Below are 468486 nucleotides of genomic sequence, written 5' to 3' on the forward strand. Positions count from 1 at the left end.
GTATCAAAATCAAATGGACCTTTGAGAGAAGAAAGAATTTATTTTACTGAAAGTGGATACATGAAATGGAGCTGGGTGGATTAACAGTTTTAAAAAAAGAGCAGGAGGGCTGAGACTATTGAGTATAGGATTTGGGATGTCATGTTGAGGTTGTACAGGATGTTGGTGAGGCCACTTTTGGAGTACTGTGTCCCGTTCTGGTCACCCTGCTATATGAAGGATATTATTGAATTGAAAAGGATGCCGAAAAGACTTAAAAGGATGTTGCTGGGACTAGAAGGTTTGAGTTATAAGGGGAAGCTGGATAGGCTGGGACTTCTTCCACTGGAGCATCAAAGGTTAATGGGTGACCATAAAGAGGTTTATATAATCATGAGGGCAATAGATAAGGTGATTAGCAAATGTCTCGTCCCTAGGATGGGGGAGTTCAAAATTAGGGGGCATATTTTTAAGACGAGAGGAGAAACATCTAAAAGGGATCCGGGGGGGCAATATTTTCACACAGAGGGTGGTTCATATGTGGAATGAACTGAGGAAGTCGTGGATGCAGATACAGCTACAACATTTAAAAGGTATTTCAATAGGTACATGGATAGGAAAAGTTTAGAGGGATATGAGCCAAATGCAGACAAATGGGACTAGTTTAGTTTGGGAAACTTGGTTGGTATGGATAAGTTGGACCAAAGGGTCTGTTGGCATGCTGCATGACCCTATAACTGTCTCGTCTGGGACAGGATTGAAGGATCAAGAAGGTTGAATGCTATAAGGTCCCATTATGATTCCTGAGCAAGTAGTTATCAGGAGGGCACAGGACATGCTTCTAAGGTGAAGCCTCCCTGAACATATGTGACATTCTCATTGACTCATGGGAATTTCTTGCCCAAGACCACTCAAACTGGAGAAAAAGCAGAAGCGAAAATGCCAACCATTTCGAGCCTTTACTGCAGGTCCAGATGGAGACTGAGTGAAAACAGCAGGGGGGTGCGAGGAGTCAGAAACTTGAGTATCCCACCCACCATCTGTTCAAACGCCAACGGCCTGAGCTGTAGCAGGGCATGTGCATCCAACATAGATAAGGAATACCTGGACCGAATGCACTACAGGATTCTACAGGGAATAGCTGAGGAGATTGTGAAGATCTTTCAGGAATCATTGAAATCAGCGAGTGTCCTAGAGGACTGGAAAATGATTAATGTAACACCCCTGTTTACGGAGGAAGGGAGGGAAGCAGAAGATGGGAAATTATCAGTTGATTAGCCTGACCTCTGTCATTGATAAGATTTTAGAATCCATTATTAAGGATAAGATTGTGGACTACTTGGAAGCGCATAGTAAAATAGGACTGAGTCAGCACAGCCTTGTCAAAGGGAGGTCATGCCTGACAAATCTGTTAGAATTTGAGGAGATAATGAGAAAGTTAGACAAAGGAGAGCCAGTGGATGTCATCTGTTTGGATTTCCAGAAGGTCAATGACAAGGTGCCACACAGGAGGCTGCTAAATAAGGTAAGAGCTTATCGTGTTAGGGGCAAGGTACTGGTGTGGAAAGAGGATTGGCTCTGACTGGCAGAAGGCAGAGAGTAGGGATAAATGGGTCTTTTTCAGGATGGCAGCTGATGACTAGTGGAGTTACGCAGGGGCCAAAGTTGGGACCACAATTATTCATGTTATATATCAACGATGTGGACAAAAGAACTGATGGCATTGTTGCTAAGTTTTCAGATGACACAAAGGTAGGTGGAAGAACACAGGTAGTATTAAGGAAGCAGAGAGGCTGCAGAAGGACTTGGAGGGGCTAGGAGAGTGGGCAAAAAAGAATGGAATACAATGGGGAAAAGTGTGATGCTATGCACTTTGGTAGGAAGAATTGAGGCGTAGACTATTTTCAAAATGGGGAAGGGCTTCAGAAACCGGAGCGCAAAAGGAGTTGGAGTCCTCGTTCAGGATTCTGTTAAGGTTAACATGCAGATTCAGTTGGCAGATAGGAAGGCTATTGCAATGTTAGCATTAATTTCAAGAGAGCTAGAATACAAGAGCAGGTATGCGCTGCTGAGGCCGTATAAGTCTCTGGTCATGCCCAATTTGGAATATTGTGAGTAGTCTTAGACCCAATATCTAAAGAAGGATGTGCTGACTTTGGAGGGTATCCAGAAGAGATGATTCCAGGGATGTAGGGTTTGTCATATGAGGGGCAGTTGAGGACTTTATGTCTGTACTCAGAGTTTAGAAGAATAAGGGAGATCTCATTTAGACTTACAGAATCCTGAGAGGCTGAGATAGAGTGGACATAGAGTGGACATGTTTCCATTAATAGCAAAGATTATGTCCCAAAGGCACAGCCTCAGAGGTAAGGGACGACCCTTTATAACTCAGATGAGGAGAAATTTCTTCAGCAAGAGATCGTGAATCTATGGAACTCATTCAGCAGAGGGCTGTGGAGTAGGTAAAAACAAGGACTGCAGATGCTGGAAACCAGAGTCTAGATTAGTGTGGTGCTAGAAAAGCACAGCAGTTCAGGCAGCATCCGAGGTGCAGGAAAATCGACGTTTCGGGCAAAAGCCCTTGATGAAGGGCTTTTGCCCAAAACATTGATTTTCCTGCTCCTCAGATGCTGCCTGACCTGCTGTGCTTTTCCAGCACCACACTAATCTAGATAGAGGGCTGTGGAGGCAAGTCATAGAGTCAAGGAGATGTACAGCACGAAAACAGACCCTTTGGTCCAACTCATCCATGCCAACCAGATATCCTACATTAATTTAGTCTCATTTTCCAGCACTTGGCCCTTATCCATCTAAATCCTGCCTATTCATATACCCATCCAAAATGCCTCTTAAATGTTGTAATTGTACCAGCTTCCACCACTTCCTCTGGCAGCTCATTCCATACATGTGCCACCCTTTGCGTGAAAAAGTTGCCCCTCAGGTCCCTTTTAAATCTTTCCCCTCTCACCCTAAACCTATGCCCTCTAGTTCTGGACTCCTCACCCTGGGGAAAAGACCTTGTCTATTTATCCTATTCATGCCCCTCATGATTTTATAAACCTCTATAACATCACCCCTCAGCCTCTGACGCTCCAAGGAAAACAGCCAAGCCTATTCAGCTTCCCCCTCTAGCTCAAACCCTCCAAACCTGGCAGCATCCTTGTAAATCTTTACTGAACCCTTTCGAGTTTCACAACATCCTCAATGCTCTGACCAATAAAGAAAAGCATACTAAACGCCTTCTTCACTATCCTATCTACCTGAGACTTCAAGGATTTATGAATCTGCACTCCAAAGTCTCTGTTCAGCTAAAGATTGATAGTTTCTTGATAAGTAAGGGGATCATGGGTTACAGGGAGAAGGCAGGAGAACAGGGATGAGAAACACATCAATTGTGATCAAACAGATCCGATGGGCTGAATTGCCTAATTCTGCTTCTACATGTTATGGTCTAACATTGTACTATTTAGTCACCTCAGAACTCAGCTCTAGAATGGGAGAGTTATCCTCGATCCTGAGGTTCTACCTTAGAAGAAGGAACCTCATCTTCTGGGACAAAAACTCTGATATCAAAAAGTGGATTAAATTCTGGTCTGTAGATTGAATGGGTTCATTGCTCCAATGGCAATTCCATACTGCAGGAGAAAGTGAGGACTGCAGATGCTGGAGATCAGAGCTGAAAATGTGTTGCTGGAAAAGCGCAACAGGCCTGGATGCTGCCTGACCTGCTGCGCTTTTCCAGCAACACATTTTCAATTCCATACTGCAGCCTTGCTTATTCTCCTTACACCCCATAGATTGATGGGCCACTCAATAAAAGTTTACAAGATTATGACAAACACAGAAAAAGTAGTCATGACAACCATTCCCATTAGTTGATGGTACAAGGACTAGGGAGACAGATTTAAGATTTTGGCCAAGCCATCCAGAAGGGATATGAGGAAGAATTTTCTTACACAACCAGTGGTAATTGGATCTTATTGCTAATGAGGATGGTGGAAGCTGAGAAAATCAATGATTGCAAAGGAAAATTGGGTGAGAAATAAACTTACAGGACAATAGGGTACACAGCTGACTGGATGTGACTGAATGGATTGCTTTGCAGAAAGCTGCATGGGCTGCATGGCCTGCAGTGTCACAATGCCTCTATTTCACATCGAAATTCCAAATTACACGACACAACCTTACCCATTAGCATAGGGTTATGGAATTCCTTAACATATGTCTGCCCCACCCCATGGCATTCAACTTTACTTCTCACCTTTGTTTTTGGACTTGCTCTTTATTCAACCACATATCACACCCATTCAGAAAGAGCTCCCTTACACACAGAGATCCTATCACTTCTCGACAGGGATTCAAAACTGAAATCCTGATTGTCAACTTTCCTGGAGAGAGTGCTTACCCTGAGGAAACTGAAAACCTACCTCGTCAAGATGGTCTTGTGGTTGTCTTCCCTTTAAGATAATTATAAATACAGAAAAGGGTCTTCTAAATTGGAGCTGGATTGGCTTGGTGGGAAGCTCTCTTGCCTTTCAGCTTGAATGCCCTGAGTTCAAGTCCCACTCCAGAACTTGTTGGTCATAAAAGAGCCCAGCCACTAGTGCAGACACGTCAGTGCAGATCAATGCTAGTCCCTAGCCTGGATAAGCTGCGAGGTTTTGCTGTAGGAAGGGTATCCAGCTGTCAAAGAATCTGCAAATCCACACATGATAGAGGAGTGATAAGCCAGCACTGTGGCAACCTCATATAGCCTGTGACAAACTGAGAGAACAAGGAAATGCGAATGTTGATCTTAATGGTCAACCACCACATGGGTAGTTTGCTGGAAACCAAGCCTCTGGATTTGTCACAACAAATTTTGAGTACACCATATTCCTCAATTTACCCAATTTTCAGAACCAGGTTGATAGAAAGGATGGACCAGGTTTCTGTACTTGACAAGAATTACTTTTTAATCACAAAATAATAGACTCTAGCACCAATTAAACAAGATATACAAAAGCACAGGGAAAACAACTTATGGGCAGAGGAAAACTGGAATGCAGTTCAATGGTTTTTTGTTTACAGGTGGCTGAAATCCTTATGATTCCAGCACATGCCTTGCTCCTCCTAGTGTCAGGAAAACAAGACTTTATTGAACAGTTTTGCTCCTGCAATTGTTGCAATCTGAATTACACTGCTCACTCAATCTGGTTTCATAGAGGACCCCAGCACAGAAAAGGCCCTTCCGCCCACTTAGTACACGCCAATCAAAGACAAGCATCGACAAGCATTTTCCAGCACTTGTCATATAGCCGTGTATGCCTTGACATCACAATTTCACATCTAAATACGTGTTAAATATTGTAAGGCTTTCTCCTCCACAATAAGAGTCTCAATGCAATTAAAGACAGAAAGTGCCGCAAAAGACTTGGAAATTAAGGCAGTGTCTGTGGAGTAAGAGATAGAGTTTAATGTTTCGAATCAGTGACCTTCCATCACTATCTGATCTACTGCGAATTCTCCAACTTTTGCTGCTTTTATTTCAGATGCCCCTCTCTCCCAGTGCTTTTTACGACCACTGCTATTCACGACCCCTCTACCAGCAAATGAATGATGAAAGGGTTAAGAATCTGACACCTTGACTATGGTTTTGCAGAAGGTCAAAGTAATTCACCCCTGCAAAAGAATAGAAATCAATGCTCAGTTTAGATAAAAATCAATAAGAATCAAATCACAGGTCTCTCTGGGAGTGGCAGAAGGGAGGGATGAAATTAGCTAATAGTTTAGTGCAGTATTACTTTTTTTTATTCATTGGATGTGGGCCTTGCTGGCTGGCCCAGCATTTATTGCTCGATCGTTAACTTCCCTTGAACTGAATGGTTCAGCCATTTCAGAGGGTGGTGAGGAGTCATTGATTGGAATTACATTGGTTGAGTGAGGTTTTGGAAGACTGATGGGTGTCTAATGTGTTGCCTTTATCTAAGAAAGGTTGCAAGTAAAAGCCTGGGAACTATAGACCAGTGAGTCTAACGTCAGTAGTGGGTAAGTTGTAGAAGAGGATTCTGAGAGACAGGATTCATGTGCATTTGGAGAGGCAAGGACCGATTAGGGATAGTAGGCACGACTTGTCATGGCTCACAAACTTGACAAGAATGTTTTGAGGATGTGACCAAGAAACTTTATACAACGCAGTATGTCATATGCTTTATTTAACTGGATATTTCCAGGTTCTGAGCACCATCCTACAAATAATAGTGAATATATGTGCTCCAGAACTTGCCGCCCCCTGAGCCAAGCTCTTCCAGTTCAGTTATAACGCTGGCATCTCCCCGACAATGTAGAAAATTAGCCCGGTATGTCCTGTACACAAACAGCAAAAGAAATCCAACCCGGCCAATTACTGCCCCATCAGTCTACTCTCGATCATCAGTACAGTGATGAAAAGTGTCATCAGCAGTGCCATTAAGCTGCACCTGCTCGGCAATACCCTACTCACTTAGCCAAGTGTTTCAGCGCCTGACATCATTGTGGTCTTTGGACATGGACTTGAAAATGTTCAGAAAAGATTTACAAGGTTGTCACCGGGATTGGACAGTTTGAGCTATAGAAAGAGGATGAATAGGCTGGGCCTTTTTCCCTGGAGTGTCACAGGCTGCGGGGTGACCTTATAGAGGTTTATAAAATCATGAGGGGCATGGATAGGGTGAACAGCCAAGGTATTTTTTCCAGGGTAGGGGAGTCCAAAACTAGAGGGCATAGATTTAAGGTGAGGGGGTAAGATTTAAAAGGGACCTGAGAGGCACCCTTTTCATGCAAAGGATGGTGCATGTATGGAATGAGCTGCGAGAGGAAGTGGTGGTAGCAGCAGGTGCAATTACAACATTTAAAAGGCATCTGGATGGGTACTTAAATAGGAAGGGTTTGGAGGTAAATGGGCCAAATGCTGGCAAATGGGACTAGGTCAGATTTGAGTGTTTGGTCAGCACAAATGAGTTGGACTGAAGGAACTGGTTCTGTACTGTATGACTCTATGACTGTATGATTCTCTAAGATAGATGAGGGCAGAACAGTAGACTTTGTCTACACGGACTTTAGCAAGGCCTTCGACAAGGTTCTGCATGGTAGACTGGTTAGTAAAGTTGGATCACATGGGATTCAGAGAGAGCTCGTCAATTGGATACAAAATTGGCTTGACATTAGGAGACAGGGGATAGTAGTGGAGAGTTGTTTTTCAGACTAAAGGCCTGTGACCAGCAGTGCTCCACAGGGATCAGTGCAGGGTCCACTGTTGTCTGTCATTTAAATAAATGATTTGGATGTGAATATAGGAGGGATGGTTGGTTAGTTTGCCAGTGACACCAAAGTTATACACCAAAGTATAGTGGTCAGCGAAATAAGTCGTTTAAAAGTACAACGGGATTTTGATCGGCTGGTCCAAGGAGTGGCAGGTTGACTTAAATGCAAGTTGTTGCATTTTGATAAGACAAACCAAATAATGTTAGGGCCCTTGGGAGTGTTCAGGTACATAGGTCCTTGAAGGTTGCGTCACAGGTAGACAGGGTGGTTAGGAAGGCATTTGGCCAGAACATTGAGTATAGAGGTTGTGATGTCATTTTGTGTTGGACGTTGGTGAAGCCACTTCTGGCGTACTGTGTACAGGTGTGGTCACCCTGCTATAGGAAGGTTATAATTAAATTGTAAGGGGTACAGAAAAGATTTACTAGAATATTGCTGGGACTGGAGGGTTTGAGTTATAAGGAGAGGCTGGATAGGCTGGGACATTTTTTTTTCTGGACTGTAGGAGGTTGAGGAGTGATTTTTGAGGTTTGAGGTTTATAAAATCATAAGGTGCATAGATAAGGTGAATAACACATGTCTTTTCCCTAGGACAGGGGAGTTCAAAATGAGATGGCATAATTTTAAGGTGAGTGGGGAAAGATTTTATCATAGAATCCCTACAATATGGAAGCAGGCCATTCAGTCCACACCGATCCTCTGAAAAACATCTCACCTAACCCCCTCCCACCTTATAACCCTTCATTCCCCATGGCTAATCCCCCCAACCTACACATTCCTGGACACTGTGGGTAGTTTAGCATAGCCAATCCACCTAAGCTGCACATCTTTTGACTGTGGGAGGAAACCTGAGCATCCAGACAAAACCCATGCAGACACTGGAAGAATGTGCAAACTCCACTCAGACAGTGAGGGGGAAATTAAACCTGGATCCCTAACACTGTGAAGCAGTAGTACTAACCACTGAGCCATTGTGTCACCCTTTAAAAGGGACCTGAGATGCAACCTTTTCGCACAGAGGGTGGTGCATATATGAAGTGAACTGCTAGAGGAAGTGGTAGTTGCAGGTACAGTTACAATAGTTAAAAGACATTTGGGCAGGTACATGGAGTCGTAGAGATGTACGGTATGGAAACAGATCCTTCAGTTCAACTTGTCAATGATGACCAACTATTAGCAAGTTTTGAGAAGGTTTGTAGCTCAGGTTGAGATTCTGGATGTAGGTTTGCTCGCTGAGCTGGAAGGTTCATTTTCAGACGTTTCGTCACCATGCTAGGTAACATCTTCAGTGAGCCTCTGGACGAGACGCTGCTGATGTTTCCTGCTTTCTATTTACATGTTTGGGTTTCTTTGGGTTGGTGATGTCATCTCCTGTGGTGATGTCATTTCCTGTTCTTTTTCTCAGGGGGTAGTAAATGGGATCCAAGTCAGTGTGTTGCTGGAAAAGCACAACACGTCAGGCAGCATCAAAGGAGCAGGATAATTGACGTTTTGGGCATAAGCCCTTCTTTGATGCTGCCTGACCTGCTGCACTTTTCCAGCAACACATGTTTAAGCTCTGATCTCCAGCATCTGCAGTCCTCACTTTCTCCTAGTCCAAGTCAGTGTGTTTGTTGATAGAGTTCCAACCGGTTGGAACTCAGTCTCAGTATGACTTCCCAACTCCATGCACTGACCAATAAACATAAGCAAACCAAACGCCTTCTTCACTATCATGCCTGAGTGCAACTCCATTTTCAAGAAACTATGAACCTGCACTCCAAGATCTCTTTGTTCAGCAACAATCCTCTGGACTTACCATTCAACATATAGGTCTTTCCCTGATTTACCCTACCAAAATGTAGCACCTCACATTTATCCAGATTAAACTCCATCTGCCACTCCTCGGCCCATCTGATCAAAAAGGAGCAGTTGACCTGCACAGCTGACTAATCAAGCAGTGAATTTCACAGCAGACTACCTGTCCAGCATCTCTGGACATCAGAGTTCAGTCTAAGAAAAATAAACGTGAATAGGAAAGATTTAGAGGGGCTAAGTCCAGAACTGAAGGACATAGGTTTAGGGTGAGAGGGGAAAGATATAAAAGAGACCTAAGGGGCAACTTTTTCATGCAGAGGGTGGTACGTGTATGGAATGAGCTGCCAGAGGATGTGGTGGAGGCTAGTACCTTTGCAACATTTAAAAGGCATCGGTTTGGCTATATGAATAGGAAGGGTTTGGAGGGATACGGGCCGGGTGCCGGCAGGTGGGACTAGATTGGGTTGGAATGTCTGGTCGTCATGGACGAGTTGGACTAAAGGGTCTGTTTCTGTGCTGTACATCTCTATGACTCTGTAAATAATACTAATTTAGTTTCGGAAACCTGGTTAGCACAGACAAGTTGAATGAAGAGTCTGACACTGTGCTGTAGGACACCATGACTGTATGTCATGTAGGCCAGATCAGGTAAGGAAGGCAGATTTCCTTCCCTAAAGGATATTAGTGAATCAGATAGGCTTTTTCAATAATTAATATTGGGTTTTTTTTGCTGTTCTTTCACTCTCTGGATCGGATGTCACAGTGCATGAGATATACTGCCTTTTCCCCTCTGGGACTATGTGTCACAGTGGGTTAGATACACTGTCCTTTCCCCTCCTAGGAACACATGTCATAGTGGGTTAGATACGGTGTGCTTTCCCCCTGTAGGACCAGTGTTACAGCGCGGTAGAGACTCTGTCCTCCCCCACACCTCTCCCCCAAGATCGGGTTTCACAGTGCATTAGATACACTATCCCTTCCCCTCTGGGACCAGGTATCACAGTGCATTAGATATGCTGTTCTTTCCCTCTTTGGGACCAGGGGTCACAGCGCATTAGATGTACTGTCCTTTCCCCCTTTTGGACCGAGTATTACAATGCAACAGATACATTCATCCTTCCCCGTCTGGGACCAGGTATTATAGTGCATTAGATACACTATCTGTTCCCCTCTGGGACCAGGAATCAAGTGCAATAGATACCACTGTCCTTTCCCCTTCTGGGACCAAGGGGTCACAGTGCATTAGATACATTGTCCTTCAAATTTCACCGTAATGGGACTTGTACCCTTGTTTCCAGAACATTATACTTGGTTTCATAGAGTTACTGGTCCAGAGACATTACACCCTTCCATTAAGGAAGGGAGTGGCATATTTCTCTCAAATTCTATGCTCACAAAGATGGTCTGCCTCATCTTTACTGTGCACTGACAAAAGAAACTGTCTGTGCTGAAATACATGATTTACATAGCCAACTGGAAGATCTACGGACCCTCACCTCCTCTGTTGTAGTCCCTTCTCTCCTTGGAGGCTGCGGTATGCATTTTGGAAACCCTTTTTATGAATACCACAGACCTACCACTTTCTCAGTCAGTGCGGTGAAGGGTAAAACATAAATAATTTTCTCCAATTTGTCTTTAGGGATGGAGCAAAAGGTTGTTAATTTGAGAAATTACATTTCCTCGAGCATTTACGGTCCACAGCATTTCCACGCTGTCTCTGCTTCTCCTACATTCCCAGTGGCACCACCATTTATGTTAATGTGGAGCTGCCTTTGTACTCCTGAAGAATTCACTAACTTGTGAGTTCAACCTATTTTGAGATTGACCAAAGCTCAATTAAAAATCCTATCATATTGTTACCAGAACTGTAAATGATGCATACATTTATGTAGCATCTTCTGTGAACCAAGGATGACACAATACACACTGCCAAAAACATTTGATGTGTAGGTACTGTTTTAAATTGAAATTGCAACAGCCAATTTTTACACACAATTTGTACAATGTCTCACAGATTGGAACAAGCCTGGCCAGGTGGTTCTCATTGACCAAGAGATTCCTGATTGGGACTGTTAACCTATGCCAATCAGGAAGCCCTCGCTGACAGATATAAGCAGGACTCTTGCCTGCCCCTCTTCCGCGGTTACGTTAGAGCCCGGGTGTCCTTGGAGAAGGAGCACGCGGTGTCCACCAACACCCTGGAGTTGTTCAGGGAGAGGTGGGCGCCGCAGGGAGTGGAGTGCATCATTTCTCCCTCCAATTCTATTTTGATTTAGTCCCTACCCTCCCCTTCACTGTTTTGATCACACAGCACTGCCCTTTGATGTGAAGGGCAGTGTTTGTCACTGGCCACCCGGGTGTTTTCCTATCTTCCTGGTGGTGGAAATTGAATAAAGATTGGTGCACTTTGTGTCTTCCACTGTGTCTCACACCTGCACACACACACCATGGGTGCTGGGGATAAAATAAGCACTACCGCACTTAGGCGGTAGTGTGGGGGTTAAAATAAAATATAAACAAAAAAAAAAAAAAAAAAAAATAAGCAGGACTCTTGCCTGCCCCTCTTCCGCGGTTACGTTAGAGCCCGGGTGTCCTTGGAGAAGGAGCACGCGGTGTCGGCCAACACCCTGGAGTTGTTCAGGGAGAGGTGGGCGCCGCAGGGAGTGGAGTGCATCATTTCTCCCTCCAATTCTATTTTGATTTAGTCCCTACCCTCCCCTTCACTGTTTTGATCACACAGCACTGTCCCTTGATGTGAAGGGCAGTGCTTGTCACTGGCCACCCGGGTGTTTTCCTATCTTCCTGGTGGTGGAAATTGAATAAAGATTCGTGCACTTTGTGTCTTTCACTGTGTCTCACACCTGCGCACACACACACCATGGGTGCTGGGGATAAAATAAGCACTACCGCACTTAGGTGGTAGTGTGGGGGTTGAAAAAGAAAAAAAAAGACAAAAAAAAAATAAGCAGGACTCTTGCCTGCCCCTCTTCCGCGGTTACGTTAGAGTCCGGGTGTCCTTGGAGAAGGAGCACGCGGTGTCGGCCAACACCCTGGAGTTGTTCAGGGAGAGGTGGGCGCCGCAGGGAGTGGAGTGCATCATTTCTCCCTCCAATTCTATTTTGATTTAGTCCCTACCCTCCCCTTCACTGTTTTGATCACACAGCATTGCCCTTTGATGTGAAGGGCAGTGTTTGTCACTGGCCACCCAGGTGTTTTCCTATCTTCCTGGTGGTGGAAATTGACTAAAGATTCGTGCACTTTGTGTCTTTCACTGTGTCTCACACCTGCGCACACACACACCATGGGTGCTGGGGAAAAAAAAAAATATAATAAGCACTACCGCACTTAGGTGGTAGTGTGGGGGTTAAAAAAGAAAAGGAAAAAAAAAAGGTAAAAGAAAAAGAAAAAAAAAGCAGGTGGTTTTTGAGCAAAAAAAAAATTAAGCAGGACTCTTGCCTGCCCCTCTTCCGCGGTTACGTTAGAGCCCGGTTGTCCTTGGAGAAGGAGCACGCGGTGTCGGCCAACACCCTGGAGTTGTTCAGGGAGAGGTGGGCGCCGCAGGGAGTGGAGTGCATCATTTCTCCCTCCAATTCTATTTTGATTTAGTCCCTCCCCTCCCCTTCACTGTTTTTGATCACACAGCACTGTCCCTTGATGTGAAGGGCAGTGTTTGTCACTGGCCACCCGGGTATTTTCCTATCTTCCTGGTGGTGGAAATTGAATAAAGATTCGTGCACTTTGTGTCTTTCACTGTGTCTCACACCTGCGCACACACACACCATGGGTGCTGGGGAAAAAAAAAAATATAATAAGCACTACCGCACTTAGGTGGTAGTGTGGGGGAAAAAAAAAGAAATGAAAAAACAAAAGAAATAAAAAAAAAAGCAGGTCTCTCAGGAACTCTCCTCACTCCGGGGACTGGCTCTGAGCTACCTGGTCAGAGTCCATGCACTGTACACATGTAAATAAAGGGTGACTTGGTAATGGGATACCGGCCTCTGTGGAGTTATTTCAACTCACAGTATAATTGTGGGTTGCTATAGTCACAGAGGGCCATAGGCTACACTCTCATTAGAGAGAGAGAGATACAACTGGCAGTGAGTTTATCTGAGAATTGTGACCCCTCAGGTTGAAGTGCTGAGACACTCTGTTGAAGCCATGCGCACAGAGTTGTGGCTGGATTAACAAACTGTGCAGTCTATCTGGATGATGTAGTGATTTTTAGTGAGTCCTGAAAAGGTCACATGATACAGTTGGCAGAGCTCTTTGAATGATTAAGAGAAGCAAAACTAGTAATAAACTTAAAGAAAATAGAATTTACAAAGGCAGAGTTGATGTTCTTGGGACATAACATTGGTCATGCAAAAATGAAGGTCATCGAGGAATTTCCACAACCAACCTCAAAGAAAGAGGTGGTTTAATTTTGGGACTAAGCGGATTCTATGTGAAGTTTGTTCCTAACGTCAGCAGCACAGTGGCACCGTTAACAGATTTGCTGAAGAAGAACACAAAATTTCAGTCATCAGAACAATGCCAGGAGGCATTTGGCAATTTAAAAGCAGTATTAACCACCACACCAGTTTTAGCTACACCAAACGTTTTGAAACCCTTCAAATTTGCAATAGATGTTAGCAACAAAGGTGTTGGAGCTGTACTGCTACAGGAAGATGATGATGGAATTGAACTGCCAGTTAGTTACTTTTCAAACAAACTGAACACCCAGCAGAGAAAATACAATATAAAAAAGGAATTATTGAGTTTGGTACTGGCCTTACAGCATGTTAATGTTTATGTCATGAACAAGGTGTCGGTTATGTACACGAATCACAATCATGTTACATTCTTGGATGGATTTAAATACAAGAGTTCAAAGTTTGTGCGAAGATTTGTAGCTCGGGTGCTCGTTGTTGTGGTTCTGTTCGCCGAGCAGAAAAAAAAACTTCCAGCTCGGTTAAATACAAGAATATGAGACTTTCGTTGGAGTCTTATGTTACAGACTTTTTACAAATCATACATGTTGTGGGTCATAAGAATGTGATAGCAGATGCTTTATCATGATTTAACGGATAAAGTATAAATAAGATTGAATAGATACCAATGTTTTATATATAGAACATAGAACATAGAACATAGAACATTGCAGCACAGAACAGGCCCTTCGGCCCACGATGTTGTGCCGAACATTTGTTCTAGCTTAAGCACCTATCCATGTACCTATCCAATTGCCGCTTAAAGGTCACCAATGATTCTGACTCTGCCACTCCCACAGGCAGCGCATTCCATGCCCCCACCACTCTCTGGGTAAAGAACCTACCCGTGACATCCCCCCTATACCTTCCACCCTTCACCTTAAATTTATGTCCCCTTGTAACACTCTGTTGTACCCGGGGAAAAAGTCTCTGGCTGTCTACTCTATCTATTCCCCTGATCATCTTATAAACCTCTATCAAGTCACCCCTCATTCTTCGCCGTTCCAATGAGAAAAGGCCTAGCACTCTCAACTTATCCTCGTACGACCTATTCTCCATTCCAGGCAACATCCTGGTAAATCTCCTCTGCACCCTCTCCAAAGCTTCCACATCTTTCCTAAAGTGAGGCGACCAGAACTGCACACAGTACTCCAAATGTGTCCTGTACAGCTGCAACATCACCTCATGACTCTTGAATTCAATCCCTCTGCTAATGAACGCTAATACACCATAGGCCTTCTTACAAGCTCTATCTACCTGAGTGTCAACTTTCAAAGAGCTATGAATATAGACCCCAAGATCCCTCTGCTCCTCCACCTTACTAAGAACCCTACCGTTAACCCTGTATTCCGCATTCTTATTTGTCCTTCCAAAATGGACAACCTCACACTTGACAGGTTTGAACTCCATCTGCCACTCCTCAGCCCAGCTCTGCATCATATCTAAGTCCCTTTGCAGCTGACAACAGCCCTCCTCACTATCCACAACTCCACCAATCTTCGTATCATCTGCAAATTTACTGACCCACCCTTCGACTCCCTCTTCCAAGTCATTAATAAAAATTACAAACAGCAGAGGACCCAGAACTGATCCCTGCAGAACTCCACTTGTAACTGGGCTCCAGGCTGAATATTTACCATCTACCACCACTCTCTGACTTCGACCGGTTTGCCAGTTCTCTATCCAACTGGCCAAATTTCCCACTATCCCATGCCTCCTGACTTTCCGCATAAGCCTACCATGGGGAACCTTATCAAATGCCTTACTAAAATCCATATACACTACATCCACTGCTCTACCCTCATCCACATGCTTGGTCACCTCCTCAAAGAATTCAATAAGACTTGTAAGGCAAGACCTACCCCTCACAAATCTGTTCTGGCTGTCCCTAATCAAGCAGTGTCTTTCCAGATACTCATAAATCCTATCCCTCAGTACCCTTTCCATTACTTTGTCTACCGCCAAAGTAAGACTAACTGGCCTGTAATTCCCGGGGTTATCCCTATTCCCTTTTTTGAACAGGGGCACAACATTCGCCACTCTCCAGTCCCTTGGTACCACCCCCGTTGACAGTGAAGACAAAAAGATCATTGCCAACGGCTCTGCAATTTCCTCTCTTGCTTCTCACATAATCCTAGGATATATCCCATCAGGCCCAGGGGACTTGTCTATCCTCAAGTTTTTCAAAATGCCCAACACATCTTCCTTCCTAACAAGTATCTCCTCTAGCTTACCAGTCCATTTCATACTCTCCTCTTCAACAATACGGTCCCTCTCATTTGTAAATACTGAAGAAAAGTACTCATTCAAGACCTCTCCTCTCTCTTCCGACTCAATACACTGTCTCCCACTACTGACCTTGATCGGACCTACCCTCGTTCTCGTCATTCTCATGTTTCTCACATACGCATAAAAAGCCTTGGGGTTATCCTTGATCCTACCCGCCAAAGATTTTGCATGCCCTCTCTTAGCTCTCCTAATCCCTTTCTTCAGCTCCATCCTGGCTATCCTGTACCCTTCATCGCTCTGTCTGAACCTTGTTTCCTCAACCTTATGTAAGCCTCCTTCTTCCTCTTTACTAGACATTCAACCTCCCTTGTCAACCAAGTTTCCCTCACACGACCATCTCTTTCCTGCCTGACAGGTACATACATACATATCAAGGACACGTCGTATCTGTTCCTTGAAAAAGTTCCACATTTCACCTATCTCTCTCCATAACCAAGGTGAAAGTCACAGAATTGTGGTCACCATCACCAAAATGCTCACCCACTAACAAGCCCATCACTTGTCCCGGTTCGTTACCGAGTACCAAATCCAATATGGCCTCCCCTCTGGTCGGACAATCTACATACTGAGTTAGAAAAGCTTCCTGGACACACTGCACAAACACCGCCCCATCCAATCTACTTGATCTAAAGAGCTTCCAATCAATATTTGGGAAGTTGAAATCGCCCATGACTACCACCCTGTGGCTTCTGCACCTTTCCAAAATCTGTTTCCCAATCTGTTTCTCCATATCTCTGCTGCTATTGGGGGGCCTATAGTAAACACCCAACAAGGTGACTGTTCCATTCCTATTTCTGACTTCAGCCCATACTACCTCCAAAGGCAGATCCCCCTCGAACTGCCTTTCTGCAGCCATTATACCATTTCTAATTAGCAACGCCACACCCCCTCCTTTTTTACCACCCTCCCTAATCTTACTGAAACATCTGTAACCAGGAACCTCCAACAACCATTCGTGTCCCTCTTCTTTCCACATTTCCGTGATGGCCACAACATTATAGCCCCAAGTACCAATCCATGCCTTAAGTTCACCCACCTTATTTCTGATACTCTTTGCACCCATCTCTGTGTCCGCAAGTATTCCCTGTCAGTGCTACCTTCTCCACAGCCTTCCTACATTCTTGGACATCCTGAAAAACAGCTAGCCTACTTGCTGGACTACAAGTCCGGATCCCATGCCCCTGCCAAATTAGTTTAAACCCCCCCCCCGAAGAGTGCTAGCAAACCTACCTCCCAGGCTATTGGTGCCCTTCTGGTTCAGGTGCAACCCATCCTGCTTGTACAGGTCCCACCTTCCCCAGAATGCAGTCCAATTGTCCAAATACCTGAAGCCCTCCCTCTTACACCATCCTTGCAGCCACGTGTTCAACTGCACTCTCTCCCTATTCCTTGCCTCACTGTCAAATGGCACCGGCAACAACCCAAAGATGACGACTCTGTCCGTCGTAGCTTTTAGCTTCCAGCCTAACTCCCTTAGCTCCTGAATGACCTCCCCACCCCTCTTCCTACCTATGTCGTTGGTGCCAATGTGCATCACGACTTCTGGCTGCACACCCTCTTGTTGTTTAATGTTCACTTTTAGCGTTAAAGAATAAAATTGATATTTTTATTAAATAATGGAATTTGGGTAGTTCCCTGTCACTAATACTTAAACAGATTGTGAGGTGAGGTGAGCTTTTCTGTGTGGTTGGTTTAATTAGCAGAGGGGTTCACCTATTGTCCTCCTGGCATTGTTCTGTCCTCTGAAATTTTCTGTTCTTCTATCAGTCCAAATTGCAAAGCAGTTACTAACTCCCACAATATAACATCCTTCTGTTCACAGCTGGCACCAGGGTGATTCCTCCACCCATGGGTGTCTTATCCTCCTCATGAGGACTGACGGGACTCTATTATCTTATCTTAAGTATAGCACTGGCACTGAAGTTCATCCTGGATTTGTGCACAAGCCTCTGGAATGGGACTTGATCTTTCCCACACTGAAGCAAGAGTCGTGTCAACTCAGCTACACCTGACACTTTGGGAAATAAATGAATAAAAGGGTTTGAATTCATACAGTGTACTTCATGACCACTGGACTGCGAGTGCCTTTTGAAACATTACTGCTGCTGTCATGCAAGAAACACAGAAACCAATTTGCACACAGCAACCTCACAAAAAATAACAATGATTGGGTAATGTTTCTGTTATGTTGATCAAGGGCTAGGAGACCAGGAATAGACTCCCTTGCTCTTCTTCCACATCCACCTGGGTCAGCAGATGCAAACTCAGTTTAACATCTCATTAAATTTACCACATTTCCTACCATGCAGTAGTCCTTCAGTGCTGGATTGACAGCCTTGATTTTAATGATCAAGTCCCAAAGGTTCTTGAAGTCAGAACCTTCTGACTCAAGGGTGAAGCTGTTGTGAACTGAGCTGCAGCTGACACAATAAGCATAAATGTACCTTCATTATGTTTGTTTCTTTATTCACAAACTCCAGCTCACAAATATAATTAGCTTTTACATTTTTGTTTTCAGCTTTCTCCCGAATGTACTGACTCACACTCAGACTGGGTTGCACAGGCATTGAAACCCCTCTGGTTGTTTGCCAGTTTGGATAATCTCCCTATCTGATCTTAAATGCTGAGGGCCAGAAATTGGTTCAATTTCCAAAAGAGAAATGAGGGTAAAATAAAAACAGATTTCTGGAGACAAAACACCATGTACTGGAAGACAAACTGTTCTATAGAACACTACCCCTGACACTGCAGTGTTCCTTCAATGCTGCGCTGGAGCAGCAGCGTAGATGTTCTGTGGATGGCAGCAACTGGATAGCATCACCTTCTGAGAATTGCATGGGATCTGGCAGGGTCTATGGGCAAGCCTAGTCCAGAGATAAGAAATTACTCAGAAAATAACTCACTGCCTCCCTGAATCCAGAAAAAGGAGATTGTAGCAAAATGCAGAACTGAGTCGAAAGGAAGGAAGGAAAGGGTTTATTGCAGTAGTCACAAATGTTCAGCTGATGGCTTGAAGTGATTTGATATTGCAGTGATAACAAGTTTTAGTCTTTCTTTGTGTAGTTTGCTGCAATGTTGCACTATGATGGCTTAAAGTACTGGACAGGTATCACAACTGTAAAAATGGCGCAGCCATTCTAAATTGAGGATTACCGAACTCCTGAGCAGAGGTTAACCCTTCTCACACTCGCATGTGCCTGTGTGAATCACCAGATTAAAGATGTGTGATTAAGAGGAGCAATTAATTGGACACGCGCTACTCCATACTAAGCCCTAGGCTTGAGGGAAATCTAAAAGCTATTATTTTGCTTGTGAAGCTTGGTCTGGGTTCAAGTTTCAGGCGGCACGGTGGCACAGTGGTTAGCACTGCTGCCTCACAGCACCAGAGACCCAGGTTCAATTCCTGACTCAGGCGACTGACTGTGTGGAGTTTGCACATTCTCCTCGTGTCAGCGTGGGTTTCCTCCGGGTGCTCCGGTTTCCTCCCACAGTCCAAAGATGTGCGGGTCAGGTGAATTGGCCATGCTAAATTGCCCGTAGTGTTAGGTAAAGGGGTAAATGTAGGGGTATGGGTGGGTTGCGCTTCGGTGGGTCGGTGTGGACTTGTTGGGCCGAAGGGCCTGTTTCCACACTGTAAGTAATCTAATCTGCTGACATGTAAATGTTTTAATAAAATAATTCAGCAGAGAAGGGTGCTGTTCAACAAATCCAACTCCTCCTTGAAATCATACAATGTTTTGGCCTTGACTGCTTTCTGTGGTAGCAATCTGGACATCTCAGCAAATTATTTATATGTTGCAGACTCTCAAATGCTCATTCATTATTGTAAATTGTTAAATGTTCTTTTGGAAAGGAAGGGAGTGTTGCATGGAGGCCTGTGACCAGTGGAGTGCTACAAGGATCGCTGCTGGGTCCACTACTTTTCATCATTTATATAAATGATTTGGATGGGAATATAAGAGATACAGTTAGTAAGTTTGCAGATGACACCAAAATTGGAGGTGTAGTGGACAGCGAAGAGTGTTTCCTCAGATTACAACAGGATCTTGACCAGATGGGCCAATGGGCTGAGAAGTGGCAGATGGAATTTAATTCAGATAAATGCGAAGTGCTGCATTTTGGGAAAGCAAATCTTAGGCATGACTTATACACTTAATGATAAGGTCCTAGAGAGTATTGCTGAACAAAGAGACCTTGGAGTGCAGGTTCATAGTTTCTTGAAAGTAGAGTTGTAGGTAGATAAGATAGTGAAGAAGGCATTTGGTATGCTTTCCTTTATTGGTCAGAGTATTGAGTACAGGAGTTGGGATGTCATGTTGCAGCTGTACAGGACATTGGTTAGGCCACTGTTAGAATATTGTGTGCAATTCTGGTCTCCTTCCTATCGGAAAGATGTTGTAAAACTTCAAAGGGTTCAGAAAGGATGTACAAGGATGTTGCCAGGGTTGGTGGATTTGAGCTATAGGGAGAGGTTGAATAGGCTGGGGCTGTTTTCCCTGGAGTATCAGAGGCTGAGGGGTGACCTTATAGAGGTTGATAAAACCATGAGGGGCATGGATAGGGTAAATAGACAAGGTATTTTCCCTGGGGTGGGGGAGTTCAGAACTAAACGGCAAATGTTTAGGGTGAGAGGGGAAAGATATAGAAAAGACCTAAGGGGCAACTTTTTCACGCAGAGGGTGGTATGTTTATGGAATGAGCGCCAGAGGAAGTGATGGAGGCTGGTACAACTGCAACATTTAAAAGGCATCTGGATGGGTAAATGAATAGGAAAGGTTTGGAGGGATATGGGCCGGTACTGGCAGTTGGGACTAGATTGGGTTGGGCTATTTGGTCGGCATGGACCAAAGGGTCTGTTTCTGTGCTGTACATCTCTGTGACTCTATATACATCTCTCCTTTAAGAGAGTTTACCTTTAAGTACTTCACGTACTACATGTACACAATGCTGAGACTCTGCCTGCCAGCTAGCCTGCCGTGAGTTTGTGCGCTGCTGGCACAGGAATGCTGCAGTGTCTGCTCCATGTGCTTTACTGTTTTAAATAACCCAACCCCGGGAGTGAAGCCATCCCTGAGGGAGTGATTGCTTTATAATAACAAGCATTCAGCTTCTTGGATGTGTTCCAGTTCTCCGAAAGATCATCAAAGATCTGCTTTTGTTCGGTACCAACTTCCCTTCCCCCATCTCAAATAAGTCCAAGCAATTTTCCTTGAAATGACTTATCGATCTTCCTGATGGTCCTGATCTGACCTATTGAAGACAAATTTTAACCACGTCCTCTGTAACTATTATAGAAAGAGGTGAAGGATGATCTTACAATTCCGACTATTTTTAACTTGAAGCTTGTAACAGGGGATATTTTAATGACAGTTTTTAAATACTGACTATTTAGATTGAATAGTAACCGGAGGTGGTGAAGTCCAGACAAGCAAGAGAAGGGAATTGGGCTTTGTGGCACGCAGGTGATTACTTAATATTGAGTCACAAGCAAGTTTTTGGGATCTTTTATATGGGATTAATGTGACGTAAGCTTATCAGATCAGAGCATGTCCATTCACGTAGAAATTGCTTTTCTCAGGAAGAAGGGCAGGAAGCCAGTTCATTCCCCTCCTTCGCAATCAGCACTGAGTAGGAAGTACCCAAAAAGGTCTGTCATGTTCTGCTTTACACCTGGGGATGTGAACAGACGCAGGTGAAAGAGACTCAGAAACACGCACAGGCATCCCCCCCCGCCCCCCTCGGTGCAGGGCTTGGCTCCTTGGTGCTGTGTCGGGGGAAGAATTGCCAGTCTAGCTCCAACTCACAGAGTGATGTACTGCCGCAGTGGAAACGGTGCTGTGTGACAGGCGATGGTCGGTGAAGATAATGAGTTACAGTTTATAGAGTGACGCTGCTCCTCGCAGGCTACGGGAGATTCTCAATATGTGACCAGCCTCTCAAAACGTTTTGGTTAGAAACTTTAATTCAAAGGGTTCAGCATTTTATTCAAGACAAGGAAAGAGTGATGTTTGCTGCTGATTCCTAGCCAAATAATTCGATGACAAAAAAGGACCTGCACTTTAAACAATCTCTTGCCCGATAAATTGACAGACGTTTAAAATGTCGAGGGTGTTTCGGTTTTTCCCATTAAAGTGTAACCGTTTGTGTTGACACATCAGCCTCATGGCTATTTGGGAGCGAACTGTTTTGTTATTTATTCATTCATGGTCTGTAGGCATTATTGACATTGTCCATCTCTTGGTGCAGGCTTTGGAAAAGCTCCAGTCCTTCTGCACTTTTGTAAAGATGAAGTGGTTTGCATTCAGTAGGAAGTTAAGAGTCAGCCACATCAGGTTTGGAGACAGATATTGGGCCAGCACGGCAGATTTCCTTCCCTAAAGTCGTTGAGTTTTATGACAATACAATAGTTTCACAGTCACTACTGCTGATGCTATTTTCTCTTCTGAACTATTTCATTCACTGAATATAAGTTCCACAACTCCCACACTGGGATTTATGCTCAGGGGCTGGATTTTTGATGCCCCCTTTGGGTGGGCAAAAAGAATGGGTTGGGTGGTGAGCCCAACACCTTTGCAACCCTTACCAAGTTCACCCACCACCTGCCACCTCCCCCAATTGAAGGGTCAAATACAGAATTCTGTTGCCCTCCTGCTGTATTTCATCAAACAATTCGGGTCATTCTGACTTAACACCAGGTGCATTGGTAATACACTGTCCATGCTGTAGCACACCTGCCCTGGGCAGATGGGCAGAGGTAGGAATTTTAGAGAGACTGTGCATATGGGTGAGAGTGGGCAGTCAAGTGAAAGGGCATTTGGGTGTGGGGCAATTGGGTGGGAGTGGGCAGTCCATGGTGGCAGTCAGGTGGGTGGGGGGGGGGGTTGGCAGCTAGGTCTACCTGACCAAAGGGATTCATTGGGTCCATCGAGGTCACCTTAAGATGCCAACCACCTTCACTTCCATGTCACCTGCTTATACAGCTCAAAGCCCCACACACACCCCCCACCTCACCCCCATCCCCCATACTCCCCTCTCACTGGCTCAAGGATCCTATCCTGCCTAAAACCCCCAGGACTGACTCTCCTGGGGCAGACATGATTGTCTTTGGGCATCTCCATCAAGTCCGGGCATTGCCCACGGTTGAGTTCTGGCATTGCTGGGGCTGCTGGAGCTGGGAGTTAGTTAGATTGGTCAGCAGCTTGAGAGAGCAGGTGTCATCTTACATTATGGCATCGAGGGGGTAATAGAGGGGAGTTGGTGTTATGTCCTGCTGTTGGCTAATTTCTCAGCCCATGATGTGTTATAGCTGCAGGCCTGGTATGAAGGGAAGGTCTTACGAGGAAAGGCTGAGGGACTTGAAGCTGTTTTCATTAGAGAGAAGAAGGTTGAGAGGTGACTTAATAAAGACATATAAGATAATCAGAGGGTTAGATAGGGTGGACAGGGAGAGCCTTTTTCCAAGAATGGTGATGGTGAGCACAAGGGGGCATAAGCTTTAAATTGAGGGGTGATAGATATAGGACAGATGTCAGAGGTAGTTTCTTTATTCAGAGAGTAGTAAGGGTATGAAATGCTTTGCCTGCAACGGTTGTAGATTCGCCAACTTTAAGTACATTTAAGTCGTCATTGGACAAGCATATGGACGTACATGGAATAGTGTAGGTTAGATGGGCTTCAGATTGGTATGACAGGTTGGCGCAACATTGGGGGCCAAAGGGCCTATACTGCGCTGTAATGTTCTATGTTCTATGTAAAACTAAAAGACAGCATTCTGCCTGGATGTATCACTTCCTGGTATGGTCACTGTACCTTTCAAGATCGGGAATGGTTACAGAGAGTGGTGAACGTAGCCCAGATAATCACAAAGGCCAACATTCCATCTATAGAATCCATCAACCAGGCCCACTGTCAAGGAAAGGCCGCCAGCATTCTCAAAGATCCATCCCACCCTGGCAATGTTTTTCTACAACCTCTACCATCGGGGAGAAGGTACAGAAGCCTGAACACACGCACCAGCCGGTTTCAAAACAGTTTCTACCCTACTGTTGTTAGAATACTGAATGGACTCACAAACTCTTAACATTCACCTGTACCTGTGTTTTTGTTTTTGCCGCTGTTTACCTATTATTTACTATCTATGCTACTTAACTCTGCGATCTGCCTGTATTGCTCGCAAGACAAAGTTTTTCACTGTGCCTCTGTACATGTGACAATAAATTCAATTCAATTTTCCAACCCCCTGTAGTTCCGAGGAGTCAGAGTGGACTTGAAACATTAACAGTTTCTCTCTCCAGCAACTTTCTGTTTGTATTTCAGACACAAAACTGGCATGACTTACATCATTACTTCCGAGCTTGTCCCTTTTACAGGGAAGAGATGAAGCAGGAGATTGCCCTGACAATTCATGGTATCAGAACACTAGATATAAATTGTACCAATTATAATCTGGAATGTGTCCCCTGAGAGACTGATGGAGGAGGATTTAGTAATGGCTTTCAAAAGATAATTGGAAAATACTTGAATGGCAAAATAAAAATGTACAGGAGGTTAAGAAGTGGCATTAGTTGGAAAGCTCTTTCAGAGTTGTCACAATACTTCATACTCCCAGCTGTTAATTTTTAAAAATCTGATAGATAATTTAAGTTTTAAGCAAAGGTATTAAGGGATATGTGCCAAATACAGGTATATGGAGTTAGGCCACAGATCAGTCATGATCCCATAGAGTGGCAAAACAGGCTTGAGGGGCTGAATAGCCTACTCCTGTTCCTATTACATGAGGATACGACAGAAACCAAATAGGTAATCAGTCAAATGATTAAGAAAGATGTTGCACCTACTCGCTGGTTACCCCGTCTGTGCTGCTTTCACGGGGAGACAAGGAGGAGGCTAATGACCAGGTCATTAGTGGATAGTTGATTTCTACTGGTTGAGGGACGCTTCTCATTTTCTCTCCTCTCAGAGTTGAACCTGGGAGGGTTTGACAGACAGCTGCCAGGAGGAGGTGGAGCAGAATGAGCCAAGTTTCTTTGCTTAGGCTGCATTTAAAAATAATTCACTACTCCCGACCTCTGCTTCTCAGCCCGGGCTGATTCCATCAGCGAAATGATTGGGACGGAGCAGCAATGAGTTTGACCTGAGGGATTGTCATTTTGGCTATTTTTATTTTTGAAAATAAACTTCAGTATCCCCACCTCCAAGGTGTAGCTCTGTACTTGGACTCAAGGTCAGTGTACGAGGGAAGATCAAACGAAAACGGCAGCGTTGTGTTATCGATACAAGTGCCTAGCTAATGCATGGGCAAAAAGGTTGCGTGACTCTCTTTTTAGGTTTGCATGTTTACAGTTTAACCTGAGCAGTTTTGTTTTCCTCTGGCATGCTGCATATTTGCAAATGATGCGTTAAGGGATAGCTGAATTGTAGGGGAGAAGCGCCCGCATGTTTTTATTTTGGGAGAGTGGTGTGGGGGTGTATTGGATTCGAATTGTCCGTCGGATGGCTATCGAGTGTCGGTGCAGCTGGCGAGAGCGTCTGCAGTGCCTTAAAATAGGCAGCGGCTGAGCCAGCCCTAATGCAGCTCCCTCACCGGCTCTCCGTTTAAAGGGAGGGATTGCACAACTCCCTGTGTAAACAGCTTCACCCTAGTCTATAAAGCATTGGAGCTGCTTAATCATTTAAGACCTCTTATTAAAGCTAAGAGTCGAGTTGAGTCAATGCGGAATATCAGTCATCACGACTAAGAGGGAAAGAAAGTGATTCTTTCTCTCTCTAAGAAAGTAGATTGATGATCAGTCAACCTGTCTAAATGTAAGGTTTGTGAAAAAATAATTTTGTAGAGCCAATCTACAGTCCTGTTTACCATTGGGTGATGCAGGAAAGGTGCCCCTCGGTAAGTACACAGCAAGATCCCAAAGAGAGCAAAGTGAGATTGACCAGAAAGCACTAACGGGAGAAAGTGAGGACTGCAGATGCTGGAGATCAGAGCTGAAAATGTGTCGCTGGAAAAGCGCAGCAGGTCAGGCAGCATCCAAGGAGCAGGAGAATCGACGTTTCGGGCATGAGCCCCTCCTTCAGGAATGAGGAAGGTGTGCCAAGCAGGCTAAGATAAAAGGTAGGGAGGAGGGACTTGGGGGAGGGGCGTTGGGAATGCGATAGGTGGAAGGAGGTTAAGGTGAGGGTGATAGGCTGGAGTGGGGGCGGAGAGGTCAGGAAGAAGATTGCAGGTTAGGAAGGTGGTGCTGAGTTCGAGGGTTGGGACTGAGACAAGGTGGGGGGAGAGGGGAAATGAGGAAACTGGAGAAGTCTGAGTTCATCCCTTGTGGTTGGAGGGTTCCTAGGCAGAAGATGAGGCACTCTTCCTCCAGCCGTCGTGTTGCTGACTGCCCCCTTGACCATGACCCCACCTCCCACCACCAAACCATCATCTCCCAGACCATCAATAACCTCATCACCTCGGGGGATCTCCCAACCACCGCCTCCAACCTCATAGTCCCACAACCCCGCACCACCCGTTTCTAGCTCCTGCCCAAAATCCACAAACCTGACTGCCCCGGCCGATCCATTGTCTCAGCCTGCTCCTGCCCAACCGAACTCCTCTCTGCATACCTCGATACGGTCTTGTCCCCCTTAGTCCAAGAACTCCCCACCTATGTTCAGGACACCACCCACCCCCTCCACCTCCTCCATGATTTTCACTTCCCCGGTCCCCAACGTCTTATCTTCACCATGGACATCCAGTCCCTGTACACCTCCATCCCCCATCACTAAGGACTCAAAGCCCTCCGCTTCTTCCTTTCCTGCTGAACCAACCAGTACCCTTCCACTGACACCCTCCTTTGACTGACTGAACTGGTCGTCACTCTGAACAACTTCTCTTTCCAATCCTCCCCCTTCCTCCAAACCAAAGGAGTAGCCATGGGCACCCGCATGGGCCCCAGCCATGCCTGCCTCTTCGTAGGATATGTGGAACAGTCCATCTTCTGCAGCTACACTGGCACCACCCCCCACCTTTTCCTCCGCTACATCGATAACTGTATCGGTGCTGCCTCGTGCTCCCCCGAGGAGGTTAAACAGTTTATCCACTTTACAAACACCTTCCACCCCGACCTTAAATTTACCTGGACCGTCTCAGACTCCTCCCTCCCCTTCCTAGACCTTTCCATTTCTATCTCGGGCGACTAAATCAACACGGATATTTACTATAAACTGACCGACTCCCACAGCTACCTAGACTACACCTCCTCCCACCCTGCCCCCTGTAAAAACGCCATCCCATATTCCCAATTCCTTCGTCTCCGCTGCCTCTGCTCCCAGGAGGACCAGTTCCAATACCGAACAACCTAGATGGCCGCCTCCTTCAAAGACAGCAATTTCACCCCAGACGTGATCGACGATGCTCTCCACTGCATCTCCTCTACTTCCTGCTCCTCTGCTCTTGAGCCCCGCCAATCACCACCAGGACAGAACCCCACTGGTCCTCACCTACCACCCTACCAGCCTCCAGATACATCGTATCATCTGTCGTCATTTCTGCCACCTCCAAATGGACCCCACCACCAGGGATATATTTCCCTCCCCTATCAGTGTTCCGAAAAGACCACTCCCTCCGTGACTCCTCGTCAGGTCCACACCCCTCACCAACCTAACCTCCACTCCCGGCACCTTCCCCTGCAAACCGCAAGAAATGCAAAACTTGCGCCCACACCTCCCCCCCCCCCCCCCCCTTTACTTCCCTCCAAGGCCCCAAGGGATCCTTCCATATCCGCCACAAATTCACCTGCACCTCCACACACATCATTTACTGCATCCGCTGCACCCGATGTGGCCTCCTCTATATTGGGGAGATAGGCTGCCTACTTGCAGAACGTTTCAGAGAACACCTCTGGGACACCCAGCCCAACCACCCTGTGGCTCAACACTTCAACTCCCCCTCCCACCCCACCAAGGATATGCAGGTCCTTGGACTCCTCCATCGCCAGACCATAGCAACACGCCGGCTGGAGGAAGAGCTCCTCATCTTCCGCCTAGGAACCCTCCAACCACAAGGAATAAACTCAGATTTCTCCCGTTTCCTCATTTCCCCTCCTCCCACCTTGTCTCAGTCCCAACCCTCAAACTCAGTACCACCTTCCTAACCTGCAATTTTCTTCTTGACCTCTCCGCCCCCACCCCTACTCCGGCCTATCACCCTCACCTTAACCTCCTTCCACCTATTGCATTTCCAATGCCCCTCCCCCAAGTCCCTCCTCCCTACCTTTTTATCTTGGCCTGCTTGGCACCCTTTCCTCATTCCTGAAGAAGGGCTCATGCCCGAAACGTCGATTCTCCTGCTCCTTGGATGCTGCCTGACCTGCTGCGCTTTTCCAGCAACACACTTTCAGCTCGGAAAGCACTACCAGCTGAAATGTGAGATAAGAACATGAATGAGAAATGTTTGAAGGGATGTGGGCCAGGTGCAGGCAAAGGGACTAGTTTAGTTTGGGATTATGGTTGGCACAGACTGGTTGGACCAAAGGGTCTGTTTCCTGCTGTATGACTGAGCACTAACTGGCCAGGAAAACAGGTCCGGGCTCCTTTGCCCTCCTTCAACCTGATGCCATGGGATTGTTTGTACCCATTTGAGAGGACCAATAGGATCTTGCTTAAAGCTCTGGTCTACAAAGGCCTCTCTGATAGTGATGCACTCCCCCTGTTCTGCTCTGGAATGTCAGCCTGGAGCTTTCTATTTCAGTCTCCAGGTGTGGGATTTGAAACCACAGTCTTGTCAAAAGGCTCAGATTCCTAACAAACACCATTACTGGAGTGTTTTGCTGGTCCCAGAGTTTTGTGATCCTTATAGAGTTGTTTCCCATCGGGCATAAATAGTACAGTGTGGGCAGAGTGAGTCAGGTCTCCAATGGAAAGTGAATTTGAGCTAGATTTAAAACAGAAATGCATGTAGGTAATGATAACAATGTAAGGATAGGTGGGAGGCTGGTAGATCTCTCATTCCCATGCAGAGCTATAGGTACAGTGTCAATATGTAATCGAGTTTTATAGATGTCAGAATTTGAAAGCTGGTTTTTGAACTTGCCTTCTCCTCTACCACTCTGTCTTCATCCCAAACACTCATGACAAAAGACACTGGAATTGCTGTACTGACACCAAGAAAGTTTGACGTGTGCTGAGTGAGTTCTGGCAAGTTAGTGTGACCCTTGCTGTTAACATCCTGGGTCCCTGGCACTGAGTCCTCTGTGCTAACCACTAAGCCACTGTGCCACCCCTGTTTAGTTTTGAACCTGTCTATAAGTGTGATAGACAAGGTATGAGCTTGCTTTTGAACTGTCCAATTATCTTGCTAAGAAGTTTGCAAGTGGACCCTCGCGGGGAAAACCGCCTCAGCCGCTCTCTAGAGCTCAACCTCCAACATCCTTATAAATCATTTCTGAACCCTTTCAAGTTTAACAACATCTTTCCTATAGCAGACCAGAATTGAACATTGTTATAGACTGGAATAGAAAGCTTCAGGCTGACATTCTGGTGCAGGAGCTGCCATGAGGAATGACCATGTAAGGAAGTTACCTAATTCTCCTCCCCTCCCATGGGTCCATCCGGATTTCCATTCCCCAGGACTTCATCTTGTTACATGGCTTCTTCAACAGTGCAGGAGATAGGAGCCTGCCAACATTCTGAACTGGAGAGAATGTATTCTGAATTAGAATTACAAGGATATTGAATGTAGGATCCTAGTCCAACATCTCATGCTGGGAGAGTGAGTAATTAGAGAACACAAATATTTATTTTCAGCTGCACTAGCGTCTGTATCCTCCAAGCCCACTTATCAGCCAGCTTGGCTTTCCATACAGAGATACAGATAGACAGCATGGAAACAGATACTTGTCCATGCCAACCAGATATCTTAAATTAATCTAGTCCCATTTGCCAGCATCTGGCCCATATCTCTCTCAAACCCTTCTTATTCATCTACCCATCCAGATGCCTTTTAAATGCAGTTATTGTACAAGCCTCCACTACTTCCTCTGGCAGCTCATTCCATACAAGCACCATCCTGTGTGTGAAAGTATTGCCCCTTGGGTCCCTTTTTAAACCTTTCCCCTCTCATCATAAACCTTTGCCATCTAGTTTTGGACTCCCCTACCCTGGGAAAAAGACCTTGACTATTTACCCTATTCATGGCCCTCATGATTTTATAAGCCTCTATAAGGTCACCTCTCAGCCTCCGATGCTGCAGGGAAAACAGCCCCAGCCTGTTCAGCCTCACCAATGGCTCAGATCCTCTAGTATCCTTTGTAAATCTTTTCTGAACCCAATTCTGGAATGTAAATAGGCATCCTCAGGGGATGACCTGAACACAAGACTGAAAAAAGACTATGCCAAAAAGCATAAGTCCAGAACACAACCACCTTGTTTGACCCTGTTGCAGTTCAAAAAGAATTTTTATGTTGGCCTCCCACAGTTCACCTTCTCTATCACATTGTCATGGAGAAGGCAATTCACTTTGAGCAGCTTTAGTGGTAATATGGGAGAATGCTGGTTTAATAGAGTTGAGGAAGGCCACATGGCTGATGGTGATATGAGGACATCATTTCTGCTGTAAGTTAAGAAACTTCCTAACTGGGGTCATACCCAGGGAGTGAATCTGTATCGCAATTAATGGTTTCATAGCTGCATGTATTTTCTTTATTCATTCTCTGTATGTGGGCATTTTATTTCCCATCTGTAGCTGCCCTTGTGAAGGTGGTGATGAACTGCATGCTTGAACCACTGCAGTCCATGTGCTGTAGGTTGACCCACAATCCCATTGTGTGGTGTGATTGGTGGTGGGGGAAGGGGTGCAGTTTTGACCCACTGACAGTGAAGGAATGACAATATATTTCCAAGTCAGGATGGTTGGAGGGGAACTTGCAGGTGGTGGTGTTCCCATGTATCTGCTGCCCATGTCCTTCTGGATGTAAGTGGTCATGGATTTGGAGATGCTGTCTACGGTATCTTGGTGATAATTCACATTTCTAATCTGTATGTTATGTTTTATTGTCTTTTCTCATATTTAGTAACTAATAAACACCCCCCCTCTAATTTTAATTCGAGAAAACAGTTAACTTGATTCCTTTTAAAACATAAATCCAAAACATAGGATGTTCTTTACTTCTGTTAGATTTTTGCAGTTGCCCTGTGATGATCAAATATTGCGCTTTGAGGGCAAAGGGCACCATTATTGGTGAGTCCAGGCTTTCTCCATCTGTCTCTTTTTTTTTTCAGTTGTCTTAAATCTCTCCTCTTTTTATTCATTCTTTATGCTTCACCCTTTTTCTCTTCTCCAACCTGGGCTTGACATTATGGTGTGGGACCTTACCCAATGGCGGTGAGATTATGAGATCTGAGGGCTGAAAGAATAATTTGAATTGTTAAAAAGACATTTTGTTTGTAGTTCTTCAATACAGAGATACAGAGATACAGATGGAAACAGATACTTGTCCATGCTAACCAGCTATCTTAAATTAATCTAGTCCCATTTGCCAGCATCTGGCCCATATCTCTCTCAAACCCTTCTTATTGAAACTGCTGAATGAATGTAGATGCCATAGAATTGGTACAACCAACCACTCACCTATTACCAGTGGCTGTAAGCTTTAGGCATTTGTACGATGGTATTCTGAGATTCTTTCCATCTTTTTTTTTTAAAAAAATGTCTTGTATAATTTGTTGAGTTTATACTTCATGGTTAATGTATTTTCATATATCAATATGAGTAATTTTACACAAACTCACCATTTTAAAGCTTCCAGGCTAATGTCCTTCCAACAGATACTGTTAGTTTCTGATGCAGAATGAAGTTTATCCTCTCCATCTTGTATAGAATCAGGATAATCTCAAAGGTAATGGCAGGTAAGTGACAGTGATAGAGAGCTTGAGGATGCAAAGCCATATAGAATATTAGGATGTCTGCAGTGTGGAAGCAAGCCTTTTGGCTGATTTGAGTCCACACTGACCATTCAAAGAGCATCCTATCCAGACCCACCCCATACCCAGTCCCTGTAACCCTGCATTTCCCATGGCTAATCCACCTAGCCTTCCCATCCCTATGGGCAATTTAGCATGGCCAATCGACCTAACCTGCACATCCTCTTTTGGGAGGAGGAACACAGCGTCGTGAACTGATTTTTCAAAGTGTGGGCAGGAGATGGAGTGGTAGGTATCTTTTGATGGTTGTCGTGATGTCATCGAGATGTACAGCACGGAAACAGACCCTTCGATCCAACTCATCCACACTGACCAGTTATCTTAACCTAATCTAGTCCCATGTCCCTCTAAACCTTTCCTATTCATATACTCATTCAGATGCCTTTTAACAGCTGTAATTGTACCAGCTTCCACCACTCCATCTGCAACTCATTCCATACACCCACCACCCTCTGTGCGAAAACGTTACCCCTTAGGTCCCTTTTATATCTTTCTCCTCGCACCTTAAACCTGTGCCTTCTAGTTCTGGACTTCCCCCACCCCAGGGAAAATACTTTGTCTATTTATCCTATCCATGCCACTCATGATTTTTATAAACCTCTATAAGGTCACCCCTCAGCCACTGACACTCCAGGGAAAACAGTTACAGCCTATTCAGCCTCTTCCTATAGCTCAAATCTTCCACCCCTGCAACATCCTTGTGAAATCTTTCCTGAACCCTTTCAAGTTTCACAATATCCTTCCAATAGGATGGTGACTAGAATTGCACGCAATACTCCTAAAGTGGCCTAATCAATGTCCTACACATCTGCAACATGACCTCTCAACTCCTATACTCTATGCTATGACCAATAAAGGAAAGCATACCAAATGCCGCCTTCACTATCCTATCTACCTGCGACTCTACTTTCAAGGACCTATAAACCTGCACTCCAAGGTCTCTTTGTTCAGCAACACTCCCTAGGACCTTAAGTGTATGAGTCCTGGTCTGATTTGCTTTCCCAAAATGCAGCACCTCACATTTATCAGAATTAAACTCCGTCTGCCACTTCTCAACCCATTGGCCCAACTGGTCAAGATCCTGTTGTAATCTGAGGTATCCCTCTTCGCTGTCCACTACATCTCCAATTTTGGTGTCATCTGCAAACTTGCTAACTACACCTCTTATGCTCACATCCAAATCATTTATATAAACGATGAATAGTGGACCCAGCATCGATCCCTGTGGCACACCACTGGTCACAGGCCTCCAGTCAGAAAATCAACCCTCCTCCACCACCCTCTGTCTTCTATCTTCAAGCCAGTTCAACATCCAAGTGACTAGTTCTCCTTGTATTCCATGAGGTCTAGCCTTGCTAACCACTCTCCCATGGGGAACCTTGTCGAACACCTTACTGAAGTCCATATAGATCATGTCTATCACTCTGTCCTCATCAATCCTCTTTGTTACTTCAAAAAGCTCAATCAAGTTCATGAGAGATGATTTCCCACAAAGTCTGCTGACTATCCCGAGTCAGTCTTTGCATTTCCAAATACGTGTACATCCTGTCCTTCAGGATTCCCTCCAACAACTTGCCCACCACCGATGTCAGATTCACCAGTCTATAGTTCCTACCTTTTCATTACCACCTCTCTTAAATAGTGGCACCATATTAGCCAATGTCCAGTCTTCCAGCTCCTCACCTGTGACTATTGATTATACAAATATCTCGGCAAAGAACCAAGCAATCACTTCCCTCGCTTTTCAGAGTTCTAGGGCACACCTGATCAGATCTTGGGGATTTATCTACTTTACTTTCTTTCATTTCAAGACATCAGTGCCACCACCTCTGTAATATGGACATTTTTCAAGACGTCACCATCTATTTCCCCACATTCTATATCTTTCATGTCCTTCTCCACAGTAAATACTGATGTAAAATACTTGATTATCTCCCCCATCTCTTGCATCTCCACACATAGACGGCTTTGCTGATCTTTAAGGGGCCCTATTCCCTCCCTAGTTACCCTTTTGTTGTATTTATTTATAAAAACCCTTTGGATTCTCCTTAACCCTATTTGCCAAAGCTATGTCATGTCCCCTTTTTGCCCTCCTGATTTCCTTTTTAAGTATATTCCTACTGCCTTTATACTCTTAAGGATTCACTCAATCTCATACCTGACTTATGCTTAGTAGTGGTCCAGAATGGTCATTTGGTGGGGCAGGAGATGTGTTGGTGGTACTCTGGCAGCACTCAAATGATCGGGGCAGGGTCCACTAATTTTTGTCATTTATAGGATGTGACCATATGTATACTTAGTAAGTTTTGCAAATGACACCAAAATTTGAGATGTGCTCGAGAGCAAAGAAGGTTACTTCAAAGTATAATGAGATTTTGATCAGCTCAGCCAATTGGCTGAGGAGTGGCAGATGGAATTTAAATTAGGTAAATGTGAGATGCTGCATTGTTGGAAAGGCAAATCAGGGCAGGACTTGTCCACTTAATGGTAAGGTCTAGGGGACCAACAAAGAGACCTTGGAGTGCAGGTTCATAGTTCCTTTATGAGTGGAGTCACTGGTAAATAGGATAATGAAGAAGGCATTTGATATGCTTTCCCTTATTAGTCAGAGCATTGAGTATAGGAGGTGGGAGGTCATGTTGAGAATGTACTGGACATTTTTGGAGTATTGTATGTAATTCTGGTCTTTTTCCAATAGGAGGAAGGATATTGTGAAACTTGAAAGGGTTTGAAAATTATTTATAAGGATGTTGCCAGGATTGGAAGATTTGAGCTACAGGTAGAGGCTGAATAGACTAGGGTTGTTTTCCCTGGAGCGTCGGCGGCTGAGGTGTGGCCTTATAGAAGTTTATAAAATCATGAGGTGCATAGATAAAGTAAATAGACAAGGTCTTTTTCCCTGGGATGGGAGAGTCTAGTTCTAGAGGGCATAGGTTTTGGGTGACGGGAAAGATATAAAAGGGACATCTTTTTCACGCAGAGGGTGGTGTGTGTATGGAATGAGCTGCCAGAGGAAGTGGTGGCAGCTGGTACAATTACAGCACTTAAAAGGCATCTGGATGGGTAGTTGAATAGGAAGGGTTTAGAGGGATATGGGCCAAGTCCTAGAAAATGGGACTCGATTAGGTGAGAATATCTGGCCGGCATGGATGAGTTGGACTGAAGGATCTGTTTCCGTGCTGTATATCTCTGACTCTATAAATCTATTTGCATTTGGAAACCGTATCTGTGAAAGAAGGGAACTCTTTCAAATAAACTGCGGGGTTGAATGAAGAAGGGGCAGTCAATTTACCCCTCTTCACTCCGAAATAGAAGTATTTGTGGGTGTCCTGTCCAAAAACATGACAAATTGGAGACTCCTGCTGGGTAATGTATGTAGTAAGTCATTGCAATGCATCTTGTAGATGGTACACACTGCTGTATAAGATTTTGTGGTGAGAGATGACTGTTGAAGGTGGCAGATGGAATAGTAATTAAGTGGGATGCTTTGTCCTGGATGGTGTAAGCTTCAAGTGTTGGCGACCCGCCTTCATCCCACAGTCAACGTTCTGCTGGCAGACTGTTCATCTGAGGAAAGGCCATAGACTAATTAGGACAGCATAGTGGCTCAGTAGTTAGCACTACTTCCTCACAGCACCACAGACCCTGGTTCAATTCCACCCTTTGTGTGGAGTTTGCTCTTTCTTTCTCTCCCTGTATCTGCGTGGATTTCCTCCGGATGCTTTGGTTTCCCCTCCATAGTCCAAAAATGTGCAGGTTAGGTGGATAGGCCATGGCAAAAACAGGGATCGGGTTAATGGGGTGGATCTGGGTGGGATGCACTTCAGTGGGTCGGTATGGACTTGATGGGCCAAATGACGTGCTTCCACGCTGTAGGGATTCTTTGTATCTATGAAAGAGACCTTTCAGCCAGTAAGGGTGGTGCTGGCTCTCTGCAGAGCATCCTAGTCTATCCTTGTAGCAGGTCAAACTTGATACTGAACCACATTAAAAACATTAGGACAAATGAGCGAAAGCTTTGCTCAAGGGGTAGGTTTTGTGGATAGCATTTAAGACTATATGGAGTGAGTAAATCAGGGACATTAATACAGCAGAATTGGAGAAGCACAGAGGTCTTGGAGGGTTGTGGGGATGGAGGAATTGCCTGGTTTGAATGAACCAGCACTCACAGACGTATAGATGAATAACACTGCTAAAATATTAAAAATCGCACAACACCAGGTTATAGTCCAACAGGTTTAATTGGAAGCACACTAGCTTTCGGAGCGACGCTCCTTCGTCAGGTGATAGGTGAAAGGCATCGCTCCCAAAGCTAGTGCTTCCAATTAAACCTGTTGGACTATAACCTGGTGTTGTGTGATTTTTAGCTTTGCACACCCCAGTCCAACACCGGCCTCTCCAAATCATGACCACTAAAAGAGACATTCTACCGAAGATTTTTGTCTTACACCCTTACAAACACACACGTTAGAAGCAGTAGGAGGCCATTTAGCCCCTCGAGCCTGCTCTGCTGTCCAGCAAGTTCCTGGTCAATCTGATTTGGCCCCAACACTGCACTTCTGCATATCTCTGTGACTTTTAACTCCCTTGTTAGTCAGGAATCTATTTACCTCTGCCATAAAGAGAGTCAATGAATCTATGCAAAGCCCCTCTCTGGAAAGCTTGGTGGCTCAGTGGTTAGCATGGCTGCCTCACAGCACCAAGGACCTGGGTTCAGTTCCACCCTCTGGCAACTGTCTGCATGTTCTCCCCGTGTCTGTGTTTTTCTTCTGGATACTGGTTTCCTCCCACAGTTGAAAGATGTGCAGTTTAGATGGATTGGACATGGGAAATGCATGGCTATAGGGATAGGATGGGGGTTTGGGTCTGGGTGGGATGCTCTTCAATGGATTGTGTAGACTCGATGGGCTGAATGGCCTGCTGCTAAACTATAGGGATTCTATGAATCAAAACGACCTGATTTTTGAACCTGACTGTTCTATAACTTTAAATCCCTTACCACTGATTCTTGGCCTTCATTCCTGGCCAGAAGTTCCTCCTCAATCTAGGGTGACTAATCCATAGCTCCACCTCAGCCTTGCCTCCATTCATTCCCTCCATTCTCAGTTCCCCAATTCTGTGAAGATTATCATGTTGAAAGTTCAGATGTATGTAGGCCTGTTGCAAATTGAAATGTCCCTGCCTGTCAGCTCTGCCCTTGTAATACCACATCAATTCCTCATTATCCTATACATAGAATTAAAAATCTTCACCTCCTTGGCTTTACCTTGATCTATTCAACCTCCAATCATTTAACCCCACAAAAGACCTTTTATCCCAAATATGTCCTTTTGTACAATTTGATGGCAGATTCTATAGCCATCCTGTTGTTGGAGTTCCCTTCACAATATTTCAACCATGCGTTCATTTCTCTATCCACTACTGTTCCTTCTCCATTCCCATCCCTCAAAAATTGTCATTGCCACCCCCATGGAAAAAAACCCTCCATTCTCCTGTCCTAGTAAATTAATATCCTCTCTCTCCAGAGAATTAGATTTTTTTACATAAATCTAAGTTCATTCCTCCTACAATTTTGATCTGTATCTTTCCATTCAACTTTCCCTTCCCATGACTGAATATGCCCCAACCGTAATTACCAACTATATTTGCTGTAACTGTGGTGTAATGCCTTTCTTTGTTCATACTAACCCCTGAGTTTCTCTTGAGCCAATTAACCACATCAGCTTACCCCGATGTCTTTTCTGTCCAGTCCAGGGACTGGTTCTTCTTTAGTTCCCCATCACCTATAGAACCTCAACTTCTGTTCTATTCAAACACGGTACCTTAAGCTTTTTGAAGACTCCATCTATGACCACTTCACTTCCACACTGTCTCTTGGCTGCAGCACCACATGACAAATGTTTTCCTATGGACACTGGCAACATCAACTTCATTTCTGTAACCACCCTCTGAATGCCCCCACTGTCAATCGACTATTGGTGGAATCACAGCTTTTCCCAGCTCAACATTGGGAAGACTAACTACATAATCTCTGGCCCCTGACAGATATATGTTGACCTTCTCCAGACACAGCCGTCAGCTAAACAATGATTCTGTTGGCGAACTAGTGCCATATTGACTCAGAACTGAACTTCTGACTCCTTACTTGCTCAGTATTCAAATCTGTTACTTCAATCTTTGCACCAGTGACTATCTCCACCCTGCCTCTGACAATCATCTATTGTTCCCACCTCAAATTTCAATATTCCAATGCTCACTCAGTTAGTCTCCTAGCCCTGTTTCTCCTAATATCAATTGATATAAAAACCCGATACCTCCAACGTGAGTGTTAGCCAGTCCGCACAGCTCTGTAACACCTCAGTGTTAACCCCTGCTGCTCTACTCCCTTCCAATCCTCCCAAACACACTCTTCAATTCCTGTCACCTGCTAATTGGTGCAATGGGCAGGCACCACTTTCTGGGAGGTTTCCTCAAACCTTCCCTACTACTGCTTGAAGACACTTCCTTGACTGACCTATCAATCATTCAGTTGAGTTGTGTGAAGTGTTGGAGTCATTAGCTTCTTAAAAAACAATGGACTCCTAGAAATGATTAAGTAATTCACAAATGAGTGAAAAATGGATGTTAGTCACGGGGGAGAATGAGACTCATTGAGATACCTGCTACCCACCACCGCAACCGCCCACCCCCTCCACCCCCTCCTGTTTAGAGCATTTCAACAGTTGTAACAGGGAATCCATATCGCTATTTGAATGTTGTAAACAGGAGGAGGGGGCAGCTGGTATCTGTTAGTTTAATGGCTGCCTCACAAAGACCATTTAAAATACTAAGGGCCCCATATATTTCCAGTATGGAGATAGAATTCTAACAGTCTCATTTAACAGACCCCTGAGTTTGAAATAAAAAGAAGACATGACAATTTAAAGATTTCTTTTGTGGGATGTAAGTATCATTAGCTAGAACAACATTTTATTGCCTAATCCTAGCTGCCCTTGAGAAGGTGATGGTGTGCCGTTATCTTGAACCACCTGCAGTCCATGGCCCAATGCTGTCATGGCTGGAGTTCAGGGTTTTGACCCAGCAACAGTGAAGGGACAGCCACACGTTTTCAAGATCAGGAGGGGAGTGATTCAGAGGAGTTGGTGGTGTCCCAAAGCGTGTGCTGCTTTTGACCCTCTGGGCAATAGAAAAATACTGCCAAATCAGCCTTGGTAAATATCCATAGTGTATCTTGTAGATGGTACACACTGCTGCTACTGAGCATCGACGGTGGAGGGAGTGAATGTTTCAGGTGATGGACATGGTGTCAATCAAGTTGGCTTCTACCCAGCAATATTATCAACTGTGTGGCAGCAACAGATAGATACTGTCAGAGTAGTAATACTGTTTGAATACTATCATTAAAAATTATCTTACCTTATTCACTGGAGGCTGAGCACCACACTCTCAATGCTGCAGTCCCCACTTTCATCCCTAAAGACACACTTAATGTGAAATGTTTGTCAACGGAGCACCATTTTGTCAAACTATCACTCAAACTATGCAGCAAATAGTGCTAAATTTCCTTTCCTATCCTTGTATAGCCTTTGAGTCCTAACCCTGAACAATCACAATGATTCTGAATTCCCTTCTGAAATGGCCAAGAATGACACAATCCCCTCACCTCCTTGAAGATAATCAGGGAGGTAGTGGAAATACCAGTGATGGTCACGTCCTATAAATCTTTAAACAGTCAAACACAGGAGATTAGGTTAGAAACTTTCGGTGGAAAGAAATGGGATTGTGGGGCAATTTGGTGAAAGCGTTTGCTCCCATCCAATATTTCCAATGCAGACAGAGAAAGTTTGCAGTGATTATGAGCACAAAATGAAACTTGAGACTTAGTGTAAAGTGGAGGAGAAATCATTTTGATGCAGTGTGTTGCAAATACATTGCAAAAAGCGTTGATTTGAAAGAGTGAGCATGTTGACATGAATGGGTGAAATGAATGGTTGCAGGAATATGGGACAGAGGACACTTCAAAGTGGTTAGTGCTACACCTTGAAGAATGATAAACACAATGGCAGAATTATGGATTGGAGAACCTGTTCCTTTTGAGAAAGTGCTGATATTCTAGTAAGGAAATATCACATATCAGATCATTGTTCTTATAATCAGCAGTCCCATGTTAGAGAATGCACAGTCCCAGGGAGACAAGTGAAGGAACCAGTAGAGCAACATGAGTGTCATGGACTGAATTAACCTTTTGTTTTTAATCACATTTTTTTTCCAAATGTATTTTGCCTGCAGTCACCAAGGAAGCAGAACGCTGTTGACTTCCTAGTGTTCATAAAACACAGGAGTAGGCGTAGACCATTCAGCCCAACCAATGTGCTCCAGCATTCAATGAGATCACACTGAACATATAATAATCCTCAACTCCACCTTGCTGGTTTTTCTCACAACCTTTGATTTCCTGACAGTTCCTTGGTCATGGACTCTCCTACAAGGGGAAACAATCTTTCCACATCTATCCTGTCAAGTACTTAAGAATCTCGTAAGCTTGTCTCTGTTTTCTAAATTCCAAAGATAAAGCTTACCTATTGCAACCTGCTTAATCTCTCCTCATAAGACAGTCCTTCCATACCCAGGATCAGCCGAGTGAACAGCCTCTGGTCTGCCTCCAAGGACAGTACATCTTTCCTTAGGTGAGGGGCCCAAAACTCTTCGCGGTCTTCAAACTGTGCTCTGACTAGTGCCTTGTCTAATTTTAGCAAAACCTCCCAACTTTTATATTCCATTTCCTTTGAAATAAAGGCCAACATTCCATTTGATTTCCCTATTACCTGCATGCTAGTTATTTGTGACTTATGGACAAGGACTTTCAAGTCCCTCTGTGCTGTAGTTTTCTGCAGTCTTTTACTACTCAAAATAATATTCAGCTCCACTCCTTCTTGCCAAAATGTACAGCCTCACATTTCTCCACGTTCTGTTCCTTCTGCCAAGTTTTGCCTCTTTTGTTTTTCTGTCATCTGCACACTTGACAATAGTATATTCACTACCATCATCCAAGTCACTAACATATATTGTCAATCATTATGGTTCCAGCATTGATCTATGTGCTACTCCATAGTTACAGGTTGACATCCTGATATTGTGACCCCTTATCCCAACTCTGTCTTTTATTACTTGGCCAATCCTCCATCCATACTAACACACCAACCCCAACTCCATGGGCTCTTATCTTATTAAACAGCCTAATGTGATGTGATCATAAGGAATGTGATTCTTGACTTCAGAGTTCACCACCATAAATTTTGAATGAACTGAAATTGGTCTTCAGTAGAAGTTATGGTTGGTAATGTAGAAACATCAGCTATCGTCTTCCTAAGCACATCTCTTGATGGGTCAGTCATAGAGTCTTACAACATGGAAACAGACTCTTTGGTCCAACTTGTCCATGCCGACCAGGTTTCCCAAGTTAAACTAACCCCATTTCCCTGCGTTTGGCCTATATCCCTCTAAATCCTTCCTATTCATGTACAGGTTGTTCTGCTATGTTTTTTAAAAAAAGTTGCCCCTCAGTCCCTTTTCTCCTCTCATCTTAAGATTATTCCCTGTAGTTTTGAGCTTCATCAGATGTAATGACTTTGCCTGTTAACACAGTCTGTCTGAGGAATTCGTGTGCTAACATTGTCATTATCCAGTCACCAAGCAAGACTCGACCCTATTTAATCTGATGTGGAGATGCTGGTGTTGGACAGGGATGGACTGTTTATTTGGAAGTACAAGCTTTCAGACTATAACAGGACAAACCTGTTGGACTATAACCTAGTGTTGTGATTTTTAACAATTTAATCTGAGTCAAGACTGTGGCATGAATAATGAAGGCGCACCATTGAAAGTCTGGGCTGATCTGGTCAGCAATATAGCAAAACAGTATAAAATAAAGGGTATTACTCTAAAGGGTGTATGCAAGCAGAGATAAGTGGGACAGCATGCTGGCTTAGTGGTTAGCATGGCTGCCTCACAGCACCAGTTACCTGGGTTCGATTCTCTCCTCTGATGACTATTTGTGTGGAGTTTGCAGTTTCTCCCTGTGTCTGTGTGGGTTTCCCCCAGGTGCTGTAGTTTCCTTCCACAATCCAATAATGTGCAGGTTAGGTCAATTGGCCATGCTAAATTGCCCCATAGTGTCCAGGGATGTGTAGCTGAATTAGCCAAGGGAAATGCAGGTACAGGGTAGGTCTGAGTGGTATCCTCTTCAGAGGGTTGGTATAGACTCAATGGGCTGAATAGCCTGCTTCTAAAGTATAGGGATTCTATAATTATTTATAATGGTATGGTTAGTAAAGGTATGGTATGGTTAGTAAAGCATACAATATTTTAGGTCTGGACCAGATGGGCCAATGGGCTGAGAGGTGGCAGATGGAGTTTAATTCAGATAAATGCGAAGTGCTAAGATTTGCTTTCCCAAAATGCAGCAAGACTTATACACTTAACAGTAAGGTCCTAGGGAGTGTTGCTGAACAAAGAGGCCTTGGAGTGCAGGTTCATAGCTCCTTGAAAGTGGAGTCGCAGATAGAGAGGATAGTGAAGAATGTGTTTGGTATGCTTTCCTTTATTGGTCAGAGTATTGACTACAGGAGTTGGGAGGTCATTGGTTAGACCACTGTTGGAATATTGTGTGCAATTCTGGTCTCCTTCTTATCGGAAAGATGTTGTGAAACTTGAAAGGGTTCAGAAAAGATTTACAAGGATGTTGCCAGGGTTGGAGGATCTGAGCTACAGGGAGAGGCTGAACAGGCTGGGGCTGTTTTCCCTGGAGCGTCGGAGGCTGAGGGGTGACCTTAGAGGTTTACAAAATTATGAGGGTCATGGATAGGATAAATAGACAGTCTTTTCCCTGAAGTCCAGAATTAGAGGGCATAGGTTCAGGGTGAGAGGGGAAAGATATATAAAAGAGACCTAAGGGGCAACCTTTTCACGCAGAGGGTGGTACATGTATGGAATGAGCTGCCAGAGGATGTGGTGGAGTCTGGTACAATTGCAACATTTAAGAGGCATTTGGATGGGCATATGAATAGGACGGGTTTGGAGGGATATGGGCCGGATGTTGGCAGGTGGGACTAGATTGGGTTGGCATATCTGGTCGGCATGGATAGGTTGGGCCGAAGGGTCTGTTTCCATGCTGTACATCTCCATGACTCTAAAAAGGGGCAGAGGATAAAAGAGCAGGGATTTAAGATGAACTTTTATAAGAAGCTGGTCAGTCCTCAGTTGGTGTATCGTGTGCAGTTTAGGGTGCACATAAAAAGCATTGGAGAGAGTGCAAAAGAAGTGGTTTTAGCAGTGTGATGCTTCAATAATGATGACCTATTGGAGAAATTGGGAACAAAAACAGAAATTGCCGGAAGAACTCAGCAGGTCTGGCAGCATCTATGGAGAGAAATCAGAGTTAACATTTTGGTTCCCATAACGCTAACCTCTGCTTTTTCTTCACAGATGCTGCCAGACCTGCGGAGATCTTCTGTTTTTATTTCCAGCATTCGCAGTTCGTGATTTTTTTTTTAGAGAAGTTAGGACTGTTTTCCTTTATAGATTTGATTGATGCTTTCAAAGATCTATGCAAAGCAGACGGGGAGAACTGTTCCTGCTCGTAAAAGCTATGCGGGTGCAGATTTTAATGTGATTTGCAAAAGAAGCAAATGCGATGTGGGGTTTAAAAGAGTTTTTAACCCAGCGAGTGATTGGTGTCTGGAATGTGCGACTTGGAAATATACTGGAGACAGATTCACTCAGGGCATTTAAGAGATGATTATTGAAATAGAAACAATGTGATGGTTACAGGGAAGGAAATGAAGAATGAACATCTTGACTGACTGAGATGTAGAGAAGCAATGGGCTGAATGGTCACCTACTGCCCTGTAAAAATTGTGGATATTAAGCATCCCCTTGTTGTAAAGGCAAAGATATTTCTTTTAACAATAGCAAATTTATATTTATCCTTTTGAAAATTATTTTTTAAATGGTCTTTTAAATCATTGTAAACTGTACCCATTAAATGTTCTGGTTTTGGTTGGTCTTAGGATGGACTTCCTCTTGATGAAACCCCTGTATATTTTTAATTTTTTTTTAATTGAAAAGCCATTCTCAGTAATATTTACTTGAACGCTCAGGGATGCCACTGAAGCCAAAATCCTACTCAGCGATAACTGGAGCGCAACACAATCATCTTGTTAAACACTCCTGGGTGTTACTGGTTTGGTTTTGCTGCTGCTAGTTAATGCTGACTGTTGAAAGAATGACAGTTTCTGGAGCACAAGCTGAGGACAATGGTCCCTTTACTGCAAAGCCCTATCAGTATGACTGGACTACAGATTGAGATGGAGCTATCACAGAAGCTGTTTCTTTTACAATGGGTTTTTCTTTTTTTGTTTTGAATGCAAAATTAATGGGAATGGGGATAACATGAACTGGTCCACTTTAGCAGGAAGAATAGAAAAGCAGCGCTTATAATACAGTAAGTTCTGGGGAAATTCAGCAGGTCTGGCAGCATCTTGGCAGAGAGAAACAAGGTTACCTCAAAAGGATCACTGGACTCGAAACCTTAACTCTGTTTCTCTCTCCACAGTTCGTACCAGATCTGTTCAGTTTCTCCAGAAATGTCATCTGTTTTTTGTTTCAGACCATAGATTCCCTACAATGCAGAAGCAGGCCATTTGGCCCATCAAATCTACTACGACCCTCCAAAGAACATCCCACCCAGACCCACCCTATCCCTGTAACCCGGCTTTTCCCACTGCTAACTCCTTGGATGTAAGGTCAAGGTGACTGTGTTGGAAGAGTATACCCAGAAATTGAGGTGTATGTGTGTGTCTAGCTATAGATACTGGTTGAAGGTACAGACCTGCCATTCACTCATGGTAATGCTAATCAACTGATATTTAATGACAGTCCTCTCCTCCATGTTTCAACACAGATGTGAGCCTGTTTATTTTAAGTGACTTGTCTCTACCATTTAAGACAGTGAGCAGAGGAATCCCAAAAGGAACAAATGCTTAATATGCTCTGTCATTAGCAGAGCTACTTCAAATTACATTTGCAAAGCAGCATGTCAGGAGTTAAAAACTGGCAGTAGTACATTTTATAGTTTGAATGCTAATTTATGATTTTTTTTTGTCTCTCTCTGTCTCTCTCTGTCTCTCTCTGTCTCTCTCTGTCTCTCTCTGTCTCTCTCTGTCTCTCTCTGTCTCTCTCTGTCTCTCTCTGTCTCTCTCTGTCTCTCTCTGTCTCTCTCTGTCTCTCTCTGTCTCTCTCTGTCTCTCTCTGTCTCTCTCTGTCTCTCTCTGTCTCTCTCTGTCTCTCTCTGTCTCTCTCTGTCTCTCTCTCTCTCCGTGTTTTCCCCCTCCCCCCGACAGCCCCTTCAGTTCTGCTATTCCTTCCCCGGTGTCCGTGATCTGCAGATATGGGTCTCAAGGCAGCTTTACCCAAAGCGGAGCTGTCTCTATATGTCCTGGTGTTATCCCTGGCCATTCTGTGGGCAGCGAGCTGGATCTGTGAAGCTTCAGCAGGTAACAGGAAGGAGGCTTACCCCCTCAACAGACATTGGTTCTCCATCCTCCAACAACCCCCTTCTCCTCCCCCGAAACGGTTCTTTCTGTGCGTTTTAACTATTCAGTTGCTGAAATAGGAGTATATTGACAGTATGTGTTGAGAATACATTGGCTCAAAGCAATGGACCCGAATGACCTGTTCCTGTGCTGTAAAATCTGTGTAAAGTGGCATTGGGAGATAGTAAGGATTGAATAATAGCAGCAAGCCTTCATAAACCCTTTTATAAGTCTCTCCCAAACCGTCTCATTAAAACTTAAATGGTTTCAAATTTATTGACTTGACTTTTATGTTGTTAACTCTGCCAGGAGCTGCCTGGGTCTAAACGATGCATTCCCTGTGTGGGTCAGCTGGTCAGGTCACCTATAACAGGCTGTAGGAATGGAAATGAATGCGGTATTCACATCAGAGATAAATTGAATAAAAACTAATGTCTAAGCTGTCTAATTGGAAGAGAAAGGGTTTGGCAAAGGGACAGAATGCTAACAGTGAACTCTGCTTTCAGTGTTTGGTAGGATGCTTGACAACATTTGTATTCCAAGTGAAATCTCTTACACTGCATCACAAAATAACATTGTTTTTAGCTGTAATTTATTTGCAACTGTCATTTATTTTGTATAAATCTCATTTCTAGCATTCGTAGATGCTTTTAATTTATATCTCAAGCTGTGAGTGTCAACATATGTACTCTTGGAGGCAGTGCCCTGTTACAAAGATTAATTCTTCTACTATCACCAATGCTCAGCAGAGGGGTGCACTGTCTACAGGATGCACTGCAGAAATTCCTGTCTCTCTCTTACCTTCTGAACAACACTTGCAATCTTCTTTAAGATTACTAGTTAGCTTACTCTCATATTCCATTTTCTCTGCCCTCTTTTTTTTTTTTTTTAAAAAAGTTATACTCTGCTTGTTTTTAAAGGTTTCCCAACGCTCTATCTTCCCATGTATCTTCACCATATTGTATGCTTTTTCTTTGCTTTTATGCTGTCCCTGAATTCCCTTGTCAGCCATGGCTGCCTTGTCCTCCCCTCAGTAAATTCCTTCTTCCTTGGTATGAGTTTCTGCTGTGTCTCCTGACTGACACCAGAAATGCCTGCCATTACTGCTCCACCGTTTTCCCTGCTAGACTCCCCTTTAAATCAATTCTGGCCAGCTCCTCCCTCATGTCTTTTGTATTTACCTTTACTCAACTGCTACATCTGAGGTAAAAACAATGACTACAGATGCTGGAAACCAGATTCTGGATCAGTGGTGCTGGAAGAGCACAGCAATTCAGGCAGCATCCGAGGACAGGCAAAATCGACGTTTCGGGCAAAAGCCCTTCATCAGGAATAAAGGCAGAGAGCCTGAAGCGTGGAGAGATAAGCTAGAGGAGGGTGGGGGTGGGGATAGAGTAGCATAGAGTACAATAGGTCAGTGGGGGAGGAGATGAAGGTGATAGGTCAGGGAGGAGAGGGTGGAGTGGATAGGTGGAAAAGGAGCTGGGCAGGTCGGACAAGTCCGGACAAGTCAAGGGGACAGTGTTGCTGGAGGTTAGAAACTAGGATGAGGTGGGGGAAGTGGAAATGAGGAAGCTGTTGAAGTCCACATTGATGCCCTGGGGTTGAAGTGTTCAGAGGCGGAAGATGAGGCGTTCTTCTTCCATGCGTCTGGTGGTGAGGGAGCGGTGATGGAGGCCCAGGACCTCCATGTCCTTGGCAGAGTGGGAGGGGGAGTTGAAATGTTGGGCCACGGGGCGGTTTGGTTGATTGGTGCGGGTGTCTCGGAGATGTTCCCTAAAGCGCTCTGCTAGGAGGCGCCCAGTCTCCCCAATGTTGAGGAGACCGCATCGGGAGCAACGGATACAATAAATGATATTAGTGGATTTGCAGGTAAAACTTTGATGGATGTGGAAGGCTCCTTTAGGCCCTTGGATGGAGGTGAGGGAGGAGGTGTGGGCACAGGTTTTACAGTTCCTGCGGTGGCAGGGGAAAGTGCCAGGATGGGAGGGTGGGTCGTAGGGGGGCGTGGACCTGACCAGGTAGTCACTGAGGGAACGGTCTTTGCGGAAGGCGGAGAGGGGTGGGGAGGGAAATATATCCCTGGTGGTGGGGTCTGTTTGGAGGTGGCGGAAATGTCGGCGGATGATTTGGTTTATGCGAAGGTTGGTAGGGTGGAAGGTGAGCACCAGGGGCGTTCTGTCCTTGTTACGGTTGGAGGGGTTGGGTCTGAGGGCGGAGGTGCGGGATGTGGACGAGATGCGATTCCAGCTTCTCCCCCTCAAACGTTTTGCTGCCCTCTAGGTGTTCCTTCACCTTAAGTACTTAAGAAGTGGATGTGGAAAGCACTGGAGGTTCAACGAATGGCCAACAGCCATGATGTACATGGTTTCTTCAGGGCTGTCAAGACCACCTATGGACCAAACCCCTAAGGCCCCGCCTCACAGCTGGCCAAGGACAGAGTGACTCTTAACAAAGACAATGCCGGGGAGCACGTCAGAGACCTCCTTGGCTCTGTCATTGATCTGAGAGTCCTTAAATGCATCCCACTGTACGCTACACACCACGAGCTCAGCAACACCCCAGCCCCACACAAAGTAGAGAAGGCCATCTGCCAGCTCAAGAACAACAAGGCTGCTGAAGCAGACGGTATCACTGTGGAGGCATAGAGCTCCCAGTTCAGCTACACGCTCTTGTCTGCCTTATCTGGGGAGGAGGAGAGTATCCCGGGAGAGCTCCGAGGTACCACAGTCGAGAGCATTTTCAGAAAAGGAGACCAGTCCAACTGTGATAACTATATGGGAATTTCCCTGTTGTCAACCGTTGGAAAGTCATCGCCAAGCTCTTTCTTCATCATCCCCTCCCTGTGGCTGAGGAGCCTCCTCCTGAAATCACATGGAGGAGCACAGTGGACATGATGTTCACTGTGCAACAGCTGCAGGAGAGATGCAGAGAAAAGACCCTCCCCTCGTACACTGCCTCCTTACAAAGGACATTTGACACCGTCAATCAGGAAGCATTGTGGAGCAGCCATCTCCGCTTGGTTACGATATGAAGTTTGTCACTATCCTTCGCCTGCTCCATGATGACATGGAAGTCATGGTAATGTCAAATGGCTGCACCACCGACCCATTCCCAATTCAGAGCAGTTCCAAGCAGGGCTGTGTCATCACCCCACACTGTTTTCCATCGACCTCGCTGCTTTACCTCACCGCCAACAGGCTCCTCAACCTCTGCTGCCTTTGAGCCAAAACGAAAGTCACCCCAACCCAGTGTCATTGAGCTGCAGTACACGGATGATGCTTGCAAATGTGCAAACTCAGAATGTAGTCCAGACCATCATCAGCACCTTTACCGAGGTGTACAAGAATATGGGTCTTACCCTGAACATCCGAAAGATGAGGGTTCACCACCAGTCTGGCCCCACATTGCGGAGCAAATCCCCAGTCGTCAAAGTCCATGGGGAGGCCTTTGAGAACATTGGCCATTTCCTTACCTTGGGAGTGTCTTGTCCCCCAAAGGAGCTATTGATGAAGAGATCCTGCACTGTCCCCAGTGTGCTAGCACAGCCTTCAGCTGCTTGAGGGAAAGGGCATTAGAGCACAACAACATAGGATTCGACACCCAAATTGTGTGTTAGTGTGTTTTGGTGGTTCCCACCCTCTTACGTGGCTCTGAAATATGGACTGTCTACAGCAGACACCGCAAGGTACTGGAGCAGTTCCACCAATACTGCCTGCGCAAGATCCTACAAATCTACTGGGAAGAAAGATGCGCCAACACCAGTGTCCTCGACCAGGCCCACATCCCCAGTGAGGCACTGACTACCCCCACCTCCTTTCCTCCTCCCCCCCCCCCCCCCCCCCCCCATCCCCCCCCAACCACCTCAATCGGCTGCGATGAGCTGGGCACATCATCCCCATGATTAACATGAGACTCCCCAAGCAGCTGCTCTACTCCCAGCCTCAAAATGGCAGGTGAGCCCTAGGTGGACAGGAAGTGATTCAGGGATACCCTCGGGGCCTCACTGGCCAAGTGCAGCATTCCCATAGAAATCTGGGAATAAGCGGCCTAAGACTTTCCAAAGTGGAGGAGGAACATCCAGGAAGGTGTTGAGCACCTGTAGACTTGCTGTTGGAAAAAGGTGAAAGCCAGAACCAAACAGCGTAAGGAGCGCACTGCCACACCAACGCTCTACCCTCTCCTTCTGTCCCAAGTGTAACGGACTCTGCTGTCGCCGCATTGGTCTGTACAGGCACATATGGAGTCCTCCTCGTATGCGAGGGACTGCCAATGAATTAATGAAAAATGTTGAGGCGGGAAACCCCACAACCCTTTTTAAAATACTTGAACAAGGACCCAAGGCTGAAAGGTGGGCTAGTGTAACTTTGCCACACTACAGACTTGATGGGCCAAAGGGCCTCTTCTGTACTGAATGATTCTGTGAGCATGCAGCAAACCAAGTCCAGAAATTTGCTGGAACAGTGTGGTTTCTAAGAAATGCCTTTTGATTTTTTTCTTTAAGTTTCAATGTGTCACTGCATTGACCATTTTTAAAATAAGACATCCAGATATTTCTACAGAATGAGAGATCAATCAAGTTTTCCACAATGCTTCAAAATTTGAGTCCTCAAAAAAATGTTTGTTCCACAAAGCCAAGCTAGGGCTGAGATTGCTGTTAGCTGCAGCCCTGAGACTGTCAAGTGCAAGCCACATATCTCATTTGTGATACATGTGAACAAAGTAAAGCTGGCATTGTCTTCGCGGACCGTCGAGCTGCTCGCTCATTAGAGTGGTGGTAGTTTAACCTGAAGGTTACCATGCCTCAACTGAGGGCCGAGGTTGAGAAGGAGAGTTCTCTCTTAGAAATTTCAGCTGGAACAGGAATTGAACCAATGCTGTTGGCAACTCTCTGCATCGCAAACCAGCCTTCCAGCTAACTAACCCCACATATAGACAGCACAGGCAATCGCTACAAACCTATTTGATGCGAGGCTTGATCATGTTCATTTTGTTTTCAGAGAATGGGTCCCTGGAAATGAACATGTCATTTCCGGTATGTATCAATATACCTTGACTGGTTGAGAGCATGGTGCTGGAAAAGCACAGCAAGTCAGGCAGCATCCGGGGAGCAGGAGCATCGACATTTCGGACAAAAGCCCTTCATCAGGAATGAGGCTTGTGGGCCGGGGTGCTGAGAGATAAATGGGAGAGTGGGTGGTGTTGGGGGGGCAGGGCTATTGCAGTGAAGACAACAGTGTGAAACTCTGTTGCAAGACCAACAGCCACTGTGTGTCAGATCCCGAAGTATTTTGTGAGTTAATGAAACATTTATGAACATGTTTTCTAGCCCAATAAAACGCCTCCTAAACCCTGTGTGTGTTTTGCATCACATTACGATTCCTGGCGAGACCAATAATGTTTGAAGCAGATCTTTGATATCCCAGTGACGAACTCAAAGGATCTCATGATAAAATTTCACCTTGTAAGAATTTTGTAATGTTACATAGAACATTACAGCGCATGACAGGCCCTTCGGCCCTCGATGTTGTGCCGACCTGTGAAACCAATCTGAAGCCTATATGACCTACGCTATTTCATTTTCATCCATATGTTTATCCAATGACCATTTAAAAGCTCTTAAAGTTGGCGATTCTACTACTGTTGCAGGCAGGCCATTCCACGCCCTTACTACTCTGAGTAAAAACAAACTACCTCTGCGCTCTATATCTATCACCCCTCAGTTTAAAGTTATGTCCCCTCATGCTAGCCCTCATCATCCAAGGAAAAAGGCTGTCACTGTCCACTCTACCTAATCCTCTGATTATCTTATATGTCTCCATTAAGTCACCTCTCAACATTCTTCTTCTGAACAAAAACAGCCTCAAGTTCCTCAGCCTTTCCTCATCAGACCTTCCCTCCATACCAGGCAACATCCTGGTAAATCTTGTCTGCAGTGTGGAAGGTGAGGACTGCAGATGCTGGAGATAAGAGTCGATAATGTGGTACTGGAAAAGCACAGCAGGTGAGGCAGCAGCCGAGCAGCAGGAGAATCATTCCTGATGAAGGGCTTATGCCCGAAACGTCGATTCTTCTGCTGCTCGGATGCTGCCTGACCTGCTGTGCTTTTCCAGCACCACATTATTGACTCAAATCTCCTCTGTACCCTTTCCTATAATGCGGTGACCATCTCTAAGACCCTATGACTCTACTCCCAAGTGCAGCCGCACCAGAGTGGATGTTATACCTGAGTGCTGTAGCAAGCTGGAAATGGAATCCCACTGTTCCCATGGTTATTACTAAAATTAGAGTTTTGAAAATTTCACAGAAATCAGCAAGTTCCCTGTCTTTTAGACCCAAGTTGACAGAAATCACTGTTTTGAACAGGAATTATAATTTATTGCGAGTCATAGACTTCAGTTGCGGGTAGATAATTTTTGTATCTAACTACTAGTACCTAAGATGATGCCATAAGAGGCAATATTGTAAAAGTTTCACTGTACTCTGGTATATTTGTACTTGAGTACACCTGACAATAAAGATATGTCTATTCTATGTAACTCTACTTGTTAAAACCCCTTAAGTAAAGGTAAAGTCACTATAGTCCCTCATTAGAGAGATGGTCAATTGGTGCTAGTTTAATGTGGGGGTCACCACACCTCAGGCAAGGGAAAAGAGATTGAGAAAGAGAGTCCTGCGAGGTAACCTCAGCTACGGCTGGAATTGAACCCACACAGTTGGCTTCACTCTGCATTGCAAACTATCCAGCCAACTGAACTAACTGACCCCTGATTACCCCCCCCCATTCCCACCTATCTATCTATCACTCACACTCACACTCAACATTATAGATGGAGGCAGAACCTGGGCAAGCAGTTCAGTGGTGTCTGTTTGCAAGATCCTATGTTGGTCAGAATGTTACCTCTGAGTTTCTTCTTCAGATTTTTCATTTGTTTGCAAGAGACACTGGGTGGCTGGTTCACACTTTTAAAAGGTGTAAAAGTAAGTAGAAGTCACAGCTTTTTGAAAATGCTGAAGGGAAAGTGAACTGACTTTCTTCCAGCTCAAGGTTTTTTTTTAAACTGCAGAGAATAGACAGCTCCTGAGTGGGTGGAGTTCTGAAGGGATCCTCCTATCTTGATAACAGTCCCAAGCTGGCCAGCTACCTGAGAACCAATCACATCATTGCTGGCAGGCAAAGGGCCTTTGTCATTGATAACTGGTCACTATTTCACAGACCAATCAGCCACTTGTTGCTGGCTGAATCTCCCCTTGCACACACCCTTCACCTACTACTGCTTGAAACAGCAGCTATGTAAACAATACCTATAGGGAGTATCTGGTAACTTGCTTTCAAAAAAATGTGCAGTAATCCTTGGTTTTAAAATAATTATTTCCCCATTTCAGTCCAAAATTTAAAAAACAAAGCAAAATAAAAAACAAAGCAATAAATATGCTAAAAACAATGCTGACTAGTCATGACTAGGCAATTTCTGATACACTAAAGAAAATATTCCATCTTTCCATACCCTCTTTATTGCCTAGGAACAGAAAGCCTGTATGCTTTGTTTATACAGTACATAGTACTCTTTACAAATTATAATCTTTACAGGAGTCTGGCAGGAGTAACACCCACCTGCTATCAGGTTCACTTCTTTCCATTTTGCTGCATTGTACCGTCCATTATTTGTCGAATGTCATTTCCCGGTTGCCTGAGTGTATCCAAACTGCCTTTCCATAGGCAACTGACCTAGTTCTGTACCTCACCCAAACTGCATGTTCCAGTTTCCACCAGTCACTCCTCTTACACCAGAGATCATGCTCCCAATCCTTTTCTGTTCGGTCGCAATCAGAGAACAGCCTCTACCCCTACAATTCATGGCCACTGCTGTTTGTGGAATCATAGAATTTTACATTCCAGAAGGAGTCCATTTGACCCATCATGTCTGTACCGGACCCCGAAAGAGTTACCTAGCCAGTCCCCCTTTCCATCCCTATCTCTGTCACTTCTTTCTCCTCAGTGTAACAGCCGATACTTGGATTTCAATTGAACCTGAGCTGCATCCCTCTCCCCCATGTCAGTTTTTTGGCAACCAGATAACATCAGTTTGTTGCAAATCTAATAGGCAGTCATGTGATCTGTTTTACTTTGAATTGAAAGAGACAGTTAAGAACTTAACCATCTTTCTAAAACCTCACCCCACATAACAGACTATTCCTGAGAAACTCAGGAGGTGGGTGAGTGTCATGTTGGAAAAAATATTTAGGCAATTCCCAGTGTTATCATAGAATTCTTACAGTATGCAAACTGATCATTTGGCCCAACAAGTCCACACTAACCCTCCGCAGAGTAACCTACCCAGACCCATTTCCCCTGCATTTACCCCTGACGAATGCACCCAACCCCTACATCCCTGAACACTATGGGCAATTTAGCATAGCCAATTCACCTAACCTACACATTTTTTGGAATGTGGGAGAAAACCGGAGCACCCGGAGGAAACCCACACAGACACTGGGAGAATGTGCAAACTCCACACCGAGGCTGGAATCGAACCTGGCGCTGTGGGGCAGCAGTACTAACAACTGAGCCACCGTTAGGTTTTGACAATTTGAGAAGAATGGGAAGAAAGGACTTTTAGAATCTGGAGAAAAGGTAAGATTAATAAAATTCTAACTCCAATCTCACAGAGTAGCCCTACATAGAGAAGTTCCCCGCCAGGTCACTCTTGAACCAGGGGATGTTTTCCCCCTTACCCCCTGTCTTAAGCATGTATACCATCTTTTCCTCGTAACCAATCAGTTCTCAATGGTTGAAACATTAACTCTGCTTTCTCTCCATGGATACTGCCAGCCCTGCTGAATTCCTCCAGAAATTTCTATTTTTGTGACATCATCTTGGGATAATTTGATTTAAGACTGAAGTGAAGGAGAATATCTTCACTGAGAGGGATGCTGAGTCTGAGGAATGTTCTGTCCAGAGGATTGTGGAAGCTCCATCACTGAACATGTTCAAGGTAGAAATCGATTGGCTTCTGGAGACTAAAGGGATATGGAGGTTATGTGGAAAAATATTGTCCAGGAAGATGATTGATCATTGTCCAGAATGGTGAGGTAGTTTGATGGGATGAATGGCCTACTCCTGTTCTTCTGTCAGAGTGGAAGATGGTGTGAGATATTTGTCTTAGTATGGTGCCTGTGAGTGTGTGCGTGAGTGTCTGTTTGTGAGGGAGAGCGCAGGGTGAGGGATAGTGTGCAGAATGGGGACATTGCAGGGGAGCACGTGGGGTCCAGTTTCCCTGCATGAATAGAACCAGTGTCTTTGCCAAAATAAAACCCTTTCTCGGATGGGCCCTTCCTTTTAATGAATCATCTGTTTGTCAATCTGTGCTTGATATTTCACCACTGAACTTAATTTTTGCCCTCCCACAGAAAACATGAGCCGGCGAAGCTTTAAAAGCAGTGTCAAGCAAGGCTGGGCATATATTGGTCGGAAAATGGTGAGTTCCTGGAAATTGTTTACACCAGCTCACTGGATGATCCCAGAGAGTCATGTTGACTGGGTCGCTTTGAGGGATGGGACTCAAATTGGAAAAGGGTTTTATTGGCCTTGAGCTGGAGGAAGGGTCTTGAACGAAGAGACAAAGTGGTAGATGGGCCGAGAGGCTTGTTTGGCTCTGGGGTTGGGGGTTGAATTGTGGAATAAGCTCCAGAGCTCAGGACCAGGCATAACCGCCAATAGAAAAGCATTTGAAATAGTGAGTGGAAAACTCTAGGGAGTGCAGAAATCTCTGAAGGCATTGGGGCTGGTGGAGACTGGAAATGAGAACATGGGGCTGTGGAGAAATCAGAACAGGTGAGAGACCAACAAGAGAAATTAATTCAACAATAAAAATCTGGGTGTAATAATTAGTCATAAGGGACTCGTGCAGTGGTAGTATCTGTTAGGAGGTGGATTGAATTCATTACCTGTCCAAACAGGTTTGTTTTGAAAAACACGTTTTTTTTAAAAAGGAAAATGAGCATATCCAATGCCAGTTTCTCAGAAGAAGCTGTTTTTAATCTCATTTGCATTTAATGGCATTATACTTGCTGATGTCACCCATCTGTGTTAAATATTTGCACCTGGCTCCTAATAAGATGCTAGAAACTAAACAAAAGTAAGGGAGTATAGCATTTAGGATAAGATATTAGACTCTGGCCCAAAAAGTGACAGTGAAGGAATGGCGATATATTTCTAAGTCAGGATGGTGAGTGGGTTCCAAGGAGAACTTGCAGGTGCTGGGTATTCCCACCTATCTGCTGCCCTTGTCCTTCCAGATGCAGGAGGTTGCAGTTTGGAAGGAGCTGTCGGAGGTACCTTAGTGAGTTGCTGCAGTGCACCTTGTCCAGTAGATGGTACACAGTGCTACCATGATGCTGAGAAGGTAAAAGGAGTGAATGAAGGTAGTGGATGGAGCGCCAATCTGCCAGGCTGCTTTTTGTTGGATTTCAATGTTCTCGATTGTTGGTGGAGTTATGCTGATCCAGATGAAAACAGGAACAGAACCAGACCGTTCAGCTCCTCAAGCCTGCTTCATTCTTCATGGCTTTTCAGATTGTGGCCTTAACTCTTAATGGTGAATGTATTCAAAGACCCAGCCTCCACTGTTTGCTGATATCCAAAGATTAATAACCTTCTGAGAGAAGAAATGCCTTCTCATCTCTGTCTTAAGTGGGCGATGCCCTTATTTTAACTGTACCCACAAGTTGCAGACCCCCTCTTCCCCCAAAAGTGAGAATCATTCTCCCTGCACCTGCCCTGTCAGAGCCCCCTCGGAGCTGTGTGTGTCACAGTAAGATCACCTCTCACTCTTGTAAACTCCAGCGGGTGTAGGCCTGACCTGCTGAACTTTGTTTCATAAGATAACCCGTTTTGTTCCATGCTCATCCTAGTGAGCCTAGTCTGGACTCCTTCAAATGACCTTATACAGCAGCAGCACCTCCCCGACCCTCCTGCTGGCTCAGTGGATGTGTGAAATTGCTGCCTTTGAAGGTCATACTCTGGAGGGACCAGCATCATCAGGGGGCGTGGTTTGGGTAAAAGTCTTTTCCCCAGGGTGAGGGAGTCCAGAACTAGAGGATATAGGTTTAAGGTGAGAGGGGAAAGATTTAAAAAGGACCTAAGGAACAGTTTTTCGCACAGAGGGTGGTACGTGTATGGAATGAACTGCCAGAGGAAGTGGTGGAGGCTGGTACAATTACAACATTTAAAAGGCATCTGGATGGGTGCATGAATAGGATGGGTTTGGAGGGATATGGGCCAAGTGCTAGCAACTGGGACTAGATTAATTTAGGATATCTGGTCGGCATGGACGGGTTGGACCGAAGTGTCTGTTTCATTGCTGTACGTCTCTGAGAGTCTATGATGCTGGGGACATGTAATTGAATTTTTTGAAGGTGGAGGTCAATTCTTGTTCGGCAACAGAATGATAGTTTGTGGCTAAAAGGGATCGTGGCATCTGAAAGGCAAACAGATCTGCCATGAGGGCTTGAGGGGCCGAATGGCCTAGTTCTCATGTTTGTATGTTTGATGTGGCTTTCAGCCATCAGAAAAAATTGGGCAAAAAAAACCAAAATGAACGAGGTGCTGCTGGGACACTGGAAATTGACTGGGAAGTGTAGGCCATTCCCAGAGTTAAACTAAAACAAATTTAAATTTGTTTAGGAGCACTTTACTGCAGATGCTGGAATGTGTACTGAAAACAACAAATGCTAGAGATCACAGGTGGGTTAGACAGCATCCATGGAGAGAGAGAGAGAGAGTGCAAACTACCATTTCGAGTCCAGAAGACTGTTCATCAGAGCTGAAGCGAAGTGTGGAGGGGACAGCATTTACGCTGTAGTTATTTTTTGGGCGGCAGGGGGGAAGGGGGTGCGGGTGGTGTGGAGGTAATGGGTGTAGGCTGCTGGTGGAGAAAGGATGTTAATTGTTTAGATTAAATGATCAGAATGTGAGGGTGGCAAAAACAATGGTGTGTCTCCTGCCAGACAAATCTGCCATTGTTCTGCCACTCATGTTCCAATCACTTAATCTGAGCTACAGGGGAACCTCGATTATCTGAACGTGATGGGCAGACACTATTTTGTTTGGATAATCGATTTAATTGGTTAAATGCTTTTCCTCTGGGGCTTGGAGTTTTTAAAGTCTGCTCCTCGTTCAGGAGACTGCAGCAGCACACTGTGTGAGACCCTGCCTCCAACCCCATGCAACACCTCCCCCCGTGCGACACCTCCCCACCTGGAGTAGAGTGGTGCCGGAAAAGCACAGCAGTTCAGGAATCATCTGAGGAGCAGGAAAATCAACGATTCGGGCAAAAGCCCTTCATCGGGAATACAGCCCCCAACCCCGTGCAACATCTCACCCCACCCCAACACCTCAACCCTGTCCAACTCCGCCCCCGCCCACCCCCTCTCCGGGGCAGCTGGACTGGACGCCAAAAACAAGACTGCTGCAGTTGCCTTCGTGGGGTAAGTCTCCAAACAGAGCGCGCGCACACACACACACACGCAGCCACAGCCACAGCCCCACACACAACTTTTTGCTGCAACTTTTTGACAGGTTCCACCTTTGCCCTGTACAGGACAATGTTAGAGAGATTATCTGGGGAAGGGGGGGTTTAAGGTACACCCCTGTGTAGAACTCTAGGGAAAGTGTGGGGGGAGAGAAAGTGAGGGCAGACAGTCATTTGGAGACAGTGCCTGTTTAATCTCTGTAAACAAAAAAACGCGATCATTGTTGGAAACGCGTCTTTCATGTAATGTTTCCATCGGGATCGCGAGATCTCCTTCGGATAATCTGATTTTCGGATAATTGAGGTTCCTCTCTATCAACATCCTTTCTCCACCAGAACCGTACACATATTATATTGCCAGAGGAGGTGTGGAAGCTGCATTCAAGGAGCACCTGGATGAATACATGGACAGGAAGGGAATAGATGTATACGGATCCTGTAAGTGAAGACAGGTTTAGCATGAAATGTGGCAGTGCAGGCTTGGAGGGCTGAAGGGCCTGTTCCTGTGCTGTATTGTTCTTTGTTTTATGTTCTATCTCTGAGTAGGTTGACCCTGACTCCTGAGTGCCTGAATCTGGATATTCTCATTGTTCCTGCATTACTGAATATTCCATAAAGAGACTCTGCATCAAACAGGGCTAACAGTAAATAGAGGGATTGGAGAGGGTGGTGTTGGTGCATTAATTGTGTTCACTTGCATGCGGGTGAAAATGAAGAGTGGTATGGAATAAATTCTGGTACAGACTTGTTGGGCTGAATGACCTCTTTCTGTGTTGTACAGTCCACATCACAGAGGCTTGTATCCTTCCGTCTCTGAGCCAAGAATGCTCCCCTGAGCCACGGATAGGGTCTTGAAGAGCCGGACCAGCATGAGTTCCCTGTGTTTTGTTTTGCAGGATGTTGCTGACTTTGAGTGGGTTATGTGGTTCACCAAGTTCCGAAACTACATTCTTTTCGCCTTATCCGGCCACGTGCTGTTTGGTAAAGCTATTTCCATGACGGTTCCTCAGGTGGGTGTCACTTCCATTCTGTCAGCTCATGTTGTTGTTTGTTCCTTGGAACATGCAGAAGACCAAAGGAACAGTATTTATTGAGACATTCTAGAGCCGACTCAGATGGTGTGGGATCAGGTTTGATGTAGAACATGGAACATTATAGCGCAGTACAGGCTCTTTGGCCCTCGATGTTGCCAACCTGTGGGACCAATCTAAAGCCCATCTAACCTACACTATTCCATTCTCATCCATATGCCTATCCAATCACCATTTAAATGCCGTAAAGTCTACTACTGTTGCAGGTAGTGCGTTCCATGCCCCTACTATTCTGAGTAAAAAAACTACCTCTGACATCTGTCCTATACCTATCGCCCCTCAATTTAAATCTATGTCCCCTCATGCTAGCCATTGCCAACCGAGGAAAAAGGCTCTCACTGTCCAACCTATCTAACTCTCTGATTATCTTATATGTCTCAATTAAATCGCCTCTCAACCTTCTTCTCTCAAACAAAAACAGCCTCAAGTCCCTCAGCGGTGACTAGGACTGTATGTAATACTCTAAGTGCAGCCATACCAGAGTTTTGTACAGCTGCAGCATGATCTCATGGTTCTGAAACTCAATCCCTCTACCAATAAAAGCTAACACACTATATGCCTTCTTAACAACACTATAAACCTGGGTGGAAACTTTCAAGGATCTATGTATCTGGACACCAAGATCTCTCTGCTCATCTACACTACCAAGAATCTTACCATACTCTGCATTCCTGTTACTCCTTGTGGATCACCTCTCACTTTTCCGCATTAAACTCCATTTGCTACCTCTCAGCCCAGCTCTGCAGCTTATCTCTGTCTCTCTGCAACCTACACCATCCTTCGTCACTATCCGCAACTCTACCAACCTTAGTGTCACCCACAAATTTACTAACCCATCCCTCTCTGCCCTCATCCAGGTTATTTATGTAAATGACAAACAACAGTGGACCCAAAACAGATCTTCGCGGCACCCCACTAGTAACTGAGCCCCAGGATGAATATTTCCCATCAACCACCACCCTCTGTCTTCTTTCAGCTACCCAATTTCTGATCCAAACCGCTAAATCACCTTCAATCCCATGCCTCTGTATTTTGTGCAATAGCCTACCATGGGGAACCTTATCAAACACCTTACTGAAATCCATATACACTACATCAATCACTTTGCCCTCATCCATCTGTTTGGCCACCTTCTCAAAGAATTCAATAAGGTTTGTGAGGCACGACCTATCCTTCACAAAACTGTGTTGACTATCCCTAATCAACTTATTCATCTCTAGATGATTATAGAGATGAATATAACCCTTATATATAATCCTTTCCAACACTACCCACAACTGAAGTAAGGTTCACAGGTCTCCCCTTCTTGAACAAGGGAACAATAGTTGCTATCCTGCAGTCTGGCATTAATCCTGTAGACAAAGATATCCCAAAGATCTCCTCCCTGGCTTCCCAGAGAATCCTAGGGTAAATCCCATTCGGCCCAGGGGACTTATCTATTTTTACATTTTCCGGAATTGCTAACACCACCTCCTTATGCATCGCAATCCCATCTACTGTAGTAGCCTGTGTCTCAGTATTCTCCTTGATCACATTGTCTTTTTCTAGTGTGAATACTGACGAAAAGTATTCATCTAGTGCTTCCCCTATCTCCTCTGACTCCAAGCACAGATTCCCATTATTATGCTTGATTGGCCCTAAGCTTACTCTAGTTATTCTTATATTCCTGATATACCTATAGAAAGCCTTTCACTCCATCCGCCAATGACTTCTCATGTCCCCTCCTGGCTCTTTTTAGCTCTGTCTTTAGGTCTTTCCTAGCTAACTTGTAACTCTCAAGCACCCAAACTAAGCCATCACATCTCATCCTAACATAAGCCACCTCCTTCGTCTTGACAAGAGATTCCACTTTCTGAGTAAACCACAGCTCCTGTGCTCGACAATTTCCTCCCTGCCTGACCGGTACACACTTCTTCAAGGACCTGCAGTAGCTGGTTCTTGAAGTTCCACATTTCTATTGTGCCCATCCTTTGCAGTTTCATCCCCATCTTCTGCATTCTAAACCTTGCCTAATCGCATTGTAATTGCCTTTCCTCCAGCTATAACTCTTGCCCTGCGGTACATACCTATCCCTTTCCATTGCTAAAGTAAACATAACCAAATTGTAGGCATTATCACCAAAATGCTCACCTACCTCCAAATCTAACACTTTGGCTGGGTTCATTACCCAGTACCAAATCTAATGTGGCCTCACCCCTTGTTGGTCTATCTACATACTGTGTCAGGAACCCCTCCTGCACACATGGAACAAAAACTGACCCATCTATAGTATTCGAACTATAGTATTCCCAGTCCATATTTGGAAAGTTAAAGACCCGTATAACAACTACTCTGTCACTCTCACTCCTATCGAGAGTGACCTTACATGGGGTTTTATAACTTGGCAATGTCATTGGTAAGTGGAATCTTTGGGAGCTGAGAGGATCGGAAGATGTGTCTTGCACAGTGGCTTCTCTGTGTGGAATTACACGGAGTAACAGAGGTTGTAACATTATGTGGCATGCTGGCTGTGTACAGGGGGTCCCAGAGTCTGCAGAGAGCTGCCATTGTGATCCTTCACTCCTGTCCCCAGGCAGTGGGATAATCCATGGTCATGACCACCATACAAACAGGAAGCAAGAGTCCCAGCCATTTGTCGCTTCAAACCTGCGCCAGGTTAATCTTCCGCCCACTTGGCAATCAAGAGTTTATCTACCTCTGCCCACAAGGAAGCAATTGAGTGATTGGCAGGAGTAGGTGAAGGTAGGAAGAGCTAGGGGATGAGGAAAACTGTATGGGCAGCTGTGTGTGGGTGAGGTGAAGGATCTGGCATGGGTCCTGAGTAACACAGAGTGTTGCTAGGTTAAGCAGTGGGAGTTGAAAATGTGTTGCTGGAAAAGCGCAGCAGGTCAGGCAGTATCCAGGGAACAGGAGCATCGACGTTTCGGGCATAAGCCCTTCTTCAGGAATGATCTGTGCAGAGGAGATGACCTGGGGGGTGCAGTGAGAGAGGGACTCACTGAAATCTTTGTAGAGGGAGGAAGAGAGCTTCTTCAAGGAAGGCATCCTTGTAAGAGGATTCGCAGTAGGTTGAAATCTTTGAGGAGAAAGTGAAGTCTGCAGGTGCTTGAGATTAGAGCTGAAAATGTGTTGCTGGAAAAGTGCAGCAGGTCAGGCAGCATCCAGGGAACAGGAGAATCGACGTTTCGGGCATAAGCCCTTCTTCAGGAAGCAGTGGGAGTGAATGAGCATTGGGTAGCCTGAGAGGTTGGCAATGTGGCAATGCCATACGAAGACGTCCCCCCCCAGCCCACCCCACTAGACCACATCCAGACTCCTGGAAATGTTTTTTAATTTATTCATTGGATGTGGGCATCTCTGGCTAGACCAGCGTGTATTGTCCATCGCTAGTTCCCCAGAGGGCAGTTAAGAGTACACCTCGTTGCTGTGGGTCTGGGGTCACATGTAGACCAGAGCAGCTAAGGGTGGCAGTTTCCTTCCCTAAAGGGCGTTAATGAACCTGATGATTTTTCCAACAATCAGCAATGGATTCATGGTGAGATAACTTTATTATTAATCTCATTTGTTACTGAATTCAAATTCCACGATCTGCGGTGGCAGGATTTGAACCCGGGTCCCCAGGACATTAGTTGCATGTCGGGATTAATAGTCTAGTTGTACCACAAGGTCATTGCTTCCCCACTTGATCCTTCTGAGGGTGGTCCCTGAAGAGTGTCTGTGTGTGTGACTCTCTCTCTCACTCTCTCTCTCACTCTCTCTCTCACTCTCTCTCTCACTCTCTCTCTCACTCTCTCTCTCACTCTCTCTCTCACTCTCTCTCTCACTCTCTCACTCTCACTCTCTCACTCTCACTCTCTCACTCTCACTCTCTCACTCTCACTCTCTCACTCCCTCTCTCTCACTCCCTCTCTCTCACTCCCTCTCTCTCACTCCCTCTCTCTCACTCCCTCTCTCTCACTCCCTCTCCCTCTCTCTCCCTCTCTCTCCCTCTCTCTCCCTCTCTCTCCCTCTCTCTCCCTCTCTCTCCCTCTCTCTCCCACTCACTCACTCACTCACTCACTCACTCACTCACTCACTCACTCACTCACTCACTCACTCACTCACTCACTCACTCACTCACTCACTCACTCACTCACTCACTCACTCACTCACTCTCTCACACACACACACACACAATCCTTCTGTTGAGCTGCCCGTCCACCAGACTGCAAACCTCTGTGCTTTTCCGAGATTTTTCCACTGTGGCCACTTCCTGTTCTGTCTTCCCTTGAAGAGGCAGCCTGCTTTTGCAAGTGTGCTTGCTCCTTGGGTTAGCTCAGTTGGCAGTATGACTGGTTTAATGCAGAGTGATGCCAACAGTGTGGGTTCAATTCCTATACTGGCTGAGGTTACCACAAAGTCTTTCCATCTCAACCTTCATAGAATCCCTACAGTGTGGAAGCAGGCCATTTGGCCCAACAAGTCCACACTGACCCTTTGAAGAATATCCCACCCATTACTCCAATCCTATTGCTCCACATGTTCCCTGACTAATGCACCTGCACATCTTTGGACTGTAGGAGGGATCTGGAGCACCTGGAGGAAACCCATGCAGACACTGGGAGAACGTGCAAACTCCACACACAGTCACCCGAGACTGGAATCGAACCGTGTCCCTGGTGCTGTGAGGCAGCAGTGCTAACCACTGAGCCACCATGCTTCTCACCTTGCTTAAGATGGAGTGCCCCTCAGACCAAACCAGTGCCAGTGGTCTCTCTCGCTGTTGAGAGAGTGGGATTATAGTGACTTTACCTTCACTTTTACTTTACCTTGGGAGTGGGAACCAGTGTTGCTAGCGCCATCTGCTGTGTTCAGACCAGACTGACAGGTTTTGAGAAATGGACACACACAGAGTCTTGCTCTAAAATTGTGCAAGTGTTGTTACTGGACCAATGTTGCACATTGACCACCTCGCTCTGAAGTGTCACTAATCTTCCAGACCTTGGGGTAGCTGAGTTCTGAACCCTGCTTGTGTCTGCTTTTTCCAAAAACAAGATTTGAGAAAAAGGATTGAGATCTATCAACTGTGTATTGTCACGGTGTTTGGTGTGGTCACAGGGTCATTGAGATGCTAAAATGAGGTTGCTTCTGCCCAGTTCCCAAGGTATTCCACAAATGATCCAAAATATTGTTAAAAAGCAAGTTGTGCCCCTTGAAACGTAGCTTATAGGCCAGGTCTGTCCGATGATGACTAGTTTGCAATTGCTGGAGTTTGGGGTAGGTGGGGCAAATGGCATTAGAGTGGAAATTATAAACATGAAAGCTTGAATAGGAATTGAGGCACTTCATTGAATAATACAGTACAGAGGAAGGCCATTTGGCCCATCATAGCTGTGCTAGATACAAGAATTTATACACCACACAGGAATGCAACCTGGGACATGCAGGCCTGTTGATGGAGGCTGGAGGTTTGCAGTCAGTATTGATTTGAGATAAAAGCTCTTGGACTGTGATCCTGACCAGAGACTTCTTTGTGTCTGTTTGCTCATCCTTTCGGTTTGGTTTTTAGTTTATTATTTCATCCCTAACTCCCCCCTGAACTGAATGGCTTCTTTGGCCATCTCAGAGGGCATTAAGAGTCAACCCCATTGCTGTGGGTCTGGAGTCACATGTAGGCCAGACCAGGTAAGGATGGCAGATTTCCATTTCAAGTGAGGGAACCAGATAGTTTTCATGGTCGCTATCACTGAGATCAACTTTCAATTCCAGATTTTATTAATTGGATTTAACTTCCATAAGATGCAATGGTGGGATTTGAACCCACAGCATCTGCATTGCTAGTCCAAGTGACGTGACGCATATGCCATCATCTCCAGTTGGATGATCTATACTTTTTTGATGTTGGTCATATAATAATTGTTCACAATGTTCTGTTTTTACACAGCACAGATCCTTGTATTTTATGGCCTATGGGATACTGGCAGTTCTGGCTACAATGGGGGTCTCATACCTCATGCTGATCCTGGTCCATTGCATTCTGCTGTATAGCATCGGTTTAGCTAAACAGAAATGGCTGTGTTTCGCTGCTGGCCTCTGCAGCCTAGCAACATTCAAATTGGAACCCATGAGCTCTTGGCAGGTAAGAACATCTCACATAGGAGCAGGGTCTTCAGGTTATTTATTCAATAACCACTTTCCTCTTCCATTTCCCTTTCCTGCTCTGTCCCCTCATCCCTTCAGTCACCAAGTGATGCTGTAAATAGTTGGTTGAGAGACAGACAATATTGGCAGCTTAACATTCCAGGGTTTAGAGAGGAATGTAAAAGTGTTGGGGGAGTTGTGTTATTGATTACTGTGTGGAAGCAGACTTTCAGCCCATTGACTCCACACTGCCCCTCTGCAAAACATCCCATGTAGACTACCCTGTACCCTATTCCTGTAATCTCACATTTCTCATGGCTAAACCATCTCACCTCCACATCCCTGGATGTATGGCCAGTCCTCACAACCTGCACATCTTTGGACTGTGGGAGGAAACCCACAGGGAAAATGTACAAATTCCACCCAGCTAGTTGCCCAAAGTGGCATCAAACCTGGATCTCTGACACGATGAGGCAGCAGTGCTAATCACTGAGTCACCATGCCAACCATGAGTAATTAGAGGAACAGTAATGTAGACAGATAATGGAAAAAGTAAAAACAACAGGGTTGTTATGGTGAGTAATTTTTACTTCCCCTGCACTGACTGAAACTCCCTTAGTGTCAGGGGCTTGGATAGACGGCCAGGTGATCAAAATTTCAGTGGGGGACCATTTTGGGGACAGTGACCATATTTCTGTAAGCTTTAAGTTATTTATGGGTATGGATAATAGTCTTCCTCGGGCAAAAGTACTAAACTGGGAGAAGGCTAACTACCATGATATTTTAGATGCCAGTTGATCAGAGTTCAGGATCAGAACGTTTCTGTGAAAATGAAGAATAAGAATGGCAAGGTTTGGGAACCTTAAATGACATGAGAAATTGTGAGCTTAGTCAAAAAGAAAAAGGAGGCATATGTAAGGTTTAGGAAACTCTTGACAGACAGATCCCTCAAAATACATAGAGATAGCAGGAAAGAATTCAAACTAAGAATGAGGAGGCCTACTTGAGGAGTACTAATGAAATCTCCCCCTGGCATTTTATCCATATGCAAGAAGCAAGAGGGTACCTAGGGAAAGGGTAGGTCCACTCAAGGACAAAGAATGGAATTTATTTGTGGAGCTGGAGGAATTGGATGAGGTCTTTAATTAATACTTTACATCATATTCACAAAGGAGAAAGACATGGTGGATGGTAAGTCTTGGGAGGGTGTGTTAATATCCTGGGGCATGTCAATAGAAAAAAAAGATGTTGGGCGTTTTGAAAAGCACTAAGGTAGACATGTCCCAGGACCTGAGGGGATCTATTCCAGAATGCTGAGGGAGGCAGGTGAGGAAACTGTTGGGGCCCTTGTACCAAGTCTTTGTATCCTGTTTAGTAACAGGAAAGGTCCCAGAGGACTGGAGAATGTCCGATATTGTTCCTTTGTTTAAGTAGGGCAACAGGTATCATCAGGGACATTACAGGCCAGTGAGCCTTATGTTAGTGGTAGAGAAATTATTGGAAAAGATTTTTAGGGATATGATTTACTCACATTTGGAAAAATATGAACTTGGGTAGAATGGCTTTGTGAGAGGAAAGTCATGTCTCACAAACTTTACTGAGTTTGTTAAGGAAGTGACAAAGATGATTGCTGCGGGCAGAGCAGTGGACCTTATCTAGTATAGGTTTTACCAAGGCCTTTCACAAGGTCCCTCATGGCAGATTGATACAAAACATGAAGTCACATTGCTCCCACGATAGTTGGTAAACTGGGAAAAAAAAAATCCAGCTTAGTCATAGAAGACAGAAAATAGTAATGGAAAGGCGTTTTTCTAACTGTGACCAGTATTAGCTGTGAGGAGAGGTTGGACAAACCTGTTTGATTTTCACTTGAACCTCAAAGGATGAGGGATGACCTGATAGAAGTTCAGAAAATTGAGAGGTTGGGATAGAATGGATAGTCAGAGTCTTTTTCTCAGGGCACATAGGTTTCAGGTAAAAGAGGAAAATTTAAAGGCAATGTGGGAGGTGAGTTTTTACACAGATGGTGGTAAGTGCCTGGAATGTGCTGCCAGAGGTGGATACAATAACAATGATTAAGAGACATCTTGACAGATACATGAATAGGCAGGGAATAGAGAGATATGGACCTTCTGGAGGTGAAAAGTTTTTAGTTTAGGAAGGCATCATGTGTCGGTGCAGGCTTGGTGGGCCGAAGGGCTTGTTTCTGTGCTGTACTGTTCCTTGTTCTTCTTTATGTAGGGTAGCGGAGTCCAAACCTAGAGGGCATAAGTTTAAGGTGAGAGGGGAGAGACTTAAATGGTGTCAAAGGGGCAACTTTTTCTCTCACAGGGTGGTGAATGTATGGAATGTGCTGCCAGTGGAAGTGGTGGAGGCTGGTACAATTACAACATTTAAAAGGCATCTGGATGGGTACATGAACAGGGAGGGTTTAGAGGGATATGCACCAACTGCTGACAAATGGGACTAGATTAATTTAGGATATCTGGTCAGCATGGACAAGTTGGACTGAAGGGTCTGTTTCTGTGATGTGTATGACTCTGATTCATGGAACAGAAGGGTTTTTATGATAGTCTGTTAGTGAGATTAGCAGTTTCTTCTCTCTTTTTATTAATTGAATTTAAATTCTCCCAGCTTCAGCATTTGGACTTTGGTCTTTGGAACACTAGTTTGAGCCTCAGGATTGCTAGCCCAGTAATATTAGCACTCTGTGGCCATTCCCCCTTATGATATCTGCAGATACTGACTAACCACAGTATTTTTGCCCTCCCATGTTCCTCACGCTCCCACTTTAGAGGCCATCACCTGACTCTCTCTGTAATGATGTTTCGATACAGCAGGGTTGTTTAGGCTGAAGCTGTGCTGCTTTGTGTTGAGAAAGCAGCCCTCGCTGTCTGTCTCTACAACTTCCAGCAAATTCACTTGTAGAGCACAGTTCTTCCAGTCGTCCCCTCCAGAAACATCCCAGTGCAATGAGGTTCATGTTAACTGTTGCTCTGATGGGTCCTAAAGGGTTGCAATATATTAATGGGCCAGATCTTTGTAGATCTGCCTTTGGTTAGCCTGTTTTGGAGATTCCAATTTTATGTGGAGTTGAACCTTCCTGTCTGAACTCTTCCCCCATCCTAGACTGGGTTTGTAACGGGTACCTTCCACCTCCATGATATCCTGTTTTATGGAGGAAGTGGTTTCACCATCATGCGATGTATGAGCTTTGCGTTGGAAAACGCTGAGAGGAAAGATGGAAATTACTCGATCCTGGACCTGCTGGTGTACAACTTCTACCTCCCTTTCTTCTTCTTTGGACCGGTAATGACCTTCGATCAGTTCCACGCCCAGGTAAGCTTTGAAACAATGCCTGGGAGATCAGAGGAAGACTTGCATTTATACATACACATTCAGGATGTCCGAGAGTGCTTTTACAACCAGTGAAAGATAATAGTCACTGCCATGATGTTTAGGATCAGTAACATCCCAGAGCAACCAGGATAGTACTCAGAGATAATCCTTTGTGATGTTGGTAGACAGATAAACATTGGCCAGGACACAATGGAGTTTCTTGTCTGCTCTATTTCAGAGCAACAAGGTAGAATCTTTCTGACCTAGTAAAAAGGGAAGAGGGGGCTTTGGATGAATCTCTAATCTAAACAGAGATATTCTTCATAGTGTTGCACGGCCCTTGTGTAGTGATGGAGTGTCCGTGTATAAGATTGTTCAAGACTTGAGATCTGTGTTCCCTTGTAGCTGCTTGTCTGAACGGCCATGGGAATGTGTTAAGGGATAGGTAGGCGATACACCAGCAGTCAAAGTGTGGCATTGGAAAAGCACAGCAGGTCAGGCAGCATCCGAGGAGCAGGAGAGCAGCTCTCCCTTTTAAGGGATCCCAGGCGGAACAACAAGAAGGCCACACACAAGAATCATGGGTAACATTGGTCACGTCTCCTCAGGTGCTGCCTGACCGGCTATGCTTTTCTAACACCACACTTTTCGACTCTGATATCCAACATCTGCAGTCCTCACTTTCTCCCAACATTGGTCATGGGTGCAATCAGTCAAATGGAATTGGGCTTCTTGACCCTCTCCAGGGATTTTAGACAAAAGGAAAGACTCAAGAAATTGGGCTTATTCTTATTGGAGCAGAGAAAATTAACAGGTGACCTTATTGAAGTGTTCAGAATTATGAGCAATTTGGACAGGGTAAGGAAGGATTTTCTGTTTCCACTAGTTGGTATGTCAGTAGTTAGGGGTCACTATTTCAAGATTGTCAGCAAGAGAACTAGGAATAAGATGAGGAGAAACATCTTTACTGAGTGAGTTGTTAGGATTTGGAATGTGCTGCCTGGGAGCATGGTTGAGGCAGATTCCATCAGGTTTCAAAAGAAATCTGGATCTACATTTGAAAGGGACAAAGGTGTAATGGAAAATTAACATTTATTGTGTAATCTATAAAAGCATAGGGAAACAAAGAAGTAAGGGCCTGACTTTGCAAAATATTGCAGACAGAAAAAAATGTAAAGTTAAACCGGCCTAACTGTAGACTTACAAGGCCAGTAAATGACCATATCAACAGTCAAGGAATGCGAAAAGCAACTCCACATATGGAAAGAAACTCTAATGTTCCAGGCTCCTGGCCTTGAGGTATTGATAAGGAAAAGTGCATTATAGTATAAAGGGAATATGTGAAAGTTATCAGGCACCCCTTACATGAGGCGTCTTGTATTGGGTCCCTTTGCAGAGGTTAAAAATAAACTTTTTCTTTGCTCTTGCTAGCATTTGAGTTGAGTCGATTTAATTTCCTTCGACAAAGGCTGCGAAGATAGAGCTGGACTAGCTGGGCAGCTCTTTCAGGAGTTCTAACAGACACAATGGGTCTAATGGCCGCCTCCTGTGCTGTAAAATTCTATGGTTCTATAAAAGAACTTCTTACTCTGAGCTTTGTGTATCACAGGTGAACCAATCAAAATTCATTCGGAAAGAGGATGAGATGTGGAACATCAGGAAGTATGCCATCACGCACCTCACTATAATCATCCTTGTGGATATCTTCTTCCATTACCTCTACATTCTGACCATCCCTTCGGATCTGAAGCTGGTGGCACGCCTTTCTGATTGGGCATTAGGTAGGTCCCTGGATTCACCCATCAGCCCATAGCCTCCCTGACTCCCAGTTCCATTCCCAAGTCCAAACCTCTCCTTTTAAATCTCGCTTGACCATTATCCCTGACCTTATTGAGGCTTCGGGCATCCTCACTTCCATTACAAATCCTTCCATGGCGTTTTTTTCACACTGGTCTTGCTTGAGCCCCAAATTCAACTCCATCTTCAACTAAAGGGCATAGCCTCAGAATAAAGGGGAAGCAGACTTAAGACTGAGTTGAGAAGGAACCCCTTCACCCAAGGGGTTGTGAATCTGTGGAATTCCCTGCCCAGCAAAGCAGGTGAGGCTATGTGGTTGAATGTTTTTAAGGCAAAGATAGATTTTTGAACAATATAGGAGTTAAGGGTTATGATGAACGATGGGTAAGTGAAGCTGAGTCCACGAAAAGATTAGCCATGATCATATTGAATTGTGGAGAAGGCTTGAGGGGCCAGATGGCCTACTCCTGCTCCTAGTTCTTACGTTCTTATGTTGTTATCTCACGTTATTCTTGTCTCAATTGGTGCCACTATCTGTATTTCTCCCAGACTTTACAAACTTTGCCATGGAAATCCGAATTCTACTCAACCCAAAACTATCTTTGAAAAAAATGGTTTAAAAAAACTACTGTTGCTTTTACAGGACGTACACTACCAATGAAGTCTTCCAGGATTTTTTGTTTGTTCATGGAATGTGGGTAACGTCAGCAAGACCAGAACTTGTTGCCCATCTGTGATTGCCTTTGTATTGAGTGGCCATTTCAGAGGGCAATTAAGTTGGTGTGGGACTGGAGTCACACGTAGGCCAGATCAGGAAAGGATGGTAGATTTTCTTCCCTAAAGGATATTAGGCAATCCCATGCGTTTTTACAACAATCGCTAAGGTGCTCTGGAATCACGTCCCCAGCTAAAGATTCTGGATTACTAATCCAGTCACATGACCACTACACTGCTATAGCCTCCAGAACTAGTGATACTGTGGTATGTAGAAAAACATCAATTTGCAAACTGCAAGGTGTCTCAATAGCAATGAGATAATATAGGAATATGTAGAACCTGTATAAATCCAAGGCACACCAGAGCTCTTACAGAAGCTCTTTACCCATCCACACCCATATCACGTGGATATGTGCAGAGGTATAATGGCACCTGAACATGATGCGTTATAGTTCGCTCAGAGTAAGAGGTGTTTTGGCAGTTTTCTTTACCTGCATGTTGTAGTGTCACTCTGGATAGTGATGGTAGAGCCTCCTACATTCTTTCCACAATATAGCTGACCAGAAATCTCTCCACGTTTTGACAGCCTGCCATTGGTCGATATAGGAAGACTTTGCATTCTTAGGATGTGGGCATCACTGGCTAAGCCAGCATTTATTGTGTATCCCTAATTGCCCAGAGGGCAGTTAGGAGTCAACTGCATTGCTGTGGGTCTGGAGTCACATGTAGGCCAGACTGGGTAAGGATAGCAGTTTCCTTCCTTAGGGAACCAAATAGGTTTTTCTGACAACATGGTTACCATTACATTCTTAATTCCAGATTTTTAAAAATTGAATTCACGTTCCACTATGCGCCTTGGTGGGATTTGAACCCAGGTCCCTAGACCATTACTTGGGTCTCTGGAATAATAGTTCAGTGATAATACCACTAGGCCGTTGCCTCCCCAACCTGGGAGGTGAACATACCTTTCTTCGGGCATTAGTTCTAGGGTGGGAGGCAGGGCCCTCCAATATAAAGGACACTCTATCGAACTAGAAACTCAGCCCTGTCCTGATGGTGCCCAAACATTTTCACTGACAAATCTGCCTTTGCTTTTATCTCCCTCCCTGATTCCATGGCAAAGCTTGTTTGGCTTATTTCAACCTGGTGTATGACTGGATAAAGGCAGCAGTGATGTTTAGCGTGGTTGGAACCGTGGCCAGACTTGACTACCTTGACCCACCCAAACCACCGAAATGCATCACCATGCTATACGTCTTTGCTGAAACGTAAGTGTCTCTTTTCTTCCTTTTTATTCAGTTTCCTTTCATTCTTCTAATGGAGAGAAAAAGAAGAGCACTGGGATTACCGCGAGAAAATCTGATCTCTATAGTTTGCTGATGTACTTTGCATCTATTGCTGTAACAATGGAATTTTTCTGCCTGTCAAGCTTTTGGCCACTGATGTTATAAACTGTGCGTTTAAACTGTGGCAAGTCTGCATTGTGGGCTCTTCATAGAATCCAGAGTGGTACAGTGCAGAAGGAGGATCCTTGGTCCATCCAGTCAGTGCCTGCGTTTTCAAGGATACAGTCCCAATTTTCTGCCCTGGCTTTACCCCCATAATCTCAGTAATTTGTTTCTTCTTCAAAACTTTTTCCGGATTGGATCTGTTAAATCTGTTTCTGTTACCTTATCAGGTGGTGCATTCCTAATTTTAAATATGCATTGTGCAAAGTAGCTTTTCTTTGTTCTACTTTATGGTACCTTTGTCAATAATCTTCAGTTTTTACACATGAGCCATTTTATTTACCATTTCCAAGTATCTCGTGATTGTTTTCCTACGATTGGAAAAACCTTTTCTTATTCATTTATGGTATTATTGGATATAATTGCTGAGATTTATTACCCATCCTTAATTGACCTGGAGCAGATGGCCTTGAATCACAGCATGGCTGGAGAGTTTTGATCTCTTATCTACTATAGTTAATGCAGTTGATTAATTATTTTGACGAAGGTGTATAGTTTGCTATTGTCATTTGCAATTTAGATTTTTAAAAACAAAAGGAAGATGTGTGCTTTCATTTCTGTGAAGGTAACTTTATCAGGAGGTCAGAAGGTTATTTGGAACAGTGAACTGAAGATAGTTTCCAAGATAGCATGACTCATTGGACAGCTGTGGTGTTACTGGTTGGATGTTTATACTGCTGAGTTTAATCTAGACAGAGAAAATGGATCAGAGACACTAATTTAGTTTTGGCTTCAGAGTAGGAGAAACAAGTTTCCAGTTCAGTTCTTCTTAGCAAGAAAAGTCTTAGTTTGTCGGATCTCCATGTTGTGGAAGTGTTGAGAAGCTATAAAACTATCTGAACTGAAGAGGTTTAGGCCAACCGAAATGGGGAAAAGAGCTCATTCCAGCAAACTTGGAAAGAATTTGTAAAACTATCTTAGCAGTCAAAAAAGGATAAATGAAAAGATTCAGTTAGGTAAGTGTCATGAACCAGACCAGACCCCCTCAAAATATTATAAGAAGACAGCCTAGACCTTAGATCCTAAATTTTTCTTATTTTAAAGGCAAATGTAAAATGTCTGTTCCTGATGCGATGCGACTGGTCAAACTACTCGATATTAGACAAAACACTATTTATTTAAACACTGTAATTAAAATACAACCAAAGATAACAACTATATTGGAACAATTAACAAAATTATACATTCAGTAACTATTACTAATTAGCTGTTCTGATATTGTAACATCCTTTGGGGAAAAACAAAGAAGGTTCAGATACCAATTATCACATGCAGTTCTCCAATCCAAGAGGAAAAAACATCAAGAGAAACTTTAGAGAGGAGCAGCCAGGAGGCATTCACTGAAGCTTCCAACTCTTTTAACACCCCAATAGTTTCTGCTTAAAGCTAAACTGTAAACCTTAAAATCTAGCTAGAAAGCAGGCTGTTTCCATTGTCCAACTTCGTAAAAAAAAATTCCCCAAGGCCTCACAAGCAGTTTATTCAAGTGGTCTTCAGTAGGTGGCTCTGCCTTACAGCCTCTCTTCAAAAATGATCAGGACAAAATAACCTCTCGAAAGCCACAGCATCATCACATCAGGAATTGGAACTGAGATGGGAGTGATATTTCTTTGGGATTTAAGGACCTGTCATGGATGTCACTGAGAAACAGGTTGAATTTTGTTTCGCTATATATATCAAGATTTTTCTAAACTGGCTTATATGTAGCTTTTGTTTTTAAATTCCTTTGTGTAATAAACTTGAGTCTTTTCTTGAAAAGCACATTTACACCCGGGTGGATATGCTTCAGTCACTAAACACCTTGTTAACCACCTGCAAAAATTATACGTATGATCAATGAAGTGTTATGATTCTAGCTAATAATACCAAACATGATCAATCCCAGAACAAAGGCTGGTTTGGACCCTCTTATATTCTACATTCTGCTGCAACCACATGCTTGCTTGGAACTGAATTATTTTGGTCACTGTTCAGAAAGTCAATTTTGGAACTTTATCTTAAATAAAAAGAACTGAACTGGCGTACTGCCTCTTATTGTGGATTTGGAACTCAATAATGTATATACACTATAGAGCTTTCATCACTCCATGATATACCTTTTCCAGTATCACCATCAGCTGAAGAACTGATGTGGAGATGCTGGTGTTGCACTGAGGTGGACAAAGTCTGAAGTTCACGACACCAGGTTGTAGATGCTTGTGATTTCAAGTAAACCTGTAGGACTATAACCTGAAATTGTGTGACTTCTGCTAAAGAATTGGCTAAGAATCTATTCGAGTTGGGATTCAGGGGCTGTATGGATAGAACATTTGTTTGCTGAAAGATGACTGAATTGTTGGGTGTGTGGACAGATCAGGGTCAGGTAGTGATCTGGTCAAGGATATATGATCCAGGGATTTATGCATGCTTTTTAAAAAAACTCTGTGTATAATTGCTACTGACAATCATGACCCCTGTCTAGTTGGGAAAGTGGTAGCAAGCTGCCAACTTGAATGACTCCAGTCTGCTTGGTGAGTCTGTATGCATAGTGATGTTAGGGAGAGAGTTCCAACACTGCAGATATAGTAAACAGACAGTACAGAGTGAAATGACCATCTTGAATGCAGTTTGGTTTCTTTAGGAAGCACACTGCAGTAAATTCCTTCAGAATGAGCTGGATACATTCAGTAAATAATGACTAGTCTGTGTAAGTGAAGTAAATAGAGATTCTGCATCTGTTTGCCTTTGTGCCTTCAGGAAGAAGCCCCAAGACTAGTGAAAACTGTTAGTTAGAGGCACAGAGTCGTACAGCATGGAAACAGGCCCTTCGGCCCAACTCGTCCATGCTGACCAGGTTTCCTAAACTGAACTAGCCCCATTTGTCTGTGTTCGGCCTATATTAAACATTACTATCCATGTACCTGTCCAAATGTCGTTTAAATGTTGTCATTGTATGATCTATATTTCAGGCACTTTGACAGAGGGATAAATGACTGGCTGTGCAAGTAAGTAACCAATCTTTGTTTTGATCTGTTATTACTTGCTTCCAGGAAGTTGCAAAGCCACGTTGACTGCCCTTCCCTATTTGCCTGGGGAAGATGGTGACAGCATTTCATATTGTAATGACGTCCCTGTGACATTTCTGGGTGCAGAGTGTCAACAATCACTTCTACGCAACACTTCAGGATGAATTTCTGGGCTAAGTGCTTTGGGAAGGTGTGAGGTGGCGAAAGGCGCTATACAAATGCAGATTCACGCTTTTCAAAGCCAATATCACTGGCACGGCTCCTTGCTGGAGGCTCGTCTAAACGGCGCCCCCTCTGGCTGCAGAGGTTAGACCCTGCTGGAGCAGAAAGCATGGGAGGGATGAGGTTGTGGAAGTCCAAGCACTGCACTGCTCAACTGTGACGCTGCCCCTCCACGCCCCCCCCCCCCCCCCACTTCACCATGACCCTAATCCATATCCGCCATCTTTGCTAGGCGATACTCAAATGTAAACAGGATAAGACCTGGCCGTGAAGGGCCCTTGCATGTTTGAATGTGGTACTCATAGCCAGGAAACTCTGCCCCAGCGAGAGTAGACAGGGCAATCTCTAGATACAAATGCTACCAAGACAGTATCCCTTCTTCCCCAGGTACGTTTATGATTATTTGGGAGAAGACCACGACAACATCCTGAAGGAGTTGCTGGCGACAATTTGCACCTTCCTGATCACTACACTCTGGCTCGGCCCAGAGACCGTGGTCTACATCTGGTCCGTGTGTAACTGCTTCGGCCTCAACTTCGAGCTCTGGGTACAAAAATTCTTCCAACTGGAACCCTTTGCTTCCATTGAGGTGAGGTCCTAAATGTGCAAAATTTCCCTCGTTGGTTGACAAAACCCTTTGTAGCTGTGAATTCCCTGCAACTCTGAGCCTGGGAGTTGCACGCACGACACCATGTGTCACTGAGCTGGTCAGACCAGCCTCTCTCTGTGGTCAGACCACTCTTCTCTCAAAGCAACAGGTTGAGGGTTCAGGCCCCATCCCAGGATCTGAGTATAAAATAAAGGGGTAGGCCATTTAGAACAGAGTTGAGGAGAAACTTCTTCATCCAGAGAGTGGTCGATATGCTCTTCCCCAGAAGGTAGTGGAGGTCAAGTCTCTGGATACATTCAAGAAAGAGATAGATAGAGCTCTTAAAGATAGTCTAATCAAGGGTTATGGGGATTAGGCAGGAACAGGATACTGGTTGTGGATGATCAGCCATGATCATAATGGTGGTGCTGGCTCGAAGGGCTAAATGGCCTACTCCTGCACCTATTGCCTATAAAAGCTAAGCTCACAGTCTGGTGCAGTACCAGGGGATTGCAGTATTATAAGAGGTGCTGTCTTTTGGATGAGACATTAACTCAAATCCCTTTCTGCCCTCTTGTGGCAAGAAATAGGAATAGGAGAAGTCCATTTGGCCCATCAAGCCTGCTTCCCCCATTCACAGAAAATGAATGTGTGGTTTGGACTCATGGAATTGGTCAAGGATTGGTTTGTGGACAGGAAGCAGAAAGAGGGCATAAAGAGGGGGCAGTGTTTCAGAGGTGTGGAGTGTTTCAGGGGTCAATGCTGGGGCTTTAGCTATTTTACAATCCTCATTAATGATTGAGATGAAAAGACATAGTAAAGAATCTACACCTGTTGATAATAAGAGGAGGTGATGGCCTCGTGGTATTATTGCTAGACTGTTAACCCAAAGACCCAGGTAATATTCTCAGGACCTGGGTTCACATTCTGTCTCAGCAGATGGTGGAATTTGAAATCAATAAAAATCTTGAATTAAAAGTCTAATGAATTGATTGTTGGGTAAAACCCACCTGGTTCCCTAGTACCTTTTAGGAAAGGAAACTGCCATCCTTATCTGGTCTGACCTACATGTGACTCCAGACCCACAGCAATGCAGTTGCCTCTTAACTACCCTCTTGGTAATTAGGGATGGGCAATTAATGTCGGCCTTTGATGCCCACATCTTGTGAATGAATGTTTGAAAATAAAGCTAAGTAGAAAAGTAGGCTGTCAGGAGGATATAACAGCTGAAAGGGTAGACAAGTCAAATGAGCAGACACCCAGATGGGAGATGGATGATAATGTAGGGCAGTGTGAAATTATTCACTCTTGCAATAAGAATAGAAAAGCACAGAATATTTTATAAAAGGTATTAAACTTGCAGATATTGCAAAAAATTAGGAAGGTAAATGGCAGATTGGCTTTAATTGGAGGGAGACTGGAGTACAGAAGTAAAGAGCTCTTGTTACAGTTGTACAGGTGGGACCAGATTTGGAAGATGATGCACAGTTTTGATTTCCACATTTAAGAAAATATACACCTGTATCAGAGGTGAAGGATCACTAAACTAATCCATGGATGAAGGGGGTGTCCAAAGTGGAGACGCTAAAGAAATTGGATCTATCTTCTCTGGCGTTTAGAAGAATGAGCAGTGATCTTGTTGAGACCTACAAGATTCTGAAGGGGCTTGACAGGGAAAATCAAATACAGTCTCGGAATAAGGGACTAATCATTTAGGACTAAGTTGAGAAATTGCTTCACCCCCAAGTGTTGTGAATCTTTGAAATTCCACCCAGGAGATTATGAATGCTCCCATTATTGAATATAGTTAAGGCATGGAGAGATATTTGGTGTCTCAAGGAATCGAGGGAAAAAGGGGAGTAGACAGGGAAGTGGAGTTGAAGCCTAATGGGAGAACAGGTGTCATGGGCTGTGAATAGTCTCCTCTTAATGCTTGTGTTCTTTCTGAATTTAAATAAATGCTGGCGAAGTCAACGATATCCATAGCTCATGAAAGAAAAAGATTGCCATGGAGTTGGAGGAAAGCCATACTGGTATTGGAGGCAGTCCAGAGAAGGTCACTAGGTTGAGATTAGGTATGGAGGGATTGTCTTCTGAGCAGATATGGAGTACGTTGGCTCATTGGAATATAGAAGAATGAAAGGTGACCTGAATGAAACATATAAGATTCTTAGGAGACTTTACAGGGTAGATGTGGGGAGATTGTTTTCCCACGTGGGAGAGTCCAGGACCAGAGGGCATAATCTCAGAATGAGGGGGTCATCCATTTAAGGCCCAGATAAGGAGGAATTTCTTCTTTCAGAGGGGAGTAAACCTGTGGAACTCTTTACTGCAGTGGGCTGTTGAAGCTGGGTCATTGAGTATATTCAAGACCAAGCTAGACAGATTTTTAATCAGTAAGGGAATGGAGGGTGATGGGGAAAAGGCAAGACCTTCCTGATGAAGGGCTTTTGTTCAAAACATCAATTTTCCTGCTTCGCGGATGCTGTCTGATCTGTGCTTTTGCAGCACTACTCTAATCTTGACTCTAATCTCCAGCATTTGCAGTAGCCACATTCGCCTCAATGTTCTGAATGTTCTGCTCCTATGTAGGTCTGGGGTGGAAAAGACCCCAAAACCTTCCTTTGGAAAGAGAAGAGAGGAAGGCAGAGAGAGAGAATGGCAGACCAGATAACATTTTCCGGACATCAAATAAAAAAAGCTTAAAGGGGCTTTAGTTTCTCAGTCATACAATTGTGTGATTACATCACGTCAGACAACAGACAATACCTTGAAGTAAAGAGCAATTTGAATTGTTACATTTCATGTTTTTGATTGTGTTTCGGGGCTTTATTAAAAATGAAATGTTTTTTTCTCCAGGTTTGGCTTTTGCAATTTAGCTCCATCCAGCCCTGGCCAAAGGGTGCAATGTTAATTGTCTGTGCACATTTAAGGATCATGGAGCTGTCCCTGATTATACATTACCTTAAAGGAAGAGGACATGGTGCAGTGGTAATGTCAGTGGATTAGTGATCTGACATTCCAGGCTAATGTTCTAGAGACAGAGTGTGAATCCCACCATGGCAGACAGTTAAATTTGAATACAATAAAAATTTGGAATGAAAATCTAGCTAATGCTAACTGTGTAACACTGGTAAACCCATCCAGTTCATTAATGCCCCTTGGACCATAAGAAATAAGAACAGGAGTAGGCTGTTTGAGTCCTGGATCCTGCCCTGCCATTCAGTAAGTTCATGGCCGATCCAACATTCTTTACATCCACCTTCCTGCATTTTCTTTGTAACCTTTGACTGATCAAGAATCTCTATACCTCAGCTTTAAATATATACAAGGACTCCGCCCCACAGCTCTCTGTGGCAAAGAGTTCCAAAGACACTCAACCTTCTGAGAGAAGAAATTCCTCCTCATCTCAATCTAAAATTGGTGCCCCTTTATTCTGAAATTGTGCCCTCTGGTCTGAGACTCTCCCATGAGGGGAAACATCACTCTCAGTATTTACCCCTTAATGCTATACATTTCAATAAGATCATCTCATTCTTCTAAACTTCAATGAGTAGAGGCCCAATTTGTTCAACCTTTGCTCTTCAGACAATCCCTCCATACCAGGGATCTCTCCTACAGAACACTCCTCTGAACTAACTCTAATGAAATAATATCTTTTCTTAAATAAAGGGACACAATACTCCAGGTGTGGTCTCAGCAGCACCTTGTGCTAAGACTTCACTACTTTTACACTCCAACCCCCATGAAATAAAGCAGCATCAAAGGAGCAGGAGAATCAACGTTTCGGGCATAAGCCCTTCTTCCTGAAGAAGGGCTTATACCCGAAACGTCGATTCTCCTGTTCCTTGGATGCTGCCTGACCTGCGCTTTTCCAGCAACACAGTTTTCAGCTCTGATCTCCAGCATCTGCAGCCCTCACTTTCTCCCATGAAGTAAGGGCCAACATTCCACTAGCCTTCCTGATTACCTAATGCCCCTGAGTGCTAGCTTTCTGTGTTTCATGCACAAGTTCCCCCAACTCCTTTATGTTGAAGTTTGCAGTTTTTCCCCATTGAAATAATAATTTGTTGTTTTGTATCCCATCCAAAATTAACAACTTCATATTTTCCCGTATTGTACTCAATTTGCCACCTTCTTGCCCACTCACTTGACCTCTGAATATCTCTCTGTAAGCTGTTTGTATCTCTCTCACAACCTGCCTTTCCACCTATTTTTGTGTTGTCTGCAAGTTTGACTTCAATACATTCCCTTCCTTCCTCCAAGTCATTAATATACATTGTAAACAAATGTGATCCCAGCACTGATTAGATTAGATTCCCTACAATGTGGAAACAGACCTTTTGGCCCAACAAGTCCACACTGACCCTCTGAAGAGTAACCCACCCAGACCCATTTCCCTCTGACTAATGCACCTATCACTATAGGCAACTTAGCATAGCCAGTTCACCGAACCTGCACATCTTTGGACTGTGGGAGGAAACCCACGCAGATACAGGGAGAATGTGTAAACTCCACACAGACAGTTGCCCAAGGCTGGAATTGAACCTGGGACCCTGGTGCTGTGAGGCAGCAGTGCTAACCACTGAGCCACCGTGCCGCCCCAATCCCTGTGGAATCCCACTAGTCACAGTTGCCAACCTGAAAAGGAAGCCCTTATCCCCACTCACTATTTCTTGTCCAATAGTCAATTCTGTATTCATGCCACTGTACTAACACAGTGGGCTGTTACCACATGACTTAACTTTTTGTAAGGTATCTTGTCAAATGCCTCTGGGATTCCAAAGGTAACACTAACTTGATAAGAGTTCTTCGAGGAAGTGACCAAGTTGTTAGATGAACCAAGTTGTTAGATGACCAAGCTGTTAGTTGCTAGTGGGTGGCACGGTGGCACTGCTGCCTCACAGCGCCAGAGACCCGGGTTCTGTGTGGACTGTGTGGAGTTTGCACGTTCTCCCCGTGTCTGCGTGGGTTTCCTCCGGGTGCTCTGGTTTCCTCCCATAGTCCAAAGATGTGCAGGTTAGGTGAATTGGCCATTCTAAATTGCCCGTAGTGTTAGGTAAGGGGAAAATGTAGGGGTATGGGTGGGTTGCGCTTCGGCGGGTCGGTGTGGACTTGTTGGGCCGAAGGGCCTGTTTCCACACTGTAATGTAATCTAATCTAATCTAAAAAAAGAAGGAAGGGCTGTTGATGTCATATACATGGACTTTAGTAAGGTGTTTGATAAGCTTCCCCATTGTAGACTAATAGAGAAAGTGAAGTCACATGGTGTGCAGGGTGTCCTAGCTAGGTGGATAAAGAACTGGTTGAGCAACAGGAGACAGAGTAGTAGTTGAAGGGAGTTTCTCGAAATGGAGAAAGGTGATCAGTGGTGTTCCACAGGGATCAGTGCTGGGGCCACTGCTGTTGTAATATACATCAATGATCTGGAAGAGGGCATTGTTGGTATGATCAGCAAGTTTGCAGATGACACAAAGATTGGTGGAGTAGCAGAAAGCATAAGGGACTGTCAGAGAATACAGCAGGATATAGCTAGACTGGAGAGTTGGGCAGAAAAGTGGCAGATAGCTTTCAATCCAGACAAATGTGAGGTGATGCATTTAGGCAAGTCAATTTCTAGAGCGAATTATACAATGAATGGAAGAGCCTTGGGAAAAGTTGATGGGCAGAGAGATCTGGGAGTGCAGGTCCATTGTACCCTGAAGGTTGCTGCACACGTCGATAAAGTGTCAAGAAGGCATATAGTATGCTTGCTTTCATCGAACGGGGTATTGGGTATGAGAGTTGGCAAGTCATGTTAAAATTGTACAAGATGTTGGTTCGGCCGCATTTAGAATACTGTGTACAGTTCTGGTCACCAAAGGATGTGGACGCTTTGGAGAGGGTGCAGAGAAGGTTTATGAGGATGTTGCCTGGTATGAAAGGTGCTAGCTGTGAAGAAAGGTTTATTTTTCACTAGAATAAAGGAGATTGAGGGGCGACCTGATTGAGGTTTACAAAATCAGGAAGGGTATAAACAGGGTGGATAAAGACAAGCTTTTTCCCAGGGTGAAGGATTCAATAATGAGAGGTCATGCTTTCAAGGTGAGAGGTGGAAAGTTTAAGGGGGATACACGTGGCAAGTACTTCACACAGAGGGTGGTGGGCATTTGGAACGAGTTGCCAGCAGAGGTGGTAGAGGCAGGCACGGTAGATTCATTTAAGCTGCCTCTGGACAGGTGCATGAGTAGGTGGGGAGCAGAGGAATACAGATGTTTAGGAATTGACCAACAGGTTTAGACATTTTTTGGATTAGTGGTGCTGGAAGAGCACAGCAGTTCAGGCAGCATCTGAGGAGCAGCAAAATCGACGTTTCAGGCAAAAGCCCTTCATCAGGAATAAAGGCAGAGAGCCTGAAGTGTGGAGAGTTAAGCTAGAGGAGGGTGGGGGTGGGGAGAAAGTAGCATGGAGTACAGTAGGTGAGTGGGGGAGGGGATGAAGGTGATAGGTCAGGGAGGAGTGGATAGGTGGAAAAGAAGATAGGCAGGTAGGAAAAGTCATGGGGACAGTGCTGAGCTGGAAGTTTGGAGCTGGGGTGAGGTGGGGGAAGGGGAAATGAGGAAACTGTTGAAGTCCACATTGATGCCCTGGGGCTGAAGTGTTCCAAGGCGGAAGATGAGGCGTTCTTCCTCCAGGCGTCTGGTGGTGAGGGAGCGGTGGTGAAGGAGGCCCAGGACCTCCATGTCCTCGGCAGAGTGGGAGGGGGAGTTGAAATGTTGGGCCACAGAGCAGTGGGGTTGATTGGTGCGGGTGTCTCTGAGATGTTCCCTAAAGCGCTCTTACCCAGGTTTAGACAGTACATTTGGATCGGCTCAGACTTGGAGGGCCGAAGGGCTGTAAATTTTCTTTGTTCTTTGTACAGCAGCTTGTTCCCCTCTCTCCACTCTGGTTGAGACTTCCACAAAAAACTCTAATAAATGACTCAGACACAATTTCCCTTTCACGAAGCAATGCTGACTCTGTTTGATTAGATTATGAGTTTCCAAATGTTCTACTACTACCTTAATAAATGATCCCAATAATTTTCCAACAACAGATGTTAGGCTTATCAGCTGACAATTACCTGCTTTTTGTCTCCCTCCCTTTTTGAATAGGGGTATCACATCAGTTTTCTAATCCTCTGGTACTTCTCCAGAATCCAACACTTTTTGTTTGGAAAATTGCAATCAATACATGCACTGTCTCTGTAGCTCTTTTAGGATCCTGGGAAGTAAGCGATCAGGGACAGGGGACTTATCTGCCTTTAGCTCCATTAGTTTGTCTCATCCTACTTCTCTTGTGACGGTCATGGTACTTAATTTCTCCCCCATATTCTTTAGTGTTAATGGAATATTTGAAGTAACTTCCACTGTAAAGACTGATGCAAAATATCTGTTTAACCCCTCTACTATTTCCTTGTTCCCCAAAACCATATCCCCAGATTCATTTTCTAAAGAGCCCATGTTCACTTTGACCTCTCTCTTCCTTTTTATATATTTAAAGAAGCACTTATTGTTAGTTTTTGTATTCCTCACTATTTTGCCCTCATTGTTTACCTTTTCTATCTTTACTATATTTCTCAGACCTTCTTTTCCGGATTCAGAATTTATCCCAGTCTTCGGGGCTATCAACGACTTTTGCCTTTTATATGATTTTTTTTTTCAACTTAACATTCTCCCGACCTACCTTGGTTGGCCATGGTTGGTTTGTTTTTCTTTTAGCAAGAATACATCCCAGTAAGGAGGAAATATTGTGAGAGTCATGAACCTCCTTAAATGCCTGCCACTGCTTGTTTACTGGATCAGCGGTGCTGGAAGAGCACAGCAATTCAGGCAGCATCCGAGGACAGGCAAAATCGACGTTTCGGGCAAAAGCCCTTCATCAGGAATGAAGGGCTTTTGCCCGAAACGTCGATTTTGCCTGTCCTCGGATGCTGCCTGAATTGCTGTGCTCTTCCAGCACCACTGATCCAGAATCTGGTTTCCAGCATCCGCAGTCATTGTTTTTACCACCCTTACTGCTTGTTTACTGTCATTCTTTCCAATTCATGCTAACTCTATCTTCATTTCACTTCCCTTTATTTAAGTTAAACACTGATGTTTCTGACCTAAGTTGCTCACACTCAAACCGAATATTAAATTCTATCAAGCTTTGATCACTACATCCTTGGGGATCTTTTATTCTGGAGTCATTTATTAAGCTTGCCTCATTACCCAATCCACGGTTCCTGCTCCCTAGTTGACTCCATGGTGTATTGCTCGAGGAAACCATTCCTAATACACTCTATGAATTCGTTGTTTTGGCAACCCTGCCAATCTAATTAACTCGATCCATCTGAAGATTAATGTCCTCCATAATTATTGTTCTATTCAAAATTTGTGCGAAGATTTGTAGCTCGGGTGCTCGTTGTTGTGGTTCTGTTCGCCGAGCTGGTAGTTTTTGTTGCAAACGTTTCGTCCCCTGGCTAGGCGACATCATCAGTGCTTGGGAGCCTCCTGCGAAGCGCTTCTTTGATGTTTCCTCTGGTGTTTATAGTGGTCTGTCCCTGCCGCTTCCGGTTGTCAGTTTCAGCTGTCCGCTGTAGTGGTTGGTATATTGGGTCCAGGTCGATGTGTTTGTTGATGGAGCTTGTGGATGAATGCCATGCCCCTAGAGGCATGGCATTCATCCACAAACTCCATCAACAAACACATCGACCTGGACCCAATATACCAACCACTACAGCGGACAGCTGAAACTGACAACCGGAAGCGGCAGGGACAGACCACTATAAACACCAGAGGAAACATCAAAGAAGCGCTTCGCAGGAGGCTCCCAAGCACTGATGATATTGTTCTATTCTTTTTACGTGCTCCTATTATTTGTTGATTTATAGCCTCTCCCACAGAGTGGCTACTATTTGGGGTGTCCACTACTCCTACCAATGCCACCTTCCCCTTTCTGTTTTTTTAACCTCTGCCTAAATGAACTCTACATCATCCGAGCCTAGATCATCTCTCGCAACTGTCCTCATTTCATCTCTTATTAATGGTGTACCCTACTATCTTTTACATCCCTCCTGTCTCTGAGGGGTATTTGACCTTTCAATGTTAAGTTCTTAATTTTGATCTCCTTGTAACCATACATCAGTAATGGCTATGAGATCATATTCACTTATTTTGATTTGTGTTGTTAGTTCAAATACTAATACAAATGCTTTGCACATTAAGATACAAAGCCTTTAAGTTTGTTCGCTTATCAAACTTCCCTCCACTTCTATCATTCATCATACAAAATAACGTGTATATTGTGTCCCTTCCTTTTATTTTCTGGTAACAATTAGCCCCGTCATTAACTTGCAATCATATCTTGTCCTTTACCTTTGATTTTATAATTTTTCAAACAATTGAAGCAACCTGCCCCCTGCTATTTAGGTTAAAGCCCTATCCATAGCCCTGGTTATGCAATTCTCCAGGTCTCTGGTCCCAGCATGATTCAGGTGGAGTTGAGTGTGTGATGCTGAAAATGCACAGCAGGTCAGGCAGCATCCAAGGAGCAGGAAAATCGACATTTCAGGCAAATCCACCTGATTCAGGTGGAGCCTGTCCCATTGGAACAGCTCCCTCCTTCTCCAGTACTGGTGCCAATGTCCATGAATTCGAACCCATTTCTCCCACACCAATTGTTCAGCCATGTGTTTTGTTCTTTAATCTTGTTAATCCCATGCCAGTTAGCTCTTGGCTCAAGTAGAGTTTAGGAAAGGAAATCTGCCATTCTTACATGGTCTGGCTTGCATGTGACTCCAGACTCTCAATAATGTGGGTGGGCTGAGCCAGCATTTATTGCCTGTCTCTAACTGTCCCAGAGAAGAGAGTGGTGAGCCGCCTTCTCAAACAGCTGCGTCTTTTGAGAGTAGATTTCATTCTTTTTCCTCAAAATCTAAAACTATTTAGCAGTTTGATGCGACTGAATATCTTGCTGGGGCTTTTCAGAGGGCAGTTAAGAGTCAACGGCATATGGGCCAGAGCAAATAAGGTCAGAATTCCTTTACGTTCTGGACTGGAGGGTTTTTAACAACGATTGTCATCATTTTGGAAACAAACTGTTATGAACTGAATTCACACTCCTCTAGCCGCTGTGGTGAGATTTGAACTCCTGTCACTAGATATTATTAAGCTGATGAGGGTTCAGAAAAGATTTACCAGGCTTTAAAAGGTTTTATTTATGGGAAGAGGCTGGGACCTTTCTCACTGGAGGGTAGGAGATTGATGGGTGACCTTTATAGAGATTTATAAAATGATGAGGTACATGAGTAAGGGGAATGATGGGTGTCTTTTCCATAATGTGGGGGATTTCAAGACTAGGGGTCATATTTTTAAGATGTGAGGAGAAAGACTTTTAAAAAGATATGAGGAGCAATTTTTTTTTAGTGATTTGTGTATGGAATGAACTTCCAGAGGAAGTGATGGATATGAGTTCAATTACAACATTTAAAGTCATGATTTGGAGATGCCGGTGTTGGCATGGGGTGTACAAAGTTAAAAATCACACAACACCAGGTTATAGTCTTACAGGTTTATTTTGAAGCACTAGCTTTTGGAGCGCTGCTCCTTCATCAGTGGTTGTTGTTCTGAAGAAGGGTCACTGGACCCAAAATATTAATTCTACGTTCTCTCCACAGATCCTACCAAACCTGCTGAGATTTTCTGACTATTTCTGTTTGTGTTTCTGATGTCAGCATCTGCAGTTCTTTTGGAATACTTTCCCCCCTTTCATTGAGTTCCTTTGTTTGCTCAGCTGCTCCCACATGCATCACCTCTCACTTTTCTGGCTTGAATTCTGCTTGCCACTTCCCTGCTCAGCTGCTTCCCCTGCCCTGTCTGTCAGCCAGAAGGACAATGGTATGGTTTTTATGTTTCTTCAAATTTTCTCCCCAGGCTAACCAAATCTCGGAGGCCATGTCCCGACGAATTAGAGGAGTCTTTGGTGCTGCAAACTTCTGGGCCATTATTTTGTACAATATCCTTTCACTGAACAGTGTTGACTTTGCTCTCCTGGTTGCGAGAAGGTTGTTCCTCACTGGTAAGTTTTATCAAAGGTTGTAGAGCTAATTAACAACATTTCAGCAAAGTTGAGCATGGGTGGATTTACTTTAATCACCATTGTCCCTTATTGCTGGGCATCTGCCAATGCCAATTTCTGCCCGTTTGCTAGGAGGAAAAGGCCTATAAGCAGCATGGGGGAAATCCATATTCAATCGTTCATTCCAGAACATGGTCCTTGACTCTGCAGCATGTTTGAGCTCAGGTTAATAGCTCCTGTAATTAGAGTACACTGTTACACTCAGCTGCCCATTCCTGTTTCCAGTAAGCATAGCTGAATAGTACATGTGCATGGATGTTGACTAATATGGGGCTGTGATGCCCTCCCTAATTAAATAGTCTGCTAGTACTTTGTTATGTAAGTGGGAACAAGAAGAATGACAGTTTGGACAAATACAGGAAGTAGTTTCTTTGTGCACTTGTGGAATATGGGTGTCACTGGCTGGGCCAGCATTTATTGCTTGTCCTTAGTTGCCCCTTGAAGGTGGGCGTGAACTGCCTTCTTGAACCGCTGCAGTCCGTGTGCTGTTGGTAGACCCACAATGCCCTTAGGGAGAGAATTCCAGGATGTTGACCTGGCGCCAGTGAAGGAACGGCGATATATTTCCAAGTCAGGATGGTAAGTGGCTTGGAGGGGAATTTGCAGGGGATGGTGTTCCCATGTACCTGCTGCCCTTGTCCTTCTAGATAGAAGTAGTTGTGTGTTTGAAAGGTGCTGTCTGAGGATCTTTGAATTTCTGCAGTGAATCTTGATGGTGCACACTGCTGCTACTGAGTGTCAGTGGTGGAGAGACGTGATACCAATCAAGTTGGCTGCTTTGTCCTGGATGGTGTCAAGCTTCTTGAATGTTATTGGAGCTGCACCTGTCCAGGCAAATGGGGAGTATTCCATCACACTTCTGACTTGTGCCATGTAGATGGTGATCAGGAAGTCAGGAGGTAAGTTACTCATTGCAGTATTCCTAGCCTCTGACCCATTCTTATGGCCACTGTGTTGAGTCCAGTTGTGCTTCTGGTCAACGGAAACTCCAAGGATGTTGATAGTGGGAGATTCAGTTATGATAATGCCATTGAATGTCAAGGGATGGTGGTTAGATAGTCTCTAATTGGAGTTGGTCATTGCCTGGCATTTGTGTGGCATGAATGTTACTTACCACTTGCCAGCCCAAGCCTGGATACTGTGTTAGTGGCCATTGAATTGGTGACAATGGGTGGGAGTGTAACCAGAGGAGTGAGTGAGCTCCATAAGACCATGAGACATAGGAGCAGACATTAGGCCATTCAGCCCATCAAGTCTGTTCTACCATTCAGTCTTGGCTGATAAGTTTCTCAATCCTGGTCTCCTGCTATTCTGACTCAATCTCCTCCATTCTCAATTGATTTTCTTTTGCTATGAGCCCTGCTTTATTTGTGAGAGTGACCTTCCTTTTCTCTGCAATCAGTTCCATTGCCAGGAAGTTTTAAAATAGTGATGGAAAAAGATAGACCAGATCTAAAATTGAAGTTCTAAATTGGAGAAAGGCCAATTTTGATGGTATTAGGCAAGAACTTTAGAAAGCTGATTGGAGGCAGATGTTCGCAGGTAAAGGGACGGCTGGAAAATGGGGAGCCTTCAGAAATGAGATAACAAGAATCCAGAGAAAGTATATTCCTGTCAGGGTGAAAGGGAAGGCTGGTAGGTATAGAGAATGCTGGATGACTAAAGAAATTGAGGGTTCGGCTAAGAAAAAGAAGGAAGCATATGTCAGGTATAGACAGGATAGATCAAGTGAATCCTTAGGAGAGTATAAAGAAAGTAGGAGTATACTTGAGAGGGAAATCAGGAGGGCAAAACAGGGACATGAGATAGTGTTGGCAAATAGAATTAAGGATAATCCAAAGGGTTTTTACAAATATGTTAAGGACAAAAGGGTAACTAGGGAGAGAATAGGGCCCCTCAAAGATCAGCAAGGCGGCCTTTGTGTGGAGCCACAGAAAATGGGAGAGATACTAAATGAATATTTTGCATCAGTATTTACTGTGGAAAAGGATTTGGAAGATATCCTTGCAAAATGTCCAGATTACAGAGGAGGAAGTGCTGGATGTCTTGAAACGGTTGAAGGTGGAAAACCCCAGGACCTGATCAGGTGTACCCTAGAACTCTGTGGGAAGCTAGAGAAGTGATTGCTGGGCCTTTTGCTGAGATATTTGTATCATCAATGGTCACAAGTGAGGTGCCAGAAGACTGGAGGTTGGCAAATGTGGTGCCACTGTTTAAGAAGGGTGATAAGGACAAGCCAGGGAAGTATAGACTGGTGAGCCTGACCTCGGTGGTGGGCAAGTTGTCGGAGAAAATCCTGAGGGACAGGATGTACATGTATTTGGAAAGGCAAGGACTGATTTGGGATAGTCAACATGGCTTTGTGCGTGGGAAATCATGTCTCACAAACTTGATTGAGTTTTTTGAAGAAGTAACAAACAGGATTGATGAGGGCAGAGCAGTAGATGTGATCTATATGGACTTCAGTAAGGCGTTCGACAAGGCTCCCCATGGGAGACTGATTAGCAAGGTTAGATCTCATAGAATACAGGGAGAACTAGCCATTTGGATACAGAACTGGCTCAAAGGTAGAAGACAGAGGGTGGTGGTGGAGGGTTGTTTTTCAGACTGGAGGCCTGTGGCCAGTGGAGTGCCACAAGAATCAGTGCTGGGTCCTCTACGTTTTGTCATTTACATAAACTATTTGGAAGCGAGCATAAGAGGTACAGTAGTAAGTTTGCAGATGACACCAAAATTGGAGGTGTAGTGGACAGTGAAGAGGTTTATCTCAGATTACAACAGGATCTGGACCAGATGGGCCAATGGGCTGAGAAGTGGCAGATGGAGTTTAATTCAGATAAATGTGAGGTGCTGCATTTTGGGAAAGCAAATCGGAGCAGGACGTATACACTTAATGGTAAGGTCCTAGGGAGTGTTGCTGAACAACGAGACCTTGGATTGCAGGTTCATAGCTCCTTGAAAGTGGAGTCGCAGGTAGATAGGATAGTGAAGAAGGCGTTTGGTATGCCTTCCTTTATTGGTCAGAGTATTGAGTACAGGACATTGGTCAGGCCACTGTTGGAATATTGCTTGCAATTCTGGTCTCTTTCCTATCGGAAAGATGTTGTGAAACTTGAAAGGGTTCAGAAAAGATTTACAAGGATGCTGCCAGGGTTGGAGGATCTGAGCTACAGGGAGAGGCTGAACAGGCTGGGGCTGTTTTCCCTTGAGCGTCGGAGGCTGAGGGGTGACCTTATAGAAGTTTACAAAATTGTGAGGGGCATGGATAGGATAAATAGGCAAAGTCTTTTCCCTGGGGTGGGGGAGTCCAGAACTAGAGGGCACAGGTTTAGGGTGAGAGGGGAAAGATATAAAAGAGACCTAAGGTGCAACCTTTTCAAGCAGAGTTTGGTACGTTATTGGAATGAGCTGCCAGAGGATGTGGTGGAGGCTGGTACAATTGCAACATTTAAGAGACATTTGGATGGGTATATGAATAGGAAAGGTTTGGAGGGATATGGGCCGGGTGCTGGCAGGTGGGACTAGAATGGGTTGGGATATCTGGCCGGCATGGACAGGTTGGACTGAAGGGTCTGTTTCCATGCTGTACATCTCTATGAAAGGCATCTGGGGCCGAATGGCCACCTCCTGTGCTGAAGGCTGCTATTTCCCAGCCTGAGAACACTCAAAGGAAGTGATGTGATTCACAGAGAAGGATTTCAGTGAAGCATGCTGTTGAATCCAGCTCCATTCTCTCTCGAAACTGTTTCTATCTCTCTCTTTTACATTTCAGGATTCCCCTGGAGCCTGTTGAGTGTTCTCTTTGTGACATACTGTGGGATACAGCTGATTAAGGAGAATGAACGAAGGTTGGCGATGGAAGCTGACAAAGAGAAAGTGGACTAGACAACTCGACAAGAGAGGAAAGCAAATTAAGAGAGGAAAGCAAATTGATCAAGGAAAGCTTTTACTGTGAACAGATACCAAATTGACTATTTATCACATGTAGAGAGAGAGTTTCTGATTGCAGGAACAGGCAAATTATCTAACTAAATTATAACAACATTGAACAGATCAATTCCCCCCCTTCCCTCACTTCCTGCACTGTGTGTGGGGGAGACACAACTTTTATAGACTATGAATCTCTTGCTCCAGATGTTCCTGGAGGAGATCATTTAGGTTTGATTGCCTCCATTTCCAGAGTGTTTTGGTCCCACCTCATTCAGTCCAACTGTGACTGATGTCTACTTCCCAATCTTCAGAGATGATATGAAGGAAACTGTCTCTCAGTCTGACTGAAAATAAATCTGTCCCATCTCTCCGAACGCAGGGTTTCCAGAGATGGGATGGACTCTGTGGGACGGGAAATGCAGACGGGCTCCAAACCTCACTGACACCTAGACCCCACCCTATATACACACACCTCATACACACACTCGCACACTCTCACACACCTGTCCTCCCCTACTCCATTCGCCCCTCCCTTCCCCCACACACACACATCCCTGTGCACACCCACACACATTCCCCCCATACACACACCACTTCCCCCAGCGTGCACACCCACACACACACACTTCCCCCACCCCCATTTGCCTCTCCCACATACACATCCCCACATGGAGTCACATACCCACACACAACAACCACCCCCACCCCCCCACCCCCCCACCCCCCCACCACACACACACACACACACACACACACACTGACTCTCTACACAGGCACACACATGCTCTCTAATCCACACAGTTGTTGTGACGAACATTTGGAGATTTGTGGGTTTTGAGCGATGGAGTCTGCGATCAAAAGACTAACTGAGATAATGAAGAATTATTGTTCACTCATTACTGTGCAGTGAGCTTTCTTCTCCGTCCAAGTACCTGTAATGCTTGGCATGTTACTTGTCAAATGTATAATTTATTCTGTTCAATCCTGAAGTTTTTATAACAGAAATCCACTGTGATTCAAGTGTTTGTGAAGGATAAATGTAAATAGATAACTGTGAACTCTTATACCCCTCCTTCCTGCCTCACTGTTCCTTTTAGCTGCACTGGGTTAATAAATACATTTATAAGCAGTTCACATATACAACGGAAATAAATATTAAATTGGACTCAGCTCAGTTTTGTGCTTTGTTTCCTTGAGCTCTAAACGCTTTCAGTTCCAAACGCTTCAACTTTCACTTCGATCTGCTGCCCCTTTAAAACCCAGTCTTCTCTACTCCCACACATCCCTCCACACTCCAACACTCCCTTTCCTTTCTAATGATAGCGATCATATTTAAAAGATCAGATGGACAAAAGGGCCAAGGAGAAGCAGATGGAACTTAATTTAGGTAACTGTGAGGTGCTGTGTTTTGGAAAGGCAATCAGGGCAGGATAAGGTTCTGGGAGTGTTGCCGACTAAAGAGACCGTGGAATTCAGGTTCATAGTTCCTTGAAAGTGTAGTCCCAGGGAGACAGGGTAGTGAAGAAAGTGGTTGCTATGCTTGCCTATATAGGTCAGTGCCTTGAGTATAGGAGTTGGGAGGTCACGTTGCAGTTGTCTAGGACACTGGTTAGGCCACTTTTGAAAGTGCATTTAACTCTGGTCTCCCTGCTATAGGAAGAATGTTGTGAAACTTGAAAGTGTTCAGAAAAGACTTACAAGGATGTTGCCAGGGTTGGAGGGTTTGAACTATAGGAAGAAGCTGAATAGATGGGGGCTATTTTCCCTGGAGTGTCGGAGGTTGAGATGTGACCTTATTTAGGTTTAGAAAATCATGAGGGGCATGGATAGGGTAAACAGTCGATCTTCCGTAATTACACCGGCACCACTCCCCACCTCTTCCTCCGCTATATTGATGACTGCGTTGGCGCCACCTCGTGCTCCCGCGAGGAGGTTGAGCAATTCATCAACTCCACCAACACATTCCACCCTGACCTTAAATTTACCTGGACCATCTCTGACACCTCCCTCCCCTTCCTGGATCGCTCCATCTCCATTAATGACGACCGACTTGACACTGACATTTTTTACAAACCCACTGACTCCCACTGCTACCTGGATTACACCTCTTCCCACCCTAGCTCTTGCAAAAATGCCATCGCGTACTCCCAATTCCTCCGCTTCCGCCGTATCTGCTCCCAGGAGGACCAGTTCCACCACAGAACACACCAGATGGCTGCCTCCTTCAGAGACCGCAGTTTCCCTTCCCACGTGGTTAAAGATGCCCTCCAATGCATCTCGTCCACATCCCGCACCTCTGCCCTCAGACCCCACCCCTCCAACAGTAACAAGGACAGAACGCCCCTAGTGCTCACCTTCCACCCTACCAACCTTCACATATACCAAATCATCCGCTGACATTTCCACCACTTCCAGACAGACCCCACCACCAGGGATATATTTCCCTCCCCACCCCTTTCTGCCTTCTGCAAAGACCATTCCCTCTGTGACTACCTGGTCAGGTCTACACCCCCCAACAACCCACCCTCCCATCCTGGCACTTTCCCCTGCTACCGCAGGAACTGCAAAACCTGCGCCCACATCTCCTCCCTCACCTCCATCCAAGGCCCTAAAGGAGCCTTTTACATCCATCAAAGTTTTACCTGCACATCCACAATATCATTTATTGTATCCATTGCTCCCGATGCGGTCTCCTCTACACTGGGGAGACTGGACGCCTCCTAGCAGAGCGCTTTAGGGAACATCTCTGGGACACCCGGACTAATCAACCACACCACCCTGTGGCCCAACATTTCAACTCCCCCTCCCACTCTGCCGAGGACTTGGAGGTCCTGGGCCTCCTTCACCGCTGCTCCCTTGCCACCAAACGCTTAGAGGAAGAACGCATCATCTTCTGCCTCAGAACACTTCAACCCCAGGGCATCAATGTGGACTTCACCAGTTTCCTCATTTCCCCTTCCCCCACCTCACCATAGTTCCAAACTTCCAGCTCAGCACTGTCGCCATGACCTGTCCTACCTGCCTAGCTTCTTTTCCACCTATCCACTCCACCCTCCCCACCCCCCCCTCCCGACCTATCACCTTCATCCCCTCCCCACTCACCTATTGTACTCTATGCTACTTTCTCCCCACCCCCACCCTTCTCGCACTTATCTCTCCACCCTTCAGGCTCTCTGCCTATATTCCTGATGAAGGGCTTTTGCCCGAAACGTCGATTTTACTGCTCCTCGGATGTCTGCCTGAACTGCTGTGCTTTTCCAGCACCACTCTAATTTGGACTCTGAATAGTCAAGGTCTTTTCCCCAGGGTAGGGGAGTCCCAAACTAGAGGGTATAGGTTTATGATGAGAGGAGAAAGATTTAAAAGTGACTGAAGAGACAATATCTTTCACACAGAGGATGGTACGTGTATGGAATAAGCTGGCAGAGGAAATGGTTGAGGCTGCTACAATTACAAAATTTAAAAGGCATCTGCATGGGTATATGAATAGGAATGGTTTAGAGGGATATGGGCCATGTGTTGTGAAATGGGACGAAATTAGGTTAGAATATCTGGTCGCCTTAGACAAGTTAGGATTGTTTCCATGCTGTACATCTCTATGACTCTCCAAAAGACATTGTTTTGGGTGGTATGGAGTCTTTTGTAGCCTTAGGCTGTCCTTTAAATGCTTTTGAAGCAATGGTCAGTGGTTTGAAAAGCTGTAGGTAATTTGTGCACAGGAAGCTCCCACATAAAGCAAGGTGAAACAAATCTGGATTTTTTTTTTGTCTTGCATTCAGCCGGATGGATGCAAGAATGCTAAATTTCAAATGATCACAACAATTTCTATTGCAGGGGAAAAAACATAAGTACAGATTGGTTGGCAGGTCAATGTTGATTATCCAAGGCTTTGCCATTGGAGAAAACAATAGGAAGCTCTGGGCCCTCCAAGCTCCCAGGGAATCCAAAAGAGGTGTAAGGCTTGAACACAGTCCTTTTGTTTGCAGAGAACAGGGCTCTGTAGCTGGATGAATATAATTTACAGCATGGGTAAATGAGCTACTCATTTACTGGCTCCACTTTCTCATGTAGTGTAAGTTGTGATTGTTCAAAATTTGATATTCTTGCATCTGTCCTGATGAATGTAAAATGAAAAATGAAAATCTTTCAGTAGAATTGGAGGAGAAATGACAATAGCATTGATAAATAGTTGATGATAAATATCGTGCAGAACTCTGTCTCTCACAGGGGGTGGGGTGAAAATGGGGGTCCTCTGGGCTGAATGCATAGTAAATAAGACACAAAGTAGACAGGCTTGTGGGGAGAGGGTGGACAATGTAAGAAAATGGAGGTCAGATGTCATATGGTCAGACTGCAAAGTTGTAGAATTCAATATTGAGTATTCACCAGTTAATATTCAATATTATTAAATGTTATATGTTGTTCCTCAAGTTTGTGTTATGCTTCATTGGAATATTGTGAGCATGAGAGCAAGGTTTTAGTTGGTTTACTTTGCCACACGCCAGGAGGACCCATATTTGCTCTTTTCCACTTTAATGTACATCCATTTATCAATACTATTTCTCTTTCACCCAAGTAGCAACCCCTTTGCTTTTTGCACTGGGCCCACACCCTATCTGTACCCCCACTCCTCCTCTACCCCTGTCAAAACTATACAAGCAACCATTTCAACAGAAAGGACGGTGTCTGGATTGTTCAAAATGGATACTTTTATAATTTATGAAAATGGGAAAGTGGACATTTGTGTATTGCTGGGTTACAAAACATTTTTCATGAATGCATGAAACTGCATAAAGAGTCTAAAGAGTCATACATTCATAGAGGTGTACAGCACGGAAACAGACCCTTTGGTCCAACTTGGCCATGCCAACCACAAATCCCAACCCATCTAGTCCCACATGCCAGCACCCAGCCCATATCCCTCCAAACCCTTCCTATTCATATACCCATTCAGATGCCTCTTAAATGTTGCAATTGTACTAGCCTCCACCACTTCCTCTGGCAGCTCATTCCATACATATACCATCCTCTGCATGAAAAAGTTGCACCTTAGGTCTCTTTTATATCTTTCCCCTCTTACCCTAAACCTATGCCCTCAAGTTCTGGACTCCCCTACCCCAGGGAAAAGACCTTGTCTATTTATCCTATCCATGCCCCTCATGATTTTGTAAACCTCTATAAAGGTTATCCCTCAGCCTCCGACGCTCCAGGGAAAACAGCCCCAGCCTCTTCAACCTCTCCTTATATCTCAAATCCTCCAATCCTGGCAACATTCTTGTAAATCTTTTCTGAACCCTTTCAAGTTTCGCAACATCTTTCCGATAGGAAGGAGACCAGAATTGCACGCAATATTCCAACAGTGGCCTAACCAATGTCCTGTACAGCCGCAATATGACCTCCCAATTCCTGTACTCAATACTCTGACCAATAAAGGAAAGCATACCAAACACCACCTTCACTATCCTATCTACTGGTAATTCCACTTTCAAGAAGCTATGAACCTGCACTCCAAGGCCTCTTTGTTCAGCAACACTCCCCAGGACCTTACCATTAAGTGTATAAGTCCTGCTAAGATTTGCTTTCCCAAAATGCAGCACCTCACATTTCTCTAAATTAAACTCTATCTGCCACTTCTCAGCCCATTGGCTCATCTGATCAAGATCCTGTTGTAGTCTGAGGTAACCTTCTTCGCTGTCCACTACACCTTCAATTTTGGTGTCATCTGCAAACTTACTAACTATACCCCTTATGCTCACATCCAATCATTTATATAAATTATGAAAAGTAGAGGACCCAGCACTGATTCCTGTGGAACTCCACTGGTCACAGGCCTCCAGTCTGAAGAACAACCCTCCACCACCACCCTCTGTCTTCTACCTTTGCACCTTCTGTATCCACATGGCTAGTTCTCCCTGTATTCCATGAGATCTAACCTTGCTAATCAGTCTCCCATGGAGAACCTTGTTGAACGCCTTACTGAAGTCCGTATACATCACATCGACCGCTCTACCCTCATCAATCCTCATTGTTACTTCATCAAAAAACTCTATAAAGTTTATGAGACATGATCCCCATGCAAAAAGCCATGTTGACTATCCTTGCCTTTCCAAATACATGTACATCCTGTCCCTCAGGATTCCCTCCAACAACTTGCCCATCATCGATGTCAGGCTCACTGGCCTATTGTTCCCTGACTTGTCCTTACCACCTTTCTTAAACAGTGGCACCACGTTAGCCAACCTCCAGTCTTCTAGCACCTCACCTGTGACTTAACAAATCCCTTTCCATCTCAACCCTTAACACTATGGCAGTCCCTGTCTATGTTTGGAAAGTTAAAATCCCCCACCATAACCACCCTATTATTCTTACAGATAACTGAGATCTCCTTACAATTTGTTTCTCAATTTCCCATTGGCTATTAGGGGTCTATAATACAATCGCAATAAGGTAATCATCTCTTTCTTATTTCTCAGTTCCATCCAAATAACTTGCTTGGATATATTTACGGGAATATCCTCCCTCAGCACAGCTGTAATGCTATCCTTTATCAAAAACGTAATTCCCCCTTCTTTCGTGCCTCCCTTTCTATCCTTCCTGTATCATTTGTATCCCGGAACATTAAGCTGCCAGTCCTGCCCATCCCTGAGCCATGTTTCCATAATTGCTATGATATCCCAGTCCCATGTTCCTAACCATGCCCTGAGTTCATCTGCCTTTCCTGTTAGGCCCCTTGCATTGAAATAAATGTAGTTTAATCACAAAGGCCTACCTCCCATCTATAGAATCATAGAACATAGAACATTACAGTGCAGTACAGGCTCTTCGGGCCTTGATGTTGCACCGACCTGTCATACCAATCTGAAGCCCATTTAACCTACACTATTCTATGAACGTCCATATGCCTGTCCAATGACGACTTAAATGTACTTAAAGTTGGTGAATCTACTACCGTTGCAGGCAAAGCATTCCATACCCTTACAACTCTCTGAGAAAAGAAACTACCTCTGACATCTATCACCCCTCAATTTAAAGCTATGTCCCCTCATGCTCACCGTCGCCATACTTGGAAAAAGGCTCTCCCTATCCACCCCATCTAACCCCCTGATTATCTTATATGTCTCTATTAAGTCACCTCTCAACCTTCTTCTATCTAACGAAAACAGCCTCAAGTCCCTCAGCCTTTCCTCGTAAGACCTTCCCTCCATACCAGGCAACATCCAATACTCCAATTGCGGCCGCACCAGAGTTTTGTACAGTTGTAGCATAACCTCATGGTTCCGGAACTCGATCCCTCTATTAATAAAAGCTAAAACACTGTATGCCTTCTTAACAACCCTTGAGGAGAAAGTGAGGTCTGCAGATGCTGGAGATCAGAGCTGAAAATGTGTTGCTGGAAAAGCGCAGCAGGTCAGGCAGCATCCAGGGAACAGGAGAATCGACGTTTCGGGCATAAGCCCTTCTTCAGGAAGAAGGGCTTATGCCCGAAACGTCGATTCTCCTGTTCCCTGGATGCTGCCTGACCTGCTGCGCTTTTCCAGCAACACATTTTCAGTTCTTAACAACCCTGTCAACCTGGGTGGCGACTTTCAAGGATCTGTGTACATGGATACCAAGATCTCTCTGCTCATCTACACTACCAAGAATCTTACCATTAGCCCACTACTTTGCATTCTGGTTACTCCAACCAAAGTGAATCACCTCACACTTGTCTGCATTAAACTCCATTTGCCACCTCTCAGCCCAGCTCTGCAGCTTATCTCTGTCTCTCTGTAACCTACAACATCCTTCGTCACTATCCACAACTTCACCGACCTTAGTGTTGTCTGCAAATTTACTAACCCAACCTTCTACACCCTCACCCAGCAGTGGACCCAACACCGACCCTTGTGGTACACCACTGGTAACTGGACTCCAGGATGAACATTTCCCATCAACCACCACCCTCTGTCTTCTTTCAGCAAGCCAATTACTGATCCAAACTGCTATATCTCCCACAAACCCATTCTTTCGCATTTTGTACAACAGCCTACTGTGGGGAACCTTATCGAACGCCTTGCTGAAATCCATATACACCACATCAACCAGTTGACTCTCATCTACCTGTTTGGTCACCTTCTCAAAGAACTCAATAAGGTTTGTGAGGCATCACCTGCTCTTCACAAAACCGTGCTGATTATCCCGAATCAAATTATTCTTTTCTAGATGATTATAAATCCTATCTCTTATAACCTTTTCCAACACTTTACCAACAACTGAAGTAAGGCTCACTGGTCTATAATTACCAGGGTTGTCTCTACTCCCCTTCTTGAACAGGGGAACCACATTTGCTATCCTCCAGTCTTCTGGCACTATTCCTGTAGTCAATGACGATTTAAAGAATCCATCTATCATGCTCACTGTCAAGGAAAGGCCACCAGCATTCTCAAAGATCCATCCCACCCTGGCAATATTTTTCGACAATCTACCGTTGGGGATAAGTTACAGAAGCCTGAACATACACACCAGCCGGTTTCAAAACAGTTTCGACCCTACTGTTGTTAAAATACTGAATGGACTCACAACCTCTTAACATTCGCCTGTACCTGTGTTTTTGTTTTTGCTGCTGTTTACCTATTATTTACTATCAATGCTACTTAACTTTGCAATCTGCCTGTATTGCTCGCAAGACAACTTTTCACTGTGCCTTGGTACACATGACAATAAATTAAATTCAATTTAACTGAATGGTTTCATGGTCAGCATTAGATTCTTAATTTCAAAGTTTGATTAAATTTTTTTTGAATTCACATTTGGGAAGACACTGAAGAAACTAGTGGGGGTGAGTTTTTGTGTGTGTGTGCTTGTGTGTGTGTGTGTCAGTAATAAAGAGAAACAAACTGACCATATGTTTTAGTGATTGAATCATAGAATCCCTACAGTGTAGAAAGAGGCCATTTGGCCTGTCAAGTTTGCACTGACCCTCCAAAGAGTATCCCATCCAATCCTATTAATCCTATCCCTGTAACCCCATATTTCCCATGACTAATCCACATAGCCTGCATATCCCTGTACACTACGGAGTAACTTAGCATAGCCAATCCAAGCAACTAGGCAGAGAATAGAGTCCCTTAAAGGTAATAAGGTAATCTATGTGTGAAACCACAAGAAATGGGAGAGATACTAAAAAGATTTTATGTGTCAGTATTTACAGTTGAGAAAGAATGGAGCCTAGGGAAGTCGGGGAAATAAATATTAATGTCTTGTATACAGTCCACATATTACAGAAGAGGAGGTGCTGGAGGTCTTAAAAATCATGAAGGTAGATAACTCTTCAGGATCTGATCAAATGTATCCTAGGACATTGTGGAAAGCTAGAGATGATATTGTGGGGCCCCTTGCAAAGATATTTGTACCATCTAAGCCACAGGTGAGGTGACAGAGGACTGGAGAGTGGCTCATGCTGTGCCTTTAGACAATAAACAATAGACAATAGGTGCAGGAGTAGGCCATTCTGCCCTTCGAGCCTGCACCACCATTCAATATGATCATGGCTGATCATCCTTAATCAGTATCCTGTTCCTGCCTTATTTCCATAACCCTTGATTCCACTATCCTTGAGAGCTCTATCCAACTCTTCCTTAAATGAATCCAGAGACTGGGCCTCCACTGCCCTCTGGGGCAGAGCATTCCACACAGCCACCACTCTCTGGGTGAAGAAGTTTCTCCTCATCTCTGTCCTAAATGGTCTACCCCGTATTTTTAAGCTGTGTCCTCTGGTTCGGCACTTATCCATCAGCGGAAACATGTTTCCTGCCTCCAGAGTGACAAATCCTTTAATAATCTTATATGTCTCAATCAGATCCCCTCTCAGTCTTCCAAACTCAAGGGTATACAAGCCCAGTCGCTCCAGCTGTTCAGTGTAAGGTAATCCCGCCATTCCAGGAATTGACCTCGTGAACCTACGCTGCACTCCCTCAATAGCCAGAATGGCTTTCCTCAAATTTGGAGACCAGAACTGCACACAATACTCCAGGTGTGGTCTCACCAGGGCCCTGTACAGCTGCAGAAGAACCTCTTTGCTTCTATACTCAAGCCCTCTTGTTATGAAAGCCAGCATGCTATTAGCCTTCTTCACTACCTGCTGTACCTGCATGCTTACCTTCATCGACTGGTGTACAAGAACACCCAGATCTCTTTGTACTGCCCCTTAACCTAAATTAATTCCATTTAGGTAGTAATCTGCCTTCCAGTTATTGCCACCAAAGTGGATAACCATACATTTATCCACATTAAACTGCATCTGCCATGCATCTGACCACTCACCTAACCTGTCCAGGTCATCCTGTCATCTCCTAACATCCTCCTCACATTTCACCCTGCCACCCAGCTTAGTATCATCAGCAAATTTGCTAATGTTATTACTAATACCATCTTCTATATCATTAATAAATATTGTAAAAAGCTGCGGTCCCAGCACTGATCCCTGCGGTACCCCACTGGTCACTGTCTGCCATTCCGAAATGGAGCCGTTTATCACTACTCTTTGTTTCCTGTCAGCCAACCAACTTTCAATCCAAGTTAGTACTTTGCCCCAAAAAACCATGCGTCCTAATTTTGCTCACTAACCTCCTATGTGGGACTTTATCAAAAGCTTTCTGAAAGTCCAGGTACACTACATCTACTGGATCCCCCTCGTCCATCTTCAGAGTTACATCCTCAAAAAATTCCAGAAGATTAGTCAAGCATGATTTCCCCTTCATAAATCCATGCTGACTTTGACCTATCCTGTTACTACTATGCAGATATGTCGTAATTTCATCCTTTATAATAGACTCCAGCATCTTTCCCACCACTGAGGTCAGACTAACTGGTCTATAATTTCCTGCTTTCTCTCTCTCTCACCTTTCTTAAAAAGTAGTATAACATTAGCCACCCTCCAATCCGTAGGAACTGATGCCGAATCTATCGAACTCTGGAAAATAATCACCAACGCATCCACGATTTCTCGAGCCACCTCCTTCAGTACCCTGGGATGTAGACCATCAGGCCCCGGGGACATATCAACCTTCAGACCTAACAGTCTCTCCAACACCAATTCCTGTCAAATATAAATTCCTGTAAGTTCAGGTCCTTCAGCCACTGTTACCTCAGGGAGATTGCTTGTGTCTTCCCCAGTGAACACAGATCTGAAGTACCAATTCAATTCTTCTGCCATTTCTTTGTTCCCCGTAATATATTCCCTGTTTCTGTCTTCAAGGACCCAAGTTTAGTCTTAACCATTTTTTTGCCTTTCACATACCTAAAAAAGCTTTATATTTTTGGCCAGTTTACCTTCGTACCTCATTTTTTCTCTGCATATTTCCTTCTTAGTAATCCTCTACTATTCTTTAAAAGCTTCCCAGTCCTCCGTTTTCCCACTCATCTTTGCTATGTTATACTTTTTCTCTTTTAACTTTATATGTTTAACTTCCCTCATCAGCCACGGCCACCCATGCCTCCTCATAGGATCTTTCTTCCTTTTTGGAATGAACTGATCCTGCATCTTCTGCATTATACACAGAAATATCTGCCATTGTTCCTCCACTGTCATCCCTGCTAAGGTATTGCACCATTGTACTTTGGCCAGCTCCTCCCTCATAGCTCCATAGTTCCCTTTATTCAACAGAAATATTGTCACTTCCGATTGTACCCTCTCCCTCTCAAATTGCAGATTGAAGCTTATTGCATTATGGTCACTACTTCCCAATGGCTCCTTCACTTCGAGGTGCCTGATCAATTCTCGTTCGTTGCACAATACCAGATCCAGAATTGCCTTCTCCCTGGTAGGCTCCAGCACCAGCTGTTCTAAGAATCCATCTCGGAGGCACTCCACAAAGTCTCTTCCTTGAGGTTCAATACCATCCTGATTCTCCCAGTCTACTTGCATGTTGAAATCCCCCATAACAACTGTAGTAACATCTTTGCGACAGGCCAATTTCAGCTCCTGATTCAACTTACATCCGACATCCAGACTACTGTTTGGGGGCCTGTAGATAACTCCCAAGAGGGTCTTTTTACCCTTAGAATTTCTCAGCTCTATCCATACTGACTCTACATCCCCTGATTCTAGGTCCCCCCGCACCAGGGACTGAATATCATCCCTTACCAACAGGGCCACCCCACCCCCTCTGCCCGTCAGTCTGTCCTTATGATAGCACGTGTAGCCTTGAATATTCATTTCCCAGGCCCTGTCCATTTGAAGCCATGTCTCAGTTATCCCCACAATATCGTATCTGCCAATTTCCAAAAGAGCCTCAAGCTCATCCATCTTATTTCTAATACTTCGTGCATTCATGTATAGTATTTTTAATTTGTTACTGCCCTCACCTTTCCCATCAACTCCTATTTCACTCAACCTTACAGCATGATCCCTTTTTGAGTTTTCTGCCTCATTGATACCGTTGTCTTTCTTGACTTCTCTTGTTCTAACTTTCCCTTCAATTTCCTTCTTAAACATCCAGTTTGTTCCCTCCCCCCGCTACTTAGTTTAAACGTAGCTGTGTTGCAGTAGCAAACCTGCCTGCCAGAATGCTGGTCCCTAACCTATTAAGATGCAAACCTATTAAGATTTATAATTTATGCTTACCACAAAACATACCCCAGTGATCCAAGAAGTTAAATCCTTGCTTCCTGCACCAGTTCCCCAGCCACACGTTCAAGTCCCTGTTTCTGGCCTCACCAGCCCGAGGAACTGGAAGCAAACCGGAGATAACCACCCTGGACGTCCTGCTTTTCAGCCTTCTTCCGAGTTCTCTGAAGTCTCGCTGTAGTATGTTCCTCCTCTTCTTCCCGACATCATTTGTGCAGACATGTACCACCACCTCTGGCTCTTCACCCTTGTCCTTGAGGATTTCCTGCACTCTGTCTGTGATGTCTTTAACCCTGGCACCAGGAAGGCAACACACCATCCTTAAGTCCCGCCTGCTGCCACAAAAACCCCGGTCAGTTCCTCTCACAATGGAGTCCCCTATTACCACGTCTCTGTGCGATGTCCGACTCTTCCGCTCTGCCTCCATGCCAACTTTTGATTGACAGACCTGGCCCGCCTTGCGGACTGGCAGTGTCATCTATCTCTACTGTTTCCAAAAGATTCAACTTGTTCCCGACAGGTACTTCCCCCGGGGTCTCTTGCACCTCTCTCCTCTCTGCCTTCCTCATCGTCTGCTCTCTTCTGATATGGTCGGTGTAATAACCTCGCTGAAGGTCTTGTCCAGAAAGATCTCGTTCTCTCGGATGAGCCTAAGGTCCTCGAGTTCTTTCATCAGCACTGCAATTTACTTAAGAAAGGCTGTAAAGAGAAGCCTGGGAACTATTGACCAATGAGTCTGATATCAGTGGTGGGGACATTGTTGGAGGGGATTCTGAGTGATAGGATTTACATGCATTTGGAGAGGCAAAGACTAGCTAGAAATTGTCAGCATGGCTTTGTGCATGGGAAATCGTGTCTCACAAACTTGGGGTTTGAGTTTTTTGATGACAAAAACAAAATGATAGATGAGGGCAGAGTGGTAGCCGTTACCAACATGGACTTTATTAAAGCTTTTGACAAGCTTCTGTATGGTGGACTGGTTAGTAAAGTTAGATCACATGGGTTTCGGGGAGAGCTAGATAGTTGGATACAAAATTGGCTTGACAATAGGAGACAAGAGAATGGTGGTAGAGGGTTGTGTTTTGGACTGGTGGCCTGTGACCAGCAGTGTTCCACAGGGATTATATAAATTGTCATTTATATAAATGATTTGGATGAGAAGTTAGGAGGCATGGTTAGTAAGTTGGTGGTTAACACTAAAATTGATGGCATAGTTGACAGCGAAGAAAGTTACTTAAGATTACAAAGGAATCTTGATCAATTGGGCCAATAGACTGAGGAGTGCCAGATAGTTTAATTTGGATAAATGCAAGGTATTGCATTTTGGTAAAACAAACAAGGTCAAAACTTAGTCAGTTAGTGGTATGGCCCTGGGTAATGTTGTCAAACGAAGAAACCTAGGGGATCAGGTATATGGTCCATTGAAAGTTGTGTTACAGGTAGACAAGGTCGTTAAGAAGGCCTTTAACATGCTTGCCTTCATTGCTAAGACCATTGAAAATGGGAGTTGGGAACGTCATGTTGAGGTTGTACAGGATGCTGGTGAGGCCATTTTTGGAGTACTATGTACTGTTCTGGTCACCCTGTTATAGGAAGGATATTATTAAATTGGAGAGGGTTCAGAAAAGATTTTCAAGAATGTTGCTGGGACTGGAGGATTTGAGTTATAAGGAGAGGTTGGATTAGCTGGGACTTTTTTCACTCAAGTGTGGGAGGTTGAGGGATAACCTTATAGAAGTTTATAAAATCATGAGGGGTACAGATAAGGTGAATAGCAAAGATCCTTTCCTTAGGGTAGAGGAATTCAAAACTCGGGGGCATATTTTTAAGGTGAGAGGAGACAGGTATAAAAGGGATCTGCGGGGCAAGTTTTTCACACAAAGGGCAGTTTGTATGTGGAATGAACTGCCAGAGGAAGTGATAGATGCAGGTGCAGTTACAACATTTAAAATATATTTGGATAGGTACATGAATAAGAAAGATTTAGAGGGATATGGGCCAAATGCAGGCAAGTGAGACTAGTTTAGTTTGGGAAACTTGGTAAACGTGGATGAGTTGGACTGAAGGATCTTCACATCTTTGGACTAGGGGAGGAAACCAGAGCACCCAGCAAAAACGCACACAGATAGCCAGTCACCCAAGGCCGGAATTGAACCTGGAACTCTGAGGCAGCAGTACTAACCACTGAGCCTCTGTGCCACCAAATTGATTAAGACATTTATACTTTATATACTGCTCGTAGAGCATCAGGCTTCAATTCCCAGCTCACTCCTTCCACTAACCAGCATTTAAACTTTGGAGATGATCACATATCTCCAATCACAGTTCTCAATCTCATTCTTGCACATGGAAGTTAACTATGAAGTAAGAGTGGTGTTACCCCAGATTACAAATGCACCGAAGGTGATTGTACAACAGAGTTTAACGATCCCCAAATCCTGTCCCGTGACACCGCTGGAGACCAACTGGTGTAACATTTTTCAGTTAAGAATATGCGAGCGAAAGATGAGTCATTTGGATCTGGGCTGAATCCCAGAATCAGGGCATAATCCAAGAGAACAGAATTACAAAGACAAGGCAGAACTAAAAAAAAACAGGTGACATGTTCTCCAAAGTTTCTGTCTAATTTTGGCCAGATATGAAGAACATTTCATCCTTTCAACCTTTAAAAGGGGCCTTCTGACAGCAGAAGTGAGAATTGGGATCAATGCCAGTAAGTGTGGGGTATGGTCAAATTTATATATAGACGCTGGGAATCAGTCAAGGAGGTCGAAATCTCAATTTACCTCATACATGTTGGCTTACCTAGCCAGACAATAATGCTGTTGACACTCAGCATATTGCAGTAGTGACATTTACAAACCCTGAATCAAAAGTGTGGTACAATTATAGACCAGGTTGTGGCAGCCAGTGTCCCTCCACCTGTGTATTGAGCTTGGGCCATCCTGAAGCAAGCACACCACCCACCTCCCCCTCCCCCTCCCTGCCCCCAGAGCAGGGTTTGTCTCTAATGGGAGAGAGGGAGCAAGAGAGACTGCCGGGGGAGCTGGAATGTGTGGAGAGTGGTGGGTGAAGGAGGCCTCCAGTGGTGGCACCACCTGGATAAGCCAGACGTGGCTATACACCAACTAGGGGTCTCCTGGAGAGAGAGGAGCAAGTCTCAGGCCCAGACATGCAGGCTAGGGCGAGGGTCCAGGTCCATGGTTAGGCCCAGGTGCCTGAAGGAGAGGAATTGGTTATCTTTATACAATGTGGCCATCTTCTGGTGAGGCGGTGGTCCTAGCGTGGTGGTCTCACAATCATTTAGAGGTCTTCTTCGTCTTTGATGTCCAGGTTTTCCAGCAGTCTGTCAGGTGGTCTTGTTCTGGCTGTTTCTTCAGAGTATTACATCATTCGTTAACCTGCTTTCCCTGAAGCCAGGAACCGTTAACTGAACTGAGATGAACTTTGTCTGAACTTTATATTCTGCTTATTATTATGTATATTTTTTATTATTGATGTAGGCACTGTGGTGGGCTGACTTTCACCGTATCTTTCATATAAAAGTATTGGGGTGGCACGATGGCTCAGTGGTTAACACTGTTGCCTCACAGCACCAGGTCCCAGGTTCAATTCCTGCCTTGGGCGAATATCTGTGTGGGGTTTGGACATTCTCCCTGTATCTATGTGGGTTTCCTCCCACAGTCCAAAGACGTGCAGGTTAGGTGAATTGGCCATGCTAAATTGTCCATAGTGTTAGGTGCATTAGTCAGAGAGAAATGGGTCTGGGTGGGTTACTCTTCGGAGGGTTGGTGTGGACTTGTTGGGCTGAAGGGCCTGTTTCCACACTGTAGGGAATCTAATCTAAATACATCGTCCTACGTGACGATAAATTTCTATTCTATTATCTCTGACGCAGCCTGTAGGGGCCGCCAAACAGCATCAATCATGTTCCTTGCAGCCTGCCTTGCTGGATATTTTTTAACAAGAACTATCTGCCTTAGAAACCTACTTTATTAACATAGCATTGACCATGATCATTTGATCATTATCACCTCACATAAAAGCAAACTACTGTAGATAGTGGAAATCTGAAACAGGAACAAAACAGGAATTGTAAAATATATGGGCGGAGTCAATGGGAATTTTTTTTATTCATTCATGGGATGAGATGTTCATTGGCCAGGCCCACAGGGCAGTTAAGAATCAACCAAATTGCTGTGAGTCTTGAGTCACGTGTAGGTCTTGAGTCACATGTAGGCCAGACCAGGTAAAGATGGCAGTTTCTTTACTGTAAAGGCAATAGCAAAACAGATGGGATTTTTCTCTGACAATCAATTCATGGTCATCAGTAGGGTCTTATTTCCAGATTTTTACTGAATTCAAATGCCACCACCTGCCACGGTGGGATTGTGAACCCAGGTCACCAGAACATCACCTGGGTCTCCGGATTAACAGTCTAGCAACAATTCCCCTCGGCCATTGCCTCCCCTTGAGAAAGGAATGAATTTTAACCCTTAAAATTGGATGAACTAAACTTTTGGATTTAGCTGAGGCAGGAGAAAAGAGGTCGTGGGTGACAGTTAAACCCATGTCAGGATCGGGTCAGTCATTATTAGAATGAGGTTGCTCTTCCATAGTTAACTTCCTTTACAGCTTTAATTCTGACCATTTGAAGTTTCCCAGGCCTTCAGAAATGGTGGTGAAAACAGGGAGAAACTCAATGCCTTTCTGGCAATGCATGAGGGCCAGGGTAGCAGGACTGCTTCTTCTTGGTCCAAACAACAAAGCTTTCCTTCCAGATGACCTGATATCCTGGATTGGCTCCTTCTAATCAGACATCCCTTTCACCCATTCAAAGACCTTTCCTCCAGAGATCAGGGATTAGCCTATCCAGGATTGGATCTAGAATCCAATCAGAAAATCATATCCCCCGGCTTGCAAAGGTTGAAATGTCCATCCTAAATATCAGTGCACAGTTATGATCCCAGCTGATGGTAACATTGGACCAGTCATTTCCCAGAGTGAAATCTGGCTCGATAGGTCATGAGTTTGTTATTGAAGTTCGGTTATCATGGAGATTTGTCACGACACGTATTCATGCAAGGCTTTTGAAAAAAGGACATTAGGTTATTATGAAAGGGAAAGAAAATAATATAGTTGATAATTTGTAAAGATGATATCCTAAACAGCAAGAAAGGTTTTGCTCTTTTTCCCAGCAACATTCTTTTCAGGCACTCAATCCCAGTGAAGTATCACTCCTCTTTCTATCCTAATATTTCTTACTTGACTGATGAAGGTGCAAAGCTTTCCTTTTATCACATTCACCAGATCCGATTCTTTATATCTCTCCTGGGACACTCAGAAACAGGTAACTCTTTGACTTTTCTTACTGAACTCTAAAGAAAACTCAAGGTATTTGCAGGTAATTTGCCTACTTTTAAACTACTAAACAGCAAATCTGCTGGCATGAACATTTTCTTCTGCACTGAACCTTCTTCTGACCTCTGACCCTTCCATTTTTCTCTCTTACTGGGTCATGAATCTTATGAATGATGAATGATTTTATTATGATACGTTTATATAAATGATTTAGATGTGAATCTCAGAGGTATGGTTAATAAATTTGCAGTTTTTAGATCAGAGTGGTGCTGGAAAAGCACAGCAGGTCAGGCAGCATCCGAAGAGCAGGAAAATCGACGTTTCGGGCAAAAGCCCTTCATCAGGAAAGGCTTCCAGCATCTGCAGTCCTCACTTTTACCATAATAAATTTGCAGATGACACCAAGATTGGGGACATGGTGGACAGTGAAGAAGGTTATTGGAGAATGCAGCAAGATCTTGATCAATTGGGCCAGAGGCCTGAGGAATGGCAGAAGGAGTTTAATTTATATAAATGCAAGGTGTTGCATTTTGGAAAGGCAAACCAGGGCAGGATTTATACAGTCAATGGTAGGGCCCTGAAGAGGGCTGATTGAACAAAACGATCTAGGGGTACAGGTTAATAGCTCCTTGAAAATGGAGTCACAGGTAGATAGGTTGGTGAAGAAGGATTTCGGCATGCTAGCTTTCATTAGTCAGAGCTTTGAGTATAGGAGTTGGGAAGTCTTATTGCAGCTATACAAGACGTTGGTGAGACCACATTTGAAGTATTGAATATAGTTCTGGTCACCTGATTATAGAAAGGATATTATCAAACTAGAAAGAGTGCAGATACGATTTACTGGGATGCTACCTGGACTGGAAGGTTTGAGTTATAAGGGATGGCTGGGTAGGCTGAGACATTTTTTTTACTGGAGTGTGGGAGACTATGGGGTGACCATATAGTGGTTTATAAAATCATAAGAGACACAGATTAGGTAGATGGCTGACATGGTAAGGGCGTCTAAAACAGGAAGGCATAGATTGAAGGTGAGAGGAGTGACATACAAGAGTCCAAAGGGTCAATGTTTCACACAGAGGGTGGTGAGTGTCTGGAACAGGCTACCAGAGATAGTGGTGGAAGTGAATACAATTTTGTTATCTAATAAATATTTAGACGGATACATGGGTGAGACAGGTATAGGGATATGGACCAAACGCAGGCAAATAGACTAGTTTAAGTTGTGAAAACTGGGCTGCATGGACAAGTTGGGCCGAAGGGTCTGTTTCCATGCTGTGGACCTCAATGACTCTATGACATGTAATTTTAAGTGAAAAAATCAGTAAAATACAGTGAGAAGCTTTTCCACTGTCTCCATGATCAGCACCATTTTGAATAGTTTTAAGAATTAAAAAGAAGACAGTCCATCAGTCCTGAACCAGCTCATCATCAATACTGCCTGTGCTGTCATCCCTCCTCCATGCCCTTTCCGCCATCAACATCGGACTGAACCAACAGTGAAGTCACCGGTTCCCAGGCACTATCTATTGCCGCTGGGCCAATTCTCCTCCACCACCACTTCATTGTTGCCAGCGCCAGACCCAACCAACGTACTTAGCACCTCAGCCATTATGTCTCCTCCTCCTCCTCCCTACCCCCAAACTTCCAAACTTTTCCTAGCTACCATCAGTTCTGAAGAGAGGTCACTGAACCCGAAACGTTAACTCTGATTTCTCTCCATGGAAGCTGCGAGACCCGTTGAGATTTTAAAATCACATTCGTCTGTACTTGTGTTTTTGTTTTTGCCGCTGTTTACCTATTATTTACTATCTTTGCTACTTAGCTCTGTCACCTGCCTGTATTACTCACAAGACAAAGCTTTTCACTGTGCCTCGGTACATGTGACAATAAATTCAATTCACTTCTTTTTTTCATTCCGATTTCCAGCTTCCAGTTTTTTGGATGTTTTAATAGGAATAGGTAAATCTTTTACATCTAGACAGAGCGTTGGTGGGGCCACAGTTGGAACACTATGTGCAGCTCTGGTCACCTTATTTAAGGAAGGATATGCCTGCATTGAAGAGAAAATGAGGTCTGCAGAGCTGGAGATCAGAGCTGAAAATGTGTTGCTGGAAAAGCGCAGCAGGTCAGGCAGCATCCAGGGAACAGGAGAATCGACGTTTCGGGCATAAGCCCTTCTTCAGGAATGAGGAAAGTTGGTCCAGCAGGCTAAGATAAAAGGTAGGGAGGAGGGACTTGGGGGAGGGGCGTCAGAAATGTGATAGGTGGAAAGAGGTCAAGGTGAGGGTGATAGGTCAGACTGGGGTGAGGGCGGAGAGGTCGGGAAGAAGATTGCAGGTTAGGAAGGCGGTGCTGAATTCGATGGATTTGACTGAGACAGGGTGGGGGGAGGGGAAATGAGGAAACTGGTGAAATCCGAGTTCATCCCTTGTGGTTGGAGGGTTCCTAGGCGGAAGATGAGGCGTTCTTCCTCCAACCATCGTTTTGTTGTGGTCTGACGATGGAGGAGTCCAAAGACCTGCATATCCTTGGTGGAGTGGGAGGGGGAATTGAAATGTTGAGCCACAGGGTGGTTGGGTTGGTTGGTCCGGATGTCCCAGAGGTGTTCTCTGAAACGCTCCGCAAGTAGCCGGCCTGTCTCCCCAATATAGAGGAGGCCACATCGGGTGCAGAGGATGCAATAGATAATGTGTGTGGAGGTGCAGGTGAATCTGTGGCGGATATGGAAGTTTCCTTTGGGGCCTTGGAGGGAGGTGAGGGGGGAGGTGTGGGCGCAAGTCTTGCACCTCCTGCGGTTGCAGGGGAAGGTGCCGGGAGTGGAGGGTGGGTTGGTGGGGGGTGTGGATCTGACGAGGGAGTCACGGAGGGAGTGGTCTTTACGGAATGCTGATAGGGGAGCGGAGGGAAATATATCCTTGGTGGTGGGGTCCGTTTGGAGGTGGCGGAAATGACGGCGGATGATGCGCTGTACATGGAGATTGGTGGGGTGGTAGGTGAGGACCAGTGGGGTTCTGTCCTGGTGGCGGTTGGTGGGGCGGGGTTCAAGGGCGGAGGAGCGGGAAGTGGAAGAGATGCGGTGGAGGGCATCGTCGACCACGTCGGGGGAGAAATTGCGGTCCTTGAAGATGGAGGCCATCTGGGTTGTGCGTTTTTGGAACTGGTCCTCCTGGGAGCAGATGCGGCGGAGTCGAAGGAATTGGGAGAATGGGATGGCGTTTTTACAGGGGGCAGGATGGGAGGAGGTGTAATCCAGGTAGCTGTGGGAGTCGGTCGGTTTGTAGTAGATGTCCGTGTTGATTCGGTCGCCTGAGATAGAAATAGAAAGGTCGAGGAAGGAGAGGGAGGAATCTGAGACTGTCCAGGTGAATTTGAGGTCGGGGTGGAAGGTGTTGGTGAAGTGGATGAACTGTTCAACCTCCTCGTGGGAGCACGAGGCGGCGCCGATACAGTCATCGATGTAGCGGAGGAAAAGGTGGGGGGTGAGGCCAGTGTAGTTGCGGAAGATGGATTGTTCCACATACCCTACGAAGAGGCAGGCATAGCTGGGGCCCATGCGGGTGCCCATGGCTACTCCTTTCGTTTGGAGGAAGTGGGAGGATTGGAAAGAGAAGTTGTTCAGGGTGAGGACCAGTTCAGTCAGTTGAAGGAGGGTGTCAGTGGAAGGGTACTGGTCGGTACGGCGGGAAAGAAAGAAGCGGAGGGCTTTGAGTCCTTCGTGATGGGGGATGGAGGTGTACAGGGACTGGATGTCCATGGTGAAAATAAGGCATTGGGGACCGGGGAAGCGAAAATCATGGAGCAGGTGGAGGGCATGGGTGGTGTCCCGAACGTAGGTGGGGAGTTCTTGGACTAAGGGGGACAGGACGGTGTCAAGGTATGCCTGCATTGAAGGCAGTTGAGAGAAAGTTCATTAGGCTGGATGCTGGGATGAGGGGTTAGTGTTATGGAGGAAAAGTTGAGTAGTAAGGGCTTGTACTTTAGTAGAATTTAGAAGTGTGAGATATGATCATACTAATTATACAGAGAGCCTTGGAAAGCAGGCTGACAGGAGATTTGCTCTATTCCTGATGAAGGGCTTTTGCCTGAAACGTCGATTTTCCTGCTCCTCCGATGCTGCCTGAACTGCTGTGCTTTTCCAGCACCACTTTAGTCTAGAATCTGGATTCCAGCATCTGCAGCCCTTGTTTTTACCTAGGAGATTTACTGTCAGAGCTTACCTCCAGCTACCACAAACTAGACACTGACTGGAAAATCCTAGTTTGCCCCCTTCAATGAACCTCAAGTGTCAACTGAAGAGCGATGCCAGCTACCCATTATTTGTCAGTGTGCAGCCCTGCTTGGCCCTAATCCTGCATCTTCACAAATGGCTTTTGCTGGCGTCCAACCCTGGATCTGGTGGGCACCGAACATTGAGTCCACGGTGAACAATTCGGGTGGACCCTCCCCCTTGCCCGCTCCAAAGTTAAAGACAAAAGCCCCATTCTCCAAGGGCAGATGGGACTAGTTTAAATTGTGAAAACTGAATGGCAAGGGTAAATTGGGCCGAAGGGCCTGTTTCCATGCTGCAGTCCTGTACAACTCCATGACATATATTTTTAAGTGAGACAAACAGTAAAATACACTGAGAAACCTTTCTATTGTCGCCATGATTGACACCATTTTGAACAGTTTTAAGAATTAATAAAAAAGAAAGATAGAGCTTAAAGAGAGCCCATTATCTGCAGTTGTTTTTGGCTCTAACCTAAGCTCAGAACATGGCAACTGAAAGCAAGAAGGACTGACTCTATGAACGTAACGTCCCCTCCCTCGAATACTCCCAAATCACTGATATATGGGTCAAGATGGATAAGGAAAGCTTGAGCACTGTGGTTATGATGCCTATCACACCATCCAGAGAAATATGGAATGTTAAATGGGAAAAATAGATGCCTCCCAGAGCTTTGTCTTCGTATGAGATGAAGAGGGGACAAATAGAGGGAGAAAGGAAAACCTCTCTGGCTTTCAAAATGTCCCCTTTCCACCCATTAAATATCTGTTTCTCTTTTTGCCCTTTTAATTAAGCACTACCTATCAGTGTTGCAGAGTTACTAAGGCGATAAAGCTTTCATTGCTGTTAAACATCATAATTCAATCACTTTTCTTTCGGATTGTATCCACGGTAACCCTGGTTGTTCCACTTGATTCTTCTGTGTGTGAAAACTGAGTTTAATTAAAATGGAAACATGCAGCACGTGACAATCCCAGATTTATTCTTAGCAAGTTATGCGGATAAGGATATCAATGAATACATTAGCAGCACTTCGGCAGGCAGCCTTGTTTTGGAGGAGAACAAATGTTTTGCTCTGCTCTAACACACAGTTCTGAGAGAAAACAAAATCAAAAAACAATCTTAAATTTGAACCCTATTACAATATTTGTAAACTATTTACTTAGAGAAATCATAAACTACAGAAATATTCTGACAATATCCTCAGCTTGAATTCAGTAAAAGGCCTTTTGACCAAGTCACAAACTTAAAATCAGAGAATTGAATCCTTAAGGTGTGGAAGTAGGCCATTTGGCCCATTTTTAGTCCACACAGACTCTTTGTCCACATACCCAGATCCAAGCTCCTTCTGTCTCCCCACAATTATCATGGCCTATCCACCTAATCTGCCACCCCTGAACACTGCAGACAACTTTAGCGTGAGGTTTTGATTCCTGATGCACTGTGGTCAATACCAGAGTATTGGAGCTGTAGCATTGTGACAGCCTACAAGTGAACGAATCCAGTCATATAAAAACAGATAGTCAGAGTTTCTACAAGTATAGGGACAGCTGGTGCTGACCTTGTAGAGAGTGAGTCTGAGAAATCAACAATAGAAAACAAAGAATTGTCAGAGGCTTTGACTATGTACTTTGTGTTTGTCTTCATGGTAGAAAACTTCTCAAAGAAAATTGAAAATCAAGAGGGGATAGGAAAGGATAAACTTAAAATATACGGCAGTCGTACATTGCTGAGGTAGCAGATGAACTCTTACATAACTACTTGTAGTTGGCGGACTGGTCCATATTCAAGAACTCAGCAGCCAACCTAAATGAGTATGCCACTACTGTCACAGATTTTATTAGTAAGTGTGTAGAGGACTGCGTGCCAAACAAGTAAATCCAAGTGTTCCCCAACTGGAAACCATGGATGAGCAGGAAGATTCAGGTCTGAGACATTCAAGTCTGGTGATCCCGACCTATATAGGAAATCTAGATATGACCTTCGTCAAGCCATCAGGGACACCAAGGGACAATACCAGATTAAACTAGAGTCCCAGATTAACCACGCAAAACACGTCGACTGTAGCAGGACTTACACGATATAACGGGCTGCAAAGTGAAGTCGAGTGAAATTGCTTACAGCAATACATCCCTCTCTGAGGAGCTCAATGCATTCTACCCTCATTTTGAACAGAAGATCAGTGAAACAATGTCACCTACCCTGACAGCCTTGGGTGTCCCTGTACCCACAGTCACCACTGCAGACATTCCTAGGAATAAATATCACCAATGATCTGTCCTGGTCCACCCACATCGATGCTACAGTCAAGAAAGCACCACCAAAGCTTCTACTTCCTCAGGAGACTAAGGAAATTCAGCATGGCCACAAGGACTCTTACCAATTTTTATAGAGGTACCATAGAAAGTATAGTATCTGGATGATCTGTTGGTGAACAGGAAACAGAAAGGGACAAGTGTTGGCAAGCTGAACCTGATAGATGTAATGATATTATGGCTTTAAGAGGTGTTTACGTCCTGGTTTTAAGGCAGAGGCACACGGCTGTCTATTGAAAACCCTTAAATTAAATAGCTTTTGAGGCCTTCGAAATTGGCAGGTATGATGTGGTGAGCATCACAGAGATGTGGCTGCAAAGGGATCAGGACGTAGAGCCAAATATCCAAGGATATGCATCCTATCGAAAGGACAGGCAAGTGGGCAGAGGGGATGGGGTTGCCTTGTTGTAAAAAATGAAATTAAATCAATAGCAATAAATCCATTCTCCCTGTGTCTGCGTGGGTTTCTTCCGGGTGCTCCGGTTTCCTCCCACAGTCCAAAGATGTGCAGGTCAGGTGAATTGGCCATACTAAATTGTCCATAGTGTTAGGTGCATTAGTCAGAGGGAAATGGGTCTGGGTGGGTTACTCTTCGGAGGGTCGGTGTGGCCTTGTTGGGCCAAAGGGCCTGTTTCCACACTGTAGGGAATCTAATCTAATCTAAAATGAAACAGGGTCAGATGGTGTGGGATCTGTGTGGGTAGAATTGAGGAACCGCAAAGGTTAAAAACCATTATGGGAGTTGTCTAGAGGCTCCAAACGATAGTCAGGAGCTGGGGCACAAGATACACCAGGAGATAGAAAAGGTATGGAGGAAAGGCAAATTATAGTGATAATGGGGGAATTCAATATGCAGGTGGTCTGGGAAAGTCAGGTAGTTGGTCGAAAGAAAAGGAATGTCTACGAGGTGGCTTTTTGGAGCAGCTTGTGGTGGAGCCCATTAGGAAACAGGTAATACTGGATTTAGTGTTGTGCAATGAGACTGACTTGATAAGGGAAGTTAAGGTGAAGGAACCCTTAGGAGGAAGTGATCATAATATAATTGAATTTACTCTGCAATTTGAGAGGGAGAAGATAGAATCAGAAGTAATGGTATTACAGCTGAATCAGGGCAACTACAGAGACATGAGGGAGGAGCTGGGTAGAATTAACTGGGAGAGGAGCCTAGCAGAAAGGCCAATGGGACAGCTATGGCAGGGGCTTCTGGGGCTACTTTGAGAGACACAGCAAAAATTCATCTCGAGGAAGAAAAAGCATACCAAAGGGTGGATGAGGCAACCATGGCTGACCAGGGGAGTCAGGGACAGCATAAAAGCAAAAGAGAAAGCATATAATGTGGCAAAGAACAGTGGGAAACCGGAAGATTGGGAAGCCTACAAAGACTAACAGAGGACAATGAAGAAAAGAAGTAAGGAGGGAGAAGATTAAATATGAGGGTAAGCTGGCCAGTAATATCAGAAAAGATTGCAAGTCTCTTTAGATATATGAAAGGCAAAAGAGAAGCAAAAGTGGACATTGGGCCACTGGAAAATGATGCTGGAGAAATAATCATGGGGAACAAAGAAATGACTGAGGAACTGAATAAGTACTTTGCATCAGTCTTCACAGTGGCAGACACATGTAATATCCCAAAAATTCAAGAGAGTCAGTAGCCATCAAGGAGATGGTGCTAGAAAAAACTGCAAGGTCTGAAAGTGGATAAATCACCTGGACCAGATGGGCTACACCCTAGAGTTCTGAAGGAGATAGCTGAAGAGATAGTGGAGGCTTTAGTAGTTATCTTTCAGGTATCACTGGAATCAGGGAGGGTCTCAGAGGACTGGAAAATTGCTAATGTAACCCCCTGTTTAAGAAGGGAGTAAGGCAAATGACGAGAAATTCTCACCGATTCGTCTGACCTCAGTTGTTGGTAAGATTTTGGAGTCCATTGTGAAGGATAAGATTTCTGAATATTTGGAAGTACAGGGCAAAGTCAGCATGGTTTCATCAAGCTGAGGTTACGCCTGACAAATCTATTGAATTATATGAGGAGGTAACAAGCAAGTTAGACCAAGGTGAGCCAATGGATATTATGTATCTGGACTTCCTGAAAGGTGCCGCACAGGAGGCTGCTGAGTAAGATAAGGGCCCGTGATGTGAGAGACAAGGTACTAGCATGGATAGAAGCCTGCCTGTCTGGCAGAAAACAGAGAATAAGGATAAAAGGATCCTTTTCAGGATGGAAGCCAGTGACTAGTGGTGTTCCACAAGAGTCAGTGTTGGGACCACAACTTTTCACTTTATACATTAATGGTCTGGATGAAGGAACTGAGGGCATTCTGGCTAGGTTTGCAGTTGATACAAAGATACATAGAGGGACAGGTAGTATTGAGAGGCAGAAAGGCTGCTGAAAGATTGAGACAGGTTAGGAGAGTGGGCAAAGGAGTGGCAGATGAAATACAATGTGGGAAGTGTGAGGTCATGCACTTTGGTAGGAAGAATAGAGGCATGGGCTATTTTCTAAATGAGAGAAAATTCAGAAGTTTGATGCACAAAGAGACTTAGGAGTCCTAATCCTGGTTTTCTTAAGATAACCTTGCAGGTTGAGTTGGTAGTTAGGAAGGAAAATACATTATTGTCATTCATTTCGAGAGGACTAGAATATAAAAGCAGGGATGTACTTCTGAGGCTTTATAAGGCTCTGGTCAGACCATATTTAGAGTGTTGTGAGCGATTTCAGGAAAGATGTATTGGCTCTGGAGCGGGTCCAGAGAAGGTTCACGAGAATGATCCCAGGAATGAAAGGCTTAACATATGAGGAACATTTGAGGACTCTGGGACTATACTCCATAGAGTTTAGAAAGCTGAGGAGGGAATCTGATTGAAACTTACAGAATGCTGAATAGCCTGGCCAGACTGGACATTGGGAAGATGTTTCCATTGGGAGAAGAGGACTTGAGGGCACAGCCTTGAGCAAAGGGAAGACCCTTTAGAATGGAGATATGGAAAAACATCATCAGCCAGAGAGTGGTGAATCTGTGAAATTCATTGCCACAGAAGGCTATGGAGGCCAGGTCATTAAGTATACTTAGAACAGAGATAGATAATCAAAGTTTGTGAGAAGATTTGTAGCTCGGGTGCTCGTTGTTGTGGTTCTGTTCGCCGAGCTGGGAATTTGTCCCCTGTCTCCTGTCTAGGTGACATCCTCAGTGCTTGGGAGCCTCCTGTGAAGCGCTTCTGTGATGTTTCCTCCGGCATTTATAGTGATTTGTATCTGCCACTTCCGGTTGTCAGTTCCAGCTGTCCGCTGCAGTGGCCAGTATATTGGGTCCAGGTTGATGTGCTTATTGATTGAATCTGTGGATGAATGCCATGTCTCTAGGAATTCCCTGGCTGTTCTCTGTTTAGCTTGTCCTATAATAGTACGAAACTACAAAAGCAACCACCCCAACACACACAAAAGAAGTTGCATCAAGACACTGTTCAAAAGGGCCACAACACACTGCAGTACACCAGAACTGCAAAAAGAGGAAGAAGAACACCTATACAATGTATTTGCCAAAAACGGATACCCGCGCTATTTCATCAACAGATGCCTAAGAGAAAGACAACAGGAACGAGGACATACCGCAACCCAAAAGACTAGCCACACTACCATACATCAAGAGCATTTCCGAACTGACAGCCAGACTACTGCGACCACTAGGACTCATAACAGCACACATACCAACAGCCACTCTCAGACAACAACTCACCAGAACGAAGGACCCGATACCCAGCATGAGCAAAACCAATGTAGCGTCCAAAATCCCATGCAAGGACTGCACAAAACAATACATAGGACAAACAGGAAGACAGCTAACGGTCCGCATCCATGAATACCAACTAGCCATGAAATGACACGACCAGCTATCCTTAGTAGCCACACACTCAGATGACATGCAACATGAATTCGACTGGGACAACACTACTATTATAGGATAAGCCAAACAGAGAACAGCCAGGGAATTCCTAGAGGCATGGCATTCATCCACAGATTCAATCAATAAGCACATCGACCTGGATCCAATATACCGGCCACTGCAGCGGACAGCTGGAACTGACAACCAGATACAAATCACCATTAAAGCCGGAGGAAACATCACAGAAACACTTCACAGGAGGCTCCCAAGCACTGAGGATGTCACCTAGACAGGGGACGAAACGTCAGCAACACAAATTCCCAGCTCGGCGAACAGAACCACAACAACATAGATAGATAAGTTCTTGATGAGTTAATGGTGTGAATTGACACATGGAAGTGTGACATTGTTGCCATTCCAGAAACATAGTTGAGGGAAGGGTTGGTCGGGCAATGCAACATTCTTGAGGCAAGACAGAGGAATGTGTAAAAAGGGTGGTGGTGTAGCACTGTTAATTAAGGAGTCAGTTACAGCGATAGGAGAAATGATATCTTGCAAGTGTCCTAAGACGAGGCTTTGTGGGGAGAACTTAAGAACGTTAAGAGGGCAGCTACTTTACTGGGAATGTATTACAGGTCCTCAAAGAGTCAGTGAGAAATAGGGGAGCAAATATGTAGACAGTTCACAAAAGTGTGTAAGAATAATAATTGGGTAACTATACTAGGGCGATTTCAACTTTCCCAACATAAATTGGGATAGCCATAGTGTGAAGGGTTCAGAGGGTGCAGATTTCTTGAAATGTCTCCAGGGGAGTTTTATGTATCAATACATAGAAGGCCCAACAAGGAAAGGTGCAGAGCTGGGTCTGATTCTGGGGCAAGGAGCCTGACAAATGTTTAATGTGGCAGTAGGATAACATTTTAGTGACAGTGACCACAGTTTGGTGTGGAGCAACTTTATTATGGACAAGGAAAAAGATGACCTACAGAAGGCGGCTTAGGATTGGGGGAAGGCAGATTTTATTAAAAGTAAAACAGGATCTGGCCGCAGTAGACTGGGAACAGCTCCTTGTGGTTTTGTCTACAGCTGAGCAATGGGGGCATTAAAAAAGGTGCTGGGGTGAGTACAGGTCCAACATGTACCCTATAGAAAAAAATGTAGGAGCAATAAGTTCAGAGAACCCTGGATGTTGAGGACAATTCAGGACGGGATGAGGAAGAAGAGAAAGGCATTTTGCAAATCCAAAGGGAGCAATTCAGCTGCAGCCCGAGAGGAACATAGGAAGTGCAAGAGGGAATTTACGAACACACTTAGAAGAACAAAAAGGGAACATGAGAAAGAATTAGGAAGAATCCTAAGATATTTTATAAATACATTAAAGGGAAGAGGTTAAGCAGGGGAATACTAGGACCCATTAGGGAACCAAGGGGTAACATTGTGTGAAGCTGCAAAATGTTGGGTGTTAAATGAATACTTCTCTTGGTCTTCACTCTGGAAAAGGAGATCGTATATATGGAATTCAGGAAAAGGGCCTCTCAGGAACTTGCACATTTTAACACAGGAAATGGGAAGGTGTTAGAAGCTCTGTCAGGATTAAAAACAGACAGATCCCTGGCCGAGATGAATTGCATCCCAGGATGCAGTGGGAAGTCAGGCAGGAAATTGCAGGGGCTCTGACACAAACTTTTAATTCGTCTCTGACCATGGGGGAGATGCTAGAGGACTAGAGGGCAGCAAATGTGGTTCCACTTTTCAAGAGAAATGAGCCAGGGAATTAAAGATTGGTGAGTCTCTCATCAGCGATAGAAACTATTGAAGGAGAGAAATAATATTCACTCAAAAAGGCATGGATTAATTAGTGATAGTCAGCATGGCGTTTCCAGACAGTGGTCAGGCCTACCAAATCTGTTAGGATTTTTCAAAAGTGCGATCAAATGTGTGGATAATGGAAGCTCAACTGATGCAGTTTCTTTAGATCTTAGCAAAGCTTTCGACAAGGTTCCACATGGGAGACTGATTGAGAAGGTTAAAGTACTTGGAATTCAGGGAAACTTGGGGAGATGGATCAGAAATTGTTCCAGTGACTGGAGGCCAGTGTCAAGCGGTGTGCCAGTCGATGGACCGAATGGCCATTTCTGAGCATATGAATCTATGAAATCTCAGGGTTTGTTCAGAGTAATCTGATCACAGAGAGAGCAGTGCTAAAGATGCTACAATTGAGTCTGCGTAGCTGGGCTAGAAAGGAAGGAAGGATGGAAATTAGCCAAGATTTCTCAGACCTCCGATGTCAGGGTGGGATCAACTTCTGTGTGCTGCCTCCCATAGCCAAATAACCCTGATTGCTTACAGTCAGCCATGTTTCTCACCCGGGAAACTAAGGGAAGAACATCAGCATTTACACAATGAAAAGTTTCCGTACTGTGGCTATCAGAAGCTGAGATATATTTTTGGAAATGAGTAATTACTTACCTTGGGTTGACCTTTCCCTGCACTAGAATTAGAAACAAGACTCCATGCCAGACAATTATAACATTAACAGCCTCTTGTAAAATCTCTGCTGCACTGACTGAACTCATTTATTGAAATTGTGAATTGAACCTATTTCACTTTATACAGTCAATGTCACAGCCTGATACATTCACGGACATACGCATACAGACACAGATACATACAAACACACAAGGGCATATCCAAAGCCGTATTCATGCACACACAAACACATGTACTTACAGCTTCATGCACACACATAAATGTACACAAACACACACAACAAACCCACAATGTCACACACATGCACACAAGCACAAATACAAGTGCGCACACACACAAAAAGGCACTGAGAAGATTCACTGATGTCAAGAGTCTGACTTAGATGTACCTCCATCCTTATTCACGTGTGTAGACATTGACACACAGACTGTCCCACAGTCTTATTCACACACGCACGCACGCACGCACACACACACCCTGACAGAGAGAACCACATACATTGGTAGACAAACACATATACACATACAGAGATATACACATACAGAGTTACACATACTGAAATATTGACAGGCATATTCATGTACATAGGCAAACACATGGACACATCATAGACGCTGATATGCTCTGAGCCACATTCACATGAAGATAGAAATAGATAAGCACACAACCATCACACAGATATAAACATTGATAAATGGTTGGAGCACACTGAAAATCAAGCCCCACTATTCCAAGAGTCATGACAAAGTCAAAGATTTTATAGAAGTCTGCAAAATTTCACAATTTTCAGACCACAATTTGTAGAAAGCATGTAACAAACTATACTGTATTCCAAGTCTTTAGCTACAAGTTAAATCTCTAAGGCCCTTGTAATTTACCCCTTATGCACACAGGAAAAAGACCCAGGTGTTATAGATGGAGGGAAAACTGGGAAAGCAGTTCAGAGTGATCTTTGTTCATAGGATCTGTTGAGATGGTTCTTGTACTCATCAAAACCCTCCTTCTCAGTCTTCCATCTCCAGATACCTTCAGTGATTTGCAGGAGGGACAGGCTAGCTGACTCTCACTTGTAAAGATTTTTTTGTTAGATTAGATTACTTACAGTGTGGAAACAGGCCCTTCGGCCCAACAAGTCCACACCGACCCGCCGAAGCGCAACCCACCCAGACCCATTCCCCTACATTTACCCCTTCACCTAACACTACGGGCAATTTAGCATGGCCAATTCACCTAACCTGCACATCTTTGTACTGTGGGAGGAAACCGGAGCACCCAGAGGAAGCCCACGCAGACACGGGGAGAATGTGTAAACTCCACACAGTCAGTTGCCTGAGGCGGGAATTGAACCTGGGTCTCTGGCGTTGTGAGGCAGCAGTGCTAACCACTGTGCCACTCATTTATTAATTAAAAAGTCATAGCTTACAGTAAATGCTGAAGGGAAAATACACTGGCTTTTTTTCAGACTTAAAGTACCTTTTACTGCAGAGGAGAGCGCGCTCCTAAGCTGGGGAGGATCTGTTGGTGTCTCACTATCTTTTTCAAACCCAAAGATGTTCAGCCACCTGAGAACCAATCACATCATTGTTGGCAGATAGAAGGTCTTTGTCATTGATAATTGGTCACTGTCCACTGACCAATCAGCTACTTTTTCAGGATGAATCTTCATTTGTACCCACAACCATTGGCTCCAGTTTCATCTGCAAACTAAACTTCAACTACTGCTCGATCAATCAGGTGTGTAAACAGTACTTACAATGATTTTCAGGTCACTTGCTTTTAAAGTCATTGAGCAATCTCTTGATTTTAATACCATTCTTTACTTAATTCAGTCCACAATCAAAAATAAGAAAGAAGAATTAAAAAACACACAGCCTTTACATCAGGCATAGACTGTCTCATATAGATCCAATCACATAAGCACACACCCTGGCACAAGCGCATATACACATTGACACAAATAGTTACACACCAACACACTTACACAGGCATTTTAACAGACTCCCACCCACACACACAATGAAACACAAACACAGACACATGCTCTTACCTTTCTCAGACACACACATATAAACACACGTGCACTGATAAACAGGCAAACCTACAGACAGAAAATCATACGCCGACATGTAATTAGGTATTGTTGCAACTAACTGCCACTTTGTCAATACATGGTCCCAAGCACCCAAAAGAGGAAAGAACAGTTAATGTTTTAGGCAAATGTCTCTGTCCCAGTTATTAATCTGTTTTCTCCAATTCAGTTAACAGATCATTAGCTGCCTGTTTCCAAATGGCACCTATTTCTGGTAGCTTCAGTGTTTTTGCTCTTAAGAGTTGTTTGATGAAGGGAGAGGGGGATGAGGTGAAAGAATTAAGGCCACTCAAAGAAGAGGCAGAATGAGCACCAGGAATAGAGGGAGTGCAACCAAGGTTCACCAGACTGATTACCAGGACGGCCAGTTTGTCATTGAGGAGAGAATGGATTGACTGGGCCTGTATTCACTGGAGTTTAGGAGAATGAGCGGGGATTTCATCAAAACATGTAAATTCCAATAGAAGAGAATAGACTAACGTAGCAATAGTGTTTCTCCTGGTCAAGAGTACAAAATAAAGGAGGCCATGGTCTCAGAATATGGAAAGGCTATTTAGAACATAGAACAGTATAGCACAGAACAGGCCCTTCAGCCCACGATGTTGTGCCGACCACTGATCCTCATGTATGCACCCTCAAATTTCTGTGACCATATGCATGTCGAGGAATCTCTTAAATGTCCCCAATGACCCTGCCTCCACAACTGCTGCTGGCAACGCATTCCATGCTCTCACAACTCTCTGTGTAAAGAACCCGCCTCTGACATCTCCTTTATACTTTCCTCCAAACAGCTTAAAACTATGACCCCTCGTGTTAGTCATTTCTGCCCTGGGAAATAGTCTCTGGCTATCGACTCTATCTATGCCTCTCACTACCTTGTATACCTCAACCAGGTCCCCTCTTCTCCTCCTCTTCTCCAATGAAAAAAGACCGAGCTCAGTCAACCTCTCCTCATAAGATAAGCCCTCCAGTCCAGGCAGCATCCTGGTAAACCTCCTCTGAACCCGCTCCAAAGCATCCACATCTTTCTTATAATAGGGCGACGAGAACTGGACGCAGTATTCCAAGTGCGGTCTAACCAAAGTTTTATAGCGCTGCAACAAGATCTCAAGACTCTGAAACTCAATACCCCTGTTAATGAAAGCCAAAACACCATCTGCTTTCTTAACAACACTGTCCACTTGGGTGGCCATTTTAAGGGATCTATGTACCTGCACACCAAGATCCCTCTGTTCCTCCACACTGCCAAGAATCCTATCCTTAATCCTGTATTCAGCTTTCAAATTCGACCTCCAAAATGCATCACCTCGCATTTATCCAGGTTGAACTCCATCTGCCACCTCTCAGCCCATCTCTGCATCCTGTCAATGTCCCGCTGCAGCCTACAACAGCCCTCTATACTGTCAACGACACCTCCAACCTTTGTGTCATCTGCAAACTTGCTGACCCATCCTTCAATCCCCTCATCCAAGTCATTAATAAAAATTACAAACAATAGAGGTCCAAGGACAGAGCCCTGGGGAACACCACTCACCACAGACTTCCAGGCAGAATATTTTCCTTCTACTACCACTTGCTGTCTTCTGTTGGCCAGCCAATTCTGTATCCAGACAGCTATGTTCCCCTGAATCCCATTCCTCCTGACCTTCTGAATGAGCCTACCATGGGGAACCTTATCAAATGCCTTGCTGAAGTCCATATACACCACATCCACAGCTCGACCCTCATCAACTTTTCTAGTCACACCCTCAAAGAACTCGATAAGGTTTGTGAGGCATGACCTGCCCCTCACAAAGCCGTGTTGACTGCATTTAATCAAGCCATGCTCTTCCAGATGGTCATAAATCCTATCCCTCAGAATCCTTTCTAACACCTTGCAGACGACAGACGTGAGACTGACTGGTCTGTAATTGCCGGGGATTTCCCTATTTCCTTTCTTGAAGAGAGGAATTACATTTGCCTCTCCCCAGTCCTCAGGTACGACTCCAGTGGAGAGTGAGGATGAAAAGATCTTCGCAAGTGGCGAAGCAATTGCATTTCTCGTTTCCCAAAGCAGCTGAGGACAAATCTGGTCCGGGCTTGGCGACTTGTTAATCTTAATGTTTGTCAAAATTTTCAGCACATCAGCTTCCTCAATCTCTATCCATTTCAGCATGCACACCTGCTCTTCAAAGGTTTCATTCACTACAAAGTTCGTTTCTTTCATAAAGACAGAACAAAAAACTCATTTAGGGCTTCCCCTACCACCTCAGACTCCACACACAAGTTCCCTATACTATCCCTGATCGGGCCTACTCTTTCTTTGACCATTCTCTTATTCCTCACATAAGTGTAAAATGCCTTTGTGTTCTCCCTAATCCGTTCTGCCAAGCCTTTCTCGTGCCCCCTCCTGGCTCTCCTCAGACCATTTTTAAGCTCCTTCCTTGCCTGTCTGTAATCCTGTAGAGCTGAGCTTGACCCTAGCTTCCTCCACCTTACGTAAGCTACCTTTTTCCTTTTGACGAGAAGCTCCACCGCTCTCATCATCCAAGGTTCCTTTATCTTACCACTTCTTGCCTGTCTCAGAGGGACATATTTATTCATCACTTGCAACAACTGTTCCTTAAACAGTCTCCACATGTCTATAGTGCCTTTACCATGGAACAATTGCTCCCAATCCATGCTTCCTAACTCATGTCTAATCACATCATAGTTTCCTCTTCCCTAATTAAATATCCTCCCATTTTGCCTAATCCTCTCCTTCTCCATAGCTATGTAGAATGTGAGGCAGTTGTATCGCTATCACCAAAATGTTCTCCCACCACAAGATCTGATACATGCCCCAGCTCATTGCCGAGCACCAAGTCTAGAATGGCCTCTCCTCTCGTCGGCCTGTCAACATACTGAGTTAGGAAACCCTCCTGAACAGACCTTACAAAAACAGCTCCATTCAAATCTTCTGCTCGAAGGAGGTTCCAATCAATATTGGGAAAGTTAAAGTCACCCATTACAACAACCCTACTACATTCACACTTTTCCAAAATCTGCCGAGCTATGCTTTCTTCAATCACCCTGCTGCTTTTGGGGGGCCTGTAGTAAACCCCTAAAGAGGTGACTAATCCCTTGCTGTTCCTAATTTCCACCCATACTGACTCGGTAGGCAGATCTTCCTCGACAATGGAAGCTTCTGTAGCTGTGATACCCTCTCTGATTAGTAGTACTACACCCCCTCCTCTTTTTTCCCCCCTCCCTGTTCTTTTTAAATGCTCTAAACCCTGGAACATCCAGCAACCATTCCTGCCCCTGAGAAACCCATGTCTTTGTTATGGCCACAACATCATAGCACCAGGTACCAGACTAAGATGAAGAGAACTTTCTTCAGACAGTCAGTTCTTCATCACAGAAGGTTGTGGAAGCAAAGTCACTGACTAAGATTAAGAAAGAAATAGATGGACTTCTTGAAACTAAAGGTGTCAAGGGATAAAGGAAAAAAACAGGAATATGCATTAAGATCGAGGATCAATCATGAACAAATTGAATGGTGAACTTACTCCTATTTTCTATGTTACTATTCATGGTGGTTTTTCACATGACCTCCTGTGTCCGACAACCTGTTCCTACCATTATCTGACCACAACATGCATCAGCCCAGTGGTGAAAGATGGCACCTGAAGATTGGCAACTTTGACGTTGGTTGGGTCCAGCGTAGGCAGCAGCGAGGTGGTGGAGAATAGCAGTATTGGTGTCTATGTTGATGATGAGCTGGTTCAGGACTGATGGATTCTCTTTAAGCTCTACCTTTCTATTTGTTTCCTTACTCTTAAATTATTCAAAATGGTGAAGGACCGTAGCGACATTGGAGAAGCTTTTCACTGTATTTTACTATTTTCTCTCACTGTAAAATACATGTGACAATAAATCATTCAATTCAATTCAATTTATATAGCACAGTTAACATAGTGAAACATCCTAGGGCACTCAGTTCATCCTTATTAACAATTGGGAAATAAACAGACTGTACATTTGCTGATATTTTAGAAATAATAATGGAGTCATCGATCAATGGAAGACAAAAGAGGTTTCTTTTTGATGATTTTTGTTCAGAGACCTTCTTAGCACTGGGATCTAGAGATGAAACTTTAAATCCTGGAGAATTAGGAACTTTCATTAACAGTAAAACCTCACTGCTATATTTCAGGGATAAGGTGGAGTTAGTTGATGGAATCTACCTGACAAATACCCACATTCTATTCATAATTGGTGCATTTGTTGCAATAACTGTTCCCCCAACTTGTTTTTCATTAATTCATGGGACATGGGTGTCATTGGCTGGGCTAACATTTATTGACCGTCCCTAGTTGCCTTTGAGAAGGTGGTAGTCAGCTGCCTTCTGGAACGGCAGCTGTCTGTGTGCTCTTGGTAGATCCCACAATAGTGTTCGTGGGTGGGGGAAGCCAGGATTTTGACTTAGCAGCAGTGAAGGAGTGGTGATCTATTTCCAAGTGCCTTCACTGGACATTACTTTGAGTATAGGAGTTGAGACATCATGCTACAGCTGTACAGGACATTGATGAGGCCACTTTTATCATATTGCATGCAATTCTATTGAAGGTGTGAGATTAGAGTCTATCTGTATCCCGATCTTGAATCAGACTGGTTCTGTTTCCAAAGTAGGAATTTATAAAATACAACATGGATTGACTGCCTGCAGATTGTGTACTTTTTGAGCAAAATAGAATGCATCTGCAAATATAATTCTGCAAATGCAAATTCACCCCATAGACTTATGTGTGTGTGTGCCTGCATGAGAGTGAGAGTGTGTGTGCATGTGAATTTGTGCATGGGTGCACATGAGAGAGTGTGTTTGTGCATGCTTGGTTAAGTGTCTGCATGAGTGTAATTGAGTATGAGCCTGTGAGAGGGTGTGTCCTTGCGTGCGAGTGTGGGGAGTGTATATGTGTGAGTATATATGAGAGCTATATATAACCCCCACACTCTCACCTATGCACACTGAGATGTCACCTTTTCATAAAATCTTAAGTTATCTTGAGAATGTGGCTTAAAAGAAGTTCTGGGATTTACATAATAATGAACAGAAACCTGGAACCCATTCAAAAAGATGAAAGACTAAACAGCTATCTAGGTTTGTTCAATATATCATCTCAGTTGCATGACACTGTAATCTTTTGCTATAAATTCTGCTCTTATGAGCAGCTACCTGATGAAGGAGCAGTGCTCCGAAAGCTAGTGCTTCCAAATAAACTTATTGGACTATAACCTGGTGTTGTGTGATTTTTAACTTCTTTCACACTTACAGTGGATGAGTTCTCAGCCCTGACAGCATACGTTTCTCTTAATGAACATTAGGCTCCATGATGCACAGCAACAGGTGTCCATCGTGCCAGGATTCCAAAGAAATCATTTTGAAGTGTTGAGGGCAAGGAGAGTAGAAATAAAATGGGATGTCTTAGTAAAGGCTAATTTACCACATTATATTTGAGCATATTCATGATAAGGCTGGACATACCCTTGTTGTGTGTAATGACCCCAGTGTCCGGGCAGCTCCCTCTGCGTGGATGTGTGACACCAGGTTCCGTTTGCTCTCAAACACTAAAATTAAAGATGAATAACAATGCCTTGTCACTGGGAAGGGTTTAGCTTGGTACTAATGACTGGGACTTTTGAGATATGAAGGAGCAAACAGTGAATCACTGGGAATCTTAAACAATATGCAACCCCAAATAAACTAATGGCTAATCTTCTAGAATATTCTATCCAGCATCAGCCAATTCAGCTTCCAGATAGCTGCCAGGAAAATTGACTTTAAATCAGAGTACACAGCTGGTTTATTTACATGTTGTGTTTCCATTACATGAAGTCACAGTTACAAAATTAAAAATTAAGCACATGATTTTTGTTTTTTAAACAATATTTTAAAAATTAATTACTTGACAGTTTAGGACCATTGCTGGCAAATGCAGCATTTGCAGCCCTCTCTAATGGCCCCTGAATTGAGTGGCTTGCTGGTCCAATTTCAGACAGCAGTTCGGAGGCAACCAGATTACTGTGGGTCTGGTGTCACATGTAGGTCAGACCAAGTAAGGCTGGGAGTTTCCTTCCCTAAAGGGCATTAATGAACCAGATGGGTTTGTTGATAGTTTCGTGGTCACTCATCAGGACAATTTGCAAGACTACCAGTGGAAAGGGAGAACAAAACTTGAGTGGTGCGAGAGGACAGGTTGATTTATTGACTCTTTTAATCTGATTGGTAATGATGACTAACAGGTAAATGCCAAGTTTTGTTTAAATTTTAAAGTGATTGATCAAGACATTACCCTGAGAAATAAAACACAGAATGGCAGTCATCTATGTTGATGAGTTGAAACTGGTGCAGTCTATATACATACTGATTCTATCAGCAAAAAATATACATTTATTAACAAATAAGACCCTGAGTATTCCAAATATTAATTAGATATGATACCTTTTTCATAAAACCATGTAAACTCTGCTTGAAGTCTTGATTTTTCCCCCCAGTGTCCTGCTGTACCATCTGTCGTGGTATTTTCTATATCATCCCCACAATAAATACTAAATTGACTGGTCTGTTGGAGACCCCCACCTGTGACTGACGAAAATTGAATTTATAAACCCTGCGAAAGATTTCATCTGGAAAGTACTAAGGTGCAAGTCAAAGGTGTCAGAGGGAGTAGACAAACCTCCAAATGACTCATTTACCCAGCTCTTCCTGCATGAACCATCCCCTATGTGGTAGAAAATGCTTTGGATTTCAAAACGCACCAAACAAGAGTGGGAGTAAGTCATCCTCGATCCTTGCCAGACACATCCTGGTATTGTCTGTTGGGATCATGCTTTAACCTCTGTCCATTCATGTGGATATGTACATGGATATGTGAATGTCTAGCCATCTGGACTGGCATTGTGGAGGTGGAAGAGACTCAGGCAAACACAGACAATACTGATGAAACTCAGCAGCCTCTGTAGAGAGAAACAGAGTTGACGGAGGAAGAAGTCATATCGGACTCAAAACATTAACTCTGTTTCTCTCCATACAGATGCTACTAGACCTGCTGAGTTTCTCCAGCAATTTGTGTGTTTGTTTCAGAAATCCAGCATCAACAGTTTTTTTGCCATTTTATTTAGGTTTTATAATTTAGACTTTTGCTGTTATTTGAGTGGAATCCCTGGTTATGGTTTGAGGGATACAACTGAAGACACCACCAACTTTGTAGAATTATCATTAAGGTTCAGGATGCAGAAGGATGGAGTTTGGGTGGGACACGAGATGTCATCAGCAGAGGAACCTGTGGGTGTTGGCAGGTCATTTGCATCCATGTTGAATAGCATTGAGGCTAGCTTTTGGTCTTGTGCTGCTCTGATTGACAGTTTTCTTCAGATATTTCTCCTGTGTCCAAGGTGATCTCCATTACAGCTGCTGTGACAGAATGTTTCAAGCACTCTGAGTGGTTTTAGGAGCAGGCTGGTATCATACTTGAGAGTGATTCTAGCTAGGACTTTGTTCTTCCTGGAATAGCTTAAGAACACAGCAAAAATCAGATTCAGAAACCAATCTGTTCATCAAACTGGACTGATCTTCTTTAGCAATTGGTGCCACAACAATCTGAACCTCAGTATTGTCCTGTGTTCTGCAGCAATGTATTCTGCGCCCATCTGACAAACACACATTTTGTAGACACTCAATGTGACAATGTGCACCATAACCGTGCACCCACCCCTAAACTCCCCTCCACTGTCCTCACAACATCATTCTCCCATACACATACTGACTGATAATTGGGTTTGGACAGTGATTATTGCGCCTTCAGGTTTAAGATGTTAATGGAATACGACAATGAACAATCTATAGTAAGAATAATCATCTGGCAGTGAGTGGGTCAAGAGCAAAGCTGGGCCAAAATATTGGAATCAAATGTTGTGGGGGAGATGCAGTGACTGAACAATGTGGGTCCCATCAAAGAGATGGCTCAAGATACATTCCCTCAAAAAGAAAAGGCAGGGCAAACAAATCCAGAGCTTTCTCCATGAAGGAGGAGATATTAAAGAAGAAAAAATGAATTTAGGATAGGTGTCAGGTTCTAAATAATAGAAGCAGGTCATTTAGCCCATCGAGTCCGCACTGATCCTCTGAGCAGCATCCTGCCCAGACTCATCCACCCACTATATTCCCTGTAATCCTGCAATCCCAATGACCAGTCCTTTTAATCTACACATCCCTGGGCACTACGGACAATTTCCCATCGCCTACCCAACTAACCTAAATATCTTTGGACTGTGGGAGGAAACTGGAGCACCCGGAGGAAACCCATGCAAACACAGAGAGAATGTGCAAACTCCACACAGACAGATGCCTGGGGTTGGAACTGAACCTCAGTCCCTGGTGCTGAGAGGCAGCAGTGTTAACCACTGAGACATTGTGCCACCCTAAATACAAGCTGAAAGTTCAGAAGGGAGGTGAGGAAGCAAATAAGAGAAATAAAGCAGGGGGTATGAAGAGATTTTCACATAAATGGAAATCCAAAGTCTTCTCTCCAAAGATCAATAGTATATGGATGCTGAGAGGAGGAGTAATGATGATTAGGGACCATAACGGGATTTACACAAGGAGGCAGACATATTAAATATCTTTATCAGTGAGGCAGAAGCTGCCCAGTCCATGGTGACAGACGAGAAAACTCAGCCATTAAGAAGATTCAAATTTTATAGGTATTTATATTGGATAGGCTATGAGTACCTAAAGTTGACAAGACACTTGGAGCAGATTGGATTCATCCAAGGATATTCAAGGAGGTGAGAGTGAAAATTGCAGAGACACTGGCCATAATTTTTCCATTTTCGCTGGTTTCAAGGGTGGTGCCAAAGGAGACAAGGTCTTTTCCCTGGGGTGGGTGAGTCCAGAACTAGAGGGCATCGGTTCAGGGTGAAAGGGGAAAGACATAAAAGGTGCCTAATGGGAAACTTTTTCACGCAGAGGGTGGTGAGTGTACGAGATGAGCTGCCAGAGGAAGTGGTAGAGGCTGGTACAATTTCAGCATTTAAAAGGCACCTCAATGGGTATATGAATAGGAAGAGCTTGGAAGGATAGGGGCCAAGTGCTGGCAAATGAGACAAGCTTAATTAAGGATATCTGGTTGGCATGGATGACTTGGACCAAAGAGTCTGTTTTTGCACTGTACGTCTCTATGACTTATTACTGAAGAATTGCAAATGTTATGCTTTTGTTCAAAAATGTTTGCAAAGATAAGCCAGTTTAATGTCAGTATTGGGGAAACTTCTAGTTGCTTGAATTAGAATTAAGTCATGTGGAAAAATACAGGATAATTTGAAATCCAGCATGGATTTGTTGAGGATAATGTTGTTGATGTGCTGTACATGGCCTTCTAGAAGGTATTCAGTACAGTGCCACACAACAGACTGGTGAGAAAAATTACAGCTCATGGAGTAAAAGGTTCAATAGCAACATGGATACAAAATTGGATGAGGTACAGGAATGATAAATGGTTAGTTTTGTAGTGAGTTCCTTAGGATTCAGTATTGGGACCCTTATTTTTCCAATATATATGTTTCTAACTGATCTGTAACTTTGTAGACAATTTTAAAGTTTGCAGATGACAAAAAACTGGGAGCATTGAAAACTGAGGATGACACAGAACTTCAAATGGAAATAGACAACTTGATTTGATTTAGTATTGTCAAATGTACCTAGGAACAGTGAAAATGTTTGTTTTGTGTGCATTACAGGCAGATCATACCATACAAAGTGTTTTGGAGTAATAGAACAAAGAATAGGGTGTTGCAACTGCATTAAATTTTAAATTTGAGAGGTCCATTCTTCAATCTAATAACAGCAGGGAAAAAAACTGTTCTTGAATCTTTTGGTACGATCTACACAAACTTTTATACCTCTGCCCAATGAAAGAGGGCTGCAGAGAGTATAACTGGGGCAGGAGGGGTCTTTGAAGATGTTGGTTGTTTTCCTGAGGCAATGCAAAGTATAGACGGAGTCAATAGATGGAAGGCTGGTTTGTACGATCGACTGGGCAGCTTCCACGACTCTCTGTAGTTTCTTGCGGTATCGTGAAGAGCAGTTGTCAAACCACACTGTGATGCATCGAGCTAGAATGCTTTCTGTGGTGTATTTATAAAAATTGATAAGAGTCCTTAGTCTCCTGGAGAAGTAGAGACATCGCTGTGCTTTCTTGACAAGTTGATGGAGCAGAGATAGTGAGGACTGCAGCTGCTGGAAAGTCAGAGTCAATAAGATGTGGAGCTGGAAAAATCACAGCAGGTCAAGCAGCATCAGAGGAGCAAGGAAGTCAATATTTCACATTGCGCAGAGAAATGGCAGATGAAATTCGATTCAGAGAAGTGTGAAGTGATGTACTTTTGCAGAAAGGTCACAGATTCAGTACAAAAGAAAGATGTGACCCTTAATGAGATCTAGGAGCAGAGAAACCTGGGCATACATGTGCATAAGTTATTAAAGGTGGCAGAACAGGAAGCTAGAACTGTTAAGCATACAGTATTCTAAGCTTCATAAAGGTGTATAGAGAACAAAAACGTATACAGGACACTGGCTAGACCTCAGCTGGAGTAACTATGTACAGTCTGGGCATCCCACTTGAGGAGGGATGTGAATGGAGTGGAGAAAGTGCAGAAAAGATTTATAAAAATGGTTCCAAGAATGATGCACTTCAGTTTTGAGAAGAGAGCGGAGATGTTGGGACTGTTTTTCTTGGAGAGAAGGTTCAGAGGGGATCGGTTTTAGAAAGAAATTTTCAAAATCATAGGACCATTGAATTATAGAATCCCTCTGCTGTGTTGCCTAAGATCTTTGGATTGAGTATATTATACAGTCATAGAGATGTACAGCATGGAAACAGACCCTTCGGTCCAACCTGTCCATGCCGACCAGATATCCCAACCCAATCTAGTCCCATCTGCCAGCACCCGGCCCATATCCCTCCAAACCTTTCCTATTCATATTCCCATCCAAATGCCTTTTAAATGTTGCAATTGTACCAGCCTCCACCACTTCCTCTGGCAGCTCATTCCATACACGTACCACCCTCTGCGTGAAAAAGTTGCCCCTGAGGTCTCTTTTATATCTTTCCCCTCTCACCCTAAAACTATGCCCTCTAGTTCTGGACTCCATGACCCCAGGGAAAAGACTTTATCTATTTATCCTATCCATGCCCCTAAACTGTTCCCACTTCTAAGATGATCGAGAACTAAAGAGCACAGACTTAAAACGAAGCAAATGTGAGGTGTGAACAAAATTTGAATGTCTTTTTACAATATATATTAATGATATAGAAGATGGTATTAGTAATAACATTAGCAAGTTTGCTGATGATACTAAGCTGGGTGGCAGGGTGAAACGTGAAGAGGTTGTTAGGAGATTACAGGGTGACCTGGACAGGTTAAGTGAGTGGTCAGATGAATGGCAGATGCAGTTTAATGTGGATAAATGCAGGTACAGCAGGTAGTGAAGGCGGCTAATAGCATGCTGGCCTTCATAACAAGAGGGATTGAGTATAGAAGCAGAGGTTCTTCTGCAGCTGTACAGGGCCCTGGTGAGACCACACCTGGAGTACTGTGTGCAGTTCTGGTCTCCAAATTTGAGGAAAGACATTCTGGCTATTGAGGGAGTGCAGTGTAGGTTCATGAGGTCAATTCCTGGAATGACGGGACTACCTTACACTGAAAGGCTGGAGCGACTGGGCTTGTATACCCTTGAATTTAGATGACAGAGGGGATCTGATTGAGACATATAAGATTATTAAAGGATTGGACACTCTGGAGGCAGGAAACATGTTTCCGCTGATGGATGAGTGCCGAACCAGAGGACACAGCTTAAAAATACAGGGTAGACCAGTTAGAACAAGGATGAGGAGAAACTTTTTCACCCAGAGAATGGTGGCTGTGTGGAATGCTCTGCCTCAGAGGGCAGTGGAGGCCCAGTCCCTGGATTCATTTAAGGAAGAGTTGAATAGAGCTCTCAAGGATAGTGGAATCAAGGGTTATGGAGATAAGGCAGGAACAGGATACTGATTGAGGAAGATCAGCCATGATCATAATGAATGGTGGTGCAGGCTCGAAGGGCAGAATGGCCTACTCCTGCACCTATTGTCTGTGTTTGGAATACACTCCCTCGGAACACTGTGGGGGAGGCAGGTTCAATTGAGGCATTCGAGAGGGCATGAAATGATTACTTGAATTGAATTAAATTTATTGTCACATGTACTCAAATGACTACAGTAAAAAGTTATATGTCGCCACTTACAGCACCATCTTAGGTACAAAGGGTACCTAAAGTACAATCCTTAGTAACAGAATAGAGAAATAAAGAGAAAAAAGTTACATTACAGCTATACACAATATAAACATTGGTCAGACAAAGAAACAAACATCACAATCTCTCTCAGTAGACCAAAGCAGGAGGCCTCCACATGGTCTGATTGTTGGATGCCACCACATGCCACATTGGGCTATCACCACCACCGTCTGCACTGGATTTCTGATGTCTCCGTTCCAGCCGCTGGCATTCCCGATCTGGTCACTGACATCTCTGCTGACCGCTGACCCCACTTTGGAGGCCAGAGTTGGGTGTCTGAGGCTGAGCAAAAGGGAGGAGGAAAAAAAGGAAAAAGAATGGGCAGAGCAGAGAATCTCCAGCTGGAGCGTCCCTTCTCTGCCGCCATCTTACAAAACAACGTCGTGGGCGGCACGGTGGCACAGTGGTTAGCACTGCTGCCTCACAGCGCCAGAGACCCGGGTTCAATTCCCGACTCAGGCGACTGACTGTTTGCACATTCTCCCCGTGTCTGCGTGGGTTTCCTCCCACGGTCACAAAGATGTGTGGGTTAGGTGAATTGGTCATGCTAAATTGCCCGTAGTGTTACGTTAAAAGGGGTAAATGTAGGGGTATGGGTGGGTTGCGCTTCGGCGGGTCGGTGTGGACTTGTTGGGCCGAAGGGCCTGTTTCCACACTGTAAGTAATCTAATCTAATCTAAACGTACAAGGCTATGGGGAGGGAGAATGACAGGAGTGTGGCACAAAATGAAAACCCCATACGCATTTCATAGGGAGCACAAACAATGCTGGGAAATGGGTTTGGGGGGTGGAGGGGAGAGACAGCGAACAATCCTTGATCCTGAGGTACAGTCTAAGGCTGGAGGATGATTCATGCTTTTTGTACAGCGTGTTCCCGCCAGTTGTTAGGAGCCTGACTGACATATGGCTCTGCTGAGGATGGCTTCATCTCCAAAGTCTCCCTCCCTTCCTGAGTGCATTCCCCAGCTCTGTGCTATCTATAGACCAGAAAGGAATGTGGAGAGTGGGACAGCTGGGGGCCAGCCATCAATCCTGACACAGAAAGAGAGAGGGACACACAAGAGACGGAGACACAAATAGAGTGACAGAGCTACACACAAGAGAGAGACGGAGGGACACACAGAGCGACACAGACACGTGCACACACGAGAGACAGAGGGGGACACAGACAAGAGAGAGAGACAGAGACAGACACACAAGACAGACAGACAGACACACACACAAGACAGACAGACACAAGAGAGAGACAGAGGGGGACACGTACAAGAGAGACACACAGAGAGACAGAGACATACACACAAGACAGACAGACACAAAAGACAGACAGACACAAGAGAGAGACAGAGGGTGACACATACAAGAGAGACACACAGAGACATACACACAAGACAGGCAGACACACAAAAAAGAGACAGAGAGAGAGACAGACAGAGAAACAGAGGGTCACAGAGAGAGGGCCATGGCGATCCCCATCGACCCAGCAGAGGAGCCCCGCATTTACCAGCAGACGCTGCTGCAGGAGGGTCTGCGGGACCTGCTGGAGAGCGGTAAGCTGGTGGACTGCGTGCTCAAGGTGAAGGGCCGGGAGCTGCCGTGTCACAGCCTGGTGCTGGCGGCCTGTAGCCCGTACTTCAGAGCGCGGCTGCTGGCGGAGGCGGGCCCAGGCCCAGGGCCGAGGAGGGAGCTGGTGCTGGACGACGAGGAGCTGGAGCCGGAGCTGGTCGAGGCCTTGCTGCGTTACCTGTACAGCTCCGAGCTGTCGCTCAGCGACGCCAACGTGAAGGAGGTGCTGTCGACCGCCAGCCTGCTGCAGATCCCGTCCGTCTTCACCGTCTGCGTGTCGTTCCTGCACCAGCGGCTGGGCCTCAGTAACTGCCTGGCCGTCTTCAGGCTCGGCCTGATGCTCGACTGCCCGCGCCTCGCCGTCGCCGCCCGGGACCTGGCGTGTGAGCACTTCCCGCTGGTGAGCAAGGACCCCGACTTCCTGGGCCTCAGCGCCGCCGAGCTCAGCGCCATCGCCTCCAGCGACTCCCTCAACGTCGAGCGCGAGGAGCTGGTCTTCGAGGCGTTGATGGCCTGGGCCTCCCGCCAGGCCTCCCCCGCCAAGGCCTTGGCCCAGCTCCTCGACTGCGTCCGCTTCCTCCTGCTGCCCCGCGGCTACCTGGAGCAGCAGGTCCAGGCCCACCCCCTCCTCAGCTCCAGCCCGGAGCTCCTCCAGAAGATCCAGCAGGTCAAGGATGCCCGCAGCAGGGAGGAGGAAGAGGGAGAGGAGAAGGGCAAGAAGACCACCAACAAGGAGGTCCAGGCCACCAGCCCTGGCAGCCAAGAGGCCAAAGAGGAGGAGGAGAAGGAGGAGGAGCAGTTGCCCCCCAGCATCCTGAACAAAACCCCCAGATTTGGCATGTTTGTCAGGGACCTCATCTGCATGATCAACGACGAGGCCACCGTGGCCTACGACCCCACCACCAACGAGTGCTACTTCGCCTCGGTCTCCTCAAAAATCCCCAAGAACCACTCCAGCGTGGTGACCAAGCAGAACCAGATCTTTGTGGCCGGCGGCCTATTCTACGATGAGAGCAATAAGGAGAACCCACTGCACTCCTACTTCCTGCAGGTGAGTTATAGGCACCCTCTCCCCTTTTGTCCCTGATATTTAGTGGAAAGGCAGGGGACAGGTCTTTGGCAACTTATGTTTACAATGGGAACTCCAAACCCACCAAGGTCTAGAAGGATAAGGTTAAAAATCACACAACACCAGGTTGTAGCCCAGATTTAATTGAAAGAACTAGCTTTTGAAGCGCTGTTCCTACTTGATGAAGGATTATTGGACTATAATCTAGTGTTGTGTGATTTTTAAACTTGGTCCAGTCTAACACTGGCATCTCCACATCATAGAAGAATAAGGGCAGGAGGTACACGGGAACACCACTCCTGCAAGTTCCCCACTAGCCTCCTCACTATCCTGACTTGGAAAATATATTCTGATGAAGGGCTTTTGCCCAGAATGTCTATTTTCATGTTCCTCGGATGCTGCCTGACAGACTATGCTTCTCTTGGCTCTAATCTGCAGTACTCACTTTCGGCTTGGGAAATACATCATTCCTTCACCGTCACTAGGTCAAAATCCTGCAACTCCCTCCCTTACAGCACTGTGGATGTACCTAAATCATACAGACTGCATTCAGCTCAAGCCTGCACACCAAAATGGATGACATCATTCAATGGCCCACTTCTGCTCCATTCAGCCCATCAAAGTCTGCTCATATTCAATGTTATTATGGTTGACCCGCTAATCCTCAACTCCACTATCCTACCTTTTCCACATAACCCCTGATTCCCTTGTTATCCAGTTTCCCCCCTCAGTTGAAGCAAAACGCTCAGAGGCACAGTTTAAGTTTTACTTTCTTCATCTTTACTCCGGGCCATGGAGGTAGAGAGAGACAACGATTGCCCATGTTCACAGAGACAGGAGTTCTTTGTCTTCTCTTGAACAGTAGTTTCTTAATGAATAATATTGTCATTTTACAGGGAGGAGCATCCAGGTAAGGAGCATATATATTAATTGACTGTTACAATAAGTGAGTGTCAATAGTAGAGATTGAGCCTTCTGCTGTTAACTGGCTTCACATAATGGATACATTTTCACCTTGTTAACCCATTACCCTTGCCTCCAGCACCCCATTGTTAACTGAAAGTTCTTATCTGATCTGAATCATGCCTCAGCTGAACCTCTTATTTCACAAAACTCAGAACTTAACTCTTTCACTACCTGCTCATACCCTATACACATTTACACCCTCACTGTTGAAAAATCTATCTCAGCTTTGGATATACTTAATGACCTAGCCTTCATAGCCCTCTGCAGTAAAGAATGCCACAGACTCACTACCCTCTGATAGAAGAAAGTCCACATCTCAGTCTTAAATCTATGTCCCTTTATTCTGAGATTATACCCTCTGGTCTTAGACTCTCCCACAAGGAGAAAAGATGTAATTAGGAAAGGATGGTCAGCAACTGGAACACTATCTAGTTATCTATTACAAAAAAAAGCAAACAAATGATTTGAAAATGGAAAACAGGAGTTTTGGTATCAGCCTGAGATGTAAGGAGGCATGATGAGAAAACTGAAAGATAGAGAATATATGGGAACCATTGGGTTGGGAGAGGGTTTGCAAGGTGGGTGAAAAGGAGGAAGTGTATGTTTTTAGCTCAGGAGCATAATCTAAAAGGGAAGCCAGTGTGTTAACCTGTTAAATGAGAAATTTGAGAGACTGTTGATAACAACATTGGTGCTGTCCATTCAACCATCCCTGGTGGTAGCCAGTGTCACATTCTCTATACAATGCGTACTGATGGTTCATCTGAATTTCTTCCCTTCTCTGGGCTGAAATGTTTGGTCAGAAAAGACTGATTGATGTGAGTTACTTTGAGTGCTGGTGCCTTGTCCTGTGTGACTTGATGTTTGCTGTTTTTTTCTAATATTGCATCTTGACCTGTGAACAGTTTGATCCCCTGGACTCTGACTGGCTAGGGATGCCAGCCTTACCATCTCCACGGTGCCTTTTTGGTCTGGGCGAAGCTGAAAATGCCATCTATGTCATTGGCGGGAAGGAAGTGAACGAAGAGGAGAAGACGCTGGACACTGTGATGTGCTATGATCGACAGTAGGTTTCCATGAACAGGGGATAAATCAAGGTAATGGACTCTCCATCAGATGGAACGTCCTGAGCTTTTGGTTACAGCATAGTCATTGTGACTGAAATAACTGGCATAGTTCCCTCGGGGGCTCAACTTGTGAAATTGATGCTCAGTGAGTCAGGACGATCTTTCTGTCATGTGTGTCAGCAATAGTTCAATGGGGGTTGGAGGGGAGTGATGTATGTGCAGTTAAACTTGGGATTACAGCAGTTAGGTGGTTGTTTTTGCCAGCACAGCCTTGAGGGGCCTTTTTCCATGCTGTGACTCGATGGGAATTTGTAGTCTCCATTCTGGTATCAGCCTGAACCTGGTTGGTTCAGTGTGGTAAAGGGAAATCACTAAATGATTGCAGAATCATAGCACTGTTTCTGGGGCAGACAGAGGCTGTTCTGCCCATCATACCCATTCTAATTACCTTGTACCAGCCTTCTGTCTTTCCCCTCTATCCCTGCGCACCATTTCTTTTCAGATAATCATCCAATGCCTCAATTAAACCTACCTCTACCTTGGCAGTGCATTCCATACCCTAACTACTCAGTGAAAAAGTTTCTCCTCTTGCTATCTTACTTTAAATGCCCTCATTCTTTTCCTTTTTTTTTATCTACTCTGTCCAACCCACTCAGGATTTTGAAAGCCTCGATCAAATCTCCTCTCAGCGTTCCTCACACAGAGAACAGTCCCAACCTCTTTGATCTATGCTCATCATTACTCCAGTCTCTTCTAGCTAATTAACAAGTAGTGATTTTATGTTGGCGACTAGTCACAGGTCACACTGATATGATAGACGTTGTAATTGAGACTGGGGAGGACCTGGATATTAGGTTCAAGATCTTAAGTTGTTCTGCTCCAAGTCTGTGTAACATCATCATAATGGGTGGTGCTTATGGCACTTCTCAGTATTAACCCTTTCAGACCCTTACATAACAGAGCCCCACTCCAGAGATTTGAGCTATCAAGCTTAATATTCCAGTGCTGTACTGAGGAAGTGCTGCTCTTTTTGGGTGTAACACAAGGGGCTATTTGCCTTCTCAGGTGTAGGATAAAGATTCCATTCCATGACTTGAGTGAGAACAGAGGGAGGCCTTCCTGGTGACGAGGTCAAGACGTATCCCTCAAACAACATCTGGCCATATAGAACCATAGAATTCCTACAGTACAAGAGAAGGCCATTTGGCCCATCTAGGAAGCACCAACCCTCCAAAGGGCATCACTCCCAGACCCACCCCATCTCTGTAACCCCACATTTCCCATGGCTAACCCACATGACTTGCACGTCCCTAGACACTAAGAGGCAATTTAGCATGGTGAAAATGGGTACTACAGATGCTGGAGATTAGAGTCAAGATTAGAGTGGTGCTGAAAAAGCACAGCAGGTCAGGCAGCATCCGAGGAACAGGAAAATCGACGTTTCAGGCAAAAGCCCTTCATAAGCAATTTAGCATGGCCAATCCACCTAACCTGCACACCTTTGGACTGTGGGAGGAAACTCATGCAGACATGGGGAGAATGTGCAAACTCCACACAGTTGGCAGTGGGTGGAATTGAACATGGTGCCAGGTGCGAACAATGGTGCTAACTACAGCCATTGTGCCACCCCAAAGTATTGAGGGATTACAGCTTAGATTTACAAGAATTAAAGCAGGACTTCAGGGGTTAGGTTATGAGGAGAAATTTTACTAATTAGGCTTGTTTTCTCTAAACTTCAGAAAATTAAGGAGTGATCTGAAAAGCCAAGGTGGATAAATTATTTCCACTGGTTGGGGATTCTTGGGGACATAGTCTGAGAATTAGGGCCAGATTGTTCAGGAACGATGTTAGGAAGCACTTCTACACACAAAGGATGAGAGGGGTTTGGAACTCTCTTCCACAAATGGCAATGGATGCTGAATCAGTTGTTAATTTTAAATCTGACATTAATAAATTTTTGTTAAGCAAAGTTGCCAAGGGATATGGGCAAAAGGCAGGTATATGATGTTAGGCCACTAATCAGCCATGATCTCATTGAATGGCAGAACAGGCTTGAGAGGCTGAATGGTCTACTCCTGTGTCAGTGTTGATTGTGTAGAGGAGTTGGTCATGTGACAGTTGTTTTAAAGAAAAGGCTGAAGCTGACGATCACATTTAAAAGCATGTTTCTATCAAATGGTGTGGGACATGCTGAAGTTGTGATAGGATTATAAAGGAATTATAAACCTGTCGGTTCCTCCATTGCATTATTGGTCAGTAAGACTTTTGTTGAGTTACAAGGGAACTCCACTTGTTAATTCAATCTGAACAAATCACTTTAAATGAAGCTCATGGACTTCCATTTGAGAATGAATCTGCTACCTGTTAACTTTATCAAAGTTTTCATTCTTTGAAAAACAGTTTTGTAAGATTTCATTTTGGCTTCTTTTCGAATTATGAAAGAGATTAGGAAAACATTAAGCAATCTCTGTCAACAAATGAAACATGCAAAACCCAACACATTTAAAGCACGAAAGGCTGGTTAGCAACTAAACACATTAAAATGGATTCTAAAATACTTCCGGAATGTTTAACAAGCTTGCAGATGCTCTCCTGGGGACCCCCTGTCAATGTGGATGCTCTCCTGGAGACTCCCTGTCCATACAGATACCTACTGGGACCTCCTGTCAATATGGATACTCTCCCGGGGACCCTCTGTCCATACAGGAATCTCCCTGGGACCTCCTGTCAATATGGATGCTCTCCCGGGGACCCCCTGTCCATACAGATACCTCCCTGGAACCTCCTGTCAATATGGATGCTCTCCTGGGGACCCCCTGTCCATAGAGATACCTCCGTGACCTCTTGTCAATACGGATATTCTCCTGGGGACTCCCTGTCCGTACAGACACCTCCTAATGACCCTCCTGTTTAAAGAAACGCTCTCCCAGGGAATCCCCTGCCAATACAGACATTCATCCCAGGGACCTGCTGAAAATACAGACAGTCTCCCAGGAGACCCCCATATCATAGTGGATAGTGAGGAAGTTTGTTAAAAGATACAGTGGGATATAGATCAGTTGGAAAGTTGAGTAGAGAAATGGCAGATGGAGTTTAATCCAGTCAAGTTTAAGAGGCATTTAGACAAACACATGAACAACCAGGGAATAGAGGTATATGTGCAAGCAGATGGGATTAGTTTGGAATGGCATCAGGTTGACACCGACGTGATGGGCCGAAGGGCCTGATACCTATGTTGTTCTATGTCAATACAGATACTCTTCCAGTGACCCCATCGATATAGACCCTTGTCCAGTCACCCCTTAGTCAATACAGAAGTATAAGTATGAGTGCTCATCCTACTCTTGAGCCTGCTGCACTGTTAAGAAAAATCTGATCTTGTCCTTGACTCCATTCTTCTGCCTGTCCATTCCTCCATCCCCATAACCCTCAACTTCCTTTCAGATCAAGACTGTAACTCAGCTTTGAAGATATTCAATGATCTAGCCTCCATTACTCATTGGGAAAGAGAATTCAAAAGACCAACAACCCTCAGACTAAATTCCTCTTCATCTGTGTCTTAAATAGGAGACTCCCGCACTTGGGAATAGTGTCCCTTGTTCTTGCTTTTCCTGCGAGAGGAAGCATCCTTTCAGCAGTGACCTACTGAACCCTTCAGAATCATGTTTCAATAAGATCACCTCTCAGTCTCCTAACCTCCAATGAGTATTGATGCAACTTGATCATAAGACAATGCTTTCATGCCAAAACTTACCCAATGAACCTTCTCTGAACTGTCTGCAATGCAGATATACCTTTCCTTCAGTACGTATACTAAAATAGTATACAGCACTTCAACTAATTCAGAACTTGCTGGTGAAATTCAGTAGTTTCGGCAGCATCTATGGATGGAGAAACAAAGTTAACGTTTGAGTGCAGTGACTCTTGATCAGTGTACCGTTTTGAACAGCATAATCCAAGTTTGGTCTCACAGTGTTGTGTACAGTTGTAGCAAGACTTCCTTTCTTGTATCATAGAATCCCTACAGTGTGGAAACAGGCTATTTGGCCCAACAAATCCACACTGACCCTCCAAACAGTAACTCATCCAGACCCATTCCATTACTTTTTTTGGAAACATTTCCCCTGACTAATGCACCTAACCTACACATTCCTGAACACTATGGGCAATTTAACCTAAACATCTTTGGATTGGGGAAGGAAACCAGAGCACCTGGGGGAAAACCCACACAGACATGGGGAGAATGTGCAAACTCCACACAGTCGCCTGAGCTGGGACCCGGGTCCCAGCACTGTGAAACAGTAGTGCTAACCACTGAGCCATCATGCTCCCGGGTCACCGTATATTCCAAACCCCTTGCAATAAAGGTCAAAATTGCATTTGCCTCCCTAAATACTGCCTGTACCTGTACGCTAACCTTTGTGTATGAAGACACTCAGATCCCCCTGCACTACAGCATTCTGTAGACTCTCCCTTTGTAAATAATTTTGTATTTTTCTATTCCTACTAAAGTGGACAACCTCACTTTTTCCCATATTATGCTCCATTCAGGAAATTTTTATCTTGTCACTTATCCAACTTAAGTCATTTTATAGAATTTTCGTGCCACCCTCAGAACTTGCTTTCTAGCTTATCTTTGTAACATTAACAAATCAGGCTGCAATGCAGCCAGTCCTTTCTTCCAAGTCACTGATATTGATTGTTAATAACTGAGCCCCAGTGTTGATCCCTGAAGCATTCCACTAGCTATAGTTTGCCAACCTAAAATGACACATTTATCCCGGTTAGTTAGCAAGCCTTCTATCCACTACTCACAAAACTCCTGTCCTTTGTAGTTGTGGCCCATTGTGTGTTTTTTAAATTCATTCACAGGATGTGGGTGTCACTGGCCAGGTCAGCATTTATTGCCCATCCCTAATTTCCCAGAGGGCAGTTAAGTGTCAACCACATTGCTGTGGGTCTGGAGTCACATGTACGCCAGAGCAGGTAAGGATGGCAGTTTCCTTCCCTAAAAGGCATTAGTGAACCAGTTGGATTTTTCTGACGATCAATTCATGGTCATCATTAAATTCTTAATTCCAGATTTTTATTGGATTCAAATTCCACCATCTGGCTCTCTGGATTAATACTGGAAATGTGTTGCTGGAAAAGCGCAGGTCAGGCAGCATCCAGGAACAGGAGAATCGACGTTTCGGGCATAAGCCCTTCTTCAGGGCTTATGCCCGAAACGTCGATTCTCCTGTTCCCTGGATGCTGCCTGACCTGCTGCGCTTTTCCAGCAACACATTTCCAGCTCTGATCTCCAGCATCTGCAGACCTCACTTTCTCCTTCTCTGGATTAATAGTCCAGTGACATTACCATAAGGCCATAGCCTTTCCCAAGTTGGCACCTTACTGAATGGAATTTGCAAATCCAAATACGCTACATCAATGACCCTGCTTGAGACATCTTTAAACTCAGAGATTCTGTGTAAACGTTTCCCAGCAGAATTGTACACAATAGTTTTCCAGTGCATCGTTTTCAAAACAAATCTCTTTCTACTTACAGCACATTTAAATGGGGAGAATCAGATCCACTTCCATACGAAGTGTACGGCCATTCTGTGGTCTCTCACAACGAACGGGTGTACGTAATAGGAGGCAAAGGAAAAGATAAGTAAGTACTTCCATTCGTGAATTATTTCTTTCAAATATCAAAGCTAATCTGAGGTGTGGTTGAATCTATTCCTGTGCTCAAATAATTGACATGACTTGCACAACTTATGATCCCAGACTAGAATGCGTAATCTTTCTGGCTAGGGACCAGAAACCTTTTACAAAACTTGACAAAGGTCAAGATCCCAGGTATCTATAAAGAGAATCAAGGCAAAAGATTCCAAGATTTTAAACAAACAATGATAAATTTTACTAAACCAAGTTATAAAAATAGCATAATCTACAAATCAACATGCTTATCATTTATTTCCAATGTCCAGAATTAACTTGAGGTTAATATGACAATATATAAACCTACAAAGAATCTTGAACAACAAATATGAACAAGGCAGATCCCACGTATTGCTCAGTAGTGCCCCCAACCACCACCAGATATTAGTGACAGTGTGGGTGTTCAAATCTCCCTTTGAGGGATTCCTCCTTATTCTCTTTTGATGACCTAACTTTGGAATTCTCTCAAATGCTGCTCTGTCATGGACTGCCTCAACAGTGGCTCACTTTTTGGTAGGTTATGCTCCAAATCAGAATTGCACTTCCTCAGATTCTGGAAACTGTAATTAAACGTATAATTTCAACTTTTCACAGAAAGCTTGATCCCATGCTGGTTCTGTCCCTGCATTTCTCTGCAATCTAATCTTGCTCAACTGCACCAAGTAAATACTGCTGTGGGCTTCTTTCACTTGTGTGCTCAGCTGCACTGAACGATTAATGGCACACAGCTGCTTCAAAGTTGCACAACTCCCATGGTTTTTTCCTGAGCTCTAACCCCATGATGTAGCTGCAACACCTGGTTCTGTAGATTTCTCCTGAGTCCTGATGCTTGGAGCTTGCTATAGCAGCACCTTTTTAGAATGGAATCTTGACACCCTGCTCCTAAGTATCTGACTGATTATCAGCCTGAAGATAACAATGATCTCCTCTGAGTGCCTCCTTCGCACAGTTGCTCAGTGGTCAGCACTGCAGCCTCACAGCGCCAGAGACCGGGTTCACTTCCAGCCTCGGGGGACTGTCTGTGTGGAGTTTGCACATTTGGCCCATGTCTGTGTGGGTTTCCTGCCACAGTTCAAAGATGTGCAGATTAGATGGATTAGCTATGCTGAATTGGCTCATAGTATCCAGGGATGTGCAGGCCAGGTGGATTATCCATGGGAGATGGAGAGTTACAAGGTAATGGGGGTGGGATACTCTTCAGTGTAGACTTAATGGGCTGAATGGCCTGCTTCCGCACTGTAGGGACTCTGTGATTCTATGAACTGACTAAACTTTGTTTAGTTTCTGTTGATCTATTGTGTGACTTTTTGAAACCTTATAATAATCCCCTAGTCATTATTTCCAGGCAGTATTGAACACAACTGATATTTTGGAATATCTTGAATATTATAATATTCACACTCTCCACTTACTGATCTCAGGAAGTGCTTGAACAAAGTGTCAGTGTATAACCCCCAGAGGTTCGAATGGAAGGAGTTGGCTCCTATGAAGACTGCCCGCTCTTTGTTTGGTGCAGCGGTCTATCAAGATAAAATCTGGGTGGCCACAGGGGTCACAGACAGTGGACTGACTGGAAGCGTCGAGGTGTACGACATAACTGCGAACAAGTAAGAAGATCTTTTCTTGAATGATAGCACCTAGACAAAGTGATGGATGTTGTAGTGGAGCCAGGGCTGATTTTTGCCCCCTCTCTGTGCTCCATGTATGGTGTATAGCTTTACTTGGGTACTGCACTCCAGCCTAACCCAGCCTGAGAGCGCGCTATAGTAGTCACCTGTGTGGTCCGAGCATGATCCCGTCCTATACAGGGGGAGGTACAATCACTCATTCATCAAAGCAACACTTCACTGAGATCGCAGTCATGCATATCTGAAGACAAAGGGAATACACAGAAGCAATGGATTACTGCAGAAACGTCCATCCGGAGACTCTCAGCAAGGCTGACAGGTAACTACAATGACATAAGGGAGGGGCTGGCCAGAACTGATTGGAAGGGGAGCCTAGCAGGGAAGATGGTGGAGAAGCAATGTCAGGAGTTTCTGGGGTAATTTGGGAGGCACAGCAGAAAATTATCCTGAGGAGGAAACAACATACTAAGGGGAGGGTGAGGCAACCATGGCTGATGGTGGAAGTTAGGGACTGCATAAAAGCAAAAGAAAAGCATACAATGTGGTGAGTATTAGTGGGAGGCCAGAGGACTGGGACACCTTTAAAAACCAGCAGATGATAACTAAAAAAAAGGGTGGAGAGAAGATGCAATATGAGAGTAAGCTAGCTACGAATGAAAAAGAAGATTGCAAGAGTAAGAGAGAGGCAAGAGTGGACACCTGGAAAAAGAAACTGGAGAAGTAGTAACGGGGAACAAATACATGGCAGAGAAGCTGAACAGGTACTATTCAGCAGCTTTCACAATGGAAGACACCAGTAGCATATTAGAATTTCAAGAGAGTCAGGGAGCAGAGGTGCATGTAGTGGCCATCAGTAAGGAGAAGGTGCTGGGGAAGCTGAAAGATCTGAAGGTGGATAAATCACCTGAACCAGACAGACTACACCCCAGAGTTCTGAAGGAGATGACTGAGGACATTGTAGAGGCTTTCAGGAATCATTAGAGTCAGGGAGGATTCCATTGAATTGAAAAATGGCTAATGTAACACCTCCTTTTAAAAAGGGTGGCAGAAGACAGGTAACTATAGGCTGGTTAGCCTTACCTCAGTTATGGCTGAGATTTTAGAGTCCATTATTAAGGCTGAGATTGCGGAGTGCATGGCAAAATAGGGTTGTGTCAATAAACCGGGCTGGACTCTGATCAGTCTGGTTTGGTACAGATATGAAAAGGATTTTGAGAGGCCTTTTGTTTATGTGTAAACTGATGAGACTTCAGGCTAAAGTGGTCATGTTTTAGAAGTGACTTGTAGAAAGAGAGGGGAGTGGTCAGCTCTCTAGCTAGCTGAGCTGAACTGGTTTTAGTTCAGTCTTAAACTGGGAAGTTCACCAGGGAGCTGTGTGGAAACTCTCTCTCTTTTCTTCCCTCCAGCTTCAACCTGTAAGCGTGTGTTCCATTTATACTGGGTTGCAAAGGGAGTTTGCTTATTGGGACTGTTGCGTATATTCGGAACAGCATTATTAAATCTAGCTGGATAGGTTGAGTTCTGTAGGGGTTCTTTATTCTGTGTGTTTGATTATATAATTTTGTGAATAATTTTTTTTGCCTGTTTTAAAATCTAGGGTAATTTTCACTGTACACTTACCAAAACAAATTGCAAAGTTCGGTCTCGGGAGCTGCTTAAGAATGTTTTGAGTGGTCTGGCCTAGCCCATAACAGGCTGCTAAATAAGAAAAGAGCCCATGGTGTTAGGGGCAAGGTACTGGCATGGATAGAGGATTGGCTGACTGGCAGAGGGCAGAGAGTGGGGATAAAGGGATTTTTTTCAGAATGGCAGCCAGTGACTAGTTGAGTTCCACAGGGGGTCAGTGTTGGGACTACAACTATTCATGTTATACATTAATGATCTGGAAGAAGGAACTGAGAGCATTCTTGTTAAGTTTATAGATGACACAAAGGAGGGACAGGTGGCGTTGAGGAAGTGGGAAGGCTTCAGAAGAACTTTGACTGGCTCGGAGAATGGATTAAAAAAAGTGGCAGATGGAATACTGTGGGAAAGTGAGAGGCTATATCTTTTGGTGACAAGTATAGAGGCAAAGGCTTTAGAAATCTGGAGCAAAGACACTGGGCTCCTCGTTCAGGATTATCTTAAGGTTAACACACAGGTTCAGTTGGCAAGGTAAATGCAATGTTCGGATTTATCTTGAGAAGGTTAGAATACAAGAGATGTACTGCTGAGACTGTATAATGCACTGGTAAGACCGCCTTTGGAATATTGAGCAGTTTTGGGCCCATATCTAAGGAATGAGAATGATTCTGGGGATGAAGAGCTTGTCATTATAAGGAGCAGTTGAGGACTCTGGGTTTGTAATCAATGGAGTTCAGAAGGATGGGGGGGGGGGGGGGGGGGTTCTGATTGAAACTTACAGAATATTAAGAGGCCTGGGTAAAGTGGGGGTGAAGTTGATGTTTCCACTAGTACAGAAGTGAAGGGACCACCCTTTAGAACAGAAATGAGGAGGAATTTCTTCAGCCAGGGGGTTCGTTAATCTGTGGAACTCATTGCTGCAGAAGGAGGCCAAGTCATTGACTGTATTTAAGACAGAGATAGGTAGGTTCTTGATTAGTGGGGAGATCAAGGCTTATGGAAGAAAGCAGGAGATTGGGGTGGAGAAAAATATTAGTCATGTTTGAATGGTGGAACAGATTCAGTGGGTCAAAGGACCTAATTCTGCCCCTATATCATATTGTTGCAACATGGGGTAGATCTCCTGCTTAATTTAAAACCAGCAACACAGAAAAGATTTATCCCATGCAGTAATCTGTAAAAATTAGAGTGGCCAAGAAATATTTAAAGTAAAAATGGATAACTTTATTTCTAAAATATAACAGAGAATAATTAACTAACAACTATTCACAACTCCTTACTCTAACCTATCTTTTACCTTCCCTTCTATAATACTAGTCTGGTAAAATTCCCAATTAAAAATTTACAAAAGTAAAATTACAAAACACATCTCAAAACCAGGCAGTTTTCGGTTCTTCTATTTTGGATCTTCCTGTGTCATCTTCTTAGGGATTCTGCTTCACTGGTTACTGATCGATAAAGGTACTTTTAAGAGAGCTATTTTTCAGACAGTCTTTTACCCGCTGGGGCTTGGCAGTCCTCCTCCCAACTGTTCAATTTTCCCCCAGTCTTATACCCCAGAGCATCGGATTATGTCATTGGCTTTTAAGATGGTCAATATACTCAGTTCAAACTAGATTGAAAATTGGTATTTTTTTCAGGGAATAAATTAAACTGATGGGCCTAATTTGAATTTTTTTTGCGTTTCCAGGCAGCCAGCTACTCCAATAGCTGGAGCACATGTTATATTGTGTCTTTTTGAAAATACTTGGTGCTGTTACTGCTAGCTTTTAACTCTTTCAAAAGGTATAGTTCACCCACATCTTCATAACAATATGGCCTTCTGTCTCATTAGATAGAAAGAACCTATCTTTATATTGCACCTTACATCACTTTCTACAATGCCTAACTGCCACTTCAGAATTGTCATCACTGTTGTAATAAAAACCATAAGAACCATGTGGTATAGGAGCAGAATTAGGGCATTCGATCACAGCCGATGTGTTTCTCAAACCCATTCGCCTGTCTTCTCCCCTTGATCAGCAATCAATAGTTCATCTAGCTTCTACCAACAGCAATGTATAAAAACAGAAGGCAGTTTATTTGATCATTTAGTAACATTCATTGAGAGATAAATACTGGATAGAGGCATAAAGGGTGAAATACTTGACCAGCTGATGGGACAAACATGGCCACAGTTTCAGTTCTAGTCTGTGCAGTGCTCCCTCAGCAGTTCACTGGAACATCAGGGCTTTTGCCATTGATTCTCCTGCTCCTCAGATGCTGCCTGACCCTCTGTGCTCTTCCAGCACCAGACTCTCGATTCAAGGATATGGGCCTATTGTGGGAAGGTGGGACTCTGTGGTTGGAGGTATGTTTTTGGTGGTATAGAGTTAATGGGTTAAAGGGCTTCTTCTGTACAGGATGATTCTAACCAGCACCCAAGAAGAACCAAGCAGAATTATCCTTAAAATAAGGCTCAGATGAGCAAACACAGTGAAGGGGATGGAGTCTTATTCCTGACTCTTGCACAATGCAAATGCTCTGCTGGGCTCTGCAGATACCAAAAAGTTGTTTTTAACTAAAATGGAAGTTGTGGGAAAAGCTCAGCAGGTCTTGCAGATTTGTGAAGATAAATCAGAGTTAATGTTTCAGGTCCAGTGACCCTTCCTCAGAACTTTCTAAGAAATCTTCAGACTTCTGTTGGCACTGTGGTTGATTTGTAAAGAGCCATGGCATCTTCTGGGCATTGTGCTGCTTCCTGTCTAACTAGTCCTTTCTCTGCACTGCAGGTGGGAAGAAATGGCAGAGTTCCCTCAGGAACGTAGCTCTCTGAGCCTCGTCACCGTATCCAATCGTCTGTACGCCATTGCTGGATTTACTATGGTACAGAGTGAATCTGGAGATTTTGTCCCAACTGAAATTAACGACATTTGGAAGTAAGTTTCAACCATCATACATCGTAACTTAATAAGTATTTCCGTCCCAAAGACTCCTTAAACTAGGCCTCTCCAAGTGCCTTCATGTGGCACTTTCCATCTTGATATTTTGCATTCTATGAAACTGACCAGTTGAGGGGTGGTGAGGTGAGGTTGGCTGTTTGACAGACTGAGTGAAGAAAGGCCCTGGTAAAAAAAACAAGTAGCAGCCTGCATTTCTTTGTAGACTTCACTTGTAGCAGTTTGACAGCTCACCAACCATTAAGTGCAACTAGGGATGGAACATGAAATTTGGAGAAAGAAAATTGGCATTTGTCCCCTTGTCTGCTCCACCATTCAATAAGCTCATGGTTAATCCGATTGAGGCCTCAGTTCCATTTTGGGCTTGCTCCTTGTTAGACAAGAATCCAGCTACCGCCCCTGTAAAATATTCAGAGGATCCTGACTCTTCTCCCCTCTTTGTAAAGGAAATGCCATACACGAACCTCTGAGGAGAAAAAAAAACTAATCTCCATCTTAAATGGGAGATAAGTTTCTAAAAAAACATTTCTCATTCCTGTCTCTCCCAAAACAGGAAACATCCTTTCAGTATTCAACCCTCTTAGGATTTTATATGTTTCAATAAGATCAACATCCCATTCTTCTAAAGTTCAATGGTACAGGTCCAGTCTAATCTTTTCTCATAAATCCCTCAGTCACAGAGACAAGGGAGATTGCTACTTGACCTAAGAGGTCCACACCAGTGTTTATGGATACAAACGTGCTTCCACGCTTTATCCAACCTTACCAACTAATCTTTTATTCCTTTCTCCTTCATGTATTTATCTTTCTTCCTGATGATTTTCCTTCGGCTCTGGTTATTAAATCTAATATGGACAACAGACATCCTTTGGATTAAGGGATGGGAAACATGGGAAATCATGAACAAGCTAATGGTGAAAAGCCTCATGTGTGCAATGTCAGGCTTTTAACTGCCACGGTGACTGTGATCCCAACTAAACAGGGTTCAGGGCAAGTGTGCACTCAATTGCACTGCTGAGTCTCAGTACAAATCCTTTATACACTTGTAGAGAGACACAAACAATGTTGCACATCACTGAGAAATGTTCCCTCTAAACAGTGAACTAATCACACCGAAAGCAGCAAATTAGGCGATTGCTTGGCTCGAGACATGTCTGAACAGAATCCTGTACAATGACCCACCACCCTTTCATATTAGAAATAATTAAGATTGAAAGGAGAAAGTTTGCAGAGCAATGACAAAAGAGCAGAAGAGAGGAGTAATCGATAGCTACTTCCAAACAGTAAGCACAATGTATCCAATAGTCTACTTCTCCACTATAAGATACCTTTTTTTTGATTTTAGGTATGATGACGACAAGAAGGAATGGTTTGGTATTCTCAGAGAGATTCCCTACGCTTCAACAGCAACCTTCCTCCCTGTCCGACTAAATATTTTGCGTATGAGCAAGTTATAAGGCCAATGCTACTGTAACAGCAATATTAGGGATTGGGTTGAAACGGAAAGGGCTCGAGGTGTTTTGAAACAGGTTATTTGTATCTGAATAATGGACGATTGCAATAATGTATTTTTTTTCCTTAAGAAAAATTAGTTAAGACAATTTGGAATAATGCACTTTTTTTCTAAAAAAAAAGTTTAACACTTTAGAAATGGTTGTTTTTCAGATAAGCAAAGATAAAGATGTTGCATTATTGAATAAATTACTCTGCAAAAACACTTACTCCTATTAGCAATTCTTGAGAAGATATTATTAATGATAATGTATAAATGAAGTTTCAAAGTAATGATGAATGGAATTATTTTGCAAATTTTTCAGATTAGTAGCAGTATCGTAAAATATTTTTACAGAATGTATATAATTCAGCTACTTTTCTCAATTTTCTTTTCACCACTGACATCTAGTACCTCAAAATATTCCTCTCCCCCTGAATAGAGCAAGGACTCACTACAACATTCCTGGAGGCAAAGGCAAGTACAGAACAGGTTACACTTACACTGCTACCTCCTCCATTCCCACTAATCATCAGAATGTCCTTTGATTTCAGCACGATGACTACTCAGAGGTCGTGGGTTTCTGCCAGGGTCTTCATGTGTCATAGAGTCATAGAGATGTACAACATGGAAACAGACCCTTCGGTCCAACCTGTCCATGCTGACCAGATATCCCAACCCAATCCTGGCCCATATCCCTCCAAACCCTTCCTATTCATATACCCATCCAAATGCCTCTTAAATGTTGCAACTGTACCAGCCTCCACCACATCCTTTGGCAGCTCATTCCATACCCGTACCACCCTGCGAGTGAAAAAGTTGCCCCTTAGGTCTCTTTTATATCTTTCCCCTCTCGCCCTAAACCTATGCCCTATAGTTCTGGACTCCCCGACCCCAGGGAAAAGACTTTGCTTATTTACCATGCCCCTCATAATTTTGTGTCACTTTAAGGTCACTCCTCAGCCTCAGACGCTTCAGGGAAAACAGCTCCAAGCCTGTTCAGCCTCTCTTTATAGCTCAAATTCTCCAACCCTGGCAACATCCTTCTAGATCTTTTCTGAACCCTTTCAAGTTTCACAACATCTTTCCGATAGGAAGGAGACCAGAATTGCACACAATATTCCAACAGTAGCCTAACCAATGTCCTGTACAGCCACAACATGACCTCCCAACTCCTGTACTCAATACTTTGACCAATAAAAGAAAGCATACCAAACACCTTCTTCACTATCCTATCTACCTGCGATTCCACTTTCAAGGAGCTACGAACCTGCACTCCAAGATCTCTTTGTTAAGCAACACTCCCGAGGACCTTACCATTAAGTGTATAAGTCCTGCTAAGATTTGCTTTCCTAAAATGCAGTACCTCGCATTTATCTGAATTAAACTCCATCTGCCACTTCTCAGCCCAATGGCCCATCTGGTCAAGATCCTGTTGTAATCTGAGGTAACCCTCTTTACTGTCCACTACACCTCCAATTTTGGTGTCATCTGCAAACTTACTAACTGTCCCTCTTATGCTCGCACCCAAATCATTTATGTAAATGACAACAAGTAGAGGACCCAGCACCAATGCTTGTGACACTCCACTGGTCACAGGCCTCCAGTCTGAAAAACAACCCTCCACCACCACCCTCTGTCTTCTACCTTTGAACCAGTGCTGTATCCAAATGGCTAGTTCTCCCTGTATTCCATGAGATCTAACCTTGCTAATCAATCTCCCATGGGGAACATTGTCGAACACCTTACTTAAGTTCATATAGATTCCATCAACCGCTCTGCCCTCATCAATCGTCTTTGTTACTTCTTCAAAAAACTCAATCAAGTTTGTGAGACATGATTTCCCATGCACAAAGCCATGTTGACTATCCCAAATCAGTCCTTGCCTTTCCAAATACATGTACATCCTGTCCCTCAGGATTCCCTCCAACAACTTGCCCACCACTGAGGTCAAGCTCACCGGTCTATAGTTCCTTGGCTTGTTCTTCCCACCCTTCTTAAACAGTGGCACCATGTTTGCCAACCTCCAGTCTTCCGGCACCTCACCTGTGACTATCGATGATACTAATATCTCAGCAAGAGGCCCAGCTTCCCATAGAGTTCTTGGGTACACCTGAACAGGTCCTGGGGATTTATCCACCTTTACCCGTTTCAAGATATCCAGCAGTTCCTCCTCTGTAATCTGGACATTTTGCAAGGTATCATCATCATCTATTTCCCTACAGTCTATATCTTCCATATCCTTTTCCACAGTAAATACTGATGCAAAATACTCATTGACTCAAGTCCCGATCTGCAGTTCTTCGTGGTCATGGGCAGGACAACTAGTAATGGGATCTGGAGCGCATGATTCACTTTACTTTCCTTCTCTGCTGCTGCTATGTCTCATTTTTAAGATGAAGGGCTTTAAAGCTTCATTGAGCACGATAGACAAGTTGTCGCTGTTTTGCAGGATTAGCAGTGAGCTGCTCCCAGACATTAGCATCAATGCTGCCAGGCTTCAAGGAGAACCTCAGTCTTCAAAGTTTTTTATTTTGTCCTCATCCAGTTTGTTGGCTATTTGAGAGTTTAGACAAGACCTGGCAGTGGCTATAATTTTGGAAATCTGGACACAGTGACTAATCCTTTGAAGTTCATTTTGCAAATTTGACTGAATTCTTGTATAGCTGGCATCAAGACTGACTTATGCATTTGTTTCACGGTCCTCCAGTTAAATCTGGAGAAGGCAGCAGAGGTATTTTGGTGGAATTACTCTTGCATACAAGTCTCAGATTGCAGTACAGGAGTGTAGTAATGACAACTGCTTTGTCCTCTGATTCATGTTTAAATGCGGATATAATCGTTGTCAAATTTCCGCTGCTATAGAGAGGTAGCTGCTAAGGTATGAGAAGTGTTCACCATATTCCAGAGTGTCTTTTTCACTGTACTTTGGAGGTAGACAATTTAGTTGAGAGTAAGTTTTGTTTTGGAAATGTTCAAGGACAGAAATTCTTGGTGAAAAAAATTGACAAAATTTAAAAGAAGCTTGCAAATCTGGTAGCAACATTACAGCCTGCAATGGAGATAAACAGTGACTTATTGGTACTGTGTTTGCTGCTCACATTTTCTCTAGATTGGGGAGACCAGAAGTAGTTTTGGTGACTTGTTAAACCAACTCTGTTTAGATTTCAGTCATAATCCTAAAGTTCTTAGTAAAGATGTTTGTAATTTTAATGTGGGGGGGGGGGGGGGGGGTGCGGAGGAGCAGGAGAATCTCAAACATCTAAATTCCTAATGGGACTGGACAGGCTAGATGTGGGAAGAATGTTCCCAATTCTGGGGAAGTCCACAACTAGGGGTCACAGTGTAAGAATAAAGGGGCAAGCCATTCAGGACTGAGATGAGGAAGAATTTCTTCACTCAGAGTTGGGAACCTGTGGAATTCCAGACCACAGGAAACTGTTGGGGCCACTTCATTAGAGAAAGTCAAGTGGGACGTAGCCTGTGCAACAAAAGGGAACAAGGGGAAAGGGTGAGTATGGGATACTGGGATTGCATGATCAGCCATGCTTGTATTGAATCGTGGTGCAGGCTTGAAGGGCTGAATTGCCTACTCCTGCACCTGTTTTCTATGTTTGTGCAGGTACATAAAGTCATTAGGAAACCTGGCAGAATGTTATCATTTATCCTGAAGGGAATGGAATAGAAAAATTAGGTGGTCATGCCTCCGTTACACAGGACATTGCATCCAGAGTATAGTGCATTCTGTGTTCATCACCGTATTTCAGGAAGGACCTAAACGCATCAATGCAATTCAGAGAAAGTTTCACAGACGAATACTTGGAATGGACAGGTTATTTTATGAGGAAGTGTTGGACAGGCTAGGTTTGTATCCATTGCAGTTCAGGAAAATAAATGACGACTTGAAACATATAAAATTGTAAGGGATTCTTGTAAGTGTAGAGAGGAAGCATATGTTTCCTCCCTTGGGAGAATCTAGAACGGGATGGATGGTATCACTGTTTAAAAATCAGGGGACATCATTAAAAACTGAGATGAGGTGAACTTCTTTCACTGTGTTGACTGTCTTTGGAACTGTCTTTCTGAAAAAGGTAGTGGTAGTAGAATCCTTCAATATTTTAAATCAGCGACAGATAGAATCTCAAGGTGTTGAAAGGTTATCAGGCTAGGTAGTTACGTATATTTCGGGTAACAACCAGATCAGTTATTGAATAGCCTACTCCTGATTGGAATATTCGTGTAGTTCAACAATTTCTCAATCCTAACCATTAACCCCATTTTGTTTTGGAAAGTAGGTGTTACTGATTAATCTAATTCCATTTACACCTCTTCTTGAAATTGTCCTTTTATCACCCTGTCTCTTTACACTAATAACCCCTCTGCCATTTAATTTCTCCTATGTCTGTCCTTCCTTTTTGTTCTTACTTCAACCTCTTCTTCCCAGGCTTTGCAGGTGAGTAAAACTTGCTTCCAGTTCTGATGACAGGTCACAGAACATGGCACATTTACTCTTTCTCTCTCCATGGAGATTGCCTGACCTGCTAGGTACTTTCAGCTTTTCCTATTTAGAATTGGCAACATTTTGATTTAATAATTAGTATGCACGTTGCTTGGATTTTAAAAACATTGAAGAAAGAAAAAGACTGAGGGAAGTGAAGAATTCTTTAGTTTCAAGCTTCTCCAAAAGGATAAACAAAAAGTATGTGAATTACAGGAAAAAACGTGCAAAGATTGTGCTAAATTCCAAGTTGGTTGACAACAATTTTTAAGAATACAAGGTGTAAACCATACTTTTATCATAATGAAAGAATTTATTTCTTCAGGAATTAGACAGCAAATCCTGACTACACTATACACTAAGCAATACATAAATGACAGATATAGACTGGTAATTGTAGCACCTATGGACATAATCTTCCTTTAAACCACAAGACTACAACATTCTACATTAATGCTATGTACACAAGATAACTAAGATGTGTTTATGTAGTAAAATATAGAATTAACATACTTATGACTGATACACAAATTTGATTTTAATTTTTTTTCTTAAACCTAATGCTTTACTAAATGGGCCAAGCTAAATTTTGGCCTTATATCCAACGAATATTAACTGTAGCATTTCCTCTATTCATCAAGCTGCACAACACTACCTGAATGAGGCAGTACTATGCAGCCATCTACATCAATATGATCTCACTTCAAATTAAATTTCTCCACAAGATAGCGGAATAACTACAGTATGAAGCAGTGTTTTTCCCCCCTCATCTGTGGTCCTTTGGAGGAAGGGGTATTAGGGATAAGGTGCAATATTTAATTGTAAATACAGCTTACCTAAACGAAGCTTATGAATCAATTCACCCATGATTTCATTTTGTACAGCAAAAGTAACATTCACTGTGAAATAAGGATGTCAACAAAGGGTTAAAAGGCTCCAATTCAGTGCTAACCTTGTTCATGTTTCTCAAACTCTGAACAACAGCCTTTAAACTTAATTTAAAAAAAAATCCTCCATGAACACAGCTGGAGACCAAACCTTAACTCAATATAGCCTCAGGGACTTGGCAGGCCAGAGCACGCCTGTTTGAAGTACTTCCATAATGAGTGGAATGATATAATAACCTCACCATTAACCGGATGGATTCCAGAAGTTGTTGCAATTAGAACTAGGGCTTCAAATTTTGTTTTAAACGAATACGTGTGGCAACAATGTGATACCCACAGGCAGTGCGCCTCTGAAAAAGCCAAGGCAATCCTTAAAGGTGTGAATTGAGACTCTCAGCTGCAGTTTTGACAGATTGCACTTGGCTACATCATTTACGTGCACAGGTTTCTCACTTTGTGATGGCCAATAGCCTTTTTTTAAAAAGAATTTTTTTTATTAGAGATAATTTCATCCAACTCTTTTTTAGAATTGTTAAATAAAATAGAAGGATTATGTATTGCAGGGAATTAAAAAGTACAATGAAGAGATGAAGGCTGCAGAAGGAAGCACAGAATCATAACCGCTCCCTCCCTCTGGTTGAATTCCATTTAGCATGCAATTATTAGCAGAATATATATATAAAATATATAATGAAAGATGAGAATATCATACAAATTAAATTCCAGGATCTGAAGGAAAAGGAACAGCTGAAATGGATGATTCACATTATACTGTTTTGTGCAAAGGATCCCATAAACCCCCTTTGATCACAGTTTTGTCCTGAATTGCAAACTTGGAACAAAGTTTGCTGTCATTACTGTTGGATCCTATAACAACAGGCTAGCATCCCATTACACCATGCTGCTTTGCTGCATCTGAGAGAATTAGCAGGTTTACTTGCTAATGAACTGAGGGCTCCTATGTTAGAACACCAATTCCAATTAAAAGTCGGCTGAATTATCAATACTGGAAATAAGTATCAGGATGCCCGTCCCAAAGATTGCTACTGCCTCAAGGTGCAGTCGTCCTTTATCTCCTGGATGAGCAAATCAGGCAGAATTCAAAAGTATCAAAACATTGAATATTAAAAGTCCTATGTCTTTACAATAACCAACTTTTTATTTTATTTTATTTTTTAAACTCTGTATCCGATAAGAGCATATTAAAAATACTGCGATGCTTCACTGATATTTTCCTCCTTGTCTCTGTACAATGACAAATACTGCACGTTAATTTCTGTGAAAAAAAAAGTTTGAGACTTAACAATGCACTTGCAAACAAACTTTGCTCTGCTGTTACTAATAGTAGAGTAATGATTCCTCTAAAATCTGCAGGTCAGAAACAGAGAATGCCTTCTCCCATGCCCCGGTGCAAAATAGTGATTTAAATGGTTAAAGCAGCCTATAAGCACATCAATGAAACTGAATGTTTCAGTTGAATTTCTATTATTTTAATCCTGCATTATGATCAAATAAACTTTAGGATAGGTAGGGAAAAATGGATATTTAATGATTACACAAAGATTAATCTGTGGCGAGGATGTAGTGTAATGTCCGCATGATTCAACAAAATCCCACCCTAAAATCAGAGGTCTCTTCCAGCTCCCAAAGAAAGTAATTGCTGCAGTTTAAGGTGGGCTTCAAAAATTAAGCTCTCCCCTTTGTAATGCTTTAAAATCTAGGTTAGTGTTCAAGTTAAAAGGGATGGCAATATCCATTAGTCCAATAGAACAGAAGGTGATTAAAATGGCAGCATATAGAAATGATTCAATTTTGGGGAACTCTTCCCATAAAGCTATATGTGAAAATCCCCCACAAGCAGACAGCTGTGTCAAGTACAAGACCTTTCTGGTAAGGTACCTGTAGCAGCAATGGTATCAGAGTTGCCAATGGAAGACTGCTCCTCTCTGTCCTCCTCCTTCGATCCTACTTACAAAACTGCACCTTTGAAAGGCACACCATTTTTGAAGTCAAGATGTCTCAGGTGAATTGGACTCAGACAGAAAGGATGCTGCAGCAATGCAATTAATATCCCTGGGTTTGTCATATAGTCCACCCTGAACAGTTACTGGAAGGGTTACCAAATCAAAAGCTCAACCAGACCTCGCATTGTCACTGTCAATTGTGAGTGTTTGCTCACGCTTGTGAGCAGGGCCACAATTATACTGGATGCCTTCCAGTAAAATAAAAGCCCTTGATCAGGGGGAAGCTAGTCAAGGAGATTTTCATCCTAGAGTAGCAGCATAATGACAAAGGCACTATCTGAAATACTGAAGTATGTGCTGAAAGTCCTACGTCAGACAGCAAACATCTGACGCATCTGGGCTTAACTCCAGACAAAAAGAAGAATCCCCAGTTCTGGTACCAAGTCACACTTCTAATTTGACCACACTTTAGATCTGAGCCCATCATATTGTTTCTATGACTGAATTTCAGCTACATTTGATGACAATTGCAGGAGGAGGGAGAGAAGTATCTCTGTGATGTGCAAATATATCTAATGATTCCCAACCATGTCTTGCTAAACTCTGTAAGTCAAGTCCTTTAAGGCAACCATTTGCAAGAGAATGTCATCTCTTTTTTATTCCCTGGGGCCTGTAAAGTTTCATGTTAATGAACAGTGCAAAAACCCTCACATCAGCTGCAACTTAAAGCAACATATTTCCCAATATTTCTTGTTGCTGAGATTTCAACACCTCAAAACTCCTTACTTGACTTCTTCTGCACGCAATTTCTCAGTCCTTCCATTACACCATGCCTGCTTGGCTTAGTGCAGAATCCTCCTGAACAGCACTGACCAGTTTCATTCCCATTTAAACTACAGACTCAGTTCTATAAGAACGATTGGAATGGTCTGTCCTTCTGCTGCACTTTAAATATTAAAAGAAAATACTTCTTTCTGTCTTTATTAACTCTACTTTCCTATTAAAAGCGACAGTGCTCGTGATCATCAAGTGCTAACTTGGTCCTCCAAGGGATCCCTGGCAGGCCCCAACAAACATGTCCATAAATTTTGGAGGCAAAGCAGTCAGTAAGGTGAACTGGTGTAGGAGGTGGATACAGCATACTTTTGCAATCCACCCAGGTCCCTACCTCCAGGCTGTTAATTGCCTGAGAGAGAAGTCCTACTTTCTGTGACTGATCTTGTTCGTCGTTCCCTCTTTGGTGTCTGTACTTGGCCACAAGCTGGAGTCACTTGGTTCCATTCGCTCTTATCCTCTCACCTCAGTTGCTTCTGTGGTAAGCTCTACAGTCCATGGTAAAATAAACACTGTTCCGGTTCACTCATAAGACGACAATGGCTGCTAAAAGGTCAAGTCGGTTTAGACATGCCACGGTAAATGGTTCAACTTGCTACACACAAGCACAGCTTGCTTTACTTAATTAAACATGTGTTAAAAAAATAGCAGGTTACACTTTGGAGGCTCAAAAGGATGGGTCTGGGTTTGGGAATGAGGGGAGATTTGGGGTTGGGAAGAGGTTGGGTTTGTAGAGGAGTGGGATTGGGTATGGGAAGGAATTGGATTTGTAGAGATGGAAAGGGATGCTTAGAAAGGGGAGGAATCACAAAATACCTTGCTAATTAAGTATATTAGAAACACATTTATGAAGGGCTGCTGCTTAGCTTTGCTCTCTGCATTAAATCTGTACATGTCCTTCTTGCATTATATGCCGCAGGGATATTTATGCTCAAAAACGCAAACAGAAAAAGTCTTTTTTTTTAAGTGAGAGCAGTTTAAGTCTAGGCTGCCTTTAAAAGTAGTTCAGACTACTTGGTAATAGCCTTTAGTCCTATAATGACATTAAAAAACAAAAATCCTTTGTCTACATCCTTACTGTAAATAATACACCAAAATAGTTTTTTTTGTTACATAAATCAATCATGATTTTTTTCAAGGTTGCTTGACTCTGAGTCCCCATTCGTTAAGTATGCCCCCTTTGGTTATATTCCTTCCAGGTAACAGAATATATTCAGCGTCACACCCAGTGCGCGCTTCTGACTGTTTGCTACAGTCATTTGTCTCTTCTTTTGTTCGGAGGGCCAAAACTGCCCTCCGTTTACAGCCATTCAGTTGTTGTTGGCGTTTATCCGTCCAGCTGGAAACAGGGGAGGTGGTGGCGGAAGGTGCGGGGGAGGGGGGAGAGTTGGTGGGAGGGAGTGAAGGAGGGGCAGAGGGAGGGAGTGAGGGTGTGATTGGGGATGGGGGCTGATGAGAGGATTACTGGAGTTGGGAGGCGTGGCGGATGTGAGGCTCAGGGGGTTGCTGTCTGCCGTGATGGGGTTGGTGACTCGGAAACACTTCTGCTTGTGCGCCTTCAGCATGTTGGAGAAACGAAAGCGCTGTCCACAGACATCGCATGGATATGGCTTCTCGCCTGTGTGCGTCCGGCGGTGCCGTTTCATGTTTGGCCGGCTGGTGAAGCTCTTGCCACAGATTTCACAGATGTACGGTTTCTCCCCTGGAAGCAAATAAAAGATTAATTTTTCATTTTAACTCAGCAATTAGTGAGGATATAAACTCAACTTGCAGCCCTGAATTGCCAAGAGGTTACAATCATGTAGAAGTCATGTTATTGGACAACAATCCAGAGAACACAATGACACAGCTCTGAAGGCGGCCACTTGCCCATCATAGCTGCAGCAAATTTTTAAAGTCTCAATTCCATTTACCCCTTAGTTCTGTAAACCATAGTTAAATTCCCACTATGGCAGTTAAGAAAATGATGAGAAGTTGACAGACTGTTACAAACAGAAATCAATTTACTAATGTCCTTTGGAGAAGAAACTTGCCATCCTTACCTGAGCTGGGTTGTATATGAGCCCAACTACTAGAGGAAGGGATAAAACATTTAACTATGATTTCTCTCCACATCTGCTGAGCTTTTCAGCCATTTCTGTTTTTGTTTGATTTCCAGAATCCACAGTTCTTTTGGTTTTTGCAATCAACATAACTGCCCCTGATTGCAATCAATGTAACTGTTACTCGCAGTTCCAGGCAGTCTGCCAGTTTATCAAGGCTTTTGTGATGGACAGCAAGTGACAAACTTGAGAGAGACAGGTCCCAAGAACAAAACGGCAGAGAAATGAACATGTAACGCAATCAAGCAAAGCTGGATCTGAAGTAGCCATGAGCTAAAGTCAGAAGCAACAGACAAGAGGTTGCCTCTGACACTCAGGACTGAATGATTCAGCATAGTGACATAGTGAAAATGTGATTCTGACTCACTAGCTTTGGAACTTTAATGTCTACTGCTGTTCCTTTCTCTTCAGTTCCTATCAGCCTGAGGTTGATCAACTATGATTGTATGGAATGGCATAGCAGACTTAAGGGCATGAATGTCCTGTTCCTATCTCTTATTATGACCCAGCATTATATTGTCCTAAATTACAGAATGACACAGGACAGGTGGTGGTCACCTGGCTCATGTCTATGCCATGCCTGCAATTTATTCAATTAGTCTGTCCCGGCTCTTTCCACACAGCCCTACATGTTGTTTTCTTTTTAAGTCTGCATGCAAACACATTTGAAAATTACAATTTAATCTGTTTCGATACCCCACTTTTCAGGTAGCACATTTCAGACACTTAACAACTTGCTGTGCTCTTTCTGGTTCTTTTGCCATTATCTGAAATCTATGTCCTCTGATTACTGAACTTCGTGCCACTCAAAAACACTTTCTACTTCAGAATTAGGAATGTTCCATCAACTCTGCCTACCTTCCCATCAAATCCCTCTCCACTGTTAACTTGCTCCGTTCTACGGTGAACAATTCCAGCTGGTTCCATCTAATTCACCTTATGACCTCTCAGTCTGGCCACCATCAACAAGACACAAGAGCAGGATTAAATACTTTCCACTTGACTTGATCAGAATAGCATCAATATTTAAGAAATTCTAACTATCCAGACAAAGCATCTGCATCTCAACCATCACCTTCAAAATTTACTCCCTCCACTTCAGACTCAGAGTTGCAGCAGCATGTACTATTTACAAGAAATTCATTGAGGGTTCCAAGATAGCACCTATCAATCATCAATATCTAGAAGGTCAAGGTTAAAAATCACACAACACAAGGTTATAGTCCAACAGGTTTAATTGGAAGCACATCAGGTGATCACCTGATGAAGGAGCGTCGCTCTGAAAGCTAGTATGCTTCCAATTAAACCTGTTGGACAATAACCTGGTGTGTGATTTTTAACTTTGTACACCCCAGTCCAACACCGGCATCTCCAAATCATGACTAGAAGGTCGAGAGCAGCAGATACATGGGAGTCTCATCACCTTTGAGTTTCCCTCCAAGTCACACACCAATCTGACTTGGAAATAGAAATTACACATTTGTGGAGGGCAGCACAGGCTGATGGCTTATATGATCAAACAGATTGCAAAAACAGATCTGGCCTTACACTTGATGAATGGCCATTGTGATGAGGTAACAGAATGCCAGGAATTCATGGAACTGTACCCAGCGAAAAGGAAAAATGAGTGGAAACTTTCTTCATAATATTGCATTTCCAGATCAAAAGGGAAGTATATTACCATGCTAACATAGGGAGAAAGACAGACAGTATAATTTTTACAGAATTCCTGGTAGAGGCACAAGACTTTTTGATGCATTAGCCGGAGGCAAATAACCAAGATCCCTGGACATGGGTTTTACTCAGAATGGCTCATATCAGCGTTTTAAATTACCATCTGCGAAGTTCCTTTTGTACACCTAAGAGTTGAAAACAGATATTGTCACCAAGATCAAGCAACCAGTGTGTAGGTTTTCCCTTTCATTTTCACTTTGGAACACAAAGTTACAGCCATTTCTATAGTGGTATAGATCTTTCAACAAAGATCTGAATGCTTGATCAAATACTAATAATTTAGTGGCTTGACTACTAGAGACTGTCAGATAACGATCAGCTGACTTGGTCAACTGTCCCATGCATTAGGATATAAGCTTCTGTCTTGCTTGAGCATAAACTTTAGCAATAATGAAGAATGTAGCAATAAACTTATAATTCTCCGACTTGCACTGACTAGTGGAACTCCCTTTGAACCACTTTAAAATCTAATTTCTCTCGTATGTACAAACGTTTGCCACATGTATATGCATGCACACAAATGCAGTGTACACACATATACAAAAACAGATCGAGATTAAAAGTTTTGTTGATGATACCAATCTAGAAGCAGCAGTGAAGAAGCAGCAGGAAGTTACGAGAAAGAAACAGGGTGCATTTCTCACAACCTCTGGACTCCACAGAATCCTTCATAGCCAAGATAATATGGTGGCATTAAGGGGAGGACGTGGCCTAGTGGTATTATCACTGGACTGTTAATCCAGAGACTCAGATAATGATTTGGGGACCTGGGTTCGAATCCTGCCACAACAGATGGTAGAATATGAATTCAATAAATATTTGGAATTAAGAATCTAATGATGATCATGAATCCATTGTTTTTTTTCTTAGAACAATGTCTGGTTCACTAATGTCCTTTAGGGAAGGAAATTCCCATCCTTACTTGGTCTGGGAGACATGTGACTCCAGACCCACAACAATGTGGTTGACTCTTAACTGTCCTCTTGGCAAGGATGGGCAATAAATGCCTAGCCAGTGACACCCTCATCCCATGAATGAATAAAGAATAAAGCATGGTGGCTCAGTGGTTAGCATTGGGACCCAAGTTCAATTTTGCCCTCGGCGACTGTGTTTACATATTCTCCCTATGTCTGCGTGCTCCAGTTTCCTCCTGTGAGGTAATAATAATTTTGTTCTGGGTGTTTTTTTGAGGGGAGGTTGTAAAGGCAGAGGTGCTGAAGTGGCTACTGCAGATTGCCTAAGTCAATAGTTTAATGGGCCTTTAGATATTTTTGTAACAATAGAAGAGGAGTGGCCAGTTCTCACGAATCAGTCTTTCTAGTTTATTTTTAGTAATAGCAGTTAGAGGCTGTTTGGGTCCCAGAAGGGTTGGTGCTTAAGAAAATTATTCCTAACTGCTACTTTCTCTGAAATTTCTCTTGATGTTGTTTCCTCATGGAACTGAGAACTGCATGTAAAAATCTGTATCTGAATTTACTTTTTTGCGAAGGGGTATGTTTATGGGATGTTACTATATTGAAATAGTTAATTAGCAAAAGGTACTGTATCTATTATTCAGTTAAGTTTTCCAATAGTAGTTATTTAAAATTCCTTTCTTTTGTTTGTATTTTAATTATAGTGTTTAAATAGTGTTTTGCTTAACATTAAATAGTTTTGACCAGTCACATCACATCTGGGACACGCACTTCATATCTACCTTGAAAATAAGAAAATGTTAGGATGTGGCTACCTTCTTAAAATATTTTGAGGGGGTTGGTCGGGACCAAGGATCTGCCAAGGTGTTCTGCAAGGATCTGTTTTGGGACCATTGCTATTTATCATTTTTATAAATGACCTGGAGAAGGGGCTAGAAGGTTGGGTGAGCAAGTTTGCGGATGATACGAAAGTCGGTGGAGTTGTTGACAGTGAGGAAGGATGTGTCAGGTTACAGCGGGATATAGATAAGTTGCAGAGCTGGGCAGAAAGGTGGCAAATGGAGTTCAATGTAGCTAAGTGTGAGGTGATTCACTTTGGTAAGAGTAACAAAAAGATGGGGTACTGGGCTAATGGTCGGATACTTGGTAGTGTGGATGAACAGAGGGATCTTGGCGTCCATGTACATAGATCTCTGAAAGTTGCCACCCAGGTAAATAGTGCAGTGAAGGCGGCATATGGCGTACTGGCTTTTATTGGTAGAGGAATTGAGTTCCGGAGCCCTGAGGTCATGTTGCAGTTGTATAAGACTCTGGTGTAGCCGCATCTGGAGTATTGTGTGCAGTTTTGGTCGCCATACTATAGGAAGAATGTGGAGGCACTGGAACGGGTGCAGAGGAGGTTTACCAGGATGTTGCCTGGTATGGTAGGAAGATCGTATGAGGAAAGGCTGAGGCACTTGGGGCTGTTTTCATTGGATAAAAGGAGGATTAGGGGTGACTTGATAGAGGTGTACAAGATGATTAGGGGTTTAGATCGGGTTGACCATGAGAACCTTTTTCCACGTATGGAGTCAGCTATTACGAGGGGGCATAGCTTTAAATTAAGGGGTGGTAGGTATAGGACAGATGTTAGGGGTAGGTTCTTTACTCAGCGAGTCGTGAGTTCATGGAATACCCTGCCAGTAGCAGTGGTGGACTCTCCCTCTTTATGGGCATTTAAGCGGGCATTGGATAAGCATATGGAGGAAATTGGGCTAGTGTAGTGTTAGCTGAAGGGGTAAATGTAGGGGAAATGGGTCTGGGTGGGTTGCGCTTCGGCCAGTCGGTGTGGACTTGTTGGGCTGAAGGGCCTGTTTCCACACTAAGTAATCTAAAATTGAAGTAAATGACAAAAAAGCTTATTTATTCTTTCAGAATGAAACAGGCGAACAAATTATTTGAAATGATTACTGTTCCTTCTCCCCCACCCTCCAAACAATTCTGCGTCAGATACATCACCACTTTCCTTAGAGGACAGAAAAGTTATATTGTCCTTTGAGCTTTGAATTCTGATCACAATAGCTGTCTAGTTAAAGTTGAAAAGTCGTACCAGTGTGCGTCTTCATATGTTCATCGAAATACTGCTTCATGTTAAAGTCCTTGCCGCACCATTGGCACATGAACTGCTTGTGTCCGATGTGGATGCTCATATGAGAGCGCAACTGATACTTGTACTGGAATCTTTCATTGCAGTTCTAATGATTGAAGACACAAGTGTAAAAAGGTAGGGTTAGTGCAGCTCCTTACAGTAAATGCAAATGCAATGTTTACCCCAGCTTCCATTCCAGGGTTTTATAAATGTTAACTAAATTCAAAAATTTTCAACAGGTACTAGGAAGAAACAACTGGACAAATGATTCTTAAATCATTATACCTACGCTTCCCTTGCTACCAATTGCCCCTTCAAAGATGGTGCTATCAAAGGACGGGGGTAAAACTCCAAATCTTAAATGTTTGTCTTTATACAACTGCTAAATCAAAAGTAGCTATTGGGCATAAGCTCATGTAACAATAATTCGACTGAAACTGATGTGATGCCAGAGTACAATAGTACCATTAACACCCTGACACAGACATTACTGGTCTCATTTTCCTGCTGCTCTCTTTATCCTCTGCCTCACCCTGGATCTTTCTGCCAAGCCTCAGCCATTATAAAAATCAGAAATGGAATGTACCAAATTACAAACAGCAACAGATCCAGATCGACCTCCATTTTAGAAAGTTGCTTTCAGCACAAGAAATACATATTTTATAATCAACCCATTTGCCAATGTTATTACACACCTCAGAAGCAGGTAGGACTTGAACCCATGTAAGACAACAGAATACTCTTGCTCACCTGAAGAAGGGTCTGAAGGAGAGTCACTGGACCCACAATGATAACTCTGATTTCTCTCCACAGATGCTGCCAGAACTGCTGAGCTTCTCCAGCAATTTCTGTTTTGGTTTAGTAAACCCTTGCTACCGGAAACCTCAAGATGATACTTCACACCTAACTTTCCATTTCTCCTTGCTCTACGAATTCCTGTTCATTGGAAAGGAACTATTTGATTACAGGATGCACATAAAGATGAATTCAGTCTTGTGAGCCACTCTGAGATATGAGGACTCTCAGCATATCAGGGACCGAGGCCATAAAGAAAGTGGTAGGGGTTTGGATGGGAAAGTCATTGGGTTCCAAAGTCAGCTGCATCGCTGTGGAGAAGTACTTGACACTCGCTGGTGTCGACAGTGAGGAAGCAGGACAGCAAGAAGCCCTAGCAGCCTAAGGCTTGAGACCCTGTGATTTTAGGTTATAAGCGGACCGTGACTCAGGGGGAAGAAGAAGAATTTCACGTATTTAATACACGTCAAAACATATTGAAAAAATACAATTCGCATGGATATATATATATATATAAGACTTTTTAAACTCAGCTTCGCAAGTGTTTTCCCCACAGTGACTCCATTGCAAGGCTTGGAAAATTATTGCAACCTCAGGGGACAAAAGACTTGTGAATGTGACCATTGCTGCCTCAGAGTATGCTATGCCAAAATTCCCACTTTGTTTCAAAACAAGTGAGTCAATTGCCAAAAAATGTCTAGCAGATGCATATAATAACTATTAAACAGTATAGTAAGAATAGAGGCAAGTTTCCAAGTAGATGTTTGGTACTGTTTCTGATACTTCTGGAACTTAAGCACATCGAAAAAGGGGCAGCAGTAGGCATATGGATACTCATGCCTGCTTAACCAGTCAATAAAATCTTGACCTTAACTCCACTTTTCTGCCTGTTTACCTGAATAGATATCTGTCTCTCTCAGGTCTGAATATGTTCAGAGAAGTCCTAAGATCAAGATATTCCTCCACATGACAGCCATAAATAGGCTTTATTCTGAAACTGTGCCTCCTAGTTCTGGATACCACTATTAGATCAGCACTCAAAGCTATAGCTTTCAGGTTTTAGCATGTAAATGAATGCAACTAAACGGCAAACAAGGCAGAATGGCCAATGCCTGTTACTACGTAGACAGGACACCTTGCAAGGCACCAACTTTCACTAATTCTACTTGCCTCTTCCACAAGCTGGTTAATGAAGTCAAAAAAAATATTAATACACAGAATCACCCAACTGTTTCAATAGTCAAGGTGGCAATTTGGCCCACCGTGTCCAAGCCGGATCTCTGAACTGGCTCTCCAAGTGACATACAACCACCTTTTGTGTGTAAACCTTGCACATTCTTCCTTTTCAGACACCAGTCTAATTCCTTCTTGAATGTCTCCACTGAACCTGCCTCTGTCACACTCTCAGGCAGTGCATTACAATGCTTACCACTTGCTGTGTGAAAGTTTCTCTTCGTGCCTCCATTGCTTCTTTTGCTAATTACCTTAAATCTATGCACTCTCATTTTCAACACTTTAAGTGTAAATAATTTTTTTTCTCACAAAGCTGGAAACTCATCTCAAGATCAAATGTGACACCAAGGTTGAGAACAGACCGACTTAATCATAAACTGTTGCCAAAACAGCATTAAAAAAATCTCCACAGTCTGCATTTTCCCAATTCAATCCATGACACACCAGTATCATATTGACTGAAGTAGCTATCAGGATAGATGCCACAGTGCTTGCATAACAGTACATAAAGAAGAAAAGCTGATCAAGGCCTTGGGTGACTGCAACAGATTGGGTCAGCGAGAACAAAGCTGGCCAGTTCACCAGTGGTCCAACTTACCAGCCTGACATTCACTGTCGCCATCTCTGCCTCAACTCCTCATTGATGTTGGTCCCAAAACCAGGCTGACAAGTAACACCAGACTGTAACTTTCAGACCATAATGTGCCTCTGGCACTAAAAGCCACTGAAGCACACTGACGTATTCAGTGGTATTTCCATCTTAAATTTCTCAAGGTGTAACACTGACAAAGTGTTGAATGGCTATTAAAATAGAAGCAATGTGCAAGAGTATGGGGGAAAGACACAAAATGCACTAAGCCAATACAGACATGATACGATGAATGGCCTCCTTCTGCACTGTAATAGTTCTTTGATTCTGTGAATAAAGTTATGAAACTTGGAGGGAAATGGGGTTTGTATCTTACTTGATTACATAACCAGTGCCAGGTGAAATTATTATGTCTGATTCTGACACAAACAAGGAAATTGACCTCACTAAAAAGCAGCAGGTGGAAGTTATATTTTTACTCTATTTCAACGATTGACTCTTTCCTGGTTAAAAGGGAAGATGGGGGAATGGTGGAAAGAAGAGGGAAGTTGCAAACATCGCATGGCACTTACCTCACATTTGAAAGGTTTCTCTCCCGAATGCTGCAGAGAGTGGACTTTCAGTGACATACTGCGTTTAAATGACTTCCCACAAGTCTCACAGGTAAATGGCATATCTTTTGTGTGAGCTGAAAGAGACAAGCCTAATTACTGCATTTTAAAACAGACATTACATTGATGAATTCAATCACTGATTCTGCACTTCTTTCCACCTCTGCCATTTCCCTTCAATAGTCTTGTTGAGAATCAATGATTTGAGTATCCATTATGAGAAGATCATTGTAATGTGGTGATAATAGAAATTTGAGTGGCCACCCTTCTCACTTTTTAAAAATTATTATTCATTCATGCGATGTGGGTATCAGTACTTACTGCCCATCTCTAACTGCATTGAAGGAGCTGGTGGTGAATTGCCTTCTTGAACCACTGTAGGTGTTTGGAGTATAGGGACACTCACATTGATGTTCGGAAGGAAACTCCAGCAGTTTTACCCAACCACAATGAAGGAACGACAATATAGTTCCAAGTCATGCTAGTATGTGGCTAGGAGTGGAACTTGCAGTGTCCCCCCCTGCATCTGATGCCCTTGTTCTTTCAGGTCACAGATTGGAAGGTGCAGTCAGAAGGGTCTCAGAGTTACTGTAGATGGTATACACTGCTGCCTGCGTGCCACTGGTGAAGTCAACACTGAAGGTGGTGGATAGGGTGCCAGTTAAGAGATGCTTTGTCTGGATGGTATCAAGCAGCTTGAGTGTTGCATTCATCCAGACAAAAGGAGAGCATTCCATCATACTTTCAACTTATGCTAAGTATAGATAGTTCTTCTATAATTCGATGGTTGCATTCTTGTGCAACCCTGCATTATAGAAAAATCATGCTTTAGAAACAGTGCTTAAAGTGTTGGTGATGTAATCGCATTACAGCCAGCACATTTTAAAAGTTCATGCTTTCAAAACAGTGTCCCAATTCGTCAATCACATTTTAGCAAATTTGTGTTAGCGAAACCAGAACGACTTGTGGATGGTGTACAGAGGTTGGGTAGTCAGGAGATAATTACTTATAGTTGTTATTGCCACAGTATTAATCTGGCTAGTCCAGTTCAGTTTCTGGTCAAGGTTAAGATTTTACTCTTCTTGGTTGGTATTGCCAGGCAGTTGTGTAGTGCAAATGCTTGTTCCACCTCTAACAGCTGAAGGCTTGGTTGTTGTTCAGTTCTTGCTGCAGACTGAGTTGTCGTGAGTGGTGCTGAACAGAAAAATTAGGAGCCGAATTAGACAATTATGCTCCAGCAATTCAGTAAGGCCACGGTTGATCTGTTTGATGTTTCAAATTCACATCCCATCATCCTTGTCTGACAACTCTCAATTTCCCTTCCTAACAAAAATCTATCCATCTGTTTTAAAAACACATTGAATGATCCTGTCTTCTGAGGCAGAGAACTTCAAAAATCACACCACACTCAGAAAAATGTTCTTCTCATCTCGGTCATAAAAAGGCAAACTGTAATTTTAAAATCATTCCCTATGGTTCTGGTTTGAGCGGCGAGAGGGGTCATACTTGCTCCATCCATCTTGTCAGGTCCTTCAGGTTCTTTTACAGAAATTGGTTGAGTAACAGGCAACAGATAATAGGGGTAATGGGTAAGAATAGTCACATTGAGAGGATGTGACTGATAGCATTCCACAAGGATCTGTGTTAGGGCCTCACGTTATTCATGTTATGTTCAACCGCATGGATAACGGCATAGAAAGTCAAGTATCTAAATTTGCTGATGACACAAAGTTAGGCGGTATTATAGACAGTGTAGATGATGGCGTAAAGTTACAAAGTGATATTGATAGATTAGGTGAATGGTCTAAGCTGTGGAAGATGGAGTTCAAAAGAGGCAAGTGTGATGTTATCGACTTTGGCCCAATAAAGGATAGATCAAGGTACTTTCTAGATGGTATAAAGTTAAATACATTTTCCAGGATGTTGCCTGGTCTGGAGGGAAGGTCTTATGAGGAAAGGCTGAGGGACTTGGGTCTGTTCTCATTGGAGAGAAGGCGGCTAAGAGGGGATTTAATAGAGACATAAAAGATAATCAGAGGAGTGGATAGGGTGGACAGTGAGTCTTTTTCCTAGGATTATGAAATTGACTTGTACGATGGGACATAGCTGCAAATGGAGGGGTGACTGAGGTGTCAGAGGCAGGTTCTTTACTCAGAGTAAAGGGTAAGGGTGTGTAATGCACTGTCTGCCAATGTAGTTAACTCAGCCACATTAGGGGCATTTAAATGTCTCTGATCGTGTTTTCCGGGTCCTTAAGGGGGAGGGGGAGCAGCCTGAAGTCGTGGTCCACATTGGCACCAATGACATAGGTAGGAGGAGCGCTGAGGATGTTAGGCAGGCTTTCAGGGAGCTAGGTTGGAAGCTCAAAGTTAGAACGAACAGAGTTGTTGTCTCTGGTTTGTTACCAGTGCCACGTGATAGAGAGTCGAGGAATAGGGAGAGAGAACAGTTAAATGCGTGGCTACAGGGATGGTGCAGGAGGGAGGGATTCCGGTATCTGGATAACTGGGGTTCTTTCTGGGGGAGGTGGGACCTCTATAAACAGGATGGTCTGCACCTGAACCTGAGAGGCACCAGTATCCTTGGTGGGAGGTTTGCTAGTGCTCTTGGGGTGGGGGTTTAAAGTAACTCTGCAGGGGCATGGGAACCCAGACTGTAGCTTTAGGGTGCAGGACCTGGAGTGTAGGGAGGTTAGGAACATGGCATCAATTTCAAAGGAGGGTGCCTGTAAACAGGAAAGTGGCTTGAAGTGTGTATACTTCAATGCAAGAAGTATACGAAATAAGGTAGGTGAACTTGCAGCGTGGGTTGGTACCTGGGACTTCGATGTTGTGGCTATTACGGAGACATGGGTAGAACAGGGACAGGATTGGCTGTTGCAGGTCCCAGGGTTAAAATGTTTTAGTAGGGTCAGAGGTGGGGGTAAAAGAGGGGGAGGTGTGGCATTGCTTGTCAAAGATAGTATTACAGCTGTGGAAAGGACGATGGATGAAGACTCGCCATCTGAGGTAGTTTGGGCTGAGGTTAGGAATAGGAAAGGTGAGCTCACCCTGTTAGGAGTTTTTTTTACAGGCCTCCTAATAGTCCTAGAAACGTAGAAGAAAGGATTGCGAGGATGATTCAAGAGAAGAGTGAAAGTAATAGGGTGGTTGTTATGGGGGACTTTAACTTTCCTGATATTGATTGGGAAAGCTATAGCTCAAGATCGTTAGATGGGTCAGTGTTTGTCCAATGTGTGCAGGAGGGTTTCCGGACACAATATGTAGATAGGCCAACAAGAGGTGAGGCCATACTGGATTTGGTTCTGGGTAATGAACCAGGCCAGGTGTTAGAATTAGAGGTTGGTGAGCACTTTGGGGACAGTGACCACAATTCGGTGACTTTTGCTCTAGTGATGGAGAGGGATAAGTGTGCACTACAGGGCAGGAGTTATAGCTGGGGGCAGGGAAATTATGATGCAGTGAGGCATGACTTAGGATGTGTGGCTTGGAAAAGTAAGCTTCAAGGCAAGGGCATAATTGATATGTGGAGCTTGTTCAAGGAGCAACTATTGAGTGTCCTTGATAAGTATGTACCCGTCAGGCAGGGAGGAAAGGGTCGTGTGAGGGAGCCGTGGTTTAATAAGGAATTGGAATCCCTTGTTAAATGGAAGAGGGCGGCCTATGTAAAGATGAGGCGTGAAGGTTCAATTGGGGCGATTGAGAGTTATAAGGTAGCCAGGAAAGACCTGAAGAGAGAGCTAAGAGCAGCAAGGAGGGGACATAAAAGCTCCTTAGTTGGTAGGATTAGGGAAAACCCTAAGGCTTTCTATAGGTATGTCAGGAATAAAAGAATGACTAGGGTAGGAATAGGTCCAGTCAAGGATAGTAGTGGGAAGTTGCGTGTGGAGGCTGAAGAGATTGGGGAGACACTGAATGAATACATTTCGTCAGTATTCAATCAGGAACAGGACATTGTTGTCAATGTGAATACTGAGTCACAATTAAGTAGAATGGATGGCTTTGAGGTATGTAGAGAAGAGGTGCTGGAAATTCTGGAAAGGGTGAAAATAGATAAGTCCCCTGGGCCTGATGGCATTTATCCTAGGATTCTCTGGGAAGCAAGGGAGGAGATTGCAGAGCCATTGGCCTTGATTTTTATGTCCTCGTTGTCTACAGGAGTAGTGCCAGAAGATTGGAGACTAGCAAATGTGGTTCCCTTGTTCAAGAAAGGGAGTAGGGATAACCCTAGTAACTATAGGCCGGTGATTCTCACTTCTGTTGTGGGCAAAATCTTAGAGAGAATTGTAAGGGATAAGATTTATGAACATCTGGATAGGAATAATGTGATCAAGGATAGTCAGCATGGTTTTGTGAAGGGCAGGTCGTGCCTCACAAACCTTATTGAATTCTTTGAGAAGGTGACTAAGGAGGTGGACGAGGGGAAAGCGGTAGATGTGGTGTATATGGATTTTAGTAAGGCGTTTGATAAGGTTCCCCATGGTAGACTACTGCAAAAAATACGGAGGTATGGCATTGAGGGTGAGTTGGAGGTTTGGATTAGGAGTTGGCTGGCTGGAAGAAGACAGAGGGTAGTAGTTGATGGCAAAGGTTCATCTTGGAGTGCCGTCACTAGCGGTGTTCCGCAAGGATCTGTTTTGGGACCACTGCTGTTTGTCATTTTTATAAATGACCTGGAGGAGGGGCTAGAAGGTTGGGTGACCAAGTTTGCGGATGATACGAAAGTCGGAGGAGTTGTAGACAGTGAGGAAGGATGTGGCAGGTTACAGCGGGATATAGATAAGCTGCAGAACTGGGTAGAAAGGTGGCAAATGGAGTTCAATGTAGCTAAGTGTGAGGTGATTCACTTTGGTAAGAGTAACAAAAAGATGGGGTACTGGGCTAATGGTCGGATACTTGGTAGCGTGGATGAGCAGAGGGATCTTGGTGTCCATGTACACAGATCTTTGAAAGTTGCCACCCAGGTAAATAGTGCGGTGAAGAAGGCAAATGGCGTACTGGCTTTTATTGGTAGAGGAATTGAGTTCCGGAGTACTGAGGTCATGTTGCAGTTGTAGACGACTCTGGTGCGGCCGCATTTGGAGTATTGTGTGCAGTTTTGGTCGCCATACTATAGGAAGGATGTGGAGGCACTGGAACGGGTGCAGAGGTGGTTTACCAGGATGTTGTCTGGTATGGTAGGAAGATCGTATGAGGAAAGGCTGAGGCACTTGGGGTTGTTTTCATTGGAGAAAAGAAGGTTTAGGGGTGACTTGATAGAGGTGTACAAGATGATTAGGGATTTAGATAGGGTCGACAGTGAGAATCTTTTTCCATGTATGGAGTCAGCTATTACAAGGGGGCATAGCTTTAAATTAAGGGGGGGGGGGGGGGGGGGGGGGGGTAGGTATAGGACAGATGTTAGGGGTAGGTTCTTTACTCAGCGAGTCGTGAGTTCATGGAATGCCCTGCCAGTAGCAGTAGTGGACTCTCCCTCATTATGGGCATTTAAGGGGGCATTGGATAAGCATATGGAGGATAGTGGGCTTGGATCGGTGCAACATTGAGGGCCGAAGGGCCTGTACTGTGCTGTATTCTTCTATGTTCTATGTAAATAGTCCTTGGATAAGCACATGGATGATGATGGGATAGGGTAGGGGGATGGACTTAAATAATTCACAGATTGGCGCAACATCGAAGGCCGAAGGGCCTGTCTTGCGCTGTATTATTCTATGTTCTATACAGTAGATGTCCAAAAAGACTTGGGGGTTCAAATGCATTGATCTTTAAAATGTCACAAGCAGGCACAGAAACTAACGAAATGAAATGACTGGAGTACAAGGATGCAGAAGTTATACTGCTGTTATACAAAACCCTGGTTAGGCCCCACTTGGAATAGTGACAGCAGATCTGGACACCATACCTTAGGAAACATATACTGACCTTGGAGGGAATAGTATGTAGGATTGCAAGAATGATACCTGGACTTCAGGATTAAGTTATGAGGAGAGATTACAAAAAAAATGACTTGACTCTGATTCTGATCAAAGTCTTTAAGATAAGCAGGGACTAATATACTGGCAGGGAAATTTGCTAGAACTACTTGGGAGGATTTAAACTAGTAAGGTGGTGGGGGGGGGACCCAGGGAGATAGTGAGGAAAGAGATCAATCTGAGACGGGTACAGCTGAGAACAGAAGTGAGTCAAACAGTCAGGGCAAGGCAGGGACAAGGTAGGACTAATAAATTAAACTGCATTTATTTCAATGCAAGGGGCCTAACAGAGAAGGCAGATGAACTCAGGGCATGGAACTGGGATATCATAGCAATCACAGAAACATGGCTCAGGGATGGGCAGGACTGGCAGCTTAATGTTCCAGGACACAAATGCTACAGGAAGGATAGAAAGGGAGGCAAGAGAGGAGGGGGAGTGGCATTTTTGATAAGGGATAGCATTACAGCTGTGCTGAGGGAGGATATTCCCAGACATACATCCAGGGAAGTTATTTGGGTGGAACTGAGAAATAAGAAAGGGATGATATTATTGACCCCGCAATAGTCAGAGGGAAATTGAGAAACAAACTTGTAAGGAGATCTCAGCTATCTGTAAGAATAATAGGGTAGTTATGGTAGGGGATTTTAACTTTCCAAACATCGACTGGGACTGCCATAGTGTTAAAGGTTTAAATGGAGAGGAATTTCTTAAGTGTGTACAAGACAATTTTCTGATTCAGTATGTGGATGTACCTACTAGAGAAGGTGCAAATCTTGACCTACTCTTGGGAAATAAGGCAGGGCAGGTGACTGAGGTGTCAGTGGGGGAGCACTTTGGGACCAGCAACCATAATTCTATTTGTTTTAAAATAGTGATGGAAAAGGATAGACCAGATCTGAAAGTTGAAGTTTTAAAATGGAGAAAGGCCAATTTTGATGGTATCAGGCAAGAACTTTCTAAAGCTGAGTGGAGGCAGATGTTCGCAGGTAAAGGGACGGTTGGAAAATGGGAAGCCTTCAGAAATTAGATTACAAGAGTCCAGAGAAAGCATATTCCCGTCAGGGTGAAAGGGAAGACTGGTAGGTATAGAGAATGCTGGATGACTAAAGAAATTGAGAGTTTGTTTATGAAAAAGAAGGAAGCATATGTAAGGTTAGCTCAAATGAATCCTTAGGTGTATAAAGGAAGTAAGAGTATACTTAAGAGGGAAATCAGGAGGGCAAAACGAGGACATGAGATAGCTTTGGCAAATAGAATTAAGGAGAATTCAAAGGGTTTTACAAATATATTAAGGAAAAAAAGGTAACTTGAGAGAGAATAGGACCCCTCAGAGATCAGCAAGGTGGCCTTTGTGTGGAGCCACAGAAAATGGGGAGATACTAAATGAATATTTTGCATCGGTATTTACTGTGGAAAAGGATATGGAAGATATAGACTGTAGGGAAATAGATGGTGACATCTTGCAAAATATCCAGATTACAGAGGAGGAAGTGCTGGATGTCTTGAAACAGTTAAAGGTGGATAAATCCCCGGGACCTGACCAGGTGTATCCTAGAACTCTGTGGGAAGCTAGAGAAGTGATTGCTGGGCCTCTTGCTGAGATATTTGTATAATCGACAGCCACAGGCGAGGAGCCGGAAGACTTGAGGTTGGCAAATGTGGTGCCACTGTTTAAGAAGAGCGGTAAAGACAAGCCAGGGAACTATAGACCGGTGAGCCTGACCTCAGTTGTGGGCAAGTTGTTAGAGGGAATCCTGAGGGACAGGATGCACATGTATTTGGAAAGACAAGGACTGATTCGGGATAGTCAACATGGCTTTGTGCGTGGGAAATCATGTCTCACAAACTTGATTGAGTTTTTTCAAGAAGTAACAAAGAAGATTGATGAGGGTAGAGCAGTAGATGTGATCTATATGGACTTCAGTAAGGCGTTCGACAAGGTTCCCCATGGGAGACTGATTAGCAAGGTTAGATCTCATGGAATACAGGGAGAACTAGCCATTTGGATACAGAACTGGCTCAAAGGTAGAAGACAGAGGGTGGTGGTGGAGGGTTGTTTTTCAGACTGGAGCCCTGTGACCAGTGGAGTGCCACAAGGATCGGTGCTGGGTCCTCTACTTTTTGTCATTTACATAAATGATTTGGATGTGAGTATAAGAGGTACAGTTAGTGATATTGCAGATGACACCAAAGTTGGAGGTGTAGTGGACAGTGAAGAAGGTTACCTCAGATTACAACAGGATCTGGACCAGATGGGCCAATGGGTTGAGAAGTGGCAGATGGAGTTTAATTCAGGTAAATGCGAGATGCTGCATTTTGGGAAAGCAAATCTTAGCAGGACTTATACACTTAACGGTAAGGTCCTAGGGAGTGTTGCTGAACAAAGAGACCTTGGAGTGTAGCTCCTTGAAAGTGGAGTCGCAGGTAGATAGGATAGTGAAGGTGGTGTTTGGTATGCTTTCCTTTATTGGTCAGAGTATTGAGTACAGAAGTTGGGAGGTCATGTTGTGGCTGTACAGGACATTGGTTAGGCTACTGTTGGAATATTGTGTGCAATTCTGGTCTCCTTCCTATCGGAAAGATGTTGTGAAACCTGAAAGGGTTCAGAAAAGATTTACAAGGATTTTGCCAGGGTTGGAGGATTTGAGCTACAAGGAGAGCCTGAACAGGCTGGGGCTGTTGGAGGCTTAGGGGTGACCTTATAGAGGTTTACAAAATTATGAGGGGCATGGATAGGATAAATAGACAAAGTCTTTTCCCTGGGGTCAGGGAGTCCAGAACTAGAGGGCATAGGTTTAGGGTGAAAGGGGAAGAGACCTCAGGGGCAACTTTTCCACGCAGAGGGTGGTACTTGTATGGAATAAGCTGCCAGAGGAAGTGGTGGAGTCTGGTACAATTGCAACATTTAAGAGGCATTTGGATGGGTATAATGAATAGGAAGGGTTTGGAGGGATATGGGCCGGGTGCTGGCACGTGGGACTAGATTTGGTTGGGATATCTGGTCGGCATAGACAGGTTGGACCGAAGGCCAAAAGGATCAAAGGATATGGGGCGAAAGCAGGAGCAAGGTACTGAATTGGATGGTCAGCCATGATCATATTGATTGGCAGAGCAAGCTTGAAATACTGAATGGCCTCCTCCTATTCCGAAGGGTCTGTTTCCATGCTGTACATCTCTATGACTATGACTCTATAACAACAGGAAAAGACGGGATAGATAAAGATAAACTATTTCCACAGGTTGGGAATTTTAAAAATGGTTGCACAATTGTAGGGAGGAGACAGGAGAAAGAGGATAAGAAAAATATCAAATGACCGAGCAGATCTGATGGACTGAATGGCCTATTCCTGCACTCATACACTTTGTTCATAGAGATGTAGTAAATAGGAATAGGAGTAGGCCATTCAGTATTTCAAGCTTGCTCTGCTATTCAACATGATCATGGCTGACCATCCAATTCAGTACCTTGCCCCTGCTTTTGATCTTTTTGGCCTTATCTCCTTCTTGAAAACATTCTATATTTTGGCCTCAACATCTTTGTGTAGAGTTTAATTTAGATAAATGTGAGGTGCTGCATTTTGGGAAAGCAAATCTGAGCAGGACTTATACATGTAATGGTAAGGTCCGAGGGAGTGTTGCTGAACAGAGACCTTGGAGTGCAGGTTCATAGTTCCTTGATCAAAGTTTGTGCGAAGATTTGTCGCTCGGGTGCTCGTTGTTGTGGTTCTGTTCGCCGAGCTGGAAGTTTTTGTTGCAAACGTTTCGTCCCCTGGCTAGGCGACATCATCAGTGCTTGGGAGCCTCCTGCGAAGTGCTTCTTTGATGTTTCGTCCGGTGTTTATAGTGGTCTGTCCCTGCCGCTTCCGGTTGTCAGTTTCAGCTGTCCGCTGTAGTGGTTGGTACATTGGGTCCAGGTCGATGTGTTTGTTGATGGAGTTTGTGGATGAATGCCATGCCTCTAGGAATTCCCTGGCTGTTCTCTGTCTGGCTTGCCCTATGATAGTGTTGTCCCAGTCGAATTCATGTTGCTTGTTGTCTGCGTGTGTGGCTACTAAGGATAGCTGGTCGTGTCGTTTTGTGGCTAGTTGATGTTCATGTATGCGGATTGTTAGCTGTCTTCCTGTTTGTCCTATATAGTGTTTTGTGCAGTCCTTGCATGGTATTTTGTACACTACATTCGTTTTGCTCATGTTGGGTATCGGTCCTACCACAAATTCAACCCAAACTCTGGGTCAGATATGTCGATGACACGTTTGTAATCATTAAAAACACGGAAATAGAAAAAACACACCGGATCATCAACGCCACACTCACAGGAATCCGATTCACGAGAGAAGAAGAAAAGGATAGCCAACTCCCATTCCTAGACGCGATGGTACAGAGAACACCAAACGGAGAATGCACTACAAGGGTATACAGGAAAGCCACACACACAGACCAAGTCCTAAACTATGAAAGTAACCACCCCAACACACACAAAAGAAGCTGCATCTGGACACTATTCAGAAGGGCCACAACACACTGCAGTACACCAGGACTGCAAAAAGAAGAAGAGGAACACCTATACAAGGTATTCGCCAAAAACGGATACCCGCGCAACTTCATCAACAGATGCCTAAGAGAAAGACCACAGAACGAGGACATACCACAACCAAAAGGACTAGCCACACTACCATACATCAGGAGCATCTCGGAACTGACAGCCAGACTACTGCGACCCCTAGGACTCATAACGGCACACAAACCAACAGCCACGCTCAGACAACAACTCACCAGAACGAAGGACCCGATACCCAACATGAACAAAACGAATGTAGTGTACAAAATACCATGCAAGGACTGCACAAAACACTATATAGGACAAACAGGAAGACAGCTAACAATCCGCATACATGAACATCAACTAGCCACGAAACAACACGACCAGCTATCCTTAGTAGCCACACACGCAGACAACAAGCAACATGAATTCGACTGGGACAACACTACTATCATAGGGCAAGCCAGACAGAGAACAGCCAGGGAATTCCTAGAGGCATGGCATTCATCCACAAACTTCATCAACAAACACATCGACCTGGACCCAATGTACCAACCACTACAGCGGACAGCTGAAACTGACAACCGGAAGCGGCAGGGACAGACCACTATAAACACCAGAGGAAACATCAAAGAAGCGCTTCGCAGGAGGCTCCCAAGCACTGATGATGTCGCCTAGCCAGGGGACGAAACGTTTGCAACAAAAACTTCCAGCTCGGCGAACAGAACCACAACATAGTTCCTTGAAAGTGGAGTCACAGGTAGATAGGATAGTGAAGGTGGTGTTTGGTATGCTTTCCTTTGTTGGAAAGTGCATTGAGTACAGGAGTTGGGACATCATGCTGCGGCTGTAAGTTGGTTAGGCCACTTTTGGAATAATGCATGCAATTCTGATCTTCCTATAGGAAGGATGTTGTGAAACTTGAAAGGGCTCACAAACCATTTACAAGGATTTGAGCTATAGGGAGATGCTGAATTGGCTCAGGCTGTTTTCCCTGGAGCATCAGAGGCTGAGAGGTGACCTTATAGAAGTTTATAAAATCATGAGGAGCATGGATAGCATAAATAGAGAAAATCTTTTCCCTGCGGTGGGGGGAGTCCAGAGCTAGAGGGCATAGGTTTCAGGTGAGAGGGGAAAGATATAAAAGAGACCTAAGGGGCAACTTTTTCACACAGAGGATGGCGCGTGTATGGAATGAGCTTCCAGAGGAAGTGGTGGAGGCTGGTACAATTGCAGCAGTTAAAAGACATCTGGATGGGTATATTAATAGAAAGGGTTTAGAGGGATATGGGCCGGGTGCTGGCAAATGGGACTAGATTAGATTAGGATAGCTGGTTGGCATGGAAGAGTCGGACCAAAGGGTCTGTTTCCATGCTGTACATCTCTGTGACTCTATGACAGAGAATTCCACAATCTCACTACTTTGAGTGAAGACATTTCTCCTGATTTCCATCCTAAATGGTCTGCCCTGTATCTCTAGATTGTGACTCTGGTTCTGGATTCCCCAGTTACCAGGAAAAATATCCTTCCTGTGTTTACCCTGTCTGATCCTGTCAGAATTCTATAGATTGCTATGTCAGATTCTTCTAAACTCCAGTGAGTATACTTTTAACTGATCCAGTCTCTATTCTTATGTCAGTCCTGTCATTGTTGAAAATCAGTTTAGTAGACCTTTATTATGCCCGTTCCACAGTCAGATAAAAACCACACACAACACTCCAGATCGAGGCTATTCATGTCTGTGTCAGCTGACCAAGCTGGCCATCCATTCTTATCCCAATGTACGGCCCCTGGTCCTTGCAGGCATTCCAGGCTTTTTTACATTCGTTCATGGGATGTAGATGTTTCTGGCTAGGCCAACATTTATTGCCTATCCTTAATTTCTCAGAGTGCAGTAAAGAATCTACCACATTGCTGTGGGCCTAGAATCACCAATGTCAGATTCCCTTCTCTGAAGGACATTAATGGAGCAGATGGTAATTTAAAAAAAAAAATGACAATCAATATAATTGTCACTGTGCTGGTTTTTATTCCAGCTTTTTATTGCATTGAAATTTGCCATGGTGGGATTTGAATCCATGTTCCCAGAACATTAGCCTGGGGTTCTGGATTACTAGTCGAGTGTGTGGTGCTGGAAATGCACAACACGCCAGGCAGCATTAGAGGGGCAGGAAGATCGATGTTTTGGGCAGGAATTCCTGACGAAGGGTTTTTGCCAGAAACATTTATTTTCCTGCTCATCCAATGCAGCCTGACCTGCTGTGCTTTGCCAGCACCACACTCTCGGCTCTAATCTCCAGCATCTGCAGTACCCACTTTTGCCTAGCCGTTCTGGATTACTAGTCGAGTAACATTACCACTGTGCCTTTACCTTTAACTCTTCTAAACTCCAATGGAAACAAGCCCAACCTGTGCAAGCTACCCTCAGAAGATTACCTTCTTTCTCCTGGTATTAATCTAATAAACCTTCCCTGAACAACCTCCAATGATTTATATCCTTCCTGAAATTGTTTGAGATTTGGTCTCTCCAGATGTCCTATACAATTGAAACATAATATTCTTACTTTTATTACAAGAGGAAATTAACATAAAATATAGCTTCCCAAAAGAGCTGGGTCAAAATCCTGGAATTCTCTCCCTAATGACATTGTGGTCAACCTATACCAAATGGACTACAGCGGTTCAAGGAAACAATTCACCACCAGTAAATTTTAAAAGATAGAAAAGCTTACTTGAGGAGTTCAGCGTTCTTCACTTTTCTTTGGCAGCAGTTGAAGTGGGAGGAGCGACAGCAAAGACCAGAGGCCCAACAAGAAGGTAAATTTTAAAAGATATAAAGGGTTTACCGCATGTATAGGTGGAGCGCACACTGAGCAGGAGCAGACACTGGACTGCTGGGTAAGTGAGGCTTTATAGTTGTGTGGTTGCTTTACCCAAAACACTACACGGGTAGTGTCTCTCACCCATCCTCCTCCTCTAACCAAAATAAAAGGGCACCAATTGGTAAAGTGTTTTTTTTAAATATTTTTCAGTAGTCTTGTTGGGAATTTAGAATAGTGAGAATGTAGGATGTGGGAGGTAAGGGTCACCAGTAGTGTCCCTGCTGACTGCATCTGTGGGAAGTGCACCCAACTCCAGCTCCTCAAAAACCGCATTAGGGAATTGGAACTGGAGCTGGATGAACTTCGGATCATTAGGGAGGCGGAGGGGGTTATTGAGAGGAGTTACAGGGAGGTGGTCACACCTCGGGTAAAAGGAGGAGGTAGATAGGTTACTGTCAGGGGACGGAAAGGGAACTGGCAGGCAGTCCAGGGATCTCCTTAGGCCGTTCCCCTCAACAATAAGTATAATGTTTTCGATGCTGCTGGGGGAGGCGATTTAGAAGGGGTAAGCAATGGGGCACAGGTCTCTGGCACAGAGTCCACCCCTATTGCTCAGAAGGGAAGTGGGAAGAGGTAAAATATACATAGGAATAAATATTGCGGTTATTAATTATATATAAAAGTAGTCGAATTGTGTATCCTCCCCTAAATAAGATACAAATCATTAGCTCACAGAAGTCTGCTATTTGTATGTGTCATAGCAGTAAAGACAATATACTGTAAGGAAGAATGTTTATGAGCAGAATCATAGAAGAAAGTATTGGATTGGTCAAAACTTATAGCTGTTGCTATACTAATACCAAATAAATTATAATGCATTGAATAGTTATCCAACTCTTCTTCAAAGTGTGTCACTCATGTAAATTTCAGTCAAGGCCTTTTCCCTGGGGGTGGGGGGAGTCCAGAACTAGAGGGCAGAGGTTTAGGATGAGAGGGGAAGGATTTAAAAGAGACCTAAGGAGCAACGTTTTCACGCAGAGGGTGGTACTTGTATGAAATGAGCTGCCAGAGGAAGTGGTGGAGATTGATACAATTTAAGAGGCATTTGGATGGTATATGAATAGGAAGGGTTTGGAGGGTTATGGGCCATGTGCTGGCAGTTGGGACGGGATTGGGTTGGGATATATGGCCGGCATGGACGAGTTGGACCAAAGGGTCTGTTTCCATGCTGTACATCTCTCTAACGTTGTGACTCCATAGTTAGGGGGACAGATAGGAAGCTCTGTGGGAACGAGAGCATTTGCTAATACTCTTCGGGTGGGTTTAAACTAATTCAACAGGGAGATAGGAACTGAAATTGTAGTTCGAGTAGATGGTAGGGTGAGAGTGGTGAAGTCAGAACTAAGATTTCAAGATGGCACCAGCAGACAAGAAGTTGGTTTGAAGTGTGTATACTTCAACGCCAAGAGCATCTGGAATAAAATAACTTGCAACATGGGTTGGTACCTGGGATTTTAATCCATTTCAGCGGCATGGATAAAGCAGGGACAGGAATAGTTATTGCAGGTTCCGAGACTTAGATGTTTCAGTAAGAACACAGAAAATGGTAAAAGAAGGGGTGGTGTGGCACTGTTAGTCAAAGACAGTATTATGGTCGCAGGAAGGATGTTTGAGGACTGCAGTATGCAGACAGGCCAACACGGGGCGAGGCCACATTAGATTTAGTACGGGGTAATGAACCCGGCCAGGTGTTAGATTTGGAGGTAGGTGAGCACTTTGGTGATAGCGACCACAATTTGGTTATGTTTACTTTAGTGATGGAAGGGATAAGTATATACCAGGCAAGAATTATAGCTGGGGAAATGCAATTATGATGCGATTAGACAAGATTTAGGACGCATAGGATGGGGAAAGAAACTGCAGGGGATGGGCACAATTGAAACAGTATGGGCTGAAATTAGAAACAGGAAAGGAGATGTTACCCTGTTGGGAGCTTTCTATAGGCCTCCAAATAGTTCCACAGAGGATAGGATAGCAAAGATGATCCTCGATAGGAGCAAGAGTGACAGGGTAGATGTGATGGGGGACTTTAACTTTCCAAATATTGACTGGAAATACTACAGTTCAAGTACTTTAGATAAGTCTATAAGACTAAGAGACATAGGAGTGGAAGTAAGGCCATTCAGCCCATCGAGTCCACTCCATCATTCAATCATGGCTGATGGGCATTTCAACTCCACTTACCCGCATTTTCCCCGTAGCCCTTAATTCCTTGTGACATCAAGAATTTATCAATCTCTGCCTTGAAGACATTTAGTGTCCTGGCCTCCATTGCACTCCGCGGCAATGAATTCTACTGGCCCACCACTCTCTGGCTGAAGAAATGTCTCCGCATTTCTGTTCTGAATTTACCCCCTCTAATTCTAAGGCTGTGTCCACGGGTGCTAGTCTCCTCGCCTAATGGAAACAATTTCCTAGCGTTCAACCTTTCCAAGCCATGTGTTATCTTGTAAGTTTCTATTAGATTTCCCCTTAATCTTCTAAACTCCAATGAATAAAATCCCAGGATCCTCAGCCATTCCTCGTATGTTAGACCTACCATTCCAGGGATCATCCGTGTGAATCTCCGCTGGACACGCTCCAGTGCCAGTATGTCCTTCCTGAGGTGTGGGGACCAAAACTGGACACAGTACTCCAAATGGGGCCTAATCAGAGCTTTATAAAGTCTCAGTAGCACAACGGTGCTTTTATATTCCAACCCTCTTGAGATAAATGACAACATTGCATTCGCTTTTTTAATCACAGACTCAACCTGTACGTTTACTTTTAGAGAATCCTCGACTAGCACTCCCAGATCCCTTTGTACTTTGGGTCAGGTTTTGTCCAATGTGTGCAGGATGGTTTCCCGACGCAGTATGCAGACAGGCCAACACGGGGTGAGGCCACATTAGATTTTGTACGGAGTAATGAACCCGGCCAGGTGTTAGATTTGGAGGTAGGTGAGCACTTTGGTGATAGCGACCACAATTTGGTTATGTTTACTTTAGTGGTGGAAGGATAAGTATATACCGCAGGCAAGAGTGGGGAAATGCAATTATGATGCGATTAGGCAAGATTTAGGACGCATAGGATGGGGAAAGAAACTGCAGGGGATGGGCACAATTGAAATGTGGAGCTTATTCAAGGAACAGCTACTGCTTGTCCTTGATAAGTATGCACTGGTCAGACCAGCAAGAAGTTGTCGAGCACAAGAGCCATGATTTACTCAGGAAGTTGAATCTCTTGTCAAGAGAAAGAAGATGACTTATGTTAGGATGAGATGTGATGGTTCAGTTAGGGCACATGAGAGTTACAAGTTAGCCAGGAAAGACCTAAACAGACAGTTAAGAGGAACCAGGAGGGGTCATGAGAAGTCACTGGCAGATAGGATCAAGGAAAACCCTAAGGCTTTCTATAGATATATCAGGAATAAAAGAATGACGAGAGTAAGATAAAGGGCAATCAAGCATAATAGTGGGAAGTTCTGCTTGGAGTCAGAGGAGATGGGGAAACGCTAAATGAATACTTTTCGTCAGTATTCACAATAGCAAAAGAGAATGTGGTCGAGGAGGATATGGAGACACAGGCTACTACACTAGATGGGATTGAGGTGCAGAAGGAGGTGGTGTTAGCAATTCTAGAAAGTGTAAAAATAGATAAGTCCCCTGGGCTGGAGGGGATTTATCCTAGGATTCTCTGGGAAGTCGAGAGGAGACTGTCGAGCCTTTGGCTTTGATCCTTATGTTGTCATTGTCTACAGGAATAGTGCCAGAAGACTGGAGGATAGCAAATGTTGTCCTGTTGTTTGAGAAGGGGAGTCGAGACATCCCTGGAAATTGTGGACCTGCGAGCCTTACTTTGGTTGTGGGTAGTGTTGGAAAGGATTATAAGAGATAGAATTTACAATCATCTAGTGAAGAATACGCTGATTAGGGATAGTAAACACGGTCTTGTGAAGGGTAGGTCGTGCCTCACAAACTTTATTGAGTTCTTTGAGAAGGTGACCAAACAGGTGGATGAGGGTAAAGCGGTTGATGTAGTGTATATGGATTTCAGTAAGGCATTTAATAAGGTTCCCCACGGTAGGCTATTGCACGAAATAAGGAGGCATGGGATTGAGGGTGATTTAGCGGTTTGATCAGAAATTGGCTAGCTGAAAGAAAACAGAGGGTGGTGGTTGGTGGGAAATATTCATCCTGGAGCTCAGTTACTATTGGGGGATACAAGGATCTGTTTTGGGTCCACTGTTGTTTTTCATTTACATAAGTGACCTGGAAGTGAGCATAGAAGGATGGGTTAGTAAATTTGCGGATGACACTGAAGTTAGTAGAGTTGTGGATACTGACGAAGGATGTTGTAGGTTACAGAGAGACATAGATAACCTGCAGAGCTGGGCTGAGAGGTGGCAAATGGAGTTTAATGCGGAAAAGTGAGAGGTGATTCACTTTGGAAAGAGTAACAGGAATGCAGAGTACTGGGTTAATGGTAAGATTCTTGGTGGTGTGGATGAGCAGAGAGATGTTGGTGTCCAGGTACATAGTTCCTTGAAAGTTGCCACTCAGGTTGATAGGGTTGTTAACAAAGCTTACAGTGTGTTAGCTTTTATTGATAGAGGGATTGAGTTTCGGAACCATGAGATCATGCTGCAGCTGTTCAAAACTCTGGTGCGGCCACATTTGGAATATTGCGTATAGTTCTGGTCACTGCATTATTGGAAGCTTTGGAAAGGATTCAGAGGAGATTTATGAGGATGCTGTCTGGTATGGAGGAGAGGTTTTATGTGGATAGGCTGAGAGACATGAGGCTATTTTCATTAGAGAGAAGGTTGAGAGGCGACTTAATTGAGACGTATAAGATAATCAGAGGGTTAGATAGGGAGGACAGTGAGAGCCTTTTTTCTCGGATGGCGATGGCTAGCATGAGGGGACATAGCTTTAAATTGAGGGGTGATGGATATAGGACAGATGTCAGAGGTAGTTTCTTTACTCAGTAGTAGCGGCGTGGAATGCACTGCCTGCAACAATAGTAGACTCGCTAACTTTAAGGGCATTTAAATGGTCATTGGATTAACATATGCATGATAATGGAATAGTGTAGGTTAAATGGGCTTCAGAATGGTTCCACAGTTCGACACAACAGGGGGGGCCGAAGGGCCTGTACTGCGCTGTAATGTGCTATGTTCTAGCTTCTCAGGGGCAATCAGCACAGGTAAAGCTCACATCTCATGAATTAATTTTTAGAAATTAGCCTTCTTTAGTAAGCATATTCACTTTTGTGACTTATGCACAGAACAGTAAATCCTTCTGCAGCTTAGAATCCTGTTGTCATTCTGCCGAGTAATACTGTTTTCATTGTTCCTGCCAAAGTGAATAACTTTACATCTTCCCGCTATGTACTCAAAATGGCAGATTTTTGTCTGTTCAATCAACCAATCTATATCCATCCACAATTTCTTCGTCTTAACAAATCTTCCTAACCATTTTGATGTAGTCTGCAAACCTAGCTACCATTCTGTCTCTGCTGACACCTAAGTCATTGTGATAAATTGTAAAAAGCTAAGGACACCGGACAGACCCCTGCAAGAGTCAATAGTGTGGTGCTAGCAAAGCACAGCCGGTCAGATAGCATCCGAGGGGAGGAGAATCGATATTTCGGGCATAAGCCCTTGATCAGGAATTCCTGATGAAGGGCTTATGCCTGAAACGTCGATTCACCGGCTACTCGGATGCTGCCTGACTTGCTGTGCTTTTCCAGCACCACACTCTCGACTCTGATCTCCAGTATCTGCAGTCCTCACTTTCTCTTAGACCTCTGCAAGATTTCACTTTTCACCTCCCGTCAATTAGACAAAGTCCCATTTATGTCATTTGGCCAATTATCTATCCATGCTAATAGGCTTTCCTCATTTACTCATTCAGGAATGTAGGCATCACTGGCTGGGCCAGCATTTATTGCCCATTCCCTAACTGCCCAATTAAGAGTCAGCCACATTGGCTTACATTTGACTCCAGGCCCACAGCAGACTAGCTATGGACATCTGTTTCGCTCCCTCATGGACATGAGTGAACCAGATGGGGTTTCCAGGCAATCAACAATAGTTTCACGGTCAACATTATAGTTCCAGATTTTTATTCAATTCAAATTCCTGTGTTACTATCCCGCATCACATAAGCTTTTCTTTTCCACAATGACCTTTGATGTGGCTTATCAACTGTCCTTTGGAAATCTAAGTATATCCTACAGAATCCACAACATGTGTTACTCATTGAAAGAACTGCAATAAATTGATTTCTATTTGATGAACCCAAGCTGACTCTTCTCGATAAACTTGGTATTTTCAAAGCATGCAGCAAAAATCCCATTAGTGATTGATGTAGAGGAGCCGTGTTGGACTGGGCTGGACAAAGTTAAAAATCACACAACACCGGGTTATAGTCCAACAGGTTTATTTGGGATCACTAGCTTTCGAAGCGCTGCTTGTTTATGACAACCACCTGATGAAACAGCAGCACTTCAAAAGCTAGTGATCCCAAATAAACCTGTTGGACTATAACCCGGTGTTGTGTGATTTTTAACTCTGTCCATTAGTGATTGATTTTTAACACCTTATCCACGAGAGTTGTGCATCTAACTAGCCTATAGTTTTGTGCCTTCCAGGCCAGCATTTATTGCCCTTCCATATTTGCCCCAGAGGGAAGAGTCAACCACACTGCTGTGTGTCTGGAGTCACATAGAAGTCAGACCAAGTAAGGACAGCAGTTTCCTTCGCTGAAGGACGTGTGAGAACCAGATGTTTTTTTCCGATAATCAGCAATGGTTTCATGGTCACATTATAGTTCCAGATTTTATTCAATTCAAGAACGATCTGTTATGCAAGATTTGAACACAGGCCCCCAGAACCTGCCTCTGGATTAAAAGTCAGAGATAATAGCGATTATACTACTGGGCCGTTCCCTCCTCATGTCAGTTGTTTAATGTCCATCACCATTTACAGCTGGATAAATGTTACAATTAAAAATTAATTGCAGGTTAAAAGAATTCATTCAGCATTTCTAGCCTTCACATTGTATGTTTTGACTCTTGACAGCTGACAAATTTCCTGCTTTAAATTTCACCTGCCATAAGTTCATCTCATTTTTTATTCACTCATGAAATGTGGGCACCTCTGCCCATCCCTAATAGTCTAGAGGGCAGTTAAGAGTCAACCACATTGCTGTGGGTCTGGACTCTCATATAGGCCAGATCAGGTAAGGATAACAGATTTCCTTCCCTAAAAGATGTTAGTGAAACAGATGATTTTTTGTGACAACTAACATTGGCTTCATGATCATCATTGGACACCTAATACCAGATTCTGTATTGAATTCAAATTCCATCATCTGCCATGGCAGAATTTGAACCTGCATTCCCAGAATGTTAACTGAGTTTTTGGATTAACAGTCGAGCCACAATATCACTAGGCCATCACCGCCTCGACCAACCATCTGTATAATCTTGAAATCTATCAGTATCCTCGAAGGACTTGCAAGTTTTTGTCAACTGAAAATTTTGAAGCTGAGCCCTGTACACCCAAGCCTGTATCATTACAGTGCATGAAAAAAATTCTGTAGTAATTTGAATATGCAAAATAGTGGTCGAAGTAGACCATTTGGCCCCTCGAGCCTGCTTTGCCGTTCACTAAAACCATGCCTGATCGGTGTGTGTTTCAAATTCCACACTCCCTTCCACCACTTATAACCTTTGATTTCCTTGTCCAAGTACCATTAAATCTTCCTGAATTGAGCAAATCTAAGACATGCTCCTTTATAGCTCATTCTTTCACTGCCTATTCACAAAACTGACAATAAACTAACTTTGATGGTTGAGTAATGTCCAACAAACAGGTAACTGAAGTATTAGAAGATACAGAGCTGAAAATGTGTTGCTGGGAAAGTGCAGCAGGTCAGGCAGCCTCCAGGGAACAGGAAAATCGACGTTTCGGGCATAAGCCCTTCTTCAGGAATGAGGAAAGTTTATCCAGCAGGCTAAGATAAAAGGTAGGGAGGAGGGACTTGGGGGGAGGGGCGTCGGAAATGTGATAGGTGGAAAGAGGTCAAGGTGAGGGTGATAGGTCAGACTGGGATGGGGGCGGAGAGGTCGGGAAGAAGATTGCAGGTTAGGAAGGCGGTGCTGAATTCGATGGATTAGACGGAGACAAGGTGGGGGGAGGGGAAATGAGGAAACTGGTGAAATCCGAGTTCATCCCTTGTGGTTGGAGGGTTCCTAGGCGGAAGATGAGGCGCTCTTCCTCCAACCGTCGTTTTGTTGTGGTCTGGCGATGGAGGAGTCCAAAGACCTGCATATCCTTGGTGGAGTGGGAGGGGGAATTGAAATGTTGAGCCACAGGGTGGTTGGGTTGGTTGGTCCGGGTGTCCCAGGTGTTCTCTGAAACTCTCTGCAAGTAGCCGGCCTGTCTCCCCAATATAGAGGAGGCCACATCGGGTGCAGATGTTGCAATAGATGATGTGTGTGGAGGTGCAGGTGAATCTGTGGCGGATATGGAAGTTTCCTTTGGGGCCTTGGAGGGAGGTGAGGGGGGAGGTGTGGGCACAGGTCTTGCACCTCCTGCGGTTGCAGGGGAAGGTGCCGGGAGTGGAGGTTGGGTTGGTGGGGGGTGTGGACCTGACGAGGGAGTCACGGAGGGAGTGGTCTTTACGGAATGCTGATAGGGGAGGGGAGGGAAATATATCCTTGGTGGTGGGGTCCGTTTGGAGGTGGCAGAAATGACGGCGGATGATGCGCTGAACATGGAGATTGGTGGGGTGGTAGGTGAGGACCAGTGGGGTTCTGTCCTGATGGCGGTTGGAGGGGCGGGGCTCAAGGGCGGAGGAGCGGGAAGTGGAAGAGATGCGGTGGAGGGCATCGTCGACCACGTTGGGGGGGACATTGCGGTCCTTGAAGGAGGCGGCCATCTGGGTTGTGTGTTTTTGGAACTGGTCCTCCTGGGAGCAGATGCGGCGGAGTCGAAGGAATTGGGAGAATGGGATGGCGTTTTTACAGGGGGGCAGGATGGGAGGAGGTGTAGTCCAGGTAGCTGTGGGAGTCGGTCGGTTTGTAGTAGATGTCCGTGTTGATTCGGTCGCCTGAGATAGAAATAGAAAGGTCGAGGAAGGGGAGGGAGGAATCTGAGACTGTCCAGGTGAATTTGAGGTCGGGGTGGAAGGTGTTGGTGAAGTGGATGAACTGTTCAACCTCCTCGTGGGAGCATGAGGCGGCGCCGATACAGTCATCGATGTAGCGGAGGAAAAGGTGGGGAGTGGGGCCAGTGTAGTTGCGGAAGATGGATTGTTCCACATATCCTACGAAGAGGCAGGCATAGCTGGGGCCCCTGCGGGTGCCCATGGCTACTCCTTTCGTTTGGAGGAAGTGGGAGGATTGGAAAGAGAAGTTGTTCAGGGTGAGGACCAGTTCAGTCAGTCGAAGGAGGGCGTCAGTGGAAGGGTACTGGTCAGTACGGCGGGAAAGAAAGAAGCGGAGGGCTTTGAGTCCTTCGTGATGGGGGATGGAGGTGTACAGGGACTGGATGTCCATGGTGAAAATAAGGCGCTGGGGACCGGGGAAGCGAAAATCATGGAGCAGGTGGAGGGCATGGGTGGTGTCCCGAACGTAGGTGGGGAGTTCTTGGACTAAGGGGGACAGGACGGTGTCAAGGTATGCGGAGATGAGTTCGGTGGGGCAGGAGCAGGCGGAGACAATGGGTCGGCCGGGGCAGTCAGGTTTGTGGATTTTGGGCAGGAGGTAGAAGCGGGTGGTGCGGGGTTGTGGGACTATGAGGTTGGAGGCGGTGGATGGGAGATCCCCCGAGGTGATGAGGTTATGGATGGTCTGGGAGATGATGGTTTGGTGGTGGGGGGTGGGGTCATGGTCAAGGGGGCAGTAGGAGGAGGTATCTGCGAGCTGGCGTTTGGCCTCAGCGGTGTAGAGGTCGGTGCGCCAAACTACTACCGCGCCTCCCTTGTCTGCTGGTTTGATAGTGAGGTTGGGGTTGGAACAGAGGGAGTGGAGGGCTGCACGTTCAGAGGGTGAGAGGTTGGAGTGGGTGAGAGGGGTGGGGGAGTTCAGGTGGCGGTTAATATCGCGGCGGCAGTTGGCTATGAAGAGGTCGAGGGCAGGTAGGAGGCCAGCACGGGGTGTCCAGGTGGATGGGGTGTGTTGGAGGTGGGAGAAGGGGCCGTCAGAGGGTGGGAAAGAGTCTTGGTTAAAGAAGTAGGCGCGGAGGCGAAGGCGGCGGAAGAATTGTTCGATGTCACGCCGCGTGTTGAACTCATTAATCCGAGAGCGTAGGGGAATGAAGGTGAGGCCTCTGCTGAGGACTGATCTTTCATCCTCAGAGAGGGGTGGGTCTGGAGGGATAGTGAAAACACGGCAGGGCTGGGAGCTAGGACCTGGTGTGGGGCTGGAGCTGGGTGTGGGGGCGAGTTAGGTCTGGGGGGGGGGATGGGGATCGGCGTGGGGGTGGGGTTGGGCGTGGTGATGGCGATAGGCGAAGGGGCGGGGTTAGACGTGGTGACGGAAATAGGCGTGGGGGCAGGGTTAGGCATGCAGTCGGAGATCGGCGAAGGGGCGGGGTTAGGCGTGGTGACAGAACTCGCCGGGGGGGCGGGGTTAGGCGGGGAGACGGAGACACATGCGGCGTTGTGGGCGTGTCGGTTAGTGACGTCACTGGGGGCGGAAGTGGCTGTGGCGACCACAGAGACAGAGGTATTCCCCATAGCCGGGGAGGTCGCGAATCTGTCGGCGATTGTCTTCATGGCGATCGCGGAGGCGGTTGTCTGGGCGGCGATCGCGGAGGCGGTTGTTTGGGCGGCGAACGCTAGAAGATACAGCTTAATAAAACACAACATAATTAGCCTGCCAGGTAATATCAAGTGATCAACCACCTTTGGAATGAGACATGCCGTTGGTACACAGCAAACAATGTCATCATCATCCTGCAGGTGTCTGCAACAAACTCTCAACTTACTCTGTGAGTCATAGAGTTGTAGAGATGTACAGCAAGGAAACAGACCCTTCGGTCCAACTTGTCCATGCCGACCAGACATCCCAACCCACCTAGTCCCACCTGCCAGCACCTGGCCCATAAACCTCCAAACCCTTTCTATTCATATACTCATCCAAATGCCTTTTAAACATTGCAATTGTACTAACCTCCACCACTTCCTCTGGTAGCTCATTCCATACCACCCTCTGCGTGAAAACATTGCCCTATAGATCTCTTTTATATCTTTCCCCTCTCACCCTAAACCTATGCCCTCTAGTTCTGGACTCCCCCACCACAGGGAAAAGACTTTGCCTATTTATCCTATCCATGCCCCTCATGATTTTTTAAACCTCTAAGGTCACCCCTCAGCCTCCGACGCTCCAGGGAAAACAGCACCAGACTGTTCAGCCTCTCCCTATTGCTCAAATCTTCCAACCCTGGCAACATCCTTGTAAATCTTTTCTGAACCCTTTCAAGTTTCACAACATCTTTCCGATAGGAAGGAGACCAGAACTGCACGCAATATTCCAATAGTGGCCTAACCAACGTCCTGTACAGCTGCAACATGACATCCCAACTCCTGTACTCAATACTCTGACCAATAAAGGAAAGCATAACAAACGCCTTCTTCACTATCCTATCTACCTGCGACTCCACTTTCAAGGAGCTATGAACCTGCATTCCAAGGTCTCTTTGTTCAGCAACACTCCCTAGGACCTAACCATTAAGTGATTCCATCCTGCTAAGATTTGCTTTCCCAAAATGCATCACCTCACATTTATCTGAATTAAACTCCATCTGCCACTTCTCAACCCATTGGCCCATCTGATCAAGATCCCACTGTGATCTGATTTAACCTTCTTCACTGTCCACTACACCTTCAATTTTGGTGTCATCTGCAAACTTACGAACTATATCTCTTATGCTCACATCCAAATCATTTATGTAAATGATCCTTGTGGCACTCCATGGTCACACGCCTCCAGTCTGAAAAACAACCCTCAACCACCATCCTCTGTCTTCCATCTTTGAACCAGTTTTGTATCCAAATGGCTAGTTGTTCCCTTCAACAACTTGCCCACTACTGATATCAGGCTCACTGGTCTATAGTTCCCTGGCTTGTCCTTACCACCTTTCTGAAATAGTGGCACCACGTTAGCCAACCTCCAGCCTTCCGGCACCTCACCTGTGACTATCGATGATACAAGTATTTTAGTAATAGGCCCAGCAATCACTTCTCTAGCTTCCCACAGAGTTCTCGGGTACACCTGATCAGGTCCTGGGGATTTATCCACTTTACGCTTATGCCTTTTTGATTTTTACATCTTCTGGATTTGTTTGGTCCAAGTTCTCTTCTTCCATTAATTACTTTTGTAATTAAAGGCTGTAGTTCAGCTGTTTGTTGTCTTTGAGAGCAGTTTCAATTTGAATGGGATTACAGGAAACATTGTTACTCCATTCAAAAGGCCCTTGGGATTTCCTTTGCACAAGTTCGCAGCCAACCACTGTGTACTGTCTTAATACTCCTGAAATGACAGCAACCAACACTGTTCCATCCTTCTTTCTCACTCAGTGTACCCAGTGAGCATTCATCTTGTCTTCGGTAACAGTCACTCATCTAACCATTGCCTATAAGGAGGAGCCACTGCAGTTGTTGATCTGGTCAGGTACAATATGTCACTTTTGTTCTGGTAGGCTTGATTAAAACAAAACCTCATTTTTATATAAATCAAGTTGATGGATATTAGTGCAGAGGGAAAATCATGCATTATTTCAGCACTTAGCAAGCTGAGATCAGATAAAACAGTCCACTTATCTACTCTATCATTCCTACCAACAGCAAAACAACAATGTTGAAGAGATCATGCTCAATTTGGTGGGATGACACCACAAGTGCTTTCATTATTACATTATTTTCCATGGTATGTAGATCTAGAGAAGGTGATGAGCCATGCTGCAATCCATGCACTGTAAGTACATCAATAATGCTGTCAGATAAGGAGTTCCAAGACTTGGACTCTGGAGTGAGATAAACAGCATTTTTTTCAAAAAGCAAGAGGAACGAGTTCAATGGGATCCTTCATGAGTTGGTATGATGGCAAGGAAATCAAAGGTGATAAGGAAGTGTGGATTTTGAAACAAACGGATCAGCCTTAGTCTGAGTGAACAGCGAAGCAGACTCGAGGGGCCAAATGGTCCCTGCTACTACTATTTTGCATATTGAAATGGCTACAGGTTTTTTTCATGTTCTGTAATGATTATAGGCTTGGGTGTACAGGGCACAACTTCAAAATTTTCAGAAGATAAAAACTGAAGTCCTGAGAGGGTACTGCTATATTGCAAGAGTATATGATTGGTATAAGAGATAGATTTGTGGTCAGTGAAAGTTAACGCAGGAACTTTGTCAACCACAAAGATCCAGGTGCCAAAACATATAGACAAAAAGGACAGAATGCAAAAATCAATCTATTTAACCTGCAATTAGTTTTTAATTTGAACGTTCACTCACATGCGCTCATTAACATTTGGCACTAGAAGTAACCTTGAAATTACCAACCGGGATTTTAATCATAACCAGAATTATCCATGATGGGTCTACTAACAGTGTCTTGAGAAAGAAATCTTAAGCACACGTTGGAAACTCCTGTCAAACTACTGAAAGTAGTAAAATTTTCAATGATTTAATGCACTTACCGACCATGTGCTTTCTGACGTGGGCCATTGTGTAAAATTTCTTCTCGCAGATTTCGCATGAAAATTTTTTCTCTGCATAACCGTGTACTATTTTATTATGTTCATGAAGTGACCAGAGCTTCTTAAACCCCTTCCCGCAGGTGACACACTGAAATACAGAACAGAATGTCTCTTTTTAAAAAAAGGTGTCAGCTTAACTCTCTCAGCATTTACAGGAGATAGAAAATCTAGAGAGGTGGCCTGTGTATAGTAGCTCCTGATGGATACTCAAGCCACAGCTAATTAAGAAATCAAGTTAAAATCTGTGTGGTTTGTTTTTACACAATGTACAATTGAAGAAAGTGGAAAATTAGCAGTAGAAAGATTAGAATTTGAGGTCCCACAAGTTTAATTTGCAAGCATGTTCAAGATTACTACATTTCTAGTTTATGTATATTTCAGTTAGGTCTGGTCTTTTCCACAGATTCCATGCATCTCTCCTGTCCAAATGACCTGTTGTGACAACAGATGAGAGGGGTTTGGTCTCTGGGGAGCGACATTCTGTGCAAGCAATTTGTCAAGTCGTTCGTTTTCACAGAACTGAAATTACTGTGATGGTGGAGGTTTATATTCTGGCATTTGGCAAGACAACTTTTTTTATGGTGACACAGTGGTTTATGGTTTTAGTACTTCAATGCTCAAAACTTCAAAAACAAGTGTAGGTATAGGCTCTAAGATCCCTTGGGCAAGTTATTGGGACGTCTGTGTTTAATCTTACAATCATTGAACAGAATTTCAAAATTTCACAACACTGAATGTCCTCAATGACAAATCCTTTAACCGGAGACCCTGACTTCTAGGTTTAGGCACCCTCGTCAGAGGAATTTTCCTCTCCATCATCTCTCCTTGAATAATTTTAAATTGCGAAGAGCTTACACTTGAGAGTATTATTGCATAGAAGTAACCTTGAAATTACCAACCAGGATTTTAATCATAACCAGAATTATCCATGATGGGTCTACTAACACAGTGTCTTGAGAAAGAAATCTTAAGCACATGTTGGAAACTCCTGTCAAACTGTCAATCCTTGCTCTAACCCTAGGTTTGCATCCCTCAAGAGCCCATTCAATTTCCTTTTGAAATTAGTCATTGTCTTTGCTTTCATGATTCTCACTGGCAGTAGGTTGCAGGTGATTTTCTACTTTTACACTCCCACTGTATCTCTTCTCCCATAATGACCTGTATCCTCGAGTCCTTGCCCATCAGTTAACAGGAACAGTAGTTTTAAACTCTTGAGAACATAAACGCCTTCAACACTTTGCAACACCAAGCATTGCAAAGGCTGATTCATCTCCATTTCCTCTTAGTTTGAGTGTGGATGACTTAACTGATGCCACCCAACCTTCCCTCTCCAATTCCTCCCAGCTGTAAAACAACTAACACTGCATATTACACAAGCAGGTTAACTGAACTTCCTCACTCTCCATTACTTCTAAGCAGCATAAGCGCTACACAATTTTCCATAACCACAAGATCATTGAAAAATGTTGATTTAATTGTGGATGAACTCTGCCGGTAATCTGATAACAGAGGCCTCTTACTTACATTTGAGTAACAGGCAACAATGACTTTAAAAATCACAACTTTGCTGTTTTCATGATCAGCTTTACAGTTAGGAACAATAGACAAAAACAGAAATTGCTGGAAAAATTCTGTGGAGAGAAATCAGAGTTAATGATTCAGGTCTAGTGACCCTTCCTCAGAACCAAACAATTTCACTGCTTATGTATAAATTCTGATATTGAAAAATCTGAAATACAAAGAAGAAATAACAGTAATAGACTGTGCAACCCTTTCAACTTGCATTCAATAAGATCTTGCTGAACTTCTATTTCAACCCTAGACTTGATACAACTTGAAAACACTGACATCTCTTGCCAAGCTGCAACTTCAGCACTGTGCTCTTTTACATTGATGAATATGCTGACCAGCAAGTGTTTCACACTGCTAATCAATGTTACCTTAGCTGCTAATCGCTTACAGTGCCAATTCTCAAGTATCAGTTTACCATCAGACCCTGAAATTGATTGTACGCATGAATGTGATCCCATACACATGCAAATTTGCTGATGATACAAAGCTGGGTGGCAGGGTGAAATGTGAGGAGGATGTTCGGAGATTACAGGGTGACCTGGACAGGTTAGGTGAGTGGACAGATGCATGACAGATGTAGTTTAATGTGGATAAATGTATGGTTATCCACTTTGGTGGCAAGAACAGGAGGGCAGATTACTACCTAAATGGAGTCAAGTTAGGTAAAGGTGCATTACAAAGAGATCTGGGTGTTCTTGTACACCAGTTAATGAAGGCAAGCATGCAGGTACAGCAGGTAATAGCATGCTAGCCTTCATAACAAGAGGGATTGAGTATAGAAGCTAAGAGGTTCTTCTGCAGTTGTACAGGGCCCTGGTGAGACCGCACCTGGAATATTGTGTGTGGTTCTGGTCTCCAAATTTGAGGAAAGACATTCTGGCTATTGAGGGAGTGCAGCGTCGGTTCACGAGGTCAATTCCTGGAATGGCAGGACTATCTTATGGTGAAAGATTGGAGCGACTGGGCTTGTATACCCTTGAGTTTAGAAGACTGAGAGGGGATCTGATTGAGACATATAAGATTATGAAAGGATTGGACGCTCTGGAGGCAGGAAACATGTTTCCACTGATGGGTGAGTCCCGAACCAGAGGACAGAGCTTAAAAATAAGGGGTAGGCCATTTAGAACAGAGATGAGGAGAAACCTCTTCACCCAGAGTGTGCTGGGTGTGTGGAATGCTCTGCCCCAGAAGGCAGTGGAGGCCCAGTCTCTGGATTCGTTTAAGAAAGAGTTGGATAGACCTCTCAAGGATGATGGAATCAAGGGTTATGGAGATAAGGCAGGAACAGGATACTGATTGAGGAAGATCAGCCATGATCATAATGAATGGTGGTGCAGGCTCGAAGGGCAGAATGGCCTACTCCTGCGCCTATTGTCAAATGATGACAACTTACACATTCATGTGGAATTTAGAACATTCTAAGTTATTGCTAATGCCTTGCATCGAGTGCAAGGACTCGATTCATTCAAACGCTGAGAATCAGGGAATATGGGCCAGTCTTACCATGGCTTGAAATGTATACAGGTACCTACATTGGGAATTGCTTTCATTCATCTCTGACCACATTCAGGGGGAATTAGAGATCAGAAATAGTTTTATGGATCTTTTAAATATGTTTGTTGCACTGACATTCCCATTTAAATATTCTAGTGCACAGATCACATCAGCGTTATTTCTTTATAATTTTGGTGGGAGACACACTTGAAGAAAATAAATCTTGACAATTCATGCATCTTTGATTTGACCTGAAGTCTAGAGAATGCATTCCAAGTTAAAAGCAAAAATTGGGACCGAATTTCAAAGTCAAGTCCTTCATTTAGTTTTAAATGGTGAACTACAAAACAAGAAAATGTTTAGCAAGGTGACCTGATAACTGAAGGAGCTATAATGCAGTTTTAATCAGAGGTGTTGTCTCAGAGAATTCTTCAAGGATGACACATTGTGGAGCTATTTTACTAAGTTTATTGAAAGGAAGCTTAACTAGTGCTGGATCTTTCAGGAAAAGATAGATTATTCAAGAACCCATTTCACAAACAGTGCCTTGCATGCAGTAAATGTGGTCCTTTTTGGTATTTGGAGAGAGGGATGTGGAGTTGAAGAAGTGTCAGAAATTACACCTCTTAAGTACTAAGTTTGGATTCCTTGTGCAGAAATCCAAATGTGATTGCCCCAGCTGATATTACTATTGGACAAAATCGGATCCCAGAATGAAATTTGGCTTGAGAGATAATTTTCCACTAAAACATAAGCACAAAAGGATGCCGATTTGATTTTTAGCAATACAACAGAAATTTCTTGAAGTCGAGAGTGTGGTGCTGGAAAAGCACAGGTGGTCAGGGAGCATCCAAGCACCAGGAGAATCAAGGTTTTGGGCAGAAGTCCTTAATCAGGAATGAGGCCTGTGGGCCGAGGGCTGAGAGATAAAAGGTGAGGTGGGGTGGGGGGCAGGGGGTCGCTGGGAATACAATAGGTAGATTAAGGTGGGGGAGAAGGTGGTAGGCCAGAGAGGAGGGTGGAGCAGACAGATGGGAAATACGATGGACAGGTCAAGAGGGCGGTGCTGAGTTGGAAGCTTGGGACTGAGGTAAGGTGGTGGTGGTGGGGAGGGGGGGGGAAGAGGAAAGGCGGGGAGAGGAGACAAATGAGGAAACTGGTGAAATCCACATTAATTCCATGTGGTTGCAGGGTCCCAAGATGGAAGTTCTTCCTCCAAGCATCGGATGGTGACTGTTTGGCAATGGAGGCGTCTCAGTACCTGCATGTCCTTGGTCAAGTCAGAGGGGGAATTGAAATGTTCAGCCATGGGGCAGTAGGGTTGGTTGGTGCCTTCATCTACCTATTGCATTGCTACTTTGCCCCCTGCCCCACACCCTTCCCTTTATCTCTCAGCCCCCCAGCCTCATTCCTAATAGAGCAGGAGCAGGAGAGTTAAACCCAAACTTGACTCTCCTGCTCCTTAGATGCTGCCTGACCGACTGTGCTTTTCCAGCACCACACTCTCGACTGACTCTCCAGCATCTGCAGTCTTCACTTTCTTCTAGAAGTTTATTGCGCAAAAGTAAAACTTAAATAAAACAAACCAAACTATTTAAAAATCGTAAAAAATTTCAAAACACACGACGAACAAAATTGCAACTACTTCCCAACATCATCTCTTTACATGTGATCAAATCCCGGTAACATTTTCTTTCTCTGTCTAGTCTAAACATGATATGGAGAGAGGTGTGTTAGACTGGGATAGATAAAGTTAAAAAACACACAACACCAGGTTATAGTCCAACAGGTTTATTTGGAAGTACTCATTTTTGGAGTGCTGCTCCTTTATCAGGTAGTTGTGGAGCAGGGTCATAAGACACAGAATTTATAGCAAATACAGACACTATGATCTTTTGCTGTAAATTGTGTCCTATGATCTTGCTCCACAGTTACCTGAAGGAGCAGTGCTCCGAAAGCTAGCATTTCCAAATACGGTAAAAACAATGACTGCAGATGTTGGAAACCAGAGTCTAGATTAGAGTGGTGCTGGAAAAGCACAGCAGTTCAGGCAGCATCCGAGGACCAGGAAAATCGACGTTTTGGGTTAAAGCCCTTCATTAGGAATACAGGCAGAGAGCCTGAAGGGTGGAGAGGCTCTCTGCCTGTATTCCTGATGAAGGGCTTTTGCCCGAAACGTCAATTTTACTGCTCCTCGGATGCTGCCTGAACTGCTGTGCTTTTCCAGCACCACTCTAATCTAGACCCCAATATTTCCAAATACACCTGTTAGACTATAACCCAGTGTTGTGGATTCTAAAACAAGTCAATCAGAAACAGGAGTAGGCTATTCAGTCTGTCGAGCCAGTTCCTATAACCTGCTCACCAATGCTAAAACTGGGTTCTGCCAGAGGTCAATCAACTTTTGATCTCATTGCAGCCTTGGTTCAAATACAGACAAAAGAGCTGACTTTCAGAGGCGAGGAGGGAGTGACATTAAAATGCAAGAAACAGGAGCAGGCTAGGTAGCCTCTCAAGTCTGACTGCCATTCTATAAGATCACAGCTGAACTGCCCAATGCCACACTGCTTCATGTTTCAAAAATCTATTTCTCTTTAAATACTTTCAATGATCTAGCCTTCACAGTTAGAATAAATACTTTTTTCAACTCAGTTTTAAACAAGCACCCCCTTAGTCTGTAAATACATCCCTCAGCTTGAGATTCCCCGACTTGTGGAAACATCTCAACATCCACCCTATCAAGTTTTTTCAGAATCCTGCATGTTTCAACAAAATCACCCCTCATTCTTCTAAACTCTCACGAATAAAGACCTAACCAAATAACCATTCTTGATAGACCTCCATTCCAGGAATTAGTCGAATGAATGTCTTTTGAACTGCTTTCAATGACAGTACTTTCCTTTCTACTAAAACTGTAAACAGTACTCCAAGTGCAGCCTCAACAATATCACCTCCAGTTGTACCAAGATGTGTATTTTTAAATTTCAACTCCCTAGCAATGGTCAAGATGGTGAAGGGCTGCCAGCACCTTAGAGTTGAACCTCAAATAAATCAATGCCTATATGATAGGAGGTGCCTCTGCTTTTATTAGGCAAAGTTGTTTTTGATTGGATTGTAACAAAGCAGAATATATATGACAGTGTAATCAAATCAGCCACTAGTAATGTGGCTGTTTGCCTTTGTGATTAATAAGAATTCATGCAGGACACAATTGCTTGTCATGTGATATGATTGTGCACTTTAACCTTTTCCTTTATTTGTTGATAAAATACCAAGGCAACAGGGAAAGAGGGCAAGAGTGTTTTTTTAAATTATTTGAGGGTACTGGGTTTCACTGGCTAGCCAGCATGTACTTCTCATTGATCACTGTGTGTACTTTAATTCCCAGTTACTGCATTCAATTATCTGCCCAAATAGATTAGATGATGGGCAGATATGCCAGACTTCAGTACCACAAAAACACACATAATAAAGCTACTTTCTAATCAACGTATTCAGGGATGTTATTTCACACTTCTGAAATAGGTAGGATTTGAACTTGGGCCTCCAGGTTCAAAAGGTAGAGATATTACAATTGCACCACAAGATCCCTACTATGTGGGCAGTGGGCTGTTATTGTGGTCTACTCAACCACTGAAAATAAGTGCTATAGGACAATAAATGCCAATGAATAACAAGCAGTTACATGTCGTTTCAAAGGATGAGCAACATCTGACCACATTCTGGATGGCTCATAGGGTGCGTCTATTACACAATGTTGTGCAAGTTCACAATCTCTGTGATTATGTTAAGTCAAAATATAGCTTGCAATCCCTGGACAAAAACAGAGACATTGAATGAAGTGAGAGCATACACATTGGAACGCTAACCTTCGTTTAAAGAGAAAGATTTAAATCTCAATGCACTGAATGGTAACAGATCTTTGTTAAGTAAATGGAGATGTGAAATGTATTTATCTGCATCACATGGAGGCTGTTTCCTTACAAAAATTAACACATGACTGAAAACAGGATCATTATAGCCACACTATGGTTTGTTCCTAAACTCTGTAAATAACACTGATGTATCAAAGGTCACTTGGTCATGTATAGGAAGACATCAATGTATGGAGTAACTAATTTGCAATATCAAGATTGTCAAGAAACCAAGCTAAAAAGTTAATGCTGAAAAAGTGGCAAGGAGGAAATAAATACGATACCTCAGATTCATTTCCCATATCATCCTGTTTATTACAGGTGTGCAGTTTTAATGCACTGTTTCACCAATTTTCATTTTTAACCTAACTTCTAGTTTGTGCAATAATTTAAATTAATCACATCAAAAGCACGAGGATACATATTTGAAGTGTTGTAACCCCAAGGATTACAGACTAAGTGATGGAAAGTAGAATTAGGCATGATAGTTCTTCTTTAACAGACAGATGAAGTGGGCCTTCTGTACAATATATTTTCTGTTATTTTTAACTCTATGAGATAAATAATTGGCATACTGATTTTCAAGCACAAGGTGCATCTGCTTAAATTATGCACACTCCTATTACATCTGGCCAGGAATTAAGAATTAATTGCAGTCCATGTATTAAAAATTAGAACTTTTTGTTGGATCATAATATGGATCATTAATTCTTGTGGTACCCTCCTCTCTGTTCTCTGAAGGCCATGTAATTCACACATGAATAGATGTGACAAAAGTACTGATTTCATGGCCAGATATGGATGGACTTACATAATGTACCACCTGATCTTGCTCTCGTTTGCCAAAACCTCCTCTCCTGATCATTCTGCTCTACAAAAATCACCCTCAGTTTCTTTTATCTATCTTTCATGGACTCTTAACTTTTCCTTGCCCGCTCTCCTCTAACAAGTATAAGGATGCTGTGAAATATTTGCCACGAGCATTGACACCATCTTATTAGCTGCCCCTGCTACTTTCCCTCAACCACTGGGTCAAAATTCCAGCCCAAGCCCTGAACTTGCATCTTCCTCTGGTTCCTTACATGCCCTGGCACAGTTCTTCTTGTGCGAGACCCATCTCAAACTCCCTGAACCCATGGAAGTGCTGATTACTCAATTTTCAGCTCAACTCAAGCATTCAAGAGTGCTGGATCATTCAGAAACATTGCTCCATTAAGTGGGAAAATGGCATGTGTTTGGGCACTAAATCAAAATGCTCAAACAGCCGGTACTCAAATGGCCTCCTTTTGTAATATCACAATTCTGTGATATTGTGAATGTCCTTCCTGGTTCGCATTTCAGCTGATTTTGTTACTGATGTTCTCTTTTGTGCCTCCCCTGTTTGAAGTCCACCATCACCTACCTTCCCTCAGAAAACTCCCCTTGCCTCTTCCATCTTTGCAAACGACTGCAGCAGAAATTTGTGGCTTCAGGTGATACTCTAAGACTTGAGCACAATTACTGAGGCTGACACTACAGTGAGGCACTGATGAACTGCTACATGATCAGAGTTTCCATCACTTGGATGAGATATTAAACTGTGGCCCTGTCTGCCCTCAGAGGTGCAACTAAATAAAACCCTCAGTGATATTGTGAAGAACATAACAGGTGTCATCTCTAGTATCCTATTTTACCTTTGTTCATGGGATGTAGGTATCATTGACTTGATTAGCATTGGAAAGGTGGTATTATTGCTAGACTAATAATTCAGTGACCCAGACAATGTTGTGGGCACCTCTATTCAAACTGCACCTTGGCAGATAGTGGAATTTGGTTTCAATGAAAAAGAAATCTGGTGTTAAAGGTCTAATGATGATCATGAAACCTTTGTCAATTGTTGGGAAAAACCCATCTACTTTGCTAATGCCCTTTAGGGAAGGAAACTGCCATCCTTATCTGGTCTAGTCTACATGTGACTCCAGACCCACAGCAATGTGGTTGACTCTTAACTGTTCTCTGGGCAATAAATGCTGGCCCACATCCTGCGAATGAATAAATAAAAATAAATATTGTTCTTCCCTAATTATCCTCAAACTGAATGGTTTCCTCGGCCATTTCAGAGCAGTTAAGAGCCAACCACATTGCTGGGGATCTGGAGTCAAATGTAGGTGCCAGATTTTCTCCAATAAAGAACATTAATGAGCCAGATGATTCTGACCAATTTTCAACCTGATCACAATCACAAACACAGATTCACAGGTCATTGTCATTTTGTTGTTTGCTATGTTGCCATATTCCCTACATTACAATAGACTACACAGGGTTTTGAAATGTATAGAGGTTATGAAAACATTTAAGTAAATGCAAGACTTCCTTTTTATTTCCATTTGCCCTTTCCTTTTGTCACCTCTCAAATCCATTCCCACCTTTGTCAGAACTCCATGTTTTAAACTCTCCAATCAAATTTTTTCCCCCACCACAGAACCAAATGGCTCTTTTCAAAAATTACAAATGACATACTATGAGATCATGCTAAAGGCAAACTATGCCCGCATTGATTTGTGGGCTTTGACACAATTGATCATGCTGTGCTATTCCACGGCCTTTGCAGGCTGGGTTGTCTGTGCTTGCTCAATTACTTTTTAAATGTATATAAACGTGCTAATAAATGGTAACAGTTTGTCTTCCTGCCCCACACTGTTACCTCCAGTTTGGACCTCTCCTATTTCTCTAATACTTGTTATTCTTCACTCAAAAACAGCATCAGTTTCCACATGTATATTGACAACACACAACTCTACCTCACCACCACCTCGCTGACTCTTCACTCTCTCCAAATTATGAGATTGTGTCTCTATCTGGTTAAGAAAGAATTTAATCCATTTAAATAGCAAAATTTGTGTTTTCTGACATTCACCAGAACATGTGATACTGTAAAATTACAAACAGTTACTGTGAAATTACTACAACAGCAAGAATAAGTGGGAGAAGTGAGGTGGAAAAGATGTTGACTTATGTGGTGATGCTTTTGAGTGCTTCAGCAAGGAACAGCTGATAGCTGATGACAACAGAAATACCCTTCATACAGCCAAATAGAGAAAACAATAACTAAAATCACTACTAACAGCAAGAAAAGGGATGCGTTACATGAAAACAGATACTGCTCCACAGTAAGCTTGCTGATTTCCTCTGTGCACACTTTCCAGCTGTTTACTGAGATGTATTGTAGATCACACTTGTTGCCTAAGGAAGGAGAAAGAAACACAAACCAGGAATATCACCGTAACGAGAAGGTGAAAAGCTTAAAGTCTATATGGTCTATTGTCATGGGTGTGTCTCTAGATTCTGCTTGGTGGTATATTCTGTTTTCAACAGTACCGGACTGTGTAAATCTCACTGCATTGGAAAGACTAAAAACATTAACTTCAATCTCTACAACAAACTCCACTCGAGCTGCTGGCTCTATTCCTCTCTCAGGCTAAACCAGATAAATCACAGCTTGGTATTATACCTGTCCCAGGGATGAGCTTCTGATCACATATTGAAGTCATCACTAAGCTTGCCAATTTCCAATGTTGTAAACAGACTCCATCCCACCTCAGTTCATTTGTAGGATCACTCATCGATGCCGTTGTTACCACTAAACTAGACTATCCTACCACATCTCAGCTGACCTCCCACGTTTTACCCACCACAAACATGAGATTATCTCCAACAATGGACAACTCCCATCAAATTTTATTCATCCATCTTCCCTCTGCTCACTGACCTACGCAAGCTGCGAAGTTAGCAAAGTCCTTTGTTTAAAATTCTCATCTTGGTTTTCAAAACCCTCTACTTTGCCACTGCTGAATAGCCCAGTATCAAAATCCCAGGAGGTTCTCATCGATCAGAAACTTAATTGGACCAGCCATGCAAATTCTGAGTGTACAGGAGCACCTTCAGAGGTTGGAAATTCCGCAGCAGGTAACTTCTTCATCCAGTTCCTATAAAGTACATTTCAAATGTGTTTTGATCGAATACTTTCCACTTGCCCAAACAAGTGAATTTTCATAGTATTCAAGAACCAATTCAGAAGGGTTAATAAATACTGAACTTACCAACAATGCTCACATTCAATAAGCAAATTAACAGTAAGATTCTAATCTCTTGAGCATTTCTACCTTTAATCACTTGTGTATACAGCTGCCAGGACCTTGAACTGTGGAACTCTGTCAATATTTCTCTGTATGTATCTCAACTTTTTTTTTAAAACTGACCTCTGATCCAAGCTTGTGATCATCTAACCTAATATTTCATTGGTACTCAGCTTGAATATTCTTTTAAAAGACTAGACCTAGCTGTTCACAAGATAGGATATGTAAAATATAATAATCATATGTAGCATGCAACTCAAATGCTTATAGAGTCAGAGATGTACAGCATAAAACAGACCCTTCGGTCCAACTCGTCCATGCCAACCAGATATCCTAAACTGATCTGCTCTCATTTGTCAGCACTTGGCCCATATTCCTCTAAATCCTTCCTATTCATATAGCCATCCAGATGCCTTTTAATTGTTGCAATTGTACCAGCCTCCACCACTTCCTCTGGCAGCTCATACCATACTCATTCCTTCTGTGGGAAACAGTTGCCCCTTAGGTCCCTTTTAAATTTTTCCCCTCTCACCCTTAACCCATGTTTTCATCAAAGTATTCTGTAGTATTTTCTTTCATGCTTTGTCCTGGCAGAATAAAATCAGCTATTGGACCATCAGCATATAAAAATGACTATTTTGCCCTTCTAACCTGGGTGAATAATTGGGTTTTTCCTACGTATTGTCAAAGTTTTTCAATCCTATGTTGTTCCTCTCCAGTGTATTGCTGGTTCAGAGCCACACTTCAAAGACTTCAGAGGTTCTTTTTTCCCCCCATCCTTCAGTTTTCTCCCCTGGTTGCTCTTGAAATCGGACTCTTCCGATGTCTTTTCCATGCCTATGGAATCTTCTCCTGTTCAGTTTTTTCTCAAAGCCATTCAAGGGTTTGGCCTGCTTTTGGAGTCTTTCACTTGTTACCCAGCTGCTCCAAAGCCTTTGGAGTTTCCATCCTGCCTTTGGATTGTTTGCTTTTCAACTGTGTCCCTTGGACTCAGCTTTAACTGCAGCTCCTATCCTTGAGGTTTATTCTTGAGCAAATACCATGTTTTTTTTCTTTTTTCTTTAAGCCAATGCAGCTGCCTGTACACTGGAGTATCTCAGGCTGTCAATGTCTACACATCTACTCTGGCCTGAGGTTGCTGACTACTTATCTCTAAGTAAGGCTCTTCATCTCCTGAATTTTGCCATATCTCTATCTGGAAATTCATTCTGCATGCTGATCATGTTTTACATAAAAAGTAAGTTTCCATACACTGAATGATCTTGCATACTTCCCTTAAATTCATAAATAAAAAACAGAAATTGCTAGAAAATCTCAGCAGGCGTGGCAGCCTCTTTGGAGAGAAATCAGAGTTAATTTGGGTCCAGTGACCCAAAGAAGAAAGGAAGAAATTTCCGGCAATTTTTGTTCTTGTTTCAGATTTCTAGCATCCACAATTCTTACTGTATGTTTTCCCTTTAAAATCATCATTATTTAGATTTTCAAACTTAAGGTTTATTTGTCTAGTCTTTCATGGACAACTGGCATTTATATGTGCTGCTTTCAAGTGCTTAAATGTCTCTTAGCAACTAGAATAGGGCATCACATTCAAGATTTAATCTAGCATCACACTAAATCAAGACCATCTCCTGCTTCTCAATGAATCAACACAAGCTTGAGTTTGCAACTCTTGATCTTAATGGTTCATGGAACATATTTGCACAGCCTCAATTACAAGCAAAATCTGATTAACTGTCAAAAAGGCAACTGACAGCCAGATACAAAACATTCACAGATATGCAGTTATTCTGTACTGTGACCCAAGTGGTTGCACAGGTAAGCAATTTGGAAATCATCTCTAGTATAAGAATAACAGATTGTTCTTTAAAAAAAGCCTTCAGTGAATCTAACATCAAGAAGAGATTAAAAAAAAAGTTCTTCCTTTCAAACAAAATTAAGGTACTGAAATTGCCAATTTCTCACCTTCACATAAAAATAATTTGCATTGTTAGCTAGCTCCTATTATTTTTATTTCCTACATCCTCCAATATGTCAAGATGTAATATTTGGGCTGCAATTCGTTTGGATATCAGCTGTCTGTCAAACAAAACCTATAATTTTTGCAAAGGTTTGTAATTAAAATCACTGAACAACCAGTCAATTCAGGACAAGGTACAGCATGTACTAGTTGGGGACAAAAAAATTGCTTTGGACTGTTATTAATTTACATTTGGCTATTGATCAAGTCTCAAACATATAACACAAACAGGAAAAATACAAATAAGAAAACACTTTAATTAGAATAATCAAAAGTAGCATTGTTCTGGGAGTCCAACATGCTCCAACTTTGGCTGCTGAGAATTTCCATCTTCGAGTCAGCATAATACAGCATGGAAACAGGCCCTTCAGCCCAAACTGATCCATGCTGACCATGGTGCCCACTTAGTTTGTTCCAACTGCTCACATTTGGTCCATATCCCTCTAAATCCTTCTTATCCATGTACCTATCCAAATGTTTTTTGAATGTTGCTATTGTACCTGCCTTAACCACTTTCTCTGGCTGTCCATTTCAGATATACACAACTCTCTGCATGAAGTAGTTGCCCCTCAGGTCCTTCTTAAATCTTTTCCTCTCATTTTACTTTTAGCCTTCTAGTTTTCAATTCCCCATTCCTGGGAAAAAGACTATGTAAGTTCATCCTATCTATGCCAGTCATGATTGTACACGTCTCAATAAGGTCATCCCTCATTCTCCTACATTCCAAGGAATAAAGTCAGATCCTGGCCAACCTCTCCCCATAACTCAGGCCTACCTGTCCTGGCAATATCCTTGTAAATCTTCTTCGCCCCCTTTCCAGTTTACCTAAGCCTTTCCTTTACAGGGTAACCAAAACAGTACACAATACTCCAAGTGGGGCCTCACCAACAACTTATAATGCCCCAATTCCTATACTCAATGCCTCGACTGATGAAGACCAGCATGCTAAATGCTTCTTCACCACTCTGTTTATCTGTGACACCGCTTTCAAAGAACCATGTACTTGTACTCCTAGGTCCCTCTGTTCCACAACACACCTCAGCACCTTACCATTTACTGCACAAGTCCTACCTTGGTTTGGTTTTCCAAGGTGCAACACCTCACACTTATCTGTATTGAATTGCATTTGCCAATCCTCAGCACACTTCCCCATCTAATCAAGATCCTTCTGTAATTTTCATCAAAAAAATTACTAATCATGCCTTGTACATTCACATCCAGATTATTTATGTAAATAACAAACGTCCCAGCACCGACTCCTGTGAGACACTACCAGTCACAAGCCTCTAGTCTGGGAAACAACCTTCAACCATCACTGCTTCCCAACACTGAGCCAATTTTAAATCCAATTAGCTAGCTCATGGGATCCCATGCGAGCTAACCTTCATGACTAACCTTCCATGCCGGACCTTTTCAAAGGCCTTTCTAAAGTCCATACAAACAACATCCACTGCCTCATCCTCATCTATCCTCTTGGTTCCCTCATCAAAAAACTCAGATTTGTCAGACATGACATTCCACGCACAAATCCATGCTGACTATCTCTAATCAGACCTTGACTATCCAAATGTTGAGGTAAAAACAATGACTGCAGATGCTGGAAACCAGATTCTGGATCAGTGGTGCTGGAAGAGCACAGCAATTCAGGCAGCATCCGAGGACAGGCAAAATCGACGTTTCGGGCAAAAGCCCTTCATCAGGAATAAAGGCAGAGAGCCTGAAGCGTGGAGAGATAAGCTAGAGGAGGGTGGGGGTGGGGAGAGAGTAGCATAGAGTACAATAGGTCAGTGGGGAAGGAGATGAAGGTGATAGGTCAGGGAGGAGAGAGTGGAGTGGATAGGTGGAAAAGGAGCTGGGCAGGTCGGACAAGTCCGGACAAGTCAGGGGATCGAGTTGCTGGAGGTGAGAAGCTAGGATGAGGTGGGGGAAGGGGAAATGAGGAAACTGTTGAAATCCACATTGATGCCCTGGGGTTGAAGTGTTCCGAGGCGGAAGATGAGGCGTTCTTCCTCCAGGCGTCTGGTGGTGAGGGAGCGGCGGTGGAGGAGGCCCAGCACCTCCATATCCTCGGCAGAGTGGGAGGGGGAGTTGAAATGTTGAGCCATGGGGCGATTTGGTTGATTGGTGCGGGTGTCTCGGAGATGTTCCCTAAAGCGCTCTGCTAGGAGGCGCCCAGTCTCCCCAATGTAGAGGAGACCGCATCGGGAGCAACGGATACAATAGATGATATTAGTGGATGTGCACATAGTGCTGCAAAAGCCTCCTCTCTGGTCATATGTAGGCGGTGCAAAACATCTCCATTTGTTTCCTTTATTTCCTTAGCATCCATGATTGTCCCTTCAGTAAACATGGAGGAGAAATATTCATTAAAAATCTCCCCATCTCCTGGTCCACACATAGATGGCCATGCTGATCCTTAAGGGGACCTATTCTCTCCCTAGCCACCCTTTTACTCTCACTATAAATATAGAACTTCTTGGGAAAAGGTAGCAAAGAGTCTTCAGGGCAGAGGAGATGACCTGGGGGCTGCAGTGAGAGAGAGACTCACTGAGATTCTTGTGGAGAGAGGAGAACTTCTTCAAGGTATGATTTGGAGATGCCTACCTTCTTCAAGGTAGGTATCCTTGCAAGAGGATTTGCGGTAAGGTTAAAATCTGTTGTTAGTAAGGCTAGCATTCATTGTCCCTCCCTAAGTACCATTGATCTGAGTAGTTTCCTCATCCATTTCAGAAGGTAGTGAAGAATCAACCACATTATTGTTGACACGCAATTACATACGGGCCAGAATAGGGTGTCAGATTTCTTCTGGAGTAGAGTCATATTAGACTCAAAACTTTCTCTCCACAGATGCTACTACATCTATTGAATTTCACCAGCACTGTTTAAAGAGATCACCCTTTAGAACTAAGAAGAGGAGAAATTCCTTCAGTCAGAAGGTGGAACTTATTGCTGCGAAGGATTGTGGAGACCAAGTATTTAAGACAAAGAGAGATAATTCCCTTACCAATCAAGAATCTAAGTGTTACAGGGAAAAGGCAGAAGAATGGGATTGAGAAACATATCAGCCATTATTAAATGGCAGATCAGACTCAATGCACTAAATGGCTTAATTCTGCTCATGACTTAGGATCTTATGCCTTCTCATTCAGATCGAGCATCTGCAGTATTTCACTTATCATTATAACAGATTTCTTTCCTTAAATGATATTTGTTAATGACAAAAATGTGGCCTTGAAATGGAGACTAGCTTTAATCCCAGATTTCTTTTAATTAATTTAGTTTAAATTCCATCAACTGTCTTGGTAGTATTTGAAGTCTCATCTCCAAAGCATTAACCTGGGCTTCAGGATTACCCGTTTAGTAATCATGTCAAGCTTCATGTACGTCGTTATTGGTGCATTCACCTATTCAATTCAGAGTATTCTATAACATTCCTGACTCATTCCTTTCAAACTGGATGCAAACTTCAATCATATTAGTCACTGTTGCCTACTGGTGCCTTTGCTCTGAGGTCATTAATTAATTCTGATTACACAGTAACAGATCTAACAAACTGCACTCTGGTTGATTCTGTACATGCTGCTCTAAGAAGCTATCTTAAAAAATATTCCATGAATTGCTCATCCAAGCTACAAATGCCAATCTGATTTTTCTAGTTTATGTATAGATTAAAATCATCCATGATTATTATTATCCCTTTATCACAAGAATCCAATATTTATTCAATATTCTTTGTCCAACATTGAGGTTACTATCAGGAGGCCTGTTGTACTCTCCGACTAGTGACAATTTTCCTCTACCTCACATCCTCATGAAGAGGAATTCCAAAGACTTCAAAACACATGAAGGTGAGATGGCTGTTAATGCTTTTATGTACCTCCTTATTTTCGAGTTTTATAAAACTAGCTATTAGGAGACAGACTGTGGTGGTAGAAGGCAGTTTGTGAGACTGGAGGCTAGTGTCCGTTGGCATTATATAGGAAGTGATCTATGCTGGGTCTCTTATTGCTTGTGATGTATATAAACAATGCAGATGAGGAGGAGGAGGAAAAAGATGATGGTAAGTCAGTTTGCAGATGACAATGTCTAGATTAGAGTGGTGCTGGAAAAGCACAGCAGGTCAGGCAGCATCCGAGGAGCAGGAAAATCGAAGTTTCGGGCAAAAGCCCTTCATCAGGAATGAGGCAGGGAGCCTCTGGGGTGGAGAAATAAATGGGAGGGAGTGGGGCTGGGGAGAAGGTAGCAAAGAGTACAGCAGGTGGATGGAGGTGGGGATGAAGGTGATAGATCGGAGAGGAGGGTGGAGGAGATAGGTGGGAAGGAAGACTGACAGGTAGGACAGGTCATAAGGATGGTACTGAGCTGGCAGATTGCAACTGGGGTAAGTTGGGGGGAGGGGAAATGAGGAAACCACTGAAGTCCACCAATTGGATGACAATGGCCAGGTGGTTAATTGTAAGGAAAATATCTTATAGGAATATATGTACAGGTTGGTCAGATGAGCACATCTGTGGTAGAATGAATTTAACCCTGAAAAATAAGTGTTGGGGGAACTTGTGGGTGGTGGTGTTCCCATGCATCTGCTGTATTGTCTTTCCAAATGGAATGGTTATGCGTTTGGAAGCTGCTGTCTAAGGAAATTCGGTGGATTTCTGAAGAACAGCTTGTAGATGGTGCAAAAAAACATTTGCTGGCAAAACTCAGCAGGTCTGACAGCATCTGTGGGAAGAAAGCAGCGTTAACATGTTGAGTTTAGTGACATTACATCAGAACCGCTTCTGGACTTATGATGGGAGAGTGTTGGTCAAGTAGATGATGTTTGGGCCAAGGACACTACCCTGAGGAATTACTGCAGAATTGTCCTGGAACTGAGGTGACTGACTTCCAAACATCTCATTTCTGTTGAAAAGTCACCAGATTTAAAACATTAACACTGTTTTCTTCTTACAGATGCTGCCAGACCTGTTGAGTTTCACCAGCAATTTTAATTTTTGTTTCAGATTTCTAGCAAATGCAGTTCTTTGTTTTATTGTAGATGATCCATTTTGCTGCTCCCAAGTGTTGGTGGTGGAGGGAATGGATGTGATGCCAATCAAACAGGCTGCCTTGCTCTGGATGGTATAAATCTTCTTGAGTAATGTTGGAGCTGCATTCATCCAGACAAGTAGGTTTTATTCCATTTCACTTGTAGATGGTGGACAGTCTTTGGAGAGTCAGAAGGTGAGTGTAAGCTTCCTAGCCTCCTACCCGTCTTTTAGGCACAGTATTTATACATACACTGCAATCCAGTCTGTTTCTGTTCAACAGTAACCCCAAGGACTTTAATAGTGTGGGATTCAGTGATGGTGAAACATTGGAATATCAAGGGGCCAATAGCTAGTTCAGTTCTGAGGAAGGGTCAGTGGACAGCTTTAATTGAGAAGTCAAAAAGTATGGCACTGGAAAAGCACAGCAGGTCAGGCAGCATCTGAGGGACAGAAGAGTTGACATTTCGGGCATAAGCCCTTTATCAGGGGTGCTTTTCCAGCACCATATCTTTTGACTCTGATCCCTAGCATCTGCAGTCCTCACTTCCTCCCAGCTTCAACTGACGAAGCAGCCAAAGGCAGCAAGTTAACTCTGCTTTCTTCCCACAATGCTGACATCCCTGAGTTTTTCCAGCAATTTCTGATTTTGTCACTATTATTTGGATTGATTTGCTCGTTGGAAATGGTCACTCCATGGCACTTTTGGCACAAATGTTACTTTCCCAGTTTTACAGCTTTAATAATAGTGTATTAGTATCAATGGCTTGGAAATCAAAACAAGGTCGGCATAAAATTGTATTACCTTCATTAATACATTAAAAGTGTCCTTTTTCTTAACTATAGAAGTAATTTAGAGGGTTCTTTACACATTAAATGATGTCAAACTTTATTGATACATATTAATAATGGATTTCACTCATGCAGCCCTCTGCAGCTCACCAAAACATAAATGGCCCTCCAGCCCAAATAACTGTCCAGCCCTGCTGAAAGGTGTGACTCAGTGATGACGATTTTGTAGGCAGTTGCTTGACTCATTCTCCTGTGTCCTGTAAGTACTCGATTCAATATGTTCTGTAAATCTCTGCAGTACAGCAATTAGATGTACATCAGACTGGGTGCTTTTCAGTTCAAGACAAGACACGAGTTAAACATTCTCACAACCGTGTTGGTTTATGTAGGATTTGAATGCCATATTAGTCATTATACATAAATCACCATAAGTACAAGTCAGAGTTCTAACCCATTACTCTTACAGAGCAGAAACTCAGTGGGTTAAAAGAAGGCCATCTCTCAAAGAAATATGCCTATATTGACAGTTCAAGGCCAAGATTTTAATTGTAAAATCATTGCAACATCTGCTCTACACTGAGTCAACACTGTATGTGACTTATTTAAGAAGTCACTGAACAGCTTACTCAATATCAATATTTAAAGACTGCTTTTTAACAGGTTCAACTGATGAATCAGCCAAAGGCAGCAAGTAGCAGGAACATTCTTACTCAATTTTCACTCCATATTGGATTAGGTGATCTTAACTGAGACAGCAGCAGGGATGCTTTATTATGGTGACCGTGAAACTGTCATTGATTACTTTATTAAAAACCCAACTGGCTCACTGATGCTGGACACATAAAATAGCCAAGGCTGATCAAAGGCTGATTACATAATCACAAGCTTCTGAATCCCTGCATTTTATAGACAAAGGAGTTGGAAGTGAGCTGTCTTACCTCTGTTCAGTTCTGGAAGAAGGAAAACCTCAAAACCTATAATGTTAAATAAACACAAATGTTTTTAGTTACCCCTTCACCTCACAATGGAAATTCTAATGGGGGAGGTAAATCTGTACTATTAGCTTAATAAACATTTAAACAAGTTTACCAAGATGGACCCTCAGCATCTGAACTGCCGGTGTATCTAACATGATAACAACAGAGTTTGTGGAATTTCTGAAGTCTACAAATTTGGGATTCAAAGTCAGCGTCTCTTTGATCTCTAGAAGCTCAGGACTGCAGGCTGAGATGATATTCTGCCCAGGACTCTCCATCTAAGTCACCAAGCTGTTGGAAGTGTTCTGAAGAGGAGTCATGTTAGACTTGAAAAGTTATCTCTGCTTCATTCTCTAGAAATGCAGCAAAGCTGCTATCTTTCCTTTAGTTGCTGGCTAGAAAGAAGCCTACAAGAAGGAAATCAACGAGGCCAAGCACCAGAGTTATTGGATACTGACTTCGGGAATTTGTAAATCATGTCAGCTAATCATAGAATCCCGATAGGGTGGAAACAGGCCACTCAGCCCAATAAGTCACATCGACTCTCTGAACAGCATCTCATCTATACCCATTCCCCTACCCTATGCCTGTAACCCTGCATTTCCCATATTAACTTACTTAATCTGCACATTCATGGACACTAAGAGTGATTTATCATGGCCAATCCGCCTAATTCTCACATCTGTGGACTGTGGGAAGAAACCAAAGCACCCAGAGGAAATCCACACAGACACAGAGAATGTGCAAACTCTACACAGACAGACAGTCGCCTGAGGTTGAATTTGAACCTGTGTTCCTGGCGCTGAAAGGCAGCAATATTAACCACTGATAACCATTTATAACCTACCTCCTTTCTCCTGTCCTGTCTTCCTTAATTTCCTGAGTACTTGCTGCATGAATGTAGCAGTGAAGCAACTTCCTCATGTTTTTGAATGTTTCATTAATAAGTAATATCTCTGACTTAATCTCAAAATGCTTTTACTGTGGATTTTGTCAAAAATTTACATCAGGATAATTCATTTTGCTCCAGCTCATTAAGGAACAGAAGCAACAAGGGAAAGGTTAAACGATACCTTGCTATCTCAGGCTTAGGAGGGAAATGCAACCATAATTTAAATTTTTCCTCATTCTCCTTTTGTACACAATAGCTATATGTGGCTCCAAATCCACAACAATGTAGTTGATTCTTAATTGTACTCAAGGACAATTATGAATGAAAATAAGTTTCACTTAATCAGAAAAAGGAAAACTGAACAAGATTTTTCTCCTGGACAGAATTCAGCAAACAGTGCTTGAAATCTCATGTGAGCATTTAGAAAAAAAATTCAAAATTAATTCAAGCTTCCTTCACCTTCCTCTAAGTTTAACAGCCTGTTAACATTCACACCCAGAAACAATCACCTGGGCAAAGGAACTATGCCTGAGCATTAAATTAAATATTTAGGACAGGAGGCAAGTGGTATGAGAGAGTTGGAGCCAAGGGACAGAGAAAAGTTATTAGATTTTGGAAACTGGATAACAGTTGATTAGATTCCTGTCTGTATCAATGGTGCTGAGGTGGAAATGGTGGAGATCTTCAAGGAGTAAACATCACCAACAATCTGTCCTGGCCCATCCACATCAACACTACAGTTAAGAAAACACACCAACACCTCGCCTTCTTCAGAATGCTGAGGAAATTCAGCAAGTCCACAATGATTCTTACCAATTTTTATACATGTACCATAGAAAGAATTCTATCCAGATGCATCACAGCTTAGTATGGCAACTGCTCTGTCCAAGACCGTAAGAAATTAGAGAGAGTTGTGAACTCACCCCAGACCATCACAAAAACCAGCCTTCTTTCCACTGACTTCATCTACACTTCCCGCTGCCTCCGGAAAGCAGCCATAATAATCAAAGACCCCTCCCACCCTCGTAATACTCTTCTTCCGTCGGGCAGAAGATACTGAAGATTGAAAACACGTACTAACAGATTCATGAACAGCTTTTTCCCCTCTGTTATCAGACTTATGAACAGACCTCTCATATATTAGAGTTGATCTTTCTCTGCACCTTTTCTGAAACTGTAACACTATATTCTGCATTCTGTTCTATTATCCTTATGTAGGTTATAACTTGCCTGGACAGCACGCTAGACAATACTTTTCACTACATCTTGGTGTGTGATAATAAATCAAATCAAACTCCTGTCAAATAAAAAAGCTGGATAAAAACATTGGTTAACTTTGTGGCTCCTGGGGGTCACATATAAAATTACTTTATAATAGTTAGTCCACACATAGTACTGTAACATAGCAGAGGTTTCTGCCTAACTGCCCATTCGGTTTAGCCACAATGATCTCTCACTTGGGTCACTCCTCAGCATTTTCCTTTCTTCAAACAAGAGCCTCAGATCATTCAGTCTTTTCTTACAATTATATCCTTGCAGTTCTGGTGTTATCTTCAAGAATCTCAGCCCACAACGCCTCTAATTCTTTTCATAAATTGGAGACTAGAATTGCTCAATGTACTCCAAATACGGTTTGCTTAAGGTAACTTGCTGCTTATCATTTCTATCTCTTAAGACAAAACTCAACACCAGATTTGTATTTTTTTTAAAAATAGACAATACTTTTACTAATTGACTAATGTTTTTGCTCCTCTGTGACATTATTTTAAAATTATTATTCAAGCAGCAGGTTTCCTTATACTTCCCACCAAAATGTGACATCTCATGCTTACCTATATTAAAGTACATTTGCAAATTACCTGCCAATCGTGCAATGTTTTGTTTGTACATGGTCATATTATTCCACTGTATTAATCACGTCCAATTACATTTAAAAATTTTAAACATGCAATTTAGATTCCAGACTCTGAATAGTTAACATGAGCAGTATTCCCAGCTGCGATCCCTGTGGACCAGCATTTCCCACCTTTCACCAGGCTGAGCACAATCCTTGACCCTAGTTTGTAGAAGATGCAGTTCAAGAGTTACAAAACAAGAAAGCTGTGATGTTCCAGGTCCATTCATTATTTTTGTTGCTTTGATTACTTCCTACAATAACACACTCTGCAAGGATGTCTTAGTTGTAATTCAGCAAGGTCCACTGTACTACCGATCAATTTTTTGTGTATGGAGGATGTACCGTAAAAGAGCGATGATGATCTGTCAGCTTTAAAAATTTGTAGGCCAGGATAAGATTAGGACCTTCGGCACATGGATGAACACACTTTCTGCTTATGCACCGGTTTTAACTTCAAGGTGTCTTGTATGTTTTGTACACTCTACAAGACACCTTGAAGTTAAAACCACATGCAATGCAGATTTTACTTCTCTCTTCCGTGCCTCCAATATGAGTGGAACACGATGTCTCTGGGACTGATCAACATAGATTGTATTTCTACAATGAAGGTGAAATCTTTGAAATTAAATGAAAACTAATGGATATCCATTTTTCTGCTTAATTAATTCTTGGTAAGTGGGCATCATTGGAACTATTCATTGCCTCAGTTTCCCTCGAGAAGGTGGGCTTTCTCCTAGAAATACCACAGTACGAGAGATGAAGGTACTGAGAATGCTAAGATTGAGTACTCCAAGATCTGGGCTTGAGAATGAAAACTTGGTGAGAGACAGAGGGGAATTTGGAGGTGATGCCCTTTCCATGCACCCCTTGTCCTTGTTCTTCCAGGCGTAGGAGACTATGGGTTTTGGAGATACTGTCAAAGCATCTTTAGTGAATTGCTGCAATGCATCATGTCAGTGATTCATACACTGCACTTGTGATATACTGGTAGTCAAGGAATTGGATGTTTATGCCAATACTATGATTTGTGTTGAGAGGTTGACACATCACATAAATTGGCTGAAATGCTGCATATCAAATAGGTATTTTGAACAAACAGGGACGCAGTTGCACTATCCTCTATAATCACTTTTCATACTAGATACATCCAAAATACTATGTTACCTTCTGTTTCTGCATAAATGCCAGGTATCACAAACCAGAAATCAAGCGATAAGCTTTATTTCTGACTCAGATCATCAATTTAAAAGGCATTTGGTTTGGTATATGAATAGGAAGGGTTTAGAGAGGTATGGGCCAAGTGCTGGGTAATGGGACGAAATTAGTTTAGGATATCTGGTCAGCGTGGATGTGTTCGACTGAAAGGTCTGTTTCCGTACAGTACATCTCTATGACTATAATTGAGAAATGTGTAGACACTTATGAAACCATTTGTGTGTGCAGTTTGGAGCTAAGAAATTGAACTTTATATTTCCCATCCACCCTTTTGTAAAAGTAAAGCAACTTGTAGAATTTGGAAATATTCAACTTTTTTTTTTATAATTGAGGAATTCTGAATGGTAGAGAAACAGGAGATAACCATTTAGCCACTCTCAAACCTGTTCCACCATTTACTCAGATCATCAATGATCTATAATCTAGATGCATATTTTACCTTTGGTAGATTTTTGTCACATAATGTTTTCTCATTATGCATCTATTAATTTTAATTTTGTTGTTTTCATCTCACACTCATCAGGACACAATTGTAAAAATACCAAATCTTAAAGGGAGCAACAATTTATACTGCATAAAAAAGATGTGCTTATTTATTGTCAAATAGCTAGTGATTTACCAAATGTAAAAATATTTGTTGGAATAAAATTACAAATTTCTGCTGCATGTGTGTATAAAATGTTTCCTAATTCTACTTCTGAAAAGTCTGACTCCAATCTCTTACTATGGAAAAAAAGTGAGACTGCAGATGCTGGAGATCAGAGTCGAGAGTGTGGTGCTGGGAAAGCACATAGGGTCAGGCATCATCCGAGGAGCAGATGATGGGAATGGTGAAGGGCTCTTGCCCGAAATGTCGATTCTCCTGCTCCTTGGATGCTGCCTGACCTACTGTGCTTTTCCAGCACCACATTCTCAACTCCAATCTCTATACTGTGCCTACTAGTCTTGAACTACTCAATTAATGACATAACAGAGAAAAACCTCTCTTATTTGCAATTCTTAATATCTTAAACTTTGATCAAATCATATTTTCTTCTTCCAAATTCCAGGGAAAACAATCCTACTTTGGGTAACCTTGCCTTTTAATTTACCCCTTATAGTCCAAATGTCATTCTGTTAAGTCTACACTGCACTTCCTCCAAGACCAACACATTTTCCCTCACTGAAAATATAGGTATATCTTCATGAATGAAGATGACCGGGCAATTTAATCCTACCAGAATTACAACTAAATCATGGTAGGCCTGAAACAGATCTCGCTGATTCTACATTTAATCCAAGAAAGAAAAGCTGCCTTACACAACTGAAATCAGTAATCATAGCATCAGAATAACAGAGGGATCCTGAAATCAAATCGCACGATGGTAGGCTGATAGCAACATGTGGGGCCAATGCCAGAAAAATGTCATAGACAACCGCTAATACTGGTATAAATCTCTGACATCCTTCAGAGAAAGCAGCTTCACATTTGTGCCTGGTCTAGCCTACCTCCGACTATGGCCCCACACTTGAAGGTCCGTGATCTGTTCTCACAAGCTACTCAGACGGTTCACCAGTGCCTTCTCAAGGGAACTAGAAACAAAGCAGAGTCAAAGTGAACTCAAAACATTAACTGTTTATCACTCCATAAATGTTGCTAGACCTGTTGAGTTTCTCCAGCCTTTTCTGCTTTTGTTAAGAATAAAAATAGCCTCGTTAGTTGTGCACAAATCCTGTTTGAAATTCCTTCATGGGATGTGGGTTCTGCTTGTTAGACTAGTGTTCATTACCTACCCCTAATTGTCCTTTCTTCAATTGCAGCAGTTCTTAGGCTTTATGGACATCCACAGTGCTATTATGAAGAGCGCCTCAGGATTTTCATCCTGCGACAGTGATGAAATGGTGATGTATTTCCAAGTCACAACCATGTGGTGATGGTGGTTCACACAAGCATCTGTTGCCCTTGCCCTAAGAGATAAAGGCAAGTTTGGAAGGTGCAGTTTAAAAAGTCTTGCTGAGTTACTGCAGTGCATCATTTAATGGTACTTACTTCTGCCACTGTGTGTCAGTGTTGAAGGGAGTAAATGAAGGAAGAAAGACTGGGTACCAATCAAGTGTGCTTTGTCCTGGGTGATGCTGGAGTTGCAACCATCCATCCTGTCTTGTATCTTTACATGGTGGTCAGGATTGGAGGAGGAATCACAGAATCCCTACAGTGTGTAAATAGTCCATTTGGTCTGACAAGTCCATACCGACCCTAAGAATAACCCATCCAGACCCACTCCCCTGCCCTATTACTTTACATTTACCCCAACTAATACACCCAAAATATACTATGGGCAGTTTAGCAGGGCCAGTTCACCTAATCTGCACCTTTCTGGATTGTGGGATGAAACTGGAGCGCCCGGTAGAAACCGACACAGAGATGGGGCAAATGTGCAAACTCCATACAGTTGCCCGAGGCTGGAATCAAACGCGTATCACAGGCACCGTGCCGCCCTGTAGGAGTTACCTACTTCAGAAATCATTGCCTCGGACCTGCTCTCACAGCTACAGTATTTTTATGGCTGGTCCAGTTCAGTTTATGCTCAATGCTAATCCCCATTGTTGACTGTGAAGATTCAGCAACGGTAATGCCATTGAATATCAGGGGTGATGGTTAACTTTTCTCTTGTTGGAGGTGGTTATTGCCAGACACTTGTAAGGTGTGAACATTATTTGTCACTTATCATCCCAAGTCTGGATATTATCCAGGGCATGGTCTGTTTCAGTATTTGAGGTGTGAAACAGCATTTCATAGATTTAAAAGAAAGTATACTGCCTGCATGATTTACCAATAAGTCAACTCTGGTTGAAATTCCTGCATCATCGTTAGCCAAGGGTGAGGTCCTGAAACACTAGAGGATAGCGAATGCTGTGCCCTTATTCAAGAGGGGCTGCAAAGAAAAACCTGAGAACGATAGACCAGTAAGCTTAACATCTGTGGTAGGTAAGTTAATTGATAAAATGCTGAGTTAAGAAAGATATACATACATTTGATAAGTCAGGGTTTGATTAAGAGTAATCAGCATGGCTTTGGGTATGGGAGATCGTGCCTGGAGTTCTTTGATGAAGTGATCAGGAAGGCTGACAAGGGCAGGGCGGTAGACGTAGTCTATATGGATTTCAGTAAGACCTTTGATAAAGTTCCACATGGTAGGCTGCTCTGGGTGGTACATATATGGAGTGAGCTACAAGCGAAATGGTTGAGACAGGTACATTAATGACATTTAAAAAGGTATTTGGACAAATACATGGAGAAGCAAGGTTTAGAAGGATATGGGCTAAGGGCAGGGAAATAGGGTTCGCGTGAATGGATATTTTAGTCAGCATGGACCAGTTTGGGTTGAAGGGCCTGATCTGTGCTGTAGGACTATATGACTATGAAAATGATATCATAGCTTTTACATACTTTTCTAATGTTGTTTGATTTTTTATTTTGTTTCAAAAGTTGCATAATACTCAAATTCAAGATGGACCAAGGCTAAATAAATCAAAATTGGAGTGTGGGTATCAGTATGAAGGAACGCAGTAACTGAAGTGGAAAAGATGTTCCCTCTTGTGGGAGAATCGAGAAATATGGAAATAGAAATATTTAAAAATAATGGGTCAGCCATTTAAGACACAGATGAAGTGAAATTTTCATTCAGAGGTTTAAGAGTCTTTGTAAGTCTTACTCAAAGAGATGTGGAAGCAGAGTCTTGGACTATTTTTAGGGCAGTATTGGATCTTGATGAACAAGGGAGCGAAAGGTAAAACAAAAAATATTGCAGAAACTCAGCAAGTCTGGCAGCATCTGTAGAAAGAAAAACAGTTCAAATGAAGGGTCACCAGACTTGAAAAATGAACTCTGCTTCTCGCTCTCGCTGGAACTTCTCCAGCACTTTCTGTTTTTGTTTCAGATTTCGAGCATCCATAGATCTTTGCTTTTAGAACATAGAACATAGAAGAATACAGCGCAGTACAGGCTCTTCGGCCCTCGATATTGCGCCGATCCAAGCCCACCTAACCTATACTAGCCCACTATCCTCCATATGCCTATCCAACGCCCGCTTAAATGCCCATAAAGAGGGAGAGTCCACCACTGCTACTGGCAGGGCATTCCATGAACTCACGACTCGCTGAGTAAAGAACCTACCCCTAACATCTGAAGAAGGGCTTATGCCCGAAACGTCGATTCTCCTGTTCCCTGGATGCTGCCTGACCTGCTGCACTTTTCCAGCAACACATTTCCAGCTACCCCTAACATCTGTCCTATACCTACCCCCCCTTAATTTAAAGCTATGCCCCCTTTTAGTTAGGTGAAAGGTTACCAGACTAGTGTCATGGAGCCTACTCCTCCTTAATTGCTATGTTCAGACCCAACCTGTCCTTAGTTACATGATTCGCAGCTGGCCTCTGCACTACCATACATCCCCCACAGATGGAGTACCTGAGATTAAACAGTCTATCTACTTTTCACTGTTGAATCAGATCAGACCTGACCTCTCTTCTGATGAAGAGTCACTGGATTCAACACATTACCATTCCTTTCTCCCCACAAATGCTGCCAGATATCTCAAGTTTCTCTTGCTATTTCAGTCTTTTTTGTCACAGTACTGATATCTGTATTTTAAGAAGGTGGCACAGTAGCTCAGTGGTTAGCACTGCTGCCTCACAGCACCAGGGACCCAGGTTCTATTCCAGCCTCGGGTGACTGTCTGTGTGGAGTTTGCACATTCTCCCAGTGTTTGAGTGGGTTTCCTCCCATAGTCCAAAGATATGCAGGTTAGGTGAATTGGCCAAGCTAAATTGCCCATAGTGTTCAGGGATGTGTAGGTTAGGTGCCCGAAACGTTGATTCTCCTGCTCCTTGGATGCTGCCTGCCCTGCTGCGCTTTTCCAGCAACACATTTTTCAGCTCTGATCTCCAGCATCTGCAGTCCTCACTTTCTCCTAGGTGCAATAGTCAGGGGTAAATATAGGGTAGGGGAATGGGTCTGGGTGGGTTACTCTTCGGAGGGTCGGTGTGGACTTGTTGGCCCAAAGGGTCTATTTCCACACTGTAGGGATTCTATATAAAAAAGTATTCTCAGCATTGGTTCGAGTTTGAATGGTCGTCTACCCACACCACGCAGTTCTGTCAGAAGGCTGTAGTTTCATTCTTTTCAACCAAATGTTGTCTTCAGACACAATAACACTTACCCTGGTGTTAAGTTTGAACATTAATTGGATAACCTTTAACCTGCATGGTGTCCACTATATCTAATTCAGATGCATTACCTATTACCCCTCAATGCGTATTTTCCAAAGGTGGCTTATCATATAATGCTGCGTTCTCTATTAAAGATATGGCTTAGTCCTCAGTAATTTTTTCCTAAAGGTAAAGGGCTAACCTCATGATGAGTATTAACACTATTAATCCTGTGCTTGAACAATCATTTTGATTTCTGTGTTTTCTCTAAAAATGCCCCATTTTCGTACAAAAGCTGCACTGATCTGAGAGCTGCACATTACTTCTGCTTGTGCTTTTTAAAACGCATCTGGAATAATAACTTCTTGCTAAGGATTTAAGGACATTGTCATGTGATGCTTTCATGTTTTGGACCTTGCAAAGCTGAAGTAGTCTGATGACATATTTCTTGTTCGCACAGTTCTTCGCTACTTTTAGGTTTCAGCTTCTATCTGGTTAGTCTTTTCAATGTGAGATCCATTTTTGTTTCTTAAATAACTGAAAGAGGTGGATCAGAAATTCCAATGATAATTCAGTCTCAAATTAGTATTGGTTGTAACATAATCACCAAATTATGACAATATGTCCCTTTCCAACATTGCCTCAAATAAATGTGAATCTATTTTGAATTGCCTTGAATTGCACCACATTCATTATTCAGTTTATAGTGCTGCATTACTAATGTTTAAAAATGGTGCTTTTTAAAAAAAAACAGATTTTCTTGCAGCTTTTTCTGATTTTTAAATAGAATTACAAAAATGTTGTTCTGTTTAATATAGCACTTTAGGCCATCTTTTAACTTCACAACCTAGAAAGTTCCATGAAATGCAATTTTTTTCATGTTACCATGAAAGACTTTGCTCTGGATATCTGATATTGACCATCATATCCTGGGAGTTACAATTCAGAGATTTCCTGTTGCAGCTTGAGAAATTTTGCTTGATTTTTAACAGATTTATTAACATTCCTCATTGTTTCTAGCCAATTCAAAATTTACAGGTCGGCTTCGAGCTGCTATAACACTTAGTTTGAAGCTGAAGATGTGTGTGCTTTTAAGCTGAATATTTAAAGATACACTTAAAATTCTCTGAATTTTTTTTCCTGGTTTCTTCTTCTCTGATGGCTACAGCTTTTTTGTCGGATTTAGCATTTTTTTTTTTGAGGCTAGTCGAGTCAAAATCCATATTACTGCTCGTGGTATGCTAAGGTATGCCTGAATAGAATTTTCAAATCCCACCATGCTACTGTATTATAATGCTGTATGCCAACATTTCTGCCAGAACCATCTGATGTATCTTGGGTAGCCACACTGCCACCAATCCTTTTGCTGTTACTAGTTGAATGACTAATATAATTTGGGAAGGATGCAGAAGATGTGTTACAGAGCAGAGTGTCCTAGGGGCTCAAGTACATAATTCTTTGAAGTTTGCATTACATATAGACAGGATGGTTTAAAAGGTGTTTAGCATGCTTGCCTTCATTGCTCAGACCTTCGAGTATTAGAGTTGGGAAGTCACGTCGAGGCTGTACAAGGCGGACTTAGGTATACACAACAATGTAGAGTGGCCGAGCATAGACTGAAAGCCAAGTTCAGTACACATGAGGATGGCCTCAACTGGGACCTTGGGTTCATGTCACACTACAGGTGACCCCACTACATTACATACTCACTCACACACTCTCGCACAGACCCTCTCTCATACACATGTTCTCTCTCAGACATACACACACCCCACATTCACACCCACACGCATATCCTCTCACATGGAAATACTCTATCACACTCACGCACATTCTCTATCAGACACGCACATACACACTCTCTCTCCCACACATACACAAGTCTATTGTGTACAAATACAATTCTGCAATTGCAATTTGAAATACATTCTTATTTGTGTGCTTTTTGAACAAATATGTACACAGTCTATCCATATATGACATTTTATAAATTCCTACTTTGGAAATAGAACCAGTCTGACTCGACCGGAATATAGACAGACTCTAACCTCACACCTTTAAGCTGAGGTGTCACCTTTTTTTAAACAAAACCTTAAGTTATCTCAGGAATGTGACTTGAAATAAGTTCTGGGATTTATATATTAACAAATGGAAACCTGCAACCCATTCTAAGTGATTAAGGACTTAACAGCAATTTAGGTTTGTTCAATACAATGCATCAGTTGTATGACACTATGATCTTCTGCTATAAATTCTATGTCTTATGATCCTGTCCCACGAGCTACCTGATGAAGGAGCAGTGCTCCAAATATTAGTACAGGTAGACAACCCTTGATCAGAAATCTGAAAAGCTCCAAAATCCGAAGGCTTTCTCGTGACGATTTTTTCTCATTTACAAGGTTGGTTGGCGTGTAAACAGTTAATCCAACTCCACACCCACTCAATGCATGTCACTCAGATGCAGCATGGGTGGGCGTGGCCCAGCACTGACAGGCTTCAATTCTGTCTCAGCGCCCGTAACACTGAGGGAGTCTGCTGTTCAGTAAGATTTTTTAAAATTTCACTGTCAAACATTCCGAAATTCTAAAAATTCCAAATTTATGAAAACTAGCTGGTTCCAAGTTAGTCCCTTTCGGATAAAGGATTGTGTACCTGTACTTCCAATAATTCTGTTGGACTATAACCTGGTGTTGAGATTTTTAACATTGTCACCCCAGTCCAACACTGACATCTTCACATCGAGGCTATACAGGGCATTGGAGAGGCCTCTTCTAGAGTACTGTGTCCACTTCTGATCGCTTTGTTACTGGAAGGGTATTATTAAGCTGGAGACAGTTCAGAAGAGATTTACCAGGATGTTGCTGGGTATGGAAGGTTAGATTATAAAGATAGGCTGGGATACTTTTCACTTTTCATCTATGTGTCCGTAGCTCTCAATGTTGACTCCTCTACATTGGGGAGACAGGATGCCAACTTGCGGAATGGTTCAGGGAACATCTCTGGGATATACACACCAAACAACCCCACCACCCTGTAGCCAACCACTTCAAGAAGTCCCCCTCCCACTCTGCCAAGGACATGCAAGTCTTGGACCTCCTCCATCGCCAAATATAAGCCACAGGATGCCTGGAGGAAAAATGCCTCAACTTCTGCTTTGGGGCCCATCTAACCACATGACATTAATGTTGATTTCACCAGTTTCCTCATCTCCCCTCCCCCTACCTTAGCCCAGATCCAACCCTCCAACTCAGCACCGCCATCTTGACCTGTCCTACCTGTCAATCTTCGACCTATCACCATCATCCCCCGATTGCCTTCCAAGCTACCATCCCCCAGTCCCACCACCCGACCATTTACCTCTCAGCCCCCTTGGGCACCCCTCCACCTTCCTGATGAAGGGCTTATGCCCAAAACACCGACTCTCCTGCTTATCAGATGCTGCCTGACATGCTGTACTTTTCCAGTGCCATATAAGTAGTTTTTAAAGTCATGAGGGGTATACACAGGGTTAATGATAGTTGTCTTTTCCCTAGGATGGGGGTGTTTCAAGATGGGGGAACATTTTTAAGGTGAGAGGAGAGAGATTTAAAGAAGACATGGGGGCAATTTTGTTTTTTAAAAACAGAGGGTAGTTTGCGTGTGGAATGAACTTCCTGAGGAAGTGGAGGACGTGGGCACAATTACAACATTTAAAAGACATTTGGATAAATACATGAATCGGGAAGGTTTGGAGGAATATAGGCTTGAAGCATGTAGGTGGGACTAATTTAATTTGGGATTATGTTCGGCATGGACTGGTTGGACCTAAGAGTCTATTTCTGTGCTTATAACTCTATGACTCAATTAAACAACAAAGGCTTATTCCAAGACCTTATTCCTGGGGTGGGGGAGTCCAGAACTAGAGAGCACAGGTTTAGGATGAGGGGAAAGATATAAAAGAGATATATAAGAGGCAACTTTTGCACGCAGAGGGTGGTGTGTGTATGGAATAAGCTGCTAGAGGACGTGGTGGAGGCTGGTACAATTGCAACATTTAAGAGGCATTTGGATGGGTATATGAATAGGAAGGGTTTGGAGGGATATGGCTGGGTGCTGGCAGGTAGGACTAGATTAGGTTGGGATATCTAGTCAGCATGGACGAGTTGGACCATGAAACGAGTTAGATACTGTTTCCATGCTGTACATCCCTATGACTCTACATATTACTTAGCAGCTAGCTACACTGCATCTAAGGTACAGGATTGCTTCTTGAGAGACATTAGGCTAAACTAAAGAGTAAATACCCATTACTATTTTAGCTACACGTTGAAGAACAATCACTTGGGACTTCTTTACAATTCTGGTGAATGCTCGCAGAAACTGTAGGTTCCACCATGACCTGTTTCCTCCCAGAAACAGTCCTTTAAATTCTGATGGGCAGAGCTCCTTTTGTGATGAAAGTTAACCCTTTCAGGTACTAAGTGCATTTTACAGAAATACATATTAGCAGCAGCAGTAGGCAATTCACTGCTAAGCTTGCTCTGTTATTCAATAAGATCACAGCTGATCCAATTGCAATCTCAAATCCACGTTTCCATCTGTCCTGATAACCTTTCAATCCCTGGTTTAACAAAAAATCTGTTTCTATCTTAGAAATATTCAACCATTAATTCAACCAAAAGGAGAGAGAGAGAGAGGGAGTTCTAAAGACACTTGCCCTCAGAGAAAAAAAATTCTCCTACTACCTGTAGTAAACAGGCAATCCCTGATTTTCCAATTCGAGGAAACAGCCTCTCCACTTCTACACTGTCAAGACTGTTCAGGATTTCATATCTTTAAACAAGTCACATCTTATTTGATTAAACTCAGAATACAAGCCTAACCTATCCAATCTTGCTCATAAGACAGTCCACCCATTCCAAGTATCAGTTTGTATAACAGAGCTCAATCTTTATTGATTTCAAAGCAGGTTTAGGAAGGCACTGACAGGATGATTTATTTTAATTTGTTCTGAATAACATTGGCATTGCCTGTCCCTAGTTATCCTGAGATTTCAGCAATAGGTCTTCACCTAGAAGTGCTACAGCTTCTGTGGTGAGGGTGTTCCCAGTAGAGAAACCGCAGGATATTCATCCAAAGATAGATGTTTAAATCAGAGTATACAACTTGAGAGGAAAACTAGCATGTGATAGTACAGATGTTTGACTTACACTGTTGTTCAAATTGTTGGTATAGCTGGTTCAGGACAGGGTCAAGTGTGTAGTGCTGGAAAAGCACAGCAGGTCAGGCAGCATCAGAGGAGCAGAAGAATCGATGTTTCAGGCATAAGCCCTTCACCAGGACAGGGCAATGAAGAACTCAACAATGGTGGTGACACTTGATGGTTGGGCTTTTCGGTTCACTTTGGATATGGCCAACACCCACACCTAAATGGCGCCAACATTACCAATCGCCTGCCCAAGCCTCACTGCATAAACTCCAGTACCTTGACCTGTAGGCTTGTCTTCTTTATTCTATCATGAAATGTAGATATCACTGGCAAGGCCAGTGTCTGTTACCCTTCACTAAATAGCTCATGGAATGGCTTACTAGGGCACTTAAGAATCAACAGTATTGTTGTGGGTTTGGAATTACATATATACCAAACCAGGTAAAAACAGACTTCCCCCTTTTAAAGGATGTGCCTGATCAATCAATGATAGTTTATAGTTCCCCAGAATAATGATGGCACAGGAAGAGACCATTCAGTCCATCGTGCCAACACCAGTTCTTCAATTCAGCACCATTACCTAGTGCCAATCTCCCACCTTTTTCTCCAATACTCTTGCGTATAATTTTGATTCAAATAATCATTCAATGCCTCAAATGAACTTGCCTCTGCTATGTCTAGGCAGTGCATTCCAAAACCTATCCAGTTGCTGATTGAAGATTTTCCTTGTTCACATTTGCACATCACTTGAAACCTATGCTGTCTCATTCATATTCCTTTAATGATTCTAACAGCTTTTCCCTATTTATTCTATGTAGCCTGGTCATGATTTTGAAAATGTCCTGCAAATCTCCTGTCAGACTGCTTTTCTCCAGTCATTGAATATAGAACATTACAGCACAGTACAGGCCCTTTTGCACTCGATGTTGCGCCGACCTGTGAAACCAATCTAAAGCCTATCTATCCTACACTATCTCATTTTCATCCATTTACATATCCAAGACCATTTAAATGCTCTAAAAGTTGGAGAGTCAATTACTGTTGCAGGCAGTGCATTCCATGCCCCTACTATTGAGTAAAGAATCTACCTCTGACATCCGTCTGAAATTTGACACCCCTCAATTTAAAGCGATGTCCGCTCGTGCTAGCCATCACCATCCAAGGAAAAAGGCTCTCACTGTCCACCCAATCTAACCCTCTGATTATCTGAAACGTCTCAATTAAGTCACCTCTTAACTTTCTTCTCTAACAAAAACAGCCTCAAGTCCTTCAGCCTTTCCTCGTATGACCTTCCCTCCACAGCAGGCAACATCCTAGTAAAATGCCTTGGAACCCTTTCCAAAGCTTCCACATCCTTCCTATAATGCGGCGACCAGAACTATACACAATACTCCAAATGTGGCCACACCAGAGTTTTGTACAGCTGCAATATGACCTCGTGGCTCCGAAACTCAAACCCTCCACCAATGAAAGCGAACACACAGTAAGCTTTCTTAATATCCCTATCAATCTGCGTGGAACTTTCTGGGATCTCTTTGCTCATCTACACTACCAAGGATCTTATTAGCCCAGTACTGTATATTCCTGTTGCTCCTTCCAAAGTGAATCACCTCAAACTTTATTGCATTAAACTCCATTTCCCACCTCTCAGCCCAGCTCCGCAGTTTATCTATGACCCTCTATAACCTGCAACATCCACAACTCTACTAACCTTAGTGTCATCTGCAAACTTACTAACCAATCTTTCTATGCTCTCATCCAGGTCATTTATAAAAATGACAGACAGCAATGGTCCCAAAACAGATCCTTGCGGTACACCACTAGTAACTGAACTCCAGGATGAACATTTCCTAGCAATCACTACCTTCGGTCTTCTTTCAGCGAGCCAATTTCTGATCCAAAACACTAAATCACCGTCAATCTCATGCCTCCATATTTTGAGCAATAGCCTACCATGGGGAACGTTATCATACGCCTTACTGAAATCTATATACCACACCAACTGCTTTACATTCATGTACCTGGCCATCTTCTCAGAGAACTCAATAAGGTTTGTGAGGCACGACCTAGCCTTACAAAACCACTAAGTTGACTATCCCTAAGCAACTTATTCCTTTCTAGGTGATTATAAGTCCTATCTCTTATAATCTTTTCCAATACTTTACCCACAACTAAACTAAGGCTCACTGGTATATAATTACCAGGGTTGTCTTTATTACCCTTCTTGAACAGGGGACACCATTTGTTATCCTCAGTCTTCTGGCAGTATTCCTGAAGACAATGATGACAAAGATCAAAGCCAAAGGCTCTGCAATCTCCTCCCTGGTTTCCCAGAGAATCCTAGGATAAATCCCAAGCAGCCCAGGGACTTAGCTATTTTCACACTTTGCAAATTGCTATTACCTTCTCCTTGTGAACCCCAATCCCATCTAGTCTAGTAGCCTGTATCTCAGTATTCTCATTGTCTTTTTCCAATGAGAATATCGACAAAAAATATTCATTTAGTGCTTCCCCTATTTCCTCAGATTCCACGCACACCTTCCCACTACTGTCCTTGATTGGCCCTAACCTTACTCTAGCAATTCTTTTATTCCCAATATACCTATAGAAAGCTTTACGAAAATTACCTATCAAAATATTATTCAGTATTCTCCCTAAATTCCAAATGTTTGTTCAAATTTAAATAAATACAGCAGTCAATACTCTATTATACAACTGTACAATATTGCCATTCGGGAGTTTTAACATCTTCGATCTATCCTCACAGCTGAAGGTTCTCAGGTTAACTCCAGGGGGGGTGAGAGAGAGAAAGAAAGAGAGAGAGAGAGAGACCGACCGACCCCAATTGTTTGCCATTTTCTATCAATAGCTGAATGTATACTTCTAACAGTAACTTATGACACATTTGGATAAAAAATCCTAAACGAATAGAAATCCAAAAATCAATTGAAATTTGAGGTTACTAGTCTCTTGCAAAAATCAAACCATACAAAGAATAGCTTGGGGTAAAATAGTGTGGAACTTCTTCCAAACGTTTGAAGTCTGCTTGTAACTAGTCTTTTGGTTTATGAGTTTTAATTAAAAGATCACTGGAGAAAAATGAAGGTGCAAAGTTTCAAGCATTTTCTAGCAATACGTACCTCCACTTGTTTGATATATTCTCAGCCAATTTTGAAATCTTGCTACATGTAAATTATTCTTTAAATATTTTTGTTTTCAAAACTAGTGGAAAAGAGCAGCAAAAATTTATGATTGATTTTTGACACTGGTATTGGTTAAATGGATTGAAATATGCTGTGCTGTTATGGTGGAACTTGAACTTCTGGTTTCAGATGGGCAAGCTGGTAAGAAGTTGAAAGAATCAGAACATCTTCAAGGAAAAGTTAAAACATGCTGGATATTTTAAATTCTATAATTTAGGCAGGACTGTCTGTAGTACACTGCCGGAGTGTACTGATTTTCACAGACTGAAGAGAATTATATTTCCCCATAAAAAGTCTACATTTTTTTTCTTCTTTCTATCTGTCTTTTATCAGCTTCTGCGAGTAGGGGGCAGGGTTGAGGGGGCTACGGCTGTGTGTGCCTGCCTAAAACAGACACAGAATCAACTGATCTCTTAACTTTCTTCTCAGGGTCAATAATATTGTTTGAATTCAGCAGTTTTAATAATACAGCTCAGGAACACTATGGAACACCATAAAACATGTATTTCCATATTTGGCTTGATGTGATAGAAACTGGAGTACTGTATTAGCTGCGTAATGTTATGTAACTTCCCCAAACAATCAGATTGTGGTTCTCTTCCTGCCAACAACACATTCATCAACAAAGTATTTATGCAGAGAAAATTTCCATTGGGACATCTGGCTCAATTGTTAGCCATTTCCACATCAACTGCAATGTTTTTAAAGCAAGGCTACCGAGGGGGTTGATTCCTCTATTCCACAAGCAGACTGGATCCTCTCAGTGGCCTGCTTCCGCAAACTCACCATCAACACCTGCATTTTGCCATGCCGCATTAAACCCTAGGAATCCACAACAACAATCCACAAACATTCTCAGTAGCAGCAGCGTGGATAATCTTCCAAGTACGATGCAGAAATTCACCAGGGCTCCTCTGACAGCACCTTCCAAATCCATGACCATTTAATTTGATGTGTTGTAGTCACATATACCTAAGCACAGTGAAAAGCTTTGTTTTGCGAGCAGTACAGGTAGATCGCAGTTAACAAGGACATACAGATCATTAAGGATAGAGGCAGCAAATATATGAGAATACCAATACTTGAAAGCTCCCCTCCAAACCACTTTGTCCTGATTTGGAAATACATGACCATTCCTACAATATCGTTGGCTCAAAATCCTGAAGTCCCTACTTAATGTAATCGAAGGCCCGCCTCTTCCAAATGGATTAGATTAGATTAGATTCCCTACAGTATGGAAACAGGCCATTTGGCCCAACAGGTTCACACCAACCCTCCGAAGAGTAACCCACCCAGACCCATTCCCCTACCCGACATTTATCCCTGACTAATGCATCTAACACTATCGGCAATTTAGCATGGCCAACTCATCTTTTGGATGGTGGGAGGAAACTGGAGCACCCGGAGGAAATCCATGAAGACATGGGGACTGTGTGCAAACTCCACACAGACAGTTGTCCAAGGTGGGAATTGAACCGGAGTCCCTGGCACTGTGAGAAAGCAGTGCTAACTACTGAGCTACCCTGTTCAAGGAGGCAGTCCACTACCACATTCTCAAGGACAAGACAAGGGCAATAAACACTGGGCTCAGCCAGTGATACTTACATCCCATATGATTTTTAAAAAATGTGTCCGTGTTACTGTAAACTTTAAAACTTTAATAACTGTTCAAGGATTGCAAGAAAGAAAGCACATGGTGAGATCAGTGCAGGAGAGAGAGAAAGAAACTGACATCACAGTGAACCTGCACAGTTACTACCTTTGCTGTTTAAATTCATGTATCGCTGGACATCGGAGTGCATCTGGGAAAATTAACAAACAGTGAAATTCACAACTGATCTTGGAGGAACTGTTTGGGTGAAGTTCTCAGCACAGAAACAGATAAGTGAATTGTTTTAAGTGTGTGGGTTCTTTCTTGATTATGGTTTTTGAGATATGCCTCTTGATTAAAATTAAAATATAAACCATAACAATGAATTTAACCTGGGGCCGTGTTTTGTAGAGGAATAAGACGGTGTTATTTTCTGGGTCTGTAGATTGTGAAGGAGCAAAAATGGCCTGTAGTACAGTGATAGGCACTTGTCAGATGTGGGAGTTTAAAAAGAGTTTAAGGGTTACTGCAGATTAAATCTGCAATAAATGCTGTTGGTTGCGAATCCTGACAGATCAAATGGATTGGTTGAAGAGACAGTTACAGGCAATGAAGAATTTGCAACAGCTACAGTATATGATGGATGGCAGTTTTAGGAAGGGGGAAAAGTCACAGATACAGTCACATGGATGGGTTAACTCCAGGAAAAGTAAGAGAGATAGGCAGCTAGTGCAGGAGTCTTCTAAGGCTAATCCCATTTCAAACAATTATGTTATTTTGGAAAATGTAGGGGGTGATGAATTCTCAGGGGAACGTAAAACAAACAGCCAAGTTCCTGGTATTGAGACTGGTTCTAATGCAACGAGGGGTTCGTCAGGTTCCAAGAGATCAATTGTGTTAGGGGACTCTGTAGTCTGAGGTACAGACAGACGTTTCTGTGGCCACCAGAGAAAAAGCTGGATGGTGAGTTGCTTCCCTCGTGCCATGATCAAGGATGTCTCAGAGAGGGTGCGGAATGTTCTCACGGAGGAGAGGGGCCAGGAAAAGATCATTGCCCATATTGGAACCAATGACATAGGAAGGGAAAAGGTTGAGATTCTGAAGGGAGATTACAGAGAATTAGGTAGTAATTTTTTTTAAAAAAAAAAAAGAGGTCCTCAAGAATAGTAATATCTGGATTACTCCCGGTGCTATGAGCTACTGAGGGCAGGAATAGGAGGATAGAGCAGATGAATGCATGGCTGAGAAGCTGGTGTATGGGCAAAGGATTCACATTTTTGGATTATTGAAATCTCTTTTGGGGTAGAAGTGGCCTGTACAAGGAGGACTGACTGCACCTAAATTGGAAGGGGACTAATATACTGGCAGGGAGATTTGCTGGAGCTGCTTGGGAGGATTTAAATTAGTAAGGTTGCGTGTGTATTAGACCCAGGGAGATGGTGAGGAATGAGATCAATCTGAGACTGGCACAGTTGAGAACAGAAGTCAAACAGTTAGGGCAAGAAGGGACAAGGTAGGACTGATAAATTAAACTGCATTTATTTCAATGCAAGGGGCCTAACAGGGAAGGCAGATAAACTTAGGGCATGGTTAGGAACATGGGACTGGGATATCATAGCAATTACAGAAACATGTCTCAGAGGGGCAGGACTGGCAGCTTAATGTGCCAGGATACAAATATTATAGGAAGGATAGAAAGGGAGGCAAAAGAGGAGGGGGAGTGGCGTTTTTGATAAGGGATAGCATTACAGCTGTGCTGAAGGAGGATATTCCTGGAAATACATCCAGGGAAGTTATTTGGGTGGAACTGAGAAATAAGAAAGGGATGATCACCTTATTGGGATTGTATTATAGACCCCCCAATAGTCAGAGGGAAATTGAGAAACAAACTTGTAAGGACATCTCAGCTATCTGTAAGAATAATAGGATGGTTATGGTGGGGGATTTTAACTTTCCAAACATCGACTGGGACTGCCATAGTGTTAAGGGTTTAAATAGAGAACAATTTGTCAAGTGTGTACAAGAAAATATTCAGTATGTGGATGTATCTACTAGAGAAGGTGCAAAACTTGACCTACTCTTGGGAAATAAGGCAGGGCAGGTGACTGAGGTGTCAGTGGGGGAGCACTTTGGGGCCAGCAACCATAATTCTATTAGATTTAAAATAGTGATGGAAAAGGATAGACCAGATCAAATGGTTGAAGTTCTAAATTGGAGAAAGGCCAATTTTGGTGGTATTAGGCAAGAACTTTGAAAAGCTGATTGGGTTCAGATGTTCGCAGTTAAAGGGATGGCTGGAAAATGGGAGCCTTCAGAAATGAGATAACGAGAATCCAGAGAAAGTATATTCCCTGTCAGGGTGAAAGGGAAGGCTGGTAACTATAGGGAATGCTGGATGACTGAAGATATTGAGGGTTTGGTTAAGAAAAAGAAGGAAGCATACGTCAGGTATAGACAGGATAGATCGAGTGAATCCTAAGAAGAGTATAAAGGCAGTATAAAGGAGTATACTTGAGGAAAATCATGAGGGCAAAAAATGAACATGAGATAGCTTTGGCAAATAGAATTAAGGAGAATCCAAAGAGTTTTTACAAATACATTAAGGACAAAAGGGTAACTAGGGAGAGAATAGGGCCCCTCAAAGATCAGCAAGGCGGCCTTTGTGTAGAGTCGCAGAAAATAGGGGAGATACTAAACGAGTATTTTACATCAGTATTAACTGTGGAAAAGGATATGGAAGATATAGAATGTAGGAGAATAAATGGTGACACCTTGAAAAATGTCCATATTACAGAGGAGGAAGTGCTAGATGTCTTGAAAGGCATAAAGGTGGATAAATCCCCAGGACTTGATCAGGTGTACCCGAGAACTCTGTGGGAAGCTAGAGAAATGATTGCTGGGCCTCTTGCTGAGATATTTGTATCATCAAGAGTCACAGGTGAGGTGCCAGGACTGGAGGTTGGCTAACGTGGTGACACTGTTTAAAAAGGGCAGTAAGGACAAGCCAGAGAACTATAGACCAGCGAGCCTGATGTCAGTGGAGGGCAAGTTGTTGAGGGAATCCTGAGGGACAGGATGTACATGTATTTGGAAAGGCAAGGACTGATTAGGGATAGTCAACATGGCTTTGTGTGTGGGAAATCATGTCTCACAAACTTGATTGAGTTTTTTGAAGAAGTACCAAAGAGAATTGATGAGTGCAGAGCGGTAGATGTGATCTATATGGACTTCAGTAAGGGGTTCGCCAAGGTTCCCCATGGCAGACTGATTAGCAAGGTTAGATTTCACGGAATACAGGGAGAACTAGCCATTTGGCTACAGAACTGGTTCAAAGGTAGAAGACAGAAGGTGGTAGTGGAGGGTTGTTTTTCAGACTGAAGGCCTGTGACCAGTGGAGTGCCACAAGGATCGGTGCTGGGTCCTCTACCTCTTGTCATTTACATAAATGATGTGGATGTGAGCATAAGAGGTATGGTTAGTAAGTTTGCAGATGACACCAAAATTAAGGTGTGGTGAAGAGTGAAGGAGGATACCTCAGATTACAACAGGATCTTGATCAGATAGGCCAATGGGCTGAGAAGAGGCAGATGGAGTTTACTTCAGATAAATGTGGGGTGCTGTATTTTGGGAAAGCAAATCTTAGCAGTACGCACACACTTAATGGTAAGGTTCTGGGGAGTGTTGCTAAACAAAGAGACTTTGGAGTACAGGTTCATAGCTCCTTGAAAGTGGAGTCGCAGGTAGATAGGATAGTGAAGATGGTGTTTGGTATGCTTTCCTTTATTGGTCAGAGTATCGAGTACAAGAGTTGGGAGGTCAAGTTGCGGCTGTACAGGACATTGGTTAGGCCACTGTTGGAATATTGTGTGCAATTCTGGTCTCCTTCCTCTCGGAAAGTTGTTGTGAAACTTGAAAGGGTTCAGAAAAGATTTACAAGGATGTTGCCAGGGTTGGAGGATTTGAGCTATAGGGAGAGGCTGAGCAGACTGGGGCTGTTTTCCGTACAGTGTTGGAGGCTGAGGGGTATGAGGGGAGTCCAGAACTAGAGGACATAGCTTTAGGGTGAGAGGGGAAAGATATAAAAGAGACCTAAGGGGCAACTTTTTCACACAGAGTGGGTATGTGTATGGAATGAGCTGCCAGAGGAAGTGGTGGAGGCTGGTATAATTGCAACATTTAAAAGGCATTTGGAGGAGTATATGAATAGGAAGGGTTGGAGGGATATGGGCTGGCAGCTGGGAGGTGGGACTAGATTGGGTTGGGATATCTGGTCAGCATGGATGGGTTGGACCAAAGTGTTTGTTTCCCTGCTGTACATCTCTATGACTCTAAATGGAAGCTGCAATAACTCTATTTGCAATAAAGTGTTAAGGCAAGGACAAACTGGTATACAGCAACTGAAAGCAATTAGTGATGTCTGGGAGAAAAAGAAGTTGAAACTAAATAAACAAAAGTTTTAACAGCTGCTTGACAAATGGCTGCCTCATGTCACATGATTGCCCTGAAGTAGAATTTAAGGAGTTAATCACACGAAAGCTGTATCTTCAAACAGTCAATGCCAAACGTAACAAGGAGCAGGGAAACTACAGATAAGGCGGCAAGCTGCAGACTTGATTCCAGAGCAGTAGTCAATACTGTGCATGGAAGAATGTAAAGGATCATCAATAATGCCGTGCCACAAACTCAAAGGATAGAAAATGGCGTAAAAATTCAACTCCAGGACTCTTCGGGGCAGAATTCCAGAAAACAACACTGCATAAGGACTGAACCCTGGACAGACAGTGTTGGTTGGAATTGTACCTAATTTCCACCATTAATCGTGTAATGGCCAAGTTGGTATGAGAGGCTTAACCTGCTTACTCGAGAGGTCTAATTTCGGTTGCTACACGCAATAAAATTTAAATTATTGCTTCAGCATTTGATTATCTTTGAGATTTCTTAAAAAGTAGCCAAAGTAAAAGGTAGCTTGTGGTAAGTTACCCATAAATAACAATCAATGCAGTTTCAAATCATGATTTCAAAAAAGAATCACAACCTTCAACTTCAGGATTTTGAACCTGATCAGCTAACTGCTGATTTTGAGACTTGTAAATTTTCTAAATCTTAATGTTACTTTTTTTTTGTAAACCTATAATACAGAGCCAGGTGAAGGCATTTTTAAATAACGATTATACTGAGATCTCTCTCTTGCTTTACTTTTAATATTAAGGAAAGTTATTAAATTATCCCAGTGCAGTGTTACGAGCAGCAAGGTTGTGCTAATGCTGTGTTTTTGAGCAAAGTGTGTTGTATTTCTGGGTCTGTAGATTGTTAAAGGGGCAGAAATGGTTTTTGGTAGGACGATGTGCTCTACCTGTCAGATGTGGGAGATCAGGGAGAAATTGAATGTTCCAGGAGACTGTATAGAAAATGTGTATGGCCGCAAATCCTATTGGACCGCATAGATCAGTTGGATCGGTAGTTAGAGGCAATGTGTGATGGATGGCAATTTCAGGAAGATGGAAACACCGCTGATACAGAAGGTAGAGGGGTGACAGCTAGAAATGGTAGGAGAGGCAGCCGGATGTTGCAGGAGTCTCCTGTGGCTATCCCGACCTCAAACAGGTATGCCGTTTTGGATATTGTAGCAGAGGATGGTCTCTCAGGAATATGGCACTGACAGTCAGGTTTCTGGTACCAAGTCTGGCTCGACTGTAATGAGTGCGTCATGTTCCAAGCAATTTAATTGTAACTAGGGACTCTTTAATCTGGTATACAGACAGACATTTCTGTAGCTGTCAGCAAGATATCAGGAAAGTGAAGACTGCAGATGCTGGAGATCAGAGACGGGGGTGTGGTGCTGGAAAAGAACAGCATCCGAGGAGCAGGAGAGTCGACGTTTCGGGCAAAAGCCCTTCACCAGGAATCCAGATAGGGTAGTAATATCTGCACTACTACTGGTGCCATGTGCTAGTGAGAATAGGAATAGGAAAATACAGCACACATTAAATGAGTGGCTGAAAAGCTGGTGCAGGGGCACAGATTCATATTTTTGGATCATTGGGATCTCTTCAGGGATAGAAATGACCTACTGTAAAAAGGACAGGTTCCACCTGAAATGGAAGGGGGCCAATATCCTTATGGGGAGATTTGCTACTGCTCCTCATAAGGCTTGAAAGAATGATGTGGAGGTGCCGACGTTCTACCTGAAGGAGGAGCAACACACAAAACTTGTACTTCCAAATAAACCCGCTTGACTATAACCTGCTGTTGAGTAATCTTTGGCTTGAAACTAGTGGGGGTTGGAAGTTGCGGTGAGCAGAAGAGAAGAGAGATACACACACCAAAGCTATAGCGATAAAAGAGAAAGGCTTATGCCCGAAATGTCGATTCTCCTGCTCCTTGGATGCTGCCTGATCTGCTGCGCTTTTCCAGCAACACATTTTCGGCTCTGATCTCCAGCATCTGCAGTCCTCACTTTCTCCAACAAGTTAAATAGTCAAGACAAGGTTTGGTAGAGAACGAGGTCAGACTGATAAATTAAACTGTTTTTATGTCAATGCAAGAGGCCTGACAAATAAGGCAGATGACCTTAGGGCATGACTGGGAGATCACAGCCATTATAGAATAGAATAGAATAGTAAATTTATTGTCAGTTGTATTTATAATAATACAATGAGATGTACATAAGTCACCACAATTCACTGCCATTTTAATTACAGAAATTACAAAAAGAAATAATTGAGACAAAGTTAGAGCCATGTTAATCTTTTGTTCCCTCTGTGGCATTCTGAGTTTGTGGAGGATATTGCAGCCGAAGCCACCTGAGACCACCAAAGCAAGGGTTTCTGGACCAGACCCACCACACTGCCACCACTAGAGCTGACAGTGAAGCCACTGCATCGCTGCCCTAGCCAGGAGGGATAGACCAGACCCACCAAGTCAACAATGCCCAAATCTGCACATTGTTACCGTAGCAACAAGGAACGAACCAGAATTACTGTGCCGCCACCATTATAGCCAGGGCTGAAATCACCAAGAGGAAACGACCAGACCAGAGGTGGGTCCATAAGGATTGGACATCCAGATCCACCACACTGCTGCATCTGCAGCACATCCTCCCAAATGCCTTCTTCTAACATAGCCACAGAAAAGATGAAGGTCAACTTTGATACAAGAGAGAAATGAAGAAATGAAGAAACAAATCAATAAAAAAAAAAGAATGTGGCCAGCCAGGTGAGTGGAAGCGAATGGGCACAGAAGCCTCACACTTCCTACCCTGCTGCCACTGCAATCTTGAAGACTGGAATGTGGCTCAGGGATAGACAGGACCAGCAGCTTATTGTCCTGGCTATAGATGCTGAAGGAAGGCTTGAAAGGGGAAGAGGGGCAGTGGCTTTTTGGTTAGGGTTAACATTATGACTGTATTTAGGGAGTATAATCCTGAGAGTACATTCAGCCAAGTTATATGGGTTGAACTGACAAATCTGAAAGGGATGATCATCTTGTTAGGATTCTATTACAGCCCCCCCCCCCCCCCAATAGTCATTCAGAATGGAGCAGAAAATTTGTAAGGAGATCGCAGATATTTATAAGAATAAAATGCTAGGAGATTTTAACTTGACCAAACTGGGACTGTGATAAATGTTAAGGGCTTGGATGGGGGGAGGAATTTGTTATGTATGTACAAGAAAACTTTTTTATTCAATATTTAGATGTACCTACGAGAGAACAAGCAGAACTTGACAAAAGCAAATTACTGCGGATGCTGGAATCTGAGACCAAAAGAGAAAATGCTGGAAAATCTCAGCAGGTCTGGCAGCATCTGTAAGGAGAGAAAAGAGCTGACGTTTCGAGTCTAAATGACCCTTTGTCAAGCAGAACTTGACCTTCCGTTTGGAAATAAAGCAGGACAAGTGACATCACGTGGGGGAAGTGATCATTATTCTGTCAGTTTTAAAACAGTTGTGGAAAAAGGATAGAACTGATCAAAAACTTAAAATTCTAAAATTGGAGCAAGTCCAATTTTGATGCTATTAGACAGGAAGTTTCAAAAATTGATTGGGCGAGGCTATTCGCAAGGAAGGGACAGTTGGGAAGAGAGAGGTAATTAAAAATGAGATAATCGGAGTTCAAAAACAGTATGTTCTTTTTAGTGTGAAGGGCAAGGCTGGGAGGTTTAGGGAATGTTGGCTGACTACAGAAATTGAGGCTCTGGTCAATTGGTATAGATGGGATTGAGTGAATCCCTCGGAGGAATATAAAGGCAGGAGGAGTATACTTAAGAGGGAATTCAAGAGGACATAAAAAGGGACATGAGATAGCTTTGGCAAAGAGTTAAAGAGAACCTAGAGATTCTACAAGTACAACAAGGGCAAAAGAGTAACTAGGGAGACAGTGCAGCCCCTTAAAGATCAACATGACTGTCTACACATGCAACTGCAGGAGATGGGTGAGATACTAAACAAATGTTTTGCATCAATATTCACTGTGGAAAAGGACACGGAAGGTAGGGAACTAGAAGAAATAAATAATGATGTTTTGAAGAGTTCATATTAAGGAAGGGGAGATACTGCAGGTCTTAAAACACACAAACCACCGGTACCTGTGGTTTTTCCAGAACTTTGTGGGAAGTTAAGGAAGAGATTGCTGGGCCCCTTGCTGAGATATTTGCATCATCGACAGTCTAGGGTGGGATGCTGGAAGACTGGAGGTTGGCTAATGTGGTGCCATTATTTAAGAAAGGCTGTAAAGAAAAGGCAGGAAACGAGAAGATGGGCAAGCCTTACATCAGTGGTGGGCAAGATGTTGGAGGGATTCTGAGGGACAAGATTTACATGCATTTGAAAAGGCAAGGACTGCCAGAGGATGTGGTGGAGGCTGGTACAATTGCAACATTTAAGAGGCATTTTGATGGTTATATGAATAGGAAGGGTTTGGAGGGATATGGGCAGAGTGCTGGCAGGTGGGACTAGATTGGGTTGGGGTATCTGGTTGGCATGGACGGGTTGAACCGAAGGGTCTGTTTCCATGCTGTACATCTCTATGACTGATTAGAGATAGTCAACATGGGAACATTATGCTTGGAAAATCATTTCTTACAAACTTAATTGAGTTTTTTGAATAGGTGACAAAGAAAATTGGTGAAGGCAAAGCAGTAGACATTTCTATGTGGACTTCAGCAAAGTGTTTGACAAGGTTCAGCATGGCAGACTGGTTAGTAAGGTTAGGTCACATGGGATCCAGGGGTAGATAACCAATTGGATACAAAATTGGTTTGATTTGAAGGTCGGGGAACATGGAGTGGTGGTAGAGGGTTGTTTTTCAGACTGGAGGCCTATGGCTAGCAGTATGCCACAAGTATCAGTGGAGGGTCATCTGCTTTCCAGCATTTATATAAATGATTTGGATGTGAATATAGGAGGTATGGTTAGTAACTTTGCAGACAACACCAAAATTGGTGGTGTAGTGGATTATGAAGTAGTTTATCTCAGAGAACATCAGGACCCTTGATCAGATGGGCCAATGGGCTAAGTAGTGGCAGATGGAGTTTAATTTAGGTAAATGTGAGGTGTTGGATTTTGGTAAGGCAAACCAGGGCAGGACTACACAGTTAATGGTAGGGCTCTGGTGAGTGTTATTGAACAAAGAGACCGAGGGGTGCAGGTACACAGTTTCTTACAAGTAGAGTTGCAGGTAGACAGGGTGGTGAAGGCGGCATTTGGCACACTGGCCTTCAATGGTCAGTGCACTGAGTAAAGGAGTTGTGACGTCATGTTGCAGCTGGAAAGGACATTGGTGTGGCCACTTTTAGAATATTACATACGATTCTGGTTGCCCTTCTATAAGAACAATGTTGTTAAACTTGAGCGGGTGCAGAAAAGACTTACAAGGATGTTATCAAGACTGGAGGATTTGAGTAAAAGGGAGAGGCAGTAAAGACCAGGGTTTTTTTCCCTATAAGTATCAGAGATTGAGGGGTGACCTTATAGAGGTTTATAAAATCATGAGGGGCATAGATAAGTTGAATAGCCAAGGTCTTTTTCCTCGGATGGGAGAGTTGAAAACTAGATGGCAAAAGTTTAAAGTGAGAGGGGAAATATTTTAAAGGGATGTAAGGGAGAGGGTGCTGCATGTATGGAATGAGCTGCCAGAGAAAGGTAGTGCAACTTGGTACAATTACAACACTTGGGTATATGAATAGGAAGGGTTGAGAGGGATATGAGCTAAATGCTGGCAAATGCTACTAGCTCTGGTCGGTGCAGACAAGTTTGAGCAAAGGGCTTCTGTTTCTGTGCTGTGTACCTCTAATGACTCTATAACACATGGTTATCAACCCAACAGTAGATTCAAATCACTTTTCTGGTCTAAAAACAAATTCACTACTTCAGAATTGGCCATTACCAGCTGTGTAAAGCCCACAGTTGTTAGGTACAGCTGGCGGTTGCTGCATTTTGTTTTCTTAAATTCAGGTACCTTACTTTCAAGAGAGACAGATGCAGGAATAGTGGCATTGGAGAGGGGTGTGTGTGTGTGTGTGTGTGTGTGTGTGTGTGAGTGTGAGTGTGAGTGTGTGTGAGTGTGAGTGTGAGTGTGAGTGTGTGTGTGTGTGTGTGAGAGAGTGTGAGTGTGAGAGAGAGAGAGAGAGAGAGAGAGAGAGAGAGAGAGAGAGAGAGAGATCAACAGTTAGTCTTGCATGCATGGATTAATTGGAAGTGTGGTTGGCAAATCTAACAGTTCCACCATGTTACAGTTCAGACAATAAAAGGTTACCAAAAGTATGTGTTGTTCAGGTTAAAAAAATTTCCAAGTAATGTTCTTTAGAGATGAGTGCAAAGTTCACTTTTGTCTCAACTAATTAGATAAATAGTGAAACAATAATTTACTTTTTTCAATGCAGTATAACATATTTGCTGATCCAAAATCAGGCTGGTGTTCACTTTGTTTTCCTATCAGTCCATGAATGTGACCCCAAACTACTTGCCATTTTAATTCTCCATCCCACTGTGACCCTTCCATCCTAATCTCCCACACCGTTACAATGAAGATGAAAGCTGAATAAAAAAACACTTCAGCTTTTGATTAGCTGTTTTCCACAAGCATAGAATCATACTGTAAAGAAAACAGAGTTCAACAATTTCAGATCAAAACTGTTCCCACTTGCTCATTATGATTCTGAAAGTGCCATTTGCAGCCCCTTTAACCCCATACGAAAACAGAATGGAAAAGCTCAGCAGGTCTGGCAGCATCTCTGAATATGAATCAGAGTTAACGTTTCAGGTCCAGTGACTCTTCAGAGTTGATGGTAGCTAGGAAAAGGTTAGTTTTATGTAAAAAGATTCACAAGGGGAAGGGGGTAGGGAGTAAACAATACGTAGAAATGGAGCCCAGACAGAAGGATGTTAATCGACTTGCTGACTTTTCCCAGCAATTTGTTTTTGTTTCCGATTTCCAGCATCTGCAGTTCTTTTGACCTTCCCCTCCCCCACCCCTTTATCCTCACGTTTTGCTTATCACCATACTCCATTATTATTCTCTTTAGAATCATTAAATGGTTACTGAATGAAAGGTGATCCTTCAGTCCATTGCACCTGTTTGTTAAAATAACTCTGCTACTTTCACTCCTTTTTGAACATGTCCATAGATTTGTCTTGAGGGAGTAATTCAATTTTGCTTTGAACACACTGACTGTCACTATCTCTACCACTTTCAGGCAGTGAAACTTATTCTATTTTCCTTAATTCTGAAACACTGGTATTATACTCCTATAAAACATTGTAAGTGACCTTGCCCAGTGCCAAAACAGAAATCATTATATTCAATGTTAGACTAACGCTTTTTGAAAAGAAATCAACCATTTATCTTCCAACATAGCTAATCAAAGGTATCTCATGAAAAAGGTGTCCTAACTGTGATCGGGAAAAAACAGTTTCAAAGGACGAAGGGCAAAATTCTCAGTACTTTGCTTTACTGGTAGAGTCCAGCTATTGTAAAAACTGCCAACATTCTGACAATTGACAGATCATCTGGCATCAACCTAGGCACCAGAAAAGACAGCAGCAAAAACAACTTGGTCAACCCTACAAACATTTGGGACCGAGTGCCAAAATTGAGAGTGCTGCCTCACAGTAGTCAAGCTATAGCCTGACATAGTCATACTCATGGAATCATACCTTACAGAAAATTCCCCAGATACCACTATCACCATCCCTGGATATTTCCTGACCCACTGGCAGGACAGACCCAGCAGAAGTGGCAGCACAGTCATATAGAGTCAGGAGGGAGTCCTCCTGGGAGTTTTTAACATTGACTCTGGGCCCCACGACATCTCACAGCTTCAAGTTAAACATGAGCAAGGAAACCTCGTTTAAGTTACCATGTACCACCCTCCCTCGACGACTGAGTCAGTACTCCTCCATGGTGAACACTTGGAGGAAGCACTGAAGTTGGCAAGGGCACAAAATGTACTCTGCGTGGGGGATTTCAATGTCCCTCACCAAGGGCAGCTTGGCAGCAGTACTACTGATCAAGCTCATCAGATCCTAAAGGGCATAGCTGCTAGGCAAGGTCTACGGCAGGTAGCAAGGGAACCAAAAGGAAAAAAACATACTTGACCTCATTCTCACAATCTGCTGGCATCTGCAGGTGCATCTGTCCATGACAGTATCAATAAGAGTGACCACTGTACAGTCCTTATGAAGACAAAGTTCCACCTCCATGCTGTGAAAATCTTCTGTTGTGTTGTGTGGTATTATAATGAAGCTAAATGGGATAGACCTCAAACAGATTGAGCAACTCAAGCCTAGGCATTCATGAGGCGCTGTGAGCTATCAACAGCAGCAGAACTGTACTCCAGGACAATTTGCAATCTCATGGCCAATATATTACTCACTCACCCATTACTAATGAGAATGTGTAAAGGGTATAAGCAGGTAGGGAAAGAGTTAAGTTTTGTGAAACAAGAAGTTCAAGGGAGCATGACACAGATCAGATAAGAACTGGCAGTTAACAATGGGGTGCTGGAGGCAAGGGTAATGGGTTAACAAGGTGGAAAAGCATTCGTTATGTACAGCCATTTAACAAAATGAGGTAAATGAATATGTGAGGTCAGTTTAACAAGGTGAAAAGAATTCATTATGTGAAGCCAGTTAAGGTTAAAACGTTCATTGATAATAGACAATTGGTGCAGGAGTAGGCCATTCTGCCCTTCGAGCCTGCACCACCATTCATTATGATCATGGCTGATCATCCTTAATCAGTATCCTGTTCCTGCCTTATCTCCATAACCCTCGATTCCACTATCCAACTCTTTCTTAAATGAATCCAGAGACTGGGCCTCCACTGCCCTCTGGGGCAGAGCATTCCACACAGCCCCCACTCTCCGGATGAAGAGGTTTCTCCTCATCTCTGTCCTAAATGGTCTACCCCGTATTTTTAAGCTGTGTCCTCTGGTTCGGGACTCACCCATCAGCGGAAACATGTTTCCTGCCTCCAGAGTGTCCAATCCTTTAATAACCTTGTATGTCTCAATCAGATCCCCTCTCAGTCTTCTAAACTCAAAGGTACACAAGTCCAGTCGCTCCAGCCTTTCAGCATAAGGTAGTCCCGCCACTCCAGGAATTGACCTTGTGAACCACGCTGCACTCCCTCAATAGCCAGAATGTCTTTCCTCAAATTTGGAGACCAGAACTGCACACAATACTCCAGGTGTGGTCTCACCAGGGCCCTGTACAGCTGCAGAAGAACCTCTTTGCTTCTATACTCAATCCCTCTTGTTATGAAGGCCAGCATGCTATTAGCCTTCTTCACTACCTGCTGTATCTGCATGCTTACGTTCACTGACTGGTGTACAAGTCCACCAGATCTCTTTGTACTGCCCCTTTACCTAAATTGATCCCATTTAGGTAGTAATCTGCCTTCCTATTATTGCCACCAAAGTGAATAACCATACATTTATCCACATTAAACTGCATCTGCCATGCATCTGACCACTCATCTAACCTGTCCAGGTCACCCTGTCATCTACTAACATCCTCCTCACATTTCACCCTGCCACCCAGCTTTGTATCATCAGCAAATTTGCTAATGTTATTACTAATACCATCTTCTATATCATTAACATATATTGTAAAAAGCTGGGGTCCCAGCACTGATCCCTGCAGTACTCCACTGGTCACTGACTACCATTCCGAAATGGAGCCGTTTATCACTACTCTGTTTCCTGTCAGCCAACCAACTTTCAATCCAAGTTAGTACTTTGCCCCCAATACCATGCGCCCTAAGTTTGCTCACTAACCTCCTATGTGGGACTTTATCAAAAGCTTTCTGAAAGTCCAGGTACATTACATCTACTGGATCTCTCTCGTCTATCTTCAGAGTTACATCCTCAAAAACAAAATCTGCTGTCATTGTGTAACAGCAGATGGCTTAATCTTTACTGTTGATGCTCACTGATTGTAATGGTCACCCAATTAATATGTATGTTGCCTTATCTGGATACGCCTCCCTGTAAAATGATTATATAATTAATTAAGAAACTGCTAATCGAGAGAGATGACCGGGAACTCATGTCCCTGTGCACATGGGCAATCGTTCTCTCTCCCTCCAGGGCCTGGAATAAAGATGAAGGAGGTAAAACTATACTACGTTTGAGCGTTTTGCTTTGACTGAGGGGGGAAATGGGATGACAATATTGATGTAGTCAGCAGGATCCAAACGGATAGTTATGATCGGAGGGTGTCAGCAGCCACCTGGAACATCAGTGTCTTGAGATGGACGGGCCCACTAGGTAAGATTTTAAACCTTGGTCCTGCTGCATATTCCTGTGTGTCGGAGATGGTCCCCTTGTTCAATTGCTCTCTATTCTACAGATTTTTCAAATGGTAATTAGTTCAGTTGAGATGCACGGTTTTGCAAGCGCGCTGGCAGGCAGAGGTTAGAGTTCTCTGCGCTGCATTGGGGGAAGGAGTGTGTGATTGAGTTAGAGTCCCCTGCACTGCATTGAGGAAAGGGGTGAGTGAATGTGGTTCGAGTCCTCTGGATGGGTTAATTTGAGGTTCAACTCCTCCGCACTGTACTGAGGTTCAGGGTCTCTGTGCTTAAGTGGGAGCCCCTGTGAGAACTAAAGTGAGAAAGGGGTTAAATTCCCCAAGTGATGAAATTTGAGGCTCTGAGAGTCTTGTTCTGGGGGAAGAGTGTGGTTTGGACTGTGGTGCCATGTGGTCCGATGCAAGGGCTTCTTTTTAAGTGTAATTTCAGTGAGAGGATGCAAAGTAAACCAAGAAAACGCAGAAATTAAGGCTATACTAATACTTGCGCTGAAAAGGGAAAGTTTCAATGTATATTTTGCCATGCTGAGAGTGTTTGATGTTTAAAAATTCTGGTTTGCTACAATACGGTTTCAAAAAGTCCTTTTCAATAACTGTTTTCCCTTGTTTGAATTAGGATCTCAATTCAATGTGTTTTGTGGGCTATGTAATGGGGCAGATTTTGTTTTTACATTGAAATTGTACAACATTATGTCCTTTTTAAAATGATCAAACTTGTAACCTTAAAACAAATTGATTGAGTGCCTTGAGCCCCAGATTTGTTTCAAATTCTACAATGTCTGTTTTATAAAAAGTTGGGTCAGTGGTCATGCTTTAGCAAGATGAGAGTATTGTATTAAGATATCTTTGCTGCTGCACAGTGTTCACAAAAAGAAGAGTGCATTTTGAGTTTATGTTTTGTTAAGACTTTTGTTAAGAGAATTTTAGAACTTGAGGCGGAGCTGTTTCAGTTCTGTTAATTATTGTTAAGACTTCATTGACCCCCTTCATATTGCAAATGCAAAGAATTTTGTTCTCCAAAAATGCCACTGTAATTCTGACAGTTTTATTTGGGAAGTTTCACTTGGAGAACACATGTTAAAATATTCAGCATTTGTTTCCCACGAATATTTGAGATTTAAATCTGAACTGAAACAGCCTCTTCAATTGCTAAAGCACAGGAAACATTTTGTTGTTTTGACTTTTGAAATAAGTTTCCTGACAGCTTTCACATTAGCCAAGTATTAATTTGTTAAAGGAAAATAATTTTTGAATGAGGTACCCGACGGTTTGATTTTAGGACCACTGATTGTTGTTTATAATCGACTGAATTGTTTCGGCAGGATAATTTTGAAGTTTATAGATTGTTCACTCTTTATGACATGATCAAGTTTTAACAGAGTAACAGACTTCAGGAATTCAACGAAGATAGCTAAATGTGTGACTGTCTTCAAACTGATAACCACCTGGGCAAGGAAGGAATGAGAGAGGAAATGCAAAGATCAGCAGCTAACATCTTCTCTAGAGTTTCTCCATTCACAGGTAAAGCCACCACCCATCCCACCACAGCCTGATCCAACGGATTCAATCAACTCCTCCAGTCATGAGCACGAAAGCGAAGAAACTAACAGCAGTGAAGAGGTGGTCAGTGGCTTTTGTCAGTGGCCTTCCTACAGACATTAAGCCACGTGAGCTTTACCTTGTCTTTCAATCATTTAAGTTATATGAAGGTTCACTGATCAAGCTAACATCACAACAACCAGTTGGTTTTGTTACATTTGACAGCAGAGTGGGAGCAGAAACAGCAAAGAATACTGCGTTGCACATGTGCTGGTATCCTCCATCTGAAGCATCTCTGCAAGGACATAGTTAAATATTTAACTGCCCTTAACCAAGAATCCAGATTTCTCTGTGGAGTGGTGTGCAAGGACACACTAGATTTTGATTTCAGGTTCGAATTTACTGAAGATGATTTTGGAGAACTAACTGGTTTCTATCCGACTTGGAGGGGATGGAGTGGTCACGAAGGATTGTGGATTTAAGAACTTTACAGGTGAATCTTTTTTCCACATGGGAGGATTCTTCAAACACTATTTATTGTAATGGACTAGTAATTTTTGTTGTTACAATCAGTGTATGCTGTGTGTCAATAATTTGCTTAAATTTGTCAGAGTGTTGTGAAAGCAGGAGAAAGGTGAGGACCAGAGTTGAAAAGTGTGGTGCTGGAAAAGCGCAGCAGGCCAGGCAGCATCCGAGGAGCAGGAGAATCAATGTTTCGGGCATAAGCCCTTCTTCAGGAATGAGGCTGGTGTGCCAAGCGGCATGAGATAAAAGGTGGGGGGGGGGGGGGCACCGGGAATACGATAGGTGGAAGGTGGTGAGGGTGATAGGCTGGAGAGGGGTGGGGGCGGAGAGGTCGGGAAGAAGATTGCAGGTCAAGAAGGCAGTGCTGAATTCGGGGGTTGGGACTGAGATAAGATGGGGTTGGGGGAAAGAGGGGAAATGAGGAAGCTGGAGAAATCTACATTCATCCCGTGTGGTTGGAGGGTTCCTAGGCGGAAGATGAGGTGCTCATCCTCCAGGTGTTGTGTGGCCAAGGTCTGGCGATGGAGGCGGCCAAGGACAGCTATGCCTGCCTCTTCGTCAGATATGTGTAAACAGCTATGCCTGCCTCTTTGTCGGATATGTGGAAAACGACACGCGGCGAGTCATTGAGCATTCCTTCCGCCACCTTCGCCTCCGCGCCTACTTCTTCAACCAGGATTCTCGCCCACCCTCTGACGAGCCCTTCTCCCACCTCCAACACACTCCATCCACCTGGACACCCTGTGCTGGCCTCTTACCCGCCCTCTATCTCTTCATATCCGACTGCTGCCGTGACATTGACCGCCTCAACCTGTCCACCCCTCTACCCACTCCAACCTCTCACCCTCAACACGCAGCCCTCCACTCCAACCCCAACCTCACCATCAAACCGGCAGACAAGGGAGGCGCAGTGGTAGTTTGGCACACCGATCTTTACACCGCTGAAGCTAGATGCCAATTCGCGGACACCTCCTCCTACTACCCCCTCGACCATGACTCCACCTCCCACCACCAAACCATCCATAACCTCATCACCTCAGGAGATCTCCCATCCACCGCCTCCAACCTCATAGTCCCAAACCCTGCACTGCCAGTTTCTGCCTCCTGCCCAAAATCCACAAACCCGACTGCCCCGGCTGACCCATTGTCTCAGCCTACTCCTGCCCCACCAAACTCATCTCTGCATACCTCAACACTGTCCTGTCCCCCTTAGTCCAAGAACTCCCCACTTACATTCGTGACACCACCCACACCCTCCACCTCCTCCATGATTTTTGCTTCCCTGGCCCCCAACGCCTTGTCTTCACGATGGACATCCAGTCCCTATACACTTCCATCTGCCATCATGAAGGCCTCCAAGCCCTCCGCTTCTTCCTCTCCCACCGACCCAAGCAGTACCCTTCCACTGACACCCTCTTTCGACTGACTGAACTAGTCCTCACTCTGCACAGCTTCTCCTTCCAATCCTCCCACTTCCTCCAAACCAAAGGAGTAGCAATGGGCACCCACATGGGCCCCACCTATGCCTGCCTCTTCGTCGGATATGTGGACTTTAACTCCCCCTCCCACTCCGCCAAGGACAGGCAGGTCCTTGGCCTCCTCCATCGCCAGACCCTGGCTACACAACACCTGGAGGAAGAGTGCCTCATCTTCCGCCTAGGAACCCTCCAACCACACGGGATGAATGTAGATTTCTCCAGCTTCCTCATTTCCCCTCCCCCCACCTTATCTCAGTCCCAACCCCCGAATTCAGCACTGCCCTCTTGACCTGCAATCTTCTTCCCGACCTCTCCGCCCCCACCCCCTCTCTGGCCTATCACCCTCACGCCCTTCCACCTATCGTATTCCCAGCACCCCTCCCCAAATTCTCACCCCCCCCCACCTTTTATCTTATGCCACTTGGCACACCAGCCTCATTTCTGAAGAAGGGCTTGTGCCCGAAACGTTGATTCTCCTGCTCCTTGGTTGCTACCTGGCCTCTTGTGAAAGCAGGTAATGCCAGTTATCATGAAATGTTAAAAGGAGGGAATGAGAATGTGTAGGGAAAGAGTTAAGTTTTGAGTTTTGAGAAAGAAAAGGTTCAACTAAACATGACTCAGTTCAGATAAGAACTTGCAGTAAATAATGAGGTGCTGGAGGCAAGGGTACTGGGTTAACAAGGTGGGAAAGCATTCATTAAGTAAAACCATTTAACAAGATGAAGTAGCATTCAGTATGTCAAGTCAGTTAATAAGGTGAAAAATATTCATTACGTGAAGCCAGTTAGCAAGGTTAAGAACATGTATTGTGTAACAGCAGATGGCTTACCCTTACCTGTTGATGCTCACTGTTTCTAGGGCTCAGAATAAAGCTGAAGGAGGTAAAACTATACTGTGTCTCTGAGCAGTTGCTTCAACTGATACAGGGAAACGGGACGACCATACACTGGCAGGTGAAACTAGGATAAGAGGCATAGCCTCAAGATTAGAGAGAGCAGACTTAGGACTGAATTGAGAAGGAATTTCTTCACCCAGAGGGTTGTAAATCTATGGAATTCCCTGCCCAGTGAAGTAGTCGAAGCTATTTCAGTAAATGTTTTTAAAGCTAAGATACAGGTTTTTTTTTAAACAATAAAGGAATTAAGGGTTATGGGGCGAGCACGGATAAGTAGAGCTGAGTCCACAAAAAGATCAGCCATGATCTTACTGAATGGTGGAGTAGGCTGAAAAGGCCAGATGGCCTGCTCAGAGTTCTTATGTTCTTATAGTCCAACAGGTTTATCTGAAATCACAAACTTCTGAAGCACTGCTCCTTCATCAGGTGATGATATGGCAGTGCTCTGAAAGCCTGTGAATTCAAATAAATCTGTTGTACTGTAACCTGGTGTTATATTGTCGTCCTGTTCCCACTCCCCCCGCCACCCCGCCCCTCAGTCGAAGCAAAACGCTCAGAGAGACAGTGCAGCTTTACCTCCTCCACCTTTATTCCGGGCCCTGGGGGGAGAGAACGATCACTCGTGTGTGCAGAGACACGAGTTCGCAGTCTTCTCTGGAACAGCAATTATATAGTCATTTTACAGGGAGGAACATCCAGATAAAGCAACATACATATTAATTGAGTGACCATTACAATCAGCGAGCATCAACAATAAAGATTAAGCCATCTGCTGTTACACAACGAATAACTGGCTTCACATAATGATTACTTTTCACCTTGATAAACTGACCTCATATACTCAATGTTATTTCATCTTGTTAAATGGCTCTACATAATAAATGCTTTTCCACCTTGTTAGCCCATTACCCTTGCCTCCAGCACCCCATTGTTAACTGCAAGTTCTTATCTGATCCAAGTCTCACACAGTTGTACCTGGTTTCACATAACTCTAAACTTAACTCTTTCCCTGCCTGCTTATACCCTATACGCATTCTCAGAGTGACTTCTGACTTTGTCCACTCGAATCGAACACCAGCACCCCTACATCATGGCTATCATTGACACCATAAAGAGCCAGTTGAAAATTGTGAGGATCTCTAAGACGATCACGCATATTGACAGACTTCAGAGCTCTGAAACCTCGTGGTTTCAAATAAACCTGTTTGACAAAAACCTGGTGTCGTGTGACTTCTGACTTTGTCCACCCTAGTGGGCAGCACGGTGGCTCGGTGGTTAGCACTGCTGCCTCACAGCACCAGGGTCCCAGATTCGATTCCAGCCTCGGGCGACTGTCTGTGTGGAGTTTGCACTTTCTCCCCGTATCTGTGTGGGTTTCCTCCGGGTGCTTCGGTTTCTTCCCACAGTCCAAAGGTGTGCAGGTTAGGTGAATTGGCCATGCTAAATTGCCCATAGTGTCAGGTGCATTAGTGAAATGGAAAAGGGGTTTGGGTGGGTTACTCTTCGAAGGGTTAGTGTGGACTTGTCGGGTCGAAAGGCATTTCCACACTGTAGGGAATCGAACACCAGGATCTCCACATCATAATCAATAAGATGTTCGGCAGAAATTCATTCAAGATCCTTAGAGTTCAGAGTTCATCTTCCAAACCTACACCCCCAATGACCACCAACTCCAAGCCACTCACCATCCTGACTTGGAAATAGAACTCCATGTTTTCACTGTCACTGGGTCAAAATCCTGGAATTCCCTCTGTAAGGCCATTGTGGATCAACCTAGAGCACCTAGACTTCAGCAGTTTAAAAAGGCAACTCACCACCAGCTTCTAAGTCGAAAAGTATGGTGCTGGAAAAGCACGGCAGGTCAGGCTGTGAGTAGCAGGAGAGTCAATGTTTCAGGCATAAGCCCTTCAACAGGAATTGGTCAATAAAGGGCTTTCCTGATGAAGGTCTTATGCCCAAAACATTAAGTCACTTGCTCCTCAGATGCTACCTGACCCAGCTGTGCTTTCTCAGTGGCACACTTTTCAGCTCTGATCTCCTACCTGTTTCTTAAGGGCAACAAATTCCGGCGCAGCTAGTGACACCCACTTCTCAAGAGTCAATAACAAAAGTTAACTGCATAGAAGAAATGTGATCCACTTGCAAGTACTCTTGCTCAAAGAGCAGTTATGTAGTACAAATTAAATAAAACTGTATAATAGAAACTGTTGACTGATTTCACTTGAAATGAGTAGTTACTGCAACAGAATCAAAAACTGTGCTGTTGTAGGGATCTAGCCAGAAACCAGTTTAATATCAACTCTGCTAATTAACTTGATGGCAAACATATCATTTGGGAAGCATGCCTTAAAAATTAGCCTCTGGATGCAAATCAAGCAAATAAGCTGTGAAGAGTGACGGAAAAGCAGTAATATAAATTTGATACCAGAAGCCTGAAACTATATTTGCAGTACTTATAGTTGCAAGTTATCTACAATTATTTAATTGCTGATGGACTTTCCCTGTAATCTTGCATTTGCATTTCCTTCAAGTATTTATTCAATTACGTATTGAAAATTGTTCTACCTCCACTATCCTTTCAGATACAGCATTCCTGATCACAACAACTCAAAATTATTTCTCATTTGCCATTCACCTAATACAAATTGCCTAGTTACTGAACTAACATTGAGTCATACACTATGGAAACAGACCCTTCAGTACAACCAATCCACGCCGATCACGTTCCCAAACTAAATTAGTCCCACCTGCTTCCACTTGGGCCATATCCCTCCAAACCTTTCCCATTCATGAATTTATCCAAATGTCTTTTAAATATTGTACTCCAGGAGAGGCCTCATCAACATCCCGTATAACCTCAACATGACATCCCAACAAAAAGTTTGAGCAATGAAGACAAGCATGCTGAATGCTTTAACCACCTTGTTTACCTGTGATGCAAATTTCAAAGAATTATTACCTCAACTCCGGGGCACCTCTATTCTACAATGTAACCCAGGGCCCTACTATAACATCACAATAGTCCTACCAGATCATAGTGCTGCTCTCTCATTAGAGAAAATTACCTGGTGATGGGTTAACCTGAGGATCACCACACCTCAGGTGAAAAGCTGAGTACTTCATTGTCACCTCAGCCAGTGCAGGAACTGAACACATGGTGTTCCATAACAAGCCAGCCATCCAACCAACTGAGCTAACCAATACCCTCGTTATGAACCCTACCACCAATAAAAAGGTTCATCTTTATTTACTCACCACCCTTATTAATGTAGTGACTATTTTCTGCTGTCAGTAGAACAAACTCAACTCCATATATACGTATGAGGGTCTTTACACAATACCATTCTAGTAAAGCTCCTCTGGACCCTCTAAGGCCTTGTGAAGTATGGTGTCCAGAAGTGAACACAACATTCCTTCTGAGACTGAACGTGAAGCTTTTTTATTCTATTTCTCAATAATAAAGCCAAAAGATCCCTTTTAAAAAAACCTTTACAGAGCTTCTAAACATCCACCAACTTTGAAATTATGTCCTACATACCCACATCCAGATTGCTAATTTACTACAGCAAAACCATTGGTCCAAACACCAATTCTTGGGCAAGACCATAACAGAGCTTCTTCCAGTATGAAGAACACTAGTCGCCTCTATTTCTGTTCCTTTCTCAATACTATATCCACACCTCAACCATCTCTCCTGATAAAAGGTAATTGACCTGAATATGAACTCTGCTTCTCTCCACACCTGAGTTTTGCCAGTACTTTTTGTTCTATACTTTTTGTTCTTGATTTATATTTCCAGCAGTTTGGCTGAAACACCTTTCAGTAACAGTAAAATCAATTAATAACACAAACAGATCACAGTTACAGCAGTTGCCGAGCCTTGGGGGAAAGCAAGGAGATATTATAAGTTTCTTGAGCCTAATTTGGAAGGCAGCATGTTCAAAATACATAGCACACCAATGATTAAATCCGGCTCAGAAACAAAGACTTACGGCATAGGGAGAGGCAACCATGACACCCATTGTGTCCATACCAGCTGACAAAGGACTATCCCATTCTTGTCCTACCTTCTGGGTTTTTATCTGTAGCCAAATACATTACAACACCTCAAGAACATATTCAAGTGTTTTTAAAAATATGATAAGGTCATCTGTCTTTGTTGTCCTTTCAGGCAGTGTCAGATCCCTCCCCCCACATCACCTGATTGAAAAAGAATCATTCAAATCCTTTCTAATTCTTTGACCAAATATGGGAAAATGCCATGCACTTTGGTTATTGATCTCACTGCTAACAGAAGCAGATATTCTCTATTCACTCTTTTGGGACACTCAACTTTATATATTATCTCAATTAAATCTCCTTTGGTGTCATCTTTTCAAAAGACAACTACCTTAGTCTTTCAAATCTTTCCCCATAGTTAAAATTCTGAATTCCTACCAAGTGAATAGTGAAGGAGGCACATGGTTTGCTTTCCTTTATTGGTCAGAGCATCAAGTATAGGAGTTCAGATGTCATGTTGCGGCTGTACAGGACATTGGTTAGACTGCTTTTGGAATATTGTGCGCAATTCTGGTCTCCTTCCTATTGGAAGGATGTTCTGAAACTTGAAAGAGTTAAGAAAAGATTTACAATGATGTTGCCAGGTTTGGAGAATTTGAGCTATAGGGAGAGCTTGAATTATGAGGGGCATGGATAGGATAAATAGGCAAAGTCTTTTCCCTGGGGTCAGGGAGTCCAGAACGCGAGGGCATAGGTTAAGGGTGAGAGGGGAAAGATATAAAAGGGACCTAAGAGACAACTTTTTCATGCAGAGGGCAGTGCATGTATGGAATGAGTTGCCAGAGGAAGTGGTGGAGGCTGGTACAATTGCAATGTTTAGAAGGCATTTGGATGAGTATATGAATAGGAAGGGTTTGGAGGGATATGGGCCAGGTGCTGGCAGGTGGGACTAGATTGGGTCGGGACATCTGGTCGACATGGACAAGTTGGACCGAAGGGTCTGTTTCTGTGCTGTACGTCTCTACGACTCCAAGTGTCCAGCAAAATCACACCCTCCTCTAATGTGGGGAACAGAACTGTTAGTAGTAGACAAACTGTGGTATAACTAGTTTTTTGTACAGTTCTATATTACTCCTTGCTCTTGCCCACTATGCCTCAGCAAATAAAGGTGTTCCTGAGAATCTCAACATGTGCACCCATCTATGGGCATATACCATAACAGACAGCAGCAGATGCAGGCCATTCAATCCATCGAGTCTGCTCTACTATTTGGCCGATCTGATAATCCTCAACTCCACATTCCTACCTCTGCCTGTAACCTTGAAGATACCCAATGACCCAGTTTCAACAGCGCTATGGGGTAAAGAATTCAACAGATTCACTACCCTCTGAGAAGAAATTCCTCATCTGTCTTAAATTTGTGACCCTTTATTCTGAGATTTTGCCCTTTGGTCCTAGACTCTCCTACAAGGGGAAACAACCTTTCCATATCAACCCAGTTAAGTCCCCTAAGAAGCTTGTATGTTTTAATAAGGTTGCCTCTCATTTTCTAAATTCCAAAAGAGTAAAGGCTCAGCCTTCCCAAATTCTCCTCCTATGTCAATCCCTCTATACCTGGTATATCTCTCTACACTACTTCCAATATCAGTAAATAAGGGGCCCAAAACAGTATTCCAGGTGTGGCATGACTACTGCCTTGTATATTTGTAGAAAAGCCTCCCTCCATTCCATTTGAAATAAAAGCTAACATTGCATTTGCCCCTACATTACCCTGCTGAACATGGATGCCAGCTTTTGGTGATTCATGCATGAGGACTCAGAAACCCCTCTGCCCTGTTGCTTTCTGTGTTTAAATAATATTCATCTCCTCTATTCTTCCTGCCAGAGTGCATAATATCATATTTCCCCACATTATATTCTATGTGCCAAGTTTCTGCCCACTTGATTAACTTAACTGTATCCCTCTGCAGACTTTGTGATATCCACATCACTTGCCTTCACACCAATTTTTGTGTCATCTGCAAATTTGGTTGTAGTGCATTCACTTTCCTCACCCAAGTCATTACTACATATTTTAAATCATCTTGAAACCTGATGGTTACTTTCCCCTGGATCTCATAGGGTTTTAATTTTCTGAGCTGTCTTCTTGTCAAAAGACACTGTTTCAAACCTTTCAGTTATTCACTTTTGGTTCATCCTTAAATAATTCAAATTAGTCAAACTTGGGGCTAGATGAGATGTTTGTTCGGAGAGCCAGATGCAGGCATGATGGGCCAATTGAGCTCTTTTCTTTGTTATAACAATTGCGATTTTGTAAATGTATTATGCAGTTGAAATTATGAGGAGAAAGTGAGGACTGCAGATTCCTAATGAAGGATTTATGTCCGAAACGTTGATTCGCCTGCTCCTCTGATGCTACCTGACCTGCTGTGCTTTTCCAGCGCCACGCTCTCGACAGTTGAAACCACAAGGCAGGAGGCTTACTATACTTGTGCCAGCTTGTTGCTGGAGCAATCCTAAATGAAAACTACTGCCCCTATTAGTTATCTCAAAGGTCATTCTCTGCCTCTCCCAATTCTTGTAGCATACTTCAACAGCCAGTTCAGTTAATAGCAGAAACAAAGGGCAAAGCTTTAACAGTATTTTTAAAAAATCACGAGAGCCTGAAATGTGACGCTTCTTTAAGAAAAAAAACAAACTTTTGAATCTACACAAGAGGAAATCGGTTCTTCTTTTTCTTGGAATATATATATTTCCAAATCAATCTGTTCAAAGCTGTTATTACACAACCTTGGAGCAGATGAGACTTTAACTCAGGGCCTCATGGCTCAGAGTTAGTGATACTGCACTACAACAGCCTTTTCTCATAGAAATATTGGCTCTTACACACTTCAGCCAAATGAAACCTCTTCATATGTGAGACAGGAAATATTACTTGACTATTCAACTGTGACAGATCTAGGTAAACTTCTCTAAGCTCACAACAACTCCGATATTTAAAACATACGGTATTAGTACATAGATATTTCAACATCTGCTCCCAGAAAAGGAAACAAAATTCAAGACAAACTCAGCAAATTGAACCTGAAAGTTAGTGAGCCAGGATATTTGTTTTTCTAGCATTTGGATTCAAATCTGAGACAAGCAGATAAATTCTCAAATCTGCTGGTTACAAAAATCTCAAATAGATCTCAATTCAGCACATAACCTGAAATTAATTGGTTGTCTCAAAGCATGAACAAAGTAAGGTCATACAACTGCAACTGGATGCATTCTTCTCATTTTTGGATTCATGTTCAGTATTTTTGCTATCTTTCGCCTGGTGGTGAATGATTAGAGTCAAAGAGTCATAGGGATGTACAGCACGGAAACAGACCCTTTGGTCAAACTTATCCATGCCGACCAGATATCACAGCCCAATCTAGTCCCAACTGCCAGCACCCGGCCCATATCCTTCCAAACTCCTCTTATTCATATACCCATCCAAATGCCTCTTAAATGTTGCAATTGTACCAGCCTCCATCATTTCCTCTGGCGGCTCATTCCATACACGTACCACCCTCTGCGTGAAAAAGTTGCCCCTTAGGTTTCTTTTATATCTTTCCCCTCTTACCCTAAACATATCCACTCTAGTTTTGGACTCCCCCACCCCAGGGAAAAGACTTTGCCTATTTACCCTATCCATGTCCCTCATGATTTTATAAACCTCTATAAGGTCGACCCTCAGCCTCCAACACTCCAGGGAAAACAGTCCCAGCCTCTCCCTATAGCTCAAATTCTCCAACCCTGGCAACATCTTTGTAAATCTTTTCTGAACCTTTTCAAGTTTCACAACATCCTTCCGATAGGAAGGAGACCAGAGCTGCATGCAACATTCCAACAGTGGCCTAACCAATGTCCTGTACAGCCGCAACATGACCTCCCAACTCCTGTACTCAATACTCTGTCCAATAAAGGAAAGCATACCCAACGCCGCATTCACTATCCTATCTATCTGCAACTCCACTTTCAAGGACCGATGAACCTGCACTCCAAGGTCTATTTGTTCAGCAACACTCCCAGGACCTTACCATTAAGTGTATAAGTCCTGCTAAGATTTGCTTTCCCAAAATGCAGCTCCTCTCATTTACCTAAATTAAACTCCATCTGCCACTTCTCACTCCATTGGCCCATCTGATCAAGATCACGTTGTAATCTAAGGTAACCTTTATCACTGTCCATGACACCTCCAATTTTGGTGATTATTGACACTGCGTACCTAAAATATTATTGGAAATGTTCTATCTACACAAACATCCCTTGACTAATGAACATAAAAGTTTATGGAGTTGAGGAGAGTGAAAAGAGAAGTTTTCTTCAGTGCCAGCATTTGTATTTTAATGTTCCCAAATCTAGCAAATTCATCTAGCAAATTTTAGTAAGCTCTAGCACACAACACTCTCTTTAAAAGTTATTACCACATCAAGTGTGCAATTTACTCTACCTATAGAACAATTACATCCAGTTTACAAATCCTCAGTCTAATTACACCAGCTTGATGCCAAGACTTTTCAAATCACAAAAAACACTCATATTGAGGAACAACTTTAAAGCACTAACTGTTTTGTGTTTAGTAATTACAGGCTCATTTGCTGGTGTACTTTTATGCTTTAACAGACTTCATTGGCAAATCCAACCTTTATAAGACGTGTTTCCTGTGTGCTCTGTTCCCATTATGCATGAAGTTCACTTTTGTTTTTTTGGACAATTTTATATATGAGCATAAAAGTCTTATTCTTGTACATTAGTTTCTCCTTTCCTATCTTTTGCCAGATTTCCCCCAAATCAAAACAACTGCTGGAGCAAATCCATCCTAAACTAGCCAAGTGTGACCTTATACAAATGCCAGAGATTTCTAGATTTTATTTTGAGGCACATCATTCTAGAAAAGGCATCAAAACATACAATGCAGATTTACCAAAACAACATTGTTGGGAACTTGGGTTATGAAGGAATGTGTGAAATTTTGGAACATTGGCTACTCATGCTGTGCAGAGTTCTGGTACAAATCTCCATTTATTCTTTCATTGTTTGGGAAGTCACTGACATTGGTTCAAATTTTAAAACTTTCTTTTTTATTCTCACATGAGCAAGGCAGCACAGTGGCTCAGTGGTTAGCACTGCTGCCTCACAGCACCAGGGTCCCACATTCGATTCCAGCCTCGAGTGACCGTCTGTATGGAGTTTGCACATTCTCCTGGTCCGAGTGGGTTTCCTCTGGGTGCTCCGGTTTCCTCCCACAGTCCAAAGATGTGCAGGTCAATGAATTAGCCAAGCTAAATTGCCCATAGTGTTAGGTGCATTAGTCAGAGGGAAATGGGTCTGGGTGGGTTATTCTTCGGAGGGTCGGTGTGGACTGGTTGGGCCGAAGGGCCTGTTTCCACACTGTAGGGAATCTAATCATGAGCAAGGTCTGAATTTTGTTGCCCATCCCCAAATGCCCTTCAATAGAATAACTTCCTAGGTAATTTCAAAGGGCAGTTAAACACATTGCCAGAATCATATGCAAGGACAACAGATTTCCTTCCCTGAAGGACACAAGTTAACCAGACTGGTTTTTACGACAGTCAATGTGACCACTGCCATTAGTTTAACTCTTCAAGGTGGGAATGTCTTTTTTAACCTTTTAGGGTAAAAGTAGATAAATATTTTAATATACAGGGCCAAGGACAGAAAGTGTGGTAGTTCATTTTTTTATTATTGACCCAGTAAGAAATTAGAGACTCGGTGACGCGAGCCACAAACTTCCAATAGGTATTCACTAAACCTCATCTGAATGATGTAAGACAATGTTTTTACCCACACTGATATCATATTTTCTTAATTTAATGCATTCTACAACTTAGTCTATTCCTCATCAGTTAAAGTTGCTTAATTCAAATTATTGAATATTTCAGTCTTCGGGCATTAAATTCCTACAGTACTGTTTAGCTTACAGTTTTAATATTTTTTAAAATTACCTAAAGTACAACATAGGATGCTAAGTGGGATGAGCATGGAGGAAAGAAACCATAGCTTACATCAGATGCATAAATTTAGCAGTCATATTTTCTATCAAATTGCATAATGGAGCTAGGTTTAAATAAAAGTTTACTTTGAACAATACAATTTATCATAAACACAGTGAAAATACTGATTTACAAGGATGTTGCCAGGGTTGAAGGATCTGAGCTAAAGGGAGAGGCTGAACAGGTTGGGGCTGTTTTCCCTGGAGCGTCGGAGGCTGGGGGGTGACCTTATAGAGGTTTACAAAATTATGAGGGGCATGGATAGGATAAATAAGCAGTCTTTCCCCTAGAGTCAGGGAGTCCAGAACTAGAGGGCATAGGTTTAGGGTGAGAGGGGAAAGATATAAAAGAGACCTAAGGGGCAACTTTTTCACGCAGAGGGTGATACGTGTATGGAATGAGCTGCCAGAGGATGTGGTGGAGGCTGGTACAATTGCAACAGTTAAGAGGCATTTGGATGGGTATATGAATAGGAAGGGTTTGGAGGGATATGGGCCGGGTGCTGGCAGGTGGAATGAGATTGGGTTGGGATATCTGGTCGGCATGGACGGGTTGGACCGAAGGGTCTGTTTCCATGCTGTAAATCTCTATGACGTCAAATGAGGTTGCTGCAATACAAGGAAACACTAATGTCGTGCATTTTCAAATCATAGTATCCATACAGTGTGGAAGCAGGCCATTCAGCCCATCGAGTCTACATCAATCCTCCAAAAAGCAACACACCCTGATTCCACCCCATATCCTATTCCTGCAACCCTGCATTTCCCATGGTAATCTGCCTAGTCTGAACATCTTTGGATTGTAGGAGGAAACCACAGCACCCAGAGGAAACCCACACACACATGACAATGTGCAAACTCCACACAGATAGTTGCTAGAGGGTGGAATCAAACCCAGGTCCCTGGCGCTGTGAGGCAGCAGTGCTAACCACCAAGCTGCCTGTACTGCTGCACATGGGTCTCGCTCCATTGAAAACTCCTTCAAAACATCTTGAAGAAAAATGTGTCCAAAGCAAAATAGAAGACACTCAATGCACCAGACTGTATCTATGGTTTCAGATAGATGTTCATCAGAACCCAGTATCAGCTTGGTTCAATATTATCAATATCACCTCAGTCAGATTGTGTTGCTTCAAGTCCTTGGACTTGAGCTCATTATCTTAAACAACAAGTCAATGCAACACTGAGGGAGTGCTGCATTGTTGAAAGTGTCTTCTTTTGGATGACTTGTTAAATTAGGCTCACCACTTAGCTTCTCCACATTAATGTTAAACATCTCATTAAGGAGTTCTCCCAAATTATTGGTCAGCATTTATGTTACAAAATACCAAAGGTTGATCATTAAACTTTCCTTTGTTTTTCATATCCTGTGTCTGAACTGTTAATCAGATTTGACTCCATTATTACATTTTGAAAGCAATTCACTGGATCTGAAATGCACGTTATGAGGCAAGTTTATTCTTCATTTTTTCCCTACATCAGGAATTAAATTGGCCCAAGCCAAAACTGGGCAGTGCTTCAATGCGGACATATGGTTCACCACATCAAGTGGTTGCCAGAAAGTGCATTAAAGCAGCCAGATAGCAAATGGCCTGTCAACTCTGCAGCATTGGCAAAAAGTTACGGTCCTTTAGATATTTCTGCATAGGCTCCATTCAGTAACTTAGCAGGGCAAGACACTGCAGGTATAAAAACCTATCCAATGGGTTTTAAGACTATTAAGCCAATCTTAGCATGACTTATACACTTAATGGTAAGGTCCTAGGGAGTGTTGCTGAACAAAGAGACCTTGGAAGTTATGTTTATAGACCCTTGAAAGTGGAGTCACAGGGAGATAGGATAGTGAAGGCGGCATTTGGTATGCTTTCCTTTATCGGTCAGAGTATTGAGTACAGGAGTTGGGAGGTCATGTCGCGGCTGTACAGGACATTGGTTAGGCCACTGTTAAAATATTGCGTGCAATTCTGGTCTCCTTCCTATTGGAAAGATATTGTGAAACTTGAAAAGGGTTCAGAAAAGATTTACAAGGATGTTGCCAGGGTTGGAGGACTTGAGCTATAGGGAGAGGCTGAACAGACTGGGGCTGTTTTCCCTGGGAGCATCGGAGGCTGAGGGGTGACCTAGAAGAGGTTTACAAAATTGAGGGGCAAGAATAGGATAAATGGACAAAGTCTTTTCCGTGGGGTGAGGGAGTCCAGAATTAGAGGGCATAGGTTAAGGGTGAGAGGGGAAAGATATAAAAGGGACCTAAGTGACAACCTTTTCACACAGAGGGTGGTGCATGTATGGAATGAGCTGCCAGAGGAAGTGGTGGAGGCTGGTACAATTGCAACATTTAAAAGGCATTGGATAGGTATATGAATAGGAAGGGTTTGGAGGGATAGGGGCCGGGTGCTGGCAGGTGGGACTAGATTGAGTTGGGATATCTGGTCGGCATGGACGGGTTGGACAGAAGGGTCTGTTTCCATGCTGTACATCTATGACTCTGACTATTTTTCAGTCAATACTCACTAACTGGTCATAAGCATAGTTGGGTCAGAAAAAGGAAATATCACATTAAAGCAGTAAGATGCAGTTTTGGAGACGGAGACATTATTGCTGATCAAGCTTTATTTTACATCAGGCAATGATGGGAAAGGAAGTTTTTGTTGGAAAACGGTGCCAACTACAAATTTGAGTATGCCAACCTATAGCTCTCTCAGTCAACATTTGATCAAAAGGGAAAATCAAAGACAATTTTTTTGGACTAACATTGCAAGTATCGAGTATTAAAGTGGTTGATTTCCATATTACTAACAAAAAAAAAATCCTGTTATAGAATCATAGAATCCCTAGTGTACAAGTCGGCTATTCAGCTCATCGAGTCCACACCAACCTCCCGAAGGGCACAGCCCCCAAACCAAACCCCCTACCTTATCCCTGTAACCCTGTATTTCCCATTACTAAGCCACTTAGCCTGCACATTTCCAGACACTATGGGCAATTTAGCATGACCATTCTACAGAATATGCATTTTTTTGGACCTTGGGAAGAAACCCATGCAGACACAGAGGACATGCAAACTCCAAATCTGGAAGTGAACCCAGGTCCCTGGCATTGTGAGGCAGCAGTGCTAGCCACTGAGCCAACATGCTGCCCATATTTCTTTCAATATGCATACGTAGTGCTTCCCGAAGTGTGACTGCGAGTGAGGTGGTGAAAGGGTAAGGGTGGAGGGAACAGATAAATTGGAGTCTTCCTGAGTATGTGGAGACTGTGGTTTGTGAAAGACAGTCCATACAGGAACTGCAGTTTGGAATTGGAAGGTACTCTGATACGAGGAAAGCAATATCCAAACATTAAGATAACATTTGTTAGCTGGCAATATGCATGCGCCTATCCTCAATATACTGTACATGACTTCAGGCCAGTCTGTGAGAGTCATTGCCTTAATGATGGGGCAGTGCCAACATCTTTACCTTCTTCAAGAATATAGTCATTCTACAACCTCCCGCTCCACTTGACTGCAAAACAAATAATACTTGTAATTTTCTTATCTTGTGGGACCCCATGCTGTCAATTGAACAGTCGGCAATTTCTTTACTCTTAAAAAAACAGGAGTTTGAACTAAATACAATGCAGAAAATCAAGGCTTGAAGCAAGAATTATCAACTATGCATCTGTCAAGTCAGATCACAATTCCTACGTGTAAAACACAATCGTCCATGGTAATTAAATCAGTATTTGGGAACAAATGTTACAACATCATAAATAGTCATAAGAACACACAAGTCTTTTTTCTTCTTCTAGGTCTTTGCGAGTTCTGAACCTAAATGTAATTGCACCATTCCTGCATCGCCATGTTTAAAATAAACCACAACATACTCTGAAATGTCATCTTAGAGTCCAAAATCCTTGGAGGTTCTATTAAATAAATCTCTCATACATACTATTGCAATAACTGATTAAATCAACATTGTTAGTAACATACAGAATGACAGATACAACAGTCACCGCGCTTGCACCACACATTGGGTAAGTTTGAACAAGAGTATTATTTCTTCCAACTGGCTGACCCAACATGCAGGGCAGACTTTGCACACAATTACTAAAGCATTGAAATCAACAAACAACTGTGTTTAACCAGATGCATGAATTCTCTCAGAAACACTAAATAGCAACTGCTAACTACCAGGTAGTGCCATCTACAACAACATTTAGACTTGAATACTGACAAGACTGAGACAGTCATAGGAAGATATAGGTGGGGAACAAAATTCAGCAGAATTTCTCTTGTGGTTTCTTTCATTATCTATTGATAAACATCTGTTCCCCTCTAATTATCAACACCATGTCAGTGGAAAAAAGTCACTTTTTTAAAAATCGAAACTCTCAACTCTGAATACCTACAATAAAATCAGCCCTCAATTTTAACAGTACACAAAACTGCTCCAGCCTTGTCATAACTGTACTTCTGATAGACCCCTCTATACTTTCTCCAAGCTCTTTACACTCTTCTTGGAAGATAATCTATTTGATTTTAAGCAGGAATAGCACAAAGTGGTAAAATTCCAGTTTAAAAAGACAAGTCGTAAAAGCTAATGCTAAGATGAGCAAGGTGATATTTTGCATGACCGAAACATAAGGGCAACAAAAGGAATGAAGTTGTGAAATTATAGAGAGACAGCAACAAACACATAGATTAGTGCTGAAGCATAACAAAAAGTAACAACTGGAACAAAGTTCATTCTGATCTTGCAAACCTTGACACATTACATTCTCTCATTAACACAGTGTCTTTCCAATGTAACACAAAAGCATTAACTAAACAAAAAAATTCTGCTGAAATTCATGTTTCAACGTGGTCTGGATTTGAAGCGAGAGAAAGAAATTACACTTCGGTCCCTTCAGAACAATATCACTCTACCAGGGTTGAAGCAACCATATTAAATAGGTATAAAATACCTCTGCTTGTCGATTTTAGTTGTATTTTCAATTACAAGGCTAAGGCAATTCAAGCTACCAGATGACTCAATAACAGTGGGACCTGCAACTTATTATTTCTCAGAAGCAAGCCAACAACAAAAGGATGGTCCTGGTGGGTTTGTAATAGATCATTGCTGGGGGAGATGTATCATCATCATCCTACTGGCAGTACTGAGTAGGTGTAAATCCTTGAAATGTGTACGAGACAAATATCAATGACATCTACTCCTGAAGCAGACTAATAGGGCTAAGAAAAAATTATCAGCATCCACTGGTGACTAAATGCAATGTCAAAAGTGTAAAACTAAACCACACAGGCTAGAAATATCCTTAGACTGAACTTTGATCTCCACTCAAATTAGGTAGATACCAAGTAACGAGAGTGTGGTGCTGGAAAAGCACAGCAGGTCAGGCAGCATTCCAGGAGCAGGAGAATCGATGTTTTGGGCATAAACCCTTCATTCACCTGTTCTTCAGATGCTGTTTGACCTGCTATGCTTTCCTAGCACCATACTCTCGACTCTGATGACTAGCATCTGCACTCCTCACTTTCTCCTAGATCCCAATAACTCCAAACTATTTGAAAGAGCAGGAGCGAGGCAGCAGCAAGATGGACATGTTAATTCGAGCTTCAATTTTAAAATGGCATATCTTTCAAAGACAGATGCAAAAGTACAAGTCAAAAAGATCAGCATACAAACAGGCTACCATTGTAAAGCAATCCACAGCAAAGCATGGGTGCCTCTATAATGCATTCACCAGTTCAGAGCAGGGCAGGGAATCAAGTACGAGATTGCATTAAGATTCATCTGTTACCTCATGACAGAAGGAATACAGAGAGCACCATTGTGCCAATAAAAAAAAGGAGTGCATTTGTGAACTCAGAGAAGCAACCATGAACATTAAAATCACATTCACTGATTCAGAGAACAAGAAGACAAGGCAAATAAAGCTATGAGGACCACTTAATCCATAAATAAGATGACTATAGTAATTCTGAGCCTTGTAAGATGCACTGTTGCTGTAATCTTGGTCACATGTAAATATTAGATTATTATTTGAAATGTGGGCATAAATTCCACCATGCAAATGGCAACCCATTGTAAAACTAAACCAAATCATTCATTCAAATGCTGTTGAAAAGTTTATACTGATTACAGCTTTAAAGGATAGGAACTTATTTTTAAGCATGTGCTAATTCAAATTGTGTCATCGAGCAGATCAAAGAAAACTGATCAATTGGTAGCCCCACCTAAATAACAGTAAAACACCCTTTGCTTAACACAGGGTTTTTTTTAAAAATTATGTAAGGTACCACTTACAGTTTCTCCTCTCAATTTTTTCTGCCTGACTCATGACTAGAGACTGCACTTAACTATTCTGTGTTGAAAAGCCCAGTTTCTGAGTGATGCACACTACCAGCCAAAAATGATTGGTTAGCTTACATAGGCTCTTAACCACAATCAGCTGCTCAAGTGAATGTTTTTGAAAAGTTCCCAAGTGGCTTGACAAAAAGCCCTTAATGTTGTTTTAGAGTTTGGCTCACACAATGCACCTCACAGGCCCACTTTCAAAAGGAACTTGGGGTCTTCTGAGAGGAAGCCATTAAGGAAGTTGGGTTACAAATTTAAAAGCATTTTGAAGTTACTGAGCTCTTATGTCAATTTAACAATTTAGGCAGAACTTGAAGCCGACTGAGACAGCAGGCACATTGTGCTCTCAAGTTACACGGACTAGCCACATCATCCAAACGTAATGTGGTACAGGCCAAAAAATGAAATTCTCAAGAATGCAAAACTATTACACATGATGGTCAGGAATATCATTAACTGAGAGGTGATGGTTACAGAGGTTCAAAGAAGCAGATTTTAAGATGATTTTTAAGATGAAAGTTAGGAGAGATGAAATGAGGAGGATATTGAATTGTAAACAGGTGGAAGGGTGGATGTAGAGAAGCTATACGTTTATTTTAATGGTAAAAAAGGAGATACAAAAATGAGGAACTGAGTCAAATGAAAATTTGAGATAGGTTGGGCAGCTGTGTATTGCACTTTGCCTACAAAATAGGAAAAGCAACACAATGCTAGTCTAGGTGCAATACGCCAAAGCAATCCAACTGAATCTGAACTGCTTTAGCGTCACAAAGCCATCAGATACTGCAAGCATTTACAAAAAATTGCAGGGCTCTACAACTTTCAGCAAAATTTGACAAACTGCATGGATAAATGAAGCATATGTGTCAGCATGATGTTATTGGTACAAACGCTGTTCCCAGCAAAAGAAAAAGGCATCCAAAGCGTGACAGGGGAAGGTTGTTGCAGAAACTCTCAAAAATGCTATATTTAACTTTGCTGACCTCTATACTTGATCCCCTTGGATCCTGCCAGATGCGGAAAAAAAACAAAACCCAGGGGCAAGCGAATGAAGGTCAGCAGTGTGAGTGCAGAAAACGAGCACATTCCTTAGGCTGACATTCACTTCAGAATACTGAAGGTCTCCATGCCTGACGAAGCTGAAATGGAAAACAGCCAATAGGCACAGGTTCCTAAATTCTAAGTACAGCGTTCAAAATGCATGGGGCACAGCAGCTGTGAGTAGTTTACTTTATAAAATTGAGAAATTCAAGTGAGGGTGTCAAGATCCACAATTTTGGGCACCTCCAATATTCAGAGAAAGTTGAGAAATAGGTATTTGGTTATGAATGTGATAATAGTACTGACATAATCAAATATAATTAAAGTATGAATGGTGTAGTTTGATTTTATAAAACGACTAACTAGAAACATCAAAATTGCAATACCAGTTTTCACAATCTGCCAGTTCCAACTGTCTCTAGACACCTAAGGCAATAGAACAGAGATCTTGAACAAGTGGGAAAAAATCCATTTGTTTATAATTAAGTTTTGGAGCTAGTTCATAAAGCAATTAGTAACAAAGAAAATATGCCAAATCACTTTCGAACTGGCCTTTGTCTAAAATCTTAGATTGAATCAAAAATTTAGTCTCAGGTACCGATGGTCCACTTATTGAGAACCATACTCAACAAATCTAGATATTCAAATCCTACGGTGCATACACTCACCAGGACTGCTGATGAAGGGGGAGAGGGGCAGAAGGGCACACTCACTCCAATACAGCAATAAACACCAATTCAGCAATTTGCCACTCGCATTCTCTAACCATCAACTGATAAACAGAGTACCTCACAAAAGATAGGGAAACTCTTAAAAAATGTTCCAAGCATAGACACACTCATATACTGATTAACAACTTGGACAACTCATTTTCTATTCTAAGACTTTCTTCATGAATCACATTCTAAATGTGTCAGGTCAACTCGCTGGTCACTAATTGAAAATGAACATTATAACATCAATATCATATCATTTGTTGTATGCTGAAAATGTGAATTTGTATTAGCTTGTAATTTTCTTGTCCATCAAATTAAATCAGTGGTGGGCAAGTTGTTGGAGGGAATCCTGAGGTACAGGATGTACATGTATTTGGAAAAGCAAGGACTGATTAGGGATAGTCAACATGGTTTTGTGCATGGGAAATCATGTCTCACAAACTTGACTGAGTTTTTTGAGGAAGTAACAAAGATGATTGATGAGGGCAGAGCAGTAGATGTGATCTCTATGGACTTCAGTAAGGCATTTGACAAGGTTCCCCATGGGAGATAGATTAGCAAGGTTAGATCTCATGGAATACAGGGAGAACTAGCCATGTGGTTACAGAACTGGCTCAAAGGTAGAAGACAGAGGGTGGTGGTGGAGGGTTGTTCTTCAGACTGGAGGCCTGTGACCAGCGGAGTGCCACAAGGATCGGTGCTGGGTCCTCTACTTGTTGTCATTTACATAAATGATTTGGATGCGAGCATAACAGGTACAGTTAGTAAGTTTGCAGAAGACACCAAAATTGGAGGTGTAGTGGACAACGAAGAGGGTTACCTCAGATTACAACAAGATCTGGACCAGATGGGCCAATGGGCTGAGAAGTGACAGATGGAGTTTAATTCAGATAAATGCGAGGTGCTGCATTTTGGGAAAGCAAATCTTTAGCAGGACTTATACACTTAATGGTAAGGTCTTAGGGAGTGTTGCTGAACAAAGACCTTGGAGTGCAGGCTCATAGCTCCTTGAAAGCGGAGTCGCAGGTAGATAGGATAGTGAAGGCGGCATTTGGTATGCTTTCCTTTATTGGTCAGGGTATTGAGTACAGGAGTTGGGAGGTCATGTTGTAACTGTACAGGACATTGGTTAGGCCATTGTTGGAATATTGCGTGCAATTCTGGTCTCCTTCCTATTGGAAAGATATTGTCAAACTTGAAAGGGTTCAGAAAAGATTTACAAGGATGTTGCCAGGGTTGGAGGATCTGAGATACAGGGAGAGACTGAACAGACTGGGGCTGTTTTCCCTGGAGCGTCGGAGGCTGAGGGGTGACCTTATAGAGGTTTACAAAATTATGAGGGGCATGGATAGGATAAATAGGTAAAGTCTTTTCCCTGGGGTCGGGGAGTCCAGAACTAGAGGGCATAGGTTTAGGGTGAGGGGGAAAGATATAAAAGAGACCTAAGAGGCAACTTTTTCCACACAGAAGGTGGTACGTGTATGGAATGAGCTGCCAGAGGAAGTGGTAGAGGCTGGTACAACTGCAACATTTGAAAGGCATTTGGATGGGTATATGAATAGGAAGGGTTTGGAGCGATATGGGCCAGGTGCTGGCAAGTGGGACGAGATTGGATTTGGATATCTGGTTGGCATGGACGGTTGGACCAAAGAGTCTGTTTCTATGCTGTATATCTCGATGACTCTATAAATCTAGGTGGAGTAGCATCACTGATAGAGGAGTGCACAGCAGATAACCCAAGCCGTGCTCAGGATTATTTGCAGATGGGACATTGGTCTTTTCTCAAGAGCGAGAATCTATGCAAACAATGACAGAAGACTCAAGATTTGGAGGGTCTAACAAAGCTAATTAGTTTTTCAGCCCATCAGAACCAAAAAGCTTTTCCAGCACCACACTCTCGACTCTGATCTCCAGCATCTGCAGTCCTCACTTTTGCCTAAGGATGGCAGATTCCTTCATTATCACTGGATCAAAATTCTGGAGCTTCTTCCCTAACAGTATTGTGGGCCAACATGTTACTTGCCTTCCTAAATGTTTGCTGTACTTCATACCGAAACCAGATGAACTGGAGTGGTTCAAGGCGGTGGCTCACCACACTCTTATCTGTAATTAAGAATGGGCAATAAATATTGGCCTAACTAGCCACATCCATGTCCCATGAAATTCCCTTTCAGTAACGAAATATTTTTTACAGGACAATTATGAAACTAGATCAGATCTATGTCTCTCCCCATTATCTTCACAGTAGCAGCCAAAGAACTGGTTTAGTTTCAAATATGATTAATGCCAATTATTGCAAATCCTGCAAATAGCTATCCAAAAGAAAGCAATGCTATCTTGCTATAAATGCTTTACCTCATCATAAGAAACAGGAGTAAAGCATAGGTCTGCTCCATCATTCAATGCAATCATGGCAGATCCTTGGCTGCAAAGCCACTTGCCTGCCTTCTGTCAGTCGCCTTTGATTTTTTGAGACACAGAAGAATCCATTTAGCTAACCTCAAGTATATTCAGTGATCAAAATTCACTCCTTTCTGGAGTAGAGAATCCCATAGATTCACAGCTTGTCTTCCTCTTGACCTCAGACCTAAATGTCCATTATCCAGATGTTACAATCCCTGTTCTTGATTCTCTGGCCGGGGGAAAGAACATCAGCATCAAGCTTGTTGAATTTTTCAGAATGTTGCATTGCAATTACTTCTCACTTACAAATTACAGAAAATGCAGACCCATTACACGCAGCTTCATCATTAAACAATCCTCTTATTCCAGAAACCAATCTATTCAAATTTGTCTTGCCACTTTAACTTTACCTTTACCTTTCCTTAAATATAGAAACTAAAAAGAGCCTGTGTGAGTGCACCAAGGTTCTGTAGGATTGCTGATGGTTTCCTTACTTGTACGCTCCAATTTCCTTGCAATAAAAGCCTGGTTATCTGCCTAATAGCTTGCTGTATCTTGTTACAATTCTATACTAGACCATCAAATTTATGTTTTATTCTGGCTCGGACCTGTAAGTTTTATAAATTGATAAAATGAGCGATTCAGGGATAAAACCTTTGTTTCTGTAAAAGACGTACAAAAGCTACTGTAGTTTTCAATATCTATAGTATAGGCAGATTATTATTTAAATGGTGATATATGGGAAATGTAAATGTATAAAGGGACACGGGTACCTTTGTACAGCAATGAAAGCAAACAGGCAGGTGCAACAAGCAATTCAGAAGACAAATGGTATGTATGCCTTCATTGCAAGGTGATTTGAATTCAGAAGCCGGATTATCATATTGCTATGGTGAGACCACACGTGGATGAGTGCACATAGTTTGGCCTCCCTAACTAGGAGAGTATTTATTTGCCATTGTGAGAGTGCAATGAAGGTTCATTGAACTAATGACAGGAATAACAGGATTGTTCTTGAGGAGTGATTTGTCCAACTAGGCTGGCATTTACTATATTTAAGACGAATGAAAGGGGTTCAGATTGAAATGTATAAAATTTTCAAAAGGGCTAGACACACTAGATGCAGGGAGGATGTTTTCCTTAGTTAGGAAGATCAGAACTAGGGGTCACAGTCTCAGGATATTGGGTAAGCCGTTCAGAAATGAGACTAGACATCACCTTCACTCAGAGGGTGGCCAACCTCCAGAATTTACAACTGCAGTAAGTTGTAGAGGCTGCGTCCCTGAGTATATTCAAGTAAAAAAATGATAGACCGTTAAATACTAACGGTACCAATGGATATGCAGAGAAATGAAAATACGGCACCGAGAGAGAATAAATCATGATCACACTGAATGGTAGAGCAGGCTTGAATGGCCTACTCCAGTACCGAGTTTATATTTTCTATCAAATATTCACTGCTAATGTTAAAGGGATGGCAATAATCATGGGTGACGTGAATAACCTTTATAAAAGTTATTTTATGAGCTGCCTTCTTGAACCACAGTCATCCACATGCTGTGGGTTGACCACAATGTCCTAAGGGAGGGATTTCCAGGATTTTGAATCAGTGACAGTGACAGAATAGTGATCTATTTCCAAATCAGGATGGAGTGTGGCTTGGAGGGAAACTTACAGATAGCGATTGTCCCAAGTATCTGCTATTCTTGTCCTTCTATATGGAAGTGGTCATGGAGTTTGTACTGTGCTGACTGAGCATCTTGGGTGAATGTCTGCAGCACATTTTGTAGAATACACAATGCTGCTACTGAGCGTTGGTGGTGGAGGGAATGGATGTTTGCGGATATGGTGCAAATTAAGTGGGCTGCTTTGTCCTGGATGGTGTCAAGCTTCTTAAGTGTTGTTGGAGCTGCATTCATCCAGGCAAGTGGGGAGTATTATATCACACTTTTTACATATGCCTTATAGATGGTAGACAGGCTTTGGGGAGTAGTGAGCTAAGTTACTCACTGCAGTATTCCTAGCTTCTGACCTGCTCCATTAGCTACTGTATTAATGTGGCAAGTCTTGTCGAATTTCTGGTGAACGGTAACCTCCAGAATGTTGATAGTGAGGGATTCAATGATGGTAATACGACTGAATGTCAAGGGGCAGTGGTTCGATTGTCTCTTATTGGAGATGGCCAATGCCTGGCATTTGTGTGGTGCAAATGTTACTTATCACTTGTCAGAGTCAAAAGGTGTGGCACTGGAAAAGCGCATCAAGTCAGGCAGTTCCAAGAAGCAGGAGAGTCAATGTTTCGGGCACAAGTCCTTCATCAGGATCCCCTGTCAGCCCAAGCCTGGATACTGCCCAGATCTTGTTGCATTTCAATATAAGCTTCAGTATCTGAGGAGTTACAGATGGTGCTGAACATGGCACAAACAATGGCCAAGTGTTATTATCAGTAGACTGTCAATCCAGAGACCAAGGTAATGTTCTGGGGACCCAGGTTCAAATCCCACCACAACAGATGGTGTAATTGGAACTCAGCAAAATCTGGAACTAAGATGGCTGCAAATCCATGGTCAATTGTTGGGAAAACCCATTTGGTTCACTAGTGCCCTTTTGGGAAGGAATCTGCCATCCTTAGGCAAAAGTGAGGACTGCAGATGCTGGAGATCAGAGTCGAAAGTGTGGTGCTGGAAATGCACAGCAGGTCAGGCACCATCCGAGGAGCAGAGGAATCGACATTTCAGGCAAAAGCCCATCATCAGGAATGGCACTGCTACCTGACCTGCTGTGATCTACTTTCCTTAAATCAATCTGGCTGACAGTTGACTCCAGAGCCACAGTAACGTAGCTGACTCTTAACTGCCTCTGGGCAAGTAGGGATGGGCAATTAATGTTGGCTTAGCCAGCAACACCTTCATCCTAAGATTGAATTAAAAAAAACACTTCTACTTCTGTCCTTATGATGGAGGAAAGGTCATGGATGAAGTTGCTGAAAAAGGTTGGGCCAAGGACAGTATCCCAATGAACTACTGCAGAGATACACTGGAGCTCAGATGACTGCCCTCCAACAGCCAAAACAGAACTGGAAAACTCAGATCAGCTATAAGTGGAGTCCATCAAGGTCTCTGCTAGGGCCTCAACTTCTTACTATTAATATCAATGTCCTGCATGAGGTAGCTAGATCTGCAGATGACACCACAATAGTTGAGAAAATAGGTCTTGAAGGGAAGAAAAGGAGGTTGCTGATAGTTAGATAGGTTGAGTTGTTAAGTAATAATCTGGCAGTGTGAGTACAACTTGGGAAAAAGTGAAGATGTTCAAATGTATTGTGTACCTCTTTGGATTTTACAATTATAAGGAGGATGCGAATGCATTGAAGCGACTGCAGAAGAAATTTCTCAGCATGGCTCCAAGGAGGAGAAATTTCAGTTATGAGATCACTGATGAATTTGAGATATTTCTTCTTGAACAGATGATGATTCAGTGACGACCTGACAGAGGTTTTCAAAATCATGGAGGGGACTGGATCAAATAGATAGGGATAAACTATTTCAGCTTGTAAAAGGATTGTGTTCAGTTCTGGACACCTTATTTACGGAAGAATGTTAAAATCTGGGAGACAATTCAAAAGAGATTTACTGAATGATACCAGCAATGAAGGATTTTGGATACAAGGAAAGAATAGAGAAATTGGGCTTACTCTCCTTGGAGCAGAGAAGGTCAAGAAGTGACTTTATTGAGGTGTTCAAAATATGAACAATTTGAACAGAATAAAGAAGGGTATTCTGCTTCCATTAGTTAGTATATCCCCTAGTTACTGACATAATTTCACAATTGTCAGCAGGAGTGCTAGCAGTGAGATGAGGAGAAACTTCTTTACTCAGAATTGTTAGGATTTGGAATGCTCTGCCTGGCAGAGTGATGGAGACAAAACTGCAGATGTTGACATCCAAAGTAGACAAGCAGGAGGCTGGAGGAACACAGCAAACCAAACAGCATCAGGAGGTGGAGAAGCCAAAATGTTCACTTCTCCACCACCTGATGCTGCCTGGCTTGCTGCGTTCCTCCAGCCTCCTGCTTGGCAGAGTGGAGGCAGATTGTATATGACATTTCAAAAGGAGAGCTGGATAAATATTAGAAAGTGACAAAGTGACAGGCCTCAAGAATGGGACTAGCGGGATAGCTCTTTCAGGAGCCAGAGCAGATACAATGGGACGAAAGGCCTTCTCCTATACTATAAAATTCTATGATTAAGAAGACACCCATTTAAAATGATTTGTACATGCACATGAGAAAAAAGCTTTTTCACTCAGCAAATAATTAAAGTATGGAATGCATTGCCTGGATGTGTAGTGGAAGCAGGTTGATTTGAAGATACTGGATAATTATTTGGATAGAAGTAATGTGCAAGGGTACAGGGAGAAAGCAGGAGACTGGCAGTAGATAATGATGCTCACTTGAAGAACCAGTGTGCACATAATTGGTCAAATAGCCTCCATTTGTGCCTTAACACCTCTGATGTAGGTGGCAGGTGTATGAGTCACACAAAGCTATTTTGCAGGTTCAGCAAATAATTAAACATATAAACTAGGAGCAGGAATAGGCCATGCAGCCCTTTGAGCCTGATCTGTTATTCATAGCTGACCCCACCCCACCCCAGCTTTTGCCCCATATGGTTTACTCCCTTCAGTCCCAAAAAATATTCTTGAAAATATTCAATACTTTGGATTAATGCAGCTAAAGGAAGGCTATTCTGTGTATTCAACTCCTCTTAAAACTAAGGATGTTACAGTAGCACAGAAAATAGGAGCAGAACGCCATTCAGCTCTTCAAGCCAATTCCACCATTCAATAGGATCATGCTCAACATCCAACTCCGTACGGTTCCAGTTTTTGTCCCATACATTTTGATTCTTTTAACCAATTATCCTTTAGTTAGACAGGGCATTGATGAAACCACATCTTGAATACTGCATTCTGTTTTGATCTTTTTACTTAAAGAAGAATGTAAATGTGTTGGAGGCATTTCAGAGGAGGTTTATCAAATTGATAACTGAAATGAGGGGGTTAGCCAATGAGGAAAGGTTAGACAGACTGGACCTGTCTCCATTGGAGTTTAGAAAAGCAAGGGGAGACTTGATTGAAATGTATGAGTTCTTAAATGGTCTTGAAGCTTCTTCTGTGGGTGAATCCAGAATTAGAGGAACTTTGAAAATTAGGGTTCATAGGTTTAGGATGAGATGGGGTGAAATGTTTTCTCAGTGCTGTGCAAGTTTGGAACTCTATCTGAGCAGCATGAAGGCAGAGTCATCGTATACTTTTAAGATGGAAGTAGATTAATTCTGTTGCTGAACAAGAGTCTAAGCTATTAATGGTAATGCTGCTGAATACCATCCTCCCCAAAATCCCATGTCTGTTCCATATCTCTTTATAGAACCTGGTCTTGAAAATCATAATTGACCGCACATTCTTTTAGCAGACAAAGATTCCAGATTTCTCATTTCCTCAAGAAACAGGATAAGATGTTTTCAGATGAGCAGACTGGGGATGTTGGAACGTTTGACAGGAGAGCGCTGGACTAAGATGACCATGTAATGGATGAGAGTTTCAGCCACAAATGGCTTGAGGTGGTACCATGGCAGTCCATATGGTTGAGTAGACAGGAGTCAGGATATATTCAAATGGCAGAACATGCTAGCGAGACTGAAAGTACTCCTCTCCCTACACTTCCTTCCGGTGTTTCATTGTAGGTTTAAGATGAGAGGGGGCAAGGTTAAAGGACATATGAGAGGCAAAGTGTTTTTTGTTTTTTTTTTTTTTTTACACAGAGGGTGGCAGATTTCTGTCCTTGGAGGTGGCAGAAGCAGATATGATAGCAAAGTTTAACAGGTATTTAGACAGACACAAACAGGCAGGGAATAGATGGACACAGAACACGTGCATGTGATGTGATTAGTTTAGAATAGCAACAAGGCCAGTGCAGAGATGGTGGGCCAAAGGGCCTGTTCCTGTGCTGTACAGTTCTATTTTGTACTTGCTCAATGGCTCCTGATGCTCCAATAGCCACAACTTTAAATTTGCATTGGCATTATTAAATCCTTAATGGCGCACTCTGCTAGTTCACCTCAAGCCTTAAAATCCTCTAAAATGCTGATCTTTCAGTGCTGTATCCTAAACAGAAAATGCTGTTGAATGGTCAGTCACTACTCATTTTCAGTTATATTAGTATTAATTGATTTTGACCCAAAAATACCATGCAAGTTGGGGAAGTAATTTAAATTTCAATTACTTTTTGACCAGAAAACTTGCAACAATAAAGTGCATGAAACGTAATTACTATTCTCTACAAAACAACTGTAGTATGGAGATTAGCCAAAACTCAGAGTATAAGTTTATAAGTTGCTAACTGCCTTTTCTGGGTTGGTAATATGTCTTAAGCACTCATTCCCAAACTGGGATTAGATTTTTGGAAGCTGGTTCCAAAAGTGTCAAATATGATGAAGGGATATTAGCTAGTTTTTAAACCCAGCTTTTAACCCAAGTGTTATTTGTTGATTTTAATTAAGATTATGAATGAAAATCAATGACCTACCTGAATACTCTTCTCACAGTCAGTCTGGTGATGTAGCGACAGCTCACTTTCCAGTACAAATCGCTTGCCACACTTATCACAGATCTGCATGCGGCTGTGCGTGACATTCATGTGCTTCTCTAAGTACCAGCGATTATTGAACACGCGGGGGCACTTTTTGCAAGGGAAGTGCTGTTTCTCTTCAATTTTCACCTTCTGATTTGAGCCATCAGAATCTTTCTTTCGCTTCCGACCTCGAGTGCTCACTTCATGTTTGGCCTGTCTCCGTGACCGGCTTGGAGCTGGAGGAGTTGAGCCTTTGGAAGCAGTCAAAGCTCTTGATGTTCGTCGGGTTGTTTGCCCACTTTCAGTCTTGACTTCTGGAGTATCAGAGTTATCACCCCCTTCATTCACATCTTCATCACTTTCTTCACCTTCTTCATCCTCTTCCTCTTCCTCAGTGACATCTTCATCATCCTCTTCCTCTTCATCCCCATCAGCATTGTCATCATCATCCTCCTCTTCTTCTTCCTCATCATCGTCGTCATCATCCTCTTCGTCATCTTCCTCTTCATCCTCAGGACACCTACCTAATACAGCCGTAGCTTCTGAAGGTGAAGACATGCCCTCGGCCCCTTTAGAAACATTCAGAGTCTGGTTATTAAGGTTAACCTCCACAATGATCTGTTCCCGATTATATGAACCCCTACTGTCCGAATCGTTATCCAATTGTTCCGTATCTCCCTCAATCTTGCACACTGTTTGGTCATCATTCTCCTCCTTGTAATACTGCTGATTTGGCTGGATTGGTGAATGTTGTTTCCCAGTGTTGTCCTCCACACGTACAGAGTATGGATTGTTGCCCTCTCTAGCATAGATTTTAGGATGTGAATCCACCTCCTGCTTAATCTCACGATAAAACTGAGAGCCAAGGGGATTGCTGCGATTTTCCTGCTTTGACATATCGCTAGCCACTGTCGTCAAGTTTAAGGACCGACTATCTATTAATTCTTGACAGGAAGTGGCAATATCATTCATCTGTAGAACTGCAGCAGCATTCAGCACATCCTGCACATTGCAGGCATTTACTAGCAGCTTTGATGTATAGATAAAGTTCAGGATTTGCTGAAACCCTTGCGATGTCAGAGCTTCTAGCGAAAGTTCAACACGTTGAAGCTGCTTGTTTTGTGTGAAAAGCGAGTGAAAGAATTGACTGTAGGCCGCGAGCACGCCTTTGTGAGCAGGAAACGTGTTCTTCTGGCGCACCAATACAATGTCTACATCACATAAGTCTGGTTGAAACAGGCGCTGCTCATTCAGTCTGTCCATCAAACAAGTAAAGTGGAGGGCAACATCCTCCACCAGAGAATACTCAGTGGAAGGGTAGTCAGTGGTCTTTTCAACTATCAGCTGAAAAAAAAAAGGAAAATAAAACCATCAAAACTTGGTAGGTGTATAAAAGTTTTTTTTTTTAAAATGCTGGGAGACAGACTTTCTAATAATCCGAAAGCTTTGACAATTAATGACAACTTTGAAAAGTGACCAACAGCATTCTTCTAATGTAAATCTGACCAAAGGAACTGACGATTTACAAATTACACAGATGGGAATTAGGACATTCATCCCAACTCGTCCATAATATGGGTTTGTTTTGCTCATTAAATCCTTGCAATTGTTTTAATGTCTCCTCCTCACCTCAAACACAAAAATCTTCTTATTGGCATATAGTGCCATGACTTTCAAGGTCTGAGTTGGCTCAACCAGATTAAATTAGATTAGATTAGATTAGATTACTTAGTGTGGAAACAGGCCCTTCGGTCCAACAAATCCACACCGACCCGACAAAGTGCAACCCACCCAGACCCATTCCCCTACATTTACCCCTTCACCTAACACTATAGGCAATTTAGCATGGCCAATTCACCTAACCCACACATTTTTGGACTGTGGGAGGAAACCGGAGCACCCGGAGGAAACCCACGCAGACACGGGGAGAATGTGCAAACTCCACACAGTCAGTCGCCTGTGAGGCAGCAGTGCTAACCACGTGTGCCACCGTGCCATCAGAAGTCATTTGAAACAGGAACCAGGCGGCTATTTTGTAATGTGGTTATTGGAGGGTTATACATCTACTAGGGCACACCCACATAGAAGACAGGATCCTCCATTGATTTTACTTGACCCAAGTCAGGATGCTGAGGGAAGCTCAGGACTATTGAGTCGAAACAGGCTTATTCTGTACGATCCTTTACTAATCATAGTATCCTTGCTACCCTCAAAGTGAGGACCTCTACACAAACATACAAGACACTACTTTAAGCATGCACTAAAAATAAATTAATTGCTAAATTAGACTGGATTTATTAAAAGTTTATTTAAACTGTTGATTAACACAACATTTTCAGGAGGTATCTTTCAAGAGACATTAAACTCAATGACAAAATGTGTCCGAGATGTCAGGTCCCCTGCTTTCATTACATTAGATAAGGAAATCTGGAATCATCCACTGCTCCTTTATGTTAACCCAATTGCTCAAAATAAAAGGCTTCATACAAGTCAGAACAACTTGCACTATTTTCTTCTATACTTTTAGCAATGTAAATTATTTTGCTGCAGATTGTACAGTACGTTTTACATGTTGCTCCAGCTATAACCTCCTGCATCCAGCCAAGAAGAACCATGCTACATCAATGGACTCGTTTGACAAGGTGCTCAAATAAAAATTTCAATGAAATGTCTTGGGTTAACAGCTAACTCCACCAGGTCAAAATTAAATCCCCTCTACTTGACCAAGCCTATTCATCCAGTTACACAGACAACCACTGTTTGAATAAAGATAAAGGAATTCTAATTCAAAGGTTTTTATAAACCTTTTGTTCCCGGTATTACCGTAAAGCAATATTGGAAAACAACAAACTGTATCGTGCATGTAATTTTCTTTTGCAAAGATGATAGCTAGGATAGTCAATTGCTAGTTAGCCTCAGTCTTCACATTGGAAAAAGATAATACAGGTGTACATATCAAGTGCAAGTCTGTGAAATATTAGTAGTTCTGGGCAGAGAAGTGGCAAATGGAATTCAACCGGAGAAGTGAGGTAATGCACTTACGGGAGGGCGAATAATGCATGAGATTATGGCATGAATGGCAGAACCCTGGAAAGTAGCGAAGATCAGAGAAACTTTGGTGTGCACATCCACAAATCTCTGAGAGTAGCACAGCAGGTCAATGATATGGTTATGACGACATATGGGATATGGGAGGCACGGAATAGAAAATGAAGTTGTTTTGGAGCTGTAAAATATGTTAATTAGGTCACAACAGGAATACTACATGAGTTCTGGTCACCATATTATGGAAGGATGGGATTGCACAAGAGTGCTGTCGAGAGGAGATTTACCAGATTTAGCTGGGCTGGAGGCTCTGAGCCATGAGGAAAGATGGGATAGGCTAGGGCTGTTTTACTTGGAGTTGACAGTCAAGAGGAGACCTGATAGATTTGCGTAAGATTGAGGGGCATAGATAGAAAGACACTTCTTTCTTAATAAATGGGTCTGTTACCAGGAGACATAGATTTAAGGTAAGAAGTTGAAGCTCAGAGGAGGGTCGAGGAGAAATTTAGGCTCAGAGCTTGCTGAGAGTCCAGAATTCACTGCTCAAAAGGATGGTTCAGTCAGAAACTCTCATAACCTACATACAGTATTTAGGCATTTATTTGTGCTGCCATAGTTTCCAGGACTATGCACCGATAAATGAAAAATGGGATTAATGGAGTCAGATTTTTGTTTAGAGGACATGACGGGCCAAATTCTCTCTTCCTGTGCTCTAAATGTCTATAAATCTGAAAGAACTTTTCACAATGACAGAATGACCCAAAGCATTTTTCAGCCAGACAGTTTTGCGTAGTCACTTCTATAATGTAGGAAGATGCAGCAATCAATTTATACTCAGTAAGCTCCTACAGTAATTTGATGACAGCCAGACTGTGATATTGACTGACGGATACATATTGGCCAGCACACTCCCTTAACCTCAGCCCAACCATTCCCCTCATGATTTTATAAACCGCTATAAAGGCCACTCCTCAGCATGTTCAGCTTTCAATACTTCCAGCCCTGGAAACATCTTTGTAATTTTTTTCTGAACCCTTTCAAGTTTCACAGTCTTCCTACAGCAAAAGAGACCAGAATTGAATGCAAGCAAAAGCGGCCTATCCAATGTCCTGTACAGCTGCAACATGATATCCCAATTACTATACTCAATGCACTGACCAATAAAGGTGTGTACCAAATGCCTTCTTCAGTATCCTGTCTACTTGTGACTCCAGGGTCTCTTTGTTCAGCAACACTCCCCGGGAACGTACAATTAAGTCTGTAAGTCCTGCCCTGATTTGACTTACCAAAATGCAACAACACACATTTATCTAAACCTCTGATAGTATGTGAAGAGATAGAGTTTTGCATCCAGGATCCTATAATCATTGGACTATGGAGCGCAACTTTGTTGCCAAATGATTCCAGACTAAAGTCTTCATGCTATTAAACTCACTTTCATACCGATAGATGCTATGTTTAGAGGTTTACTTACAAATTAACTAAATTGAAGCACAGTACATTCAGGTACTATAGAAAAAGCAAATATAAACTTCATGGTCAACCAGAAAACATATCAAGGGCTCTTCAGGTGCAGTGGTAGTGTTCCTGCCTTTGAGCCAAGAGTCCTGGGTTCACATTTCACTTGCTCCAGATGTGGGTGATAATACCGCTGAACAGGTTGATGAGAAATATATGCATCTTGAGTATTTCTGGAAAAAATACTTTGTTTTCTTTATCAGGAAAAACAGTAAATTCCTTGCAACTTACTGGGTAAATTCACAAGTTTTATTTCCCTGCACTTCCTACAGTATTATCTAAATTTAAACATTTGGCCTTCTGCTAACTCAAATAATAAACATAAGAGTTTCAAAACATCTCTGCCATTGTCCATCCCATTTCTGATAAGGTGGATTTCTGGAGAAGCTTAATAATAGGCGGCACAGTGGTTCAGTGGTTAGCACTGCTGCGATTCCAGGCTCGGCAACTGGCTGTGTGGAGTTTGCACATTCTGCCTGTGTCTGCGTGGGTTTCCTCCGGGTACTCCGGTTTCCTCCCACAATCCAAAAATATGAAGGTTATGTGAATTGGCTATGCTAAATTGCCCATTAGTCAGGGGTAAATACAGGGTAGGGGGATGGGTTACTCTTCAGAGGGTCAGTGTGGATTTGTTGGGCCAAATGGCCTGTATCCATTCTGTAGGGAATCTAATATTTGCATTTTTAAATACAATGTGACAATATGTAAAATGTCAACTGATATGTAATGCTAGCAGTTTATAATTTTAAAAATTGATAAAACAATATTGAAGTACGGCATAATTAACACCACATTGTGTTTTGTAATCATGAAATGAGTGTATTTTTCATGTCGAGTTAGGGATATTCTTGATGATCAAAAGAATCAAAGGGCACATGGATAGCAATGGAAGAGTTGAGGCCACAATAACATCAGCCAGGAGTTTATAAAACCATGTAGCAGTTGGAAGTGCTGAATGACCTACTTGTGCTCTTAATTTTCAATGTGCAACACACCTATGTATTGATGGCAGACAAAAAGAATTTCAAATGTTGTGAAAAATCAAGATTATTTACCAGTGATAACATTCTGAATATTAATACACTTCTGTTGAATCAATACCCAAAATCATCACCTTTAGCTGTCAGACATACAGCCTTTCAAGCATGTGTAATAAGGCCGTTTTCTTTTAAAATCTCCCAATCACATTACCATAAAATCATAAGACATCACAGCAGAAAATAAGCCAATGACCCCATCTGCTCCACCATTCAATCATGGCTGATAAGTTTCTCAACCCCATTCTCCCGCTTTCTCCCCGTAACACTGGCTACCCAAGAACCTATCTCAGTCTTAAATATACCCAATGACCTGGCCTCCACAGCCTTCTGTGGCAATGAATTCTACAGATTCACCACTCTCTGGCTGAAGACGTTTCTCATCTCCGTTCTAAAAAGTCTTCCCTTCACTCTTGCCCTCGGCATCCTAGTCTCTCCTACCAAGAGGAGCATCTTCCCAACATCTACTCTGTCCAGGTCAATCAGTATTCTGTACATTTACTGACCGCCTAGTATTTTTGTCAACACTGGTTTTGATTATCCAATCGATACATGATTATGAAATGGATGAAAATAGTTTATGAAACTGACTACTAGCAATAGTAACTTAAAAAGTTTCAATCAATAGAAAGAAGAAAGAAAATTGATGTCTGCTTTCACTGTGAAGCAAGGTATTATTTTCCTCAGGACAACGTAGCTAACCAGCACATACCATGAGTGCAAGGACCATCTAAACTGATGTTACTGTTCCTGCTAACATGCTGAGTTTCAAACGTAAACCCTCTCAAGGGTGCCTACTCCATGTACAGTGTTGATGCTAATTGATACAGGCTTGGAAATTGACAAACATGATGCATCCTGAGCACTGCACTTAGGAAGATTGTCAAGATCTCAGACAAGAATTTTAAGAAAATTTACCAGAATGCCAAGAGGAACTTGGTAAGCCTAATAAAACTGGGATTTAGTGTCTTAGAACAGAGGAGGTTGAAGGCCAACAGAGGCACTCAAAAATATGAAACATACTGTTATTGTAAATAATATGAAATGCTTCCAGCAGAGGAATCAGTGACTGAGGGATATGAATTTCATTGGCGAAAGAATGAAGGGAGAAACAAGGATATTTTCTGAAAAATTAGATGTCTGCAATGCACTGCCTGAAGCTTGGTAGGCACAAATTCAATAGCATTTTTCATAAAATCATAAAATTATTTTGTAACTAGCCAAAAGTTTGCAGGTTTATCGGAGAGGTTTGGTGATGGTGGTGGAAGACTTCAGACAAATGGCTCACATTGAATTTTCTTGCTCGTCCTTCAAAATAAAGAATACCATCTCCATCAAGTTTGGTAGCGTTCTAGTGGGTATCTAAGTGCTGCTGAGACCAATGTGCACCCAGCAGGCTCTGTTATAAATAGGACAAGGTACCACAGACATGGAATTTTTGCATTAATTGGACAGCTTTTTCAAAGAGCTGGCACAAGCACAATGAGCCATATGACCTCATTCTGTGTGGTACCATGCTATGATGTGATATCAAGCTGAAAGGTACTGAGATTTGGCTCTGTGGTGATGCCATTCATTGAGATATCAATGGAATATTGTGCCAGTCTGATTATATAGAGCAGTGAATGATATAGGAGTGGGTTGAGGGTTTAACTCCACACAGCGAGGGTCATAAGACGCTGAGTCCCGTCCAGCAGACAGTCGGACTAACAGGGTTGGGTACAATGGAAGTAGGCCATAGAACCAAAAGTTCTAATTCCTGATTCCAGGAGAGCTTGAAGAGCTGAGACCAAGTAATCCTGATCCTCCTGGCTCACGCAGGCACCCAGTGTCTACCAGAGACTGCCCTCAACATGCTCTTCAGCTTTTTAGATTTTCCCCATGGCTGAGAAACACAGTTGTCCATTTTACAAAACAGGTGAAAGCAGAGTAATAAAAGCAAAGCAAAATAATGCAGATGCCGGGAAGTCTGAAATAAAAACTGAAATTGCTAAAACATTCAGCAGTCTAGCAATATATGCAAAGAAAGATACTACATTTCAAGTAATAAGACTAAAACAGTAATGATATTTACTGTGCGTGGATATGTACTAAATAAAAATAATAACGTCAAAAGTAGAAAATAAAACACTGGGAGTCAAGCATCTATGCAAAGGAAAACACAGTTAGTGCTCTTTAGGTCTGTGATCTTTAATAGAAAACCTCAAACTCCTTTTCTTTCTCCATAGAGGATGCTGGGTCGGTTGTGTATTTCCAGCATCTGGAGTAGTTTGCCCTTCCATTTTTGAATACTTATTTGTAACTTTTTGAAGTTTTAGGAATTAACTTTGTTTCATATTCAGTAGCAACAGAGAAAACCTTGTGGCTGAATTTACAATGTAATCCTATTTTCACCTCCTCTGCTACTTAGAAATAATATTCAGCTTTGTTGGTTAAGCCCAGTAAATGTCTTAAATTCAGCATAAGACAATGAAAATGAATTAGAACAAAGCAAACTTTTAGAGTCATACAGCACAGAAACAGATTCTTCTGTCCAACTCGTCCATGCCAACCAAGTTTCCTAAACTCAACTAGCCCCACTTCCCTGTGTTTGGCCCATATCCCTTCAAACCTTTCTGATTCATGTACCTGTCCAAACGTCTTTTTAACATTGTAAATGTACCTGCATCAACCACTTCCTCTACCAGTTCATTCCATACATGCACCACTATCTGCACAAAAAAAGAAAAATGCCCCTCAGGTCCCTTTTAAATCTTTCTCCTCTCACCTTAAAAATATGCTCCTAGTTTTGACCTTCCCCAGCTTAGGGAAAAGACTTTTACCATTCACTTTACCTATTCCCCTCATGATTTTATAATCCTCTATAAGACCACCCCTCAATCTCACACTCCAGTGAGAAGCCTCAGGCTATCCTCCTCTCCTTATAACTCAAACTCAAACATCCTGGTAAATCTTCTCTGATTCTTCTCCAATTTAATAATATCATTCCTATAGCAGAGTGACAAGAACTGTCCACAGTATTCCAAAAGTGGGCTCACCAACATCTTGTACAATCTCAACTTGATGACCCAACTCCTATACTCAATGGTCAGGTCGATGAAGGCAAGCATGCCTTAACCACCTGTCTACCTGTAGTACAACATTCAAAGAACTATGTACTTGAACCTTTAGGTGCCTCTGTTTGCCAACATTACCTAGGCCCCTACCATTGACTGGATTAGAGTGGTGCTGGAAAAGCACAGCAGGTCAGGCAGCATCCGATGAGCAGGAAAATCAACGTTTTGGGCAAAAGCCCTTCATCAAGAATACAGGCAGGGTGCCTGCAGAGTGGAGAGATAAATGAGAGGAGGGTGGGGGTGGGGAGAAAGTAGCTTAGAGTACAATGGGTGAATGGGGGTGGGGATGGAGGTGATAGATCAGAGAGGAGGGTGGAGTGGATAGATGGAAAGGAAGATAGGCAGGTAGGACAGGTCATGGGGACGGTGCTGAGCTGGAAGGTTGGAACTGGGGTGAGGTGGGGAAGGGAAAATGAGGAAACTGGTGAACTTCGCATTGGTGCCATGGGGTTGAAGTGTTCCGAGGCAGAAGATGAGGCGTTCTTCCTCCAGGTGTCAGGTGGTGAGGGAGCGGCGGCAGAGGCAGCCCAGGACCTCCATGTCCTCGGCTGAGTGGGAGGGGGGAGTTGAAATGTTGGGCCACAAGGCGGTGTGATTGATTGGTGCGGGTGTCCCAGAGATGTTCCCTAAAGCGCTCTGCTAGGAGGCGTCTATTCTCCCCAATGTAGAGGACGCCGCATCAGGAGCAACGGATACATTAATTATATTGGAAGATGTGCAGGTAAAATTTTGATGGATGTGGAAGGCTCATTTGGGGCCTTGGATGGAGGTGAGGGAGGTGGTGTGGGCGCAGGTTTTCCAATTCCTGAGGTGGCAAGGGAAGGTGCCAGGACGGGAGGGTGGGTTGTGGGACGTGGACCTGACCAGGTAGTCACAGAGGGAACGGTCTTTGTGGCAAGTGGAAATGGGTGGGGAGGGAATATATCCCTGGTGGTGAGGTCCGTTTGGAGGTGGCGGAAATGTCAAGGGATGATGTGGTTTATGCAAAGATTGGTAGGGTGGAAGATGAGCACCGGGGGGGGGGGGGGGATTCTGTCCTTGTTACAGTTGGAGGGGTGGGGTTTGAGGGCGGAGGGGCGTGATGTGGACAAGATGCGTTGGAGGGCATCTTTAACCACGTGGGAAGGGAAATAAAGAAGGAGGCCATCTGGTGTGTTCTGTGGTGGAACTGGTCCTCCTGGGAGGAGATACGGCAGAGGTGGAGGAATTGGGAATACGGGATGGCATTTTTGCAGGAGGTAGGGTGGGAAGAGGTGTAATCCAGGTAGCTGTGGGAGTCGGTGGGTTTGTAAAAAAATGTCAGTGTCAAGTCGGTCATCATTAATGGAGATAGAGAGGTCCAGGAAGGGGAGAGAGGTGTCAGAGATGGTCCAGGTGAATTTAAGGTCGGGGTGGAATGTGTTGGTGAAGTTGATGAATTGCTCAACCTCCGCGCGGGAGGACAAGGTGGCACCAATGCAGTCATCAATGTAGCGGAGGAAGAGTTGGGGAGTGGTGCTGGTGTAACTGCAGAAGATGGACTGTTCTACGTAGCCAACAAAGAGACAGGCATAGCTGGGGCCCATACGGGTGCCCATGGCTACCCCTTTGGTCTGGAGGAAGTGGGAGGATTCAAAGGAGAAATTGTGAAGGGTGAGGACCAGTTCGGCCAAACGAATGAGAATGTCGGTGGAAGGGTACTGTTGGAGACGTTGGGAGAGGAAGAAACGGAGGACTTGGAGGCCCTAGTCATGGTGGATGAAGGTGTAGAGGGATTGGATATCCATGGTGAAGATGAGGCGTTGGGGGCCAGGGAAACGGAATTCTTGTAAGAGATGGAGGGCGCGGGTGGTGTCTCAAATCATTGAAAAAGGGAACTTATGTAGTCAATCAGCCTCGCTTGACACGTTCTGCAAGCATTGCAAAGGGAGGTTTGTGATCCTATAAAAGCTTGTACTTACTGAAATAAATTGCGGAGTAGTTCACAGAAGTTGGCATATTACAGTAGTGTGTAAGAATCTCAAGAAGGGAACCTAACAGTGGGGGAGGCTTCAGAGACTGAACAGCTTTCTCCTGCTCTTACTTCTAATGTTTCTTGTTTTGTTACTGGACGAGCAATCTAGAAGCTTAGACTATCCATAATAGGTGGAGGGCGGGAGAGTAGGTGTTCTTCCTACAGCTGTTGGGTGGCTAGAATTTGGTGGTTGATGCGGCCCAGGATTTGCATGTCTGTGGCAGAGTGGGAGGGGGAGTTGAAGTGTTTGGCCACAGGGCGGTGGGGTTGTTTGGTGCGTGTGTCAAGCCTAATTCACTTGCAGCCACGTCTCAGTGATGCCGAACACATCATACCTGCCGATTTCGATCTACACCACAAGCTCATTTACCTTATTTTGTGTATTGTTCTCGTGGCAATATCTCCAGACTGTTCTCTAATCATCTCAGAGTTTAAAACAAACACTCAATCTGGTCATTCATCTGTCAGATCTTCTTCCCAAATATCTGGGCCAGTTCCTACCCTATCTTTAGGACAGAGATAGTTTGGTTCTTAAATGTCAAGGGGATCAAAGGTTATAGGGAGAAAGCAGGATAATGGACTTGAGAAACTTATCAGCCAAAACTGAATGGCCAGAGGTAGACAGGCAGTAGGCTGGAAGGACACAGTAAGCCAGGTAGCATCAGGAAGTAGAGAAGTCAACGTTTCAGGACTGGGGATGGCGACTTCTCTACCTCCTGATGCTGCCTGGCTTGCTGTGTTCTTCCAACCTACTGCCTGTCTACGTTCAATTCCAGCATCTGCAGTTTTTTTGTCTCTAACCATAATTGAATGGCCGAGCAGACTCATGGGACAAACGGCCTACTTTCTGTTCCTATGTCTTATGGTCTTACCTTCTTGACTGTTCCTTTTGTCCATTGAAGTGCCTGTGACTATTCCTTCTCAAGTATCTTTTATTCTGAACAAAATGATTTTTGACAATCAGAGATTTTTGCCCCATTCTTACTTTGCTCCCATTTGCTCTCTTTTACTTCTTGAAAGAGATTAGCTTTATGCTCTTCATTTGAAGCTGATAATTATTGATTCTAGAAAGTTGAAAATTAGATCATTTAAGATAGGAGTTCATCATGTTCTAGACACAAGCAGTGTGAAATTATTCATTGTTTTACACCTAATGTGATCATTTTGTAAAGTCGTGTTACGCGTTTCAAGTAAGATTAGTTTTGAATTATTCATATTAACTACCTGCTGCTGGGGATGGGACATGTTAAATGGGTTACAAATCTAACTGCTGAGTACCACAATATTAGCTAATAATGCAATATCGGTTTAGAACAGTAGATAACTGTTACACAATGCAAAAGTAAATATTAAGCAGATGTTACCATGGTTAGCTATCAAACCTTGCTTATTAATTAAATAAATATTTCTACACAGAAAAGGGATCATCACAATTAATTCAACATTAACTTGAACCAGTTAAGTTTCTTGATGCTGTTAAAAGTTATGCCACTGCCAGTATTTTAATAAAATAAAATAATTTTTACAACTCAAAACTTTCTACCAACAAAGCCCAAACTTAGAGGATGAAACTCTATGCCACCTTAAACTGGGATGGTCACCAAAATGTTTCATACTTGCAATTACAATCTGGAATGACATCTGTCCTTTGAATGTTTGAACATATATCCAAATGTGCATCACTCAACTCACACCACTCTCTTCCTCAAACTCTGAACAGAAAGGCTGGGATGCAGAATACATACAGTGGTCAGCTAAGGGGCGGCACGGTGGCACAGTGGTTAGCACTGCTGCCTCACAGCGCCAGAGACCCGGGATCATTCCCGCCTCAGGCGACTGACTGTGTGGAGTTTGCACGTTCTCCCCGTGTCTGCGTGGGTTTCCTCCAGGTGCTCCGGTTTCCTCCCACAGTCCAAAGATGTGCAGGTCAGGTGAATTGGCCATGCTAAATTGCCCGTAGTGTTAGGTAAGGGGTACAAGTAGGGATATGGGTGGGTTGCGCTTCGGCGGGGCGGTGTGGACTTGTTGGGCCGAAGGGCCTGTTTCCACACTGTAAGTAATCTAATCTACATGATTTGAAGCTGACACACAATGTAGGAAGTGCTTGCACTCGGTTTTGAACTATCTGCACTTTTGAAAGTCTCGAGATGATTCCCAGCAGAAGAATGCATTTTCAATAACCCATGCAAAAGCGGAGTAAAAACTTTGTTTAAAAAAAAAGTTAGAGAAAAGAAATGGTAAAAACACTACTAGTGCAAATCTGAAATAAGAGCTACTATTCATCATTAAAAGCACAATCTTCCAGAGAAAAGGATTTATCAATTACTGCAAAAAACAATTTGTTTTTCACTGGAACGGTGGTCAGCTAAGTGAGAGCAGTACCAAGCAACTACTAGATATTTAAACGCCAGCCTTGGCTTGCCTGACAACTTGTTGAATCAAGAGTCTTCAATGCCCAATCCAAACAAACGACACAGTGCTGAGAGAGTGCTGCATTTTTGGAGACAAGGCAAGGACCTATCCATCTGACTTATAGAGTCAGAGATGTACAGCATGGAAACAGACCCTTCGGTCCAACCCATCCATGCCGACCAGATATTCCCAAACCAATCTAGTCCCACCTACCAGCACCCAGCCCACATTCCTCTATTCATTTACCCATCCAGATCACTTTTAAATGTTGCAATTGTACTAGCCTCCAGCACTTCCTCTGGCAGCTCATTTCATACACGTACCACCCTCTGCGTGAAAACGTTGCCCCTTAGGTCTCTTTTATATCTTCTCCTTTATATCTTTCCCCTCTCACCCTAAATCTATGCCCTCTAGTTCTGGACTCCCCCACCCCATGGAAAAGACTTTGTCTACTTATCCTATCCATGCCCCTCGTGATTTTATAAATCTCTATAAAAGTCACTCCTCAGCCTCCGACGCTTCAGGGAAAACAGCCCCAGCTTATTCAACGTCTCCCTATACCTCAAATCCTCCAACCCTGGCAACATCCTTGTAAATTGTTTCTGAACCCTTTCAAGTTTCACAATATTTTTCCGATAAGAAGGAAACCAGAATCGCATGCAATATTCCAAAAGTGGCCTAACCAATGTCCCGTACAGCCGCAACATGACCTCCCAACTCAATACTCTGACCAATAAAGGAAAGCATACCAAATGGATGTAAATTATTCTAAAACAATTTTCAAAGGACCAAAAAAAATGTAGGAATTAGGAGCAGACCATTCAACTAATCAAGCCAGCTCTACCACTTATTCAGATCATGGGTGATCTGACTGTAGCTTAAATTCACATTCCTGCCTTTCCCAATGACCTTTTATCCTATGATTAACACGAATCGACTTACCTCTGCCTTAAAAATATTCAAGAACTCACTTCTATCACCGTTTCAGAGGCAGCTCCAAAGACACTCAATCCTCAAAAACATTTGCCTACCCTCTGTTTTAAATGGGCGAACCCTGATTTTTAAACAGTGACACCTAGTTCTAGATTTTCCCGTAAAAGGAACAGTACCCTGCCAAGACCTCACATGATCTCACATGTTTCAATCAAGTTACCTCTTATTCTTCAAAACTCCAGCTGGTAGAAACCTAGCCTATTCAACTTTTCATCAGAAGCTAACACGCTCACTCCACGTTGGTAGCCTAGTCAACATTCTCTGAACTGCCTCCAAAGTGTTGAGATTGGAACATTTTAAACTTCAGAACTTCAAAAATTGTTCATGGAGCAAAAGAATCAACAAAGATAAACTGTTACACACAAAAGGATCAGTCTAACTGTGTCTAGAATAAGCTGTAAAAGACAAGTCGTTACATAGGGGATTTGCGAAAGCAATTAGTGATGACTGGGAAAAGGAATCGAGGTTTGGCATCTGCTTGTTAAGTGGCTGCCTTATGTCACAGGGAATTTAAGGAGTTAATTCCTTAATTCTGCTTGAGCTTTCAAGCAGACAGTTAAGGCCAAATATAACAAGGAACAGGAGTTCCTTCTGATAAGGAAGCAAGCTGCAAACTCACGGTCTCCAGAAGACCGATCAATATTCTGGCTGAAAGGATCAATAATATTCTACCACAGACCTGAAGAATGAGAAACTGTGTAAGAATTCAACACCAAAACTCTTCATGGGCAGAATTTCAAAGAACACAGCACATCACATCAGAGACAGACATTGGTTGGAATCTTAGTTAAATTCCACCATTAATCAGGTAATAGCTAAGGTTTAACTTGCTTGAGGGGTCTTATTTTGCTACAGGTAATAAAGTTTAAACTATTGCTTCAGGACTCAGTTGTCTTAATAAGTAGCCAAATTAAAGGTAGCTTGTGGTGATTTACCGACAAGATCCTTCCATAAATAAGATAACTAATCCTGTGCACTATACTCTGGATGTAGTCTCACCAGTGGCCAGTATAACTGAAGCCTGACCTCCATACCTTCATAAAACAAAGAACTGCAGAGGGTCGAAATCAGAAACAGAAACAGAAATTCCTGGTAAAGCTCAGCAGTCTGGCAGCATTTGTGGAGAGAAATCAGAGTTAATGTTTCAGGTTCCGAGGAGGGGTCACCAGACTCGAAATGATAACTCTGGATTTTTCTCCCCACTTTTGTATTCAATTTTCCTCATGATAAAGGATAACATTCTGGTAGATTTCCTAATTACTATCATAACTTTTAAAACGTCTAACATTTTAATAATAGTGAACATTTTCCCGATTATGGATGTTAAGCTAAATGGCCTATAGTTTTCTGCTCTCTGTCTCCTTTTTGTATAAAAAAAGTTGCATTTGCTATCTTCTAAACTGGGATACAGACCAGGAGCAGGCATTAGTTTAATTTGGCATCATTTTCGGCACAACATCCTGGGCCGAAGAGCCTAATCCTTTGCAGTACTGTTCAATGTTCAAAACTAACGGAGCCATTCCCAACCTGTAAGTTTTAAAATATAAGAACCAGGAGCAACAGTAGGGAATTCAGCTCCTGGAGTCCGCTCTGTCATTTATTACCATCATGGCTGATCTCATCTCAGCTTCAACTCCACTTTCCTGTCCGCTACTCATAACCGGTTACTAATTGAAAATCTCTCTCCTCCCGGAATTCACAACTCCTTTTCTAAAGTCTGGGCTGGAGTGGTCAGCTGGTGGAAGGTAACAGCAACACATGGTACATTCACATCAGTGCCGATGTACTAGAGGTTTAAAAAACAAATATGCAAGAAAAATGCAATTTATTAGGACCGTTGACCAAAAACAAAATGAGAATTTATTTCCAAGAAGGATCTTGAAGAAAGCATGGAAGACTGAATTCAACAGCAAAAGTCTAGCGATTTCTAGCATTATGAATGGGTAGGAAGAGAGGGAAGAGATTAAAGTCAGATGTCTAAAATATCTAGGCAAAAGTGGGTACTGCAGATGAGTAATACTGGAAAAGTACAGCAGGTCAGGCAGCATCCGAGGTGCAGGAAAATCGACGTTTCGGGCCAAAGCCCTTCATCAGGAAGGGGGCTGGGAACCTCGGGGGTGGGGGTGGGACTGGGGAGAAGGTAGCTGAGAGGTGGGGGTGAAGGTGATAAGTTGGAGAGGAGAGAGAAGCAGACAGATGGGAAGAAAGATTGACAGGTGGTAAGGTCATGAGGGCAGTGCTGAGCTGGTAAGTTGGAACTGGTGTAAAGTGGGGAGAGGGGAAATGAGGAAACTGGTGAAGTCCACATCGATGCCATGGGGTTAAAGGGTTCCATGGCGGAACGAGTCAGTGGGGTTGATTGATGCGGGTGTCCCAGAGATGTTCCCTGAAGTGCTCTGCGAGGAGGCGTCCAGTCTCCCCAATGTAGAGGACACCGCATTGGGAGTAACGGGTACAGTAAATGACATGTATGGAAGTGCAGGTGAAGCTTTGATGGATGTGGAAGGCTCCTTTGGGGCCTTGGTTGGACGTGAGGGGAGAGGTCTGGGCGGAGGATTTGCAATTCTTGCGGTCACAGGACACCTCACCAATCAATCCCAACGCCCCGTGGCCGAACATTTCACCTCTCCCTCTGCCAAGGGTATGCAGGTCCTGGACCTTCTCCATTGCCACTTCTGTACCATCCGATGCCTGGAGGAAGAATGTCTTATCTTGCCTCGGAATCCTTCAACCCCAAGGCATCAATGTGGACTTCATCAGTTTCCTCATTTCCCCTCCCCCAGCTTACCCCAGTTCCAACCTGCCAGCTCAGCACCATCCTCATTACCTGTCCCACCTGTCAATCTTCCTTCCCACCTATCTGTTCCACCCTCCCCTCCGACCTAGTGCCTTTACCCTTTCCATCCACTTATTGCACTCCCAGCTTTCTTCTCCCCAGTCCCACTCCCCACCTCCCTATTTCTCTCTTCACCCCCGAGGTCCCAGCCTCAATCCTGATGAAGAGCTTTTGCCCGAAACATCGATTTTCCTGCTCCCTGGATGCTGCCTGACATGCTGTGCTTTTCCAGCACTACTCTAATCTTTATATAAAATGTTTGAGTGGGGGAGGAAGCATTATAAACATGAATGGATAATTAAAACCAACCATCTCAGGAGCCACTTCTTTGAAGACCCTAGGTGTCATGTTCACAATACCTGGATAGGTATATGAATAAGAAGGGTTTAGAGGGATATGGGCCAAATGCTGGCAAATGGATTTAAATCAGATGGAGATGTCTAGTTGGTTCGGACGAGTTGGACCAAAGGGCCTGTTTCTGTGTTCTATGACTACGATTCTATTACAGGTGAGTGGGAGAAGAAATACGACACAAATCAACTAATGCCACTGGCAGCATGAAGTCACAAGGGCAGAGCAGCTTACTGGTGATGCTGCTTGGTCAGAACTTCCGATTTTTAAAGTGAGACTTGAGTATTTAGTTTGCATTTAAGTCTGTAGACACATTTTCCTCTCTTTTTCTGAGAAAACATGTTAAGTGTTCATAGTAAGTTCATATTCTAAGGGTAATTAAGTTTTTAAGAATTATAGAATGACAGGTCAGAAGGGCAAAGTTAAATGCAAGTCCTGTGATGTGCGCCAACTCAGACGTACATGTCCCTGACAAGTACACCTATAGGAAATGTCACTGGCTGCACAAGCTGGAGTTCAGGCTGTGGAACTTGAGCAGCTACTGGAGTCACTGTTATGCTTCTGCAAAGCAGAAGTCTACTTGGATAGCAAGTGTAGGATCATGGTTACACCACAGATTAGAAGTTGGCAAAGAAGAAATGGGTGACTATCACACAATCTAAGAAAATTAACTAGGTAATGCAACAGTACTCTGAGCCCAAGTCTATTGTGTTTGCTAATTAGTATTTCATTTTGAAAAATGGTGAGGACACTGGTTCCTCAAGAGAGTGCAGCCAAAACCAAGCCCATGGCACCACAGGTGACTCAGTTGTACAGGGGAGAAAGAAGAATGGAAGACCAACAGTTATGGAGGATTCCACAGTCAGGAGATCAGATAGTCTTTTCCGTAGCACAAAACATTATTCCAAAAGGTAAAGGATGTTATAGAACAGCTGCAGGATTTCCTTCTGTGGGAGGGTGATCAGGCAGAAGTTGTGGACCATATTGCTACCAGTGATATAGGTAGGAAGAGAGAGATAATGTCTTGAAGGCAGATTTCAGGGAATTAGGAAGAAAATTTAAGAAGAACCATAATATCTAAAGAGCACATCCAATAAACAGAAGACAGAAGGAGTGATTGATTGAATATGTAACTTGAGAAATAATGTAGGAGGGAGAACATCAGATTCGTGGAATTGGGACTCATGCTTGGGAAGGTGGGATCTGGACAAGCTGGATGAGCTACATCATAAATGGTACTGGGATTGCTATTCTTGTAGGGAGATTTGTTGTACTATTGGTCTGGGTTTAAACTAGACTGTCAGAGGATGGGAACTTGAAGGCAACCCAAATTGAAATGAAGCGAAGTTGATAATAGAAAGGAGGTCAAAAAGATGCTGGGGAGATGAGATGACAGGAGAAATCAGAAATAGTTCTGCAAGCACATACATCTTGCCCATGTATCTGCACCTTGCGAATTCTTGACACTGACCTTTATTTGGCTGTTTGAATATGTTGACATTCAACTTGAAAACAAACAAACAAAGTCATTCCTTTATCAAGATTCTATTTTGTTGAACATCATGTGCACTCCATTCTGAAGATTTCTGTAATCCATAACTGGAACAATTCAAGCACAATCAATATTTCAGTCACTGAAGCTCTCAAAACCACATCTCTGATTACAAAAGCTTATCAATGTGTGACCAGGTTACGAAGCGGTAGGAAAATCAGATCTCAGCATTACTACTCACTTAATTCAATTTCGTACAGAGTTTCTACTTGACACTTTAAATCTCAAGTGTAAAGATGGGGTTTGGCAAAAATATTCTCACAAAAATGCCAAATCAAAAATTGAGCATGAAAAGATACAAAGGGAAAGGGCAGGATCAAAAGAACACAAACATTTTACAGTTCACTGTGTGGGATGTTTTGCAACCAACAGCTGAAACCTCAGTGGAAAACTACTAATACTTACTTTGCAAACCACAAACTACTACTGTCTCGACCACAGTATGCAAATATATTTCTCAAGTCGCCTACTTCTTTTACCTCAGCCTCCTACTACTTAAGAAAGTAATCAGTTAAAGATTTACTTTTCTTCTGTGCAACGCACTTATTATCTCACCTACATAACTTAGAAAAGATGACCACTTGGTTGAATTTAAGATCAGTTGCTAGTTCTGTTCAAACCTTGGGTGTTACTGCCTTTTTGAAGTTATACTTTGATTAATATTAAAACTATTTTTCTCATTCGCATTTTCAATTCTCTCCACGGCCTCACTCCTTGCTAATGCTGGAGCCTTTTCCAGTTGACAACCTTCCAAGTTATCAGCATTGCTCCAATTCTGGTAGCCATGCCCTTATATACCAAGGCACTGAATTCGAAATTCCTTCCCCAAACTGCTCTTCCTGCCTTTTAAATTAATCTTTAAGATCATGCATTTGATCATTTGCCCTAATATCCCCTTCATCATTTGATGTCAAATTGTTCTCAATAATGGCCCTGAGAAACACTTTGGAAGGTTTCATTATATTAAAGGCACTACATAAATAAGTGGTTGTTAATGGAGCATGTCCATAACCATTTGAAATTAATACTTACATTTTAAGAAACTGAAGTAACCTCACCAATTTCAGACAGCCATCAGCTTTCACTCTGATTCCAACAGTGCTCAGAAAAGTCACAATAAAATTTTGAGAAATCCCTGTGTACCTTTTGAAGTTTTCACAATAGATTAGCCCAGAAGTCGTATCAATGACACACAATGGCCCCAGACTACTCTCAGGCTTTCAAGCTACAAATTGTAGATATCGGAAGTCTAATACACTCAGGTGCCCTCAACAGATACAGTTAGAGTCATAGAGAAGTACAGCACAGAAACAGACCCTTCTATCCAACCTGTCCATGACGATGAGATATCCTAACCTAATCTAGTCCCATTTGTCAACACTTGACCCATATCCCTCTAAACCCTTCCTACCGTGTTAGGGAACTGGAGCTGGAGTTGGATGAACTTAGGATCATTCGGGAGGCAGAGGGGGTCATAGATCGGAGCTTTAGGGAAGTAGTAACTCCAAAGATGGCAGATAGATGGGTGACAGTGAGGGGGACTGGGAGGAAGCAGCCAGTGCAGGGACCCCCTGCGGCCGTTCCCAAGAACAAGTATACCGTTTTGGATACTTGTGGGGGGGATGACTTACCAGGGGCAAGTAACGGGGCTCAGGCCTCTGGCACGGAGCCTGTCCCCGTTACTCAGAAGGGAAGGGTGGAGAAGAGCAGAGCAATACTAATTGGGGACTCGATAGTTCGGGGCACAGATAGGAGGTTTTATGGGAACGAGAGAGACTCACGTTTGGTATGTTGCCTCCCAGGTGCAAGGGTACGTGATGTCTCTGATCGTGTTTTCCGGGTCCTTAAGGGGGAGGGGGAGCAGCCCGAAGTCGTGGTCCACATTGGCACCAATGACATAGGTAGGAGGAGCGCTGAGGATGTTAGGCAGGCTTTCAGGGAGCTAGGTTGGAAGCTCAGAGTTAGAACGAACAGAGTTGTTGTCTCTGGTTTGTTACCCGTGCCACGTGATAGAGAGTCGAGGAATAGGGAGAGAGAACAGTTAAATGCGTGGCTACAGGGATGGTGCAGGAGGGAGGGATTCCGGTATTTGGATAACTGGGGTTCTTTCTGGGGAAGGTGGGGCCTCTATAAACAGGATGGTCTACACCTGAACCTGAGGGGCACCAGTATCCTTGGTGGGAGGTTTGCTAGTGCTCTTGGCTGGGGGGGGTTTAAAGTAACTCTGCAGGGGCATGGGAACCCAGACTGTAGCTTTAGGGTGCAGGACCTGGAGTGTAGGGAGGTTAGGAACATGGCATCAATTTCAAAGGAGGGTGCCTGTAAACAGGAAAGTGGTTTGAAGTGTGTATACTTCAATGCAAGAAGTATACGAAATAAGGTAGGTGAACTTGCAGCGTGGGTTGGTACCTGGGACTTCGATGTTGTGGCTATTACGGAGACATGGGTAGAACAGGGACAGGATTGGCTGTTGCAGGTTCCAGGGTTTAAATGTTTTAGTAGGGTCAGAGGTGGGGTAAAAGAGGGGGAGGTGTGGCATTGCTTGTCAAAGATAGTATTACAGCTGTGGAAAGGACGATGGATGAAGACTCGCCATCTGAGGTAGTTTGGGCTGAGGTTAGGAATAGGAAAGGTGAGCTCACCCTGTTAGGAGTTTTTTTACAGGCCTCCTAATAGTCCTAGAAACGTAGAAGAAAGGATTGCGAGGATGATTCAAGAGAAGAGTGAAAGTAATAGGATGGTTGTTATGGGGGACTTTAACTTTCCTGATATTAATTGGGAAAGCTATAGCTCAAGTTCGTTAGATGGGTCAGTGTTTGTCCAATGTGTGCAGGAGGGTTTCCTGACACAATATGTAGATAGGCCAACAAGAGGTGAGGCCATACTGGATTTGGTTCTGGGTAATGAACCAGGCCAGGTGTTAGAATTAGAGGTAGGTGAGCACTTTGGGGACAGTGACCACAATTCGGTGACCTTTACTCTAGTGATGGAGAGGGATAAGTGTGCACTACAGGGCAAGAGTTATAGATGGGGGCAGGGAAATTATGATGCTGTGAGGCATGACTTAGGATGTGTGGCCTGGAAAAGTAAGCTTCAAGGCAAGGGTGTAATTGATATGTGGAGCTTGTTCAAGGAGCAACTATTGAGTGCCCTTGATAAGTATGTGCCCGTCAGGCAGGGAGGAAAGGGTCGTGTGAGGGAGCCGTGGTTTAATAAGGAATTGGAATCCCTTGTTAAATGGAAGAGGGCGGCCTATGTAAAGATGAGGCGTGAAGGTTCAATTGGGGCGATTGAGAGTTATAAGGTAGCCAGGAAGGACCTGAAGAGAGAGCTAAGAGCAGCAAGGAGGGGACATGAAAGGTCCTTAGTTGGTAGGATTAGGGAAAACTCTAAGGCTTTCTATAGGTATGTCAGGAATAAAAGAATGACTAGGGTAGGAATAGGTCCAGTCAAGGATAGTAGTGGGAAGTTGCGTGTGGAGGCTGAAGAGATTGGGGAGACACTGAATGAATACTTTTCGTCAGTATTCAATCAGGAACAGGACATTGTTGTCAATGTGAGTACTGAGTCACAATTAAGTAGAATGGATGGCTTTGAGGTATGCAGAGAAGAGGTGTTGGAAATTCTGGAAAGGGTGAAAATAGATAAGTCCCCTGGGCCTGATGGCATTTATCCTAGGATTCTCTGGGAAGCAAGGGAGGAGATTGCAGAGCCATTGGCCTTGATTTTTATGTCCTCGTTGTCTACAGGAGTAGTGCCAGAAGATTGGAGGCTAGCAAATGTGGTTCCCTTGTTCAAGAAGGGGAGTAGGGATAACCCTAGTAACTATAGGCCGGTGAGTCTCACTTCTGTTGTGGGCAAAATCTTAGAGAGAATTGTAAGGGATAGGATTTATGAACATCTGGATAGGAATAATGTGATCAAGGATAGTCAGCATGGTTTTGTGAAGGGCAGGTCGTGCCTCACAAACCTTATTGAATTCTTTGAGAAGGTGACTAAGGAGGTGGACGAGGGGAAAGCGGTAGATGTGGTGTATATGGATTTTAGTAAGGCGTTTGATAAGGTTCCCCATGGTAGACTACTGCAAAAAATACGGAGGTATGGCATTGAGGGTGAGTTGGAGGTTTGGATTAGGAGTTGGCTGGCTGGAAGAAGACAGAGGGTAGTAGTTGATGGCAAAGGTTCATCTTGGAGTGCCGTCACTAGCGGTGTTCCGCAAGGATCTGTTTTGGGACCATTGCTGTTTGTAATTTTTATAAATGACCTGGAGGAGGGGTTAGAAAGTTGGGTGAGCAAGTTTGCGGATGATACGAAAGTCGGAGGAGTTGTAGACAGTGAGGAAGGATGTGGCAGGTTACAGCGGGATATAGATAAGCTGCAGAACTGGGCAGAAAGGTGGCAAATGGAGTTCAATGTAGCTAAGTGTGAGGTGATTCACTTTGGTAAGAGTAATAAAAAGATGGGGTACTGGGCTAACGGTCGGATACTTGGTAGTGTGGATGAGCAGAGGGATCTTGGTGTCCATGTACACAAATCTTTGAAAGTTGCCACCCAGGTAAATAGTGCGGTGAAGAAGGCATATGGTGTACTGGCTTTTATTGGTAGAGGAATTGAGTTCCGGAGTACTGAGGTCATGTTGCAGTTGTATAAGACTCTGGTGCGGCCACATCTGGAGTATTGTGTGCAGTTTTGGTCGCCATACTATAGGAAGGATGTGGAGGCACTGGAACGGGTGCAGAGGAGGTTTACCAGGATGTTGCCTGGTATGGTAGAAAGATCGTATGAGGAAAGGCTGAGGCACTTGGGGTTGTTTTCATTGGAGAAAAGAAGGTTTAGGGGTGACTTGATAGAGGTGTATAAGATGATTAGGGGTTTAGATAGGGTCGACAGTGAGAATCTTTTTCCTCGTATGGAGTCAGCTATTGCAAGGGGGCATAGCTTTAAATTAAGGGGGGGTAGGTATAGGACAGATGTTAGGGGTAGGTTCTTTACTCAGCGAGTCGTGAGTTCATGGAATGCCCTGCCAGTAGCAGTGGTGGACTCTCCCTCATTATGGGCATTTAAGCGGGCATTGGATAGGCATATGGAGGATAGTGGGCTAGTGTAGGTTAGGTGGGCTTGGATTGGCGCAACATCGAGGGCCGAAGGGCCTGTACTGCGCTGTATTCTTCTATGTTCTATGTACTCATATACCCATCCAGATGCCTTTTCAATGCAGTAATTGTACCAGCCTCCACCACTTCCTCTGGCAGCTCATTCTATGCACACACCATCCTCTGCATGAAAAAGTTGCCACTTAGGTTTAGGGTGAGAGGGGAAAGGTATAAAAGAGACCTATGCCCTCCAGTTCTGGACTCCCCCACCCCAGGGAAAAGTTCTTGTCCATTTATCCTATGCATACCCCTCATGACTCTATAAACCTCTAAGGTCATCCCCTCAGCCTCCGACGCTCCAGGGAAAACAGCTCCAGCCTGTTCAGCAGCTCCCTATAGCTCAAATCCTCCAACCCTGGCAATATCCTTGTAAATTTCTGAACCTTTTTAACTTTCACAACATCCTGCTGATAGGAAGGAGACCAGAACTGCACGCAATATTACAACAGTGGCCTAACCAATTTCCCTATACAGCTGCAACATGACCTCCCAACTCCTATACTCAATACTCTGACCACTAAAGGAAAGCATACTAAAAGCCTTCTTCACCATCCTATCTACCTGCAACTATACTTTGAAGGTACTCCAAGGTCTCTTTGTTCAGCAACATTCCCATGGACCTTACCATGACGTCCTGCTCTGATTTGCTTTGCCAAAATGCAGCACCTCACATTTAACAAGATTAAATTCCATCTGCCACTCCTCAACCCACTGACCCACCTTATCAAGATTCTGTTGGACTCGGAGGTAACCTTCTTCATTGTCCACTACACCTCCAATTTTGGTGTCATCTGCAAACTTACTAACATACCTCCTCTGTTCACATCCAAATTATTTATATAAATAATGAAAAATAGTGGACCCAGCACCAATCCTTGTGACACACCAGAGGTCACAGGCCTCCAGTCTGAAAAGCAACCCTCCATCACCACCCTATCTTCTACCTTCAAGCTAGTTCTGCATCCAAATAGCTACTTCTCCCTGTGTTCGATGAGATCTAACCTTGCTAACCAGTCTTTCATGAGGAATCTTGTCGAACACCTTACTGAAGTCCATAGAAATCATGTCTACCTCTCTGTCCTCATCAATCCACTTTGTTACTTCTTCAAAAAAAACTTAATCAAGTTCGCGAGACATGATTTGATAGGGCTCCTCACTCAACTTGAAGAAATTTCACTGTGACATGGAGACTTTAAACCAGGAAATGCAAATTTGAACACTTAGCTCAATGTAAAGTTATGCACAGCAAGCAAACTACAAAGGTGAAGAAAGATTAAACAATAAAAGGAAAAAAAAGTTATTCTAACTTTCTTTATAAACTAACAATCAAATTATGAAGCAGTAAGACACAACCATTCTTGTGGTGCCTAAGATATGGTTTGATAGCTAATAAAACTCAATATACTATTAAAATTTAATCCACTTGACTGGACAAGCTAACTATTCTGATGCATTTAGTGGGTACCTGGACTCCATTCGTAAGTCTAATTGCACTTAAGTCAGAATACAGTGCAGGACAATATAAAGGAGTAGACCAAAATGTAGGAAACCGTCACATGGCAGATCTTTAAAATTGCACCCGTGAGAGCTCACGTTCATAACTTCATAAGTTGAATATTCACAAATTGCGGACTCCCTGTAATATAATGGCATCTGATAACTTGCCCAAAATTCTCATTAGGTGAGGGGAAGGGAGAACAAGTAACAATTTATATACCTCCTTTAACATAACCAATAGTGTTCAGTGGTGCACAATAGTATTGAGAAAAGATATTTTGACAAAGCTTATTGTCTTACACATCAGGAAAATTCTCAAAAAGAAAACATCATTTATATTGCATGAGGGGTGCATATTGATTGGGTAGCAAATAGATTGTGATTGATAGAGGCATTGCCATGGTGAACGAAACAAGTAATGCAGATTTACAATTAACTGCCAGGCTTTGTTTAAATTTCAAACAAGGTATCTTATTTGTCCTGTTCCTCCAATGGTGGAATTTTGCAAGATTAGTCTTTGAATGTTTTACCTTATGCACTAGGAAGGCTGTTTACAGTTCTGAATTGCAGGAAAGATGCAAGTAGAGGTGATACTCTGGAGATTTCTGAGGATGTGGCCACTTATGAGGACTAAAACCTTTTGGGTCTGATGACTAGATATATTTGAAGAGGACATTGAGGGGAGAGAGATGGATAAAGAAAGGAGAATTGAGACATCATGAATCAAGAGGCATGAACATAATTAGAATCACAGGGGAATTTGGAGGAGATGTTTTTCCACCCAGAGGTTGGTGGATATATGAATGAGTTATGGATATACAACTGAGGAGCTATAAACTACAAGGTTACAGACCAAATGCTGAGATGACATTGGACATTATGGTGGCTCAGTGGTTAGCACAGCTGCCTCTTAGCACAAGAAACCTGTGTTTGATTCCACCTTCAGACGACTGTGTGGTTTGCACATTCTCCCTGTGGGTTTCCTCCCACAGCCCAAAGATGTGCATGCTAGGGGGAATTCGCTATGCCAAATTTCCCATAGTGTTCAGGGTTGTACTGGCTAGCTGGATTAACCATGGGAAGTGCAGGGTTAAAGGGATAGGTTGAGGGGTGGGTCTGGGTTTTTCAGAGGGCCGGTATGGACTCAATGAGCTGAATGGCCTGCTCCCACACATTAGGGATTCTCCGAGTACTTTCTTGGTTAGTACAGATACAATGGGCCAAAAAGCCTCTTCTCGTTTCCTACTTTATGATTCTATAAAATGTTTGGACACAGGCTACCTTATAAAACACAGTACTCGAGAGCTGGTGAAAAATGAGAGCTAATAGGCAATGACAATGTGCTAATAACTCCACTTTACATCATTACTATAAAAGATACAAGTGATGTGCTTCAAGATGGCAAATAGCACCTTTGAGAGTGTGAGATGCTCCCATACATGGATAGCTAGGGAATAATATCAGACATTTAAAACTGCTACGTTCATCAAATACTAACTGCAAATGTTTGCGTTTCAATTAGCATACTGGTCATGTGTGTTTACATACATTTTGCTTAAACCACTGAGGAAAGATCTCCGATCTGAAATGTCAACGGTTTCTATGCTATCTGATCTGCTGGGCCTTGCCAACATTTTCTGTTTTCAGATTGATTTAAACTTCTGCCTAGTTTAAGGCCACAAGACTAAACATCAAATCTCAGCTAATCCCCATTCTGCCAATATTGCCCATGCACCTGTACCACAAACTCAAAAGCCTGCTCACAGCTTTTTCTTTGAATCTCCTCAGTAAGCTAAGTTCCAAGTTGTGAGCAACTTTCTACTTGTGCCAAAATCTTCATTGAGAAAGTTACACATTTATCATTGACGTCCATTTCTTATAAAGAGAGATTTTGATCCCAATGTGGGTGAGATCCACAGCCAGTGCTGTCCTCTTTGTTGGAATCTGGATGTGAATATAATGTCAATGTTACAGGTTACAATGCTTCCCATGAGTATGCAATGCTGAGTTGACACCACACAAACTGATGAACATTAATTCATGGATCGAAAATCTGATGGATACCCTAAGAGTATCAGAAACAGGTAGAGTCAGAAACAAAAGCAGTGACAAAGTTGACATTGCTCATTATGTGGAAACTACACAACCAGAAGGGAGAAATGATTTGGAGATGCCGGTGTTGGACTGGGGTGTACAATGTTAAAAATCACACAACAGCAGGTTATAGTCCAAAAGGTTTAATTGGAAGCACACTAGCTTTCGGAGCGATACTCCTTCATCAGGTGATAGGAGAAAGGGATTGAAGAATATGCTGAAATATCAAGATGGAATAGGGTGGGAGTGGGAGTACATGGCCAGTGGGTTGAGTGGCCAGTGTTGCAAACGGAGTTTTGCAAGACGCCATTTCAATTGCAGGATGATTATGTGCTTTATCTGAGTAAAATGGATTTGATACAACTAGATCAATCCCAGCAATTATATTATTTCCCAAAACGATCACAATATTCAGGAAAAACACAGTAATAAGGAAGTAAACACAGGAAGTACTGAAAGCACACCAATATTCCCCATCTTTACTTCAGATCTTTAGCATCAGCAGTATTTTTGCCTTTATCTTCAAGTTCTCTTCTATTTTGTCACTGAAGATTGCTGGGCATGGTCAAATGAAATATCCTTGGCCATTACTGAACTTGTAGCACTGCCAGGGCACTGAAAATATCAAGCTTACATCTTGATGCTAGAGTTTCTGCTTAAAACAGCTTCCTTGCAATATAAAGAATTTTGAAAAAAGATATTTCAAATTGTGGAGTTCTCAAATATTCTTTTGAGAATTTTCAAAACATCAAGTAGTCCATTTTCAAAATGGCCTCCCATTGCTGATATAAATATTCTCTGGAGATGTGTTTTTCAATAAAATAAATAAGCCGAAGTGAATTTTTAAAAACACAACTGGTTGCTTCTGCATCACTCAGAGGGAAGGAAACATTAAGGTGGAGGATTTTCTGATTGTTCAAAAAAAAACCCTCAGGCTGTACAGAGCAGGATGGCTCAACAAACAGCAAAGTCTGATTGCTGCAGGTAAGGGGTTTATTCCTGTTTCTATGCTGAGTTAACTAATACCCTCCAAGTAGGTGAGGGAAATTTATTTGAAAAGGCCAAGATTTCTGTGTGATATCAGCTGTGGCTCAATCAGTAACACACTCACCCAAGTCAAAACATTGGGTGTTCAAGATTAACTCCAGAGCCTTGAACACAAAATCTTCGGTGACTTTTCAGTGCAGTGCTGAGTGATAGCTTTCTGCAGCAGAGATGCCATTTTTCAGGTAACTGAGGCTTCGTCTACTCATTCAGATGGATGCAAAAGGCCTCGAAACAATACTTCAGAGGAGCAGGATAATTCAGCCTTGGTGTCCTGGCCAATATTTAATCCTCTATTTGCATAACTGGAGAACAAATTTTTAGATAATTACTACATGGCTGCTTGCAGGGCCTTGTTGTGGTGTTGCTTTTGTTGTATGAGACATTTCATAAGTATTTAATTGGCTGTAAAGGATTTTGGAACATCCCAATAATATGAATTGACACAACACAATTCAAGTACTTTCCATGATTACAGTTATTCATGGTTATTCATAAATACTGAATATTGGAAGCTTGGGTACCCTGGATGATTAAGGATATTGATGAGAAAGTAAGGAAGAAAGAGCAGACACATGATGCATACCGGAATAATAATAGTAATAGAATAAGCAGTATTTCAAATGCAGGAGAGAGTCTATGATTGGAATAAGGAAGGGTAAGAAGAAGCATAAGGGAACGATGGCAGGCTGCGCTAAAACAAATAGTGAAATGCTCTTCAAACATGTTCAGAGTAAAAGATGAGTGAAGGATAGAGTGTGTCTCATCAGGAACAAGCAGATAACCTGCTTACTGAAGCAAAGGATATAACAGAAGTATTAAATTAATTCTTTGCTTTGGTCTTTACCAAATTAGAAGATGGTGACAATAGCCTAGTTGAGCAACTGAATAGTATAGTGATAGATAAAGAAGAGGTACTAAAAAAAGCTGGCAGCACTCCAGGTAGAGAAGCCACCAGACCTGGATGGAGTGCACCCTAGGTTGCTCAGTGCGTTCAGGGAGCAAATTGTGGATCCGTTTACAGAAACTTTCCAGGCCTATCTCAACACAGGATTAATCTCGGGGCACTGGAGGATTGCAAATGGTTTAAAAAAGGCACAAAGGATAACTCGGGATCGGTCAACTTGACATCAACTGTGGGAAAACTGATGGAGGCCATAATAAAGAATAAGGTAAATATACACTTTGGAAAAAAAATGTAAATACGAGACAGACAACATTGCTTTGTCAAGCGCAGGTCATACCTGACAAACTTAATTGTGTTCCTGCAGGAGATGACACTGGCAGTGGATGAGGGACCAGGTAGTTTTGCTATTACGCAATAGCCGCTTTCTTGCACAACCCTGCACTAGACAAAAATTGTGCAATACAAATACACTTGCATTATAGTCCATACACACTTTGCAGTTCACGTTTTAGAAAAACATTTTTTTTCACCCAATCATGTTACAGCCAATTTGCGTTAACGAAAGACGCATTATAGCAGGACTATCTGTATATTTGGACTTTCAGAAAGCTTTTGATACCGTGCCACATTGCAGGTTGTGAGCAAATTAGAAATGTTTAGGATTGATGGGTCCTTGGTCACATTGATTAGACGTTGTCTAAAAGATTAGAAACAGGGAAAGATTGGAAATAGCTGGACATTTATCAAATTAGACAAGTTGAAAATGATGTGCCCCAGGGATCATTGTTGGGACTTTATTTGATTAGATTAGATTACTTACAGTGTGGAAACAGGCCCTTCGGCCCAACGAGTCCATACCGACCCTCCGAATAGCAACCCACACAGACCCATTCCCCTACACCTAACACTATGGGCAATTTAGCATGGCCAATTCACCTAGACTGCACAACTTTAGACTGTGGGAGGAAACCGGAGCACCCGGAGGAAACCCACGCAGACACGGGGAGAATGTGCAAACTCCACACAGACAGTTGCCTGAGGTGGGAGTTGAACCCAGGTCTCTAGCGCTGTGAGGCAACAGTGCTAACCACTGTGCCACCGTGCCGTCCGATGTACAATAGATGCTCCTCTGGAGTTAGCACTTTTTATTCATGTTTGTAACTTCACCAGATTTTTGAACTACATTTTTAAGTATATCTGGCACACCCTCCTACATTCTTCACTGAATTAGCGTACATTCCACAACTTGACAGCAATGGCAGAGTAGAAAAATGCTGAGCCTTGAGGTTACAGCTTGCAGTCGAATGAAATCCTGCTGTTGACAATGGGGGTGCCTCATGATGTCCAGTTTTGAGTTTCTATTTCTGTTTGAAATCCACCCCTCAACTGCTTAGCTTGATCTCAGATACATTCTCATTCCACGGTGATCATCAATTTGGGCTGATTCTTTTCTCTCTAACTTTGCTTCTCAGACAAAAAGGTAAAATTTGGCTTTATTAAGATTTACTACTTGAAATTTTTAAAAGTCGTTAATATTCATTTTAATTAACTGCTCATTTAAATTAACAATGCTTTTGAATTTTTTTGATGACACTCCTGTTTCTTCTTCTTGTGGCAGTTTGCTGATGACACAAAGTTAGGCAGCATTGTAGACAATGTAGATGATTGCATAAAATCACAAAGGGATGTTGATAGAACAAGCAAAGCTGTGGCAGCTGGAGTTAACATAAGCAAATGTGGAAATAGCATAGATCAGGGTACCTTCCAGAAGGGATTAGTGCATGTCCAAAAGAGGCTTGAGGGTTAAGGTGCATACATCTTTAAAATTCCAGGTTTTGAAACTAATCAAGAAAGCTAAAGCAATGCTGGTCTTTATATCGAGAGGACTGGAGGACAAGGATGCAGAAGTTTTGCTGCAATTACACAAAACCCCGGTTAGACTCTACTTGGACTCCCGAGAGCAGACCCGGGCACCACACCTTAGGAAAGATATACTGGTCTTGGGAGAAGTACAGTATAGGTTTATAAAAATAATAACTTAATCCCTGAAGTTCAGGAAATGGGGAAAGGTTATTTAAAAAGTTGCCTACTTTCTCAAGAATTTAGAAGCTTAAGGGATGATCTGATTGGAGTTTTCAAGATGTTAATAGGAAAAGACAGGGTAGACGACGAACAACTTTTTCCCACTGGTTGGAAATTCTAGAACTCTGGGCATAGTCTAGGAATTAGGGCCAGAACAATCAGGAGTAATAGAGCAAAGAGTCATACAACACGGAAACAGACCCTTCAATCCAATCTATCCATGCCAACCAGGTTTCCCAAAGCAAATTAGTCTCATTTATTTCTCAGTTCCACCCATGTATCTTCACTGCACAATCCCCCAGGAATGGATGAGGAGCAAGTGAGGACTGCAGATGCTAGAGGTCAGAGTCATGAGTATGGTGCTGGAAAAGCACAGCAGGTCAGGCAGCATCAGAGGAGCAGGAGCATCAACGTTTCAGGAATAAGCTCTTCATCAGGAATCCTTCAGGAATACTCAAAGTACAGGAATAACGTTTTCCTGAATCAAAAACACCACTCTCCCTTCTGTCTTGCCTCCCTTTTTATATCTTTCCTATAAAATCTATACCCTGGAACATTAAGCTGCCAATCCTATCCATCCATCAGCTGTTTCTGTAACAACAATGATATCCCAGTCCTAAGTTCCCATCCATGGCCTAAGTTGACCTGCTTTACCTGTCAGGCCTCTTGCATTGAAATAAATGCAGTTTAATTCTTCACTTTTACCTTGTTCTCTGTAATCTTTGCCTCTCTTGTCTATTTAACTTACTTCTTTTACCTTCCAAATCATTAATTGACTCCATCTATCCTTCTGCTGCCATGGGAATACAACCAATATAATCAAAGACCTCTTCCATCCCACACATATTCTCTTCCACACTCTTCCATCTGGCAGAAGATACAGAAGTGTGAATACACATGAATAGATTCAAGAACAGCTTCTCCCCTACTGTTATCAGACATTTCAACAGACCTCTTAAATGTTAATTCTGATTTCTGTCTACACCTTCTTTGCGGCTGTAACACTGTATTCTGCACGGTGTTCTGCTATCCTGATGCTTTTTGTACTGTATGATCTGCTTGTGTAGCATGCAAAACAACACTTTACACCATCTTGGTACACGTAACAGTAAATGAATCAATCCTCAACCCCCTCTCTATTTTCACTACTGCTTAAAATCTCTTCCCCCCTCTACAAATACTAGTTTGTATCCTCCCAAGCAGCTCTTAAAAATCTCCCCACCAGAATCCATCCAGTTTAGGTGCAACCCATCCCTCTTGTACATGTCATGTCAGCCCCAGAAGAGATCCCAATGATTCAACAATGTGAATCCCTGCCCTCTGCACCATCTTCTCAGCCACTCATTAATCTGCCCGATCATCCCCTGCCTTTCACTAATACGTGGCACCAGAAGTAATCTAGAGATAACTATCCTTGTACTATTTTTTAAGCTCCTGCCAAATTTCCTCCATTCACTCTGCAGAACTGCATCGCTTTCTCTATCTCGGTTGTTGGTATCAATATGTGCAATGACCTCTGGGTGCTCTCTCTTTCTTTTGATAATTTGGCACAACCACTCCAAGACATCCTTGACCCTGGCACCAGAGACACAACAAACCATCCTGGAGTCTCACTCATTGCTACAGAATCATCTGTCTGTGCCCCTGACTGGAGAGTCCACTATCACAATTGTCCATTTAACCTTGACAAATCTCACTTAACCTGCCCAAGACCCGGCTGTCACAGCTATTTTCTTTTGAGGGGTTATCCTCCCAACTATATCCAAAATGTTATATTTATTTGAGAGAGGGATAGCCACAGGAGACTCTTATACTACCTTCCTCCCTCTTCTGAGGGTCACTCATCTACCTGACTGTACCTGCAGTTTGACCATTTCTCTGAAGCTACTATTCATCACACTCTGTGCCTCCTAAATGCCCCTCCGTGATTTTTAAACTACTTCTCCAGCTGATCCAAATGGTCTGATATGAGCCACATCCAAACACACTTCAGGGAATTTATGCATGGAGCCAGAGGACGGGCCTGAGATCCTTAACAAATACTTTGCGTTGGTATTTACAAAGGAGAAGAACATGGTGGATGGTGAGTCTCAGGATGTCTAAGTTGATGTACTGGGAAATGTCAGTATATTTTAAAAAAGTGGTTTTGGGCGTTTGAAAAGCATTAAGATAGACAAGTCCCTTAGACCTGATGAGATCTATCACAATGCTGAGAGAGGCAGGAGAGGAAATTGTTGGGGACTTGTAACAAAATGTTTGTACCCTTTTTAGTCACAGGAGAGGTCCCAGAGGACTGGAGAAGAGCCAAAGTTGTTCCTTTGTTTAAGAAGGGCAACAGGAATAATCTGGGAAATTACAGGTTGATAAGCTTTATGTCAGTGGTCGGAAAGTTATTGGAGAAGACTCTTAGGAGATAAGATTTACTCACATTTGGAAAAGTATGGAATTATTAGTGAAAGATTTTGTGCACAAATATGGCCTACTCCTGCTCTTAGATCTTATGTAAGACCGTGACTCTCAAATGCAATTGAGTTGATTTCTGATGAAGTAACAAAAATGGTTGATGAGAGTAGGGAGATAGATAATTGTTAACATAGATTTTTGCAAGGCCTTTGACACAGTCTTTCGTGGCAAACTGATACAGAAGGTGAAGTCACATGGGATCTGCGATAGATGTTAAGATGGATACAGAACTGGCGTAGTCATAGAAGACAGAGTGGATATGGAACAGTGTGTTTCAGAGTGGGGATTTGTGACCAGTTGTGTTCTAAAGGAATCAGTGCCAGGATCCCTGTTGCTTGTAGTAAATATAAATGATTTGGAGGAGAATGCAAGTGGCCTGATTAGTAAGTTTGCGGATAACACAAAGATTGGGGGTGCTGCAGATCGTGAGGAGGATTGTCACAGGATACAGCAGGATAGGCTGGACATTGGGTAGAAAAATGGCAGATGGAGTTAACCTGGACAAATACAAGGTGATGTATTTTGGGAGATCTAAATGTAAGAGAGAAGTACACAGTAAGTGGCAGAACCCTTAGTAGCATTGAGAGATCTAGGCACATAGGTCCACTGTTCCCTGAAAGTGATATGACTGGAAAAGATGGTCAAGAAGGCACATGTCATGCTTGCCTTCATCAATTGCAACAGAGTATAAAACTTCGTAAGTCACGTTGCAGACTCAGAACTTTAGTGCGGCCACATTTGGAATAACTTATACATCTGTTCTCCACAATACCAGAAGGATGTGGAAGCTTTGGAGAGGGTACAGAAACAGTTTGCCAGGATGTTGCCTGGTTTGGAAGGTATCAGCTGTGTGAAGAGACTGGACAAATGTAGTTTGTTTGCACTTCAACTTCTAAAGAAAGAAGTTTACAGAATTATGAGAGGCATGAATAGAATAGATAGTCTTTGTCCAAGGGTAGCAATGTCAATTACATGGGGTTAGAGGTTTCAGGTAAACTCAGTAAGTTTAAAGGAGATATCAGAAGTAGGTGTTTTGTTTTTAAACAAAAAAAGGGCAGTAAGTGCATGTAATGCACTGCCAAAGGAGCTGGAGGCAATTACAATAGCAACGATTAAGATGCATGCACAGGCAGGATACAGAAGAATACAGACCACAGAGGGAAAATGACTTTGTGTGGAAAGGCATTATGGGTTGGTGCAGTCTTGGTGGGCCAAAGAGCCTGTTCCTGCACTGTCCTTTGTAAATGCTTCAGCCCCCAGAGGACTTAGCTAAGAGCAAAGGATCACCTTCAGACTAGCCAGAGAACGACTGCAATGGAGATTCACCAGATTAATCCTTGGGCTAGTGGGATTCTCTTACAAGGAGAGATGAAGGCAACTGGGTCTATATTTGTTACAGCTTCAAAGAAAGAGAACTGATATCATTGAAACTGAAAATTCTGACAGGATGAGATATGGTGGATATGGTTAGCACATATCCGCTGGATGGTGAGTCGAGAACCAGCATAATAGTCTCAGAAAAAAGGGCATGCCAATTTTTAAAAAATTTACACGATGAGGACATAATTGGCTAGGTGAGCACTTATTACTCATCCTAATTTCCCAAAGGACAGTTGAGAGTCAACCACACAGCTGAGAGTCTGGAGTCACACGTAGGCCAGACAAGGTAAGGATGGCAGTTTCCTTCCATTCAGGATATTAGTAAACCAGATGGTAAATCAACCAGTAAATCAACAAGGATTCATAGTCATCATTAGATACTTACTTGCAGGTTTTATTTAATTGAATTCAAATTTCACCATCTGCCATGATGGACTTTGTATCTAGGTCCCCGGCACATGATTAATAATACGACTAGGCTATCGCCTATTAAGATTGAGATAAGAAATTTCTTCACTCAAATTCTGCTGAATCTTTCGATTGTAAAACACCCAAGGGCTGCAGAAGCTCAGTTGTTGTTCAAGACAGTTATTAAGAAACATGGAGATATTGTGGGAAAGTGGAAATAACAGAGACAATCAGCTATGATCGTACTGAATGTTGAAGCAGGCTCAATGGGTTGAATGGCCTTCTTCTGTTATTATGTTTAAAGACTTCAACTGCTTTTTGGTTTTCTATTAAAGCTGATATTGAGCTCTCAACAAAAAGTCACATTACATTTTATGCTGCACAGCCAAGGCAGTCTGGCATCCTTTCAAACTGCACGAGCAGCAATTTCAGTAGATAACCTTGAGTATTCCCAGAGATACTCACCGCTGCAGAGTCCTGGAGTGGCTTTTCTGCTCTCTGTTAATAACTGGTGACAAGGTTACCTTTTCTCAGTAAAAGCACTAGATTGTTCTGATCTACACACTTTGTTCTTTTTTTAATTCATAAATGCTAGGCCAGCATATATTGCCCACTCCAAATTGCCCAGAAGGCAATTAGGAATCATTCACATTGCTGTGACCCACATGCAGGCCAGGTCAAGTAAAAACACTACTAATGATCTTTAAGGAAGGAAACTGAAGGAGTTTTTCAACAATTGACAATAGTTTTGTCGTCCGTCACTTAATTCCATTTTTTTTTAATTGAATTCAAATTCCACCATTTGCCGTGGTGGGATATGAATTCAGGTCCCCAGAATATCGCCCAAGTCTCCGGATTAATAATCTAAGGATAATGCCACTAGGTCACTGCCTCTCCAATTTCTCTTCAAACGGAAGACAAGGAATAGTGGAAGAAAAGGGGCTTGCTTAACATTTTCAATAAAAGCTCCTTCAGCTGGGGATTCAGTCAGGGATTACAGAAAAGTTACATTTTTCACAGTAGGAAAACCATCATTAAAGAGTGATTAAACAGCACAGAAGTAGCTCCAAACAAAAATCTGCCCACCTCTTTATTCTTTCAGCAGATATTTCTATTCCTTTCTATCTCATGTATGCTTCCTTAAATGCATCTAATATTCTTAATTTCAACCACTCCTTGTGGTAACGATTTCCATTCTTACCACTTTTGTACAATTAAAATTAAGCAACAGAAATAGCAAGAGAACCTTTAAGGTATGTTTTGGCCAGTAAACTTTGTAGGGGACAATTTTCAGAGGTTCTAAACAGTTAACAGCAGCAAGTCAAATACATTAAAAGAGAATTAGATGATCATATTAAAAAAAAGGGATAAAAGCAAAAGTCCAACAAAATAGAAATACATCGTAAATGCAGGATGTATATTTTCTTATCAATTTAACAACTGTAATATTTTGGTGAACAAAGATATTTAAAGAAATAAGTCAAGCATTTTAAGTACAATTAACTTTTTAAAACTGTACTGACTTTCGCAAAAATTCTATAACTGGCCAGTGGAAACGAGTTTCAAAATCATGTTTTATAGCAAATCTAGCATTTTTTTTTTATAAAAGTAACAAATAAATGTCAGTTAACAACACATAACTTCAACTTATGACAACCCCATCCCAGATTTTCACTAACTCCAATTTTACTAGGTCACACACTTAAATACTGCCTTGATGTCAGGGCCAGTCACATTAACAGACAGATCCCTTGTGGCTGGTAGATTGGTGAGGGAGAAATTTGGAGAATCTTTTCCTCTTGAGACTTCATAGTGATTGATACAACTGAGTAGCTTGTAAAGCCATTTCGGAGGGCAGTTAAAACTCAACCACATTGTTGTGGCTCTGGAATCACATGTAGGCCAGACCAGGTAATGACAGCAGAGTTCCTTCCCTGAACGATATTAGTGAGCCAACTTGTTCTTCCCAACAATTGACAACAGTTTTATGGTCTTCAGTAGATTCTTAATTCCAGATTTTTAAACAAATGATTTAAATTATGCCATGGTGGAATTCAAACCAGACCCCCAGAACATTAATAGTCTACTGATAATGTCACTAGGCCATCACCTCCCCTCTTGTTCATCCAGGCACAAGATATTTTCGACAACCAATAGGTCAATCAGTTGCGATACTTTTGAGCCACTCTTGAAAATGGGCATTGAAGTCACCTACTTAAAGTACAATGTGTGCCCTTGCTACCCTTCAGTCCTTCCACCAACTGATGAATCAGTACTCCTTGTGTTGAACATCAGTTGGAGGAGGGTAGGATACAGGAGGGCTCCTTTTCAATAAGGAATGTCATGAGACTTGGGTCTGAAGACAATCAGGCAAATGCTGCCCAACAACAGATCAAAGTGCTGTAACTTCTGCTGGGTCTGCCATGGTGGGGGATTGGTATACCTACAGCACATGTCGCAGTTCATAAGCCAGCTCACCACTACTTTCTCAAGGGCAATTAGAGATGGTAAATAAATGTTGGTAAAACAAAAAATTAAAAATAATGATAGAAATGCTTGGATATTGGCTGCAAAGTATAATTTGGTAAATGTGACTGTCAGATTATTATTTGCTGAGTGGATGGCACAGTTCTCCCAATTTTGGCATAAACCCCAGAGGTAAGGAGGTCTTTGCAGGATCAAAAGGCATGCTGAGCTGTTGCCATTTCTGGTGCTTGTCAATGGCAGGCAGTCTATCCAGCCCTATTTCTTTTTAGCTTTTCTGCAATGGTTTTGTTCAACTAGTGGTCAGCATATTCAAGTTGAACCGTAGGGCCTGTTTCCATGCTGTACCGCTCTATGGCTCTATGTGGCTTGCGCCAGACTGTTCCAGAGTGCAACAGATTCAAGTGCAACATATGCCAAACCAGCTAAGGCTGACGCATTTGCCCCTGCTAAAGATAGTTCTTTTGTTAAGCAACAGTCCAATCATTTCCTGGGAACCACTGCAGAGATTTGCATTTAATTCCAAAATCATTGACTAATTGAATTTAAATTCCACCAGCTGCCAGAATAGGAGGTTGATCCTATGTTCTTCAGAGAATTAATAGTCCATGTCAGCTTTCCCTCTACACCTACCAACAGTAATATCAATGAAAGGCAAGACCAAAGTGCCTGATTACATTCATCAAAAAGTACTATTTTAAAGTCATGAACACAGGGCAGCATGATATAGATATTTTCTAATCAACCTATTCAGAGATGTTACTACATATTTCTGGAATAAGTGGGACTTAAACCCATGGCTCCTTGTTCAGAGGTAGGGATACTACCACTGTGACACAAAGGCCCGCTACTGTTACTGCTTAAAATATTATATTATAGAAAAAAACCATACAGTCTAAAAAGCATTAGTGCTGATCATCCACATGAAACTCTGTCAACACATCATTTCAAAGTCAGAGATGACCAGATGTAAATTTAAATATAAAGAATTTTTACCGGTCTCATAAAGACTGCTTTCTGGTGAATCTGGTAAATCCATAAATAGCCATGGTTTTAGCCAGATGTTCCAAATTCCCACCTTCCTCTCCTTTTTATAATTCTTAATTATCTAACACTTGCTTTTCTTCCCCATATCTCCGTGAAGATATTCCTTAAAACCTATCTCTAAATCAGGATATTCTGCACCTCTTCCAATATCTTCACTTTCTTCTTATTTGTGTGTATTTTTAATCAGATTATGCTTCTGTAAAGCATTCAGGGATGTTTATCTATGTTGAGAGACAAATATAAGCTGTTAAGGATGACATTGATATAAATGCACTAAAGCTTAAGATATTTGAAACATTCAACAAGAAACTAAAATATATTGTTTTCTGGATTGTCCGCACCAAATGTCCTGAACTAATCTCAGAGGATTGAAACTTTTGGTGTACAAATTCAGCTCAAATTAGAATCAGGTGCAGCTACATTATTTTGCAGCAAGAGTCAAGTCATAGATAAGATGTGCGATAGAATAAACAGACACCCAAGAATTTATTAGGCACTATCTGAAGAATTTCATGTGGAATTTTGAAAGCATTAACATAAAATTTCCTCCTCCCTATGTTATTGTAAAGAAGGTTCGAGCAGGGACAAACGAAACATGAATTTGAGTAAAGACCAGTTGGGCCGAACAGTAGGTGGTTTTTGTCCTCTAGACCTGTTATTTTAAAGAGAATATGAGGAAAAAAGTAATCTTTTTCAACAATGTGCCAATTATCTTTCCTTAATAGGATATAGCTGCACAGCTCGTCATTTGACAACTAAAACATTGGCATCTACAAATAATATGGAAGATAGCTCAGTGATGTCCTATTCACAAACAGCGGGATAAATCCAATTGGGTTAATTATCAACTCATCTGTTTCCTCTCAATCATTAAGTGACAAAAATGTGTCAGTGTTATCATCAATAACCTGTTTACTGATGCCATGACTAGTTTCCACTAAGACAACGCTGTTCCACCTGATCTCACTACAATCTTGGTTCAAACATGGACCGAAGAAATCAAAAGGGAGGTGAGCATGATCGCTCTTGAGATCAAGACAACATTTCAATGTGTGGTGTCAGAAGTTGTAGCAAAAATGAAGTCAATGGAACTGTGGAAGAGTTCTACAATGGTTGGAATTGTACATTGTTCAAAAGAAAATGCTTGTAGCTTTTGGAGCTCAATCATTTTAGCCCCAGGACAATGGATCCAGGACCACGACCCCAATGATCTCCTTCAACAATCATCTTCAACTGCTTCATTAATGGCCTTTCTTCTATCCTAAGGTCTACGTTTAGGGATGTTCACTTCACTGATTGCTGCACATTGTTCAGTATTATTCACTACTCCACAAATACTGAAGTCAATGTCCATGTGCAACACCCGGGACAACACTCAGGCTTAGATTAAGAAGCAAATAACATTCACGTCACACCAGTGCCAGACAATGACCATTTCCAACAAGAGAATCTGATCACCACCCCAGTCACTTAATTGACACTACAACCTCCAAATTTACAAAGCTTGTTCACTATCTACTGTCCAGTTACCTGGATAAGAAGACTGTGAACTTATCTCCCTGTGCACATGGGCGATCGTTCTCTGTCCCTCCAGGGCACAAAATAAAGATGAAGGAGGTAAAATTACACTGTTTTTGAGCATTTTGCTTCGACTGAGGGGGGAACAGGATGACAATATTGGCATAGTCGGCAGGATCCAAACGAACACTTACGATCGGATGGTGTCAGCGATTGCCCGGAGCATCGTGTCTCAAATGGACGGACTCTTAAAGTAACATTTTAAACCCTAGACCCTCTATATTCCTGTGTGCTGGAGACGGCCCCCTCACTTGATCGCTCTCTATTCTATGGATTCCTCGATCGGTAATTAGTTCAGTTAAGAGATACAGTTTCACAAGTGGGCTGGCAGGCACATGTTCGAGTCCTCTGCGCTGCATTGGGGAGGAGGGGTGTGATTGAGGTTAGAGTCTTCTGCGCGGTACTGGGGCTCAAGTTCCCTGGGGTGGGTGCGGTTGAGGTTCGAGTCCCCTGGGGTGGGTAATTAAGGTTCGAATCCTCTGCGTGGTATTGAGGTTCGAGTCTACCGGGTGCGTTTAAGTGAGGTTCAAGTCCTCCGCGCTGTGCTGGGGTTCGAGCTCTCGATGTTTAAGCAAGGTTTGAGCGAGGTTCAAGCTCTCGGTGTTTAATTGGCGTTCAAGCCCTTCTGAGAAGTAAAGAGAGAAAGGTGTTGAAGTCCCCTAGTGGCGAAATTTGAGGTTCTGAGAGTCTTTTTTCTGGGGGAAGAGAGTGGCTTGAACTTCGGCACCACGTGGTCTGCTGAGAGTGTAATTTAAGTGGGAGGATGCAAAAAAAAACAAGAAAACGCTGAAATTAAGGCTATACTTGGGCAAAAAAGGGAAAGTTTCAATGTAAATTTTGCCATGCTGACAGCGTTTGATGTTTAAAAAAATGTGTGTTTGTTAAGTAACTGTTTTCCCTTGTTTGAATTAGAATCTTAAATCAATGCGTTTTGTGGGCTATGAAATGGGACAGATTTTGTTTTTACATTGAAATTGTACAACATAATGCCCTTTTTAAAATTTTCAAAATTTTTAAATCATCAAATCAAAAACAAATTGATCGAGTGCCTTGAGCCCCTGATTTGATTAAAATTCTACAATGCCTGCTTAAACAAAAAATAAGGCCAGTGGTCATGCTTCAGCCAGATGAGAGTACTGTATTAAAATATCTGTTCTGCTGTGTTTTTTGTGAACACACTGCATTAAAAAAAGAGCACTTTGAGTTTGATGTTAAGATTTTAGAGAATATCAGAACTCGAGGCTGAGCTGTTTAAATTCTGTTCATTATTGTCAAGACTTCATTGGCCCCTTTCATATTGCAAACTCAAAGAATTTTGATCTTTACCAAGGTTGCCACTGTAATTCAGACTCTTATTTGGGGAAGTTTCATTTGGAGAACATATTTTAAAATATTCCGCATTTATTTCCCATGAATATTTGGGATTTAAATCTGAACTGAAACTACCTCTTCAACTGCTAAAGCACAGGAAACATTTTGTTGTTTTCTTGCTGCTCCAGGGTTTTGAAATAAGTTTCCTGACATCTTTCACATTAGCCAAGAATCAATTTGTTAAAAAAGAATAATTTTTGAATAGCCTGAATGAGGTACCAGAGGGTTTGATTTTAGGACCATTGATTGTTGTTTACAATTGACAGAATTGTTTACGCAGGACAATTTAGAAGTTTATAGATTGTATAAAACTTTGATAATGTCATAAACAGTCAACAGAGTAACAAGACTTCAAGACGACTGAGAAAGTTGAAATAGGCAGACTCAATTTAGTGTAGTTCAATATGTGACTGTCTTCATATTGATACTTACCTTGGCAAGGAAAGAATGAGAGGGGAAATGCAACGATACTTTCAGCAGCTAATATCATCTCTAGAGTTTCTCCATTCACAGGTAAAGCACACCTTCTGACCACCACCCACACCTCCACAGCCTGATCCAATGGGTTCAATCAGCTCCCCAGTCATGAGCAAGTGAAGAAGCTAGCAACAGTGACGAGGAGGTCCGTATGTTTTTTTGTCAGTGGCCTTCCTATGGACATTAAACCACGTGAGCTTTACCTTCTCTTTCAACTATTTAAGGGATATGATGGTTCACTGATCAAGCTAACATCAAAAACAGCTAGTTGGCTTGATTACATTTGACAGAAGAGCGGGAGCAGAAACAGCAAAGAATGCTGCGTTCACCTTTGGTGCTGCTGCACTGCATCTTTCATCTGAAGCACCTCTGCAAGGATGGAAGTCTTGGCAGTGTTGTTCAGTATTTAAGTGCCCTTATCCAAGGAAACACATTTCTCTTGAGGCGTGATACAAGAACACACTGAATTTTGTTTTCAGGTTGGACTTTACCAAAGGAGATTTTGAGAAATGGTTCATTTCCACTGGACTTGAAGGGAATGGAGTGGTCACTAAGAACTGTGGATTTAAGAACTTGACTGGGGAACCGTTTTTCCACATGGGAGAATTCTTCAAAGTCTATTTACTGTAACGGACAAGTAATTTTCGTTGTTATAATCACTGAATGCTGTTTGTCAATGACTTGATTGGATACCGACTGTAAGAGTCTTATGAAAGCTGGTAATGCCATTGGTTATCATGAAACTGCAGGGGATAGGCACATTTGAAATGTGGAGCTTATTCGAGGAAAAGCTACGGTGTGTCCTAGATAAGTATGTACCTGTCAGGCAGGGAGGAAGCTGTAGAGCGCGGGAGCCGTGGTTTACAAAGGAAGTGGAATCTCTGGTCAGGCACTTTGCCTGTATTCCTGATGAAGGGCTTTTGCCAGAAACGTCGATTTTACTGCTCCTCGGATGCTGCCTGAACTGCTGTGCTTTTCCAGCACCACTCTAATCTAGACACTGGTTTCCAGCATCTGCAGTAATTGTTTTTACCCAAGAGGAAGAAGGCAGCTTATATTAGGATGAGATGTGAAGGCTCAGTCAGGACGCTTGAGGGTTACAAGGTAGCCACGAAAGACCAAAAGAGAGCGCTCAGAAGAGCCAGGAGGAGACACGAGAAGTTGTTGGCGGATAGGATCAGGGAAAACACTAAGGCTATCTACAGGTATTTAAGAAATATAAGAATGACAAGAGTAAGATTAGGGCCAATCAAGGATAGTAGTGGGAAGTTGCGAGTGGAGTCAGAGGAGATAGGGGAAGCACTAAATGAATATTTTTCGACAATATTCACTCTAGAAAACGACTATGTTGTCGATGAGATTACTGAGATACTAGGTGTGATTGAGGTTCACAAGGAAGAGGTATTAGAAATCCTGCAGAGTTTGAAAATAGATAAGTCCCCTGGGCCGGATGGGATTTATCCTAGGATCCTCTGGGAAGCCAGGGAGGAGATTGCCGAGCCTTTGGCATTGATCTTTAAATCGTCATTGTCTACAGGAATAGTGCAAGACTGGAGGGTAGCAAATATGGTTCGCCTGCTCAAGAAGGGGAGTAGAGACAATCCTGGTAATTATAGACCAATGAGCCTTACTTCAGTTGTTGGTAAAGTGTTGGAAAAGGTTATGAGAGATAGGATTTATAATCATCTAGAAAAGAATAATTTGATTAGGGATCGTCAGCACAGTTTTGTGAAGGATAGGTCATGCCTCACAAACCTTATTGAGTTCTTTGAGAAGGTGACCAAAGAGGTAGATGAGAGTAAACCGGTCGATGTGGTGTATATGGATTTCAGCAAGGCGTTTGATAAGGTTCCCCCACAGTAGGCTATTGTACAAAATGCAGAGGAATGGGATTGTGGGAGATGTAGCAGTTTGGATTAGTAATTAGCTTGCTCAAAGAAGACAGAGCGTGGTTGATGGGAAATGTTCAGCACGGAGTCCAGTTACCAGTGGTGTACCACAAGGGTCGGTGTTGGGTCCACTGCTGTTCGTCATTTTTATATACGACCTGGATGAGGGCGTAGAAAGGTGGGTTAGTAAATTTGCAGACAACACTAAGGTCGGTGGAGTTGTGGATAGTGACAAAGGATGTTGTAGGTTACAGAGAGACATAGATAAGCTGCAGAGCTGGGCTGAGAGGTGGCAAATGGAGTTTAATGCAGACAAGTGCGAGGTGATTCACTTTGGTCGGAGTAACCGGAATGCAAAGTACTGAGCTAATGGTAAGATTCTTGGCAGTGTAGTTGAGCAGAGAGATCTCGGCGTCCAGGTACACAGATCCTTGAAATTTGCCACCCAGGTTGACAGGGTTGTTAAGAAGGCATACAGTGTTTTAGCTTTTACTAATAGAGGGATCGAGTTCCAGAACCATGAGGTTACGTTACAGCTGTACAAAACTCTGGTGCAGCCGCACTTGGAGTATTGTGTACAGTTCTGGTCACTGCATTATAAGGAGGATGTGGAATCTTTGGAAAGGGTGCAAAGGAGATTTACTAGGATGTTGCCTGGTATGGAGGGAAGGTCTTACGAGGAAAGGCTGAGGGACTTGAGGCTGTTTTCGTTAGAGAGAAGAAGTTGAGAGGTGACTTAATAGAGACATATAAGATAATCAGAGGGTTCGATAGGGTGGACAGGGAGAACCTTTTTCCAAGTATGGTGACGGCGTGCACGAGGGGGCATAGCTTTAAATTGAGGGGTGATAGATATAGGACAGATGTCAGAGGTAGTTTCTTTATTCAGAGAGTAGTAAGGGTATGGAATGCTTTGCCTGCAACGGTAGTAGATTCACCAACTTTAAGTACATTTAAGTCGTCATTGGACAAGCATATGGACATACATGGAATAGTGTAGGTTAGATGGGCTTCAGATTGGTACGACAGGTCGGTGCAACATCGAGGGCCGAAGGGCCTGTACTGCGCTGTTATGTTCTATGATAAAAGGAGGGAATGAGAATGTGTACAAGGTATGAACAGGTAGGAAAGGAATTACGTTCTGAGTTTTGTGAAACAAGAGGTTCAGTTGAACATTACTCAGATCAGGTAAGAACTTGCAGTTAACAATGGGGTGCTGGAGGCAAGGGCAATGGGTTAACAAGGTGGAAAAGCATTTATTATGTAGAGCCATTTAACAACATTGGAAGAATTCCGTAAGGTCAGTTTATCAAGGTGAAAAGTATTCATTATGTGAAGCTAGTTAAGTATAAAAACATTGTGTAACAGCAGATGGCTTAATCTTTACTATTGACAATCACTGATTGTAATAGTCACCGAATCAATATGTATGTTGCCTTATCTGAATGCTCCTCCCTGTAAAGTGATTATATAATTAAAAAGAAACTGCTCTTCCAGAGAAGACGGTGAACTCATACCTCTATGCACATGCGTGATCATTCTCTCCCCCTCCAGAGCCCGAATAATGATGATGGAGGTAAAACTACTATGTCTCTGAGCGTTTTGCTTCAAGTGAAGGGGAAAACGGGAGGATACAACAACATTCAAGATGCTCTAAACCATCTAGGCAGCCAGCTAGATCAGCTCCTCATTCATCAAAATAAGCATTTATTTCCTCCATCATTATATATAGTAGAAACATTGTCACTTTGCATCAACTTATTTGTGCAACTTATCTAGATTCCTTCAACAGCATCTTCCAAACACATGACCTCTACCACCTAGAAGGGAAACAAATGCATTAGATACCACCAACTGCAAGATCTCCAAGTCAAACAGTATTTTGCCTTGAAACCATATGCCTTCGATAAGATTGGGTTAAAAACCTGGAACTCCCTTTTCAACAGCACTGCAAATGTACTACATGAACTACAGTGATTCAACGAGGTAGTTCACCGGCATTTCAGCAGCAATTAGGATGGACAAAAAGTGCTACCCAAGCCAGTCACACTGATATCCCGCGAATGAGTTTTAAAAAGTTAACTAACAGACATTACTTATTTGTAAGGTCAGTCAGACAACGAGTTCTGACCAGGTATGCACATTTCTAATGGGAGAGAATCCACTGTTTATTAACAGAAACAAAGTAGACCATCTGTTTATTTTTCTAAATCTTTAACTCAGGGTTATGGCAGCCAAGTAGTACTCCAGGCTGAGATCGTGGGCGGCACGGTGGCACAGTGGTTAGCACTGCTGCCTCACAGCGCCAGAGACCCGGGTTCAATTCCCGCCTCAGGTGACTGACTGTGTGGAGTTTGCACGTTCTCCCCGTGTCTGCGTGGGTTTCCTCCGGGTGCTCCGGTTTCCTCCCACCATCCAAAGATGTGCAGGGTCAGGTGAATTGGCCATACTAAATTGCCTGTAGTGTTAGGTAAGGGGTAAATGTAGGGGTATGGGTGGGTTTCGCTTCGGCGGGTCGGTGTGGACTTGTTGGGCCGAAGGGCCTGTTCCCACACTGTAATCTAATCTAATCTAATCTAAAAAAAAATGTAGATAAAGTCTGAGAATCAAACTGAGATCAAATCACCTTTCAAGGTCTTTATTGAAAAGCTGTTAAGTTACTTCTCCTACTTCATGGCTGATCACATATTCTTGAAAAGAAAGGAAAGAGAGGATAATGTTCCATGTCATTTAAATGTTTCAAATGTTCAATAAGTGCACACTATTATTTATTTCTGATCATTCATTTTGATCTCTGAAACAATCATCAAGTCTTGGAAAACTTGAAATGAACAGATTTCTGACTTGGACCTGAACTGTTTCACTTCCTACCAAAGTCTCTGGATGCCCGAAAAGATGGAAATATTTATTTTTTGTATACTTGGTGATCTGACAAATGGTGTACATCTGATTAGCAGCATGTGTAATTGGAAAGCTGATTAGCATCAAATAACCTGGCAGTCATCATTTTTGCATGATTCAATTAAGCAGTTTGACAATGAGATTCCAGGCCATAACTAGGCAAGCACAGCAGTCTGACAGCAATTCATATATCTGACTGTGTTGCTGATCAAAATTACAATCTTACAGCACCTTGACTATGGAGAGTTGTTAAACCCCTACATTATGCATCGTGAGAAGTGGGCAAGGGGAAAGAAGAAAGAAGCTACAACCTCTGTTACTTATTGTCAATTGCTGCCAGTAAGCAAGCACAAAACCTTACCTACACCACACAGTAGTGCATAGGATTTTACTTTACTTATAGGAGGTGACAGTCACTGCCAAAGGCAGTATATATTACCCTTTCCTATGCCTAACTCGAGAAGGTGGAAGTAAGCACTTCAGTCCTTTGGAGTTCTATTTTCTAATCAATATGTTCAGAGGTATTATATCACACCTCTGTGGCAGCTGGGATTGAACCTAGGTCTCCCAGTCCAGGGTAGGTAAACTTGAAAATTCCCCAACATTGACCCAACAACAATGAAAGAGCAGTGAAACATTTCCAAGTCAATGTACTGAGAGACTTCGGTGTGCCTGTGTATGCCCATTCGCCTAATGGCCTTCTAATTTTAACTGCTAGAGATCCTAGGATGATGCTGTTAGAGACAACTGGGTGAGTTGCTGCAATGCATCTTGCAGATAATACATAATGTTGACCACATTGTGCTACTGGTGGAGGAAGCAAATGTTGAAGGTAGTGGATGAGATACCAATCAAGCATGTTACTTTATCCTGAATCATGGCAAATTTCTTGACTGGTTTCGGAGTTGATCTCATCCAGCCAAATGGAGTGTACTGCATAATAGTACTGTCTTATGTCCTTGCTACCATCAAGATGATACGGGGAGTCAAGACACAAGCTACTTGCCACAAAAAACTCTATGATTTTCGTAGCCGTAGTATTTATGCAGTTAGACCAGTTAAGTTGCTGATCAATATCAACCTCCAGAATATTAAATGGTGGGAAGAATTAGAATATATTAACACAATTGAATGTCAAGGTTAATTATAAAGTCATAGAGATGTACAGCATGGAAACAGACCCTTCGGTCCAACCTATCCATGCCGACCAGATATCCCAACCCAATCTAGTCCCACCTGCCAGCACCCGGCCCATATCCCTCCAAACCCGTCCTATTCATATACCCATCCAAATGCCTCTTAAATGTTACAATTGTACCAGCCTCCACCACTTCCTCTGGCAGCTCATTCCATACACGTACCACCCTCTGCGTGAAAAAGTTGCTCTTTAGGTCTCTTTTATATCTTTCCCCTATCACCCTAAACCTATGCCCTCTAGTTCTGGACTCCCCGACCACAGGGAAAAGACTTTGTCTATTTATCCTATCCATGCCCCTCATAATTTTGTAAACCTCTATAAAGTCACCCCTCAGCCTCCGACGCTCCAGGGAAAACATCCCCAGTCTGTTCAGTCTCTCCCTGTAGCTCAGATCCTCTAACCCTGGCAACTTCCTTGTAAATCTTTTCTGAACCCTTTCAAGTTTCACAACATCTTTCCAATAGGAAGGAGACCAGAATTGCATGCAATATTCCAACAGTGGCCTAACCAATGTCCTGTACAGCCGCAACATGACCTCCCAACTCCTGTACTCAACACTTTGACCAATAAAGGAAAGCATACCAAACGCCTTCTTCACTATCCTATCTACCTGCGACTCCACTTTCAAGGAGCTATGAACCTGCACTCCAAGGTCTCTTTGTTCAGCAACACTCCCTAGGAACTTACCATTAAATGCATAAATCTTGCTAAGATTTGCTTTCCCAAAATGCAGCACCTCACATTTATCCGAATTAAACTCCATCTGCCACTTCTCAGCCCATTGGCCCATCTGGTCAAGATCCTGTTGTAATCTGGTAACCCTCTTCGCTGTCCACTACACCTCCAATTTTGGGGTCATCTGCAAACTTACTAACTGTACCTCTTATGCTCGGATCCAAATCATTTATGTAAATGACAAAAGGTAGACTGTCCAGCATCGACCCTTGTGGCACTCCACTGGTCACAGGCCTCCAGTCTGAAAAACAACCCTCCACCACCACCCTCTCTCTTCTACCTTTGAGCCAGTTCTGTATCCAAATGGCTAGTTGTCCCTGTATTCCATGAGATCTAACCTTGCTAATCAGTCTCCCATGGGGAACCTTGTCAAACACCTTACTGAAGTCCATATGGATCACATCTACTGCTCTACCCTCAATCTTCTTTGTTACTTCTTCAAAAAACTCAATCAAGTTTGTGAGACATGATTTCCCACGCACAAAGCCACGTTGACTATCCCGAATCAGTCCTTGCCTTTCCAAATACATTACCTTAATTGGTAAGATACATCTTAGTGTAACAGCGCTGTTTTCTGGAATTTGTGGAGTCCCAAATATTACCTGACACTCACCAGCACAAACCTGAATATTGTGCCAGTCCTGTTGCATATAGGCCCTAACATCTTCATTACCTGAAGGAAGGTAACAGAATTAAAATTAGGAAGACATGAATTCAACAAAACTCATTAGCTCCTGTATGTTCACCTGAACAGGAACAACATATTAATATAATCAGTTTGAGCAAAGGGGCTGTAAGCTCGCTAACAGTTTCAAGCATCCAATAAATGTTGAAGTGTCTGCAGCAATATTTCTGAATATCATTCACTGGAATTTACATCCAATAATTCACAAGTCTAAATTACCTGCTACATTTGTGATATATTAGGAGAGACTGATAATTATCAAGTTTCTAATCTAGGCTTTCAAGGAATGCAACAACACGAGACAGAAGTAGTCATCATGTCAGTCTAAATAGGTCATTTTCCCTCCACATCAAAACTAACAATGGAAACAGTACTGTAACAGAAGTTAAACAACTGGATCATTGCAATGCAGTACAGATTCTCTTGTTGTGAGAAGTTTCTATTTGTATTGAACTCTATCAAGTGTCATGAAGTATCTCACAACTGATAGAATCTTTGAGTTGCAATGCTGAGTAAACATGTTCATTAATTGTACACTGCAAGGCTGTACACATAAAATGGAGATAAATCATCTAAGAACTTGATTATCTGTGGTGCTATTGAGAGGGATAACCTGGCCTGGACATAAGAACTGTGTTGCATTTCAAGTGACTATGAGAGACACAACATTATAAGAACAGAAGCTGGAGAAGACCTTGTAGCCCCTTAGCCTGCTCCATCAATCGTTAATTTCAAATAAACTCCTCTTTTTCAACCAATCCTCTGAATGGGCAGAGACAGCTTTAACATCTTAATCAAAAGATGCTATCTATCTCCAACAACACAGCACTCTCTTCATACCTCACTCGATTATCAGTATAGACTATATAATGAAGTCCTGGAATGCACGTAAAACCAGCAACCTTCTGCTTTAGAGCACCAAAGCCATCATTCTGCCAGGCTGATTCCAAACCAGCTGCCATGACCTGCAATAATTACATTATCACATTGCAGCATACATCCTGCATAAACAAGCCCAAAACTACCTCCACAGTCCATATGACCCTCAATTTCAGTGGCAAAAGCAACAATTTATATTTTTCCTCTGCTATGAGGGAGCTTAGTTCCAGTCCACACAACCAGGGCAAAAAACCCAGCTTTTATAAAGAAGAGTCATAACACTCCTGAAACACCAACTCTTAATTCAGCTGATCTTCTCCAGCATTCAGTATTTCAGAGTTCGAGCAACTGCAGTATTTTGCTTTAATCAAATCAGCTTTATTGCCCCCTGCCTGCATGATCCAGATCATCAAGTGAAAAAGAAAGAGTTAGAAGCAAGGAGAAATTCCAGTATTTTCAGTGTGCCAGTTGGGCCACTACTACAAAGTGAGTCTGAATTTTATCTCCCCAGTGTAGAGGAGATCACATTGAACAGCAAGTATAATAGACTAGATCACAAAATCCATCAAGTTAGTTAAACACTAGTTCCTCTTCAGAAATTCATGTTGACTCTTCCTAATCAATCAACCTTATACCATGTCCATACTAATTTCCAGAAGCTTCCCCACCACTACAAGTTAAACTGATTGGTCTGTAATTGCTGGACTTATCCTCACATAATGGTGTGATGGTTTGCAATTCTCCAGTCTTGGGAGAACTGAAAGGTTATGCCTTATAATTATAATCTCATGTTGTACAATATTCAGTCCCAGTACTTAATCAACTTTCACATACCAATAGTTCATCCAACACTTCTTCCTTATCAATTTTGATTCAATCGTTTCCTCTGTCAACACTAACAGGGTAGTATATCTGCCTTTGGTGAAAATAAACGCAAAGTATTAGTTAACATCTCAATCATGCTCGCTGCCTCCATGTCCCTTCCATGATCCCTCATCAGCCCTATTCCGCATGTACCACTCTTTTACTATTTACATGCTAAAGAGGATTGGGAGATTCCCCTTCATGGCTGCACGTCCTTTCTCATAATTCCTCTTTGCTTTTCTAATATGCTTTTCGACCTTCCATCCAATCTTCTGTCTTTAAGCAGCAGTGTAACCACCTTTCCAGTCACCTATCAGCCATATAGATGTGCTACAGTGACTCCAGGTACCATTAAATCCCTGAAATCAGGAGCTCAAGATTCTTCAGTTGGCAGCACTTCCTGCTCACGTAGGATGCCAGTAAGGTTCATGGCTTCCCACACATTAAAGGTCACATATTCCACCTGACTAAACTATGCTGCTGTGTATCAACTTAACTTCCTTCGCATTACATTATTCTGTTTTAGGTTACTTACTTTCCTTTCATTCCCAAATTCAAGCGTAGCTATTTCTTCTAAAATAATACTTTTCTAATTTACAGTAATTTAAAGACAGTACCTGATAGCAGGTTCTTAGCAACTAATTAACTTACTAAGAAAGAAGAAACAAAGGAACTCCTCCCCAATCTTCACACTTCTTGCAGTAAACAACTTAAAACACCTCTTGCCCACAGTGCACCGATTTCAGAACCAAAATCATATACAGTAAAAAAGTTAACTACGTGCTGGGATCTTTTCACAATGTAAACATTTCATACACCTACTTAATTGAACAAAACAGCTACAGTGATGCTGATTAAAAAGTTACTCTCCAACTTTACTAACATCTTATCAATGTTCAGCATCTCAAGTCAAGATACAAATTACAACCCACTGGTGCTTTTCATACATTTAATTTCTCCTACGCATTTGGAAATTAGACTCAGATAATTTCTTAGTAGTGACTGAAATGCATGCAGTTCTAAAAAAAAGACAAATTTTTCATCTTTTCATCTGTTACAATCATGAAATCACTAAAAACAACATTAAAAAAACATTTAATCAAAGAGCAACACAGGCTTTTGCAAGTCAGAGAATAAAGTTGCTCAAGGAGTTTACAAATGTGCACCAAGATGCAAATTGATGGGTTTTAAAACACTTGAGGAACGAGAGAGAGGAGGAGTGGATCACTTGGCCCCTTTAGCATACTCCATCGCCAAAAACGGTATTCGCCAAAAACGGATACCCGCGCAACTTCATCAACAGATGCCTAAGAGAAAGACAACGGGAACGAGGACATACCACAACCAAAAGGACTAGCCACACTACCATACATCAGGAGCATCTCGGAACTGACAGCCAGACTACTGCGACCCCTAGGACTCATAATGGCACACAAACCAACAGCCACGCTCAGACAACAACTCACCAGAACGAAGGACCCGATACCCAACATGAGCAAGACGAATGTAGTGTACAAAATACCATGCAAGGACTGCACTAAACACTATATAGGACAAACAGGAAGACAGCTAACAATCTGCATACATGAACATCAACCAGCCACGAAACGACACGACCAGCTATCCTTAGTAGCCACACACGCAGACAACAAGCAACATGAATTTGACTGGGACAACACTACTATCATAGGGCAAGCCAGACAGAGAACAGCCAGGGAATTCCTAGAGGCATGGCATTCATCCACAAACTCCATCAACAAACACATCGACCTGGACCCAATATACCAACCACTACAGCGGACAGCTGAAACTGACAACCGGAAGCGGCAGGGACAGACCACTATAAACACCGGAGGAAACATCAAAGAAGCGCTTCGCAGGAGGCTCCCAAGCACTGATGATGTCGCCTAGCCAGGGGACGAAACATCTGCAACAAAAACTTCCAGCTAGGCGAACAGAACCACAGCATACTCCCTCATTCAATTAAATTGTGGCTGATCTTGGGAACATATGAACACGAGATAATTGTTCAGCCCATCGAGTCTGCCCACCATTCAATGCGATTATGGCTAATCAAACATTTCAGTTTCTGATTACCAATGGCATACATACAGGAATAAGAGAATGGAGTTGATGAAAGAAATTGCTCAATCTCCAACTTAAACATACCCAAAGATTCAGCTTCCACAGCCCACTATGGTAAAGAATGGTAGAAGTTCACAATCCTCTGAGTAAAAAGATTACTTGAACTTCTACCTCAACACCATTTTCCTGCACTATCCCTGCATCCCATGATGTTTTTAAACCTGTAGAATTTATTGATCTAGAACATATTCTAAAACTGAATCTCTACAACCCTCTGCAACAGAGGATTCCAAAAGATTCTCCTCCCATTAATACCTAGAAGTGTATAAATTTCTGTCTTGAACTTCCACAACCTGAGAGAATTCCAAATGATTCACCACATTCAGAAGAAATTCCTCCTCATCTCAGTTCTAAGGCTTTCTCCCCTCATTCTAGATCCTCCCAGTTCTAATATCTACCCTGATAATCTCTATAAGAATTGTGAATGATATGATTCGTTCTTCTCAACTCCAGATAATATAAACCAAGTCTAATCGTTCCGCATAGGACAATCCCTCCATCCCAGGAATCAGTTTGGTGAATCTTTGGGGAATGGGGGTTCACTCTCTCCATGGCAAATATACCTCTCCATAGGTAAGGAAACCCACCCTGCACATGATATTCTAGGTGAGATCTCATTAAATTTCGATGTAATTACAGTAAGACATGATTATACCCATACTGAAAACTACTTGTAATAAAAATCAATGCAAATTATGGTGATGTGGTCAAACTACCATTGGCCAATAATTAGAAATTCTAAGTTTACCCACAGCCGGAGAAATTGGATTGGACAGAAAAATGACCACACTAAATTAACCTAAAAACACTGCAGATGCTGGAATCCAACGTAGACAAGGAGAAGGCTGGGAGAACACAGCTAGCCAGGCAGCAGGAGGAGGTGGAGACATTGACATTTCTGCTATAACCCTTCTTCAGGACTGGGGGTGGGTGCAAGGGGAGGTTTGATAAAGGGGATGAGGTGGGGCAGGGATAGTTGGAGACAGGTAGAGGGTACAACCTGGTTGGTCGATAAAAAGGATGAATCTGGTAGGTGGCTGTGAGGAATGGAGGGAGGTGCTGGGAAGGGAGGTTATTTGAAATTGGAGAACTCAACATTGAGTTCTCTGGACTGTAGGCTGCCCAGGCGGAAGAGGAGGTGTTGTTCCTCCAATTTGCGGCTTGAGTCATTGTGGCAATGGAGGAGCTAAGGATGTTCATGTTGTAAAGGGAGTGGGAAAGGAATTAAAATGGGTGGTGCCGGGGAGCTCCGGTTGGCCCCTGTGGGCCTGGCTGAGATGCTCGCCAAAAAGTTTCCCTACGTTTTATCTGGTCTTCCTAATGTAGAGAAGACCACATCGGGAGTGCAGGATACAGTAAGCTGGGTTGGAGGAGAAGCAGGTAAACATCTGTCTCTTCTGGAAGGACTGTTTGTAGCCCTGGATGGTGGCGAGGGGGGTGGTGTGCTGGCAGGCTTTGTATCTTTTCTGGTTGCAGGGGAAGGTTGGGGTATTGGTGTGGAGAGTGGAGCAAACCAAAAGATTGGTGAAGGGAACAGTCCTTGCTGAAGGCAGAGAGGGGTGGGGAGGGTAACATGTCCTTGATGGTGGGAAGTAGTTGGAGTTGGCGGAAGTGTGATGCATTGGATGCAGAGACTAGTGGGGCGGTAGGCGAAGACAAAGGGGACTCTATTGTTATTGCAATTGGGGGTGGGTTTAGAGCAGTAGAATGGGGAATGGAGGTGGTGAGGTGGAGGGCTCACAGAGGGAGAAAAGGCATTTGTCCAAAATAGGTAGATATCTGGGACGCTTGGGAGTGGAATGTCTCCTCATTCGATGCGGCGGAGACAGAGGAATTGGGAGAATGGGATGGAGTTCTTACAGGATACTGGGTGGGAGGTGTAGTCCACGTAACTGTGAGAGTCTGCGGGTTTGTAGTAAACATCCGTCTGCAGACTGTTACCTGTTGAGATGGAAATGGAGAGGTTAAGAAAGGGAAGGGATGTGTCCGAGATGGATGAGGTGATTTGGAGGGTTGGGTGGAAGTTGTGGGCAAGGTCGATGAACTGCTCCGGTTCAGCCCAGATTCAGGATGCTGCACCAATGCAATCATCAATGTAATGGCACAGGAGTTGGGGCACAGTGTAGGTACGGAAGAGGGACTGTTCAACATTGCCAACAAAGAGGCAGGAGGAGCAGGGGCCCATCTAAGTGCCCAAGGCCAACTCCAGATTTGGAGGAAATGGGAGGAGTTAAAGGAAACTAAATTAAGCAGCAGCCATCAGCTACAAAGAACAGTGGAAACCAAGTTCAAAGAGATCACAAAGGTTCAGGGAAAGTCAGCCCAAGGGTTGTGTATTGAAGAAGTAGCACTAAAACCTTCTGGCACCTTGGCCAGTCACAGTCAATACCCAAGTGCATGCACTTTACATCTTCCCGCATAGCGGTGAGGGGCGTTTATGTGACTACATTGGATGTTTTGAATCCTACTCATAATCCAACATTTGGAAGGTCCAGGGGAGGGGGCCTTTTAAAAAAACAAAAATACCCTCTCAGCAAACAGAACAAAAAAGAACAGAACATTGCAGCACAGTATAGGCCCTTCGGCCCTCGATGTTGCACTGACCTGTGAAACCAATCTGAAGCCGATCCAACCTACACTATTCCATTCTCATCCATATGCCCATCCAATGACTATTTAAATGCCCTTAAACGTGGGAGAGTCTACGATTGTTGTAGGTAGTGTGTTCCACGATCCTATTACTGAGTAAAATAAACTACCTCTGACATCTGTCCTTTATCTATCACCCCTCAATTTAAAGCTATGTCTGCTCGTGCTAGCTACCACCATCCAAGAAAAAAGGCTCTCCCTATCCACCCATCTCACCCTCTGATTACCTTATATGCCTCAATTAGGGCACCTCTCAACTTCTTCACTCCAATGAAAACAACCTCAAGTCCATCAGCTTTTCCTCGTAAGACCTTCCCTCCATACCAGGCAACATCCTTGGAGTTCTCCTCTGAACCCTTTCCAAAGCTTCCATGTCCTCCTTATAATGTTGCGACCAGAACTGTACACAATACTCCAAGTCTGGCCGCACCAGAGTTTCGTACAGCTGCAGCATGACCTCATGGTTCTGAAACACAATTCCTCTACCAATAATAACCAACACACCGCATGCCTTCTTAACAACTTTATCAACCTGGGTGGCAACTTTCAGGGATCTATGCTCATCTACAGCATCAAGGATCTTACCATTAGCCCAGTACTCTGCATTCCTGTTACTCCTTCCAAAGTGAATCACCTCACACTTTTCTGCATTAAACTCCATTTATCACCCCTCAGCCTAGTTCTGAAGCTTATCTGTGCCCCTTTGTAACCTACAACATCCTTCTACATTATCCACAGCTCTACCGACCTTAGTGTCATCCGCAAAGTTACTAACCCATCCTTCTAAGCTCTCATCCAGGTTATTTATAAAAATGACAAACAGCAGTGACCCCAAAACAGATCCTTGCGGTACACCACTAGTAACTGAACTCCAGGATGAACATTTCCCATCAACTACCACTCTGTCTTCTTTCAACTAGCTAATTTCTGATCCAAATCACTAAATCATCCTCAATCCCAAGCCTCGATATTTTGTGCAATAGCCGAATGTGGGGAACCTTATCAAACGCCTTACTGAAATCCATAAACACCACACCACCTGCTTTAGCCTCATCCACTTATTTGGCCACCTTCTCAAAGAACTCTAAGATTTGTGAAGCACTACCTACCTTCACAAAACCAGTTGACTATCCATAATCAGCTTATTCCTTTCTAGATGATTATAAATCGTATCTCTTATAACCTTTTCCAACACTTTACCCACAACCAAAGTAAAGATCATTGGTCTATAATTACCAGGGCGTCTCTACTCCCCTTCTTGAACAGGGGAACAACATTTGCTATCCTCCAGTCTTCTGGCACTATTCCTGTCAACAATAACGCACAAAGATCAAAGCCTAAGGCTCTGCAATCTCCTCCCTGGCTTCCCAGAGAATCCTAGGATAAATCCTATCTGGCCCAGGGGACTTATTCTATTTTCACACTTTCCAGAATTGCTAACACATCCTCCTTGTGAACCTCAATCCTGTCAAGTCTGGTAGCCTGTATCTCAGTTTTCTCCTTGCCAACATTGTCTTTTTCTAGTGTGAATACTGATGAAAAATATTCATTTATCGCTTCCCCCATTTCCTCTGACTCCATGCACAACTTCCCACTACCATCCTTGATTTGCCCTAATCTTTTTCTAGTCATTCAGTTATTTCTGATATACCTATAGAAAGCCTTAGGGTTTTCCTTGATCCTGTCCACCAATGGCTTTTCATGTCCCCTCCTAGCTCTTCTTAACTCTTTCATCAGGTCTTTCCTGGCTAACCTGTAACTCTCAAGGGCCCGGAGTCTTCACATCACATCCTAACATAAGCCTTCTTCTTCCTCTTAAAAGAGATTCAACTTCCTTAGTGAACCACGGCTCCTGCTCGCAACAACATCCCCCTGCCTGACAGGTACATACTTATCAAGGACAAGCAGTAGCTGTTCCTTGATTAAGCTCCACATTTCTATTGTGCCCTGCAGTTTCCTGCCCCAGCCTATGCATCCTAAATTTTGCCTAATCGCATCTTAATTGCCTTTCCCTCAGCTATAACTCTTGCCCTGAGGTACATACCTATCCCTTTCCATTGCTAAACTAAGCACAACTGAATTGTGGTCACTATCACCAAAGTGCTCACCACCTCCAAATCATTAGCCAGTACCAAATCTAGTGTGGCCTCGCCCCCTATTGGCCTGTCTACATCCTGAAGAAGGGCTTATGCCCGAAACATCGATTCTCCTGTTCCTTGGATGCTGCCTGACCTGCTGCGCTTTTCCAGCAACACATTTTCAGCTCTGTCTACATACTGTGTCAGGAAACCATCCTGCACACACTGGACAAAAACTGACCAATCTAAAGTACTCAAACTTTAGTATTCCCAATCTATATTTGGAAGGTTAAAGATCTTCATAACAACTACCCTGTTGCTATCACTCCTATCCAGAATCATCTTTGGTATCTTTCCTCTACATCTGTGGAACATTCAGAGGCCTATAGAAAACTCCCAACAGGGTGACCTATCCTTTCCTGTTTCTAACCTCAGCCCATATTGCCTCAGTAGACGAGTTGTCAAATTTCCTTTCTGATACCATAATACTGTCCACGACTAACAATGCCACACCTTTCCCCTTTTACCATCTTCTCGGTTCTTACTGAAGCACCTAAATCCTGGAATTTGCAACAATCATTCCTGTTCTTGCTCCACCCATGGCTCCAAAATGGCCACATCAAAATCCCAGGTTCTAACCCATGCTGCAAGTTCACCCACCTTATTCCAGATGCTCCTGGTGTTGAGGCAGGCATACTTCAAACCAACTTCTTGCTCGTCGGTTTCCTCATGCAACCTTGAAAACCTACTTCTGACCTCACTACTCTCAACCTCATGTATACTCGAACGACAATCTGTGTTCCCATCCTCCTGCTGAATTAGTTTAAACCCACCCGGAGAGTATGCGCAAATTCCACCCAGGCACTCCACAAAGGATACAGGTACCCCTCTGATTTAGATGTAGACCATCCTGTTTGCAGAGGTCCCATAAAGACACCCCATTATCCAGGAATCCAAAAGTCTCTCTCGTTTCCACAGAACCTCCTATTTGTTCCCTAACTATAGAGTCGCCAATGACTAATGCACTGCTTCTCTTTCCTCTTCCCTTCTGAGCAACAGGAACAGACTCTGTGCCAGAGACTTGTGCTTCATTGCTTACCCCGCTAAAGTTGTTCCCCCCAAACAGTATCCAAAACGATATACTTGTTGTTGAGGGGAAACAGCCACAGGGGGTCCCTGCACTGCCTGCCGGTTCTACCTTCTTCTTCTACCGGAGGTGTGACTACTTCCTTGTAACTCCTCTTGATAAGCCCTCTACCTCCCAAAATGATCTGAAGTTCATCCAGCTCCAGTTCCCTAATGCGGTTTGAGGAGCTGGAGTGGGATACACTTCCCGCAGATGCAGTCAGCAGGGATACTAGTGGTGACCCTTATCTCCCTCATTCTTCAGGAGAAACATTCAACTGCCCTAATCTCCAGTCCCACTATTCAAAATTCCCAATGAGACTACTGAAAACTAAAAAACGAATAAAAACTCGTCCACTTACCAATCCGGCACACAGAACCTTTTACTTTGGTTAGAGGACGACAACGGGTGAGAGACACTACCAGAGTAGTGTTTCAGGTAAAGCAACCACCCAAATATAAAGTGCCGCTTACCCAGCAGTCCAGTGTCTGCTCCTGTTCAGCATGCCCTCCGCCTCTACAGGAGGCAAGTTCATATACTTGAAATTTACCTTGCTGTTGGGCCTCTGGTCCTCGCTGTCGCTCCTCCCACTTCAACTGCTGCCGACAAAAAAATGAAGACCGCTGAACCCCCGTGGTAAGTTTATTTTTTTAAATTTACCTTCCCGTCAGGAATACACAGCAAGACTTGTGGCAGAAGACTACAATGGCAACCCAAGAAGATGCATCCTGCCCAGAGATCCACCTTTGCTGTAGAGAGCCAGCTCTAGAGCCAGTGGGAAGCTTTTAAAGAACAACAGAGGATTACTAAGAAGGAAATACGCAGAGAAAAAAAATGAGGTACGAAGGTAAACTGGCCAAAGATATAAAGGAGGATAGTAAAAGCTTTTTTAGGTATGTGAAAAGCAAAAAAATGGTTAAGACTAAAATTGGGTCCTTGAAGACAGAAACAGGGAATATATTACGGGGAACAAAGAAATGGCAGAAGAATTGAATTGGTACTTCAGATCTGTGTTCACTGGGGAAGACACAAGCAATCTCCCTGAGGTAACAGTGGCTGAAGGACCTGAACTTACAGGAATTTATATTTGCCAGGAATTGGTGTTGGAGAGACTGTTAGGTCTGAAGGTTGATAAGTCCCCGGGGCCTGATGGTCTACATCCCAGGGTACTGAAGGAGGTGGCTCGAGAAATCATGAATGCATCGGTGATTATTTTCCAGAGTTCGATAGATTCGGGATCAGTTCCTGCGAATTGGAGGGCGGCTAATGTTGTACCACTTTTTAAGCAAGGTGGGAGAGAGAAAGCAGGAAATTATAGACCAGTTAGTCTGACTTCAGTGGTGGGAAAGATGCTGAAGTCTATTATAAAGGATGAAATTACAACACATCTGGATAGTAGTAACAGGATAGGTCAGAGTCAGCATGGATTTATGAAGGGGAAATCATGCTTGACTAACCTTCTTGAATTTTTTGAGAATGTAACTCTGTAGATGGATGAGGGAGATCCAGTAGATGTAGTGTAGCTGGACTTTCAGAAAGCTTTTGATAAAGTCCCACATAGGAGGTGAGCAAAATTAGGGCGCATGGTATTGGGGGCAAAGTACTAACTTGGATTGAAAGTTGGTTGGCTGACAGGAAACAAAGTAGTGATAAACGGCTCCATTTCGGAATGGCAGGCAGCGACCAGTGGGGTACCGCAGGGATCAGTGCTGGGACCCCAGCTTCTTACAATATATATTAATGATATAGAAGATGGTATTAGTAATAACATTAGCAAATTTGCTGATGATACAAAGCTGGGTGGCAGGGTGAAATGTGAGGAGGATGTTAGGAGATGACAGGGTGACCTGGACAGGTTAGGTGAGTGGTCAGATGCATGGCAGATGCAGTTTAATGTGGATAAATGTATGGTTATTCACTTTGGTGGCAAGAACAAGAAGGCAGATTACTACCTAAATGGAATTAATTTAGGTAAAGAGGCAGTACAAAGAGATCTGGGTGTTCTTGTACACCGGTCAATGAAGGTAAGCATGCAGGTACAGCAGGTAGTGAAGGTGGCTAATAGCATGCTGGCCTTCCTAAAAAGAGGGATTGAGTATAGAAGCAAAGAGGTTCTTCTGCAACTGTACAGGGCCCTGGTGAGACCACACCTGGGGTATTGTGTGCAGTTCTGGTCCCCAAATTTGAGGAAAGACATTCTGGATATTGAGGGAATGCAGTGTAGGTTCATGTGGTCAATTCCTGGAATGGCGGGACTACCTTACGCTGAAAGGCTGGAGCGATTTGGCTTGTATACCCTTGAATTTAGAAGACTGAGAGGGGATCTGATTAAGACATAAAAGATTATTAAAGGATTGGACACTCTGGCAGCAGGAAACATGTTTCCGCTGATGGATAAGTGCCGAACCAGAGGACACAGCTTAAAAATATGGGGTAGACCATTTAGGACAGAGATGAGGAGAAACTTCTTCACCCAGAGTGTGGTGGCTGTGTGGAGTGCTCTGCCCCAGAGGGCAGTGGAGGCCCAGTCTCTGGATTCATTTAAGAAAGAGTTGGATAGTGGAATCAAGGGTTATGGAGATAAGGCAGGAACAGGATACTGATTAAGGATGATCAGCCATGATCATATTGAATGGTGGTGCAGGCTCGAAGGGAAGAATGGCCTACTCCTGCACCTATTGTCTACTGTAGAGAGGAAGGAGATTCAAACAGCCCAACTCAAACATGTGGATCGTTGCTTCTATCCTTTCTCAGAAGAAGTTAAAAATCACACAAAACCAGGTTATCATCCTGGTTTATTTGAAAGTACTAGCTTTCAGAGCACTGCTCCTTCATCAGGTAACTAGTGCGGCAGGATCATTAGACACAGAATTTATAGCAAAAGATCATAGTGTCATGCAATTAAGATGATATATTGCAGTTCTTGGATTTACATATTAATGAACCGAAACCAGCAACCTATTCTAAAAGATGAAAGACTTCACAGCAATCTAAATTTGTTCAAGCCTTTGGAGTATAACCTGGTGTTGTGAGATTTTTAACTGACCATCCCAGTCCAACATTGGCACCTCCACATTATGGCTTTCTCAGATGGGTGGCACTAGATAAGAAAGTAATTATTGTGGAAATTTGGAAAATGCTGACTTTTTTTAAAAAATAAGTAATATTTTGTTAATAAAATCAAATTCTACCACAAACTAAACTGTGTCCCTTTGTCTGCCTCTCTAACAAGAGTGCTTGAGCCAAGTGTTTATTTCATGCACAGACTGGTCAAACCATGGACAACAGCAATTTAACTTAGCCAGTTGGAAAATAAAAGTGTCTATTTTGCGAAAAGCATCTCTTTCAATAAACTTGCAGTAGCTTTGAAACTTTATATTAATGCACACAGTCCTACCAATGTAATGACAATTAGCAACTTAGAGATTTAAAAACTCCTGCCTCTCAGAAATTTCTGTTTGAATTTAAGTAGCTAATCTGTGCTCGTGAAGAGGCCAAGGTGTGGGTGGCAAGAGGAAATACTCAAAAGGTACCTGTGCTGGGGTAGTCTGAAAACAGAGGAAAACAATGACAGCTTTTATTTTTAAAAGACTAAACAGGCGGTTGTGGTTTGTGAAGTAAAGGTCAATTCCAACCTCATAGTACATTCTATAAAACCAATATTTTCATTAGACAAATGTAATGTGGGTGTGTAGATTCATCTAGGTTTAAGTTTCATCTCTATTTCTCATCACGTCATGAACTACAAGTTTGAAAATATTTTGCAGGGTTATCCTCTCCAATCCAGAGTGAGGCTTCATTGAAACTCTCAATACGCTTTATCTCAAATACTCTAAAATTACAAAACTAAGCACTGCCTTCAAGTACAAAACAGATCTTGCATTATTGAATTCAGAGTTTATACAAAAAACCTCAACAAGCCCAAAGTAATGATTACAACGAACTCTGCAGATCTTGCACTAACCACCCCCATCCTTATTCCCCACTTCCCATATATAAAAAAAGAGATTCCACTCTGAAATTAATGGAATTTCAAGAAAGATAAAACTCCAACATATGAGAAATATAAGATTGAGAAATATAAGACATATAGCATGCCCAACATTAAGCTCAATTCAGGGCTACAAGTCCACCTAGTCCTGGAAGTTTATTCATACAGATGTTTATTCATACATCTATTGTGGAATAGATTCAGACTTCCATGGCTGCAGGTAAGAACACCACGCAGCTGGCTGAGGAACAGATTACTGCAGATGCTGAAAACAAATGTTAGAGATCACAGTAGTCAGGCAGCATCCATGAAGAGAGAGCAAGCCAATGTTTTGAGCGTATATGACTCTACAGAACTGAAGAGAAGAGTGAAGTGACAGCATTTATGCTATTGTTTTGGTGGTGGTGGTGGTGGTAGTGGGGTAGTGGATGTAGGACTTGCTGGTGGAGAAAACATGTTAGTAGTTGACATTAAGTAACCGGAATGTGAGAATGCCAGAACAATGCTGTGTCTCCTCCCAGACTCTACTTGAAAATGACAGTAAGTGGGATAGGGAAGGGCAGGGCAGGACACTATAACAAGCTAAAAAGGAAAGAAATGGTTCACGATTTGAAGGTGTTCAACTCAACATGAAGTCCACAAGACTGCAAAGTGCCTCGTCTGAAGGTGAGATATTGTTCCTCTAGTTTACGCTGTATTTCACTGGAAGACTGCAGCATGCTGAGGGCAGATAAGTAGGCATACGAGCAGGTCATGGTATTAAAACAAGCATCATGATCCTGCTTGCACACAGACTGGAGTTGTTCTTCAAAGTGATCATCCACTCTGCATTTGGCTTCTCCAATGTAGAGTAGGCTGGAGGATGTACAGGTGAATTGTAGCTTCACTTGGTAAGATTGTTTAGACCATTGGATGGTGATCAGGGAGGTGGGGAAAGGGCAGGTGTTGGACCTTCTGCAAGTTAAAACCTGCTACAGGTTCCTCTGTACTTCTTTAATATCACAGACCAAGACCCTAAGGAACTATGATCTTGCATTATAGAACAGTGATCCCCATTATGGTACCAACCTGCCCACACTAAACCTATGGATGAACAATTCAACTATGTGCATGACCACAGGTACATAGGCCATCTGACTGGGAGCTGTGCAGATGAGATGGGTGGGTTACTCTTTGGAGGGTGAGTGTGAACTTGTCGGGCCAAAGGGCCCATTTCTATACTACAGGGAATCTAATCTAAATCAGTCCTGAGCAATTCACTCACTGGCCAAGGCCTCAGAGTTGCCAGCCAACATTCATGAGGTCACCAAGACCATCTCGACTACAGCTATGAAGCAGTCCAGACAATTACTTACACACTCAAGGAGCATACGCTGACTAAACTTGAAAGTGGGCTTAAAGAACTCAGTCTCACCACTGTCAAAGTTATTGCTCATCAACGTGACAGTGCACTTTGTCCCATACTGGTAAACAGCTGATCAAGAGCACATCACTTTTGATGCATAGTTTCAGAAAGAAGAAAAACATGTCAATATTGATAGGGATGGATGGGCCTTACATTGTAGTGAACTGATACGGTTATTTAACCTAGATGCACTTAAAATTATTCCATATTGTTTTGATGCTAAATTTGAGCCAACTTGGCATAATAACGATTTCCAAAAGAGAGATTTAGAAACCCGCAACACAACATTATAATTGAGGACACCACTGTCAAATAAAACTCTTTCATGAAGGAGAATCCAGTCAGAGTGGTACTTCCTTCATTGATATTTTTTAGTCAACCTGCTTATGTTTGATATTATACACCTCTGGAGTAGTTGGGGCTTTATCCCAGGCCATATGGCTGAAATGCATGGACACTACTGCTGTGCCATGAGAGCCCGAGGTTTTCAGTCTTGGATACTTTCTAATCGACCTGCCTAGATACGGTATGACACATTGCTGCGGCAGGTGAGACTTGAATCCAGACCTCCTGGTCCGGGGCAGGGACAGGGCCACTACCACTACACCACAAGAGTCCTAAGTTACGTCTGCTATTGATATTTTTAAATCAACCTGCCCGGATATGTTACAACAAAATTGTTGGGCAAGAGGAATTTGAACCTGGACCTGCTGTTGCAGACATCGGGATAGTATCACTATGCCACAACAGCGTTCAGGGACAGGGCACCCCACGGCCCTGAGCCACTTCCACCAGGCTTATTTTCTAATATACCATTTCAGAGAATATTACACATCTCTGGAGCAGATATATAAGCAGGACTTATATATTTAATGGTCTCTACCTCCTAGTCCAGAGGTAGAGACATTACTACTGCATCACATGCCCTTGGTATTTCCATCGGACCAAAATCATGACAAGGCTGTACACAGGTGTGGGCAATTATCTCATTTGTTCAGATATTCTAAATTTTAAAATCGAAATAGGTTTGAATCAACCTGTTCAGATATGCTGTCACATACCTCTGGAGTAAATGGGACTGGTGTCAGAGTCTCCTAACTCAGAGGTAAGAACACTACCACTTTGCCAGAAGAGCTCAGGTACTTCAGTCATTGCAAAAACCATGACAATCACAGAGTGAACAATGGCTTCATTTGTTCAGATACTCAACTAAAAGGAGACATTAAAATTAATTAAATGTCAATAAATCAAACAAATTTTATAACATCGTTATAGATGTCTATGAGAATTAAAACCAATTTTGCAAGTAAAGTTCTCATTCTTACTTTAAATTTTACACATTTAAACATGCCACCTTAAAAAAAATGTGCACTGTTCTTGTTTTTGATTCTCCTTTCCACAATGTCACTTTTAATTCCAAAATACATTAAGGACAAAAGGGTAACTAGGGAGAGGATAGGGCCCCTCAAAGATCAGCAAGGCTGCCTTTGTGTGGAGCCGCAGGAGATGGGGAGATACTAAATGAGTATTTTGCATCAGTATTTACGGTGGAAAAGGACATGGAAGATATAGAATGTAGCAAAATTGACGGTGACATCTTGAAAAATGTCCATATTACAGAGGAGGAAGCGTTGGAGGTCTTGAAACACAGAAAAGTGGATAAATCCCAGGACGTGATCACATGTACCCTCAAACTCTGTGGGAAGCTAGGGAAATGATTGCTGGGCCTCTTGCAGAGATATTTTTATCATGATAGTCACAGGTGAGGTGCCAGAAGACTGGGGGTTGGCTAATGTGGTGCCACAGTTTAAGAAAGGTGGTAAGGACAAGCCAGGGAACTATAGACCAGTGAACCTGACCTCAGTGGTGGGCAAGTTGTTGGAAGGAATGCTGAGGGACAGGATGTACACAAATTTGAAAAAGCAAGGACTGATTAGGGATAGTCAATGTGGCTTTGGGCGTGGGAAATCATATCTCTCAAAGTTGATTGAGTTTTTTGAAGAAGTAACAAAGAGGATTGACGAGGGCAGAGTGGTGGACATAATCTATATGGTCTTCAGTAAGGCATTCAATAAGCTTCCTCATGGGAGACTGGTTAGCAAGGTTAGATCTAATGGAATACAGGGAGACCTAGCCATTTGGATACAGAACTGGCTCAAAAGGTAGAAGACAGAGTGGCGGTGGAGGGTTGTTTTTCAGACTGGAGGCCTGTGACCAGTGGAGTGCCACAAGGATCGCTACCGGGTCCACTAATTTTCATCATTTATATGAACGATTTGGATGTGAACATGGGAGGTAAGTTTGCAGATGACACCAAAATTGGAGGTGCAGTGAACAGTGAAGGTTACCTCAGATTACAACGGGATCTTGATCAGATGGACCAATGGGCTGAAAAGTGGCAGATGGATTTTAATTTACATAAGTGCGAGGTGCTGCATTTTGGGAAAGCAAATCTTAGCAGGACTTGTACACTTAATGGTAAGGTTCTAAGGAGTGTTGCTGAACAAAGAGACCTTGGAGTGCAAGTTCATCGCTCCTTGAAAGTGGAGTCGCAGATAGATGGGATAGTGAAGGCGGCATTTGGTATTGAATACAGGAGTTGGGAGGTCATGTTGCGGCTGTACAGGACATTGGTTAGGCCACATTTGGAATACTGCGTGCAATTCTGGACTCCTTCCTATCGGAAAGATGTTGTGAAACTTGAAAGGGTTCAGAAAAGATTTAAAAGGATGTTGACAGGGTTGGAGGATTTGAGCTATAGGGAGAGGTTGAATAGGCTAGGGCCGTTTTCCCTGGAGTGTCAAAGGCTGAGGGGTGACCTTATAGAAGTTTACAAAATCATGAAGGGAATGGATACGATAAATAGACAGTCTTTTCCCTCGGGTGGGAGAGTCCAGAACTTGAGGGCGTAGTTTTAGGCTGAGAGGGGAAAGATATAAAAGAGACCTAAGGGGCAACGTTTTCACGCGGAGGGTGGTAAGTGTATGGAATGAGCTGTCAGAGGAAGTGGTGGAGGCTGATACAATTGCAACATTTAAGAGGCATCTGGATAGGTATTTGAATAGGAGAGGTTTGGAGGGATATGGGCCGGGTGCTGGCAGTTGGGACTAGATTGGCTTGGTGTATCTGGTCAGCATGGACAAGTTGGACAGAAAGGCCTGTTTCTGTGCTGTACATCTCTAGGACTCTAAAATGTAGATCAATGCCAAATTATATACCAAAATGCTCCTTGAAACCATTTAAACGAGACAGTGTTCAGATTCCTTTCCAATCACACCTCATTCTTTGGCAAAGCATTAGTGAAAAAAACATCAGGAAGCCTCCTCTGCCAGCTGCAATGCAAATCAACTACATTAAATAAACATATAGCCACCATCCACAAATTAGAAGCCTTGTAAACAATGTGAAATTAATACTAAACTGTTGAATCCCAAAGTTCAACTTTCTGCCTAGAAATCACAGGCACATATTGATTATTATTATACAGCCCAATCTCTGCTTTAATTTGTCAACCAGAAAGCGGGCCCAGGAATTCACATTCTACTACACAATCTAATGAATACTGAACCTGAAAGTGCCGCAGCTGATACATTTGCAGTTTTTTTTAACCTCTCAAAAGTGATCCCCAACACCCTTACCACTTCAGTCTTTTAGCTGAAGCAGTTGTTTGCATAGCTGTGTTGCCAAGTAGTTTCATTCATCTCTGCAAGATTGATCAGTGACTGGAATGAGAACTTACATTACTTCCGATTTGGAAACATTATTGAGAGATATATGTCAGACTGATGTCCTATTATCCTGTACAAAAAACAACTCCTACCAAGCATCTGTTGGTATAGACATTTTTCTCTCTCTCTCCAATTTTCTTCCTTTTCATATTCCTTAAAAACTTCTTTTATGTGGCTCAAGTAGCCTTTACTTGCAAGTCAGCCTGCACAACTAATCGAGCAAGATAACCAATTTTGGAGGAAATCACAATCAGGCTCAGTGCTGGGGCCAAGCATAGATAGACGTGCATTTCTAGCAGCATAGCCATAGCAGCAGGAAATGGGCCAAATTGTACACTCGAAATCTGCAGAAAATGAGTTTGAACTGGGGACCTTTCAACACTTAAAAGTAGCTTAGAAACAATGTTACCGCTGAACAATTTGAGAGAATGAATTCTGGTACGTAATGACACACAAAAATCCAATATTTGGTTTCACAGGTTGGTGCAATATCGAGAGCCGAAGGGCCTGTACTGCACTGTAATGTTGTATGTATGTATACCTAATAGCATCACCTGTATTATTGATGGATACCAAATCGATCTCATAAAATATTGCACTCTTCCACTATAAAAGGTCCCTCAGATACAATACTCTGCTTTCCAATGCTTTACAGCCAATTAAAGTTTTGAAGTTGAGTGATATAGAAAATATGACTTAATTTATACACAGGTTCCCAGAATCAGCAATATTATGATATCCATAATTTATTTTCAATGATGCCAGTTGAGGAATAAACATTAGCCAGGACACTGGAGAGAACTCTCCTGCATTAAAAATACAGCACATACAACAGTGCAGGACGCCCTTAAGGCTGCTGTGCAGTGCCAACCGAGGTCATGCACTCAAGAAGAACTTGAACATGCAAACACGAAACCCAGATATGACAGCTCGACTCAGAGTCAAGACTGGGACAGTAGTTCTTCAGTTGTCTTAACAAAGAACTAGGAGCAGGAATAAGCCATCCGGCCCCTCATGCCTGCTCCACCATTCAATAAAATCATGACTGATCTTTTCATGGACTCCCCCAACTTCTAATCATAATCCTTAACTTCTTTGTTGTTCAACAAAATATCCAAGGTTTAAAAACATTTACTGAGGAGGCCTCAACTACTTCACTGGGTAAGGAATTCCACAGATTCACAACCCTCTGGTTGAAGAAGTTCCTTCCCAATTAGGTCCTCAATCTGCTCCCCCTAACTTTAAGGCTATGCCCTCTTATGCTAATTTCACCTGCCAGTGGAAACATCCTCCCTATGTCTATCTTATCTATTCCTTTTCTTGGTTTCTATAAGATGCCCTCTCATTCTTTTAGATTCCAATGAATATAATCCCAGTCTACTCAAGTCTCTCTACATAAGCCAACCCCCTCAACTCTGGAATCAACCTAGTGAACCTTCTCTGCACCCCCTCTAGTGCCAGTACATCCTTTCTCAAGCAAGGAGACCAAAACTGCATGCAGAACTCCAGGTGTGGCCTCACCAGCACCCTGTAGAGCTGCAACATAACCTCCCTGCTTTTATTGCTAAACAGATTTGAATTTAAAGGACAAAATTCCATTTGCCTTAATTACCTGTTGAACCTGCAGACCAACCTTCTGTGATTCATGCAGAAGGACACCCAGGTCCCTCTGCACAGCAGTGTACTGCAATTTCTGACCATTCAAGTGGGCGGCACGGTGGCACAGTGGTTAGCACTGCTGCCTCGCAGCGCCAGAGACCCGGGTTCAATTCCCGCCTCAGGCGACTGTCTGTGTGGAGTTTGCACATTCTCCCCGTGTCTGCGTGGGTTTCCTCCGGGTGCTCCGGTTTCCTCCCACAGTCCAAAGATGTGCAAGTCAGGTGAATTGGTCATGTTAAATTGTCCGTAGTGTTAGGTAAGGGGTAAATGTAGGGGTATGGGTGGTTTGCGCTTCGGCGGGTCGGTGTGGACTTGTTGGGCCGAAGGGCCTGTTTCCACACTGTAAAGTAATCTAATCTAATCTAATAGTCTTGTCTTCTGTTATACCTACTAAAATGGATGACTTCACATTTATTCATATAGTACTCCGTCTGCCAGACCTTTGCCCACTCACTTAATTTGAATTCAGTGGAGGAAAACAAATCTAGAATTAAGAGAGCCTAACAATGACTATGAATCCATTGACAATTGTTGGCAAAGCCCATCTGGCTCACTGTCCTTTACCAAAGGAAACTATTATCCTTTCTTGGTCTGTCCTATGTGTGACTCCAGACCATCAACAATGTGGTTGACTCTTGAATTACCCTCTGGGCAATTAGGGACAAGCACTAAATGCTGGCCTAGCCAGGAGTGACAACCATAATTATGAAACTTTTTTTTTTGGCAATATCTCCAGAGGGAAGCACCAGAATTGGGCAGGCATTTCACTTTCACTTCCATTTCCATTTCCATTTCCATTTCCAAAACATTAACCTGCCTCACTGCGCATTGCACAGGTGAAAGTACAAGGACATGATGAAGTGATATTTCCACCAAAGTACAGCCAGGCTTCAGCACAAAACTTTTACCATATCCAGCAAAATATTTTTTGGCTTACTGGCTTTATTCCAATCAATTAAGAGCATACGGAAAACATTACCTTCATAGAACAGTTTACAAAAAAACAAATGAGGGTTACTGAGGTTAGGTAAAACTTTACAACTGGAATTTGGTAATAAAATATTATTACTACATGAGCTGCAGTAACACAATCAATAAAGAAAATATAATGAAACCTCTGTCTTATTTAACTTGATCTCAATTTTGGGTGTGCCTGTTGATATTTTTGCTCAACAAGGGGGAAAAGAAACAAGAGATTAACCAACAACACCAGCCGGCCTGTTTGAGGTTGCGCCATTTAGCTAGTGTAATCTAAAAGTGAAGACAATTTCAGAAGCATTGCTTCTGGCTAAATGTCAATTGCCAGCACAGCAGAGCCCAGCCAACATGAACCTAAAGAGGTCAAATTGTATTTTAAGACTCTGATCTTACCATGTGCTGCACAGCCACAACCCGCACGTAGGACTCAAAAGGAAGAGAATTTAAAAACACTGAAAAATCTGTCAGCTAAAACCAATAGCTTAACAACTGCTTAAATGACAGTATTTCATTTTATTAGAAGGTAATGGGATATGAGATGAAGTATGGGGAAATACTACAGAGTAAGTGCAAAACAAACTAATTTACTAATTTTATTTATTTTAAGTCCCATCCTTACAAAGCAAACATCAATCTTTAAGCTAAAAGCAGACTTTTAGTGGAAGTGGGGGGGACACTGTCTAGAAGCAGGGGACAGCGTTTAAAATTCATTTAAGTAGGCCACTTTGGACTGAGAAAAGGAGGAATTTCTTCACAATGTGAACTGAAATTATAAATTTCACATTGAGAAGTGGAATTTTTTTGGACCAAGAGGATCCAGTTCCAGGGAATGTAATCAAGGAAGAAATGGCAGGTGATTTAGGATGATGAAGAGGAGGAATTTCCTTCAAAGGATGGTGACTCTTTTCAGTCCTTGTCCCAGAGAGCTGTGGAGGTTCAGTGGCTGAGTATGTTCAAGACCAAGGTCAACAGATTAAAAACATTAATGGACAAAAAGATAATGTAGGAAAATGGTTTTGTGATACAAAATCAGCCATGTTTCTTTTAAACTCACTCGTAAGAACTTAAAAACTAGGAGCAGGACTGGGCCATCTGGCCCTTCGAGACTGCTTCACCATTCAATAAGATCACGGCTGATCTTTTCATGGACTCAGCTCCACCTACCCGTGCTTGCACCATATCCCTTAATTCCTTTATTGTTCAAAATAAAAACTATCTTAGCTTTAAAAACGTTTACTAAAGTAGCATCAATACTTCACCGGGCAAGGAATTCTATACAGCTTTACAACCCTCCGAGTGAAGAAGTTCCTTCTCAATTCAGTCCAAGACTGCTCCCTATAATCTTGAGGCTATGCCCTTTTGTCTTAGCTTTCCCTGCCAAAGGAAATACCCTTTCTACTTCTCTAATCTATTTCCTTCATAATTGTATATTTTTAAGGTTCCCCCCTCATTCTTCTGAATTTCAATGAACATAACCCCAGTCTACTCAGCCTCTCCTCATAAGCAATCCCCTCAACACCGGAATCAACCTCGTGAACCTCCTCTAGTGCCAGTACATTCTTTCTTAAGTAAGGATATCAAAACTGAACGCAGTACTCTAAGTGTGGCTTAACCAGCACCCTATACAGCTGCAACATAACCTACCTGCTTTTAATCCCTTTAGCAATGAAGGACAAAATTCCATTTGCCTTCCTAATTACTTGTACCTGCAGACCGACCTTCTGTGATTCATACACAAGGATACCCAGGTCCCTCTGCGGAGCAGCATGCTGCAACCTCTTACCATTCAAGTAATAATCCTTTTTACTGTTACTCCTACTAAAAATGGATGACTTCACATTTATTAACATTGTATTCTATCTGCTAGACCGTTGCCCACTTAATGTCTCTGTGCTCCTCTCATGGGAGGTCACTGGCTGGGCCAGTATTTATTGCCTGTCCCTATTTGCCCTCGAGAAGGTGGCAATGAGCTGCTTTCTTGAACTGCTGCAGTCCATGTGCTGTTGGTAGACTCTCAATTCTGTTAGGGAGGAAACTCCATGACTTTGACCCAGTCACCGTGCGGCAAGTTAGAATGATGGAGAGGAATTTGCAGATGGTGGCATTCCCACAAATCTGCTGGCACTGTCATTCTAGAAGGAAACGGTTGTGGGTTTAGAAGGTGCTACGGTTCTTTGGCAAACTTCTGCAGTGCGTCTGGTAGATATTACACACTGCTGCTACTGATCAGTGGCGGAGGGAGTGGAAGTTTGTGGATATAGTGCCAATCAAGTGGGCTGCTTTGTCCTGGATAGTGTCAATCTTCCTGAGTGTTGCTGTTGATCTCACTGAATGGCAGCAGGAGTTCAAAAGGACTGAATGACCTATTCCTGCTTCTATTTTTTATTTTGTTATGATTGATGAGTTATATCACTGCACACCAAAAGACAGGTCTCCCCAGAGCCAGGGGAAAAGGCAAAATCACACGGTTTCAAGAGAGTTCACATTTATTCTCAGTTTGACAAACCATTGTTTTCATAATGACTGAGGAAAATATTCAGTATTTTAGCAAAATCAGCATGCAGCACTGCAAATATTAGTATATTCAAAAAACTGAAGCTACAGAGAATTCACTGGTTTTTTGGGGAGAAAGGGAAACAAAATGTGCAGAGGACATGAATGTACTGTCCTTCCAAAGGCAACTATATTTTACAGGGCCACAAAGGAAGCCCAAAGCACTCAATATTCAACTTTAAACCTTCGTCAAAGTTCCTGTTAACATGGCTTATTTTGAGGCAAGATTTGGTTCAGATTTCTCCTTTTCCTTTACACCTCACGCTCCCCAAACCCTGTCAACCCTTCATCTCAGTTAAAAGATCTATCTGTTGTTCCTTATTTCTCTTCAACTAGAGATAGACTAATCCATTGAGGAACTTAAAATATAGGTATAACAACACAAAAATAAAGGAACTTTCGAACTAGCAGATTAGCAGTCAATTTTAACCCCAAATCCAATGTCAAGGCAGATGTTAGCAGTATTTTAAGGTTGTGCCAGAAACCTGCAGGTATATAACTGCAAATTCATGGTCTATGGTCCCTCACCAGCTGCAAATTAAGATGTATGGATAGGGTTAAACAATTCAAAGAAAACCTATTTTCAGATTAGGTCATGTAAGGGTTAAATCACAAGGATAAGTGCTCTCTCTGACAAAGAACAAACTGATCTTTTGAGGACTGAATTGGATTGCCATTTATATAAAAGTGAGGCAAATTTATAATGAAAAGTGCTGCCTCATAGCATCATTACCAACATTGAATCAATTCATTTCTGATCCACCCAGTACTTGCTGATCCCATGAGCTAGCCATACACCAAGGGACAGTTCACAGAGGTAAATCACAGGATGAATAAATCCTTTAATCTTCTCATGTAATTTACTTCAGAAGTACCGTGTCACCTTTGGCCCTGTAGTAATACCTTCATGCATGAGTGAAAAGATCATGGGTTTGAGCCCCACTCGAGACATTTGAGCAAGTAATCCCCAGTGCAGTATTATCAGAGGCACTGTCCTTTGGACAAGATTTTAAACCGAGCTCCCATCTGCACTTCTCAGGTAGATGCAAGCAGAGAGAGTTCTTCCTGATATCCTAGTTAATATTTGTCTCTTAGGCCAACATCACACACAGATGATCTGGCCATTTTCACTTTACTGTTTGTGGTAGCTTGCTGTGCATGAATCAGTTGTTGTGCTTCCTGTATTATATTTCAAAAAGAGGTTCATGATTGTGTATTGTACTTTGAGGAATGCTGGGATAGCCTGAGGTCATTAAAAAGTACCAGATAAACACAAATCTTTCTTTTCTTTAGCAAGCTCAGGACAGAGTCGGAAATTCAATAGAATGAAACAGAACAACTTCAAATATAGAACGACTGAGGCAAAAATGATGGAACCATTTAACAACCAGCATTAGGAAAAACTGAAGGGTATCTTAGTGGATGATCTAAGATTCAATTGCCTTCCTTTTCCATAAGTATCTTGTGCTCATGAAAGGTGGTGAGGAGGAAGTGGAGGTGATAAACAATCAATCCATGGTTAAAATAGAGATGCCCTGTAAACTGCAAGGCGTTCGACAAGGTTGCCCATGGGAGACTGATGAAGGGCTTATGCCCAAAACGTCGATTCTCCTGTTCTTGGATGCTGCCTGACCTACTGCGCTTTTCCAGCAACACATTTTCAGCATGGGAGACTGATTAGCAAGGTTAGATCTCATGGAATACAGGGAAAACTAGACATTTGGATACAGAACTGGCTCAAAGGTAGAAGACAGAGGGTGATGGTGGAGGATTGTTTTTCAGACTGGAGGCCAGTGACCAGTGGAGTGCCACAAGGATCGGTGCTGGGTACTCTACTTTTTGTCATTATATAAATTATTACTTATGTAAGCATAAGAAGTATAGTTAGTAAGTTTGCAGATGTCACCAAAATTGGAGGTGCAGTGATCAGATGGGCCAATGAGCTGAGAAGTGGCAGAGTTTAATTTAGAGAAATATGAGGTGCTACATTTTGGGAAAGCAAATCTTAGCAGGACTTGTACACTTAATCATAAGGTCTTTGGGAGTGTTGCTGAACAAAGATCTTTGAGTACAGGTTCATAGCTCCTTGAAAGTGGAGTCGCAGGTAGATAGTATAGTGAAGGTATTTGGTAATATTTTCCTTTATTGGTCAGGGTATTGAGTACAGGAGTTGGGAGGTCATGTTGCGGCTGTACAGGACATTGATTAGGCCACTGTTGGAATATTGTATGCAATATTCAGAAGGATGTTGTGAAACTTGGAAGGGTTCAGAAAAGATTTAGAAGGATGTTGCCAGGGTTGGAGGACTTGAGCTATAGGGAGAGGCTGAACAGGCTGGGGCTGTTTTCCCTGGAGCATTGGAGGCTATGGGGAGACCTTATAGAGGTTTACAAAATCATGAGGGGCATGGACATGATGGAGAAAGTCTTTTCCCTGGGGGGGGGAGCCCAGAACGAGAGGGCATAGGTTTAGGGTGAGAGGGGAAGACATAAAAGAGATCTAAGGAGGTAACTTTTACACGCAGAGGGCAGTACATGTATGGAATGAGGTGCCAGAGGAAGTGGTGGAGACTAGTACAATTGCAACATTTAAAAGGCATCTGGATGGGTATATGAATAGGAAGGGTTTGGAGGGGTATGGGCCAGGTGCTGGCAGGTGGGACTAGATTGGGTTGAGATATCTGGTCGGCATGGACAAGTTGGACAGAAAGGTCTGTTTCCGTGCTGTACATCTCTATGATGCTATGACTCTAATGTTACAAACACTTTGATGCCAGTTGCTGAACACAGTTCTCTGCTCTTGGTTGTTAGTTGACCACTGGAATTCACATTTCAGAAAAGCATTCACAAAGCTTCATGCACATGCAACATCTGCTTTTATCACAGTAGCTTTAAAACTGACATCTTTTCAATAAAAAGGCATTAATGCACAAACTGCAACACTACACAAAACACCAATGCAAAGAGATTTCTGTGCAAAAATCACATCTGATTTAGAAAGGCAGCCAACTTGGTGTTAGAATTTGCAGATGCTGTTAGTGAATAATTAAATAGAGCTAACTAGATCAAAGTCAAAGGATGCGTTTTTCCTCTCCCTCACCAGCTACAAATTAAGATATATAGTGCCTTTCAAGCACAGAAAGGTGCTATGGAGCTAGAAACATTAGAAAGTACAATACTGAGCTATGTGGCAGGGTGGCCCACAGCCAAACAGGGAGGAAAGCATAGGGTTTAGGAAATTTGGGATAGAGAGGGGCAAGGACATGGAGGGTTTTTAACACAAGGATAAACATTTTTAAATAAGCACGTTGCTAGTCCCTGGACCAATGCAGGTCAGTGAACAGACTGATAAAAGAACAAGACTGCAAGTTGTAAAATGGACAGAGATTTAGATGGCAACAGATTTAGCAGGTAGAATGTGAGAGATCAGCTAGGGAGAGAGTGTCTTCTAACAGTCAAGTTTAGAAGTCACAAGGCATAACTGAGCACAGATCTGCCAAGACGTTCAAATAAGCAATCCGATAACTATTCAAACGTGCAGTTTAATTAGGCAAACTAGTCACCTCTGTACTCATTAACCAGCAATCCTTCCCAGGCAATTATTATATTTAAAATTCTTGTCTTGGTTTTCAAGTGCCTCCATACCCTCATGTTTCCATATTTCTGTAACCTGATCGAAAACTATAACCAACACCACCCCCAGAGATATCTACCCTCCTCCAATTTTTGCTTATCGCTGATTTTAGTAACTCCACAATCAGCAGTCATGCTGTCAGCTAAGTCCTAAGCAATTAACAATTGCAGCATTCAAATGCAGGCACTGACGATCTCAATCAATAGACTAACTAACCATTGGCTCTTGACATTCATAGAGTCATTGTCCTATACAGGATGGAAACCGAGCCTCCGATCCAACTTGTCCATTCTGACCAGATATCCTAAAGCTAATCTGGTCCCATCTTCAAGCATTTGGCCCATACCTCTCTAAAACCTTCCTATTCATATACCCACTCCAGATGCCTGTCAAATGTTGCAGTTGTACCAGCCTCCATTTCCTCTGGCAGCTCATTCCATACACGCACCACCCTTGCACAAAAAGTTGCCACTTAGGTCCCTTTTAAATCTTTCCCTTCTTGTTTTGGACTCTACTACCCTGGGAAAAAGATGCATAGCTCCTTGAAAGTGGAGTCGCAGGTAGACAGGATAGTGAAGGCGGCGTTTGGTATGCTTTCTTCTATTTGTCAGAGCATGGAGTACAGGAGTTGCGGCTGTACAGGACATTGGTTAGGCCACTGTTGGAATATTGTATGCGATTCTGGTCTCCTTCCTATCAGAAAGATGTTGTGAAACTTGAAAGGGTTCAGAAAAGATTTAGAAGGATGTTGCCAGGGTTGGAGGATTTGAGCTATAGGGAGAGGCTGAACAGGCTGGGGCTGTTTTCCCTGGAGCATCGGAGGCTGAGGGGAGACCTTAGAGGTTTACAAAATTATGAGGGGCATAGATTGGGTAAATACACAAAGTATTTTCCCTGGGACCGGGAAGTCCAGAACTAGAGGGCATAGGTTTAGAGTAAGAAGGGAAAGATATAAAAGAGACTTAAGGGGTAACTTTTTCACACAGAGGGTGGTACGTGTATGGAATGAGCTGCCAGAGGAAGTGGTGGAGGCTGGTACAATTGCAACATTTAAGAGGCATTTGGATGGGTATATGAATAGGAAGGCTTTGGAGGGATATGGGCTGGGTGCTGGTAGAAGAAACTCGATTGAGTTGGAATATCTGGTCAGCATGGACGGGTTGGACCGAAGGGTCTGTTTCCATGCTGCACATCTCTATGATTTTATGACCCTATCCATGTCCCTCACTTTGTAAACATTGATAAACTCTGCCTCTGTTGTTTAGAGAAAAATAGTGCTAGCTTATTCAACCTCTCCCTATTGCTCAAACCCTACAAGCCTGCAACATCCTTGTAAATTTTTTCTGAACCTCTTCAAGCAATGGCGTTACCATCATTGAATCCCCTATTAACCAGAAACTAAATTGACTAGCCATACAAATACAGTGGCTACAAGAGCAGGTCAGAGGTTTGATATCTTGCAACAAGTAGCTCAACTCCTGACTCTCTAAAGTCCATCCACTATCTATAAGGTACAAGTAAGTGTTTTAAAACAGTCACCATTTGCCTGGATGGGTGCAACAACACTCAAGAAGCTTGACACCATCTATAACAAAGCAGCCCATATTCATTCTCTCCATTACCAACAATCAGGAGCAGCAGAGTGTGTCATCTACAAGATGTACTGCATAAATTCACTAAACCTCATTTGGCAACACCCTTCAAACCCTTGACCACTACCAAAAATGTCAAAGGCAGCAGGTACACCATCACCTGCAAGTTCCCCACCAAACAACACACCAGCCTGACTTGAAAGCATACTAAAATCTGAGATTTCCCTCCCTAATAGCATTGGGGATCTACATACACTACATGGAGTGCAGCAATTCAAGATTGCAACTAGGAAACTAGGTTATTATATTAAAAGTATAAATGCAAGTTACATTTCCTTCTGTAAAGTGCACGTTTCAAAGTTCAATTTTGTAACTTCATTCTCATTTCTGGCATCTTATAAAGATGGCAACATACCAGATTTAGCGTCATTGTTTCCTTAGTTTGGGTGCATCACTATCACACCACATGGTGCAAGTGCAGACTGATCAATTTGGGAAGAAATAATAACTTTAGCACGACACAAAGTTCATTCATATTCACAAGAACAAACAGCAACCTAGTGTGGTATGGTGATGCTCCACAGATGCTGCCTAACCTGCTGTGCTTTTCCAGCACCACACTTTTTGACTCTGACTCTCCCACATCTGCAATCCTCACTTTCTCCAAGGCAAGATTTATAGTGTCATATGTACCAAAGTACCAGTGAAAAAGCTACAATAAACTCAGTGTTAAAGCATGGCTTAAACAGAATATGTCACAACATTATTAAATGACTGGTACCACTGAGAACAACCTATAGGAAGCTAAAACACCCAGTTTAACTGGGAGTCAAATGGTGTGTGCCAGTGTGTTTGGGGTTGAATGGTTGGTAAGAGGTAAGGGAAGGAAGATATGTAGATATTAAAGAAAACAATCACTTTTTCACAGTCTGTTCACATTGGTATCTGAATATTTATAGAATTTTGTTTTGAATGCTATGCAAAGAAATCGCTATTTAAAATAAATCCAGCCAGAAACTGTACAGAATAATCCACTTCAAGCTATCACATGCATGTACCAGAAAAGATCATATCATTGAATGCATTGGAATTTACCCACTGAACGACAGGCAGCCAGGAGAGAAAACATACAAGAAAGTAGGAGCTGAGCATACAAGCCTCAAATCAGGTTCTGACATTATTGTTGCTGTTCAGCACCCAGCTTTTTGCACAATGTATTGCAACCTTCATTATTCAACACAAGTAGGATTAACTGCAAGTCCTTCAGCAGCAGTTTACCAAGCCTTTGCAATAGCTTTGGAAATTTGTTCAGTGAATAACTGAGTCTTTATTGGCCTGAAAAGGTTACAGGACTCAATCTGAAGATAACTGTGCTGATTAAGCCTTCGAGAAAGCACGAGTGTAGCAAGGTCAACTAGCCCTAGCGCCCAACAGAAGGAGTATAAAAATGGAATAATCTTAACTTAATAATACTTCTTTGTACAGGATAGCAACAGCACAAAAACAAGGAACATGAATTCAAGGGTCTGGTTTATGACAAAAATGCTTATGAAAAAAATGGCTCTTTCCAAAATAAAGGGAATCCTGCACAGTAGCTGGGAACCTAATCTGGGGTGGAGGTGTGCTGTATCTGTCAGGTTACTTGTAAATAATGAAAGGAACAGTGATTATATGAAAAGTTTCAGGGAATAATAACCAATGGGAAACAACCATAAAAGTTGTTGATCAATAATAAGTGCCAATTTGACTGTGCCATTCAGGGATAGTGAAACATTTCACAACTTAAACGAATGAAAAATATCAAAGCAAAGGCCTGGGTCTGTGAGGGGCGACAAAACAGAGTAATTATATCAGGATATAAAGCATTAATTTCTGAAGATATTTTGTATTGGCTTAAGTTGCATTCACTTAAATACAGAAGATTGAAGACTGATCAAATCAAGATCAAGTTAGTTAAATAGAATCTCTGGTGGGAGAATCCAGAAATGGGTACAATCTTGAAACTCAAGCTTGTCTGTTCAATTATGAAATCAGTTGTATTGCTTCATAAAGGAAAATGGAAATTTGGAAGACTCATTCCTGGTAGGATTTAAGTAAAACTAAGGATATGAAGTAGAGATAGGTACATGTGATTAAAGCAGAGACCAGACATTCATCTAACTGAATGGCTGAGTAGTCTCCAGGGACTGGATAGGGTTGGTTAGCTCAGTTGGGTGGATGGCAGGTTTGCAATGCTGAGTGATATCAACAGCTTGGGTTCAATTCTCACACTGGCTGAATTCACTACAAAGGATTCTCCTTTTCAACCTCTCCCCTCACCTGAGGCATGGATAAACCATGACCAGTCATCTGTGTGTGTGTGTGTGTGTGTGTGTGTGAGAAAGCAGCCTCATTGGGCTATGGTGGATTTTGTCTATTCCAATGATCAGGGTGCCAGTTTCTAATGTTGTTAATGGTTATAAAATTGGATAGCCACATGGTAGCCTGGTGGTCCAAACATCAAAAAAAAGTAAAACAGTGAATGATAAGGAGATGCAAAACTGTAAATATCTGAAGAAAATCACAGGGTAACAAAAAGTTCACAAATTATATACTGAAAAACAAGTTGAAGTTTGAAAAGGAAATATACTTATTGTTTTCTCTTTCTCGACACTGATTTTATTTTTTTAAAAGGTAGCATTGCAATTTTCATCGATCAACAGTTGATCTAACTTAGATATCATATTTTACAGTGAAGCTCAACAACTGATTCTTAAAGGGATAATGGGGAAAGGGAAAATCTTGGCCAAATTTGAAATTGAAACATGCAGTAACGCAAAATATCAGATGTTGGAAGTCAGAGCTAAAACCAAGAAATGATGAAAATATTCAGACAGAAATAGTTAACCCTTCAGGTTGTTCACCTTTCATCAGAAAGTTAAATGTGCTTTTCTCTCCACAGATGCTGCTGGACTTGCTGAGCATAATACATGTAAGAAGTTTCTTTTCTCAACTCTCTGGGCTCTACTGCCTTGCCTTTACAGCACTCTAAAACATTACAAATTGTAATCCACAAGAACTTCTCAACATCTTTTGCAGATTTTATTTTTAAAAAGGCAATTATGGTATTTAAATAAAAATGAAAAAGTCAAATATTCAATAGAAAGGAACAATTAGCAAATAAAATGTTTATCAGTATTACTGCAACTAACTCTACAACATCTTCAATCAGGAAAAGTAGTGTCAAATTTGCCTACTGACACTATGCAAATAAATGGAAATTTCAGATTTATTGTAATCTTGCTTACAAATGTGAATGAAATAGTCAAAAGTCCAAGCAGCATTGGATTAAATAAACTATTCTAACATTTGCAGTAAACATTTTCCCATCTTGGTATTCCCAAACATGCTTAAACAGTACAAACTGAAGGACGGTAAAGTACATATCTTTAAAACATGTCTTTACACAATCAGCTTCACATTCACAATGGTTGATATTTCACACTATCCCTGGAACAATACACTGAACAACATTCCCCCCCCCCCGACTGTCCAACAACAGTTTCACTGTACAGTCCAAGGACAGACCGCCGTGACCCCACCCCCCACCCCGAAAAATTGATTGCATGGGAACAATCTCTCAGGGTTAACTGATAAGAGCAAAGGCTGTGGATAATACAAGAAAAATCAGCAAAATTTAAGAACGATACATAAGAATTCCTCTTACTTCTCACGAAATAAAAAGGGGGGGGGGGGGGGTGAAAGGAGGAAAGAGAGAGTCTGCATTCTCCACAGCAAACCCTTCGCAACAAGTCTAGTGCAGTTTTAAAGGAGTGTCAATGCTGTCAGCGGCCTCCCGGGACACCAACACGACATCCCGGGGCGGGGGACGGGGGTTTACACTCAGGCCAGCCCCGGTCCCCGGTCCCCGGTCCCCGGGGGGGGGGGGGCTCCCGTCACCGGCAGCGTCTGCGTATGGCGAGGTTAACCGAGTCCGGAGGCTCGCAGCGGCCTACAGGCCTTCCCCCGCCCACACCCCCGACTTCAAACACCGCACCCCGCCCCCTCCGCGGTTCCCCGGGGGAAGAGAGGGCGGCCGCTCCCGCCACCCACCCAACCGACCGACCCTCCTCCCACCCACCTTTTGCAAACCGAGGGGGAGAGAGTCAAGGGGTTCATCGAAAGCGCTCCCTCCCGGCGCCCTCGGTCATGTTCTCTTACCCACATCACTCGGGCTCTGGCGGCCGGAGCGGCGCCTCGCCTCGCCTCGGCTCGGCTCACCCAGCCCGCTCGGAGCGGCGGAGGAGCCCCGTGGAACCATCGGCTGCCCCGAGAGCTGTCACTCAGAGCCCGAGGGGGCGGGCGCTCGAGAGGCGAGCGCTCACCGTGGGGGGGGGGGGGGGGGGCAATGACCCATTGAGGGGACCCCCTCTGCAATAACACCGCAAGGGGGGGTGGGTGTGGGCAATGACCCATTGAGGGGACCCCCTCTGCAATAACACCGTAAGGGGGGGGTGTGTGTGGGCAATGACCCATTGAGGGGACCCCCTCTGCAATAACACCGCAAGGGGGTGTGGGTGTGGGCAATGACCCATTGAGGGGACCCCCTCTGCAATAACACCGTAAGGGGGGGTGGGTGTGGGCAATGACCCATTGAGGGGACCCCCTCTGCAATAACACCGTAAGGGGGGGGTGTGTGTGGGCAATGACCCATTGAGGGGACCCCCTCTGCAATAACACCGCAAGGGGGTGTGGGTGTGGGCAATGACCCATTGAGGGGACCCCCTCTGCAATAACACCGTAAGGGGGGGGTGTGTGTGGGCAATGACCCATTGAGGGGACCCCCTCTGCAATAACACCGCAAGGGGGGGTGGGTGTGGGCAATGACCCATTGAGGGGACCCCCTCTGCAATAACATCGTAAGGGGGGGGGGTGTGGGCAATGACCCATTGAGGGGACCCCCTCTGCAATAACACCGCAAGGGGGGGTGGGTGTGGGCAATGACCCATTGAGGGGACCCCCCTCCCTCAATTACGCTGCAAAGGGGCGTGTTGGCAATGACCCATTGAGGGGACCCCCCTCCCTCAGCAATTACATTGTTGGGGGGGGGGGGGGGGGAGAAAAGAGATGTGGGTAATAACACATTGAGGGGACCCTCCTCCTTCAGCAATAACACCGCAAGGCGTGGGTGTAGGTTACGACCCAGTGAGGGAACTCCCTGTCCCGCAGCAATAAAATCGTAATTGGGAGGGGCTGTGGGTAATGACCCATTGAGGACCCCCTCCCTCAACAATACCACCAGATGGGCAGTGGGCTTTGATCCAAAGAGGGGACCACTCCCTCAGCAATAATCACTGGGAGGCAGAGAGCATGAGCAATGACCCACTGAGGGGACCCCCACACTCGGCAATATCACGGAAGGGGGGTGTGGGCAATGACTCATTGAGGAGGTCCCCCTCAACAATGACTGGACAGGGTGTGCAGCTGTGATTGGGAGACCCTCATGCAGCACTCCACTCACCCCCACTATTACCAGGAGATATGACAGAGATTATAGATGACCCACCCACGTTTAGGACCAGAAGCCTCCTGCATACCACCCAGCTACAGGGAAAAGTCATGGTCACAGTCAGTACAATACCAAATGAATCATCCTTCTAACATGTCACTGAAACTGGCCATAGACTGGAGGAAATACAGTCAATTATGACAAACCTGCTCCAAAACATCAGAAACTACTGTACCGTTTACATTGTGGAAGCCGTACTTTTCTCTTTTTCTCAGAGGGTGGTTAATGGGATCCAAGTCAATGTGTCTGTTGGACATTACCACACCCTGAGAAAAAGAACAGGAAATGACAGCACCAACCCAAGGAAACCTAAACAAATAAAAAGCGGGCCGTACCACCAGTGCTTTATCCAAAGGCTCACTGATGATGTTACCTAGTATTGTGACGAAACGTATGAAAATGAACCTTCTAGCTCAGCAAGCAAACCTATATCCAGAACCTCAACCTGAAATACAAATCTTCTCAAAGCTTCCTAGCTCCTATTTATATAGGTCAGGTAGGACTTCCTAATTGGAGCTGTTAACCTGGACCAATCGGGGAATTCATACTCAATGAGATCCATCTTGCCAACCTTGTTCCAATCACGTCAGAATCCCATTATTCAAAGTACATGAAAAAGAGTAATTGTACCAGCCTCCACCACTTCCTCTGGCAGCTCATTCCATACATGCACAATGCTCTGCGTGAAAAAGTTGTCCCTTAGGTCCCTTCTTTCCCCTCTCACCCCAAACCTATGTCCTCTAATTCTGGGCTGAGAGATCCGGATCACTTGCCTAACAAATTGATTAAAATAGCTTCAAGCAAAATACAAAACAAAAAAGGAAAAAAAAAACACGTCAGCGGTTAAGTAACAAAATAAAACACCCTTTATTCTAGCCAAACAGAATACCCTGCCTGGACTAGGGGTCCTGCACCTTCCCACAAATCCCACCCTGGAATCAAGTGTTCCACAACCTCTTCCCTCCACTGAGACGCGGCAAGAGATTGGTACTAGTTAAATCAGGTAAAGTGTAAACACCCACGTGTTGGTTTAGCTAAATGACCCGCTGCAGCACTGTAATTGTCTCAAATTTGACAGACCTGGAGTACCTGAAGTCTCCCTAATGTTCTCTGCTCCCTCAACCACCTTATCAGGTTAAATGCATCTGTCAACACGTAAAATGCCAATGAAACAGTTATTCCATGCTGCGGGAGGGGTTGGGGTTGGGGTTGGGACTGGGACTAGCATTCCTTTGGAAATGGCAACCATTTGCAGGAAGTCCTAATTTTTTTGTTCTTGGGAGGAGTGTGACACTGGCAAAGCTCACATTCTAGCCAACCTCCAGTGTTCCACACAAAAGAGCTCAAAATATAAAGAAAAATGCTGTCCTACTCATTTCCCTTCCCAGCATGACACTCTTCTATTTCCCACACTGTCCATGCTGGGGCCTCAAGCAATCCTGCCAATTTAGTGCCAGCCAACATCACTCAAGAACAAGCAGTGATATCTGAGGGCAGGAAGAGGGAACTGTGGGAGCCTCTACTTTAGAAACTTGCATTACAATGGCACCTTAAACACAGTAAAACATTTCAAAGAGCATCCTGAGACAGAGCCACTTAAAGCAATTAGCAGAAAGCAGGAGTATCTTAGAAGTGAAGGCTAGGAGTATATTCCAGAGCGCCTCTTCTTTAGAATTCAAGTTCCGTAAGATATAACCTGCCCATCCAAGCCAACAGAAGGACACACCTAGGACCCTAACCAACCTTGGCAGCATGGATAAAAAAGAAATAAAGTTTAAAAATTAAGGACCGGCAGGGGTCACAATGCAGTAATTACAATCCTCTCCCCAGCCCACCAACACCATCCCACTTTGCCAGATGACGCACTTGTGGATGGCTGAGGATAACATGTTTGGGCACCCCTTTAAAGCCAACTCAATCCCTCCATTTACAATCCAGGGTCCTGTTGACACTCATCATACCAGAACACAATAACTCAGCCAAGTAATCAAGTAAGTATGCCTCTATAAAAATGCCTGTCTCCATGCTACAGTCCAACTTCTGCAGAAATTTTTAGATTTTTTTTTTAGATTATTTACAGTGTGGAAACAGGCCCTTCGGCCCAACAAGTCCACACCGCCCCGCCAAATCGCAACCCACCCCTACATTTACCCCTTACCTAACACTACGGGCAATTTAGCATGGCCAATTCACCTGACCTGCACATCTTTGGACTGAAATGCTTCATCCCAAACCTTTGTTACGTTCAGACTTGACCATTTCAACATCTTCTTGACTCGCCTCCCACCTTTCCACCTTCTGGTAACCTGAGCTCATCCAAAATTCTGCTCTCATATCCCAATCCAAACCTTAGTCCTGTTAAACTCTGTGCTCAGTGACTGGTCCCAGGTCCAACACCAACTCAAATTCAAAATTCTCAACTTCATGTTCAAATCGCAACCTACCCTGTAACTTCCTCCTGTCCTATATCTCTCAGGGAACTCTCCTGGTCTCTTGCTCATCATCCACGTCTTTCACCTTTGGCAACTGTCTTTTCAGCTCAAGCTCTGAAATTCATCCTTCTTCTAATCCCACTCACCCCCAATTCTCTATCTGCCTGAACCGATGGCACAGGGTAAAGCAACATGTCAAGGGAACTATCTGTGCCTCCAACCCACACATAAACAGCCCCACGACAGTACATCACATTACTGTCTATTCTTAGAGCAAACACAACATGCTATGCAACTGCAGAGGTCTTCACAACAGAGTTCATTCTTGTCCTTGTGTAATGCCTACATTAGAGTGGGATTCAGCAGGAGTCACTCAGCAGAAACTCAACCTACTTTCCCACATTATCTGAAGCAGGCTCAACATCACTATACATGGCTGAAATCAGGATTGAAACCAAAAGACTCCTGGCCTGTAATGGCTCTGCACTGTAAAGGGTTCAGAAAAAGATTTACCAGGATGTGGCTGGGAATGGAGGGTTTGAGTTATAAAAATGGGTTGGATGGGTGGGACTGGTTTTCACTGCAACGTAAGAAGTTGAGAGATGACCTTATAGAATAGACAAGGTCTTTTCTCAGGGATGGGGGAGTTCAAAACTAGGGGCTTTTTTTTTTAAGGTGACAGGAAAATGATTTGAAAAGGACATGAGGGACAACTTTTTCACATAGAGAATGGAATGAACTTTCAGAGGAAGTGCTGGATGCAGGTACAGTTATAATGTTTAAAAGACAGAGTCATAGAGATGCACAGCGAGGAAACAGACCCTTAAGTACAACTTGCCCATGCCAACCAGAAATCCTATATTAATCTAGTCCCATATGCCAGCATTTTACCCATATCTTTCTAAACACTTCCTACTCATATACTCATTCAGATGTCTTTTAAATGTTGTAATTGTACCAGCCTCCACTACTTCCTCTGGCAGCTCATTCCACATACGCACCACCCTCTGCGTGAAAAGATTGCCCCTTGGGTCCCTTTAAATCTTTCCCCTTTCATCTTAAACCTATGCCCTCTAGTTTTGAACTCCCTCACCCCAGAGCAAAGGTCTTGTCTATTCACCCTATCCAATCCCTTTCCAAGGTCGCCCCTCAGCCTCTGACGCTCTAATGAAAATAGCTCCAGTCTATTCAGCCTCTCCAACTCTGGAAAAATCTTTTCTGAACCCTTTCAAGTTTCACAGCATTCTTCCTATAGGAGGGAGACCAGAAGTGCATGGAGCATTCCAAAAGTAGCATAACCAATGCCCTGTACAGCTGCAACATGACCTCCCAACTCCTCTCCTCAATGCATTGACCAATAAAGTCAAGCATACTAAACACCTTCTTCACTATTCTCTTTAACTGCAACTCCACTTTCAAGGAACTATGAACCTGCACTCCAAGGTCTCTTTGTTCAGCAACACTCCCTAAGATCTTCCATTGAGTCCTGCCTTGATTTGCCTTTCCTAAATGCAGCACCTCACATTTATCTAAGTTAAACTCCATCTACCACTTCTTGGTCCATTGGCCCATCTGATCAAGATCCCATTTTACTGAGGTAACCTACTTTGCTGTCCATTATATCTTCAATTTTATTGTCATCTACAAACTTGCTAATCATACCTCCTATGTTCACATTCAAATCATTTATATATAAATGACAAAAAGCAGTGAACCCAGCATATCACTGGTCACAGGCCACCAAGTCTGAAAAGCAACCCCCCACCACCACTCTCCGTCTCTACCTTCAAGCTTGTATCCAAATGGCTAGTTGTCCCTGTATTCCATGCGATCTAACCTTGCTAATCAATCTACCATGAGGAACCTTGTTGAATGCATTTGGAAAAGACCATGAATAGGAAAGGTTTGGAGGGATTTGGGCCAAATGCAGGCAAGTAGGACTACTTTAGTTTGGGGACACGGTCGGTGTGGACTGAAGGGTCTGTTTCCATGCTGCATGACTCTGACTCTATATGGACAGTGCCAATTATCCATAGATCAATAAAGTACCACTCTATCCTCGACCGGTTGTGGATTAAAGTTCCACTCTAGGGCAGAAATGTAAAACGTTGCACAGTCAGAGCTGCTTTATTTCTGACAAAATGTTATATCAAAACTCCATCTTTCCTTACGTGGGAATCCTCAGCAATAATTGGAGGACGACGAGGAGGACAAGGAAATTATTCTTTGGCCAACAGTTCAAAGAGAGGATTGAGTCATTATCACATTGATGATTGTGGGAGCTTGCCGTGCTCAAATTGGCTGCAGTGCTTCCGAGATTATACTTCATTAATCAAAAGGTGTGGTGCTGGAAAAGTATAGCCAATTAGGCAGCATCCAAGGAGCAGGAGAGCTGATGTTTCAAGCATAAACTCTTCTTCAGGAATGTCACATTCCTGATGAAGAACTTATGCTCGAAATGTCAATCTCCGGCTTCTTGGATGCTGCCTGACCAGCTGTGCTTTTCCAGCACCACATGTTTTGACTCTGATCTCCAGCATCTTCAGTCCTCACTTTCTCCCAGTTGATTACACTTCATTAGCTGGATAGTGTATTGAGGCACCCGAGGTTGTGAAAGGGACTGTATAAATGCACGCCTCATCTTACTTTATACATGAGATTTTTGGGAGGAGTACTGGTGAAAACTTCCAGTGTCCTCAGAATAAGTAAAATAAAATAAATGTCAAAAGGAATGATATGGAGAGAGAGAAAATGAAAGAATAAATAGCGTGTCTTGATGAATTCAACACTTGCACAAACACCAGGTTTCAAAGCCCATCATTTTTTCTAAATACACAGACAGTCCTATTCTGAGCACTCGTCTTTGAGAAATTAAGCCACACATTGCAGAACAGAGTTGAACAGGTTGAACAGAATATAGGGTATATTGTTAAAATACCACGTATCCACTAACTGCATTACTTTCACCCAAAGACTTGCACCAACAATTTCCAACACAAGAACCCGTTATGATCATTGAAAACCACCAAGTAAACATCAATGCTAAAATACACAATAAGCACCTAGAATGATGGATAACATTTTGGTCAATTCCCCCGTTTATTTTAAGTGGCACATTACTCCTTGGATGATGCTCAACGAGTTTCACCCGCTCTCCAATTCTAGCAATTTCCTCAGAATCCAAACAGTGCGGAAACAGGCCATTTGGCCCACTGAGTCTACACGGACCCTCCAAAAAGCAACCCACCAGACCTAACCCACTCTACCCTATCCCCCCTTTCCCATGACTAGACACATCCCTGGGCACTATGGGCAATTCATCATAGCCAATCCACCTAACTTGAACATATTTGGACTGTGGACGGAAACCAGGGCACCTAGAGGAACCCATACCGACTCGGGGAGAGTGTGCAAATTCCACACGGACAGTCACCAAAGGCTGGATCAAACCCCAGGTCCCTGATACTGTGAGGCAGCAGTGCTGACCACAGAGTCACAGTGCCACCCTGTGTCACAGTAATACTGTTTCGCAACTGAAGTCAAGGCTTCGCGCAGAAAGAACCTCACAATACTGTTCAGTAAGCCATGCTGCATTTGAAATGACACAGCCTTAGAGTAAAAGGGAAGACCTTTTAGAATGGAGATGAGGAGAAACTTCTTCAGCCAGAGAGTGGTGAATCTATGGAATTAATTGCTACAGAAGGCTGTGAATGTCAGGTTATTGAGTATATTTAAGACAGAGATAGATAAGTTCTTGAGTATCAAGTGTATCAGGGTTAAGGAGAGAAAGCGGGAGAATGGAGTTGAGAAACTCATCAGCCATGATCATACAGTGGAGCAGACTCAAATGGGCTGAATAGCCTAATTTCTGCTCCTATATCTTAGGGTCTTATGGGATACTTGATAACTAATGGACACAGATTCAAGATATCTGATCAGGGACCAGCAATGATAGTGAGGGAGAGAGGGACAGCGAGAGGGAGAATAATGATAAAAAGGTTTTAAAACTTTTAATCTGAAGTACACTGCCTGAAAAGGATAATCGAAGCAGATTCAATAAAATATAGGAGAAGTTGGCCATTCAGCCCATTGAGTCTGCTCTACCATCTAATGAGAACATAACTGATCTGATAACCCTCAATTCCACTTTCCCCACCTGTGTCCCATAACCCCCAATTGCAGATTAAAGTACATACTATCTTATGACACAGAAACAGGCCATTTTAGTCCAATGCCATTTATGCTTCCCACCAGTCTCCCCCATTCTACAACATCAAACCATTTCAAATATAAATTCATCCCTCAAGCGTGCATAGTTTCCTCTTAAACACATCAAGCTATTCAACATCAAGATGTTGGTAGTAAATTCCACATTCTTATCAATCTCTAGTAGTGGCTTATGAATTTGTTCCTTAAATTATTAATGCTATTAACTTTCAAAAGGGATTTGGACATATAGTGAAAAAGGATATCTCAGATGTAGGGAGACAGCTAAGCAAGAAGGGCTAATTGAATCAATCTTCCAAAAAGCTAGGCTAAGCCTAATAGGCCAAATGGCTTCCTCCAGTGCTGTAAAATTTCATATTCTAGGAATTGAATAAGTATTGGGTTAACAAACAAACAAACAAACAAACAGTCGTCTACAACATATGTGATACATAACATGTGAGGGCATCAAGACCATTTAATTTTGTAACCATCTGAAAACACTGTGCACAGGACTAATGTGAATACTGAGAGATCATTTCTACTAGTGGGGACATTTAAAACAAAATGGGGGCATGGACTCAGGATACAAGGCTGATCATTTAGGACTGAGATGAGGAAAAATCATTTCACTCAGAGGATTGTGAATTAGCACATTAATTAGTTGATAGAGACACGCACAAAATCAAGTCCGGTAATTAACAGCATGCTTAAATACCATAAAACAGTGTGATCAGTCAGCAAGAAACAATCACTTTTTCTCAGAAGGATACCAGCCTGGAGTCCTATTCCTTCAGCTTGTGAATAGTTTAAACTTTAAATTCTATTTTTTCCTCATTTATCCTGTCTTTTTTCTCCTCCTCTTTATCCACTCTTTCCTTCTTTCCCTTTATTCCTGTTAGCGTGCCTGATCCAAAACTGAACTTATCCATTTTAATTCATGGTGACATGGTGGTTATAAATCTCTAGGGCTACAGGTTCAAATCTCACCAATTCAGTAAAAGTCTGGACTAGAAAGCTGGTCTAATGGTAATTGCCCAATGTTGTAAAAACTTACCGAATTCACACATATCCTTTAATGGAAGGAAATATACTAGCCTTACATTATCTGCCCTACACATCACATGATTGGCTCTTATTTGACCTCTGGATGGCCAGCAACACTTATATCCCATAGAATGAGATTTTAAAACTTTTCTTCTGCAATAGTTTGAATTGGTTCAGGGGATACAATGTTTGTTCTGATGGGTCACTGCACCTGAGACATTAACACAGCTTTCGCTCCACAGACACTACCTGACCTGTTGAGTTTACCAGCAATTTCTCTTTCTGATGCAATGTTTGTCTTGTTTTCACAAGTCCCAGATATTCTGTACCGTCTTCACATTGAGCAAAAATACGATATCCAAACAAGCACAAACAGGTGTAACCAGAGCACAGCAAGAGATGGCTTTCTTTGTAATCCTTGCCTCCTCCTTTGGCGTGATGATCCCATGTACTGCCTTGGGCTATTTTATCACAGTAAAATGGTGCCATGTCAATACAAGCTATCACTTGTATGCCTAACATCAGATTCCCAAAGGAACTGTTCACGTCTGGTACAAGGCTGCTGGGAAAACAGTGGAAACGCTGCAGGAACATCCTCAAAAGTGTCCCTGAAGAGATCAAGCATACCTGCCAACTCACAGGAGACCCTGGCTTATGTAACTAGCCAAAATAGAGATGACTCATTTGGCAAGGCATTGAAAGACTATGTCGGGAATAGGCAGAGGCAAAGACGGCACATCTGACCTGATGCTTCAAGCACTCCCTGCCCCAATCGTGGTTAGTTACACAGGCTTGGCAGTGTAGTCATCAATCATTTCAGATCCATGGAACCGGGCTGAAGGGAGTTCATCCTCACTCCTGAGGTACTACCTAAAGATAAGTCACAGAGTCATACAGCAAGGAAACAGACCCTTTGGTCCAACTCATTCATGCTGACCAGATATCCTAAACGGATCTAGTCCCATTTGCCAGCATTTGCCCCATATCCCTCTGAACCCTTCCTATTCATACACCCATCCAGATGCCTTTATATGTCGTAATTGTACCAGCTTCCACCACTTCCTCTGGCAGCTCATTCCATACACACACCACCCTCTGCATGAAAAGGCTTCCCCTTAGGTCCCTTTAAAATCTTTCCCCTCTCACCTTAAACCTATGCACTCTAGTTCTGGACTCCATTACCCTGAGGGAAAAAACCTTGTCTACTCACTCTATCCATGATCCTCATGATTTTATAAACCTCTTTAAGGTCACCCCTCAGCCTCCAATGCTCCAGGGAAAATAGCCCCAGTCCAGTCAGCCTCTCCATATAACTCAAACCCTCCAACCGTGGCAACACTGTTAAAAATCTTTTCTGTACCCTCTCAAGTTTCACACCATCTTTCCTATAGCAGGGAGACGAGAATTGCATGCAGTATTCCAAAACTGGCCTAACCAAAATCCTGTACAGCTGCAACATAACCTCCTAACTTCTATACTCAATGCTCTGACCAATAAAGGCAAGTATACCAAACGCCTTCTTCACTATTCTATCTACCTGTGACTCCACTTTCAAGGAACCTGCACTCTAAGGTCTCTCTGTTAGGAAACACTCTTCAGGACCTTAAAGTCTGTCAGTCTTGCTCTGATTTGCCTTTCCAAAATGGAATGTTTTTGAGCAGCATAATCACTGACCATAAATTATTGACAGACTTTTTATTATCTTTTGTTATCTCACCATCCCCTCAGATCACAACCTCATTCCTGATGAAGGGCTTTTAACCAAAACGTCAATTTTCCTGCTCCTTGGGTGTTGCCTGACTTGCTGTGCTTTGCCAGCACCACTCTAATCTTGACTCTAATCTCCAGCATCTGCAGTACTCACTTTTGCCTAGACTTTTTAGTCCACCTATCGAGAGAATGGACAGTCATACAGTTTTAAAAACATCCAGCAATCAATTGAGAAATTAAAGCAAACAAGGAAGCTGAGTGAATTAGAGGTGTTTGACTCCAAAACAAGAGCTGTCCAATGGAAACACCGTTGGACTACAGGAGGTAAGTGGAGCGGAGTCCATGAAAAGCTCAGCCCTGATCTTAGTAGAGCAGGCTTGACAGACCAGATAGCCTATCCCTATTTCTTATGTTCTTATATCTCCATTCAGAAATTGGAATGGAACAGTGAATGATGACCAGCAGTGAAAGGGTAAATCAAGGTCCATCCCTCTGAGCCAGGAAGCCTGGGTTTAAGCCTGACCTGCACCAGCTGGATGTCATAACATGTCTAAACAGATTGATTAGAAATATTTATAATGCAAATTCTAGCTACAGTCAAGGATGAGGATTAAATAATCACTCAGTGTAGAACAAAAATGGTACAAAACGTAATTGGCATTGCAATGGACACAAGATAGATCAAGAACACACAGAGATATAGTATCAGAAACTTGATTTGGAAAACTGAAGAGTTCTCACCCAACATTTGAAATAACGTTGACACATGCCTGAACAAAAAGCAACATGCCCTCTGTCTCAGGAGTAACGTTACTCACAATTAAGTCCATGCAATTTGAAATTCTTGCAGATAATCTGATTTGTCCAAGGAGGTCGATGGAGTCAGAGGAGTAGGCTTCTGAAATGTGAGTATGGAAACAAGTGATGGACGTTCACAACAAGCTCTGAGTTTCAAGAGAAGAACCTGTCATAGAATCGCTACAGTGTTGAAACAAGCCATTCAGCTCCAAGTCCACACAGATTCTCAAAAGAGCATCCCGCCCACCCCCAATCCCTATAACCTAATCCTCCTCACCTGCACATCCCTGGACACTATCTAGCAAATTAGCACAGCCAATCCACCTAATCTGTACATCTTTGGTCAGTGGGCAGAAACCAGGGCATCTGGAGAAAACCCACACACACACACACAGGGAGAATGTGCAAACTCCACACAGTCAGCCAAGGCTGGAATCGAAGCCAGAGGCAGGACTATTTGAAGGCAGCATCCTTTTATGACCACAGGACAAGCCAAAACATTTTCAGGTTAATTATGTGTGTGTTTTGAAGTAGGTACATTGATTAGCTAAATCAAGGTCATCACCAGCTTCTGTACAGTCCATATCGATACCATACAGCACAGTAAACAAAGTGTCATCCGACAAACTACAGCGTGCTAAAGCATTTCCTGCATGATACTTTTAATTTATCATTTCCAGCGCTAAAAACAATGAGAAACGAGTGTAAGCAGTAATTCACTCGAGTGCTAAACAGCTAAAAATACTCTGACCCAACATCAACCAAAGTTTGGAAGGTTAAAGTTCATAGTTTATGTTTTCTAGCAATTCAAGCTGACCTTACACAATACACCCAAACAGAGATCAGTAACTCCACTGAAACCAGAGTGGCAACAATGCACTCTCTCTCAAACTGGCATAACATCAAAACCTGATTCTGGCTTCTCCCAATCCTCACAGGCACGCAGCAGGTAATAATCAGGAACAGTAATCTGGCTGATCACTCAACAGTCCGAGAATACTAAAGGGATTTGTGAGCAACACATTTCAGCCTCCAGCCCTAGCTCTAACTTGGCAAGATCAGAGCCCAAGGCCCTCAGGTCATTGCAATTCGAAACAGGAAGTACATGAACCGCAGGGAACAGATGCAACATGAACGCCGACTGATACCAGAAGGACTTGGAGAAACTTCAACTTTGTGAAAAAGCCAAATAAAGTGAAAGGGTGAGCAAAAGTGAAAAGTCGTCAGTCAAGCTCCACTCTTCCCCCCGTTCTCCCCCACCACTAACCTTGCACTTTCGACCTAATCTTCCGAAGTAGGAGCACATCAGATGATCCGCCTTCCTTATGATGTGTGTTTCACAGAGTTTGTGGCTGCTTGGTTTGGTTGTTGCTAATTATTTTCTTCTGTCGGGTTGACTGAGGAAGGAAATGGAATGAATCTGAACCACACTGTGGACTGTGCAAAACGGACTTCGATACTTTGACGTTTTGCTAGTTAATCTATGGACAGGACAGACTGTTCTGATCGCAGCAACTCTGGCCTCTGGGTCACAGGCCACTCCAGGACCTGAACTCAAGAGTTCTGGTCGACATTCCAGTGCAGCACTGAGGGAGCACTGCACTGTCCAGGATGTCATCTTTCAGACGGGATGTTAAATTGCGGTTTTGCAAGTGGGTGTTAAAAACATCTCAGAGCACTATTTTGAACAGCAGGGTGTTATCCCTGATGTACTGTTTGGGATATTTCTAATCAACTGTTCAAGTTATTATGACATACATCTGAAGCAGGTGGTACTTGCACTCAGGCCTCCCGGCACAGACATAGGGTCATTATCCACCCACTGATCCACAAGGGCCCTCGCTGGAGAACTGTTCAAATTTTGAATTTAAACTATTTTTCTAAACAATTTGTTGAGAGATATTATTATACACCTCTGGAACAGGTGGGACAAGAAGCCAGGCCTCCTGGTCCATGGGGTAGGGACATTACCAACTGCACCACAGGAGCACATGTCCCCCAAGAGTACTGTTCCTTCATTTTCCAAACAACCTGTTCAGAGATCTTATAACACACCTTCCGTGCAGGTGGGACTTAAACCTGGTCTCTAGATTCAGGGTAGAGACACTATTATTGCATCACAGGAGGACCCCTGGAGTACTATTCGATCTTTAACCATCAACCAACATCACGTGAAATTGATTATCCAATCACATTGCCATTTATGGGAGCTTGCTTTGTGCGAATTTGCTGTCACTTTTCCTACAATACAACAGTTCTCAAAATTCTTGCCATATAGGTGTGTGAGCGTTAGACTTACAGGTGAACAGGACTTGATGCAAGTAGGATATAAGCTTTTAGATCAACTGCATTATTATTGTGGCCTACCCATGTAGCTGTCTAGCCCTAACCTATTGTGGTCAGTGTCATTTTAAATGCAACTTCCACCGGAAATACTGACACTTTCATACATGATTTAACCCTTTGACCCTCCACCATCAACTCCTATTCTCAACTTAACCTCCAAAGAACAGTGCTCTCCACACCAGAGGGAGACCATATAACAGGAATGTTTTCCTTGGATCAAAGATGACGATTAAGGAGAGATGTAAAGATGAGTTCAAACTTACTATGGCTTTTGACATAATTTTAATCTCGTTACTGTTTCTAAAATGGGGAGAAGTCGGCAACCAAAGGTCTAAGATTTACAAATATCCAATGAAAGAACTATTCACAGAATGGAGATAAAATAATTTCACACATCAGGTTATCATGGTCGCAAATGTACTGCCCGAAAAGACAGTCAAAGCAGATTTAATACAAACTTTTAAAAGACAATTGAAAGTGAATACAGGTGAAAAGAGAAAGGTCGGGGAAAAGTGAGACCAATTAAACTGGGCTTCAAAGTCACTTCATTGACTAGAAAAGCAAATGGATCCAGAGATTCTGAAAGGTGCTATTTAAATGCAAGTCTGCTTTTCTTTTACACAATGAGGTTCACATTAACAGTGACTTCAGCAACACCCCAAGTGTGTGTTTCTTCCTTACATACACTACCCCATTAAGTAGATTATTATCGCGTAAATCCATGCTCCGCAGTGTCAATAAGTCGTGATGAATCCACCAAGTCAGTCATTCAATAATTCCCTCATTACACCCATTCTAAATTGCATCAAATTGTGACCAATTACATAAATCCAAAATATCTTTCTCTATCGCTTCTCCAAAGAACATTTCATCTAGTACAACACCTCAGGACATCACAACTCCTCTGTGTAAACTCTGGGCTGGTCAGCTGGTGGACGGTAGCGAAAGCATAAAGTGCATTTGCGTCAGTGCCCATGGTTTGGGACTGAGGCTCAACAAATAAATAGGTGCCCAGCAAAAAGGGGTTTTCCCAAAAACAGGATTTTTTTTTAAAAGAAGGAGGTTGAAGTAAGCAGTGGAAGGTTGAGAGGGATTAAGCTGCAGGAACACAAGTCTAGCCATCACCATCAACCAGTGGGAACAGGAAGTGGGGTGTGATGGTGATGTACAGAAGTCAGATGGACAGAAAATAAGATTTGGTTAGGAAGAAAAACTGTCAATAGATGCAAAGAGCATTGAGAGGGACAGAGGGCTGGAGAAAGAGAAACGCAGGTGGTGGACAATGACTGATTTCAAAAGGCAGGAATGGGCATTATGAAGAGGAACAATTTCTAATAGCTTTGTGATAGTGTAAACTTCAGAACTTTAATAACTGTTCACAGATTGAAAGCAGCAGCAGTAACTCTGTCTGGAACAAACAATTAAAGGACAAGGAATTATATAGGAATTGAAAGCAATTGACTATATCTGGAAAAAGGAGGCATTGGGGTTACATGAACAAACCTGGTTTGGCATCTGCTTGTTAATTGGTTGCTTTATGCCACAGGGTCAATTGACTGCCCTGCTGAAGAATTTAAACAGTTAATTACAAGACAGGCTGGGTTTTTAAGCAGACAGTTAAGGCCAAATGTAACAAGGAACAGAGGAGTTCCTTCTGATAAGGGAGCAAGCTGTAGGCTCAAGGACTTCAGAAAAGAAAACAACATTCTGGATGAAAAAAAATCTAAAAATCATCAATAATGTCACATCATCGACCCGAAAGTCAAAAGTATCTATAATAATTCAACTCCAGAACCCTTCATTAGCAGAACTTCAGAGAACACTGCACAAGAGACAGACACTGTTGGTTGGAATCATAGCTAAATTCTGCCATTAATCAGGTAATAACCAAGTTACGCTGTGAGGTTTAACTTGTTTATTGGAGGGGTCTTACTTTGATTGCTACATACAATAAAGTTTAAATCATTGTTCCAGTACTTGATTGGCTACTTATTAAGAAAGCTCAGACAAATTAAATGTAATTTGTGCCGATTTACCCACAACAACAGGTTAGGAAAAGGAAATTGGATGGCCAGCAGTCTAATGAGAATTTTAAAAAATAATTTGCTCATTGGATGTAGGAATTGTTGGCTCTGCCAATATTTATTACCTGTTGATAACTGGCCAGAAGGCTGGCAAGAGTCAATCATATTGCTGTGGACTGGGAGTCACACGTAGGCCAGACTGAATAAGAATGACATATTTTTTTCCTCGAAGGGACGTTATTGTCATTTGGCTAGCTTTTTGTTCCAGACTATTATTTGATTTTTAGCATCTGCCATGGTGTGATTAAAATCTATATCCCCAGAATAGTAGCAGAGGATTACAAATCCAGAGACATTACCACAACATCGGGGAGGTGACGGCCTAATGGTATTATTGTTAATCAAGAGGCCCAGACAACATTCTGGGGACCCAGGTTCGAACCCGCAACGGCAGATGGTGAAATTTGAATTCATTAAATATCTGGAATTAATAAACTAATGTTGACCTTGAATCCATTGTTGATTGTTGGAAAAACATATCTGGTTCATTAATGTCCTTTAGGGAAGGAAACTGGCATCCTTTACCTCGTCTGGTCTACATATGATTCCAGACTCTCAGCAATGTGGATAACTCTTATCTGCTCACTGGGCAATTAGGGATGGGCAATAAATGCTGCCTAGCCAGCAACACCGTTCTCCTGTGAATGCAAAAAGAAAAACAAAATCACTGCCTCTCCTATGGATTCAAGAAACCAGGCAATGAAAGGAAAGGTCTTTAGACCACACATTTTAGTTGACTGTCAAGAGAGAAGGCAGGCAGACAGGTGAGGAATTAATCCATAATTAGGTAACAAAGAAAGCCATGAACTTCTTGCATCACTGGTTGTAGCGAGGATAATTGATAATGGGAAATAAAAGGAAGTCAGGGGAATCATATTTCAAAACAATATTAGGATAATGGTTGTACTGACAAAGAAGATTTGCTGAAGCTTGGTTTGCTCACCCCCATTGAAGTTATACTGGAGATTTGATCAAGTTTGTACCATAATTTTTTTATTACAGAATAGAATCCCAACAGTGCAGAAACAGGCCCTTCAGCCCAACAAGTCTTCGATCCTCTGAAGAATAATCCACCCTGACCCATTGTCCTACCCTATTATCCTTATTTACCCCTGACGAATGCACCGCACCATGGGCAATTTAGCATGGCCAATTTACCTAACCTGCACATCGCTGGATTGTGGGAGGAAACTGAACACATAGACATGTGGAGAATGTGCAAACTCCACACAGACAGTCACCTGAGGCTGGAATTGAACTCAGGTCCCTGGCGCTGAGAGGCAGCAGTGCTAACCACCTGAGCCATCGTGCCGCCAACTGCTTCTTCTGCAGTACAACATTAATGTGCATTTGATTATTTTCCCTATGAAACTGCTTGCATATTTTATGACTTTAAAAGCTGCTAATTAAATATCATTTGTGGTTGTTGTGAAGCTAAGACACTCTCACTCCACTTCAAGATGGCATCTTCCCAACAATATGGAAAACTGCCCAGTTATGTCCTCATCCACAAACCATCAGTCTACACTCGATCATCAGAAAAATGCTATCACCAACTCTTCCTAAGCAATAACCTGCTTACTGACATGCAATTGGAGTTCAGCCAAGTCTATTCAGCTCCTGATCTCATTACAGCCTTTGTCCAGACATGGGCAGGGATGTGGTGAGAATTACTGCCATCCACAGAGTGTGGCAATAGGAGCACAAGGAAAAAAAAAGTCACTGGGAACTTGGGGTTAGACCTGTACCTATCGCAAAGGATAGCTTCAATGATCTTCCCTCCATTGAGGTCAGAAACAGGGATTCTCTCTAATGACTGTACAATGTTCAGCAACTTGCACAATGAAGCAGTCTGCTTCTGAATGCAGAAAGATCTGGGCTGATAAGAGACAAATAACAGTCTCATCACAAAAGTCCCAGGCAATTATCATCTCAAAAAAAGACAATCTAACCACTGCCTCTTGACAGATAACAGTATCACCATCCAGGATAAAGGAATGTATTTGATCAACACCCAATCCACCAACTTCTACAGTGACTCCTTCCTCCATCTGCGCATGGTGGCAGCAACATGTACCGTCTACAAAATGGATTGCTGAAATTCACCAAGTTTCCTCAGACCTTCCAAAACCACTATCACTACCACCTAGAAGGACAAAGAGCTGCAGATACATGGGAACACAACCCTCTAAGCCACTCACCATCCTGACTTGGAACTCTACTGCTATTCCTGCACCGGTGTTGGATAAACATCCTGGAACTTCCTCCCTAATGGCACCAGGGGTGTGTCTACACGCCAAAGGATTATTTATTATCTATATGAAATATATGAATGAGGAAACAAAATGTTGGTAGCTCAGTTGACAGGTAGAAAAGTAAGTTTCAGGAGATGGCAAAGAGTATTCAACAGGTTGAATGAGTTGACAAAATTTGGCAGATATTGTATAACAAGAACTTTTCTATTCTTCCCTCCAAAAGATACAAGCAGTACTAAAATGGAGAGAAAGTGTACATCCTGGTGGCACAGAGATCTGGGTACCTCGATACATCATAATGTTTTGTATGGAGCTACAGCAAATGATTAGGAAGGCAAAAAGGAACATTGTTGTTCATTACATGGGGAATAGAATATAAAAATAAGGGAACTCTTACTGCAACTGTACAGAACCATGGTGAGACATCAGGAGCACTGTATGCATTTCTGGTCTCCCTATTTGAAAAACAATGTAACAGCCTTAGAAACAGTTCAGAGAAGGTTCATTCCACTCATTCCTGAGATGAAGTCCTTATCTTGTGCAGAAAGTTTGAACAGATTAGGCCTGTATCAAAGAATCATAGAATCCTTACAGTGTGGAAACAAGCCACTCAGCCCAACAAGTCCACACTGACTCTGTAAAGAGCATCCCATACCCACCCCTACTCTACCACTGTAACCCTACATTTCCCATGGCTAATCTACCTAACCTACACATCTCTGGATAGTATGGGCAATTTAGCATGGCCAATCCACCTAACCTGCATATCTTTGGACTGTAGGAGGAAACTGGAGCACCCGGAGGCAACATACGCAGACACTGGAAGAAATTGCAAACTCCACACAGACAGTTGCCCGAGATTGGAATTGAACCAGAGTCCGTGATGCTGTGAGGCAGCAGTGCTAACCATTGAGCCACCATTCCGCCCCATGAGGAATGGCCATGAGACAAATGAGACAAGGCAATTTACTAATTGTATTAATTCCATTATCTTATGGGGGTGTGGGGAATTAATACTGGGGGGGGGGGGGGGGGGTGGGGGGGCGGTCACAGTTCAAGACAAACAAAAGGTCTCCATTTTAAGATAGATGAGGAGAATATTTTTCTTAGACTGTTTAGTACTACATTGGAGCATCGGGCTACACTCTGATTTCAAGGCTAGAATTTGACATTTTGAGTGTACTATATTCAGGCAATTCACAAAAACCCCAATGATAGAAATCAATATGCTAAGTATGTCATGTCAAACATATGAATGAAATAGAACATTCCCAAAAAAAAGTACTTGATAATATAACACATGGGGAAAATAACATTTTAGAGTGGTTGATTTCAAAATAAACACTTAAGTACACAACCACATACCACAGGCCCAATACTAATTATGGCCCATTTTATGATGGAAAACCTTTTAAAAATTATTCAAACCCACAAACTGCTGAATGAAGCTCCTAGAAAGAAGTGAGTGCTAGTGTACAAACAGGGAGGAAATCAGAAATCAGAACCAGTTCCTACACCCTTGTTGCACAGAAGTGCCAATAATTATTCTTTAAAACAGCCTTGGGCAACAGTCTGTGTGGAGTTTACACATTCTCGGTGTCTGCCTGGGTGTGCTCCCCTTTCTTCCCACAGTCCAAAGATGTGCAGGTCAATTGGATTGGCCATGCTAAATTGCCGATAGTGTTAGGTGCACTAGTCAGAGGAAAATGGTTCTGGCTGGTTCACTCTTTGGGGGGTTGGTGTGGACTGTTGGGCCGAAGGGCCTGTTTACACACCGTTGAGAATCTAATCTAAAAGAAGTGTCGCAAAAAGCGCCAAGTAACTTCAAAATGAAGACAAAATCACAACAAATAACTTGCATTGAGCTATCACCTTCAACAGAGTAAATTACTAAAAATCATCTCACAATATTTGACACACAGACTCTTGAGGAGGTACAAGGACAGGTGACCAAAAGGTTGTTCAAAAAGCAACTTTCAACATAGGACTTTAAAAGGAAGAGCTGGCGAAGGAGGAAATTCCAGAACCTGAGGGCGTTGATGACTGAAGGTATGGTCGCCAGAGATGGCGGATTGAAAATCGGGGATGGGGAAGAAACCAGAATAAGACAAGCACAAAAATCTCTGTTTAACTGAAGGTCAGAGAGATAATTGAGAGGTGAGACGGATTCAAAGAGGAGGATATAAATTTTCAAAATCAAGACATCGGTGGACCAGGAACCAATATAGCTCTGCATGTAACAGAATCTTACCACGGGGCTTCATCCATCACTTGAATTGGCTTTGAGTGCTATTACCATCCCCACGTTTACTGATAAAAATGGTTAAACCGGATGAAGAGTTGATGAAGGAAAGACCTTCTAACATGAAGGTCAGCAAGTAATCATTGGGACTTTATCATGAGAAGTTTCGGAGTACAGGAATAAAGTAGTCCTGTTTCAGTTGGATAGAACGTTGGTGAGATGCACCCAAAATATTCGGTGCAGTTTTGGTTCCTTTACCCATTGAAGGGATACAGTCGAGGCTCACCAGACAGATTTCTTGGGATAGTGGGACTGTCCTCTCTCCCCTCATGGGGTGAGGAGTCTAGGTCTAGGTCTGTATTCTCCAGAGTTTAAAAAAATGAGTAGTGATCTCAACAAAACCTACAAAATTCTTACCGGGTATACTAGAGTGGATTCAAAAAGCATGTGTCTGGGGTTGGGCAGGGGTGTGATGGTCTGGAACTAAGGGACACAGTTTCACAACAAAAGAGACAAGCCATTTTGGGCAGAAATGAGGAGGAAAATCCTCATTGGGTGTGAACATTCAGAAGTGTCTCTCCCAGTCTGTAGAAGCTCAATAGAGATCAAGGGTTAGCTCAGAAAAGCAGTGCGGAGGTAGATGATCAGCCATGATCTAGAAGAAGCCAAATGGCCTACTTCTGTTCCTCTAATCCAATGTTCAGTCCAACAATAGCCATCAGGAAACTTTGTAAAACAAGTTTTGCTGCCAATTTGCACACTGTGCTATTCTTCTTCAGATAAGATGGTCTTTAAAATCTGCAATTCCCACCAACCGCCTGGTCCTCTGTCACCACATCTCTGAACACAAGTGTCATTATTCATACTGCACTTCGTGGCGGGCTTCCGCTATGCTAAACATGCTATAAAAATGCAAGTTGTTGTTGGACAAGTTGAAGTAGTCGCTATCCATCAGTACCCTGTCCAATGCAGACAGTTTGGATGTTTTCTCTTCACATCACACAGGATGGTTCCATTCTGGGCAGGTGCCAAGCTCAATAATGCACCCACTAGGGTCCACCGGTCAATGTATAAAAGCAAAGTAGTGCGGAGCAAAGGAGTGTGTCACAAATATTTATCAGTTCCACAGATGGATTAAGAGGTCAAATGACATGTATTTACATCAGGGTCATCTCAACCTGGTGGCATATCACTGCCTCGTGACATATTCCAGCACGCATTCCAGATAATATTGTGGACTTTGACATTTAAAAAAAAAACATTCATATGTGCTTTATTTTGAAAAAGCAAACAAACTTTAGTCACCACTCACACAAAGCAGGCAAGGTAATAAAGACATCACCAATTTAAGCCAATCAAATTATCCCAGCGCCTCCCCCACCACCAAATCCAAGCCACCTGATGACTGCAGGAAGAAAGCCTCATCTTCCACCTTGGGACCCTTCGACCACATGGCATCAACATAGACTTCACTCGTTCCCAAATCTCCCCTCCTCCAGCTCATCTCAGATTTAACCCTCCAACTCGGCACTGCCCTCTTGACCTGTCCTATCTGTCCATCTTCCTTCCCACCTATTTGCTCCACCCTCCCCTCCAACCCATCACAATCACCTCAGTTAAGGGGAGAAGGCCATCAGTTCAGCTGTGATGTCATTGAGTCTGCTCCACCATTCAATGGGCTAAAAGGCTTACATCTGCCCTTATAACGTATGGTCTTATACTTCACCACGGCTAGTTAACTTCGATGGATACAAGACATCTGATATCAAACTGTGCTTAGCTTCAAGTCATTGAGAGATCGACAAGAGTCATAGTGTCACAGAGACGCACAGCAGGGAAACAGAAACTTCAGTCCAACTCATCCATGCCAACCAGGTATTCTAACCTAATCTCGTCCCATTTGCCAGCACTTGGCCCATATCGTTCTAAACACTTCCTATTCATGTATCCATCCAAATGCCTTTTAAATGTTGCAGTTGTACCAGCCTCCACCACTTCCTCTGGCAGTTAATTCCACACATGTACCACCCTCTGCGTGAAAACGTTGCCGCTTAGGTCCCTTCTATCTTTCTACTCTTAACACTAAACCTATGCCCTCTGGTTCTGGACTCCCCCACCTCAGGGAAAAGACTTTGTCTATTTATCCTATCCATGCCCCTCATGATTTTATAAACCTTTATAAGATCACCTCTCAGCCTCCGACGTTCCAGGGAAAACAGCCCCAACTCATTCAGCCTCTCCCTATAGCTCAAATCCTCCATCTTGGCAACATCCTAGCAAATCTTTTCTGAACCCTTTCAAGTTTCACAAAATCCTTCCTATAGGAAGGAGACCAGAATCGCATTCAATATTCCAATAGTGGTCTAATCAATGTCCTGTACAGCCACAACATGACCTCCCAACTCCTGTACTCAATACTCTGACCAATAAAGGAAAGCATACCAAAAGCCTTCTTCACTATTCTATCTACTTGTGACTCCACTTTTAAGGAGCTATGAACCTGCACACCAAGGCCTCTTTGTTCAGCAACACTCCCTAGGACCTTACAATTAAGTGTATAAGTCCTGCTAAGATTTGCTTTTTCAAAATGCAGCATCTCGCATTTATCTGAATTAAACTCCATCTGCCACTTCTCAGCCCATTGGCCCATCTGATTAAGATTCTGTTACAATCTGTGTTAACCTTCAATTTTGGTGTCATCTGCAAACTTATTAACCATACCTCCTATGTTCACATCAAAATCATTTTATATAAATGACGAAAAGTAGTGGACCCAGCACCAATCCTTGTGGCACTCCACTGGTCACAGGCCTCCAGTCCGAGAAGCATCCCTCCACCACCACCCTCTGTCTTCTACCTTTGAGCCAGTTCTGTATTCAAATGGCTAGTTCTCCCTGTATTCCATGAGATTTAACCTTGCTAACCAGTCTCCCATGAGGAACCTTGTCAAACACCTTACTGAAGTCCATATAGATCTCATCTAACAATCGGTCCTCAACAATCCTCTTTATTACTTCTTCAAAAACTCAATCAAGTTTGTGAGACGTGATTTCCCAAGTACAATGCCATGTGACCCTCCCTAATCAGTCTTGCCTTTCAAAATACATGTTAATCTTGTCCTTCAGGATTCCCTCCAACATCAGGTGTACCCTAGAACAGTGTGGACGCTAGGGAAGTGATTACTGAGCCTCTTGTTAGATATTTATATCATCAATAGTCACAGGTGAGGTGTCGGAAGACTGGAGGTTGGCTGATGTGGTGTCACTATTTAAGAAAGGTGGTAAGGATAAGCCAGGGAACTATAGATCAGAGAGCCTGATGTCAGTGGACGGCAGGTTGTTGGAGGGATATGGGCCAGGTGCTGGCTGGTGGGACTAGATTGGGTTGGAATATCGGGTCAGCATGGATGAGTTGGACCGAAGGGTCTGTTTCCATCCTGTACATCTCTAGGACTCTGACTTGCCCACCACATCAGATTCACCGGACTATAATTCCCTGGCTTTCCCTTACCACCTCTTCTTAAATAGTGGCACGATGTTAACCTCCCTCCAGATTTCCAGCACCTCACCTGTGTCTATCGATGATACAAATATCTCAGCAAGGGGCCCAGCAATCACTTCTCTAGCTTCCCACAGAGTTCTAGGGTACACCTGATCAGATCCTGGGGATTTATCCACCTTTAACCGTTTCAAGACATCCGGCACCACCTCCTCTCTAATATGGACATTTTTCAAGATATCACTATTTCCCCACATTCTATATCTTCCATGTCCTTCTCCACAATAAATACTGATGCAAAATACTCGGTTAGTATCTCCCCCATCTCCTGTGGTTCCACACATAAGCTGCCTTGCTGATCTTTCCCTAGTTACCCTTTTGTCCTTAATATATTTGTAAAAACCCTTTGGATTCTCCTTAAACTTATTTGCCAAAGTTATCTCATGCCCCTTTTTGCCCTCCTGATTTCCCTCTTAGAGTATAAAGGCAGCTGGAGTATACTTAAGGATTCACTCGATTTCTTCTGTCCATACCTGACATATGCTTCCTTTGCTTTCTTAACCAAAACCTTAATTTCTCTAGTCATCCAGCATTCCCTATACCTACCAGCCTTTCCTTTCACCTTAATAGGAATATACTGTCTCTGGACTCTTGTTATCTCAATTTTGAAGGCTTCCCGTTTTCCAGTCGTCCCAAACATATTAAATTCCATTTACCTCCTGCATTAATATTTTATTAAGAGGAGAAACAGTAGATTTTAAACATGAAGTGCTGTCATCAAACTTGTTTTGTTCAAAGTCTGGCCTGTAATACAATCATCAGTTTCCATCAAGGACACCATGTACAAAGCTCTAGATAAAGTCGGTTAGGTAGGTGGGTGGGTGAGGGGAGGTGTCAGTGGAAACTGAATGAACGTTGCTAGGAGCTTGATGGCCAACTTTGTGTGTGGCTGCATAAAGCTGGGCAGAGATCTCGAGTACTAAGACCCCAAGTGTCGCAGGGTGCAGATGTTTTATTAAGTCTCGGTTGCGAGGGAGGAGTCTGGTTACATTGCCGAGAAACATACCTTTCAAAACTGTGCTTTGAAACATTTCCTTATAAATGTATGCACTTAATAAAGAAAAACACAAACAAACCGCTGACCACAAGTCCATCAGGATGCTCCACACTGGGCCATGATGGAGTGAAATGAAATGACGGACTTTGTCGGACAGTCCTTGAGAAGACGGTTGAAGCCATTTTACAGAATGCCTCATCACCAGACAGACATCTTAAATAAGTACCAGGACACAATCATGCCAGTGGTGAGAAGGATCCTCCATGTCCAATCCTTCTTTGCACACTCAATCTCAACACCTTGTACCCTCGAGTTGGTGGTGAAGAGACTGTTGTCCAGCTCCTCCCAGGACGCGTCTTTGCAGAGCAGGACTGGAAAGAGACGTGACAGATCATTCTCAGCAGCTCCATGACACAGCAATGTGTGTGTTCTCTATGGATTGTTCTCTGGGATGCACACCCACTGAGATAGTTACCAACTCTTGCTGGAATCAGCTCAACTCACTGACCATCAGTTCAAGGAGAGATGACCTTTGCCTGAAACGTCCTGGTTTTCCGGTTGCAGACCAGCAAGGTCCTGCACTATGTGCGGAGCGATGCACTGAAGTTTGAGACAGCTCTGCAGATATACAATGAGGAAGGGCCACTGTCTATCGCCTTTCTGACATAGCACATGAAAAGATGGGGTAACTTTGTTAAACCCCTTGGGATGTATGCATCAGAGAAGGTTTGACAGTAAGTGGAACTTGGTAAATATTACTTGCAATGGAGGTGTGACAGGTACCTCACACACACTGAAGGAAACTGATCAGAACTGCATGTTTTGTGATGCCAAACATTAACTGCTGTGCTGTGTGCTGTTATATATTTTATGAATAAAATATATCTTTTCAAAACAAAGTGCCATCAACAATTCTAGGAGTTGTCAATCAAGTCAGAGCTTTTACAGCATGTTCCAGTTACACCCAAGGAACAGCGATATATTTCAATTTTATTGCTACCAGCTCCTTACTTCCAAATGTAATGGTAGGCTGTGAGCTCGCAGGATCTACAGACCAGGGCATCTCTCTTATAAATATTACAAATCCAGTAACAGATCATTACATTGCTACCACCTTTGACATGGTTGCTGCTGGTGAGCTGTCAGCCTTTCTAAACAATGGGATGAATTGGAAGCAATTGCTCCAATTCTGAAAATGGACAGAGGGATATTACTGCATGGCAAATGAAGTATTTGCGAAACCAAAGAGAAAATGCTGGAAAATCTCAGCAGGTCTGGCAGCATCTGTAAGGAGAGAAAACAGCTGACGTTTCAAGTCTAACTGACCCTTTGTCAAAGTATTTGCGAAGGTGTGACACAGTAGCTGAATTCCCTCTAACTACAGAATGGCCAGTAGACTGTGACAGCTCACACTGTTCAGCCTTTTCACTACCAATGAACAAGATGATAACTGATCTGGTTGTGGTCTCAACCACTGTCCTGTCACCCCATCATAACCCCCGACTCCCACGTCGATCAAAAATCTAACTCTGCCTTGAATAAATTTGATGATTCAGCTTCCACTGCTTTCTGGAAAAGAGACTGTTGCAGACAAATGACCCTCCCAGAAAAATGAACAGCCGTCAACTCAAACTACCAGCTTGGTGCAGAAAAGCTACTCATTCCCTCAGTTTAGATTAGATTAGATTTCCTACAGTGTGAGGGTCCACACCGAACCTCCGAAGAGCAACCACCCTGACCCATTCCCCCACATTTACCCCCGATTCATGCACCTAACACTACGGGCAATTTTAGCATGGCCAATTCACCTAACATCTCTTTTGGACTGTGGGAGGTGGAGGTGGTTTGAGATGGGGAGAGAGAGATACAGAGCCCTAGCAAAATTAGAGTTGATGGGAATCAAAGGAAAAACCCACCCATAATTCCCCAAAATCAGTGAGAACTAGACAACACCCAGGGCCTGGCCTGATAAGTAACATTCACACCATCACTTGGAATTCAATACACCATTGCTGAAGACCCAACATCATCATCCTAGAGGGATTACCATTTACAAGGAACTGAACTGAACCAACCACATATATATTATTACAAGAGCAGGTCAGTGCTGGTATTTCCACAAATAAAACTCAAAAGTCTGTCCATCATCTGCAATTTCAGAAGTACAATGGAACACTCCCCACTTGCCTGGATGAGTGCAATTCCAACAACACTCAAGAAGCTTGACGCCATCCAGGAGAAAGCAGCCTGTTTGATTGGCACCAACTACAACATTCAATTCCTTCACCACTGACACGCAGAGGTAGCCGTGTTTATCATCTACAAGACACACTGGGGCAACTGACCAAGACTCCAACAACATCTTCCTGATCCACAAACTCTACCATCCGGAAGGAAAAGGGTTGCCTATGCATGATCCACCACTTACAAGGTCCCCTCCAAACTATGCACCTTCCTGACTTTTAACTCCCTTCCTAATAGCACAGAGTATGCAATCATCACACAGGCTGCAACAGTTCAAGAAAACAACTCACTATTACCTTCTCAACAGCGTATTAAGATAGGCAATAAATGCTGGCTCAGCCAATGATGCCCACATCCCATGACAAAACTCAAATAACTCGGCACTAAAGCTTCATGATGAAATCTATATTTGATTATTCTTGCAAATTGTCCAGATGAATGAAAGAGTTCAGAAAAGATTTACAAGGATATTGCCAGGGTTGGAGTGTTTGAGCTATAGGGAGGGGATGAATAGGCTGTTTTCCCTGGAGTGTCAGAGGCTGAGGGGTGACCTTGTAGAGGTTTATAAAATCATGAGGGGCATGGATAGGGTAAGTAGACAAGGTCTATTCCTTGGGGTGGGGAAGTCCAAAACTGGAAGGCACAAGGTTACGATGAGAGCGGAAAGATATAAAAGGAACCTAACGGACAACTTTTTCATGCAGAGGATGGTGCGTGTATGGAATGAGCTGCCAAAGGAAGTGGTGGAGGCTGGTACAATTACAACATTTAAAAGGCATCTGGATTGATATATGAATAGGAAAGGTTTAAGAGGGACATGGGCCAACTGCTGGCAAATAGATTAGTTTAGGATATCCAGGTGGCATGGACAAGTTGAACTGAAGGGTCATTTTACATGCTGCGCATCTCTATGACTCCATAAGTGCAAGATGAAAACACTGACAATATATGTCTTTTTTAGCAACAATTTTCAAGTCCTATACTACAAAAGGACTATTTAAAGCTATATTTTTATATGTTGTTTTTTGTTTGGCTGAATTACCCAATTGCCAATTTACTCAATAACCCACAAGGTGCGACTAGCCCAAGGTCACCAAATCCCCCTTGGCTGAGATCAGCTAAACCTGCTCAGGCCAGGGATTGAGAAACATAAATGTTTTTAATGTTTATGTAGTGCCTTTCCTAAAAGGCATACAGCGAACTAACTGCTTTCTGAATTATACTCATTACTGCAATTTAAGAAACATTGACAGCCAAGACACGTGCAAAAAGATGAAAAAATTCAGATGATCTGTTTTTGCAGTGTGCGTTGCAGGCCAAGTCACCAGGTTGTGACTGAGTGTAACACCTCCTCAGCACTGGGATAACTGCTCAAAGATTGAAAGCAGCAATAACTCTGTCTGGAGTAAACTGTTAAAGAAGAAGGATAAAGGAATTAACCATGCCTGGGAAAGGTAGGGAGATGAAGGTAGAAAAACAAAACTGTTCTGACATTTGTTTGATAAATGGTTGTCTTGTGTCACATGAACAAATGACTATCCTGAGGAGAATTTAAGGAGTTAATCGCAGGAAAGCCGAGTCTTCAAATAGCCGGTCAATGCTAAGTGTGACAAGGAACAAAAAAGCTACTTCTCATAAGGCAGCAAGCTGCAGACTTGATAACTCCAGAGGAGTAATCAATATTTTGGATGAAGAATCTAAAGGACCATCAATAGCATCACACCACAAACTTTCAACTCCAGAGAACAACACTGCACAAGGACTGAACCCTGGACACGTCCAAAGACAGACAAGGTAGATTGGAATTGTAACCAAATTCTACCATTAATTGGGTAACAGTCAAGTTGGGGTGTGACGCTTAACTTGTTTATTTATGGAGATTTATTTTGGCTGTCACATACAATTTGATCGGCTGCTTATTAAGAAGTCACCCAGACACAGTAAAAGAACTCATGTAATTTGCACAAAACAGCACTGCACTGGCCGTACGAGAATTGGTTCATGTCCATTCTCTGGGATGGGTCTTGAACCCTCAACCTTAAATGGTTTAAAAGGCGAGAATGCTACCTTTTGAGCTGCCGAGAACACTACAGGTAGGAGATCTGGAAGGTTTACACAAAGCATAAAAAGTTTTGACTTTGGTCTGGTTCTTAATAAAAAATCCAGCATTGGCAACTTCAATTGTCAAATGCTTCCACTGGCGAACACACAATTACCTTTTAAATAGAAACACAGTCTCAATTTCCATATGCTCATTTAAAACACATCATCTTCCACCTTCCCCAAAGCAACACTATATAATTAACCCTTCCCTGTCTCCAAAATGAAGGAACTGAAAGCTTGCTGTTATTATAGCACAGAAACTGGTGGCCATTTCCCCAATTTCGTCTCCTTCCCCACTCCGCTATCACCGCCCCCTCCCCATCTCGAACATTTAGCTTCTCTTGCAAATCTCCCATCCTCTAGTCCTCTTCAGGATCTGCTCAGCTACATTTTAACATTTTTGTTGGTATCCTTGGAAAGAGACTTTAGTGAGGGGACTCACTGTCACCTACTCCAGATCACCCTGAATAAAGTGCAAGTTAGCGGGGATTGTTCCTTGCTGTTTTAAAAAATTCTCAAGGTCAGGTTCGTAGGAGAGTAGTCTGACACAGAACAAACGACCAAGAGGCGAGTCTGCTAGAATATGAGCATTTTATTCCCCGCAGCGTCGCCACAACCAGGTCTCATACTGACAACGGGTCTGGCTTATACTCACTCTACATGTTACCGGAACTGGGAGCCGTCAGTTCTCGTAGAGCGGTTGCCAACAACCCACGCTCGGCGGTTAAACGTAACCCCGGAGCAGACTCACCGAACTGGAGACTTTTCCAGCTGATATACTCTTTTCCAGATATAAACATTCATGTGAACAGCAGAGCAAGGCTAAAAAACACATTCCATTCTGGTTACATACAGATAAGAAGATTCACACGGGGAGGTGTGTAATAAGATTCACACGGGACTAAGCAACACCTCCATTCCGGTTAGATTCACACATGTATTGGGACATAATTTTTAACCGTTTCACCACATTCCACTGCTTGGCCCAATACATGTGTTACATTATGATTCACACATGTATTGGGACATAATTTTACACCACACTTGCCCAAGAGGTCACAAATGTACTTTCTGTATAGAGTGCAAGGTGAAAATTTAATCTAATTAAACCTTTTAGCCCATCAACCAGCCACAGCGTCAGACCCTTCCGTTCTGAGGAATTCCAGATCCGAAAGGTTAACTTGGATTTCTTTTCACAGATGCTGCCAAACCTGCTGAGCTTTCCAGCAATTTCTCGTTTTGTTCCTGATTTCCAGCATCTGCAGTTCTTCTGGTTTTTAATTCAGACACCTCTTCCCCCTTTCCCTGCTCTTCTCTCAGAGTACATGGAATTCTTTACCACAGAGGGCTGTTGGGGCTGCAGCACTGAGTAGATTCAAGGTTGGGATAGAAAGATTTTTAACCAGTCAAGAAATTAAGGGTTGCAGGGAAAGGCAGGAAAGTGGAGTTGAGGAATGTCAGGGCAGCCACAATCACATTGAATCTATTCCACTATTCAGTCAGCTGAACGGTTACATCTTAGTCTTATCTAACAAGATTCGACAAAATGATGGCAGTCAAGTGTCTCAGACAAGTCAAAAGTTGAAATGACTGGGGACTCGTGACATAAGCCACAGAGTACAGAAGAGGCCCTTCAGCCCATCAAGGCTGCACCTCTAATTCCACTTTCCAGCACTTGGCCCACAGCCTTGAACATTATGACATTTCAAGCACTCATCCATGTACTTTCGTGTTGCAACGCCATCCAAAACACTGCAACACGGTTGGCACGTGTTTTAAAAAATTCTCAAGGTCAGGTTCATAGGAGAGTAGTCTGACACAGAACAAACGACCAAGAGGCGAGTCTGCTAGAATATGAGCATTTTATTCCCCGCAGCGTCGCCACAACCAGGTCTCATACTTACAACGGGTCTGGCTTATACTCACTCTACATGTTACCGGAACTGGGAGCCGTCAGTTCTCGTAGAGCGGTTGCCAACAACCCACGCTCGGCGGTTAAACGTAACCCCGGAGCAGACTCCCGGGTCTGGCTTATACTCACTCTACATGTTACCGGAACTGGGAGCCGTCAGTTCTCGTAGAGCGGTTGCCAACAACCCACGCTCGGCGGTTAAACGTAACCCCGGAGCAGACTCGCCGAACTGGAGACTTTTCCAGCTGATATACTCTTTTCCAGATATAAACATTCATGTGAACAGCAGAGCAAGGCTAAAAAACACATTCCATTCAATTCAGCTCAGTTAAGGTCTGTTCAGTTCAATTCAATTGTGTTCAATTCAGTTCCGTCCATTTCAATTCAATTTAGCTCAGTTCCATTTTGTTCCGTTCAATTTGCACACGGGACTAAGCAACACCTCCATTCCGGTTAGATTCACACATGTATTGGGACATAATTTTTAACCGTTTCACCACAGCACGCAAGCCACTGACAATCCTGGACTGGTCTGGAAGCACGTGAGTTCAGGCTCTGTGCTGACAGCATGAAGAGAGAATGCTGACTCAGTGTGTGATGCCCAGATATGGGCAAAGAATTTACTGCCAATGCACTCACAACCAGACCTCTACTGTCTGGATTTTCCAGCCGTCAAAACAGTCTGTTATTCCCACCCAAATAAAACTTTGTCTGGCAAATTCTGAAACAATACCATTCATTTTAGGATAGTCAACAAAGGCATTGGGAGTGGGTGAGGGAGCTATTTATTTTTCTCAGCATAGTGCTGCCCGAGATGGCAGTACAAAGATTCAACAGCGACTTTCAAATTCGATATATAGTCTTAAAACATAAACACGTGCACAGCTAGCAGGGGTGAGGGTGGGGAAGATTTGAATTAATTGGGTAGCCCTTTCTAAAGAGCTAGCACAAGAACAACAGGCCAAATGGCCTCCTTCCTTTCTGAACCATGGCAAATACCACATTGCACACCAATGGAAAGATCACTTCAACCCCTACCCCCGCCGGGGCACAATCATTCCATTGGCATAGCCTTCACAATGCCTGCCACCTCTTTAGCAAGCCCCACTAATGAGGACTATCCATACTAGGGGAGGCAGAGGCATAATGGTGATATCACTGGACTAGTAACCCAGAGACCTAGGCTAATGCCCCGAGTTCATCGGTAGCAGCTGGTAGAATTTGAACTCCATTAATAATGCTGGGATATGGAATGGTGACCATGACAACTATCAGAAACTATTGTACAAAAAATGTCCTTTTAGGAAGTTAGATTTGCTGTCACTATCTGGGTTTGCCACCATGTGATTCTTAATGAGCCTCTGAAATGGCCCTGCAAGGCAATCAACTTGGGATGGGCAACAGCCTAGTGTCATAGTGGCTCAGTGCTTCGTGCTAGGGACCCGGGTTTGATTCCAGCCTTAGCTGACTGTGTGGAGTTTGCAAATTCTCCCCGTGTCTGTGTGGGTTTAACTCCAGGTGCACCAGTTTCCTCCCACAGCCCAAAGATGTACAGGTTAGGTGGACTGGCCATGGGAAATGCAGGGGGTTACAGGGATTGGGTGGATGGGTGAGAGGGTGGGAGGGTGGGAGGGTGGGAGGGAGAATGGGTCTGGTTGGGATGCTCTTCAGAAGGTCGGTGTGGACTTGATGGACTGAATGGCCTGCTTCCACACAGTTGGGATTCTATGAAATGCTGACCTTACCAGTGACACCAACGACCCATGTAAAACCAAAAGAAAAATGAAAGCACAGGTATACTCGAGGGACTGTTGGAGAAGACCATGAAGGAAAAAAGGAACAGTAGAATATGCTGCCATTGTCTGAAGGGTAGGCTCATGAAGCAAGAACACCAGTACAGACTAGACGGACTGAATAGCCTGATGTAAAATTCCATGGACATCAAATATTTAGCTCAAAAACAGTCTGGCTGAAGAGTATTTTATTATCCCAAAAACGTTTTGCAACTGATACATCTGAAGCACAAGAAGCGCATGGTGGAACTGAATGAGGACAGGGTGAAGGACAAAAGATAGCGTAAAAGATAGAATGAAGGGCAAAAACCTAGAGTTGGATTAGGCACGACTGCTCTACGAAGGAGCATCCCAAAGATGGAAATGGGAATGAATCTCTTATCTCGGAATCTCATCAGTCTTTGGAAATCCCCCCCAACCTGCCACATCACCATGTGTCCCCAGACACTAAGTTATATTCAAGGCTGAGGTAGATAGAATTTTAATCAACAAGGCAGTTGAGGGCTGTAGGTGTAGACTGAAGGATAAATATTTTCTAATCAATCTATTCAGAGATGTGATAACATTCTTCTGGTGTAGGTGGGAATTGAACTCAGGCCTCCTGGCTCGGAGGTAGGGTTCAATTCCCACCTGCTCCAGAAGTAAAGGTAAAGGAAGTGATGGCGCAGTGGTATTGTTGCTGACTGTTAATCCAGAGATTCCTGAAGAAGGGCTTATGCCCGAAACGTCGATTCTCCTGTTCCCTGGATGCTGCCTGACCTGCTGCGCTTTTCCAGCAACACATTTTCAGCTCTGATCTCCAGCATCTGCAGACCTCACTTTCTCCTGTTAATCCAGAGACCCAGGTAATGTGCTGGGGATCCAGGTTCGAATCCAGCCACAGCAGACAGTAGAAACTGAATTCATTAAAAACAATCTGAAATCAAGAGCCGACTGATGGCTATGAACCCATTGTCGATTGTTGAAAAAACCCATCTGATTCACTAATGTCCTTTATGGAAGGAAGCTGCCATCTTTATCTGGTCTGGTCTACATGTGACTCCAGACCCACAGCAATATGGCTGACTCTTAACTAACCTCTGGGCAATTAGGGATGGGTAATAAATGCTTATCCTAACCAGTGATGGCCTCATCCTGAGAATGAATAAAAAACCTATTGTACCACATTCCCGAGACAAGGGAGTACAGTAAATGCAATGCTGAAGAAGCAGACTTGATGGATCCAATAGCCTGCTCCTCCTTCTTGTATTCTTTGAACGAGCCTACATAGACATGCGGGGCTGAATGGCATCCTCCACTACTACAAGCTTCTGAGGGCCAATGAATTCGAGCATGCGAGAGTAAGAGGCAAGAGAGGCGAGAGAGGAGAGAGACACAGACACACACACACACACACACACACACACACACACACACACACACAGACACACACAGACACACACAGACACACACAGACACACACAGACACACACAGACACACACAGACACACACAGACACACACAGACACACACAGACACACAGACACACACACACAGACACACAGAAGGGGTAACGCCACGTAGAGAAAAGTTCCAGGCAGTATTCACACTAGGTGCAGGTTCCAGACTGGCCTCGAGTCAGTAACATTCCATCCTCACACAGGCTTCATGCCAAAACAAGGGACTTTCAAACACAGGCCAGCTGATTCTGCGACCCCAGCTCCTCTTCTCAGAGCACAGCACAGATGTACATCAAGCAGACCATTTTATCCGGGTTCTGCACATCCAAGGGGAACCGCCAATACGGACCACCGTCTGCGGCAGGTTCAGATGTGATCAAGACTAAACAACTGCATCTTGAACAGCCAAAGCTATTCAGTTAAAAGGCCAGCAACCCATTCTCCGTGCCCAGACGTCACATTGATTTGCGCTGACTGATGTGTCGCGTGGGGAGGTTAGTCTGCCTCTTTACAACAGCCTCTGGGAACCAAGTCAAAACATGATTCAAAAAGTGGAGAGGAAAGAGAAAGAGAGTAAACGAGAGGTAGGGTGGGGGAGAATAGTGCCACAGCAATAGAGAATGAAAGAGCGAGCATGAGAGCACAATTCTATTTAAATACTTGTGAAAGGGTGTACTAGCACTTGAGGGGGTGCAGAGGAGGTTCACGAGGTTGATTGCAGCATTGAGAGAGTTAGCTTGTGAGGAGAGATGGAGTAGACTGGGACTATACCTCTGACGGTGCGGCGTTGAGAAACGGCAAAATATCAGCTTAGATTTTGCTCTCCATTCTAACGAATGGCACATAAACTTGCCATCAATTGACTCAGGAGGTGAAGTGCTACCCACTTACAACTATTGGCAAGCTGCACAAACTACAGTCCAGTGTTGAGGCTGCAGTGTATAACCATAGTCGGAGTGCCAACGAGCTCTTTGACCTTGGGAGGAAGGACCTCAGAGCTTTGTTTGGGGTGGGGGAAGGAGGGGGTTGGGGTTAGGAGAGGGTGGGAAAACGTGCGGACTACAGATGCTGGAGAGTCAGAGTCCAAAGGTGTGGCACTGGAAAAGCAAGGCAGGTCAGGCAGCAACCAAGAAGCAGGAGAATCAGCATTTCTGGTATAAGCCCTTCATCAGGAACGTAGAGGGAGGGGACAGGGGGCCGGGAGACATACCCCTGGCCCCGGTGCCCAGCGGCCGGAGCACACACACACGCACACACACACACACACTCCAAAGGGCCATTTCTCATTTGTGACGATGAATGGTGGTCTCCTCCGCAGTGTTGGGTGGACTTAAAAAGATCCCATGCACTAACTTGAAGAGGAGCAATCAAGCTTTGCCCTATGGTCTGGTCCAACATGCACCCCACAAGACATAGGAACAGAAGGCGGCCAGTCAGCCCATCAACATTGCTCTGTCATTCAATGTGATCATGGCTGATCTGATAATTAGATTAGATCCCCTACAGTATGGAAAACAGGCCCTTCGGCCCAACAAGCCCACACCAACCCTCTCTTAAGAGTAGCCCACTCAGACCCATTCCCCTACCCTATATTTACCCTGACTAATGCACTGAACACTATGAGCAATTCAGCATGGCCAATTAACCTAACCCGCTCATCTTTGGACTGTGGGAGGAAACCGGAGCAAACCCACGCAGATACGGGGAGAACGTGCAAACTCCACACAGACATCACCCCAAGTGGGAATTGAATTCGGGTCCCTGGCGCTGTCAGGCAGCATTGCTAAACACTGAGCCACCGTGCCACCCGTAAACAGATGGTTTTTTTCCCCCCAACTACCAATTCATGGTCATCAGTAGAGTCTTATTTCCAGATTTTTACTGAATTCAAATTCCACCACCTGCCACGGTGGGATTGTGAACCCAGTTCACCAGAACATCACCTGGGTGTCTGGATGAACAGTCTAGCAACAATTCTCATAGGCCATTGCCTCCCTCAACCCCGCATCCCTACCTTTTCCCCATGACCCTTATGGATTAAAATGCCTTCAACCAACATCTCAGAAAAAATGATCCTCTAGTGGTTATTACACTACTGTTTGTGGGGAGCATGTTACAGGAGTATTGCAGCTGCAGTTCCATCAGCGGTTGCAAGTGAACAAAAATACTTCACTGGTGGTAAAGCACCTGGAGAGATCCACTGGTTGTAAAAAGAGTGATATAAAATTATGAGTTTTTGTTTTCAACACATTTGACTCATTAACAGCGCTGCGAAATGGCCCAGCAAGCCACTCTGTTATATTCATGGAGGTGAGTCACCTCCACCCTCTCAGGAACAGCAAGGGACTGGGACAGCCATGGACTGAGAATAACAAAGAGGAGCTAAATGGAGGTAATGAAACAAACCAGGGGCTTTCAGTCCCACTGCCCATTACTCCACCAGAGAAGCTTCTAGATCTTAGTTATTGCAAATAGGTGACAACAAACTAGAAAAGGCTAAAGTTAAGGTTAGAAAATTTCCACTGTAATGCAGAAAAAGTTCCATTATGCTGATTACGAGGTCAACATGTTCTTCCTTGGCTTCCACTATTAACAGTACATCCTGATTTCAGTCAGAACGCTCCCTCCCCAAAATGCCCAAATAAGCATGATAGACCAGGACTGAGTACTTGTTTTGGTTTAAAACAATTCATAGTTTAAATGACCACAATAAATAAAAATAGAAACGAACTGTTGAGGAGATAAATTACAGGGAGTCCAACTTAATGTGAAAAGGAAAATGTTGAAGATGACAGTGAGAGACGAACTTTGGGATATACAAGGTAAAGCTCCTGACCCACTGGTCGCAAATCAGTAAGGATAGGCAACAACACCTCCTCCATTGTAATCCTCAACTCAGCCCCTTGCTATACTCCTTATACACTCACGACTGTGTGACCCATTTCCACCCCAACTCCATTTACAGGTTTGTTGACAAACCACCATTGTAGGTCAGATCTCAAGCAACAATAAGACAGAATACAGGAAAGAGGCAGAGTGCTCAGCGGCATGGTGTAAAGACAACAATCTCTCCACCAACGTCAGCAAAATGAAGGAGCTGACTTCAGGAAGCGGAGTGGAGGGCACGCTCCTGTGTGCATCAATGGTTCTGAGGTTGAGATGGTTGAGACCATCAAGTCCCTGGGAGTAATGATCATCAATCTATTCTCGGCCATTCATGTCAGTGTGACAGCCAAGAAAACGCAATAATGTCTCTACTTCCTTAGAAGGCTAAGGAAATTTGGCATGTCCAACAGAACTTTATAGACGCACCACAGAAAACATCCGGTCTGGATGCATCAGAACACAGTATGGCAACTGCTCTGTTCAAAACTGCAAAAAGCTCCAGAGTGGAGAACACAGCCCAGTCCATCACACAAACCAATCTCTCATCTATTGATGCAGTCTATACTTTCCGCTACTTCAGGAAAGCAGCCAAGATCCCTCCCACCCCAGTTATACTCACTTCCACACTCTTCCATCGGGCAGAAGATATAAAAGTTTGAATACACAAAGATTCAAGAACAGCTGTAATCAGACTTCTGAATGGACCTTTTAAAATATTAATTCTGATTTCTCTCTCTGCACCTTCCCTGCAGTGTAACATTGTAATCTGCATTCTGTTCTGCTACCCTGATGCACTTTGTATGATATGACCTGCCTGTGAAGCACGCAAAACAACATTTTTCACTGTATCTTAGTACACAAGACAACAACACATTAAACAGTATGGATGACAAACCTACAAATTAGGAGAAGGAGTAAGTTAGACTAGATGAATTTGTGGAGAAAGTGAGGTCTGCAGATAAATGAATTTGTGTCAATGTGAAATATTGTAGGATCTAGAATAGCAGAAAATGAATGCAAAATGCTAACAAGTTTACAACTGCTTCAAAAATCCAGAAAGGCTGACATTGGTTACCTCAGGAAAGAAAAGAATGTTGGGGGGGCAGGGGTTAGTCCAAAAATGCTATTTAAAATCATGAAAAGGTTAGATAGAGGTTTCCAGGTGCACAGGAGTTTGATACCAGATAACAAATGTAACAGTAACTAATAAATCCAATAAAGAATTCCTGAGTAACTTCTCCACTGGTTAGAACGGCTGTCGGAGTTTTGATTTGCAATGCTCCCTTCCAGAGGCTGAAGTTAGAAAACACTTCAACACAAACAGTGGAAGATGTTTGATGCTCTCTGCTACAGAATGGCAATTGGTGCAGGATCCATCAGTAGTTTTACAGAATAATAAAATATGGGAGCTACAGGCTTTGGAGGTCTAAAAGGTTTGACGAGCGAAACAGCTTCCTTCTTCTCCTACACTGCTCTGGAGAGAGAGCAGAGGAGATTCACCAGGATGTTGCCTGGGCTGGACCAATTCAACTGTGAAGAGATATGATAAGCTTAGGTTGTTTTCCTCAGATCACAGAAGGTGGGGGCGGGGGCGGGGGCGGGGGCGGGGGCGGGGGCAGACACCTGATTGAGTTATACAAAGTTGGGAGGGGTTAATGGGTTAGGGGTTCACTAAGGACATTAGTGAACTAGATGAGTTTCTATGGTAAATGGCAGTGGCTACATGGGTCACTATTTAGTTACAGATTTTTTTGTACTGAATTCAAATTTCACCACTGCTATTGTGGGATTTGACTCCACATCCCCAGAACATTAGCCTGGGATTCTGGATTACTAGTCCAGTGACACTTCATCCCTGACTGCCCAGAGAAGATAATAAGTATTAGAGAAGCACAGGAGATGTCAAAGCAGGACTAACCCTGTCTTAATAAGATGTGCAGATCATTCACACATATCCCACATTCTTTAAGAGGGCTACTGGATGGAATTGTAACACTGACTGTATTCCCATTCATGAACAGAGTTGATAGTTCCTCTGAGGAGTTTCTTCAGAGGATAGCAAATCTTTGGAATTCTGTTCCAGACTTCAGTGTCACCTCAGTCATTAAGTACTCGCAGGACATAACCCAATAGATTTCTAGGAACCAACAATAACAAAGGCACTCAGAAAAAATTGTGGTGGCCACCAGATGGACGATCAGCTGTGATGTGGATTGGTGGAGCAGGACTCAAAGGGCTGAGTGGCCTCCTGCTGCATCTAAAAATTTCAATTTGTTCCCCACCCACCCATACTAGTTAAACATAGTGATTGCAGAAGCAATGGCGAACTGACTAAAATCAGACAGTGAGCCATGTGTAATAAAAAAAAGGCACTGAAGTGTCAGTTTCATCGTTTAATGGTTTGCCTCCAAGTATGCACCAACAAGATCCTCCTAACAGCCCGAACACCACTTCATTTAACCAGGACTGAACCATTAAGAGATTTGTCCATTTTCCTTTACCTCTATACAACTCCAAATGCACACAACAGGCAGCAACTCACCTGCAATTTCACCACAAGTGCCACTCCAGATAGAATTAAGTTTAACACAAAATGGGATAAAATCTACACTCAACCCCTTCACTCCCAATCCTCACGCACCTAGGGACAGACTGAGCAAGCTTAGGGAGGGGGAAGTGGGAGGGAGTGAGTAGGAGAGAGAGAACGCAAGAGAAATAGACCAAGTAGTGGTGGAGTGGGGGGGGGGAAATGTAGAGAAGAAGAGTGAGAGAGCGAGATAGAGAGACAGTGAAGGAGTCAGAGAGACAGAGGAAACAAAGAGGTGTAAGGAAGGAATGTAGCATCCAAGGAGGATGCCACAGGCAGCCACTAATGATGCACTTATGAAATTCAGCAACACTCCAGATGCCCTGATTAGGCAAGGAAGTGGAGTTGAGATCTGAAAGAATAGTCATGAGCAGGATAGTTGACAGAGTTAGGAAGGCTTGTCAGAACGGAGGAGGTTACACAGATGGATGGTGGTCAGAGGAGGTTATAGAAAGCTCGAGTGGGCCAAAGTGGAGCTTGAGATGGTGAGGGTGAAGGAACATTGGGGCTGTACCAGATCACAGAGATCAGGAGCCGGAGGAGACTAGAACGATTCTGAACCTCTGGGCGATATTGAAATGTGTCAAAAGTGATGTAAAAATGATAGGACCAAACTATTCTGTTCCTTTACTCACCCAGAGAAACTGCAGAATTTTCTACTTCTCCCTATTATTACAGCTGACACAATCAAATATGCATTAACCTACCCTGCATCAAACATCATAAAAACACACTATCAAAACCAGTCTCACTTAACAGAAAACAGAGGATCATCAATATAAATCTGGAAAGTCACATTGCTCATCCCCAAAGTGTCTCCTTAATCTCTTCATTCGAGACTCTTTCGGTGCCTCCATTCATTAAAATTGATTTGAAACTAAACGGTCAAATTCTGAGGCTTGGTTATATTGGCCAGGCTTGCATTTCCTTAAGCACAGAAGATTAAAGGGTGCTTTAATGGCAATGTTTATGATGGTTAGCATCCAGGCTCAGTGGTTAACACCACTGCCTCACAGCGTCAGGGACCTGGGTTCGATTCTCACCTTGGGCGACTCTTTGTGGAGTTTGCACATTCTTTCTGTATCTGCGTGGGTTTCCTCCGAGTGCTCTCGCAATCCAAAGATGTGCGGGTTAGGTGAAGTGGCCATGCTAAATTGCCTCAGTTTTCAGGGATGTGAGAGTTAGGTGCATTAATCAAGGGTAAATGTGAAGCAATAGGGTAAGGGAATGGCCTGGTTGGGTTACTCAGAGAGTCAGTGTGGACTGGTTGGGCCAATTGGTCTGTTTCCACACTGTAGAGATTCTATGAAGAAAGGCTGCAGTTCAGTCTGATGGAGTAGAATGGGTCAGTATTTTCTGTAGTTTAGAAAGATGCAAAGGTGATCTCACTGAAACACGTGAAATGCTTAGGACTTCACAGGGTAAATTTGGGAAGTCTACTGACAGTGGCCAGAGAGTCCAAACATGGAGTTATGGTTTCAGGATAAGGGGGCAGCCAGTTAGAATGGATATAAGAAGAAATCCTTTCACTCAAGACAAGTGTGAATCTTTACGCCAGAGGGTTGTCACTAGGCTCATAACCAGCGACCCTGGCTAATGTTCTGTAAACATGACAGCTGCTGGAATTTAAATCTACTTAATAAAGTCTGGAATTAAAAGCTAGTGTTGGCAATGGTGACCATGACAACTGTCACCGATTATCTCCAGGATCTGCAGTCCTCACTTTCTCCCAACTATCACCGATTGTCAGAAAAAACCCATCTAGTTCACTGATGTCTTTCGGGGAGGAACTCTGATATCCTTACAGTGTGGTTACAAATTACCCCAGATTTAGCTGCAATGTCAATGACCCTGAAGTGCCCTCAGAAATGGCTGATCAATCTATTCAGTTCACGGGCAATTGGGAATGGACAACATATTGAACTTCCCAGCGACTCCAACGTTTCATGAAAGAATTAAATAAAATGTGTTTTGCCAAAGCTCAAACTACTGAATAAATACAAGAGTGAGATTTTTGAGCAATTTTGGAGAATCGAGGCGTATGGGAATAGGCGGGAAAGTGAGCAGCTGCAGGTCAGCCACAATTAAATTGACTGGTGAAGCTGAGAAGCACTACGCCTAATTTTTACATTTGATCTTTTTTAAAAAATCTATTAAATCACAAGATGTTGGGTGGGGGGGGGGGGGGGGGGTGGGGAAGAGAGGTTGTGTGTCAGTCATTGGCAACACTTGCTGCCCATGCTTAATTCCCCTTGAACTGAGTGGCTTGCTGGGGACATTTCAGAGGGCAATTCAGAATTAACCACATTGTTATGGTTCTGGACATTATCCTGGGCCTCCAGATAATTAGTGTAGTAACACTCACACTGCAGCCCCTGACAACTTGAGCAAACACCAGGACAAGTAGGAAGGTAGCACAATTTGGGTCAATTTGGCATTTTAAGGAAATTGGATAACTTGTGTCCAAAACAGTACTTCTCAGATGAACAGTCTGATGCTATGGTTGAGATACAAGAGCCTTAGGGTTGGAAGTTTAATACTTCCTGTATTAAACTGCTCTGCCCAGCTGACCAATCCAGGAAGTTATCACACTAACTACCATCCCAGACAACAATCCCCAACTTGCCTGTTTGACTCTATTACTTGGGAAGTGTCAGTGACACACAGTAAGCTGCAGTTGACACCTTTCCAAGACCATTTCTCCGGAGGTTGTACAAACTGCAGGAAGATGGGGCTGCCCTCACTTCTGCTTCACATTGTACAATTGCACACCCAAGAAAAATTTGTATGATTCAACTCCAGCACAGGGGCTGGACAGCTCCAATTTTCCTTTTTTTATTATTGCGTGTGAGGTGGGTGACCATTAAAGTAAGGCATTGCATCTAAACCAGTCACCCTCATGACAAACAGATTCACTCCTGCTTGACTGGACACCAGCACAAAAAAACACTTAGCACAAATAAATATACAATGAATTTGCACCAGCTAGGCTGAGGCACACACTGAACTTACATATGCTGGAAATCTGAAACAAAAACAGACTTGCACGGTGGCTCAGCAGTTAGCACTGTTGCCTCACAGCACCAAGGACCTGAGTTCAATTCTTGCCTCAGGCAACTGTGTGTGGAGTTTGCACATTCTCCCAGTTCCTGCATGGGTTTCTTCCCACAATCCAAAGATGTACAGGTCAGGTGAATTGGTCCTGCTAAATTGCCCATAGTGTTAAATGCATCAGTCAGGGGCAAATATAGGGTAAGGGAATGGGTCTGAGTGGGTTTCTCTTCGGCGTGGACTCATTGGGCCGAAGGGCCTGTTTCCATACTGTAGGGAATCTAATCTAATCATCAAATTCTCAGTAGGTCTGGCAGCATCTGTGGGGAGAAATCAGAGTTAACACGTTGGGACCAGTGACCCTTATCAAGCACACACTGGTTCCCTTTGTGTGCAAAGTGTCACCTACATTTGACAGGATATGGGCAAGGAAAACATTTACAGGCGCTCTCTACCAGAGGTCTCTAATGCAGCTGTTATACCACAACCCCCAGCATTCAGCCGAAGGCACCTTTGGGTGCGCATTAATATGCGAAGTGGCAATATCATTCAGGAGGTCAAATCACAAGCTGAAGCAGTGCCAGACTGTCTTTCTGCAGTTTGAGCAACCTGCAGGGAAATGGTCTTAAAAAGGTGTCAACTGCAGCTTACTGTGTATCACTCACTTTTCCCAAGTCATAGTTATACAGCGAGGAAACAGATCCTTTGGTCCAACTTATCTGCACCACCCAGACATCCCAATCTGACCTAGCCCCATTTACCAGCATTTGTCACATATAATCTCTAATTCTTTCCTATTCAAATATCCATCCAGATGCCTTTTAAATGCTGCAATTGCACCAGCTTCCATCAGTTCCTCTGGCAGCTCATTCCATACATGCACCATCCTCTGTGAGAAACAGTCGCCCTTAGGTCCCTTTTAAATCCTTCCCATCACCTTAAAACTATGCCTTCCAGTTGTGGACTCCCCTATCCTGGTTAGTCACCCTATCTATGCCCCGCATGGTTTTATAAACCTCTATAAGGGCACCCCTCAGCCTCTGATACTCCAGGGAAAACAACCTCAGCCTATTCAGTTGCTCAAACTCTCAGATCCCGGCAACATCCTTGAAAATCTTTATTGAACCCTTTCAAGTTTCACAACATCCTTCCTGCAGAAGGGAGATGAGAACTGAACAGAGTCTTCCAAAAATGGGCTAACCAATGTCCTGTAGAGCCGCAGCATGATCTCCCTACTCCTATACTCAATCACAAACAAACTGGCTGACATATTTCTCACATTACAGAAGTTAACTACAGATCAGTAGGTCTGAAGGGGAGTCATACTGGGGTTGAAACATTAACTCTTATTTCTCTCTAAAGACGTTGCCAGACCTACTGAGTTTTGCCAGCATGCTCTGTTTGTTTTATATTTCTGGCATCCACAGTGTTTTGCTTTTATTTACATCACTACTAGGGAGGTATTGAAAGGTGCTACACTAATGCACATTCTTTACTGCCTGATTAAGGCTTGAAGTGAGCTGAAAATGTGTTGCTGGAAAAGCGCAGCAGGTCAGGCAGCATCCAAGGAACTTATGCCCGAAACGTCGATTCTCCTGTTCCTTGGATGCTGCCTGACCTGCTGCGCTTTTCCAGCAACACATTTTCAGCTCTGATCTCCAGCATCTGCAGTCCTCACTTTCTCCTTAAGGCTTGAAGTGAGTCAACCATCATTAGTGCTACATCTCAGAGAATATCGGTTGAGAGCTAAGGAAGTAGCCATCATTCCTCCAACTACGTGAAGGCTTAAAAAGTTTTACTATATCTCAATAATCGTACTTTGCTACTGGAATCCTGCATTCAAACGTACTCACCCACCCTCTCTCCCAAAACCACATACACTGATTTCTGGTTCTGGGCTAAGGGAGGCTCAGGTCACGAGGATAGCAAAAGACAAAATAATTCAATTACACAAATCTGTAATGCTAAACAACATTTAAGAACTTGAAAATCCGAAAACTGGATAGCATGTGAAAAAGTGAGTATCTTTTAAAAAAACTGAACAGGCATCTGCATATAAACAACTAAACGCACTAACAATTCCAATTTTGCAAAATAATATCAGAGTTAATCTTGACAAAAAACACACACTAGAGACTCAATAACATGAGCACGAAATGAAAACAATCAGCTTGCAAAACATTTTCTTAATTCGAAATCAAATGCAAAGGGGAATATGCTCCCTTTTTAACTATTTCTGTCCTAAGATGTCACTCAGCATTTGCAGAGAGAGAAATGGCGCTGCCTCGGCTAAACATTGAAAGAGGGAGGGAGAGAGAGAAAAAACAGAAAGAACAAAACACAAAAGAGAGAGAGATGACAGACTCCCACGAGAGAATCAAAACCACAAGAGACAGGAGGGGAAGGCAAGGGCGAGAGGGGGTGTTCACCACAGCCCGGTCATGTATCCATGTACAAAATGTATCCAAATAGAGATGGAGACAAGAGACCAGAAAAAAAACTTGTTACAAAATAGCAATAGAAACATCAAGGTGCCGCCCGTATCCTCTTCCTTCAGCCACATCTGAATAGAAATATAGCAGAAACCAGAGCACGGGGAAAAAAAAAAACTTGCTTTAAATGGCTAAGCGGGCCTGGCCTATTCCTGCAGCCACACTCCCTCCCCTCAGCATTTCCCATCTGAAGGAATTTAACTCTTTGTTACCAACTGGGTCCCATTGTTATTCGTTTTTTGCCAGGAGTGAAGGATTGAGTTTTTTTCCCCTCATTCCCTCCCTTGGAGTGGAGGGAGGTGGGGGCTAAAAATACTCTTCCAAACCCTGCAAAAAAAAAAATTGGGAAAATCCGCAGTATTGCAGAAGAAAAACACATCGGTTGCATTCTCTAAAACCCTCTCAGATTTAAAAGAAAACATGCTCTCACAGCATTTACATACAAGCTCTGTCTGTTTTTCAATAGCATCAATGAGGAGAATAAAATGGACAGTGAAGAGGAGAGAGGGGTGTATTTTTTTGTTACCATTTTGAAGCCAGTTTTGGCGGTGCAATGCAGTTCCTCCTCCTCCTGCTCCTCTTCTTCCCCGCACTCTGAGGCGAGTACAAGGCGTGCGGGAAAGTTGCGCCGTCCATGCGCAGTCCCTCAGCCCCCTGTCCCCCCAATCTCTCAGTCTCAGCTCTGTCCCTGCACCGGCTCATCCAGCATGTTCACATCAGCACACACAGAGGGGCAATACAAAACATAACACACACACACACACACACACAATGGCAGATCCTTACTCACTCCCAACTCTGATTGGTGCTTCTCAATCAGATGAGGATTGCTTGGATTTAAAAGCAGCCAATTCTCTCTCTCTTGGAGTCAGTCATAGAAGTTCTCCCTGGTGAATCGCTGCACCACACATAGAAAAAAAACAAAATTTAAGCAACTTTTCTTACCCTCCTCCCTCTTCAATTGATCCCAACTGATCTCCTCTACAACTACACACCTTTTCTCGTTTGATTTTTTTAGAAAGTTCAAAATTGATATGATTTCAGGCAAAGGTTTTATAAATTTAGGATCATACAGGTCAATTGATCCCAAAGGATCCCATCTACAACTATACACCATTTTTATTTTTAGAAAGTTCAAAATTGATATGATTTCAGGCAAAAAGTTTTGCTAATTTAGGTTAAACAATGCCCACAGTTCAGATCAAAAACTTTCCTGAAAGTAGGCATGTTCAAGCCCAAACTCCAGACAAAATCGAGGCTGCCCATGCAGTGTTGACAGAGTGTGCTGCAATGTCAGAGATATGGTCTTTCAGGTGAGATCTTAAATCAAGTGATTTGACCCTTCTAAGTGGATATGAAATATCCTAAACTACCATGTGGAAAGTCAAGTGCCCTCAAACTGCAGAACTAAAAGCAACTTGCCTGGCAACGTTACATAGTTTTTTGCATGATTTAGCTTAGTGCAAATTGCTCGACTGAATTTCCGACATAGTGACTTTTTAAAATTCAATCACACAACAAGGGCACTGCTGGCTAGGTCAGCACTTATTGCCCATCCATAATTGCCCCGAGGGCAGTTAAGAATCAGCCACATTGCTGTGGGTCTGGAGTCACATGTAGGCCAGACCAGGTAAGGATTGTAGTGTCCTTCCCTAAAGGAAATTAGTGAACCAGATGGTTTTTCGAACAATCGACAATGGTTTCGTGATCATTAGATTCTTAATTCCAGATTTTTATTGAATTCAAAATCCACTATTTGCTGTGATGGGATTCAAACCTGGGTCCTCAGAACATTATCTGGATCTTTGGATTAACAGTTCAGCAATAAAACCACTAAGCCATCACCTCCCCTAATTATCCCACCTCCCCTAATTATCAAGCTTCAAAAATAATTCATCAGCTGTCAAGTGCCTTAGGAGAGTTGTGAGTGATCATGAAAAACAAGTCATAAATACTTAAGTCTTTGTTTTGAACTAAACCAAACTAACTTAGTTAAATTTAAAAAAACCCAAATGTTAATATAAAATGTCACAAACAATAAAAGATATGACTGACTGGTTTAACAGTCCTACAGGATTGACACTGTTGGAGTTGATATTTACAATGCAACTTGTGAGACGAAGTAGGGCTCTTTTGTCAAAATGGTAGTGTTCCTACCTTAAAATCAGGAGACCTAGGTTTAAGTCCCACCGGTTGTAATAATATCTCTGATATTTTCTAATCAATCTGTTCAAAGAAAGTCTTCCACAACACTTTCCAAAAGATGTGAATTTACACAGCACTTTTCACTACCTCAGCATATCCCCAAATCATGTAACAACTTGTAAAGTACACGTAAAGTGTAGATACTGTGGTAATACAGGAAATACAGCTATCAATATGTGCACAGATAGCTCCCACAAACAGCGAATGTGGCAAACTGTCAGATCACTGGATTACCTTTTGAAAGGTGCAGATTTAATGGGCCAAATGGCCTCAATCTGAGCTGTAAAATCATCTGACATTTTGAGGAATGAATAGTGGCCAGAACGTTGAGAATTCCCTTTCAAAACAGGGTCGTGGGTTTGTTTACATTCACTGAACAGGGAAGCTGCTAAGACTTAAACTGAGGTCACGGATAGAGAATCTTTGTCAGCGTAGCTCTCCCTCAGTACAGTACACAATCATCAGTTCAAATAAGCAGCTTCGGTCTTTGCAGCAAGACTTGAGCCCACAAGCTTTCTTACTCAGAGGTGAGAGAGCTACCACAGAGCCACAGACAGTACTTAGAATACAAAAGGAAAATCATGCAACATGATTTGGAGACGCTGGTGTTGGACTGGGGTGGACAAAGTTAAAAATCATACAACACCAGGTTATAGTCCAACAGGTTTATTTGGAAGCACTAGCTTTTGGAGCGCTGCTCCTTCATCAGGTTGTGCATATTTACAGAAACATTCTATGAGATAAAGTTTATATACAACTTCCACTAAGTAAATTCCACTAAAGTTAAATCTCAATGAAACATATACATGCAGACTGAGAGAGATGCGCACATACACCCACCCACCTCTGGTGACCCTCAACCCTTCTTTGGAAATCAAAAGACACTTACTTTAAACCCAAGTTTGATATTGTTTAACCATCATTATATCAACCTGTGATACTGTAAACTTCAGAAGTTTAATAATTGTTCATGGATTGGGAGAATCAGTAATAACTCTGCCCAGAAATAAACTTTGATGTTGAAACTTTATTGCTGGAACAGCACAGCAGGTCAGGCAGCATCCAGGGAACAGGAGATTCGACGTTTCGGGCACAGGCCCTTCTTCAGGAAGAAGGGCCTGTGCCCGAAACGTCGAATCTCCTGTTCCCTGGATGCTGCCTGACCTGCTGTGCTGTTCCAGCAATAAAGTTTCAACTTTGATCTCCAGCATCTGCAGACCTCACTTTCTTCTCCCAGAAATAAACTGTTAAGGGACAGGGACAAACTGTTATACAAGAATTAAAAGCTATGAGCCATGTCTGGGAAAAGAAGGAGTTGAAGCTAAATAAACAAATCACTTGATGAAGGAGCAGTACTCCGAAAGCTAGTGCTTCCAAATAAACCTTTTGGACTATAATCTGGTGTTGTGTGATTTTTTAACCATGCAACATCTTGCAATTTATTATTCTGCTAGTTACCAGGATTTTTGTTTTTTAAGGTTGCAAAGTTCATTTTATATTAAGTAAAGATTTGGCCAGTTAATTCCATGATACCACATTCTATAATTGGTACTGGGGGTTAAAATGCTGGAAAGATCTGCTTAGAGCCTGTGTGTGGTATCATTTGTCCCATGAGAACGTTTCTCTGCACTACAAATAAATCTCTAGATTTCATTTTTCTCGTAAAAAGTGTGACAAACAAGTAGCATTAGCCCATGAGTGACAAACAGGAGTGCCAGCAATCTAAAGTATTTCTAATACATCGCAACTTTGACCAGGAGCAGATTGTATACTTCAAGGCATTTTTCTCTGTAAATCTGTGGAGGGATTGAGATCAAACACATACACAGACATACACGAAAACACTTATATTTTAAGGGGCAATAGTGATATAGTGGTAATGTCACTGGACTAGTCATCCAGAATTTTGGGCGAATGTTCTGAAATTTAAATCTCAATGCACTGAAATTTGAATTTAAATCTGGATTAAAAAGTGCTAGCATAATGATAACCATATCACCACTATTAACTGTTGTTAAAAACCAACTCTGGTTCATTATCTGCCATCCTTACTGGGTCTGACCTACATGTGATTCCAGACCCGCAATGTGCTTGACTCTTAACTGCTTATTCTTAAAAATTAGAGCCAGGTAATAAATGTTGGCTTAGCGAGTGACAACCACAACAAAAAAAAGTTAATGTTTCCTCCTCAAACTATCCAAAAGCATGATAACAGTCCTCCAGCAAAGAGTACTGGTGCTTAGCAGAGATTAAAGGACTCCTCTACCTCCAGGGTTCATTCCCCAGTGTGACTTTGGAAAACAAAGGATAAACCAGTTGAACGGGAGAGAATTCTTTATTTTTAAAGTTTGTGGAAAGTGGGTCAATGACTTGTTAAAGATCAGACAAATCTGTGCATCATGAAAGCTCTGCTTTCTGCTTTGCAGTTAGGTTTGTGGTTAACATTTAAAAAGGAGCCAGATGATGTGGGTGTATCTAACATTTACAGAAACATTCTATGAGATAAAGTTGATATATAACTTCCACTAAGTAAATTCCACTAAAGCTTAAACCTCAATAAAACATATACATGCAGACTGAGAGAGATACACACATACACCCACCCACCTCTGGTGGCCCTCAGCCCTTTGTTGGAAATCAAAAGACACTTATTTTAAACCCAAGTTTGGTATTGTTTAACCATCATTACATCAACCCGTTATACTGTAAACTTCAGAAGTTTAATAATTGTTCATGGATTGGAAGAATCAGTAATAACTCTGTCCAGAAATAAACTGTTAAGGGACAAGGACAAACTGTTATACAGGAATTAAAAGCTATTAGCCATGTCTGGGAAAAGAAGGAGATGAAGCTAAATAAACAAAACTGTTTTAATATCTGCTTTATAAATGGCTGCCTTATGTCACAAGGACAATGACAGTCCTGCTGAAGAAGTTAAGGAGTTAATCACAGGAAAGAGTTGTCTTCAAACAGACAGTCAATGTCAAATGTAACTGAAAGTCAGCAGGCTACTTCTGATAAGGCGGCAAGGTACAGACTTGATAGCTCCAGAGCAGTCATCAATATTTCGGATAGAAGAATCTAAAGGACTATCAGTAATGTTACACCGTAAACTTGAAGGACAGAAAATTGTATAAGAATTCAACTCCACAACTCTTCAACAGCAGACATCAGGAGAACAACATGCACAAGGATCGAACCCTGGACACATCCAGAGACAGGTAAGGTTGGTTCGAGTCATAACTAAATTCCACCATTAATCGCGTAATAGTCAAGTTGGAATGGGAGGCTTAACTTGCTCACTTGAGGAGTCTTATTTGGTTGCTACATGCAATAAAGTTTAAAGTAATTGTTTCAGAACTTGTTTGAGAGATTTCTTAATAAATAGCCAAGTTAAAGGTAGCTTGTAGTAATTTACCCACAACAAACAGATGGTGGTTTAATTCATTTAATTAAATTCTATGTTCCCACCTCTCAAAGTCTACAGCCTGAAGAGACAAATGAACATACCTGCAATCTCAATTTCCACAGGTGTATTACAGTTAATCTGGTTTTGCCAGGATCCTTACCACTTCATTAAAAAATAGAAACTAAGCATGGCAATAGGTCTTCATGACCCATTTCGAAAAGAAAATCCAGATTCATCTTGTGAGTCAATGCTAGTGATGCTTCTCACTGCCTTAACATCCATTCTCTCCCTTCCTTCTCCTACAGACACGTGTTGGATTAGATTCCGTAAGTACTGGCAGCTACAGTTACACTTCATATGACAAATCTAAAAATCACACAACACCAGGCTATAGTCCAACAGGTTTAATTGGAAGCACACTAGCTTTCGGAGCGACACTCCTTCATCAGATGGTAGTAGAGGGATCAATCCTAACACATAGAATTTATTGCAAAGATTTACAGTGTGATGTACAGTGTGATCACACTGCAAATTTTTGCTATAAATTCTGTGTGTTAGGATTGAGCCCTCCACTACCACTAGTGCTTCCAATTAATCCTGTTGGACTATAAACTGGTGTTGTGTGATTTTTAACTTTGTACACCCTAGTCCAACACCGGCATCTCCAAATTATGACAAATGTAGCGAGGGTCAGCTTACTTGAGTTCATGTGAACAAAGATCAGACATCACATCCAAGTCTGAACCTACCACTAAACATTTAAAGTATTTTCTAGGAAGACTGCAAGAAGTTAGAGAGCTGTGATCACAGCCCATTCCATCACGCAAACCAGCCTTCCTTCCATTGAATAAAAACTGACAGAACTGCAAATGCTGTAAATCAGAAACAAAACAGAAATTGACAGAAAAGGTCAGCGGGTCTGGCAGCATCTATTGTTCCGAGGAAGGATCACTTGACCTGAAACATGAACTCTGTTTTCTCTCCATAGATGCTGCAAGACCTGCTAAGCTTTCCCAGCAATTTCTGTTTTTGCTTCCATCCCTTGAGTCTAAAAGTATGGCGCTGGAAAAGCACAGCAGGTCAGGCAGCAGGCAAGGAGCAGGGGAGTCGACATCAGTTAGGATGCTGGCTGACCTGCTGTGCTTTTCCAGTGCCACAATTTTCGACTGTGATCTCCAGCATCTGCAGACCTCACTTTCTTCCATCCATTGACTCCACCTACACTTCCCACTGCCTCGGGAATGCAGCCAACATAATCAAAGATCCCTCACACCCCAGTTATACTCTCTCCCACCTTCTTCCATTGGTCAGAAGATACAAAAGCTTGGAAACACATATCAACAGATTCAAGAACAGCTTCTTCCCCGCTGTTATCAGACTTACGAATGGACCTCTCAAAGTAGAGTTGATCTTTCTCTGCACCTTCTCTGTAGCTGTAACACTACATTCTGCATTATGTTCTACTACCTTGATGTAAAGCACTTATGGAAGGCATGATTTGTCTGGATAGTATGCAAAACAATACTTCTCACTCTATCTCGGTACGTGACATTAATAAATCAATTCAAATCAAAGTGGTGACAAAAATAAACAAAAAAAAAATTTGGGAATCTAGGATTGTTCTCCTGAAAATAGAGAAGTTTAGAAGAAAATTTAATACAGGCGTTCAAAAAGGAGAGAATACTATTCACGACTAAACAAAACCATCAAAACATAAAACATAGGCCATTCAGCCCATCAAGTCTTCAGAGGGGTGGTGTGGGCTCAATGAGCTGAATGGCATGTTTCCACACTGTAGTATTTCTACGATTTTCAGAGAGATTTACCTCAAGGGGTCAGAAACTGTTCCTAGTATTCCAGCTGTGCTCGGACTAGTCCCTTGTATAGTTGTAGCAAAACCTCCCTACTTTTATACTCCATTCCCTTTGGAATAAAGGTCAACATTCCATGTGCCTTCCCTACTACCTGCTGAAATTGATTGCTAGCTTTATTCTGATTAATGGATGAAGACTCCCAAATCCCTCTGTGCTGAAGCTTTCTGCAAACTTATCCTCATTTAAATAATACTCAACACAGAAGCAAATAACTAGCACTGTCGCCTTGAAAGACAAAACTATGTGTTTTGATATTTTAATTAAAATGTAAGATTTGGGTTCCCAGCTGATCTATTTTGTGTGTGTTTCGTTCTTCATCTGGGACGCCTGCTCATATTTCTGCTGCTTTTGATTTATTATTGTCACATGTATCTAGACACAATTAAATGTTTGTTTTGCATGCAGTACAGGCAGATCATAACATACAAAGTGCATCAGGGTAATAGAACAGAGCAAGGAATACAAATTTACAGCTGCAGAGAAGGTGCACAGAGAGCAGGATCGACAGTAAATCCTGAATCCCTCCTCACTCTATTCTTGCTGACTGCTCCTGGTTTAAATTCAGGTGCATATCCAGCAGCTGACCATCCTTTGACAATTGCTAAGTGAAGACTAAAGGTTAGGAGTATGTTGTTTAGTAATGTACTGGAGCTCACTTTGAATCTAGCCTGTGCTGATGTGATGATGAAGTGGGTGCTAAATGTCAGGCGTTCATTTCTCCAGCAATATCCAAAACCTGGAGCACAACTTTTGAATAAATACTAAAACGTTGAAAGATCATTTTTAGTTTATCTGTGAGTGAGAGAGATTCGCCATTTTGGACCTCCATCTTGGTGCCCTTCAAACGTCAGAGTTGGCCCCTTACTGTGACAGAGTGCCACTCTGTCAAAGATCTGGGCCCGATGTGAAGTGAGCAGCTTCATGTGGTGATTAGAGCGGTGCTGGAAAAGCACAGCAGATCAGGCAGCATCCGAGGAGCAGGAAAATCGACGTTTCGGGCAGAAGCCTTTCATCAGGACTGAAAAAGTCGATTTTCCTGCTCCTCGGATGCTGCCTGACCTGCTGTGCTTTTCCAGCACTACTCTAATCTAGACTCTGATTTCCAGCATCTGCAGTCTTCACTTTTGCCTAGCTTCATGTGGTGGCTGTGGACCGGTTAATAGCACTCTCACCTCCAAATCAGAAGTAATTATATTGAGTTGTGAGGAAAGGTCACTAGAAGGGTCACTGATTTCTCCCCACAGATGCTGTCAGTCCTGCTGAACATTTCCAGCAACTTCTCTTTTCATTTCGGATTTTCAGCATCTGCAGTTCTTTCAGTTTTTGTTTAGAAATGATTATACCGCAGTTTAGACACCTGGGCATAAAAATGTAGACTGTCGGGGGTGTCATCATCCAGATCAGATATCAATCCATGGTCCCGAAGAGTCAATATATCTCATGAAATAGAAACAAAAAATGCTGGTGAAATTCAGCAGGACTGCGATGAGAGAAGCCGCATTGAGTCCATGATGACTCTTCTTCAGAAGAAAAAGGAGCTGCAAAGTTGTGTTTCTTTAATGCTGTAGATAGAGGGGGAGGAAGAGCAAGATTCGAAGAGATGGTGCACTTTCTGGAGCAAAAGATAAAAAAAAAGGGAGTGATATCAGTGGTAAAGGAGTGATTCAGATGTAATGTAGGTGTGAATGATTGTGTGAAAGGAATAAAACAGGTCCACTCTGCTGATGGTAAAGCCAACAGGATACAAGCATAAAACAGTTGGAAGAGATTGGGGATGGAAGAATAGTAAAATACAGAGGTCTGAAGTCTTGGAATTTAATATTAGAGTCCAAGAAGCTGTAAAGTGCCAAAGTAGAAAATGGGGTGTTGCTCCTCTAGCTAGCGTTAAGCTTCATTGGAACACTATAGCAGGCCCTGAACGAAAATGTTAGCATGAGAACAAGGTTGTTCATTGAAATCTGATGGTACCACTTTGAAGAATAGCAGGGGAGATCTCCCCTGACCAGACCAATATAAAACTGATTATAGAAAAAGCAAGACACTGCGTAAGTTGGATATCTGAAATAAAGGCAAAATGCTGGAAATCTGTAACACAAGTGGAGGCAGAAGAGTGAACAGTGTTGTTGAGTGTCACTTTTAAAACTCATTACAAGACTCTTCTGGACAAGCCTCATATGCTACTTGAAAATTTAAACCTATTTGCTTTAATATTCATTCATGGGATGTATGGCCTTTCACAAAATAGGGGTCACTGGTTAAAAATAAAGGGACTCCATTTAAAATGGAGTTGAGAAATTTATTTTCTTTCGAAGGGATTTCAGTTTTTGGAACTCTCTTCTTGAGGTGGTGGTGAGAGTACAGTCAGAATGATACAGCATGGAAACAGACCCTTGGTCCAACCAGTCCATGTCAAACATAATCCCAAACTAAACCTGCCTGCTCATGTTCCATATCCCTCCAACCTTCCCCATTCACATATTTATCCAAATATCTTTTAAACATCGTAATTGTACTCACATCCACCACTTCCTCTGGGAGTTCATGCCACACATGAACCACCCTCTAAAAGATTTGCCCCTCATGTCTTTTTTAAATCTCTCTCCTTAAAATTCTGTCCCCTTGTCTTGAAGTTCCCTCATCCTAGTGAAAAGACAACTACCATTAACTCTATCTATACATTTCATGGTTTTATAAAAGGTCTATTAGGCCACCTCGCCACCTCCTACACTCTACTGGAAAAAGTCCCAGCCTTTCTTTATAACTCAAAGCATCCTCGAATATTGTTCAGGTACAATTAGGTAGATTCTTGTTAAGTGGGATGGGGGAGGTTAATCAAAAGCAAAACACAGCAGATGCTGGAAATCTGAAACAAACACTAAGTGCTAAAGAAACTCAGCAGTTCAGGAGAGAGAGAGAGAGAGAGAGAGAGAGAGAGAAAAACAGTTAATGTTTTGGGTCCAATATGTCTCTCCTTCAGAGTTGAATTTGAGGTTACAAATCAAATCGAAGCCTATTGCAGTTTTTTTCACTTTTAGCTTCAAGTTACCAAATCACACTCGACAAACATGCAGTGTAGCCTTTCATCAAGCTGTCAATAGTCAGGTGGAAGTGCACACAGCTCCTTCCAAATCTAAAGTTAAAAAGGCAAAATATTGTGATCCCAAGCATGATTGCCTGCCTGCTTTTAAACAGATTTTAATTGGAACCTGTCTCTGTCTGAAAGCTTTCTCAGAAAGGAATCATAGATTGCCACTTCAGAATTAATATCCACTCGACTCATCTGCATGCCAGCCTCTTATATCCCTTTCCCGCATTGAAGCGCCACATACAGTATCATCATGCCATCCCTCTGTCCCCCCCACTGGAACAGCCAAACTCATTGCTTCCATCTCCAAAAGGCTCACTTTTTAATAGCACCCTAATCAACGTCAACACATTCCACAGCATTCATACATAGCCAGTTAAGTCCTGTCATAATACAAGTAAACCAGCAGCCAATTTCTGCAAATAAGATCCTGAAAATGTCAGTTGGTGTCTCAGATACACACCCAGTTAACATATTTTAACAAACGTACTTGCATTTGGAAAAGAATGGACTTATAAGGGATGGTCGGCATGACTTTGTGCCGGGGAGGTCTTAGCTCATAAATTTGATATAGTTTTGATGAAATGAATATGATGATTGATGAGGGTAGGGCAGTGGATGTTATCTACTTGGACTTTACTGAAGTATTTGACAAGGTCCCTCATGGTAGTCATATGGGATCAATGGTGAGTTGGCAAATTAGTTACAAAATTGGCTTGGAGATAGAAGACCAAGTTAGTTATGGGGAGCTTTTCTGACTGGAGAGTTGTGACTGGTGGTATTTTGCAAGGATCAGTGCAGGGACCTCTGTTGTTTGTAACTTATAGAAATGACTTAAATGAAAATATAGGTGTCAGATTTGTAAGTTTGTAGATGACAAACAATTGGTGGTTGTGGATAGTGAGGAAGGTTATCAAAAGGATATAGCGTGGTATGGATCAATTGGAAAGTTATGTGGAGGATGGAATTTAATCTGGACAAGTGTGAGGTAATGCATTTTAGGAGGTCAAACATAAGAGGGAAGTATGCAGTAAATGGCAGGACGATTAGGAACAATGATAGCAGGATCTTGGGGTGCAAGTGCATAAGGTTGTAAAGAAGGCATTTGGTATGCTTGCCTCCATCAGTGAGGGCACGGAGTATAAAAGTTGGCAAGTCACGTTAGTGAGGCCACATTGAGAGTACTGTGTGCAGTTCTGGTCCCCACACTACAGAAAGAATGTAGAGGTTTTGGAGAGGGTACACAAGGGGTTTACCAGAATGTTGCCTGGATTAGAGTGTATTCGCAATTGTTTTCAATAGAGTGTCGGAGGCTGAGGGATGATCTTATAGAAGTATAATCGACGTTTCGGGCAAAAGCCCTTCTTCGGGCTTATACGCGAAACGTCAATTCTCCTGCTCCTTGGATGCTGCCTGACCTGCTGCGCTTTTCCAGCAACACATTTTTCAGCTCTGATCTCCAGCATCTGCAGTCCTCACTTTCTCCTTATAGAAGTATATAAAACTATGAAAAGCCTGGACAGGGTGGATAATCAGAGTCCTTTTCCCTCAGAGTGGAAGTGTCAAATACTAAAGGGGAATAGGTTTAAGGCGAGAGGGAGAAAGTTTGATGGAGATGTGCAAGGTAAGTTTTTCTGTTTACACAGAAGGTCATTGGTGCTGGAACACACTGCCACAGGTGGTTGTAGAAGGACGTGTGATAGCAAAATTTAAAAGGCATTTAGACTGATGCATGAACAGGCAGGGGATAGAGAAATAGGGACCTTGTGCAGGCAGATGGGATTAATTTATAATAACATCATGGTCAGCACACAAATATGGCAGACCAAAGGGCCTGTTCCTGTGCTGTATTGTTCTATGTTCTAAAGTTGAATGAGGGAAAAGTCTTGGGCAGGACATAGTCCAGAGCTAAGGGTGTGGTGGAGGCAGGTTCAATCGAGGCAACTCAAAAGGGAATTAGTTTGTTATCAGAAAAGGAGGAATGTACAGACTTAGTGGGGGGCTCATTCAGAGAGCTAGTGCAAGCACGATGGGCTAAATGGTCACCTCTTGCACCACACTAATACTGAGGTAATGTCACCACAGCAACCATGTTGGTTGATCACAAGCCCAGAAATTCCAAAAGGGGAAAAGAGGAGCATGTGTAGGCCATTCAGCCCTTCACGATTGCTGCATCACTCATGGCTGATCATCTGACTCAATACCCTGCTCCTGCTTTTTCCCCGTCACCTTTGACCCTTACAGAAACTATAGGAAATTACAGCAATTCCCGAAGAGAATGGGACTTTTCTCAAAAAAAAGTGTTAAAAGTTAAATTGCTTAAAATCTCAAAATAACTGGGGGATTTTCACAATAAAACACCCATCAAATCAAGAAGCATCGCAACTCAGTTTAATTACACTTTACATGTCCAACAACAACTTGTATTTACATAACGCCTTTCACGTAATGAACCATCCCCCTGGTGCTTGACAGGTTATTAAAATGACAACAAGGAGACAGTTAATAGGAGTATCAAAACCCCTATCTATGAGGGAGGTTTTAATAAGTATCTTAAAAGGAGGAAATTGTGGTAGAGAATTAGAATCATAGCATCGCTATCGTGTGGAAACAGGCTCTTCGGCCCAACAAGTCCACAATGACCCTCTGAAGAGTATCCCACCCAAACCCATTCCCCCCGCCTTATTACTCAACATTTACCCCTGACTAATGCAACTAACCTACACATCCCTGAACACTATGGGCAATTAAGCATGGCCAATTCACCCAACCAGAAGAGATGCCTTCACAAAGAAAACAAGCACATCAGCAATCTTCACAACAAATTGAGAAAGGGAAAACAATTTAGAAGCAAAGGGAAAATTAAATCCAAGACTGCCTCCTTTCGCAATCACTCACGAGAGAGAACTGCTAACCAGTCAGCAACAGCAACAATCAACGAGACAAACTAACTTGCATTTATTAACGCTCCACTGCAGTGTCAAACCCTCTCGGGAACAATCAGCAGCTTTTATAGTCTAGTGACTGTTCAGTTGGCAAAACGTATAATCAACTCAAACCAAAAGTCACCAGAGACACAGACATACATGACTCAATGGCCATTCTACCCATCGTACTCCTGCTGACTCGTTGATAAAACAGACAGGAATAATTAATGACCTCTCTGTTAGGGATCCTCTTGGAAGGAGCGATCACAGCATGGTTAAACTTAGAATACAGATGGAGAGCATGAAAATAAAATCCATTAACAGGGTCCTATGCTTAAACAAGGGAGACTACAATAGGATGAGGGAGGACTTGGCGAAAGTAGACTGGCAGCAAAGATTTTAGCGGAACAGTTGACAAGCAGTGGAGGGCTTTCAAAGCAATTTTTCAAAGTGCTCAGCAAAGTTATATTCCAGTGAAAAGGAAAGACTGTAAGAAAAGGGGTAATCTGCCATGGGTGTCTAAGGAAATAAGGAAGGCTATCAAATTGAAAGAGAAGGCATACAAAGTGGCCAAGAACAGCAGGAAACAAGAAGATTGAGAAAACCTTAAAAGGTCAACAGAAAACCACAAAAAAAGCAATAAAGAAAAGTAAGATAGACCATGAGAAAAAACTAGCACAGAATATAAAGACAGATAAAGTTTCTATAAATATATAAAACGAAAGATTAGATTAGATTCCATACAGTGTGGAAACAGGCCCTTCAGCCCATCAAATTCACACCGACCCTCCGAAGAGTAACCCACCCAGATCCTTTTCCCTCTGACTAATGCACCTATCACTATGGGCAATTTAGCATGACCAGTTCACCCGACCTGCACATCTTTGGACTGTGGGAGGAAACCAGAGCACCTGGAGGAAACCCACGCAGACACAGGAAGAATGTGCAAACTCCATGCAGTCACCCGAGGTAGGAATCAAACCCAGGTCCCTGGTGCTGTGAGGCAACAGTGCTAACCACTGAGCCATCGTGCCACCCCGCCACCCCAAGAGCAGCTAACGTAAATGTTGGTCCTTCAGAGGAGGGGTATTTAGTTACGGGATATGATGAAATGGCAGAGGCATTGAACAGGTATTTTGTATTAGTTTTCACAGTGCAGGACACTAATAGCATGTCAATAATTGACAAAGAGACGAATGTACATGAGGACCTGGAAACAATAATTATTATGGAAGAGATAGTGTTGGGCAAGATAATGGAGCTAAGGATAGACAAGTCTCCTAGCCCTGATGGAATGCATCCCAGGGTAGATTGCAGGAGAAATAGCAAGTGCACTGGTGGTAATTTTCCAAAATTTGCTGGACTCTGAGGCAGTCCCAGCAGATTGGAAAACAGCAAATGTGACGCCACTGTTTAAAAAAAGAGGGGGGGGGGGGGTAAACAAAAGATGGGGAATTATAGACCGGTTAGCTTAACTTCTGTAGTGGGGAAGATGCTGGAGTCTATTATCAAGGAAGAAATAGCAAGGCATCTCAATAGAAATTGTCCGGTTGGGCAGATGCAGCGTGGGTTCATGAAGAGCAGGTCATGCTTAACTAATCTTTTGGAATGTTATGATGACATTACAAGTACAGTAGACAATGGGAACCCAGTGGATGTGATGTACCTAGATCTCCAAAAGGCCTTCAACAAGGTGCCGTACAAGAAGCTACTGCATAAGATAAAGATGCATGGCATTACATGTAAAGTTTTAGCATGTATAGAGGATTGGTTGACGAACAGGAAGCAAAGAGTGGGGATAGGTGGCTGGCAATAAGTAACTAGTGGTATGCCTCAGGGATCAGTGCTGGGACTGCAATTATTCACAATTTATATAGATGATTCGGAGATGGGGACCACATGTAGTGTGTCCAAATCCAGATGACACGAAGTAGCAGGGCAAAGTGCAACGGACTGTGAAACTTTGCAGAGGAACATAGATACTTTAAGTGAGTGGGCAAAGGTCTGGCAGATGGAATACAATGTTAATAAATGTAAAGTCATCCATTTTGGTCACAGTAACAGTAAAAGGATTATTACTTGAATGGTAAAAATTTGCAGCATGCTGCTCTGCAAAGGAACCTGGGTGTCCTTGTGCATGAATCACAGAAGGTTGGTCTGCAGGAACAACAAGTAATTAGGAAGGCAAATGGAATTTTTTCCTCCATTACTAAAGGGATTGAGTTTAAAGGCAGGGAGGTTATGTTGTGGCTGTATTGGGTACTGGTGAGGACACACCTAGAGTACTGTGTGCAGATTTGGTCTCCTTACTTGAGAAAGTATGTACTGGCACTACAGGGGGTGCAAAGGAGGTTTACTAGGTTGAGTCCGGAGTTGAGGGGGTTGGCTTATGATGAGAGGCTAAGTAGACCGGAATTATATTCTTTGGAATTAAGAAAGTGGGGGGAGGGGGGAGGGGGGAGGGGGGAGGGGGGTGGGGGGGGAGGGGGGGCTGGGTAGTCTTATAGAAACATATAAAGGGAATAGATAAGATAGATGTAGAGAGGATGTTTCCACCAGCGGGTGAAACTAGGACAAGAGGGCACAGCCTCAAGATTAAGGGAGCAGAGTTAGGACTGAATTGAGAAGGAACTTCTTCACTCAGGGGGTTGCAAAGCTATAGAATTCCCTGCCCAGTGAAGTGGTTGACGCTATTTCAGTATACGTTTAAAGCTAAGATAGATTTTTTTAAAACAATAAAGGAATTAAGGGATATGGTGAGTGGGCAGATAAGTGGAGCTGAATCCATGAAAAGATCAGCCATGATCTTTTCGCAGCAGAGAACGGCGGGAGCTGGGCGGAAGTTCAGACGGAGCGCAAAGCCGGTCGGGAAGGTAAGTGATTGCTATTAGAGTGGGTGTGTTCTAAACCCCAGGTCCTACAAAGTAGGGTCTCCCTCCCTCCCTCCTCCTCTAACCTTAATTAAGAGTCCACAGACGGGCCACAAAAAGAGGGTCTAAAGAAGTTTAGATCGAAGAGTGAGGCTTCAGCTCAGGAATCTTTGACAAGGAGGTTGAGTGAGGTGATTACCACAGCTGAAGAGGGTGAAGACATGACTGCCCAGCTGGTTCAGTGCGCTACGTGCTTGCTGTGGAAGGTCAACGACTCTGGTGTGTCTGGCTCGTATATGTGTGGAAAATGTGTGCACATTCAGCAATTGACCAAGCATATTGCAGCGCTGACGAAAGAACTCAAAGACCTTAGGCTCATCCAAGAGAACGAGATCTTTCTGGACAAGACCTTCAGCGATGTTATTACACCAATCATGCCAGAAGAGAGCAGAAGAGAGCAGACGATGAGGAAGGCGGAGAGGAGACAGGTGCAAGAGACCCCGGGAGAAGTACCTGTCAGGAACAAGTTGAAGCTTTTGGAAACAGAGACTGATGACACTGCCAGTTCGCCAATCAAAAGTTGCCGCAGAGGCAGAGCCGTGGTAATAGGGGACTCCATCGTGAGAGGAACTGACCGGGGTTTTTGTGGCAGCAGACGGGATTTAAGGATGGTGTGTTGCCTTCCTGGTGCTAGAGTGAAAGACATCGCGGACAGAGTGCAGGAAATCCTCAAGGATGAGGGTGAAGAGCCAGAGGTGGTGGTACATGTCGGCACAAATGATGTCGGGAAGAAGAGGAGGAACATTCTACAGCGAGACTTCGGAGAACTAGGAAGAAGGCTGAAAAGCAGGACGTCCAAGGTGGTTATCTCCGGTTTGCTTCCAGTTCCTCGGGCTGGTGAGGCCAGAAACCGGGAGATAATGGACTTGAACGTGTGGTTGGGGAACTGGTGCAGGAAGCAAGGATTTAAGTTCTTGGATCACTGGGGTATATTTTATGGTAAGCATAAATTCTACAAGAGAGACGGTTTGCACCTTAATAGGTTAGGGACCAGCATTCTGGCAGGCAGGTTTTCTACTGCAGCACCGCTACATTTAAACTAAGTAGCGGGGGGGAGGGGACAAGCTGGATGTTTAAAAAAGGAAATTGAAGGGAAAGTTAGAACAAGAGAAGTCAAGAAAGACAACTGTATCAATGAGGCAGAAAACTCGGAAAGGGATCATGCTGTAAGGTTGAGTGAAATAGGGGTTGATGGGAAGGGCGAGAGCAGTAACAAATTAAAAATACTATACATGAATGCACAAAGTATTAGACATAAAATGGATGAGCTTGAGGCTCTTTTGGAAATTGGCAGATACGATATTGTGGGGATAACTGAGACGTGGCTTCAAGTGGACAGGGCCTGGGAAATGAATATTCAAGGCTACACGTGCTATCGTAAGGACAGACTGACGGGCAGAGGGGGTGGGGTGGCCTTGTTGGTAAGGGATGATATTCAGTCCCTTGCGCGGGGGGACCTAGAGTCAGGGGATGTAGAGTCAGTGTGGATAGAGCTTCGAAATACTAAGGGTAAAAAGACCCTCTTGGGAGTCATCTACATGCCCCCAAATAGTAGTCTGCATGTCGGATGCAAGTTAAATCAAGCCTGAAATTGGCCTGTCGCAAAGATGTCACTACAGTTGTTATGGGGGATTTTAACATGCAGGTAGACTGGGAGAATCAGGATGGTATTGGGCCTCAAGAAAGAGACTTTGTGGAGTGCCTCAGAGATGGATTCTTAGAGCAGCTGGTGCTGGAGCCGACCAGGGAGAAGGCAATTCTGGATCTGAAATTGTGTAACGAACCAGAATTGGTCAGAGACCTCGAAGTGAAGGAGCCATTGGGAAGTAGTGACCATAATACAATAAGCTTCCCAAGGTGGCTCGGGAAATCGTGGATGCATTGGTGATTATTTTCCAGAGTTCAATAGATTCGGGGTCGGTTCCTGAGGATTGGAGGGTGGCTAATGTTATACCACTTTTTAAGAAAGGTGGGCGAGAGAAAGCAGGAAATTATAGACCAGTTAGTCTGACCTCAGTGGTGGGAAAGATGCTGGAGTCTATTATAAAGGATGAAATTACTGCACATCTGGATAGTAGTAACAGGATAGGACAGAGTCAGCATGGATTTATGAAGGGGAAATCATGCTTGACTAATCTTCTGGAATTTTTTGAGGATGTAACTATGAAGTTGGACGAGGGAAATCCAGTATATGTAGTGTACCTGGACTTTCAGAAAGCTTTTGATAAAGTCCCACACAGGAGGTTAGTGAGTAAAATTAGGGTGCACGGTATTGGGGGCAAAGTACTAGATTGGATTGAAAATTGGTTGGCTAATAGAAAACAAAGGGTAGTGATAAACGGCTCCATTTCGGAATGGCAGGCAGTGACCAGTGGGGTACCGCAGGGATCCGTGCTGGGACCACAGCTTTTTACAATATATGTTAATGATATAGAAGATGGTATCAGCAATAACATTAGCAAATTTGCTGATGATACAAAGCTGGGTGGCAGGGTGAAATGTGATGAGGATGTTAGGAGATTACAGGGTGACCTGGAAAGTTAAGTGAGTGGGCAGATGCATGGCAGATGCAGTTTAATGTGCATAAATGTATGGTTATCCACTTTGGTGGCAAGAACAGGAAGGCAGACTACTACCTCAATGGAATCAATTTATGTTAAAGGGGTAGTACAGAGAGATCTGGGTGTTCTTGTACACCAGTCAATGAAGGCAAGCATGCAGGTACAGCAGGTAGTGAAGGAGGCTAATAGCATGCTGGCCTTCATAACAAGAGGAATTGAGTATAGAAGCAAAGAGGTGCTTCTGCAGCTGTACAGGGCCCTGGTGAGACCACACCTGGAGTACTGTGTGCAATTCTGGTCTCCAAATTTGAGAAAAGACATTCTGGCTATTGAGGGAGTGCAGCGTTGATTCACGAGGTCAATTCCTGGAATGGCAGGATTATCTTACACTGAAAGACTGAAGCAACTGGGCTTGTATACCCTTGAGTTTCGAAGACTGAGAGGGGATCTGATTGAGACGTACAAGATTATGAAAGGATTTGTCACTCTGGAGGCAGGAAACATATTTCCACTGATGGGTGAGTGCCAAACCAGAGGACACAGCTTAAAAATACGGGGTAGACCATTTAGGACAGAGCTCAGGAGAAACTTCTTCACCCAGAGAGTGGTGGCTGTGTGGAATGCTCTGCCCCAGGGGGCAGTGGAGGCCCACTCTCTGGATTCATTTAAGAAAGAGTTGGATAGAGCTCTCAAAGGTAGTGGAATCAAGGGTTATGGAGATAAGGCAGGAACAGGATACTGATTAGGAATGATCAGCCATGATTATATTGAATGGCGGTGCGGGCTTGAAGGGCTGAATGGCCTATTCCTGCACCTATTGTCTATTGAATGGTGGAGCAGACTCGAAGGGCAAGATGGCCTACTCCTGCTCCTTGTCTTATGTTTTTATGTACTCAATTAACCCCACCATCTGCTCTTTCCCCTCAAAAAGAAAACTGCCCAGCACTAAGAACAAGTGAATAAACAATCAAATAATGGGGAAGAATTGAGATTCTGTCAGTCCAGAACACAGTCTGACCTCCATTAGGTTGGGATCCAATCGCAATTCCCAGATTCAGTACAGCACTGTACAGAAAGAGGCTATTTGGCCTATTATAGCTCCACTGGCTGTCTGTCAGAGCTGTCCAACCAGCCCAGGTGCAACCATCAAACTCTCATTTAAAGCATGCAATGCGCACAGTGTTGGGGCACGTGTGTGAACACACGTGTCTGAGCGTGTGCTCATGCTCAAAGCTTACAGCCATTCAGCACCACAATCACCCAGTGTTAACAGGTTCGAAGGAGTTAAACTCCCATTCTTAGAGATAGTGAAGATGCTTAACTGCAGTTCCAACGAAGGCAATATTGTCTTAAAAGGGAGAAGTGGATTTGAAAAATATTTATGCCATCTAAGTCTAGTTAATAGTTAACATGATCTTCTCCGACTAAGACTGTTTTCCAGTCACCCAGAAACAGAACAATTTTCCAGTGGAACATTGAGATCAAAACATTTCCACATTACACAATTAACTCAGACAGAGATCTCATTTGGGGTACATCAGCAATTAAAGTACTACAAAAGTACTGAAACAGAACAATATGTTATCTCAAAACATTCTGATAGTGCCAACAATGGTGTAACATTGATAGCATTGTGCTGAATCACAAATACCGTCCATGTTAAAAATATAACGTGACATTTATAAAAATATTGCCGCTCCCCTCCCCACCTCGACTGCAAGTCATTCCAAACTGAAACTTCACTAAAACTATGGAGCACTTCCTCATTATTAGGAGGCTGCATCTAATCTCTATGTTTCAAAATCAGTCACATAAAATTATCCGTTATATACAATTATAAACCAAGGCTCTCACAGCCAGAGGATGCAGAGAAGGTTTACTTTCAGGATTTTACTTCTGTTTTTATTTATTCATTCATGGATATGGGGGTCACTGGCTAGTGCCAACATTTATTGCCCACCCGTAATTGCCCAGAGGGTAGTTAGAGTCAACCACGTTGCTGTGGTCTGGAGTCACACGCAGGCCAGACCAGGAAAGGATGGCAGTTTCCTTCCCCGAAGGACATTAGTAAACCAGGATGGGTTTTTCCCCGCAAAAAACAGATTGCTCAGAAGCTCAGCAGGTCTGGCAGCAATGGAGAGAAATCAGAGTTAATAGAACATACAACAGCACAGTATAGACCCTTTGACCCTCGATGCTGTGCTGACCTGTGCACCAATCTGAAGCCAATCTAATCTACACCATTCCGTTCTTGTCCATATGCCCATCCAATGACTATTTAAATGCCCTTAAACGTGGGAGAGTCTACTACTGTTGCAGGCAGTGTGTTCCACGCCCCTATTACTCTGAGTAAAGAAATGCCTCTGACATCTGTCCTATATCTATCACCCCTCAATTTAAAGCTATGTCCCCTCATGCTAACCATCACCATCCGAGGAAAAACGCTCTCACTGTCCACTCTATCTAACCCTCTGATTATCTTATATGCCTCAATTAAGTCACTTCTCAACCTTCTCTCTAACGAAAACAGCCTCAAGTCCCTCAGCCTTCCCTCATAAGACCTTCCCTCCATACCAGGCAACACCCTAGTAAATCTCCTCTGAACCCTTTCCAAAGTTTCCATGTCCTTTTTATAATGTGGTGACCAGAACTGTACACAATATTCCAAGTGTGGAGCATGACCTCATGGTTCTGAAACTCAATTCCTCTACCAATAATAGCTAACACACCATATGCCTTCTTAATAACCCTATAACCTGGGTAGCAACTTTCAGGATCTATATACCTGGACACAGAGAACCCTCTGCTCATCCACACTACCAAGAATCTTACCATTAGCCTAGTACTCTGTATTCCTATTACTCCTTTCAAAGTGAATCACCTCACACTGTTCTGCATTAAACTCTATTTGCCACCTCTCAGCCCAGCCCTGCAGCTTATCCATGTCCCTTTGTAACCTACAACATCCTTCGTCACTATCCATGACTCCACCGACCTTATCGTAATACGCAAATTTACTAACCCACCCTTCTACGCCCTCATCCAGGTCATTTCTAAAAATGATAAACAGCAGTGACCCCAACACAGATCCTTGTGGTACACCACTAGTAACTGAACTCCAGCATGAACATTTCCCATCAACCACCACCCTCTGTCTTCTTTCAGCCAATTTCTGATCCAAATGTTTTGGATTGAGTGACCCTTCCTCAGAACGCATAATTTTACCGACAAATCATTCATGGTCATCAGTAGATTCTTAACTTCTCTTTTTCATTTAACTTAAATTCCACCATCTGCCATGGCAGCATTTGAACCCTGGTCACCAGGACATGAGTTGAGTTTCTGAATTAATAGTCTAGTGATAATACCACTAGGCCATTGCCTACAAGGTTAGCTCAGAGCAATTGCAGTCTTCTTTGGAGGAAAAGATACGAAAGAGATTTGAGAGACACTTAGAGGATTAGGACATATTTAGACAAGGTGGACAAAGAAAAACTACTCCCATTAGTGGATGACACAAGGATAGAGGGAAACAGTCTTAAGGTTTTGGACAAGTGATGCAGGCAGAACAGGAGGAAATAATTTCTTAGACAGTGAACGATTGAAATTAGCAGTGAGGGTGATTAATTCAGAAGGAAATCTGACAAACATGGAAGATCTTTAGTTGCAGGGCTGTGTGGACAGAGTGAGGAATAGGTTAGACTGGAATGCTCCACCCAGAGCTGGAATGGACCCGATGGCTATTTGGTCCATCAAGTCCACACTGACCCTTCGAAGAGCATCCCACCTCATCCCTGCATTTCCCATGGCTAACCCACCTAGCCTGCACATTAGTGAATACTACAGGCAATATAGCATGGCCAAACCACCTAACCTGCACATCTTTGGACTGTGGGAGGAAACCAGAGCACCCGGATGAAACCCACACAGACACAGGGAGAATGTGCAAACTCCACACAGACAGTCGCCCAGGGCTGGAATCGAACTCAGGTCCCTGGCACTGTGAGGCAGCAGTGCTGACCACTGAGCCACCGTGCTGCCCTTTCACCAACGTAACAGGTAGCACGGTGAATTGGCCAGGCTAAATTGCCCATAGCGTTAGGTGCATTAGTTTCTTCCAAGGTCAGTGTGGACTTGTTGGGCCAAATGACCTGTTTTCATACTGTAGGGAATCTAATCTAAAATGCGGTATATGTAAATCCAGTACAGCATGTTCTATTTGCAACAGACGGTGGGTAATCTAAAACGGAGGATGGGAAAAAATATTTGTGGCTGTAAGAACTGCTCCTTTTTTGAGGTATTTAGTTTTGAGGTGATTTCCTCGAATTCTAGAAGCAACAATTACCATTTTAAACACTGTTGCATTGTTTTGGCACTTGGGAGAAAAAAAGTCAAAACAATGGCACTTTTAAAAGGGAGAAGGGCAGCACATGGTCAGTGAAGGAGAGAGAGAAAGAAACCCACACTGCTAACTGACACAACAGTGCATCTGCGCAGTTACTGCCTTTGCTGTTTGAATTCATGTATCTCTGGACATCAGAGTGCATCTAGAAAAACTTAAATAGCAAAATTCCCAATTGATCTTGGAGGAACCTGTGTGGAAGAGCTCACAGCACAGGAACAGATAAGTGCATAGTTTTTAACGCAGCCTTGCTGTAAACCTACAATAGTGAGTGGAGTGGGTTCTTTCTTGATTATATGTTTTATTGAGATCTGTCTCTTGATTAAATTTTAAAAATATAAGCTATAAGTATTAAGTTAGCCCGGAGCAGTGTTTTTTTTTTAAAGAGCAATAAGACAGTGCTATTTTCTGGGTCTGTAGATTGTGAAGTAGCAAAGATGGCCTTTAGTAGAGTGATATGCTCTTGTCGGATGTGGGAGTTTAGAGAGACTTTACATATTACTGAGGATTATGTCTGCAGGAAATGTTTTCAATTGCGAATCCTATCAGATCAACTGGATCAGTTGGAGTGACAGTTAGAGGTAATAAAGAATTTACAAGTGATGGATGACAGTCATAGCAAGGGAGAAAAGCCACAGATATAGTCACATAGATGGGTTAACTCCAGGAAAAGTAGGAGAGGTAGGCAAGCAGTGCAGAAGTCTTCCGTGGCTATCCCCATTTCAAACAAGTATGCTGTTTTGGAAAATGTAGGGGATGATGGACTCTCAGGGGAACGGAGCATGGACAGCCAAGTTTCTGGTATCGAGACTGGCTCTAATGTAATAAGGAGTACGTTGGGTTCCAAGCAATCGATTGTGATAGGTGACTCTCTACTCAGAGGCACAGACAGACGTGTCTGTGGCCAGCAGCAAAAAATCAGAACGGTGTGTTGCCTCCCTGGTGTCAAGATCAAGGATGTCTCAGACAGGGTCCAGAATGTTCTCAAGGGGGAGAGGGACTAGCAGCAGGTCATTGTAGACATTGGAACCAATGACATAGGGAGGGAAAATGATGAGATTCTGAAGGGAAAAAGGAGGTTCTCGAGAGTAGTAATATCTGGATTACTCCCGGTGCTACGAGCTAGCGAAGGGCAGGAATAGGAGGATAAAGCAGATGAATGCATGGCTGAGGAGGTGATGTATGGGAGAAGGGTTCACATTTTTGGATCATTGGAATCTCTTTTGAGGTAGAAGTGACCTGTACAAGGAGGACAGATTGCACCTAAATTGGAAGAGGACTAATATACTAGCAGGGAAATTCGCTAGAGCTGCTTGGAAAGATTTAAACGAGTAAGGTGGGAGGGAGGGGTCGGTGACACAGGGAGATAGTGGGAAAGTGACCAATGTGAAACTGGTTCAGTTGGGAAAAGGAGCCAGTCAAACCATCAGGGTCAGCTGGGACAAAACTGGGAAAAGGTAGGACTGACAAATTAAACTGCACTTACTTCAATGCAAGAGGCCTAACAGGGAAGGCAGATGAACTCAGGGCATGGTTAGGAACATCGGACTGGGATATCATAGCAATTACGGAAACATGGCTCAGGGAGGGGCAGGACTGACAGCTTAATGTTCCAGGATACAAATGCTACAGGAAGGATAGAAAGGGAGGCGAGCGAGGAAGGGGACTAGCATTTTTGATAAGGGATAGCATTACTGGTGTACTTAGGGAAGATATTCCTGGAAATATGTCCAGGGACGTTACCCTGGTGGAACTGAGAAACAAGGAAGGGGTGATCACCTGATAGGGATCATATTATAGACCCCCTAATAGTCAGAGGGAAATTGAGAAACAAATTTGCAAGGAGATGTTAGTTATCTATAAGAATAATAGGGTGGTTATGGTAGGAGATTATAACTTTCCAAACATCGATGGGGGCTGCCATAGTGTTAAGGGTTTAAATGGAGAGGAATTTATTAAGTGTATGCAAGAAAACTTTCTGATTCAGTATGTGGATGTTCCTACTAGAGAAGGTGCAAAACTTGACCTCCTCTTGGGAAATAAGGCAGGGCAGGTGACTGAGGTATCAGTGGGGGAGCACTTTGGGGCCAGCGACCATAATTCTATTAGATTTAAAATAGTGATGGAAAAGGATAGATCAGATCTAATGGATGAAGCTCTAAATTGGAGGAAGGCTAATTTTGATGGTATGAGGCAAGAGCTTTCAAAAGCTGATTGGGGGCAGATGTTTGCAGGTCAAGGGACAGATGGAAAATGGGAAGCCTTCAGAAATAACGAGAGTCCAGAAACAGTATATTCCTGTTAGGGTGAAAGGGAAGGCTGGTAGTGCAGGGAATGCTGGATGACTATAGAAATTGGGGTTTTGGTTAAGAAAAAAAAAGGAAGCATATGTCAGGTATGGACAGGATAGATCAAGTGAGAGCTTTGGCAAATAGGGTTAAGGAGAGTCCAAAGGGCTTTTATAAGTACATTAAGGACAAAGAAGGGTAACTAGGGAGAGAATAAGGCCCCTTAAAGATCAGCAAGGCGACCTATGTGCGGAGGTGCAGGCGGTGGGGCTGGCGGGGGGGGGGGGGGGATACTAAACAAGTATTTTGCATCAGTGTTTACTGTGGAGAAGGACATGGAAGATATAGAATGTGGTGAAATAGATGGTGACATCTTGAAAAATGTTCATATTACAGAGGAGGAAATGCTGTATGCCTTAAAATGCATAAGTGGATAAATCCCCAGGATCTGATCAGTTGTACCCTCGAACTCTGTGGGAAGCTAGAGAAATGAGTACTGGGCCCCTTGCTGAGATATTTGTATCATTGTTAGTCAAAAATGAGATGCCGGAAGACAGGAGGTGGGCTAACATTGTGCCACTATCTAAGAAAGGTGGTAAGGAAAAGCTGGAGAACTATAGACCAGTGAGCCCGATGTCAGTGGTGGGCATGTTTGTCGGAGGGAATCCTGAGGAACAGGGTTTACATGTATTTGAAAAGGTAAGGACTGATTCGGATAGTCAGCATGGCTTTGTGCATGGGAAATCATGTCTCATGAACTTGTTTGAGCTTTTTGAAGAAGCAAAAAGAGAATTGACGAGGGCAGAGAGGTGGACATGATCAATATGGATTTCAGTAAGATGTTCAACAAGGTTTCCCACGGGAGACTGGTTAGCAAGGTTAGATACCATGGAATACAGGGAGAACTACCCATTTGGAAACAGAACTGGCTCAAAGGTAGAAAAGGAGGGTGATGGTGGAGGGTTGTTTTTCAGACTGGAGGCCTGTGACCAGTGGAGTGCCACAAGGATCGGTGCTGGGTCCACTACTTTTCATCATTTATACGAACGATTTGGATGTGAACAGAGGAGGTATAGTTAATAAGTTTGCAGATGACACCAAAATTGGAGGTGTAGTGGACTGCAAAGAAGGTTACTCAGATTACAGATGGGCCAATGGGCTGAGGAGTGGTAGATGGAGTTTAATTTAGATAAATGGGAGGTGTTGCATTTTGGGAAAGCAAATCTTAGCAGGATTTATACACTTAATGGTAAGGTCCTAGGGAGTGTTGCTGAACAAAGAGACCTTGGAGCGCAGGTTCATAGCTCCTCGAAAGTGAAGTCGCAAGTAGATAAGATAGTGAAGAAGGCGTTTGGTATGCTTTCCTTTATTGGTCAGAGTATTGAGTACAGGAGTTTGAAGGTCATGTTGCAGCTGTACAGGACATTGGTTAGACCATTGTTGGAATATTGCGTGCAATTCTGGTCTCCCACCTATCAGAAGGATGTTGTGAAACTTGAAAGGGTTCAAAAAAGAATTACAAGCATGTTGGAGGATTTGAGCGAAAGGGAAAGGTTGAATAGGCTGGGGCTGTTTTCCCTGGAGCATCGGAGGCTGAGGGTGACCTTATGAGGTTTATGAAATCATGAGGAGCTAGGATAAGATAATAAGTCAATGTCTTTTCCCTGGGGTGGGGGAATCCAAAACTAGAGGGCACAGGTTTATGGTGGGTGGAGAAAGATATAAAAAGGACCTAAAGGGCAACGTTTTCACACAGAGGGTGGTACGTGTATGGAATGAGCTGCCAGAAGAACTGGTGGAGGCTGGTACAATTGCAACATTTAAAAGGCATCTGGATGGGTATATGAATAGGAAGGGTTTAGAGGGATATGGGTCAAGTGCTGGCAAATGGGACTAGATTGGGGTGGGATATCTGGTCGGCATGGACAAGTTGCACCGAAGGATCTGTTTCCGTGCCTTACATCTCTATGACTCTATACTTTACCAAATCTCTGGCAGTGAACTTGAAGCTTGAGATAAAGGGAAAAATAAATCATCATCTTTTACTTTGTAGGCATGGGAACTCTAGTTTCCCAGTCTATGAAGAAATGCAGGACAAGGCTACTTGCCCCAGAGGACAACTCAAAGTTGGCACCATTGTAATTTATCTGCCCAATGGGTCCAGCAAATGGAAGAGAGAACAGGGGAAGCCATTGGTAAATACTGTCATCAGTTACATGTGCTGGATGAGGGACAGGAGGTAAGTTCCATTAGCAATACCAGGCAAAAATGTGGAGGGTCAGAAAACCGCAGTACAAGTTCTGAAAGTAAACATGGCCCTAGGAAGTGATTGAGAACTTGCAGAAGGAATTCCAGTACTTGGAAAGAGGAGATCTCATTTCAGTCACCCAGAATGAGAGAGGAAGGCACACAGAGGTCACGATAATCAAAACATTTTAGTGGAAGCAAACAAATTGGAGGATCGACCAATAACGGAGACCAAACTAAAAAAAAAATGAGTTGGGACGCTGGAAAGCATTTGTTGTATATGTGGAAACTCCAGATAGAGGACCACTAACCTTGTCCTACAGAAAAAGGGCCCCCAGGTGGAACATACAAGGATAAAACCAGAAAACCCAGGAGTTTCATAGGGAAACTTGATGGTCAAGATGCTCATGTAGATTATCCTACTGCAGGAAAAATGATCTGAAGATCACCTTGGCTCTTTGACTCATATAGTCATAGAGTTGTACTGCACAGAAACAGACCCTTTAATCCAATTCTTCAATGTCAAGTTAAGATATCCTAAATTAATCCAATCTCAATTGCCAGCATTTTGCCCATAACCCTCTAAAACCCTTCCTGTTCACGTATCTATCCAGGTGCCTTTTAAATGTAGCCAGTTACTCCTGACAACAAAAGTGAGTTAATACAAAGCTAAATTGTTACTGGATGACAAGTTTAGAAGGGGAAAGAAATTTTGAAAACAGCCAAGGAAACAGATGATTATAGAAGGGAAGCTGTGGAAATTAAACAAATATATCTATGTGTTGAAAGATGCAGTTGGAGTGTGCATACTCAGTTAAGTTCATCTCACTGGAAAGTGGTTACATTCAAGTTAAAGCTGACCCCGGAGTGTATTTATATATTCAAGGAGCAATCTGAGAAACGTTTGTCTGTGGAATGTTTTGTGGATAATCATGCTTTTCAGAAAATGTACTCTCAGTCAAGGATGTTGCTCAGAGAGGGTTGAGGACTGACCTTGCTACCGTGGAGGAAACATTCGAAACAAAACACACACACACACACACACACAAAAAGACAGTCACCCTTTGTCAGATTATTTCAGAAATAATAGGCACCTGCTCCAATAAATTGTTAGAGATTCTTGAAGATGGACACCTGGTGTTACAAGGTGACATGAAAAAAAATCAATTGTTTGTCAATTTATAACTAAATATTATATTTTATTTAAGAGAGAGATTAGCAAAAGTTGATTGTATAATACAAAATGAAAAGATATCACTGATCGGTTAGAATTATAAAGTAAGATATGCAAAATGTATTTTATTTTAATTTAGTTTTGTGTGTCTTTATTTTAAAAGAGGGAAATCTGTCAATAAAGCGAGTCAGAAGTCAGGCGACACCAGGTTATGTCCAATAGGTTTATTTGAAATCACAAAATAAGCCTGTTGGACTATAACCTGGTGTCATGTGACTTCTGACTTTGTCCACCTCAATCCAACACTGGCACCTCCACAACATAACCAGTAGCTAAGCATGGAGCTGGGGTTAGTTGATGATTGACTGAGTCGACATAAAGGAGTAATAAGTGGGAGTAAGTGTGTTGAAGGAGCTGCAAGACTGAGTAGTTAATAAACTCTATCCCCAAAGAAAGGTTTTCTATCCCACTCACTTGATTCAACAATAATTACAGTATTAAATCTAGTTCTAGGAAACTATTCAGAAACTATTCTGACTTTACATTCTCCCTAATGTGCAGTGTATAGAACTAGATTTGATAGAGGTGTTCAAAATGTGAGATGGAGAAACCCATTCCCCTTGGTGGGTAGGATTGAGGAGGAGAGGACATCAATTTAAGGTAAATGGTAAAACAGCTTGAGAAGAGTCAAAGGAAATCTAGAGTTACACAGTAAAGTAGTTAGGACCTGGAAGTGGGCTCGACTGTGCTTTCAGAGAATTGAGATTAAAACTTTGAAAGGTTAAAAGGCAGGAGAATGGCGCTAGGCAATCCTGCAAAGAGCTAGAATCGACACAGTGGACAGAATGGCCTCTTCATGCGCTACATCCAGTTTATAGATAGTATATTAGAAAATGTTGAGTATAATTTTAGTTCCCAGTGAGCACAGTAATTTGGTGTTGCGAGGAGTTTGGGTTTATCCCGGGGGTGAGGGGGAAGTTCCCGGGATCACTGTAACCTCAGCAAAGCCAAAACGTTCCCCAACCTAAGGGAGGGAGTCGAGGACAGGCCGGCAGGGTGTGGATTAAATAAATCCACTCGATTCCCACCGTCTGAAATAGTTTGCACTCATTCATGGAGGACTGCCCTGGAGAGCGAGGGCCCACCTGACAGGAGAAATACTATTTATTTATATAAACATAAAGTAATCATTGCTTTAACATAAAGACGGAAAGAGCTAATCTGTAAGACTCACACTCGTGCAACAGAGCGGGGCGGTGGGGTGCACAAGGGGGCGAGTCACATCGCTTTGCTCAGAAACATCTGCAATTCTATCGGAAAGTCGAGCTCTAAAGGGAAGGTTGCAAGGAGAAAGTCGACTTGAACTTGGGCGGGGAGGCAGCGACGAACTGTCGGTTGTAAAAACTTACCCACGGTCTAGTTTGCAGAGAGAGTGCAGTCAGAGCCAGGTTCCTCCTGCCGCCCTCCGTTTCAGTCCCAATTAGGATGCGAGAGCAGCGAGACACCAAAACTGATTACTGTCTGCCCATCCCACCCTCCCCGAGAGAGAGGAACCTCCGCTTGGGTCTGCTCACACTCCGCCCCCAACCCCAAGTACAGAGTTTACCCTCGGGCTATGGATAAGCTCTTCCGCATTGTTGATGGGAGGCGGGCTATAGACAGACGGACTGCTCTCTTAAAGAGATCGCGTCTACCCCTGCAGAGAGGGCTGTCCTCAGTCACACCCCACAGCCTCCGAGCTGACTGATCGAAGGGGCTGGAAGAGATGGGATCCCAGCAAATTGTTTGTTTGATCCATTCACAGGATGCTCACCTTCCACCCTACCAACCTTCGCAAAAACCAAATCACCCGCCAACATTTCCGCCACTTCCAAACGGACCCCACCACCAGGGATATATTTCCCTCCCCACCCCTCTCCGCCTTCCGCAAAGACCGTTCCCTCCGTGACTATCTGGTCAGGTCCACACCCCCCTACAACCCACCCTCCCGTCCTGGCACCTTCCCCTGCCACCACAGGAATTGCAAAACCTGTGCCCACACCTCCTCCCTCACCTCCATCCAAGGCCCTAAAGGAGCCTTCCACATCCAAAGTTTTACCTGCACATCCACCAATATCATTTATTGTATCCGTTGCTCCCGATGTGGTCTCCTCTACATTGGGGAGATTAGACGCCTCCTAGCAGAGCGCTTTAGGGAACATCTCCGAGACACCCGCACCAATCAACCACACCGCCCCGTGGCCCAACATTTCAACTCCCCCTCCCACTCAGCCGAGGTCATGGAGGTCCTGGGCCTCCTTCACCGCCGCTCCTCACCACCAGACGCCTGGAGGAAGAACGCCTCATCTTCCGCCTCAGAACACTTCAACCCCAGGGCATCAATGTGGGCTTCAACAGTTTCCTCATTTCCCCTTCCCTCACCTCACCCCAGTTCCAAACTGGCAGCTTAGCACTGACCCTGTGACTTGTCCTACCTGCCTATCTTCTTTTCCACGTCTCCACTCCACCCTCCTCTCTGACCTATCACCTTCATCTCCAGCCCCATTCACCTATTGTACTCTATGCTACTTTCTCCCCACCCCCACCCTCCTCTCATTTATCTCTCCACCCTTCAGGCACTCTACCTGTATTTCTGATGAAGGGTTTTTGCCCGAAACGTTGATTTTCCTGCTCCTCTGATGCTACCTGAACTGCTGTGCTTTTCCAGCACCACTAATCCAGAATCTGGTTTCCAGCATCTGCAGTCCTTGTTTTTACCTCATTCACAGGATGAGGGTATCTCTCGCCAGGCCAGCGTTTGTTGCCCAGAGGGCAGTTATGAGTCAAGAGTGTGGTGCTGGAAAAGCACAGCAGGTCAAGCAGCATCTGATGAGCCACATTCCTGAGGAGTGCCCAAAATCTGCCCCTTTGATGGTGCCTGACCTGCTGTGCTTTTCCAGCAATACACTTTTCCATTCTGGCTCTCCAGCCCTCCTTTTCTATGCTAGCACAGTTAAGAGTCAACCACATTGCTGTGGGTCTGCAGTCCCAGATAGGGCCAGTTTCTTTCTCTAAAGGGCATGATGAGTTTTTCCTGACGATGATTTCCCACAGGCATCATTAGATCCTTAATTTCAGATTTTCATTTATTCCAAATTCCACCATCTGCTATGCCAGGATTTGAACTATAGTCCCCAGGACATTACCTGGGTCTCTGGTTTAACAGTCCAGTGATAATACCACTAGACTATCATCTCCCAGGTCGCCAAATGGCCCAAATAACAAAACAAAAACATTAAATGTTCAGCTGTTCTGAGGCAGGATTCACTTTCCCTTTCACTGTTCTCCTGTATCTGTGAGTGTGAGTGAGTGTGTGCGTGCGTGTGCATGTGAGAGTGAGTGAGTGTGTGCGTGCGTGTGCATGTGAGAGAGTGTGTGTGTGTGCTTCAGTGTGCATCTGAGTGTGTGTGAGTGAGTGTGTGTTTGTGCATCAGTGAGAGTGTGAGTGTGTGTGTGTCCTCTCTATGATCACCATCTTGTTGTGGTGGGAGAGGCTTGCACGTACTTCGAAACTCGAAGCTAAATCGTCTGGAGTGTAGATCCTGGCGGGGTCACCCATGACGGTAAGGTCAAAGGGGAGGTTCCAGACAAAGCACCAGCCATGAAGACCTCAACAGCACTGCACGATGACATGTCAGCATCAGGGTTAGCAACTGTGGATTGGAGTCTGAGTCCTTCACCATGGAGACAGGGAAGTGTGGTCAAGCAGAGCTGCAGCATCACATCCACTCTGTTCACCGTCTTCATTGCCGCCATCTTCCATCTTCTTTGGCCAAACTTGCCGATAGGAATTCAAATCATTTACCATATCAATGACAGGCTGTCGGCCTTAATAGATTCAAGGCCAAGGGCAAGGTCTCCACCAACTCCATCTTGTGATTTTCAATATATTGATGACAATGTCATCTCACTCTGCAGAAGAGCTACAGTGTATCTTGGTTGGCTTTGCCAAAGCATATAATCTCCTGGGCCTTACCCTTAACACAAAAAAAAACTCAGGTACTCCATCAACCATCACCCAACAGTCCCTCCACCCCTTTTACAATAAGTATCAGCAACCATCCTTGTAAAAACATGGCTCAGTTCCCATACCTCAGCTGCTTTCAGTCCTCACGTGTGTAATCGTTGATACAACAGGTGGCAATGAAGAGTCAACTACTTTACTACAGGTCTGGAGTCATACGTGGGCCAGACTTCCCTCCCTAAAGGGTATTATTGAACTAGATGTGTTTTCCCCCAACAGTTGGCAATAATCATTGTTATTAAAAATTCCAGATAGCCTTTATTGAATTCAAATTCCAATATCTGCTGTGACTGGATTTGAACCCAGATCTCTAGGATCACTGGATTAATAGTCCAGTGATAATACCACTAGACTATCACCACCCCAGCTGAAGAGAGTAGCTCAAAGAAACTGGTAAAAAACACAAACGTTTTTTCATATCTCTCCAGGGCTGTTCATGACCATGTTCTGGAGACTGGCCTCCAGTTCCTGGAGATGGTAGGGTCAGTGACACTCGTGATCTCTGTGCCTGCTGACCTACATTGGCTAAGCGCCGCCTTGATTGTATGATTCTCTTCCTTGTTTTTGAATCCCTCCATGGAGCCGGCCCTCTATCATCTCCTCACTCCACAATCCTTATGGAAAACTGTGTTCCTCTCATTCCAGCCTCTCGGACATTCTTCCATTGGTGGCCAGTTTGGTTAGGCTCCATGTTTTGGAAATCCCACCCTATCCCCTCAGTCCCTCCACCTCACTTCCCTCCTGGAAGACATAACAGTGCAACCTTTTAGTTTTCAGTTGAAGCTTCTTCTCACCTTTCCAAACATTTCCTTCCCTGACAAAGCATCATGTTGACTTACAGCCCCCCTGTGCTGCCCAGGGCCATTTTATTGCATTCCTCAGTCAGTCGTGTTTGTCAATTCAATCATATGCTTTTGTTTGTCTGTCGCATGACACTTCATCCTTCTCTTTTAGAGCCATAGAGATGTAAAGCATCAATGCACTACCCCCTATGTAAAAAAGTTGTCCATGAAGTCCCTTTTAAATCTTTCCCCTCTCACTTTAAACCTATGCCCTCTAGTTTGGACTCCCCCACCCCAGGAAAAAGACTGTCTATTTACCCAATCCATGCCCCTCATGATTTTATAAACCTCTATAAGGTCACCCCCTCAGCTTCCGACACTCCAGGGAAAATAGCTCCAGCCTGTTCAACCTCTCCCTGTGGCTCAAATCCTCCAACATCCTTGTAAATCTTTTCTGCACCCTTTCAAGTTTAACAACATCTTTCCTGTAGCAGTGAGACAAGAATTGAATCCAGTATTCCAAAAGTGGCCTTTCTCAAGAAAGGCGGCCTGTTTCCTTGAGTCTTTCTTGATGTGACATCCCCTTGGTTCCTGTTAATTGAGAAATTCTTAATCCCGTGAAGAGTGATCAACATGGTAGAGGAGGTATCCTTAAAGTTTGGGAGAAGATTTGTAGACGGGTGCTCGTTGTTGTGGTTCTGTTCGCCGAGCTGGAAATTTGTGTTGCAGACATTTCGTCCCCTGTCTAGGTGACATCCTCAGTGCTTGGGAGCCTCCTGTGAAGCGCTTCTGTGATCTTTCCTCCGACATTTGTAGTGGTTTGAATCTGCCGCTTCCGGTTGTCAGTTCCAACTGTCCGCTGCAGTGGCCGGTATATTGGGTCCAGGTCGATGTGCTTATTGATTCAATCTGTATGATGGTTGGGACTAGAACACTCCCCTGAGGAACTCCTGCAGCTGAGTTGACTGACCTCCAACAATCACAACCATCTTCCTATGTGTCAGGTATGACTCCAACCAAAGAAAAATGTTCCCCTGCCCTCAATTAATTTAAGAAAATACCTGTTACAACCTCAGGATATTCATAAGCACCTTACAGCCTATGAACAATCTTTTGAAACATATAGTTATTGGTGTAATGCAGGAAATGTGCAGCTATGTTGTGCACTGCAAGATCCCACAACAACAATACAACAAAGACCAATTTATCCACGAAGTGATGTTGCTTGAGGAAGAGATGGTGATAAGAATGTGCCCAGGATGGGTTGGTGATTGGTTTAAAGCTGTTAGGATGGCCACAGGCTGAACCCCCTTGGTTTGCATTGAAATAGCGCCAGTTTGAAACTGACAGAGCAAGTCTGCCCTCAGTTTAATGTTTAAGCCGAACCACCACTGTCGGCAGTGCCCCCTCAGTCTGGACTGGCCACTGAACAATCTGAGTTTGGACTTGGAGCTTTGATTTGAGAGGTGAGATTTGCTTCCTCTTTCTTTCCAGCGGTCTCTCTCTCTCATTCTGTGATGGTGTACACTTCCTGAAACCGGCAACATCCGGATTACAATCTGAGGACCTCCCACTGGAATTTCCCAGGGCGGGTGGAGAGAGTGTGGGGTCATTGAGTGTTGCTGTGGCTTCATCGCTGAACCTTCCATTTGTTTGGTCCAGGGGAGAAACGCAGCTCAGGAGCTCCCTCTGTTGGGTGCCTCAGGGATTGAACTCGGGCATCCCCAGTCTGGTTCTCCAAGCTCAGGGGTGCAGTTGAGGGGGCCTATCTAAACCTGCGTCTGACCTGTGAGCCTCAGAGGCCATGTCCTGACCATGAGAATTCTCGCACCAACTCCTCTGCCGTTACTGTTGGAGAAGGAACTCTGTCCAACCACCTCCAGGGACCACAGCTCCTTCCAAGCCTTCTCAAATATTGGCCTAGAGCGTGCAGGCTGTCCAGTCCTGGGCACCTGTTTATTTTTATTATTCATCATTGGTTGACCAGCATTTACTAACCGCCCCTGGACTAACTAGAGTTAGTTGTGGGAGAAGGGGTTGAAGAATGGGGAGTGAAGCAGGTGCTGCAGATGTTACCCTCAAAGCTGGGAGAAGAACAGCCCTTTGTAAAGGCAAAAAAAGAAATAAATTCTCCACCAAAGCCAGGATTGAGACTAGCTGGCTCTTGCAATGTCAGGTGGGGATGTGAATGAATTATTTTTGATAACGTAGGCATCATTGGCTGAGCCAGCTTTGTTGCCTGCCCCTAACTGCCTTCAACAATATGGTGGTGAGACAGAGAAAATAGGAAAGGACATTTGGCCCTTTGAGCTGCTCCACCATTCGATATGATCATGGCTGTTCATTCAACTTGATAGCCTGTTCCTTCCTTCTCCCTGTGGGAAAAGATTTGCTAACCCATGATAGGCCCACAAAAACAAAATTGGCCAAACTGTACCAAAACACCCACAATTCCCGAGCAGCTCACAAGCCGAATCAGACAGTACGCAGACAGGGAATACACTTTAAGCTCCCATGAACATGACAGAGCACCACAGATAACTCAAAGCGCCAAGGGCAGTTTCACAACCAAACAATACCAAAGCCACACAAAGAGCAGGTCAGACAGAGAGGCATCAGCAAGGACATGTTCCAGGAACAGGACAATGGAAGCACCTCACCACTTCAGAGGAGACATTAACACCTACCTGTGAAGAGGAATGGAGCCATCGATACTGTCAGAATGTTGCATTGTGTGAAGGAACAGGACATTCATCCGATAACTGTTTTCCAATTAGCACCCTTGTAACTAGATTACTCCATTTCCAGATACGTTGTAGTTTCCCATTTCTTAATCAGTGTCATTGTGCAGCATTACTATAAAGCTGGTCTCATCCTCAGCTCTGGGAAGAGAAATCTGATTTACCTGTACAAATTGTCAGCTGGTCTGTTTTCTCTTCCAGCGATATCACTTGCAATAAACTGTTTGTCAATTTCACTTCAAGCTGTGTTTTGTGATCTCTAACCTATTGGGCAAATTTCTCTGACACTCCCCATACCCTGTGATCCCTTAAAATAGTGCAGTTACATTTAGCTACACTCCAATACACAAAATCTTGCGAGCTGATCGCTAATGCAGCCATTATTTCGAGGATCACTTTCTGAAGTATGTTGGAATGGAGATTATCAGGCCCTGGGGCTTTATTGGGTGGCACAGTGGCTCAGTGATTTCACTGCCAGGGACCATGATTTGATTTCACCCTGGGGCAACTGTGTGGAGTTGGCACATTCTCTCTGTGTCTGTGTCTCCAGGTGCTCCAGTTTCCTCCTACTGTCCAAAGATGTGCAGGTTAGGGTGGATTAGCCACAGGGAATACAGGGTTACAGAATTGGTGGGGTTGGGTCACTCTTCTCCACTTTAGCAATTCTAATATGACCTTCAATCCCATTTCCTCACTAATGCTGATTTCCTTCAGTTCTTCCCTGTCACTCATTCCTCAACATTTTTAGAATGTTATTATGTCTTGTTTTGTGAAGACAGAACCAGAAGATGTATTCAATTGACCTGTCATTTCTTTCCTCCCCATTAGGATTTCCCCTGTTTCCTACTGTAAGGGACCTACATTCATCTTCACTAATCTTTCTCTCTTCACATACCTGGATGGGTACATGAATAAGAAGGGTTTAGGGTGATATGGGCCAAATGCTGGCAAATGGGACTAGATTAATTTAGGATATCTGGTTGGCATGGATGAGTTCGACCAGAAGATCTGTTTCTGCTGTACATCTCTATCACTATGACTTTATGATCTATAGAAGCTTTCACAATTTTTTGTATGTTGATTTGAATTGAATTGAATTTACTGTCACATGTACCGAGGCACAGTGAAAAGCTTTGTCTTGCGAGCAATACAGGCAGATCACAGAGTTAAGGAGCATAGATAGCAAATAATAGGTAAACAGCGGCAAAAACAAAAACACAGGTACAGGCGAATGTTAGGAGTTTGTGAGTCCATTCAGTATTCTAACAACAGTAGGGTAGAAACTGTTTCGAAACCGACTGGTGCATGTGTTCAGGATTCTGTATCTTCTCCCCGATGGTAGAAGTTGTAGAAAACATTGCCAGGGTGGGATGGATCTTTGAGAATGTTGGCGGCCTTTCCTTGACAACGGGCCTGATAGATGGATTGTATAGATGGGAGGTTGGCCTTTGCTCTCGTCTTAATCAATCCCTCTGTTCTCTGTTGCATGAAATCTAATCTGCTCACAATCCTCAGAACTGCTGCTCTTTTGGGCCAATTTGTAAGTCCCTTCCTTGAATCTAAAACTATACCTAATTTCCCTTGTTTATCATGGTTATGCCATAAAGCATAGTGAGATTAAAGGCAGTCAGCATGGCTTTGTGAGGGGCTGATCATGCCTCCCAAATCTTATGGAGTTCTTTGAGGAGGTGACAAGACAGGTCGACGAAGGTCAAGCAGTGGATGTGGTGTATATGGACTTCAGCAAAGTATTTGATAAGGTTCCCCATGATAGGCTCATTCATAAAGTCAGGAAGTATGGGATACAGGGCGATTTGGCTATCTGGATTCAGAATTGGTTGGCTGACAGAAGGCAGAGAGTGGTTGTAGATGGAAAGTATTCTGCCTGGTGTTCAGTGTTGAGTGGGGTCCTGCAGGCCTCTGTTCTTGGGCCTCTGCTCTTTGGAGTTTTTAATGAATGATTTGGATGAGGAGGTTGAGGGGTGGGTTAGTAAATTTGCCGATGATACAAAGGTTGGAGCTGCCGTTGATAGTATCGAGGGCTATTGCAGGCTGCAGCACGACAAAGACAGGATACAGAGCTGGGCTGAGAAATGGCAGATGGAATTCAACCTGGATAAATGCGAAGTGATGCATTTTGGAAGGTCGAACTTCAATGCTGAATATAGGATTAAAGACAGGATTCTTGGCAGTGTGGAGGAATAGAAAGATCTTGGTATTCAAGTGCATAGATCTCTCAATGTTGCCATCCAAGTGGATAGGGTTGTTAAGAAAGCATATGATGTTTTGGCTTTCATTAACAAGGGGATCGAGTTTAAGAGCCGTGAGGTTTTGCTGCAGCTCTACAAGTTCCCGGTGAGACCACACTTGGAATATTGTGTCCAGTTCTGGTCGCCCTATTATAGGAAAGATACAGAGACTTTGGAGAGGGTGCAAAGAAGGTTTGCCAGGATGTTGCCTGGACTGGAGGGCTTGCCTTACAAAGAGAGGTTGACTAAGCTTGGACTTTTCTCTCTGGAGAGAAGGAGGAAGAGAGGTGACCTGATCAAGGTGTACAAGGTATTGAGAGACATAAATAGAGTCAATAGCCAGAGACCTTTCCCCAGGGCAGGATTGACTGGCACAAGCGATCATCGTTTTAAGACATTAGGAGGAAGGTATAGAGTTGACATCAGAGGAAGGTTCTTTACACAGAGAGTTGTGAATGCATGGAATGCGTTGCTAGTGGTGGTGGTGGAAGCAGAGTCATTAGGGACATTTAAGCAACTGCTGGACATGCACATGGAGAGCAGTGAGTTGAGGGGTGAGTAGGTTAGGTTATTTTTTTATAGATTAGAAATAATTCTTGGCACAACATTGTGGGCCGAAGGGTCTGTTCTGTGCTGTACTTTTCCTGTTTTATTGTAGCTGTGGTATTCCCACAGGAGGGAATTCCAGAATTTTTACCCAGCTGCACTGAAGGAACGGTGATATATTTCCAAGTCAGGATGGTGAATGGCTTGGAGGGGAACTTGCAGGAGGTGATATCTGCTGCCCTTGACCTTCTAGATGGAAGTGATCATGGATTTGGATGGTGCTGTCTGAGAATCTTTGGCGAATTTCTGCAGTGAATCTTGTAGATATCACACACTGCTGCTACTGAGCATTGGTGGTGGAGGGACTGGATGGTTTTTGGATGTGGAGCCAACCAAGTGGGCTGCTTTGTCCTGGATGGTGTCAAACTCCTTGAGTGTTGTTGGAGCAACACCAATCCAGGCAGGTGGGGAGTATTCCATCATCATTCTGACTCATACACTCTAGGTAACCTCTTGTGTTACCTGTTTGAATGCATTTCTAACAATCTCTGTTGCTGTGGGCACCAGTGACATCACAGATTCCACCTGGTGCCAATGTAGGTTGAAGAGAGGGCTAAATCGATCTCTTTCCCATGCCATGGTATAGCAGTTATCATTTTGATCAGAGCTGGTTTGGTGCTGTGGAAAACTGACTGTGAAGCTTCCAATCATGAATTCCAGGAAAGCTGGGGATGGATTGGGAAGTGACATCACATTCAAGGACTTTGGAGAGGAAAGGGAGATGGGATGATGGTTGGTAAGGTGAAGGGTGATCTTGGCAGATTTAAAGGAGTTAGGGACAACTCCTGAAGAGAAAGGATACTTATGACATCAGCTACAATGGAGGCCAGCGGGAAGGTTGAGTGATCAGCAGCTTTGAGGGAGTCGGGAACAAGGATCTCACGGATAAGTTGAGCTCAGAGAGGACAGGAAGGGAGATAGGAGAGAAATTTATGCAAGATGTGAGTGGATGGCAAGGAGCCATTGTGGGAAGGTGGACCACGAGTGGGAGAGGAACAAAGAAGGTGAACAGGACAGAATTTTACGCATGTTCCCTCACCACAGCCCCCAAATACCATCTTGTCATCCACCCTTTCCACAGGCAGGACAGACCCAGCAGAGATGGTGGCACAGTGGCATACAGTTGGGAGGGAGTTAACATTGGCCCCAGACTCCATGAAGTCTCAAAGCTTCAGGTTAAATATTGGCAAGGAAATCTCCTGCTGATTACAACGTACTGTCCTCCCTCAGCTGATAGATCAGTACTCCTCCATGTTGAAAACACTTGGAGGAAGCACTTGAAGGTGATGGAGAGTTAAACAACTCACTGGAGGAGGGGTCTCTGCAAATATCCCCATCCTCAATGATGGAAGAGGCCAGCACATCAGAGCAAAAGATAAGGCTGAAGCTTTCCCAGCAACCTTCAGCCAGAAGTGCTGAGGGGATGGTCCATCTCGGCCTCCCCCAGTGGTCCCCACCATCACAGATCCCAGTCTTCAGCCAATTCCATTCACTCCACCTGATATCAAGGAACCATTGGCGACACTGGATACTGCAAAGGCTATGGGCCCTGACAACATTCCGCAATAGTACCGCAGACTTGTGCTCCAGAACATGCCGCTCCCCTCGCCAAGCTGTTCCAGAGCAGTTACAACACTGGCATCTACCCCACAATGTGGAAAATTACTCAGGTATGTCCTGTACATAAAAAACACAACAATCCAACCCAACCAATTACTGCTCCATCAGTCTACTCTTGATCATCAGTAAAGTGATGGAAGGGGTCATCAACAGTGCTATCAAGCAGGGCGGTAAAGACAAGCCAGGGAACCTGATCTTGGTGGTGGGCAAGTTGTTGGAGGGAATCCTGAGGGACAGGATGTACTTGTATTTGGAAAGGCAAGGGCTGATTTGGGATAGTCAACATGGCTTTGTGCGTGGGAAATCATGTCTCACAAACTTGATTGAGTTTTTTGAAGAAGTAACAAAGATGATTGATGAGGGCAGAGCAGTAGATGTGATCTATATGGACTTCAGTAAGGCGTTTGACAAGGTTCCCCATGGGGGACTGATTAGCAAGGTTAGATCTCATGGAATACAGGAAGAACTAACCATTTGGATACAGAACTGGCTCAAAGGTTCGCAGATGACAGGCGGTGGTGGTGGAGGGTTGTTTTTCAGACTGGAGGCCTGTGACCAGTGGAATGCCACAAGGATCGGTGCTGGACTCTCTAATTTTTTTGTCATTTACATAAATGATTTGGATTCGAGCATAAGAGGTAAGTTTGCAGATGACACCAAAATTGGAGGTGTAGTGGACAGCGAAGAGGGTTACCTCAGATTACAACAGGATCTGAACCAGATGGGCCAATGGGCTGAGAAGTGGCAGATGGAGCTTAATTCAGATAAATGCAAGGTGCTGCAGTTTTGGAAAAGCAAATCTTAGCAGGACTTATACACTTAATGGTAAGGTCCTAGGGAGTGTTGCTGAACAAAGAGACCTTGGAGCGCAGGTTCATAGCTCCTTGAAAGTGAAGTCGCAAGTAGATAGGATAGTGAAGAAGGCGTTTGGTATGCTTTCCTTTATTGGTCAGAGTATTGAGTACAGGAGTTGGGAGGTCATGTTGCGGCTGTACAGGACATTGGTTAGGCCACTGTTGGAAATTTGCAATTCTGGTCTCCTTCCTATCGGAAAGATGTTGTGAAACTTGGAAGGGTTCAGAAAAGATTTACAAGGATGTTGCCAGGGTTGGAGGATCTGAGCTACAGAGAGAGGCTGAACAGGCTGGGGCTGTTTTCCCTGGAGTGTCGGAGGCTGAGGGGTGACCTTATAGAGGTTTACAAAATTATGAAGGGCATGGATAGGATAAATAGGCAAAGTCTTTTCCCTGGGGCCGGGGAGTCCAGAACTAGAGGGCATAGGTTTAGGGTGAGAGGAGAAAGATATAAAAGAGACCTAAGGGGCAACTTTTTCACGCAGAGGGTGGTATGTGTATGGAATGAGCTGCCAGAGGATGTGGTGGAGACTGGGTACAATTACAACATTTAAGAGGCATTTGGATGGGTATATGAATAGGAAGGGTTTGGAGGGATATGGGCCGGGTGCTGGCAGGTGGGACTAGATTGGGTTTGGATATCTGGTCGGCATGGACAGGTTGGGCCGAAGGTTCTGTTTCCATTCTGTACATCTCTATGACTCTGTGACTCTAGCACCTGCTCTGAGACGCCCAATTTGGGTTCTGCCAGGGCCAGTCAGCTCCTGACCTCATTACAGCCTTGGTTCAAACATGGACAAAAGAGCTGAATTCCAAAGGGAAGGTGAGAGTGACAGCCTTTGACATCAAAGAACAAAGAACGAAGAAAACTACAGCCCAGGAACAGGCCCTTTGGCCCTTCGAGCCTGTGCCGATCCAGATCCTCCATCTAAACCTTTTGCCTATTTTTCAAGGATCTATATCTCTTTGGTCCCTGCTCATTCATGTATCTGTCTGGATACATCTTAAGTCCGCCTCTACCACCTCCGCTAGCAATATGTTCCAGTATCCCACCACCCTGTACATAAAGACCTTGCCACACATATTTCCCTTAAACTTTCCCCTCTCACCTTGAATTCGTGACCCTTAGTAATTGAATCCCCCACTCTGGAGAAAAATCTCTCTGCTACCCACCCTGTCTATACCTCTCATGATTTGTGGACCTCAATCAGGGTCCCCCTCAACCTCTGTCTTTCTAATGAAAATAATCCTAATCTACTCAACCTCTCTTCATAGCTAGCGCCCTCCATACCAGGCAACATCCTGCTGAACCTCCTCTGTACCCTTTCCAAAGCATTTGCATCCTTCTGGTAATTTGGTGACCAGAACTGTACACAGTATTCCAAATGTGACTGAACCAAAGTCCTAGGCAACTGTAACATGACCTGCCAACTCTTGTACTCAATGAAGGAAAGCATGCCGTATGCCTTTTTGACCGGTCTATCAACCTTCGTTGCCACCTTCAGGCTACAATGGACCTGAACACCCAGATCTCTCTGTACATCAATTTTCCCCAGGATCTTTCCATTTATTGTATAGTTCACTCTACAATTAGATCTTCCAAAATGTATCACCTCTCATTTACCTGGATTGAACTCTTATCTGCCATTTCTCTGCCTAGCTCTCCAATCTATCTATATTCTGCTTATTCTCTGACAGTCCCCTTCATTATCTGCTACTCCACCAATCTTAGTGTCATGTTGCATTTGAACATGGACTGTCTCAGTATCAAGGCTGCATTTGACCGAGTGTGGCATCAAGGAGCCCTAGCAAAACTGAAATCAATGGCTATCAGGGGGCAAACTCTCCATGGGATAGAGTCATACCTGGCACATAGGAAGATGGTCATGGTTGTTGGAGGTCAGTCATCTCAGCACCAGGACATCTCTGCAGGAGTTCCTCAGGGGAGTGGCCTTGGCCCAACCATCTTCAGCTGCTTCATCAATTACCTTCCCTCCATCATAAGGTCAGAAGTTGGGATGTTCGCCAATGATTGTACAATGTTCAGCACCATTCATGACTCCTTAGACACCGAAGCAGTTCATGTTCAAATACAACAAGATCTGGACAATATTTAGGCTTGCACTGACAAGTCGCAAATAACATTCATGCCACATAAATGCCAGACAATGACCATCACCAATAAGAGACAATCTAACCCCTGCCCCTTGACATTCAATGGTTTTATCATCAGTGAATTCCCCATTATCAATGTGCTGGGGGTTACCATTGACCAGAAACTGAACTGGACGAGTCATACACACCCTCATCACGAGTGAATGAAGGACAGAAACAATTGGTGCTATGAATAGCAGAGGAGAATAATTTTTGTATGACTTGCTTAAGTATTGTATTTAGTTTGTTTGCTTTTAGTTTGGAACTCTACTACTGCACTTTCTTTGAGGAGAAAGTGAGGTCTGCAGATGCTGGAGATCAGAGCTGAAAATGTGTTGCTGGAAAAGCGCAGCAGGTCAGGCAGCATCCAGGGAACAGGAGAATCGACGTTTTAGGCATAAGCCCTTCTTCAGGAAGCTGAAGAAGGGCTTATGCCCGAAACGTCGATTCTCCTGTTCCCTGGATGCTGCCTGACCTGCTGCGCTTTTCCAGCAACACATTTTCAGCTACTGCACTTTCTTCCCATTCATCTCTGGAAATTCAACTTATGTTTTAAAAATCATGGTTTCATCAAGGCCCCATAACCCTGGGAGCAAGGTTTGTTCAAGGAAAGCTCGATCTGATAGTGATTAATGTGCAGCAGTCTGATGTGGTAGTGAAGGAAGGGAAGACTTGCATTTTTATAGCACTGTACACAACCAACAGGTGACTCAAAGCACTTTATTGCCAATTAGGTGCTTTTGAAGTCATAGTCAATGTGGCTATGACTTTGCAAAAGGTGCTCCCACAAACAGTAATGTGATGATGACCCGATAATTTGTTTTTTTATCAAGAGGTAAATATTGGTCAAGGTATTGAAGACTTTTTAAAAATCACTTGATGGATTTGGGAGCAATGCCAGCTGGGCCAGCATTTATTGCTCATCTCTAGTTGTCCCTTGAGCAGGTGGGGGTGAGCTGCCTTCTTGAACCACTGTGGTTTCTGTGCTGTTGGGAGACCCACAATGCCCTTAGGCAGAGAGCTCTATTGTTCTTCATTGAAGAAGACCTTGGCATCTTTTATATCCATTTGGGGATGCATTTGGGAACTCTATTTAACATTTCACCCAAATGACAATGGATCCACCAGTGGAGCACTCCTCAGCGCTGCAGTTGAGCTTTATACTTTATCCCTGGAGTGGGTCTGTGATCTGGAACCTTGTGATTCAGACTGGCCAAACCAATTGTCCACCATGGGAATGGAATCACTGTTCCTGGGTCTTACGGACCAGAGATGATGGCCACACCAGGAGATGGACCAGCCTGAACAAGAATAATGGACACAAGGCCACAAGTGGTGAGGATGAGATTGAGTAGATCAGAAGTTGCAGAATACAAAGAAAAAGAACAAAGAAAATTTACAGCCCAGGAACAGGCCCTTTGACTCTCCAAGCCTGAGCCGATCCAAATGTACTGTCTAAACCTGTCGGTCAATTCCTAAACATCTATATCTCTCTGCTCCCCACCTACTCATGCATTTGTCCAGATGCATCTTAAATGAATCTACCGTGCCTGCCTCTATTACTTCTGCTGGCAACGCATTCCAAACGCCCACCACCCTCTGTGTGAAGTACTTGCCACGTGTATCCCCCTTAAACTTTCCACCTCTCACCTTGAAAGCATGACCTCTTGTTATTGAATCCTTCACCCTGGGAAAAAGCTTGTCTCTATCCACCCTGTCTATACCTTTCATGATTTTGTAAACCTCAATCAGGTTCCCCCTCAATCTCCTTTTTTCTAATGAAAATAAACCTAACCTACTCAACCTCACTTTCCATACCAGGCAACATCCTCGTAAACTTTCTCTTCACCCTCTCCAAAGCGGGTCCACATCCTTTTGGTAATAGAGTCATAGAGATGTGCAGCATGGAAACAGACCCTTCGGTCCAACCCGTCCATGCCGACCAGATATCCCAACCCAATCTGGTTCCACCTGCCAGCACCCATATCCCTCCAAACCCTTCCCATTCATATACCTATCCAAATGCCTCTTAAATTGTATCAGCCTCCACCACATCCTCTGGCAGCTCATTCCATACACATACCACCCTCTGCATGAAAATGTTGCCCCTTAGGTCTCTTTTATATCTTTCCCCTCTCACCCTAAACCTATGCCCTCTAGTTCTGGACTCCCCGACCCCAGGGAAAAGACTTTGCCTATTTATCCTATCCATGCCCTTCAGAATTTTGTAAACCTCTATAAGGTCACCCCTCAGCCTCCGACGCTCCAGGGAAAGCAGCCCCAGCCTGTTCAGCCTCTCCCTGTAGCTCAGATCCTCCAACCCTGGCAACATCCTTGTAAATCTTTTCTGAACCCTTCCAAGTTTCACAACATCTTTCCGATAGGAAGGAGACCAGAATTGCAATATTCCAACAGTGGCCTAACCAATGTCCTGTACAGCCGCAACATGACCTCCCAACTCCTGTACTCAATACTCTGACCAATAAAGGAAAGCATACCAAATGCCTTCTTCACTATCCTATCTACCTGCGACTCCACTTTCAAGGAGCTATGAACCTGCACTATGTTCAGCCACACTCCCTAGGACCTTACCATTAAGTGTATAAGTCCTGCTAAGATTTGCTTTCCCAAAACCCAGCAGCTCACATTTATCTGAATTAAACTCCATTTGCCACTTCTCAGCCCATTGGCCCATCTGGTCCAGATCCTGTTGTAATCTGAGGTAACCCTCTTCGCTGTCCATGACACCTCCAATTTTGGTGTCATCTGCAAACTTACTAACTGTACCTCTTATGCTCGCATCCAAATCATTTATGTAAATGACAAAAAGTAGAGGGCCCAGCACCGATCCTTGTGGCACTCCACTGGTCACAGGCCTCCAGTCTGAAAAACAACCCTCCACCACCACCTTTGAGCCAGTTCTGTATCCAAATGGCTAGTTTTCCCTGTATTCCATGAGATCTAACCGTACTCACCAGTCTCCCATGGGGAACCTTGTCAAATGCCTTACTGAAGTCCATATAGATCACATCTACTGCTCTGCCCTCATCAATCTTCTTTGTTACTTCTATGTGGCAACCAGAACTGTACACAGTATTCTAAACGCGGCCAAACCAATGTCTTGTACAATTTTAACATGACTTTCCAGCTCTTATACTCAATACCCTATCCAATGAAGGCAAACATACTATATGCCTTCTTGACCACTCTATCCACGTGTGCAGCAACCTTCAGGGTACAATGGACCTGCACTCCCAGATCTCTCTGCCCATCAACGTTTCCCAAGGCTCTTCCATTCATTGTATAATTCGCTCTAGAATTAGACTTGCCTAAATGCATCACCTCACATTTTTCTGGATTGAAATCCATCTGCCACTTTTCCGCCCAACTCTCCCGTCTATGTATATCCTCCTGTATTCTCTGACAGTCCCTTATGCTTTCTGCTACTCCACCAATCTTCATGTCATCTGCATGTCATGGGAATATCATGGGCATTTAGAAATGCCATTTGTTGAGTATGCAATTGTTGCTTTGTAACTGCCTGCAGAGAAAAAAGCTGCTGAATCGGGAGCTTCAGCTGAAAATCTTAAGATTGAGTGTGGTCTCCTTTTGTTCAGTCAGGGCTATATGTTATAGAGCAAAGGATAGACTTAAAATGCAGATCAGTCACATGAGTAAATGATGGAACAGATTCAAGTGGCTTAAAGGGGGAGGTGGGTTCTACAGATGCTGGAGAATAGAGTCAAGATTAGAGTTGTGCTGGAAAAGCACAGCAGGTCAGGCAGCATCTGAGGAGCAGGAAAATCGACATTTCGGGCAAAAGCCCTTTGATTTAAAGGTCCACTCCTATCCCTATATAATCACAAGGAAGACCACATCAGTGTTAAAAAGGTTAATTCTTTCTCTTTAATCGGGAACTACCAAAGGTCCACTCCTGTTAGGAGTTTGATTTCTCCAAGTTGGAAAGTCTGCATTATTACCTCCATTGGATATTGATTGGGACTGGATGTGATCCAAAGAGTAAAATGCTTTCTGTTTGAACATTTCCCCTTCCTGATTTCCACAATTCTGTCCTTGCTGTTCCAGTTCCTTCTTCAGGATTGGCAGGTTATTGGACTATGGAGTGTATCGTAACCAGAATCCAACTTGCACTCTGTAATGCTGCTGAAGAAAAGGAAGGATGAGGTGGGTCATCATAGTGACGACTATTCCTGTATTTATACAATGGGCGTACCTGAGCTCAGGATTTTCAACGAGAAGCACAAACTCCCTTGTTCTGAGGCCAATCTTCTGGTAAGAATCTTTTCCCCATAGTTGAAATTTCTAATACTAGGGGGCATACATGGTGAGAGGGGGTAAGTTCAAAGGGGATGAGAGGGGCAAGTTTTTTTTACATAGAGAGTGGTAGGAGTCTGGAACACGCTGCCAGGGGTGGGGGTGGAGGCAAATACAATAGGGGCTTTTAGATAAGCACATGGATAGGCAAGGAATGGAGGGATGTGGACCATGGGCAGGCAGAAGGGATTAACTTAATTTAGCGTCATGATCAGTACAACATCGTGGGCCAAAGGGCCTGTTCCTGAGCTGGACTGCTCTTTGTTTTAAGAACTGTGAAGGATTGCGATTGTAGTTACCTAAAGCATTTCAGCATTTCCTACTCTGGATCAGAGTTGCATATTTAAACCACTTTGATGTGAGTTAACAGTCTGTTTCTCAGAGGCAGGGTTCATTATTATGAATTGTTCATCCACTTGCCTTCCCCGTTTTTTTCACCAACATTAACTTTGTAGAACTGGCAAAGTGTAGAGTCAAAAGAAGGGCTCAGGTCAGAACTGTGTAGTGCTGGATCAACAAAGCACAGAGAGATGGAGCTTGGACTGTAATAGTGACAGCTGGTCACCATACATGCTAACAAGAGGGATAGAGGGGCCGAATGGCCTTTCCAGTCCTACCTTCTGAGCATTGTTCCTCAGTAATTCCTTATATAAGCAAAGACAACTGTTTGTCACTGACTTTAGTTTGAAATGCAGTAACTCAGAGTTTTGAGCCAATGACTGGACTACTTTTTTAAATTGCTTGTTCCCAGAAATATACACAATATATTTATTCTCCAACTTCAATTGCCACAGGATGGACTTTGTGTACTGAAGTGGATTGCTAAACTATTTGAGTGGGCTAGATTAGACAGCTGTGGCAGAATTCCCGATGGGGTTTATACAAAAGCTTTCATGGTCACGTCTAGGCAGTGCTATCCCACGGTGCTCTGATTTAGTTAATACATCCTGTCGCTTGGGTCTCTACCTTTCAGCTGAGAGGTTGTGGGTTCAAATTTCACTCCGGCCCGGTTTGACCAGAGAATCTAGGCTGACATCACCAGGTGGCGCTTTTTGGGCGAGAGATGAAATCCTGTGCCTCCCATCAACGTTCCGTGAGGACACAGAAATGCATTACTTTAAAGACCAAAGGGATCCTTTCCAGTAGCCTGACTAACAGTTATCTCTACAACTAACATCAATAGAGTATCTGCTCAGAATCTGTACTCTTTTTTTTAAACAAGCTTTTTAATGGAATGAGCACAAAACTGGCTGGGCCAACATTTTCCGCCAATCCCCAATTGCCCTTGAACTGAGTGGCATGTTTAAATTCAATTAATTTAATTAAATCAATTCATTTACATTCAATTAATCAATTTAAAAATTAAATCTCATCTCAATAATAGATCAGATTAGATTCCCTACAGTGTGGAAACAGGCCCTTCGGCTCAACCCATCCACATCGATCCTCTGCAGAGTAACCCGCCCAGACCCACTTCCCTCTGACTAATACACCTATCACTATGGGCAATTTAGCATAGCCAATTCACCTGACCTGCACATCTTTGGACTGTGGGAGGCAACTGGAGCACCCAGAGGAAACCCACGCAGACACGGGGAGAATGTGCAAACTCCACACAGACAGTTGCCTGAGGCTGGATTCGAACCTGGGACCCTGGTGCTGTATGGTGACTGCTCTGCCCAGAACCATAAAAAAACTAGAGAGAGTTATGAACGCAGCCCAGTCCATCACACAAACCAACCTTCCATCTAATTACTCCATCTACACTTCCCTCTGCCTCAGGAAGGTAGCCAACATCATCAAAGTCCTCCCCCACCCCAGTTATACTCTTTCTCACCCTCCCCTATCAGGTAGAAGATACAAAAACCTAAATATTTACCAACAGATTTGAGATCAGCTTCTTCCCTGCTGTTATAGACTTCTGAATAGATTTCTCAAATCTTAAATTTAATGTGATCTTGCTGTTTGTGCACCTTCTCTGCAACCGTAACATTGTATTCTTCCCTCTGTTCTATTAGCCTAATGCACTTTGAACTCCCTCAGGGCATTGTGGGTCAACCCACAGCAGGTGGACTGCAGCGGTTCAAGAAGGCAGCTCACCCCCACCTTCTCAAGGGGGTAACTAAGGACGGGTAATAAATGCTGGGCTCAGCCAGTGACACTCACATCCCACAACATGAATTTAAAAAATGTGCCAGTACTGCACACAAAACAAATCTTTTCACTGTATCTAGGTACATGTGACAATAAATAAATGATATACCAAAGTCTGCAGCAATTTCTTGGCTGCAAATGATCATGAGAGCAATGTTGACCAATACCAGTGATAGCCTTCACGTTTGTAATAGGAGGGTTGCTTTGTGGTGGTCAACCCTGTGTTAAGGATGGCCTGGTGAGGCTTAGGTTAATGGCAGTCTCTGCTGCTGGTAGCATTTCGTCGCAGGTAGTGTGGGCTGAGTAGGTGCATGAGATGGTACCTTCTCTGGCTTCTCCCCCACTTCTCAGCCAGCGTTTCCATTTGCCTCTTCCAAAGCTTCCTCATCAAGTCATTCACCAGTGTTCGTTTTAATCATCATATCATGCTGCAGGACTCTTTGTAGCATTAATGTAAACATTGTTAAGCTGCTGCATATTTAATATTTCCTTGAAGACTTAAGTTTTGAAGGATTGTGGACAATTGGATTTATTGTCAGTTTTATGGGATGCACCTGGAGTGATTTTTTTTAAAAGGGGACATTGAGTTGTCACTGTTGACATAGGAGACATTTTAGACAAGAAATTATATGACTGGTGATAACTGCTTGGATTTCTGTGGACATATTGGACAGAAATTAGTTTTATTTATTTGAGAGAGACTTGCGGGGCTATTTAAGAGGGAGAAATAATTATATTAGGGACAGTGTGCTACCTTGATCATTGTAACAACCAGCAATTCATGACCCAGTGGCTGACTGACAGTACACAAGGGCTTTGTTTGCAACTATCTTTCATTTAATGAACGCGACCAAGCCAGCACAGTCATCGGCGAGTCAGCAGAGAGTGTGTTTGTGAATTAACACGCTTCACAACCTCGGAGTTGGTGATCTTGTCCACCCAAGAGATGCTGAGGATGTCTGTGAATGCAAAGGCAGAAAACAGTTCAGCCTTTTCTCCTGCCTAGACTATAACATTCAGTATTCTGCATTTTCTATGCTTACCAATTTTCATATAAGGGAACAAGGAGGAGAAAATATAGATTTACATGATATGCAAAAGAAGTAAGAGACACACACAGACAGTAGTTGGTGGACGAAATGAACTGCCTGGACACGTGGTGCTGACAGGTTCAACTTTCACACACAAGGGTACTGGATGGCTATTTGGATAGAAATAGTGGGTCAGGGTATGGGGAAAAGGCAGGAGATTGCCACTAGGTAATAATGTGCACATGAAGAATTATTGCAGGTACATTGTTACAGCCAGAGAGAGGCTATTCAGCCAATGTTGTAATTCCAATTAGTGTCAGGATTGCACTGGGGTGCAGAAGTTTGGCAGATTCTCAGTTTGGTGTTCCCAGTGAGGCTTCCACTTTCCCTTACTCAGCTTCATTGGAACAAGCTACAGCTTTATGACACGTGTTGATTTCAGCATCAAATGAGGGATTGCTGGTATTTGTGGGACTGAGATATGTGACGCCATTAGCAACTGCCAGCATCACACTGTCAATCCTCTAGGCCACTCAGGGATGGGCATCAAAGGCTGGCCTTCACAGTGATGCACACACCCTATCAATTAATTGAAAAAAAATGCTTAGATGGCAGCAACATTGTGGACATTTGTCTTCCTGATGCTGGTCAAACCAATTGCCTTACAGGAGACATTCTGTGCTGCTGCAGGAGCTCCCCAGTGTGGACCACCACAGCAGCATCAACAAGAGAGCAGCTCTCTGATTAGGACTTGCCACAACTTACTCTTGGATCTCAGGCACGTAGGGCCGAATCATTCTCCCTAAAAACAAGATTCAATCCAAGTTGTTGTTGTGTTGCCATAGTCTTACCAGACCACAGGGACTTGTCTCATTTGAGAGAAGCGACTGGTGGTGATTTAACCTTATGACCTGATGCAATCACATGTCATAACCAACATAGAGGAAGCATTGAGCCCTCTGGACCTCTGCCATTGTGGACCTACTGCTGGAATAATCTGCTCAAATCATGCTCAGATTGCCAACTGCAGCCAATGCAGAAACTCTGCCCTAGTTATCCCCAATGTCTCACCTGGTCTTACCGCTCAATCAACACCAAAGCTCCTTGGGTGAGTGCAGGGATTGAGAAGGAGTCCTTCATGGTAACCTCAAACCAGTGATGGGAATTGAAACCACACTGCTCTGAAAACTAATGATCCAGGCAACTGAGCTAAACCAAAACAGGGTCAGGACTAGGCTGCTCAAGCTCCTCGAGCCCACTCTGCCTTTCAATAGGATTACAGCTGATCCAACATTCCTCAGATCCATTTTCCTGCCCTTTCCCGGTCATTCTTGATTCCTTACTTTTCTGTCTTAGCCTTAGAAATACAGGAGTTCCAAAGACACTCTGCCAATTCAGAGAAGAAATTCCTCCTCATCTCAGTCTTAAATTGGTGGCTCTTTATCCTGAGTCTATACCCTATGGCCCTGGAATTTTCCACGAGAGGAACCATCCTCTCAGCATTGACCCTGTCAAGCCCCTTAAGAATCCAATACGTTTCAGTGAGATCCCGTCTCATTCTTCTAAATTTCAATGAGTAGTCATAGAAACATAGAATCCCTCCAGTGTTGAATTCTCCCCATTGAGTTCACAGTGACCCTCAAAAGACCATCTCACCCAGACCCACACCCCCCAACCCTGCAATTTCCCATGGCTAATCCATTTAAGTCTGCACAACTCTGGACACTATGGACAATTTTTGTACTGTATGGCCAATCCACCTAACCTCTAGGATGCCCTCACTTGATTTGACTTTGGCTCATAAGAACCTCCATACCAGGCGCACTAAGGTGA

The 468486-nt window shown here is 43.3% G+C and overlaps 3 protein-coding genes across 11 annotated transcripts; 2 read left to right on the forward strand and 1 right to left on the reverse strand.

Annotated features, from left to right (window-relative positions):
* The first annotated feature begins 24854 nt into the window (after positions 1-24854).
* On the forward strand, positions 24855-92524 carry hhatlb (hedgehog acyltransferase like, b). Of its 4 annotated transcripts, none has more exons than XM_043690817.2 (12): positions 24855-25038; positions 45173-45325; positions 54776-54843; positions 58794-58907; positions 64912-65106; positions 68238-68447; positions 70057-70228; positions 72085-72229; positions 75418-75453; positions 76084-76285; positions 87220-87364; positions 91197-92524. In XM_043690817.2, exons 2-12 carry the CDS (start codon positions 45220-45222, stop codon positions 91307-91309), a joined length of 1506 nt encoding a protein of 501 aa, XP_043546752.2. In that variant the 5' UTR covers positions 24855-25038; positions 45173-45219; the 3' UTR covers positions 91310-92524. The 4 variants fall into 4 exon arrangements, with proteins under 4 accessions (XP_043546752.2, XP_043546755.2, XP_043546754.2 ...); XM_043690820.2 differs by lacking the exon at positions 24855-25038 and adding an exon at positions 25101-25120; XM_043690819.2 differs by lacking the exon at positions 24855-25038 and adding an exon at positions 25497-25619.
* Positions 92525-137636: 45112 nt separating this feature from the next.
* klhl40b (kelch-like family member 40b) lies at positions 137637-155001 on the forward strand. The gene is made up of 6 exons (XM_087987614.1): positions 137637-139333; positions 141223-141383; positions 146933-147040; positions 148512-148697; positions 153113-153259; positions 154626-155001. Exons 1-6 carry the CDS (start codon positions 138179-138181, stop codon positions 154735-154737), a joined length of 1869 nt encoding a protein of 622 aa, XP_087843740.1. The 5' UTR covers positions 137637-138178; the 3' UTR covers positions 154738-155001.
* A 6292-nt stretch (positions 155002-161293) lies between these two features.
* zbtb47b (zinc finger and BTB domain containing 47b) lies at positions 161294-445601 on the reverse strand. Of its 6 annotated transcripts, none has more exons than XM_043690834.2 (6): positions 445474-445601; positions 285662-287050; positions 200149-200296; positions 173023-173138; positions 169795-169939; positions 161294-164657 (listed from the first exon to the last, which is right to left on the reverse strand). In XM_043690834.2, exons 2-6 carry the CDS (start codon positions 286967-286969, stop codon positions 164266-164268), a joined length of 2109 nt encoding a protein of 702 aa, XP_043546769.1. In that variant the 5' UTR covers positions 286970-287050; positions 445474-445601; the 3' UTR covers positions 161294-164265. The 6 variants fall into 6 exon arrangements, with proteins under 6 accessions (XP_043546769.1, XP_043546767.1, XP_087843738.1 ...); XM_043690832.2 differs by lacking the exon at positions 445474-445601 and adding an exon at positions 415489-415638; XM_087987612.1 differs by lacking the exon at positions 445474-445601 and adding an exon at positions 382241-382345.
* Positions 445602-468486: the final 22885 nt, after the last annotated feature.

This window comes from Chiloscyllium plagiosum, unplaced genomic scaffold, assembly GCF_037043375.1.
Source record: "Chiloscyllium plagiosum isolate Xiang-an unplaced genomic scaffold, Cpla_swu_hap1 HiC_scaffold_5, whole genome shotgun sequence".
NCBI lineage: Eukaryota > Metazoa > Chordata > Chondrichthyes > Orectolobiformes > Hemiscylliidae > Chiloscyllium > Chiloscyllium plagiosum.

Bases quoted from the DNA above. Each gene is read 5' to 3' on its own strand.
- hhatlb (XM_043690817.2), top strand. From the start codon at position 45,220: ATGGGTCTCAAGGCAGCTTTACCCAAAGCGGAGCTGTCTCTATATGTC. The intron at 68,448-70,056 runs GTAAGCTTTGAA...TGTGTATCACAG, and splicing joins TCGATCAGTTCCACGCCCAG to GTGAACCAATCAAAATTCAT. The intron at 75,454-76,083 runs GTAAGTAACCAA...CTTCTTCCCCAG, and splicing joins ATAAATGACTGGCTGTGCAA to GTACGTTTATGATTATTTGG.
- klhl40b (XM_087987614.1), top strand. From the start codon at position 138,179: ATGGCGATCCCCATCGACCCAGCAGAGGAGCCCCGCATTTACCAGCAG. The intron at 141,384-146,932 runs GTAGGTTTCCAT...TTCTACTTACAG, and splicing joins GTGATGTGCTATGATCGACA to CACATTTAAATGGGGAGAAT. The intron at 147,041-148,511 runs GTAAGTACTTCC...TACTGATCTCAG, and splicing joins GGAGGCAAAGGAAAAGATAA to GAAGTGCTTGAACAAAGTGT.
- zbtb47b (XM_087987612.1), bottom strand. From the start codon at position 382,279: ATGTGCTCCTACTTCGGAAGATTAGGTCGAAAGTGCAAG. The intron at 287,051-382,240 runs GTTAGTGGTGGG...TTTTTTTTTCAG, and splicing joins GATTAGGTCGAAAGTGCAAG to CTGATAGTTGAAAAGACCAC. The intron at 173,139-200,148 runs GTAAGTGCATTA...TGTCTCTTTCAG, and splicing joins CGTCAGAAAGCACATGGTCG to CTCACACAAAAGATATGCCA.